This window comes from Oenanthe melanoleuca, chromosome 2 (genome assembly GCF_029582105.1).
Source record: "Oenanthe melanoleuca isolate GR-GAL-2019-014 chromosome 2, OMel1.0, whole genome shotgun sequence".
Taxonomy (NCBI): Eukaryota; Metazoa; Chordata; class Aves; order Passeriformes; family Muscicapidae; genus Oenanthe; species Oenanthe melanoleuca.
Window position 1 is genome coordinate 51,171,210 of NC_079335.1, and position 509,580 is coordinate 51,680,789.

Consider the following 509,580-nt stretch of genomic DNA (forward strand, 5'->3'; position numbering starts at 1 on the left):
CCCATTCTCGGAGTATTTGAGAGAGAGAAAAATGAACCAATGATATGTTTATTCCAAGCTAGAAAAATACATCCTGAGCATCATCACTCTGTTTCTATACTGAATGTTGCCTGCTTCCTTATTGTGAGCTTCAGTCAATTCTATGATAGTACAGAAATTAAACTTGCCTTGTTATTGTCAGTATGCCAAGCTTGGTCTTACCTTGGTGGTCCCAGGAGGTGGAATCAAGAAGAAGTCGCCAAATGCTGCCCAAGACAAAGCCAGAGGACCAGCTGCAGTGGGCTCTCATGCTGATGAGGAAGAGGATGAATATTCTGGTGGACTGTGTTAGCTACAGACTAGGTTGTCATCAATATCTGACTGACCTGTGATGCTGAGCATATCCAAAGGTACCAGATTTACCAGAGCTTCATTGCAATTGTGATATGGGAATCCTAATATTAACTTGGCAGCTTCTGGGTGCAATGCAGGAGAAAAAGCATGATTGTACCTTCATCTTGAAACATCTTTGGACTTCATCTCTTACCTGGCAGGGGCTTTCTTAGAGCCCTGCCTTCAGCTGACGGGAAAAAATTGAGAAGAGTTTTACTAAAAGCACAGTTTAAAAGAAACCAAAGCCTCAGAAGCACTGGAGGGAGAGTGGTACAAAATTTTAAATGCTAGATTTCAACAGCTGACACTTTTGGTCCCAGTAAGATGTTTGCAGTTGTTTTCAGAATTAAATGTATGATCATTTATCTGGCTATTCATCTCTTGTTTAAGACCATTTAAGGCAGACTGTGCCAGGCAGGATTTTTACTTGTGTAAGCACTAGGGGGAGCATTCAGTTTGTTTTTACTCCACTGGGGAATATTATTTTAATACCTTATTTTTTACAGTATCCACATGAGTATGAAAAACACTAAGTCAACTAGGTTGAAGTTATCTTCCAAGCATCTGCCTTTCCTCATAAGAAATTTATTGACCTGAACTACTTGGAAATAAATGTGTCCATAGTGTTTGTAATGTGCACCTTAGAAAAGGAAAGAGTGAACGACCATTCTTAGCAGTGTTTTTGAAGTGTGCCATAACCAAAATAGAAACTGAAGTTAGTAGGTAATGTGCACTAAATAAAAACTTCTGAAGACAAATGTTTAACAAAAACTTAGGTGGAATAGTTTCAGTGATATATTTGAGTTCATGAGCGTCCTAGGTGTTCATTTGCTAAATCAGTATGCTAGTCTGTGAAGACATTTGATTCTTCCATGTTTTCAAAGCATTGAACAGATATCTCCTATAAATGGCGTTTTTCAAACTAGCTTAGAATCCTAGGTAACCAAATTTTAATGCATCCTATCTCTGTTTGGTTTCAAGACATCATGTGTTTTGCAAGCTTCTTTAATGTTCTAAATTTTTTTCACTGTTTTGTTCTTAAAAATTGTCAAGTCTAGAAGTTGTACCTGTGGCTTGTTTCCTCAGCAGGACCTAAGCAAAGTCTGAACTAGGGTGACATCACTTGGAATCCAGCAGGGATTTGTATGTGATGCCCAAAGCTCTCTAAACAAGAGACCAAAAGCACAGTCTAAAAGTGTTGGGATAGTTTCTGCCATATTAAGGAATTGGATGTCATCAAAAATATCAAGCATCTGTCTGACAAAATTGTGTCAGGCGTTATTGTGATGAAGGTTCAAATTTTAGAGGGCTAATGCTCACTTTCCTTGGGGTGAATAGCACTCAGTAACATTCACATGGGAGCACAAACTGCAGTATAATTTGCTATCTCATTAGAAAGTCACATTATTCAATTTAATGGGTGTTCAAAAACCAGTTTTGTGTCTTTGTCTTGTGTAATAATAACCATGAGTTTTAAAGCTGTTTAGAATGCACCTGTAGTTCTTTACTATCTGAAGGGTAATTTCCCTTTGTTATCAATTATGTATATAAAAGTTTTGGCTCTATGAAATTTTAGGAAGTGAGTTACTTTTCTCTGAGAATGCTTGCAGGTATACATGAAAGATAGTTTTCAAGACTTTCCTAGAATTCTAGAACTCTTCTAGAATTTTTGCTGTTGGAGGATCTCAATTCAGTTTAACTGAAGTTTAACTTCTGCCTTCTGGATTTGAATCAAGTTGAACATAACACTTATTATGGTGAGTTTTTATCACAGGTAGTAAAATGCAGACGTAGAAACTCAGGGAACACTAAGGAATTTTCTTCAAGCTTTTCTTGCTACTAATTCTGAAATCAGTTTTGTTGTATGAGCCCATGGAGTCTGCTTTTGTGTGGGTGAACAGTTGTATGCATATGAAATGATGAGGTGCATAAGAAAACTGGGAACTTGGTGTGCTTCTGTGGAGAATTTTCAGATTTATTTAAACTGTGCTTGTAACACTAAGGCCCTTAAAAGAAAAAAATTATTGGTTACATTTTTAGAACATACTTTCCATATGGAAAAAAAGAAAAAAAGCAAAACTTCCTTTCCCCCTCCCTCAAGTTGTTTTTTCTGTGCCAAGGGTGAAAAATATGGGATAAAAGTGGCTGGTACTAAACATGTTAAGCTGCCATTGAATTGATATTTCTGATTCTTAGGAGTAGAATCTTAATCTTTAATTGCAATGTTGCTGCAAAGACCAAATCTGCAGAAGTGGAAGCATCTGAAAATAAGATGGTCTATTTTATATAACTTATTCTCCTATTTTAGACAGTGAAAGTGTGTTAGGAATGTTAACTGCCTTTTAGTAAATGTTTAACTATAGAGAAAACTGTCTGTATATTATGTGTTAGTGTTTGTTTCTATCTTTCAGAGCAATTTGCACACTTATGTAAATACCATTTAAGTGATCTAAAAATGGAAAATATAACATTTACAGCAAGAGAGTTTCCAAAACCAGTGTTGACTGTAATAAAAAAAATAAATTGTGCATGGGGGCTGAGCAATGGCCAATGCAATGTATATGTAAAATCAGATTTCTAAATTACCTGTAACTTAATACTCAAATGATCAAGTGCAGTGTGAAACCTGTGCTTTACTTGTTCTTTTCCAAATTTGTGGTGTAATAGAGTACAAATTGTGTTTGTTACAGCTTTACAGATGCTGCCTTTTGAGAAGAGGCTGTGTGTTTCACCAACATGAAAAATAAAACTTGAAATTAGTGCATAAGTGGTAGCTTTCTCTGTTGTTGATCAGGTCCTTCTGAGGGCCACCATTTGAAAATGAATGTTGATTATATTTAATTTGTCACTGGGATAGATTTTCAAATTGTTTTTTGTATGAGAATACAAGATTGTCATTATTCAAGTTGGAATCAATGGGAAGTTTTAAAAACAACTAGACTTCACTCAACTTAAGGATGTGAATTCTGTAACTCTTTGGAGACTTCATAATTGTAGAAAAATCACCTTTTCTACTATTTTAAACTGAAACTTGCTGGAATATTTGGAGGTTGAAGAATCTGGCACTGAAGTTCTACCAGTGTAGCAGGAATTGTTCCTTAGTTTCTGAAAATATGCAGCTGTATAAAATTATAAGAACTAAGCTGCTCTCAGGGACAAAACAAAACAAAACAAACCAAACAAAAAAACCCAAAAAAAGACCCAAAAAAACAAAAAAAAAAAAAAAAGCCATGCAATCTAGATTTAGAATAAGTAGTGACCTTTTTTGGATGCAGGAAATGGAAAAAAAAAAGTGACCCCAACCTCTACAACTAGTAGTGGTAATAAAATTGGAGGAAGTAGATGTAACTTTAGAGAGCAGAAGGGAACCACTTGGGATCTGCGGTTTGAGCCTGAACAGGGACATGAATCTCTGAGTTAATGGTCTTTAGAGGCCAGCATGCCCAGGAGCTGGGCTCATCTCTTCCTCTGCCTTGGGACCTGTTGGAGAGGATGTGCAGAGTGCTGTCTCTGACCACTTGCCACAAGGCTGGTGGGTGTTTGTTTCAGAGCTGCTGCTGCTGCCCTTTGGCAGTGATTTCCAGAGTGTCGGCCTGGAACGGGAGCGGAGAGGCAGCTGCAGGGCTGCACGTACATGTTGAGAACATGTGGCTGCTGTGATTCATCGGCTGAGTCCTGTGGGAATAGTGGTGAGAGCGTGGCTGGACTCCGCAGTGCGCGCTGCCAGCATCTTCACTGGTGTGTGACCAGTTTGGACTGCGCCACAGAAACGTTCCCATCCCACAGTGACAGAAGCGGCCCCAGCATGTGCTCTGTGAAAATGGGATGCCAGCAGTTGTCTTGCTTGTTTTCGAATTGTATTTATGTGCCTTTATTTTGCGTTGTTTCTGAGCTCTGCATAACCCAGCGTGGATCTGTTATCCCAAGAGTGTTGTTCCCTCTTAGCTCTAGATGGTGCTGCAGAGCTGGCACGGGCCTTTCATCTGCTCTGTGTCCAGAGCAGCTTCTGCTTTTAAATGCGCTCAGCTGGAGTGTAGATTTGGTTAGAAATATCCACATGGGGACCTGCCCTTGCTGCTGCTTCTCGTGGCTTGAAACACCTGCCTGAAGTCGTAGAAGTCAGCTTAAAAAGACAGCTTAGGTTGTTGTGTTTTCACTTCTCTGAATATGGGCCTGGGAAATCGGGTGATTAAGAGCCAGGTTGTGGATAGTGGGTGGGTGGGCAAATAAAACAGTAGCCAGTGTGCACTATAACCTGTTAAAAGAAATTTTCAGTTCCAGGGCTGCCTGATTCTGCTACAACTGGCAGTCTTAGTGCAGCAACAAAATTTTTTGAAATACCTCCTGCATAGACATCAACAAGTATAGGGGGCAAGGAAATTAACAAAATGGAAGGAGTGAGGAAGCTGGTCATCAGGCAGTGGTATGTTGATGGATGGAACAGAGAGCTCCTGCTGAAATTTGCTGAAAGGAGTTTGCTTACAAAAAATTTGCCACTTCCTGATTCATCCACAGAGTCAGGGAGGGAAGGATGAGGACTGGTATGACTGCTCTCTTCATGCTGGGGAGAGGTTCTGCTGCTGTGTGCCGTGTGAGGCAGGCTGAGCACAGACACATTACATCCTTTGCCTGTCAGTAACTGACTGGAATTCAGGAGTGAAAGGTAAAACTTTATAGTTGCAGACAGGGACTTCTTTGTGTAGCTGACAACTTTCAAGCCAGTGCTTGCTGTGCTGCGCTGCTCAACAAATGTCTTAAAGTAATTGTGTTGGTAATAATAGAGCAGAGAATTCATGAAGTGTAAGGACCTATGGTGCCCCATGTGTTTTATGGGTGACAACTATTTCATTTAATTGGCCACCATCCAGTAATTTTTTGGCTCCTCTTTTGTGTCAATGTATGATTTTTCTAGTCTGAATAACTGGAGGAAGAATGAGGATCCTCTGAGCTGCACTGGAGCCCAGAGCACAGGTTGGGTGTGTAAGGAGTAAGTGGTTAAAGCTGGGTGGACTTGGGGGAGTAAGGCAGCTGTGTAGCAACACCAACTGAGCAAAATATTGTAAAGCTTTAGCAGCAGAGCTGCAGAAAGAGTAGTATATTTTAAAATTCTCTTTGAAGTAAGATATAACCCGGTAAATTCTGCTGCTGCCTTAATGTTTCTTCCCAAACTTACCAGATTCTGCACCTCGTGGGAATTCCTGAGAAGACATTTTTTTTTGAAACACCATCAAAGAATTATTTCTCACCACTTTGAAATACTTCAGTCTATTCCTGATGCAAGACATGAGTTTGGTGAAAGGTCGTGCTGCTGAGAAACATTGGAAAGTGAAAGAAAACACCCTTGTTTTCTGATGATTTAGGTTTTCCCTCCTTTAGATCTTAATATTCTCTAATATAAGGATTTTTTTCCCCTTTGTACTTCATGCATGTTATTATGCAATCTGAGGTTCAAATAGTTGTTTTTCTGTATTTCAGCCATTAGGGAGCAGAAGATTTCTTGTGACTGAGATGGGGATGGAGAAATTAAGAAAATATGCACATGACTGCATATGCTAGTCACTTTTTGGTTCTGGCTGTGCTAACACACTTGTGATGTCTTCATGGACAGGCTGTCAAATGGCTTCACATTTGTATGGTTTTGCTACCTCTATTTTCCCTGGAGATGCCATGATTGGAAGAGTTCATGCCTTGGAACAGATGTAAATACCTCATTACCAAACAAAATCTGGTGTTAATGACATGCAACCAAGGTACTAAGTGCAAGTAAGAGCCTGAATGCACACACATGCTTTATGCTTATCCTTACTGGCATTTATACCATGATAATTTCTTAGAAGGCCATGGATATCTAAATCAGAAATCCTATTTCAGAAGTAGTGTTTCTTCACAAGACTGAAGTGCAGTAATGGCATGACTTGGAATTTACTGTAATTTAGGCTATACATTAATTGCTTTAACACTTTCAGGGAAGTTTCTGTTTCCAGGATAAATTTCTATGTATCTATTTTGCAGGAAACAGGTATGGGAAAACACTCCACACCTGTAATCACTGAAATAGTTTGTTAAAAACAGTTAAACAGTTAAACAGTTAAAAATAGTTTGTAGGAGGGAAGAATTCAGAGTAATTTTTTTCAGGGTATTTCAGGTATAGTGCCAGTTGGGTTTTCTCTTTCTGAGTTTGTGTTGTGGATAATTCCACTGATGACTATGTGTAGTATTGTATTGCTATCATTAAAAAAATGGCCACTTTTAAATATAGATGCTGCCACTACTAGGAATTTGATCTTTATGAACCAGACTAGGAGGCAATGTGTGACAGAAAGGAGTGAATTTAGAGACAAGAAACCAAGGAGGTTTCCTGCCCAGTGCTGAGCACTTGTGCCCTCTTATGATTTCCTGATCATAGAAGAAGGGTGAAGGAATAGCTGGAGATACAACATGTTTTTTGACAAATAACAGAACAGCATGAATCACACATCTGATAGCTTGTGTAAATCACAAAAGTCAGCATTTTTGTCAGACATTTGAAGACAGTTGAAGCATAATTCTGATGCGAGGCACCTTGAATTAATTTATTATGTCCCTTGAATTAATGTCAAATTCATACTATTTTCTTCTAATGCATTTATTCAGAGGAGCTTCCAGATGCACAGAGTGCAACTGAACAGAGTGTAATAAAGGGAATCCTGTTTGCTGAACTGTTTCTTTTTAATTGTGTCCATTTTGTCTTTTCTGTAGGAGCAGGAGTGTTCCTTTGAAGGCTTTGCTGTATATCCCTTTTAGTTTTTTGTTTTGTTTTTTTTGGTTTTTTTTTGTTTGTTTGTTTTTTTGTTTGTTTTTTTTGTTTGTTTGTTTTTTTTGTTTGTTTGTTTTTTTGTTTGTTTGTTTGTTGTTGTTTTGTTTTGTTTTGGTTGGTTGGTTGGTTGGTTGTTTTTTTTTCGTTTGGGCTCAGGAGAAACCGAACCTTTGCTTTAGATGGATATTCCAGTAAGTTTTCACCCTTCTGACTGTTTTTTTATGGATTCTCAACATCTTATTAAAATCATTACTTTTTAATTTAAAAGTGCCAAACTTGGTTTGTGTCCATTGAAGAGAAACAGTAATTTCTCAGCAGAGTTAATGTACTATCATGGATCTGGAGCAGATGAAAAAGCTCATGGTCTTTGTCAGGAATTTAGGATGTGCTGTGGCGGAAAATCTGGCATTTTGTCTCTGTTTTCCATTTTATCTTTGACCAAATATAAATAACGGATGAATATGACACAAAACCATTAGATTTAGGCCATGCCCATGTTGAGAGTTGTGGCAGATAAAATGAAGGCTTGAATTTCGGATGTACAAACTATTTTTCCACCCTGAAGCAGATTTTTAGGGGCTGTCATTTGTCACCAAACTCTTTGAGTGTGGAATTCCTACTTCTTTAAGTTAACTGTGGTGTGGCTCACTAATATAGCACATGCCATATGATACAGAATTATAGCATTTTGAGACAGCTGGATTAAATGTGAACTAATTGCTTAAAATAGGAATGCTATGGTCTTTGTCAGTCTTCTAAGTTATTTCTTTGTAGTTATTTGTCATTGGCTCTCTTCCTGATTTTTCTAAACTTCATTTCAAACTAGTTTTAAAAGACATTGATATTCCTGATTTCTATATGAATGGTTGTAAGTTTCTGGCAGTGATTTTCTCTTCAGATGAAGATTTAAGTTACTAGACAGCTGTGGTATATGTTTGTTCACCTCGTCAATCTCTATATTATATTTGTCCCTATGGTCCACTTTGTTTAAGGGATGCCACATTACACATCAACTGTGAGTCTTGCTTCATGGCTTTAAGAGTGTTCTGGGCTTACTTTGGATGGATGACTGGCAGCCTGTGGACCTTTGGCAAACTCTGTAATCAAATTGTTTGAAGCAGGAGTCTAGGACAATTCTTGATTATAATCTTTTTTCTGCTGGTTGAGCTCTTTAATATAAATGTCTCAATGGTAGGAAAGAGGGGTTCCATGAAGAGCCTGGAAGCTGCACATCCCATCTGTGCTGAAGTTAAAAGAATCCAAGGGTAAAATGTTTGTAACCAGCACGAGAGGATAAAACACTGTGGTAGTCTGTGCACAGATCTATCCATGTCCATGACTACATATGCCTTAAAAAAATCACTTTCAGGAAAGGACAAGAAGTAATTAAGGTAAGGAAATGGCATTAATTTTTTAGTCCTTCAGTGATGTAGATTTTAAAAGAAGTAATTATGGGTGCTTTTATGGCCAATATTGCAATCTCAGAGCTAGAAGCAAATTCTGAGCTGTATCTTCAGATCTGTGTCTTTAGTTGTACGTCCCTAAACCTCAGTGTGGGAGATGAGTTGGAGTCTAGTGTTCTCTTAACATGCACTTGCATGTTAAGCAGTAAACTCTCTCTCCTTCTCTCTCTCCTTTAATCTCTCTCTCTCCTGTTAATGTATTTGCCTACAGACAGAATACAGCAGATCCTCAGATATGCAAGGTGCACTGCCTTGAGGCAGCCAGCTGTACCCACTGGCCAAAATTCCTGCAGTGAAGTATTGCAAACTTTTGGCTTTCCACCCTTTCTCCCAGACAGGCCTCCATGGCAGGCAAGGGCTGGACTGAGACTCCTGTATGTGTTTACCAGCCACAGACTCCCTCTCTTGGGGGAAAGATACTCACTTTCTTCTTCTGTCAGGGTTTCTAAATGCTGGATTGTGCTTGCCAAGGCACTGTGTGGAAGAGACAAGTGGACAGGGAGATTGAGGCCATGGATGAGTTGGAGGTTGAAACAACATCTACCATTTGTCAAGGTCATTAATTTCCAGGCAAATTGTCTTTAAGCTTCTTGGGGCTGTTTGAGTTATTACTGAAATGCAGCAGTTTCCAGAGCTAAAGGATCCACAACATAATAGTATGCAGAAACCTCACAGTGCAATAATATGAAAAATCATTGTCTCTAGATATTACTACACTATGGATTTAAAATAGAAATTTGATACTGTTTGGACTAATTGCTGGACTGGTTAGCCTTCCATCATCACTTCTGGTTCTGCTACATGCTTTGGTTCAGCTTTTCTCTTCTGTCATAAGAATTTATTATCCCATTTTGTGGTCATGCCCTATTAGACCCAGTGATCCTGTACCAGCTTAATCTCCTTCCGTTTGTTACTTAGAAATTGCCATGTTTCAATCTGTTAATCTAACAGACTGTTAATTAGACAGTTCCTGAGCAGTAATGCCAGGTAGGAATAATACAATAATGTTGCTGTAACTCTCCAGTTATAGTGAGTGAGTAGGTCAACATTTGTTTTCTGCCTTTAGTGAAACCAGGGCTGAATGAAGAGTTCTGGAAAGATATAAGCACACCTGAAGTACTGTCATTCAGAAATATGGAAAAACCTCTGAACATTATACATTTAAAGCTTTAACACAAGTCTGATATACTGCCTACTGCAGTCAGTCCTTAGTTAATTGCTGACATAAAATATCATAAGACCTGGAGCCTGAAATTTGTTGGCTTCTTCCCCTCCCTGCCTCCTTCCTTTGCCCCTCTCCTCAAAAAAAAAAAACCAAAACAAAAACAAAAAAACCCACACTAATTGTGTACTTTATAAAACAATCTCATGAATTACCATGGTGGAGTTTTCCAGCTGCCTGTGACCTACCGGGTATTTGTTTGATAAAAAAAATAAATTCTAAGAGTTTCATGTGTTAATATGAATGATTCTCCATCCTAAAGTTTGGACTGGCTTGATTGTTCCCCAGTTAAAAATATTTTCCTCTTTCATTCCAGGAGTAGTAACACTAACCTAATCCCAGGGAACCTGTCACTCAAAATGCAGATAGTATTGGAGAGATAACACAATTGGAGAGAAGAGCTGGCAATTCGCCCATGATTTCAATATGTTATTGGTCTCTGAGCGCCACAATAAATGGAAGCCAGGTTCATTTCATGAGTGACTTACTAACCAAGAATGCAGTTAATTTTAAAAGAGAACATTTGAAAAACTGTTCAGCCAATGATAGTGATGATGTTGTGTCTTCAGTGTTAAGAAGAGTTGCAAAAACACACACACACATTGCGGCCCCAAGGTCAGAAATTTCTATGAAGTTGCAGCCCAAAGCTGTGCAGCACAGGAGAACAAACTGGTACCTCATAGCCCATAAAACAGGAAGGATTCTTATCAGCAATAATCTTGCTTCTGCCTTTTTATCCTGGTTCATTTAGTTTTGTCTTCTGAGACATGCATTTATAATGTTTTAGGTGCTTTAAAGTGGGAGTAATGGTTGAGAAGCAATCCATCCAGAATAAGGACAGGGCAGCTAGGGATAGTCTCCTCCAGACTTTCTCTCTTGAGGTGAGAGATTTACCATTCAGTTTAATCTATGTACTTCAGGTAAAGCTGCAAATAATGGAAAAAGGATGACCCAAAGAAATTGGGAAATAATGCTCTAGTGGCTTCTCTGGATATAATATGAACTCACGAGACTAACTGCTCCTTTTCATTTGCTCACTTCATTTCACCTCTCTTCAGCCCCTGTAAGGAGATAGAGCAATGAAATCAAGACAGAATATTGTGAGAAACTAAACTCCTCATATGGGGCAGCTGAAGAAGTCAAGCATCTGATAGTAATTGGTTAGTAAATTAAATTTTAACAACCTAGAGTTTGCATGCAGTCCATTCCTGCTCCCCTAATATAAATCACTCAGATTTTCAAATATGAAACACATGTTTTCTGTCTGCCCTTGTCTTTTGTGGAGCAGTGGAGATTGCAAACGCAGCTGCTCAGGTTTGTCTGCTCAGATGGCAGCTCTGCTCTGGGAGCGCACGTGACGCTGACATTGCTCGGCGCGCTGGAGAACAGATACGGCTTTGGGCAGTGAGGCTGGGCTGGATCCTGCTCAAACACCTTCTCTCCCTTTAGGCCTTGTTCACCCAGGGCGGGACTGTGACCTGGGATTGCAGTCCCAGCCCCTCTCCCCTCCCTTGCCTGTGAGGGAGGAGGATGCAGCTGCCCCTGTGACACGGCTGACAGCAGAAGGCTGGCAGTCACCTGCCCTCCCTGCTTGCAGCAAAATGCTGACTTCACCCCTTTCCTACCTGTTCTGGCTTAAGCCCAACAGCCATGGAGCACTCTGGCTCAACTGCTCCCTGCTGGCTTTCCACAAGCTTGTTCCCTGGAGCCACAAGCTCCAGCCCCCACTTGAACACTGTCACAAGTGCTCACCCTTTTCCAGAGGTGTTCAATGGACCTGCCCAGTCAGGTTTCCCTTTGAGGGCCAAAGCCCTTGTGCTATTATTGCCCAGGAGGAAGCAGGAGCTCCCTGCATACCACTTCTTCCCACATGTCCCACTCTGACACCTAATTTTTAGCAGTGCTATTCTGGAGCTGAAGGGGAAGCTGCATGTTTAAAGCTTCAGATCTGCTCTGACTACAGTCAGTGGGAATTTTCCTATATAGGTGCTAAGTGCTATTCAATGTAAGCAAAACTTGGCCTGTTAGTTGTAATTTTTTTTTCCATTATAAATCAAATCCTCTCTTTAATTTTTGCTTGAAATCTTTCCTCCTAGAAAGGAATTTGCTGCAGCTATAACATTGCCATGAAGTATTCCAGCCATGAGAGCTTGAAAATAATCTTCTTTCTTTCTAGATGTTTCTTAGGGAGTCTGACTTTGTCTAAGGCCTCTGTGATTTACTGATGTATTTTGACCCATACAGTGATGTTGCTGGTTGTTGGGAGAACAAGTGGATTTGGTCCTGAGAGCAGCTTAGTAGTCTGAGGGGTTAAAAAAGCTTCTGATGAAAGCACATGTTTTAATGCCCATGTATCACTGCTCCCTAGGGCTTAATAGGACAGCTTGAAAAATTAAAGTCCTGCACTTGAACTTCCTTATACCACCAAAATAAAGCAAGCCTTGGCTTCGGGGGAAGCTGGGTGTGCCTTCCATCAGATGTGTTACAGCACTAGGGAGGGGCACTGTGGGACTCTCCTTCAGTGAAAGGACAGGAGACCTCCCCATTTCAGTCACACTGACCCACTCCTGTGCTGGAGTCTGGGAGAGGAAATAGAGGCAGTGGGATGAAGTGAATAAGAACCAGAGAAATGAAAACATGCAGAGGCCAAAGGCTGGAGCAGGACCATAATTTCAAACTTTTGCTTTGAGGAGACAACATTCTTAAATAATCTCTGAGAACTCCTGTGAACAGTATGGGACATAAAGAACACCTCAGTGGGATAAACAGTGCGTACCAACATTCTAGCATTGATGTCATGTGTGATTTGGGTATTTTACAGTGATCCAGCTCTAGCCTGGTCTTGTGCATCATCTTCTGTACTTCTCCATGACCACCCTGTCACATTTCCCCAGAAGGAAAAGGGCTGAAGACAAAAGGAATCTGGTCCCATGGACTGAATTGCCTGTAAGAGGTTTGTGTTGGTTTCAGGTGCTAGGGGGGAGGGGTGGAGCTGCCTGAGGGAAAGCCCCACACGGGGAACAGGAGGGGCTGTCTCATCTCTGGGGGCTTCCCCTGCGAGCTGCTGGCACCAATCAGAGAGCTGATTTAGTAGTGGACAGCTCGGGAAACCAATTAAAAAGTTATTTCGCTTTCACAAATCACATTGGATTAAGTTAGCTTGCTCTCTTTCGGCTTCCGGCTCCCGGGAGGTGAGGTAGCTCTGGCAGGGGCCCCCGGCCTGGCTCCGGCCTCGGCCTCGGGCTCGGCCGCCCGGCCCGGCTCGGCTCGGCTCGGCTCGGCTCGGTGGGTGGGCCCGGCCCGGCTCGGCCCAGCTCGGCATCCGTCTTCACATGGCATGACCGAGCGGGGGGATGGTGTAGCCACCAAGGGCTCTCCCTTCCCCCGCCCTGTTCTGAGAAGAGAGGCCCCAGATGATGCACGTGGCTCAGAGTTTTTCCAGCAACAGCCTGGCCTGGCTTCTTCATGATCTAGATACAATTTTAACTCTTTTTAATGCCTGGATAAGATTTTCGATCTGCTGAACTCCTCTGAATGAGAAGAAATAAAGCATGGAGTCTACAAAAGTCAGCAGAATGAAGATAAAGTTCCTGATGGGAAGAGAATGAAAAGATGCAACTGATAAGTAGCTGAAAACCTTTTTTTGTGGGCTAAGGGGATTGTGACTTCCCAGAAATCCTTTAAACTGTGAATTATACTTGGGGAGGTTTGGGTGCTTGAGAAGAAGACTTTTTGCCTCGGGGAAATGGAGCTCTCTGTTTTGGGACTGGAATATGAACAGAGGCATTTGATAGAGAAGGAGATAAAAGAGAATTTTGTTTTTCAGCAGCCTGCCTTTAAAAGTAGTACCCCATGTGTGCATCCTAACCCATAACACGGCTCTGGAAGAACTGTGTAAATGGGAAGAAATTAATGGTTTTGTAGGTCCGGGCGGATGCAGACTGTGAAGGTGAAGACACCCCCTAAGCCCAAACCAAAAAAGGAACTTTTCTCTCTAAAGTGAACTGAAATGATTATTTAAGTAGATGACTGACTGAAGTGTTCTCTGTTGTTGTTAAGGAATGTGGAATGAAGGAAAGGGGAGGAGGGAACAAACTAAAACAAAACTGAAACTTTTTTTGTGTTATTAATAAATTTCTTCTTATACCCTTTTAAGTTTTGAGTCTGCTTTGTCTCTACTCTTAAATCCTATCTCTAAAAAAAATTAAATATATTAAAATTGGCAAACCCACGTCACACCATGACAAGGTTATAGCACATTTAATATGCACCTGCAAATCAGGTTAGATTCAAATGGAATGGATTCAGCAATGTGCTACAAAACTACCTCATAATACAAATTAAGAGTTTGGTTAGAGGGATCTGCTTGGGAAGCTGCGCTCAGTCCTGCACTGCAGATCTGAACTACAACACTTCTGTGGACACAGAACTAACAGGAAAACAGACATCTACATTTTACTGCAAAGAGGAGTCCCCAGAGAGCCCTGTGATACCTTCCCACTAGGCAGCACTCAACAAGATTTTCTTCTAAAAGCGTTTCATAGACATATAATATCTGGAGAATTGTTTTGAGGTGGTAAGGAATCCTTTAAAGCACTTTGGTTTAGTTGCATGAAATAATTTAGTCATGTGACCAACAGTACAGTCTGTAGCTCAGCATTGCTTTGGATGTTCACTGATCATCTTAAATTTTAGTTACATTACTGATCTTTAAATCTTGTTGATTACATGAGGCATGTAAAGCTACCTTTGTGTAGACTTCTGTCAGCAGTCTTATACTCTTTTGATACCTGCTTTCTTGCACAGGATCTTCAGCATCTTTTTTTTTTTTTTTTTGGTGTGTAGTTAAAGCTTTATTATTATTTTTAGAGGCTGGAGTTCTAATTTCCATGATGATGAAGTCCTTGTCAAAATTAAATGAGCATTTGGAGCGGTGAAGTATGGTAAAGGTGGAAATTAAGTTTTTAACTACTGAAAGTTTTTATTGTAAATGTTTTAGCTTAACACCCCTGCAATAGCCACTCAATACAGACAGTATATGCTGATATCATGAATGTATCTTGTATTGTAAAAGGCTCTTTCCACTCATTTAGGGACATGACTCTGTAGTCATTTCTATTAGAGGGCTACAGTGCATGTAGACTGTAGCCTCAGGTAGGAAGCTAAATTGATGTCCTTTATTCTCCAGATTAACAGGCTTATTTTATTTGAGATGGTATCTTTATCACTTGTTTCAGACTTTTAAACCTGGATTTGTTAGTCATTAGTGCTTTAGTCGTTAGTGTCTATTATTGTAAAAATGAAAAGCTAAAACTTCTGTATGAATTGCTGTTTGTTGACAAGTTCCTGCATTTCACTATCATTTTGATTTGTTTGTTACTACTGTCTGGATGTAGTTTCTAGTTCTGCATTAATTTAAAGTAGTAACACTGGAGTGATTTGTTTAGGATTTGCTCTTTTTTTTTTTTGTTTTTTCCCCCTGTTTGCCTCTGAAGTGTTAACAGCAGTATTGTTTATGATGTAACCAAGTACATGGCAGCACTCTCAAGTGCAATTCCCATTTGCAGTGATGTTTGCTACCAAGTATTCTTTTATCCTATATTGTGTGAGGCCACCAGGCTGATGAAAACAGACCTGCAATCCATCAGTTCTGAGCTGCAGTCCAGCTGCAGAGTACCTCTCACTCTTGCACAGGCTGCCTTCATCACCCTGCTTCAGCTGACTTCTTTTAATCCAAGCATCATATTCTTTTATTCCTCAGGCAAGGCCTTCCTAGCAGCTGCAGTGCCTCCAGTTAAACCTGAGGCCATCTGGAGAGCTGGCTTGGTCCAAGACTCACTGATCTGCTCTGCACAGTGTTTGGTTGTAGAGGTCTCATGACTCTCTCCAGCTGGACCATCCTGGGAAGAGGCTGTGATGCCTTCCTTGCATGGCAGAGATCTGTAGCTGGCAGGGAAGAAGGGAGAGCAGGTGTGATGGGAGATTTTGGAGCCTTGCCTTTGTGCAGAGTCCTTGTTACTGCTTTTTGCCTCCAGAAGCTGTGGGGCTGGCTAGATGTCCCTGCAGACATGGCTGTATGCAGGCTTGTGGAGTTGGCCTTGGAGACTGAATCTTTCATGGGAAGAATGAGTGATCTCTGTGTCTCTGTGGTTTCTGCAGCTTTTGGAAAAGGCAGCAGGTGTGGGACTGTAAGCTTGCAGTTTTTCAGTGTGTTACCTGGGCCTTGCTTTGCTGGTCTGGGTAGAAGCAGCTGTTGCTTATTGCTGCTGACACAGGTCACTGGAGCAGGGGGACTGCTCCAAAACTCTCCTGTTTGGGATTCTCCCAATAACAGCTGCCAGCTACCAAGTAGACTCAACCCATCCACAATATTCTTAAGTATGTCCTAAGCAATTTGCCTTGAGGGAACATCTGAGTTTGGTTTCTTTTAATCACAAATTACTTAAAGGTCTGCTTTTGCTGGAAAAACCCCCATACTGTAAACCTGCTAATGTAACCAATCTATACACAATATCTATGCAATGTATATGGTTATATGCAAAATATTCAAATCTATGCATTTCATTAGCTGATACAACAATTACTTAATGCAGCATCACTCCTATATGCCATGGGATGATGCATATGAGTAAGTTTTAAATATATTTTTTCCAGCTGTGCTACATGGCTGTGAATCTTCTTGTTTCCTGGTGGCTACATACAATATCTAGTAAGGGAGATTGCACACTCTGCTACAAAAGTCACTGTTTGGAGGGGGATTTCATTGCTGAAGGCTCCCATATTGTTGCCTTTTTTCTTAATTGAGACTGCTGTTAACACTTTTTCCCTCAGAAATAAGATTTAAATCTGAAGTGACATTTCCCCCACTGCCTCTCCAGTTTATCTGAGAGCACAAAGTTCCTGCAAAAATGTGGTTTTCTCCTGTAAGCACCTTGAGGCTCAGCAAGCTGCTCATGGCACAGCTGAGCTGGGATCAGCCATCCTGCTGTGGCAGCAGCAAATTCCACTAGCCCTCCAGTGCTCTTCTCTCTGTTGTATAATTATTCATCTGCCTAAACTTATATCTATTTTTCTCTTTTTGTTCCAGGCTCTGGGGAATTAGGGAGTTAAATTTTATTTAATGTCAGTCCAATTGTCTGAAAATTCTTTGAGTGTGAACTGGGAAGTCCCTGGGAGAGGGCTGGAAGTCTTCCAAACTCGTAAGACCTGGAGACCTTAGGGAGCTCTTGCATTAAGTTTTTCATTGTGGATTTCTTTGCCAGATCAGCTCTAAAACAGACTACAGATCCTAGTGATGAAAGCTGCAGAAGGCTGAATGCTCAAGAAAATATAACAGCTGCTGGAATGTGCAAATGTGCAGTCAAAGCTGTACCTGACAATGGAGAAAGATCCAAAAGACAGAAGTTCATGGGCTAAAACTCACTGAAATATCAATTACCAGGCTGTACAGTGTAATTTCTTCAGAGGTGTTTGTGCATTCAACTACCTGAAAGAAGGTTGTGGTAAGGCAGGGGGTCTGTCTCTTCTGCCAGGTAACAAGTGAGAGGACAAGAGAAAACAGTCTGAAGTTGTGCCAGGGGAAGCTTAGATTGGATATTAGGAAAAATTTATTTTCCTAAAGGGCTGTCAGGCATTGGAATAGGATGCCCAAGGAAGTGATGGACTCATCATCCCTGGAAGTGCTCAAAACAATATGTGGATACGGCCCTTGGGGTTATGGTTTAGTGGTGGATTTGGCAGTCCTGGGTTAATGGTTGGACTTGATGTTAGTAAAGGTCTTTTCCCAAACTAACCAGTTTTATGATTCTAGGACAGGACTTCAAAAACTAAAGCTCTTTATAACCTTCTCAAACCTGCATTCATTTTTTGCCTTTCAAAAGTACTGGTTTGTGCCATTGCCTTCTGATCTTAGCTGATTCCAGTCCTTCACCCTTTCTTTGCCTTTCCTTCTGTGTGTCCATCTGTCCCATTGATCGGTGTGTTTTACAGAAAGGTCTGGCTGGTGCTTGGATCACTTTTCTTGTTTTCCCTACAAGACAATGCCAGTTGCTTCATGCAGGTATTGGGCTAACCTGTTCAGTTGGCTTTAGCTAGGACAGCTCTACTATTTCACCTTCACATGAGCCTTTCTGATCTTGTTTATCTCATTCAGAGCATGACAGCTGCAAATAAACAATTTGCTAGTAGTGAGCACAGAGACTTTGCTGTACAGATTTCTTGGCTCTGAAAGTAAGCCTGAAAATTAAGCCAGAGAATGGGCAGCTAACTGCCTCTACTAGCCCTGGAATAATGCTTGCCCAAAAAGGAGATCTGGGCCTCTCTTCTCAGTTGCAGCCTTTTTTTAAGGTCCTAGAAATCCAGGGAGTCGTTTTGAACTCAGCTGTATAATCTCTGGGATCCACTTGAAAATGAAGACACATATCATCCAACAATGTCTACTTTCCCTGCTGCTTGCTCCTTCCTCTTTTGGGGAGTTGCCTGTCTTCAGAATGCTGAAGATCTGCTTTCCCCTAGTTATTGCAATACATCCATAAATAATACATTTCCCTCTCTAAATTACATTTAATTATTCTGTCAAGGTTATTTCAAGAGCATGCAGCTATCACAGGTAAAATCCATATCCACCTTTCCCTCTGCCTCCCTCTAACATCTCCTGCTCGTTCAATTATGAAAGTTGATCTCTGGTTTGGACAGGCTGTATCTGCCTCCCAGCAAGAGACAGACAGCTTTACCTAGGCAGGGATCTGCTTACCTTGAAATATTACCTCTTCATGTCACTTGTAATTTAGCAGTTCAGAGGTAATTTCTGACTTATATTACTGAAGTAGCAGAGAAGAAAGGTTATTTTGCGTGACTCACATGTTCCACATTTTCTGTAAACTTTATTTTCTGTGTGGCATTTGCCTGATGCGATGAAATCACTGCTTACCTGGTGCATTTTTTTGGCCCCACCAGTGCAAAGCTGTAAAGACAATCTAACCTTCAACTACTGAGGTTCAGACACTGATGCAGCACATGGTATTTATAATCCTACCACTTGATTAGGTGCTGAATGGTGTCTGGAGAGGCATATGTGCTAATTCAGTTAACTTGAGTGGCTCTGTTTGAAAAAAGAGAAAAACTAAAAAAAAGGAGAAATTACATCATGGACTGCTCTCTAAAATCCATTTCACCTGTGTTAGATACTTCAAGTAAGCAACCTTCAAACTTTTAAACAATATGTTAAGAATCAGTGCCATAACAGCCTGAAAAAATATTTTAGGAATCTTGATCTTGCTTTTGACAGGCACCACTGATTCTGAAGATATGAAGAGAGAGGCAATTCTTGATGTGCTATGCAAGCATGTGACCTAGTTAATTAAACTCCATTTGCCCTGCCCGTGCCAATTCCAAGGAGGCTCCAGTGTTTCTTGTAGTGAAGCTGTGTCCAAACGCTCAGGCAAGGGCCGTGGCAGGTGCAGGAGGGTCACAGCTTTGGCTGTGGCAGCAGGACTGAGGAGGGGTATTAATGAAGGGATGGGACCACTGTCTGGCTAAAAACGATTTATTGCTCAGATAAACATCAGCCTCAAAGGTGTGAGATTTGAGAGGAGCAAGAAAGCGGCCATAGCTCAAAGTAGTCACAAGTTTTTTGTTACAAGGCAATATATAACATTCTAATCCAATGGAAAGTTGCCACAAAGTTTATTTGGTATTTCTAACCTATCACCTTTACTTAGTTCTGCCATGCTGCGTATACTTTTATCCATGGGCTACTACTACATGTACACACACATGCCTCTATTATAACATCTGCACTCTTAGCTTACTCCAGTACAGTTTCTTACAACTATAGAAACATAAGTTTATAATTTCTCTGCTTAATGTCCGTGCACTTTTTTTTACATCAATCCGAGCTTCTTCCAAGGCTGCAAATCAAACCCCTCAGTATCTGTAGAAGTTTCTACCTTTCCATTTCCATTGCAGAGGGGAGGGGGGCTGGAGGAGCCTCCTGGCAGAGAGCAGGAGGCAGAGCTCCCCCCTGCCAGCCCCCTTCCCACCGCCCACGGCAGTGTCTAGACTGCCGCCCTGCTCGGGGCAAGGACTCTGAGCTCAGCCCTTTCAAGTCAAGGAAAGCTCCCCTTGAGAGAATTTCGCCTCAGAGAAGCATCCAGTGGGTTTATAAGCACTTTATATCCCGAGGCTCTCCGTGCTCATTCTGCTGGCTCAAAGCCCTGAGCGGGTCAGTGCTCTGGGACGTTATTGCTACTGGCTGGCAGCTGGACAGCTTGAGTCCCACCAAGAGATTTCTCTGCCATTTCAGACCTGGTTTCGTTCTGACCCGGGCTGAGACGCACAGCTCCAAAGAGCTTTATGGGACAGGCATGCCATAAAAAGTTGACAGCCAAAAATAACTTTTCCCCCCTCCCTCTTTTCACCTCCTACCTTGCAAGCCAATATTCACGAAGGGCGGGGAAAGGAAGGGAGAGGCATGAGAAGACTGTCAGAAAGAGCAGTGCCTGTAAAATTTTTGGGGTGGGTGCCGCATCTGTTTTTGTTGCTGAGTCCTGAAGCATTTAGTCAGTAATAAAGTTTCACCCTAATGTTTTTTTTGACAGAACTGGAACTCGTTTTCAAAACCACCCTCGGACGTTTTATCAGCTTTAATAAGCACATGGACAGATTGAAGAAGTAATAACTACATCTCAAATGCAGCCAGCACTCTCCACAGGAGCAAAGGCTGAAGAAATAACCTTTTCCCAGGAGATGTGATCATGTGTGTTGCAAACAACTTTAAAAACAGAGTCTGATGTGGTCAAGGAGAGGAAATTTAAGTAGAAGAGTTTTGCAGCAAGGTGCTGGACTTAAGTGTCTCTAAGGACCGAGATCCCCCAAGTTTCTTTATCCCTTGTAATTTTAAAAAAAATTTCCTCATATCCAATGGGATTCTGTGTTGGGACTTGTGAATGCTGCCTCTTGTTCCATCGCAGTGCACTTTGGAGAAGAGTCTGTTTCCATCCTCTCTAAAGCTACTTATTAGGCAATTGAAAATGGGAACTCCCTTTAATCACCCCAAGTCTCTCTGCCTATTCTTACTTGTTTCCTAACATTGTTTAATGTTTTATATTGCTTTCAGAGATCAGATCTGGGGTTAGGAAACAGCATTAAATGGAGGTTTGCCCCACAAGCTGTATCCCAGTGAAGAGCCTGGGGAGTGCCAGAAATGGAAGGAGAACTTGTGGGAGAAAGGGTGTCATAGAGAAAATGTGGTGACTCCTGTTTTAGATCTTTGGATTGATCAGCATAAGCATTTCTAGTGGCTTGGTATTGAATGGCACTTAATCTTGATAGTAAAAGTCTGGAAACTTGTGCTAGTGATCACTGCTAGAAGGAGTGAGATTTTATGCTTTATAAAAAATTCTTAGTAAATGCCGTACAGTCATGTCTCACAGCCATCCTTTATGTAGGCTTATGTAGGTCTTTTTTTTCCCTGGTGTGGATGTTTTTCAGGAAGTGTGCATGATGGAGGGGCACCTGTACAATAGTATACCAGCAGAAAGGTTTACTTACTGACTACAATGACTCAGTGCAGTTTTTGATCCTTTTTTTTTTACTGTTTCTCTGCAGCAGCAGGAGGTGGTCTTGTGGAAGGGGCTTGGGCTTGTGCAGCAGATACTGGGAACTTTGTTTGCTGACTGGTAACTGTGAGAGAGGGTGAAGGTAAAGGCATACTTTCCAGTAACAGAAATAATCAGATGCTTGCACTATGGTTCAGAGTTCAGCTCCTATTCCACTGGCTGAAAGTGGAAAAAACAAAGAAGATAAAAACTTGAGTTGTACTGCTCTTGACATCCAAACCAATTCTCTTTGGTTTTATATGAAAATGGGATATAAGTTACAGTTGCTTTGGGAATCCATACTTTGGACTTTTTGACTTCTGTGAATCTATTTTCTCAATCTGACTATTCCATTATAAATTGAACGAGGCTATAAACACCTGCAAGCAAATGTCTTAATAGTTTTGTCAATAACATAGGCATGTATGGATGGCTTTTTGAATGACATACAGGACTGAATCTGGTAGTGTCTGTCTTTGTGAAAGTCAGATGCACTTGGACAGGGGTATGACTTCCATCAATCTTGGAGCCTTTGTGGCAGTGATGCTGCTGCCACAGCAAAGTTATACAATACCCTTCCCTCCACAGCATGTGTAGGGTTAAAAAGGAACAGGTGCAGTGTAGAACCCTGGTTGTAGGTGCAGCTGCATTTGTCACCTCTAATAGCCATCCTCAACTCACCCTCTCTAAAACTCTTCCCCCTCTAATTTCCTCTTTACTGCTGCCTTGTTTTTTTGGGGCTTAGGTGAGTTGGGGTATACAGGCAAAAAAAGGTGGGTTTCATTTGTAGGTTAAACTCAACCATGGGAAGCAGGTTTTTCAAAGTCATAAACTAGAGTGTTGGATCACTCTAGAGAGCCACAGTGTCTGAATCTTGGTGAAGTGCAGCCAAATCCTGCTGCTGATTAGCAACAACAGTCCTTGATCTATTTTGATCCATCCTGATAGGTTTTGTAAGTACAGGCTGGGAAAACTGATGAGGGGAAAAAGAAGGTTCAGTTCCAAGTCAGCAGCAAGATGCAGTGCACTGAGAGCTGGCTAACCTCTCTGCTTTGTAGACCATCCAGTTGAATTTGTAATAGTGAAGGAGGCATGGTTTTGGAAGTAGGTGTTGCCAGGTGAAACAGAAAACACATTTCTGTAAACACCACTGGTTGCATTTGATTTTATTTCTCAGAGTTAAAACTGGTGTTTTTTCTTTAACAATCCCTCATGTCTGGTCACCCTTGCATCATTTTTCCATATTACCTGTTGCTATAGTATTCCAGTAGTTGTGCCAATGTGATTTGAGATGAGCGAAATCACACATTGCTGTGTGTTTACCTTTTAGTTGGACAATGAGAATATAATGGAAAACTGCACCAGATGTTTGAAACTAGTAGGGCTGAGAACTGTATTTGGGTGCATATATCACATGCACAGCTTTTGGTCTGTCCTTTAGCTCCCTTGTTTAATATTTCAGCCCCTTGCATGGTCAATGCAAAGAGATGTCGTGCTTTAGGATATGCATGATCTTCTTCATGCATATTCTTCTTTGCCCTCAACCATATAGGAAGCATGAAACTAAGTATTAAATCATTGTTCTGTGCTGCTGCCAAAATGACTAAATGACTAAAGTTCTTCAACAAGTGACTGTCAGAATATATATGTGTATGTGTGTGTTTTTATTTTATTTTCTGGATATTATGTTGAACTGCAGCCCCAAATGCATGCAGAACTATTGTCTTCTGTTGCCTGTGTGACCCATTCTAATACTACAAGATGAAGAGTTGCAGTAAAGAAGGCTTACAACTATTTACATGTTGAATAGTTCTGGTGGGAGCCAGTGCATGACTAATAAGGAAAAACTTCAAAATGGGTACATCCTCTACAGATCCTTTTTAGAGAAGTTAATTCCTCTGACTGTTTCATTGCACTTATTCAGCTCCTGACCTGAAAGGCAGAAAAGCTCTTTCCTGAGTCACTGAGCCCTAGGATAGTTTTGCCCCTTTTCAGTTGGTTGTGTAGACAGCACGCTTCCCCACATCCTTTCATCCCCTGTAGTTCGTATACTTGTAGCTGGAAGTGAAGGAAACCTCAGTGAGCTGTGCTGAGCTGCAGGGAAATGCTCTGATGTATCCCTCAGAGGATGCTGGCTGGGAAGATCCCCTTTTCACTGCTCTGCACACCTTGCCCTTTACTTCATGTCAAGGAGCTTGAGCTCAGTGCATGGGTACCAGTGAGCCTGGCCACAGGAAAAAGGAACTGTACCTTAAACTGCAGGTGTTGCAATCGGCTTCCCCTGGATGCAGCCAGGACATTTGGTTCAGAGGTGCTTCCTACAGAATTCAGTGGAAGGTGGCACTGTCTGTTTGGGACTGACCACTTTGGTTGGTGACTCCAGCCTCTGCCCGGAGATGTTGGGAAGTGTTCAGCATAGGGAGCACTTCCCTGGTGTATTTGGAAGGAGATCTGGGGCCATCTGGATCACTGCTTGGTCAGCTGAAAAGGAAAGGGATGACTGGAGCAGGTAAAAAGAGAAATGCATCCACCTTTTGCTCCAGCACAGCAGACTCACATCCGTCAGAAATCCTGGTAGAGACCAGTGCCCTTCCTCTCCTTTAGACCCTGAGCAAGACCACCACCAATTCTTTTTTACTTACTTTTTTTTTTTAGCCTGAAAGCAGTTGAAGTAGCTACATAAATCCCACAGACCTGGTAGAATGGCTGGGGAGTCTTGTCTAAGCAAAGCAGTAGAAATATTATTTCATCAACAAAGTACTAAGGATGTGTTTTGAATCCATACATCATGAGCTGAGTACCAGATGGGCTGAGTACTGTAAAAGAAACAGCTCAGACAGATAAACATCTGATGGATAGGATGATTCAAAAAGCCATCTGAAAATGCATTTTGCCTCCTTGCTCACAAATAACCTTCAGTCATTTTGTTTTGCAATGATGCACTTTCAGCTCTGCTAGATTTCTGTAATTCTTTCATTGTGTCTTTTATTAGGGTGGGAGTACAACTGTGTCATTTCAAAGGCCAACCTTTGGTGTCTCCCAGTGCCTTGTGCTAGTGCAGGAGTGGGAGCCTGGCTGTGCAAGACAGAGCTTGAGGCTGGACCTGTGCTGGAACCCTGGGGAGGAGACAGGCATTGGGGTCTCTCTGTCAGAGCACTGGCAGCTGTGAACTTGTGCAGATTTTTAGGGGACAGGGAAGGGGATCTGTGATGTGGCACATGTGAGACCTGATGACAAGGGATGGAGCCCAGCAGGAGGAGCCACGTTGATTGCAGTAGGCATGAGGAAGAAAGCAAGCAGAGTCCAAGCCTGCAAAAATGATGATTTCTGACGTCTAGGGGCCCCATTATACAGTCTGAAGTGATATACTTTGCTTATTTGTCTATCAGAGCAATTGCTAGATAGAAATATTTCTTTGAGTTTTTTTCTCATCTATTTGTTCCTTTATCTTTTTTCTTTCCCCCCCCCCTTCCTCTTTGAATAACAAGACTATAAGCAGCGACTCAATCTCTCAAACCACCAGCAGTAAGCACCATGTTTGTGCTCAACTGGTGGTAAGCTATTGAATAAGAATATGAAAAATGTGGATCTTTTGCAGATTCCACTTGCCTTTTTGCAGGCCAGGTAACATGGTGTTGTATCAAGCTTGAAGTATTTGAAGTTCGCCTTTATTTTGTGACCCTTTTTGAGGAAGAGTGTTTTGAACCTTTAAAAGATAACTTTAGAAGGCTTTCTGTGAAAAGGAGAAAGGTACAGTTCCATTTTTTTCCAAACTTTCCATGTGTTTCTTTTTAACATGTGATGAACTTTACAACTAGTCTTTTCTTTTCTCTCCCTGATCCACCCCTCCCTCCCCCTCTCTCTCTCCTGTCCCCAGCATTGTTTAAAGGGAATTTTTTTTATAGCTGGATGAATATCTAGTTAATACACTACCTTGACCTCCAAAGCTTAGACTCTACAAGGTATTTGGAGATGTCAGCTGAAAGGGTTCATAAATATTTTAACTGCATTACCTCACTCTTGCTGCCATAACATTAAAAATGTGCTTTCCCTGAATGTTTGCTACAGGAGTCTGATGGTCACGTCTGTGTCTGCTGGCAGCTCCCTCTTCCTCTCCAGCATGAGCTGCAGGAGGCAGCAGCTTGAAATATTAATGAGAGCTAATACAGCAAAATTGTGCTCTTGAAAAACAGAGAGAGACACACACACATGCAGAGATGCACACTGTCCATGCATGTGTGTGTTTGATGTACTTGAACATGCAAGGCAAGATGCTAAAGATGCAGAGGAGGCATTACCTGGTGTCCAGCCAGGCAGCACATCCAGCACAGCTGGGCTGCCTCAGGCCCTATGGAGGTGTCAGATTCCTCACACTAGGACCAGATTCCCTCTGAAAAATGATATGACCTCATGAAAGCCTTTGAAGAAGGAACCACAGCAGTAAGAGCTTTATGCTAGGAGGGATCCTCATTTGTGGCCTCCCACAACAAGGAAATGATTTGTGTGTTCTTGGTGATGAGGAGAGGCAGGAAGAGATGGTCACAGTACATCTGAGGTCTGTGTGTGATGTGTATCCCTCCAGATAACCAATCCTGGTTTGGGCTATTGATCTGGTGAGTCTGGAGCCTGGGATGGGACAGGGTTAGTATTTTCAATTTGTGCATTTTGTTAAGCATATCAGTAATTTCTGCATATTGAGGGGGGACAAAGATAGTTTCCTTCATACATGAATACTCCTCCAGTAACTCTTGAGAGGAAAGTCTGCAGTTTCCCTGGTCATCATTCTCCAACTAGTTTTCTTCATAGCGAAGATGGTTTTCATTAGAAGTCTGCTTTAATAACAGTTCTAAATGGCAGTGAGTGGAACTGGCCTTGGGAAGTGTCTGTCAGGCCAGGAGAGGCAAGAAGAGATGTTTGGTGGTCCCTTGCATGGCTTGCTACTTGTGCAGCACATTTCTCAGACAAATCTTGAAGCTATGGTGTGAATGGTTTCTTATACCATTAACTTTATCAACTTGAAACACAGGATTGAAGGGGCTACTTCAATCATAGGAGTCTCACTGAATCACTCTTGAATACTTATTTCTTCTCCAGCTCTTTTCCTGATGTCTTAAGTGTCCATCTTAACTCTTAATGTAGCTAAAAGAACCTGCAGCCCTTCAGTAGAGTGGATCAGGGTTGCACTACACTTGTATGTCCTGCTCCCTTGACTGCTAAACAGGGAATTTGCCTTTCCTATTGCATGCTCACAGGTTGCTTTTCTCTTGTTTTCCCCAAGCTTTTAATAAAGCATTAGATTTCCTCTGAACCAGGAAACCTCCTAGTTTCCTTCCTCAAGAAGGAAGCAACAAAAGCTGATCTAAAATAGCCCATATGCACCCAGAGTAGAAACCCTGTTCAAATACCACACAGTGCCAGGCAGAGCAGCTGCAGTTTTATTTATTTATTTATTTATTTATTTGTCTATCTATTTGTATTAATTACCCAGGAATTAAACAGTTTACCAAATCAGGGAAAACTCTGAAAGCTTTAATTACACAAACAGTGCAAGCTGAACCTTTTGCCTTGTCACACAGGCCAGTGAGAATTCTGGGATGCCTGGTGGTACAGCTGGTGTGTTGCCAAAGCACTTGTCCTTGCTCTGACTTACAAACTCACACCACTGCCTGCGTAAGCACATGCAGCTTTCTAAATAGAGCCAAGGAAAACAAACTGCAGCTGAAATCTGCTTCTCCTCCTGCTTTAAGGAGTCATGTCTGGACTACTGATGGGCAGAACAAGAGAGCTAGTGCATCCATAGACTGGGAAAGCACACCAGCAGGTTACTTTGCATCTCTGACAGGATCTTAAAGTCGTGACATAATTCAGATTGCAAAGGACATCAGGAGGTTTCAGATCAAGCCTACAGTCCAAAGCATGGCTACTTACAAAATGTTTCTCAGGGCTTGACCAGCCAGGTTTTGGAAACCTCCAAGGCTGAGGATCTCACAGCTTCTCTGGGCACTTGCTCCGGTGTTTGACTGCCATCATGGTAAAAATAATTTTCTTTTTGTTTAATCAGATTTACCATGCAGTTCTGCAGTTCTGCAGAGATTGACTCCACCTTTTCTGTACCTCACTGTCAGGTGGCTGTAGACACCAATGAGCTCTTTCATGGGACTTCTCTGTTTTAAGGTTGAACAAGCCCAGCTCCTGCAGCCTCTCCTTGCCTGTTGTGCTCTCAGCTGCTTGCTCAGTCCAGTTTCTTTCTTGCACTGCACAAAAGCTATATGCAGTTCTCCAGATGTGGTCTCACAAGTGCTGAAGGGAAGGGACTAAGAAATTTCCTTGACTTTCAGCTGTTGGTTTCCTTTACCTCAAGGTCACACTGCAGTCCCCACCCCTGGTCTTGTCTCTTTTTATTCTAAAGCTCTTCCCAACCCATCTACCTAGTCTGAATGGCTGTAAGGGTTAGTCTGCCTCAGAAGCAGGACTTTCCTGAATTTGTCTGAGTCAATGAAGTACCTGGCAGATGATTTCTCCATTATCCTGAGATCTCCTTTCAAGGCAGTCCTGCCCCTGCTGCTGCAGCTGCCCAGCCCACACCCCAGGACAGCAGCTGACACACCTGGGTTATGGCAAACCTCCCCAGACCCAGGTTCAGTGAAGCCCACACACTGCTGAAAGGGTACTCTGTTGTGTCCCACAGGATATTCATAACAATGTTAGATGGTACTGGTCCCAATACTGACCCCCTAGAATGCCAGCTGCCAGTTCAGCTTTATCTGAACAGCTGGGCTCAAAGGATGGTCTGGTACACTCCTCACCTGTTGCAGGTAGCCAGCCAATCCAGATGAGTGATTTGACTATAGGCTGTTTTAAAAATAAATAAATTAAAAAACCCAACAGTAGAATCCTTTTATTTTCAAAGTTTGATCAATCCATGAAAGAAAGAGCAGCACATTTTTGCAAAGCCCAAATAACTGTACAGCTCATTCAGATTTTTCCCCAAAAAAAGGAAGTGCCTGTTGAAGAGAAGAAACCAGGAAGGGAGCTGGGACCAGCTGTGGCCAGCATGGTTCTGCTGGCTGGTACCTTTAGAAACACACTTCTCCTTCCAGTGTTGGTCTCCTTAAAATCACTGTATCCAGGTGAGGCTCCATCTAACATAAAAGACATTTTAGCATCCCTGAGTGCTATGTCAGGGCTGCCCTTTATATTTCAGTTTTCATTCACAGGACCTATGAAAGAAATGGAGCAAAACTTTCCAGGGGGGAATGCTGCCTGGCTATGAGCAGCCACCTTTTCACTTCAGAGGAAATCAGGTTGTCTTCCAGTGAGTTCCAGTCACCAAATTATTTTATTGTTACAATATCATGAAGCAATTTTTTATTTTGTGCACGTCAAGGTGCTCAAAGTGTTAGTTTTCACAGTATAGAATGGATGTGACAGCATTTGTCATGGAAGCACTCAGCAGAGTATGTTTCAACTTCATTTAGTTGTGCTGTTTTATGAAGTTCTGCAGTAAAATGTGCCAGCAAATTATGTTAGTTTCTTTCTGGTGATTAACTAATCATTCATATAATAAATAGCAGCTAACTACAAGAAAGAGACTTATTTGTCACAGATTAAGAAGAATGTCAAACTTTTCCCATTTCATGTAAAAAGGCAGAGGAAAAAATACTTCTAAAATGACTTTGCAACATGTGCTTTATTTTAAGTCATTACTGAATCAAAACTACAAGTATATCCTTTTAACATACCCTACCCACTCAATGATTTTTTTTCTCAGTTTTTTTTTTTTTTTTTAACATGGAAAGAAACCTACATTGTAATTGTAAATTTTCATGCTGCAATGTTCTCTAATGAGCCATTTGTTTCACTAATAATAGCAGTTTTAAAAAAAGGGCATTTCTCAAGCTCATATGTGTATCTATATTTGGGAACTTAAAAAAAGAAAACCCGTCTCAGATGTAAAAATGTGACTTGGAATATGTAAACATTTTCATAGACCTGAAACACTGGAAGAAGAATATCAGCTAACAGCAAAACAACAGTTGCCTTAAATCATCGAAATGGGAAAAAGCATGTCATGGGGAGCAGAGAGAAGCACACACTACTCAGTCTTTAAAGGGTTATAAGAAATGAAGTAGCTCATTAGGTCATTGATTTCACTTTCTTTTCTCATCCAACAGAAAGCAGTAATGCTGAAGAAAATGGCCCAGCAGAACACCCCATAATTCACCATAATTATTCTAGCCATTAGTTAATCTTGACGAAGTGTCAAGTTTCAGTTGCTTTTTCTTTTTCCTGAGAAAAGTCATTGATGTTTGGTGGAAATGTCTCCTGTGACTGTACAAATAAAATAAGGCATTTCAAGAGATTGTTACTTGTTTTCTTTTTGCTGACAGAGGCTTGTCCACAGTGTCCTTTGTACATCAAAACCTCTGCTTTTCTACAAATGGGTATGGCTAGAATGTCTTCAGTTCCCAGAGTGGCCCTGGGTGCTGGGTGTCCTGAAGGCTCGTCAGTGTCCCATTACTGTAGCTCGAAAGTCAGTGATGTACAACAGCATATTGCACAATCCAAACTGTGTGGCTCCAGAAAGGATTAAGAAGGTACACTGGAGTCATCTGTGGGTTCACTCCTTTCATTTCTCTCTAAGTTGTAATGGTCGTCTGGAAAATTAAATTAGCCAGACAAAGATGCAAACTTTTTGCTGATTATATTACAAAGCAGTCCCCAGATTGTAGAGGAGTGGCACATTAAAAATAACAAATCATTCAACCTTCTTCACTGTTGATCCTTAATTTGAAAGGCAGCATGGATTCCTAAGGCTGTAACTTCCAGGATTCCTTCAGTGAAAAATCATTGCTACCCAGCTATAAAAGACTTAGCTCTTAAGAGAATATTGTGCTTTTTTTTCTTTTTCCTTTAAAATTCAGATTTAACCAACTTGATTTGCAGTGTGATGCCAAAGAGATCAATTAGTTTTTTCCCTAGTCCACTTGATCATAGTCTCTGGTGAGCGATACAGGAATATTAGCTTGGCATACAGGTCTTCTTCTAGTTCCAGTTCTCCAGTCTCTCGCACCAGGAAAATGTCAGTACACAGCTTCAGGATTCGGTCCACGTTGGGTAGCTCCTCAAACATGATGGAGTGAGAGATCCCACTGAAAAATTCACGGACAAACTTCCCTATCACCAGGACAACTGAGGCATATAGTCCCATAATGCTGGAAAGAGAGAAAGGAAGGGTTCAAATCATGCTGTGTAAAAGGGCAGCCAAGTGTGAAGAAGCTCATCTATCTGGCTAACTGTAGCCTGTCAGCTTAATTTTTTATTAAGGTATATGTAACTGGTGACAAACTAACATTCACCTGTCCCCCTGATATTTCTATGGAGACTTTTCCAAAATCCTACCAGAAGGGTGTATCTCCTGGGAATGCTTAGTCTCCTGTCTTCCTCTGTCTGTGGAGATGTATTTCATAACTCTTTCACACCCAGGGTCCTGGCTGCAAAATTGAGGTCACCAAAACCAGGCAGAGTTTGGGCAGAACTTGACTTGCAGCTAACTAACATATTTTGAATTATTTCTCTTCCGTAGAAAATTGGTGTGAAGGGTGCTTCTGTTTTTATTCCCACTGTAGTGCAGTTATCAGGGGTAATACTAACCTTGCAAATATTGATCCTTCTGTAGATAATATTAAAATCTCTCACAGAACCCTTTTTCAAACTGTTGCAGTGTTCAAACACTACAACAATGAAAAATAACCCCCCAAATCAAAAAATAAAGTCACCTCTATCTCTATATTATGTACTTTATTTAATTTTATGTAAAGATTTCTTCTTACCCATAACCAGCCAAGAATCCAAGGCTCGGTGGACTGACTTTATCACTGAATATGAAGAGTTCAAGACTCTCATGGGACACTTTTTGTCTTTTTCCAAGCTGATCCAAAACCCACCACTCTTCAGATGTATTTTTGACAAGGGAAACTGTAATATTTTCCCACTTGCAGTCTATTAAAAAAAAAAAAGTGTTAATATATGTACAACAAGAATTGGAAAAATCAAACATTTTGAGAGAGATATTTCAAACATCTGCATTATAAAATAACTGAGCAATGCAGAAGCAAAATTCTTCTAACTGCATTTTACATTATTTCTGTACACAAAAGTATAAAACCCAGACTGCTGTGTTTTTTCTTCTGCAAATCTTATCTAAATCTATTTAAAATATTTCATATCACCTACATACTCTTCCATACAACTGTCAAATAATATTGGTACTTTCAGGCCAAAATACCAATAGCTCTCATCATGTCTACATTTCAGGCCTAGAGAAACACATTTAACCTCAAGGGTAGCAGTCAGTTTCTGTACCTCAAAGTGGAACTATTATCATAAATCATCATATTTATTCTGATATAAAAGATATTATTCTCTTGTATCACAAAAAGAATGCTATCCTGTTTTATGCATACTGATCACACAGACAGGAGATGAACTCTGCTCCTTTTCAGTGTACATTAGCAGGGTATACACTAAAGCCCTTCAGAAGAAATTCAGACTTGGGACCTGACCAATGACAGTGAAGCACTCATAACTTATTGCTACTTACAGAGCTGGGTTCAGCCTCAAGGATTGTTTTTCTCGATGAACCTTGACAAGAACTTACTACATAGCACTACATCTATTACATTCAAGCTCCAAATTTAGCCCCTGTTGAGAAAATTGCTTAGATGAAGATTTGTTCCTACTGTTCCATCCCAACAGGTTTTTCACACATGTATGTGCATAGGTGCACGTATTCTGTATGCCTGTGAGTACCTGTATGTATTCTCATTGTGTAACAGCACTCTGAAATTCAGTGAGTTATTTAAGGTGGATTCTTTGTAGCCAAAAACGAAGGAATAGCTTAAAAAAAAAATGAGGTGTTATTATTTAAGCTGAGGAACTGCATTTGCAGACATGCAACACTACTGACTGCTCCCAGTGAGGTAGCAGGGAGATGTGGAGAAGTGAAATTTGTTATCACTTACACATAAAACAAAGGAAAACAGTTCCTAAAACAGACTTGAAGGAAAGCAGACAGACTTCAGCCTTAGAGTCCTTACTGTTAAATCCAAAGCTAAAACACATGGAGATGCATTTTCTGCCTCATGGTGTATTACCTTATCTCTCCTCAAGCTTGCAGACACCAAGTAAAAACCATTTTAAGTGCATTTCAGACTGAGGTGTCCCATGACATGTTCAAGTGTGAGTGCTGCCTTGCACTTCTTTAAACCATACTCTGTTTCCCATGGTCTGGAGACATACCTCTCAATAGCTGCTTTATGGGTTTTGCCAGAGAATCACTAGGAGCCTTGATGTAGTATGGGTACACTTCTTCTAATGTTCTGGGAAAAAATGAGAAATCAAATATTTCATATTTTTATACCTCTAAAATAATTTAGAAGTACCTAACAGTGCTATACACAGTTTCCAGTAATTCTTGTCTTAAGTTATGACCTTAGAATGTTCAGATGTCACATCTGAAAACTATCTGGATTTTTCAGCTGTTTTTTCAGAACTTCAGCAGAGAGTTCCATCCATAATGTCACCATTCACACACCATGAGGTCCACATACCTGGGGCATGTGTGTTTGCAAGAAATGTAGACTTTATATTTCGTTTCCCTTTTTAAAAAAGCTGCTTTTATAGTCAACTATAAAGTATGTAATGAAAACAGTAGTTTACTACAACCCCAGTAGTAAACAAGCCAGAGGAATATGTGAGCACAGCTATTATTTCAGAATGGCAAGGTGTTTCAATAATAACACCTTAAAAGAATGAGAATTTTTGACAGAATTTTTCATTGGGAAATATTTGCACAGTTTTTAGGAGGATTTCAAACTTAGAAAGAAAAATGCTTGTAAAATTTCTTCCATTGGACTCAAAATCAAATCATCTTGAGTGGGAATAAATTACCAGTATCTAGAGGGAGAGACATTTCATTAAAAGCAGACACTGTCCTAACATTTGCCTCAAATGACTGTAAAATTATAGGGAAGAGGAGCTCACAGAGAAGTCCTGTGACACTTGGCTACATTGCATACACCAGGCTGAGGAAGAACAAGGGTGGTCAATTGAAAATCCCTTCTGATCACCCCAGCAGGTCCAAGAAAAGGTAAGAGCTCAGCAGCTAAATTGTCCCAGCAGAGGTGGTGGCAGAAGATCCCTTCTGAAGTATCTGATTGGCTAATAGCTATCACAACCACTTTTTCTTTATGACCTAGTAAAAAAAATCTTAAACCTACAAAATTACTGTAAGACAGGCAAATGCACCTATATAATCTATGTTACTGCTTACCTCCTGCAAAAAAAGAATTATGATTTAATTCCCACAAATGAGAAAAATCTGCTCTCTGTGGCTCTACTTCACCATAGGAAATATTGCTGTGTCTCCACACAGCAGAAAAGAGGCATCAAGTATTTCTAAGTGCAGTGATCACATGTGCAATAGCAGTCTGTTTGGATGTACAAGTGTGTGTGGGTGCAGAAAAACAGCTGTGCACAGAAAAGGCCAATCTAATTTCAACCAACTAACAGGTAAGAACCTCTCAAGAGTTTTACCAATCCCAGTTGGTCTCAGCTTAAACTTTTCAACTCTTGTAGCCACAAATCAGATCAAGTGGCCTCCAGGGATGATGTGTTGGCTTAGCAGTACTTAGAAACTACTGCTGTAAAGTAATCCCCAGTGAGAAGGTGGAAGAGGAAGAGCCAGACTCTTTTCAGATCTAAAAGGAGACATCACTGCTGTTAATGCTATAAGGCCATATCCGTAGAATAATGTTTGATACTCATATGAAGAGCATGCCTTGTGAATTTCCATCACAGGAAAAGATCTGATGTCAGAAACCACTGCAGATGTTACCTTTTGACCAGTGATTTAACACTTCTTTGTCAATCTAGTACTATTCAAGACTAACAATGTGAGACACAGTCTGGATGGTTTAGAACAAAAAAATTTCAATACAACATCCTCAGATGTAACTCAAAGGTGAGTTGAACTGTGAATGTACTGAATCTGTACATATCCAATAAATCAAAGTTACTGATAGCTTCACCATGTTTGTTGTTGATGATCCAGTGTTCCTACATTTATAATGGGAAACAAGTATTCACCTTTAATATTACTATACCTTGGCTTCAGTGCTGTTGGCATCTGTTATTTGAGTGGGTTAAATGGGCAGACAAATCAAACATTTGCACAAGCTTGACCACTTAGGCTTCACAGGGGAAAGTTTGCATGTAAATAGAAAAAGAAAATAACTTACACCTTTTCCACCTTTTCCGTTTCATTTCCTTCCATCATTCTTGCAATATGTTCTCTGGTATGTTTTTTTAGTGTAAAAGTCAGTTTGTCTGATGCTATTTCAGCTTTGGCACCGAGGGAGAGATTTCTGTTGTAAGTAGAAGAGAAAACACATTGACAACCTGTGAGGAGAGCACAACCTAAGCTGGGTGAGGCAGCTCCTTGGCTGCTGCAGAGAAACACCTGTGGCAGATGATGGGCAAAGGCTGATGTGCAAGGTGTGTGTGCTGCCTCTGTGACACAACAGGCCCACCTCACTGCTGCTTGTGGCCTCCTGCCTAGATGGAAGCCAGCAGTTAAGCAGAAGGTCACAGTGGGAAGTCTATAACCCTTTCAGTCATTCATGTTCACAACCTAACCCACAAGATACAATCTGAGGGTGAGAAATGTCTCTTTCCACTAGTGTATGCATGCTTGTAGCTATGAAAGCATATGGGCAAACTGAGTAGCAGTACTTAAAATTAGTGTAAGGCTCAGAAATTATGGAGTGATGTAATTCACTGGCTAATAGTCTGAGCTTCCAGGAAAATAAGGGGGGAGGATGTCAAATGAAGTTGAATTCAATGTGCAGATTCATTACAAGACTATTTCTGACTGTGGAAGAATGCACCCAGCATGTTCAGGGCTCCCACAGTGATTCAGCTGACCTGCTTCTTGTGCATAGACTTACAACAATCCAGCTTCTACTCCCAAGGTAACATGTAAATAAGGAGGCTGCAAAGGAACTTAATTTTCATGGAGTGATGACTTAACTCCAATTTAATTCAGCAATCTACAGGAGCCCCATCTGGCAGATAGTAGCCAGCAAATGACCTTGATGACTGGGTATGCTCTAGCCTGAGTGCAACAACTTTATACTCCAGGCTATCTCTTTCAAAAACTTCATTGTAAAGTTAGTTCACTGGGGCCAAAGAAATCTCACAGGAGCAGACAAAGGTCTCAACAAAATGGATCTGTGCCACTGTTATAGTATTTACACATAAAAATAGTTTGTGTTACTTCCAGACTCCCTTAATAACAGAACCAAGAACTTCTGTTCGTATTTTCTTATCAGCTTTCTGCCTTAACTAGGTCTAAGTATTCACTTTCCATAAAGGTTATCAAGGCTGCTGTTAAGAGTAGTTCACATCCATCTAAAACTGGCTAAAATATTCTTTCTTTTTCTTCCTTCCTATCAAGTCACATTGAAAATTCCACCTGGACATATTAAAAAATCTACTTGGTAGTGGCTCCACTTCATTTTTTGAGAACTGCAGGCAACAAATGTTTTCATGGGTAACAAAAGTGACTTCTCTCTGTCTCTTTCCCTCCTAATGTCAGTTTTTTGCTCTGCCATACAGTAGAATTTTCTAAAAAACTAAACCAAAACTGCAGTGTGGAACTGTTCTACTGAGCTAATGCTTGGCAAATGATCCATCCACCTCATAATAATTTTGTTTAGTTACCTCTGAATGGTCCATGAAATAACTAAACTGAAATCAGCATCAAAGTCTCGAAGTCCCTGTATCATTTTCTGCCTACTGGGAGGGCTTATGGTCCATAAAGAATTTGAATTTCCCTCCAGATCTGCTCGAGTTATATCTTCTCTTGCATAGCCCTCTAGAAACTGCAAAGCAGCCTGTAGATGTAGAAAAGCAAAAGAAAATTTCAGTGCAGTGGTATTCACAAGACACAGAGTCACATTTCCCAGTCAGACAGATTTGTAAATCTCTGATTAATTGTAAGTGCAGTGGTGTGCACTGATTGTTTTCCTGAGATATCAACTGGGACTTGAGATAGGAAGGGGAATCAACTAAGTATAGCCAAGCTAAAAAGGCAAAACAAAAATAGCCTCATTGTCTGATGGCCGTGCTGGCCAAAGTGAGTCTGAAAGTTCATGAAGTAAACTCTGTAGAGGCTATTTAAACTCGAGTTTAAAATAAATGTTACTCTTTCTTTTGTTAAGTATCTTTCTGCATAGAAAAGTGCCTGCAAAGGATAAAGCAACTAGAACCTTGTAACTTCCAGATGCATCTAGGTTACAATATTAGTGCTATTATACATGGGCTGTTTGGTAAGATCTAATATCAAATTCTTTAATGGGCTAGCAGCAAGAACTTCTTTTAAAGTTTTATCTGATCAAATGCCAGTTACATTAGCAATGCAACAGCTCCTACTAATTACTAGTCCTCTTCCTGTAGAAACTTGTGGAAATTTGGCTTATATCTCTATGAAACACTGAGACTGTGTTTAAATGCTTTTGTTATGACATTTTAATGTCAAAACATTTCTAGGCTACACACACTTTCTTTTGACAGCACCACCATGACTGGAAGGTGAAAGATGTGTGCTCTAGGAAGAAGCATGGAGCTTAAAAGTGCGTAAGACACTGTTTTGTCCCCACAGCATGTTTTCTTTGGCAGTACACAAACAGCACTACATCTCCTGAAGATTTGTGTCATTTAGAGGGGAAGGTTTTATACAGACAACAAGACAATAACTAGTTTCTGCCTTTCAGGATTTTGTGCAAAGATATCTACATTAATGGTAGCTTGTCTCACCATAACCCAGCCATGTCCTGACAAATGATGTGTCTGAACCTTTATTCATGCAAATTCTCATCATGGAAATATCTTCCAATTGATGACAGCACTGATGACCACTTATAACTACACAAACAAAACTTACAAAAGGAAACTCCATGGAAACATGCACACATTGTAAAGTAATGAGGTATCCTACTTTTCACTTACAGTGTTACCCCTATAGCTTCTCAGAAATTCACTGAACTCATTCGGATCCAAACTTTTGAGCTGATTCTGCTGAGCACTCATGGTAAAAATAGGCTGGGAAACAAAAGAGCACATTTTATCACATTTACTTCACATTGGCTGCTACTTACACAGTGCAGCATCCTGTGCATCACAGTCCAAGACAATTATGCCATTCAATTCAACATGACAATGTTATAATCTCATTCCACTGAGATGCAAGCTACATATAACTATCTTATATCTACCATGTGGACCTGTAGGTATATTTTTAAACCCAAAAGTGGTCACTTGTGGAAGGTTGCCAGGTACCTTACATAAAGCAGTTCAATTCAATGAAAGGAAGAAATAGCACAAGGAAATATAATGCAAAAAACAGAGTTTGCTTTTAGTGCTTCTTCTTTTTTACCTGATAACCTCCTAGAGTTATTGTGATTGATACATCTAGAGGCTTGTTGGTGATGCCTGCAACAGATTTGATTAAAGACATGAAGAGCAGTGGGAACCAGACAATACAAATCAGCAAGACGATAATCATGCCACCCATTCCATACTTCACAACTTTCTTTTTCTTCTGGCCTCTTGGTTGGGGATATCTCTGCAAAAGCAAACAGCAGTATGGTAATGTCTCATCTATCAAAGTTACACTTCATATGATTTGATGAGTGAATATGTAACAATCCTAAGGCTTCCCATCTCTTGTGGTAATTTGCTACCCTATGTTGGGTGAGATATTTTAAGGTTTTTTAGCCAAACCTGCACAGACACCCAGTTTCTGATGACAACAGAGAAAAGTGACAAATGAACCCAAGTGTCCAGTGTGAAAAATATTGTAAACTTCTGTGTTTTTTATTCTTCACAACCATAAAGATGGAAGAATTTAGATAGGATAATTTGATATTTTTTTTTTTTTTTGGTCTAAGCGCAAGCATGAACTCCCAAGAACAAAATATAAAATAATAGCAGAACCAGTGATACGACAATTTGTTCCAAAAACTGCTATTGTGAGGGACCCACTTTCTTGTATTTGCACTTCCAAAAACTTTTATCTCAAAACACCTTCAGGGAGACTTCCTCTCATAGGTCTTGAAATGCTGCAAACTGTATATTGTGGAAGATGGGGGGAGCAGGAAAATTGTTCACCAGCAACTGACATACACAATCAGTAAAGTGTCTGATACTGCACTACCTCCACATTCATTTCACACCCCACTTACAGTATTGCTAAGAGTTCACAGGCTTGATCCAATCTGTTTCTAGTGAATTCCACACCAACTCCAATTAACTAATGTTTAAAATTTTTTTGCTGTTCCTAGAATCTGGATACTGCTATATCCTTCTCTCTCTTAACTTCTGAGGACAAAAGTGACTGCTTTTCTTCTCCCTTCAAAGCAGATCACATGGCATTTTGTTCTGCCTTGTCTGTAAGTCCTGTCCTCTATCATTTGTCTCATAACTGAATTCTCAATACTTTCACCATCCTGTAAAATGTCTTAGTTTCACTAATTTATTTTGGTGTAACTCTCCTACAGGATTTAACTTTGCAGTGTTTAGTAGCCTGTCCTCCATGTACTGCATACCACATGTGCAAAATAAATATGCACTGTACTGCACTGCACCTCAAACACACCAGAAATCTGGCTTTCAGCAAATTGTTCTTGCCTTGCAACATGAATCCATAAAGCCCTATGAGAATATTAAATTTGTAATATAATGCCATATTTAAAACCAATTATTTACTTTTCAGAAGCAGTGTATCAAGTTATTTGTCTCATGCTACAGAATAGTATTTTCATTAAAATATGGTATCAGGATCAGCAGGGGTATACTATTTGTCTGAAGATTCAGGCACTGCTAATGATAGAACATCTCAGGGAGCCTCTAGCAGTCCAAATACCTGAGCATGCCACTCAGTGAGAGAGAGAGAACCAAAGTACCTTGAACAACACTCGTAAAGATGTGACACAGTTGTTTTTCTGTATGGCATTAGCACACACATGCCAGCTTAGACATGGAGATCATCCCATGTCAGATCTCTGGTACACATAATGTGAATTGTGCCATAAAAAAATGCAGTGAGATGGAGAGTCAAAGTACAGCTGGGTTGTTACTCCCCTGACTCCTGAAGTTCTTCAGAACTCCTTCCATTCATGGCAGAAGTGAGAGTCATACAGAAAAAGCCTATTTGCAAGATTTGTGTGCACTTCAGCTCTGAGTTAATCTACATGACATACTTAGAAAGCAATTGCCATTAAGAGACAGGATTATAATAAAAGTAGAAATACGTCAGTAACACTTAAAAATAAATCCATTTCCATACAGATGTAGAATTTCTGACTGGTTTGGTCACTCTTAAAATAATGTTTAATTTCTTTTTCAAATTGGCAAAATAAGTAAGCATATGGTTGCAATCTTTATAGCAGTAATAAGGAATCCAGAATTTGTAAGTTTAATTTGAACTGAAGCTTAAATGATTTAAAGAGACTGAAATTTCAGTGAGACAAATGGTGGGTTTATCTGGCCTGCAGTTCAGTTTTGGATGTGCAGGAACTCTGCAGTCCAGGAGCCAGCTGAGTTCCCTCTGCAATTACATGACCCCAGTGTCCCTGGGACCTACACTGTGGGCCATGAGCTCTTCCTTCTCCTGACCTTTCTCCTCAGCTGCAGCTTCCCTGATGCTCCAGGTTACTAATTTAGCTACCAGGACCTCCAACCTCAGCCTTGAAAAACAGGCATGCAACTAAGCCAGCAGGCATATGCTTGTGGAGTTCACATTAATAGTGGAAAAACCAGCTGGGCACAAAAGAGAAGCCATTTGAATTTTCATTCACAGCAGCTGCCAACTAACTTAAGTACCCAACAGTCTGAATATTTCTGAACACAAGTGCCAGGCATATCTTCCAACAAAATTTTTATGGTGGATTTCTCAATTATTTAGGGATTCATGATTATTTCTCTTCTCTCCTGCATGGGGGAGAGGAGGCCTAAATCACTCATATGGGGTTTCCTTACTTTTTCTGACTCTCGCCAGCACTTCAGGATGAATATATGAGCATAGATATCTTCAACACAGATCCAGCTGGAAAGACTGAGAGTGGTGTCAGTCCAAACCCAGTCCATTACTGCTCTCAGCTCAGTCAGAAATGGAACTAGGCGGAACCTGAAGGGAGAGCACAGCAGATAACTTGTCAGAAACAGAGGCATCACATCAAACAAGCACAGCAAGTGTACATATGACAAGAGAGAGAATTAAGACAACATGAAAAGAGCTTACTTGGGGATTCTGTAAACACAAATACAATCACATACTGAAATTGCCATAGCTTGTATTACTCTATTATTACCAGGCCATAAACACGCTTATGCATCATTACATCCATTACTGTGATTGAGCCACTGATGGAACAAGGTTTCCTAGATTCCTCCAGCCTGGATGGTGGTAGATTCCTTCCACAGGATGGTGGGATTAATTTCCTTACACCAAGTGTTGCACGGCATTTTTGCAGTAGGTGGGCAGCCCTCTGCTGCATATGGAACTGGGCTTTGTGACTCAGGATTAAACAACAGAAGAAGGTGGGAATCAACAGGAAATCAACACACAAAGAGCAGCTGTTCAAAGGGCATCATTCCCTTTCCTAGTCCCACACTTTCCTTATCAGCCACATCTCAAAGAATATTTCATGTGAGGAAAGCTTTCTTCTGTAATTTTTCCTTGGAATGAAAGAAGCCCATACTGCAAATACAGTGAAAAGGCTGAAATTATTCCAATTTTTTTCTGTGAAATACATATATGCTTCAAACTGGCTTAATCACAAGGCCACTGTAACAGTGTAAATGGAGAATGTGCTCTGCCTGTGTAAAACCACCTTTCACTCTGAGTGATGCTCTGCCTGTTCCTTGCCCTAACACTCCGAACTCCTGAAGAGTTTCAAATGTGCAACACTTCTCAAAGAAAACTTTTTTTTTGTGCTTATTTTTAAGTTCCTGTTTCTCAGGTGTGTTGTCTTTCACTCTATTCCTTTCACCTGCTGAGATAGAGCAGGTAGACCTGCTCCAAAGGTCTCTGGGATTTGAGACCTTACTACTATTTAGGACTGCAGACCTAATAACATTACCTGTTTTCCAGCACAGTGTATAGCCCCCTATTTCTGTTCACAAAGGTGATTTCTTAGAAGTGTCAAAAATGTCTATTCCATAGGGGACTGAATGGCTGACTAGTGTATCAGGCTTCTGGTTTCAGACTGAGAGATGGAATTTTATGAAATTTGCCTTCTAGAAATAGATTTTTCTTTTTCTTGTGCACTACAGGGGACATACGGCATATCCAGAGTGTGCTGTGCGGAAATTATTGTTTTATTTCCAGCAGTCTGTGAAGAAAAGTCATGACAAACCCCAGCATTTCACTATAGCAGATCCTTATTACACAAAAGAAGGAAGAAGGGCAGTAAGTCTGTGCTTACCCTTGAAATAAGAAGAGGTTGACATAGTTATAACTTTTAGTGAGGAAGTTGCCAAGAACACGAGTTGGATATCCGCAGCGTATCTGATAGGCTGATAGGCCAAAATAAACACATTTCACAAAATACCAGAGCTGGGCAACTGTGTTCTGGCTAAATTTCCTGTAAAGGAAAAGATAAAGGAAAATGATGAGCTTTGTACCTGTGTATGACCAAATTAGCTTGAAATGTTTTTTTTTTGCTCCTGGCAGTTTCCCCTTCCTGAGGTCCTGTGAAAAGACCTTGGTTGCTGACCCCATGGCAGGGTTAAAAAAATACTGGAAAGACTGGATGAAAAAGTCTAAAACTTGCATCCATTGCCCTCTCAGGGTCACAGGAGAGAGGCTGGGAATGGGCTCCCCAAAGAGTGAAGGCTTTGGGCAGTGCCCTTGCCCTTTCTGGATGCTGAAGGTCCCTCACTGCCCAACATGGACCAGTCTTCCTTGGACCCCACGATGGCTCAACCCTCTGTGAGCCCAGGGCAGGGGCTCAATCAAGGCAGCTTTAGTGGCTACTTGTGTTAGTGGCAGCTCTCATACAGGAATTTAAGAAGGAGTGATCTCTGAAAATATTTTCTACCCTTCCCTGCTTGACTCAAGTCTAATTCCAACAACTAACCCTCAGCCTCTCCTCACATGTGCCATTCTGGTTTTTATTCAACAGCACAGTGGATCTGTAGCAGGTGCCTCACAATGGACAGGGTTTGCCAGCCAGCCATAACCCAGTATTTTCAATTAAATCCCGCAGAAGTATTTAAATTAAGAAATTTGCAGGGGGTTCTAATCTCACTTAGAAGGAATACAGGATGCTTCAGATGCAGATTTGAGATTAGTGACTAGATATAGATTTTCCAAAAGCACAAAGTCAAAATTATTTTATTTCATAACAATCTCGATGTGCAGTAGATAAGAGAGCCACTTAAAAATGATTATTTTTTTTTTTAAATTTGGGTACAGTTGCTACTGCACTTTCTTTTGGAGAGAAAGTGAGGTTTTTCAGGCTTCCTTTACACTATAAGCCCATTTCTTTTTTCCCAGTAAAATAACTTGACTGTTAATGAAGTGTTAGGTGCCCAGGTGACACACTCAATTTCCATGGACAGTCAATGGAGTGAGGGAAATACTTCAAGGCAACTTAAAGTAGCAAGAGAGGAGTTAGCCAAACTCTAGGGAAGGAAGCTTAAGACCTCTGCACTACAGACTGCAGTGGTCAGTGCCCCAAGCCATGAAATAAATGTTAGATTTGGGAGTGAGCCTGACTAGGTATGTGACACAAAATTTCATCCAGTGGGTGACCTCCACATCACCTCCAGAGCCAAGTGGCAGGAGCACAGGAGGAGAAATTTGCTCTTCAGAACAGATGCATATTTTAGACATTCTTCAGTTTAAAGAGATTTAAATCCACAGTCCACACATTTCAGGAAAGTGCTAAGTTATAAGTTTCTCTGAGGGAGACATTTTCTACTTGCTCTTCTAAAGCAGCATAGAGCAGTCTTGGGAGCAGGGAATTGGATCAGAGGCCAACATTGTCTCAGCTGAAGGCTCTAATCACTCAATTACAGGCAATTTCTCTTTCACCTGCTTGCATTTTGGCCTGAACTGAGAATATTTCTGTATATATATAACTAATTCTTCCTCAAACTTATATTGGCCACAGTTACTGCTGTGGAAATGCATTCCAACTTTCTGCTTAGAAATGAGGCAAGGAAAAAACTTGATCATAATTCCAAAGCTTAGCTATAAACATCTCCAATTTAAATACAAAGAACTTGGTAGAGCATCAGTATTCCACCCATATTGTTTGTTTATAAGGCTTATACCTTTCTGTCACTCCAGGCAAGATAAAGAACATCCAGAAATGTATTCCAAAAACAAGGATGACCTGGAAGATGACTTTTCCCATGACAGTCTTTTTGAGGTACAGTGCTCGATCTACCACCATGGTACCAAACTGAATGAGCACCATCACCAAAAATGCCTCTGGGACCTGGTCCTCTGATAATGAAGAGGTGATATCTGCTGCAGCAGAATGTTTCTGAAAAGCAAAATATAAGGGTGGTCAAGGAAAAAGGACACTTGCATGATATTTAGCATCCACAACATGTAAATCCTGCTGAGGATTTACAGATAGATGCCTCTGTGACGTACCCCAAAAGCCCAAAATCCAAACACAATGATGATGAAGTCCACTGTATCTGCGAGGAACATCAGCACGTACACATCAGTCACTGCACTGTAGTCTGGATGAATGAGATTGTAGAAAAACTGTCTGATGGGCACATACACCTGGAGAGTCCTAAAACAACATAGACCACAATGTGATTTAATAAGATATAACCGGCACTGAAGGAAGTAAAGGCTGAGTGTGGTATGGTTAATATTTTCAAGATATCTAAGATCTACTCTGACAGCCTTCAGAGGACTGCAAAGACACCAGTCCTTTGTTCTGATTGCTTCTAAACCACTGTATTACGATTTGTTCAGTAGAAATATACCTAGCAAATCAAGGTCACATGGGATATTTAGCTTTTTTATTAGGCAGATGCTATTTGAGCAACTGCTGCTTTGTCTGATGTTCAGCTGATGGGACATCTGCATACAACAAACACTTGAATTAACACCAGTAGTAGCCTGCTCACTTTTAAAATGCTGGCTTTCTGCTTTACTGTTTAGAACCTCCCCCCAAACCCACACAACTCCTCATATTACTCACTTTTTAATTGTAAAAGCCTTGGCTTTGATCATTTGCTCCCGAAACTTTTCCATGAGAAGCTCTTTTCTAGATTTTTGCTTGATGCTCAACACACTGCTTCCCTTTTGACTGCTGTTCCGTGTACTGGTACTCCCTGGAAAAAAAGGGAGGGAAAGAGAAGTCAGTTCAAAGGAAAATTTTAAATACTAAAGCTAGAAAGTAATAAATTCTGTGACTTCCATCTTGTATGACTCCCACATTTGAAAGAAGCTTTGAAATGAATTCTTCTGCTTTTTGTCCCCACATTGTGATAAAATATTGAGAGCATCCAGTAAAGGTTTAATCACTGGCAGATCAAAATTTATTAATAGCTATAAAACGAAAAAGCAGACTAGTGATAAAAGCAATTATTTGATTGATCTGACTCAGTCACCTCTATTGGTATTATATATATTTAGGCTAGAGTACCCCTGCCCTTTTTACAAGATGGGACATATAACCTGTTTCAAGATCACTAATAAAAATATTTTCTTAATTAATATCTATAAATATAGATATGAAAAATACATGTGCTTTGCATTCCCTGTAGCTGGAGATTATGTTGGACCAGAATTTCTGGAAGTAGGCCACGCTGAGCATTCCTTTCCCAGTTTTTGGATAATATAATTTAAAAAACATAATGAATCACAAAGTATGGCTCTCCATCTGAACTTTGGGAAGGCTTGGAGTGTGTCCAAACATGAAAACACATTGGTTCATATCCTACTTCATCATGGAGAAGCAGCAGGATTCAGTAGCCCCTGGGAGCTCCTCAGCAACTAGCCCAAGGTTTCAGTAGAATGATCCTATTGGAAATGAACCTTTGTCCTTCCAATTCCAGAAATGCCAAGACATTTACCTCTCTTAGATCTGTGTGAGGAGAAGCTGGACCTGTGAGAAAGCTGGGATATGCTGCTAGAGCTCTTCCTTCTGATGGCAGTCTGCTGCTCTGGGAAGTGGACATGGATGGACTCCACAGATGCAGCAAGATTGACAGATTTCAAAGAGGCAGAAGAGTCTCTCCTGCCTCCTGCCAGAGAGAGCTCATCATCAGTATCCTCTTTATTACTGGAGCTGTCTCCTTTCTCATCTTCATCCCACAGTCCATGGCACTAGTAGATAAACAAGAAGAGAACATATCAAGCTTGCATTTCTGTCACAGTATTTATCACAGGCATTGCTCAGCTCAGTCACGTGTTCACAAGGGAGAAGACAAATGTTTCAGGATGTCACAGAAACATTTAGGTTGCACAAGTTTTTTAAGATCATCAGTTCAACTGTTAACCCAGCACTGCCAAGTCCAGCACTAAACCACATCCTCAGTGCCACATCTAAATGCCTTTAAACACTTCCAGGGATAGTGACTCAACCACTTCCCTGGGCAGCCACTTCAAATGCTCAATAACCCTTTCATGGAAGAAATTTTTCCTGATAACCAAATGAATGACTTCTTTATATCATTCGAGTGATTAAAAAAATTAAAAATTAAATGTAAAATAAGAAACTACCTGAACCCAGATTACCTTTAAAATGGATCTGTGGAAGAATAAAGCAAGAAGCTGAACAAGATCATAGTGCACATAACCCTCTTTCTTCTCAATGCCAATAATATTGGGTGGATGGTAAGGTTTATCTTTTGTGTAATCCACATGTTTATTCCAAGGAAAGAAGCCAAACTGGAAGAAGTATTTGATGACAATGGCCACCTGTTCAGAAACACAATACACTTGGGGTGTTTTATAAGCATGTCAGATATAATAGCCTCATGACAGTAAGAGGGATAAAATATGACTACTTTGTCAGTTTTTTGAGAACATAAACAAGCATACTCACATACTCATTACTACAGAGGAATAACACTTCCAGTAATAAAGTCAATCAAAATTCACCAACAGATGATACCCAGTCGTACTTGAGATACCACAAACAGTGAATTCTGTCTCTTGATTAACCATTTCAAAGCAATAGCTTGCAAATGGTCTGTTCTTGTAAGAAAGATAGAAAGGATACTGCTCATTGGAATGAAGGAAATAACAAACAAGATCTTTCCATACCACAAAAGCTGCTGAGGAATTTAGCAAATACTTGTATTTCTATGAAGGGCCAAAGGCCCAGCCCAGATCCCAGAGATCAAAACCAGTAAAGGGACCACGCAAAGAGTACAACTTCAGATTTCTATGCTAGACAGGGGCTTGCAAAAGCAGCAGCATACCTCGGTGTAGACAATGGCTGTCATCCAGAAGCGCTTGCTTGGCCGAGGAACAGACAGCATGGCCCACAGGAATATGAGGATGGGAAGCACCAGGGTTATCATGGAGGCAGAGATCATGTGGTTAAGGATGATCACAAAATAGCACACCATTTCTGACCGGGCCACCAGAGTATTGTACAGGGCATAAATAAGGAGCAGGACTCGAGGCTGACCAACATAGAACTTCTCTGACTCCTCCAGCTCGTCATCATGAAACATCCTGTGAGGAGCAGAGTACCACAAATGAACTGAACATGAACTTCACAAGAGTTGCTTTTGAAATTGCTACTTTTTTTCCTTTAGAAAAGTATTAAAATCTGCTGTTCAGTCCAGTGGAACAAAACAAAATAAAACAAAAAAAAAAGCAGGGGATTTTGTATTATAAACAAATAGCCGGACTCTAAGCTCAGAAAACAAGAATTTCAGGCAACATAACTAGAAGAACTGTTCTGCTTGTTTTGAAATTTTTAATCCCCAGAAAGAGAATCAGCCTGGCCTAAGCACTTCAACAAACACAGCTGTCCAACCAACATATCTCATGCAGATCCCCCAATACTGGTGTGGATTCACATCTGATTTATCAATACAGATAGGAATTTGGAGAAAAACCAGAGGTGCATCATGAGACCTATGTTATGAATCATCCAGGGGCACAAGATTAGAACATAAAAAATACCCATGAGCATTAGATGAGTCCAATCTTCTATTTATATGACTCAAATAAATATAAATGGCAGTGACTTTCATACACATTCATAATTCTCTCTGTTTTTCATAAAGTTTTCTGGTCTGAGAAGAGATCTTACTGAAAGCAAAAATTACAGTGGAAAGCCAGATGACAAGATACTGCATCTGCCAAAGTCAGATCTATACCCCCTCTCTCCAGGTGCAGGCAGGCTGAAAGGCAGTTCTGTAGTTTAAGATTTTGCCTTTGCATTTGGGAAAGCCCTCTCCAGCTGAGTCAGGCCAGAGAGCAACTGAAGATTGCAGTGGCACCATCCCCACTTCAATGAACACTGTGCTACTGAGCACAGTGTCTAAAGAACAAAGAAGGGAACAACCTCTCCCTTATGAAATCATCTAGCAAGGTGGTGTCTCTCCATAACCCTCAGCTCCTACTGGCTTAAAAAAAACAGTAATCCAAAATAATTAAAGGAGAAACATTTTCCCAGATAGCCCTGGAGGAAACTCATTTGAAATCACAGCTGCCTGGAAAAGAGAAGCCCCTCTCCACAAAGAATATTTAGAAAAGCCCTTGACCCCAAGATAATTGCAGTGCAGAAATTCAGTGCTAATCAGAACAATTATATATGGCATCTAGGAAGAAAGCAGAGATTCCTCCCAAGATGAATTTGAGTCACTTTAGAAATCTCTAATTAGAACAACTGCATAGGAAATGAGCTTCCTCCCTTAAACCAAACTTAGCACAAGGTCTGTATCAGAATTTGAAGCCTAGTTCTGAGAAAAAAACCCCACAGTAATGACAAAATTTTACACATTGTCATCAACAATTTTTGCTGGCTGAGGATTCTTACTTGTTCAGGAGCAGCTCACTAGCTGTTAGCTCGTGTGTCAGCGGGGGCAGGATCGTGTCCAGTTTGTCCGTCCGACTGTCATCCGGGCTCACCATCATGAGGCTCTTCCCAGCTGAGTCATCTGGGGAGCCAAAGGGAAGGTGTTCAAAGCTGACAGCTTTGCTGTAGGAAGGTGGAGCTTCTGCATTGCTGTCCACTGTGGAGTACAATGGCACATCGGTGTCAGGAGTATATGCAGCTCCTTCTGAATCCAGGCTATAATCTTCCACCTCCTCTTCCTCCAACCTTGATGCAGAATGGGCTCCTTCTTCCTCATGCTCCCCTTCTACCTCCTCGATGGTTTCTGTGGTCCCCTGACGGGAATAGAGCATGGTGACCTGCGTGGGTTCACTGTTGGAGATGGATGAAAAGAGTCAGCCGAGTTTTACAGGACTCATCATCAAGCAAAGTTTGTTAATTGTACCTTTATGCAGAGAGCTGAGCAACCTCATTGCATTCACAGACCTTCAAAGTTCATAAGATCTGGTAGATCATCCTGATTTCCTGTTACACAGATAGAACATCTGGGTCCATCTGTTCCATGAATGACATCCCACTGAACTCACAGTGATCTTTTAACACCAGCAAGGGGCAAATTAATATTATCAACATGAGAAACTACACTACCTTTCTGAAAGTAGTTCAAGCATTTCTAATCAGTCAACACTTGCTATTCCATCTATTTAAGACATGCTCCATGATGAAGGGTAGGCAGCCATGGAATTCCTTCTAAACATGGTGCTTTTAGCAACCACTGTGCGTGTTGAATACAACTGGAGCATGAACAGAATGCACACATATCAACCCTGACTCAAACAAAAGAATATGTAAGTTGCTACATGAAGAAATGCAAAGCAAATTACAAAACTGTTCCAGTAACAGGTATCTTCCTTACCTTTAGATTGCCCTATATTCTTCAACACTGTATTGCCTTTTATTTTACCTGCCTGCTTTACTTCTGTATGTACCTATTTCTGGATTCAGCTCTCTGATACACTCTGATCAGTTCTTTGCTTGATTCACCTCTCTTACTCTTGGCTTTGCATAGACTTATAGAATGGTTTGGGTAGGAAAGTACCTTAGAGATCTAGTTTCAGCTCCCATGCCATGAGAAGGGGCATCTCCCACTGGACCATGTTCAGAGCCCCATTCAGCCTGACCTTGAATATTTCCAGGGATGCAACATCCACATCTTCTCTGGGTAACTTCTTCTAGTGTCACACCACCCACTGAATGAAGAATTTCTTCCTAACATCTAATCTAAACTTGCTCTCTTTTAATGCAAAGCCATTTCCCCTTATCCGATCACTCCATACCCTGTAAAAAGTCCCTCTTCAGCTGTCTTGGAGCTGTCCTTTAAATACTGGAAGTTCACTCTGTGGTTTCCCTGGAACCTTTCCTTCTCCAAGATGAACAGCTCGCTCAGCCTGTCACCATAGGAGGGGTGGTCCATCCCTCTGATCACATTTGTGGCCTTCCCTCTCAAGTATTTTTTTACCTCTCCCCTTGATCATCCCTCTTTCTCTTTTTAGTCTCATTCCACTCCTTCTTCACAGGTTAGACAACAGGCACCAACTGATTGTTTGCTGCCTGTATATCCCTGTATCTCAACAGAGACAAAACAAGATTTCACACAGCTCCTATGAAACTAATGGGGCCATATTTTCACATAAACTATAATCTTTTAGATAAAACTGACACTGGCAAAGCCATGGGGCACTACTACCTTCTTCCAAAACTAAAAATTAAGTTTCTTTTTTTTCCCTTTTATACTGCTTCCAAACTTATTGTGGCTATTTCAGATCACATTATTTGTAGCACAGTTTTAATTAGACCATGTAACACTTATGATGGTGTGTGTTTGAATGATTCACAGTAGCACTGTTCCTGGTTGAAATATACAAAATCATAGAATCCCACAGTTTCAAAATTGATTGACTCAAAAAAAAAGTAAGTCAAACACTTTCAAAACTGGAAAACAATAATGCAAAATTGCTTAAAATTTTGCTATTAAATAATTATTAAATTAATTTTTATTAATTATTGGATTATTATTAGATGATTGAAACACTACTTCCCAATCATGTAAATTCCTGGGTTTTACCTGCTAAAAAGTGAATGAGCAAGTTTTCTCTTGCACTGGATATTAATATTATTTGCTGCTTTTACATAGCTACTTTTCCTTTCTTAATTCCAACACCTTACTGTAAATCAATGGTAAAGTAATCAAAACATATTTCAAAATCTTTCCTATATAAAGAAAGATAAAAACTGAAAAACTGGCACAATGATGCCTCAATTTCTAAAATTACACATCTCAGTCCATATTTAGGACAACTGATTAGCTGAGAAACTTAAATTCCAGCTTCCAATTAAAGAACAAGCATCAACTCAGTAACTCCTAAAATGAGTCTTTTTTTAGCTGTATAAATACAGACTTTAGCCTGTTTTATATACCCAGCATAATGTTATGAACAACTTTAAAAAAATACAGGAACTGAGGATGAAAACTAAAACAGAAAACAGAACAAGAAGTGAAACAGCAAAAGGAATCCTAGATGATGATCCTGACTCTGACTCTCAGAACCGTGCCACGACACAGGAGGGAGTGAAGCTTCCTGTAACCATGCAAACCACTCTGCACACCACGTGTCTGCAAACACCGACCCACGGACACTGCAGTCACAACAATGGCATGGTGTGAACATATAGTGAACAAAGCATGCATGAGTTAAGCACCTTGACACTATACTGCCACTGTCAGCTGATGAGGAGGACATATCCATGCTCTGCATTTTACGAAGCCTAGGTCGAGCGCGCTCACTTGTTTTAGGAACAGAGTCTGGTCCATCTAAATCATCAAGGGTTGACTGCCTTGAGAACAGCATGGTTGCTTCAGTGTAGCAGCTACAGCAGCGCAAACAGTTATAGAGACAGTGTTAAATACAAACGGTGTTACAACACACATGGTTCAGTAAACAAGTATGCTCGCCATGCAGCTAAACACTGACACAGAGAAAAAAGGTTCAGAGAGAAGATAAGGATTTGTTTTAGAATCACCACGGAAACACATTTCTATGCACAGGTTAGTCATGGCCAATTTCATAGAGGGGCTGTAGAAGGTCATCTATTCATTATTGAAGCAGATATGGAACCAATATAGTGCTCTACACACTTTCCAGGGGAACAGACTTACATATGTGAGCAGGTTTTATCTTGTTTGTTTACCCCTGAAATTTCCAGATTCCACAAGGATGTTTTGGGAAGGGACCTCCTCTGTACAAATTCTGTTTTATTATTGATAACACTGTGCCGAGCCTTTTTACACAGGTAAAAGCCAATTTCCTAAAAGAGCCCTTAAAACTAAGTAAGCTCATATTTCACAAATAGAAAAAAAGCTGTCAGACATTGGCTAATCCTCTTTCCAAACCACAGAGCCAAATCGGATATGTTACTTAGCCAGTAAATGCACGCCAAATATAACCTGCTCTGCATGGGATGGCTTTTATTTTGATATTTACTAGGAAGCCCTGATGATTCTTTCCAGAAGATTTAATTTATTTCAATCACAGCTTAAAAGAATTTCAAAATTGGTAACATGCACATTTTGAAATAAAGAACAGATATAATAAACCCTTATCTCCTTTCACTTATCAAATACAACAGGACACCAGAGACATACACAATACATTGAGCATTCATGTGTAACTGGAGAAAAGAAGAACTGGATGAGTTATGAGAAAGAAAGTACATAATTAAATACAAGCATTTAACAGAGCAACAGGAAATAAGCAAATACATTAATGACATATGGTAGGTAAAAAGATTATTTCTCCTGTAAAAATCTTTGACAAACACAGATGTCTATGAAATGAGTTGAGTGGCCTGGTGTTTTAACACATGCAGTGACCTGCCTGAGTCTCTCAGATAGAAAGAAAGAAGAAAAGACCCCAAAATACAGGATTTACATTCTACTTTTCTTCTTTTGACTCCATTTGTATTACACCTGAGCAGTGGCAGCAGGGGATTTGCTTCCTTGGCAAGCATGATGTTTGTCCAGGGGCACGCAGAATTAGGAAAGAGGTCAGAAAGGAAGGGCAATGGTGTTTTCCACATTCCTTTGGTCTTGCTAACTTGAAGTGAGGAAAAAATCTGCTGGCATGAAGTTACAGTCTGTAACTATTGCCTTTAGGAAAATGGGGAGGAAAGAGCAAAAATATGTGGAGAGAAGAAGCAGTTATTCTTAGGCCTACCCACACTGATGATCTTTTTTGACAGAATGGCTTTTTTGACTAAGGCTAAAAGCATACCTTGGCCTTTGAACAGAAGAAAAGAATCACCAAGATACCAAAGGTATTGTGGAATATTTTCCCTAAGAACTACCTCAATGGCAGGGGCACCTCTGTCCCGCCAGTTCACTTGGCCAGAACCCCTTACAAGCCACTTCATTATTTCTGTGTGTGCACAAAGGCACACAAGATCCTCCAGACAAAACGTGAAGGGCTGTCTGGATGGTGTGTGGTTTGTGATAGGGGACCAGGAGGTGCCCTGGAGGTGTGATTCAGCAGCACAGGAGCTCAGGAAACCTGAGGAAGGTTTCCCTCTGCATGTACAAACATGGGATATAGCCAGGCTGTTGTTCTGTCAGTGAGGTTTTGGTGCTAAAATATGGGAAGATGGCAGCAAGTAGACAAGACAGTTTTGCAGATGACCTTTTTGTCTATGTGCTATGATATTTCATCCATGTGTCATTTTAGATCTCAAGGGCTGAGTTTATTCTTTTGAAGGTCACCACCTAATAATAAGGTGTTGAAGGATTTTAAACGCAGACATAGCTCAAAGGGAACTGTCCAAGGGACTTAAGCAGAGGAGCTGTTTATTTTCACATGCCCATTCATATGTTTTCAATGGAAGAAACATACGCCAGCTGCCCTCCCAAACATGCCAGCTCTGATCTCGCTCCCAGAAAAATCAAAGGAAAAGCATCTGTTAATCCCAACAGATAGAAACTTTTGTCCAGATGAGTGCCTGCAACCTTTGGTTTAAAGCTGTTTTAAATGAAGAATAAATCATCAGATTACTCACTGAGCAGCTCCACTTTACCCTCAAATATCAGGAGATGTGTGTGACTTGTTACCTGCAGCACAGTCTGTGTATTCTTTATGTGCTTTAGGAACATCCTTCCAAACATGGAGGAAATGAGAACACCAACAAAGTGGAGAGATTCACACTGAGCAAAGCTGATGTTGACTCAAGTCATTGCCTATCACATAAATTTGATGCAAGCATATCTTCCTAAGTGATTTTTTGAATTTGTGTTGGAGACCTTGAAAACATTAGCTTCTTAAAATCATTCAGTGGCTACATATTTAAATTGAATGATCATTAAAAGCCCCAAGTTCAAACGTTTTATATAAAGTTGATCATATATTTATTTAAAATAGGGATACATATATAGCAGATTTGATTTTATCCTCAGTGAGTAGGAAATTTTAAAGTTTATGACTTCCTTTTGGCTAAACAAATTTACCCTTCACAAAGAGTTTCTGGCTTAGTGGGCAAATTACATTTTTTTCTGACTTTTTTTCTGTCCATGGGCTAAGAACTGACTGGCATTATCTGTTTATTATCTGTATTACCACATTCCCTATGCCTCCAGGAAAAAGTCCTAATCAATCCCTAACAATCACAGGCCTGAATTGGGCTTTGATCCAGCCCAAACAGGGGTTCTCCTTTCACCCTTCCTCTTTCACTCTTAAACACCCTGACAGGGATTCCCTCATTCAGCTCCTATAAAAGTCTACACAGAGGTAGAGTGGGGAACTGAAATTGTTATATGTGATGGGCAAAAATGAATACAAACTGATACAAAACCTTAGATAACCTGAAATCTTCCTTAGGACCTGCGTGTAGTTGCTGTTACATAATTGTAGGCAAAGCCCCACAAAGGCAGCCAACTAGTTTTAATAAGTTCCCAATCATGTTACTGAAATGCACAGTTTTTAACCTAATAAACAGGTCATCAGTCAAATGGAAACAAACTGCAGCAAATGCTCTGCCATGCTAGATCCCAATCCATTCTAGTGGTGCTCCTCAAAGAACTTGGTAAAGGAACAGCATCAGTCCCTTCTCCTGGCCCATATGAACTTTGTGCTTTGCCTTTAGGATATGTGAATACCTCATGAATACCTCATCACTTCTACTGTGTAGAGAAATGACTGAGAATAAATGACAGCCTTAGTAAAAGAAAGAAACAAAACACAAAGGGCACTCTACATAAGTCCTTTCAAAGCTTTACCCAGACTAAGGTCAACATCCCTTGTTAGATTTGCAAGGGTCAGCCCTGAACTTCACAAGAAATTAACAGTTCCTGCAGCTGATCAGGAGGGCTCTTCTCTTTGCCTATCCAGTGTTTACCTACAGTAATTCCTATCCTGAGCACTGCGGATTATGTTTCTCACAATGGAATAGCTTCTGTGCTTTAGCATTCCTGTCAAAGACTTGTTCACCTTACTCAGGGACTTAATGTCCACTACAGAATTTTGTCACTACACTATTTTTAGTAGTGCATCCAAAGGATAACCAGAACAGAAACCCTCTATCCCTTCCCAAAAGTTTTCCATTGCAACCTGAGATCCATGATCATGGGGATGCTTTAGATTGAATTAGTCACTTCTACATTTACTGGAAGCCATTACTATAAAATAAAAACTGTCACCTGCTCTTGTTTGGGCAATTAAAAAAAAACAATCAATAAACTCATAAGAAGTTTGTAACATTACACTTTTATAAAAGTGACATAGGCACTTCTGTAATCCCTTGAAAAGATATGCAGGAGTGCCCCAATAGACAGATGGCATTATCATTCAATCAACAGACTCGTTACAGCTTCCTCTATTATTATAGCAGATGTCCACAATTCATAATACTCAGTGCAAGAATATTTGATTTTTCATTACCAGAAAGAGAATTTGAAATTAGAGAAGTCAGTCATAACTCTGCCTTTGTTATTCCTTTGTTTATAAACCCTGTGATATCTTCAAAGGAAATTGAGATGACAGAAACCCATGTGAAAGATTTAACTTTTCTGTTGCAAAGCATCATCACAGAATTACTGATTTCTCTGAGTTTGAAAAGAGATTTTAAATGTGCAAGTGTGCCTAAAGCAGGGTGAAAAATAGGTGGTTATTCTGAAAAAACCCCAAAACAACAAAATGCAAGTTGAGCTCAACATTGAAAACCATCTCATTGAAGAGGCAGAATCCATACATTAAAATTGCAAGATTTGTTTTTCTCTTTTATAATTAATTTTGGAATTGGCTTCTTTTTGCTTACAGTTGAAGTTCCTGCTAATGGTTGCAGGATTGTATAGTAATTAAAACTTCTATCTGTAGTAAACAGGGTGATCAAAAATTGTTTAATGAAAGCAGAACTGATATTACTATTCATTCTTTAGGTGAGACTGAACTTTATGGAGTTAAAATCTGCCCTGCAGACATCAAAGTGGATCCAAGTGAGCTGGCAACAGAATTTGACTTTACATTTTTCTCACATAATCTGACTCCTGTAAAACTTTGAGACAAAACACAAAGGTGTTGCTCAGTTGGGCAGCAAGCCACTGAGAAAGATTTGCTCAGATTTGGTGTTTTTACTGGAGTGGACCTCTCAAAGGCCAGTGCTCACTGAAGAGTAATTTGTGGATATTTTGTTGAAGCATAATACTCACAGGAACTTTCTTACCTTAGCTTTTCAGCACTATCAGAAAGGAAGACAACCCCTCATTATTTTCTGTCTGCTGACATCTACTCATATGTCACTAATAAAAGCTATGCATCATTTACTGTACACAAAAATTTCTGAGTATCAAACACAATATGACACTGTCACAGTTCACAGAAGAACAGTACACAGCAGGAGGCCAGGGATTATGAACTAGCTGGATTTCTAAAGCCCTCCCTTCTCCCCCTCATGTTATACAAATTCTGCAGTATCTTAAAAGTCAGGAGCTGCAGGGACGTGGTGAGAACAGAGTGCCTCTGTAAGAGAAGGAAGTGAATGTGTGTGCCTCTGTGTGCATGAAGCAGCAGGAACAGGCAGTAATTCTGGCAAGGGACTTGATGGCATCCGTTTTCAGAAAAGAATGAGGAAGGTGGTTTTCCTGAACTGGTTTGGGTGTTTGATTAACAAACATGTAGCTCTGCTGGACTGTAATCATGGCAGTTGGGAAACCAGGGTCTTCAGATGGTCCTTGCCCTGTGGGTATGAGAGGGGGTTTTGTTCTTTCAAATGCAGAATCTCTTTCAATGTAAAACCTTTTCTGATTTGTGGACAGCAGACGACAATTTATTTTACAAAGGCAAAATATTCACAGTGATTGATCCCTACCCTAATTACATGCCTGAATTCCTAAACCATTATTTCAGAAGCATCCTCAGCACCTCTTATGTTCCATTGCTTTTCACAAGACCAGAATTCCAATGCACTGACTCCTTATTCTAGGGGAAACTAAAAGCAGTGGGATAGCCATGCAGTGGAAAATAAGTTAAGCCATCAACGAGTCCATCACTATAAAGGAATAGTAACATAGTAACTTTCACTATTAAGGTGTCATGGAAAAATAAAAAAGAGAATTCAACATTGATTAGAAAGTTCATCAGCAATTAGACAATATCTAATATTACACCTGCTGCATGATCCCTCTGTCTTTCACAGAATAAAATTAAAACAATACCTGGAAATGCTGTCATGAGATGCTGCTGAATCTAAACTATCCATTCTTTCAGATGCTTGCAAACCAGAAGCTTGACTGGGATTTTTATCAATTGAGTCTAGTCCTGACTCCTCAGAAAGTTTCATCATGTGGTTCTGGTAGTACAAATGGATGCTCTCCCGTGTCGGAACATTTCCCTGTGGAGGAGAGTAGAGGTAGACACACATGGCCAGGGGGAGTGTGTTCTTTGAGAAGCAGTTTCTTCTGTCCTTTGGCAAGCAATAGGTTAAGGACAGTGCAAACATCTTCCTAGTAAATAGCAAACTCCCACCTTTTCAGAGTGCAAGTCAGATTTTGAAGTAACCTCCCATGGCCCAAAGTGTTTTGTTTCCAAGCAAAACTGGAGCAACCCACTTGGTTTCAGGCTATATTTAGGCACCACAACTCTGCTGGATGGACTGCAGATCCTTCAGCATGGGAATGAGGAGTGGACTGCACCCATGATTCAATCTGCACTCCAGCAATTTTTGATGGATTTCTTTTAGATGGCTTTACTGACTCTAGGAAAATTTATTAGTTGCCAGTAGCAGAATTTTTAAAAAGAAAAAAAGCCCAAGGAACAGTTCATGTACAAATCAATCTAGATTTTAATTAGTGTCCCAAAATCAAAATGTATTCATGAATTGTGGACACAGATGGAAATTCATGGAAAAAACACTGAAGACCTTTACTCTTTCTCTGTGACTTCACAATCAAGCAAGTTCATGAAAAGATGGTTTTATTAACTGTCAGACCAGATCTGGGAACATGATCAAGTCTTTCTGGCTGTGATATTGTAATCAGAATTTTAAAGGTGTATCATGAGAATAAAACTGAGAATTTTTTGTTCTTAGGCAGAAGCACATCCAACTCATTCCACTGGTGGTTGCATGACTTCAAATGGTACACTGAGAGGAAAGATTGCTATTCTTGAACAGTAATTTTTCTAACTTATAATGAAGCCTTATGCAAGGACTTTTCCCACCTAAAACAATAAAAGTAGTCTAAAATATTGTCTGTATTTCCTTTACTAATTTTAATAGTTTGTAGTATTTCAACTCTGGTCCTCTATAGAATCACAAAACTACAATACTTAAAGTCTGATGTTTTGTGACCAAAAAAAAAATTTAAAAAAATCTTAAGAACAAAATTTTACACTCAGGTTTTTAATTAGGATTGTTTGTGTACAAGCTATGCTGCTTCTGCAGTGATAAATGTTGGTGCCATTATGACATCCTGACTCTGAAATGATGGCACAAGTTACATTATAGCACCACTGCAGACCTGGCATAAACAGCAAGAGTTGTATAGTTTACTTGCATTTGGGAGATCTAAATGCATTTCTAGTTACACTGACAACATTAATCTCTGCTAATAACAGGTTTTGCTAATATACAGCTAGCTTGTGAAGGACCATATAGGTCCATTCTCACTGAAGAAATGTATGCCTGTATGCTGTCATTTCCAGTCCAAGCTGATCTACAAGAAGAGTGAAATATGTAGACTGAGGTAGTTTTTGAGCTGTTTAAAATGCCAGCCTTTTCCTCCCTTCTTGAATCTATTGTGTCCCTTCAGAACCACACTATACTACAGAAGTGTTTCAGCCAAAATCTTACATCAACCTCTCATAGAATTATTTTTCTCTTAATTTGCTTTTTATGCAGGTAATAAATCAAATAATTTATTATTTAAGGATTTATAAACCAGCAAGCAGTAAAAAAGTCCCGACTTATTTTTAAAATGCACATATATGTGACATTTTCATAATTTTCCTCCTCAGTGCCATGATCTGAAAAGACAGCCTTTCATTTTTGACTGAGCTGGAAATGGCATTAGCAGAGAAAAAAGACTGAAGGTGTTACCTTCTTAATCTCCCTGGTGAGCATGCAGCGCTCGATCCTGAGCACCGTGGAGATATCGATGTGCTCTCTGGAGATGGAGTTAAGCCAAGCTGTGAAACTGTCCAGCGTTGCCAGGAAAAGGACCCAAGTAAACTTCAAGATATTAAATATCCTCTTGATGATGTTATCTAAGGGAGAGCAAAAGCAACAGAGAATTAATGAACACAAATGTCTTTTATTGTACTTTTGCCTGGAGTTAGATTAGTTTTTCTTTTATTGTCTAATAATAATAATAATCCAGGCTGGGAAACCCTATCATACTAAGGAATCTTTGAAGGTGGCTGGAGGCCTTTTGGCTGTCTGGACCATTTTCCTGCCTGTATGCTTAGGCTTATCATCTGGAATCCTTTTTCCATCCTGTAAGTACTTGTAAGTCCAACCATTAGTCAAATACACAGTTCCTGATTTTAGAGGGACACTGTATGCACAGGTCTGTAAAATTAAACCCAAGGATTTAGGCATCTCCTGAGAGTATTAAACATCCCCAGGTCCTGTGATCTGAACAAGTGCTCAATCAGTGTGTTGAGCTGAACTCTTCAGTATCTAAGCACTTGTGAGTGCTTCTCTCTGCACAAACTTTGCCTTTTGTGCTTGAACCTTGCTAAGCTGGATTTTAAAGTCTAAACTGCTTAAATAGTCTTTGAATCTGATCTCACATCACTTTGAATCACACTTCTCTATATTTACTCTTTTCAAAGCCTCTGTTTATCTAGTAGGCTGCACTGTGCCATCAATGACCTCAGATCAACAAGCATAACTAAGACAAATAATAATATATCAAATTTTATTCTTGCACCATTTTGGCAAAACAGTACACTTTCCCATGAATAAGGCTCATGGGTGCATACCAACAATAGTAGCTTTATTTTGCTCAACACATCTGTCTCAAATTAATTTCTCATTTCAGTAGCTCATTTGGCATTAATAATGGTATTTCTCATCCAAAAAGCAGCACGTTCAACTTGTTTTTTTATCCACTCACAAACATAAACACCACTAGAGTTCTCATATAGTATTGCAAGTGTTCAAGGCCAGGCTGGATGGGGCTCTGAACAATCTGGTCTAGCAGAAGAATATGGTCTGCCCATGGCTGGAGGGTTGGAACCATGATCTTTAAGATCCCTTCCAACACAAGCCATTCTGTGATTCCATGAATCTATGAAATACTCAAAAATTCTTTCCAATAGCCAGTTCCAGAGCTAGTTGTCCCTTCTAGGTTCCAAAGCCCAGAGGAATGGGCGTGAAGACGAATTTTAGATCGAGCAGCCTAAGAAATGATAGAAAACTGTCAATAATCTGCCATGCATGATGCTCTCAAGAACCTCACTTCTTATCTGTACCACGAGATGGCATGCAAAACTCTGCAGAATGAGTGCATTCTCCCTGGGTTGGAGGTGTCTTAGCATACATTTTTAATGACATTGTAGCTATTCCAGCACCTCTACTATTCTTCAAAATTTTTAGAAAATAATCTTTTGAGGATCGATTACATCTAATCATCTTCAAAAAGAGAAACAAATACTTACTTTGTGCAGAGAAAGCTTCTCACTGCCAGATAGTGTGAGATAGGATTCAATCTAAGGTTACTAATGATACCAATGATTTACTATCAATTACTGGCTAATTTTTCTAGGCATCTTTAACAAATTTTACCTAGGAACAGCCAAAGTATTTCAACAGAAATATAAAGCACTTTAAATTTATTTCCAATATCAATTAATTATAAACCTCTATCTTTTTCCCCTAACTCATGTTTAGCACCAACAGTACATCCTTAGAGATGCATTTGTGTGATTCACTTCAGTGTTTTAAGACAGATAACTGCATTGCCAGTAAGTAACAAATAAAAACCCCACCATTCCCTCCCCAGTTCTCAGAGCAATGCAGCTCATTTGTTTGAGACTGCAGCTCTCATGAGATAGAAATGGTATCTCCCACATCCTTTTAGCCTCTTCTACCCTGCAAGTCACTCAGGGACACAATTCTAACCAGAACTGTGGAAAACAATTTTATATAGAGAAGAAAAGTAGCTTTTGATGATAGAGTCTCACTCCAGGTAAGCCATGATGAAGATTTACTTAAGAGGAGAGTCTGTTTTCTTTGTTTACTCCAGTTAGAAACCAGAGGCCAAACTTGAATTCATGTTCTATTACATTTCTTTGTAGAAAACATTTGAATGTGGGTAAGATCCTGAAAAATGCTGTCATTTCTTCTTTGTTGTAAATCTGATTTTGAATGAGAGTGTATAAGATCAGGAACATATAATTTTTTAAAGGTGATTACTGTGTGCTGCTGAATGGATAAGTACCAAGAAAAGCCTTATACTAACCTTGCTAAAACACACTCAATGGAGATTTTAACACAGGGCAGTGTGCAATCAGGTCTGGAATCTTAGCTTAAGTTTCTCTATAAGTAAAATACACAGCAGTGATCTATTCTGAGCTGGCAGGTGTATTTGCTAATAGAGTGAGTATAGTAGCTGATAGCCCAGAACTAGAGGCTCCTGTGCTCAAGGCTTGTTAATCTTGCAGTAGAAAATCTGACAGTAGTTAGGTAGTTCTTACTGCATCAGAGTGGATCATTGCAATGCTGCCTCTGTGACAGGCCTTGGGTCACAACTGCATTTTAACAGCAGAGAAACCCTCTGTCTTCATACCTGGTCCATCAGATTTCTTTTTGACAGGTTCCTCTTCACTGTCCTCGCAGTCTGCATCATTGCCACCTCCTGCAAACAATGAGCAAACCAGTGAGTGTTACACCTACAGAAGTGCTGGTGTAAATGCCACCCAAGCTAGAAAAGGCTAGACTTACTAAGCAGTAGGGACTGGTTCCTCACCTATCAACATGACAGAAAGCACATCTCCATTTCCAAAGCACTCAAGTGAAGGGACAACCCTGCCAGTAAAGGTGTTTGTTCATAGATGAACATCCCTCTCCTGTAATTTGCAGTGATATTTTCTACTAGATAGGCTGCTGAGTGAGACCATCTGTTGGTATAAACCCAGATACTTTCTCAGTCACTCCTTAGCCATGCTCAGCAACCTCACCTTCTGCTGACTCACACTTGAGCTCATTTCTTCATCTCCTGCAAAAGGAGATGAATTTGTTCATCTCCTGTGCCTGAGCAGGGTGCTCTGATCCTCTCCTGCCTCTGGCCCACCAAACCTGAAGGAATTGAGTGGCACCTTCAGGCTGACATGAAGAAGCAGAATTGTTTTGATACCACCACATGTTTATTCAGGCCCGTAGCAGAAGAGTGTTGTAGATTCACAGGCAGAAATGAAGGGCAAAAAAGTGACCCTCCTATCTAATGCATAATTGCAGCTACAGTTTCAGTATCAGAAGCCAAATTATACAACTCCTTCTTTCTGACAGGTGAAGATGTCAACGAAATGTCTTGCTGATTAAGCCTGTATGGGCCCCTCTTTCCCCCATCTATACTGACCAGAAAAGCTTTTAAATTTCCATTTTCTAGCTAAAGAATGGAGAAAAAGTTCAAGACACCTATGAACCGCATAAAGTGGTGGATTTTTTAGAGATATAAATTATTTTACTGCCAGTAAAGCCCAACCAACATTTGTATATTTTCTTTTTGCTATCTGCTGAATTTAGGGGGTTGTAGATATTTGGGGTCCTCAGTGACTGCAACATGGAAAGTGAAAAATTTTTCTTTATATTCTTCTTCATTTTTCAACTCAAGCTTCTTTATGCAGCAATGTAGGAAACATGGCCAAAATAAATAATATGTGGCTATTTCACAGATTTTTTTTTTTTTTACAGCTCTGCTTAAACTACAGCTGTTTGGGAGCTCCCTCATGAAATAGTTCTTCAACATCTTTCAACATAACCTTACCATCGAAACTTTGATAAACTCGAGAAATGCCTGGACAGAAAGATAAACCTTTTTAGGAGATGAAGGAGTGAAAGGGTAATGTCCTCTCCCTGCCTGATTCTGACCAAACACCTGGAATTTAAGCTCCTAGACTCTGAAGAAATGCTGTTAAGTACTAGGTTCTTTGCTTTATAAAGTTATGTCTTTACAATTTACTCTTGCAAATACTCCCACATGTTTCCTCATAGCTCGTGGCTTCTGCAATGTGCTGAATCTTCCTATTCACCAGAAGTTCTGGGCATTTCTTGCAACTTCATGGAAAATACATATATATCCCAACTTCCCCTTTACCTCTCTCAGTGTGCTATGCAGAACAGAAGAACATGGCCATGGCTGACCTTGCCATGGGCTGCTACAGGGAAAGGCTGCCAGCCAAAGTTAACTTGTTTTTTCAGTTCCTAGCCAGCAATGAGAGCACTTATCCTCTAAACCTCATCTGCCTTTCACGACCAGGAGCAACAGGAATAACTAATATTGTGGGTTTTAGAATGGAAAAGGTTTCCTACCATCCCCAGATCCTTTTCGCCTTCGCTTCTCTTTCCCAAAACTTTTCTTCTCTTTCCGCCTCTGTCGTAGGGCTGTTTTAGGGTCAGTTATCCAGGCTTGATAGACAAACTGGAAAGGAAAAAACTCATTCATATCTAAAAGTAAGCCATAGAATAAGCCACAAGCAGAACTATACAGTTTGAGTAAACAGATTCAGACCTGTGGGGGCAAGGAAATATGTTCAATCCCAAATCAAACACCTCCCCTGCAGATCTGCTGAGTTTTCATATACTGTTTTTGTAAGTGTAAAAACAAATGTGGAAATACTTGTGGGTGACCCAAGTTTCATTATAACCCACGAAAACTCATGCTCTGAACTTCAGGAATTAATGTCTTTTTGTCCATGTGGGCTACCTTGTCAGAATCTCTCAATTCTATATTTCTGCCTTATCATTTTACAGAGCAAATAAAACTTTTAAAGAAAGTGAAAGTGCTGCAATCCATTAATTAAAACATCAAAAGTTGTGGAGATATCCCTGTACAGGTAACTGTATTTTTCACAGCTTAGATATTTTTCCCCCTCTGTAGGTCCCAGTGTAATGTTTACAGACTTGTTATCTATACACAGTCCCAAAGCTAGCAGTCAGGAATTCCTCACATTGCTTCCTGATTTTAACAATGCCATTCTTTGTTGTTTCAGAAAAGTCGCTTATGAATCCTTCTGCTACTTTTTTTCCAGTTGTAAAATAAAGACAGTAATACTTACCTATTTATCCAGGGTATTTTATGAGACAAAATCCTGCTCACAGCACTCACTCAGATCAACAGTCTGTTGATCTGTGTGACTGCATGAAGCATGGAATTGGCCCAAAATATTTATAAATTATATAGTAGTGGGAAAAAAAAAAAAAGGAAAATAAGTTTTAAAAGCTGTGCTTCAGCTGTGAAGGAAGGATACAGAAAAAAGGAACAAAACTCAGGTCTTTTATCCCCATGTGACATAAAATATATGTCAATAGAAGAAACAAAAGTATCTTTTAATGCAAAAGGTGTTCTTTTGCTCATTTAAAGGTTGTAATTGAAAAGTGGTAATTATCTTCGATTGTCTTCTATTTCTAAGGAACACAGGCTGCTAACAGAGACAGGGCAGGGAAGCACACAGATGCAGGCAAGTGGCTGAAAAAGCACACCAACAAAACTGGGCTATCTAACTAATTCACAGCACAAACATGCAGATGATGACAACACACATGTATCTCAGTGAAGCTGGAATTGCCCCTTATAGGACAGAATGCCAAAATTTCTTTTTGGTTTATTTATATTTTTAGAATTTTCCTATGCAAATTTCTTTGCCAGAAGAGTAAAGAGCTAAAAAGGGATTTGGAGCAGAATGTGTGTTTGGCAAACCTTTCACCAGCTTTCTGAGATAAGATGTCCATAAGATGCATGCACCTTGATGTGACCATCTTGTAAATCAGTATCAAAAGAAAATAAGAAATTAGTTCTGCATTTTTCCTCTGGATTTGCAAGTAAAAAGAAAAAAGTTAGACCACTTTGCTTGTGATTTGACCTCTCCAAAATTATGAAATGGATTGCATTCACTAAGAATGAGACTTCAGCTGTCATCATTTTTTTAATTAATTCATATAAGAGAAAAAATGCAGATGAGGACAGAGGTATACATACACTATGTCGAGAACTATGGGGTGGGTCACATACTGAGCATTTGCCAAATGTCAAGTACCTTTGCTGCTTTGATTAAATACTGAAGAATAGTTTTGGGTAGCTTAATGATAGACTTTGGCAAGGCTAAAATGGCTGAAGCAAATTTTCCAATTGCTCTCTATAAAGAAGGACAAAGCAAGAGTAGTTAGTAGAAAAGCAGAAAATATTAATAAAAAGGATCTCTTTAATTTCTGTATCTCGAATACTAAGAACAAATTTACATTCATAAATATCAATATGAGAAAAATATTGTTTATGTTGTTCATGTTAAAATTTCAATTATATGACTCTTAACAGCATTCATTCTCTAATATTTAAAATCTCCAAGTTAATCCTTGAAGGGATTACTGCACACAATTTACACTGAAAGAAAGATCATACATTCAAATAATTCTTTAACAGACTCTACAATAAAGTTCACTTGGCTAGTGTTTTTACTAAGACCTTATGCACGATGATGGAAGGTGAAGAAAATGTGATGACCATTGGATGAACAAACCTTTCTTGAAGAAAACCAATTTTCTGTTTTATACAAATCTCAGCTTATATAGAGCCATCCAGCATCTTCATATTGCACATACTGTAGAATAGGCCACTTATCCATAACATCTGACCAAATTTTGAAATAATGAACAGATCTTCCATCCTCAAACAAATAGCTTCAGGACTGAGACGAACAAAAAACTCTAATCCCAGCATGAATGAAAAAAATCTTGGTAGCTTCTAACCTCAAGTTTAGAACTCTTTAACTCAGTGCTTGGCACCAGCACATCTGAACAAAATGTTGTCACCAATTTTTAAAAAATCAGCAGAAACAATAATGCAAACTATCCTCTATACCTGCATAAAAACCAGAAAGAAAAATGACCTAGAAAGTCATGATCCATTTCTGTGGTCCAAGGTAAGTTAAACGCAAAATATTTTTTAAAAAATACTGCAATACTAGAAAACAAAACATACTTATCATATTTTGATCCATATTTGTTTTGCCCTTATTAAGGTCAGATTTTATTTTTTTTCATGCCATAACCATGCAGGCAGTTTAACAAATTCAACCAACTGGCAATGTAATGTGGTGTTAATATATAAACCAAAGGCAGATTTTATTAATGAGTTAAATAAACCATTTCTTCTTGTAATTCAGTAATTTTGTCTGGGATGCTTTGAAAGATTTTGGCTTAGGGAATAGAAAAGCACAGAGGCAGTTTCTTGCTCTTGCTTGGGTTGAATGTTCTGCAATGTGCCAATTCTGCAGTGATGTGAGGTTGCATCTGGATGGCAATACTCAGCTGGAAAAAGCTGCTTCTTTGATCAAGCTTTTGAATTTACAGACCTGAAAAATTTCTCCAGCATTTCCAAAGAATTCTTCCACAAGGGAAACTTTCATTTTATAAAAGCAAAGGCAATCCTTGATGTAGGAGTATTTCACTAAGTTCCTCATCCACATTCTTCATTTAAGCCACTGCATTCAGTATCTGGTATTGTCTAACACCAGCCAGTCCACATGGAGGAAACCAAATAGGAAAACTCAGATATCTTTTTAACATTACAATATACTCCTGCATTAGCACAGTCTGGCACTAAATATACAAATACATTAATTAACACTGTCCTGAAAATGAAAGAAAATAAATGGATGTAGTCTCCCTCAATTGCCTTCATTACAGCGCAGAAAAAAGTAAAGCTTGGGTTCTTAACCTTTGCTTTTAACATTTTTGTTATCTTCAGGTGTTATATTTGCTTCATTCAGAAGTGAATGAAGACAGTACAATTTCGGTAAGAATCTGGCAATGCTTAAAGAATAAGGCAAACTTACATTTTAAATTGCCAAGAAATTTAATTTTCCAATAATTTTCAGAACTACTTTAGAGGAACTGGCAGCTTTAACACATATGCCTGCATTATGAGAAATATACATTTTTTCCCAGATGTCAACGAGATAGAAAATTACCATGAAGTACCTGAAATGCAGATTTTTTTCGGGGCTCTTCCTCTTCTTTTTTTTCCTCTTCTTCTTCCTCTTCACTATCCGTCTCAAACAAATAATAATTTCCACTTCTGACCACTAAGTGAAATAAAATATTTTCTTACTTTTCTGAAAGATTCTATTCTCAACTCCCCCAAGACCTATGAACAGGTAGCCAGTCATTTAAAAATTCATAACCAGGAGAGGTGAGAACAGAGAAGAAGCAAGAGATAAAAGGTCTCAGGCCATTTATTTGATGTTGGTCTACACTTTGGGCATGAATAAGAGCTATACAAGAACTAAGGAAAGCATCCCTATAAGAAGAAAATGTAAGTAAAAGGATTGAAGTTTATCAAGTTACAAGGTTATATTTTTAGAGAAAAATGACAATTAAGTCTAAATTTATTTGGGACTTATGATTATTTGAGGGAGTAAAAAAAGCCCAGCAGGTAAGTAAATGAACTTACATGAACACTACCACTGGACAAAAAATACAGAATTTCTCTTTAAAACACTTAAGCAATCCTTTAAACTAGGCAATGGGATGGTATTAGTTGGATGAAGTAATGGAAAACCTTGGCTTGTTTAAAAGAAATCACTTGGATTCTATTAACATGATTGCAAATGAATTTCAATTTTTTGCCCATGGATTCAGAAAGATTCTGAAACCTTGATACAGCATAGGTACACAGTGATTAAGCTAGGCCTTATATCCTTGAACAGAAGCAATGTTTTTATTTCTCAGATGGCAACAGGCCTACATGAACAAACAAGGGAAACAAAAGAAATGAAAACAAGGTAATGAGCAAGAGAAAAATGAAAATCACAGCATTACATTCAGCAGTGAAAACTAGTAATTAATTGCCACATTTAAGCTGAAATATTTGAAGGAACAATTACTTAGATGAAAATATACAAAATTTGGATATATGGAGCACTACATATTTAGATAAAATTATATCTATCCATCCTTACAGGTCTCTGGAAAAGTAATTGTTTAATTCAATCATACCTTGCATTCTACACAGATCTTGTGTGCACAGATGATCTCATATAACTACTTACAAAACTCAGGGTAAGGCTGTGAAATTTGCTAGAATTGATCTTTGGATCATAACTTTGACATCTAAACCTCCCTCACAGAGGGAATTTTGTGCCTCATGTGCTCACTTATGATTTTTAGCATCAATAAATGCCCTGCAGAGGGACAGAGAGTCCACTTTGGGTGTTCTAATTGTTGCACTGAGGGGAAAAGAAAATTTGGAAATTTCCTGAATGAAACAAATTATTTTTTTTTGTGCTAAGCCTTCCAAGAAGGCCCATTTAAAATGTGTGAAGAGATGAAAGTATTTTAAGAGACAGCAGACTGTGGTTCTCTTTCATAAAAAGGTATCTTGTAGTGAGCAACAGAAATTGTCAATGCAGAAGATCAGCTGGGTAAGGTTTGACATTAGGGAAAACTTTTATGGCAGTGCAGCTCTGTATAGGCTCAGAGTAGCTCTCAGTCAGGCTTGCAATGCCTGATCTGGAAGCAAATAAATCTACCTACAAAACTCCAATGTAGCAGTTACATCCCTTTTACTGCTCAAGAGAGAGGTATGATTGAATAGCAATAATGCATTCTTGCACACATCAGAACAGAGCAAGTGGTGTGGCAGTCACCTACAAGGCTTCAGGAAGAGACCAAGTTTTACTGGTAACACAATTCATGGCCAGACTGGACTTGGGAGACCCCTCTTGGACTGCAAAATGTGGCTTCCTCCCTCCTAAAGGGACATACAGGCTTTCCCTGTGGGATGAGATGGAGGAGGCAGGAGAAAGCACGATCTCATCATCTGCTTGTGCCCAGGGGGAAGGAGCTCCCCAGGACACTGCAGCCACCATCTTTTGCCCTGCTTCAGACACAACTGAGTGACCCAGGAGAATCTAAGCATGAGGTCCTAACTCCTGCTGATCTTTGTGGGACTTCAGAAATAACCCACAAGCACGGGAGGAGCCACACCTCCCTACAAGGGAGATTGTGAGTGACTGTCAACGAGGAAATCCTTTAGATATTTTTTATCTGTTTTACTCAGACCAAATTCATGACTGTTTTAATTGCTATGACACACAAAATAAAGTCTCTTTCTGCACAGTAAAATTATAGCAAGTGATATAAAAATAACAATAAAAATCTAAATTAAAAACTCCAAGCTTGAGTGACTTGAAACTATTCATATATACACCCACAAATCAATTTACTGAGATGAAGAGCCACATGCTGCAGAATGCTGCAGTTGCAGTGGTGTTCCAAAAAGAATGAGTGGGGAATATCAGTCTGTTCCCAGTCTGCATTTCAGTGAACACCTATTGTCAGTGCCACATTTCACTGAGTGTGGATACAAGCCACGTGGCAGGCAACCACTGGTTATAGGGTCAGGGTCTGTGATGTTTCCCACAAGGTTTTGCATTATTGCAGTAAATAATTTCAAGAATGCTCAATATTTAAACACCAAAATGCAACTTGCCACCTAAGAACAATAAATAATGAGGATGGAATAAGTAAAAGCCAAAGTGAATATTTCTCTGTGCAATTATTCTTAGTACAACAGTGGTGAATAAACAAGAGACCATATCCCATTCCTTCAAAATCACCACAGCTTGAAATCCTACAGAAAAAACTCACAAATCATAGTTTGTATCTGTTTTGTCAATGTTGTTCTAATGAAATTGCAGGACAAGAATTTTATTTTCATAAAATTTCTGAAAAGGATAGGTCTCTCTAAAGTGGCAGTGTGCCCTTTAGAAAAACAAAAATAGAGGCACAGTTTACTTGTGACTTGATAGAAATAGAAACCATGTTCTGGTAAACATTGCTGGCAAATATATGTCTGCTGAAGTCATAAATAAAAACACATAGGTAAATGAAGCAGTATATACATGTGTGAAATTGTGACTTGGAGTAGTTCTTAAACTAAATGACAAAATGCAATATAGACATTCATATTTTTAATGGCATGAAGCTGAGTTGGGGTGGTTTAGGTTGGATATCAGGAAGAAGTTTTTAACACTTAGAGTGATTGGGCACTGGAACAGGCTCCCCAGGGAAGTGGTCACAGCACCAAGCCTGACAGAGTTCAAGAAGTGTTTGGACAATGCTCTCAGGCACTTGGTGTGACTCTTGGGGATGGTTCTGTGCAGGGTCAGGAGCTGGACTGGGTAATCTGGATAGGTCCCTTTCAACTCAGCATATTCTATAATTCTGTGTTTCCATGATTTAATTCTGATCAGTGCCCTACATTTAACTATTTTTTTTCATATCTTCAGAGGTTACTAAATAGCTCATGTCTGATTTCATTCAACAAACACCCAGCTGAAGGACATCTGATTAGAGATTGCAGCCTACTCAGCTTTCCTGTTCTACCTGATCCACAACGTATCAAAGAACTCTATCATATGACTGGGCTGGGCTACAACCAAATTAAAATATCATAATGCACCAATTATGAGTGACACATGCTAATAATTTCTTGTGCACAAGGCTAGACATGTTTTTGCTCTCGGGTTAACACACACACAAAAAATGGAAATAGCAAAACAATTGGCATCAACAATACATTAAAGTATCATCAGAGAGATGGAGCTGAGCTCTACACAGTCCAGTTCTGGGAATAGCTTTCCTGCCTTACTCAGATTTTTACAGTTGATACTAGAATGACTGATGAACCACAAAAAGGATGTATTATATGTGTATATGAAAAAGAAATTATGACTAATCTTAGAATGCATTGGCAAACTTTCACATTCACATTTTTAAATATATTGAGCTCTGCAGTATCAGGGAGTTGAAACCTTTGAGATCAAGACAGATTCTTTTCAGCACATTTATCTGATTTGATATTTTTCTGAGAATGCTCAAAGTATCATGAGCTAGCTATGCTTCCAACACACAGAAGTTCAAAATATGGTTAAATTCTTTGAAGATTGGAAAGTAGAAATAACTTTTTGAAAAACCCCCAAGCCTTCTATCAAGTCACAATCACAAAATCAGGCATAAAACAAACAGGCTATGGGAATGCTTTCATTCTGGTCAAGGATATAAGGGTTAAATCCATGTATTTGTAATAGGATTGAGAAAACCTACTGGAAGCATGATCAACCCAAGGCCGCCACCACAGCTTTTTTTTGCCCTTGGCTTTCTCTTTGTCTGCATCTCCTAAAATAAAATATGTTCAAATATTAATTTTACAAAATGAGAAACATACTTCTTACACTGATTAATAATTTTCAATTTCTCTCAAAAGAACTAAAATTTAATGAGCACATCAGATCTCAGGTCTACTGAGTACATTTAATATTAAAAGAATTCAAAACCACTAAGCAGAAATACTCTGGTTTATGCAGTAGTTAAAACAGCATTCCACTCTGAAACAGCTAAAAAGTTGGGGTTTGTGTTTTAAAACACACTGTCACAGTTGACTGTAATTTAAAGAGGAAAAAAGTTTTCCTCTCAAATCCTGTTACATTTCAGGCTCCAAAAATTTTTAAATCCAGTAAGTGCTGATCCCAGGTCAATGCTGGAAATGTGGCACTAGATATGCATGATTTTATCTGTGCCCATGATTTTAGATAACATTTAAAAGCACACAAACATTTCAGTGACTGAAAAAAATCCAGGACAGCATCCAGAAAACATTGCTGGAAAAATGTTGGTGCTACCTATTTGTAAAACTGTGACTTATAGATAATGACTTTTATCAAAACAAACCTCTGACTCTTTTCAGCTCTTTACCAACAGCCCGAACCTAACCAAAAGTATCCTCAAAGAAAACCATTTTCTCTAAACCTAGTTACAGTACATAACATAGATTTTTTTTGGCTGAATTGAGCCTGAAACTGATACTCAGCTAACAATGTTTTTACATGCTGGCAGTTTTCAAGAACAATTTATCACTTGTCCCACTAGCAGTTCTATCAGATCCTTAGTGCTCAACCGCAAATATGGTACAGGAGTAGCTAATGGTACCTTCATCATCTTCTTCAGAAACCTTCCGAATCTCTGGTCCCTCTGTGGACTCCTGGTTCATGCTTAGCATCCTCTCTTTACCCTTCTTGTATTTCTGCTGCCTGGCTTTGATGCGATCCATTCTAGCAAAAGGAAGAACCTTATTAGATCTATGCCCTCACTCACCCACCCTGGCAAACAAGTGTTAACCCACACACCACACACAACACACAAACACGTTGTTAGGATACTGCTGGGAGCCCAGAAATCAGCCTTTTCTCAGGCTGCTCAAGGACAAGAAATTATAAAAGTGATTAAACACCTGCTGGAGATGTGAGAGACATGGTGTTTTCATCAAGACATGTTTTCAAAGAGGTGTTGCCTTCTGGGACCAATAAGCCTTTTCTATGCTGTATGGCACAAACTATCCTATACAAGTGTAGTGTTTCTTTAAATAAAAGCTCTCTTTTGCTTCTCCATTACATGAAGAAGTATGTTGCATTACCTTTTTCACTGCTCTCAAATGCAATACACACACACTCTGCAATACTTCTAAGGGAAATGTTCCACACTGTCGTTAGTCTGCCCTTAAACAGGAGTTACATTGCTCTGAAGGGGCTGGCTGGAAGGACCAAGCATAGATGTTCACTCTCTGCTCAGTGAGAGCTGGGTTTCCTCCTATCACAACTGCTTTCCTACTCCCACTCAACCATCTTAATATAATTTAAAATTGAAAGAATCATTGTTAGGAGTTACAACACACCAAATGAAGCGCTGAGTAAAAAAAGGACTTGTACCTAATGCAGCACTTTTCCTGAAACTTGCCACTCTGAACCAGGGACTTGATTGTTTCTGCCCTGCTTGTACTACATCTTCATCCTTTAGGATAATTTGTCTTAATGGACACCAGTGACAATGGTGTCCCTGGGGGTCTAGTGCTATTTTTAACGTCTAGGGATGAAGTGGGATCAAGTGTACCCTCAGCAAGCTTGCAGATGACACCCAGCTATGTGGTGTCATTGGCACAGCTGAAGGAGGGGATGCATTTCAGAGGGATCTGGACTAGCTCAAGAAGTTGGTGTACAGGAACTTCATGAAGTTGAGTAAGACAAAATTCAAGGTGCTGCACCTGAATCAGGGCAACTTCTGGTATCAACACAGGCTGAGGGATGAACTGATTGAGAGCACCCTTGCCAAGGATGATTTGAGAGTGCTGATACATGAGAGGCAGGACACGAGCCCCAGTGGGCACTCCCAGCCCAGGAACCCAACAGTGTCCCCAGCTGCATCCAAACCAGCATGGGCAGGAGGGTGAGGGAGGGGATTCTGCCCCTCTGCTCTGGTGAGACCCCACCCACAGGGCTGCATCCAGCTCTGGGGTGCCCAGCACAGGAAGGACATTGACCTGTTGGAGAGAGTCCAGAGGAGGGCCAGAAAGGTGATTAGAGGATGGAGCACCTCTCCTACAAGGAAATGTTGACACCATTAGGGTTATTCAGCCTGAAGAAAAGGCTCTGGAGAGATCTTACTGTGGCCTTTCAGTACTTGGAAAGAGCTTATAGGAAAGATGGGGCCAAACATTTTTGCAGGGTCTGCTGTGAGGACAAGGGGCAATGGTTTTAAACTAAAGGAGGATTGCTTTAGACTGGCTATAAGGAAAAGGCTTTTACAATAAGGGTGGTAAAACCTGGAGCAGGTTTCCCAGAGCAGTGGTGGATGCTCCATCCCCAGACACATTCAAGGTCAGGCTGGATGGGGCTCTGAGCAAATTGATCTTTTTGAAGATGTCCTTGCTCATTACACGGGGGTTGAACTAAGTGACCTTTACATTTTCTTTCCAACTCAAACAATTCTATGATTTTGTGATTCTATATAGGTAGAAAATATGGTCCCTGCAATCTTCCAATGATTCTTTTGTTACACAGGGTGGAAGAAGCTGTCATGAGTGGTCTTTGACACTTGGTTAGGAAGCAGTTAGGGCTTTCCATGCATCACAGTGAGGGAGCTTTGAAAACTTTCTAAAGTTGCCAAAGAAGCATGTTGGCTGCATGCAAGAGAAACCAAAGTGACTTATGGGCTGTATAAAGAGAAAGAATCTCCAGGCCACTTAAACTGAATGCAAACATTTTCAGTGAAGGTAAACATATATTTTGGACTTAAACACTACAACAGGAACCACAAATAAAACTGAAAGAGCAGTCATGCAAAAAATTTTTCCAGGAATACACATAACAGATATACAGAAAAAAATTCTAATAATGGTAAAGCAATTCTATAAAAGAAAGTGCTGGATAAATACTGGAAGCCAGTATTTCTATCAAAGAAAGTGCTAGATAAACACTAGCAATCAGTTTAACATGTACATACATATGCATAGAAATATGTATATATATACATATATATATGTATATGCATTAAATACATACTGTCTTTTCAACTGATCCATTGATTTTTTTTCCTCTTCAATTCTTGCCTTTACAGCCTTGACAATTGTAGCCTGAAAAAGCTCAGCACCCCTACATCAGAAACGGAACAGAGGAAAAGAATAAAGGAGAGGACATGTTAAATGTTTCTAAGTTTTCTTTATGGCAACTAATCACAGAGAACTATATGTTCTCTCTATACATGACCTTATCTGCATCAAACAAAACTAATCTAGGGCCTGAAAGAAACAGGATCTAAAATAGTAAAACTTTAAAATAGTAACATCTTTACAGACTATAATTTCAAGATCTGGGGCCAAAAGTGAACCCCACTCAGCCTGTATGTTCCCCTAGCAGCTGCTCAAGAATTTCAGTTTCCAGTCCTCAAAACACAGAGCACAAGTAGGTTCAAGGCTGAGAAAGGATTTCTTGCACACATTCAGGATTTCTTTATAGTAATTTCAACCTGTCTCAGTCCTCCTGGAAGTTGTGAACAAGGTCCAGCTTTATCCAGGGCCATGGTGAGCAAAGATTCAACTTCACTTTTACTCTCTAAAAACTATGATGCTTTCAATTTGGCAATACAAACCCTTGAACAAGTTTCTGGTGTGCAAAAAGAATATGGCTTTTCACGCCATTACGCCATTAGAAATGTAGTCAGTTCATTGATTTGAATATTATGGCCATTCTTCCTAATTCACACATGAACTCTTGAAGGCTCTTAAGAGCCTTAAAGTCTCTTTCAGAGAAGCATCCTAGATCTAGATCCTTTCTTTTGTCTGGAATTCAGTAAGAAAAGCTGTAATTTTAGAAGTCCACTCTTTACTTTTGAATGCATATTTCCCTATGTAGGATGTATTTTGTTACTCATGATTTTGCTTTATGCTGTTTCCACTGTGAACCCTGCACACCAAAAGAGGTGCAAAAATGCCATATCCACCATAATTTGGCATCTGAAATTCACCCCAGAACAAAAGCCTAATGCAATGTGGGGTGGAGGCATAGGTCTTTTGGTAGCTCTCTTTACAGTGATGAATTTTGTTTACTACAGGGAGCTAAACCTGTCCCCTTAAAATGATCCCTGGAGGAGGAAGATAAAAAACTACTTCCTTTCATTACATGCAAGCCATATTTTGCCCAGAAACAGTCAGAAATCAATGTCCATATGTCTTTTGGGGAGAGGGGGAAAGCCACAATGTATTTAATCCAATATTAACAAAAGTAATTTCTTAGAAACCTTATGGAAATTAAAACCAGTATTTCATTCCTCATCTGCCTTCATATTACAAACCAGAAGAATGTTTGTGCTATGATGGCTATGAGTGAATGAAGGCCTGTGGTGTAACAGGCCCAACGAGGTTAACACTTCCTTGCCAAACCTAGTCAGTGCTCAGGGATGTGACATTTCCCAAGAGTGCTCCCTTTCCTTCTCAAGCCAGATGTAAGAACTTTCTTGTCTTCTTCCTTCTGCAACATTTCTTGAGATGGGATTTCTAAGGACAATTGTCTCAAACAGGCTCTGACAGCAGAATATTTCCTTTCCAAGACTTAGAAACTCTGGCATTCTCTCTCAGGTATATCGATGCTGAGAGAATGCTGCAACACAATTTCAGAGCTTTTAATAGGAGCAGCAGATGGTATTTGGTAGAAAGATTCAATTTAAATAAGATTTAACCTTAAGATTTAAGGTTTAATTTCTATCAGATTCTCAATTAATTTGGTTTTTTGTGTCGAAGTTAGATTTGCAATTATGAATTTAGCATGGATTGTTTAAATCAATGTTAAAGGACTGTTTTGGTGGTAAACTGTAAGTAAGCACTGCCATGAGAGCTTTGAGCTGTTTAAATTAAATTCTTTTAAATTTTCTGTTACCTTGATGCTAATATCTGAGAAGCTTTTATATCTGCAACCACATGAAGGAAGTAGTAACTCATGAAGACTCTTCTTTGCAGCAACAGGAAAGCAAAACATATACTGTCCCAAATGATTCCTGCTTCTCCACTGGGCAGTTTGCAATCTAGATTGCCCGTTGCTGGAAAAAGAAACCATCAGTATTAGGAATTCTTTCATAATATTTAATCAATTAAATAATCCTAACCTTCAAAATTATTTGAATTATTTTAGATTTTTCTGAAGAAAGCTGTCATGCATTTCCATTTGAGGTATACCGTAATTTCTTTTGCAACAAACCAGAAGTGACAACAATGTGATGTCCGATGACGAGTGAGAATTCATCAGAAGTGAACCATTTGCATATAAATTCACCCCACTTTAGTAAGAACTTGAAAACAAAGAATGGAAAAGGCATAATTTTTGTTATGCTGAATTATTTTATTTCAGCATTCCCTAAAACGGCATATTTTAATTTTTTCTTCTCTTCAAAGTGACTTTTTCTCTCATTTTTTAATTAAGAACATTATCAACAGGAGAAATAAGTGGTTTATTTTTGTCAAAATGACTTTTTGACTGCCACCATCTAATATTTTTATTTTGCTCCTCCACAGCTCAGTTCAATGTTCCTTTCCATTGCATAAAAGAAGAAATATTTGAAACCACAAAACTGCTTCCTTTGGGGTAGGGGGAGACAGGCAGAGAGGAAATCCCATTCCTCCTACCCCTAGATTTTGGCATGGGCTATTTCTTTCTTTCTTTCTTTATTCTCTGTAAGACAGTTCTCTTGGGGATATTAAAAAATTAAAACTGGGTTTTGTGGAGCTGGACTATAAACCACATGGCCTATGCTGCCCTATAGAAGGACTCAAGGGACAGGCTCTAGCTCAAAGCTGGCTTTCCAAGCAAGCAAGCCAATCTAATAGCTCTGGAAGGTCAAACTGCAGGAGCTTCAAAGCCTGCTGTGCCCAAACCCTGGGGAGGTGGAAAACTTGTGTCTAAGTTTCTGCTGCTGCCCAAAAAGTTTTGGATAAGACAAGAATTCCTGGGCACTTTTCATCCTGTGAATTCGCATCTTTGTATTTACTTTCTTTTCCGCTATTCCACACTTACCTATTAGGATCAATCATGATGACAGGAATTCAGAATTTTGCTGAAGACTGACTAGGATGAAACAGCTCTTTAAACTCAGAAAAAACCCCAAACCAAACCCAAAAAACACTAAAAAACCTGCAGGTGTTTTCAAACTGTTAATCCAGGTTATCAGGATAAGTGGAGACTAATAGCTCACTGAGATGTGAAGGGTTTTGCTCTCTAAACTTCATTCATCCTTTCTCTCATCTCCATCCACAGATATTATCCACTCCATTCCTTTTATCACCACATGAGAATAATCACAAGGAAAAAAATGCCTAAACTCACTATGCATGAAGAAAAGTTACCTTTTAGGCCATTTCAGTGAGCTTCAAAGGTTTACCCTTTGAACCACCAAACCCTGGTACACAAGGAGAAGTGGGGGTTCACACTGCACACAGGGAGTGCAGCTGGGAAAAGTGATGGACAGTGATGACCTTTTAGCTCAAGTTGTACAGTGAACCAGAGTATCACATCACCTGCACATATGGGAAAATGTGTTAAGTGCCAATATCTGTGAGCTGTTCATTTACAGCAGGTGGATATATGGGGATAATGGTAGTTTTCTCTGTATATGTGTCTCCCCTGTTTCTGTGAAATATTTTCAATATTGTGTGTTGCTAATCAATATAGACCAGAGAAGGCACAACATAAATATGGTATATTTTAAGATGATTCTTTATTTATAAAAAACCACAGAGAAAAATAAGCTATACTTACGAATATGGTAGCCTTTAACCGTACAAGCCAGGCTAAAAGCCTGAATCACCCAGCAACTATTCTCAATTAATGATTCAATGTAGCCACATGCTCCTATCTGCAAAGTAAAAGGGCAGCGTCATATAACAAGACATAGCAGAAACAAAGATAAGAAAAATTGCATCTTTTTACATTACACAAGAAATAATACAGCCAAGGGTAGTCAAATTATTCTCATTATTAAAAGATCTGGGAAGAAAGAGTGGCTTTACTAGTGATAAACAGACAAACTAGTCTTAGACAGAATTTGGTTTTTTGATTATTAGTGAGATAGGAGGTACATGAGGTTTGTGTTTTTGCACAGAAAGGGACATATCTGGCATATGACGCGACGTGACAACTAAGAAACTTTTATAAATCACTGGCTTAATCTTGCAAACTTACATGGACAAGCTTAAGACACATGTAGCTCCACTGAATTCCCAAGCATAAAATGAAGCACATATGTAAGCATTTAGAACATTTGCAAATTCAAACCACCCATAAATCAATTTTATTTTAGTGTAGTGACTTAAATAAATGTAAAAAGAAAAATGTCTGTTCTTTGCAGTCCAGCATTAAAAATGTTCAAAGCTAAAAAGCAATTGCCAGGAATAAATCTAAATGTATCTTTCAAAAAGATTGAAATTACTGGCTTGTCTTAATCACCTGCCAGTGCCACTGCAAGAATACATATAAAATAATTAATTAATGCAAGAAAATCTTTAATATTTTGCAGACTAATTTGTCCTTTAATTATCAAATATATCTGTTTCCACCTGAATTTCACACTAGTTCTAAAGGAAACAGGAATGGAGCTTGTAACTTTGCAGTCAACTTCAGTAATTACATTATATCACACGACTGCATCTCATACTAGGTTTGACAATTCTTTACTTAAATAAATTGTCTAATTAAATGTGCACTACTTATCAACAGTATGACTAATTTTGCACTTCTTACTCATTTTTCACTCCACTGAGATTTTCATGAGACTTCTGGGAATTCACTAGGCAAAGAAACCAGAACCTAGCCTTTTGAAAGCAGCTTGTGAGCTTTCACAGAGCCCGACTGAGCTCATGGGCACATTTTCCTGTGATGGATGTGCACTGCCATTCCCTAGCAATGCTGAATTGAAATGGAGACTGCTTTGTGCTTGTGGGCTGTGGTCCCAAAAAAGGATCTTTAATGGCCACTCAATGCACTGTGCACCCTTCCAATGAAACTGAAGTGCTGAGGGAAGGCAGCAGCTCCCTACCGACAGGATGTTCTTCATGGTGATCACGAAGACGTTGTAGGCAATCAGCCAGTCCCAGTAACGCAGGATGCTCCTAATGGGCTTCAGCAGCAGGTCTCCACCAAAGAGAAGGAAGTAGAAGCAGGCCACCAAGTAGCCCATACAGAATATGCTGATCCTTGTGGTTCCCGTGATGAAGATTATGGTAAGCACAAACCAGAAGAGGTAACTAAATATTATCACCTTGTACATGTCTAAGTAGGACCTAGAAGTAAAATAAGGAGAAAAAGTTACTAATTATTTTTTGATGGCAATGTTATCTTTCCTCTTTCTGCACTACTGGCTGACACTTGTACCCAAGGTCTTCTGGGCATTCTCCCACTTCAGTATTTGCACAGGTGCTCACCACTAACACCAGTCAGGGGGTTTGGTTCATGCATGGGTCTGCCCAGCTCATACATTCCACTCCAGCTCGTTCCTGTGTATAAGCACCTTGCTACACTTGGTCAGAGCACCGTGCTTGCTGCAGGATGAAGCCTTATATCATGGAAGGGAGGAAAACCTGTTCTCACCAAAATTTTTGGAAGGGAGATATTATCTGGCAATGTCATATATGTGATCTAAAGGCTGTCTGAGATCTCAGGCTTTCGAGAAGTCTGAGAAATAATGTAGCAAATCTATTTTAAAAAGCAACCTACAGTACACCACTGAAAACAATTTCATATTTATTGATGACTTCTAGGGAATTAAGCCTGATCAAAAGACTAGCTTTCATAAACAACTCCTAAAAATATCTTTCTCAACTGCAAAAATTTTGAGGGGCAAAGGTTTCTACAGAAAAGAAATGTGATGGAATTTACTGAAACATTTTCCAGGAAGCTATGAGACAGAGCTATCTGAAATCAGCCTAGCCCACAGTGGGAAAGAGAGAGAAACAATTTGGTGTTTTCAGATGCTTTAAAATCTTGACTTAATATTGACTCAGTGAGCTTTCAAACAAGAATATTGCCAAAGGCAATACCAAATACTACATATAGCTAAACACTGCAAAACCAACTAATTCTTAGTTTCCTCCCATTTATAGTGTTTTGATTCCAATCTAACTGTGTTTTCAGAGTCTGTTCACCCAAGCTGTGTGACTACATTTGTCAGGAAACCAGGCAGGGAGACAGAGCTACAGGAGAGCACATATACCTAAGCCAGACCATGTAAGAGCAAATGAGCTAAATGCACTGTATGAAGCCACATAAAAAGGCCCCTGCTGCTTGATGTTCTCAGGCTCAGAACTTTCTAGGAGTATGTATTTATAGTCTTACATTTATAGGCCTGTATTACACATTTCACCAGAGAGGCATTTAATGAAAGGTAATAAGAAAGCTCCTTTATGTTTATTTGCTGCAAATATTTAAGAAATTTGTGATCTGCTGCCTGTGAAATCGGCAAATATCATGACTTTGGAGATGTTACTGGTTTCTGGGTGATAAAACATTAACAAAGAATCAATATGCACTGGGAAAATAAAGAAGACATCAGTCAAAGAGGTCTTCGTTAACTTGATGTGCACTAGATGTGCTCTCATTGTTTTTCCAGAAAATATCAATATCAATATCAATATCAAATATCAAATATCAAACATTCTGTTTGATATTCCTTTAATAATAACTATAGGTGTGTGGCTAGGAAGAGATCACTTTCCTGATACTGCTTTATTTCAAAAAGCTTGTCCTTTGCTACCAACAAAACGCATCAGCATCTTTTAAGAAAACCCCAAAATAGAACCAAACTGATCAATAAACCAGCAATGTCTTAATACTCTTCAATAAAAAGGAACTCTGACTCTTAGAGACAACTGGGACTGTCTCAATTCAAACTTCCCAACAGATACATGTGGTGTTTGCTTGTGTCATAATCAGCAGCAGGTATCAGTCTCAGATTAAAACTTCAGGAAATTAGAAAGAATATGAAAAGGAAGACAATAATCGAGCTATTTTTTCACTGTGATGGTAGCCATTTGTTACACTTTAGCAGTCAACTAACATATTAAATACACCTGTTCTTACATCCTGAATATGCGTTAAATATAATAGCCTTGGGCATCTCTAAGCCAATGAAACAACAAAACTGGATGTAATGGAAACATTCTCAGGAGCGAGGAGGCACTACAACTGTGTCCAGTGACAAAGGATGCAGTCCTTAAAGAGGGAAAGCATTCTGACTTTTATAACACTGCAGTTACAAGCAAATCCAACAATAAAAACGGCTCCCAAGAATTCATCTTGGTGTGGACATCTCACAAAATGGTGTTTGAGCAAGTCAGCCAAGGCACACTTAAACAATGAAGACTACCAACTGTCCACGGTACTTCTGCATGCCCCATATTTTCATTAATTGTTTGTATTGATATGGCTAGGTCAAGTGCTGCAAGAACAGGAACAAAGACATGTCTTGGTGGAGAGTTCTCTACATGTTACCTCTCAAACCATTTGACACGTTCTTATACGTAAATCTTTAAATTCTGCCTCAAAGCCCAGAATGTTAGGAAGTGAGGAGTTTCAGTTCCTTGCTTTGGATCATAATGCAACATTGGGAGGCTGAAGGACAAAGACACCTCAACAGTTAAAAAGACCCTACAAAAACCCATGAGGACAGTTGAGGTGCTTACCCCCTGTTTAAAAGCTTCTACACACACAGGAGAAAATGTTTAATCTTGGAGAGCATATACTGTGATTTTATGCTTTTACTGCAGACCACACAGATCGTTAGTTTAATGTCGTGTAAAACTTCCAAACTCTCCTTTTCTAAGTGTTCTTGAAGTGTTCTTAAAGTGTTCTTCATTCACCAAGAGCAAAAGGCCACCCTCAGGATGTGATATTTAACAATACACCTTAGAAATCTGCACAACTGCTTCCCAAGGGGACAGTCCCACCCCCGTCATCCCTTCAGCTCTGCATTTCAGCCCCTATTTTGGCTTTGGCTCTTGAAATGGTTTCAAGAATAAAATTTGTAAAAGCCTATTTACTTTGAAGGAGGACAGAAGCAAGGGGTACTCTTCTGCCCATTTAGCTTCTGAACCAGCTCAGTGCTGGTATGATGAGTGCAGAAAGGTGGGAGGGTGCAGCAGGAGGCTAGGAAGACCGTCACACATCCAACTAAGATTAGCCATTACACCAGTGCAACAAAAGCATCAGACTATGGCTTTTGGTAGCAGGACAGCCTCTGAATGAGAAATTACACAGAAGAAACCTGAAAGATTAATGAGAAATAAAACCCACTAATTTTCCAACCATGTCATTAGTAGAACCCACTAATACTCTGGATAACATTTTGGAAAAAATTACCATATCAATTTGCTCAAAACCAAGGAAGACAAAGTCTGAAGTTCATTCCACACATCCATCAAAGCTTTTTTAATCTCAGATGGCTCTCTGTATCAAATTATCTGCTGTTCTTTTCTAAAGTTTTATTGTTGTTTCAATATTTTATTTCCATAGGAATTAATTTTTAACTGTAATACAATCCAGCCTGTTGCAGAGAGATTGCTGTAGGTGTAGTTGTTTTCCTGGCATGCTACACAATGTGTTTGACTATGACCAGTCTAGTGTCTGGACCTCTGCCTGCAGGCACTAAGAGGTGCTGATGCTGCAGCCAAGAACCCCTTTCATGAAAGGTACTTGTCCTCAGCCAGCACTTTGAAATTTAGGGGAAGAACACACTTGCACACTGGTAAGAGCCTTTTGTGGTGATGGGTGCAGCTCAAGGCTTCCTCATGCTGGAGGAGCTGCTGTTTTCCCTTAGCAGCCCCCTGCTTTGAGTGTGGTACCCACCTTCACATAGCCCCAAGGCTCCTCCTGTAGCCTTCTTCTGATGATATATTGTCCCTATACATATGTGTTCTGTAAGTTCCACCTACTCCCAGATTTCTTCTTTCTTTCTTCTATATCTCCTATTCCTTACACTCTCAGCACCCTATGTGACCCTGCATCTGAGCTTGTTTCCCCTTCTAATCTCAACATTGCTAATATTCCCAACACAGCTTCCATCCTCAAACCCTTTCCCTGGAGCTCTATTTCAGCTTTCAGAAGGGAGTTTTGTTGATTTTCCCTTTGCCAATAGCAACACTCAATCTTCTGAACTAGCTCCCTTATTTAATGGACTTCTTCAAACCTAGTGTTGTGGATCCCATAGGTCCTAGTTTGTACTATTTTGTTAGACTCTTTAAGGAACTGATATTCTTTTACAATTACTTTCTTACCAGTCAAGTCCTTCCTTCATGCTTGTATCCGCCTTAAAAATACCCAAATTCACAACTGTGTTATTTGTTGAGGCTAATTTTTTTAGCAACAGAATATTTATCTGCTTTAAATAATATGACAGGATTACTGTTCCTTTGCAGGTCCTGTCTCACTGACCTAAGTTAGAACATAGCTCCAACTGACATTACATTGGCATTACAGCTGCCTTTCAGACACTTTACCTTACTTCCCTCATGATGGTTCCCAGAGTACAGGTATCAAAGGAGACAGTTCAATGACTGTTTCTGCTTCTAAGTGGAAAAAAGCAGATTACAATCCCAAGTTGTTTTTTTTTTTTTTTCCACTGACAATGTCTAAGAGAATGTCTGAAAACTTCTTGGGAACTGAAATGAGAATTTTCCAGTATTAGAGACTGTGGGAAAGGATTATCCTCAGTGAGGTTGCTTTAAATCCTGTGTCATTCTAAAAGCTCCTATTTCTATTCTTTGTTCTTATTTCTGTTTTCAAAGTCCTTTGGATGTGCACTCCTTTGGGGTCAAGCACGTATCCCCTGAGAAATCTGGGGGTGGAAAGACAAGAAAATTTCAGGAAATCTCTTACTTAGACTGTATTTATCATTGTTGAACTCAAGTATTTCTCCAGAGAGAAGAAAATGAAGCATTTTGGAAATATGTTCTTCTTCTGCCACTGTTTATGCTGCAGTTAAAAGCTTTTTATCCCTGTGTACTAGAACAGTGACCAAGTATTACCTTCTGAAGTGAAGTGACACTTCAGAAAGGATGCTTTGGTCTGCAGCTGCTGTTCTTCTACATAGCAGTAAATACACATCAGGCTTCTCAGAAAACACAAGAATACCAAGCACAACTATTTAAAATATTTCTTTTTCTTCTGCTTCGTAATTTATTCATAATCAGGTTGTCTTCTCTTACTGTTTGGCTCTATCTGACTGACTTTTGGAGAAATGCTATTATTAATTTCACTTGTTTGGGTAAGGTTTGAACCAAGTTCTTGTCTATGTTACTAAATATTTAGACTGTTCTGAAACTTCTCTTGAAAAGCTCAAGAAAAGTTTTTAGACAAAGCTCTTTCAGTTCCAAATTGTCTTGGATAGAGGCCAGATACATACATTTTTTTCTGAGGTAGATCTTCAGTGGATTACCCAGAGCTTGAGAGTCCTTCTTTTAAAGATTTATAATTCCTAATAAAATATTCAGTCACCTTAAGGTACTGTCAGCTATTCCCTGCTGTTTCTGTGAAGCAAATTAGGCATTAAGGATTGCATGTGTGCAGTGTAACCTCTCAAAAATAACATATTGTAAAGCCTGGGATAATCTATATTGTTGTGAAAGCATAGAAAGGGACACTTAAGAGCTGAAAGAAAGGCAAGATACCTTAAAGAACACAAGACCTATTATGCAGTTTATACTAAAGAAGGCCTGTTTATATTTAGAGACACCATCTTACACGGTCTCATTAATATTCATGCAACTAACACCACAAACAAACAAACCTACTAACTAACTAACTAACTAACTAACTAACTAACAGAAGAGAAGTTATAGCTTAAAAGGGGGTGGAAGGAAGACCTGTGAAACTACAGATGAGTGAGCTTTCCCTCTGTGCTTGGGGAGATGATGGAGCAGGTCTTCATGGAAGCAATGTTAAGGCATATGCAAGACAAGAAGGTGATCCAGCACGGCTTCACTAAAGGAAAATTGTGCCTGCCCACTCTGATGGCTTTTTATGATGGAATGACTGCAACACTCTTTAAGGTCAACATATAGAGAAATGTCAGCTACCTGGACTTTTGTAAAATCTTCAGGATGGCCCTAACAACATCCTTACCTCTCTAGACTGGAGTGACATGGATTTGACAAATGGGCTATCCAGTGGATAGAGAATTGGCTGAATGGACGCAGACAGGGAGTTGTGGTCAGTGGCTCTATGTCCAGGTGGAGGTAGGTGACAAGTGGTGTCTTTCAGGGCTCTGTCCTGGACGGGTGCTCTTCAATATCTTCATCAGTGACACAGACAGTGGGATCAAGTGCACCCTCAGCAAGTTTGCAAATGGCACCAAGCTGTGTGATGCAGATGGCACAACAGAAGAATGGGATACCATCCAGAGGGATCTGGAAGAGCTTAAGAAGTGAGTCTATATAAAAATCATAAAGCTGAGCAAGTTCAAGTGCAAGGTCCTGCATCTGAGCCAGGGGAATCCCAGACATGAGCACAGACTGGGAGAGGAATTCATTGGCAGCAGCCCTGAATGAGAAGGACTTGGGGGTTCTCATGGATGAAAAGCTGGACATGAGCTGACAATGTGCACTCACATTCCAGAAAGCCAACTGCATCCTGAGCTGCTTCAAAAGAGGTCAAGGAAGGTGAGTTTTTGCTCTCATGTGATAGCACCTGGAGCACTGCATTTGGGTCTGGGGTCCTCAGTCTGAGAATTACAGGGACCTGTTAGAGTGAGTCCAGAGGAGATCCAAGAATATGGTCAGATCAGGGGGATGGAGCATCTCTCCTATAAGGAAAGGCTGAGAGAGTTGGGGTTGTTCAGCCTGCAGAAGAGAAAGCTCTGGTGAAACCTCATTGTGGTCTTCTGATAATTAAAGGGGTCCTATAAAAAATGAGAGAAGTGTTTACACAAGCATGCAGGCATAAGACAAGGGGAAGGGTTTTAAACTAGTAGAGAAGAGATTTAGATTAGATATTAGAGAGAAATTCTTTATTCAGATTGTAATGAGGAACTGGAACAGGTCACCCAGAGTTGTGGATCCCCATCCCTGTAAGTATTCCAGGCCGGGCTGGATGGGGCTTTGAGCAACTTGGTCTAGTGCAAAGTGTCACTACCCTTGAAAGGGAGGCTGGAATTAGATGATCTTCCTTTAAAATTGAAGGTCCCTTCCATTTCAATGCAAAGCAGTCTATGATTCCATTATTCGCTGCCCAAATACCTACAATTAAAGATATTATAAACAGAAATTCCCTTTGTTCTGGAATGCGTTAATTAATGGGTTTTATAGTAACTCATGATTCATTTTTCTTTTTTAAATGTCCTGTTCTTTTTTCTTTCTCTGGCTTAGTTTCATTTTTTTCCTTATTCACACAACATAAAACTGTTCCATGAAATGGTTGCCCAGATTTTTGGCATTTAGGTGGAACAAATATAAAGTGATTGCAGTTTATTTGTTCAGCTCATCTCCATTAATGAGTTCTTTGATCTTCTGGGGCTTTTTGTATTCTCAATCAGTAATATTACCTACTGCCTAATACATGCAGCAAACTCCTAATTAAATGGTTGTTAATCACATCTCCACAGGTGTCCTTGGTCAGCACACACCCAGCAGTGTGTCTGAGTGGATGTCCTGCCACCAGTGGCTTCAAGTTGATGCCTACCATGCACATGAACCAAAACACCAGTTCAGCTTGAACTTTGCTTTCCACTATAAACAACTCCAATTTCTACCCAAAATCTTCAAATATCCTCTGTGTTTCAAAATTTCATGTTTGTCCATTTGGGTATGTCTTATACAGATGAGCAGAATTACCTATCGGATTCCAGAGAATATTGAAAAATCCCCCAAAAACCAGTGATTTTCTTGCCTTTTTTGCTTGCAAAGACAGACATTCTCATTTGATAGAGCATTTTAAAGAAAGACTAATGCTTCTCCCTCCCTGCTTATGTTACTCAATCTAGAGCACTGGGTTCACTGTGTAGACTGGAAATTCTCAAGAGGGAAAGCTGTTCAACCTTTGCCTAGTAGCAACTATAAATCTCTGGACAAATGAGTCAATTGAATGTTTCAAGAGTTCAAAGCTATTTCAAGACAGATTTGGCAACCAATTGTAACAGAAGTAGCAGGGTCATTCTAAAGATCTTGAGGAGGACTTCTAGTGATATCACTTGTCTGGTAAAAGAAATAAAAGTCTGTCATCAAAAGGAAGATTTTTATGGACATTAGTTCTAGACACTTTTGTATTCCTGTCATACTCAGAAATCTGTTGGTAACATGCATTCACAGATCAGTCTGACAGAACACCACAGCTCACAAATCTTACTCTTCTCATTTACTCTTGTGATACAGCATGAACTTTTAGAGACAACTTCAAATAAGAGCATGTCCAGCACCATTCAGAAGAGCTGAGCTAATCTGTGTTTGCTGAAATGATCACACAATGGAACAGCTCCATTGTTTGAAGGCCATCAGAACAGACTGCCTCAAGCTCTGCCCCTTTATGTATTATTCACCTTCTTAAACACCTTGTATGCAACTCAGGAACAGGAAGACATGTCAGTTGTCCTTGCAATTTACTTTTATGGTTCTTATGCCTAGATGAAATAGCACAAAGGACAGTCTCAGAGTATTATTTTGATTGTGCTTACACAATAGTTCAGCAGGACACAACTAGTGACTTTTTGGGATTAAACACATACATGGGAAACAGCAGACTACAATGGATTCTTGCTAACATGTGTTTGGGGAAAACCACTAGAGCACTTAAGTCCACTATAAATGCCACCCCACTGGGCATTCATAGAGGGAAGTACCAAGATTCTTTTTGGAGTTGGAAATACAGAGGGTTAGATTAATCTAACAGTCAAACTACTTTTTCCTCTCAAACTTTCTAAATTCACATGTGTACTGATAGCATGCAGGAACTTGTGTCCTAAAGGTGAACATTTTGCAATGTGTTAGTTGTCTAAGACAGTTGTGGGACATGATGATCTTAAAAGTCTTTTCCAACCTAAACAAGTATATGATTCTGTGAATGCTTTCAGGCAAATTTATCACTGAACTTCTCTGGAGAGCACTTAAAACAATCATCAGTTATAGGAAGACATTATTTGCGTCCACCCTGTTCTAAACCAGATGATGATTACCCAGAAATTATCATACAGCAGTATGTGAGATGGGGACATACATGAACACAAATTCCACGTAAAACTGGAAACTGGGAGAATGACTTTTACCCTAGTGAACTTTATGAAAAGGAAGCAGTGTATTTTCCAAGTGTTCAAGATTCAGTTTTTACCGGCAGTGGATGAAGTCAGGAACAGGATTATGCTGGCTAAAGGATGCTGCATCAAGGTTCATGCAAATTTCCACATTGTCTCCAGCCATGATTCGTACTGCAGCTTTATTTTCATCCTCAAACGTCTGCCTTTGCAAGGATGCACACAGAAGCAGCATGAAGTCATCTAGGAGAAAGCAGTGATTGCAAGGAAAATTTCAGTCATCAACATAGGTGTAAGGAGAGTCGTGATATATTATAATGGAGTTACCAGACTGTTTTCTCACACTTTGAACCTCCAAGACTGAGTGGTTTTCAATGCATTTAACTCTGAATTGAAATTTATTAATGTTTTTAGGTTTGTTACCTATCGTTGTCTAAGACTTTTATGGAGAAGTAAATGAGAAAAGAGGAAATATTTATACATTTTGATATCAAATTATTAAAAAAGGGATACAGGAAGAGCAGATGCAAAAATTCCTAATTCTGTGGATTTTTCTACTACATTCAAAGCCATGCTTATTATTTAATTACCCAAAAAATCTGTCATCTTGCTACTGAAGTGTAAATGAAAGTCTGGTTTCAAAATCCACTGTACAGATGATTTAAGCAAGGAACATATAAGCGCTTCATAGCTATGTGCTAAAATACTTACACACGAGGAAGACAGGGTTTGGTCTCACAATGAAGTCTGGAAAGTATAACCACTTTATGATGTTGGAGTTAAAGTTGGCATTGCCACTTCTCCATGGATAATCTGTGTGGCAGAAGCATGCAAAAATTCAATCAATACTTCATAACAATGACTTAATCTTTTTCTTCAGAATACTTAGAAATTTTCCAAAATTTTTCTATAAAAGCAAGTAGCAGTAATTTTAGGTAAAGGACATCCTTACCTTTACAAGGAGCAGGTGGGATGCCAATGCAAAGGAAGTACTGAAATGTAATGATGCATGCTAGGAAACAGCAATATTTTGGCCAGATCTCTGCAATGGCTTTTCTCCTACGTCGATACAATACAGCAATCAGCCAGAAGGCATGAATCATTGCATAAAAATCCATCCTTTGACCAATTACATTCACTGATAGGAGAAAACAGGTCTGGAAATGAAGTAGAGAAACATAAACAACTTTTACAACCTCATGGCTAGTCAATACAGCAGTAATAAATTATTATGGATCCTGACAGAATGCTTGGACGTGGCTGCATCTTATGGAAGGAACCCTGTGCAGACCAACATGCTACAACAGCAACTTCCACCACTCTACCCAAACACCCAAATTTTTTGATACTCTTCTGTCTAGAGCAGGTTTCCATTATGTGACATCTAAAGATACAGGAAGGAAAGAGCCTTGTCAGAATAGCTGGTATGTGAAATGTTTAATTGTTGCCAAGCAAAAAATGTATTACACAGCCACATATTTTGATAGGATGTACAGATGAGGAAAAGAGGAGGAGCTATTAAGATTGGTAACAACAAAAATGTATCCTTGTGTAGGAAATGGACAATGCATTTAGACAATACAGCTTCTATCGGTGATAGACAAATCCAATCAATTCCTGCAAGACATCTTTAGTTTTCCATTATTCTAAAGGCTCTGCATTCCAGCATTTCTGTTCTCTGGCCTCACTGAAAGCAGCCCCTTCACTTAGTTCCATGAAACATGTCTTGAAACTCTGTGGAAACTTCATTTATTCAGTGCACTATGCTGTTTTGGTTTTCTCTCTCCCCAGATTAGAACGAGCTTGAAATTATTTCCCAAAGGATATAACTTGCTAGGCTTTTAAAATTTTCATTCATTCTTAATCCTCAGATGGCTGTGAACATTTTACTCCCTTGAGCAAAGTGGTGGTAGTATTTAACAGATAGATCAAGTGCATCATTATGATTAAATCTAGGATGCATTACTCTGGGAGTTGCCTCCTTCAGATAGGCATAGAAAATTGTGAAAAATCACTATTTATGGAAAGATCTTTGGAAAGTACATCGCATGTGCACATGAACAAACAGACAAGGTAAAGGAATAGAGATGACTAACATGAATGATGACTAATAAGCCTCGAGATGTCAAACACAGCCCAAGCTACTATTCCAAAATAACACATTTAAAAGTTTTGGAATGAAAATATTAAAAAAAAAAAAATATATTTACCTCCAAACCAAACTTGTAGAAGAAGTAGTTTATGAAATACTTGACACAATTTACAAGTCCATCATCCAGATGTGCTCTTGTAATATCATGGAAAATGGTTTTAGTCACAGGTGTGGTGAGGTTATTTCGACATCTGTAGTATTCTTGGTGACGGTAGATTGTAACTTCAAAAGCCAGAATAGCCAGCATCAGTAAGTTATTCTATGGGAGACACAATCAGGAGAATATTCAAGAAAAGTCAAAACCACAAGAAGCCATAAAATTTTCTGATGAGCATAAACCCATTATTACTAAAATTGATATTATCATTTAGGACTTCTGCATTCCAGAATGCACTGGCAACTATTCCCAACAACTATGATTCAAAAAAATTAAGGTGCACATCAATTCTTGAATTTGATAAATCATACAGACATCCAGAGGATACATATAAAGACATTAATTAAAAATACTCTAATAAAAACTAGTTGTGGAAATGAAGGAAAGGAAAAAGGCATTGACCCATCCATGTGCCCTCTCATATTTCATAGCTTCTCTTAAGGTATTGTGTTTTGTTTTGAAGGAGATAGAAGGTACAAACATACACAAAAGTAATCTGCAGAGGTTTAGCTGTCAAGCATTAACTTTCCTAAACAAGGATGTAGTGTAGAGCAAATTTAACCTGGGCACTCTTTCACATGAACTGTCAGGCTTCTCTCAGCTCCTTCTGTCCCAAAGCCAGATTGACAAGGATGCAGTCAAGGGTGGCTATGAATGGATTTTTTATTTATTTCAGGAGGGAGATCTGCTCTATGCTCAGTAAAAGAGAGGTACTAACTCCAAAGGCTGTTTAAAAAGACCAGCTCAGAGAAAGTGCCTCAAGGAAGTCATAACTGAAGCAGAAGTGGCAAACTCTAAATCTCTGTTCTGTGAGAAATATTTTGGACAGAGTCTCCTGAAACAGGTGCCACTGGGATCTGTATATTTTCTGGCAACCTTAAATTGTGTATATAGAATGTTGGATATTCTTTAAATTAATAAGAGATATGGTTTTTCCCAGGACTTGGCACATTTTCACTGTAAGTAAAGTTTTTTAATCAAGACAGGAATAGTAAAACATTGCTCACAGGCATCAACCAAAACCAAGAAGAAAAATAATAGACATCCATTTACTAGTGTTTGAATGAATGATTCTCTTAACTCATTATATTTTCTAAACTGTGGCTAAGGAATAAGCACTTAGAAAAATTAACTTCTAGCACACACTGTCATTCAGGGCAATAACTCTAATTAGACCCATTAGTCCTTTGGTACCTGAAAGCCATGTACCTCTTAATTACTTAGAGTTCTTAAATATCATATTTCTTAAGAGTTTTTAACAGATGGCAGAGTCCAAAAGTGATAATTCTACATGACAGAATAACGTAATTGGTACTGAATCCCTTCTGGAAATGTTCTGTGCAACAGATGTGGTTTTCTCTTGCCTTTTTCTCTCTGCACTTGCCTATTATCAATGGTTTGCATTACATTTTTTTGTGTGTGTGACAGATCATTTATTTCAGAGACAAAGCTAATTTCATCATTATTTTTACAAATAAGAAAATATCTGAATACAGATAACAAAGAAGTTACCCTTAAGTACACAAGAAGGGGATAAGACTTTCTCAGTCCAACCCACTCTGCAGGATCAACTGGCCCACTGTAGAGCACTGAGGTTTTCAGTTCTTCTAAATCGACCTTAGTTTCATTCTCTCCTGGCTAAAAAGAAAAGGCAACAGTTATAAAACATGACTTTAAGACTGCTTGGGAAGGGTATGATAATCAACAAGAATACATCAGGTGAACTGCTATTTTTGTACTTTATATGCTTCTTTTTGCTCTCCTTCACTGAAGAAGACAGCAGTCCAACCTTTTTAATATGCATTTGTACTCACCAATGTACAGTTACTGGAAAAAGTCTTGGGATCAATAGATGTGAGCTGGTATAACATTTTGCAGACAATAATCACACATGTCCAAACAGTGCAGATACTTGATGCCAGTGGGCGAAACTGAGCATATGGCAAAGCAAGAGCCCAGGCAATTAAAAACACAAAGTTAAACAGAGACACCTGAAAACACAAAAACAGTACAGAAATTACATGAAGTAACAAAAGAACTGAGAAAGTTTGACCTTTTCCACAGCAGGTAAAAAAAAAAGAATCATTCAAAAGAAAGGAACATGCAGAAACTTTGAGGAAAATACTGAAAAAAATAAAATTTACAACAATACCCACAATAACACAGACACAAAGTAGTAAATGAAGAAGGAAAAACTGTACAGTTGGCTTAGGAAGAAATTTATCACCTACATAATATTAATATTATTAGATCCACAAAATTCTGTATCTTCCTTATCAACAGATGTGAAATAAAAAAGGACCACATGAAGCTTCTGCTGCTTTAGTACACATGAAACAAAGAAGAGACAGCACAGCTGTGCAACTGACCTTCATCCTCTTGACTTCTCCCCCACAAAAAAAATGTGAGAAAGGGGATATTTTTTTGGTTTTTAATGAATCCTGTCTTAGTACCCTGTTCAAGAAATGGCTGTCACACAGAGAACTCACATTGCACCAAAAGCACAGCTAAAAGTGTTGCTCCCTTTTTCTTCAGGCATTGTTCCACATAAGCACCAGACCCAGTTTAAGTAATTTTCCTATATGTACCTTCCCAGTCCTTTTCTACACTTCCATCCTTGGATGGTGCCCATAGACAGTTTGAGCAGGAGAGGGGTTATGTCTCCTAAATCCAAGAATTGGACTAACAAAATTTTAAAATGTGGTGAAAAGGTGGGGGCTGAAACTCCTAAAACAGCGAGAATGTGGAAGATGTCAAGGCAGGTTCCAAGCAGGTGAACAAACCTGGATCCCATAATTTCAGTGAGGTCTGACAGGAGGAAGCCCTCTCCCTACACCTGGGTGTGTAACCACATGGCAGATGCTGACAGGCCTCCACAATGTGTTAGAGTTTGACAGGGGGTGTTTACTTGCCTCTTTCACTGTGACCCAGATGATGTAAGAGGAAACAATTTTGATGATGTGCAGCTCCAACAGCCACCACACAAAGACTTGCATCTTGTGAAAATACTCCAGGAATTTCAAAAACAGCACTGTAAGGCGGTCGATCACCAGATGCCACTTGTTCCTTAAGTCTGCAGGGATGTTCAAGCAGAATCATTGTAAGGACAAAAACAGAAGGTCTCTGTAAAATAGAATACTCCACCAGACAGCACCACTCTTTTTGCTTCTCTTCTAACCCTTAGAGTAGCACAAGATGAAGGATAAAGGTACAGCTCAGTGGTTAACTAACTAAAAATGGGGTTGAAGCCCACTTAGCTGGGGTGCTTTCCCCTCTGACCCACATTCCCTGGAAGGATTCTGCACTTCAAAAGCAGCAGTGGTGGCCTCCCTTGCCAATTTTGCTTTTATTCCTCTCATCAGAGCTCTTTTTGGACTCTCATCCTCCAGTGTTTTTGGACCCAAACTTAGAGATCTCACTCAGGAACTAATTCCAGCCCTGGTCCTTTTCCAGCTCAGAAAAATAAAAATGTTTTTGATGCTTGGAAGCTATGGACCAGCCTGTTTTCAGAAAGAACAGACTTCTACTACTACTACTACTACTCAGAAAGCTTTTCAGCCAGATTGGAAGAAATCCATGCACACTAGGACTTTGATTCCTGTCACAAGGGTTTGGACAATTGTACTACAGACATCTTCAGAGGTCAGAGCTATCTAAATTGCCTTGAAAACAGCACAGCCTCTTAGAGTGTGACCTGTGCCTTCACAGGAAATCTAAATCGAGAAAGGCAAACTGTAGCCCAGTCAAATATTTCCCTCAGTTGAAAAAGCTTTACCAAGTGGAGATCAGGAAGCTGGGGGAAAGCATCCTTTCACAGGGTGTTTGGCTAAAAAAGCCATCCTCCCAAGCAGTACTGGTGAGCAAGCTTGTGCTGTGTTACACATGAGTGTGCATGGCAATACATTTGCTGAACAGTGCTCTATAAATGATGGCTTGTAAAACTGTTTCATCTGGCTGGTACATACTGGTGTAGAGTCTTCACACTGTATTCATGGTTTCAGAAGCATTTTGGAGATTAGGAGGGATTTTGCATGCTGTGAGAACATTTTTATATCAGAGATGGAAACATTTGCAAGGGATACTAAAGCACATCACTGTCTAAACTGGTAAAAATGCAAAGGAGTTATCACCTTCTTTATGAAATTATTTCAAATTATCACTTTATTTTATATGTAAAGCACACCAAGATGGTTACTCCATGCATATTTGTGTGAAGAACACATGCACATTTGTGTGAAAAAGCAGACTTCTGGAACACTTGTCAAATAAATTCCATTTTTTTTCCTTTGCCTTTTTTCTCCAAACAGAATTTAGAAAATCCTAATAAAAATGCTGAGCGATGTGACTTCTGTAAGCACATAATTAAACTTGAGAAATTAATTAAGCTACAGAACTCTAATCCTACATGTGTTTTATAAGCATGATGAGAGTATTTAAGAGAAGCCTTTATAGAGCTAGATGTTCTCACTCATTCTTTCATTGCATTTGTTTTCATTTGCAGTGTTGCATCATGCAAGATGTATCCAGACAGTGCCAGTTAAGTGCAGCAGGCAGATAAGGCATGGCCAGGCAATACACACACAAATAAAATAAAATAAAATAAAATAAAATAAAATAAAATAAAATAAAATAAAATAAAATAAAATACAGGCCTGACTGCATCCACTGAAAGATTGTAAAACATTCTGTAATGAAGTCTGCACACATTAATGTGTTTAATGTCTGTGTAAAAGTGGTATAACTCCAGTAGAAATAAATGCCATGTGCAGCTTAAAGATGGATCCCCTTGTGCTATTTCCAAGCAACACCAGCTGCAGCTCCCTGCTTGCATGTGTCCCTGCACAGACTAATGTCCACCAGCTGGCCTCTTTCCCAAAGCCCTTCCAACAAGCTGGGATGGCTGGAGTGCACCAGAACCCTCAGTCCTCACAGACAGTATGAAAGTTGGCCAATAAAGGTTTCCATGGCCCATGACCACCTCTGTGATGACAGCTGTTCCAGCCAGGAAAGATAAGTTGTTTCAGCTGAGGTTCAAGCACTGGAATAAGCTGTTCAGAGAAGGGGTGGAGTCACCATCCCTGGAGGTTTTTAAAAGGTGTGGTAGTATAGGTGTGGCATTTAGGGACATGGTTTAGTGGTAGATATTGCAGTGGACTCAATGATCTTAAGAAGTCTTTTCCAACCTAAATGATTCTCTGATTCCATAGGGCTGCTAAGCCTGATGTGCTGACATTTTGCCTCGACAAAGATCTTCTCCCTATTTAGGTCCTGTGAATATTGGCATGAGTAACTAAATTTGCAGTAAGGCCCTTTCCAAGGAATACACCTTCCTTGGGTGTTAAATGCTCTTTCCTAGTTTCACTTTTGGCTCGTATTACAAACTGAGTTATGGTAATAATTCATTTTAGAAGTTCATATTAGAAATATCAAGGATGACAGTACAAGCCATACTCATGTCTGCCCTTAAGCTTTTTTATGATCATCTGGCATCAATTACACATTCCATATTCAGAAGTAAAAAATATGACACTAATGTGCTCATAAATAATGAAGCAAAGCCATTGGGACTTCTGGGGAGAGGTGCCTTGAAAGTATGAAGTATCAGATATTAAATATGTATGTGTATTATTTTCTTTGTTGTAAGGAGATTTCACTCTAAAGAAGTACTTAGGATTTGGGGTAGCTTTCAAATAATCTGACCCAGATCACCCTGAAGAAATGGGGACTGGGCTCTGTTGGTTCCTTCCTCTCAGCATCCTACAGTACAATTTTTCCCAAGAAGGGTCTGTAGCCTGTTGAATAATTGACAAGTAGCCATCTGCTCAGTTCAGGCTCTTTGACACAGACTGTGTGTGAAACTAGAAGGAAAACTGGTGATTGAAGTCAACAGGGATGACCAATAATAAACCACCTGTTGACACTATTAATTAGGACTGAGGAAGGAAGAATTTGCATTCTGCAGAGCTTACCTGTAGTTTCTTCTTCCTCTGATTCATTGTCTTCATTGTCATCATCATCATCATCTTCTTCCTTATCCTCATCTTCCTTCTCTTCTTCTTTTCCTTTTTTGACCCTCCCTTTCCCTCCCTCCCCCTCTGGCTCTTCCATTCTTTTCTCACCAGCCTCTTCCAGCATTTTATCCTCTTCCTTTTCTCTGCTGGCTGTTAAATTCATCATAGTTATGTCAGGCAGGCTTCCATCTTGGTGCACCAGTCTGTTGGTAAACAGTAGCATGTCAGCAAACTGAGGAGTAATATTAGACATCAAAATCTTTTTCTTTTTCAAATTGTGTAATTAGAAAAAAATAAACTGTTAATGGAAAATGCCTTAGAAGTAGAAAAGTTAATGTTTCTGGTACTCTCTCCAAACACACACTGAAAATTGAGTCTTTGGACTGTATTAGTAACTACTTTTCACTCAGCTACTAATGGTTAGTTAGTAATGAGTGGTATTGACACTTAAACTTGACATTTTCCCCACTGGAGAAAATGGTCAGAGTTTAAGATGTAGAAGCATGAAATGACATTATTTAAGAGGAAACATTTCATGACTTCACAGGGGACTTACTCATTTTGGTGGTTTGGTATTTTTTTCTTGAGGCTGCTCAAAGTAATTGGAACAGAAAGAAAAAGGGAGATGAGAACAGAGGGGTTACAGAAGAAGGTCATTGACAAATACGTCATGCTACATCACAAGTCATAAAGCATTCTCCTACTCCACTTGCAGAAGCCTTCTGATGCCAAGAGCATGCCATCATGACATTCACAGGGTGCTGCTATAAAGAAACATGGATTTGCAGCACAGATGGAAAGGGGGCAACCTATTTACACCAGTGCTAAACGTGGTCAATGCTGTACCATGCTCTGAGAATGCAGCTGAACCATCACAAGTATCTGACCTATCACTGTAAGTGCATTTCCACCTTCCTCCAATCAAAATATGCTTCTGAAAAGCCAAGGAACTTGCAACCAGCTATAGGTTTGGGAACAAACAAAAGCAAGAATTCCATGGCTACACCTTCTGAAGAGTTACTAATAACTGTCTTTGATAGTGCCATTCATTCTTTCTTTGCCACATCTTACAGAGAATTTTTCTTTAATTTATAATTGTCTCCACCTAAACCTATCAGTAAGTTTCACACTACCTAAACTGTGATACAACTGATTTAACACAGAGACAATATTTCTCTAGTGCCATGGTGCCTTTTTTCCCCCCTGAAATTATTCAGTATATATATTTTCTTTACTAGAAAAAAAATAAATATTTTCTTGTGGTTTTCTTTTTTGTCCCATAGCTGTGCTGTTGGGACTCACCTCCCATAGTTGCAGAAAACCCAATTTCCCTCTGAGTATGACTCCTTGCAAGGACTTGGCACTTTGGCAAGTGTATGATGAAGTCATTACATGTTTGGTTATGCTATTGAAATTACTACACTCAGAATACTTTCAAGCACCTGTAAGGCTGTTCTAATATGCTATTCTGGCCTATAACCATTTAGACAGGAAATTCTGCCAGTTTTAGGATTTTTACAGTTCAAGAAACTAAAAATCTATTTTTTTTCCTGATCATTAAAACTTAAGATAATAGGCTAATGAGAAATTCAAACAAGCAGAAAATATTTTTCAATGATTTGTGAGTTGCAGGTTCTTCAAGATTGAAACTTTGTTGTCCCGAAGGAAAAACTACAGAAATCTGACTAAACAATCCTGAAGTAGAAATACCATGCCAATTGTCAAAAAGCAGAAAAGGTGGTTTAATATTAGAAGTTTAACAAGACATTCAAACACCAAAAACAACCAAGTAATAAAGTTTATTCATATTTTAGCCACATTCATGACTAAAATTCCTCATCATGTGTTGGGCAATGAACCTGAGTGTCTAATAACCTGAAAAAATCTCATACTCAAAAATTTATTCAGAAGCTTTGACTACTGAAAACAGAATCATAAAATAGTTTAGGTTGGAAGGGACCTTAAAGTAACCATCCCCACTGCCATGGGCAGTGACACCTCCCAGCAGACCTTGCTGAGAGTCCCATCCGACCTGGCCTTGAACACTGCCAGGACCGGGGCATCCACAACGTTCCAGGACAACCTGTTCCAGTGTCTCTCCACTCAGCAGTAAAGAATTTCTTCCTAATATCTCCCTTAAATTTCCCCTCTTTCAATTTTACCCATTACTCCTTGTCCTGTCACTACAGCTCCCAATGAAAAGTCCCTTTCCAGATTCCCTTTAGGCCTCCTTCAGGAACTGGAAAGTTGCTGTGAGGTCTCCAGGCAGTCTCCTCTTCACTAGGCTGTTCAGCCCCAACTTTCTCAGCCTGTCTTCATGAGGGAGGTGCTCCAGTCCTCTTATCAACTTTGTGCCTCTACTCTGGACTTGCTCCAGCAGTTCCAGGCCTTCTTATGTTGGAGACCCCAGAGCTGGGTGCAGCACTCCAAGTGAGGTCTCACCAGAGCAGAGGGGCAGAATGGCCTCCTTTGACCTGCTCACACACTCCTTTGGATGCAGCCCAGGAATACACTGGCTTTCTGGGTGTGAGTGCATGCTACCAGCTCATGGTGAGTTGTTCTTCATCCATCACACCCAAGCCCTTCTCCTCAGGACTACTCTCCATCCCTTCTCTGTCCAGCCCACAGGTGTGTCTGGGATTGCCATGACCCAGGTGTAGGGTCACTTTGGTTTGATGAATCTCATGAGGTTTGCATGTGTCTGCCTCCTGAGTGTGTCAAGGTCCCTCTGGATGCCAGCCTTTCCCTCCAGTGTGTTGACAGCACCACACAGCCTGGTGTCCTCAGCACAGTTGCTGAGGGTGCCCTCAATCCCACTGTCCATGTCACCAACAAAAATGTTGAACGGTCTCAGCCCCAGCACTGGTGTTGAGAGACACTACTCATCACTGGTCTCATGGACAATGAGCCACTGACCAATTCTGTGTGTGGCCATCCAGCCAGTTCTTTATTCACCAAGTGGTTCATCCATGAAAACCAAGTCTCTCCAATTTGGAGACAAGGATATCATATGGGATAGAATAAAACACTTTGCATAAGTCCAGGTAGACAATGTCAGTTGCTCTGCCCCTTTTAATCAATGCTGTACCCTTATCATAGATGAGCACCAAATTTGTCAGGCATAATTTACCCCTAATAAAGCCATATTGGCTGTTACCAATAATTTCCTTTGGGACTCTTTGATAATTTTCATATCTAAGTCACGGACCAGCTAGCATATACACTAAAAGGATATTCAAATCTTTATAATAAGGTGACTAAACATCAGTGTTCCCTAAAATGACATAACTAATTTATATTTACCTAAAACTCTAATAAAGTACCAATAGGTGGGTCATGTATAAAGAAGAGAGAATGAATTTTCAGTTCAGTTCAAATATTATAGAGATCCCTGGTTACTATAAACACTCAGAACTCATTTAAAAAGCAATGCACCATGAAATGAAAGTAACCATATAATCAGACAGGTTTTGTGTATATGCAATTGCATTGATTTTTAGAGGTATCTTCCCAAGTGACTTTTATAATAAAAAAATCTACATTCACATTGGTGTAAGTCAAGAACTTAATGACTTACTTCCATGTAAATTGGACAGAAACACAGTAACTCTATAGTAACAGTAACTCTATAGGATTTGGTAAGAGAGGACTCATTTTTCTCTTATTTATAGAATTCCTATTCATGCTCTGGAGATCCAGGAGGCAAATGGGGTTATAAATATTGATACATGTAATATACCTGATAAAGCCTCAGTATGGTTTAGTTTTCAGTAGGCTTAGTTTTATTGGCATCAGTAGGCTTGAGCATTGGATCATGGGCTCAGGAGATCCAAGGATAGATATAAAGCCCTGCCCACTGTTTGGAAAGTTAGTCTACTTGGAATCTTTCTTCCAAAATTTCTTTATGTATTTCTAGGGTTGTTTTTCCAGTTTTTTTCCCCCACTACGAGATCACATTATATTGTAACCAAAAACACTAAGGTATTATGATATAAAAACTTCACTAGTTTAGAATTTTTAAGGCAAGCTACCCATATATCTTCACAGCTAGTGAGATATGACTTTATTGTTGGAAGCCACATACTAGTGGGAAACTACTTCAAATAACATAAAGACTGATACTAAGGAAGAGAAATAACTAAATAATAATGCAGATAACAAGCCTTGAAGGTACAGCCACTACTGCTTTTAGTTGAAAGCATTTCTTACTCTCAGGTTCATTAGAGTATCAATAATGAGAAATGAACCAATAGATCTAGTTTTTGGCAACAAAGCAATTTCAGTGGCACTAAAATCAGGCATGTGCCATAAGCCCTTTCTGGATTGCTTGTAACTTACTAGAGCAGAAGATTAATTAATTGAATGCCTTATTAAGCATCTTTTATCTTTGATAATCTTGTTCCATTTATGAATTGCTTGAAACTTTCTGGCTATATGAAGTTCTCCAGTATCTTTCATGAAAGCCTTAGGAACAGAAAGCCTTCTGCTCTGCAGAACACTAGTGATCCATCTCTCAAATATTTGGTCTCTAAGATTCAAACTGAGCACACAGTGCCATGCCTCCACTGGCAGGACCTTGAGTGCCTTTACAGGCCTTTGGGGGGATATGCTGCTCAAATCCAAGCCCTGTTGGGGTATGTGGACAGGCCAGGAAGCCTCAGTGCAGAGGGTCCCCCTCCTTTCACAGGGTGCTGCTTCCATGCTGAGGCTCCCACTGCTGTGTCTGTGCCTGCTCCCACGCTTCCCTGACCCTAATCCTGACATGCAGACCAACACTCTATCTTCACTGCAAACCTGGATTATCTCCATGCACTCACTGGGGCCTCACCAGGCTGTGGCTGACCCTCTTACCAATTCCAGATCTGATCCTTACCCTCAGTTGTTGGTCCATGTTCCGGGATGCCCATGGATGAGAGCCCAGCATTGCCTCCCGGCCATGCCCCTTGGCAAACAGCCTGCCTGCCTCAGCCAAAGTGCTTGCCCTCACCACTCCCTTAAACACAGAGTTCCTCTAGACCACAATTCCAGCTCTGGTGAACTGTTAAGAATAGCGACCCAAACTACATGATGGCATTTGAAGAAGGAGCATGAACATGAGTCATAAATTGACTTCTTGTTAGAACAGGTAGCCACGAATATCTAAACAATGCATCTTCTTTGTTTTCCTGTTTATATTCAGTAGTGACAACAACTCAGAAGTCCTTCTATTCTCAGAGATTATTAAAAAATAGCTCACATTTATTCCAGTCAAATTTTTTGAAAGGAGTCTAATTTATGGAACAGTTTTCAAGATGTCATTTATAAAGGGATGATCATGATGGCAGTTTTTCTAGTTTGGATCCTGCAGCACCCAACTCAGCCCATGAATTAACAGCCTTAGCATGCAGTGAGTCCAATGTTCTCTTTCCAACTCTGAAATTTCAGTCTGTACAAAGTCGTAACACATACCACATATTCATCTGAACAGACCCTCAAATTTCCATTCTTACAATCTTGGAGAAAGACAGGGATGTGTGTCTCCGTCTCTGTGTCTGTGTGTACATAGGCACATGCAGGCATGCATCTTTCCATGCACAAACAAAGGGTAGATAAACGAGCCTCCTCAACCAAATCTATTGTCTGCAGCCAATTACAAATAGCACCAATTATTCCTGCATTGAGGCGTGGGCAAAATTTAGGAGAATTCTCAGCTGGGAGAAGAAACTCCCAATGTATAGATATGCAGAAAAGGTGTATTAACTGCTTCATCAGCTTTAGAAAACTGCAATACTTGAACAATGTTATCTCCCTGCTTACTTCACAGTACTGCGCAGCAAGAACATACTTTGCTTTAAGGCAACTAAGAAGTAACCAAAAAAAAAAAAAAAAGGTATATAGGTTTTAAGGGAAAGGCAGAATTGAAGTACCCACCTATTAATTATTAGATATACACGGCCATTGACTTTGGCATGGCTATGAGGTGGGAGATGAAAGCACAAGATGAAAATGGGAGATGAATTAGAGAGAGAAAAGAAAACTGTTAAATAGGAATGAATACACTTTGCCGTCTACCAATGTGTTATGATACATTGTCATAACAATGCACACTCTGAAATTTTAACATACTCCATGCAGTGAAAAGTCTAGGAAGCTTATAAATGCAACTCTTAGACATTTAGATCCTGTGCAACATCAGTCAGAACTACAGATAATTTTCATAGTCCTCAAAGTGTTAGAACAGCCTTTACTGCTTTACTTTAAGTAAGCCTTAGAATACCATACTTTTGTAAAATAATTATTTCTTAAAAAAAAAAAAAAAAAAAAAAAAAAAAAAAAAAAAAAAGTAAAGGTCATTATGACAAAGCTTCGTATCAGAGAAATTATCTACCTCACAGCCTTTATCTCTGCCATGCCATAATTCATGGTACAGCAAGAAAATGAGTTTGGAAAGTCCTAAACAGAGAATTTTTCTTTCTCTTGCAGATGTAAAACTGAGACACTCATTTCTGACACCTTTATAAACAGTGGGAAGTGCCTCACTCTGCCAGTTCCAACGTGCCACTTTCTGTGCCCTCTCTGCAGCTAGCAGACCCTTCAACTCTTACTCTTCAACTCACTCTGCAAATTTTGCTCATGAGAAGCTGCACTTCAATAAATTAACATTCTCAGCAATTTTAACAGGACTCTCCAGTTACACACAACTGTAGTACTGTAATCACACCTGGCAGTTCAAAGGCAGATGGAGGAACTGGATGTGCTTGATTTATTGCTTTCATGACCAGCTGTCTGCTGCTGTAACTATTTTAAGAAGTTTACTATTAAAAGGACTGAATTTTGTCTTGTTACTCAAAATGAAGGTTCTGTTTCTTTATTTAAATTTTTTTTTGTTACCAAAGGTGCAGCATAAAAGCAGTTTAGAAAGGTAAAACATTCGTTAAGTGAATGCTAGTGTCTTCAAAACAAAAATAAAATTAAGTTTTAGTAGCTTTGAGAGAAAACTACATATATATATGAATCTTGAATCTATTTTAATTGTCCCTGCAATTTATTGCTAGCATTACTATTAAACTTTGTTGGTTGTTGTGTTAATTCTTATCCTGCTTTATGCATCACCCACAGAAATGTCAGCTGAGCTCTTATCGTGAAGCTTTGAACTATAAAGTCAGCTGATGCTCAATAGTGATTTATTGCATCAAGGGAAGAAAAGAGCTGGATTTTCATATGCCAGGCAGTGTTAGTACGAGTACAAACCAAGAAAACTGTTCTGATTTGGGTATTGGTCATAATGGTTAAAGCTGCTCAGGAGGAGCAAAGGAGAATGTGATATTTGTAATTTTGAAAATACTGCAAAATGGCAAATGTAGCACATATGTCACATTTAACAAATAAAAATATTTAGCTACTTATGTGACTGCTTATATACAATCTAGAACACATTTAGACTAAAAAAAAATAGCATTCTAATTCCAAGATTAAAAAGCTGATGATATCAGATGATCCTCTTCATCTGTCAGTTTAATAAAAAGCCTGGTGCAACAGTGAATGTTCACTTTCAGCATGGTATCTCAAGGCTACTTATTCCTGGCAAAAAAATGTTTGTTCACAATGCATTAAAACATTTTGTGTCTTCAACATCAGCACGTCCATCCTTTGGGAATAAAGTGACTTTAGTCACAGTGATCCTCTTCATGCCAACATCTGCAAAGCTGTATAATATTCTTGTATCTTTCATGTGCAATGGAAAGATTTTCAAGTAGCAGTTTCACAGGCAAAGTGAACCAACAACATCCAGGGTTTTTTGTCTTTTTATTCTGTGTCTATTTGATCCACATTAGAAGGGAGGTGGAAACTTCCTATGTTACTCAGAACAAGTACAAACTTTGGGGTGCAAGACAGCTTGAGGAATTACTGCAAACTGTATTCCCCCAAATTCCTCATCCCAGGAACAACTCCATTTCAGCTCAGACACATTTCTGGGCTCTGTTTTTAGGACTTGGACAATTCAGAGCTGTTAACATATGCCTATTGCTGCAAAAAGTCTGCTATGGGCAAGGGAATTTTGCTCACAGGCCATTACAAAAGTGCCCTGGAATCTACTACCACATTTAGCAATTCAAGTAGAGTGACAGGAGAGTTATTACACAGACAGACATTTAACAAGTAAGTTCAATGCCCCCCACATTTTTATTGGGGAATTTCATCAAGTTTGATCTGTTCTGGTCTTAGCAATTATTTAAATACAGAAACTTTTATGGAAGCATTCCATAAAACTGAAGCTTATTCTCATGGAACAAACTTATACTATACACCATGCAGTAGCTTCATATCGAATTGAATGTATGAAAAATATCTGAACTGTGTAAATATTGCATAACCTGGAACATAATTCCCTGTTAAGTAACTGGCATTATTCCATAACACCCTATGGTCTGTATAGTGCTATGCAGCTAGTCTCCATGCATAGAAGATACACTTATCACTAGACAGGTGAACATTCTAAAAGTAGGGTCTAAATTAATTGTTTTTTTTCAAAGACTGAATGTAATTGTAATTGTCATTGCATAATATAACACTAGTACACTATATACTACAAAAACACTTCTCTCTCTTATACTCCTGGCTCAGGATCCTAAGCCAGATTGGTTTTTATGCAGGAAAATATGTAAGAATTGAACACTGGAAAAGTGATGTCCCAGATTCATGAAAAAATGCTAATGAATGTCTGGATGAAATCACAAATGTCTAGCATAGCCAAGGGTCAGTACTATGAAAAGTAACCACAAATTCGGAATTTTTCCATTTCTGAAGTTCAACTTTACAAAAAGGCCTAACTGTTCAATGAAAATGTGGTGTTTCCCACAGAGCTCCTAATCTTCATGTGGCCCTCCAAATGGACATTGAAAAAAAAGAAGAGACCCAAAATAAAAATCTTATTACTGACAGAAACACGCATACAAAAGGGCACACCTAGTAATTAAGCACCTAACTCCCATGAAAGGTAAAAGCCAATGAAATAAATACATAAACACTATTAATACATTTGAAAATGTACCCTGAAATGAAAAAGTTCAGTGTGTAGGGGAAAATGGGGAGAGATGGATACTTTGGTTGTAGTGGGGTGCTGGATACTGTGCATTTTCCTTTTAAGCCAGGTAGTCATAGGAAAGGCAAATAATATCTACTGAAAAGTGAGCATTACAGGATAGTCAGAAACAGCATTTCCATACAGATAATCAATAGTACCATTTACTTTGCTTCTTTACCTGTAAATAGTGTTGTCCTGTTTGCTGGTTACAGCTTTCAAATCAGTGATCTGGAGAAACTGATCATGGAAATAGTGAAGGTGTAAGATACACACCAGTAGGAAGGAGGTGGGGATAAAGATGCGTGTAAATAGATCACCCACAGAAAACTGTTTTAATCCAAGGTCCTCTAGTCTGGAAAAAAAAAAGTATTCTACTAAGGCATCTTTTCACACAAAATATTCTTTCCATGAGACATTACTACAAATTATTTGCAATAAAAAATAAGAACATGGTACTTTTTATGTGGTTTTGGTTTCTAAAATTCTCCCAAATTAGAAAGTTTTACAATGCAAGTATCTTGTGTTTGGACTCAGTAATGCAGAATGGTAGTGTAAATGAACAAACTCTACCACAGATCTCTTGAATCAGACAAGTTGTCCGTAACTGAAAATCTTGCACTGGAGATTACTCGTATTGCTTTTACTTTCTAATGTAAGCTCCTCTTGAGAAATGCCCAACTCATCATAAGGATGAAAAAACCCAGTCCTTCTTACTAGCAGGAGAGCAGGTTCACCTTAATCAGTCCCAAACATCCTGCAGATCTACCCTTAATCTTCCACTGGATCTGGTTCCTATGGTCAAAGCGGTGAAGAAAAGCTCTGTATTGGCTCTGTATTGAGAACAGAAGAATTCAAGGGCCTAGGCAGCCAATGGGAGAAAATATGACTCTGAGCTCCTCTCTTGGTCTTGCTCACTTCTGTGGTTATACCAATAAATCTACTTCTCATAACTGAGTGCCTAAAATCAGCTATGCCTGAGAATGGCTGCATGATGTTTTTCTCCCATAAGAAGGAAGACTACTCTCAGATCCTTTCATCATGCTGAAATCAGAGATCCAAAGATAAAAATAAAAAATCAATCAAAACCACTTACTTCCTTTCATCCAGGCCTGTCATGTTCTTCCACAACCCAGGGAATGACTCAAACTGGTATGTGTAGATGAAGATAAGGACCAACATCGTGTAAACAACCACTGACATCCAGAAGTACTTTAAAATCTTTCTCCACCATTCATAGTGTACCTGAAAATCATACACTAAAGATGCTGACACAAGCTGAAGGCAAAGACACTGATAGAAATATTGAGAACATTATACTGTCAAAAAAGGATGAAGAACACTTTTTTCCTAGCTGGTCTGAAGTAAGCAATGATTATCCAGCGGCAGGCACAGATTTTTGAGATAGTTTTTACTCCTGACACAAATGCATTCATTTGTGCAAAAATTTCTGATGAGACATGGACCACAGATATAAAATCAGGGATAGCATCAGTCACCTAATTTCATCACCATTGGGTGATGAAAGTCCAGGAGGAGAGGGACTCTCATGCTCATTGGGATGTGGAAGCTGTGTGGACTAGCTGTCACAAAAACTGGTGGCTGTGTAGAATGTGCATAGATCAGAATTTACCACACAGGTTCCAAAGCTTATGGTGAAGTGGCACGGCAGAGCAGAGGTGTGCATTGTATCTAATTTATGTGTACTTTGCCTGTCACTATAACCAAAAAAGAGAAAAATTAGTCTTAATCCCTTCAAATAGTGTTATTCTGTTGTGTCTAACTAAAGAACAAATTCACTGAATTCAATGAATTCAATGAATTCTATTTGGAGCTACTTTATTACCAAGCTAAAAGTACAAACAGTTCTATTCAAGGTTAAAATTCAGTTAACACAGTTCTCCCTTACCTGGTAGAGGGCCACACAGAAGAGGAACAGTACCATGTAGATGATTTTGTACATGACAATTGTACCCTCAAAGCTGACAAAGAAGAACATGCCCCCACAGACGTAAATCCAATACTTGATTAACATAGCCATCACCAGGTTTCCCAAGACTTTCATAATATCCTGTTCATCCTCCTCCTCCTCTCCCTCCTCCTCCTCTTCCTTCTCCTCTTCCTGTTCTTCTGACACTTCTCCCTCTTGCGACTCCTCTTCTGCAAATACAGAGTCACATTTGGCCTGTCTCTTCTGGTGACTTTTACTAAGAATTTAAATGGGTGGAAAGTAAAAGCTCTGCACACAACACAGAAACTTAAAACTCAATATTCAAAGGAGACTGTAATTCCTAATCATGCATGCCTCTAGAACAAGGAAAAGGGTTTTAACTTCATATGAGCTTAAACCTGCTGGGGGAGCCATGGGGCACATGGCTATACCCACCCATCTTTGCTTTGTCTGAAACTCCAGCAGTTGTAGTGGAAAATTAGAGCCTAAGGGTTACATAATGGGTAATAGCCAAAACACTTTCCATGGCAATGCTTATACTCTCAAGGAAGCAATCTTTTAAACTGGAAAACAAAGAAACCACCACTCTCATCTTCAGTTTAAACTCTCATCTTGATTTCAAACCTCTTGTCTTGAGTTTTGTCCTTTAGATAACATTGTGTTTATCTCCAAAAACCACAAGCAAGGGAAAACGTTAACATAAACCCAAACAAGCTAAAAAATATAAATGCTGCACTAACACTGCAGGTTTTTTTTAAAACCTACCACTTATCCAAATTTTTGTGCTGCACTTGGGCCAGGAAAGAGGTCAAGATTCCCCAGTTTTTACCCTTATGAGGTATGTGGAGGGCAGAGTAAGTGTCCCCACAGCAGCAAGTACTTGTGCAAGGATCCAGATAACAGGACTTGCCAAAACCATAGTACAGTTGCTTTTCTTTCCATCGAGAGCATTATTGAAACTTCACCATCTAAAGGCTTGCCCACTCCTTTTGTCCCACTCACCATCCCCCTCCTCAGGCTCTTCCCTTGAAAATCCTTGTAGTACAAGGATTGACACTGATCAGATGTTTTACAGAGGCAAGGATTGTAATTAGAGACAGAACCACACCACTGCTTCCAGGGCTCACTTTCTACCATTTCAGTGCACTGAACTTTTTTCACTTTAACATCCAGGGAGACAGAGGGCAAGGAATGTTTGGAGAACCATGTGCCCAGTAGCAGCATAAAAAGAACAGGTCACTGAGTTGTTAAAAAAACTGAATCTATGAGATAAACTTTGCTCTCAAGTGTGCTTGAGCCCCTGCACTGAAAAAATAAATGTTTATTTTTTTCATTGAAATTTGTAGTTTTACTTCTGTGTCTGTATAAGAGTTTATGTACCAACAGAACTTTCAAGGAATTTAGCAACTTTTCCTAGGTAAACTCATCTCCTGTGGTTAAACTTTAGGCAATTAATTCCCTGCTTTGAGTTGGGACCACAGCAGTAAACTGATCATTTTAAAGCTCCATGATCTTTCTGAAATGAGTCATTTTATTACTTTCCAGTAAAGAACATTTTATTTGAATTTCTAAAGTTCTAAAGTGTTTTACTTTTATGTCTGAGAGATAGCTGCACACAGATTTTGTAATATCTTTCTTAGCTAATAACAGATACCTTGCTAATTGCTTTCAGCATCAGAGAAAGGCAGTAACTGGAACTTCTATCATGACTGAAGGACTAAATTGGATCTGGCTTTACCTTTTTCTTCATTTTCTTCACTTCCAACTTTGACCTCAGATAAAGTAGCTTCTTTTAGCCGAAGTGCTTTCTGTTCAGTGAGGTGTTGCCTAAGCAGTAGCCAGAAAGTAATTGTGAAAAGAATCTGCAAACAAAAATCAAAACAAAACCAACAGACTAATTGTATATCCTATGTCCTACTGATATAAGCATAGGTTTTCACAAATTTTGCATGCCTTTGTTTTCTGTCTCTCAGAAAATGGCAGTGAAGGCACTGGTGTCAAAATGCATCTTAGGGCAAGTTATGTTATTTAGGAAATATCCTGCATTACAGACAACTTTGCTTCAGTTGTACTTTTCCATTTCTTAAAGGTATTCAATTATATGCATCTGTTCCTACCCCATTTTATTAAGTTTTTAACTACTTAAAAGTAGTTTAAAAAAAAGTCTTATAAGTTTAGGGATCTCATTATGCATTGATTGCTATAATTCCCATTTGTTTTTTTGTTCATTTTTTACCTCTTTTTCAGGGAAGAAGCACATGCAAGAGTGCAGTCACTATCATGGTTATGCACATCATAAATATTTTGATTTAGGAGGTTTGATACTTCAGGTGGTTAAACACAATTAATTTTAAATTTATTTTTTTTTGTATGTCTTGCAGTTACAGAAGACCCAGTGGATGGGATATGTCTTGCCTTTGCAACAGTTACAAGAGTTGAGGTAGGTCTTAATTCTTTTAAGAGCGTCAAGAGATGATAATTCAATAACAGCAGGATACCTTAGAAATAAACTGATCTCTTTAATGAAGAGTGCATTACTGTGTTTTGCAAAAAGCTAAAAATTCAACAGCTTGCAATACCAAGAGATGGACAAAATTTAGAAAACAACATGATGCCTGTTGTCACACTTGATTTTTAATATGCTTACTTTCCACAAAGTTTTCCCTAATTTCCCTTTGCAGAAGGAGACTTATTTCACTCCATAACTAGAAGAACCAAATTTCAAAGAGGAAGTATGTAAAAATCAAATACTTTGCACACAATAGAATGAAACAGCCAGTGATACAAGGCATTTTTTTTCTAACTCACAAGACCTTAATGGAGAAAAGGATTGCTCCCAGGAGATGGCATCTTTTATTGACACTGCTGCTAACACTGAGCCATGGCAGCAGACTGTCAGCCTGTGTGACATCCTTGTCACAGCTTCCTCAGATACCTCCTAGAGCTCTGGCTTTTGCAAAACAAACCTTTGATATTGTAAAACACAGATTTTCTTCTGCAATGAACAGTTCTGACTTCCTGACACATTTACTCCCTTGTTCTACTTGGCATTTCCAGAGCCAGAGCTGGCTCTAAGAAAAGTCTTGAAGGGTTGCAGACCAAAGAAATGCTTTTAGTCCCCTTTTTACTGTATAGATTTTATCTCATTTTCAAACCAGGAAACACATATAGCATGCAGACACTTATGCAGAAAGAATTACAGTACACTTCTGTTTTTCTTTCTGCAGAATACATTATCCAGTCTTAATTTAAATTCAACCATTATTCAAAGGACTTTTAATTAGAACTAAAGTGGGGGAGGGTGTGTGCAGAATTGCTAGTGCCCTAAAGAGAGAATTATGGACAAGGCTAACCAGCCAAAGGTGCCTGGGGTGATGTGAACAAAAGGAAATACATAATCAGCAAAACAGGGCTTATGCAGGGTCACCAGAAGCATTTGTATACAAGCAAGGCAATTACTCCAACACAGCCTTACAGGGAAACCTGCCAGATTCTTTCTGGGAAAACAGCATGTCAGGTGCCCCTCTGAAGTGCCTGTACACTAGAGCCCTTCAGCATGGGGACAAACCCAAGCAATCAGAGATCTCTGTGCAGGGCTGTGGTCTTGCTGGCATGAGAGAGACAGGGTGTGATGCCTTGAATATTTGCAATACAGAGCTACAAGCTACAGGCTCTTTAGGAAGCACAGGCCAGAAAGATGCACAGGTGAAGTTGGGATTTGCATGGCAACACAGTTGGAATGCACAGACTCAGCCTGGGGGAGGAGGGTGGACTAGGTTATCTGTGAGGAATGCAGAACTGGCCATGCATGCACAGACATGGTGAGGAAAGCCAAGAAAAGCCTCAAAGTGAGTCTGGCAAGGCATGTCTAGAGCAACAAGATTTGCTTCTGTAAATACCTCAGCAGAAGAAGGAAGGCTAGGGAAAATCTAGGCCCACTGTTGACTGGGGCAAGGGCTCTGGTGACACAGGGCATGGAAGAGGTTGAGGTACCAAAATGCCTTCTTTGCCTCAGCCTTTGCTAGCAAAACTGGCCTTAAGGAAACACAGTTCCTGGAGATCATGGAAAAGTCTGAAGCAAGGAAGTCTTCCTTTGGTTGAATAGGCTTAGATCAGGGAATATTTAAAGAAAGTGGGCATCTATAAATGCATAGGTCCTGAAGGGATGTACCCAGGAGCTGGCTGGTGTCACTAGTAGGGGTTGCTCTCAATGACCTTTGATCAAATGTGGTGATGGGAGAATTGCTGAAGGAAAGCAAATGTCACTCTTATCTTCAAGAAGTTGAAGATGAAGGATCAAGCCTGGACAACCTCACTTCAGTCTTTGGGAAGGTGATGGTGCTGAGATGCTGGAAAAGGCTTCCTGGAGAAGCTATGGATGCTCCATCATTAGAAGTGTCTGAGGTCAGGCTGGATGGAGCTTTGAGCAACCTGATCTAGTGAAAGATGTCCCTGCCTATGGCAGGGAGGTTGGACTAGATGATCTTGAAAGGTCTCTGCTGACCCCAGACCATTCTGTGACTCTAATGTGATGGAGGAGCTAATCATGAAAAACATTTCCAGGATTAGTCAGACTGTATCCACCCAGGGGAAGTCATGCTTGACCAGTTTGATAAACTTTTATGATAAAATGACTGACCTGTAGATGAGATGTCTTCCATAAGGTGCTCAGGGGGATGCTGATGAAGTATGGGCTGGGTGAGCAGACAGTGAGGTGAACTGAAAACTGACTGAACAACTGAGCTCAGAGGGCAGTCATCAATGGCATAAAATCTAGTTGGAGGTCAGTGATTAACAATGTGCCCCAGGGGTCAATACTGAATCTAGTCTTGTTCAACATCTTCATTTTTGATCCAGATGATGGGGTGAGAGTTTGCCCTCACCGAGTTTGCTGATATGCACAGCTGGGGGCACTGGCTGATTCACCAGAGGGTCATGCTGCCATCCAGCAGGACCTTGACAGGCTGGAGAAAGGGGCTGATAAGAACATCAGGGCATTCAACAAGGTGAAGTACAAAGTCCTGCACCTGGGGAGGAAGAACCAGCTCATGTATCATTATGTGCTGGGGTCTGACCAGCTGGAGAGTAGTTTGGCAGAAGCAGCATAGATCCTGGTGGATAACATGTTATAAGTAAGCCAGCAATGTGCCCTTATGACAAAGAATGTTAAGGGCTGCACTAGGAGGTACTGACAGCAGGTTGAGGAAGGTGATTCTTCTTCCCTATTCAGCACTGGTGAGGCCACAATTTGAGTGCTGTGTCCTGTTCTGGCACCTCTTACAAGAGAGATGGATGTACAGGGGAGAGTGCTGCTGATTGGCCATGAAGGGACTGGAGCATCTCTCCTATGAAGCAGACAAAACTCAGGGGGATTCTCACTCAATGTCTACAAATATCTGAAGGGAGGTGCAAAGATGTTGGACCCAGACTCTTTACAGTGGTGCCAGTGATGGGAACAGAGGCAATAAGCACAAACTGAAACATGGGAGGGTCCCTCTGAACATCAGGAAACACTTTTTTTGCTGTTACAGGTTGCCCCAGGATGCAACAAGAGTTTCCACTCTTAAGGATATTCAAAAGCCATCTAGGCATGGTCCTGGGCAATCAAGTCTAGATGACTCTGCTTGAGAGTTGGACCAATCACCTCCAAAAGTCTCTTTTGGCTTCAACTACTGTATGATTCTATGAAAGTTAAGGAGTGAATTTTATTCAGCCTAAAAAACACCACAAAACACCTAATGGCTTTATAGATGAGACCAAATCACCATATATACACAACAGCTTCCTTTCCTGACAGCATCTGTTTTTAGACAAGATATTTGATGATATAGCCAAGAAATAATGCCAAAGGGAATGAAATATTAAGACAGTTAAAACTCCTTAGAGATTTATGGAGTCATTGAAAAAAAATGTAGAACTCTTGCAGAACCCCTTGAGCTTTATTCCTCTTGCCAAACTAGCCTTACCTTTACATGAGAAATAATACAGCACTCACTAACTTTCAAATGCATTAAAGACCCAGAAATGGTTGTCCAAAGGGTATTGCCAACAGGGAAGATGACGTACAGAATCAACTTAAATTGTAATTAGGAGTCACAAGGGAAATGGTCCACTTAGCACAAGGGAGCAGTGCCAAATAGATGCACTCCCTGAGATGCCCCTCTTGGGTGCTCTAGGAAAAAACATTCTATTTTTGCTCAGTCTCTCCCCCAGGAGCAAACTTGCAGAACAAAATGCATTTTCAAGACATTAAAGAAAAAAATCTATCATTCACAGGGGTCAGCAAATTCTCTTGGTTCTAACCTGAAATGGATTTCAGCTCATGCTGATTCAGGTGTAAGGACAAAGAATTAAAACCCAGCTACAGCTATGTGCTGCTGCCTGTGCCAAACCATTAGGGAGTGAGTAGTATTGGTAATTGCAAAGGCAACAACAGCTCCAGTTGCCATCATGGTTGCAGATAGATCTGGCAGCCCATGCGTATTAATCTAGTGAATCAAATAACATCTGGTTTTGAATCCAGTTTATAAAACCAAATGAGTGAGCAATTTCAATCCACCAAGTATTTTTTACAGAATTATCATGAAAACCTAAAAGGTGTCTGAAACATCTGCTCTAGTATTAGCCTAATATGCAAGAAGCAGTTTTCTCAACACTCTTTCTAATGACTTACCCTTTACTTGAGAATTACTACTGAAAGTGGCTACACTGAATACTGTGGATGGACTCTTTAAGAAATGCAAGAGATACATATTTTTAACACAATATATTTTGTGTTTTCATAAATAAATCTCAGCTGTTTGTTACACTTACCTTTGATGCCAGCTCTCCGGGTTCCTTTCTTATTAAAAAACCAGATACTTGAGGAAGTTCATCATTTCTGAGCTTAATACTCCATATATACTGCAATATTAGCAGTAAATTTCCATAAAAAACCATGAATGGTGAACTGATCATGGCGTATTTCCTTCGGTCCCGAATCATCCACAATGTGCAAGACCAGATCAGTAACACAAAAGTCAGCCAGCTGTGATATGTGATGCTCCATGCCTTGTGGAAAGAGGAAAGGGAGGAAAAGATGTCCACAGATGAATTCAGGAACAACACAGATGCAGATTTCCAGTTACACTTCATTTACACTTCTCTACTCAGAACAGATTTTCATTTTCATCAGACTCTCACCCATATTAATCACCAGCTAAAATAAACCCTTTGGAGAACATGCAGGAAGTACATTCTGAAGGCAAACCCTGCTGCACTTGGTAAGCAGACTCATTGCTTCTCATTACACCAAAGTAAGAGAGATGAAAAATAAAGATTAAAATCTGGGCACAGAAATTCTTCCTGCAAACAGCAGCAAAGAATCCAGAGCAGGGATAGCAAAACCTAATCAATGGGTACTGAATTCAAGGCCTTTGACAGCATTATAAAACAGCATTAACTCCTTACTGCTCTAGCTTTTGTGGAATCGGTTTAAAATGGAAAGCCATGGTGTGCACTCACCTAACCTGAAGAACATTTAGTCAACAGAAACTGTGGTAGACTACCTAAATACTCACAACTACAGAATATTTTCTACAGCTTTCAGAATTCAGTTATTGAAAACTTTTCAATTTAACACCCAAGAAAAGGATTTAGGGGGTTTAAGTGTTTTTTAATCTACATCATGTTATTGATTTAGGATTAAATTTAGCTGTATATATGCTGCTATAACTGTGGAATAACCATCAATAGTGCCTTAAAAAAATAAAATTATTAAACATTAAGAGTATTTCTATCAGGTTAGCTCAGCCCTCCTGGAAATTATGTCTTTTAAGGGTGTGTGAAAAACACTTATATGCTAGTTCTCCATCTTCATATGAGAAAATAGCTTACACTGAGCTGTCTTTGTCTGTAGTCAGAACATACCCCAGATAAATTCATAAATTAATATGGATCACACAAAATCAGCATATGTCTAGCATTAAACTACCAGTAAGTTCTTTAGATAGGTAGTCTCCTTTTATATTGAGAGATATAACCCTGGGTATTAATTAAAAGGGAAATGCAGACCTGGTCTAGTAGATGTCTCTGCCCAAGGCAGGGGAGTTGGAACTAGGTAACTTTTAAGGTCCCTTCCAACTCAAACCATTCTATGATCTAAGAAGTACATGAGTTAAAAAAATAGGAAAAAAGTTACTGTGTCAATATGAAAATAACTCACTACTTGCTAAGGCCTCAGAATGCATCAATCCAGATCCACATTTTGCACAAGCAGCCTGCCTTATTTACAGGGGAAACATTTTCTGTTAAAAGACAGCAAATAAAGTTTGAAACTTCATGCAAACGAGAGGCAGCCAAGGTAATTTGTTTTACCATTTTTAATGCAAAATTGGGCCAAGAAGCTTTATGGTTAATTTCATCATAGTTGAAACTTTTCCAAAACAGTAAAAGCAAAGCTTGCACTGGGAATATAGAAAGACATCTAATCATTATGTGGAAATCTTGGTATAATGCAGCTCAAAGTATTTGCAACAAGAAGGCTTAAAAACAAGCAGTGGCATGGAAAAGAGAAAGGAGGGTGATAAGTAAAATAACACAAAAGTCTGCCTTGGCACAAAGTTGCATTTTCCTGGAGATCCTTCTGTGTCAATACAGGAAACCAGGCTTTACAGATCCTTTTTTTCCCAGAGAGTTATTGGATGCATGCATCACCTGAATTAGAAACTATATTTTCACAGTTTTCTGTATCAGTACGGCATACCTTAGTTTTATAGGTAAATTTCTGGCTGGTGCAAACACGTGACAAACCTGCTAGTGCAGAAGCTTGGGAATCAATAGAAAACTGAGACACAGTGGTTTTCTGATATTCAACAGACAACAAAGCCTGGGGCTCCCAGTCCTGGAAATGTGTTGCCCTATTTAAAGGTCTGAAACTGGCCTGAGAATTATGCATTAATACCTAAAACGGGCTCAAAATGATGCAGACACCATCTTGGTATTTTTTAAGACTGATACAAAGACTTGCTGAAAACCAGCCAATGAGACTACTTTCAGAAAAGCATGGAGAGGATACTTTCCTAAAATCAACAGCATTATTATTTTTGCTGCCAGTACTTACCATCATAGCTATCAGTGCACAAATGTAGCTTTGTTTCATGATAAATTGAAACACAGAGACCAGGGCATGTAATTTAACATTTTCTTTTTCCTCCTGAGTAACTTCCTCTTCTTCCTCCTCCTCCTCTTCCTTTTCTAAGTAGAAAAAGAAATTCTTATTTGCAATCCATGCTGGTATAAAGACAGTACATGCATCCTCTCCTGAAATTATTTTGCTTGCAATCACTCTGATCGCTACTTCAAATCACTGTGTTGGTAGGCAAAGTATTTTGGATGATATACACCTACAGCCCAGTTTACAAAACTGCCATATGGGCATGCATCATTGTAATGTGACAGCAGTTATTTAACTTTAACAGGCCAAAGAGCTTACCAAAATGACAAGAAATACTAGAGACAGTGACTGGAGATACAGAACAAGAAAAAGCACTTGGAAAAAATGACAATTCCTAAGCAATTTACTACCTGACATGCCCTCCGAAGGCTCCCACTTGTACTGTGGTGTGGAGTACATGTCTGCTTTGCCTGGACCATTTTCCAGGGGCAGTGCAGGGTGGATGGTGTGATAGTCAGCAGGGTTCCCGTTCACTGTTACCAGCAGCACCTGCCAGGACACCAGAGAAAGGCACTGCATTTACCACAGCTCTTAGAAGAGTGGGACTCCTACTTCTGTGTTTAGCTACTGTTGGAGTGCCAGTGTTAAAAGAGCTTAACAAGTAGCTGCAGTTACTTCTAAGAAACTGATACATTATTGTCATGTTGCATGCAAAAGTAACATAGAACAGCTCCAAAAATTAATTGTTGTTAGATTTTTATGTCATACCAATAGAAGTTACCAGAAATTCATCCTTCTTCTTAGGCAAACTACTACATCAGGACTTTCAGACTTCAGTTCACATCTAATTATTTCCAGTAGTTTTTAAAATAATGGCTATAAATGACTTTCCAATTTGAATAATTAGTGGTGTGATCTATATTTGCAGCTGTTAATAAAACCACTTGCGGTAATCATTGTTATTGATGACACATTTTCGTCACTTGGTAGTGCTACTCCAACATAATTAAACTCTTTCATTGTTTTATTTTTGTGACTTCAATTTCAGCCCTTGTGCTTGTTCTGATAAGGGCTCCAGCAAACACAATCATCAGTATCTTTCCTATTGGCAGAAATTCACATGCAATGGGTTAGTGATGGCAAAATGTGCTCAGGACTGACTTCTGCTCAGACTGTGAGACAGGAGCACACCTTGCTTGTCAGAACTATGCATAGGCATGTGAACTGTTTCAGAATAGTATCTGGGTTATGTTCAGTCATATCCAGCTGCACCAAGTACAGACCATGGAGCACATTTAGATTAGGCTATGGATGTTCCTAAAATTCATCTTTATTATTCTGTGTGTGCCAAACAGAGGGGACTGTTTCTGCTTTCAGAGTCTGCTAAGATCTATAGCAGTCAAGATAAATTTTCTGTCTGTTCAAATACAGACTTGGATTTTCTGTAATCTGTAAATTGAACTCATATGTGTTGTTGGTCATGCTTTAAGGGCCTGAGCATTCCAACATGAATGAAATAAGAAAAATATAGCAAAGAAACTAAATCAAATTTAAAGGTGGCTTACATTAGAAAGCATATTTTCATATCTTATTGAAACCCAATGAAATAGCAAAGATTGTTTGCCAGTACTACCACAAGCAGCTTAACTTCAAGTAATCAATCAATGGTTTCTCAGGGAAATTATGAAGGAAGTAGAAGACAATTACATTTAGGATAATCAAAATTATAGGGAAAATGCCAGGCAAATCATAAATCTAGAAGTTTTATAAATGTCATCTAAGGTTTTATCTGTATATGTCATTGTTGTCTGTATTTAAGCACATTGAGAAGAGTAGCAAAATTACAAAGACTAGTAGTATACTAACATCCGATGGCTTGTATTCATCTTGGGTCATTGACAGAAGCTGCAAAAAGCAATGCAAGAATAAATTATTACAGAAGCACAGCTTAAGCATTAGTAAGTCTGACTTCTTGAATACATGCATGCATATGTGCTGACTTTTGCAGATTTGCACCAAGAAATTCAGAAGGAATTCTTAAAAAGTCAGCAGAATTGTACAATACCATGAAATTATATTCAGTGTGCCATAGCATTGACATAATTTTGCTGTGTGTTCCTGTGAATTTTAAACCAGAACTGAGAATGTTGCATTGAAATTTTGGATACTAGGTCAAAGAATTAATCAGTATTGTGTTATACTGATTAACTGCTTTCTAATGTCTTTCTAATGATCCAATGCTTAAAAACTGAGTTTTTAAACAATCATTAGAATTACTAGGATTATAAAAATAGTTCCAATAAAATGGTGACGCAAATATAAAATACGATTCCTTATCCATTTGCCGGCTCATTTCCCTTTACTATTATTATAGTGGATTTCTTGGGGCTTGATTATATGTGGCTTATGAATGTTCATATGTCCCAGATTTGACAATAACTCAACAAATGAAATTTTGCAGTGCAGCTGGTGCAGACAGGTGGTAGAGAGCTGGACCCTTCCAGGATATTTTACACAACTGCCTAAACTGCCTTGCTTTGTATCTACAAGTAGGACACCAGGATGAGAAGAGAGGCTGGCAGTCCCCACTCACCAATGACAATGCTAATTAGTAGTTACAAGGCAGATTAGATCTTTACACCAGGTTTAGCTCCCTGACAGACTTTCTAGCTGGTGTGCTCAAAGATAATGGCCCCAAGACAAAAGCCCAGTCCTACACTTCTTAAATATGGAAGCCAAAAACATAGAGCATGCTTTTTGTTTAGGTCCTTACACTAGCTCCTGCTTTTGTTTCATTCATTTTTACAAAATATATTCCTATCCTACTCTGCCATGCAGCCTTGACATTTTATCTGATTTATATAATCACACGTGGAGATCTTACTTGCAAGCTATGTAACAATGCTTGCCTTAATTCAAAGATATTGTGCAAAGCAGAGACCCTTCCCCCTCCAGCCTTACTTTTCTCTCATCAGTTGTGTAGTGGCTCGCGTACCACAGACTGCGCCTCCTCTCCGCCGTCATGGGAATTGGGCTGCAGGGAATTTCTTTGTCGTCTTCCCTGCTGACAGATTTCTCTTCATCAGGAGTCTGCTAAATGACAACAAATGACAGCACTGGCTATAGCTCTGTAAATACAATCTTAGCAGAGGAGCTGAAATTCCTCCCCAACTGATGCTCCCTCTCCAAAGCGCGTCTGAAGCATCTTTTAGTGGCTAATACACTTGGTTTATGATAGATGACTCTGAGATGATATTTTCAGAAACAACGACAAAACTTTTCTATAACTGCTAGTTACACGACCCCAGAATTACACAGACCTCCATGTTGAACCTTAGCTTACCATATAATCATACCATAAACATATAGAAATACATGAAATATAAAATCCACAAGGTACAATGTTTAGTTTTCAAAGCAGCGTATGCTACCTTGATTTCAGCATCTTTGACCACTGATCCATAATGCCTTTTCTGACAAGCTGGTAAGAAATGGACTTGACAAATGGAGCACAAGAGGGGTAGGGTAAAGTAGGGTAAAGGCTCAAAGACAAAGAGGTAGATTGCCATGAGTGGAGCTGCTCAGAGACTGTCTCTAGGTCTGGTCCTATTCAAAACTACCTGGATGGAATTGCACCTACATAAAATCTGTGAATAACACTGAACTGGGAGGAGGTAAACTGGCCAGAAGAAAGACTTACCATGCAGAGATGGGACAACAAAAACTGCACCAGGTTTAACAAAGATAAAGTCCTGAGCTGGAATAAACCCACATAACCGTAAAGGCTGTGGACAGACTGTGTGGGAAGCAGCTCAGTGGAATAGGCTCTGGTGCACAGCAAGATGAAAAAGAGCCAGCAGTGGACTGCAGTCCAGCAGCAATGAAGGCAGACATGTCCTGGACTGCATCAGCCAGAGAATTGCCAGCAGATCAAGGGAGGTGATTATTCCACTGTGCCTGGCAAGTGTCAGGCCATACCTGCCGTGCAATTCTGGCATCCCCAGTACAAGAGAGACACAGAAAATCTGGAGAGGATCTCACAGAGAATTGTCAAGATGATTAGAGGCTTAGAGAAGCTGAAGGATGCAGGAATTAGGCTTTTTTTTTTTTTTTTTTCTTCAATTTACAGCAATAAAATTACAGGTTTAGAGAAGACAAGGGTAGTCTTTTCACAAGAAGGCATAGTTATAGAACAAGAGGCTCAGGATACAATTTGCTTCAGGGGAACAGATTCTGAGTAATAAAAAAATATATATAGTATATATGTGTGTATATATATATGTAGAATATATATGTGTGTATATATATATATATATAATATTTTTTTCAACCATGAGAGCAAAGAAACATCCAAGATTTGGCCCTGGTAAATCTATTCTGATGCCCTGCTCTCAGAAGGAGTTGCTTCACATGATCTTCCCAAGTTCCTTCTAATCTGGACTGTGACTGTGATTGTCTCTAATCCATGTTGTTTATTTCTCCCTCTGAGATGGCAAATACTATCACTAAGTTGAGGAGGAGTGCAAAGCACAGTAGATTACAGCTTCTCTTTGAGCCCCACCAGAGCTCTTCCTGCACTGTGCCTCCTGAGTGGCCGCTTGCTAGTGGCAGCTGCTCTCATTGCTGAGGCCAAATCCTCTGATGCAATACAAGAATAAATCAGGGTGCTGGGCAGAGGTCTGCAAAGCTACCCATGGGAACAGGACATCCAAACATCCTAGCTCATTTTGAAACTCTCCTCTTTCCAATCCTAGCAGCAAGGTCCTATTTTTTACTTGACTTAGATAAACAATGATTATTAATTTAGTTTCACTTCTCAGAGGAAATGGTAGTACATTTCACATATGATTGTAGATTTATATTTGGTTGCAAAAGGGCATTCCTAGTAAAACTGTAAGATGATATAAACTGATTCTGTACTTAAAATACTTATACTGCCATTTGAAACTTTAATATAAATATGAACCATAAAGAACTGCTTATCAAAGGCATTTAGTTTGGCACCAGGGTGACAAAAAAACAATACAAAAGACCTAAGATACACACAATTATTTTAGTAAGATATTTTTAGCCTTAGACAGAACAGGGAAGGATGGGAAATCTTGTTTTTTCTTTCTCAAAAGGGAAAGAAAAGTCAGAAAAGACAGCATTAGTCATACAAGCACAGCTTGTGGAGTCCTTTGACTTGACTAATTTTTTCAGTTCTTCCTCAGCAACTCTTAAATACCTTTTAATTCAAACAATTATAAAAATTTTATAAGAGGACTCTACATTCAACTGCTGTAACTCTGCTGACTCCTGTACTATTACTTACCACTCACAGCACAGAATGAATGGGCTCTATTCATATATTCAGCACTAGCAGTTATAACTGTGAGCTGAAATCTCCAGAGACAGATTGCTTTTTCTTATTTACAGAGGTAGAATTTCACAAGACTCAATGTCAGAGCAAGTCAGGATCCAAAATAGCAAGCATAAGAAAAGCAAATCTTCCCCTGACTGCCACAGTCACTTTGCATGAGTAATCCCATTCAGAATCCCACATGGAGACTGTACACTGAAATTTCATACATGCCTTACTCTGGCATTGTGGTGCACACCCTAAAAACTGAACCCTCAAACTCAAGATTTGAAGTGGGGGTTGCTCCTGTAAATTCTTCATCACTTGCAGCATTTAGAGCCAGTCTCAAGAGCATCTGTCTCAAAGACAAATCTTGCTGCAATCCAGGAGGAATTTTATCCCCAAGAGGACCTCAACATGTAATTCACACAAGAAAAAAAAAACCCAAAACCCTCAGGACTACATGTTTTACTCTGCTTTTAGCATCTTACTACACCAGTATTATATTTGGCTTATGTAATCTTTTTAGACTGAAAAAGTATTTCTTTCTTGTTTCGGTCAAAAGCTTCTTTTGAACAAAATTCCTAAGACCTCTTACTGTACAGGACACCAGTATATAGAGAACAACCTCTTTACACTAAACACCTCATAGCATTTTGTCTTTGCCATTAACTAAACTTCAGGTAGGTTAGTAGTGAGATCCTAAATACAGAGTAACTTCAAAATCACTGGGGACTGCAAAGGCAGGTTATATACTTAACTCCATAATGAATCAAATGCACCAAAATTTCACAAGTTTAAAAACATTTAAATGAAACCTGGAGTGCAATTATTTAAATAACTGAGAATGTCTACCAGGGAAAAACTAGTAAGAGAAATTTTAAACTCTGATCTATGAAACCACTAAATAAAACCAAAGTGCATATAGAAAAAAAAAAAAAAAAAAAAACAAACCATAAGGAGGATATGTGCAAAATATAGCAAATACAGTAAATTCTGCAAATCTCAGCATCTCTTTCTAATGACAAACACTTGTATCACTAACATCCAGTGCATCAAAATTAAGCATTGATGCACAGATACACTTTCCTTTACAGTGTACCCTTTTTAAACCATCCATTTATCTTTGGAGGGAAGCATCATTTCCCTGGCATCTGAAGCTCCCTTGGGAGTGGCAAGACTTTGTATTGCCTCTCATGCAGCCATGAATTTGACATGAGTGTTTCTTAAATTAATGTCTTTTAATACTTACTCTAGCTCAACTGCTTGGAAAGCATCTCTAATTTCACATGTTGGCAGTTCTCAGAGACTGGCTTTAGTGTTTTATGGGAATATCTATCTCAGACACCCCAAGCACTCTAAAAAAAAAAAACTTCAGGCAAGACTAGTATAGTTCCTCTGAAGTCCCTATAGGAAATTGCAGCATTCATTCTCTCCTAGACAGAAAGACACACTTCTCTCCACCGAAAAAGCACAGCAACTAACTTAGGTCCAATACCAAACTTTTAGATGGTGACTGTTGGATGAAAACAGCACAGGTACTGGAAATCAATTCCCAGACTTGCTGAGATCACACAGCTCACAGTAACTGCATTTCACATGTGGTTTCTCCTCTGTGGGTAATTCTTATGGTTTTACTAAGCAGTTTGTGAGATGTGAAGTTTCAGTTACAGCCCCAGTGCTAAAATCATATTATTATCTGGAAATCTCAGTTTTCATTTAAGGAAAGGGGAAAAAATCATCTAGTTTCCAGAAGCTGCAGCTCCAGTGCCAGAGGGTACTGTACCACACTGATGTGACTTCAGAAAAGATTTCTGGAAACTTAAGACACAATCTTTAAACAGCTCAAGGTGATGGCTCTGGTATCATTCACCTTTTGAAGCCCTATATATATAACCCCCAAATAGCAAACATCTCAATTTAGAGGTGATGTATTTTGATTGCCTTTTTACATGTTAAACAGTTACATTATCCATTATATGAAGAAACACCCTTAAAATAAGAAAACCTTCAACATTTTTACTTGCTTCTACAAACTCCGCTAATTCACATCATAGTCATGAGTATTTTCATTGTTGTTTACAGCACTACTAAATCTCAACTCAAAAACACATCAGGCCTCTGAGGATCAGGAAATTAATATAAGTAATGCCTAGGATCATCCTTTTTGTGCTTCCAGTTTCTAAGTTTTTAAGGTACCTCTGGGTTCCCATGTACTCATTTTCCTCTGAATCTGGAAGAAGGAAAAATTTTCTTGCTCTTAAATGAAAGCTGGATTTTCACTCAGGCACACAGGAGGAAAGGTTTTAAGAAAATTTTTCTGTATCTGTGATAAAAATGCAAATATGTGTTTTGTCTTATATTATCCTGTGCCAAAATGTATCCTACCTCTGTTCTGGTAGACAAGTCTTAGGTATTGGCATTTCACTTGACAGCACCTAAACTTGAATCACAGACTCAGAATCATTTACGTTGGAAAAGACCTTTAAGATCATTGAGTCAATCAAGTCCAGCCACAACTGCATATCAATATCTGCTTTCCAAATCAAAGCATTAATGTTCTGCCATTCCATTCCTTACATAATTGTCCTGATGATTTTAAGAATAGCATCCATGTTAGATCAGACTCTTGGAGACAGTGAAAAGACCAAAGTACCACCTTGCACTTGCTGTCTATTTCCCTTAATTTTCCTAAATTTTTGCACCTCTGTTAGCAAGTGTCACAGTCATGAGGCATGGGAAGAGAGAAGGAAGTTATCCTTACAATGGGCTCTTGCAGCCAGAGACGAATGAGAGTGGCGAGGGTGTAGTACATCACCAGCAGCAAGATTGGATTAGCATGGTGATACCAATGTAACTCCTGATTTTTGATGATCATCCAAGTGCTTGAGCAGTTTGTCTGAGTAAGAGAAGTGACACCAAATAACCTGTGAATATAAAAAACCAAAGCAGCTACATTAGATAATAAACACCAGATCTTGAAAATATTTAAAAATATTTCAGAGGGAAATTTTTGCCTATGTTTAATACCAATTGCTCTGTTCAAAAATAGCATCTGCCATCACATCTAAAATGCAGTGAGCATTTTCATTCCACATATTTAGTCAAAAGAAGTGGGTTTTTTGCAATCACTTTTCAAGATGAAAAAATGGCAATATAATAACATTACAGCTACTATGTCCAATGAGAAAACTTGCAATGACCTGCTCCCTGTAGTTCCAGAGCTACAGAAAGTGGGATGAGAAAATCTGGCTGCAAATCCATTTGGCAGATCATAGCAACATGACATTTCAGAGAGATTTAGTAAACTGACGTGTAACACTATTTCAGCCACCCTGCCAGGACACAGCTGTAAAGTATATCTTCTTGGCACACTGAACAGTTTACTGGTCTTTTCTTTCAAAAACCTAATACTATTAATAAATTGTTATCTAACTATGCCAATGTTTAGAAACATACAGGGCTCTAGTGAACTCATAGCTTTTGTGAACAAAAAAAATGAAAGCATTCAGAAAGGTTATTGTTTCAGACGATCAAATAATTGAAGGAAGAAAAAGAAGAAAAATTAATTAGAAGTATTATTATCAATGACATGAGACATTTGATGTTTCTGGAAAAACTGAGATTAGACAATATTTCTATCAAGTAAGGAACATATGTTGGCAAAAAACCCACTTAGTATTAAAAAAATTCCCAACATTTTCATTTAATACAAGATGTTGGATGCCTAGTAGATGTGTTAAATACTGAAACAAAACTAATAGGAAACAATAACTAACCTGGCTCTTTCACTGTAAAATAGCTTGCAGAATTCCCAAGTTAGGGGGTGAGCTACCAGTAGCATGTGCTAGTATTCACTATAAATACTTTTGCCTATCGACAAAAGCTTGTTCTGGCATAATGTCTGAGAGAGTTTTCATTTTTTATCAAAACAAGGTCTAAGAGACAACTAAGAAGATCTCCTTCTTGGTAGAACAATAAATCCCAAATTGATCCTCTGAAAGGGTAAACCAAGCACATAAATAAAAAAAAACAAACCAAAAGCCAAAACATGCAGGAGTTTCTGTTGGGGAATTTTTTTAAGTGTCTAAAAGTTTAGCTCTTCCTTAACCTAGTAAGATCCAACACGAAAAGTTGAATGAATACAAAGAACAAGTACAGCATTCAACAGAGATTTTCTGCCTGAAATCTGCCTTTCTGATGCTGCAAAGTGAAAATGTTACACCTGTTCTTACTGGGGCTTTGTTGCATGGGCATAATACCACTAAATCCCAGAAGGAGAGCTCCATAGCATTTCATTAAGCAATCTATCAGCACTCACTTCTCATTCTGATTGCCAACACAGGCCAAAGGTATAAACTTTAAGACCTTTCAGAGCTTTTGGGTGGATAAAAAGTTGGGAAAAAAAAATTAAAAATCCTGAATACAAAGTAAATTGTTGTAATTTAAAGGAGTTGAATGAGCTGTGTTTGGAGCTGACTCCGACTCAAACTTCCATAGCATCCAAGAACATTTGGAGTTGATGTTACAATTTGGCTCTGAGTGAAATTCATACTGGATTGTATTGTGTTCTTATTTCTATCAGCATAGAGGAAAATCTTGTTTATCTGCTTTCCTCTCTCCTACTGACTTGTCATTTTTGCTCATCAATGATCAGCGTTGTTGAGTTCCTATTAATTGCTGAATTCCTGTTAGTTTCATCTTTTACCTCTGTTTCATAACACAGTTCTACATCTTTGGTTCATTTTAAGCTTTTTAATGTAAGCAAAGTATGATTCACACTATTTCTTTCTCATAAGCACCAGAATCAGAGTGAAATCCAATTCTTACTGAAATGCAGTCTTTCCATTGACAGTTAGTGATGAGTATTTCCTACAGAAATGAGGAAAGTTCCTGAAGGTTCCCAGAACCTTCTGCCAAGTAGACATGACCTTCATATCACATATTCCATTCCTATAGTATGCTTTATAATATACTATAGCTAGAAAGTCAGAACAACTTGTCTTTTACTTTTATCTCCACTGAAAACATTCCATGTAATCCTAATGGGTTAGGAAATTTTATTATGTTCCAGTTACATTCTCATTCTCTTCGTTCCATTTGCTAGCTCAAAATTATTAATACATTACAATATTGGACTTAATTCTGCTCCCTTCTGGTCCTGCATTCAGCAAATATTCAGAAGTTACAGCACATCTTTTCCCTTTAAGTTGCCACATGGCCAGCAAAGTAGTTTAATGTAGTTCACTTCAATTGACCCAATGCATTTTGCTTTGTCTCATAAATCAGAGACATAGAGGAACCACTCCTCATTTCTGATTTCTTCTTGGGCTTTGAGACTTGTTAGTCATAATGTACTCAACCCAACTCTCCCTGTTTATCATGTTCAAAATTCACAGTTGTCTTGGGAATGCTCATTCTGTCTGTTTTGGCCTCCAATAATGCTACAAAATGATACTCAATATTTATGGTTCATCATTATCCTCAATGAGAACTGCTGGTGCAGAACATTTTTTAGAGGAATAGAGTCATCTTCTCTTACATAAATCTTCTAATTACACAGGGACATCAAATGCATAAGCAATATAAATTACAGTATTATTCAGTTCTGCATACTTCATTTTGCAAAGATGTCTTTACAGTGTCAATTCAGCATTGATCCCAACCAGCTATGTTTGAGTCCAACTCTGATCTTGGTGTGACTTCATCTTACCCAACATACATGCATGTCATCAATAAGGTCAGAAGGAGTTCTAAGTGGGAGAAACCTACTTCCAAACAAGTCAAGTACATGTTATATATAAATATAATATATTTATAATAATATAAATAAAACAAATGATGAGAGATTTATTTATTAATGAATGTATTAGGGTTTCCAAAAGACTACATGCAATGTCACAAAAAATGGAGGTTTTCAAGATGTGAATAGATTAGTATTTCTACTCTTGCAAAGAACTAAAGCTAGGTTTTTCGAAGTCTTGACTGGTATGCTGAAAAATGCATAGTAGAAATAATTTGGAAGAAGTTATAGAAATTATAAAAGGCCAAGAGGAACGTTAATGTGTGACTGAGAAATGCTCTGAAATAGCACAGTGAAAAAGACTTCTTAAAATGAAGGTGTCATCTTTTTGTCCAGTTACTATCTATAAGTTTGTTTTCTTGGAAAAGATTCCTATTAAGTCTGTGAATCATCCTTCTAGCAGATGCACCTTCATCTTTTATGACTTCCCAACAAAGCTGTAAGCTGTGACCATAGAAAATTCCACTTTCTATATTAGTCTAAAATTCAGAAGAGGAATTTCAATTTCACATGAAAACAAAAAAACAAATTCCTGTTGCACCCACAGATATTTCATCTAATGAGCTGCTGAAGTTGTTAAAACACTACATTGCTAAGACTTTATTGCATGCATTACTTAATTATTACATGAATATATTATAAGAATTGGCATAATTACTCATGGCACTAAATATGAACAAAAATAGCTATGCAAACAAAAACTATGTTTCATATACAGAACTATCAAAGCAGTCATTACATATCTATTAGGGCTGTGAATTTTGCATGCACTAAAATTATTTGGAATTTTTTTGTGGTAAAAACATATTTGTAGGTTCAGTTCGTGCATGTAGTCATATTTTAGGAGTTGACTTCAGGCAAGTATTTGCCTTGTAACTTTCAATGCCAGGAAAGGAAGTAACAATTCTGACTTCCTGCACAATGTAGAATACCAAATAATTCTCCTATTGAACAATGATCTTGTGGTTGAATAAGAGTTTATAGTTTATAGAGTTTATAGCATCCAACCTTGACTTCAGTTGATAGAAAATCTTCTACTGTCTCTTAGTCTTTTTCTGAGAGTTTTAGTTTCTGTAGTAGTTTTGTCTAGATGAGATTTCCAGCTGCTGCATCTTCCTACAACTCTGTGTGCTCCTTTACACAGCACTTTTCACTACAAAACAGAGCAGGGGGTCGTTTTTCTATATCATCCCTGAGTTTGCAAGAAGATTACACCTTGAAGAAAATGTCTGTGTCAAACCACTCTAGGAGCTGCATTTTCTGATTTAGCATTTAATATTACAGGATGCTTTTCTTCTGTGGCCAGTACCTATTGCATGGTTATTCCCAGCAATGGGACATGACAGAATATTTTAGTGTGCTGGGTTGGATTTGGACAATCCATCTTTGTAGAACTTCTGAATTTGTGTTAGATTTTATGAACTCTCTGAATCTTTATTTCATCTGGATATCTTCTATCACATATTTATTTCACTCTCCTCACATGAGAGATGAGAGTGGTGCCTGCAAGTCTGGGGTAGCAGAATGGAATATTGAGACTGACATTTGAATAGCTGAGCCCTAAACTCGAGACGCTAGAAGTGACCAAATGAGAGAAGAAAAGAGAAGAGTAGAGTAAGCAAAGAAGAGGAGAATAAGGGAGTGGAGAAAAAGGGAGGAAAGAGAGCAACAAATTCCATAGAAATGGGCAAAAATAAATGGAGAAGGTGGTGGTGGCTGCAGTAGAAATATTATTTTTCTGGGGTTAAAAGGTCTGAAATACAGGGAAAGAAGTCAGAACTTCATATTTCACTGTCCAAGCTCTGAATACTGAGTTTCATGAAGAAGAGTATTTGAAATACTGAAAGGCTATGCTCCAAACTCTAAACACTGCTTCAAGAGTGAACCTTTTTTCAAACATTGACTTAAAAGAGGTGCATGCTGTTGTCAGGCTTGTAAATGTTCTGTGGGTAAGAGAGAGAAAGGAGTGGAAGGAATTGGAAAATAAATTAGCATAGAGAAAACATCATTCCTACACAATCCTCCTAAAAGTCAGGTGTCCCTTTTTCACACTCAAGTCATTCTGTTGGGTTTTCCATACTTGGATGACAGAGCTACACAGAAGTTAAGATCCATAAACTTACATCTATAATGTCTTTTCCAAGGGAATGATATAAGCCACCCCACTCCCCTCTTTGGGCCATGTGCCCAAAGCAACACATGCTGCTAGAGAGCACTCAGCCAGTTCTGTGGTACCTTCAGACCCATCCTTGCCTTCCAGAAGGTCATTACTCCCCAGGCTATTGGCTGGGAATTCAGACCATACTGGGGCTACTGCTCCAGGGTACACTGAACTGACACCACATTTTTACAGAAATAGAAGAACATTGGGAGGAAAGAGCTGGAAAAGTTGGCTGAAATTCATTAGGCATCCCAAAGAATTAAGGTTAAGGAGAGCAGAAGGCATTTGGTTTCACGTAGCTTTTTAAAGGAAAAAAAAAAAAAAAAAAGAATTAATGGAAATATTGGCATTTGTTTTTCCAACTTATATTATAAGATTCCACAGAGAAGGAGCTGATCCCTCATGCCTCCTCTTCAGCTCAGCAGGACAACTGTGTAGGGAGATACTGCAGCCACAAACCTCAGTTCACAGCTCGACTAAAGTTATTAAATGTATCCATACTGGAGTGATACAAGTTTTAAAAAGCATTGCAAGTATTTTTAGCTCTAAAAAGTCCTAGACCCTGCTTTGGTTCAGACTTGGATAATTCAGAACTGGCTAGGTGGAACTGTGCCATATTAATGGCCATACAAAAATTTGACTGGGTTGAGAAGCATTATGATAAATTTCAGCTTAACAGTTCAAAACATTTTTTTGAAATATCTGCAAATGTACACGAAGAATGGAATTGTTTTTCTTCAGCATGTTGCTATCCCAACGCTTTAATACAGGCACACACATAGCAAATAGGCTTGGTAGGTAAGTAGATCGTTCTAACTTTTGTTTTAATGTCATCACATTTCTATAGCTCTTTAGCAGATGTCTTATGTCCCTTTTTTTCTACCAAGTTTTGGTTTCAATAGCTTCTATTGGATCAAAGCTTTTCTGGCAATGACAAAACCAGCCCTTGTGTATCTCCCACCCTCCTCTTAACATCAGTGACTTTTCTTTTAAAGGAAAACTAATTTCAAATGCACATCTACTGCATGAGAAACCTCATGAAAAAGTGAGTAGTTTCAAACTTGTGTGCTAATATCATTCATATAATGAGGATAGGGAGAAATTACAAGCCATTAATCAGGAAGCTGTTGATGAGAAAGGATATCCTTAAGGGTGGTGAAAGACATAAAAGCTTGCAAAGTCTGTAAATACAACACAAATCTTAATTCAAGGAGAAAAAAAAGATCATATGAGCAGCTACATTAGAATCACTTTGCTTTCAAATCTGTTAACAACTTTAAACTAAGATAATAAATAGTGTCTACTCTATAAACTGGTTTTTTATTTGTTTTGTTTTGAAGTAACCAGATAATCAATTTTTCTCTGAAACTAAGTGACTGGAAGCTGTAAAGGAATAGGCCTCCATTAAAAATTACCAAACCTCAGACATTAAAATACTTCACATATCTGAAATAAAACAGCTTCCCTGAGGGGAATTTAGGTCTGAACATAAAGATTTCTTAGCTCTATGGTAGAATTTCCTCCAATAATTTAGCTTTATACTGACTTTCTATTACAAAAGCTTTCATTGCTTTAGAAGCAATGATTCTACACTGTTGTCACTAAAAATAGGTGTAGGTCTATTAATCCCTTGTTTACTAAGACAAAACCCACCCTCAAAAGCCTTTCATGAAGAAGATTTATCCTATCAGTGGGTTTCTTCTCTGGATCCCCAAAGTTTTTCATTGCCCATGACACAGCTCAACTTTGCTCTGAGTTTCTAGTGAGCATTAATATTGATGTTGCTCCTTTCAGCACATAAGCCAGCTAGAAAAGGAGCATGTTGCTGTAGCCTTTGGGGGCCTCTGCTGGGACTTCCAGAGGCTGTCATCTGATGAAGAAATGGACTGAAGCAGTGATTCCAGTATCTTTTCATTCCAATCAGATATCTGAGCATCTGGCAAAGGGAAGACTGCCAGACAGGACAGCAAGAAGGTGGTGAAATGAGGATACAGGCCCAGAAGGAATTGCTTTAAGCCTGATAACTTAGCTTGAGTGATTCCATCAATACGATTATTCCTCACCTTGGCCAGCATTTTCACTGCTTTGACAGCAGCAGCCTGGCTCAAGTTTAGCTTAGGCAAATAGAGTTTGTTCTCAAATAAAATTAAGCAAATAGTTGTTTTTTCTGATATTAAAATAGAACTATTTTAAGTGCAGCAGAAATTTGGGGATTTTGGTGGGTTTTTTTTCCAGATAGTCTCAGCTATAAACCAGAGGTAATTCAGGGAGGATGGAGGCTGCAGGAGTGAGGCAGCCTTGCTGGGGTGAAAGGATGGAGAGGGAACAGTCAGCAGAGAGAGAACTTCCCAGCAGAGAAAGCTGGTTGGCACCAGTGATTTGCCAGTTGCTCATCTTCCTCATGTACACACATATTCTCTGTGACCACAAAGGAGCATGAAAAGCAATTAATGCTGAACAGCACCACCTGAGCATGGACAACACCCAAGCTGCGTGGAAAAAATTAAAAATATTTAATGTTCAGTTGGACTTTCTACTCAGAGATGAAAGTAATGGGAAAACAGGTCCAGACTTCTAAAGAGTCATGTGGGAAGCATAGGAAAGCCAAAGGCATGTTCAGAAACATCCATGGACACAAAGGCTTCTCCCTGTGAGAGGGTGAACTTGGACACTTGAGCACAGGAGAGAAAACACAGCTCAAAAATGGCATGGCTTAACAATGACATGGTTAACAACTGTTTTTTGTGCAAATTAGTAACTGAGGCTATTGGTTTTTCAACATGAGTTGGCCAAGCTGCTGAAAGGAAAGAAGCCAACAGCCACACCTCAAAAAGTCTCTCACAGGCAGAGCAGGGGAGAGTCTGGTCCCAAAACTCAACCAGTAGTGCAGACCATGGCAGCCTTGTTGTCCTAAGCTCAGGTGCTGGGAGAAGAACAGAAGAACTCAGGTAAAACTTCAGCAGAAGTCACTTAGAGGAGGGGACAGTGCTCAGAAAAGCCCACTGAGCATTAGCATTCAGTGGAGTGGTGGTGACCAGAACATGCAAGGGACCTGGTACAACAACTAAGCATGCAACTGCCTGAGCTTCACTGCTACCTCTTAGAGTAACAGTGAGGAAGAACAGAAATTGTTTTAAAGTGTAGCTTCATACTATTTTAACTTTGAGGTAACTTGGTCTGTGATCAGGACTCAGACTGCAGCCAAAAGCTTTGTGCTTTATTCCAAGTTCTGGCTATCTCAGGAGGGTTATGTGATTCATCTAACTTCTCTGTTAGGGAATTTTTCCACCTCTGAAAAAGGAATGATGATACTTTTCAGTCACATTGGGACAGTCTGCTAGATTCAGTGATGCATGAAGAGGATAAAGAGATTTTCCACTTACTCAGCTGGCAGTGAAACAGGTTGAAAAAAAGCATGAGTGATGGATACCTTCATCAAGAGATTCTGCAGTAGAAAGTATGAGCAAAGAAAATATTCCTTTTTAGCAGCAAGTGCACTGAGGCAGAAATAAAAGCTGTGATTCCCATTTGGCTTTAAACATAAAAAGAAAGTAAAATAGCAGGATATGGGAAAGAAGGTAATGGGATAATGAACAATAATGCCCAGGAAATATTTGGAAATTGCTCAGTTTCAAAATGAAAGCGGCATAACAGCTGATTTTAAATTGGTTATAAATTCAACATGATTGGCTCAGCTTTTATCAGCAAGTTCCAAACTTCAGCTAAATGAACATAAACAAGTGATTAAGCACTTCCACTCTCTGAATGTTTAGAGAAACTGGTGTAGACTGCCTCTGCATGGACAAGGACTAACTCCCCAGTGTGTGCTCGATTGAGGTTACTCAGAACTGCCTTTTCACCTGCAAGGAATGTGGGATGATTCACCTGCCAATGTTGATACATTGAGCTGAAAACACTGTTACATATTCTTCATCACAAATTCTGGTGATGCCAGAGTATAAAGATAATTGTTCCTGAGCAGGCCTCAAGCAAACAAGTTTGTCAATCCAAGATAAATTTGCTAATTACAATCTGCATCTCCTAATACCACAGAATAATAGGAATACAAATCTGGTAGGCAGAGAGAGCTTTTGTCTCTTTTCTGTCCTTGTTTTCAGGCACTTGATCAATGATCACAGAATGCAGATCCTTGTTTTGCAGAGAATATCAAGAGAAAATTAAGGGATTACTTCTTTGCAGTCACCCTTTGCATGCCCACACAGGACAGGCTGTGATGGGCAGGGAGTCAATCCAAGTGTCAGTGTGGACACCTGCAAGCCCATGGTGTGTATGGGGGAGTGCAGTGACCTGTCACACCCCACCCAAGAGCAGAGCTTCTGCTAGCAGGGAGGTGTGCTGATCCCAGAAGAGCCAGACACATGAGAGCATGCAAAAGAGGGATGGCTATGTCATCAGACCAACTGCACCCCCAATTCAGATGAATCAGAGTCAGCAGGCAAGTTTATCACAGTGTATCAGCAGCTTTAAAATCCTTGTCACTTCCCTCTGTCCCTCTCACCTCAGTAGCTCAATGCATCCAAGGAAGAGGTGTGACACACATCTATCTGGATGCATCAAGGAAGAGGCAGTTCACCAACATTGTCACACAATGATGACTGATTTTTATGTTCACAGCTTACACTCAATTCTCAGATGCAGCATGGTTGTTCCTGGGAGTGCTAAGGCTCCCCTCTTCCCACTAATGAGAACCTGCTATGACCACAGCCAGCCCCACCAGGCTGCCAGGGGTCTCATCAGTGGCAGGCTCACCACTGCAGCAGAACACAACTGGAAAACCACTCTGTCCCACATGCAGAAAGCTGTTGTTTTTAAAAGATCTTGTCAATGTCTCAGTTTACAACCCTTTCAAGTCCAGTGGAAGACAGAGGGGTGTAAATCACCCAGGGTGCAATGTCAGTAATGGATTAAGTTGTGTCTGCTCATTTTAAGGCTAGATTTGGCACTCAGTTCTAGGGGGGAGGTCGTGGTGAGTGCCAAAAGCTATGCCATGAGGATGGAACTAGGAAGGATTGCTCTCCAGGAAAATTTCCTCTCTTGCTTTTCCCCCATCCAACCTTTCATAATAAAGGGAGCCCAAATAAAGCCACCTCATAGTTTAGAAAGAGATTATAATAGCAAGGATGATTATTGTCTTTTTTCAACAGGAGGGTGAACTTGCATTTCTAAGCTGTTAACAGAATCATTCACTTCCTGTGCAAAATATTTTTTAACAAATGTAAAGAAGCTGAAGTTCTGAGAAAGCCTATAGGCTAAAACATTCTAAGGAGAATTAAACATCCTAAAATGTGGCACATTATAGAGCTAGTATGAAACTCAGCTGAAAATTTATGTAAGAGTAAGGTCAAATACCTAATGTCTCCTCGTCTGAGAGAAATTGTGGCTCTCTAACCAGATCTGGTCATTGTAACCAACATGGTACCTGGTATGTTTTGGAGCATGCTCTGCAACTGCAAGGTGTGTTTTTGCTGATAGAGGGTGACAGACAAGTGCAGTGCAGTGTCTTTACATGGCAAGTATCCAAGGGTCTGGCCCCTGCCCTGGCAGTGGTGCTGCAGTACCATAGTGAGAAGTGCCTAAAAATACCAGGCAGAAGGCATGAAAGCTACTGCAGCCAAAGGGATCTCAGCATAGGATACATAAATGAGCTTTAAATACTCTATCTTTTCAAACATGGCTTGTGACCAAGTGAAAAGGCAACCCCAAAAACCTCAGAGTTTCCTACAAGGTTAAGAAAATTCTGCCTCTCAGAGGTGAGTCACCTTTGAGACAGGTGCCAAAGATGGTCTGCAGCAAGGATTAGCAGTGGCTGCAGCTCAGATGAAACATGTTCTCCAGCTCTTGGCTCCAGTGGAGCTACAAAATCAGCAGCAGAGCAAGAGATCAGTGCCTTGCCCTGAAGAGGTAATCAATCAGCTCCATCTCACTATTTTGGCAGTATCTGCTCTCCTAATGGAATTTTATTTGCAAGTTTAGTGTCTAACTTAGAAAAAAATATTACACCTGGATGTCCAACCCTGATCTGACAACTCCAGGAACATTTTTAAGACAGTTCTTAAGCATTTATAACCCTGGTTGAACAGAGTATTTGGGCTACAAAATCTGAATCTGTATCAAAGCTTCCAGGGAAGTCCAAATGAAGAATTTTGGACTGGGTTCTTCTCAGATTAATCTGAAAATAAACTGAATATCTTAAATCTACCATCTGTAGCAGATATCTTTTCTCCAAAAGTAAAAGAGTAATTTAAGCAGGCTTATTATTACTGTAAAACCTATTTTAAATGCTTAAATAGATTTATAGACATCTTTCAGATAAAAATTTCCTCTTGAACAAAACTTCTTAGACTAGACTTCCCAACTCGTACTGCAGCACAGCAATCAGATGTGCAATTCCAAATTCCCATTCACTTAAGAAGGTGTGAAATAAGGTACCCCTGTACCATATGTGGATGGCACTACTTGGACTCCTAGGTTTGCCTCATTTTATAAGGGAGATGCCTTCCATAGATGAAACCAGCTGTATTTAAACTATTTTGAACATAATTTGCCTGAAAACTACAAGCAAGACAGACTTAATTATAGGAAAGCACATAGCTTTTAATTTACATTTGGTTGCTGGATCTTTATATTAATGTGCATATAAGCATAGTTTTGGACAGGAATAGCTCTACTGACTCAGGACAAACCTCATACCACTGCACTGATCCTATTTCTACATGTTGGCAAGGCCTTATCATTTCCCCAATTACATTTTGTTTGCCAAAATAAACAATATCAGGAAGAAAGGAGGCAGCAATCTGAAAAATGGCAAACATATTACTGTGTATTTTTTCAGGCTGTGACACTGTGTACCTAATTTCTAGAGTCATTTTAGCTCATTGACTTGTTTTTACTAACTTGAGTGAAAAGAATTTTATGGTAGAAACATGATACTTTCTGAATTTTGCTTTAAATGGATACTTCTTGTTATTTTTTTTCCTATCTTTGCAATATTTGCAATATTGCATCAATTTGAAATATTGATTTCTTGGCAGCTTGCCTATCCCTGGCATAGCAGCTATATTCAGACTTTTCAGTACCCTGTACATTTTTCAATCTGCAGATCCCAGTGCTCACTCCATGGCATTTCAGTGTGTTTGTGTTTATGTCACTTCTACCTGCACATCACAGATCCAGACAGCCACAGCAGCAGATGGGAAATTTCATAGGACATCAATACCTGCATGTTCAGTGATACCACTCTGGCTTAGGGCTATGATATCACAATATCCTAATTTTGGGGGAGAAGAACTTTGTTTGCACAATCTCATAGGTTTTTAGGGCAAAACATGCAAATTTACCAGGTGTCAAGTTATCCCTCCCAAGAAAACTGCTTTCCTCTGGTGACATTGTTCAGTCACTTCTTACAATCACAAATGGTAAATTTTGAGTTGGAGAGTTCTTAAAAGGAAGGAACAGCTCAAGGATGATGCAAATCTTAGCTGAATAATAGTGTTAACTTGAGAATTTTCCAGTTTGTTTGGGTGTAGTTTAACTTTATTTAGTCTGAAATCAATCAATACTCTGACAAGCTGAATGCATTACTATTCAGAGAAAACACAATTTTTTATTGATCAGAGAAACCACTTGTACATTTCTTGTAAACTTGAGAACTCAAATCCAGAAAGGAGCTTTTTAAAACACCAGATTTTCTGCTTAGAGAAAAAATGTCCACCAGCAGCCCAATGGAAGCACTTTTCACATCTGCCCTTGATATTCAGGAGAGCTTATTCTGGGGATTGGGCCCTCAAAACTTTACAGAGAAATAAAAGTCCTTCTTTCATAAGGAATCACAGAATAATTTAGGTTGGAAAAGACCTCTAAGATCATTGAGTCCAATCATTAAACCAACACTGCCAAATCCATCACTAAACCATGTCCCTAAGTGCCATGTTTACAGATCTAAGTGTCTCCAGGGATGGTGACCCAGCCTCTTTCCTGAGACTCTTCCAAGGGCAGACAATTCTCCTAGTGCAGAAAGTTTTCCTAATATCCAATCTAAACCTCCCCTGGTGCCAGCTGAGGCCACTTCCTCTTGTTCTGATGCTTATAACTCAGGAGAAGAAAGCAACCCCCACCTTGCTACAACCTGCTTTTAGAGAGCAGCAAGGTCACCTCTGAGTGACCTTGTTGCCCTCTAAGGCTACTCCCTGCATCTTCTCCTGACCAGTTCTAGTTCCCTCAGATATTCCTTATAAGTTCCAGACCTCTCACCAGCTTTGTTGCCCTTCTTTGGGCATGCTCCAGCACCTCAATGTCCTTTTTGTCACAAGAATTTGGGGAATCACATTCTTTTCTTGGCATGTAATTTGCATCTGGAAGCCACGTACTAGTATTAATGAGAACTCTGCCTATTTAGCACAACTTCAAACCAAGATTGTGTATAAAAGAGTGAGACATTGATTTTCTTATAGGATGAAAAATCCTAAAATATATTTTCTGCAGCATTCTGATACATGTCTCTCATTTTTCCTCCTCTAGCCACTGCTTATATATCAGCTTGATTCAATCATTAAAAATCATCAGTGGCCTTTTCTCACACTAAGATTTTCCCTTCCAAGCTCTGACAACACCTGCCTTTATGCTCTTCAAAGACAACTCCCTGAAAGCAGATCAAAGTAGATAAAAAATAGGAAGAACTGCAAATAAAGAAACAAGGAACACTGCTCCTTCTGCTGCCTTTGTGTGTACATTGTGCACACCTTGTGGTGCATATTCAAAGATAATTTCCAGCATAATTTGGAACATGATTTCATGTGTGAAAGGCAGAGTACTCAACAGTATCACCTCAAGAGAAAGTCTGCAGGAAGGTAACGTCATTTTTCGGTTACAAAAATTCCAGTACATGCTCTGAAGTCCAACATTGGGACTTTTTTCAACCCAGACTCTGAAGGTGCTTTTCTTTTCTGCACCAAGGCAGAGGAAACTTTTTTGAAGCTTGATTTTTTAATTTCAAAAATTAATGACAAAGTTAAAGTCCCATATTCATACTGAACAAAATTTTGTCATAAAACAAAGAATCATGTGATTTACAATAAAAGAAATTACTAAATGCGGACAATTATCTTGAGACTAAATTAATTGAAAAAATAAACTAATTTAAAACTAATAGAAAAAATTCTAAAAAAAGAAAAAAGGGACTTCACCAATTATGCATATGAAGAAAGTTTCATATATTGCAGCTAAATTGTATTAAGCATAAATCTCTTTTCCTTGAGAAAATGTTATTGCTGTCTGTTACTAAAAACTGTGCATAGATATCCTCAAAGTCAAATGGTGGAGAATTTTGGAGCCATTTTCTTTTTATTTTATTAATATATGGAGGAAGTAATATAAAGGTCTAGAGAAGTTGAGAGTATTTCAGCTTCTTGGTATTAGAAATCATCCATTCTCCTACCTTGACCTCTAGGTGGCACAAAAGAACCTAAACTAAGCAGGTTATTCTGATTTTTCAGACAATTAAGCCCTCCAAATCAGACATGACAAGTCACCAATTCCAAAATCACAAATCTCACATCTATTAACCTGTATTAAATAAAATGTCAAAATAAGTACTAAAGTAACAGCTACTGTAGCTAGACAGCTAAATTTTACTGCTTTTAAATAGTGCATTGAAAGATAAATAATTAATTGATTCACCACAGTATCTCTAATTTCCTTTCACCTTCAGCTTATAATAGTTAAAAGGAACAATAGGTTTACTAGAAACAGTTAATGTGCACATTTAGTTTAATGTAAGGATTACTACAACATTAAAAATGCATACCATAAAAAACAATTTGACATCATAATCCAGCAGAAACAGTAATGAACAAAATACATCCATTACTTCATCTTATTATAGATTACAGTGTGTAGAAAATTAAAGGGCCAGTGAAATCAATAAAACTGACAGTCAGTCAATATTTACTGCAGAAGTAACTAGAAATATTGCTTTTTTACTTAAGTGAGGTAGCTGTTGGTATGAAGATCAGCCTGTTCTATGTGATTCTATGTGACCAGAGAGAATTTATATATCAACAACCTAATAGGCACAGTACATGAAGAACCTCAGCAGCCCTCAGCCTCTGCACACAAGAATGGCACCACAAAAGCATCTTGCTCCAGTTAAGACACTATGACATTAGACATCAGAGGATTTGCTGTCTTCTATAAAAAAATCAAGTGTGCATTTGTACACTTGCCCTTGTATCAATGTTGCCATTCCTGCATTAGCCAAATGATTCACATCACATCTGAGGAGCACTCTGAGCAAAACCAAAAGCCACCTTCCCCTCCTAAGCTGCTCCAGCTCTCTGTCTGCAATTACCCAGTCTGGACTTTCACCACTCTGTCATTCAAAACCATTCCATCTGACATGATTTGACTCATCCAGGACTAAACAATAAGGTATGTGTAAAATTTGTTAAAGCATTATGTGGAAGACCATTTGTATCAACATGTGATAACAGAACATTGCTTTGCATGCCCACAGTCAAACAGAAAAGGAATTTCTCTCACCTGGCATAGAAATCTTTTGGTGGAACAACCTCCTGAAAGAACTGTAGCTGGTACAGATAAAGTCCAATCAAGTGTCCTGCACTGAATATAGCCATTAATACACACAGACAGCTGAATATCAGCGGATCAAATGCTTGGCAACAGGACCACCATGTGCACAGGCCCAAAAACACAAAGAAATACACAGCTGAGGTCAAAGATGGCACCATCATGCCTGTAAAAATAGAAGTATGGAGTGTTAGAGAAGTATGGGAAATATCAGCATTTATTAAACCTTAAATTTGACGAGACGTGCATTAAAAAAATTGATCCAATTAGTTTTCTGCTAATTATTACAATTAGCTCTAAAGACTGTTATTAACTTTGAGACTAGAAGAGTGGGATTTTTATTTTTTATTTGTTCAGTTCACTTATGCCATATCTCAGCTCTTAGAACACAATCACTCTCCAAACTTTCCCCTGAGATGGAATTTTCTCTATGTAAAGATATTTCATAAAGCATGAAAGTGGCTGCAAGGACAGCTAATACTGCCTGAGACCACCAGCGCATAAATTTTGAGTATTAGATGCTAAAGTGGCATGATGGATAAACAGTGAACATCCTTCTCATACAGATATTGAAATACCTTGACATATTAAAACAGACCCTGATTCATATATCAAAACAAAGAGATTTACATAAAATCTGCAGAATAATCAGTAAATGTTTGATTTTTTTAAATTGTCAACTCCTAGAAATATATAATTTACATATGACAAAGACTCTGCTGTCACACCCATGTATATTGTTTTTTGCTTTTGCACGCACAGCAAGTATGCCACTTGAGAAAACTGGAGAAGGGACCTCAATGCTCTGCTGGTAGCCTGCAAAAGTAAGTTAGGAAGCAGGAAAGACATTCGTGTCTAAGAGTGGCAACTATGAGAAAATTACATAAGAGCTTGCAGCCAGCACTGCAGCCCAGTGGATTCTGTGAAGCAACCGTGCCAGAGCTAGCACGGGTCCCTGCCTAAACTTATTTTTAAGCTTTTTAACTATTGCATATCTAGAAGCCACCTTCCTCAGGACAGACCTGCAGGCTCCTGATGGCCCACAGTGTGCCTGCTGGCCCTGCTCCTCACCAGGTGCTGGCTTGATGTGCTTTTTGGGAGCAGAGCTCCCAGGGTAGGTCCCTTGCTGAGCTGACTCCAGGCACTGTAAGGATTCATATCCACAGTCATTTGCCTGAACTTCACCATCACATTTTCACATCATAGTTTAAGCTTCCACCTTATGGTGCTTATTTCACCCAGAAATTTCTGCTTTAAACTCGTTAATTATTTCTTTCTTCTTACAAAGAGATACTTTGTCTGTATTCAAACACTTCTGGAGAATGAGAATTCATTATATCCTAATATAAATTATTTATTATGGCAAGTTACTCTGGCTGTTAAAAACACAAAATTTATTTCTGGTCTGAAATTGCCTAAGTTTACCACTTAACTGTTGGCTTCTATTAACAATTCTACTAGATGAGATACATTAAAAATGGAAGCACTTTGTATCTTTCTCACTTCTTTCGGGCTGCAGTCAAGCCACCCTTCATCTTTTTGGCATGGTAAGTAAGGAAGTATTTAACTTAGAAAGCTCAAGGTCTCTCTCTGGAGTACAGGCTTCTCAGACCCCAAGTACTTTTGTAACTCTACTCTGAGCACCTCCCACTTCTTGGCTTGTGTCGGAGCTCCACAGGCAAGAAACTGCCCCCTGCCACTGCTGCACAGTTCTGCTTCCCCTTGAACATGGATGATGTTCACCTGTGTAGAGTGACATCAGGCTTTTTGGTTTTGCTTATTCAGTTTTTTTTTAATGACATCTCACTTCCCTGGTGTCAGGCCCTAGGGTGGCCCAGAAATTTTTTCTCTTTTTAGATTCATTACTTTCCATTTGGCTACATGTAAAGCTGTTTAGTAATCTTGCCTAAATGAAGGAACCTGCCTTACTGTAATGGCCACACCTCCAATTCTCATCATTCAGTATCAAACTGTTTTTGTACTGTTGTTTTGTACTTCATATACTGATAACTTATATGTTATGTTAAGTCAGCAGATAAATGTTAATTCCATGATCTAATTTTGAATTCAGTAGTTACAACCTACAGTAATTTTGTACACTTCTCTTCTGGATGTAGCTGATGATGTGGTATTAAATCAAATGTCTTATAAAAAGGTAGGCTATATAACATCAAAACACCTACTCTTTCCAACTAAATTTAAAAAAAAACAATAGGAAGTCTGCTTATCACCCTTTTTACACACTACATCATCAAACAAATAACTTTTTTTTAAAGGCTATGTGAATACAGCTCCTTTTAAACTCAGAAATGATTGACCCAAATCTACAAATTCACTTTAATATAAATACATATGTGTATATATTTATATGCACACACACACAATATATATAGTCATTTATAATATGCCCCTCATTCACTGCTTGGTTATAAGAGCAACTGTGAAAATCATAAATGGAATGACAGGGCCACACAGTACTAGTACCAAAAAATTAAGCAACTCAGCATATTCCAATACCTGCCAAAGAGTTAATTTAATAAAATCAGCAGCAATTTCTTTTCCCTTAAAAATTTCCATTGTTACTCCCGCAGGTGCCAAAGTGCTGAAAACTCATTTGTTAAACGCATAATCTAATGGGCTCCTGAGGAAATTTTTCAAATACACCAACCTGCTGAACCAAGTAAAATTGTAACAACAACTTTTCCAGTGGTGATTATCATATTGCCAATAAACTCCCTCAGTTTGGATGCTAGGAAGGCAATTCTACGCAGCAGTTTTAATTTCATGGTCTCCTCAAATTCTGCTTCTCCACAGTCGTCGTCATCCAGATCTTCTTCATACATCAAAGCATCATCTGGCTCTAATTTTTCTCTTACAGCCTAAAGGAGAAGGAAGGAAAGAAAAATAAAATGCAAAAACACAGAGAGAGAGATGGAAAGGAATTTGAAATTAAAACCCATGCATATATTATTTAACAATGAAGTCTTCTTACAATCTTTGTCTATGCCAAGTAGTGAGAGCTAAGAAATATGTACTAAAGCTAGGGATGTACATTGATGGCTTCCACTCCAGAATTGTCTCAAAATAAAAGGATGTTAAGGTTGGCCTCTGGGAAAGGCTGCAGTCCTCCCACATAAGTACAACAGGCTGCTTGCTCATTTATGTATGAAATTTGGTTTGATTAGTTCAGCATTCTTAGAAAGATAAGCATCTTGCTATCTAATATCTTTTAAACTCCTCTTTGCCTCAAAGGCTTCATTTATAAGTTCCAACAAGTGCAATCCCTGGTTGATATTGCTCAATGGATCTCACTTTCCAAACTCATTTTTCATCAATCCTTTCTCTAAATGCAAAACCTAGAATGGGACAAGTAGAAGTGGTTTGGAACAGGGCAACAAGGGCTGAAATGAATGGACAGACAACCCATTGGTGACTAAAGGGCAGTTTGGGAGGGAAAAAATAGACTAAGCAGAGGCTTGGGGAGAGAATGAGAAATGTTGAGATCAACTGATGGTTAAAGAAAAGGTGAAATTGTGAGCAAGAGACATAGTGAAAGCTTGAGTGATCAACAACAATTTAGCAGGGGTAATGAGACCAGTGACTTAGAACTACACAATGGAAAAAAGAAAAGAAGGAAATGTGGAAAGGCCTGTCATACTTGAGCAGTTTGCTAGGATTTGGCAGTGGCCTTCACCATCAAGTCTCCATCGTATCTTGGAGACCACAAGACATGCACAACTATTGAGTGATGCAGACTAAATCATCAGCCCACGGTGAGAATCTGCAGGATTAGCAAGAGGCCCACACAAAGATACAATTTATGGAAAAATTAGTCATTCATGGAAACATAAGGGCATATTAAAAAAAAAAAAAAAAAGAATTTTGAGCCAGGTTCTCATTTGGTGTAATATAGAATAATTTTCGGTGTTCTATAGAATAGCCTTTTTGGCACTAATTTAGACTTATATTAGCCAACACTAGTTCTGGGCAAACTGTATCTCTGTGTGTGAAAGTAAAAAAGAGAGATTATTGGTATTTTTCATCAGAATAGCAGTTTTGTACTTATTGGTGACCTTGGAAAGAAAAAATTCCACACTGATAGATAAGACTGTAGTAAGAACAGATAACTCTCAGCCTAACTAACCAAATTCTTCTGTACCATTACATTATGTGGATTCCCAAAAGAACAAAATTCCCTGTAGATGCCTTCACTCCTTCATTTCACCTCTAAGTTTGCTGCCAGCTTTCTCCTCTTAATTCATTGCATTAACATTGTTGTGAATGCCCAGGAAAACAAACAAGTAAACAAACAAGTAAACAAATAAACAAACTCACTTATTCTAAGGAGTCTCTATTTTATAGACAATGAAATATGTAATAAATGCAGCAGGGCTGATCTGGAAAATCCACATTTCTCTTGCACTTATCCAGCTATTTCACTATCAATAGGCCCTTTACATGAGGTATAGTAGAATTTTAATAGCTTTTTATTGTCACCATTCACCTATACAGCTCTCAAAATATAAATTATTAGCTCCTTATGCAAAATAATAGAGAGATAGCAGTCCACACACGCAGTCATCACATTTCAGGGCATGGAGCACAAAGAGGCATTTTGTCTGTTCATCACTGCTGCTCATATCTGAGCTCCTGTCCCAAGGATGGGAAACATTAAATATTCAGAGAGAATGCTGACAGTAGGCACAGCAATACATTGTGCCCTAACTTGTGCCACAGCTGTTTCAGTGAGAAAGTTAAACAAAGGGCAAAAGTTAGGATCCTTTTTTCTTGTGTCACAAATACTAAATTAACATGCTTGTCATCTAGCCCTTTTGGGTCCAATCCTGCTTCTCCTGGACTGGTTCTAGTGCCCTGTGCCTTGAGCTTAACATGACCAGTGAACAGTGAAACCATCAACAGCATCCATATCCCAAAGAAGGAGAATGAATGAGACTGGTGGACATTTAAAGGTTATGAAATGTCACACTTGCTAAACATAGATCTGTGTGAGGGAGACCCTTGTTTCTTCAGCTTGTGCTTTCAGGTTGCTGAAACAATACACATTAAAACACAGACTCACTTAAAATGTCTATAGGAATGACTTCAAAATAAATACAGTTACTTCATAGAAGTCCATTAGGATTAATCTCTCTTTGAATACTATGTTAAACCTGATTGCTATGAATTATACATATGCAGGAACAGGAAATAAAAATCTGAAGAGTGACAAAATAAAATAATAAAATATTCTCCAAAAAAGCAGAAAATGTTCTTGTGAAGAAAGTGAAAATAATCAAAATACTTTAAAGTATAAATTGGAGGAAAACACAATATTCCTTCAAACATTAAAATAAAAAGGAGGACACAGAAGTAAGGAAACCACACACAAAATCCCAGTAAAAGGTGGGACTTGACATACTTTTCTGCCTCTCATCCCTACCTGCCTTCCTAACCTCAGGTGCCAAATGCCCAAATTCACACTGTGATATCCTCAAAACAGATCTTTGGATTTTCTGTCATTACTAGGACCATAATTTTTTAATTTTACTAGGCTATTTTATCTTGTTTCACTGATCTAAAGAACATTTAGGTTACATTGTGCTTTGAGAGTTAAGCATTAATGATCTAGTCCTGATATAAATAACACAGCACACCCAGGGAGAAGCTCTAGGGCACAGAATATTTCAATGGACCAGGATATAACTGAAGCTGAGAAAGAGAGGATAGTCCAAAGTTTCCATGGACTGAGGCTTATAAGCCTTAAGAATAACTAAAAGCTTCAAAGTTGATGAGTTACCAAAGAAGGTAATCTTCCTTGGTTTTTAGCTTTTATTTAGATATGAAAATATGAATTCCAAGTTCAGCAAGAAAATTAAGACGTCACAAATATTCACAGGAAATACAGAACAATCTACTTCTGGTGTTACTGAGGTCATCAGATGTTGGAAAGAAAACTTCAGCATTCTGAACCTCAGGAAATGCCAAACTGATTTCCCAAGTTTTCCCTCTAAAACTGCAAAAAGTCTGTTGGGAGTTGGAGCTCTTCAACCGCTCTCCACAGTTCACGACAAGCTGGCAAATGAGATCATCAGCAACAACCATAATATGGAATCCCAGAAGCTTTTTCAGAACAGATACATGTTGGTTTGCAGTTTTCAGGACAGCCAGCCTTATCAATGATATGGCTGTGCAAGAATTGCCTGGCTTCATGACACAGTCAATGGTTATGTCAGCAAAGACTATGACAGTTAAACAGCTCCAGGTCTGATTTTATTTTCTTTTCTTTTCTTTCCTTTTTTTTTTTTTTTTTTTTTTTTTTTTAGCAAACCTATCTGTTTTTAATTCAGTATCCAGGATGAAAGGCCATGCTCCTTTGCTGAAGTAGATGGAAGGCCATGTTCCAGTATATGTCGAAAAGACAAACTTTGGATTCCCTACTCTCATATTCACTGCCCTCTCACTGGATCATCTGGGCTGGCTTTCCATTTTCTCACATTGAGCACTTCAAATTGCAGAAGGCAGGCAAACAGTGAACAGTTTTCACACCCCACATGGTGATAATGTGCTTGTTGTTTTAACACTTTCTGATGATTAAAAAGCCATACAAGTATGCGCTCATCACAGAACACCATTACTCCAGTCAGACTGCTTTGCAAAGCTCTTTTTTACTATGTGGATTAGTCTAAAGCTACAAACCCTTGCTACATAGGCTACAGTTAGAAAAATACTTTTACTTCCATAATAAATTACCTATTATGCAATTACAGGATCCCTGTGGATGCTGATTAAATCAAATAAACTTCTCCATTCAAGGAGTACAGAGCATTTGTGAAGCCATAAACATGTGTTTCCATGACCCTTGCTCTGCAGAGCAGGGCCCCAGGACTTTTTATAAACAAACTAAATGCAGTTTAGGATTTTTAGCAATCATGTGGAAGTCCCTGGAGTATTTATTGTACAACACTTTTTTAAACTGCCAAATTGAGATAGAGAACAGGCAAGGAAACAGTGCAGCTCCTGTGGCAGCTATGGCAGCTACTATTGTGGCCAGGGCCAGAATATCCATTAGCTACTTTGGGGGCCGCTTTTTCAACATCCAACTTTTAAATGTTTCATCTGGTACAGTATAAACACAACTGCACAGATATATCCTCTAGTCCCAGAGATGTATTTACTAACAGGAAGCCTTAACTCTAATCTAAACCCCATTTTTGCTACAGAGCACTCCTTGCTTTGTAAGTACTTTTAATAGTATTGTGTCTGTAAACACAAATTTGCTCATTTATTGACTTTTCAATTCTAGAGTGGACACAAACCCTTCAAAAATTCAAATACTGACAGCAACAAAATTTAATTATGCAGAATTACTACAACTAAGGGGATGCAAGTCTCGTAACTCCCATCCCTGTGAATACATTCCATTAATTATTGGGATGTCTCAAGCATGCACTGCTAAGCTCTCAAGAGTCAGTTCCTGTGGAGGTTCAGGTGCTTCTTCCTTCCACTTGGCTCATAAAGGTTGTAAAAATAGCTTAGTTTCAGTATTTTGACATTTCCCCCCAGCCAGTACCAGGAAACAGAGAAGAGTGGGAATCTTATACTTTTCTAGCTGTAGCATTCCAGACCCCAGCACAGACTTCTAACCCCTGCTGCTGATAGCCACACCAGACTCTCTCAAGGGGGATGGATTGTCTTCATGCTGCCCCACAGTTTGTGTGCCCTGGGGCTCACACCATCCTGCTGACACTCCCTCTGTAAAACTGTGATTCTCTCAAGATATCACCACCTAGAACTACTTCTTTACCTCCAGAGATTTTTATTCCTTACCTGTGATAGAGTAATACAGATACAATTAATTTGATATCTAAGTATGTAAAACCACTAGGCCCATGTTTCTGGACTTCCCATTTCAAAAAGCCCCTGTAATGAACAGATTGGTTTGGGAATTATCTGAGAAAAAATATTTGATTCCATTTAATCAGCAGAACAACAGAAATAGACTCTCTCTCCTCTCACACTTAGTTCAATTGCCTCCATAGTCACTTAGCTACTGCATTCAACCTATCATGACTGAGTTCCTATTAATAAGTTTGCTCTAAAAACCCTCTTTTCCCCCCTTAAAAAAGATCTTCAACCTTTATGTATAAAATAGTTGCAGAAATAGGAATAATTAATTACTTACTTGCTTTTAGAAGCAGCACATGTGTAAGTGCATACAGAAAAAATAATCAAAGTAACACTATATTCCTTAGTTAGACCCAGCTGTGAGCACAAAAGCTGGAAAAGAAACTGAACTGCTGCTTCTTTTACCATCAAAGGAACTGCAAACCCTTAATGTAATAGAAATGACTGTAGTTTTAACCTGCAGTCAATACTAAACCATGTTACCACAATCATTTATTGAATTTTCAATCTTGCACGTTGAAACTCCACTGTTGTTCTGAAAGCATCAGCATGTGAGAAGTGGATGTCCTTGCTTTTCCTGCCACAGAATAGATTCAAACATTTCCACACAAACAATTCCCACATGTCACTGAACTTGATTCCTACAGAAATGGGGCTGCTTTAAGGCCATCTTGTGTGAGGTACTTGGGGTCTACAGAAAGCCAGAGGGGAACACCAGGGTCCCCAGACACGGGGGTGGGCATGGAGAGGGGAGTGCAAGCTGCAGACTGGGATAGAAGAGGGAAACTGTGTGACTTCAGGGGAAGAGCCTGCTAAGTGAGCTGAACTCATCAAGTGTGGGACTACAGTGAACAATTTGGAAGGTGTGGTATTAATGAGATAGAAGCATCCTGGAATTTAAGCAGTTTATTTTAATAATTTACATTACTCAGTTGAATCACTGAAAAGAAAATCCTAAACTAACTTTAAGTCACATAGATCTTACTGAAAAATTTTATCACTAGTACATCTTAAGTGTGCTAAAGCTTGGGTTAAAGGCCTACACAGAAAGATAGATGTAGATCAGAAATAACTTTCAGTGTGTTTGCAGTGATTTATAGTAATAAATGCCATACATACACCTCCACAGTAAAATCTCCTGTGGGATAGAGCAACTCATTACAAAAAGGATCAGCTATTTACTGAAGCACATAGGGATAGAAGCATTTAGTGAGTCAAAGGAAATGAAAAATAAATTAATAAAGACAAGCACAGTTCTGAACCAGGATAACAGGAAGGCAACTCATTAAATCCTGTACACAATAGATATTGTACTGAGAGAACCAGAGATTATTTCACTTCCCAAAGTACCCATTGCACCTGAGCAAACACTGAATGATTTCAGCACATAACTCACTGGGCCAATTTGAAATACAATGTCACATCTTGACTTCAGAAGGTTTTCAGGCACGGAAGCCAAATGCAAAAGAGAAGTGAACTTACAGGCAGAGTTCAGTGGTTTGGCCTGGGACAATTAAACACCTTTTTTAGTGAAAAGGAAATAGGAAGAGTTGGGTTATGACTACAAGGCACAATGCAGTTAACTGAGCTAGAGCAGGAATGCACAGCACCCAGATGGAGTAACTCCTGGCTCAAGAAATATACATACTGTACCAGTATGCATCTTGCTAAGAAGGAGAATAAATAGCCCAACCATGGTGCTGTGGCTATTTGCAAACCAAAGTGACTTGGGTACTTCTCCAGTACCACCCTGAAGAGCCTCAGGCTCCTGGGATGAATAGGAGAATGAGATGCCTAATCTACAAGAGGATCCAAAGCCACTTCTGTCTTGCAGAACAACCTTTAAAGAAAGATGTGTGGTCTACCTCCCAAACTATCAGAGATGTTAATGCTAGAGAAGGAAATACATTGAAGCAAAAGAGCAGAAGAACTAAAAATGTTGTAATGAAGCTATGAGTATATATGCAATATAAATCAGATGTTTTCTAACCATCATAAAAGCAAAATTACAGAACAGGGTTATTTCTGAACAATGGAATGGAGAAGAATTGCTCTGTTTTCAAGATGGTGCTTTCTGCCTTCCAGAGGGGACTGTGTGATACAGTAGTATAACATGCATGCTTAACATGCAGTAACAGCAGACTGAATTTTGTGAGCCAAGAGATTCCTTCTCCTACTGTGCTATTCATCACTTAGGCTGTCCAAAGGCAGGAGTATTCCAGGATTTTAATCTCCTGGTTAATAACTCTGTATCTCAGAAACTGGAAGGGAGAACTGTTAGTAACCCCAAGTGAAGAGCTGCCACAAGAGGAACTGCATCCTGTCATGTTTCTGCCCAGAACAGGACAGGTGCACACCGAGGTTTCCTGCCCAGCAGGCTGGCAGCCTTTGGTAACACACAATGCACTGCTCTCTGTAATGTCATGTAGCTGCAGCCTGCTGTCGTGTAATTACAGATTTGTGTTAAGACTTATCCAAAGACATGTGCATCAAACCAAGGAGATAATGTAACTTGTAAACTTTTGACCCTTGTTAAGATGAGATGCATTAGAATTGTTACTGAGGGAGGCAGCTGGGTAAGCTCTGGCAAACTTCACCACTACAAACATCACAAGCAAAAAGATAAGGGAGACTAGTCTGCTCTTTTTAAATCACAAGGAAAAAAAAGTTTTAATTCCTGTTTATACCATGTTCAAAGCACATGAAGACCAAATGGGTTTGACCAGTTCTTCAGAGGTCAGAACCAGAGAAACAATTAGAAAAAGTAAGCTAGTGCTGTGCTTAATACGGACAATATGAAGAAAAAAGATGAGAAATAATAGAGGCATCATCAGGAAGCTCAAAGAAGCCATAACATTCCAACACTCTCTGAGAAGCTCTTTTTCCACAGTATTTCCAATCACAGCAATAATTTTCTTTCTCAGAAGAGAAGCAAATAGTGAAAGAAGAGTTGCATATGGGAAGATGTTTAGAGAAATCACCACCAAAGCATCCCATGTCAATGACCGGTAATCAAGTCAGGTGAATGTTTGATACTGGCAAAATCTAATTAAATTAAGACACAAACACAAAGCAATAAATCATCTAAGGAGAAATATGCCTATCACAGGCTTCAAGAAAAATGGAATGGTCTTGTAGACAAGGTCATGGGCACCACTGTTAACTGCTTAAGGCAGGTTACATCTGGAGGCAAGAAAAATGCAATTGCAAAGACTGGGACATCAGACCTTTCTCTTCCCTTATGCAGGACATCCAGGTAGGTTATATACTGGTAGAATTGATCAGCCCTAAAATCTCTGAACCTAATATACATATTATCATTTAAATCAACAGTAAGACCTTGCCTGAAATGGTGAGGAACTGATAATCTTTGTAGCTCAAAATAATATTGCAGAACTATAGTTTGCTCAGAAAATAAAGTAATTAAAATGATAAAAGAAATTAAAAAACACCCCCAGAGACTGCTTGGCCTAAAAAGGTCAAATATAGAAGATAATAAATACATTTTATTTCCCATACATCATCTCACTCTGATTTCTTACATGTAATACAAGGGACGTTCCATAAAATTAAAGAGTGTTAAATTCAAAATAAAATCAAAGAACACTTATTAAAATGTGGAAGTCCTTGCTTCATGACGCCACTGAAGCCAAGAAATTAATGAGGTTTTAAAAGAGTCTGGGTAATTATATGTTTAACAAGATTATTCAGAGTAGCTATAATTATAAACAACTTTTTTTGGAAGGGATTTGAAACCACATGTTTTAGTATTAAAGTCATTCTCACACTAGAAGAGATCAGGATAAACTGTAATGTTGCAAAAGGGAATTCTCTTATTCGCTGTTGTCCTTATCCAGCAGGTGCCAGTTACTTTCAGGAAAAGGATACTGGTTCAAATGGGTAATTCCTATGCTAGAAAGTCCTTGGACAAGGCAGGGGACATGGGCAGCTCTCAGACTGTTCTGTCCTGTATGGAATGTATTGCAGTTACACTTGGAGACCTGGACCAAATGAGAGCTCTCAATGCACTACGTGCTCAGTGTAGGCGAGGACAAGCAGCCTGCCACTGTTTAGAAGGACAAAGCTGGGGAAGGAAGCATTTTTAGTGCTTCTGTGTGCCAAGGGACACAGGAGCTGAGAGACAGATGAAACAACAGACTTGAGAACACAAACCAAGCTCATGGCCAAGGGGAGAACCACGCTGGTTCATGTATGTCCTCCTGATTCCAGCCCAGTATCTCAACTCCAGGCCAAGCTCTCCTCACATTCTTCTAAAACTTTAGATTTTTTTTTTTTTTTTAAATTCCCCTGTTTGTTTTTTTTCCATTTTTTCCCCTTTTGAGATCCCAAACTAATCTCTGACTTCTGCATAAAAGAGGATGGGTGGGAGCTTTGGGATCAAGCTTGCCTCAGATTATGAGACAAAGTAAGAACCTATTTGCTTTCTAGGAGATCATGCATGAGAAACAAGCTTCAATGGGCAAGGCAGCAAGTGCCTTGGGAGGAAGTTGCATTGAAGACTACAATGGTTTTTCTTCAATTAAGACCAACACCTCTCCCAAAGTTTAACTTGTGCAGTTGCAGAAGGATTTTCCTTCCTGCCACTGTCACTTAAAACATTAAGCAATTCACCGTCAGTCTCAAGAAAAGGCTACTTCCTTTCTAATACCTATCAGACTGTATGCACTGTATCTGCATTTTGGCACATAAACCACCATCTGCTCCAAATCAGAAATGTTGAACTTTCAGCTGCAGCTGGGAGTTAACTGTTGTTTCTTATTTTCTTCCACCTTTCACACCTTGTGACTGGCATTGTGCTTTTCGGCATTTGCAACCCAGGCCCGTCTCCAGCTGAATTCACCTGCTTTAAATTTTCTGAGCCCTAATAAAAAGAGCCTGCAGACACGTTTGTTCCAAGTGTGCAACCATTTAGGGGTGGTAATGAGTTGGACTGCAGCCTGGTATCTGGCAGACCTTCCTACTCCATGACTCACTGCTAATTAAAACCACACTCTTTGCTTATTCCTGGGATAGCGTTACTTACAAATAATTGAGAGTCTCACTGCCTTAGAGCCTCCTCCCCCAGTTCTGCTCTATAGGATAAACTTTTCTGATGGAGATCTGTTTCTCTTAAAGTTGGATGCAGTGTAATGGAGAAAGACATCCATTTTACAACAAATCCTTGTTGTTCTTAATTTGGATTCTGATACTTTTTCTTGTTTTGAATTGCATCCTAATCCACAAGCAATCTGATCCATCATGGCTGGTTTCTTGAGGCTACTGCCATGCCAATATGCAGCACACAAACTGTTGCTCAACTGGAGGCATTTTTATGGTGTGTCCGTATATCAACTGAAGTGTGATGGGCTCACATAGAACTTTGAAAAGGTCAATTTTAGCAATTTTAAACCAATTATTTAATAGATTTTCCTATACAGAAATGTTGGAGGGAGCAAGTAGATTAACCTTTCATTTTTAATTAAGCCTAATTTGATAGTATTTCACTCTCCCACAAAGCAAAGTGGTCTGGGAATCATTCAATGTAAATAATTTAATGCAAGAAGGTAAAGCTGCAAGACACTGTTTTGGCTTGGAAATGCTGATTTCTTGATTTACAGAACCATCTGTGGCTAGACATCTATCAACCTGAAAAGTTACCTCTCTAAAGGTTCTGCTAAGGCTGTTTAAATCAGCTGATGCACTCTTAACAAAATCTCCTACCACAAATTTCTGAGGACTGGTGGCAGGAACTCTCAGCAGCAGCTCTTCAACTCTAGAATTGGCAACAGGACTGGTCTAACAAACCCTGGACTATTTCCCTTGGAGGTACAGTACCAAGCTCAGCATTTTTCTGAAGTGTCTTTTGGTAGGACAGCTGTTGCTGCAACTCAGTTTGTCTTTTCTAATTCAATAGAGTTACAGCATCAGTAACAAGCTGCACCACAGAACCACAGGCATCAATCAGCTCATGCAGAATTCAAAGAACTGGTCACTTACTAAGTCTTCCCTTTTCCAGTGTACTCTACCAAGAAAGAATTGAAAATTACGTGAAACCTACACAGTTTGGACTCATTTTAGACCATGTCAACATTCTCCCAAATTCAGACACTCAGTGGCCTGATTTGCATATGCATTAGGCTCCTTACAGTCAGTCCTGCCAATACATATTTCTAACAGATTCAGCTGCTTCTGCCTCCTCCTCCTAACTAGCAGAAATGATTCCAGGATATTATTTGCAGACACCTAGAAAGAGAAAACTGAAGGTTGGAAAAATGTGTTTAATTCCTATTTGATTTTCCACACTTCATTTCACTCAATCTTTAAAAAGCTAGCAGCTTACTCTTATGCAGGTTCATCATTTTGGCTGTGAGGTGCCTTTCCTTAAAGTATTTGGGATCCCCTTACATAACAGAAAACATTGTCCCTTTTTAAAAAAATGTCTACGATAGAGCTTTGGATGTCACTAAATCTAAACACAGCTGCTATGTTCAATAAATATTCTGCAATACATACGTTTACAGAACATAAATAATATTCACTGGGTTTTGATGTGAAGAAAAAAACCATATTTACACATATTTCTATTTGCCTAGTATTCATATTTCTCTGCAGTCAGAGTCTTCTTCTCTCCCTCCTTCTTCCCTTCTGGAATACTCTTGCCTTGGTATTGAGGCAGCCAGTCCAGGACCAGCCCAATATAAAGCTACACTCTGTGCTTTGCAATTAGTGTTCGTTAGCTCAGTTTTACCTTGCACTGCAGGGAAATGATTATTGAACCCTGCCTGGAAGTCAGCACCCATCCTCCTCAGGACACTGAGCTCCCTTTGACCCAGACTCCAGGCTCAGGCTCACTTCTGAACCAAAGAAAAAGTGAAAAAGTTTCAGAGAAACCAAACTATGCCCATCCTTCTTCTGAGTTTCTGCCGTCAGGCTACTCCTGTTTTGTGCTTGTGAATACTTTATTTTCAGAAGGTCAAAAGCACCAAAGAAGTCTGTTGGAGCTTACTTTGGTAAAATAAAACTCATTTAAGAGTAGAGCTGAACACAAACCATGCCAATAAAGCCACACTTCTTTCCTTTTCTGGGTATAGCCCAAGGTTCTAGCCTGCTGCAAAATCCATTTTGCACAGCTTCAATGACGAAACAGATTTAAAGCTGATAAAACCAAGTTCCAGGAGACACAAAGCTTTGCATACGCACATCAGATCAAACCCTACATATCCTCCAATGTGCAGTTAAAAAGCTACAACCTTCAGGCAATCTTCAGCTGCCAGGAGAGCAACTGAGTATAAAGCACAGTCCTGATATTGATCTCTCATGTGTTAGAAACTTGACCAACTTCTGGCACTGCCACAATCCAGACAACCTGGCAACATGCAGAGAGGCCTCTTTTTACTCTATATAGTGGCACCAAAATGGGCAACTGATCCCCCTAAATATTTCACTTCAAAGTTCAATTTCTATTTGAAATGAGCAAGTTGAAATTGTCTCCCCTGAAATTGGTGTTTTGAGAGTAAAGAAAAAAACATTCCACCCATATGTAAAAGAAGACAGAAAATGAGTCTCAAGCCATACTAGACAGTCTGATAAAAAACATGCTAAGATTAGTAGTAGGAATTTCTCTGCACCCTGGCCCAAATTCCCACTGTGGCTTTTTATATTATTAAATTGTCTTTCTCTTTCTGTGGATTTTTGTGCCTTTGGTATCTCTGCTGCTCTTCTCCCCCCTTGTAAAAGACACAGCAAACACACCAACACTTCCAGGTAAGTTGCTCCCCCAAATCATTCTCAATCTCACTCAGTATGACCAAAGTTCTAGATAACTACTTCCATGAACTTAATACACAGCCTCTCTTCCGTTCTTTAAGAGAAATTTCTGATAATCACTCACATGCTGCTGTTATACTTGGATAACAAACTTGGAAATGGGAATGCTACCTAAGAAACTGGGCATTGTATGTAGCAGAACCACTTTGTCAGATTTAACCAGCAGCTCTGGTGGAGAACAACTTGTAATGGACTGTCACGATTATTTCTTAACTCAAAATTATTTGAAAAATCCTGTGGCATATCTACCACTTTTCATATTCTGCTTTGTTTTCTCAACAAAATAACTTTAGATTTTTCCACTTCAAAACAAATAATTTCATTTCCTGAAAGAAAGTTTACTTCTTAACATAGCCAGCCCTCATGAAACCATTTCAGAACACAGGAATGTCAAAGCTCACTGACAGCCATAGAGATAGAAATGTGTATTTGATACCATCTCCTCATTTTCAAACTGCATGTTGCACTGTGCTGCATCCTCGGTTACTGGCTTCTGAAACATGTTGCGGCAGATGAGCCATATTGTCAGACTAGCAATGAACATCCCAATATCTGGTACAAATAGTCTGATCACGTTCCCAGCATCTGCTCCTTTCACACTGTATGGGATGAAAAAAACAACAAAAAAAACAAAGAAACATTTGTTACTTCTAATGACATTTTCAACTGGAACAGAAAGTAAGCTCAAGGCAAAGAAAAAGCCCCAAACTCCCAGTAATAAGAAATCTTTGCAATATGCGAAATATAAAGATGATCAAGAAACTCTAGACAGACAGACATTTTTTTCTCTCCAGAAGTACATAATTAGTGACTATTTGTTGGGAGCTTGCACACTCATATTTTAGTGATACTTAGCGTTCTGATTTACCCAATTCTGAATCAATTTATTGAGAGCAATACAGGAATAACCTCCAAATAAAACAAGAAAGATTTCAGCTGAGTACCCAGAAAATTCATCTCTATGAAGCACAATCCTTATACCAGCATACCTTGCAAAGACAACAACATCCAGGTTCACCCTTAAGTGTGCCCTAATCCTTCCTCCTGGCACATAGAGGAATAACTAGAAAGTCTTTAATATTTAAACATGTTTTATTGTGTTAACTGTTAATACATTTTATTCAACAGACTACCTCAATACCTTTTTGGGTATTTAAGTTCAAATATTTAAATTCTAATTAATGTGTTCAATCCCAGCCAAGGAAGCCTTTCTTCTCCTCTGAAAGATCTGTAAGGCATGAAGATTTTTATGTAGCAAAAAAAATTGCACTGTTTCATTGTGCAGATTAATTGCTCAAACTTGGAAATTCCTGGATTTGGATGTGGTGTCTGAATTTGGTTCACCGTTAAAAAGGTGAGCCTGGATTTAAGTTAAGTGGCACAATGAACAGTTTATTAAGCTACTGAATGCACATATTAAACTGTCAACTATTAATGAGAGAATATAATAATAATTAGTTGAAAGTGTGAAGTTAAGGCATTCTAAATATGCAGGTCCAATTATATACTCTTTTAGGGCTTTATGTCTGTAATCAGTTCTGAGGACAGGTGAGGCATCTGTATAGTTCCTTGGGCATAGATGAGTGCACTAGGTCTTCATAGTGTTATGAATGAGAAACAAAAGTCTCAATATTCAGCAAAATTTAGATTGCTTTATTTTATATACACAGAGCAATGCAGCACTGGGGGGACGGGGGGGGTCACTGCCCACTCCACGCTCCACTGCTTCTTTTATAGTCTATTTTTCTCTTAGTAATCAATAATTGTTATTTTTTCATTGTCATAATTTTGCCAGGTAAGAAGTGGTGGTCAAAAACATCCGTGGGACCTGGACGACGTGAAGTCTCTAGACAATTTGTCAAGTCTCACAGATAACCATCTGGTCTAGGTGGATAAGGAATGGCAGAAGTTGGGAAGTCTGGTCTCAGTAGATAGGCTGCAATTGATTACACAAAGGCAGGAAATCTGATTTTGCAAAATCTATTGGGCTGTGTGAAAGCTTGTGTGAAAACAAACTGGTAGTAGATACAACTTATTTAGAAAACATAATATTCATAACAGGGGGACTTAAAACAGAATTGATTTAATCATATTTTCTTTTCTCTAGTGTCATGCTTCATTTCAGACTTAAGTATTCTGGTTTATACAAACCCCAATACTTCTATGATTAACACGAACCTTTTATCAATTATCACAATAGCCTGAACTGGTACAGAAACAAATAGATTGTTTTATAAATGCAAAAAAAAGAGGTCACCTCTGGCTTTCCTTCATTGCAGCTTTGAAGCCTAAAAGAAACTGTTTGTGAAGGAGTTACCTGCAGCTGCTGTGATTAAATGCAGGCCTGGAGTATCAAAAAAGTCTCTAATGTGATTACAATACAACCACTGTCGAGAGCAGTGTGGGTCTGCTCATACACCCACGATCAAATCCAACATTTCCATCACTGCTGCTGACCCAGCTTTTCCACTGATGTGTATCTTGCAAAATAACACATGCTCAAAGTGGGAATAAGGTAAGTGATCAGAAAGCTGACTTTAATGTTTGTTTCAACAGCTTAACCCTGCATGGTCATACACTGTACAGCAGCTAAGTAGCTTGAAAATTTCGCTAATGGCTTTCAGTTGTCCTGAAGCAGAGAAAAAATTAAGTAGTTAAAAGGCTTGCAAAAGAGTTAGATGGCAAAGTCCTTGCTGGACTGTTTTCTTGTCTCTTGTGCCATGGCACCAGCACAGAATGCTTTAGAGTCAACTGGCCTGTGAGAGCATGGCCACTCTAGTTAACATTACAGAAAATCCAGGCTTGACATGAGCTCCCCATTCATTTTGCTGTACTCTTTGTGGCTCTTTATGTCACTGAAGATTAGCCCAGGCTGCACCTCAGCAGAAAGAGGTAAAAAGTACACATTTAATAAATCTTTTTCCCAAGACAGTGTACACGGCTTTCATAATGTTAATGATTTTTTTTCAAGAATCTTGATCATTGTGATGAAACAGGCAAAGTGGTTTTACTAAATATCTGGCAAAAAAAAAAAAAAATCTGAACTCTTGATTCTGAAAGTTTCACTTGAGTATTTTTTAAAAGAATTGAAATACACTTTCAATCCAGAATTAATGAGTGCAAGAACAGTAGAAATTTACTAGACTCATGTTGAAAAATGGGTCAGATAACTTCTATGTAACACTTCTGTAAGTGATTTCTTTCTTTACCCAGATCTCAAGTCTTAATTAATTGAACATCAAAAATTAATTTTGCATCACTTCTGAAGCCCTTCAGATTCAACCACTCACATGTGTACAAATTAAAAAGTGGCAGCCTTCAAGTACCAGTGCTTCTTAGTCACACCAGGCTCTCCTTCCTCACATTGTACTCCCATGGAGCCACGCTGGGAATTCCTTTGCATATCTCGCTCCCCAGACCAAGGGGACACCCCTGAGGGAGCCCTGCCCCTACTGCAGCTCACATTTCCTTCCAAGCCAAGTGCTTCTGATCTTTCAAAATAAATCATTTAGCGTGTTGTTGTGAGAGATGTAACGTACAGCTCAGGCTAGCAACAAACAGCCTGAACAGTGATACCCAACCACGGAGCAGGGAAAAATTCTGCACATGAATAGTTTATTCACCAAAACCAGTTGCAAATGTATACTGTCCACACTTCCCCATGAAGAGGAAAAAAAATTGACCTCAGTGTGATAATTAAAAAGGAAACAAAGGATCACTTCAAAGTAAAGAAATGTATATTCTCCTGTAAAGCAGAATTATAAACTGCTTCATTCGACCCCAAGTAATTTGCTTCCCACTTTTTCACAGCAAAAGCTAAAACAAAAATCAGTTATTCCCACTTGTTATCTCTGGCAATACAAAAAAGAATGGCAAATACTGCCATCATTCCACAAACATTTCTCACTTTATTTGCGCATTCACACATGGTCATATTTTGCATTTGATAACAGTCTAAACATTGTGCTCTTTCCTCCAAAAGAGGCTTTCAAACTAAGAAGTTAAACAGAAGAACAAGAAACCTATTCAGGTCTCCTACAACAACAGCTTTTTTTTTTTGTTAATCCCTGCAAGAGTACCATGGTGTTCAATGAATTGGTCATAGTCTTTGATCTCCAGCTGGTAAAACATAATTTATTCACTTAAACTAAATAATTTACCTACAGGGAAGCTTTATTTGTAATAGATACTAGTGACTGAAGCTTATAACTCAGCCAGAAACATATTCTGTAGTGTAATTACAGTAAATGGCAGCTTTAGTTTTTCCTTCTTTTTTACAGGATGCAGAAGAAAACAGCATGGGGACACATGCACACATAAAATAGATCAGGGGTTTGAGATGGTTTTTTACTTTCCCTTGACCAAATAAATCAAATTGCACACAATTTTTAAGAGAAGGGACTACTACAGTTAGGGTTGCAAGAGTTCCTCTGTAACAAAAATAACTTTTGTAGGAAATTTCATTGACTTTTCTGTCAATATGTGAAACTGTTTTATCATATCAACAGACTCCTAATACAGCAGTTTCCTCATCAGACAATGTGTTTCCCTGCTGATTTCAGCTGAATACTTTAAATTTACTACTTTACAAAGTGGTCATCTGTATTTTCTGTGTATATACAGAATTTTTCTAGGACAGTGTGACCCATGTCTATTCTGGAATTTTTCTGCTGCTCAAGAAACTAAGCAAAATTTCCTATTTTATCTGCATTGAGAATAGTTACCTGTGGACACACACATTAAAACCGTTGTCTTACTTCATGTACACTCACTGGTAGTCAGACAAAAAGACAAATGCCAGCATAAGGAAACATTACATTCTTGTTTGAAGCTGCAGAAATCAGCATTTTAAAAATAAAGTTATTTTTAAAATAAAATTTTCACTTTTTTCTTTCCTAGAATAACTGTTACAAATTAAAATTATTTATCTCCTACTGAATATACAAAGCTTTGGTGAACAGTGAAGTGTTAATACTGCCACACCTGGCCTGATTTCATTTCTTTAGAAAGGTAGACACTCTAATTTCTTCTGTATTTCACATTTACAGAATAAAACCAGAAAGACAGGAGAACTATTAGAATTAGAACTGCAATGGTTTCAGTTTAAAAAAAGTAAAATGTATAGTAAGACACATGTGAGATACCATGCATAATGTATAAAACAGTCCACATACAAAATGAATACCAACAGTCTTCAACTTTATATTATTTTGTTACAAATAAAAATGGGAAAGAACAACCAATCTTTCTTGAACAGAACTAAAATTAATTCAGCATCAGCGATACATCACAATGTTAAGCATATGTTAGACAATGAATAAGATAATGCTTCCAGATTAAAGAACTGCGAAAAGCTTGATTTTATCTTGGATACTGGGTAAAAAAAGTATTTTAATGGTTATTTTTAATTGCAGTTTTAAAAAGTTATCAAAAGTCTTATTCAAGCATATTGCATCTTTCCATACACACATACATCTTTCCTCTTTTCCACCCAGGGGTTTTCTATAGCATTTCCTTACTTTCTAATTAATTTAAAAAAACAGAAAAGGTAATACTGTATTAACAGTTAGCAAGTGATAAACAAAGGAAGAGATACAAAAATGCTAATAGTTTCCATACATCTGTCTGGTGACTGTGAAACATCTTATATTTTTAATTAGAACTAATATTTCAGGGTAATTAATGCACCGCTGTAGCTGAATTTCCATGGGTTTCATCTGCAACTGCAGTCATTTAGTTTGGAGGTAAAACAGACCCAAGAATCATAAGCATGGACCCCTGGAAACAGAGGCTGGCAGCATTTCACAGGTGCTACACAGTACCATGAATGATTCATTTGTTTATCACTAATATCCTCTCTGATCCAAAATTAGTGGACATTTCAAGGGTACCAAAGGCTACTAACCAGATAGCCTTAGGGATGTGTCTGCTGATCCTTGCTGTTGGAAGAGGGTGCTGGGGATGGTTGCAGCTACAAACCAGCTAAAGAGGCTCCTTATCCTCTCTCAGTTTGAAATAAGGATGAAATGTCTGATCCCATACTTATTCTGCTGGTAAACTCCCACTTTACTTATCTGAGTCTAAGGATTGCACACGGCGTCTGAGCCACAACCAGCACTTCAGTGAACATAGGATGTTCACAGTATATTTTCATGGTGCTATACTTGTCCCTGCTGGCTCAAAAGACAAGTTTTCTATGATGTTGGTTCACATGGCAGCCTTGCCACCACATTCAGGGCAAACCTGTGCCATGGGTAAAGTTTACAAGCTGCTGAGAACTGGTAGGTCTGCCCTTAGTCCTTTCCTTGCTCATCAACAAATTGCAAATAAATTATATCACAAAAACAAAATACAAAAAAAAGAAATATTAATATCCATAGTGATGTGCATGCTCTTTCTCTCTCCAGCACTGCCTTAATATGATGGTCCTTTCAGTTCATGCAGAGCATGGCATGTGTTTTACTCAAAATACCTGAAGCTGCATTTTCAGAGAATATTGGTTGTGCAAAGTAAACGTGTGGGAGGAAGAGGGAAGCAAAAATGCATAGAAAACTACTTATAAAAATATTTAGCATGCACTGACCTACCCAACATACAAGTTCAAAGGGCTCCTGAAGTATTTGCAAAATCTAAATCACTGCTCACAAACGATGTCTGCACAGATTCAAAAACCAAAAGTACACTTTGCTTTTTCAGGGAAGATATCTTGCAATGAAGAACACACTCTGTATTGCAAAAGTGCTTAACCACGTATTAACCAAACATTTGCTTTCCAAACACCGCTATGCAGAGAGAGCGAGCAGCTATTTGAAACTAAATGTACATTGCCAAGATTTTGGTGCCTCATTGCATAAAACATTCAACATTAAGAAATTACGGATATGTGCAATAAGTAAAACATTGGTTTGTGGCAATTTTTCTCTTTCTAAAGCACCTATTGTTTCTTTTTGTTCATTGATCTTCTAATAAAGGGCAAACTTCAGCTTGCCCAGGGCAGCACACAGAAGATTTCAACCTCAGCAGGGATTTTCAGCTATCACGCAAAGCACTCAGCTGCACTTCTGCCAGACTCGTGGCAGCACAACCTTCAGCTCGCTTTGCCCGTGTCCCACAGCTCCAAATGTGGAGCAGGACTCATGCTGCAGAGCCAAGAGGAAGTGAATGAAATCCCCTCCACACCCATGGTGCTGTGTGTGCCAGCCCCACTGCACAGTGGTGGAAGTGACAAGTCCATCCGCTACATAAATTATTTCAGGTCTAAATGGGAATGTGATCCCAGATGGAGGCAGAGCCAAAGTGAGCAGGAGAGACCTGAGGACACTTCAGCTAAAAATTAATTTTGGTCTTAACTCTTTAAAGAAACTCTCTGTTTCAGCTTTGAACACTTCTCACACAGGCTTCTCACACACTAATTGTGCAAGCATTTAGCTTAAGCACTAATTCAGTATTCATTATCTCTGCAAAACATTCTCAGTTAAATTTGTTCATAATGCTCATAAATATTTGGTAACTGGCAGCAAAGTGTTTACATAAAGGCATACAGATATCCATATGTTCCACAATAATCCTGACTAAAAGAAAGTGCTGACAATCTGAAGTATACTGACATTAGGTGATTATTTCAAAACATATTTTCTCCCTCTCTCTGCAGTTTTCATAGTCTAGTTGGAGCATGAACAGATCATCACTTCAAACTACTTTTCATTTCATTCTGTTGCCAGCATATAACATAATTACAGAAAGTAAAAGACACATTTAGATGTTCCAGTCAGTTGCAGATGAGGAGGGAATAATATTTCCCTCAATTGCCGCAACCAACATTGTAAATTACTATCATTTTGTCAAAGCCAAATTATCTCCAATACGGAGGAAAAGCACACTACTACCAGTGGTTCAATCCGGAGTGCCAGTGCACTTCAGTGTTTGCATAGGAGACCCTTCTGTCCCACAAGACCCATTCCTAATTTAAAACCATCCAAGTGACTGTTTGCTGGCATGGGACCACTCACCCTCAGTTCTTCCATATGAAACAGCTCCCAGTCTACCCTGCCTGGACATGTCCATCTTTCTCTCCACAGCATCAAGCATGATAGGACAGAAACCAACATCTAACCTTTCTCATCACCACCTGCCTGAAAATCCCAGTGGTTTAGAGGCAAGAGGACATGGACACTGCTGGAAGCAGGTTCCAGCCATCAGAGGCATGTGTACCATATCTCCCCTCGGCCCCATGCTGATTTCCATTAAAACTGGCCAAAGGAAACATCCTGATTCATCCCTGTTGCACTTCATTCAACTCAACAGTGTCAATCAAAACAGAAGCGGAATAGAAATCAGTGGCTAACTAAATCTCCCAATGTCATTGGATGTTCTTCTAATTTTTCTGTAAATGGAGCCTATAACACAATCTCTGGGTGGAAAATGCCCCACATCCATGTGGGAGGGGAGAAGACTAGTCCCCTGCACTGCTTGATGCCACCTACTCAATGGTGGATGTGTGGCCACCAAAGACCTTTCTCAGGTGCAGAAGGCAGCTGTGTGATAGTGTTTCACCAGTGTGGGAGGCTCCTACCTTGTCTTAGCATTAGAAAATCCAGGATTGCTCAGGTCCAAACTGGGCAAAAAGGAGCTGAAGTGAAGTGCTGCAGGCTGTCTGGGTGCCAGGTGTGAGCACACTGCAGTGGGCTGGTCAGACCTGGCACAGGGCTCCTGCTCCACCAGCCACAGGCTCCCTTCTGTTTCACCTGCCAATCGCTATTGGGAGATCTCACATGATTCACTCATGAACAAAACCCAACAAAAACAAAATAGAACACAAAGCCAGACTGTTAAGCATGCATCCTAGAGAGTTTTTTTGGATGCTAATTGCAATGCTGATTGCTCTCCAGATTAAAACAAAGACTGGCTCACATTCTGCTGCTGGTGGGTTTACCACTGTACAGCTCCCAGCTACCACTGTACTGAAGCAGGCTGGGCTGTGCCAAGAAAAACACTGACAACAGTCTCACAACTCAAGGGCTCAAGCAGCACAGGCCATAAAATATCTTCTATCAGATGTTCCTTTTCTTTGAATCCCTAGGTTAAATGGCATGAGAAAAGTTAGCTGAAATTAATTTAGTTGAAAAGAAAATAAGCACAAGGGGTGATAGGAAATGAGCAGCATCAAAACTGAATACAAACAGTTGGATAAATAAGATTCATCCTGAATGGAGAGAGACAACTTCTAAGAGGGTCCTATGCCAGTGCTGAGCCAGCCCAGACCATGACTCAATGGCAGGTTTCAGAGGCACAAGGATTCTCTATGGAAATTGTCCAAGCATGGAGGAATTTTCTCCTCACTTGCAGTTAGCAATAAGGATATACGTGAGGTACCAAATCTAACAGTAATGATGAAACCTCAGGCAAAGGCTGCTCTGTCATCATTTCCTTCCTTCTATTCCATGATACTTCTTTACTTGTCAGCACCTCTTAGTCTGTAGTGACATTTTTGCAAAGTATCTAGACTACTGTAGCATGCTGTTAGAAATGGCAGAGTAATAATCACACATTTTCCAGCCTTTGCTTTCAAAGTGGTGGAAATTAATAATTTTCTTGTTATCAAAAATAACCCTGTTCTACTTCAGGCTTCATTTACCTTTAATCTCATTGGGTTGCTGACTGCACATATGTTGCAGTTGTTAGCAGAAAGTTAAATTTACCTATTTGATTTACATCCTGAGACTCATGATTTCTTATTTGTCTCCCCAGTTTTATCTAAGGCTCACCTGGACACCTTATTAAGCCCTTTTGTTTGTTTAAACACTAGTGTCACATAAAAAAGATTACAATCTGCCATCATGTGATTTGGGAATTCTCCCACCATGAATGTGCAGCTAATACAATACCCCTGTGGCAGAGAAGTATCAGAATGAAAACAAGCATACTGTTGTGCCCTGCTAACATTTGCCAGATTGATTAACCACCTTCCACAGTTCTCTCTCATAAAAATCTAAGTCTCAAGTAAAATAGAAAAGAATAGAACCGAACAGCTCAGTTGGAGGGGTCCAACAGTGATCTTCTCATCCAGCTTCCTGACCACTTTAGGGCTGACCAAAATGAATTTTCCTGATGCCTCTGATTGTCTGAAAAGCCAAAGTCCTCAGACACTCCTCACAGGACATGCTGTCCAGCCAGCTTTCTTGCCCTCTTCCAGAAAAGGACTTTAGCATCCTTCTTAAATTGTGGGGCCCACAACTGCACATAGTGCTCAAGGTGAGGCTGCATCAACAATGCATACAGAGGGAAATATTGGCTACACCACAGTCTCTCACTTTTCTTCTGAAACCACTGATTTCAATTATTGCCATCGTTCTGCCATGAGCTCTACCTTAAAATAATCCATTTATTTGGCTGGTTTCAGACCTCTGGCTGACCATACTAAGAAGAAGAATCATCGTCTTTCTGCTCAAAAAAACCTCAAAGAGCCATCAATATTGTGAAAACATGCACAAAACTGAAGCTGCTAAGTTAGAGTCCATACCATTCCCAATGACTGAGGAATGGGAATGGCATAAAAAGCCTCCCTGACCCGTTCTGTTGAAACTGTACTTCTGCAGATCACCAACATTACCAGAAGAAGGCTAGAGTGGGGCTGAGGGAGCATCTGCAGTTGAAGGCTTGGTCTATGAGCATGATTTTGCAAAGGAGTGTAGCAGCATTTGTGTTATTTCTGATTCAGCAGCTGCTCTCCAGAAGTCCTCTCCAAGCACCTTCACCTGGAATTCAGCCTTCAACAAAGTTGATACAACACGTAAAAAAATCATAATGATATTGTGATTGACAAAGTTGTATCCTGACTCACATGGATTCCCACAGCAGTTTCCCAAAAACAAAACCAAGGCATAACAGAAATAATAAAATAAGATTGACTAAGAGGATGTTTCAGAGACTTCATTAAAAATTAATAGAGATTTTTGTCTTTCAAAGTTTTATCATCTCTCAGACAGTAAGAGAAGGATAAAGTTCTTTGCTCACTCCTTTTGTCATGGAAAGAGAGAACCAGATGATCAGCTGATACCAATTATAAATTATTGGTCAAGATTACAGAAGGAAATGAAATATGGGGGCTGACTGATCCAATTTCTAGCAGTACTGAACTGGAGCAGATGTGAGCATCGAGCCCTGCAACTCTTTCCTCCCACATGTCTTTTTCTCCTCTGAATGGTAGCCCATGAAGGGAAAACTTGGCTTCTCAGTAAGATCCTGTAAGTCATCTAGGTTCCACAATAACAGCATATATTCCTTTGCATTCTGACAGCTTGCAGAGACCACAAAAGTCTCCAGTGAACTCAGGGTGTTAACCTCCATTCCACTTTTCTCATCATATGCATATGGAAATGAATATTTACTGGCTGCTTGGAGAGTCAGTACAGAACATTTACTCATGTCAAAAAAATGGGAAAAACCCTATTCTGTGGCGCTGTCTTCCAGGGATAGATTAATTTTTCAACACAAATGCTATAGAAAGACAGAAAGAAAGACAGAAAGAAAGACAGAAAGAAAGACAGAAAGGAAGAAAGAAGGCTCACTATTTTCCTCCATTTTTTTCTGATTAACTCTTGACCACTTTACACTTAGCTCACCATTTGCACAGAAAATCTAATATTAATCTTCCTGTGTAGTATAAAGTTTGCTAAAATTTTCTGTTCACTCAGCTACTTTCTTTGGAAATGTAGAAAAGCCCTTCATATACCTGATTCTATTTCTCTAAACTTTCTAGTCACTTTGAACATCTCCAGAGCACTCAAAAAGAGGAGTATTTGACCACTCTTTAAATACATCTTAGGACTTGTGCACAGTGCAGGGTTGTAGTAACTAGGTGTACCACAATGAATGTCATTTAATGCACAGCTAATAGGTATTTTACTTTAAAAAAATCAGGTTTTTACTTTAAAAACCCCACTTTATTAGCCAAAAGAAAATTATGAAATGAATGTGCAAAACCACTATGATAGAATCCACAAATGTATTCTTTCACCTTTTAATTATATCAGGCTTTATCATTATATCTTTGTACGACTTTTTATCTTTGTTTTTTGCATTTGTGTACTTTATCCTCTTCACTAATGAGTTTTTAATTTAAAAGTTACAGCTGACTTGATTGCTCATTCACAACTGCATCTGCTGCAATGAATCTTTTGGTTGTGCAATCACTTGCCAATGTCATCACATAGCAGCAGGATGCAGTTGGATGGCAAACACACACATACTCTAAAGCTACAGGAAGGCTGTAAAAAAATAAAAACTAACCAAAGCAGTTTTTTACAAGGTGAATCAAAAAGAAAGAAATGTTATGACACTGCAATGGCAGTGGGAGGGAAGGGAAGAAGATATACCAGACACAGAAGATGACAGATATGCTGCTGTTTGCAGAGCAGTGTGGAACAAATATAAAATCTGCACTGCTGTTCCCACCCTGGCAGCTTGGCTGCCTGCACTGTACAGGATCAGATCTCTAAGGCTCTTGATCCATTCTCACAGTGCAGAAATCAGGCTGGCATGCTGGAGACAAGGTAGCTTAAAGCCATTCACCTTCTAGACTGAGATGGAGTTAAACTATGAGTGTTGCAGAAGAGTCCTTCACAGCTCAAATATCACTTTGATAGTTTCAAAAGCTTTACTGGAGATGCAAAATTTTCCTAAATGTTCACCTTCTGCAGCTATGTGACCATGACAGTCACCAACATTTCCTTACAAAGATACATCCATTTACAGCCCTTACAGCTATAAAGAAAAGCAGTGAAATATGAAGCAACTTCACTCTTAAAGTTTAGAAGACAGGAGAAAAGTAACAATAATTTTAAATCGATCTACTTTGAAGATATTTGTGATTATTCTTGGCATCCAATTTTTACTTGTTTTTTACTTCAAGTTAGACAAAAGCAGAAAAGCCATAAAAATATTTCAGGGAATCTGTCTTTATATCTGTAAGAAGAAGCCAATGTAGCAAAGAAAAAGAAAAAAGTATTTTTGGTTTCTTACTAAGCAACATTACATACTGAAATATATATATCTTTGGTAGATATATAGAGTATAGATAGTAGAGCCTATCTATCACCAAACACCTCCTTACAGGCAGTGTAAAGCTTCAATTTCCATTTTAGTCCAAATTTTAAGAACAATTTTAAGACTGGAAGGATGAGACAAGGTCATATTAATTCCTATTTTGTCCTGGCCTATCAAATTATTCATATTCCCAAAACCTATCCACAGTGGCAAAGTGGTTTTATAAAAGTATTTGGCTTGGCTTCTAAACACACCTTTGCTCTACTGTTAGAGAAACGCTATAGTGTATGTTAGGAAACTTCAGCCATGCTGACAAATAAATGAGTTCAAGTTTCGGGCTTGTTGGATGGACTTTCCCAAATCCATTAAAAAAAAAAAGAAAAGGAGAAAAGGAAAAAAGTGAGGAACCTAGGAACCTTCTTATTCATAAAGCATCTTGTACTTAATAACATTACTGTGCTTCTCATCTTCTCATCTACACACAGCTGAATTTTAGATTTATCACAGGCACATCTCACAATTAAGAGATTCATCTGCCTCCAGGATGTTTGCACACCAGCTCTCTTTGTGGATGCACAGGAGGCTGAACAGGAAGTAGGACTGTCCTGCTTGTACAACTAAGTGGCTCCTTGAACTTCAGCCTGTACAGGCAGAGGATTAAAACCCAGTCGTCACAAACTGTGCTTTACTTGTATAGCAATATGATTTTCCTCTGGACTACGCGGTGTAACATGCACCTTGGGTTTTTTATACTTGAATTCTCTCTAAGTTAGAGTTAAGAATTCTCTAAATTCTACAGAATTTACTATATTCCCTAAAAACTAGTTTATTTATTTATACCACTAACAACGAATTTTTGCCTTTATTCCATAATATTTACTCTTGTGAGACATATCTTTGAAATCTACTGAGTTGCTTATATAATTAAGGACTGGGTGTTCAGACATCTAGAAAATTCACATTGCTGCTTCCTATGCTGTTTAAAAAGAAGATGTCAAAGTAGCTGCAATCTACCCAGAGAAAATTCCTTTCTTGGCATATTACACTGAGAATACCCATGAATACTATAATTATTTTAGGTAGAGATTGTTTACATTACCATTAAGGCAACTACTTAAACATAAAGATGGGGGCTTAAAACCCAAAAAAATCTCTTAAATCTGCTCAACACAAATGAAGTTACTTTAGTGGATGCTTACAGCTTTTGTGATAGTTTTATCACTTTTCTTAATAAGGACAGCTTTGAGAAAATCCCACAAGTAAGGAAGCAATTACTGGTCTAAGTGTTTTTAGCCATGTGGTGATCATTTCTTATAAAAAAAGTCTCCCTTGGTGAATTATGTTTTACAGTCTCACAGGTATGCTACAGAAAGGCTACAAAACCATCACTAGCAATAGATTTAAAAGTGTTCTATGGTTGCTAGGAAGAAATGTGTTTATTTTGCAAAAACTAGGATAGTATATTGTGAAACTTACAAAAAGGACATCTGCCAAAATCAGTGTTTCTCTAGCTTAAGTTTAAAAAGTACATGAAAGGAGGGAAGGGGAGGGGAAGGGAGAGGAGAGGAGAGGAGAGGAGAGGAGAGGAGAGGAGAGGAGAGGAGAGGAGAGGAGAGGAGAGGAGAGGAGAGGAGAGGAGAGGAGAGGAGAGGAGAGGAGAGGAGAGGAGAGGAGAGGAGAGGAGAGGAGAGGAGAGGAGAGGAGAGGAGAGGAGAGGAGAGGAGAGGAGAGGAGAGGAGAGGAGAGGAGAGGAGAGGAGAGGAGAGGAGAGGAGAGGAGAGGAGAGGAGAGGAGAGGAGAGGAGAGGAGAGGAGAGGAGAGGAGAGGGGCTTGAATTGGAAGGAATCTACAATGATCATCTCATCCAACTGCTCAACCACCAAAATTTAAAGCATGTTATTAAGGGCATTGTCCAAATGACTCTGACAGGCTGACAGTCACTGCAAAGCTTGGGGCATCAACTCCTCTCTAAGAAGCCTGTTCCAGAGGATGACCATTGCCTTGGTAAAGAAATGCTTCCTAATGTCCAGTCCAAACCTCCCTTAATGGATGCAGCTTTGAACTGTTCCCAGAATTTCTTCATGGGCTACTACAGCATGCCCAATACACAGCAACACTGAAACAAAAGTCAACATTGGAATAAACTGGAATAAAGTCCAAGGTAAGTTAGACTGGTTTAAAACTAGGTTTAAATTGTTTCTATTTCACTATTTAATGTGGACTAAAATATTTCAGTTGACACAGTGTTGGTGAAAAAAAGCTACTTCAGTTTTCTTCATATCTTTTTAAACAATGGGTTTTTTCTTAGCAAATATAATTCAATTTTTGTTTTGGCTTTCTCTGTAACTCAGACTTTTATTTCAAAGTCTTGCTTTATGTCAGAGCAGCGAAGAAAACTCAATTTAAGATAGAACCTCAGGCATGCAGAATATATCAAATAAAACTGAAAACACATTTCTTCCCCATTTCCTACACTATAAACAAGACAAATACTTCAGCATACACATGCACAAATTCCACAGTCCTGGCCACCACGAAGTAACAAAAAGAGAGAAGCTTTGGGAATTAAATTAAAGCAACCTCAGTCTTCCCAGAGCACAGCACCCTGTGCTGCCCTTTGCCTGGACACAAGTGTGTGGAACTGGTTCTGTCTCTTGGCTCCTTATGTTACATTTATCTTCTAGGTTATTCAAATAGCACATGTAACTTTAGAATATTTAAAACTGCAGAATAAATTCACATTCGTTAACTCCTAAAACAGTGTTATGGGCATCATACATTAAAAAAATAAAATATAAACAAACTATCAATTATCCAATTTCTCTGATTTGAAGCAATTCTGGTATGCTGGTATGCTGTGGAAGACAACCCTGCCAAAGTAAAAGGACATGCTTGGGCACTGAAAAATTAAGCACTTGCTTAAGTGCTTTGTGGGACAGGTGACCAAAACAACTGTACAGACTAATATAGCTTTTTTTTTTTTTTTTTTTTAACAAAATGGTGAAAGATGTGCCTGGCAGGACTTTCCCATATCCCTTTGATTTCACCACTGCACCCATTTCTCTTTGTCTTCTCAAATTATTCAATATTTGTGATTTGCATTCAAACTGCACTGTTTACTTTAAACTAACCTCTCAAGCATTAGACCATACAGCCTCATGCAGCGCTTGGCTGAGACAATGCTCCCAAAATGATGCCAAAGGGAGCCTTGCCCAAGAAAGGACCATAGGATTCAGCATGTTAGGAAAGGGCTTGAAATTATGGAGTATGGTATCAGGATGAGATTTTATATTTCAAGCATATATTTATCCTTTACACTAAATCACCAAAGAGTGTGAGGAGAAGAGGGGGATGTCACTTTGAAAAACCATATGGTACTTTGATTTCCAAGCCAGAACTTTGCATAGTGAATGTTTATAGAATCTAGTGACATTCTCTTCTTTCTGTTTATTCCTGTCACCCAGAGAAACTCTGGCCAAGTACCAGCCAAATATCCAAGCAAGCACAGGGAAAGAGAGAAAACAGCTCACCAGTAGGCTTGTAATTAGCAACCTAAACCTGCAAGGAGGCGCTTGGGAAGTGCCTCTGATGCATCTGGATTCCAGTGCTCACCGCACGGCACGAGTGCTTTCGGAAATTGAGTTCTCAGTCTCTGCAAGGGGCAGGGAAGATATACACAGCATTTCTGGCTAGACTAAGCAGGGGCATATGTGGAGCAGCTGCAAAAGCAGACATCTGTCTGCTCTCAGAGACCAGTGTAGGAACAAAAGCGCATCTCCCAGCGATGACAGCTAACGTGCTCCTGGCCTCTCCTGGGCTGGCTGTGTCTCCCTACCTGTGGCAAGCAGAGCTGCTTCAAATAAAAACAGTGCAGTGTCCTGTGCTTAGGAGAGTAGTGAAGGAGCTACTGAGGTACATAGACGATCTGAAATCTATCTTAATAGGAGACAATCTTCATATCCAAGCCTTGGTATAGAAATCTTCAAGTTTTTTCTTTTTCCTTCGGAGTCTTATTCCCTCCCTACTGTTAACCTACTTACTCTTTCCTTCAAATGGAGAGACAGCAATCTCCAACTACCCTTTCATTCTTCAAAAGCAGTAAAAGGATTCCAAAAAGTGTAACAAGCCCACAACTCAATACACAATATTTTACTAACAGGAGCAGCTTTTGTTGCCAGTCACCCTCAGCATTACTTTAGACCAAATCTGGGATGCTGCTGTTGCACTTTAGACATAGATGATGCTGCTGTACTAAGTATAGTGCAGAGAGGTCTTAACAGCATTATGCAGGGTGGAAGTCACCTACTTTTGCACATATATATATGTGACTTCTAATTAATAAGTTTTTGCATACCACAAAAATAACAACAATTTTAGAATCAGGTTGAAGCTATCAACCAAACAAAACTTTTATCTTTGATATGGAAAACTCTTTTATTTGTATAATTTCATTTTACAATGAATTTGATGCTCAAAAGTTCCTTTCTCTATCATTGAAACAGCTATTTACTACGAAACACATACTTATTGAAGGTTGCCAAAAGTGTAATAACCACACATCTGTTATTCTTCAAATATATATTTTCTAAAACATTTGATATTTACTTCACATGTAATAACAGTCATTAAATCTTTCTTAAGTCTGTTTTGTGGAACCATAATGTAAAGCATTACACGCACAGGAGAAGCACCATGGAAACAAATGCTAAAAGGGAGTAGAAGGGCTGTTAGTGGCTGAGTAACTTACTAGTCACATTACAAACTACAACTCAGAAAAGCATAGTAAGAGGAGTGCTGGAAGTCTGGAAACCCTTCAGGATGAAGAGTTTTAAGAGGTCCAATATAATTCATTTAAAGTTTTAAAATGGTTAGATAATTTATAGGTCAACAAATATGTAAAAACAGAAGACATTCCTCACTACTGAAACTACTACACAAAGACATAAACTTCACCATCTAGTAGCTCAAATTAGAGAAATTCAGTTGTTTAAAAAAGGCCTTCTTTTGCTTTTAATTTTCCACAATGGGGCAAATTTCCCCAGTGCTGGTAGTGGCTCTTGGCAGGTTCTGCACTGCAAGCCTCACCCCAGCCACGAGCTGGAAAGACACTTCTGATTGCATTACAGGAGAGGACCAGCTCTCTGACAGAACTGATTCTCTTTCCTTTTGATTTTTAACAGGCTTTGTGCATTAAGCTCTCTTTAACTGCCAGAATAGCCAGGAAACAAGCACAGTCACTGTTAATTGTTCATAACTACTCCACTTGAGATTTCGAGTGAGACTCCCAGCAACAGGACACGAGGAAATGGCCTCAAGCTGCGCCAGGGGACATTCAAGTTGGACATCAGGAAGAATTTCTTCACAGAAAGGGTGGTTAAGCATTGGAACAGACTGCCCACAGAAGCAGAGGAGTCATCATCCCTGGAAGTGTTCAAGAAACAACTGGATGTGCCACTTAATGCTATGACTTAGTTGACAAGGTGGTTTTTGTTTAAAGGATGGACTCTGTGATCTAGGAGGTCTTTTCAAACCTCATTGCTTCCATGATCCTATGATTTTCACTGGGTCCTGAATGTGACTAAAAAAATCTTAAGCCATTGAGGTGAACAATGCCTTCTAAACTAAAAACCAAATTTTTGGTCATGTTTGGAACAAAGTATAAGAGAGCTGACTGCCTTCCAGACATTTTTATGCATATGTGGGTGCCATTGTAATATGCACCAATGAACAATAATCCCCATGTTAACAGTTGCAAAAAAGTCATCCTATTTATCCATAAGTCTACTTGCTTTGGCTTACTGAAGATTACTAAACCATTAAGGTGGCGGCTTTTTTGACATGAAAGTATCACATGTACTTACCATTTTAAACCATGTTTCTTATAGGACAGCAAAATACAAAACAATATTTTTCCTAAATCTCAAAATTGTTCCTCAATGTTCTTCAGAAAATACAGGCAGGAACTGCAGTCTAGATCATGTTGGACAAAGGTGGTGACTACCACAGTAGGTTACAATTAGCTTGTTTGTAATTTCTCAAAAGACAATCAATAACATAAAGACCTTCATTTATATCTATCAAACCCACATATACTCCTTTTAATTGAAAAGCTCTTAACTCCAGTCATTTCCTGGATATAAAGCTACTTTACTTGAGATCCAGCATTTTTAATTTCCCTTGCATTGAAAAGCAGCATCCTCAGCTCACAAGTAATGCTTACATAAAAGCCTCGCAGTCGGATCTCTTGGTGCCACAATGTTTTTCAGGATATGAAGACAAGAGTAATGTAAACACTCTACTATTACAGAATAAACATCATGTAGCCATAAAGCAGTGAAGACATCACCTGTAAATTATATGGGATTAATTTCCTGCAATGTAAACTGACTGTATCTCGTATTCCTCAATCCACTCTAAAACAGTTTTTGAGAACAGTTTATATGGATCTTCCAGTTTTAAAGCAAAGATAATTCTTCTTTAGGGCATGGCTTCGTGTCTCTCCTTTTCTATATCCAAAAATCTTGCTTCCTCCCTCCTGAATGAGAATGTCCTTGCTCAAACAACACATTTAAATGCTATTGATATTTCACTGCTGACTCAGGTGTGCCTAAGTCAAAAGCTTGCAGAGAATAGAATTTTAAATAGGCAGACATGCTTTTGCTGCTTCTTTCCCTAGAGTTTATATAAATAACATAAGAACAGCTGTGTGGGATCAGAGTTAACACAGATGTAGCCCACTAACCTGTCTCTATTGGTGGCCAAAAAGGGATTCCTACTGAAGAAAATAAGATTAGGGAAAGGATGTAGTGATACATCCACAGAATAATCTCTTGGCTTTGTGAGATCTGCAGACCTGGGATTTCTACTGACTGCAATTGAAGTGTAATTCCAGCATCCAGGTATTACATATAGGAATGTGTTTGCTTTGGAAACTATTCTTTAAGATACAAAAAATACTGGTCTTATGAAATGACAATATTAAGAAAATATTGTTACAAAGGAGTTAACACTAAAATTCACATATATGTTACTCATTAAACTTTTAGTCCAACAGTTTGAGAAGTTGTGGATGCCCCACACCTTGTGTTATAGGACAGGCTGGAAGGGGCTCTGAACAACCCATGGCAGCAGGGTAGGAACTGGATGATCTTTAAGGTACCTTCCAACCCAAGACATTCTATGATTCTATGACAGGAATATAATATATTCCTGTCATAAAAAATCTTGTATTAAAAATACAGGTATGAAAATGAATATTACAATTTTAAAAATCCCAAATATTAATTGCTATATCTGTATGAAAGACTTTATCTTCCTTTTTTTCTCCTGCTGGTTGTCTGAAAAAGCTGGTAAGAGAACACATTTGATTCTATGACTATGGCAAGCAAAGTACATTCAAAACTTCACCTCATCTGTGCTAACCAATGTGCTGCTTCAAATGAAGTTATCCCAGGGTGACAATCAATCTCAAGGTGCAGAAGTGCTGTTTGAAAGCCTTTCTGCTTTTCAAACTAGAGTGCCAATAATGGGATCTGCACAGAAATCCCTTCTGCATATTTGCCTTCTCTCAGGAAGGCTTCTCAGCTTTAATTTAGTCTATCAAGAAATCTCCATCTTTCATGTGGTACACACCTTGCAAATACAGCTAGCATGGATTCTCCTTATAGTTTTGAAACATCTCAGAAGTTGGAAATTGCCACCACAGAACCTCTAACGAAATCAGCTAAAAAGATGCTGACCCTTTTCCATTCTCACTTTCAAAGCACAGACACAGAGCATCAATTCATTCTAGAACTCCTCAAAACTTTCTTTTTTTTTTTTTTTTTTTTTCATTCTAATAGAGACAAACAGCAGCAACAGGTGCTAATTCATAATTTGGGTGGTGAAAGAATCAATAGTTTATTATAGTGCTCTGCAGACATCTGTGGTATCACACTGAACGAAATGCTCATCAGGAACCAAATAGGAAGTAATTTGGAAAATGAAAAAAAATCTGACCTGTTAAAAAAAACAACCTTTGAGGACATCAAACTTAGCAACTGAGAGTGTTTAATTTCAACTATATCCAAAACTTCAAGCAAAGAGCAGATTCTTCTGCTTACCATTTGTAGAAGAATAAAGGTGACATTGAGCATCTGAATTCTTCTTTACTTTACATCACTCTTTACTGGACTTGACCTAGTTTAATTTACAAGAAAGACATGTGTTTCTGGTATGATGACCTTGTGGCTAAGTTTGTCTGCAAGAAGTTCTTGCACTTGAGGAATGCTGCATATTGAATTTTCCTCTGATGCTGAACAGCTCTCTGCCAGCTTTGCTCCTCTTTCAACTTCATTTACTTTTGTCAACTCATATGTCAGAGATTAGAAGTTTCATGGAAAAAATAACATGAGTGAGAGCAATATTTTCATTCATAAGTAAGGCTTGTGTCCCTTTTTTTTTATACTAGCATGCTGTATAGTCACTAGCAAACAACATGACGACCCAAGTTCATATGATGAATAATTGCTTCAGATTGACTGGGAAAAGAGAACACAAACAGAAAAGCTGAACACATATGTGCATGACACTGCATGACTTCCACTCTGAATTTGAAGTCTTTGATACATTCAATCAACTAAAATAAATAACTTAGCAAATTTGCTTGTGCAGTTTTCGTTCTTAACTTTTTGCACTGTGAGGAAATAAATTTATGGCCTACCTTTCAAAACCAATCTGCCGTAATGTTTTCTCCCATGTAGAACCTGTACAAAGAGGAGAAAAAACAAACACCTTCAGTAAAGAACCCTTTTTGTATGAACACTCTTTTCCTATCCTTGTGCAGCTGGGATCTGTATATGAAGGAGATTTTTCTACCCCTAGAGAAGTACTTGCAAATATCACGTTTTCCCCAGAGTGGAGAGCTGTTGAGAGAAGCTACCACCAGGTGACATAACAGTGAGAGGGGTATCAGCCTATACAACTTTACATTGAAGAGCAGCTGGAGTTCACTGCAATTCCAAGGGTGGTCTCCTCCTCTGCTAGGGCAATGTGATCTGGAAGTGCTGAGCTGGCATCTCACATCACGCACTCTTCACATTTCAGCTTTTCACTTTACTGTAGTGTCTGCCTGATTCTTGCTGAAAGCTTTACAGCTCCTTCTGAAATCCAGCCCTTTTATTTTTAAGCAAAAACATGAACATCTATTCCTTCTTAATTGTTTAACCCTTCATATTCATACAAACAGCTGCAAAGGACTCTTTCTCAAAATGATCAAAGACTCAGCCACACAAACTATTCAAATGGGCAGACATATTCAAAGAATTCAAATTTTACCTATATTTTCTCCAAAACAACCTCCCACCACACACACTGTGAGCACTAGGCATTCAGTTTTCAGCTCTTGGTAGTTTTGTTGCTTTTTGCCAGTCCCTACTTTTTGTTTTTTTTTTCCAACTACTATGAGGTCATTATAAACACAAGGTACTAAGAGCACAAATATCTCAAGTCATGCAGGTCTGCTCAGCAAATGTGTAGGAGGACGTGAAGCAATGTCACAGTTTGCTCTCTGTGCTTTTAAGCTCCTGTGGGAAATGCAACAGGACTGCATGCCATGCAAGCAACTACAGTTCTTTTTGAATGGCTCATCTCAATCATTCATTGAATTCTCAAAATCAGAGAAATGACAGTAATTCCTGTTGCTGATGCATTCCTTCACCCAAAGGGAAACATAAATTAGGAACAAAAAGATGCCCTGTGAGTGACATTAAGCAGCACTTTAAATTCCCCCCATTCAGAGCAAAGCAAGCAGGGATTTCAGGCCCATATCCAGGAAAACACACAGCAGAAAGAGACTTCAGAAGCAAGGTGGAGAAAGTTCTTCCTTCCCTATATGGGAAAAAAAAAAGAAGTAAAATTCTCTTCTGGAGTAACAGAGCAATGTTGATTGTTTGATGAGTAGTGCATCTACTGTGGCACCTATATTTGCTTGAGGTGGGACAAGACTTCTGCATGCACAACTACATAAGACAATACCTCTCATCACATTGAGTTAATATTTTATGAAAATAAGTCCTCTAAAGCAGGACAAGAAATACCCTCACACATTTATTTTAAATAAATGTGAAAAACTAAAACGTCTACCACAATGAACTATGAATTATTGAGATAAAGACAGACCCACTCCATTAATATATCCCCCAAAGCTATTACCTTCTACTTATCTCTGGATTGTAACTGGTTTCACACAGCATCTATGAATCAAGTCATTGTTAAAACCATGACTGTGCCACTCCACAGGTAAGTGCAGGGCAGACACAAGCAATTCTCCATAACTTTTTTGCAATCCTGTTGGCTCTAGAAGAGTAGCCAATGGTATTTGAACTCTGAAGATTTGAAGAGTGTTGAAGAAAAGAAATCTCAACAGCACTTCCTAAAGCAAACATCAGTACTGGCATCTTTAGTCTTTCTATGCCTTCCACTGTTATGTATAATTGTGTATGGATTTTTCACCCCATGACTGGCTACACTTCATTTGTAATATATAGAGAGAGTCCTACTGAAGAGAGAGGGGGGGAGAGAAAAAGAGAAAGGAAAAAAGCTATAGAGGAAAGGGAATTGGGTCTCCATTGGTTTGAAATAATCATTTGGCTGTAGCTGGTCACCAGAATACTCTTTGAAATGCATCTGACTCCTCTGAAGCAAAGCCTGCCAAGAACACAACTAACATTTCATATTAATAAAACAAATCTTTTTTATGGAGTCTTATTTTAAAATGTTTATGATCTAAACATTGTGTTTGAAGACTTGCCAATTCCATTCACAATAGTATCAGCTTCTACACCACACTAAGAGCCAAAAGTAAATACCCTGAGGTAACAGAAGCACTGAAAAGAATAGCACTATTAAAAGTAAAGAAAACCTACTATTTGATTTAAACCTTACCCATTGCTTCCAAAACATAAAACAGGATTTAAGTCACGTAATTCTCATTAAAATCAAAAAAGGAGTTAATCAAGAATTAAAGACTTGATCCTGCTCCCAAGGAAATCAATAGGAATTTGGCTATTCAATTCAGTCTTTCTCTCTGCATGGTCTGGGGAAAATACTCACCTGTTGACTTTCAGAATCAATCACCTACTCCACTTGAGTCACTAAGTTAAGGTGGCTTCCTTTTGCTCTCTCTGTTGACTTTCAGAATCAATCACCTACTCCACTTGAGTCACTAAGTTAAGGTGGCTTCCTTTTGCTCTCTTTTTTTTTTTTTTTTTACCACCACAACAAAAATACCATAACTGCTTATAAGAACGCCTTAATCTGGTACCCCCATAATTGAGCTTTTTTCCCAAATATTTGCTCCAAAGTGCCTGACCATTCTCATTTATTCCAAAAATTCTGTTTCACGTTAACAGCTCTAGCTTTAAAATTCTTCAAAGAGGTGAAGCATAATGCATTACCAGAATTTCTGCTCACACTTAACAGGAACAATGGCAACATGCATACCATGCTCACATGTGGACTCAATGAAACCCTAGCATAAGAATGAGAGCATAAGAATATGAGATTTAATAAGATAAAATCCAGAACATCTTCCTTAAGTGAAAAGTTGCCTTCTTTGACAGGTAGGCTTTCATTCACATGGTAGCTTCCATACTTAGTTTGGTTTGGTTACAATTCTGTGCTTACCATGAACTCACACACCACTGCTAGGTTGTTCACCTTTACAAAACAGGAAGCATGCTGCTGAAGTGTACTGGTGGGCATAGGGAAAATACATAACAACATATTCATAAGATCACAGAATCAGGGAATATGAGGCCAGAAAGGACCTCAAGGATCATCTGGTCCAACCTTAGACAAAAGCACAGGCTAGACAAGATGTCCCAGCATCCTGTCTAGCTGGGTGTTAAAAGTGACCAATGTTGTGGAAGAACACTGCTAATACTGTTGGGAAAGAACATCTCAATTTGTAATGATTAGAATATTCCTATCAATTTCAAATCTTTGATTTTAAGCCTGTGACACTTATTAGTGTTCTCCAAACCATGAAAAAAAAAAAAAAGAAGAAAAAGGGAAAAAACCCTCTCACATATTCAAGAAATACAAGATAGAGACACAGAATACTCCATAAAGAAAACACTTTGCTACACTTTTCCACTGCAGGTGCTACCTTCTCAAACAACAGAGAACAGGGCAGAGGTTTGCAGAGTCCAGCCCAGCCAGACTAGTTGGGGGACCTTAGTTTCGTGAATGCACACCCTAAGGCCCTCAAACAATTGGATGAACACATTGGCTTGTCCTTCTACAGCTTCTTTTTCAGTAGAGGCACACATACTATATAAATCACTTGAGGGTTTGCAGTCTATTTTCAATGGATTGGGAAACATTGCTCTGCTGTATATTCTCCTTTATCACCTCAGTACTTACTAACAAGTAACTAACAAATGTTCACAACTGCAGTTGATAAAAACTGCCATATTTGGAACACATTTGTTTCAGCAGCTTCATATATTATTAACTGCCTTTACTGTTGCTTGTTCCCAGTAGCAAGCTTCTATCTTCTTCCAAACTAAAACCGAAAAAACCTGTTTTTTTCAGAAATCCTATTTTTTTTCTGTTTAATAAATATAAAACAACAGGTTATACGAAACCAACAGTAGTTTTGACTACAGAAATGTAGGTGGTATAGGGAAGTACTTTTTCTTACTTGCTGCAGAGTACCATAAAGGTGCTGTTAATATTTACTTACCTGTATATCATCTGTCCAACAGTTAGTTACGTGCAATGTGACTGTTACAGACATAATAATTTTTCTCATGTGAAGGGCATCAGACAGTGCTACCTTGGCATTTAGCATCCATCTGTCTGATTTTGAGAAATAAAGCTCTCTTACACTTCCTCTTCCCTTGATTCAAATTATTTAGCTGGCACACTGCACTCATCACTTTGTAATTTTATCACCAGTCTGGGATAATGACAACACTTGCTTTCAGCATGAGATCTCCTAGTATGGCACAGTACTACTCTGCTGTCTTCATGCTGATGTTTTAATTCAGAACTGGGGAGTATTTCTTGGGCAGACCTCTTACCATGCTTTGGTCTGCACTACAGAGAGAACTTTGAGTGCACAAACTGGATTCCTCTCACATTAACTAAAGCGCAGCCCAAGGACCCAACTGCTGTGTTTCAGCCACCAGCTGTTTTTCTGTCTGCATGACCAGAGCAGAGCTAATCCACACTCAAAACACATCAAAACATGGCAGCCAAGGACTCTGCACCAAATGCTTCACTGCTATCACACAGTGCTGCTTGCTGACAGATGCAGCTCATTCCACCACTCCCTGTGCCTGTCCTGGAGTGTTCCAGAAAAGCTTCCCAGTTACAGTCATCCTGAGAGATGAAAGGACAAGTCAGGGTGCTTAAGGTTGTTTTCTGGGCTGTGTCCTATCCACTGCAGTGAGCAGGAGCCTTTGATGTACAAACAGAGTAGGACGGGGTGCTCAGCACTGTCACACTCCCTACAAAACCCCAGGGAGCCAAATGTGTAAGGCAAGACAGCAGATTATTTAATTATTAAAGCAACTCCTCAAGGAGAAAAAGTAAGGGAAAATCTGGGCTGCTACAGTTTGCTGTGCATGCTGAAGAGACTAAAACCACCAGTAAAACAGAAACTTAGGGCCAGTGGTCCAGGATTCTGTCTAGATGAAGGAAGTGATGGCTGACATACCAGAAAAGAGTCATATCAAGAAGAAAGATCAGATGTTGCAAGTCTTTCCTTGCCTTCCACTCATACCAGCTTTCAACAGATTTTTATTGAATAAAGAGCACAAATTTGATCCCTCCACAATGTCATGGGAAAGATTTACTGTGTATTTTCTTCTCTGAGGAAAATAATAAATTACTATCGTGAGATACAAAAATTGCTTTCCAATGAAAAAGAAATCTTGACTCATTCCATGTTAACCGGAAAAATAATCATCATCAAAAATGCTTGCTCTTCTCTAAGGAGATGTTAATGAGTGGGAACTTTTACTAATAAAATGAGCAGAGGAGGAATATAGAGTAAAGTGCAACGGTACTGACACTACATTTGTGTGTGTGCACATATATATATTGCTTTGAGGTGAGCATTAAGAAGACAATGGCTGTGGTAAAGTGATTAGCAGCTGTATGTGAACAGTCACCTCTTCCAGCCCACGGCTTCCCAGGGAGCTCTGGAAGTCCAGATATGTGCCAGCAGAGCTCTCACAGAAAAGTGGGGACCCTAAAAGCAGCTGCTTCACAGGCCTAATCCATACTGGGGGGTTTTTTTCAGTATCTTGATTAGCACTCAGAACTGGGGCCTGGGGGAGCATTGTTTTTCAAATTGACCATATAACTTAAGATAGACAACACCTTGTGAAACACCCCTAAGTGCACCTGAGATATAATTGACTCAGCATCTTGTTGAAGGCAGGGGCAGATCCCAGATCACTTTGCTTGATGGTAAAACCTGTGTCTCTGAGTCTGATGCAAAGTCTATAGAACTAACTGGAAGCACTTGCATTGAGTTAATGGGCTTTGATTTAATTTGCTGAAATAAATAGCAATGAGTATTTTCTGCATATTTTTTCTCCCATGACAGATTTGTTTAAAAAGATGCACAGGTAGCAAAACATTTAAATTGGCTGAATTGCTTCACATATTTTTTTTTTAATCAGCTTTTGCACAAGGATGACAGGTTCCATAATTTTTGTAAGATTCATGATTTCTTTTATCTGCTTAGATATATCAGAAACAACTTACAGGCCATCTTCCCCTGCAATACACACAGGCTTAAAACCACTCTTATTTTAACCTCATTTAATTTCAAATTTATTTTCTCAATGAGGCAGCAAAACAGCAAAACCCAAAGCACTAGAATATCCTTGGGGAATGTACTCCAGATGAAACCCGAGACAGCTAGCTAATGGAAAGGGCTTTTTTACTTTTGTTTAATATTTTATTTATCTATTTGTTTGCTGTAATGGTTGGTTAGTGGGTTTTAACCCAAATTTCCAAGAATACTTCAGATTTGAATTCATTCTGCCATCTTTTCTTTTTGAAATAGAACCACTCCCCCTTTCCACATCACTGCAGATCACTTCAAAAATGGATAAGGAAAAGGAAACAATGTGCAGAGCAGAACACTGCAGGTTACCAGCACAGAGTCCCTCTAAGGGAATAAAGGGTAACAAGTCAGATGGTCCTTCGATATGGCCAATCTCTTATTCTTCTCTACAGCAGCAAACAGTGTCAGGGCTCTAAGGAACAGCCTCGAAGGAAGGCTACTCTTCCTGCTGCTGCCATGGGGGATTGCCAACCTTAAGCCAGAGAGTCACAGAGTTTAAGAGGATCAAAGTTGACTCCAGACCTTTTGAAAAGGACAAATAATAATTCAATGAGTCCTTTTTCAAATACAGAAGACTGGCTTTGCTTTTATTTTCAAAGTAAAAGAAAACTGTACTAAGTTTTATTTTTCATAAGCCTGAAGAAAATAGGATTTTTCTCCATTTTTACTGGCAGAAAAATTCTCACATCTCCTATCCCAAGCAACACTGCTCTGTCTGCTAAGGAGTATCTTAGAGGCAAGGTCTTGACTTCAGAGTGTAAGTGATGGGCATCCTTCCAACCTCTAGAGCTACCCTCTGCTTACTTTTATTGTAACATAATATACTGTTATGAATAATAACATCGACCTAGTTTCCTGCAGCACTGAATGTGCGCGCTGTGCCAGCACAAGGAATTTGCTTTTCATTGTCTCACTTTCTCTTTTTGTCTCATCTGAAGGAGGGGAAGTGGGCACATGATTCTTCGTGGATATTTCAGCATAAACACACAGGAAGGGGGAAATAAACAACAAGTGTGCCTGCAGTAGCACATCTATATACAAGAAATTATGGATGACATAAATAAGAATAAGAAAACAGGAAATCTTGCACAGAAACAGGAGGGACATTAAGGCAACAAATCCCAGCATTTTAGTAGTGGCATCTTTGACCCCATTAACATACTCCAATGCACGTAAACCATGATTTTTCTTTGAAATTACTATCTGTTTTTTTTTAACTTTTTTTTTTTCATAGTTACTAAAGAACCATTTCATTCACATTATTGCCCTCAGAGCTTAAAGAAATTTTTGCATAGTACGATGAAGACAGCAATTTGTTGTTAGGGAAAAGGTCTTGCCCACATTCTCAGCTTTCAGAAAACAAAACAAAATCAAACTCACCCAAAAAATTGTTTCATTAAAATGACACAAAGACCTGAAGTCCTGTGTGAAGGATGATATCCAGAATAAACTTCAGAAAATAGGCTTGAATGTGTACAAAGTTAGCACACCTCCTTCCACAGAAGCAGAAAGCAGCACTTTCAAACCCTCCTTCTGTCTACATGCCATTAAGAGAAGGCAGCAGTGACTGCATCAGGCAGCAAGGCATTCAGGGCATGGAAACTGGCTCACTCCCAGAGATCCCTTCAGAGAAGAAATACGGATGCAGAAGGACATGGTCCTCTGGGCAATAGTGTGAAGCAGGCACACAAACTCAATCAGGATTGGGCAATGATAGCAACAGATGCTATTTTTCCTCCCTAGAAAATATGGAGATGCCTTTCTAGTTCAGCTGACAAGTATAAACATAACAAAGGGGTTTTTTTGGTTTAATTTTCTTTGTCTATGCAGAGCTTACAATTCTGTGATTTCACTTAAATTTTCACAAAGCTCTAGTCTCTGAGCTCAAAAGAGCAACGCTTTTCTGCTTTCCAGCTCCCATTCCTCGCATTCAGAAGAGAGCTGATTGTGTAGTTGTATGGGTGCTCAGCAAATAAAAACTGGCAAAAGAGCTGGTGGAAACAGAAGGCAATGAAGTGCCAGTCACAGACTCAGCCCAATTCTTTGCTTCCAGACATTGGTGTTTCTAAAACTGCTGCCACTCACTGAGAGAGGAGTCCATATAGATAATGGGGTGGTGAGGAGGAGTTTGGGCAACTCACACTGTGAGACACACCAACAGCACAGAGACCTCACCACCCACCCACCCCTCTCCTTTCCAGCTCACAAGCACACAGCTTTCAGCACCCCCTGCCAAGCCAGGAGAGAGTCACACACTTTGTCACCTGCAATCTGCTCCCCTGCACACCTGGAACATCTGCTGGATTTCACTGCCACTGGCTGGGAACAAGAGCCACAGGTGAGTATTACTGATCTGTGCTTCCATCACGACCTGTGGAACAGCAACAGTGAAGCCACTAGAAGTACCCAGCCAAGTTTCATAGGGATCCAGCTCTATGTGACTGTTTTTAGTTTCATCTATAACAGACTGCAGGATTAGATTCAGTGCACTAGGAGATCATTTCCCAACACTTAATTACTATGCCACAAATAGCATGAGCACTATCAACAAATTAAAGAAATCAATGGGTTGCCTAATAATTTCCCTTTTTAAAAGCACTGCATGCTTTTTATCTGTGTGCTTTAAACAGTTTACAAATAGTTTGCTCTTTCTATAGTTTCAGGCTTAATTAGGGGTATTAAGAGTCATTTCTCCCCATTTAGTTTTCTTGGTTAAGTCTAAGCCAAAAAAAAATCATTAAAAGCACTGAAACCTTTGCCATTCTCACATGCTATTAGATGATAAGAGTATTCTCACACTTACTTCAAGTGTGGCTATTTTGTCCTCACTGGAATGTGTTTGAGTGTTTCATTAGGGTTTTAAGAGAGTCATACCTTTTGAGTGAATACTGAAGAGAATGATGAGCAGTAATAATTTTCTACCCAGCAGGGATTTTCATTTTACAGAAATCATGAGCTGTTTAGATGTGTGACTCTCAAATGCATTCTTAAATCATGTGTTTTATTTATTCACATGCTGCTTCATTAGAAGTGACATTACATCAGGCCTAATAGAAAAAGAATAAACACTTTATTGTTTGCTTCTTTTCAAAGATGCACGGCCAACAACAGCAACACTTCAAAGCTGCCGCCAGTTGGCAAGTTTTTCCAATCCAAGCAGGTCTGAAGAACTGGAAGGTCCCACAGTGGGATTAGTATATCAAGTGATGGAACACAGGTGCAGTATTAGAGAATAAGCAGTTTATAAAGCATCTCCAAGGGTGTATTAAAAAAACTTATTGGAAACACTCTTGTTCTGCTCAAAATAATGCACAACAAAAATGCTACAGTTCAAGAGAACTTTTCTAAAGGATATTGGCCCACTTCCTAGAACTATCTCTCCCCAAACTTTTCTCTGCATCAATTTTAGAAAACTAATACCGTGAATATACAAATGTGGGCATCTTGGCAACATTTTCCATAAAGCATAAAAGCTATTAAAATTTGTTTTCTTTCCTTGCTGAAATGCATTGAGTATTTTTTATGCAGTTGCAAATGTGAGCTATTCACAGTTTTGGGGAACACTGAACCTGTTACATTCTGAAATGAAAGCAAAGATACAAAGGAGAGAAAATAAATATTTTATAGGAAAATGGGCTAAAAAGCAGAAAAGAGATATCTAACAAAGAACAAATCATACATAAAAACATTGACTTCTATTGAGAAGAGATGTGAATGTAAACATTTGCATTAAATCTAAACTTAGTTTAGAACTAAACTAATCTAAACTTCAGTCATTCACTTTTTATTTGGAGTGATTTCTTTGAAGACACTTTGCATGAGGAAAAAAAAATTCCCACCTTCATACCACCCTATTTAACTACTAATCCAGAAAGGAAATTCAGTGGTGGAAATAATACTAATAAATATTAATAACTAATAGATTCTCAGTCAACACTTCAGTGCATTTGTTTTGTACAGCCATTAAATGTAAAGTAGTAGGACTTCAACAGGAGTCTCAGTAATGTTCCATCCAGCTTTAAGGATTATATTTGCAGGATGAATTTTCTCAAGTTTTTACACTTTTGATGTCATCATAATAGCTACATAGGAGAGAAGGACAAAATGATTCCAAACTGGTTCTGCTTATAGGGGAAGAGAGCTCCAGAGAAAAAGGGGGCAGAGGGCTCCATGTACTATTAACAAAGCACATGGAAATGCAAGAGGGACTCACTTCAAAAGGATGCTGCAATTGTTGGTGCTCGCAGATGTTTACCTTATAACATGTGATCTCTCAAATCAGGCTGCAAAGCAAGATGATACTGAAATACACTCAAGATCTCACATCTCACTCCATCTCGGAGAAAACCTGAAAAGTTCCAATATGAGGCACATCTATCCATAGCTAGATATGCACCCACTGGCACATCTGTGGAAGTTTGGTTATTAAAATTGTATCACCAGGACAAACACCTGGAAAATTTAAAGTAAAGAAACAAAGCAGTTTGGAGACATGTAATCCCTTCAGATGATTCAGACACCTACAGCCTCACGAGGACCAGCCTTCCAAAATCTGCATAGGTTTTGGTTTCTTGAGCATCAATTTTATAGTAATGTCATTCATTCCTAACAAAACAGCAACAAACAATAAAAGAGTCAGTGGATGGCTTGGCAAATATCCAATATAGCAAAGCTTCCAAGCTACTGGTCAGGCTAGAAAAGTTGTGAGAAAAAGCAAATACTACTTAACAGATTTTGGAGGTCTCTGTGAAACACTCTCTGACTGCTGTCAAATTTGGTTAAACGTTATTTTTACTATCAACTGTGTACACCAGAAAAGACACCTCAAACAGGCAGCAAATGTCACTGCCCAAACTAACATGACCATTTTATGATCCAAACATTTGGGATTTTTACAAGGGCGAAACCTAGTCACTATTTAAACTTTACTCAAATTCACCTTATATCTTTTATAATTTGAATTAACCACATTGCTAGTAAGTCTTCACAGCTACTGTTATTTGCCTTTACAGAAAAATAATTACGTGTTACTGGCCACATCTTCAATCCACAGAAGAGTGAACTGCACTCCCTCTCTTCCTGTGCTCCTCAGCCCTATATTTCACCTCTATGGCAGGAGGGCAAATTTGGGCTCTTCATGACCCTGACTTGAAGAAATAGTCGTGTCAAGAACTCCAAAAGTCAACATTTCTGAGGAAAGCAAGGCCAGATTTTCAGAGTAAAAATACATGGAAATCCCAATAATAGTCCACAAATGTAAAATGAAATCCCTCACGCCACTGAGGCTGGATGTGCAGATAGAGAGAAAGAGGAGATATTTATTTTATAAATATCAACCCAATTCTCTACCTCTTTCCAAGAACAAAGATTCAAAGTTCCTGCATTAGGTCAGCCCCACCACCAAGTATTCATTGCAGCTGTGGAGGAAGAGCTGTATTCCAGCTGGTCAATAACTTTAGTTCTCTCTCAAGTGGTAAAAACTGGGCACACTCTAGTGTAAAGGGAAAAAATCCAAACAGAAAACAAATAAGCCCCTTAAAAATTACTTATGAACAAAAAAAAAGGAGAAGCATCTTAGAAGTTTTTAATCTGACTTATTTTCTCATCAGGCATTAGTTTCACATTACTTGAGATTTTAAAGCAATTTCTAGCTTTAAATAAATACTACTTCAGTCAAAATTATGTTCAGAATTAAAGATTAGTTCACGAGAGAGATTATAGACTTTGAGTAGATTTTTTCCCATTAGTGCCTCATAACACAGCAGTTGTTGAATTAGTAATACATTTGTCAAACCTAGTAAGCAATTACAGTTAATACATATAAAACAAATTACTACTCCATTTCAGCATGTGAATAGCAAAAGTTTGGCATGAGGTTTTAATTATCTACTTAATGTGAGTCATGCCAAAAATAGTGGGACAAATCATATCTTAACTCCCAATGTGACCCTACTGAATCCAGCTCCTCTGCATCAGGGCACCAGTCCCAAAAGCAGAGTGTCCAGCAGGACTTGTCTGGTGCCTACAGACACCAAAAGTCAAAGGGCAAGGTGGGAGCTGCCAGTTAATGCAACAAATCAGCTCAAGTGATTCCTCTGAGGGGATCAAATCTTGACCAGGAATAACTAATGGCTTCTTTTCTATACCACAGTGAAGAAATAAATACATACACTATGTCAGAAATAACAGCCCATACTCCATACAGAAAAACCTGGCACAAACCAGTGACTTTGTTTTCACACATGAGCTATGGACCCTGAGAGATGCTAGACAGCCCAACCTCCTATTGGCTCTCTTTTGACAGTGGAGCAGAGACAGGTTGACACCAGAGATTAGGGGTGGGGGGGAGGGGGGTTAAAATCCTTTTAAATAATTCATCTCTTGCACAGCTGCTCTTAGCAGTTTCCATGGAGTGATGTGGGAGCTGTGAGCAGAATTTTCTCTCAGCTTTGAGAGCTGCATGTAACTTCCTATTACATTGTATGCTGAAAAGTATGCATTAAACCAATACAAATCCTGAATTTCACAGGAGACAATGAAAAATTAAAAGTCTAAAGAGGAAAATAAAGAGTCACTTTAATGAGTTGCCATCTCACATGTAAAAGGGAAGCCAAGAAACAAATTCCGCACTTTGATTTATGAACAAACTCGTCAGAGATCTAAACCATTGCTCTTAAGATATCTTACATTTGTGCATTCCTACGCCAAGAATTCAATTCTCTCAATTTTCTTTCTAAATTCAAGGAAAATATCTTTCCTGGGGGATTTGCTGGCACCAGCACTGTCTAAGGGCCAGGAAATGGTGGGATCCAGCTGAGCTGAGGGCTGTGTAAAAACATAGAAGCACAGTGATTGTCTTGAAAAAGCAATCCAGACAGGATACAAAAGCTGAAGGAAATGCTAAAATTCAGTATTTAAGGAAGGACTAAGAGAAAAGAAGGCTCTAGGCTATGCAGAGCTGAGGCACAACACTGAATCACGATGCTCAGTTATGTTCTTCAGCTTCTCATCTTTCCTCGGACAGGAGGAAGTTTCTCTTTAGGTAGCTCATAAGGGACAGAGACACTGTCCATTTCCTCTTGTATCAGGCCCAAGAAATGCACACATTTCTCAAATCTTCTCTCTTATTCTCTCCTCTTTGAAGCTGGCCTAACAGAATGGTTGTGGATGATGGCTTTCTGGATAAGCTCCTTCAGGAGCTGAAATCTTGTCTAAAGTAAGAAAATTAACAAATAATGACTTCTTGATTTACTGCAGAGCATATTTCTTCCTCTCTCTATGAAATTTCCCCATTAGTACTGAAAGTCACTTAAGAAGAGAGATTTTTTTCACTGTTGTTTCCAAATGCCTTGAAATCTGACATTTAGAACCTCTGTGTACACCTAACAGCATTGGAAATGTCCTGAGAGCCTTTGGAGCGAGCCACTGGGAGAAGAGTGGATTTGCCAAACAGTGGTATCAGGACTATAAGATTATGAGACTAAACATCTTTTTATTTACTTCATTTTCATGAGATTCTTTCAGTGTCTACAGAAAGGGGCCACAAAAATACACAGGTCAGAGGTTCATGTGACAAGCAAGCTAGCAATAGCATCTGCATTTCTGCAAGGAGTGTTCATGTTGGGAGGCCTCCTGCTGATCTCAGGAAGCAGGAACCAGGAATTATAAGTAGAAATACAAGCAAAGGGAGAAAAATATGGCATCCCATTACTGCAATAAGCCAAAGGATGAGGGAGGTTGTACACAGCACACATTTGTCACTGTAAGAGGAAATGTACTTCAGAAGAAACACAAATACAGCATGTGAATACATGTTGGGCTAATTGAACATAGAGACAGTTAATGAATGCTGCCTCCATGGAAGTTTCCTTATGTTTGACAAAATAAAGCAATTGGCCAGTTTAGAAAATTGCATTAAATGACAAGAACTGTTAATGGTACAAGATTACACAGAAGGAAGTGATTTTACAGATAGGAAAGGAAACGGATCCTGATGTACTCTGTACATCTTCTTACATCTGTCACTGCACTGCCTGCAGTGAATGAACACGGACGTGGAAAACAATCCTCTGTCAAGGTTTGTACCCTATAAAAGCCTGAGAAAGGTCAATTCACTGCCTTTACTGAGGAACTGGAAAATTACCCTGGTGAAAGAGGAAGCTCCTGTTTAGGAACAAGCAGAATCTACATCATAAGCATATTAGATCCACAGCTGAGGACATCTGCAGATAGACACATATTTCAGATAAAATTTTATGGTGTTTACTCAAGTCATTAAATGTTTACATAATTGGTACCCTACTGCTTGATATTTTTATGTATCACCATAAGTCTTCTGGAGTATTACTTCCTGTTAGACTTTTACACTGGTGAAATACTGTTCTTTCTACTAGAAAACAACCACTGAGCAAGAGAATCAGGACATGATAAATTGAAGAGGAAGTCTCCAAGAAGGCCTTTGAGATATCTCTATGAAACCTGCTCCTGCAGGGACCAATAGAAGCATCAAGGTAAAAAAACAGGTTAGAAAGTAGATCACTGTCTCATTAAATTTGTCTTAGTAAGAAATAAACACTCACAGAAAAGTTTCCTATCTAGGGCTGGCAGGCAGGGTATGCTCAAGGGTAGGTGGTTGGTGGACCACAATATGAAAAACCTGTCTATGCAAGGAAAATTGAAAATCTTCTTTTTATCCCAACAACTGCTCAGTCTCTCATGCACCAAGGAGTTTTAACTCTCCATGGTCAAAGCACATCAATCTTGAATTGAATGTGTACTTCCATCACTGGGATGTATCTGCACAGCCATGATAACATTTGCCAACAAAATCCAGTGTAACTTCTTATAAGCTGGGATAATGACATAAGACCTGACCCTGGTCCTTCTTTATGACATTTGTCTAAGATAATATTAGACTCTGGCATTTAAACAGAATTCAGCTATCACTCTGTTAAAAGATATCTTCTGATAATTATTTTAGTAAATTATTTGATGAGAGATTTCAAACTCATCTTCATCATTCCACAGAGCTACAGTGTTTTAGAACTTCCATATAGATACTGTAGATATCAACAAAGGCCTGATATCATGGAAGTTGAATTGTTGCAACCCCAAGAACCAGAATTACAAATGGGTATATTCTGACCGAATGCCAGTGATTTAACAGAAAAGCAACATTAAATTCCTATGACAGAGCAACAGCAGAGACAGACCAGTCACAGAGGTCTCCCAAAATAGCAAAGGGTAGATGGAGCCACAAAAATTCTTCTAACATAAGGTACTTCCAGTGTGTAACAAGTTTAAAGAAGTTTAAAACAGAGACATCAGTATCAGGTGGGATACTGTCAGATCAATTAAAACAAATCTGCAGGTGAAATGTATGTGAACACATGAAAACATATGAAATATACATTAACATACATATACATATGTGAACATTTTTCATTTCAAAGCCAAGATTATTTGACTGTACTCTACACAAAGAAACACAAGATTTCCAGTTAGAGAGATCATTCAAATCCTAGCCAAACACTGGGAAATATCCAGAGAGATTATGACCTAACTATCCACATCCTGGACTAAGAATTTCAAACCCCAAAAAAACCCTACTCACATTGTTATTTATGCTGAAATATTACCTAACTTTTTTTTCCATTTCTGAGTTCCAAAATATACTAATCTTCTTCATAGGATTACATTATTTATTTCATTTAAACAGCTTTCATATACAACCTCCAACTGAGGAAGGAATGACGAGCAAACACATGTTAGGATAAAGTATCTAAAGAGCAGAGTGCTCCTGATGGGTTTGATTTACATCTGAATGGATTTAGCATCAGCATTTGGAAATTGCAGAGTCTACATTCCCCTCTCCAAACTCAATTTTTTCAGCTCATAAACCTTTTTGAGATTTATAACAGCTTGCTGAGCAGTGTCTTCTGCATCCCATATGCTAGGGGGATACATGGTTTTATTAATATTAATAGAAAATTACAGCAGCCAAATTTTGTGATCATTGACCCCAAATATAGAGGATACTACCTCAGAATCAAACACAGCCAAAAAAAGGTACAACTCCAAGGTGAAAGTAGCTTTTTGTACCACAAACAGTAACATAAACAAAAAAAACCCTCTATAAACATGAGATCACTTTGGCAGTGATCCTAACTCAGAAAAGAGAGCATGACAGTGAAAGTTTTAGATAAATGCAGTCACTCTGTGACATGCAGAAGACAGAGAGGGAAGCAGAGCAAGTGAGAAATATTTATTCCATTTTCCATAATCTGGTAGGTTTGTATTTTATTTTAAATGCCAAAATCCTATTGATAAATCCTAGGAGACCTAGCATAATGTCATATAAGCCACATATTTAACCTTTCTTTATTCTCAGAACTATATCTTACACCTTTTCTCAAGTGAGAACAGAAAGCAAGGTTTGTGATTGCTTTTGGTAAATGCTCCTTGCACACCATGGACAGACATCCAGCTAAGCTTTGCATCCCACTCTACAGAACAGCCCAACAATGCACCTTCTACCTGCTCATGTAAAAGAGAACTGCTGTTACATACAGAAAAGATTTAGAGAGGGGGAAAAAAAGAAAAAATTTAATGCATTTAGGAAACACGGAGCTACCCTGTAAGTTCTCTCTTACTAACCCAGCACTAGTGGTACATCATTGCAGAGTGTTGCTGTAGCACCAACAATGATGTATACAGCATCACTTCTATGACTTCCCAGACACGTCAATCCCTGCTAATGAAACGTTTATTTAAAATTAAATATTCTTTACTTAAATTAGCATCCTAGTAAAGTATAAATATATAATGGTGTTTACAATATATGTATTACTGTACAACAAAATTTAATTCTTGCAAAAAAGAATGAAATAAGTGAATTTTACATTGCTGGCACTTAGTATTTCCAAAATAGAAAATCCCTGATATTTCAACCAAGTTTTTAGAAATCCCTGAAATCAAGACCTGCCACTACCTAAAATGTAAAATCTGCTTTTCTCTGAGAAATTACATAGCAAAACACAGAAGCTGATTTTTGCCTTCTGACTTAACACATGAGCCACCAATAAAATACAATATTTATTGTCATTTCCTGTAGCTGCTGTTATAGAACCTTTCATTCTTTACTATAGCTAAAAAAAAAATAAATTAAAAAAAAAAAGACAGGAACTGTGAACTAGGAAGGGAAATCTGATATCATTTTTTATGTTATCCAGAAAGACATAGAATAGATATGGAAACCCATCTTTGACTTTTTCCAGATGTTCATGGAACTCTATCAGCATTCCAGCCTTTGTTTTATGTGGATATGGATTCTGTGAACTTCCTTGCTCAGGATTTTCCTTTTTATCATATATATGAGAGAATTCTGACAATGTGTCAGTGGGGATATGAAAAGTGGTAAAAACAATCTCAAAATGCATGTGTCACAAGTGTTGTGTAATCTAACTTGTGGAAAGGCTATTGAGAGAACAGGATTGTAATGAGAATAGGTGTTATTTCACTCTCCAGGCAATGTAGTTTCATGAGCTGGAATTTCTTTTGGTTAGACACCTTAATAAAATTATGATATGATGAGAGTACAGCAGCAGAAGAGGGGTCCAGTCCAGCATGGCTGTAGAACTGCTACACTGGGCAGAACCATGGCTCACATCTACCTGCCAGCAAGACAAACCTGTTCTCTGCCAATCCCCACAAGTTTTCATTTAAAAGCTGCATAAAATTTTCAATGGCACTTACAAGTACTTCAGGAAACTGAAGATTTTATTTAGTTCACTGCAGTAGCTAAAAATTATTTATTCCCTTCCACAAAAATCTTGCTGAGGCAACAGCTGCATGAGTAGCAGACTCAGGGACTTCAGAAAAGTAAGCCCACTATGGACTCTGAACATCCATGTCCATCTGCAGACCTTCCTTCTGCTGTCATGTATCCATTCCTCCTGTGCATCTGACCAAGAAGTGCAAGTTCAACAAATCACTCTTGCTCACCATCTCCACTCTGCAGAAAACAGTTATTTACTGTGTGACCAATTCATGCACTGTGGATAACAATGGTTTTTTTTTTCCCCTTTTTTCTGTTAGATATCCAAGTACTTCATCCCCTGTAATCATGTCTGTTCTGTGCATGCTTTTGGAAGCCCCCTACTTGGAGTCAAAGACGTTGAGCTTCTATGCTATTGACCACTAGAACACATTTTCCTCCCTCATTGGTACTTACAGCATTCTAAACCTTGGGCAATTTCATGGAATTTTATTATTGAAAAAATGGTGCTGAAATATCCTCTTCCCCCACTTAGCAAGGTTGTCTAATTGGGTAATTCAATCAGCCTTACTCCTGAAATTGCATAGGTTGTTGTGCAGTACTAAAACTTAATAATCACAAAAAGTTCCTGCTGTAATGAAGGAGGCCCCTCAAGATGAAAATGTGCATGTGTGTTTATATAATCAGAGAGAAACTGAGCACAATCTGATAGCACTGTAAAAAGCATCTCTTGTCCCCTTCACACAGCACTGATTGTTAGTGTTTCTGCCAGTCTTGTACTTTAGTCTTAGCCAAACATAAAAAATCAGATAGTCAGGAATAAGGATAAGTATGTAAATATTCATCTCTGAAATAATGAGAACTGGGAGACCAATAACTCTTACAAAACTGGAATTGTTGCCAACACAACAGCATCAGCTCCAATTATTTTTTATTCTTGCCATGTTTGTCAGGGATATCACAGAATCACAGATTCATAGAATCAATAAGGTAGAAAAGACCTCTAAGATTACCAAGTCCAACCATCAGCACTACCAGCATGTTCATCACTAAACCACACCTCAAGTGCCATATCCACATGCTTTTTTTAACTCTTCCAGGGGTGGTGTTTATAGGACTTTCACCACTATGTCTTTGCAATTCCATAAGTTTCACACTGCAGCTGTGTTTAATTACCACTAGACCACCACACCCTCCAGGTGTATGTAAGATTTTTTAGGATTTAAATCCAGTTTGGCACCTAAATTAAGGACTGTATTTTTAAGAGTGATGGTAATTTGCTAGACTCTACAGTGGAGCCTATTCTGGGTGTAATTTGAGTCTTTCAACATGTCTACAGTGGAGCTAAGAACACGAGCTCTCTCATGAAACATTACATTATTCGCAGACAAATTTGTGGGGTCTAGAAAAAGCAGGAATTTCCTGGAACCTGCTATGTAGCCAACTGTGGCATCACCAACAAACCACATGGACACAATCCCATGAAGAGGTCAAATTCTGCTGGCTCTAAAGGATGAGTTAAAAATCATCCTTTTGATTTCAACATTCGAAATTCGTGTGCCAAAAAGAATTTGTGTGCCACCATGAAAAACAATTTGCTATTTATTTTTTGACCATAGTGACAGTAGGTAAAGTGATATATGAACAAAAGAACATAATATACTATCTGTTCTTATCACTATGTCCTCTGTGCTGGGGCTGGATATCTTCTTTTAAAATGAAGGACTGAATATTAAATATACAGTTATGCAGGTATTAATGACTAATTAATGTACTCTGAACTACATAACTCTTGATTTTCTTCAGGAACTACTTCCATTCACTATTCTACACCTCAAAAAGCTTGGTAAAGCTTTTGACAGGCATGGTCTGGAGTGCATGGTTTTAAGTGTTTTACACTACTTCAGTGTGAAAACTGTGTTTAACTTGTTTTTAGTTTTAAAATCTGCATTTGATGCTATCTGATGACAGCTGAAAATCAAGTTCATTCCCTTAATCATTTTGAAAGATACTGTGTTCTACTCTCCCTATTTCTAGACACATAAAATAGATTACAGTTTTTTCATTAAATATTTTTCATTTACTACACCTTTCACTGATGCTATTGAAAATCTTTCTGGTTTTAGTCTAGATGATGAATGTAACATCTCTGAAATCCAGTTTCTTGACTGCTTTAAACAAACCCCTAAAGAAATGTGGAATGATAAAATTCAGCAGTAAACACAGCACATATGGCATAGATGTATATGCCCCAGACCTAGATATCAAGAAAAATGCAAGAGTTGAAATGAAACAAAAGGGGGATGATTATGATTTTGGAAATCAAGTCTACCCTGCAAAATTCACAGTTCTCATCCTTCCAGAGATGTAAAGAATACTTTTTCACCCTTTATGAGTGTTACAGAATTGCTCTTAGTTATTTTCCTCTTTGTTAAGAGTAAGCATTGACAGATGTGCTGCACATTGTTTATGCAAAAGGTGTAAGGTACAGCAATTCCTGGCAGCCTGTGTGGTTACTGATTTAGACTTGTGTATCTGGCAGAACTTGGAGAGAATTTTAAGACAGACTTTCTATTTGGAAGAAAACTCAAAGCATGCAAGTTCCGATTGTATTTGACCCATGTTTAGGACTATGTTCTAACACACTGATGCAGGAGAGCCCACCAAAGCATTTCAAGCCCAGCCCCATCAAGAAAACATTTTTTCCTGATGGCTCCAAGCCCTATTTATGTGAGCAACACTTTTTCCTTTGTTTTACAAGGAGATTTGTTTTACATCACAGCTTCCATGAAGGTCTCAGTAAACTCAGCCCCTTCAATTAGAGGTTAACCTCAGCTCATGACCTCATTTTGGTCCAAAGCAGCCCCTAGCCCACACTGTCCATTGAAGCCCACCCACAGGGTGCTGCACTGCCAGGGCTGGCCCATCAGAGCTGCCACCCCCAGTCACAACATCTCACCTGTCCCTGCAGCTGAGATGCCCAGCTGGTGGTCCAGCCGTGGCAGAGTGGCTGCAGTGAGCAGCTGTCATCATCTCAACTCAGATTTGCTGTTTGCTTTCCAGCTGCTGACGTAAATCCCAAGAGGTGCAGAAGGATCAAGCCTAAGGGCTCTGACCCAGGGACCAACCCCTCTCAAACTTGCAATGTGGGTACAAGCACATGCAGAGGTTTACAGCATCACACTAACGAATCAGGTTTTCTAAAAATACTCAACACGATTACGTGATGAAGAGCAATCCTTAACGATGTAATCAGCCAAACAGCAGAGACAGATCCCCAGAAATAAAGTGAAATATTTATTCTCAGTGGAAAGTATTTGTCTAAACAGTGTCCAACACACAAATATATAGTTTCCTACTCCAGAATAGTAATACTACAGTAGGACTCTCCAGTAAAATATTTATTTTAAAATGATTTGAATGACCAACAAGGGAACATTTCAACATGGTCCCTACACCAGCCCAGAGATGCTGGTTGCTAAAGCACCATAGTGCTGTCCTTACATACCTCATTCAGCTACAGCCAAACACTGCCAATGAGCCATGATAACCTGGGGTCAGAGTAAGGGTAGTAAGGGTTGACCCTGTAGACAAGATTTTTCACTGTAATCATCTGAGCAGCCAGTTTCTGATTTGGCTGGTCTTCAAGAACTTTTCGCAATATGGAAAACGGGTTTTGTAGTAACTTGGAACTTAAAAGCAGCTGGCAATGTTCACTGATAAGCTTTTCACACAAAGTTTAAACATACAACCAGGGGACAAGCAAGCAAGTGGCTACTTACAAAAATGTAGAAGCCTAATCTGCACATTTGGTTTTTAATTTACTAACAGCACTAACCCAGAGTATAAATCAACAAACAGTTACTCTCTTCTGCTTTTATTTCCTTCACACATACATTCTCTGCTCTCATCTATTCAAGCTTTATTGAGTGCCTTCTCCTTCACAGCTGGCCTTGATTTCTTCCTTGTGTTTGCTACTTCTGCTTCTTCCTTTAAGAGGATAGAGGGAGACAGAAAACAGCTGCTCTATCTCTCCTCCAAACAGCTCTAAAATAAGCTAACTGTGATGGTCACACTTCTACTACCCTGCTGTCATCCTAGCTTCAACTGGGACACTAAAGAGAACTGTCCTAGTTTGCATCATAGTATCAGTGGATACACTGGGTGCCTCCCTTGAGTGCACCTTGAGAACACCTTCCAAATCCACCAGCTTCAGAAAGAAGCTGTACAGCCCCATGGGCCACCCAGCAGTTTCCCAGGTCTTCTCTCCAATGCATTTCTGACTGTCAAAAGAGTGGCAGTGAGAAGAATCATCTCCTATGTCAGGTACTCTTGAATGGTCAAACACAAGCGAGTGTGCCAACATCATTGCAGCAGAATCACATACATTATACAAACGAGTTATGTCTCCATGCCTCAAAGTGACTCCCTAGAATATTGCTCAGTTTTTACATGTCAGCCTGTGAGTCCAGAAATAAAGACTCCATAAGTACAATGAACACCATTGATGAATGAACTTTCCAAACTGCTAAGTATTAATACCCAGCAGGAAATCAATCAGGACTTATCATACATACCTAGCAATTACAAAAGCTTCTGTTTCCCCAGTCATAAATGTCCAGGCTACATAAAGCTGCATGGAAAGTGTTGAAGAAATGTTGACATCCAATGTGCACTGAATTAAAGGAAAATTAACTTTCATATACAGAATAAGATATTGTAAGTTTCTGTTGAGACAAAAAAGGCATGCTAACACTTTTGACTAATTAAAAGTTTCTCATAGGATGTGTTCCACATGTTAAACATTCTTGATTCTTGGAATCATTGAAGTGACAATCAGAAATGGTCATTGGTAATACTATACAACCACACGCTTTTCTAGGACCCAATATAATAACCATATTTGTGCCATCACATCTGGATCTCACTGCAGTTTTTACAGCTAAGCATTCTTTTAAGTCTCAAGCTCTTCATGACTCCGTGGAGAAGTTCTTTCCTATTATTCTTATATTTCTTGATTGAAACAATGCACATCACCTATGCAAGTAACAGTACATGATGAAACCAGAGTGTTATAGGAAATATTATTTCCTCAAAGTCAAGTCTCCTGCCTTTCTGTCATTTCCTAGGTTTTCAGATATATTTGCCATGTGAAAGAGCATAACAGGAGCTTCAGCTCTTACTTCAATCCTTGCATGCACCACTCTTACCAATCTCTGCAGAGATCCTGAGATTTTCTGTCTCTCAGTGGAGATCTGGCAAATGGCCATTCACTGCTTTGTAGCTCATTATTCTGCAGATATAGTGGTTGATAAGAGGGAAGCTCTGAAGAAATCCTATTCTCCTTGTTCTATAAACTGTGGTACCTCCATAAACCCCCTGCCACCCAGCTGACTCCTGCTGCAGGTTGTGGGGTACAAACAACAGAAGAGGAAGAGCTTCTTCTTAGAGAATTTACAAAAGCAGGGTTTTTTTTTTTCAATTCACATGGCACTGGGCAGATGTCACCAAGAGATAGCTTTAACTGCTTTGGATAAGGACAATATCCATACACTGACTTTCAAAAAAGAAGTTTCCACAGTTAGCTTTGATTTCATAAAATTCTATTAACTTGCAATATGGAAATGTTTTCAGCTTCTCATGTGCTCAGGCTTTAGCATCCTGCTAGTAATATAAGCAACAAAGCTTCACACAGTTTGCTGAGACATAACACAAAGTCAAACCACAAGAGGTAACCAACTGTCCTAGTTTTGCTGAGATAGAGTTAATTTTCTTCCTAGTAGCTGGTACATTGCTGTGTTTTGGGTTTATTATGAGAATAATGTTGATAACACACTGATGTTTTGGTTGTTGCTAAGTAATGCTTACCCTAAATCAAGGACCTTTCAGTGTCTCATGCTCTGCCAGTGAAGCAGGTCCACAAGAAGCTGGGAGGGAGCACAGCCAGGACAGCTGATCCAAACTGGCCAAAGGAATATTCCATACCACAGACTGTCATGCCTAAATATATATATATATGTATGTATACACACACACATATACTGGGGAGTTGGCTGGAAGGGACTGTTGGCTGCTTGGGGACAGGCTGAGCATTGGGTGATAAGCAATTCTATTTTGTGTGTGTCACTTGTGTGTCTTGAGTTTTATTTTTCTCTTTTTTTTCTTTTTTTTTTTAACCCAGTAAAAGTAGTAGTTTACTTTCTTTAAAGTATTAAACTATTCTCACCTCAACCCATGAGCTTTGAGCTTTTCCTTACCTTTTTTTTCCTGATTCTCCTTCCCATCCCACTGGGAGGTAGGGGGAGCAAGCAGTGGTGTGGTACTTATTTCCCATCTGGGGTTAAATCAGAACACTCATTTTTAACAAAACCTGAACAAAAAGACCTTCCAGGTAACTGGCTGTCTGTACTGATTAAACAATTAATAATGACTGTAGTTCAGAACTCCAAAAATATGCAGGCATCTAAATTCCAATAAAAATAGACTTTAATATTATTGATATATTAATTTGAATTATCAGTCTTATTGGACAGCATGAAAAACCTATATAATCTCTTCTATTAAAATATTGGTTTAAAATTTGTTTTTCCCACTGAGGCACCACTCACCACTCTGGAACTCATCTAGCTAAAAGCCTGGAATAAATTTGTACTACATTGGCTTTCATAGACATCACAGGCCCAGAAAATGCCAAGTTTAAAATATATATCCTCTCAAGGAAAGGTTACTCTGATTCTTCTGCAGTGCTACAGTTGCTTTTCATCCTATAAAATTTTGCTATACTTGATATTTCACAGTTCTTGAAACAAGGACATTTCTGAACTTTCTTCTCTTGCTGCTTGTAGAGAAACCACACAAGTACAATCTGATGACTTCTGTGACAGCAGAATGAACTGTTTCTTAGATGTTTAAAGGCATTATTTTTTTGCTCATATTTTGGCCAAGATTATAACCTTTGAGATAACACACAAAAATACGATTAAAATGTAGATGCTTTGCAAGACAAGGCCCACTCTTATTGGAAAAACGTTAAAATATAGATTTCACTAAGCAAAAAAGGATGATGCACATACAATTCAGATGACTGAAGATCTCAAATTTGCAATTAAACCAGTTGTTTGGAAAGCACCTTAAGCATTTGCCTGGTTGAGTTATGGATGCTTTTGTTAGGGAAGGATGAGCTGGTTTTTCTGGTGCGGTGTGCAAGTACTTGAGCACTCTTGAATGAAGGTACTGTCAGCTTTTATTTTGGTAAGCAAAACCATTGGAGAAGACATTTCAGTATAAAAATGCCTACTTTTTTATGACTTCTGCTCAGAAGCTTCTTACAATATGCTCACTAGTTTTCTTAATGTCATTAAGATTAATTTCATTTCATACAAAGCAATATTTTTGAAATTAAAACTGTCAAAATTATAAAGCCAACTAGTAGTCAGAAAATGATCAGAATTTTTTTCATAAAATAGTATTTTAAATTTCCAATATTTTCAAAATATGTGTTTTGAAGGCAGTCTCCCAAGAAATGATGTGTCAAAACAGCCAGCAAGGGCCATGAGATAACTCAGACTCGAGGATTTTGGCCAGTAAGCCATGGTATTTGAAAGACTGGCATGTATCTGCAACCTACCTTTGAAACAGAAATATGAAACTCTGTATGAAATCTTTTAAATTTTTTGTCTCTTTATAAACAAAAGCAGCATCTTTATTTCCAGTGAGTTAATTACTCAAACAATAAAAAACAACCTTTACCAAAGTAGTACTTTACAATATCATCACAACCTTAAAAGTATATTCAGGAGGGTATAAAAGACATGAAATCTCATCATGTATATAGGAAAGAGTAAATATTCAATCCTATGAAAGGTCAGCTTCAGTCCTGAGCCTGAGCTTTCAATAAATGGTGAGACATAATTTATTTGTACTGGGCATTGCTGCTTCCTAATATAACAAAATACCTCAGGGACATGCTGGTAGTAATGCAAACACAGGATGGACTTTTAAGCCAAGAAATAATTTCAAAATTTATCTAAAGCAGAAAGTTATTATGATTCCACAATGGTGGCATGCATTTGTTTGACATTCACCATGGCATAACAGGGACAGAGAATTATCTGATTTTAGTTCCCATGATCTAACAGAGAAGCTATCTAGGCAACTTGGTGCTTTAAATCTATTCTCCCTTTTTCTACATACAACCATTTTGTAAATAAAGCACTTCAAGTAGGCACAATAAACAGAGATCTATAGAAATAATGTAGAAGGATTTCAAGGTATCTGTTTAAATTCCATCAGTTCATTTATGTGATGTATAAGAAAAATATCCAGAAATACCTTAAATGCTCTTTTTGGTATTACAAACATTGACTACAAACAATTAGTGAGTAGTTGAAGTATTCTAAGTTGCATTTCTCATGAACAAAAATATTGTTCCAGAGAATAAGCATTTCAATAGATTCATTCACAGAAGTCAAGACCAAGAGATGATACAGGAGCACAAAATAAGAAATGGATGTACATTACTACAACTACAGGAAAAAAAACCCCAGACTTATTTTAAAGGCTGACTAAGCACAAGAAGTTACACTTACAGTATGTATATTTACAGAGTATTATGATGAGGAATAATTGCACTAATTTATTGGAAGTAAAGTTTAAAATTAACATTGTGGAAAACATTCCTGCTAATGGTATTGCCATTTTTAAAGATGTTTAAAACTAGTCCTAGGAAAGAACCATACTGTGCATACTGGAGAATGCAACTATCACCCTGTGATCTAATCTCCAATTGCCTGCCTAACGGATTCTATACTCAAAAAATGTTACCTAATCTAATAACCAGAATTTTATTCCATCACAAATACAAATTTAATAATAAAATTCTATTACAGCAGGAATGCTGCTATATTTCAAAATCATACTGTCTATTATATGGATATATCAATGAAACAAGACTAATTATATAGCTCTTAATAGCTTAAGATTAGCCCAGCTCACCCTTTCTGAACTAATTCTTTTCCTTTCTGTGTCTGGGAGATACTCAACGTTAGTTCCACACACTAAACTTGTGGCTAACCAGAAATCTTTCATTAAGCTAAATAAAGACAATTAACAGCAAAACTTTATTACTGCTAGGCAATAGTCACAAGCCTCTTAAGAAACAAGAACCTTCTGTTGGCCAAACGCTTTTAAAAACCTCTATCAACCAACCAACGTAATTAAGAGAATGCTGAAAGAGATGGCTAAAAGAGGAAGGGGATGACAAAGATAATAAACCAAAGAAGTTAAACATTCTGGGAATTATCCTAAACAGATTTTGAATTACATAAGTCTAGGGAAATAGCAGAATATTTTGAAATGGATCTGAAATTCTGCATGCATGGTTTGTGTTTGCAAATGGATCACATAAAAATGCTTCTAGATCTAGAAGATAAAAGGATGGTTGTTCTTCACATATTATAACTGTATAAGGTTTAAGAGGTGATAGTCTTTATCACACCTCTAATTTAAACATTTTTCAAATGTTTCTTTCACCAAAATGTAAATATTACCAGAGGTTTTAATATAGCAGTATGAAAAGAAAAACTAAAACCAGAAAATGATCTTTTGATTCAGAAAATTGGTATTTGAAAATATTGAGACAAACTAACCTACAGAATCTGCAGACAATGTTATCCTGTCCTCTCACCTATTTCTGAAATTGCCAGTAGGCAGATTAACTACACAAAGGCTTCTGCAAGGCATCTTGTTCCAGACAGCACCACCCACTTTGACTATTGTTGGTAGAAAATGTACTAATGGTGCCTTCAACTCCTGCATCAAGATCAGTGATAAATACATTGAAAACAGGACTGGCCCTAGAACTGAGCCCTGAGGGACCTGTGGCCCCATTCACACCTCAACCCTTCAAGCCCTGCCCTTCAGCCAGTTAATCAACCAAGTACATCTTGAACCTACTCAACAATTTTTCCAGGAGGACAGTATCAAAACCTTACTAAAATCCAGGAAAAATACATCCACCTTCCTTTCATCCACTGGGCAGGTGACTTTACTATAGAAGGATATTAAATTAGGTAAGCAGGAGTTTCCCTTTGTGAACCTGTGTTGACTGTGCCTGATGACTGCATTGTCCTTTAAATGCCTTTAAGTAGAACCTAATATAATCTTTCATATATTTTTTTCAGGTAATCTTTAACATACTTTTTTCGGAAACTGAGGTTAGAATAACAGGTCTGTAGATTCCTGGATCTTCCTTCATGACCTTTTTGTAAATTGGAATAACTGCTTGGCTTCCAGTCAGAGAAGACCTCCCTCCCCAGGCTCCCATGACCTTTGGAAGATAATTAAGAGAGGACCTACCATAACAACCATTAGCTCCTTTTATGGTTTAATTTACTTAAACTTGGGGACATACTACAATTCCAGCAAAATCAAAACAAATATTAAATTTACAGGAAAATCCAAAACTTAATATATCCAAAACCCCTTAAAGGTGTTACTTCTCTTGCCCTGCAAGAAAAGCCACTACCAAACAAGGAGATAGAACAGTCTAGATAAATAAAACTTTGGGGAAAAAAACTGGGCAAACATCAACTTCTATTTATACTGTAAGAATACTTACCTACATAAACATGAGATTTAAAAAAAAAAAAGTCTGTTTTGAAGAAAAAGATTTGTGGGTTTCAGTGAATCACAAATAAAAAGTGTGAGTCTATTGCAAAAAGTCCCATAAAGTAACTCATAAATAGGGAGTATGACTTGCAGACACTTGGGTAATTGTTATATTTCAGAATATGCTATTAAATTCTCAGCTAAAATTGTGCCTAGCTTTGGACATTGAGCTCCAAGAAATACCTGAAAAACTTGGAGAAAACATAAGTAGACCAACAGCAATAAGAATAATCTCCTTTCTAGAAAACATGATGCATGAAGAAAGTTTGAAGGGGCTGAGGTTGTGTAAATAGAAGAGAATGAGAGAAGAGTACATACAACAAATATGACTGCAGCCTTCAAACACAAAATGAGTAACCATAAAGCCTAATGGAAAGTTTTTCTTTATTTCCACACCAGGCTGAAGGATGAAGAAGGATATTTTGACTAATGGAAGAAAAATTTCACAATGATAAGCATCAGAAAAGACTGTAGCTGTAAAAAATGTTTTATTAATAGTGGATCTTGGTCTGTATAGAGAAACAGAACACATCAATCTTCCAGTCTACACTTCTGAACTTCTTATTGAGCAAAAAGAGTTGGATAAACATTAACAGCAAGTCTAAAATGCAGAGATCATAACACTATGCAGACATCATGGGCAAAGTGCTGTCATTTCTCCAGCTATGGCTTAGCTCACATCTGCAGTCACTTTTGTACAGCACTCTTCATATGGCAGGGGAGCAGGAAACCTGTGGGGCTGTGCCACTAAACTGTCACAAGCAGAAATAATACCAAGGTGCTTTCTGGAGTAGGAATTCTGTCTTCTCCTCACTCACACAGTAACATCCAAGTTCTGGTATCATTAAATGGCAATAATCGACCTTACCCCCTGACCTAGCAAATGCTTTGGGGTTTTCTAGCCCCTACATTCACTACAGTCTTTAACTTCTTCTTCAGCACCTTGGGGATCCAGCATTGCCAGAATCAGATTGCCCTTTTTAATGGCTTTACCTGGATCTCACTGGCTATAACCATACCAGTAAACAAAATGGTGCCAGTTCACTCAGTATTCAGGCACTGTAATTCAACAACTGAATATTTCATGTTGCTAAAACAGTTTTAAAACTCTTGGAACAATTTTGGTCAACCAACTTCTCTCCCCCAGACAACTTGGGCACAGTTTGGGTGTTCCTTTGGGACAAGTAACAATCCCAAAAAGTGACTTCAAACCACCCTTTGCACTCAAAAGGCAAAAAGCTTAATGGTGAGTGTGTGGGAATGTCATGTCAAGTGGTCTTGTGGTGTCAGAGAGCAATCTGATAACATTAAATGAGCTCCTGCAGCTGTACCCACTGCCCTGTGAGGCCCCAGGTAAGGAGTTCATTGTAATAGCAGCTGAAAGAGGAGCTGCTACACTCAGCTGTGAATAAACAATAAAAAATGCTACATTTCATCTTGAAGAGTAAAATCTCCCTCTATTTCATCTCTATAGGATGAAATAATTATTTTAATTCCCACTGCAGACCCCAGTTTCCACCATGAAAGGAGGAAAAAGCCAGTGGTTGCAACTCTGTCTTAGAACTCTCCACTCATACAAATGGTGTCTAGATGATGCAATTACTCCAATCTAAGTAAAAATTACATCTTTATAGTCATAAGAACATTAAACACATATGGAAAACAATTAATCCAGCTCACTCAGTGAAAGATACTCATTTTTGAAAAAAAAAGAGAAAGGATATTTTTAGACTCTGAAGGCCTGTTTTGAACCAACAGAGCCCAAGATATTCCAGGGGAAACTGGTATTTCATGAACACAATTATGCCTTTTACTTTAGGACATCATTTGACCTAAAGGTGAAATGGTAATGCTCACTTCAAATTTCCTTAGGATTTTGTTATTTAAACCAAATTCTTTATATCACATAAGGTTTCTTGTGTTGAATTGTAGGACAACTGTTTACTCAAGTGGCAGCAGCATACCTTGTGATAAATTAAATGGACATTTATCAAAGGTAAGCTGACAGGTTTAAATGTTAAATGTAAGCACAGTAAGACAAGTACAAATAGTTTCTACCTGGAGGTTAAATATCTAAATCACTGGATAGATATTTTAATTAACTTCTGCACAATAAAGCATGTTTGCTTTCTGAATTATTGAACAACATTTCCTGAGAGAGGAAGATATGCCATGCAATGTATTTTAAGTAGAGCTTACACATAAATGAAAAATTGAAAATACTTCCTCCCATACAACACAGGCAAGAAAGAGACAAATACTTTGTAGGAATATAAGTTTTGGAATCAATATTAAAATGACAAATTAAAGAGTTATGCCAGAGAGGACCATAATACATGGATAGAGGGAGGTATGTAACTTTGTTTCATTTTACTCTTAATTCACTGAATTATGACCTAATGACATAAATGAGTAGTTTCCTCAGGTCCTGAGGTGATTTTGAGAAAGCCTAAAAGATGAAGTCATAACCATAGTCACTGGTAAACTCAAAGAAAATGCATTTGTGGTGGGAAAAATAGTTATATATATATATATATATATGTTACATATACATTTATTTTGTTTCTTAAGCCCTTCTAGTCTTCCTGCCTTACTAACAGTAATTTCTAAGGTAAAAAGCTGGATAACAAGAGCAAGATGCAAACCCACAGGAACACAAAGCTAAGTGCCTTCTTATCAACCCTTCACCTTTCAAACCACTGAAGCATTTGGACATTTAAAATGCTAATAAAAACTAAAATGTTTTACTCACAGTTAAAACCAGGTTCAATAGTTTTTGCAGCTTCAAGACTGTTTATTGTAATCTGAAAGATGATGTGCAGCAGCAGAAATGATAGACTGGTGAAACACAGAGATTTCAATAATCGTCCTGTATGCCCTAAAAGACAAAATACATACATATAATAGGTGAATTTCTGAACATTGCTTAAAGCTTTTAGTATAAAACCATAAAAATATCCTGACCAAGAATATTTCTGCCAGTCAGTTCCACATGAATCATGATTGTCCCCTATGGTCAATATTAGAGCAAAAATCACACTTTAATTATAGTTTCTTTGAGTACTCTTTAATCACAAACCACAACAACTGCTATTGCCAATTTTTCCTTCTTTTTTTAACTAAAGAAAAAAGTTTTTTAAGTCTCCAGAGAGCAATTTTACATCAATAATAATAACATTACAATGCTTACCAACACATTACCTGGTACTCAGAGAAAACATGAATGGTACTTCTACTTTTGAGAAAATAAAAGCCTGTTAATCTTATTACTCTTTACAAAATTATTACATAGCAGGGGGCATAACAAGACACAAACCTCAGTTTGGCTCAGGAGTATAGACATACTTTCAATGAATGCTTTGCTTTGTGCTAACTGCCCTCTTTCTCTTCCTTGCAAATTTTAAACAAAATTTTCAGTATACACTGAAGAACCCCAAGCCAGACACATTTGATCATAGTCCCACTGTGATTTACTGGATGTCTATTCAAAAGCCAATAGAAAATGTTTGATGAAGACTTAGAAATGCCTTATAAACCCTTTAGGAAACACTTGGCTTAATCACAGGCAGCCAAACTTGCAAGGCATGAATAAATAAAGTGAACCATCAGTATTTCAGGAAATATGCATCTTCAAGACAAAATTGAATTGCTGATAAAAGACAACATTAAATATCACCCTACCTGACCTATCTGCAGTAACAGTTCTACTTCCAAAATATTTGATACCTCTATTTTATACCACCAGCTTCATCCATTTGAGGGTCATTTTATAATTTGCAGATTAAAAACGGCACTGCTGAAATGCTTATCCAAGGCTGTAAATAAAGGCAAGGCTGTGGAGGGCAGAACTAGCAGAATATACCTGTAAAATGCTCACTCTACACACAGCCTCTTTTGTTCATGCTTGTTCTGCAAGTGTCTGTTATGAGCAACTACTAGAAAGAAGATGATGGTTCACATTCTGTATCTAGCCAATAAACCAGATTTTAATTTTAGACTTTTTATAGTTCAAGCTTGTCATCAATGGTCTCAATAGTAGTTTTTATAAAGCAAAGAATGAGATAAGCATGATGCAACAATTTTAAAAAGTAATAGACCATCTCCCTCCACCAGACTCCAAATTTTTGTCAAAACACTATCCTGAGTGCAGATTTTGAATACCAAATATCTGTAATAAATTTCCCTTTTCTTTTTGTAAATATAATAAATAATTTTTTAAAAATAATTAAAATTGCAAGAATGAGCCCATGTATGAATTTTCTGCAATCTGAAAAGGAAGATACATTCACTAGATACATGGTTTGCATGATGTATTCACTGGTCACCAGAGTTCGCACTGAAAGGAGACAACCTGTGTAGCAGAGCATTACATAAAAAAGACTGGATATTAAAATTTTTGGGCTACTTTTTGTTCTTCTTCTTCTGCAGAAGCTGGCCTGGTGTCCTGTCTTAGGACAACTTCTAAGCACTATAACAGCAGAAATAATAAAAGAGGTAATATTTTCAAAAGCTTTAGAAGAACAAACATATGATATTAAACAAACATACTATTAAATAATTTGTTCAATGTGATGCCATATGCAAAGTAATCCAAAGACTGCTGTATTTTACATTTTTTTTTCCAGGCTTCAATATTTGATGCTTTGCTTCTTCATAACCAAAGCCCATGCTCATGGTATTATGAGCACCACGCTCTCAGAATACAACTAAATATAAGTGAAAAAAACCCCTATCTCAAAGCAGGAGAAGGACAGTTTGACAATATAAATTTTGTGGACTTTAAAAGTGTGTCCTAATATACAGATTTCACAGTCAGTCTGGTTATTTATGAAGCTCTAACTCACAAACTCTTCTCAGTGCTTGGGAGTTAATAGATATCAAACAATGCATTTTTCATGTGGAAGTGGATTTAAAATTTTTTGATAGAATGGTCTGAGTCAGCATCCAAATGAGAAAAAGAAAAAAAAAATAACCAATACAATTAGTCAATGCACATTCAATTCCCAGACTGTTAGGTCTATCTTTCAGTATCACTCCAAAATATAGACTTCACTTCTTACAAGTTTGAAAACAAACATCTTTGAATTTATATTGAACAAACCCTTTCTTTAAAAAACCTTTTTTCAGCTGTCATCCTTTTAAAAATTGTAGAAAATCTGAAAATACATTTCTTCAAATGCTGAAATGTTGAAAAAAGATCTCCTGCACAAAGGTAGGAAAATATTTAAAGGACTATTAACACTCAGGATTACAAATAGTGTCTCAGTGTACTGGTAAACATGACAGGATAAACACACAGCTGGAAGGCAACTAAGTATGTTCAAAGCAGATTACAGCTTTCCTCTCTTCATGGCCATCAGTGGGACAGGGCCACCATCAGATTCTACTGAGTAGGAGCTCTTTGCTTGCACCACATTCATCTGTGTCAGCAGAAACTAGAAACTAAAAGTACTTGGAGAAAAGTAAGAAATATTATGACCTGGATTTCAAAAGTTTGGAGCTACATCAACAACTTGGGAGACATGGGAGTGCTAAAATAAGTGAATTACTGAATATGTAATTTATGTCAAAGAAGAAGAAGTGACAGATTTGGAAAAGGGATGAGTTTCAATTCATAGTGGGGTTTGGGTAAACCCACTTAACTATGTTTTTACTTACATTTTTTTCTTTCTACTGGAAACATGGTTCTAAATGGCACAAAGGAAAAATTAACCATATACATACAGAACTGAGATGGTGAAAAAAGAAACAACTAAAATAAAACAGAGCTTCTTACAATGAGGAAGAAAGATTTTTTTTTCTTGTTTTTTTTTTTTTTTTTTTTTATTCTAATTCACTTGCAATGTTACAATATCTTTGCTAAAACACACCTCAACTTCTCAGTTTGCCCTAATGTAAAAATCCTTGGGGACATGAATGGAAGCTGAACATCCCAGAGAAGGAGATATATATCGTTCAGAAAGCTTTGTGGAAAGAACAGATGTGCAAGAGAACATTGCCCCAGTTGATACCAAAATTCACAATATCAATTCCTTCACTTCTATCCTAGATGTGTAGACTTCTGTATGTCCATCAAAACTTATACAAGAAAAATCTCATGGCAAAACACCTTGGTTTGGAGCTTGAGCACTGGGTTCTGACTTCACTCCACCAACAAGTTCTGAAAACTGTGGAGGATAGAAAGGAGAGAGAACATTTGTCTCAGAACTGGGCAGAAGGATTGAGAAAAGTGGGCTTGCTTTCAAGTGTCACTGCAGGTGTCATTTCTAAAGGTACCCAGTGGGACCAGAACCTGGCATGTAGCTCCAGAAATGTACCCCAGTACATCTCAGAAACACATGGGGAGGTTGCTCCAGTCTCTTTATCCCTCCAGAAACTCCTGGCAAAGGGCTTTCTCCCCTCTGCTCAATCCTGCAGGAAGCCAGACAGGATGTGAAGGCTTCATTACCCTCTTTCTCTTCAGCCCAGATGCAACATTAAACTGGACTCAAGAGGGCCAAAAGCTTTTCACACGTGGAAGAGGAATCAATTTCTTATTTTTCAAAGGTAACCCAGCCAAGAGCTGGATTAGTAATGGTATGTCCCCCCCAGCCACAGGCATGTAACCTCAGTGCAACTATTTGAATGTGCTCTAATTGCACTGCTGCCTCCAACACACACATGCACCTCTTGACACCATGATTGTACACAAAGTTGGAGCATGCTACCTACACTGTTTTCAACAACAATGAAAAATTCTTCTACATTCATGTCTACACAGGTAGTCCTCTTCCCTAAAAAGAGGAAGAGATGTCAGAAACTTTTTGTACGCCTGGAACTTCCTCAGAGCTTCTACCACAAGGATGTGCTAATGGGACACAGAGTAACTGAATGGCCAATTGCCTATAAGTCCTGCTTAAAAATCACATAGAGTAGCTCTTAAATGGCCACGAGCCTTAGGCAATTACAAAGGATATGATATGATTGATACGACACAATATGATATATGATTGATAAGATATGACATCACATCATATGGCAGTTGCCTGCAAGGTGCATTTTCATTCTGATCACACTGCTTTTTTTTTTTTCACCCTCATTCTGATCTATTTGTGGGGCATGACAAAGAATTGGTTGAATCTCTAAGAAAGTGAATAATACTGCTAACAATTTATCTTGATTTTTTAAATAAATAGTACTATGCATCTCTATGCAAAGCTGGTAAGTTTAAAGGGTCAGTATCCATTTGAATGTTGTAATGTTATCAGAAAAGGGAGAATACAGAAGGAAAATATTCCTTCATCACAATGTAATTCCATCATCACAATCGTATATATGCTGCATGGCTTCACCTAAACAGCAGATTTAAGATTTTGAGTTTTTATTACTTTGCACTGGTATTTTTAAAATGTAACCTTAGTGTTGCATTTTCTGAAGTTTGTTCATTTGGGGATATTTCTAACATCTCTTTAGCCATATATTGTACTCCAAACTGTTATAACACTCTCAATTCTTCTTGAATAGCTGTATTTGGGAATTTTTTAACACAACATTTTCTATTCAGATCACAGTAGATGAAATACCAAAGCAAAAGTAATTTTTCATATAATAATCTCTGATAGCACACAGTGAGTGATAAATACGAATGTTCATTTATCTCCTGAACTAGTGACACTTCACCTGATGAAGATGCTCTATTACAGCCATTCAGGATTTTTTTTTTTCATAAACCTCTTCATCAGTAAGTGGCAAACATAAAACTAAAGAGCTCAAACTTCTGCAGCACACACAGACTCAGTTCCAAAGAATTTGCTCCAGCCAGAAACTGAAAATCTTAGCTTCTTGACTTTCCATCAGGAAACCTAGCATCACCTCAGAGCCCAGCTGGAACCAGGGTCCAGAGACTTAAATCTCCTGCTCCATGGTTCCAAATAGGAATCTGTCAACATTGTCTGAACTGTAGATTGGAGCAGGTGGGGGTGGGAAATAAAGAAAATATTTAATTCACCATACATGTCTTTTGGGAAAATCTGGAAGTTTTGGAGTCATATGATCTGCAAGAAAAAAAATTCAAAACATCAAAATTTCCCATATAAAATAAATCCCACCCTTGGCCAGCTCTGGTTTAAGTGCCTCAAGATACCACCACTACCTTATTGACATAAATGCAAGAAAAGAGTTCTGATTTGAAGTTGGTTTCTGCCAAAGGTTCAGAGGTGATAAAAATACAGTTGGTTCCAGATAATCATGAGGAAAATGTCATCACTGAGCTCAGCATGAACATCAGCCACTTTGTCCAGAAGCGTCAAACATACCTTTACACATTTAAATTTACACACCAAGGAAAGTTTACAAGAATGAAACAAGCAGTGAGATATCCATCCTCTATTTGACAGGAAAACTTTGTATTTCAGTATGGACAGTCAGCAACACCAAAGAATGTGAGCAAGTTCCCTTTCCTGAATTCACTGCTACTATTGCACACTAATTGACACTTAACACAGCAGGACACCCCTGATGACCATGGAAGATGAGAAAAGGGTTCAGTTATGAGTCCTAAACTCAGTTGAGACTCCCAGATGACTACAGGGTTACATTTGCAAAGCACAAAGCAATTTAGCCCTGTCCTAGAAAGCTTTTAAACACATGGACATTTCTGAGCTGCATAAGAGGTTCATAAAATAAGGCTGTGACTGCTTCACTCTTAGGGTATCAATACCCAGCCTTAAAGCACACAGCTTGCAAGCCAAATCCTTTTAGATGCCTCTAATGACTAATTTTTTCTAGTTCTCCTTACAGGTAGGCAAAATCTCATTGCATTAAACTCCTCATGCACTTTTGGATGTGAAGACAGACAATGCCAGTTTCCAGGTTCTGTAAGAATGATGCTAAATGTTTGCCAGTGGCAGTTACAGCTATTATTAAACAATGTTTCCCAGATGTAAAATATCCATCATATTTCCACATGCACAATGCAGCTGTGCTTAGAGGTTTGGCCTCTTGAGTGCTGAAACAATGGGATAAAGCCATCAACAATGGATAGAGGATGGCAATTGGAATGACTATTCTAAGAAAAAAATTGATAATGGTGTGCCTTGTACACTGTGCAATTATATATTGTGCAATGTCAAGTCATTGATCCACCAAGTAAAGTATCTGCATATCAGCTCCTGTTCACTAAGTCTTACATGAACACCTTAAGTAGACTCAAAAAAGATAATGTTTAAATCATTCTGAAGCTTCCAGGAATTATTTTAATGGTTGAAAAAGTGCTACTGAAAGTGCTGCCATCCTTCCACTGCACAGTTAGCAGTACATCTATATTTAGCTTAATAGAAAATGCATTAATATTTCCCTTCCCCCACAAATAGCATCTTATATTTCAACATCATCTTCTACCCAGAGGATGTCAGCTTACCAAAGCTTTAAAAGTGGGCAGACATCAACACTGAAAAAACACAAACATACTTGGTTTACTCACTGGGTTTCCATCAGCAAGACAAAAATAGCGAGCAACTAAATAATGCCATTGTCTATTCTGTAACTATCCAGCCCAAACCTCAAAATGTGCACTCACAAACAACAGCTCAAGACTTCATGCAATTATTTTAGCTGTTTAAATGTGTGTGTTCAAGCAGCCACACTGAAATCCAGACCATAGAATTAAAAGTTCTAGATTCAGCCAAAGCTTTGCAATGGTTGAAAAGTTTTGTTCATGCTTTCCTGAGTATCCCATGTGCAGCCAAATGTCACAATCTACAACTGTGACCAACAGAAAAATTTTCTAATAAATTTACAAAAAAGCCACAAAAAAATTTCAAACAGCTCTATATAGTATCATGTATTAATTTCCATTTCAAATTGGAATATTGCATACATGATAGAGCCACATGAATTTGCAACAGCTTATTACAAGATATGAAATTACTTGAAAATTTTACATTAATTTTTAAAGCAAAATAAGATACATTTTTCCAGGCTGTGTATTTGCACACAAAATGCAGCTTCAGTTGCACTATTCATACACTCACCTGTTTCCTCACATTTATCTTTCTGCTTCTCTCTCTTCTAAAAATACTACAGAGTTCTAAGAAGGAAAAAAAGTGATTCTTGAGATAGACACTTTGCAGGAGTGCCAACCAGACTTGGGTAAACACAGTCAAAAATGCTATGTGTAATTATAAAAAATAATATTTAGAAATGAAAACATAAAAGTGCTGCACAGCATAATAAATGTCTCCTTACTCTAACTTCTTGCAGAATTTCCTGTTTTTCCTAGAAGTTTTCATGCCCAGAATACTACTAGAACTGAGCAGTATCCTCTGCAACAACAGACAATAACCATCATTCAAGCTACTCATAATCTCTGAGTTGCAAGTTTACACAGGCAATTTACCCATTTCATTAACAAAATATTTTGTCAGACAAGACTCAGAACTTGACCATTCATTTTTTTTCCAGATGATACTCATAAGCTTTCAAAGCAAATAACAGCTACTTGATGTCTGATTCATAATTTGACAGGTGGCTGTACCAAACTAAATACAGGAATAAACATGATCTCAGATATTACTGAATACGAACTGAGAAATTTTAAGTCAGAGCTGCTTTTTCACAAGAGGATTTGAGGCTTTTCATGCAGAGTTCCAGTTCCTTCCCTTGAGGAACTAGCTTCTCCATGTTCACCACTACCAGATAATATTTATTTTTTATTAAAATTAATTCAGTCATTATTGTCAGTTAGAAGCAGTGCTTGCAACTTAGTTTTGTCATTCCTCTATCACTGTCATAAAGAGTGGGTAATTATCCAGTAGGAAGTTCCTTCAACAACAGAGTCCAAAGAACTACCAAGTAATAGGAGATGGCAGCAGGGCATGTGCTCCAGAGGTGAACCACATTTTCAATAAAGCCCTGTACTTACTAGGAGGAGAACAATTTTCTCTCTTGAACACCTACCCACATATGTTCATAAGCAGTAAACAAATGTGATGCAGGGCAGAGTGAGAGAGGAAGGCTAGAAAACTATGTAAATAGGGCTGATACAACCATGGCAAACCAAACCTATGCCATGATGTTTTTGCATGAGAGTGGACACTGTGGTATGAATTTCTACCTTTGGCAGAACTTCTCCCAGGAGCTCTAGAGGCTGCTTCAGCTCAGAAAGAAGTCTTGCAAAGAGTTTAACATCAGTATCTCTAGCATGACCCAGTTGAAGAGCCCCTGAATAGGAAATGTATTGACATTTCAACGTCAACTTTACATTTCAAAAACCTGTAGCCTTCTTGTCAATATAGAGCTGAAGTAACCTATGCAAGGGCATAGCATCATTCCCTCCCTTTAGCACAGATGCTTCAGGCAAGCAGAAAGATGGAAAAGTAAATTACTTGTATAAGAGATTTGGCTCCAAAATTTTCCTGGTGTTTGAAAACATTCTGCAATGCCTGTATGCCCCCTGGGCCATGACACTTTGTTCTCTCTGAAAAAAATACTTTCAAAAATTACTTTCAAAATGCCCGTTCCAGTGGCATATGTGATGGAACCCTGTTTTCCTGAAGGTGACTGAACACTGGCCTTCCCATTTGAATGAATTCCTTCTTTTGCTTTGCTTGTGCTTTACTTTGAAACTATCTCAACCCACAAGTTTCCTCACTTTTACTCTTCTTTCTCCCCCATGCCACTGTGGGGAAGTGAGTGAGTGGCTGGGTGGGGCTTATCTGCTGGGTTAAACTATGAGAGACATCTATAAATATACATATACACACATTAATATGTAATCTAGACAACAAGGAACTTTACTGTGTTTACAGAAATACTAGATTTCTTCATGAGAAGAAATCACAGCATTGCTCAATATTTCACAAAAGGCTTATACCAAGGAAGAGTGAGGCTCAGTGAAACACTGAACTCCCAAGTGACACCACTAGTATTTTCTTTCAAAAGGTATGCAAAAGCCATTCACTGGAACATCCTGCAAAACCAGGCAGAGAACAACAACTAGATCTGTATTATCACTGTTGTATCAATTCCATGTATGCAAACACAACAGTTCTCCTCCCTTAATATTTCTGTGTGTAAAAACAGCAGTAACGTTGTCTGTTGGGTTCTAGGTAGATCAGACAAAGGAATTTTCAGAAATAATCCACTACTTTCAACTCGAAAATTAGTTGAAATCTTACAAGACTACAGCTCAGGGCCATAAATGAACCATCATATTTCCATATGAAAGTAACATATAGTTATAGTTTTTGGACAATGACTGCAGAGGGAATCAAGCAGTCCATTTTTACCCTACTACTCTGTTTCTCATAATGGAAAAAGTGGCCAACATTACAGTAAGTCGAGCCCATGCTTGCAAGCTGACTTTCAGATAAATGTATAGTTGGGTAATGAATGAACAGTGGTGCTCTTCCCTCTTAGGATGGTTGGTACCATGGGCCAGGTATTTGGTGGCAACTGTCCAGACACTTACAGGATTAAAGATAGAATCCATACCAGGCAATGACACTGTGTAATCTTAAGTTGCTTCTGTAAACAAAATGAATGGTTGATACTAAGGGAGGATAGGTAAGTTAAAGAGTTGCACATTAATTACATAAAGACATAACTTGGACGAAGAAATTTATTGACTTTTTATTATATGGATTTAGCAAATTCTAGAATAAGAGGGAAAACATCTACCTCAAAATTTTCATAATTATTTTTAAGGCAGTAGAAAAAATTCAGTTTCTGAGAAAACTAAAACTTATGAAAAGGAAACTAAAAAGAGTGACATGTCAAAATGGGAAAAAACCAAGCCAGGTGGGGAACTACCTCATAATTTGAAATATCCATCATCCTACAGCCCACTGTGAAAACACAAGAAACTGAACATAAAAGAAGCTAAGAACATCTGTATTTACACCTGTACAAACCAGAAGTCCATTATCACCAGTAATCAGCAGCAGTGTAAACAGTTGTCCCAGGTAAGCATGCAAAAGATTAGTACTCCCTCCACGTCTCTAATCTTTTCAGACTGCTTGAACCAGATCTGTTCAGTAAACACCTCCCTAGTGAACTTCCCCAGCACCTTTCTCAATCATGTGAATTTCCAGCACTCACAATGCGTATTTTGCCACGGGTCAATGGCTCACTGTATGAAGATCATCCTTTTGCTTTCCAGTTCTCATATTATGAGAAAAAGAGAAATTGGTCACTATCCATCCTTTCCCCATCACCCATCAATTTGTATCTCTCAATCATAGAGTCTTCCATGTACATTTTTTTCTCAGCTGGAGCCCTATCATACTCAGCTGTTCCTCAGACACTGTTTCATTTACTTTAGTTATCCCCATCAACCATCTCTGAACTCTTTTCCAGTGTCATTTGGGATAGGGCACCACTACCACTACAAAACACAGAAACCTTATGGCTTTATACAGCAGTACAAAGATCTATTCACACTCTCTTTTATTCCTTTATGTTCACATCTATTTTCTTAACATCTGCTGAGGCTCTGAAGCAATGTTTCCACAGATCCACAAGCCCTCAATTGCATTCCTAAGGGCCAATATCAGCTCAGGGACCAGTGTTTTTTACTATATGTGATTATTTTTTTTTTAAATTTACTTTTATATATCCCACAAGAATACCGGTGGGGTAAAAGTAAACCACTGACTAAAGGGATCATCTCTCTCTCTTTTTTTTTTTTTTTTTTTTTTAACCTCAGAGATGCAACTGAATGTATAAAGGTTACCAGATGCATGCCCTTTTAAACATGTGATATTTATCTGGAAATTCCAACTATCTCCACTACAGGAAATATCCTTCAAAATTTTCTTATGACATCAGATACTTTCAAAGACTGTAAGTTTTATCTGCTTGCTTCTGAATAAATAAATTATCTCAAACCACAATTTATCTATTCTAGTACCTGGAACTTACAGTAAGAACGACTGCCTAATGATGAATCAAGTTTGTCATAGATGAATTTATTTAATCCACACAATAAAAACTACCCAAAGGAAAGTACGTGCAGTCTTTCAAGATAAATACTTGAGTTCTTCTCTACAGTCCTCTGGGATTTTATCAAGGTTTTTTCAAAAGCTAACAATTACCAAGCATTCACTGCAAGACCTTGGCTAAGCAATGCTTGTGTCCAACTAGATCTTATATGTCTGGCATTTTGTCCACTGGGGTAGACATAAAAGGATCAGTAGTTTCATTCTTTCACGTACAGCAAAATTATGGGAACCCAGCAGCCAAATGTAGTAAAACTGCTTCAACTCTGAAGCTGATTTTGGCATCTATGCTCTGCACACATGTAGCTCAATTGTTGTCCAAGCAGCATTTCAGGATCCAAGAGGCCTCTGCAGTGGTATATGAGACATCACTGCAATTCAGCTGGGATTTCTCACACATCTGCCTTTCTGGTAGAAGGATTTAGAATCATGCCCTGGACAAAAGGAGGGACAACAACCTCAGACAATTCTTGCAAGAATCAGTAGGGACTAGAATAGAAGGCTGCACAATTTACACCTCTTCTTGTAGCTGCTTTTTAGAAAAGGTTGCTACTGGAGCACTTTTAAATATTTTTCCCTGTGGTAGGAAATCTAGATATGGAACTAGAAAGTCAACATATAGAGAGAGAATCAATATGAAAAGGGTATGTAAGATGATTGATTGGAATGTATGTACTACCATGATTTACAGAGTATAGTTTTAGCATTTGCAAAGCAAGGAAGTGCAGCAGAATAGCTTGCTGTTTTCATGGTTTTAAAACAGTTCCATGATTTTTAAATGATCACGATGTTGCCTTTGCAGACAAAACAACAAAAACAAACAACAAAGAAACAAACTTCCCAAATGAACAAAGGGGTCTGTAAGAGGCATAATATGTGGAGACTATGGCGGATAAAAAGGGTGAAGATATTCCTTTTCTCTTTAAAACTTATAAAAGTAGTTTCAGGTCCTTGTTATGGAGTGTGAGTAAAAAGATGCCTGTGATCCTACATTTTGTACCTTTTGTTGAATGTTAAAGGGCACTGGAAATTTCAGTCTTCAAAAGTCCCTGATAGCCTGAGCTTGGGTCCAATCTGAGCTATGTCTGTGACTCCAAAAAGAAAAGCAATCAAATAATTATTTTTTTATCTGTCATACATGGAGATTCAAGTGAAGAAAGCAAGACCAAAACCTTTGTTTGGCTATGTGACCTCTGAATGTCCTCTAAGTCACTGACACCACTGAAGTATTGTAAAGTCTTATCTACAATTGGCATAATCTCATTGTCCCTACTCTTGTTAAATAAAAATGAATAAAATGGAAAGGCTCAACAAAAAAAATTCCTAAAAGGCCTAAAAGTTCTTAATACAAACATTTTTAGGATAAGGAGAGAATGAGTACTTTTTTAATATGAAAGAAATGGAAGCATGTTCACCTATAAAGATTGGTTTTACTTTTTGATAACCTCAAAAATACTGTCATGAAATAAGAAATAAAATTCTGAAATTTTTATGGAGACAAGAATGGACATGCTTCAGTTTAGCAGCATATATATATATATATATATATGTATATATATATATATATATACATACACAAAGTTGTGTACATACAGAGGTAAAAAAACATATATTGGTCACATAAATACAAGTAAAGTAGACAATCTTTTCTCAGCCCAGTTAATAGCCTTACTTGTATGCTGAGAGGGAAAACTATACTGAATTCATTTTGTCATCTAGGTTTGGACTCATAAGAAAACACTCTTCCTTCTACAGTTCCAGCATGGCATATTTTGGACACTGGAAAAGGAAAGATTTGGCTGCATACAGTATTATCTCTATATCACAATCAGAATCAAATGTAAATGTCATTTGGCTGTTTCATATACTTTGCATAAAATAAAAACACTTTAAAATTTAGTCTTGTTTTTAAATATTTTGCTGCTTTCCATTTTCCCATACATAATACTTTGCTACTGGTCTGTAAGACTAAAGTGTAACTGTGTTTACAAAGAAATAATTCAGATTCCAACATGATGTGCTAGTGTATAATAACGTGAGGTGTCAAAAAAAAATCACACTTCTGTGAATTTTGTAAGATTATTAGAATTCAAAAGTGTTTAACTATTAATGAAGGGGGAAATGTGTATTTGATGTTATATTCCAGCATTCTAACATTGCCATACATCAAAAACAAACAAACAAACAAACAAACAAACAAAAAAAAAAAAAAACAAAAACAAAAAAACCAACAAAAAACAAAAAAACAAACAAAAAAAAAAACCAGCCCTACAAACTTACAGATATATACTCCTGTAATAAAACACATCTGTATCCAGTACAGTCAGTAGCCTAAGCTATTTTCCGTCAGACAAATTCAGACCTTTTCTTAATCTACAACATACTAAAAATATTTAATATGAAGTGATGTTCACAAAGCTCACAAAAGTGGAAGGCTGATTCTATTTTTGATTGCCAGTGTTGAAAAATTCAGGCTGAAATTCAAGTTGCTAAAGGAACTTTTACAACACTTGGCAAGAAGAATGTAATGCCACTGTACAGCTCAAGAAATCAAAAATAAAATTATTTAGTTTGAACTTACAATAACTTAGGTATTTTCTTTATATTTTTCTTCCTCATAGCAAAGTGAAGAATTTCCACATTGGCATATATCAACATTTTCTCATGAAAAAGGTGTCTGATTTTGTTACAGCACATATTCCAGTGAATTAAAAACTATTCACTAGGAATTTTTCATAGAAAGTTACCAAATAGCAGGAAGAGAAAGGCTGTTGGGAAAGAACAGCAACAACACACAGCATCAGCATGCATCCTCTGAAGTGCTAGTGACACTTTAAAGAAGGATTAACTGGGTGATTTCATACAAGCATGGGGTTTGTGTAACAGATGACAGAAAATCCTGCTACAAATGTTTCAGGGCTGTTTGCTGGGGATAACCCCTGGAGCACGTTCAGGGCTTTTTGCCACATGTGAGTGATGCAACCTTGCAAACTTGTGCTAAAATAACCGTGTTTGTGTTCAAACACCACCACGGCAACATTTGATCTCTCAGTGTAATGGACAGCCCTCTCTGTGTTTAGCATGTGTAGTTGCATTAGCATCGCTTCAGGTGAGTGCTCAACCACACCCAAAAGCTGGGGCATTAAAACCTAACCACCACCCCACCTGGGCTCCTCTGCAGAAACACTGCACCAGGCACTCTGGCAGTGACACTTTGCAAGGCCAGGTCCTATGCAACCCTACTCCTAATTCATTCTCTCCAAGACATCCAGGGATAATCCTATGCTTGCTGGTATTAAACATTGTACAGCCTGAAAGAAGTCAGCCTCTTCTGCCAGGCAACCAGCAACAGGACAAGAGAACACAAGCCTTAGGGTGCACCAGGGGGAGTTTAGGCTGCACATGGGGAAGTTTCCTCACAGAAAGGGTGATTAGACATTGGAATAGATTGCCCAGGGAGGTGATGGAGTCACTGCCCCTGAAGCTGCTTAAGGACAGACTGGACTCAGCACTTAGTGACATGGTCTCATTAACATGGTGGTGTTGGGTCAGAGATCAGACTTGATCTCAAAGGTCTTTAGAGACTCCTGCCTGCTGCCCACGCTGCCCAGCACTGGTGAGGATGGACAGGCCAGCCTGCTGCACCTCAGCATCCCACAAGGGACAGGCTTCCTCCCCTGGAAGCTCGGCTCCGCTCCACTGTCAACATGAGCTGAGTTTCCAGCAGAGTAATACGGATATTTCACTCCCTGACCCTCCTCTGCCGCCCAACACAAATACTGGGAGTGAGCCTGCCTGCCATGACAGTAGTTGAACAGCTCTCTGGGTTTTTGCTCTCCTCAGACACTGGGAGAAGCAGTATTCTCCTTTATTATTATACCACGTTTCCTTGTGTATGTCAACTGTTCCTTAGTTACAGAAAACTGTACTCTTTCCAGACAAGTGCAATGAATCTTCAGAAAAGGAGTAATTTTTTTCTTTTTGTAAAGCATTTTACAGTAACTCCCAGAAGGAATGAACATTTTTATTTACAGCCTTGTCTGCTCACATGTGAACACATTTCTATGTAGCAACTTCATGGTAGCATATCCTAGCCATCTTGTAATGAAATTATTATGAACATATCAGCAAGACATGATCCCACATATTTAAGTCATTACAGCAAACTTTGGCTTAGATCAAAGTACATTAGTTATTTTAATTACAGCTGAGTCAATCTCCACTAGGTATGAATAACATTTGGCCAAACCTTTCTCTGTCTTCAAGCTAAAGGAGCCTCCTTTAAATTTTAATCTTGAGCTCATGTTTTTGAGATATACATAATTATTACAACTCTGGCTTAACTTTCACACTACCATTATCCCTTGCTCAGGAAAAATGAAAATAAATATCATACAAAACAGTATCAGTTCGACTAATATTAATTTCATAGACTGCTTTAATACCTAATTACCAAAACACAAAGGATAACAGATTGGAACACGGTAAAAAGTTCCCATTTGCAGTATTCTGAGGATGACATTTTTAAACACTCAAGGATCTCTACAAACATTTTTCCAGAGAATACTGGCAATAATTGCAGATATATTGCAAGATGTTACAGCAGTGATGCATGTCAACCAACAATCCTCTTTAAGAAAGTGCAGGTGTCTGGGACAATTCCACTAACAGTACCACCTTCATTTAGTCACTTCAATTCTTCATAATACTTATAAATAAGTATTTTAGTGATCATATTTACATGCCAGAGTGCTATCACACAACTTTTAGTTTTTTCCCACTACTGCTGACAGTAAGACAATGGTGTCAAATCATGTTCAAAAACAGAGGACATCACTGTGGGGAGAAATAAGTTCATAGAGAGTGTCCCACAAGAAGATAACAAACCAAACTGTGCAAGGGCTCTCAGGCAAGACTTCCACCCACTGCCAGTGCTCAGGAATCTTCTCTGGGACATCAGAGCATCCAGCTCTTTGTTCATGTTTGACAGCAACTCTGTCACCTTTTTCCCTTCCTTAAGGGAATTCAGATCCTGTTATTCACTGCACCACCATCAGAGGCTGCTGGCTGAGCCTGCCCAGACCTAGGGGCCTGCTCAGATCCAGCAGGCATCCTCCAGTGGCCAGATGAACCACAGTCCTGGATCACAGCTGTCCTCACTTTCCCATGCACTAACCACTAACCCAAGTACTGCACCCTGCCATTGCCTTTGAGCCTACCAGCTTCTGTCCTTGGGGAGCACAGACCAAGGGACACGAATGTGACAGCAGTTGTCTTTCAACAGATGTGCCACTGATACCTGACAACTCAGCCTTGCCAAGCCCAACTGGGAACATGGCTGGAGATAGCTCACATATTGGGAATTTGAGACACTTGAGGTCAGCTGGCAGCTGGTCATAGATTTTGAGGAGCAGTGTTTTCATTTAGACATCTAATATGGAGCTTAGGCAGTACTAGGCATCTAATTGCACTTGGAATTCTACCTTCTCTCCACAAACTTCTTCAGAAAGGTCTTAACACTTCAGATAGTTCCTTGCACAGCAACTCTTATTTATGCTTCTAGCTTTAATGCACAAACACTTCTTTGAATCCATAAGACCTGTAGTAGCTTAGAAATTTCTAGAGCTGGCATCTGGACAAAGGGAAGGGAATAAGAAAGAAATTATTCCATATTTTGAAAAATATTCAGCAGTCATTATCTACAATCTGTCTCTCAATTACTCCCAGCTCCTTAAATATTTCCTGAAGTCTTACTAAGACCAGAGAGGGAACAGAGGCAGCTCCATGTCATCAGCATAATCACTCATCCCAGGGGGTTGGAACTAGATGATCTTTAAGGTCTGTTTCAATTCAAGCCATTCTATGATTCAAAAGACCCTCAAATTTAATAATATTTAAATAATCAATAATTTAAAGCCAAATTCTAACTTCTGAAAATGATCAGCACCTTTCAGAGACACTTACTGATGTGTTCTCTTCCAAACAGAAGTATGATTAAGGAAATGCATCTAGGTCCTCATAAGCATCAAGAATAAATATATGCAAGCCTCTGGAAATCAGAAAATGTCCCAGATTATTACTCTCTACAGCATTTAGATTCTGCATTATTAGAAGTTAAAAAAAAATTACACATAATTCTTCCTTTAATAACCTCAGCACCTCTCAAATGGATCATTACAGATACCATGAACATCCTTAGTGTATTGTCTGATCACAAACAACATGGTAACTGATGCATTGCCACAACTCTGGGACTTCATACATTCAAAAGGGATCCCAAGTCTCAAAGTCTATGGAAACACAGAGGAAAAGACTTAGGAAAGATTCTATCTGGTGCAAATGTACCAAAATCTGGTGCAATGTACCCTTTTAACATTAAAAAGATATATTAAGAGCAACCTGACATGGTGCTGTTAGAAGTCAGTGATGTTCACAGTTTTAAAAGGGTATATACAGAAGCAGGTTGTGAGAATATTCCAGGAATTCAGCAATTCACTCCAGAAGTGTATTTCAGGTTCATGGATTGCAAGACAAGGAGGAAAATCTTCCATGCACCTGTATGTGTGCTTACCTCCTCCTCCCCCCATATTCCAGCAGCAGAAGTAATGTAGGACAAAGAACGAGTAACCAACAGTAGCTATTGACTCTAAGTCATTTTAGGAAAGGTAAATTATGTACTAGAAACAAGTTCTGAATAAAAACACGGTATTTAAATAAATAAATTTTTTAAATGAAGGTAAAAACAGATCTGTGTCATGCAGAAGAAATGGCACAGTAAATTAAAAGGACCTTTTTTACCTGCAAATTACAGGCTACTGAATGCTGAAGGAAAAACATTCTGGAATTTGAAATATGCTTAAAGGGCCTAAAAAACAACAGGTGTTGCCTGCTGTCCAAAATTGCTTTGAAGAGATGACAGACAATTAAGGGAAACTTTGAGTCATCATCCAATATTGCTTGCTTAACCATGCAAAAAGAATGAGACATAACACTACCTTATTTTCTAGAACTTGAATGCTCTTTCTCTTACTGAAATCTATTACCTTCTCAAAAAGAGAAACCCCACACTCTGAAATAAAATCTGAATACTGTAAACAAAACATAATTGGAAATGAGACAGCCAGTCCAGACTGAAGCACCTAAATACATTAATTTAACAGACACGGCTTTTCCAAAAATGAACTGAAAAAGTTGGATATGAAGGGTGAATGTTTGAGCTGGTGTGAATCAGAATTGCTCCATTGAAGTCAACTGCACTATGCTGTTTTACATAAACAAGTATTAGCAAGCGTACCCAATATTCTGCTGAAACTATGCATGCCAGTCAGACTGCATTTCTCACCTCCAATCCAAGAGCATAAATGAAATGGCTCTGTACAACTCTCTGTTGGTAACATGAAGATCACATTTGGCAGAAGGAAGCCTTCTGCAAACATCCAGCATGGGCTCAAAAATATTGTTGCTTTTCCACTGACAAAACTGATTTATCTTTAGCTACCAGATGGACTCAGGAAAGATGGATGAATTCTGTAATGGAGATGGAATGCCCTATTTTATGTCTGTCTCATTACCATTCTGTATGCTCCTTTTCTCGGACTTCAGTAGGATTTTAAAAATGAGAACATTTTTGCTTTAAAAAAATCCCTATTTTTAAGAGTTTTTTTAAGTTTTTAAAGGGAAGCATTTCAGTCAGCTTGTCTTTAGATTCCAGGACATTCAGATAAGGGAGAAACCAACTAGTAAAATACCTCTAAAAGCAAATACCAGATTTATAACTTCAACAACCTCCTTCCTTTCATAATCCTAACAACTATGCCCTGAGTCCTAGAGGTTCATATTGTCACTGCTTAGAAGAATAGCAAATCTCCTGTTCCCACCAGCCTGGGAACCAGGATCAGGTTTTGAATTGCACAGGTCTGGTCTTAGCAAAATAACTAATGTGGCCAGGACTGCAGATGACCTAGCTTCTCTCAACAACTTTACTAATTTAAAAAAATATAAAATCTATAATTATCCTATTTTCCTGTCAGGCAATAACTACTTATGCTCTTAAATAAAATGTACGAAGTCCTGCAAACACAAGCAGCAGGAGAGCAGTGCAGGAATCTCTGATCCACATCATGACCACAACAGACAGGAGAGCACTCTGGAACAGGAGAGCACAGAGCGACAATCGAGACCCTCAACAGGGCAGCAGGAGAGGAAGGAGAGTAAATAACTCAAGTGTTTGCTGCAGGTGAGAGCAGGCAGTTGCTCCCAATTGATCTCTTGTTTCCAAGAGCTCAGACATGGCAGCTCTGAAAATGTCCTTTGTGAGTAGCTGAGTGCAAGGACAAAACTAAAATGGGTGCACGTTTTTGAAGTAGTATTGTTACCAGATACTTAGCAACCCTCTTTTGTTAGATGTACCCATATTCTTGACTGCCTGTGTTTTACAAGCTTTCATATTTCCTGTAATGCTCATCACAATACAATAACGACTAGGTTCTTTCTTATTCTTTGATTCCTTTGTGAACTAAAATAGTTTTAATAATTTCCCTAACTTAGACTTGCTGAGAGTCACCTAGATACAGAACACACATCTGAACAGGTCACTGGCTTCTGACACAGTGTATAACCTTCTGCTTCCTACTCTGTCCCACACTCGGTCCCTCCTATTTGTAAGGAAGCAGCTTGGAGCTTTGAATATGCCTTTGTGTGAGTAGGCTTCCTGCCTAAGGAAGTAGCATCAGTTTCAGCTGAGGTTTCAAGGCACTCTGCTGTGAATAACAGTACAGCTCAAAACACACCATGCTGTTTCTCCTGGGTTTGGCTGGGATACTTAATTTTCTTCTAAGTAGCTGTGTTTTGGATTTAGTGTGCCAGTGAGCAGGTGCTCAAGAAATTTGGGAGGGGCAGCACAGCCAGGACAGCTGACCCAAACTGGCCTAAAGGATGTTCCACACCACAGAATGTCATGCTCAGTTTGTAAAGGGGAGGGAATTGGCCAGAAGACACAGATCACTGCTTGGGGACAGTCTGGGAATCAATCAGGTGGCAAGCAGTTGTTTTGTGTATCACTTGTTTCTCTTGGGTTTTATTCCTTTCTTACTACTACTACTATTATTATTACTATTATTATTGTTATTAATATTGATGTTATTAACATGACATTAATTATTATTCAACTTTATTTCGTTTCAGATATTAAACTGTTCTTATCACAATCCACAAAGTTTACCTTTTTTCCCAATTCTCCTCCCTACTGGAAGGGCAGTGATGCATTACTGGGGTGAGAGAGCAGTAGGGGGGTTTTAGGTTAAACCATAATGCTGTTCCTCCCTTAGGAGTACATGAAGAAAAAAGAAAAAAAAATGCTGTGGCAGAATATACCACTAAAATCCAGGTGGATTTTGTTTTTTGCTATGCATCCTACGATGGGTGTCACTGCACAGTCAGCATTCAAACCTAGGAGCTACTGGTCTCATAATGAATACAGAAATATGGCACTGAATTGTCTTTAGAAAAGCCTGAGCACTTCAGTGCTGGTTTGATTTTCCTCTACTTTTTCACTTTTCCCTAGAGTGGAAAAAAGTTATGGGGTGGAAGAGAGGTCAGAAAACTGTCATGGAATTATCTGATGCATGTTTTGCCAAAGGGCTGAAATAACTGTCCAGGTTATAGGATGCCTTATCATCTGTCAGATTCAAACTAGACCCGGAGTAAGTTTGGTGTCTACCCTCCATAATCACTTGTATGTATTTCTTAAAGCACCAACCACCTCACAGGATTTGCTGTGAGGATTTTCCTCTATTTAAAATTAATTAAATACATTTTCAGACACTACTGTTATTTCCTGTACTATTAAAACACACAACTATCTTAAAGCACTTAGAAGATTAATTGGTCAGGCCTGGTTAATTTATGAATAATAATCATGGGTTTGGTCTCTGGATGAGAAACTAATTTTCATTTTTGTCCTCTGTTGGACATAATTTGTTTGACTTGGCTATAACCTGGCAGAAGTGTGACTCATACCCTGAGAACTGGAGTCTCCACAGAGTTAGGTATTCTCATTCTCTCTCTCCATTTCTGAAAAATAATTCTTGCTCTGTGACCATGGTCCTCACTGCCTTGTCTAACTTGTTTACGGAGTGGGGAGGATTGGAGTGTTTGTTTTATTGGTAGTAGTATCTTGGGTAAGGTATATAGATTTCAAGAAAAGATACAGACCTCAGTAGCAAGGTCCTTGGCAAGACAAACTTGGCCTAAAAGAGTTTTTGATCAAAACTGGCAAAGGATGGACAAAGATACACACAAAGAGGTTGCTGCAATACAGTTATAATTGATTAATGTCACTGTAACAGGAATGATAGCTTCATCTGCATGCATGACACTTGATGGACTTTCCCCTTCATTAACAAAAAATTTTAAAAATTAAAAATTAATTCCTTTATTGCCAACACATATAGCCATGTTGCCATCCCACCTTTTTAGGCAGTTTTGAATTACAATGCAGCACTAGGTTATCAAAGAGAAAAGAATTCACTTGCTGTAATTTTATGTGAAATTCAAGGGGAGATAGATGACTTACTAAGCTAAAACCACGTATCATCACAAAATAATGCCTCAGGGAGTGGGGAAAGAAGTAGATCTGGTTTAATACTCTGCTGTACTGCTTTGTTGTGTTTTCCAGTACCTGACAAGGGCTTGCTGCCTGCAGTGCTCCCAGCAACGTGGCACTCATAGTGCTGAGCACCAGTCAAGAAATGTACTGGCATGGCTCTGTGGCAGACAGTAAATAAGTGACCTCAAACATTGCGTGGCTTGAAGACATCAGGAACATAACTGGTATTACTGAGTCTACCTGTGTACTCTCCGACATGAAATAACACAGTGGCAACTTCAAGGTGAAATTTTAAAATAAGAACATTAAGGTTATTTAAGTACTTACTTTTGGTGACAGGTTGTGGGTGAAGTTTTTTTAGTTTGGGTGTTTTGAGGGTATTAACTTTGAGAAGATAGGTATCATCCAAAAAATATTCATGGTTCACACACTTCCTGTAAACTTGAGCAAATACGGCAATTTTCGAGCCGGGCCAATTTTTTTTACTCAATTTTATTTGGCTTACAGTAGAGTTTATAATGAATCCTGGCAACATTTTAACTAAAGAGAGACTATCTCCCATGTATAAGCAAAACTGTTCTAAATGTGAGTCATCTGAAAATCACCATAGTCAAACTGGATTGGTGTTTTAAAATGAGCTTAACAATATTTTATGGAACCCAATTTGTATTTTAAAATAAGACCAAGCTATTCTAAAAATTCATTACTGTTACTGAAGTCTCACATACAATGTAATTTTATTGCACAGCACTGTACTGAAAATTTATGCTTGTTTTTAAATGGCACTGCATCTCAAATCTTTCCTCTGAATTTCTTTTTTTGCAGATGTATGCCATTGGTATGTGTTGTATGTGTACAGAACACAAACAGTGTTATTGTGCCAGATTAAGAATTTAAGATAGTAACAAATAAAGTAAATTATTTGGCTTCCATTCTTTTAGATTTTCTCAAGACTTTTTTATTTTTTAATTTTGCTTCAATTTTTTAAGCTAGAAGTAGAATACAAGCCTACAATGAAGCACTCCACTCTTCTGTACTCATTAATTTTTGACACTGCAATTTTAAATTAAGGTTACACAGATTTCTCCTCTTTAAATATGGCAGAAAGCATGACATTTGCTTTTTTCACAAAGACAAAGGGCTAAGATTAGTCAAAGCCAGCACAGTGGATTCAAGAGAGGTGAAACATTCAGAGAAGTATTTGAGAAACAATCTCAAAATCTGCATTGGGCACCAACTCATGAACCTTGTGATATTCACTGCCTTGTGAATATCAGCCTCGCAGGCTACCATTTCCCAAGTGCAACTTTCCCCCAGATCAAATAAAAATCAAATAAAGTATCTGCTCACAACACTTAAAGGGCAGCGTGTGTGTGCATGTGGAAAAATGCTTTTCAAAAACTACCATCTGTTTTAGAAAGGAAAAATGATGGTACCCATTCCAAGCCATCACAGAAGTCACAAGAATTCAGCATGAAAAATCCATATGCATACATGCATCCTTAAGAAACAAATATCATAGAGAAAATCCCCATATATTTTCCTGATTCCTACATGAGGTATTACCTCCAGCAGAGCATCCACAAAACATTTTATCCAGCACCATAATGAGTTTTATTGCTGAATTTCAATTATTATGATCCCTCATACATCTAGTTATATCATTTAAGTGAGAGTTAAGTATCTAAAAGCCAGCAGACAAAGACACAGCCTAAATCCATTTTGCAGCTTCCAAATCTAATACTCTTCTTTGAAGATATGTCTTAATAAAAAGCAATGTGTTTTGCTGGGTAGAGGAGGAAGTCAGCAAAATTTTAAACTTTGTTATTTTGTAAGGCTGCGAGAGACATTTAGATCATTTTACTAAAGTGGTTTAATGTTTAGCTTACAAATAATCAGTGAAGTACTTTTCAAGCAGTGTGGAGAGCACAGGAAGGTTTTAGTTAAAATGTGAATTGTAGGTCTTGAATCACAAATGTGCACTTTTTGATGGTAAATCCTGTACCTGGCTTATCTCTAGATTTTCCCACATCTTTCACAATGATATCTAGTTTCCAGAATTACCTTATTAATTTCTTTGTCTAGATATACAACAGCAAAAAGAAGTACTCATCTAGCCATCTGAATATCCTCACAACAGTAATATTCAGACAAGTTTTTACACAATTGTATGTAAAATGTTTTTTCAATATTGGATTAAAATGCATGATTTTTAGGTCACATTCCAGTAACTTATTCCTTCCCATATGCCCCAGAAAAAAGAAACCCAAAGGTCACTGAAGAGTGCATGTCCTGGATTTGGCTGCCAAACCTCGCCCAAGTTCTTATTTCATAATCAGAACATTGTCTCCAGCTACACATCGGTCATTTGTGTTTTGCAGATTTGGAAATGGTTAAGCCACCAAAGAAAGAAGCTGGGGTTAAAAATGGTTTTCTCTAAACAGTCATATTTTTGTGCTGAAGTGAAACTAAAGGCTTGTAAAAGAAAACTTCAAGTTTAGGACACAATAGATCATTTTAATAGCGGATAAAGCAAATTTGTACTGCCTACATATATTTCTCCTGTACAAAAATTCAGTCTGTCAGAAGCAGCAGAGGAAGCAGCAAAACCTCAAAACAGTTTTTGTGCATAATGAACCTAGTTGATTTAAGCACATAATACCATAAATTATCTCACTTGCAAAGTGCTTATGATGCTGATGAGCACCAGCAGTTGTAGTAACAAAATGGACTCTGCTTTAGGAACTATTCTTTCCAGTCGTTATTTTCCTGCAATAGTCAAGCATATAGGTCTACGTAATAAGAAGTGGCTTCCCTGGTGCCCACTGATGCTGATGATTTTGGCTCAAGATTCAGATTAATCATTAGGGGCATTCAGTTGTAAGAAAAAGTTGCACATTTGGTAAAGCTAATGGCTGATTTCCTAGTCCCCAGAGAAGGCCAATAATTCCAAAACATGGAATACAAACACTCCACTTGGTTTCAGGTCCAGATCATTGCTGGTTTTGAGTATCAGTGGAGGCCAACTGCAGTTTGGCTGATCTGCTACAGGATAATGTCTAGCCAAAACTGATCCCTTCTTTACAAAATGGAGATTTTTCTTCATGAATATATTTCTTTAGGAATACATTTTCTTGGTCACATACCTGAATGCAGAGATAGCCTGCTTAAGAACAGTGAAGCCAAGTATTTTCCAGGCAGTACAATAAAAGACCTAATTTCATGAGACCTTTTAATACCCTCAATAAAAGGAAATGGAAGAACCTTTACCCCTCGCATTTATATGTGTAAGGAGAGATCATCATTAACCTCCTATCCATGATCTGCCCAAAGTGCTTACTTGCTGTGGAGGTCAGATGTCATATTACTGCAGAGGTGTTTAGGAAACACAGGAGTGAAGAAATTGATTCACAAAGATATTAACAGTACTAAGAAATTTCTGAAAAAATCCAAGTATTTTAGATAGTTGCAAGAGACCATAGCTTATACCACTGCAACACAGGAATGAGAACCTGTCCATTGCTCTGTTACAGTAATTCTAAATTTTCTAACAATCTAATTAAACTTTATTTCACCAGTCAAGCAGAACACAACAGCAATCCCTCCACAAAAAAACCTCCAAAACAATAACAACAAAAGCAACACACCACCCCCCAAAAAAACCACCCCAAACCCACAAAAACAATAATAACAAAACTAGACAGAAAAGAGTAAGGTAAGAGGATCTAGAGTTTTAGAAATGATAAAACAGCATTTTAAAGTCTCACTGATGTTTCCAGCTATTTACCATCTGGTTCATTTTACTAATGTAAGATTTCCACCAGGAAATACTTGTTTTCGGAAGATTGTTATTGCATTAATGTCAGGATATGGTAAGCAAAGCAAACAAAAAAACCCAAACAAAAACTCCAAACCAACAAAAAAACAAAAAGCCAAAGATGATAATAAATCAGTCTTTGGCTTGGTCCTATATTCTAATCAGTCTTTGGTAATATTGGATAGATTTAAAATGTGGATTTCAATACTCTGCCTTGACCTTGTAACTGTTCTACATTTAATGGTTTAAAACATAGACTGCCATTATCAGGTTACACTTCTTTTGCTGATGCAACAGTCTTCCCAAAACTACTTCCAGCAATAACATTTTTATTTGGCTTACCCTGATCTAGCCCTTTAGCATAATTACTTCTTATCATTGAGTCAATATAACACTAAAAATTAGCAGCTGATTTGCACATTTTACAGACAAATCAGATGAACTGAAATCCTGATTTTGGTTGAGTAAAGTCTTCCCACTGCAGAGGTAGAAGCAGAGGGTGGCCAGAGGAAAGCACAAAGGAATGCAAAGGTATCCATATTGGCCAATAATTCTTAAAAAAACTCTTGAAACAGCCAAAATTAAAAAGCTTTTGCTGCTCCCATTCACCTTTAAACATGAGTTAGAATAGAGACTGTGCACAAAAACAACACATTTGTACATTTTACGCAGTCTCCGCTGACCTCTTAAACAGATTCCGAGGTATGTTTTCAGTGCCTGTCCATTAGAATAGCAAGGGAATATTATGTCAGTACTTTACTTGCTCTGCAAAGGCTTCACTGTCTTGCTCAAAGATGAGCACACATTCATCACACCTCTATCTACTCAGAAAAGCTGAACCTCCCCTCCTCCAAAAACAACAAACTAAATTCAAAATTATAGCGCCTAAATCTTCCGTATGGACACGATTAACTAATTTGAAAATCTCTTGTGCAGCTTAGCAGGAAAGTTCCCAATCTGTTCAGAGCAATCCAAAACAAGCCTCTCAGATACAAAACTAGAGTGCTCAAATGGGGATTTATAGATTTAAATCATAAAACAAATCTTTGTTTTGGAGTTGCCTTGTAGCCAAGCTATAGTTCAGGGTTTGAAGCGCGGATTCAAGCCAGTGATTTCATAGTTGAGAGTCTAAGGGCTTGGACTCATCTCTTGTGAGATTTTTTTAAAACTAAGTCTCACAAACTAAGCTAATATATTATTGAAGGCAATAATGAGGCAGTAATTTCTTAATGTAAGTGAAATCATCTTATTAATACAAATCCCAGTGCTGTGCTTACTAGCTTGCCCAAGTATCTCCAACTTTTATAAAGATCTTACAAAGCCTCCAGATCCTGAGCAAAGTTTCCCCCAGCTGAAATGTGATTGCCTCCAGAATGGAATACCACAGTTATCTTGCAAATCAAAGCAGCACTACACAGCGTTCTATGCCAGAGTCAGAGAATGCCAGATCAACTAAACCTCACTGAGGAAATTCTACAGCCAATAAAGTAAATACAAACATACCCAGAGTGCCCTCTAAATGATAATTTTAAGTACATGTAAATATTCCATGAATTGAGAAGTTGCCAGTAACATTCAAAAACAAATGCTATGTATCACGAGACTGGTCTTGTTCTTGAGTCCTAATGGTTTCCTCCTTGCAGATACTCACAAGATCTTAATTGTAATTGTCAAACTTGAAATCTAGCCAATACATTTAATTAGGAAAAAAAAGAACTAATGGATGTACTTTAAAATAATTGCCCACAGATTTTTAATAATGTTTAGGAACCTGGTGTAACTTTTTTATTTTAAATTCACTCCCTTACTAAGGTAATATTCAGGCACTGTGGAAGACAGACAACAAACCCAAACTTTGCCTTTAAATCAAACTGACCTCTAAATCTCTCTAACTTTCTCTGCACTCTTCTATTTCCTGTCCACACACAAAAACCCTCTTATTTAAAACTGATTCTGAAATAACACTGTGAGATGTGCAGTAGCTGAAGCACAGTGTCTCTGACCTATCCACCACTCAACTTTTCTGCTCCTTTGATCTCCACCTCCAGACCACTGCTTCCAAGCAAAGACTGCTGTGAAAACAACTGCATTCCTTCAGTAAGGAACAGACATGTCAGGTCTATGCCTCTTCTACATGGCAGTTAAGTTTTTCTTTTAAAATTAGTTTATTGGTCTAAGCTGCCAGTTTAATTAAACACTTTTTGTTACAACTCCAAGAGTTGAAATTCTGGGGCTTCAGAATGCCTATGCCAAAATCCAATCTGCCAAAGCACATTTTTTTGTTCACTGCCAGCTGAGTATATAGAAATTGGCTCTGAAAAATAGGCCAAGACCTGTAACACTGCACCGCATGCATACAAATTGCCTGAAGGTGCCAGCAATATATACTGCACACAGCTTGACTTTACAAAGTGCATATGTCCAAATCACCAGGTCAAGACTTGGAGTAAACTCCTCAAAATTAAAGCCAGAAAGCAATTCCTTTCTGTTGTGGTTACTGTATCTGTTTCTATCCCAGAAACATTAGGGTGTATTGAGCATTCCCACAACAGTGATGGAGGTTGGTGCCTGTTTGTAGGTGTGTAAAGAAGGGGCCATTCCTGACAGTCCCTGTACTGAGATAAATCAGGCACATTTCTTCAGATGTTTTTCATGAGACACTGCTCCATGCAACTCAGAGCTTTCAAACTGGCTGTCACACAGAAATAGAAAGGAATCATAGGCATAGACACCCTGTTGCTAAAGGGGTAGGGTATTACAACCAAAAAAAAGTGAAAAAAAAGAGAGGATCTCTCTCCATGCCAGGGCTCGCAAGTGATAAATGCAAGTGTACACAAGCAATGCAGTCTATTAAAATGCCCAAACTAAGGTAAAAAAAAAACAATTAATCTAATAGCATCTTCTACCTAGAGTCACAGAGCCACAGAAGGGTGTGGATTGGAAGAGGCCTTGAAGACCATCTCGTTCAATCCCACTGCAATGGGCAGGGACATCCTTCACTAGAACACCTCTGCCAATATGCAAAATCTGAAAAAAGGAGTGTGACACAAATGAGATAGTTTCACATATTTCTCAAAATTCATCATCCCCAGAGTATCATGGTAAAAAAACACAAACAAAAAACAAACCAACAAAACCCCATCAGATAAATAATACAAAAAAATACTGGAATATAGGTAGAAGGTTTTTTTTTAAATGGTCATCCCTCATCCCATCTGCTCCACAACCACCAAAAAGATTTAGATATTGTCCAAATACCAGGGTGGAGAGTGGTCCACCAAGAATACTGAGCCCACAGCCTCAAGTAATCATTTTAAATAACATCTCTTCAAACAGGACTTGTGCGATTAATTACACAGAAGAAGAATAAAGACAACTCAATTTAAGGATTATAAATAGCAGTTTCCAGTGCTAACAAAACACACATGCTTAACAATGGAAGGTAAATTCCTGAATTATTGGATTATGGTCATTTCACTCACCAGACTGAGCATTCCCTGGAGGTTTATATACGCTGCACTCACTGGCCAGCCTTAACCTACCACTCACCATCTGGCCCAGAGGAGCCACACTTAAGCACCAGGAGATCAGCTACAAATGACTGTGTAAGGGTCACATTTGCAACTCCATTCCTCCATTCCCTATCACTTGAGGATCCTGTGGGGAGGACAGAGTAGATTTTCTTCTACGATTTTTCCATTTATGCAGCTTTGTCCATGGCTCCTTACAGCCCTTCACCCTCTCATGCTCCAGTAGCTGTGCCTACAGCACAAGGCAGGCGCTATCCCTGTCGCACTCCATGGGTTTCCTTGGGGAAAAACCCCGAAGTATGTGAAGATGAGAAAGGAGGAATCAGCTCCAATGGGCTCTAATGGATTTCCTAGACTGTATGACCAGGTGAGACTGAAGGACTACATCACAAAACCTGTTTTCCCACAGTGCAGACACCACCAGTGTCCAGTTTGATGTAGGACAGACTTCAGCTCTCCTAGATATTGATCTTCAGCAAGCACACATGCTTATGCTGCTTTTCTCATAAATTACATCAGCTTTGGTTTCACCTGAGACAAAGTAAGCTTTTTTCCATCAAGCACATGGAGAAGAACTAAAAATATATAGCAGAAATGTACACCACAGTCAACACATAAAATAATGCCAGCATTGATCCATCTATGCAGAGCTCTGCTAGAGTAAAACTGCTGCCTAAAATATTTCTGCCTATGCCTGTTCTCTAATAAAACGAGATGATGCCTTGAGATGAAAACTTTTCATGGTAAGTAACTGCTTTCTTCAGGACATGTTTCACTGGAAAGCCAAAATCCTACTCTTTTCACCCTGAAAATCAAATCTTTAGTTTTTGGCCAAAAACATAAAGACCTTACAAAAAAATCTGGTAATAAAAAGCTGACAAGTGTTCTATGTATTTCTTTTTACCACAAAATTACAGATTTTTTCTACAAAGATTATTTGGGGTATTATCCGGGTAATATTAGGAACAGTCCATAAAAGAGATGTCTGCATGCACATACTTACTAACCAGACACTGAAGTAGTCAATAGACTTGTTCACCACTTTTTGTTAGTTCCATGAAATTTTTTGTGCCCTGTAAATGGCCTCCTAAAAGCAGTTCTCTGCATGCCACGTTTAGCACATGTGGAACCATTTGGTGGACAGCAGGCCTAACAAATTTTTTTAATCAGTGGCTAGAGAATCATGCAGATGCTCTACTTCACTTTTTGTATCAAACATAAGTTATACTGCTATATAAAAAAGGGTAGTGTCTGTGCACCAGGCTCTCCTTTCTTACTACAGAGCCCCTAATCCCAAAGCACTTTTCTGAGCTCCCACACCTGGCATATTGTCTGAGAAAAACCATGTGTCATGGAATAAAACACTGGAACATCAAACTGCCCCATTTAACAAACAAATGCTTCTACTGAGAATATATGAAAAAAAGAATCTAGACCTATATAAGAGAGATCCATATTAATTAATATCCCTTGACAAAGAATCATCATTTTTCACGTCCAGATTTGCCAAGTGGCAATTATCTTTTCTTGTGGCTTATGCTCCAAGCACATGCAGCCTCAGACTATGGAAATAAAAATACTAAAATCACTCTCCTATAGTGCAAGTCTGCAGCTCTTCAGTGAACAATTTTTTTCCCCAGTGTTTGTTATTTTTTTCTGAGGAGAACCAGAGTAAATAACCAAATAATTTTAGAGAGACTGCCTGTTTACACTTAGTTGACTTTGTGCTCTCTTGCTCTGATCCTTCTTTGGCTCCCTGACGTCAGGACCACGTTCACACCCAGATGAAACCCAGACAGTGGTTAGTGGTGTGAGACCAGTCTCCAAACTTAGGTACCAAAATTAGCAGGTCTGAACAGGGCTGTACGAAATTAAATTTCCCAATACATTTATCAAGTAGATAAGAATTACAAGTTCACAGGCACAGAAGCTGGGCACACTGCACAAATTATCTCTCCTGTAAGCACAGTATAGACCAATACCAAGGGAAACTTCTAGCCCTGTACTCAAAAATCCATTCCTTACCATCAACACACCCAAAACAAAATTATGATGGTTCCAGGATATTTAGGGTAACAGAATGAATTTTGGTTAACAAGGATAAATTTGGCTTACGTCAAACTCAAAGAAGTGCTAAACAGAGGTAATATGCCTACTATGAAATTAATTTTAAAAAACCATTTAAATATTTGTGTTTGATTTCACTATAAAGAAATTCACCACTGGAATTATTGAAGAAGAAAAACCAGCAAATCTACTCAGATCAGGAGTGAGATAGGAACTGACTTGAAAAATAAGTTATCTCAGTAACAGTCAAAACCCTAAAAAACCATAATTACTCAGGAAGATGGAATGGATTCAGTCGCCTCTCACAAAATGACGTAGCATCCTTCCTGTCCTCAAGAATTAATAGCTACATTTAGTAGCATTTCTCAGGTTTTTTTGGAGTAAAAATCTACTCAGTCTAAAGTTTATTAAATTCCTAATGACACACTAAAAACTACCCCTAAGTGTTTTATTAAGAGAGATCAATAAATAGGGCCCAGTATATTCAAATCAAGAAACTGAATGAGAATGTGAACAATCCACTGAGCAAAAGTTAACAGCAAGAGAGTTTTGAATACCCTGACTGAAAACCACAGCCTTCCAGACAACAGAAACTAAGATAAAGACAGAGACAGAGCCTGAACATTGCATTAGGGAGTCTACCCAAGTTCCTTCCACAGAACATCAGCAACACCTCCCTCTGCAGTGCTGCTAGCAGCACCTCCAGTGCACAATCTAAGGTGAATTTCTGACACATGAACAGAGATAACAGCCTAACCTTGCCTCTGCAATATCTGATGCTGTACAAAAATGTGAGGGGGTGTGGAGAGTACGAGAGAAAGCAGAGATTCAACAGCCCCAAGCACCAAATTCCCTGCCCATAGCTCTGTGTGTATGCATGCAAGTGAAGCAGCTCTAACCAAGAGATCTGACTCTGGGATATTGAAGAAACACTTGAAATAATGAACTGGCAGGCAAATCCCATGATTTCCAAGTCTCGGATGCTTTTTTTCAAAATCACCTGCTTCAGTGAACTGGGGGCTGTATCATTAAAGATACAAATAATAGTGATTTTATTCAGGAGTAAGCAGAATTTTAAGGTCCTTGCTTCTGGTTTTAGAAAGGTTTTACCACAATGCCTGCTACTGCCTCATGGACAAAGAACGTGGCATTCATAGTGGCTGCAAACAGGCTAAGCCTGCCCCTTTCCTCAGAAACTGCAAATTTCTGTCCCTTTCTACAAGTCTGCAGAGAAATTATAGCAGCTTCTGTTTTCTTGATCTAGACCCAAACCCAAGAGTACGCATAACTTCTTGTGAAATGAAATGACAAAGAAATATCAACAGCATGGAAGCATTCCACAGACAAACAAAGTGAAGAACCCAGGAGATGGTACTACATGGTATAGGGCCAGAGCCTTCACAAGTATAAATCAAGAAAAATGTTTGGACTATAATGTTGTACAAGAAATTCCCCATTTTGTTATCTTAAAGTGCATTTTTTTAAAGACATTTCTAATTCAACTTGATATCCATCATGCGCCAGATTCTGTATTAACTGAATGCCAAGGTAATGCTTTCAGTGAACTCAAAAACCCCATATTGAGCCTCTGAGTGTTTCCTAGGAATCTTTTCAACCTCCTTCTGATTGCTCTTTAAGGTCAGGAAGAATGGCTAATAAAACAGATTTCTAGATTTAAAAAATTAAAAAAAAAAAATTTAAAAGAATTAGAAAAAAACCCTGAAGATCTAGAATAGAGCTTTAAAATGCCAGGATTATTCCTTCCATGGAAACCAACTCATGAGTCTTCTAATGCAATCAGTCTTCCCTATTTTCATGATTTAGGACTATGAGAGTGACTAAATTCAAGGTGACACCAACAAGCTAGCCTTCATCCCCATCACGCTACAATCTATCATCATGAAAGACTACATGAAACTAGTGACAGTTTTGAAATACAGGATGGGGGAAGACAACTGGGATATAGTTAAGAATGCATATAATGCATATACATCTGATGCTTCCTGACCAGTCACCTACAAATACAAGACTTGTTGGATGAAGTCCCAGGGTCATGTTTATGTTAGTGAATGGTGGAAGGTATATATATCACTATGCTTATTTGTGAGGCAAATTGTTACTATGCTGCAGTTTCGGACAACAAGGCTGCACTTGCTTGTTATGAGTAGTCCACAACAAAAATCTGACTCATAGAGGTCAGCTCCAGTGTTTATATATTACTTTATTTTCATCAACTCAAATGTCAAAATAAGTACAATTTACTGAAACCAGGCTCTGTCACAAATTATACCCCACAGAAGACAGCACTAAATACACATAATGAAATACTTTCACATTGCTTTTATAGCCTGAGGAAACTTTTATAATCAAAATAAAATAAAAAAATAAATAAAAAAGTAAAAAAAAAAAAAAAAAAGGAAGGTATTCACATAAAAATCTCTTTAAACCAGATATTTTGCTTGCGGTAATTAGTAAACCAGAAAAGGAAGAAAACTCTGTGACCCTGCTGCCTTTTACCACAGACCACCAAGCGTCCCTGGAAGGTTTCTGTAACCTGATGATCTGCCCAAAGCACACAGGAGGAGGCTGAGCTGGGTGAGACAAGTTACCATTACCTCTGATTATTACTGCAGTGGTAATTACTGCATCACTAGAGGCATCAAAGGCTGTGGCAAAGCTGCAGAAGCTGGGGAATTCAAGATGTCCTAAAGATTTTGTTACCAGCTCATTGCCCTTCTTGCCCCATAGCCCTACAGGCACTATCCCTCCCCAGAGCAGCACAGACACCTCCTTGGACCATGTCCTGCATGGAGACAGAAACACCAAGTGACAGACATGGCCTGTCCTACCCTACTGAGAAGCTCTTGGTAACCCAGAGCATTCTGCTCAATGCCACGTGCCCAACCCATGTCACAAGAAATACTTCTGTAATGAATGGGGCTGTGAAGGAGGCTCTGAGGGAATTTGTTGTTTTATGCAGCACTTCCTTTACGTTTGCCTTGCAAACAGAGGCAAATTGTTTCTTTTCTACTAAGTAGAGAAGCTGCTAATGTTAAAAACAAATCTGAATCTCCTACTGAGACTTGGTTTTATTTTCTTTTTTTCCTTTTTTTTTTAACAGGAGCTTCTTATGAACCAAGACAAACATGTGAGGCTTGGTTTGTGACCAGCAAAAACACATATTCTAAACATCAGTGGACTGCAAGCAACCCTAACTTTTGCTACTGGTCTCAAAGTATTTACACAGAACTTCAGCTTGATTCTATTACATTTTTTACCTAGAATAAGAGACTAAAATTGACAAACACAAACCTCCCAATTAGGTGACCCACTGTAAAATATGCAAAGTCACACAACCCAAGGAGCAAAACAAGCCTCTGCAAGAGGCTTTCATGTGTGGCTGCACATATGTGATTTTAAGTGGAAGGACTTTCCAGAGGGGAATGACTACAGAAAAATCCAAGAAGAATTTGGAAATAAAATGAATATAGATTTTTCTTGGGAATTAGTTTATTAGGAAAAGCCCTCACACAAACACATAAGTGAAGTTGTCCTGGTAGAACTTTAAAGCTATGCAATCTCCCTTTTTCATAAAGATTAATGCTTTGTTCAGCAAAACATCTGCACACAATGAAACACTGCCTTAATGGCTTTACTTCAGAAGGACTGTGTGAAGCCAGACTCCTTGATTCCCCATCCGTGCTAAATTAGCTCATCTGCAGCCCTGTGGCACAGTCAGCACAAGGACAATTTTTGGTTTAGAGCAAGCAGCATTCTCCATTCATGCAGCAATGCTCTTCCTCATATGGTTCTTATTTGTTGTGCAGCTGGTTGGGTTTCCTTTACTAGTTTACTAACTAGTTACTTCCAGTTAGAAGTTCTTTGAATTTTATTGCAGAGATACTGCATGTAATAATATGCTTATTGTTGTCTATATTTATACAAGGAATATGGAATTGGAAGTTACAGGAAAGCATCTGTACCTATGTAATAATCATTTCTGGCCATCTTATGGCATTACTGATGTCCCACAACCATGCAGGTGTGCCAATAAAGATGTCTTGTGCCTTTCCTCCACAGCACTTGATGCAAACACCCTAAAAGCCCAAATGCATACTATCCATAAACATCCAGTTGGGAGCACCAAAGCAACAAAAAGCAATCCTTCTAAGTGATGAATTTAAAACACCCCTTTAAGTGATGAATTTGATGTTCTCAACCATATCTCATTACTAAAATGGCTGTAGCAGAAAGTATACTGGCCTACAAGACCACACAGCACCTTACACATTTTTCTAATAACTCTATTATAAATAATAATGAATGATTATAGCTTAGTGTTTTTTCCAATCTAAAATATATATGACCAATCCAAACAAAAACATAGGACTAAGTGCAAGTATAGTGGTAGTGATGGGTGCACTACACTCTCTGGAACAGTCCAACATATCCAACTGCTGGACAAGAGCACACAGAACAGCCACAGCAAAACAAAACACTATTAAGGCCTGCTTCAGATGAGGAGCTGGAGATCATATCATAAGGAGACCATTTCTAGAAGTACAAAGTAATTTCATTTAGTGAGTACGCAGGGGATTCTCAGCTAAAACAATTGATGGAGAGGTTCTCTGCTCTCCCAAGCCCTGCAGGATAAGGTTTGTCCTTGTGCAATGTGAATGGTGAATGGCAACCCCTCTATGCCTTGGAGTGTCTGTATTGCAGAGACTATTGTAAGGACAGTTAAGCTAAATTTCAGAGAAAAGCTGCAAAGACAGTCACATCATTTTCTCATGGCTAATGTGAAAAATAACATTTCAAATTAAAGTACTTTAAAAGAAGGTTTTTTTATGTGTTATAAAGTTACATAATGAGAGGCATTAGGTGACATACAATCAGCTTTATGTTTATATAACTCATTGTCATCACAGCCCCTTGTCTTTCTGAAGTGGACTTGCTCTAATAACAATAACGGAGCAACTCTGCCATGACACTGGCTTTTATAACACTGTCTGTAAACTGAGGATTCTGAAATTTTATCATAAAAATATTGATCTATACATTAATAATTTATGTATATATTGTTATGTTTACACATAGTACAATTTAAAAACCTACTATATTTAAAATTAAATCCTCAAGCCCAGCAGTTCTTTGAGCTTTTTTTCCCCCCCCAGAGGGAATTTAAAAAAATGTTTCACTAGAAAGATGCTGTGCTCAAGAATATGGTACTAGCAATTATTTAAGTACAGCACCAACTTTCTGGAGGGGGGTGGAATAAAAAGAAAATTTTCAGTAGCCCACCCCCCTTCACTGAAAGTTTTTATTTGCTATTTATTCAGTTTTGAAGGTGTGTCCTACTGCAAACTCTCCAACCCTGTTTCTCTGTTGAAAGATATACATTCAGCAAGGTCATCCCACCAGACTGCTAATACCTGGATACCACCACAACATCAAGCCAGGCAATACTCAAACCTATTGGATCACAGTATCTTTAACCTAAAAGTGTAAGGCCCATGGGGGATAAGAGCCCTCCTTCCCTAGTTTGGAGTTCCCCATGCAGTGTACCAGAACCTGATCCCAAAGGATTGCTGCAGTGCATCTCCTGTCATTCGTCCTCATGGAGAGGACAAAAAAGTGACTGTCCTGAATGAACACACAACAGTGCCACCTTGCAGAGCTAACTTCTCCACCATGCTTCTGATCCTGGCAAAAGGCAGCTGCTGAAGGACAAAGCTGCATCAAAACCAAAGCTCAAGAGCAAATAATTTATTTTCTTAAAGTTTTCTTTTACAAAGCTTGTTTTCCCCACTCACCCCAATGCCTCAATGCATTAGGGCCAGTGAAACGATGCCAAGAGGGACAGTATGCCCCATTCAAACAAAGCTGTTTCAGTGGTAGCACTATCCAACATAAACTTTATGACTTTGTACAACATTCTTCTATAAAATAAACTCAAGCCATTTGCCAGCAATAACCTATATATTGATGTGGTATTAAGAGAAACTTGGAGGCTTCAGCTGGGAGACAAACTGTCAACCAACCACTAATTAGTTTTTATGACATGACTCATAGTTTTGTAATTTCCCAGAATTTAATCACGGGGCACCCAGAAAGATCAATTAAAGAACAGGCTCAGAATTTTTTAGAGCCCTGTGTGAGACAGGGGAAGGCAATGACCTCAGCAGCTTTGCCACAGAATTTTATGAATTAACAAAGAAAGGATTTAAAAGGTAAGTTTAACTAATCTTGTGTTTCCTTGCAGACCCATTCATTGTTTTTATAAAGGACTGCGTTTTTAAAATGAAGTAAAAATGGAGGGATTGTGTGTTGTAGCTACTGTTTATTTTACAGATTCATTTATATGAAACTATTCTGTGCGTGACTTGAATTACTCCACTATTTTTTGCTGTATCTTCTTTTATATCTCCCTCAATAAAAAGGGAAAAAATCAGAGTAGGTAGGTTCTTCTGACTCTTGAATGAGAATCATTATCAGAATGGATAGAATTTCCCTTCACAAGCTTCCCCCCTCCCCATCCCCAAAAAAAAAACCCCAAATCCCTTATTAAAATGGTCCTAACAACATTTACTTAAAAAGAATAATGACATTTCTGGCCACAAAATTCTATGATTTCCTTTGTCCTTTCGCTCATTTTCAAGCTTTTTTATTCCCCAAGCTTAACACAATGAAACCTATGTTACCTATATTAGCACTTCTGGCTTTCTACCATCAATCTTTTTTCATCAAAAGAATGAAAATAGCAATCAAATGCTAAAAATGGTTTTCTCAGTTCTTAAATGGTTTTGCTTATCAAACTTACCAAATCTAATATTTTTTTTACTTGTTAATTTTTGTTCTTCTGTGCAAATTTATAGAATATATACCAGACAAGTACTGCACAGCTTTGATGAAAATTTCATTCCCTGCCTGTCTGGGTTTTCTTCTGCAAAAAGCTCTTCTTCACTGTGAGATTGCGCAAGAGGAGATTTAACTTATTTTCATGGTCAAGTTGTGAGAAGGAAGATCCTACTGAAATGGTGGAAAAGCGAGGATTTCTGAAGATCTACTAAGCCCTGTTATTTAAATATTATTTTAAATACTCATAAGAAAGCCACTAAATGTAGCATGCTGTTTTTTCTTACAGTGACAAACAACACCAAACTGAGTCATGCATATTATATATGAAAACAAGATAATAAAAGAAGCTTCATGGGTTTACATTTTCTCTATCAAAAAAACCATTCAAAGTTGGTGTTTTGCACCTAAATGAGATTTTTAACTTCTTCAAAGCAAACTTATTCTATCTAATGGACGCTGTCTTTGTACTGACTGAGGGGATAATGATGACAATGATGACAATGAACATTTCATGAGGAACAACATAAAGCAAGGGCACTCGAGTCTGGAAGAGCTAAGTATCTATGAAGTTGCTGCTACTATTTCACAAGATTCACAAGTCTGTTAAATGACACTGTCACACAACTCAAGGAAACCTTAAGCAGCTCGAAATTCTCAAACACACTTGGATGAAGGTGATGAACTGTGGGGATGCTGGGAGGGCATCAAGTACTGTAGCAGCTCGTTTTGCAAGAATAATCAAAAATTTAGGGAGAGGGATTGGAATGAGAGTAGGCATAACAAAAAGGGGCTATCAGCCAAGAGCACTTGGGATACAGAACCAGACTGAGGTCTCTGCTCTGAATTAAAACAGGATGTTAACAAATCTGCTGGTGGGGTGGAGGATGTGTTTTAAAGTTGCCCGCTTCATCCGGAGGCAGAACAGAAACATTTAACTAATGAGAAACTGCACACCTAGCTCTGCATCTGCACCAACAGCTTCATTTTCAAGAGTTCACAGCTCCCTCTAAATCACATTAAGACCAGGGTTTAAATGCTAATTAGGGAGCATGTGCATATTAATTTTCTGTTTCCTTCTCTCCGAGAGTAATGGGAATGCTTTTAAATGCCTTTTGTTTGGTTTCTTATGGGCTTACTTGGTTTCTTAATATATTACAGGGCACTTCCTGCACTGCTTACAGAAGCAAATTTCCCACTGCTAGTGGGAGTTTTCCCTAAGTAAGGTCACCAGATTTGGTCCCAGGGGAGAGAACTGATCTTCAGGCTTAGCTACCCTGAAAATCTCGCAGAAAGCAAACCAGAAATCATTCTTCTTTAAAAATTTGCTACTATATTGCATCCTTCTCCAAGGATCATCATCAAAAACAAACAACTAGGAAATGTTTTGCTGCAATAATCCTTTCAATTAAGGCTCCCATTACAGTGAAACAGCTGCTCACTAGAATACATCTTTGTAATGGAACTATTTATTTCCCAGAAAACATTTCTTTAGTTAAGACAGATGCAATAAACCAGATCCACGGAAGTTGCAGAAATCAAAGCAGTGAGCAAAATATGACAGCTAAATAGCCTTGAACTGAAAAAGGGGTGCTTTCTATGAAGGCACAATTTATTCTTCTGCCTCGACAAAAAAGCCCACTCAATTTAAAGTATGTGTGGCGTCTCACTCCTAACATAATGTCAGCGAGCTGCAACTGAAATAGCAGGACAAGCATCATTAGAAAGAAAAAAGAAAACACTCCAAAAACTTTTTTCCTCTGTCAGACCAGTGATGGTTGTGTGGACCTTTAAAAGCCCTTTGAAATGTCTGCATCATAAATATTTGATGGGCAGTCTCTTGCTTACTGTCAGTTAGGTGCTGCTCTTGGCATGGAAACACAAATGAATCAGCATCTAGTTCCTGCCTCCTGCTCCATACATACATGGTCTCCCCACTCCTAGCCCTGAGCAGCCTGCTGAACACTATTTATTTATTTTATGAGGAAGTCCAACTCACATTACTGCCATTCAAATATATAAACAATAGTGACAAAAGCCATTATCATGAAAAATTTAATCCAAGCTTTGTGAGAGCTTGCAAATGAGCAGTTTCCTTGCTGACAATTCAGTCCCTGTGATATATATATATATATATTTCAGACAATGGTGATAGCTGGAGGAGGGGGCATTCTTCTTCCACCTACTGGTAAGTTGACAATGATTTGAAAACCTCCCTTATCAGTTGTGCCTCTGCTGGTGACCAGTGCTGCAAAAACCAGGGAAATTAAGAGAAGCACCTTCCAGTCAGATGATGGATAGATGTGCCCTAGAGGCAACCAAGAACCAGGATTATTCCTGCAGTTGGACTAGATGATCTTAAATGTTTGTTCAAACCTAAAGGATTCCATGATAACAGCAGCTCCATATTCCTATTTTCAGGAATGAGTTCCAAATCCAGCATTTGCTCTTCACCCATAAAGGTGTGACAAGTCCTCAGACGGAGTATCACATCTACACAAGCCACAGAGACATTTGTCTAGATGTGCTTGAAGATACAAGCAGCTTGTATCACTGCAGCACCAAATGATTTCTCAGAACAATCAGAAATACAACCGGTGAACAGTCAAGATTTTGATACCTAGCTCTCCCTTAACTGTTAAATCCTTTGGAAAAAAAAAAAAAAAAAAGCAGTTCATAAACAGTGTCTATGTGTCACACCCTCCTAGTTTCTTCTTCAGCCACTAGCAAGGGTAGTTCTGTGCTCATGAAAGAAAAAAGCAGTTGGAGCACAGATCAGCCTACTAGGTGACAACAAAAAAGAATGTTAAATCATACAAATATAAAGTCGACAGGAATGTAGATGATTTCAAGAAAAGGAAAGAAAAATACAAGGCTGCACTATTCTTATAGTGGAGATTGAGGCTCAATATGACATGAAAGTACAGTGGTGATCTGCAAAGAATTAACACCAATCTAGATTTCTTCTTGAGGCTTCTCAAATTCCTGGGGATGCAGACTCTGGATTCAGATCCATTATAGGCACAGGAGCATCCACAGAAAGCCAGGCTTATCTAGGAAATCTGATAAAAGAGGTCTCATATCTACCAATTACTGTGCTCTAAAGAAAGTAGTATTTTCTGTCATAATAAGCTCCTGTCAAAAGTACATACTTTTCCATGTGTGAGGATGAAATTCAGAGTAAAAGAAAATAAAATCCATGCTTAGCACTTAACTTGAGGAGCAAGTCTCTTGCTGACAAGCACCTACTTGAAGTAAGGTCAAATGAGAAGGGAAAACAGAGAAGAAAAATAAATTACGTATGAATTTTAAAGAAATAGTGTCTACCTCAGTGGATAAATTTCTGTTACTACCAGAGAATAATTCACAGCAAAAGTTGGTGCCCAGACACTGCAATGAGAAGTCAAGCTAATGCCATCACCTGCCTTGCTGTCTAATACAGTCCAAGGCTCACTTCTTAGTGCTTCTTCAGACATCATTTGGTGTAGAAGATTCAGGATGTGACTCACTGTAGTGTGACTGCCTTCAAACAAGGCAATAGAAGTGGAGTGAATGGGAACAGCTGCACTGCTTTTGAAAAACTGCACTGATTTCATTGAAATTCCTCTCACCTCCAGGTCAGCCATAATAATAAAATAACATACCTACTAGTTTACTGGCTTTTTGCACCCTTACAGTATGAAAGTATGATAAAACTTGGTTGTCTACCATACAGGAGTATGAGGGATGAGAATAGGAAGGCCCAAAATGTGTGTTTTCTATTTTTCTTACTCTTTAATTTTCCAAATCCAAGCACAATCCTCTAAGACAATATTCAGTTCTTCTGACTGTTGAACTCTTGAAAACAGTTCTGATGACCACAGTAACACTCCAAATGTTCCAACATTGTCCATCTCCTTAACCAAACTACAGACAGTTTAAAGCCAGCAACTGTTAATTTGGACTAATGAAAAATAAACAAAAATAACCCTCCCCAAACTACTCAAAACATGGACAGAAAATCTTGACAAAATATCTGACTCTTACTATTTATACACAGGTTTTCTGGAGACATTGGGAAAGTGATTTCAGTAACATGGGTTTAGAGGCATTGGTTGGGTTATTCTACTTCTCATCATCACAGGGTATATTCTGGTTCATAAAAGGATCATATTCCACTTTGAAGTTAGATGGGTCTTTAAGCTCACTCTTCATGAGAAGCCTGAAACCTAGAAAACTACCTCTGGTCCACCATGCATACACAGTTTCTAGATGGTGCGTTAGCATCCCCATTTAATCTAAAAAAGTCCTTCTCCTCAAATCCAAATCAACAATTTCCCTTTGCAGACTGAAAAGGTAGGAAATCTGTTTTAATATATGAGATGTATTGTTTCTTTCTTACTTGTGTACATTAGCATCAGCTTCTTGGGACTCGATCTGAATTGACCTTACCAAAGTATTATCTAGGTTGTTTAGCACAACCCCATTTTAGAACAGACATTTTCATTTAATCTCTTTCTTTCCAGTAGTCTCAAGATATTTATTTATTCTTCTCTTACAAATATATTCCAAAATTTGAAAAAATATGAGTTCACAGGAGTTCATAGCACAGGAGTTCACATGCAAGAGCATTTCCTCCTATTTTCTGTATTTGAGCTAACATTTTCATTCTTCAGTTTAGGGCATCACAGGTTTAGGAAGGAGATTATGCAGTCTTTAAAGCTTTGACATTTAAACTCTTTGGGTCTTACTTCTTCCTCACACACAGTAGTTTTTCTTTTTCCAACCTCTTTCCCAGGTGGTGCTTTAGCCTTTGTCTGTGTGCTTAATAGCATCACCACGATTCAAAACTGAAGCACACAGTCCTGTCTAAAATTTGGGGCATATCCAGATGATATTTAATTCCTACTTCATCCCTACTGCAAGCCATGCTTTTAATTATTTTATATTCATATAGATAAACACATTTTTATTCCTTGTTTCCGTTTCCTTGGAATGGATTAACTCAGCTTGACTTCTGGCAAATTCTATTTCATCTGGCCACTTCTGACCTCTAAGATTATTCCCCTTTTACTCATTCCTTTCAAACTCTGTTTATTCTTAATGTTGTTTGTGGGAGTTGTTAGTCAGCAAGTTAGGTCTGAACTTCACCTCTAAAACCCACTCGTGCTTGAGATGGGAACTCTAGAAAAATTGTTGCATTTTTACTAGAAAATGTCATCACATCCAAATGCTTGAGCTCTTCAGTAACTATATAGTTTCCCTAAACTTATGTTGCACTTCAGGTTAAGAAAACCTTAAAGATTATTTTCTGTTAATTTTGGATCATAAGAATAGTGATGACTAACTCTCTCTGACGTCCGTAGTCCCTCCAAACCCAATTTTAAAATAACATTGACTCTTCACAAGTCAGTAATTGTTTAAGAAATTGTTTGCACTAGGGAAATATTTGGCTGTATGGTTATTAGGATCATTCATCCTCTAATTTATAGTAGACCATAACAATTGCATGTTGATTTTTTTCCAATAGTATTATCTGAATCCAGCCAAGATCTTATCAACCTCCTACCTTCTTCCTGAAATGTAATTTTGATTTTTAAAGGACTCTACTGTAGATGCAGATTCAAAAATATCCCTGCAATTTCTCTCTTAACTATTTAAAAATGTGACATAAGGTCATTCTGAGTTTTAAACTCTTTCACAACTACAGTAAGCTACATCAGATTCCAAATTTGAGAATGTGAGCACATTCAGGAAAGTGCTTTTGTCAGTGCTCAACTTCACAGCTGGGTTCTATATCACATTTTCTGTGCTTGTTTCACTCAAACTCATGGCAGAAACATCTAGTTACACCTTATTGGATATTAGATAGGAGGACTACTAGCTCACAGCAAACTCCCCTTATCTACCATGCTGTTTCTAGATTACATTCCCATTTCTGCACTCTTCCACCTTCCAAATACAACAATAATAAAAGTTATTTTGCACATCCTTCCTGGAAAGGGAGAAAATTGACTAGTTTTCGATTATTTTTAAAAAGAAGAATGGAAAGGACAGCTAGAAAAGTAACCTTCAGAAGCTGAAGCTGACTATTACCTGGGCAGGAGATAGGCCTGGGATCGACTTGAAATAACTAAAGAGATCATTTTCAGATCAACTAAAATTGACTTTTTTTTTTCTCTAAAACAAATGTTATCTAGTACACCAAGAGAAATACTGCTTTAAAATAAATTAAATAATGCACAATCTAACGCAGCTATAAAAGTGCTCATTTCTACAATGGAAATTGTTTGCAATAGCATCAGCCTTCCTTAAATTGGCTTTTTCTCATATAATTTTGGATTTCTACCACTATCCCAGAAACCCCACACCAGTCTCATTCCAAACACTTTATTTCAAAAGCCTCTGAAGAAATTTTTCCCTCTTTACCAAGACTCATTTTCTTCTCTACATCTGAATCTTTCCAAAGGCTCATGTCATTGATAACCACACAAAAGAGAGTCCATATCAATTAGTTAATTGGAAGTTTAAAAAAAAATTCTAGTTATTTTCTCCTCCTGACTTCTGTATTCTTGCTCTGATGGCTTTGCTTTGCTTGCAAGTCTTCAATCAACACACTGTTGAGTTTCTGCCATACCTGGATCCAAAAACATTGCCAACACTCATCTAAAACAGGATAATGAAAATGGGTGACACATCGTCTAAATCAACCACTTACTGGGAATCCCTGCTTACAATCTAGTCTGTGAAAGCCAAAGAGTGAAAAAGCTCAGGCACTACAGTGTCCATTCTTAGAATGGAACATCCAATTTTGGAACAGCATTACAAGGCAGTGAGAAAGCCACAAGTATTTGTTATCAAACGCAACTTAAGACAGATACAAGACTCTTATACCCAACACTGCCAGTCCAATGGTTCTTGTGAGTTTGCTCTCACTTAGTTGAAGGAGGTTATAATTCATCTCCTTAGAAAAGGTATTTTTGGTTCTAAATAGTGAGAAAGCACACAGTACCAATAACAGAAATGTTCACTTGCTCTTAAGATGCAAGAGCCTTTCTGAAGGTGATTAGTGTAAAGGTATCACTTCATTTTCACTCTCACATTGCTAAAATTTCCATGAACAAGTCCTTATTGGATTTGGTCTATCAATTATAAATAACACACTCCACTGTTCACTCCCAAGAGAATACCTTATAATGTTGGGAGTGGAGAAACCTAGCTGAGATGCAGTACTTGAAGTTAAAGGATGTTTATGCAGCAGTTTGGCATGTGTCCATAAGAAAACATGTGCCCAATCCAGTAGAAATCCCTTTTGTTATTGCTGAAGAGCATTTTCTAACTTATAAAAATATCTTCATACTGATACATTGGGCTAGTACAAAGAAACTCAGTGCTTTCAAAGACATTCCAAAGAGTTCTCCCACCCTGTTTAATCAGCATTTTTATTACTGCCCGAAACACTTTCTATTAATCACTTAAAGATAACAGGTAATAAATTATTTTCCAAGAAAGGAACAAATAATCTTTGCGGTTATGAAGGTAAAATGTGGGTGAAAGTCTTCTCAAAAATCACATAAAACTAGATCTAAATTGACCAAAGAGTATTGTAAATCTGCCAAAGGATAGGTCAAAACTCATGTTGTACTCCCCAAAAACCATAAAATATATGTTTAAAACATATCCCTTCTCGCTGCAATCAATTCATACATTTTAATTTATATGACTGGGAATATGACTGGGTCTGTGGTCTGTCAATGTCCAATGTCCATTCGGGCAGATGTGAATGAACTATTAGAAATAAGTGAGCAGGTACAGGTTCTGCCTCTTGCAGGGGTGAATAGGGTTTCAGTCACACACCTCAGATGCACAAAATGCATCTCTATTTTTGCTGCATCTTCAGATGGTACTGCCAGGTGGGCAGTTATCCCTTACCTGAACTACTATAAATATGATTTGCCCCAACAATAATATACTAATTGTGGATGATATGAGTGTTGTGAGAAAAAGAGTCATGAACTCCAGCCACTTGAGCTAAAAAGATCTCCTCAGACAGATGCAATAATAGACTTGTAAGCTTAAGATGCACATTCAATTGAATTTCTGTTCAAAGCAAGTTGTTGTCATGTTTTATTATTTCTATAAAAATATAATGTACAAGCCTTTAGTAAGGATGAAGACAGTAGACACTAGACACAAAGGAAAAAAATATAACTAACATAAACAATCTCACAATCAAAGAAGTTAGAAACCAGGCTGTTGCACAATTTACTGTGTATTTCTCATCTCCAGAGAAGTAGGTAACAAATCAGATCCTGATTTTAGTGATAATTAATATAGAAAAATTACTGCTGAAATCACAGAACTTCACTACACATGCAAAGAAGTAAATGCTTCAAAAACTGCTCCCATTAGCAACCCTTGAAAAATTGGTCAAGTTGTAAGTTAATCCTGTAGACAAGAAGTTATTTGCAATAAATGTTTTTCACACAGTTGTCTCTCCCTATGGCTGCATAGGTTAGTTATAAGATGCTGCCAGGTAAAATACCTTTTTAAAAAAAACTGTTTTGAAGTACAGGAGACAAATCCTTCCGTTAGATTGAAACTAATACATGGAATATAGGCAGAGACACTGCAGTGACTTATACCTTCAGGTTTAAGGATTAATATTACTTTATCTTAGTAATTAACCTTTTAAAGAAGATTAAATGTTTAAGGGGGAAAGAAGCAAAAAAAGTTACTCATTAATCTTTAAACACCATCTGAACTGAGTATAATAGTTTTTCCCCAGTGTTTCTAACCTTTTAAGTTTCTGTCAAAATTTAAATTAATCTAGACTGAAATCATACATTTCAGATTAATTTCTAATTCTATATCCTGTAAAACCCTTAAGCTTGGTGGAGAGAAGCTTCATAAGTTTGGTAAGTATAAAGTGCAAGGTGACAAACTGGGAAAACAGATGAAAGTGCAAGAGATAGGAATGTTAGTCAGACATTTTGACTGAGAATTTGAATGTGTCAGGAGATGATGAGGAAAGAAAAGATTATTGGAAGGCTAGAAAGTTCAAAAGAATAAAAAAACTTAATCAAAAGAAACAATTTCAGGAAAAAATATCTGAGTGACAGAAGTGTTAGGGGAAAAATACAAGTAAAGTACATAAACATATGTAGATTTGTAGGTTTGTTCTTTGGGTTTTTTTTTTTTTTAGTAAAGTTTAACTTATTTATTTTTTTACTCTGATTTACTGGTGGTTTTAGCTAAAATATTCAAAGATTTCCTCTCTCTTTTTCATCTTCTGGACACAAAAAAACCTCAAAACAACCACCCTGAAGACTTTATAGAAAAATACACTTACACACACACAATTTAGAAATAATAAATTTATATAAGAAATCAATTCAGACAAACACATCATAGCATGACATTCAGGTGAAGTGCAATGCAATACACAATATGGGGAAACTATCCAAAATCCTAAGAACGCATTTTCCTCTGAGAAGAGATTGACAGGAGAATAAGAAATGGTTTTAAAATGAATGAGGGCAGGTTTGGATGAGACATTAGGAAGAAATTCTTTACTCAGAAGGTGGTGAAACACTGAAACAGGGTGTTCAGAAAAGTTGTGATATCCCATCCCTGGAAGTGTTCAAGGCCATGTTGGATGGGGTCCTGAGCAGACTAATCTATTGAGTGGATCCCTGCCCATGGAATCAGATCATCTTTAAGGTCCCTCCCAACCCTAAGCATTCTATGATTCTATACCATTCAAAGCTTTACAATTCAAAATATATAAAAGAATTGTGCAGGCCTATAAAGGACCTCTTTCCTGCTCCCCCATTATAGGGGAATGTAAATACCCCTTTCAGAAGAATGTAATACTTCTGCTCTGAATGTGATACCTAAAATGCTTGAGTTATTTTTCATCTCTAACAGCAAGCCCTTCAAGTTATTTTTGCTAAGGCAGTGGTATGATGCCAGGACAACAGCTGTTTAAAAAAGTACCTAAAATACAATTGAGTGAAAAATCTGACATCAAATTTAATTCTCATCATTAACTACCAATTCAGATGTGGAGCATCCTATCTATGATAGGATGGCTTTGAGAGGGTTCTGAAAACCCACTTTTCACCCAGACCATATCAGTATTCCATAAAAATGAGTGCCCAGCAGTGCTATCAGACAGCCCTGAAGCAATCTGGGGCAAGCATGGCTGGAAGTCCTTGGGCACCAAAGCCACCATATGGTGAAACTACAACATCGGGGAACTTAGAGTATGAATTACAAGTCTGATCACTTCACCAGGGGGAAACACTCAGGACTTCACCCTCTACCACACCAAAGTTTTTGCATGTACTCTGTGCACCACAGACTCTGAAAATGAAGCAATGAACTTCTTACCTTGCATGGTTGCTTTTGTGGGTTCAGAAAACAGAGGAATGAGCAGGAGATAGATGAGGTAGACAAAGGAGAGCCCATTGTAACGGAAAGCACAGGCTGCAATGAGAGAAAAGAAAAACAACATATTGTTTAATTGGCCTGATAAAATTAAATTCAGTGGCACAAAGAATTTCCCACTTGAGTTTATGATTCACTTTGTTAATTTGACCATTTATTTAAAGTATTTGTCACAGGTATTCAAGTTTATGCTTAAAACAAATCTTAGAATCAAAGATTGGGTCAGGTTGGAAGGAACCAAAAGTGGGTCATCAGGCCAACCTCCCTGCTCAAGAAGGGTCATCCCAGAGCACACAGCACAGCATTGCTTCAAGATGGTTTTTGAGTATCCCCAAGTGAGGGAGACTTGTATCAACAAAGTCTTCTCAGCTATATCCAACACAACTTGATTTTGGAATACAGATACATCTTTAGCCCTGGCAGAAATATGTGTTCCTAAAGAAAAGAAGTTTCTCCAGATACCACTTCCAGAAATTTCATGGAAACAATAACAGGAATGAGCTAACAAGTTATGCATTAATTGGTCCTCATTGCATTTGTCCACTTTAATTATAACACAAAGCTGCAAAGACTCTCTGTTAGCAAACCCATACAATAGCTACAACTTTTCTTTCCCAAACTAGCCAATGTTTTGAATAACCAATTTGATTTCCTTAATAGCCTAGAAAACTAGATATACACTCCACATCTGCAGGTTGGCCAAGAACCATGGTTGCATGGGTGCCTAGCAAGAGGGAAGGATAAGAAGCATCTATTCTCTATTTCTGAACTGATATGATTCTGCCATAAGCCCTAAAAAAAAAATCTGTAAAGGATTATAAAATCCACCAAAACTTCATAGAGAATTTTTCTGAGGGAAATCCAGAATCCTTAAGAGCAGCTTCTCACTTTCCTGTAAGAATTTCTCTTGTCACTTTCCTTATAGCCACAACCTTTAAAGGCCAGCTGAAGACTTCGACCTACATTTGTAACTATAAAAAAACCTGCGAGATAGAGTAAATAGCACCTATCCCACAGGGAATTTTGCAGCAATTATCAGAGCTCTAAAGTCAATGTACTTGAGAAGAGGGAGGCATCTCTGCTATTACACACCTACTCTCAGGGTCCTCTACAGAGGAGCACAGGATGTACAATGATCATTAGTGGCCTTTTCGGAAAAAATGGCAAAGAGGACACTCCTGATATCAGGACAAATCCATAAATCAACTTTTTGGGTTTTTGGGTTTTTTCAAGTTTAATTTTAGGGTGGGAACAAGTTCTGTGGCATTCGTAGGAAGAGGTACAAGAGAGGTCTACGGCTGTTCTATGGCCTGAAGGCTTTCCCATTTCAATGGAAGGATCAATGTGCTCAGTCATTCTGGTAGCAGAATAATAACATTAGCAGGTAATACTATCATCCAGTTAATTTTGGGATCGTGTCAACCAGATTTTAATTGTGTTAAACAGCTTAGTTATTTTCAGTGCAATATTATGCTCATTTTCTTGTTTCTTGATGACTGAGCCTGCTGCTCTTCTTGCAGAGTACCTAGCACTGAGTTTCCCAGTACAAAGAGAGAAAACAGCAACTGTGTGCTTTAAATGTCTTCCTTCATTAGCTGGAAGTCACTGAATGTCTTGCTAACAAGACTCTGTCAAATGTTTAGAACCTCTATTTATATCAAAGCCTCTCCAGCAAACTTGGCTAGACACTGCCTGGAAAACCTGCATTTATTTAAGCAGTTGCAAGAGCTCTAGTAATATATTTCTCAGAATTATGAATTAAACCCTCCAAAACCTAGCTGCAACATTTTTACTATTCCCTACTGCAACTATTCCAATATCTTTTATTTTGTGTTCATCTCCACTCATCTAATATATGTGTCTGAAGAGATGAGTGCCTTATCAAGCTAAGGTGCAACAATAAATGACTGAATATAAATTTAGCAAGATAAAAGATTACAGAATAGCAGCTCCTTTCATATATTCACACTGCCACTACATCATTATTTTGTCAAACATAATATTCATCAGTTCTGACACTCAAAACTATCTAGAAAAAGTTGCAGAGCATAAAATCAGCTTCGGCTTGTCACTGATACAACAAAGGACCCAAAAAAGCAAATAAACCCATCCTCTACACTCCCTCTGGTATTCACAAAGGTCTCCTTATGCAAAAGAAGCTGTACACAGATGTCCAAAATAATGGAAAGTCCCACTTAAGATCAATGGAATTCCATCAACAAAAAAAAAAAGCACCTATAACAATGAGTTTCTTGGCAAACCAGATGGTATAGAAAATTCTGGGTATTTTGGATACATTGGTCAGTTTGCAGTATCAAAATTAATGTAATTTTAGCATTTTAGGCTTGTTACTGCTTCTCAAAATTGTCTAATCGATTTGCAAAATTAATTTCAGATGACTTTTTCTTGATCTATATTTACCTCAAAATTTACTGCTTTCTATTCCTAGAGCTGTATACTCAAAAGCTTTTTTTTCCTCTACTGCTACATAAACAGGACTGTTAACAGAGATTACATTTCCATTCAAACCTTCCCTTATGCATTGTTTTCATATAAAGCAGCCAGAAAACCTTTTAGTTTCTTAGCTTTAAAACTATAGGCTTGTCTACAGCAAACACTGAACAAAAAAAGCTTAAACTGGAAAATACACCATACATGCAAAGTCCATACAAATTTTCTGCTCTTCAGGCTTCTTTTAAAATGTCTCACCATGTTTTTTAACAGTCTCTATTAACAGAACTTCAGAAATGTGATTTTTACCTCTGAAGTTCTGCTGTTTTGCACAGCCCAGTAATAGCAATAATACACAATTGGGAAAAGACATAAAAAGCAGAGCTACTAATACACAGAATTAGAAGCAAAATAGCTTTTATTTTTTTATCACCTGAAGTACTTTAAAGCACCCTCCCTTAGCCAGGAAGAAGAGAGCACTTTATAACATGTAAGACTGACATCTTATTCATAAGTGACTATTTTAAGTATTTCAGTTTTAATGTACAGAGAATAAAAGGTATTGTACAAACCTTTTATAATTTTTATTATCTTTCACAGCAATGGACAGATTGATTTCCAGCTAAAAAATTTTATTCATTATTAAGACAGATATGTACAGTGTGTGCTATACAAAATTAAAAAGGAATCACAAAAAAAAAAGACCAGAAAATTATATATCACATGATAACCCTGTCCTTCTAGAACTTATTTTTCATTGTTTTGTGCTAGTCTGGGTAGAAGGCCTTTGAAGAAATTTAATACTGCTTCATAGACACATCAGGTTTCTACATGCAGAATTCTAACAGCTGTTACACATTATTATTGCATATTTATACCAACAGTTTTCTTTCCTCCATTTAAAGAGGATAATTTGTATAGGATTGGTGGTTTACTTGTTATATAAAAAAATACTGGAGAGCAAAGTGAGGGGCAATAAAGAAATTCACAATAAGCTTGACCTTGGAAAGAAGATGAAAAAACAGCCTCATAAACAATGTGTTTATTTTCATTCCACAAAAAATTTAAGAGTACTTAATTCAGAAGTGGAAACTATGTGTTCAAAAAAACCAGCCTTCAAGAGTGCAGGCACAGTACCAAAGGGCTACTGACTCCTCATTTGTAAACTAGAATTCTGTCAAAAGCCACGACAACACAAAACAAGAAGGAAAGTGAAGACAGAATTAGCCATCTACTTACTATTTCTGAATTTACTTTACTTAAAAAGCACAGTCATTAATATTAACAGAATAATGTATTGCTTGTTATACCCTTTTCAGTTCAAAAAATATGTAAAAACATCTCTTCCACGTATTTCAATTATAGGTTTGAGAATATTATATACCCTTCTTAGTGTTATCCTATCCAGACTCTTGTGTGCTTTAGCATGAGAAGAAATTAATTCAGTCAACTACACTGAAGTAATGTCTTCCATTTTCAGGAGGATATTGCATGGTGTTTGCATCCTGTTTTAACAAATTTAGAGCTGCAAGATTATTAAGAAAGCCATGCAATTATATTCTTTAAAAGTGGTACCTTTAGACTAAAATTTGGTCTTTCATGTTAATTTTTCCAGCAACACAACAGAAAATCTATTGAGTGATAATATTAACTAGAAAAAGTGCTGCTGAAGAAAATGTCTAACCCTGAGCAGGCAAGGGCTGTTGGCTAAACGACAGAGGTGATGCAGTTTGCTCATTGTTACACCCAGTTGATCTGAAATAAGAGACCAAAACACAGAAGGCAAAAGGAATCAGCAGCTGAATGATCTTTGAAACTTCTCAGTCTCCAGGAGGCGAAGTGTCCAACTCTCAAAGTTAGGATAACTCAGCTCCAGATTCCTCCCTTTAATGCTGTAATTCTTCTTAGTTATCACATGGTTAATATCTGTTATATCCTTGTTATTCTGAAGAAAACCCCAGTTACCACACAATTCAGATGACTAAAACAGGATGCAGATGACAACCTGAATGAGACACTGACACACAACTCAGATGAAAAGCTTCTCATGCAAAAGCTCAGCATAAGAAGTCAAATGCTGGAGCTAATCTATGTCCTCCTCCAAACCAAGGTGTTCTACATGGCAGCCCATGAATGTGTGTCCTGAGTGGTCAACTCTTCCAGTTAAGATTCCTCTTATCAATAAGGCACTGTCCTAACATCAAAATTATTTAGGCCTTTCCGCTTGTGCTGCTCTCCAGTAAGATATTTATCATCAAGTTCCCACATTCTTTTGAATATTCTAATTTGGAGAAGTTTGGGGGACTTTTTGTTGGTTGGTTGGGTTTTTTTACCCCAATCATCTTACTGGACATCAAGGCAAGTAGGTCCAGCATTACATCATAGGGACTCAGCCTTCTGTCAGAGACTGAAATGTTATAACTTATGGCTTAAACATCTTCATTGCCTATTACAGCAAAACTGTAAAAAAGCTGCAGAGAAAACCACCAAAAACCTGAATGGAGCCCTACACTGCTCCTTGATGGGCTATATGAACTATACAAGAGTTTGGTAAAGTAAATAAATGTTAAAAGAGGTAAGGTGACTTAAATTCTACAGAATAAGAACTACTAGAAATAAATCACTTTTTTCAAAGAAAAACAGTTTTAAAAAACTCAAAACAAACCAGCAACAACAAAAAACCCCACCTCCATTAACCAGCCAGATAAGTACTTTCCAACCATGTGATACAAGGAGGAGAGGTCAAAACCAGTGAGACAAGTCAGGTTTACTTCCATTCTGCACAAAGCCCTTATGTATACAGCTCTTTAATTTCTGGCAACACTCCCTCTTGGTATCAACCAGCAAATGTGAGAAGAAATGAAACAAGAATTTTTCCTCCCTTTCCTAAGGATTCATGCATGCAGCATTCTTTAACCAAGACTCACACACGTGCATAGTAGCAATGTAGTAAAATAGCAGCAAACTGCCCTCCAGTATTTCCTTACAGCTCCTGACGCCTCTGCCCCCAGAGGAAGGGGTGTCCTTGAGAGGAAAGCCCACCTAATCCCACATTGAAACAAAGACCCAGAGGGCTGTACATGGCTTCCTCTGCTGTCTATGAGCACTGTTTTACAAACTAATGTAGTAAAAAGTGGAGCTCGTTCACTGTTGGCAGGATAAAATGATTCAGTATTAAATACCTACAGAGCTGAATCTTCTAGAAAGATGATCCACCAGTTACTTTCATCTCCACTCTAATTTTATGAGCCAACTACTGTTAAGGTACAAAGTGTGAGGCAACCTCGCATTCCCTTTTCAGCTCAGAGTCAGAAGTGCAAATCTTGTTTCTGAGGATTTCTCATTTTTAGCTGACTTAGCCATTACTAATTAAGTGCTGCAGAAATTAAAAAACCAAGAAGATTAAAAATTAAGTTCATTTGACAGGAAATATGTATTACCATTCTTGAAAAAGAAAAGCTACTTTTATAAATTGCTATTTTTCATACCTTCTAACACTTCGTATTTCAAATTTCTGTTTAACAAATACAATTTTCTTTTTCAGAACTTTTTTCACCAAGACTCATTACAATAAAAAAAAACAAAAAACACCTGACACACATTGCAAAATTAGTTTATGCTGTAAACAACCTATTTTAAAGAACAAAACTGATAATGACTGAAAATGTTCCCCTTCAAAAACTCTACCTTCTCATAATGACAAGTATCTGATAGGCAGAGTGCCCAGGGAACTTTAGCTCACAGATATTTATTTTTACTTATTGGAATTCAGAAGAATGGATTAACTCCTGGCATAGTTTTGGCCTCACTTCTGAGTAATTGCACTTAAAATAACACCTGTGACAGATGAGATTGGGATGATACACTGCTATGCAAGACAGTTAAATGCAGTGCATGTAATTTTACCATCCCTTCAGAGCAAAACAATGGTCATAGCCTCTGGTGTGCAGTGCAGAACTGTGTCTGCTCAGGGCAAGTTCCCTCTTGCACCAGCTCCACATCCAACAGCTCTGCTGATAACACCGTGCTAACACACACCACTCCCCACCCTGCTCCTGAGCCAACATTTCAGCACAGGGCTGCTCTGTGTGCTACACCCAGAGAGCAAACTTCTCTCCTGGAGAGAGACAGAGAGAGAAAAAAAAAAAAAAAAAAACAAAAAAGCAACACTTTGATAAACAGATAAATAGGATGATTTTGGTTCATGTCAGGACAACCACATTTTTTCACCTGTCATGCATCAGGGGAGATAACTGCTGGACAGTAACAGTTTTTTAGGGGCTTGGGGACTCTTTTTCCTTTGATTTTTCTCGCATTTTCTCTATTTCTCCAAGCAGCAGTTGTAGTAGCTCTCTCTCCATCAGAAATCATCTGGAACTGATTTTAACTTTGTGGCAAATATTGCCTGGGAATCAATCAGAAGGAAGAGAAGACATTGCTTTCTTTCAGTGCTTAGAAACAGGAGGTGTGTTTCTCAGCTGTATTTGACAGTAAGAAAATGAACAAAAGATCTCAAAAGTATAACCATACCACAATCATTGTCTTACTTAGAAAAATGTATTTTAAAGCCATGTCCACCTTCACAAGCAAATCTGTGTCAATACATTTTACTGCCATGACTAAGTACACAAATATTTCCAAATTAAAAAACATGATGGACACCATCATCAGTAATTTTTCCCATTAGAAAAATCAACTTCACATTGCAACTCATTTCAATTTCAGTGCCAACTGAAACGAAATTCACTTGGGAAGTGGAAAGAGAGATCTTCTTATTCCTTCATTGATGTGGCTGCCTGCAGAAGGGTGCATTCTCAAACTTGCTTCAGCAACAGCTCTTCTGTCTCCAAGCTCCTCTCTCTAGGAAAGTAACTGAGAACTATAGAAATAACTCTGCTCCTCACTCATTTTCATGGGATGAGAAAAGCATGTTCCTGTTTCCCCGGACATCTGGAGACAGTAGTCTGGTTCTGCTGTTACAGTTGTATAACCCTGTCAAGACTCAGACTAAAAATAACAGCAAACCCAGAACACAGATGACAATCAAATGTCACACAGTGCTACTGCTAAACACAACATCAACCAGGGACAGATGTGAAGAGAGTTGGGTAACAGAGAGACCTCCATGAACAGAAAGGGACTGACACCTTTGTTTACAGCTGCTAAGAGGCTACAGACACCCAGAACAGCTACCCAGTCACGTTTCCAGCAACTAGAAGTGTGAGTTTCAGCATACATCACCATTCCCCCACCACCATTCACACTTTTAAAACACACAAATCACCATAAGTCAATTGACATAAAATGCAGAAAGAACCAAGTAATTTTCTTCACCATCTGTTGCTCACACAAACATCAGTCCTAAAAAACCCTAAGTCCGATGAAGGATGTGTTAAAAACTAACCCAGATAAACACCTCTGAGAAATAAGAACATGATTAAACATCAGAGAGGTGTTAACACTGAAAAATGTGAGTGTCATTAGTGAAGTTACAAATATGAATGCAGAGCTTGAAACTCTGCCATTATTTGTTCCAGTAGAGGAAAGGATAGATAAACTTCCTTCCTTGGTCCATCACTGAACAAAAAGGACCCAGAGGATTGCAACTGCAAGCCATAAATCTGAATGATGGAGGAGCATTTCAGACAGTGCTACAAAGCCACAGTGTTTACCAAAGGAAACAGAATTTTTAAAAATAGGTAACTCCAGGATATCATCAAGTGCGTAAAGGAGATTCAAGCTCCTCACTCTTGCCATGTCTGTATCCCAAACTGATGTTTGTACAAAATAGTAAATTCCTTTTTGTTTGAAAAACTGAGCATTTCTCTCTCTCCTTACAAATGCATGAGGCAACTTTCTTTCATTGCAAAGAAGTTTCGACCTACTACAGGCATCTACTTAGGAACGCCATGAATTGTCTTGCAAACTATTTCTCCTAACCCGGAACCAGGAAAAGAACCTGAAGAACTAAAAGCGTCACAGAACCCATGGACATATTAGGAGGCTACTTATAATCTGCAAATCTAATCTGATCATTAAGATTGCCTTTTCTGGAGAAGTAGTACTTAAACCCATCTGACTCCCAATAAGATTTCACGTGCACATAGCCACAGACTCTGCAAGAGTTCTACTGGGACAGATGAATTTTATGTGGGTTTCAAATGCAACACTTATCTAACACTGAATGAAAAACATCATTCAGAAATCCTACTATGGGAACAGAACCATGGTCTTGTCCAGTTTTCACACAGCATAGTAATAGTTATTTAATTATAATTACTCCAAATAGCAGTTTTAGAAAAAAAAAAAAAAAAAAGTCTTAACTGTGCATGTATTTCAAGCAGTAGCATTCCCCAGAAAGCACAGGGTGCATCAGCATCTGTTTCTTCACAATGTCATTCATGAAACTTTCCCTACACTCAAGGAGTTGCAATCTATGGGACTCCCTTCAGGTTGCCAAATCTCTTGTACTTGTGTCAGGCCTTCTTCCATGTATTGATTTTCTTTTGTAAAACATGTGTAGCAATGTTTTCTTCCCCTGGAATATGTTTTGAAGGAACTCCCCCAGACTTTTGATAAGGTCTCAGCCAAATTTTATGAGCAAGACTAGAAATTCAAAATGATTTAATACCTCTTTCATGTTTATAAAACAAACCATTGTGTCCTTGTCCAAGAATATTTGAATGTGGGAAGTTAAGAAGAAGTTTAACTTGAAGAAATCTTCCCACGCAGTTAGTAATTCTAATCTGTTTATATCTAGGCTCAATATAAAGTCTGACTGTGTATTTCTTTGGAGTCAAGCCACTGTCCTGAAGACACCAAATAGTATTATGCAGCATCCCACCAGAATAAATAAATAAATAAAACAGTCATCCCACCAAAAAAAATTTTTAAAAACTCATACCACCAAGGAAATCAGGATCCTGGGCTCACCACTACAGAACTTCTAGAGCTCTCAACTTAGTCAATTGCTAAGTAAAAGATTTTTTTGTTGGAGAGGAAGACAGAGAACAAAAACTGTCATCATTAGGCATGTTCTGAACACAAGGAGATGGGTAAATTTAAGGGTCTCAACTTGCTTCACTCAAAAAACGTAATACTGTACCTATCTGATTTATGGAAAACCAAAAATAAAACAACAACTAAAAAAAGCAAACCAAAAACCCAGCATCTTTTTAATTGAACAAGATCTCAAATTTGGATAAATGAGTCCACTGAGAATCTCAGAAGATCTGTTCTTGAGAAAAAGCCAAAGTATACATCCTGGAGGATTAAAACTAAGTGAAGAGCATATTAAATTTGATTTAAACATATCCCAAAAATTTAAGAAATATATAAACACCAAGCTGCCTTTCAAGTTAAAAAAAAATAAATTGTTTTTCTTTGCAATCTCTGCAGGGCAGCCAATGATCCCTTACAGACTAGAGTTCCACATACAGTGAAGATAACAGCAGTAAAGACTTACATAATCCTTATAACTTTATTTATGAGCATTTCCATTAGTAGAAATTTTATCTGGTCAGTAAAGTATTTTTGTCAGTAAACTGACAAAAAATTTATATCATCTGAGAACACAAACATGGATTTCAAAGTGGTCTTTATGAGCAATTGACCAGAATTAGTCTTGGATAAAGTTTATAGCACTTCAGAAAAGTGCCAGAATAAGTAGAATGCTGGGGTTTGTTCAAACACAAGGATTCCTTCATTAACAATTAGACCAATGTAAAACAGCCAGTCAGTGTGTCAGGAGCATTTTTATTTGTCATGCCTGAAAAATAACTAACTTCATCCCTTGCCACATGGTCTTAAGTGATGGAAGTGGGAAGATAAAGCTGCAGAAATAAAAACAGCAGCTACTAACAAGCTTGAGAGATATCTAACTCAGCAATGGTGTTCTGTTAATGTGTTACTGGAAAGTTCATTTACCACAGAGGCAAAAGAAAGTTTTCCAAAAAGACTAAGTAATAACAATAATAATTATAAAAAGGATTTATGGAAATAAATTAGTTGTGGTTTGGTTTGTTGGGGCTTTTTTGTTGTTTTTTTTTAACCCAAGAAAAATGAAAACTATTTTTCAGTTTGAAATCAGGGGAGAATAATACTGGAAATGTGAGCTTCTTCATGCTTTATCCATTCATTCCCTTCTCTCTCATAATTAGCTATCCACTTCTAAAGTATTTCAATGTGGTATTACAGGTAATTTTGAATATTTGATGCTCCCACATAATTTTCTTGCTTTTTGTCACTAAACAATTTTGAGAACTAGTTTTTTTAATCTAAAACTTCCAAGTTATTTCATTATAGCTTCGAGAAAATACACCCTTTATGAACAACCAATTGGCAAGACTACCTTCTCAGCTCTTTGATCAGAATAAATGCATATTAGCAGCAAAATTCTTCATTGGTAGCATAAATAAATTAGGACTCTGTTACCAACATATGCTAAAGCTAGCTGGAGTTAATTGTGATTACACAACAAGGAACAGGTCACGAGCATAACCAGAACAGCGATTCTCAACAAACAATGGAGTGTGGCTTCACTGTCCCTAGACCACCAAAGAACATTACAGAGCAGATAACTTCAGTGCACAGGACTACTCAGAGTAGAAAAAAAGAGATGTATCCTCACCTAGTTTATACAGGTAAGAAACCAATCCAGAGAAAATTCCTTGACTTTATCACATGTGTATGACAGTCCTGTAGCAAAGTGACCCCAAATTCCCAAACCTAAACCTGAAATTCCAAGAACACAATCATTCCACAGAAATTTATTATTGCCTCTCTTCCTAAGTACATCTAGCACATACAAGCAAGACTTTACTCTGAAATCAGTTTTTTTTTTTATTATTTACAAGAAACAAAAACTCCAAATTACTCCCCTAATCATATTCACATTGTTTTTCTGGTCGATTTCCCCGTACTGTTTGTGTCACTTTCTGTTTGAATCATAGACTGAGTCACAAGTTCCAACTCCGTGTGTCACAATATGCTGTGCTGCACTGCAGCACCTGAACACCTTTCAGGAAAAAATGAGCACGTGCCAAATACAATCACGGGGAGAAACTCGAGGTAATAAAGGGATAAGGATTAATTCAAGAATGCAGCTCCAGCACAGCAGGCCAAAACTGTTTCCACCCTTCAAGATGACAGCCTGAATGCTCCTTACCTGCATCCTGTGTTCATTAGCAGCCTTACATGGGATCTTAAATGGGGTAGCCATAATCCCCTTGTTCAAATCTTACAAAATTGTGAGACTATATTTACAGGAAATCATAAATCTAATATCAATGCCTCAGAACTTTTAACCATATCCTGTATGAAACCTATGTTTATTTCTGCATTATGATTAAATGTGTCAACTTTAGGCACAGAAAAAAGAAAGTTCAACATTATACCCATTTGAAAAAATGACACATTTTCTTGCCCAGGAATCTTGTGTTTTAAGCCAGCAGATTGGTTTAAATTTGAATTGTTTGTATCACTAAAATACTATATTAACCTTTACTGCATCTACTGATCTTTTCTTAAAGTCGTACTTAACGTCAAACCATTGGGTGTTTTTCTTCTTCTTCTAAACTAACAGAGTCATTGAAGTCTTTCCCTTCATTTTACTCTCTTCTCTCAAATTCACAGCATTCCAATTTAAAAAACAGAGCATATTTACAGAATAAAATCTCAACAAACATTATACAATGATTCAAAACAATCTAATCATTCCCTTCAGTGGTAAATAACAGAATCTGATGCTTGGTTTACCTGAGCTACAAAGAAACACAGGATACCCAGGAACCTCATCCAAATCAGCACAGTAATATCCTGATCCTGCACTCCTTACACAAGCATTTCTGTCCTCTTTCCCAGGACTGTTCCAGAAAGAGCAGATAAATGCACAAATTTTACCAGTATCCACAAACTAGTAGCTGAACTTGCTTTTGCCTTAGACAAAACACACTTCTTGCTCATAAACCACTGTAACCTGATCAACCACAGTGACTCTAATCCGTCATACCAAATTCCTTCTGAAAACAGGAACATCCAGCTAGAAACCTGTCCTTTAAAAATATTTTTGCACTATTCTAAGTGACCCTTAACCAACAATATTAGATGCAAAAAAATATGACCATCTCAAAATGTCTGAGAATACTGTTTTGTTTGTGGGTGTAATTTTTAAAACCAAAGAGATTTTTAGTTCAAATCCATTTACTGGCATGGCAAGACAACAGTGTGCGTGCCATGTTCTCACTCTCTCAATCAGCAGACAAGACATTGGTAAATTGGTCTCTTTCAGCCAAAAGTGCAAGGAATAAAAAAAGCAGTTCCAGAAGTGGCCAAATACTGAATGGCTTCATCTGAAAATGGGAACTGTAGTCCAACATATCTCAAAGAATAAAAAATGTTATTTTTGTGTCTGGAGACCATTTGAGTCAAGCTTGATAAGAATATCTCTAACTTTTCAAGTGCTTTGTGAACTTCACCCTGCACTGTACAGCCCAACAAGGCTGCTTTTGTGGATGACAGCAGAGAGAGCAAAGCAACCAATGTGCTTGTCCATACAGAGTTACAGTTTAACCCCAGTTTTAGAAAACACAAAAAACATATTTGTGATTATGCATGAGACAGGCTATTAATTCAATTTATAAATTTTATTAATTTAGTTCATCTCTCCTGCCAAAAATGCAATCACCTTCCAGCAGATGAATGTCAACCAGGTAAGCCAAAAGCCATTTATCAACCTTTAGCTAAGAAATATTTGAAGAGCTTAAAAAAAAAAGTCAAGTACTAAAATGCAGATTGGAACCAGCATGAATGGTTTGATTATTACATGGAGTCCTGGAGTGGAAAGAGGGGAGCACATCCTGTTTTGAGGTTAGGAAAAGTTGGCAATCTGAATCTGACCCCCACTCCTTTTTGTGAGATCTCTGCATAATAAATTTGACATTTTAGAAGAAAGCTTCCATTCTCCTCCAGAAATCCTGTGCAAAGGAGTAAAGAAAAGTGGGTCCTCCACTCCTTTTTTTTTCAGTCATCCACAGGATTTCCAAAAATAATACCTGCCCAGATGTTGAATCAGACTTTCAGTTTATTTGCAGGCAGCAGAATCACTAGATTTGAAATTAGCTTCAGATGATGTGAGTGAGGAAACATCACTTCCCTCCAAATTCAACATCTAAAAGTTTTTGCCTTTTTATGCTTATTAAAAAAAATAATAATAATAATTAAAAAAAAAGATGTATAGGCCAAGAATTAATATGCATGTTCTAAATCAATGCCTCTGTCAAGATCAGAACTTCTGGACTCAAAGAAATCCATAATTATGGTCAAACTTGGGCAACAAATGTACACAAACATTCTACTTCAGCCAGCTGCGCTCATTTTACTAAGAAAAACCCACAAGAAAGATTAAAGAAGCTACACCTGGTACTAAAAATGGCAGACCATCTCAGATACAAAATTAAAAATACATCTGTAGTTTTAAGTCAGTTTTTTCTTAGTTCAGTGTTGGGATTTATTCTTGACCCTTCCAATCCCACATTTTTCAGTCGATTAACAAATTTAACCTCAAAATTTGACAAAATATGGAGCCTATGTCTCTAATGCTTGATCACTGTATTCAAGCTTGGATGAGGTGGGAGGGGAACACCAAAATTCCCCTCAAAACAGTAACAAGCCTGTCCACCAGGTAGGTATGCCATGTTCCTCCAACGTGGGAAAGTTTGCCTTAGGAAAGCACACTTCATGGTTCAAACGTGCTATTTCTTCTTAGTCAAAGCACATCCATGCAAAAATACAATTGCAGCATATTCTCAAATATCTGGACACTTCTGTTAGAAGAACAGTTTATGTCTGGGAAATGAGGATTTAAAATAAACATGGAGCCAAATCCTAAAGCCTTTAACCTGGGCAAACTTCCATTCCCCAAAGTACAACAAAAAGTCAAATTCCTCTCTTTTTGTTAGGTTTATAGAGATTTAAATGGATTTAACCACATTTCTTGAATTCAGATCTATTCATCTGAAAGTTAAGACCATCTTCTAGTGAAAATGGAGAAAGAACAAAACACTACTCCAGGATTATTTCAATATGAAGCATCAGGTCTGCTAAGATTATACCACCAGAACAAGGAAAACAATACATTTAAATAGCACTACAATCCTGCCATTATTCCATTGGTCTTGAACTATCTCTTTGTCCCTACCATTAATCCTCTTAAGAACAACAAAAGGACAAAGATAATTCTCTGGAATACTAAGAAAGACTAGATACTTTTTAAAAAATGCCTGAAGTACTGGTCTTAACATGTTTTATATGATCCATTTGTCTATAAACCCTGAAAAATCACACATGTTAAAAATCCACAAACACCAACTTTTCTGGTTCCATTTGTACTCTTTTGGATACAGAAGACAAGTGGAAACCTCTCTCCTCCATGGCCAAGGAGGACTTTGCCCTCAGGCATGGGGGCATGAAACACCATCATGCAAACTCAGCTAGGCAAGAGGAGGTAATTTTACAGTCTCTGTCCATATAGCTGAAGGAATACTCAAGGAAACCAGTGTTTGTACTACTGAGATATCCCATGGGACTTTGAAGATGCATATGACTACTTTTCAAAGAAACTAAAGCAAAAATTTTGGGTGGATTTTTTTGGACAGGTGAGAGTGATGTACAGATGCAGAAGAACAAGGTTATAATAAGCAGAAATCAATTCTGAATGCTGTATTTCAGCTATTCCTGGAACACTCTTTTTTTTTTTTTTTTTCCCCACCATTTGTTCCTGAAACACAAGCAGCTGTAGCACAAAAAAAAAAAAAAAAAAAAAGCAAAACCCAAAGAATATCCTTCTAATAAAAATTAAAATTTTTGTAAAAGTGATACATGTACATATGTTTACACACACCCCAGACTAAACCAGCCATCCCCTTTGCCATGTTTTAACCCCAGTCAGTAGCTAAGCACCACGAAGATGCTCAGTCACCACCCCTCTATCTCCATCTGGTGAAACTGGAGAAGAATTGGAAGAAAAGGCAAAAATGGGGAATTGAGACAAGAGCAGTTTATTAACAGAAATAAAGTAAAATATAGTAGTACTAATAAAATATATATATAAAATACTCGAGAGGAAGTTAAACACAGTAGCAGCACTAATAATATTAGGAAAAGAGAGAAAGTAATAAATCCCAAGAAGCACAAGTGATGCACAACACAGTAGCTTACCAGCCACTGACCAATGCCCATCCCATCCCCAAGCAGTGATTGGTGGTTCTCAGCCAGCTCTCCCCAGTTTATAGACTGAACATGACCTTCTATGGCACACAATATCCCTCTGGCTGCTTCAGGACACCTGACCACATTCCCCACCAGCTTCCTTGTTCACCTGGTCTCTGCAGAGCATGACACACTGAAAATACCTGGGCTTAGAGTAAGTACTACAACCAAAAACATCAGTGTGTTATCAACATTGCTCTCACACAAACCCAAAACAGAGCACTGGGCCAGATATTAAGAAGAAAACTAATTCTGTCCCAGATGGAAGCAGGAATCCCTAGAATATCTAATCACTAATGTACAGGGTTATTGGTTATCTCAATATCTGGAGATCAAAAGTTGTCCTTTAGCATGCTACAAGTGAAGTTTAGTCTTCCTACTCCTCCTTGTGATGGTGGTTTCCTTCTCACATCTTGCAAAAATTCTTATCTTTACAACAAAATTACACATTAACAGTACAAATTTTGGGTGGTAAAAAAATCATCTTCACTGCTAATCATCTTGTTCTACTTTATTCTTACACAAGCTCCTGTAGTTCCAAGGCAATTCCAATTACTGTTCCTCTCAATTTGTTCTCCAGAAAAATACTGAGCTCAAACCACTGGTTTTCTCTTCACAGAACTACTAAGCAAGCACCATGATCTCATAGTGCTCAACAAAAACTTTTATAAGCATTTCAAAATCCAAAATAATAAAAAAATACCCTCACAAGAATTCTTCTGAAATATTTATACTGTTTATTCATCAGTACTACATAATACAAACTTGTGACATGGTCTGTGTAATCTTTTCCCATCACATTATTTACATTTAAATCATGTTTTATGCAAGTTGGCATTCAGTTAAAGAGACTCCAATAGCCCTGTGTATTTATCTCTTGTGCCATGGACTCTGGATATAGCCACGTAGTTTTGGACTGCAAAAATAGTAACAAAACACTGGAGGTAGTTCGCAGAGCTTATTACTGGGGAAAGAAGTTAACTGTCTCTGTCAGGATGAAGAGAGATTAATTGTTTCACTAAGACAAAGCGGAAGATTCTATAAAAAGACACCTGAAGGCCAGAGCACACCACACAGGAAGAGGGAGTGCATTACATACTGGATTACTAAGTGAACTGACCTCATCTGAATTGAAAAAATAGAGTTGTTGTTTTTTTTTTAACTCTTCATCAGTAACCCCACCACACCCGAAATGAATACGAGGTGTGCTACTGATGGACTTAACACTGTTCAGGACCTTAGGAATTACATTTGGGCAGATTACTTGAAATTCTGTGGCAGTGTGTGACCTCTCATTTTGTATAAAATCCCTCAGGAATGTGAAAAAGAAGGTTTACTGTCAAGCAAAATCAATTGCTTTAGAAAGCTTTGGAGCACAACTTGGGCAGCAGGTTTAGCCATAGCACCTAAATAAATGTTGACTGATGAGGAGTGAGAAACTAAAAGTGAGTAAAGAACCCAGAGGTCCTTTACCCAGAGCAGTCTGCAAAACAGTTGCTAAACTCACATTAGTGGTGACTTTTTAAGTGAAAAGCAGGTTTATTTTCCCGTTTGTTCCCTGAACTTCATTAGAAGCACAAAGAAGTGAATGTCACTTTGTAGAAGGAGTATTTGTTTTAATAAATTGGCACCTCCCCAAAAAGAAGAAATCTGGATGGGAGGACTTCCCTACTAGCTCAGCTGAGGAAAACTTTCAATATATTTACTAGGGTGATCTTACATGTCTTCTCTGATTTCTGATTCTGTGTTTAATTTAAAAAAGCAAAGACATAGCAAATTACCCTAACTCATAGTGAGGAATATAAATTGCCACACAATGACAGATTGTTTAATCCCTGCAGGGTGTGAAAACTCAGTGGCAAAATACCAAATAGCATGAAATCATAGATATTAAGCAATCAACTCTTATTTCTTCTAGTTTGGTCTCAAAATAAAACAAAGACAGGAAGGAAAGGAAAGGGCGCACAAAAAAAAATAAATCTAACTCAATGCAAAAATATTTAAAATATTTTAGAAGCAGGGAATGGCTATTATTGCCTTATTGCCTTGCATACAGAAGGTCTGAAAACAGGCTGAAACACTGACAAGTAATACATGAGCAAAAAAAATTTAGGGGATGTATTAGGGAAAATTAGGGGATGTTAGTGATACTCTCCTAAAGGAAAACCACCTCCTCAGTTTGGCTTGCATGAAAAGAGTAATCCTGCTTCCTGACAGGCTGCACATTTCACCTACCCTTGAAAATACATATTTAGAAAACAAACAAACAAAACCGTTTATTTATTTGGAATTCTAGGTTAGAATTCAAATTAAATCTTCAAAGTGAGTATAAGAACTCTGAAATCTCTGAAATCCTGGTTTTCTGTTTAAGCAATTAAAAAGATACAGCAGCTCACAAGTTCTGTTGCCTAAAATACCCCTGTGGACAGAGACACAGCTTCTGTTTGGGCTCACCTCTAATTTGTATGATTAGTGCAGTGAATGTATGCATCAATACCCATCTGGGATTTCTTTTGCTGGCTAGAAACATACTGCTCACAGAAACACCAACAAGGACGTTGTCTTTAGATCAATATCTGGATCCATCTGTGGACATTAATATAAATAAGAATCTGTATCTGCTTATTAGAATTTAATATCAAATTCTGTCTTTGGCAGAAGGGGCATTAAAATCTATGATTCATATTGCTCCAGACCTTTTTTAATGAAAATACAGGTCCTAAGTACTAACAGATGCACGCCTCCATATTAGTCTCCTTTACTATTATTATTCTTTTACAGTATTTCCTGTATTTTCTCCTTCCTCTTATCCCTATGAAGTTTGTCTTCCTTAATACTTGTTAAACTAGTGACTGCAGGTCTTCAGTCACTTTCACCTGCAAAATCTAATGGAGGCACCCTCTACAAATTTGACAATTTCTCTTACAGGCAACTTTTCAACTTTCCATTCTGACTCATCAGTTTCATAGCATCCTCTGCTATCACAACTTTTTGTTCTTTCTATACAACTGTGTAAATCCAAAACACAGATATGATAACTGAATTAAATTTTTGGCTGATATTTCAGAAAAACAAAAACAAAGCCAAAAACAAACAAACAAAAACACCCTTCCCCTACCCAGCTACTTCCTGCACAAAGATAGTCACCTTTTGTTTGTAATCTCCTCCACTACTCTTTCTCCACACAAAAGGTTAACAATGACCAACCCGTGGCCTTATTAGCTCACACACCTCCTGAGTAATGCAAGGGCAGCTCCAGGGCTGGAGCTACATGACAAAACCAAGAGGAAAAAATAATGAACCTGCAGAAGCCCAATGACCTTGGGACATAGGCACACACTGTCATCCTGGTTGCTTCCTGTCACTGGGAAACCACTGACACTTTCCTTGAGCTTACTAGTCCAGGCTGGCTCTTTTCCATTAACTATTCAAGAAATGGTCTTCCTTGGCTTTCAGCTAGATGAAAATTCCAGTTACAAAGTCAGAAGTCAACTGCCTAATGACAAGAAACCAGTAAATTTTAAAACGTTGTACAGGGAGAAGACATTTAATCATTCTCTATACAAAAGCAAGAAGTTTTTATAGGTGTTTTTAACAGAAAAACACAAGGGAGTTTTGTTCATGTCTTAGATGTTGACAACAATTTAACTCAACCCTCAAATAAAATAATTCTAATCTCCATCATTCTAACACTCAAAACAAATATATCCAACATACCAATAAATTATCACTAATTTCCTTCATTTATGTAAATTGTAATCATTTTTATGCAAACCAAACTTGAAATTTATTCTAGACTTCATACTCCTTTACAGCAGAATACTTAAATCATTCACCACCTTTACATATGGCTAAAAAAAAGCAAAGATTCATTCTTAACAGCTTCACAGATATGTTGTTACTGCATTAGCTAGTTTTTAAGTTGTTCTGAAACAAGAATCTTCTTCTGGAATTACAAAAAAAAGCCACCAAAAAGAAAAAAAAAAATCAGTATTTTCTCTCTTTGTCCAAATTTCAACATGGCTAAAAGAAAGACTTGTACAGACTTTCTGCCCAAAATAATATTGTGAAAATCATGATTAGCATATTACAAAAATTAAATACTACCCATTAGGTGTTTATTTATGAGATTTCTAATTTACTTCACAACCAGTTTAAAAGGATGGCCATAAGCAAGAAAGGAAATACCAAGAATGTCTACTATCATCCACAAGCATGCTAATGTGAAACAGAATGTGTAAGAAAACAGAAAATGGTACAAATTAATCTAATTGAACCCTGTATCACCAAAATTTAGCCATATTTGGAAATGAAAGCAAGTTAAGACTCTGAGAAAGAATATAAAGATCTGAGACCTATTTCCATATCACATCTATCTCGACAGACTCGACTTTCCAGGATGACACTGTCTCCTGAACAAATTTAGCACACAGGTGATATGATACTGGGATAATAACACATATTTTGACTGGGAGAAGTTAAGAAAGCCTTCTTAACAGTGATATCATTGATGATAATTTACTTGCCTTTATCTCTAAAGTAGGCATGCATGAAAAGTAATTTATTTCACACAATGATCAGTACAACTGAGGCCAAGTATTAGAAGTTACTTCTGAGTGAGAATTGCAGTGAAAGACAACTGTTCCTATTACAGCTTGCCAAACATAAGCTAGGTAACTGGAATATATTAGGAGACATGAGTCTAACCAACTATTCCTCAATTCCTGACTTCACTGATTTTCCCTGCAAGAACTCAGTCCTAAGTTTTTAGCTGCTAGAAGGTGACAAAATGTCCAGCAAACTTTTAAACAAAGACTATTAGAAAAATAGAAGACAAAATTATTTATTGTCTCTGCTCACTCATATGAGCAGACCATCCAGAAAATCTCTAGCTAGTTTTGCTATCACATGGTATAAGTACCTGCAATTTTTTTGACTTACACTGGACCTCTTCATGAATCATCAATGCACTTTGTCACAAACCCACTGACAACAGTGGGACCTTGCTTAATTATTATGTGCCAGAGAGACATTTTTCTTGCCCTGCAGCCAGATGTCAGAGAATGAAGATAAATTAAATCTTCACTGCAGTGTCTGGGGGTGAGATGAGAACACAATACCTTGGCTACTTCTATGTATTCTTCTCTGACAAAAGTAAATTTGAGGGCAGTCAGAAAATGCTCATTGGAAACATCTGTCACAATGCTATAAATCCATCTGCAAATATTTATATTGTACTTTTATGACATTTGTGCTTGCATACAGAAGGTCTGAAAGCAGGCTGAAACACTGATGAGTAATACACAAGCCAAAAAATTTAGGGGATGTATTTCACTCAAAACCTGCATCATAAAATACTTCTCACATGAGTTAAGAATAACCTCTGTTAACCTGGATGACCTTACTGCAGTATTTTACAGAGATACACTTCTGAATTATACAAGACTCCAATCACTGCCTTCTCACTTGGCACATCTAATGTAAAACACAAACCAATCCCTCTTTTCAAATAATGTCCTCTTCCCTCCTTCTTCCTGCTCTCCCCTTCCCAGACACAAACCTTTTTTAGTCCAGCTGTACTGGTATCCATCACCTCCAGGCACTCTGGAAAGGAAACAAGCTAGGCCATGAGAAGGACAGATGGCTCCAGATCTAGTAAGCATTAAAGCCATTATCTCTGGGAAAGCTACACTAGATTCATCACCTCATGTCTCACTTGGAAGAGCTAGGACTGCTATCCCAGCCACTTACACCTCTTTCCCTTGTAAAGGAGGAGGTGTGTGCATAAGCTTAAATGGTAACTGGCAGAAAAGCACCTTTAAGAGAAGATCACCATCATTGCCTTATGTGTATAAACCTTTATGAACTCAAGTCTCCTAAAATAAAGTTAAATACAAGGTGTGGAAGAACTTGTAGCCTTTAAGGAGCTCAGGAAACTCCCAAATTTCCTGAAAATGGTAATGTCCCATGGATATGAGCAGCTTGAAAGATACGAGGTAAAAAGGCCTTCCAACACTCTTCCTGCTCAGTAGTAGTGTTAAGAACACTGTCTCCAGTAGAAAAGACTTTATTTTTTTCTTACACAGGCATCTATGGCCTGAGAGTCAACAGTCACAGCTAGGACTACTTTAAAATTTCAGAGAGCTAGAAAAGACAACAGTAAATGCCCTCAAAAAGAAAAAAAAATACCCTACTATGAAGTCTATCTTTATATTCACAGAACAGGAAGCTTGCAAACTTCCCCGAAATTGAGTTTTGCTTGCATTGCCCTCCTTCCCCATCTTGCCCCTGCTTTCCCTGGATGCCACAGCTGCTTATGCTCTTGTTCTGCACCCACCAAGAAAACCTGCTAATTCTGTCCAGTGCGGCAGAAGATGTGGAGCATGTCCCTGTGGCCCTTACTGAGATACATGGAAAGGGGAAGGAAAAAAAATCTGAATTTCCATAACATTGCCATAAGACGCATTAGTTTAAGTCAGCTCTCCAACCCCAAAATCTAAGCTCCTTAATCAGTACCAACACTTAAGTGGGTGCACATGCTGCAAATGGCCTTCATCTTCAGTATCTGCACAGCTCATTTGTGGCTTCCAATATTTCAAATACCACATTCAGAGTTAGAAGCTCGCCATCCAAAGGGTTCAATTACTTTGCGTTAGCAATTTTTAATGAATATCTAAATAAACCCTGAGAAACCAGATCTGAAAATGTAATATAACAGAAAGCTAGAACTTCAATGAAAACAAGCCATTATTACTGATAAATTATACTGAGTTATGTCAGATGGCTGAAAGACAAACATCTAGATACAAAAATTAATTGTATTTTTCTAAATCTGTAAGTTGAGTTAAAATAAAAGGCTCACCATTATGACTTAAAATTTTCAGCTGCACTAATACATAAAATGAATATGATGCAAAACAGATTTTGAAAAGGATATTAAAAGAATCAGAACTACATTTCAAATTTCATTTTATTTCCCATGCTGACTCTTCAAAAGGTTTGCAAATTCCAGTACATAAGTCTTTCTCTGTCCAAAATCTACCTTTTTAATATTAGTCATTAACAAAATTCATTCTGGTGTTTTGCTTCAGTGGATTTTTTAAGAGGTATTTAATAGTTTCTAAGTAAAATATTGTAACAGATATCCAGCATCAGCCACCTCCAGGACACTTGTTTTTTAAAATTAACATAATTTCAATTTCAGTGTTTCTTTCTGGTTAATATGACTGTCATAAATATGAATATATTCTGATTAATTCTACAGACCTGCATAAAGTGAAAGGATTTGTAAAATCTCTACTGTATTATGTTCACGTCTCAAATGAAGAGTATACCAAGTAAGTATAACATCTATAGAATGTTTGACAATTATGACATCATAATTACTGATATACACAGGAGTCTTACTGGTAGACAATGTAATAAATAAAAAGTAATGTGAAAAATAATTAATCATCGACCTGCCTAAATGTCATCAATATGTAATTTCAACAAATAAAAGTCCTGCTTCAGATTTGTATAGACATGACATAGAAAAGTTCTGTTCAGAAATGCCAGATAGCTTCCCTCAGTTTTCTAAATGCCACAACACAATGGATTTATTGCAATTGATACTTAAGATTACAGATGAAAGCACCTTATTTTCACCCGCTCACAAAACTGTGTTTATAGTTTAATATTACAAATTATTTGCATGCTAATTGTTGCAAATGCTTTGCCCCTCTATTCCCTGGTTAAACAGGGGATACCTAATTCCTAGGCTTATGTTTTATCTGAAACTACTTTTCACATTCTTTTTGATAACTTAAGCCTGGAATTAATTCAGTTAGACAAAATAATTGCATTCTTTAGTCAATATTTCATGACCTTACCTACCTCACTTGAAGCAATAATTTGCCCAAAGACACAGAATAATGAATCATTCATAACTAACTGCAATATGAAAGAGTAGATGATCTTCCTTTAGAAGAAATTAAACCTCTAATTGACTCGCACTGAAAAGATTTAATGTCAAATGAAAGTTGTTCAGAAGAATAATTTGGGGATTCAATGGAGATATAAGAAAGAGGGGGAAGAAGGACCTAAACAATTTCACTTTGCAGAGTTCACCTCAAACCTTAGACCTTATGGATAGACCATAAAGCCTCTTCTGACTGCACCGTACTGATGCCAGGGACCTAGGAACCCCTGCAGGTGCCAGGCAAGGGCCTCCCCTCACATCCTCTTGCTGCCTCATGATGGGATGGTGAGCCATTTTGGGAAGAAGGAGCCTGAACTGCAACAGCCTTTGCTATCAAATTATCACTGTCTATTAGGAATGTGTGATGGATATACCATAAAACAGCTGAAGCCCAGGCCATTTTCTTGTTCTGTAATGCAGCAAACACATTATTTCAGTCACAACAAGTGGAGCCTGCTTGTAATTAAACTAACATCTGTTGATTCTTAATCCACTTACTCAACTTCTAATACATGCAAGATTTTTGCATTAATCTCTTCTCCATAAGGATGTTCTTTGACCTGTGCTTTGGCACTAGGAAAGTCAATGTTGACTAATCTTGACTATAACCTTAGACCCCTGTGCTCTGAACATTAATTTTTGCCCTGGGATTCTCATTTTCCGGTTTAGAAATGATACAAAATTGGAAGTTCACCTTACTTGTAAAGATTCATTTGTTGTCCTGTTTCTAATAGAAATATTGCATGCTTCATTTAGTCTTACCAAGCCACATTTCCTGATTTCCAGGGCTCATAAAAAAGCAGGGAAATTCAAATTGATAATGATTTATATATTGAGTTTGTACTCCGTTGCACATTAGCACATTTTCGCAAATAGGGCAGGTGGAAGGAGATAAGAAATGTCCAATGTGAATTTTCACAAATTTTATCTTCATTTGTAATAACAAGATATCCCTCTTTAGCACCTTCCTATGATAAAAGTTTGCCATAGGACCTTTGCCAGTATGTTTAAGGTCTAAAATTGTTTCTATTTTGGGTTTTTGGGGCCTTTTTAGTAGGATGGTTAGAAGCTAGGTAAAATGAGAAAAAACAATCACAACAATTTGGTCAATCAGTCTGTGATGCACAAATCCTCTTAGGGAACAGAATGCACCACGTCAAATATAGTCAAAGTACTAACTCAGGATCAATAAAGATTTTTGTAAAATAAGCCAAAGATTTCTGAAAAGCTAGGACAGTAGCAAAACTCATAGCTCAAAGAACAATATCTTCAGTATCCTCTACCTATTCCTGAATTGCAATAAATAGAAGGTAATAGCCCACTGTAATCACTAATAGGGCTATATACATCAGAAACCATGAAAAAGGTATTTTGCAAATGAAGGAAGGCTTAAAAAAAGTATTATATAATTAAGTTGGAAGACCTTTATAAGCCTGACTTTTACTCATTAAAGAAAAATGAAAATTTAATTGCCTTTTTTACCCTTTCTTTTTAATTGCCTTCATTGCATCATTGTAGTATAAGGATTATGTCACAGGCCCACAGGGAACTATGTAAACAGGTGGGAAGTAGTTTGGAAAAGTCACTAGATTACCTGCACCTGCAAATTATGCTCTGAAAATAAACAGATGGCAATTCAGCCTCACACTGCTGCCTCCTCCACACCCACCCCCATGTGCTCTGGTGAGGTATCCACTGAATGCTCATTCTGCATATCTAAGAAGAGAGCTGAAAATACTGGGAAATTTTCTCTAGGATTGGAAAATGTGTTTAAGTGTGCCACATGAGTATCAATTTTATATGGTTTTAAAATATGCATAGTAAAAAAAAAAGATTTAAATAATTGAGAAGAATTATTAGTCTTGATGCAAATATCCATGGAAAATTGGGCTAAACTAACAAATTCCAGTTTAGCAATGCACTAGTTAAGAATGCCTGCATTCAGGAGCTTTCAATTAAAGGAAGAGGAATTTAGGAAGCCTTATTTAATGCCAGTTCTGCTCTGTAAATATGACAGAACAGACCAACTCTTGTTTAAGAACATACATTTGAAAGAAAAGATTAAAATTATTTTTTTCAAGACTTTACCTCCAATCTCCTTTCTTCTTTTTTCTTTCTTCTGTGAAAGAAGTATATAAAAATTATATTAATGTCATAAGGACTCACTTTATGCATAGGCATCCAACCTCATGTAAACAAACAGATTGGACAGAAATAACAGTGAAAATATGGAAGAAAAAAAGACTTTCTATTTATTCACTTTCTATTTATTCATGCACCAAAGAAAACAAGGAAAAAAATCATCAATACTGTAAATTCTTAGGAAGAAAATACTTTAGAATAATTAAATTCATATATTAGCATCTCTTCTACTTAAATGCTCCTCATCAAAGTAAAATGGGTGGAATGGATTCCTCCCTCCATTATCTATACACACAGAGGGGAACTCAGAAAGGTATTTGGCTTCTCAAGTCAATTTTTGTTTTCTGCTCCTGAGTGATAATCAATAAACTGCAGCTAACACCAAACAGAACCAAGGTTTGGTGGTCAGCTCTTACCTCTGGCTGTTGAAGGCTGACATGCTATGAAAAGGCACCATGCCCACCCAAGCAGATTGAAGGGGAGAGCAAATATTGTCTCTTGTTCTCTCCAGCAACCTTTGTGGTTGACTTTGAAGCAACCATACAATATCCAGAGAGAAATTAATAAGAATATAGGTCCTTTATATAAGGACATTTTATAATTCATAAGAGTATAGGTCTCTCAGTCCTTTATTGCAGCAGGGAAACGCTGCCTGCTCTGCACAAAGAGAAATAATTAGCGTGGATGATGACTTTTTCTCATCCATTTCTTTAAATGTTAATGTGGCTGGAAAGGTATTCTTTTCAGGTGGTTTTCTAATGCAATTCATTCATGCCATCTGTCAGCACCTTCTATTACTTTTAAATGGCAGGGCAAGCTCTCAGCACATCAAGGTGCACAATGTTAGTGCCACCTTTGTTTTGGTTACCCCTGGAGGAGATGGGAACATGCCAGCCACACTATTTAGCAGGTTAGCAGTGACAGTGAGTAAATAGCTTGCAATTATGTAATGCACATCTGACAGCCCCACTTGGTGATGCCTTGCTGGTTTTCAGCCACTCTGCAGCAATATATTTCATTGGTATTTTTACTGGCAGCATGATAACTTAAGTCTGGTAAAAAGTTCCTCTGGCAAAAGAAAAGGGAGACAAAGCTGAATTAACTCAACCATTAACTACATAAATGTTAAGAAAAAAATATATTCACAGGGCACTAAAGAAAAAAAAAGGCACGATAAAATCATGTATATGGGGTCTTGGGGGGAAATTTAAAAACATGTTTAACCTGTTTAAACCAAAAGTCTATCTGGGAGGATTCATGAATAAAGTTCATTTAGTAGGAAAAGCTTCTAATTAGCTCATCAATCAGTAAAGGTAGCATTAGAAGAGAAGCACAAATACACAGGGTAAAGAAAAAATTGTCATCCTTTTGTGGTTTCTATTCAAAAAATCTTACAAGCAGCTTCTAAGACAAGAAAAAGAGACATGGAAAGGTATTAAAACTCAGGTTTACCAAAACTAGACCCATATAATAAGGTTCTTAATCAGTCTAGACAATTGCAGTAAGTCTTTATTTTCTATTTCTGTTTCTATTAAAGTAATTGATATTTTACATGGGAAATAAATTAAGACAAGGATTAAAATTATAAAATGTAAGTGGCTACAGAAGTGATCTGAGTAATGCTGGAAATACTTTCCAGCTGCAGAAAGATCACCAGCAGAGTTCCTCAAGGACAGGTCTTGGCATGAGCTCTAGTTTTTTTAGTTGACTTGGCAATTAAAATACGAGGGTTAATGAAGCTTGTTAATAACACAAATCAGGGAGCTACACACAATACGAAGAAAAATCAGTCTCCCAGAACTGCATGATTCTGAGTACTAAAGGAACAGGAATGCCACTACAATAAGTAACACCAAAATACACTTAGTAATAGCAACAAAACAAGCTCAGTTCAACAAAACAAGCTGCTGTAACATGGTGGTGTGACAATAAATAACAGTGTTTCTTATATTAGTAGATCAAATAAAACCAGCATGACGTTGCTATACTGGAAAAGAGTTTCAAATAAGAGACAACTTCACTGGTACAGGAATTATATCACTGGTAAAACCACATCTAGACAAGAGTGTTCCTGTCAATTTAATTACCCTCCTTCAATCCAAAGGCAGATAATTAGTAGAAGACCTAGAGTTCAAATTATTTAGTCAAATAAAAGACAGAAAATACCAGGTGTTAAGAGGCAGGAGAGAAAAGCCAAAAGTGAATAGAGAGCAAAAGTTATTTATGCTAAAGAAATAGTTTTTTTGCATCCCATTAAAAAAGGAACAGGTTGGCTATGAAGGAATTTTCATTGGGAGTTAACAGGGTTTTACCCTTGGTCGAGTGATACAAGGCCTGGAAAAACATTCTTAAGGAATTCAAGAGAATGGCAAACAAATTTTGATTTCTAAGTGGAGTTTGTTATGTTTTTTGCAGGGACCATATACTGTCTCAGCATGCAAGTAGAACACATTCATGAATCAGAAAGTATCTAAAGAAACCAGCTGATCTAATTTATTCAGACATACCTGAGAGTGGACAAAGGTGGGCTGTCATTAACTACATGTTAAGTGCAGTGGTGACGTGTAAGCTCACTTATAACATGACAGACTTCAGGGAACACAGGGGAGAATAGGAGCTTTTTTCTTTTTTTTTGGCAATAGGATGGACTGATGTTTTACCACAGAAAAAGTCTCTCTCTAAGTGTAGCAGGTTATGATGGCTCTGTTTATAGTACCTTTGTTTGCAGTAGTTCCTGGCACTTCATTCATTTTTCATAGCTGTTTCTTGTTAGTATATGCTGTATTCCTTGGAGTGCCAACAAAAAGGGCACTCAGTTGTTACCAGCCTTCTGTCACTATTTTGCTGCTTGTTTTGTCGGTAAAAACTGCAGCTTCTGACAATATTACAGGACTGCAACTTATTAATGGTGAAAGAAACATGACAACTTAGCCATACCACAAAAAAACAGATGAAAATACAACTTTCAGCCTAGTCACTGAGCCACTGATAACCACTAAGGTTTGCAAAACCAGATCTTACTTGTGCACACATAAACACAAGCAGTTCTGTGCATACCCTTTAACACATATCAACACACTGTTTCTGTGAGCAAAACCAGATGTAATACACAAGCAAATGCTGATCTGCGTATATGATTATTGCTTTGCATATAAAAAAACCTGGTATTTTCAGAAGCAAGAATCAAAAAAAATGATACAGCAGCTCAGGAGGCACCCTGACCCTGTAGACAGTTTATTATGAGGCAGTCTTAGCAAGCAAATCTGAGGATGCATTATGCCATTTACATAAATCTTTCCCTATCAAAGCTTTGTTCCTTCTTCCTGCCAAATCAATAAATGGTCTCTGCTCCACTTAGCAACTCCTCTCATGCACTCACTTTCATGTTCTCTCTCTCAGCTTCACTATAAATGTACCTTTTTCCTCCACATACATCTGGCCCCAGATTACACTTTTCATGTCATCACAGAAGGCCAAAATTCTTCCCCTCCCTTTCACAGACTGCAGCCTTCTACACCAGGAAAAGAGTAACAGCCAGCAAGCCTACTGTCAGTTACCCAGGACCAACTCAGATTGCATCAGGTACAAGATTCTGTACTTTCTAAAAATTAAGGATGATCCTTCTTTCACTGCTGAGCTAGTTGGGCTTAGATGTAAATCCAGTTTGAAGTTCTGCATATACCAAATCAAAGCAACATGTTTACAAAAAGTCGTTCTAATCAGCCCACGCTAGCATTCAAAATTCTTAGATGAGTAGAGCTACAAAGAAAAAAAGATTAAAAAAAAACCATAACAATTTCTAGCAAAGAGTCAGCTTCCCAGCGGGGACAAGGCTAAGGAGTCCCAAGAGTATTGCAGCCATAGCTGTAATAGTTTATCTCATTTTAGTATTTCACAGTTGTCCAGATAAACAGTTCCATTTTTCAAAAACAGACTCAGAGCAAATAAGTGTTTAAAAGTTCTGCAGGTTTTCTCATTTCCTGAGATCACTGAAACAAATCCACCTTTAAGTTTTGCCTTAAAATGTTCATATTCAAATTAAAAAAATATATAGAAATAAGAAGGTAAAGTTGCTATTTTAAAATCTTATTAGAGAATCTTTATAATACAACAAACAAATTAAGTGAAACAGAAGACTCCAGAAACAAACAAGTCTTCTCCCTCTGAACAAACCAAAAATAAATGTCAACATTTTACTTTCCCAATTTTAAAAAATTCTTTAAGAAATTAACTTTTAGGCATGTACAGCATTTTATTAAGTATAAATTAATATAGTAATATAATGCAAAACACAGAAGAGACACACTTGTGTGAATCCTTTAGATTTGTGTATGACAACACCACATAATTTTTTTACACGTCCTGAACAAAGAAATTTAAAGACCTAATTGCTGCACTCATACAAGGTCACAGCCCAGTGATATATGAAACAACTAAAATAAAAACTAAACAACTAAAAATCAAATTTCCTGAAAAATACAAGAATGCAGTAAATTTACAAGAAGTACCTCTATGCAGTTATGACATTGTTTTTCCTTTTAAAGTTGTTAGAAAGCATAAGAAAGAGAATATTTCTCTTAAAGAAAAACATAAAATAATTCAGAAATATAAGACACAACTGAGCAGACTCTTCCTGGGTAAATGAACCACCGAACACCATTACTGGCTGACTGGGACTGACTGACCATGGTTTTAATGAAACAGAGAGCAGCTGACTCATAAAACAAGAATGTATTTTACACTGGCTAAGTGCCTAATTCAGAGCTCACTGCATCCTTCTGTTCACTTGAAATACAGTTAAGATGGAAGGACAGGACATCACCACTGCCCTAAGAGGCAAACCACGCTAACTCAACAGCAACCATGCACAAGCAGTGGCAGAGGAAGCAGGAGGTGACAGAGCCAGGATCCCTTCACTGAGAATGTGGCAGGGGTTGTCGTGCCCTGACATCCGGCACAACCCCAGGATTGGCAGGAAGGCAGCTCCTCTGTGCTGTACACCAGTGTCCCCAAGGACCCCAGGGCTGCAGAGCCAGGGGAAGCTCTCTGCTCCAGGACAGCAAACTCCCATCTCTGCTGAGCTGATACCCATGCACATCATCTCCAGAAGAGCTCAGCCTCAGGCACAAAGTCCCTGTGTCAGCTGAGGGACCACCACCATTCTTGCTGGTGGCAGCCCCACAGCCAGCCCACTACATACAATGATGGATCCATGTCTCAGGGACCACACACACTCCAACGTGGAAAGCACAAGGTGGTCTGAGTCAGGCAGTTCCTCTACTTTGCTTTTCAAAGTCAGTCCTCCAAGAGCAACTCACACTGCTAATTTGGTCAAATTTCAAGAAGTCCATCCCTGTCTCCATGGTGAATGGCAGAGAGAGTCTATCTCATGCCAAAGGAAGGGTGAAGAGGAAGGATGGCAGAGGAATGCAGACAACTGAGCATTTCAGAGACCTGTGTGAACCAAAGACCCCAAGGAAGGACACACAGTAGAGAGAAGAGCAAGGACAAGAAATAACTTCTAGGGGGAAACAAAAAAATGCACTAGTACAATAATTTCGTTTGGGTGGGGATTTTGTCTTCCTTTTTTTTTTTTTTTAATGCAAACCAGAATCAGTTGGTTCGTAAAGTAGGCGAGTCTGTATCTTGGCCAAGTTTCAACAGGTAATATTTACCACAGATCCTTTCACAATTTCACTCATCTCTGGGAAAAGCACATTAAACCTCACTAGAGGCACATATTCACAAAACTAGATCACTGTCTCCACAGTAACACTCTTCACCCCTTGAAATCAAAAAACAAGCCCAAAATACCAAATTCCGTTCTGGAATGCGTATTCTTCACCACTCCCTCTTTTCAGCACTACTACTTCATATTTGTCAATTTTGATGTCTCATCTTGTGTGCCTAGTCACCTTCCCAAAGGTACTCTGAAAGACTGTCAAAATCTTTGTCTCCCTGAATTTCCACCTCTGATTTCACTGCCTGTTAGATGCAATCTTTAATTCTCTATCTCTGCATCCTTTCATTCACTTTTTTAACGGAATTCCTGTCACCTCCTTCCCTGTAATTTCTAGGATTCACACTTTCTTGCTGGCCACCACAGCTAATGTATTTTCTACTGACAGAGTTTTTTCCTATTTTTATTATCACTCTGCCAGCTGGCCTAGTTGGCTATCTTCTTCAGCTTCCTATCCTGCTTCCAAACATCATTAATCTCTTTGAACTCATCTACTCATTTCCCTATTTCTTAAATGAGACAGTGATTTCTTTGCCCTTTTCTATGGAAATCTCCTATCTCATCTCCCTCTACCAACATCTTCCTTATCCTATGTACTCTCAGCCCTCATACTCCATTTGCCTGGTCTCCAGGTCTTTGCTTAACTGTCCTTATCTACCTGCCTACAAATACTTTGTACTGGGGCTGAAAATAATCTGAAACACCAAATCCCCCTACAATCACATTATTACATAATCATCTTCCTCATTAATTGTTCCCTTCTGTGACATTCAGCAGGCCAGTAAATTACACTCCATTTGTAACTCTTCAATTGTAATTCAGTTTGTTTCCAATAAAGGTGACTGTTCTGGATTCACGCTAACGCAATCTCTATAAACCATGAATTGCTTTTCCAGAAAAATGACAAGCTCAGAAGCAGAGCAGCTCCCACAAGAGGACATGTGGTTTCTAAAAAGCAAAGTGTATTTGGTTTGCCTTGCCTGGTTTTGGTAGCAGGGGGGCTACAGGTTGCCCTTGTGAGAAGCTGATAGAAGCTTCCACCATGTCCAGCAAAGCCAGTCCTGGGTGGTTTCAAAGACAGACGTGCTGCTAACCCAAGGCTAACCCAATTGGAAATAGTGGTAGCACCTCTATGATAACAGATAAGAGAAAGAAAAGAAAAAAGCTGTCGTGATATTGTAATTAGAGAAGAACTGAGTGAGAACAACTCTGAAGGTACTGAGGTCAGTAAAGGAGGAGGGAGAGGAGCTGCTCTAGACTCTAGAGCTGAGATTCCCCTGCAGAGTGCAGTGATGATCACAGTGAAGCAGCTCTGCCCTCACAGCCTATTGATATCCACAGGGATGCAGAGACCCACCCACAGCCCGTGGAGGAGCCTGTGCCCATGGATGGGTGCCAGGGAAGAGGCTGTGACCCCATGGCAGACCTGTGGAGAGAGGAGCAGCCTGTCCTTAGAGGACTGCACCCCATGGAAGAGTGATCCACACTGCAGCAATTTGAGGGAGCTGTGGGAGGGACTCACCTTGCAGAAGTCCACAGAGAGCTGCTGCTCATGAGAGAGCTAAGCTGGAGAAGTTCAAGGAGAACTGTCTCCCCACAGTCCAACAGGGGAAAGACTCCTCTCCCTGAGCAGCAGAAGAAATCACAGATGATAAAGTGACCATAAACCCCTATTCCCTGTCTCCCTGCACCGCTGGTGACAGGATGTAGAAGAAAGCAGGGGTGGTGGGAAGGTGTTTTTAAAGGTTTATTTTACTTCTTTTTGTCCTGTTCAGATTTTGTTAGTAATAAATTCATTTCATATCCCTAAGTTAAGCCTGTTTTGCCCTTGATGGTATTTGATGAGTGATGTCTCCCAGTCCTTATCTTAACCCATGAACCCTTTGTTAAACTTTCTCTCCTCCGTCCAGCTGTGGAGAAGAGTGAGAATGGCTTTTTGTGGCTGCCTGGCATCCATCCAGCATCAACCAACTACAGTCTTTTTTTACTTGAAAATGCAGTAAAAGTGGGCTAAGGAAATCTGTATATCTCTTGCTGGCAGAGTTTAAATTCACTCAACCAGCTACTTATATATACTTTCAAGTGCCTCCTTTGTGTGTTCACATACCATCCTAGTTATATAAAAAAGAAATCCGTTCCCACCACTATGACTGAATTTTTAATATTTTGCTGTCTCAGTCTTGTTCCAGGGAGAGGATTTTCATACTTTTTCACCTGGAAGGATAACACAGGGTAAAACTCCTCCAAGTACCAATTCTAATACTGGAGGAAAAAATAATTTATACCTCTGTTACACATTTATAGCATTTACCACAAAAGGGAATCAGATCACTTCATGTAGTAAAACTAGATAAATCTACACTCTCACATTTTTGTCAGCTGATTTACTTCACTACACATTAAAGAATTCATGCCATGAAGACAACATAATCGGTGAGATAGTCCATTACTACTGCACAGAAGATAAAACCAGACTTCCCTCTGCAATATTTTGTGCTTTTTAAGAGAACCATCATCCCAGTCAATAAACTAGGCAGTTTAACCAGTGATGTATGCACAAGCAGTATTTAAAACAACAAAGAAACCAAAAACTGTAGTAATGATGTTGACACAGACACAACTAGCACCACCACCAGTCCTCCATTAAAAACTTTTCATGCCTTCTCTCAATGGATTTCTTTCCTCATTAGCTGCTTCACACAGAACTGACTCCTTTTCTTACAGGCAGCTCCACACAGCACTAACTCCTTCTCTCCTCTAAGTTTTCTTCTTCATGACTGGCTAAACCCCAACCTGTCCCATACCCAGCTGCCTAACCCTGTCTGTCCCTCACACAGCATCTTCTTACTTTATCTGTCCCTTCCACAATCACATGTTCCTTCCTCCTCACAGCACAGCCATCAGACTCCATCCCAAACTGCAGCAGACTCTGGATCTCAAGCTCCAGCTGTAACTTGTGCCCAGCTAGCCCACTCTTAGAACACCCAAACTCATTGAGCAGGCAAGGCTGTTTCCACTCCTCACTAATCAGTACAGTTGTACTTCATTGGGAAAGATTGCCTTCTGCGCTATCCTTTCAACCTATCTTCCCTCAAAAAACCTCTCTGAAATCTTTTAACAGACAAAGTTATTCACAAATTGCTAAAAGAGAGATCTTCAGAAAGAAACACACATTAAGCCATACGTATGCTTTCAGCAAACATTGGAAGTCTGGGCAGATACTATGCCTGATGATACTGAACACTGGCAAAAGATGCCATGTGGTTATTTTCTGCTATGCTTTGACCCACACCCAGAAGATGTTCTCAGCAGTGCTTGTCATGTCCTGGACCATGCAAATCATTTGCACAGATTTCTGGATTTGACCATGGTAAATTTATCTCACTCACTGAACATTTTTATTCTCTTTATGATTTTTACTAGCAGGTTTCATCTCCTAGCTGTTTCATGGGATCTTTGGATTTTCTAGCACATCCTTTCACAGAGACTCTTTGAATATTAAATGCTTCTGTTTCTACTCCCTAGGAACCCAGCAAAAAATTTGATCATAGTGTTCAGGCTCATCAATGTGTCTTGCACAAGTACCTAATGAAATCAAACTGTTATCATTGTACCATGATTCATATTCACACCTAATTAATATAGTTAAGTATTTTCAGATGATTTTTCTTTTGGTCATAACCCAAATTTCAGTTTTGTCAGTGCACTGAAAATAACTGCTTTCAAGTTAACAGAACCCCATCATATATATAAGAAATTTATTTGGGGCTAAGTCTGGCTTTTTCCCCTGCCTGTTAAATACTGGCAAAGGATTCTGATTTCTCTTACAAGATAATAATTTAAATTATTAGGATATAATTTTAACATAACCACTTTCAGCAATTCTGACTGACAGAAACCATTATATTGCATCTTTGCTATAATTATTTTTAAATTATAAGATATTTCATGTAGCACTATCCATTCTATATCTGACTAACATTATTTCCAAAATAAGAAGACAGATGATTACTGTGGGATGCTGACCACTCAAAACTCACAAGAAATCAATGCAAGGTACAAAGATGCAAATACTACAAGGTCATTTGTGTCAGAAATAGTGAGGCCAGCAGGACTAGGGGAGTGATTGTCCCCCTGTACTCGGCACTGGTGAGGTCATGCCTTGAATTCTGTGTTCAGTTTTGGGCCCCTCACTACAAGAAGGACATTGAGCTGGTGAAGCATGTCCAAAGAAGGGCAGTGAGGCTGGTGAAGGGTCTGAAGCATGTCTTAAAAGTTGCAGCTGAGGGAGCTGGGGTTGTTCAGCCTGGAGAAAAGGACATTGAGGAGACCTTGCCACTCTCAACACCTACCACAAAGGGCATGGTGGCAAAATGGGCATAAGCCTCTTTTCCTATGTAACAAGTGACAGGATCATAGGAAATGATCTCAAGTCATACAAGGGGAGGTTTAGCTTAGATGTTGGCGAACATTTCTTCAGTGAAAGGGTTGTCCAGTGGTAAAGTCACCACCCCTAGGGGTATTTTAAAGACATGTAGACATGGTGCTCAGGGACATGGCTTAGTGGTAGCAGTACCAGGTCAAAAGCTGGATTTAAAAAAGTCTATTCCCATCTAAATTATTCTATTCTATTCTATTCTATTCTATTCTATTCTATTCTATTCTATTCTATTCTATTCTATTCTATTCTATTCTATTCTATTCTATTCTATTCTATTCTATTCTATCCTACTCTATATCATCTCTACCTTATTAGTTATGACCTCTTAGAATCAATCTAAATATATAATTAACTTAATTATACCAAACATAAAACTGACAGGGAGCCAGGGTGAACTGCCATGAAATATGTGCATAGCTTCTTTGTGCAAGAAAGGTGCAAAGGACAATATTAAATGCTGGAGGCAATTTGTTTGTGGTTTTTCTCTCAGAACACTCAACATCCATGAGGGATGCGAATCTGGTTTTCAGACAGCAGCAATTAGAAAAAAAAAAAAAAAAAAAAAAAAGGAAAAAGAAAAAAGGAAGCAAAAAACACTAACAGCAAAGGCTACTTTGACAGTCTAAGGAATCTTTTCCATGTTCATGAGATGAGACAATTATGTTACTGCTTGTGGCAGGAGCCTTTGAAAGGCAATGTTTTCCATCAGGATTTTGATAAAAATTAGCATGAAACAAGTAACTTTAATGTGCAAACAACAGTTCTGTGAACAGCACTGATAGTATCTTCACCTACAATTTTGATTAACCACTTCATGAAAGACATTTTTCTTCTCATGTGCCAAAACTTTCTTAATGTCTCCTTCCCCACTGTTTGTGCACACCCACGACATCATTAATTTATTGAAATCATTTGCGGTCTTAGACCAACCAGATGGCTTCTGCTGACTTTGAGGTTGAATCTCAGATTATTTCTTCTTTTAAGTGTAAGGAACAATCTAATTAGATACAAACATACCTCAGTATTGAAGAGAATGACAAGCTGATTATTAGTTATCTGAAGCTACAACAGCCATTTTTTTCTAATTTGGTATTACATCTTACTCTGATTTGTGAAGATGGTGTGTTATATGTAATCTAATTCATGGAATTCAGACACTGGCATTTCCAAATAACCTTCTGGCACTGGCAGCACTTGTTCTTGGACAATTGCCTTAGGAATCATTATGGTGCTTTAAAAAAAAGAAATTTTTAAAAATATATAATTGCATCATGTGTGAAAGAATTGGCTGACCTGAAACATAAAATCAATTAAGCCACAAATCCTAGCTGTCAACATCAACATGTAAAAAAATACAACTGTATCAATTCTTGTAAAAAATGTTACTAATACATTTATTACCTGAGCCCATTTAATAATCACTACCTCAAGGAAAAAAGAAAATAGTGTATATTTACCTTGACTTACCTTGCTATCTTTAATAGCAATACGAATTTTTCAAATGCTATTCTGTAGCATGCTCATCCTCCCCACCTTTGGAACATTTGATTCACTCCTTATGCACACACATGAGATGAAAATAGGACACTTGCTGAGTCTGGTTTGCAAAAAGACTGGGTACCTTCAAGCAAGCATGATTCAGTAAATTACATGAAGTCTGACAATTCTCTGACTCAGGCCAATCTTCCCTATTTTTTTTTCATTTTTCACATACTAGGAGAGGTACACCTATTCCTTGCTAGAATATGAGAAACATGTGAACATTTTGGTTACACAATCTTTATGAAACTCTAAAGCTAAAATTACCAGTATCTTTAAAATATTCTTAAAATACACACTATTTTGATATTTCCATGCAGACATAAAATTACTTTTTCAATGTCTTATATTTAGAAAATACAATAATATCACAATAAAACACCAGTTTTGAAAACAGTTTGAGCAACAGATGACACAGTAGATATTTTTCTGCAGTACTGTGTTGGGGGTGGTGTTAATCTTTTAAAGAAAGGAAAAGGCAACAGATATAGACAGTGAAAAAAAACAAATTTGAAAGAAGACTGTATGCAAAAGCTGAAGGCAGACTTGAGTATATTTCCCACAACTACAACATAAAGAGCCCCCAGAAAAGTCAACTGGGCACCCACAATTGCACCAATTATTGTTTTCCATTTTTTAATCATCTGGCACCCAAGGGCACACCTGTGCAGAACAAGAGAAGAAAACAGGGGTTGCATGTAACTTTTGGTATCAATAACTTGCCTTTAATCAAATGCTATATGTCACAAACAGTTTAATTTTTCATATGGTAAAACTGTAACTCTTCCCGTGCTTGTAGAATGAAAGAGGCTAGGGAAGGGAATTTCCAATATACAGTGGGCTGACCCTCTAAAAACAGCACAGTTCACTGAACACAAAGAAATAAATTATAAATCTTGCAGTTTTCAGGGGGAAAAAATGGAAACAATTCCTTCTGCTGGATTTATAGAATCCAGCACAACAAATTCTTTGAATGACTAGCACAAAGTGTTTCATATGGCCAAAACACAAGCCAGTTTTTCAAATACTTGCTTCAAAATTGCAACCCAACAGTAAAATAACTACTGCTAAAAGTAATTTGTCAGTTCTACATGAGATGGAGGTCATGCAGGAGGAAAGAATGCAATAAAGAAACATGCAGAGCTGATTTTTTCCTGTGGTTTTAAAACAAATTAGCTGTCAAAGATATGCAGAATAACAAGAAATACTGACTAATTAAAAATATTCAAGTATGTGAACATGATTGCTGGGAAAATAACGTTAATAATTTACTGGCTAGTTAGCTCCTTAGAACCGCCAGCTTTGGACAGTTCTTGAAGTTGGGAATAAACTTTGTAAGTCTTGTATTAATTCATCATTCCACTCATGGCAAGTCAGTGACTGATGATGGTGCCAATGTTACCGAATAACATTCATTAATAATCAGTACTTTCAGATGAGAAACCCAAGTTCAACTTTTCTGAGCTTTTAGGTGCATTTTGTATGCACCCAAACACAGCAAATCAAACATGCCCTACAGATACAGACTGTAATTAATCTATTTCTTTCCAAGAATGGAAGTCTGCAGTCTCATGAGATTTGAGGTACTAGTGAGTTTACACAAAGACTGAAGAAACAATTCCTCCCAGCAGGACTTCCAAGATCTGCTGCTACACAGTTTAGGATCAAAATTCAAAAGCCACAACTAGAACATCTTGAAGGACATACTGAGGCATCTACTTTCATGTGAAGAAAGAGAGTTTAGGATTTACTGCAAAGACTTAATTAAGTCCTTAATTAAGGACTTAGGTCCTTAATTGAAAAATGAGGAAAAAAATTCATACAAGTTCTGTCTGGGTAGCAATGCTGATTGCTCAGATACAATACCCAAATATCAACTTACTTTTACTTGCAAGCCTTTGATTAGATTTTGAAAGTTCAGGGTTGTTTTTAGTTGTTTGGTTTGGTTTTTCTCTTTTAAGGAATAATAAAAATAGTAAATATCTACTTTCTGTTTGTCACACTCAAAGTCAAAAAGTTCCCAATCCAGTTTCTCTTGGGACATTCAGTGTAAGCCCCTGGGCTGTATCAAGTGCAGCATAGCCAAAGGAAGGGATTACTCCTTTTATTCAGCTATCATTAAACCACATGCAATTTTGGCCCCCTCCTCAGGAAAAGAAATATGTTGATAAACTTCAAAAAATCCAGGGGAGGGTCCCAAAGACAGCAGAGGCAAGGGACCCAGGCTCCAAGACAAGGCAGTTTTGTGGTCACTTCACAGCATCCCCCTGACCTAAGGGGCGGTTATAGAAAAGACAGCACCAGGCTCTTTACAAAGATGCCTACTGAGATACAATGGCTAAAAACAGAAGTGGGGAGGATATAAGGGATGAAGGGAAATAAATTAAATTAAATCCTAATGACTGTGAGATTAACTAAGCACTGGAAGAGGCTGTAGACCTCCATTCTGAGATTTTCAACACCCAGGAGGAAAAAGCCCTGAGCAATCACAGTTAAATTCAGTGTTGCATTGAGCTGGAGATTGGAGAGGAGATCTCCCATGGTGCCTCCCAGCCTGGGATGCTGTGAGGAGAAAAACAGAAGGACTGACCAGTGCCCCTCTTGTAATGACCCCAAAAACCTGGGCCAGGGGTTGGCAGAGGTGTGGCCAACCTCAACTGCTTCAAAAGAATGCATGAGAAACCCAGAGCAAACAACTACGGAATTACTCACCCCACAGGAGAACATTATTCTTTCTCCTCAATGCAGAGGCTCACTCCAGTGACTTGGCTAGCTCATTCTTTATGTTGTTGTCTGTTTTAAAACAACTACTATATTCTCATTTCTGAGTATTTGAACGATGACTAACACACATTAATTATGCAGGCAGGATACTCTGGTAATGAGACCCTCTTGCTCCTTCCAGTTTGCAATATTGTGTAGAATTGGAACAATCTTACTGCTGTTCCATTCCAAGAGCAACAGGAAACAGTGAGCTCCACAGGGGGAAGAAACAAATAGAACTCCCCCAAATACAGTAACAGTAAATACAGACAGAAAATAACCTGATATTCTTCTGCAATTCTAGCAACTCCAACTGCTTCATCCTCTACTGATGTTGACCACTTGGGACCTTCTGCCATTTCCTTACTATTGCCAGTATGGCTCACCCAGCAGTCAAGTTGTAGGAAACAAGATTTGTGTATTGCCTCTTTTCTCTGTTTTAACATGGACTTCTATAAAGGGAGGGGTGAACTTAAATTATTAGGTTAACTCTGATTTCTTCCCTCCAAACTGCACAGTGGGATTGTCTTGTACCCCTCGGTCTGTCTACATGTTATGATAAAAATGTAGGCATCATAGAGGCTTACTGAGGCTGGCAAAAGTTGACAGTGGTTTATTTTACATATAGTTATTGTATCTCTAAGCAATTTATGCCTAAAATCACTGTGGTACAATAAACTACAAGGATTTTTTTTTTTTTTAACACACGTAAAATTAGTATGCTAGCTTATGCTTTCAGCAAATTAACAAGAAAAATATTTGTCAAGATCTTCAAGCAACTGTGAAGCTTTACATGCAGATGGCAATGAAATGCTGCAAGAAACAGGCCATGTTTATGTACACCAACAGCATCACGGAGTTCATTCATTCAGTTCAATAAAAACAAATGGCTAACAAATCAAACACTACAAGGTTAGAGAACATGTGGCAACAAAATCTATACACAGGTTTATAAGAAGAAGAGTAATAAAAATCATGAACAATAGAGATTCCAGTTGAAACTTATTTTCACAAATAGACACAGTGTCACACTGGTTTGTTGGGAGTGTTGCCCAATTATACTCTGAAATGATGGAAGAAAGTCATAAATTTGATTATCTTTACCAGATGCTTTGTTTTTAAGAACATAGCAGAGACACTTTATTTAAAGCAAATTTTTTAAAAGCTGGTTATTGACCTCCTTTCAATTTTGAGAAAATAAGCTATGGAAGTTGTGGTTTTTGTTTACACAGCACTATACTGCAAATACACATGCCCTACATTTAGCTAACAAACAAGAGATTTGGATCATACTCCACAGATATTTGTTCCCCAGATTACAGTTATTTGACATGTTAAATGTCTAGACAAGAAAGGAGAAGGACAGGAGAAAGGAGAAGAATCAAAATGACTATGCAGCTTTTCTAGTTGATGGTACAGTTCTCAAAACAGAATTTCTTTGGCCAAAAGCACTACACCCTGAAGAAAACAAATTGATTATTTAGCATTCAGAAAAGGCACAAATATTTTTCTATGACTTTCTATGCAGAGATATATACAATTACTGCCCTCAAAGAAAATGTTGGTGTCAATGACTCATGCAAAACCAAAGAAAATAATTACAATTCTATGCTTGCAACTGGAAGAGCACTTCAAAATACATGCACCATAAAGTCTGGCCTCTGACTAAGTTTTGAAGGATTAAAACACATAGTTTTGTTTAATTTGTTGTTTTGTAGAAGTGTGTAGGTATGTAACTGTGTAAAAAAAACAGTGTTATTAAGGAACGTAATAGGGCAGGTCATTAAAATTCTAAGCACAGAGTGAAGGAGCTATGAATTGAAACACAGTTTTGAATACTGCTTTAAACAATATTGTCATAGATGACAACATGATCTAATATTTATTTATGGTTGTAAAAGTTTTCTACATACCTCAGGATTTGTGGGGACAAATTTCCCTCACTTTCTTTTGGCTTATGAATTAATCTATTCTCAGTGACCAGGCAGCTGCAATTCTGAAAGATGTTGTAAAAAGCCACAAATATAACTAGGGAAGAAAAGCACAACACAAACAGATGTAGCCTCCATGCAACCATTTTGTATGTTCCAAACATTTCCCAATATATGAGAATGTAATAAAATGAAATACAGAGTGTCACTGTACTTGCTTGCTAGATTTCCTTGACAAATCATGATCATCAGAGATGCATAATGCTGTAATCACCATCATCTTTTACAGCTGGAGATTTATCAATTTGGATAAAGACCTTCTGCCAAACTGCAAAAGTGGAGGCTTACACTGGCTACCCAGCATTTTTCACTGATCATTCCTTTCCAAGTCTTTGAAACCTCAATCTGCACTTAAAACAAGCTAAACTAAAGTTAACATAAACATGTAACCTGGAATACAACTGCTAGGAAAAGAAGTTTAGTGTTCCTCAAAATACCTCAGAGCTAATTTCTTTAAGAGCACATCTTTTAATAAAACAAAACAAAACAAAACAGCATACAGTTTACTGAGTGGCATTAGCACAACTAGGAAAAAGACAGCACTTGTTCTTGTTTAGCATTTCTAACCACACAGTGTTTGGCATGCTTCAGCACAATAGCAGTCCACAACACAGCCCCTTAACTGTTCAGGAAATCATTTCCAGTCACCTATGCAACTTCTGATCAAGCGGCAGAACTGATCCCCACTTGGATACCTACCTGGTACTTCAGTTTTAACTTATGGTTCTGTCAAGCTACATTAACAAATTAGTGGCTTGGAAACAGTAGACAGAGTATGTAATGTCTGGAGTCCCAGGCTATAGAATATTTTGTCCAAAAGGGAGTGATCAGTGTGTCATTCACAAACACACAGTCACTTTAACTTTTACTTCCTTTATAAAACACCTTCCAAACATAAGACTACTGAAATAAACTCAGAAGAGCTACACTGTGCTGCCTATATAAGTTATAAAGGTATCCTGTCCTGAAACTCCTTTTTTTTATGGGGAAGGCAGATTTACATAATCTTCATCCCTTTCTCTTCAGAACTGGACAATTGATAGGAAACTCAGAGCTGTTAATTTCTACAGTTAATCTTAATGGTTGATTTTATGCTTGCAAATGTTATTCTAAAGTGTTAGAGTAAATAGAACACTGCACTGTTGTTGATTTAAGTGATTATACATACTTCTCCCATCCAAAGGATTATTTACTAAGGCAACAAACTGAAAATGAATTAAAAAGTACTCCTTTATATTCATGGTGGAATTCACCCATGGAATTCACTGCCACAGGATATTATCAAAGCTAACACTGCAGCTCAGATTTAATGATATAAAAGAAATTAAAATACAGAATAGCAACCTTAATGTGACATTCAGGTTTTACAACTGCCTACTTATTATAGAAAATAGACAGGTAACACCCTCAGGAAAAGAGAAGTGCATTAATATAACCACATCCTGAACATAATGCATCAAGGGATATACTCCTAACAAATACACCAAAACAGCTGATTTATCTGACAAAAAAACCTCCCAGTATACCAGTTTCTTTCAGTAAAAGAGTGAGAAGGCTCCCTAACTCATATTCCTGGCAGCAAAAACTGCACTTTCTTTGAAAACTTCTTATCTACACACCACCAGCTTCTGACCTGCTTAGTTTCAGTGACCTGTCAAGATGACAGAATGAAGATCTGTGATCACCACTAAAGTAATGCTACAGAAAACTTTTACCCCAGAAAACAAATCTGGATTGATTTAGTTACAAATATTGATCAATCTGCTGCAGTACAGGGAAAAAAATATACAGCCTCTTACTAGTAAATCATGCTTAAAGTATCTTTAGAACTGCCTAAAGATATCAGAAAGGCTTGTACAATCTACTGACTACACAGACTTTTTCACTAATTAGAACATGCTAACTTCATTCTTCACAAAGGAAACTAAACAGTCTGTTTTTCAGAGTGCTACAGTCTAACACTTGAAAGCAGTGATGCTCCTCAAGTGAAACATTATCCTCAAAAAAAGATACCACAGCTTCCCAACAGCTATCACTTCAAAGTGAACAGACACAAAGAAAATAAAATGTGGAGCATAAACACAGCAGCTTTACACACCTGTAGAGAAGATTTTACTGAAGGAGGACATAATTTGGTGTCCCTTCCAGATACAATCCTTTGGATGATACTTCCTTCCAAGACTCCTTTTAGCAACACCAGCCACTCTGAAATTGTTCGGCTTTTGTCAGCATTTGCAACTCTGCTACTCCAACAAATGTGTTGATAAAAATGCAACACAAAGTTATTTTAGTGTTTAAGTGGTTAGAACTGCTGAACTCTGTCCCCCTGCCTGTTGTGTATCAGTTATTATTTCCTGTGGTTTTGGACTTTTAGCAAATACCTGAAATAAAAAAGCACCATAGCTATACATGCATAGCTGCAACAATAGTATCATTCTCTTCCCTGATCTCCATCAGAAACATTCACCAAAAAATGAGTTATCACTAAATACACACCAAATACACACAGGTCTGTCATTTCGTGTTTTGTTTTAACTGTTCTGATTTTAAAAAAACAAACAAACAAAATGGCTCAGTGTTGTACCTGCAATTTAGAAGACAGGGAATTTCATGCATGACAGGATTTACATGAGTTCCAGCACAACAAATAAAGGATTCAAATGCTTCCCAGTTCTGACAGTCACCAGGCAAACTGTCCACTTTCTTTGAGTGACTCACCAGTCAGCTATCTCCCACTGATTTCCATTCCCATGTTCCACATTTAACATTATCTGTGGAACAAGATACCCACTTAGATAAGCCTTAACCCTTGCAAACTTATAGGTTCTGGTTTTAGCTCATCTTAGTAATTAAGTGGATTCAAACCACTTAACTGAACGGTTAGGATAAATAAGTAGAGAAGGTAAGAACTTACGGAGAGAAGTTTTATTCCTATTTTTTTTTTGTGGGATTCATCTTTAAGTGGTTTTCCAGCCTGAGCACTAGGGAAGAAGCAGAGGCAGCCAAGCAGAGATGGCTGTTACACAAGAGAGGGAGCACTGTACTTGCAGCAGACTGCTGCCTCCCCACTCTCCCAAAAACTCTTTCCTCTGGATCTTAATTGACCCTAGGTGGAAGCCACAGAGATTGCAATGACGTCTTGTGCACAAGAACATCTAAGCCTGTGCCTACAAGCCTGGAAAATGTTGCTCCTGCAAGGCTGTCTATATATTGCTCCCACTTGATGCCTTTCATCTGCTCCCATCAAGCAAGGCAAAACTTCCTGTAACCAAAGAAGCCAGGTAAAATAATTTAAATCATTTCAATGGGGAAGGAAAACTTCCATTTTAGATGGTTTAGGATCTCTTGGTCAAACTGTTTTCCAAGTTAACTTTTCTTTTCAGCATGCTACCCATTAATGGTTCCTAGACTTTTTGTTGCTATGACTAATTATTTTATGAGTGTTCTGGGACCACAGCAGAGTTGTAATGTAATGGGAAGTCTGTGAATGTTACCATGCTGGTCCCTATCATTCTCTTGGTACATCATAATAAATATTCCCCAATGTCACCCTTACAACAAAAAAAAAACCACTAGTCTGATCTCTGCCTTCTTTTCAGTAATGAACCATTTTTAGAGCATAATAAGCACAACTTCTACAGGAAGTTTATTTCAATTTAAAAATATGCCAAAGTTTTTTGATATGTATGTATACATTGTCACATACAATGCCACTACACAAACTGCCCTCTAGTCTGAGCAGTCCTGCATCACAGCTTGCTATGTCATCACCATGGCATCACGTGCAGAAGACAGGCACAAAAAAATCATTCAGACACCTGAAACTGCAATAAAATGTCATATTCTGTGATGATTTCTTGAACAGCACCTCCAGTGAAATCAAGGAAAAGCACAAAATAAATAATAATCCAAGCACAGTGTGATTCACTGCCTCCACAGGCTTGCCTTAGTATTACAGTTGTGCAATTTATTCTCTCTAAAAGAAACTTGAGTAACAATAATTCAAAGCAGCAAAACACATAAGGAGGTAATGGATTCTGAAGTACACTTCAAACATGTAATTTAAGAAGCATTTTAGTACCTGGTAATGTGGTAATGCAGGTATTTCCCCTCCAAAATTTTCATCAATATTTGTTATTTGGGGATAAAAAAAAAATTGTAATTTGGGGATAAAAAAAATCACTCAAGCATCCTGGACTCTACCTTTTCCTTCCAAGGCAGAACACAGACCTCACTCCCTCTGAGGCTCTTCCAGCAGGTGAATATATGTAAATTTGAAAATACTGTAATGACTTAAGAAATATTCCCTGTAGCATAGTGTTCATATCCTGAAGAGATGCTAATTCTGGTTAATTCAGTATCATTCTGTACTGATTGCTGAAACAAGAAATAAAAGAAAAAAGTGAAGAAAAAGAATTGCTGCTATTTACCAGGAGTTCAAGTACTTGGCTCAAAGAAAGTCATGAAAATTTCCAAATAATATCTGAATTCTGCCAGCAAAATAATTCTGAAGTATTTTCTTTTTACCTGCCACTGCTTACAAAACACTGATACCTGCACTCAATCCCTCAGAAAACCCCAAACTTTCTAAAAGCTTCTAGAGCTCTTAGTTCATTTGGGTTAAAATTCAAGAGTTCAGAAAGCAAGTGTAACTTCTGGGAGGCACTTGGCCCAGGCAATTACCTCACTGAAGCCCATTTGCTAATAACACACAATCCAACAGCCTCAGTCAAACCCAGAGAAAGCCATTCTCTGGAAAAATATCCTAAGCAGTTTTTCCCCAGCACCCCATTTGAAAATCACCATATTTTGCTTAAGAGAAAAAACTAATGAATTGTGTGTGAACTAAAACAATTGGAAGCAGTATAATTAAAAACTGTTATCAAGTAAGCCAGCTTTGTGGTTCAAGTCTCTGTAAACCAAAGAAAGCAATTACCAAAAGATTGCTCTGATGCCTTACTCTGACACAAAAAAAATCACTTCTTGCACTTTTCAAGTACATATGAGTAACAAAAAAAGACATGTTCACACCAAGCCTCAAGCTTTACAATACAAAATACAAAAAGCCCACTTTCCACCATCAGTGCCAAAAGCTCCCTCTCCTCTATTTGCTTTTTTTTTTCAGTATTGTACTACTACACTACAGAAAAAATATCACATTGTAGTAATCACACTAAAAAAAAAACTCCAATAAAGTACCCAACTCTCTCAATCTTATTACAGAACACACTACTTTATTTGCAATAAGTTTCACATCACTCTAAGTTACTATTTAATCTCTAGGATCACACTAGACTGAACGATTTTGTATCATGAAAATAATGTGACAGGATCAACCTTGAAGTCATAAGCCTACAATCAGCATTTCAATTTCCAAAGCCTTTCATTTTGTGCATGTTGAATTTCCTGTCTTCATCAGATGCTCAGAATGCATCATTCTTGAGCTTTAAATGGAAACATCTAGGCTTACCTGACAAGATTAGACTCTTCAGTGCTACAGATCTGATCCTAAAAATTCTTACAAGGAATTATCTTTTCTCAGTTATGTGATACATGATGGAAAGTATTTCATCCCAGCAAATCGACTTTTTTTCATAAATTCAAACTAGCATTAGTATTTCTTTTAAAGGGATGCAAACTTAAGGCATTTAAGGTGTTAAGACTTAAAGCATTAACCATTTTAACAGTATTTAAGGAATCAATTTTCAGCTTAGCATATGTGTTATTTTTAATGAGTTTGCCACATCTGCCATTGCCCTCCACCTGGTCAGGGCTCTCCAACCTCATCACTTTCTAGTCTTAGAAACAAAAAAACAAATTATAGCAAGATAAGAAATTGAGCATTTTAAAAATCACACACAATGAATTCTGAATCAAAAGAACCACTCTGTATTTCCACCCTTTTGGCAGTGCCAGACACACTCACTGCCCAGACAGGGGCAGGAGACACAAGAACATCAGTCTCACAGTGAGTCCTTGTGGCAGCTTTTCAGCTGCGGATGTAACCTCTCCGTAAGTCATACAAAAAAACATCACTCTAAAAAGCCTTTTCCAGAAGCCCATGAAACACTTCCTTGATGCTTTGGAAAGGAAGAGAGCATTGGCTCAGGGATGTCTCAGGGATAACTCAGGTGTAGATACAAGGTAAGTGCAAGAGTGAAGCAGGCTGGACTGTTTCACCCTAGTGAGGGCTCTGCTAACAGCTTGTAAAGAGGGGAAAAAAATAACACCTACAGAAAACAAAGGTAAGAGAAAAGCTGTTTGTCTATTTACCAATTCCTCTCTCAAATCCAACTGAACAAGATCGCTAGGTCCAAACCCAGAAGTTCCGCAATGGGATTTCTTTTTCATACTCAAGATGGGAAGTAGCTCTTTCAGGTTTTATATTTCGAATTTATCGTCAGATGAGTAAGATGTATGAGCATAAGCAATTCATGACAACATCAGTTCTCATCTGTGGAGCTATTACTGCAATGCGAAAGTACTTCTCCATTACTAAATATCAGGAGTAAGGACAGCAAAACCATTTTATCTGAACTTGTTTTGATACAAAGAGTCTGACAAGAGACAGATTGAGCACCCGACAGAACAATACCCCTCCTATTTTAATACCACAGCAAGATATTATGTTATTCAAGTAATACTAAAATAATTCCCTTAAACACCAATTCTTTTCCAGAATCCTTTCTTTTCCCCACGTCTTTCCAGTAAATTCATCCTCATACTTTACTGATGTTTCGTAAATTTAAAGAAAATATGGGGCCCAGCTGGTTCCAAACAGGGAGTTAGCTCTGTGACTAACGCTGGCATTGAAAGACCTACCTGACATCCCCACCCCTTGGCTTTGAGGGCATTCCACCACCTGCCCCATGCATTACCACCCAGCTCCTCCACACCAGCCACCAAGGCACGAACACCAGGTTTCACAGGGACAGCCTTAAAGCCCCTCATCTGCAGCCATGGACCAGTGTAACTGTGCCCTTCCCAGCACCAGAGATGGCCACCCCAGCCTAGGGCTGAGCGCCTGCGGGGAGGCCACGCAGACGGAGCAGAAAGCGGGTGCAGATGCTGGTGATGGTCTGAAAAGCTGCCTCCATCTCATCCCTCATACAACCGCGCTAACAGCACCCACCACACGGCCTCGGGCAAAGCGGCGGGGGAAAAGTGCATTTTCACTCTTGGGCCGCGAAAGCAGGAGGGCTGCACACCGCGAGGCACCAGGGAGCGCCCTGGGACCCGCATGCCTCCAGCGGGGCTGAGGATGGGATCCGCGTCCTCCTTCCCAGAGGAGAAGTCGGAGGCAGGGGAGGGCACCTGGAACCCGGGCAGGGTGGAGGGAAAGACGCTGAAATAGAGAGGCGCTGGCCTGGCCACCATGGGGTTAGTCAAGGGCAAAGCCCCGAGAAGGATGCGTGTTTCGGGGGCTGCTGGGCAGCCCGGTCCTGCAAGGACGGCGAGGCCGCACGGAGAGCGGGAGTCGCTCCCGGCAGCCCCGCTCCGTGCGGCCGGGAAGGGGCTGGCGGCGGCCCGGGACCAGCCTGGCAGCCCCGCGGCTGCCGCGCAAGGTACGGCCGGCACTGCTCCGCCGCCCGCGGAGGATGAACGACACGGGACTGAGCATAGATGGGTTTTTCTCCTCTCCGTGCCATCCCCGGCCCCCATTCCCCAGCTCCGTCCCCGCAGCCCTCCACCGCCCCGGCGGGCACCGCACAGCCCGAGCTGCCCTCCGCAGCATCGGCTTTCGAGGCCACCACGTCGTCCTGCGATCTAACGGGCAATCAGGATTTATCCAGGGTGCTTCCAAATTGTGCGGAGGGCAGGGATTAATATTAACATATTCACCCGTGGCTGGACACCGCAGTTCTCCATCCAAAAATAATTAGTTTCTTGGATGGCCGCCTGCTAAGTAAGGCTATTTAATAAAGTGAAATTTCTCTCTCTCAAAGTAAGGAAAATCTACCTCCTCAAAACCTCCGTAAATCTGAGAACTGCTCCTTCTGAAAGACGCTCACTGTTCCCCTTACAAAATACCCCCGAAACCTTAACACGGCGGCTGAACCAGCCTGCCTGGAGGGCAAACCCTGAATCCTCCTCTCTCCCACGCCTTGCCCGAGGATGCGGGACGACGCGGGACTCGACAACCAGCGGCAGCAGTTCCGAGCGAAAAACCGCGGAACCCCGCACACCAACGGCGACAAAAATTAACAACAACAAACCTATAAGAAATTAGGGGCGAGTTACGGAGTTTAAAGTTTCTTGGGAGAAACAGCGGCACGGGGGAGAGGCCATGAGGAAGGAGAGCGAAGCATCCCCCAAGCCGCCAGCCCTGGCAGGCAGCGACGACGGTCCCACGGCCCCGGGACCCAGGGAGGGAGGGAAGGAGGGAGGGACGTACCGGCAGTCAAGCACACGGGCAGGAGCAGGCGGAAGGTGAGCCCGCACACCACCTCGCTGGCCATCGCGGCGGGCGGGGGTCGCGGCCGGCCGGCCGGAGAGCCGTCCCTTCTGTCGCGCCACCGCCGCTCCTAGGGCCGCCCGTCAGCGGAGCCGCCGCGGCGGCGGAGCATCGCCCGTCCGCTGCTCGCCTCAGCCGCGCCGCCTCACGCCTCCCGCCGCATCCCGGCGGCAGCCCATGCAAGCAGCGCCGCGCCGCGCCCCCGGCCCGGGGCACGCACACTCCCGCCCCCTCGGGGCTCCCCCCACCGCCCTCCCCCGCTCGCCCGACGGCGCGGGCCCAGCCGGCGGCACCCGCGGAGCGCCCCGCGCCGCGCCACGGAATTGCCCCGCTCCGCTCCGCTCCCCGCCCCGCCCCGGCTCCTCCGCCCCCTGCTCCCGCCTGCGCCCCTCCGCCGGGACCGTCCTGCCACCGCGCCGGCTCCCGCTCTGCGCTGGAAACTTTGCCCGCTTTCCCCAACGCTTCTTCTCCTGCTGGTTTTGAGAAGCGGTGTTAACAATTTTTTTTCTTCTTCACTTTTGGGTTTTTTTTGGTGTTTGTTTTTTTTTTTTTTTTTTTTTAAATTCTTTTGTTAACGAGTTTTTTGGGTTTTTGTTGGTTTTTTTTTTGTTTTGTTTTTTTTTTTGTTTGTTTGTTTTTGGTTTTTTTTTTTGCTTTTGTTTTTGGTTTTGTTTTTTTCTTGATTGGGGAGCGCTTTTCTCTAATCTGTTCACTTCCCGCCCCTCCTCCTTACCCCCCCTCCCCCTTTCAGCAGCACATTTAGGTCCACAAGAAAATTGTCGCCTGGAAAAAAAATAGATCTCCGGTGGCTGGAATGTATTTGACTTTTCTGGAAAGCTTTTTACCCTTTAAAATACGGCGCTGGTTAGCAAATGCTGTGGGTTTAAAGGGACCGCTTCAAGGCCCAGCTGGTGCGTCCCTGTGGGTGTACTGAATGAACCTCACAGGCGGGGTTGAAATACCGATGCTGTAAAATAGAAAGTTATTTATGTTGTTATCAATACAAGTAAAAATGTGTTTCATTTTCGGCAATGTGTTTCAATCCCTCATACTTAAATGAGGGAAGTTTAGATTGAACATCCTCTTCCTGGGGGCAGTGCTTTAGGTAACTTCACTCCAATGCAAGATCTAGGGAGAAAGCAGGAGCAGTGACCCTGTGGTCCTTGACATGATTTCTCAGCCCTTCCTCCTGGTGAAGGACTTCATCCAGTCCTACTTTAAATGTAAAGAGTCCTAGATTTTACTCTTGAAGTCTTGTTTGAATGTTTGTTTTGCGTTTTTTTTTACTCTTATAATTACTTAAGCATATTTTGCTTTCCCGTGCTTTCTGAAAGAAAGTATTTTCGTATCCTTCTTGCAGGCAAAAATGATTGCAAACATGAACATGACTCACAGGAAAATACAAAGGGTCTTTTAAAGAAAAAAATTAGAAGTATGCATTTAGGGGATTCAAATGACAAGTGTTGAGCCATGCAGACATCTGACTTTTGTTTTATGAATAATGGCAATTATTTGGATATTCAAATATTATGTAACATGCTAACAGAATCTGATACAAGTATATTAGGGAAGTAAAGAACTCCAGACTTGCATACATGAAAATGCTCGGGAAAGCTAAGAAAAATCAGCTACAGACAGTAATTCTGTGTGCCTAATGAGTCTAATAAAAGGAACCCCATCACCAGAGCCTGAGCCTCCTCGGAGGAGGTACAGTCAGCTCACAGGCAGGGTGTGGAGTTAAAATGTAACCTCTATCTGTCTTACCAGAGATTGTAAGGAATCCCTGTCCCAGCAGGATGAATGGGATACCTCAGTGTCAGAGCACAGCCTGTGGAGGTTGCTCCCTCCCTCCCCACATTCAGGCCCAGTGAGGCTCACCCACACATCTCGACCATGAACCAAGCCTGGATATGTGATTCTCAATCTCCTGGCACAGGTTGCTGTGCACATGAATCTTTGTGAATACACCTAGTGATGGTGTCTGTAGGTGGCAGAAGACGAGGGTCAGCAAGTACTTAATCTGCCAAAGTGTCTGATCTGCCTGTGGTAAAATCAATCCCAGCATTGTTCTAAGATCACAAGATCCATCCCAAAAATTTTAAGTTCCCAAGGAAGCTCTCCTTGCCTTAGAGGCTACAAAGCAGCAGTTAATAGTAGTCTCTGTGCATAGGATATATGCACAGCTGAAACATTCTGTGCACTTAGGCAACACATTTTCAGATATTGATCAGGGGTTTGAGTTTTTGTTTTTTTAGTTGTTTTTGTTTTGGTTTTGAGTTTTTCAAAGTCACTAAAGCAAGGATGAAGTATTTATTATCTTTATAGTAGAGTTACCAAATCCTTTACTTCAGCAAGCATTGGTTTTTTGCTAATGTTTGGCAAATAATTAGCCAGTTTTCAATACTTACCATTCACACTGTATGAAAAAAGGAGTTTAAATAAACATATTGCGTGGATCCTTACATTTTACAAGACTGTTCATCTACTGCAAAATCTGTGCAGCTGCAGTGCCACCTTTTGGCTAAAATGCCTTTTGTATAAGTTACAACATCCCTTTCCCTCAACTGGTGGGAGTTAACTGTTTGCATACACAGAATTTTGAGAGAACAATGAAATATCCATCATCCAACCACACACCTCTGGAGTGGTAAAAAGTATAAAGAAATGCATGAAGCTTTACCAAGAATTATGTATGCCTTCTGTAGCTCAGCTGTTGACAGAAACAATAAATGCATTAACTTGAAAACTGGAGAGGCACTTTAGCCAGCATGGAAGCAATAAAGCACAGGACTGAGTAAAATATAGAAAGAGAAACTGAATTAAATGGGGAAAGTGTCCGTTGGATTAGGTGTACCTAATAGATAATGATTAGAAATAGGCCAGGAGCTTATTTAGCTAATACCAGTTTTTTTCAAGTGACATAAAAGCAATTTGAATATAAAGCAAGAGGTTTGCTTCTTCCCTAAGGGCGTACAACTTACTGAAATCACATTGTGGGCCACACTGTTTTCTTCTTTCCCTCTGCAAACCACAGGAAATTGCCAGATTCTGTGAGTACTTCAGCATCCAGGAAATGTGCTAGCAGTGGATGCAGCTATCTCATCACCGACCAGCATTTCTTTCCCTTACTTTCAGCTACCAGGATCTCAGCCCCGCATGTAACACCCATCTTAGGTGAAAATATTTTAGCACTGAGGAGGTTAATGAAGCCTTAATAAAGAGTGGGAAGAAGATCTTACTTTTATAAAATAACAGACCTCAGCCGTTAAAAGATTTGCTCTACTTAATCTTGTCACCTTCTCTGTAGTGGTAACTTGGGGGGTTTTTTGAAAAATGTTGTTCCCAGTCCATCCAGTAGTCAAAATCAGTGGCAGTGAACAGTCAGAGGCCAAGAGAGCTACTGGGGGAAAAAGAAGACCAGAATGTATTGTCTCACCAATTCTATTAGGTAGAATATAATAATTTAGAATCAGTGGTTGAAGTTGACTATATTGAGTTGACTGTCCAAAACAGTGCTTTTCAGAAAAACAGCTTCTAATTGCCTGAGCTTTCTTGTTTGTTTGGCCATTTGAATCATGAACTCGTGCCTTTGTTCTAACAGTCAGGGGCTCTGAATATAACAAGGGCTTGACTATGGATACATGAATATATGTACATATTATGTGATCACACAATCTGGACAGTTGGCAAGCTCCATAAATGAGTGCTAAACTAGCTGAAGAAATAAAACTCCTCTATGTAAAGAGGCAGAAAGGCATTAAGTTCCACTGAGAGGCAGAAGAAGTTACTGAAGCCTTTTCAGGGCAGTCACTGCTGTACAGTGCTGGTTTATATTTGTTATTCTTACAATATGATAGTCCTGCTTTGGGGACCTGTGGGGAAGGAAATGGCTTTAACATTTGCAGTGATGATTAACTAGCGTGTTATGTCTCTTGATCCATGCTCCCTAAGAATACATGAAAACATCCTGCTCCTCATACCTATTCTCCTCCTGCTCAGTCCTGTCAGCAGCTAGGGGAACAGCCTGCAGTTGCTCACCAGGAGTCAAACAATTCAGTTTTTAAGTTCAGTTCATATTCAGCTCTGACTAAAGCTGTTATTGTTCACTTCCAGCATGAAATTCAGTTAAACTTCAAAATAATATTCAAGTTCAGCTCTGGTTCAAGAAAAGTTTAAAAAAAATAGTTCAAACTGATTTTTGGTTCAGAGTAAGTTTAACTCCCCAGTACCAGCAGTAGTCAGTAGCTATTTGATCTTCATAAATTATGAGCTTGTCTTGCCTTACAATGAGGAAATTCATTCCACTCAAATGTATGCTGAGTAGGCATCCTTAGAAATATTCAGCTGCCCCAGCAGAGCAGGAAAGTTTCTTAGGAGACTCCAAATTTCCTCCATGCTTGATTTATCTTCCATTCATTAATCCACAATTTTACCACTCATTTCAGATGAATTAGAACTGGGCACAGGGTGTGCAGAAACTTTCTAAAACCAAATGCATTACCAAAGGTCTGATTTTTTTTTTTGCCTCCTAGCCTTTGTTAGTGTTCACAACTCATGTCACAGAGTGTGTCTAGAACTTTCATCTTGCTCAGCAAATACCTTTTTATAGAAACTCTTGCTGATTGCTGGTCTTGTTCTGATGGGTTCTACAGTCTGATCAATTAGGAAGCAGCAAAATGTAATTATCTTTACCTGAGAATGAAGTACAACCCAACAGGAGGGATTTGTCATGTACTCAAGCAGTTCCAGTTTCATCACGTTTTGTAGGACATAAAACCTGGCAGAATCCAAATGGTGTCTCAAAGTGTCATTGACTGTCAATGCAATTATAGAGGCAATCTGTTATTGACTACTGAACTCTTTCACATAGATCAGAAGTTAATCATTAGGAGCAACGTTCATTATGACTGTTAAGGGAAATGGCATTGTCTAGTGGTCAGTGCAGAGGACTAACAAAACAGAGCTGCTCACTGCATTGATGGAAACCAAATGCATCCCCAGGCTCCTCCAGCATTATTGTGTGGCTGCATCAATAACACAGGAAAGCTCTTCCATATCCATTAGCAAGAGAGGCTAGACAAGGTGGAAGCTAGTGGGATCTTCACACAGAGCTGTGACATTACATACCTGTGTATTTACTCATATCAGGAGTCAATTTTAGCAATTATACATGAATTGTATTTGCTCCTTTCAAATCAAGTGAGCTTCAGCAGGTGAGCAACTGTTTTGTTTGCTTGTGAGTTTCTCTTCTTGGTGGAATAAGAAATATAGGATAGCCTCAATAGTTCAGGATTATTAGTACTTTTAATATTTTCCTGATTAGATTATCAGGTTCCTGTGTTTGCTGAGGCAAATTATGCCAGGGGATTTTAAGTAGCACAGCTCAGTAGTGACTTAAAAAATAGGAAAAATAATTCTAATTCAGCGTGCATAGTTTACCTGTCTGCATGTAATCATATTGTACATTAGAAGAATTTTTGAAAAGATTGTGCAAAGTCTGAAAGGATTGTTCAATAAACATTGAACCATGAATTTTCCCCTGCATGTTCAGAGTCCAAATATGAGCAGACTGTCAAATAACAAACAGGCATGTCACATAATTAAAACTGTCTAGTAAAAGAGCAGAGCTTGTCAAGAGCATTTTTAAGTCTGAAAAAACCACAAGTAATAAATTTCCTACTCGTCACTGAAAAAGAATTAACCATTTAGAGTTTCTGTTAAATACATTTACATTTCAAGCATATTTTAAAGAAAATCTTTAAACAAGCTGGAACAATGTAATGAAATACAATTATTCCTGGTCATGCTTTGTAATCAAGATCATTGGTTTAACTATGGATAATTACAACATGATCATAATGTGCGTGATGAAATTAAGTGGTTCCAAGACATTCCTGCCCAGCTTGTTGTAAACACAGAACTGTGCAACAGATCTGAGCTAGCTGGAATTAAAACATGAAACATTCATCTGGACTCCTTTGGAAATGGCTGTCAGTGATGCTCTGCTGTGGTGGGGATATGATTAGTAGCTGGCAGAGAGCTGGGCCTGTGCATCACAGAAACACTGTCGCAATTTACACTTCTCCCGGCGGCATCAGTGCAGAGCAAAGAGAAATGAGGCTGAGCAGATCCCAAAGCATGCTGGACCAAAACCAGAATTCTCTGTGGAGCAGTATAACAGTAAAATAATAGATTTATTACCCAAGTGTAAGAGCAGACATCACACACCTGTGCTTCAGCCAGAACTCCTTCCTCCAGCTGAGCCTACGCAATCAAGGAAACCACTAACTCCTGCAGGTCCTGAGCTCAGATCCAGTTTAGGCTGACTGTGACTGAAATGCATCATTCCTGAAAGCTGGGCAGTGGGCAGGCATGCCCTAAAAACACTCTTCGCTCATGTGGGATTCTTGAGCAGGGAGCACTCCCTCCTAGTGAGACAATGAAATGCTTTTAGTCTGATGTCTCTTTTCAGTTTCCCCATATCTTCCAACTCATCCCTCTCTTTTCAGTTTCCCCATGTCTTCCAATTCATCCCTCCCTGCCTTTCTGCAGAGCCTACTATTGCAACACCTACTCTTCTGCAAGGGCTGGAGAAGCACAACCTGTCCTTTTGCTTCCCTTTATATGGACAATGAAAAATCCTTATAAAATCTGTGTATGTTGTTACCACACCTTAGGTGGATCTGCAGTGTAAGGAAGCAATGGCAGTTTGAGGTTGGAAAGGGAAGTGGCTCCAGCAGGGCTCTGCTAGGAAAGCTGCTGGCATGCATTAGGTCAGTCACCTGATAGGTGAGAAGAGAAGACACACAGTCCTTCCCCTCTCCCCTTTTCTCATTTTTCCTGTCCCTCCAGGATAAACTACTTGAGAAAAGCCCTTAGCAACTAAAGGACAAACTTGGCTGGGTGGAGATGGACAAAATGAGGAAGAGAAGGGAAGGAAGTGATTTTATGTTCACACACACATGTGTGTTTCATCCTTGTCTTGGGTAGGAAAGAGGGAGTCGAAAAGTAGGAGAGGAAGTCAGCTGATGAACGGCTGCAGGCAGAAGAGAGAATTACCTGGCAGGGTTGCTCCATACAGCAATATAGGTTTAAAAATAATTTTTTAAACTAACTGGTTTGGATAGAGATACCTGTCCCCAGAGCAACCAACAATGGAAAACCAAGCAACAATAATTTTCCATTCCAATGACCAGTGCTATAATTAGATAATAATGCTAGAAATTTAGTCCACTTTGAGGTCAAACAGGAAAGTCATGCATGCTGCCTGACAGCTAAAGAAAAAAAAATCACAAACCTGTTAATTCATTTACAGGGACTGTTTCTGTGGTCAGACAGATATTTCTTAGTAGTGAAAATTCAGCAGCTCCAAATAATTACTGCTGAACTAAGGAGAAAGCTTTATGCTGAGGTCTCAAACATCATGTGACACCAAAGACCAGACACCCTGCACACATCATTGGTGACCTGGACAACAGGCATGGACTGTAAAATCTCTAAGATAAGGAGTCAAAGCTGGCAAAGGACAAGCGCATTGGCCAGTGTGAGAAAACCTAGAATACCACTGCTTGTAACACATCTGTTTCATGGCACAAGAGGACAAGTTTGTCTTAGAAAAACACTGCCTTAATTCTTAAGAGGAAGAACACCACTGGAAAAAGCATACAAAACTTACAGAGCACATGACTGGAGCCACAGGATGGAATCCTAATTAATATTTTTGTTCAAAAGAAGCTCAATTTTAATTCTTCATTCAGGTACCAGTTTGTTTCAACATTGCATTATAGACTAAAAAATAATAATTAAAATCCCTCCAAATAATCTAAATAACATTTTCTCTCTAGGATGAGAGGGAACCACTTCAAGTTATGCCAGGAGAGGTTTGGATTGCATATTAGGACAATTTTTTTCACTGAAAGGGTTGTCAAGCACTGGAACAAGCTGTCCAGGGAAGTGATTGAGTCACCATCCCTCAAAGTATTTCAGTAATGTGTAGATGTGGCACTTAAGGACGTGGTTAATGATGAACTTGGCAGTGCTGGATTAGTCATTGGACTCAATGATTCAAAGATCTTTTCCAACCTAAATGATTCTGGGCTCCTGTGATTGTGCATATTCCTATGGTCTGGGGTACAAACTGAGATTTGAATGTGAAATCAATGAAGGCATGTGAATATGGAAAATATTTTGGATCTCACATAGGCATTGCCAAACCTGTTTCATTAAATAAATAAAACCAAACAAACAAACAAACAAACAAATACCACCAAAAACAAAAACAGCAAACAGAATTATAGATGCAGACTTACTTTTTGGTAGATAGTGAGGTTCCTTTCATTGCTTCTGAGTCTTTTGGATTGTTATCCAGAGATATAAAATTTTCCATTTGAATTATAGAGAGAGTATAAACAAAAAGTTTTGGAATTCATTCTGGGAATAGATCCTTTCAGCTATGTATTGAGGAGTTGTACTTACCCTAGTAGTTCTATCTTTTTTTCTCATTAATTCTGTATTTTTCTTTTCTAATTGTATTTCTGCACTTACAATTACTAAAATATATCTGAAAATAAGGCAATAGTAACTTAACACAGTGTTGAATCTGCCCAGAAAAAAAACCAAAATACATATTTTAATATGGCAAATGGATTCAATTTCTGAGTAAGTTTATTGTTCACAACAGGGTCAAGTCAATCTCCAAAGAAGCACAAGAAGCTCCACAGGATCAGATTCAAATGCTGATGTGCGGCCATCTGACATTGTGGGATTCATAGACCAATTTATCGGGTTTTGATGCTTTTGGGTTTTTTATTCTACAGAGAGGTCTATTTGGATTCAGGTAATTCATGTGTGACAGATCCATGAGGCATCCACCTGCAAGTGGCACAAAATAGGCAAGGAAAGCACAAGTTGTTGCATCTGTTCTACTCCTACAAGGCTCAAGAGGTGGCTCCTAGCCCTCACACACATCATACCAGTAGCAAGGTCAAATGTTCTATACTACTACCCTTTCTCAAGTGATTCTGCTGCTGCACAAACTTCTGCTCTCATGGTGACTTGTTTGATAGCTGAAGTGGGCACATTGTAAAGATTAGATCTGTGATTTGTTTTACATACATGGATATTTTCACGACTCAACTCAGGAGCCCAGTCTTCCAATAAAGTTAAGAGAGAGCTGCAGGCACCTCCAGAGGGCAATCCAGAGCTCCTGTTTTGAGAGTGCTGGATTTTTCTCTGAAGGTACTCATCTTTCCCTCTGCTAACTCCTTAGCATGACTAGAGGGTTGGTAGTGAGTCCATTCCTGGTTTACCTGCCCATTACAAGCCCTTATGGGCAGTAGGGACAGAAGGGGAGCAGGATGCCAGAACTACCCAGCTGCCATGCACAGTAGCATTTTTTGTTGTGAGGTCATGAGTCTACAGCCCAAGATACTTGACATTGGGCTCAGTAAACAAGCCCTTTGCATCCTTACCTCTCCTTGGTCAACTCAGCCCAGCTGGAAAGAGAAATTAGCAGGGTAAGGGATTGGCTGGATGGACACAGAGAGCTGGGGACAGTGGCTCTATGCCCAGGTGGAGGTTGGTGATAAGTGGTGTCTCTCACAGCTCTGTCCTGGGACAGGTACTCTTCAATGTTTTCCTCAATGACATAGACAGTGGGATCAAGTGCACCCTCAGCAAGCTTGCAGATGGCACCAAGCTGAGTGATGCAGTTGGCACAATGAAGGACAGGATGACATCCAGGGGGACCAAGCTTGGGAAGTGGGCCCACAAGAATCTCATGAAGTTGAACAAGTCCAAGTGCAAGGTCCTGTAAATCCCAGACATGAGCACAGACTGGGACAGGAACTCACTGAGAGTAGCCTTGTCAAGAAGGACTTTCTATCACTTGTGGATGGAAAGTTGGACATGACCCAGTGATGTGCACTCACAGCCCAGGGTGCACAGTCCTGGGCTGCTTCAAAAGCAGTGTGGGCAGAGGGCTGAGGGACATGACTCTGCCCTGTACTGCCCTGTGGTGTGACACCACTTCAACTGCTGAGTCCAGCTCTAGGGTCCCCGGCATATGAATTTCATGGATTTGTTATGGATCCAGGGGAGGGACATGAAGAGAATCAGAGGGATGGAGCACTTCTATGCAGACAGGCTGGAAGAGCTGGACTTGTTCAGTCTGGAGAAGAAAAGGCTCTGGGAAGACCTCATTATGGAGTACCTTCCAGTTCTTTAAGGGGGCTTGTCAAAAAGGAGGGAGAGGGAGTGACAGAACGGGGGACAATGATTTGAAATTAAAGGAAGGTAGGTTTAGATAAGATGTTAGGAATGAATGCTTTACTCAGAGGGTGACAGGCAGTGGAACAGGCTGCCCAGAGAAATTGTGGATGTCTCATCCCTGGAAGTGTTAAAGGCCAGGTTGCATAGAGCCCTGAGAAACCTGAGTGGTATCTCTGCCCATGGTAGGGGGGTTTGGAACTAGATCATCTTTAAAGACCCTTCCAATCCAGGCCATTCTATGATTATATGATAAAAATGTCACAGTAGAGGGCAAAAGATTTTGATCAGCCCATAGCTGCAAACACAGTTTAGTTTGGACCTTGTGGGAATTCTTGAGTTTTGAGCAAACTGTCTTATACCGAAAAATTAGGTGGCATAACATTATCCAAATGTGTATTTCACCAGGGCAAACACAAAGCTGACTATATTTTTTTTGCAAAATTCTTAATGGACTTTCTAAAAATTACAAATGGTCAATATCCCACAAGAGAACCTCACCATGTAACTTGCATTCTTCTCACTTCTTCTGCTTGTTCAGGAAAATCCTGAACATTTATGAAAAGCACAGTGGCATTTTAAATATCAGTTGCAATATTCTGTCTTTTTTGTACAAGTTTCCTCCAGAAGAGCAGCAAAAGCAATTTGAAAAATAAAAGTTCTGTTTAGTGCAAAACAAGGACTAGAAAGACAAAAGAGAAAAGTAAGAGGGAGAAAAAATATATTTTTAATATACCTTTATATGATGTATTTTTTAATTTTGATACAGAGGAATGTAGTTGAGCATAATGCTAAACTTCATGTTTTATCACCTTATCCAAGGTGAAAAAAACATGTTGGCTTTTGTAGTTAAGAGACACAAGAATCACTCAGATTACCACTATCACTACTCCCCTTGGACATCAAAGCACAGGTAACCAGGTATGGTAAATAATACAACACTCACGTAGGCTTTGGCCTAGACCTTGGACCGGTACCTCTAGAACTACAGTGAAATTCCTGACTCAAACACTCTGAGCACAGATTGAGAATGAGATGCTCCAAATCTCATGGAAATTGGAGGCAGAGCTGAGCTTCATCATTCTAGGGACAAGACAGGGAACCTCTGTCTTGCCCTTCCCTTGATTCCTCCTCTGCCTTGTATTTACAAGCATACCTGGGAAGGGAAAAATCTTTCCCTTTTTTCCATGTCTTCTATCTATTTGTAAAATACCCAGAGTGTAATAAATAATAATTATTTTGCAGTGGTTGTCTTCCAGGCTGTTTTTCTCTCACAATTTCCCAAACCCATCTTAAAGTGACTTCTGCTTATTTGCAAACAGAACACAGAACTAAAGCCAATGGAGGAGGATAGGAACTCTTTGGCTGGGATCAAATATTTTATTAAACATATGATGCATGTCTCTTTGCAGATGAAAACAGACTAGATAAGAGGAATGACCTTCAGTTTCTTGTTAGAGAAATGTTTTCCCTTACTCTCTCCTGTCTTTGCTTTGTTTTGAAGCTTCTTTCTTGCAATAAAAGCTCATACAAAGACAAATGGTAAACAAATGGTTTGTACAGTTATTAAACCACTATTGTGGGGGAAGCAACAGTTCTCTTACTCAAAAATGTATGTGTAAAGTAGCCTAAAAATAGCAAGTGAAGCCCCCATGAATCATGATTGTTTTATACTTCCCCTGCATACAGGCCGGAGTACTTAGTAAAACACAAGTATCTAAGTTAATGCAGAGCTTTTAGGTGCCAGCATTGACTGTTACCTCAGCATAAGAAAGACACAAGCAGCATCCTCAAGGCTCAGAACCAATTTTTAGAAGCAAAGTGTTGTCTAATGAACAAAGAGGGGGAGAAGGGGCAAAAATAGTTATGGTCCTTTTAAGTGTCTGTGTGAAATATGTGTCACCTTGGAGACATCCTACAGCTAGGAGGGGATACACATCATCTATGACCTCTGCAGTCACACAGCCAATTCAAAAAGAGAGGCCAGGATTTATACCAGTTTGCCCTCTTCTTCCCTTCCTACTTGTCTCATGCACCCAGTCACAGATCTTCAACCCAAAATGTAGGAGCCAGCCATTAAGATCTGTGGGTAGCATGTTTGAACAGGCTTTATAACAAAGTTCAAATCCTAAAAAGGTTCAGTACAGCTGTGTCTCTCCTGGATGAGCTGCTGGGATAAGGCTAAAAAGCTGCAGATTTGGTGTGCTGGCTTTGGCTGGAGTAGAGTTAATTTTCTTCACAGTAGCTGGTATGGGGCCATGTTTTGGATTTGTAAGGAAAACAGTGTTGGTCACTCAGGAGTGTTTTAGTTATTGCTGAGCAGTGCTGACATACAGTCAAAGTCCTTGTTGCCTCTCCTGACACCCCACCAGTGAGAAGGCTGAGGGTGGGTGAGTAGCTGGGAGAGGACACAGCCAGGACAGCTGACCCCAGCTGGCCACAGGGACATTCTATACCATATGGCATCATGCTCCTGTATAGGGCTGGGGGAAGAATAAGGAAGAGGTGTTTGTCTTTCCAAGTTACTGTTAAGTGTAATGGAGCCCTGCTGTCCTGGCTGAACACCTGACTGCCCATAGGATGTGGCAAATAAATTCCTTGTTTTCCTTTGCTTGTGCACAGCTTTTTGCTTTACCTTTCAACTGTGTTTATCTCAACACATGGGTTTTCTCACTTTTACCCTTCCAATTCCCTCATGCATCCCACCAAGGGACAATAAGTGAGCATCAAGATGGTACTTTATTGCCAGCTGGGGTTAAACCACAGCACATAATCAACAGTCCCACTGTAAAGAACATGCTCAGACTAGAGCTGCTGGATCCAGTGTTACAGAAAGAGTTACATTTATATTCTTATTGCACTCGTATTCAGACACCATCTAGTCAAGATCACAAGACAGAAATGGTTTAGCCTTGACATCATTGGCAATTCTAAAATTGAAAAGGGTTTGTTGTTTTTCTCTCTCCCTTAGAGAATTATGCTCAATATTTTCAAGGAACTGTCATTTCCTGTAAAATAATGTTTATGGTGGCAGGCTCTCAGTCTTTCTGGTAATTTATTTTCAGAACATTATTATTTATTGTAGCTGTTCATTGTTCTCTGGGTTTTTTTTCTGGCTTTCAGCAGGACTGCCCCATGCCTTTTCAAACTGTGGAGATTTTACAGTGGAGTGGCTCAGAGTAATTTCAATTTATTTAAATGAATGCTGAAAATGCCATCAAACTTTGGTGCCCACTTGAAAGAGATTGTAAAATGAACACCAAAGGAATAAGATGACCATGTCTGCATTTTCTCTTTCAAAAGCTCTGGGAAATTCCATGCAACAACCATGTTTGTTTAAATCAACTTGATCTGGGAAACCACACTAGCTGTCTTTCAGTTTGCTGCTTTTCCTTAGATCTCCTAATAGCCACCCCACATCCTGATCACCATTAGGTCCATACAGAGAGTGATGTTTAACCACACACTTTCACCATGAAAAATAATATAATGAGGATGCTGAAGATCTTGGCATGACATAACAGATTCCTATTACTAGGTCATTCAGTTCCACTTCTACCTCAAATCTGAATAAATCCAGTTGTAAATAGAAGGCAGTCACACAGTATCAGAATTTGGATCTAGATCTAACTTTTCTTGAAGGAACTTACCTCAGTATGCTGCCCAGTTAATCCTGAACAGAAAACAATCACCAATGCGCTTCTGACAATAGGAAGCTGCCTCAGCATTTTCAAATCTTCTAGGCTGCAAAAGCAAAATTATTTGCCCCATTCACAGTCCTCGTTAGCAATGCACTTTCCATTGGCTGCAGAAAACGGTAAGAATTGCTTAGTGGCAAAACATGTGAAATTGGCAATGCAGTTTGTGGTCACTAAAAGGAAATCCCATGACAACAATGACTTCAGGGAACAGGTTATGGCTCAAAGACATGAAAAGAAAGGAATGAGAGGCTCAAGTTCTGTGCCTTCCCCAGGAGACAAACGCATACTGTGACTAGTAACTTACTGGGGCTGAGACTGAAAGTGCATTGGGTCATGAAAGGTGCTGACAGCATCTCCCCAGAATGTGGAGTTAGAAGGAATATAGCCATAATGTTCTTCTAAGTTTTTACTAGGAAATGTGGAGACAGCAGGCAGTGTTCTCCCACTTCCCCTCTGCTCTCTCTCACAGACACTTCCTTTGTCTGTACCAGCTGGGTTATTAACAGAATATTGTTTTTCATTCCACTTCTCCTCCCTTTGGGCTTTCTATACTTCTGGTCACAGAGAAGAAGGTAAATAAACCTTTTTAATTACATAGTCTGTCAGAATTTTTCCACACTCACCCAATCTATTAATTTTTTTTGTACTTCAAATTTGTTTTTAACCTCCTTCCCTTACACTTAGCCTTTTTCAGTTTGTATCTGAATGCACCAATAGAAAGAAAGCACAACCCTTTCCCTGCAGAAATCCAAAAACAGTTCTTGCAAGACTCATTTTATGACAACATAATTTTTCCCTTTGTGCAGAAAAACTAATGCATCTATAGACCTGAGAAATGGTCCAAAAGGGAAGATACTTACTGTTACCTTCCAGCTGTGCAAAATATTGCAGTTTTCACATCAGAGAACCAAATGCTTGGGTTTCTTGTCAGATGACTTTCACAGATATATAAGAATATGTTTCTTACTTTCCAAGTGGACTTTAAATGTAACTAAGTTTCAAGAGCTGGTACTCCACAGACCAAACTCTGACTACAGAGGGAAAATACAATTTGGTATATTAGCTTCCAGACTAGCATTACTTTAGCTTTTTGAGTTAAGTTGAATTGGTGCTCTATGACTCTAGGAAAATAACTATTCTAGCCTTGAGGCATCTTAAACACAGGGCATGGAGTCAACTGACATAAGAGAGTACAAAGACCATTTCTGTGCTAAATAAGAAAAGAATTCCTTACTTGTAAGCACTTGTAAGTGGTTCTGATACAAGGAAGATCAAATAGTAACTCATTTCTAAATGTATATACAAGCATATTTTCATTCATACCACCACTTCCTCTGCTTACCATTCCCTGAAACTACTTGGCCCTGTTCTGTCAGACACTCATCCCTAGCTCTTCCACCCTTATCCATGGAGACCCAGGATTGTAGATTCCCTCTTCAGGCATATCCAAAGAAAATTCTGGGCTACTACACTTGAAAATTCACTTTTCTGAACCCTTTCTCTCATGAAAACAGAGCAAGTAGCAAAGACAGGTAATTACCAAATGGAGACAGCCAGTGGTTTACTGTCACCACCTTAAACAGAAAACCTGAACACTGAGAGAAGAATCATGTTTTGTGGGCTAGCAATGAAGAATGAGAAATGTAACATATTTTTCAGCAATGTGAAAGAATAGCTTTTTTTTCTTTCAAAAATAATTTTCAACCTTCTCATAAAACTCTAAGAATATATATATTCCATTGAAATATATATTTCTCCTGTATGTATACACATATATAGTAATAGTCTGAGAAAAGGATAACCTCTCCAGAGATTTTTGAATTCACCTTATGAAATGAGAGCTTAATGCTACCAGCAGTGAGCAGGCCAACTATATTATGATTGCATTCCGATTCAGACTATTTCATGGTCCATTCCTCCCTCCCTCCCTTTCTTTAGAAGAGGTAGTTCAGGTATAGAGCCAAGGACACCTCCCTGCTCCAGAAACTCATTTTCAAAGTCCCACTCTTAGACAGACTGTGCTTCTACCTTCCTGCTAGCACTCGTTCCTGTATCCAACAAAATTCTGCTTTTGGCTAAAAGCAGGAAGCAATGGATGCTGAAAGTACCACCCTCTACACTCCCCCCTTCCTCTATGTGCTGGTCCCTGCTCCCCAAAAGCCGCAGGGAGGACAGAAGCAGATCTAGAGACTGCAATGCTTTTTACTATCAACTTACTAATGAGACTGCTTTAGTTCCCCCTCCCAGAGATTCCAGGAAGAGTTGTCTCACCATGAGTATAAATCCTGTTTCAGCGTGGTGTCATGAGGGAGTGGTTTCTACATGACCCTCCTGCTGTCCCACTCCAGCCTGGAGCAAGCCATCTGTGGGGGTGTGGATCTCTATTCTCAGCCTGAGCCCCAGCCCTGCTGCACCTTTCAAAGCCTTTGCAGAAAGGAGCTAAGAGACAGACAACCACAGTCTGGTTCACTTGGTGTTCAAAAGCCTGCATTGACAAGGAAAAAGATTGGTGAGATCAGGACACTTTATTCAAGTCAAAATGAGCTAATTAGACACAGATTTAACAAAATGTACAGCAAAAATGTGCACTTGATTTCCCTGATCTGATGTAGAGACCTTCACTGTACTGCTGCTTGTGTTACCATCCCTAATCACAATGTCTGGGCTCCCATAAGACTTGGTGGAGTGGCTGGAGGGGACCAGGCAGAAGAGATGGGGAGCCTGAGCACTCACTGTATCCTTTACCAAAAGCTGTTTTACAGCAGCTCTGGGCTCACCTGCAAGGGGGCTTTAAGAAAGCAGAAACCAGCATAGATGTGGCAGCAAGAAGCAGGGCCACAGTTGCCAATGAAATATAACTAATTCCCAGATATTGCCTCAAATATCACATGAGTAACACCAGTCAACCTAGTTCAGAGACAAGCCTGAAACCTCTCACACAAGAGTGGCACACAAGAAATCTTTTCAAGATGAAAACTGCACCCTTCTTCTTTAAGCCTTCCTGACTTCTCCAAGGCATTAGGTATCTGCCATAACCATCATGGGCAGGCAGCACTGTTGTCATTGAGAACATTATCAACTAGGTCATTGTGCCTATTGGAGCAGACAGTAGAGGAATTACTGAATTTTTGGCTTGAGACCCAGTCTTTTGGCGGAGGAGGAGAAAGGCATTGAATAAAAATATCTTGGAAATGAACTGGCTAGGAAAGGAGAACCTTGTGGGAGGCAGGGAGTAGCTCATGCTCAGTGCTTGATTATCCCTCTCCATTGAGTGTTTTGACTGCACAGTCTGCCTGGTCTGGAATGAAATGCCTTCTCTGTCAGGCAGTTCAAGGGACATTCAACTCACAGTCTGGCATTTCCAGGGTAAGAAGGCTGCAAGAGACCTTCTGCTACTTGAGTCCAATTTTAGAACAGAGGCACTGCTCCCCATCAGCATCACCAGGACACCATTGGATTGTCAATAGGCAGGGTGATAAAACAACTAACACCTTGCTGCACTGACACACATGAATTTCCATGGTCAGCAAAAGATCCTAATTTGAGGAATATTGAAAACTAAGTATCAACTCCTTTGTGCTGTACTATCACCTAAAAGCAGATTTTAAAAGTAAATCAGGTAAATCAGGCATACTGGGGACTTAGCTATCATAATTTGTTAATATGTAAAAAACTTCTGCACACAAACAACTTGGAGATTGTTACTCCTCCTTTTTGTGGTTTTTTATATCCTCAAGTGAACAATAAAATCTAAATAACAGGTAAATTTTTAGAACAAAAAAAATCAACAGAAACTACAACCAAAAAAAAAAAAAAAAAAAAAAAAAAAAAGGAAGCTCACCCCATGTCTTATTTTATCTGGATCTTTCCAGAGGAAATGCTATAAATTGCACAGGTTGCTATATAAGCATCCTATCAGTGACTACTGAAAAAATAGTCCTGAAGAGAGAAATGGGTTTATTGCATGCACTACTTTGGTGGGAGTATATGCATATGTTCTAAGTTTATTTTCTTCATTATTATCAAATCAATCACCTTAAACCCTCAAGCACTAAGGTGAAAGCCAGAAATGGGAAAGGTGAGAGAAATCCTAAAGTACCAAACTGAACGAGTGTAAGCTGCCAGGCAATATTCCTGACTGGCAGCTCCCAGAAAATGGTAGCACTTTGCAGTGGTGAGATTTAACATGAAAGATGTTCTTGCACCTTAGAGATGCTGGATTAAGGAAGAAGCTGGGGAATCTGACTGCCTGTCAAGACTGGTGTCTAGCAAGGAGATAAAACAGAAATGGAAAGAGACAAGAAAAGGATTTTTATCTCTCCTTGGGGCTGTTCTGTATAGTTTTCAGACAGAGCTGAATAAATAATTTTCAAAAGCAGATCTTCTGGGAACTCCAGTGCTTGGTTCTCAGCAGTACTTCTAGGCAAAGATTCAGTAGATGCTTACCTTGGGGAATTTGTCTTCTTAATGTGCATGGAAACTCCCAAGTACATCCATCCAGGTATCCTATAGCACTACATGTTTCTGTGCAAATAGTTGCTAAGTAGAGAAATCTGCCTTCACTAAGCTGCACAGGGGTATAACAAAATTACACTTAAGGTCTGCACGATGCAGCTGCTGTAACAATTTGTGATCATATTTGGCTGTTCTTGTCTTATCTTAAAAATTAGAAGTTTTCCTGGATCTATTCTCAGGGTGCAGACAGTCTGATGTGACTGTCTAAGGAGCCACATGCTGGGGAACATATGCACTCTTTCATCACATTGTAACAGCCTCCAGTTATCCCAGTTATCAGAGTGAATCAATACAGATTAAGGACTGCCATCCCACTCAGTCAGTGCAGAAGCATACACTAACCACATCCTTGCAGGATAGCTTTGGTGCCGTGTTGTTGAAGCTTAAGTCAGAGCACTTTGCATCCTGAAATTCCCCAACTCCAGCTTCGCTTTTGAACTCACAAGTTGCAACTGAAACCAACAAAAAGCTCTATTAAACATTATCCTTACCTAATTGAATATATTAGTTGTATATAGCAATTACCTTCTCCTTTTTACAGTATAGTAAAGCACTTATGGTATAATAAAATCTACCACACAGTGCTCAACAGCCCAGTGTGTTGAGCAATTTAGTTTTTAGTGCTTCATATAGGCCAGGAATTGATTTTAATTGCCTGGCATAAATCACACAGTCCTACTGTAGAGACCCTTATTATTCCACAGACGGGGCTGGTTTTAATCCTATATATTCATGGGGAATAAGAGGGAAACTGAATGAAGAGAAAATCATGTCAGAAGTTTACATCTGAAGAAGAAAGATTTGTTCTGAATTCAATGAAAATTTAAGAAATGCTCTGTACATGTCATGAGCACAGTAGTAAAGAAAACTTTGTACATCACCACTTAACCTCAGGCACTGCAATGTTTCCTGAAGTAAACCTTGACAAACTACGTGAGACTTACAAAGAGGATTTGCAGTACAGATGGAAATTTGTTTTGCTTACACAACTGTCTTTCACTCTCTTCCTAATATATCCAGAAATAATATCTCCATATATTTTGCATGTTTGTTTGTATTTACAATGCATATGAGAGGGAAGCACTCTCTCATGAAGTTTGGATCCCATTTCTAGGTTTTCTGTTCCAACACAGTAGAGTCATTTGTCTTAGTAATAACTTAAGTAAAACAAAACTAAACCTAAAACTAAACCAAAGCATCCTGCATTAAAAAGAAGGGGGGGAAAAAAGAGAATGAGGGAGAAGGGAAAAAAAAATGCTGAAAATGTCTATTTAAAAGTAAAATTGAAGTGGAAATTATCTGCACATGATTGTGAGCCATCATCTAATTAGTACATTAATGGTGATACCATTTTTTGTCTATACTATAAAATAGTTCTTGGGAACATATGAATATTACAGGAAAGAGATTTCCACCTTGTATCTTTAAACATCAGATCACAAATTCAGATCTAATCAATACTGATTTGCCTTTTTGTGCAAATATCAGCCCTGAACATTCAGTGTCTGCAGAATTAAAGCAAGTCCCCTTGGCATTGCAGCATTCTGATGTATCGATACTGTCTGTATGAGGAAAATGTAGATGAGCACTCAGTTACCACAGAGAGGAGTTCAATGTTAGAGTTAAAAGCAATATCTATGGTGATAGAAAGAGATATCTTATGTTTGATTTAGTAACCAGATTTTAAATCTTCAAAGTTATACTTCAAGGCTCAAAGAGGTTTTTTTAAGTAGAGAGAAGAAACACCATCCATTTAAAAAATCTGAAATAATTTGCAAAGCATACTGAAAAATCATTTACCTCTAATTAATGCCATTAATATACCCCTTCTGAAAGTGTTTAATTATTGCTTTCAGCATTTTTGAAGACCTTTTAAATTCATTATTGGACTATCAGCTGCATATTAATCAAATTTGGACAGGCTAAGTCATAATTCGTGGAACCAATTTATACAAGGGCAAGATAACCACCCCATGCAAACTGGCTTTTAAAGTTCACAGTGCTGTTATAAAGGTCATGCTGATACTTAGTGAAAATTGAATCATGCAGAAGTCAATACAAAAAGATATATTGTCTTCCTTCAATGAGGACCTTTAATGCTATGCCAGTTTACTTACCATCAAACTCTGCAAAGTCAGCAACCTAATAAAGAATTTAGGATTTATGGGCCCTTTAATTCAGTATAGAAAAAATAGTTAGAAAGTGACAGACTAACAGGCCAATTATCTGAGGAATATTTTGTTTATTTGGCAGAAATTACAAGGAGATGCATAATAAAAATACCTTCAGTAACCAATTTACTCCTACATTAAAATAAACTCATTCACGACTACTGTGCTACAGAAAGTACCATTAAAATGTTCAAAGTTCTTCCCTGATGCCAAACAAAAACTCTTAACCAAGGCAATATACAATATTAATATTGTTTTATGGTCAATTTATGTCTAGACACAAGCAATAAGAGGTGGAAGAATACTACAGAAATTACAGCTTTTATGCAGGAAACAGGAACAAAGCCCCAAAGGATTTGTCTTACTCCAGATTTAGAAATTATTATTTTTTCCATATTAGGTATGGGTCTAAAATATTAACTGTTTTCTTTGCATGAATGAGCTCTGGAGAGGGACTAGTCTGACAGTTTTTTTATTAAAAAATACTTGGATAAAATTTTGCCTTTTTTATTTAGTTGACACAACCTAATTGTACTGTGCTTCATACTGCCTAACAAATGGACTCCATGAAACTAACCACAAGTGTCCACAGACTCTGACTAATGACACAATGTAAAAGACCACAAACCTCACACACTTTAGAAATTTAAGTTCTGCAGAAAATTAAAAAAATGCAATTCACTATGTTTCTAAAGCAATCAAAATAATGGTATCCCCATATTTTGTGATTTCACAAGCCTTGGCAAGAGACATGAAAGAAAGTTTAAGCCCTGTTTTTTTAATCTGGGATACTTCATAAAGAGCATTTTTGCATTAATAATCATAGGAAGGCATTCTAGTTGTAGTATTAAATAAAATAATAAAATGCCAATGTATAGTACACATATAATTAATCCTATACATTATCTCTTCTGAGCATTGACTTTACTAAAAATAAAATAGATAAGGAGGTTGCAACTGCACAATTTCCTTACTAGGTCATGGGAAAAATGTTATTAGAGAACAATATTCTTAGGATTTTCTGAAATGACTAGTGTCTCTAAATGTCCTAATTTGGGCTATCACTATTTAAGCATAAGGATTTTCATTGTTAGAACATGGGCTATTCCATTTCTAAAATCAAGTTTCTTCAAGATACAAGAAACTGAACTTTTGGAAATTATGACACACGTATCACTTTCAAAGTTCTTGGCTGGAATTTTAGTTTGAGTTAGGAAAAAAAAGAAAAACTGTGAAATAATTTCTGTGACCACTGTGTAACCTTTGGACTTCTTTAGACCTAGCTTCTGCCCATGTACAAGATTCCAGGAAACCAAGATATTTCATTCCTAACAGACAACAGTAAATTCTTATTAAAGAGTTACTTGTTTTCCTCCATTAACTCAAATTTTAGATCAGTTGCTGAGACATGGTGGCCAATGCTATACTCTTCTGGCCAGTGCACCTCTCCTGGTGCTTCTGGAACTGTCAGTCTCAAGAATAGTGTTTGCTTAAAGGAAATATAAATAAAAATAACATAGAATTGTAAAGAAAATGATAATACTAAAATTGTCTGATTTTTACAGTGGAATTTTCCACTTACCAAAGAAAATTCCAGCAGACTGAGAACTACACAATGTCAGAGTTTGTTTTTTTTCATTTATGTTTAATGGAGAAGATGAAAAAATTATTCTTGTGGTAGAGGAATCAAGCTATCATTTTATTGAAATATAATTGTAGGTATAATGTACAGCAAATCAGACTGCTAAAGTGATCCCACACTAAAACAGTGGTTTGATAGCTTTCTCTCCTGCTTTTATGAGTTTGCAATGAAGCAATTTTTCTATGAGGCAAGAGAGACACACTTTAACTATTCTACAAGATGCTTCCGAGGTGGGACAAATCATTTATGGATTTTCATTTTTCACAATGTCAGCTTTCTTACTGTCCATAGATCAGAGAATCATGTTGAAAGGAACTTGTGGAGATCATCTAGCCCAACTCACAGGGTCAGATCTGATATGGATAATCACCTATTTTTTTATCTCAACCCATGAGTTTTCTCTCTTTGACCCTTACAATTCTCTCCCCCATCCCACGAGGGGAGAGTGAGTGAGCATCTGTGCAGGGCTTGGTTTCCAGATGGAGTTAAACCAAGATAGAAATTTATGGGCCAACATGTAGACATAGAAATGAAAGCAATTTCCTTGAGAACTCATAGAAATTCAGTGGAATGAGTTAGAAAAATTCCTCAATTTATACAGAACCCTCCTGCTGTAATACTATCAGTTGTGTATTGTGTCCTCAGTACAACCATTGTCTTCCTTTTCCCTTAGCAAAATCTATGATTATGGTATTTGACAAACAACCTAGGAATGTGATGATTCACAAATACAGGTAAAATCACCAATCTTTTTTGAAAAAAATTTCATAAGAGTTAGATCTTTTAGGAGTATCACTCAGGGGTACTGAGTGATTTTCTAAAATAAGTTTAGTCGTCAATGAGAGGGAATGCGAAACAGGGCTCGCAAAATCAGCTTCAGTGCACCAAAACTTTCAATAAACACACACTATTGGTAAGCTCCAGTGCTGCAAAGGGCCCTCTACATGGCACAAAAAGAATGTAGGCACATTTATGTTGAATGACTGAAAAAAAATGCAATTGTGAAGTAAAGAGTCTAGAAGGAAGACACAAAGAGATAAAGCAATACCTCTCACCAGTGCATTTTTACCTGCAAAGAGTTGATGAAGAACCCATGGGTGGATGCCTCACAGAAATAAACTTAAAATGCAGACCTGTTCAATGAAATTAGTTCATGTATGTCCCGTGAGAGCTTTTGCAAGGACCACAGTTGCTTTCACAAAATAAGTGTGCAACAATTAAAAGCTGGCACAAACGAGGACAGGGAAAGAGCAAATTACTTGCAGTAACAGTTTTAAAGGATTTTTTTCTTTCAGTGTCAGGCAGGTAGTTCTGCTTTTGCCTGGAGATAGGTGAAAGCAAAGCTCAGCTCTGCAAGTGTGTGTTGAGGAAGCACAGCCCTTGTCCCTGTGGGTGCTTTGGAGGCAGAGGAGCTGCATGATTGCCACCGGGCGAGAGCAGCCCTCAGCAATGCAACTATGTCATGGCCAGAAACCAGGCAGATCTTGGCAAGCTTCCCCAAGAAACTACTCTGTCTTAAGTGCCTCATATGAAAGGGGTATTTTTCTACCAGGGAGAGACCGACTCTGCCCCTGTGCCTGATGAACTCGCAATTCCTTCAAAGAGGCTGTTGACACAGCTGCCAATTAATGCCATTTGTGATGTTCACAAATGACTACAGAGTCTTTGCACAGGCCAAACAGCACGTGGACTTTCATTCATTACTGTCATAGGTTAAATTTAAGCTGGTGACAGAGAACAGATGTGAGGGGTCCTTAAATCTTGAGCTTTTCCAGTCGTGGAAGTATTTCCAGGGATTTTTCTGAGGGCTATAGACCCGGTTTATACTGCAAAAGAAATTATCAAGGTCATCACAGGTCTGTGTTTTGTCCAAGCAAAAGACACTCTTTCCTGAGCACCTCTGACATAACCTTCATCCAAATCCAAGTCTTGAGGTATTATTCTGACATACAGAAGCAGAAGGAAGACTGCCAGTGTCCATATCTGCGCACCGATCAGCCCCTCCCCAGGATGAGAGGGAGATAATTACACAGAGACCTCAGGAGCCTTTGTAATTTTTGTGTGAGTCATCAAGAGACAAAGGAAAAGGAGATGGATCTTCCATCCTGCTGAAATGTATATGGCAGTGGCAGGCAGGACTAGTTGCTTCCACTATTCCCACCTCAGAAGATTCTAATCCTTCTAGGATGCTACTGTCACATCTCCAGCTGACCCACGAGCACAGAACATTTACAGCCATGTTCTGGGGATGCACTTCCACAGCTGTATCTATGTTTCAACATCAAATTCCCTCCCTCTGTGGCTCAGTATTAATGGTAGTATGTGTCTGAATAGAGACATGAATTTCGTCTTGTGTCTTCCCTTAAATTGTGAATCCTCATATATCCATAAAGACATAAATAGTATAGGCTCCAGAATATTATATTTCCTATATACTATAAACCATTTAAATTGCATTTTGCACTGAGAAAAACAATCCCACACTGACTAATTGCCCAGTTTCTTCATGTGTGGTATTCAGTAATTGCATGCACAGGGAGGTGATGCTCTGTTATTCTTTCAAAAATCTAGTAAGGATTAATGCAAACAGATCACCTCTGTTCTGAACAGTTGGACGACAGATATCAATGCAAAACAGGAGAGACCTTGACCCACTAGAAGAACCAGGTGTCTGCAACACTGTTCCAAATCTGTCTGCACTTCTGAACTCTGCAGCTGTTAATATCTCTCCACAATCATCTCGTTAACTGCTTCTATGCACATCTGCATCTGACAGGCTCAATTCTCCTGAGCACTTGAAAAAACATGCAAGATGCAGAGATACCATTAACAGGAATTCAGATGGTGATGCTGATGTTTTCTTTCTTCATCAACATCAAGTATTTTCCTGGGAAAACAACATTTTCCAGCTGTTTGGATTCTACACACAGAAGCAGAAAAGGGAAGTACGTGAAAACTAGTAAAAGCAAAGTAGACTGTACCATTCTGTGGGTCACTTTCCAGGGTCATCTCATATATTTTCTCTTCACAAGAAAACTTCTGGAGTAAAATATCTGAAAAAAAAGTCACAGGAAAATCAGGTCTAATAGAGATAAAAAGCCCACAATATAAATCCTTCTCACTCTATTAAAGTACATTAGGGCTATTTCTGATGTTTTCTGGCTGTTTTGATGATGAGGCCACTCACATCACTGAATCTCTCCCTGATGCATTGATTTCATTTTACTTTGTGTCTCTTATTGGCAAACAGGTTAAAACACATATTTACACATTAATTTCTAAGATCTTTGGCTCAGGCAAAATAATCTACACAGGAAAATAAACAGCTAACAAATGGATTATAGAGCAGTTGCCAAAGGTTCAAATTCATTGCTGAATAATTTTTTCCTTTCAGTTTGGATATCAGCCCACAGTACTGAAAATTTACATGGCAAGCATAACCAATGACCTCCACTTTGTCTATTCTACTATAAGCACAGCAATGAAAACAAGAAAATAATGTTAGGCAAAATCAGCTTTACATCTTACTTAAAATCCATACATTGATTTTCATTGAATCACAGAATAATTTAAGTGGGGAGAGACCTCTGATCCAGCCCCCAGCCTAGATCAAGACCAGCCTCAAAATTAGACCAGCTTTTCCAGTTCTTAGAGTCTCAAAGGATGGAAATTACTCAGTCTCAACACAGTTTGCTTCAGTGTTTGATGACTCTCATTAAAAAAAATAAAAATCCTAATATCTATTTGGAATTTCCGTTTAGTCCATTGCCTCTTGTCCTTTCATTATGCATTTCCAAACAGTGTATGGTCTCAACTTCCTTATAACCAGACATTAGGTAACTGAAGGCAGCAATAAGATCCTCTATTGGCCTTCCCTTTCTCAGACAGAAAAAATATTTCTCCCAGCAGCATTTCCTACATCAAATGCTTCAGCCCCAGCCATCCTGGTGGCCCTCTGCTGAACTCATTCCAGTGACTTAATGACTTTTTGCTACCATCTGTGCCTACTGTATCTTGGTACATTTCATAAACACCATAATCAAATGAGATGAAGTTTAGGTTTACATGTGTGGGTGAAACTGGTACTAACAGCAAATGAATGATCCCCAACCAACAGTAGACAGATATTTTCAAAACAAAATTTCAGTTCCCTTCTTTCCTACATGAGCTAGTACACCATAGCACATCCAGTCCAGCATGTGCCTTTAGCAGACCAGACATATGTCCAGTTCTGTGGCAATGTGTTCTGTATGTGCCAGTATGCAAGAATTCAGATCTGTAGCCAAAAGTCAAGGTAAAAATATCACTTTACTATTGAATTATGGATTTCAACCAGCAGATGCCCCTCATTACATCATGTATCCCCAGAAATATGATGTCATAATGAAAAATACAGCAGAACTAAACCCTACCAAGAAAGAAGCTAGAGACAGTGCTACAGGGAGAAATATAGATGCATTTTGATTCCACAAATGCCTACCTGTTATTGCCAGGTATGTAACAATTGCTAACAAATTAAAGACCAAATTAAAGACTCTTTTGAAATTGCACGTGAATCAGCTCTTCAGTGATTGTGGAATGGCCTGTTAATACACCCCACCTAAATTCTATAATTCATATTCCTCAGATAACACAAAGTATGCAGTGCTGCTAATAAAATATACACAGGGTTTTCCAACGTGGTCTGGCAATAGCTAAGCATTATAGTTTGAACAATGGGTCAGTGTTGAGGTGACTGCAGTTTAGTTCTCTTTTGCCAGATATGGTATAGCAGTGACTAAAGAGAAAGCAATTCCTGTGTATTAGGAACTTTGAGACCAGCTTGCAGAGCCAAATGGTGCAGTTAACTAGTTAACTAAGGGATAACATGCAAAAACAAAGGTATTTTTCAGATTCTCATAGCTATGGATCAAATTTTGCCCCGAGGACTACACTGAATTTTTTATTCACTTTTTAAGTCTGTTTTGCAATATTTTACATTAGTGAAAGATCCATCTATGCTGGATTCATTTCTAACTAGGAAACTCATGTTGTCTTCATTAGAAATCCCAGATTCATAAAAAAAAAAAAGCTGAATTTTCATTGAAGTGCAGCAAAATACTGAAGATCTATTTTCTTCTCTCTTTTGTTAACAAATTTCTCTTAAATTCAGGCACTAAATTACTGGTTAAGTTCATGCTCTAAAGCCTTTGCAGATGTGTTGTTACGTGGTAGAGTGTACACAGACTTAGTGTGTTTACCACTGCTCCTGTATAAGCTGTGAGCTTGTGGTTAGAATGTCAGCCACCACTTCCATGCACTTATTATTTTAATGGATTCAATGCTCAGAGAACTATTCTTACATCTCTGACATCACTCCACTACTTTTACAATTTCAACAAGTAAAACAAGGATAAAAATCCCAGCCCAACTCCTTCAAGCATTTTATAGATGTCAGACTGGAAACTACGCTTACAGAACGTTGTATTACTTAATGAATTGTAAATAGATTTCATTACAAATTGATTAGAAGAGCAAAAATTAGAGTATGATTTAAATTGCATTTTCACAAGTATTCATTAAGAAATGCATGTGTTCTTGCATACTTCACAAAAAATAATGATCTGACATTTTTCCTTTCTTTTCATTGATTCAGGGTTCTCTGACAAACAGAACTATCGCCTGGAAAAAGAGAACCCCCCTTTCTCACAATTTGTATTATTTTGAAAAAGAATCAATATATTAAAAAATGACAGGAGTAGAATTTAATTCCACAGAATATGAAGAGATGGCATGACCAAGAGCACACTCTTCAGATATCTACCTTCTCTTAAAGGTGAAACTCCTGAAGGAGTGATGATAGTTTCTTCAGGTGTGTTTCATAAATATTTACCCAGAATTAAACTTTTGAAGAATTTTATTCAAATTTCACACGTCTCTGACTCGGAAAATAAATTTCAGGTCTTGATTGAATGCTGGCATCTGAAACAGAACAGCAAGGCAGAAAGGTAATCTTCACTCACTTGAATCCGCCATTCATATAAGAAAAAACAGTATGTAAAAATAAAAAAGAAAAATTACAGAGATTTTTTTTAATTGTTTTTCTTTCTATCTCAATAAAAGAATGCATACTTACAACTCTAGACTTCTAGAGCAAATTTTTTATATTAAAGAGAAAGACATGCGGGTTTTTTTTTCTATTATAATCTAAGAAGCAAAACAATGCTGTACTTATAAACAATTATATGATAGTCACATTACATGAGAATCCATATCTATCCTTGCTTCAAACTAAACCTTAAAAGAGATCTGCACTTCAAACTCCAGGTTCCTTTGTTTAGCTCTGGTCTAGCAGAAATACATAGTCCATTTGCTTCATTTTACACTGAAAATTATTTTGGAAATCTAATATTATCTACCAACTTAAAACCTTTTAAAAAATTTACAGAACCCAAAGTATTGTGGTAAATGTCCAGAATGTCAAAAGTTCAAATAATAAAACAGGACAGATAAATAAGCTTTAATTACTGGAACAAGAGAGCTTTATGTTATCTCTACAGTGCATAAAATCCTTACTGAAACAAGCAGAATTATTTGCAATCACATCACAAATCCTTCACATAAGATGAAAATATGTACACTTAATAGTTAATCCTATGCCAAGCAAATATTCATGAAACCACATGAAGTACTAGCAGTTTCACTCACTGCTTCTATATGGTAACAATCATAAATTCTTATAATTATGTCAAAATAACATCAAAACAGAAAGAACTTGAAAGACCTCAATTTCTAAAATGAAGATTCAGTGCTACTGTTTTTTAACATCTTTAGTTAGACACCATTATCAAGTATCTGTGATACTGCTGAGTATCATTGAATGCCAAGTTACTAAATTTCAAATGAAAAAGCCAACAAACATTTTACAATGGCATTAATTCAAGAGTTTGAAAAAATGGTTAAATTTGGATGTGCATTGATGTTGGATCAATATTAGTATTTAAATACAGGCTCGATACAGATTCCAATTCAATTAAATCACACACATCTCTATCATTTTCATCGAAACTCAGGGTTTCTTCACAGCTGTTTCACTTCAGTTTATGAGGGAAAGAAGAGCCTATTCCTAACTATGCAGTAGTTCTGAATCCAAAATTTCCACATGTTTGGATCCAACATTTGGGTCCTAGCTCACTTCTGCAACATGTCAGAGCAAAGCCTTTAGACATCAAGTAAAAGGGGATTCTGGGATTAAAAGCAAAAAGGCATTTTAAAAACTGATTGGAAATATTATGAATTATCCCCTTGGCACTATATATATTATTTCAGCATGTACCCTAGGCATGACCCACTTCCTGACAAAAGCATTTTTAAAAAGGACTGGGCTACTGAAGTCTCTGTGGGCATTTTGGTGATTCTGTTCTCTGTAACAGCAATATTGAGCAAATGCTTTACTTATAAACTATTTCTAACATCTCATCTAGTTCAAAAATAATGTTTTGGGAAAACTGCCAGGAAAACATATCTTGGTTTTTAAACTACAGTGGTTTCAGTAATGAATCTGCTTCATTCACACTTGGAAGTGTTCAAGGCCAGGCTGGATGGGGCACTGAGTGAGTGACACCCCTGCCCATGACAGGAGGGTTGGAACCAGATGATCTTTAAGCTCCCTTCCAGCCCAAACCATTCTATGATTCTGTGAATTAAATCTCAGTAAGTGCTTTTGACAGACTTCTAAGGAAGACAAGTTGAAAAAATGTATAACATTTATTAATTCATGATTTATAACATGAAACTTCCCTACTGGTATTTACTAATGGGTTATTTTATTTAGTTTAAATTCAATTTTGTGATTAAAGTATGACCTCATGCTACTAAAGGGAACACAAGAATATATTGTTGCAAAATGACATAACACCGTGACTCAGTCCAAGCCCAGCCTGTAGGATGATGCAATTGTGATGGCTGAGCAGCTCTGGTGAAAGTTTATTAAGACCTTCATTACGAATTTTTTTTTAAAAGTCAGAGACATTTTAGATGCCTCTGTTTTAAAAGTCATGTAGCTTTAAGCATTTATCATTAGTGTTTGAGCTAGATGTCATGCTTCACTCAACTACTGACATTCCATGTGCTAAATCATCTCTTTCTCACTGTCAAATGTAAATGATCTGCCAGTGTGACTGTAAAGCTGTGATCAAAAGTATAATGAAGAGTTGTCTTTGGGTCTAAGGAGCATTGCAATCCTGCCTTCTGGAATCTAAATGCCATTGCATTTTACTAGCTGTATGGCACTTTTTCATACCTAGTATCTTAAGATACACTAGATGATGAATGTTCTTTACTGAATATTTCAGTATTTTCCAACTTTTGCAGTACATATGCAAGCTTTTCAGAAGAACATATTTCCTACTTTCTTATTCTTTTCAAAATAATAACCTTGTGGTTTTGTCCACCCATAAAATGAAGCATTCTTGCTAAGTGTTTTATTCCAAGTAAAATACACAGCTATCTCCCAGATAGTCTTTGAAATTTTGTAAACACAGTACAGTTTAACCAGTGATTTGAATTTCCTAAATTTTGCATATTTTACTGAAGAAGATATCAAATATAACTGGGCTCGGGAGTATAGGGGTTTTTTTGATACTTTATTGTCTACAGCCATACAAAGGAGCTAATATAAAAATTGGAAATGTGACATAATGGAATTAATGTGCAGTCAAGCTAAGTAATATTTGATATGTTTCTGTAAAGTGAAAAGCAAATTTAATTGAAATTAGCTCTAAACTGAAAAGTACAGGTCAGATCCAAATAGTGACTAAAAATGAAAGTGAATTATGGTACCTCAGTGTCTGCTAGCAAATGCAACGTGTTATAGTTAAAGTCATATACTCCAAGCCTGCCAAAGGAAACCAAAATCCTGCAAGTTCCTGAGTGCATCCCAAGGGTATGCAGGAGTATTTTTAAGAAAAATAAATATCCATTCCAATGGGTGCATGTAAGTGTAAAAAATCATGTCAACATTTACAGAGTATCATAGAAATCTACCTTGTTAAATAGAAAACTTTATGCAAGTCCCTGCTCCATATTGGTTTGTTTCTACAGAAATAAGAATAAACTAAAAGAAACCCAGACATATTTTGGTTACTAAAACTTCTTTGAATTTTTTAAGCTCTCCAAAAGAAGTTTTAGTAAAATCATAACAAAATTCTCTATGTTAAGTGATGTCACTATGATGTTTTCTGATTTTCTCAAATACCAGAATGTTCTTTGAACTGTACTGCAAGAGCTTATAATGCTTTTCAGACAGAAGTATCACCACAGAATTCACACAGAAAGCAATTTCTGTTTTACATCACTGTTCTCTGCATGACCATTAGCTGAAAATAAATTTTAAAAATATGTCTAATTTGTCTCTAAGGGAATGATTGAGTTTTAGGAGTTCCGCTAAATTCTTTAATCATTGCCCAAGTCTAACACTAATTTAAAAGTTAGCTTCTTCCAAAAAGCTTATTCTTTCTTCAAAAACTATTCTTCATCAGGAAAACATCCAAGTATCAATGAAAAAAATGTGTGTTTATTTACAGTGATCAAAACCTAGCATTATTTACCTTGGAGCAATTTTAGCAGAAACAGCAAAAACATTTTCCAGTCTTTTTTTTCTTTTCTTCCCCATTAAGGAAAATATATTCTCTGTCTCATTTTACCATCTCAAAGGCCATGTTAATATAAATGCACATACTAGAGTGAAAATGAATGCATGGGGAAAGGAAGTAATTCACTCCCTGAGTAAGTCATTTAAATCAGATAGGAGAGGGTTTGTTTCCCCCTAATAGTTAGGAAATAAAGTTCATGTTGTGGCAGACAACTGCCACAGGAACTGCAGATTTTTAAAGTGTGCAAATAAATCTTACCTAGATGAAGGTTTTTGCATAAAATGTTTGCCTCTGTTGAGATTGATAAAGTCATGTCATGACCACATACAACTACATTTAGGAGATCCAGTGAAGGTGCCATCGTTTTGCTGCTTCTAATGTATAAGCGCAGATGCACTTAGTTGTAGTGTCGTATTTTATTAACATCAACCCTCCTTGGTAACAAGATGTATCAAAGAAACAATAAACCTGCTATTCATCATTTTATAACACTGTGCTAGTCTAAAGATATTTAAGTTCTTTGCATAAAACAGATGTCAAAAAAACTGTTAAGGAGCATTACAAAAAGAGCAGATTTGTTTTAGCATTATTTGATTTTCAGAATGTGGTTTTTTTATTTACTTTTTCACGTATTTGTATTAGAATCCAGCTTATTCACTTTTTAGTTTCTAGTAGATCAAAAGGCCAGTTCTCTAGGCTTTCATGCAACCTTCTGCCAGTACAATATCATTCTCAGAAAAAAAACATTTTCTTCATTAAACTGTACAGTAATTTCTAATTTAACATAAGAATCTTTTGTACTGGAATAATCACATCTCTGATGCTATTAAACTTTCAGAATGATCTTGCTAAATACAATCACTCATAGACAGTATTATTAATTTTGTGTCTGATCTTCTGTTTAGGGAGGGGTTACAGATGCTGTTAATATCTGAGGAGTTTAATAGAGTAGAGCTGCAAGTTAGAAACAATGAACTTCACAAATAAGGATGAAATTTAAAATTCCCTGAGCTCAAGGGTGACTAGCCTCAGGTGTAGGACATGCCAAATCTCTGTTTCCAGGCTTCCCCACCATAAGACTACACCTTCCTTTAGTTAGGACAGGCTAGGCATTTAAATTTAGGAGGGCATTTAAAATTGAAGGCCTTAATCACAACCTGAATCCTACCCTGCAGAGTTCATTCTAGCTTCTGATTTTGTAAGAAACATTGCAGGCAGCAACTAGAATTACTAAAGTCAATAAATAAATAAAAACCCACTGTTGATTTCATAGCAGTGGTGATAGATTTATCTCAGGATTTTAATCAGACCTCAGGAAGGCAATTTTTAGCTGTGGCTTTGAGTGCTGACTATCTGAAGAGAGTAGCTGAATTCCTCAGTCAAGAGGCCTCTTTGCAAGAAGTTGCCACAGCTCTTCAGGGTTTGACATCCCAAGGAAGTGGCAGTAGCTAATGAGCAGTCCTGAGTCTGATGTCTGACCTCCAGGGACACACTTAAGTGACCAGCAGCCCCCATGCTCAGCACAAGGCTGCTCTGCATCTTCTTTAAGAGGCACATAAAACCCTCTCTTTACATGTTATGCCTGAAGGTCAAGGGAAGTAATTGTGCCCCTCTGCCCTGGTGAGACACAGCTTGGAGTGCTATGTCCAGCTCTGGGACCCCCAGAACAGGAAAGACTTGGGTTGTAAGGACTCCAAAGGAGAGCCACAGAAACAGTCAGAGGGAGGGAGCATCTCTCCTGTGAAGAGTGTTGAAAGTTTCAGGATTGTTCAGCCCAGAGAAAAGAAGGTTCCAGGGAGAATTTAATTGCAGCCTTTCAGTACTTGAAGGGGGCTTATAAGAAAGATGAGGACAAATTTTTAACTAGATGTGTTGCAGCAGGACAGGGGACAATGGTTTTAAACTAAAGGAAGATCAATTCCAAGGAGAGATTATAGTAGTGAAGCACTGGAACAGAGAAGCTATGGATGCCCTATCCCTGGAAGTCTTCAAGGTCAGGTTGGATGGGGCTCTGAGAAACCAGCTCTAGTCAAAGATGTCCTTGCCAATGGCAGATGGGCTGGACTTAATGACCTTTAAAGGTCTTTTCCAGCCAAAAACATTTTATGGTTTTATGATTCCCTGCCTACCTTTGGAAGCCTGAGTTACCTTGTGTAAGCCAGATATTCACCCATACTTAATCTGAATCCAACTAAGCAAGGGTCACATTTGCTTCATGTTGTCTATGTTTCCCTTTCAAGAAACTGTCTTCATACAAGACATTTTCTTTTGCATTAATTTCTATGAGTTTGTGACAAAGAAAATGAGACAGTGCAGAAGCTTGCCTGGAATTCAGTTTGGAAGATGATGAAAGAAAGGGAAAATTCAATCTGCTTCAGTACCAAAATTACAGGCAATTTTTCCAGGAGTTTTTTATTTTGTTTTGTCTCAGGATAGATCATGTTGAAATACTTCAAAACAAACAAACCAAAAATTTAGTCATATCAAGGAACTAAAATGTTTCAGCTTAGGTCAGTTTCATTTAAAATTACACTGATGAGAGGAAATATTCAAATTATCATACTAAACCTTTATAGCTTGTGAAAATCGAATTTTTCAGATAAATTTTAATTAGTTATGTATTTCATGAGACCATTTCCTCGAAGACATATTTTATAGGATCCTAGGAGAATGCATCTAGAAAAAACTCCTCAAGAAAACTTCTTGTGTTGGGAAAGGATAAATAACTGATACAATCACAATAAAAACTTTTTGCAATTGCAATGAAATACTTTTTCCATCAACTTGTCATTCTCAGTTTTTGGTCATCTTCCACTAAGACAGGTTGTATCTTATGCAAAGTGTCTATTCTAGGGGTGGGAAAGGCAATCAGAAGGGAAGAAGGAAGGGAAAATGATGAGTTCAAGTGCTCCCTGTTTAGAAAGGAGTAAGACAATGTTTTTACAGACATTGAGATCAATTAGGTATCAAAAAAGGTAATTAACTATAAATATCTTCACCCTCCTCTAGATTGCAGTGAATGTATTATCACAAAAGATAGGACAAACTCCCTTTCTTACTACATTTGGAAAACAAACAAACAAAGCCAACACAAAACAAAACAGAAAAAAAGAAATCAAAGAAGAAATATATTGTCACAAAGAAGAATTTTATGTTTCTTAAAGCTCTTTTCTGTATGTGCTACTTTCATATAGTCTTCCCCAGAGATGTGAATTTTTGTCTGTAAAATAGATTGTCTTAACTTTTCATTCTCACTAGTTTTCTGTAACATGGGAAAAAAAAGAAAACTTGTTCTTATTGCAGCATTGTTAGTTTTATCCATCTGGAAAGCATAGGGGGTTTTTTGCATCCCAATGACCATAACAGAACCGTAACGACAAAGTTAGGTGGTTTTAATAAGCTCCTAAAGTCATTTAATTGAGGAAAACCTACTGAGCTTTTAAGCATGTGTTAGCACATGAGATGACATGCAACAGATCCCTGTGCTTGCATCCTGATTTAAGACCTTGAGAAGCTGGCACTATGTTCAGGGGACACAGGTTCTGTGACCAGAGGAGAAGCAGTGTCTGCCCCTTATAACATGAAACATGCAAGGTTATATCTCATAATTTAGTTCATTACTGAATAAGTGAACTAGCTAAAAGCACTGAGTACTTTTAGAGTTTGACCATGGAGACTAAAAATCCACACTATGTTGTGTAAACATGAGTAATTTAGGCCATTGAAAAAAAATTGTTTATAAATAAAAGATTTCAAGATATAGAAGCATTAAGAGCTCATAGAGGGCTGGGAAAATAGATCACAGTGACTGAAAAATAAGAAAAGAAAATTGCCTTGATAAAAAAGAACACAAAATCTACAGAGCTGCCCAAGATCCCTTAGCCATTCATTTATATCAGAATTGCTGGAACAATACAAAATTGTTGTGCAATACAAAATTGATTTTTTAGTTTATCCATCAATGGATACTCCATACCTACACTAGCTACATATGCAACCTGTGAAATCAATCTGTGTGCACTATTAAGATAAAGTTACTCATTTGAAGGATAAATCTAATGCTAAGTGTATAGTATTTTGATATTCCATCAACTTTGAGCATACATTATGCTTCTAAAATTAATACCTGCTACTCAGTAATCAATGAAGAATGTGAAATACATTTTTAAGAATCATTGTCTTTTAATAACAGAGGCAGTGTTGAAACAAAACTGAACAAAATGTATTTAAGGAGGAAAAGGGAAGAAAGGATTCCTTTGAAAGACCAGGGAAGTTGAACTTACTCTGATCATGTACAGGATCTAATGGTTTTTTAAAAATCTACCAGTTAGACTAACTGAACATTTGCCTGTTTGGAGTCAAGGCTGGGGACTGTTCAAGGGATGCAGTAGTGTGAATTGCAGTATGTCAACAGCAGATACGCAGGGAGTAGAGCTTGGGCTGAACACTACCTGCACACAAATACAGCAGGACAAATGCACCTTGCACTGGTTTCCAAAAAGCACTGGGCCTACATGGCTGTGGAGTGTAATGGGAAAGGTTTACCTGGCTGTCAGCTCTGCTAAAAAACACTGTTTACTGCACTGCCTGCATGAACTGCATCCCAGGTTCTTCATCTCATCTTGTCTGATGACTGCTGGCTGTCACTGTCACCAGTGCTGTGGGATTGCACCCTCTTGGTGAAATCCTCTGCATCTGGGTTATCTTTTGCTATAAGCTCATCCTCCTCTGTGGAACAATTTGACCTTATTGCTCCCCAGAAATTAGAATTATGCCAAAAGCACTCTTAAATGAAATATCTCTCTGAAGGGTGAAACCTGGGGAAAAAAAAAAAAAAGTTATTGCGTTGCCCTGAGCCAGCAAGAGGAAATGAAGTTGTGCATTTAACATGCAGGCAAGAGAATAGCTGTGGCACCTCTAGATACTCCAGACATAGTAAAAAAAAAAAAATCAATTCAGACTGAGAGTGGGCAAATTAATACCGTGGAAAACAGTGGCTGTACTGTATAATCTCTATAAACATTCAATGTCTTTCTCTACGTTTCAGCAAAGATTTAATACAGGAGTCTGTGGTGAGCTGACATAATACTGAGATTTCATTTTATTTTTAAAATACACCACAGATCATTTATTAATACATAAAGGATTATAAATATTTAAAACAGGTCTGTAATTGTCAAAATCAATGCACAAAATATATTAGCTGATTTTTGCACTTACACTGTGTATTCACTTACTCAGGAATTTGGAAATATCTAATTCACAATGGATTGCATAAGTAATGTTTTTCTTCCATAAACATATTTTGTAAACTAAACTATCTGTTAGTAACATAAATCTAGATAGTCAGTTACACCCCAGCCTCTCTCTTGTCTTCAGAAACAAATCCAAATTTCTTTGCTGTTTAATCCTAGAAGCCTTTGGCTCAGGAAGAATTTCTCATAAAAGTCAATAGTGACAGCAAATTAAATCCAACAGAAATTTTACATCAACGAGGACATTGTGAAACTTACAATATTTTTCTTGTCAGCACACAGAGGAAAGGATAAGAAATTCCCTTTTCTCCTTCATTATGACTCTTTCAAAAGCTGATGCAAGAGCAAGCTATGAACAATAATCTATGAAATTTGGAAAAAACTGTACACTTGAAAGGATTTTTTTTCACAGAGCATGACATGTTTTACAAAACTTAGGAATCATCCTAACTTTCCTAGTGTGTTAATACAATAACATAACTATGTTCAGAGGTACATGCATGTCTTTTTTATACAGACACTTTCTAACATTCATTAACTGTGTTCCTAGGGGATGTACATCCAAGAGAATGTGTGACGGTAAAGGAGAGGAAGAAGAAAACCTGTCCAAGTCTTCCTAAGCAACAGTCATCCGATTAATAAATTACAGCCTGTGAAAGGGCACCCATAGCTGTGACTTTGTACACCAGCTGGTTCCCAAGAGGCATTCCCTCAGGGCTCAGGCAGAACCTGGCATAACTGGACAGGAGGATGCATGTCTGTGAGCTCCACTGAGCCCAGAAGAAGATTTTGGCCCTACATTAAATTTTAGCAACTCAAACACAAGACAAATTCTCCACAAGAACAACTATATAAATATACTGACTGCCATGGAATGGCAATGATTTAGAGGAGTTAAGATCTGAGCTATTAATTTAGCAGTGTATTTTGATTTCAAAATCCATTTCACTTGTGCACCTCTGGTTGAACTATTGCTATGACCTAGTTGTTCTTTAGAAGTAGCAGCCACAGCCCCATCCTTTTGTGTAAGTTATGACCCAATATAATTGAATTCAAAAACTGCCATGCAAAATATTGTTAAGAGCTTGAAAGTTAAAAAAAAAAAAAAAAAAAAAAAAGCCCAATCTAAAAAAATTAAAATCCTTCCCTTAACTATTGATGTTGAGGTTAAAAGGCCAATTCCAAGGAAAATCTTAAAACCACAGGGGAGTTGTTTGTTTGGTTGTTTGTTTGGCTGCTTTTACAGTATAAATGCAAATCTTTTGCTGTAAGGATGCTGGCAGACAAATAAAAAAACGCTGAGTTTGGTCCTAGATGATTTCTGGATTCCACTTTCTCCAATATCTCTCACATCTGGTCTGTTTTTGGCTTTTGTTGGTTTCCCTTTGAAACAGCTGCAAAGACAGTCTGTTCTCTGTATTGAGATTTACCCAGTCACTATCCATCTCTTGTCCCACATGTTCTGTCTTCCAGGAGTTACCTTTGTTTCCCAGTACTAAGCTTGTTTCCCTAAATCCATTCAAAATGCTGCTGTCAAAATTTCTGTTTTATGACTTTTGCCATGATGACCCCTTTGATTCTTCATTTATCTCTCCAGATAGCAAAAGTTTTCTGTCTGCCTATTTAGGGCTCTTGATTTTGGTGTTAATTGAAGTACTCTTTGTGCAGGTAAAAGCAATAACCCTCCAGAACATTTTTAGTGAATCAAACACAATATAAAATATTTCTTGTAACAAAAGAAAATTCTAGTCTAGGTTAAAACAGCCTAGACCTTACCCACACCATGGCAAGCCTTGTGGCCTCTCCAGCTGGAGCTATTCTCAGAAGACAGCTTGGCTGCCTGCTCCAAGGGAACAAGTGGTGTGGCACAACAGAGAAACTGGCAGGAGTGTCTGAGCTGCCACTGAGAGAGACCTCAACAGGCTGGAGAAAGAGGCAAACAAGAAGTTCATCTCATGAAGTTCAGCAAAGGCAAGTGTGAAGTCCTGCACCCTGGAATAATCACTGGATTCACCAGTACAGGCTGGGAGTTAGTGTCTGGAAAGCAGCTCTTGCAGAAAATACCTGGGCATCCCAGTGAACAGCAGTGCCATGAGCCTGAAATGCTCCCTGGGAGCTAAGGAGGCCAACAGCTGCCAGCAAGTCCAGTGAGGTGAACCTTCCCCTCCCCTAGGCTCTGGTGAGACACAGGAGTGCAGGTTCAGTTCTGGGCTCCCCAGTACATGAACAACATGGATATTGCAGAGCAAGTCCAGCAAAAGGCCACAAAGACAATTAAGGGTTTGGAGCCTGTCATATGAGGAGTGGCTGAAAGAGCTAGAACTCTTCTTGGAGAAGGAAAGACTCAGGTGGATCTTATAAATATGCAAAACACATTGATGGAGGGAATAAAGAAGATGGAATTTGACTCTTCTCAGTGGAGCTCAGTGACAAAAGGCAATGGGTACAGACAAAAGTACAAGAAATTCCACTTAAATATGAATGTGATAGATGTCTCCCTCTCAAGTCTGGGAGGTTGTAGTGTCTCCATCCTTGGAGATATCCAAAACCCAACTGGGCACAGACTGAAGCAACCTGCTATAGTTGACACAAACTTGAACCAGGGGATGGTATGAATGCTCTCCAGAGGTGTATCTCAGTCTGAGATGCTTATTCTGTCAAGTCTCAGTTCTAAGAAATAGAAATAACTTTTTTAAAAAAGAAAAAAAGTCAGAGAGACATCTGCCTTCTAAAAGCCTTGTGGGGAACATGCTGTCCTGTGATATGAGAGTCCAAAGCATCTGTTTCAGATCAGGAATACAGGACAGTATACAGAACAGTGCCCTTTCTAGTCCAGGGGGAGAATCTCTTTGGAGCAAGGCATCTTGCTATCCCTGAAACACTCCATGCTAATCCTACCAGTTGAATTATTAAAAAAAAAGAATGTATTTCTATAGAAAAATACTGACTTTTCAAAATAATCTGCTACTCATATTCCAAACAGATGCATAGAAAAACACCTCATTTTGTCCTTGAGCGTGGTCTAATCTTGTGTCATTCATCATTATCCAGCATACATACATTCTAAAAGTGCAGAACAAGTTGATTGCAATATAAACTTCAATACGTCTATCTTAAAATGTGTTTGTGCTATTAAAAAAAAAGATAGAGAGGGTTTTTTATCCAGGTTTCTTAACCACAGGAAGCCTTTTTTTCACTAGGTCTACCTGCTGCTGGTAAAATGGAAAAGACAGTGTTATGCTACTACACAGCTTCTATAAACAGAGACTGTGCATCTCACACATAACTGAACTTTTTTCTATGATCTTTTACTCACTAACATAAATTGCAGTTTTCCTACTAGATTTTTCTTTTATATAATTTTTTTCCTCTTATTCCAAAAAGGTGTCTCTGGAATGCTTTTTGAGGTATTCATCCAAATTAATCTATTCATATAATCATTGAAGTTGGGAAAGACTTTTAAGATCAGAAAGTCCAACCATAAATCTAACAATGTCAAGGGACATTTTAGTGTCAATCACTAAAACGTCCCTAAGTGCCACATATACATGTGTTTCACATACCTCCAAGATATGGTGGCTCCATCATTTCCCTGGGAAGCCTGTTTCAATGCTGGACAACCCCATGCATGAGGAAATTTTCCAATCTAAAGCTCTCCTAGGGAAGCTTGAAACTATTTGCTCTTGTGCTGTTGCTCATCGAACAGAGAGAAGAGGCTAATTCCCACCTGGCTACACCCTCCTTTCAGGCAGCTGTTGAGAGCAGCCTCCAAGCCTCCTCATCTCCAGGCTAAATGCCCTCAGCTCCTGCAGCTGCTCCTCATCAGACTTGTGCTCCAGACCCTTCACCAGCTCCATTGCCCTTCTCTGGACACACTCCAGCACCTCAATGTTCTTGTGTTGAGAGGTCCAAAACTGAATGCAGGATTCAAGGTGAGACTTCATCAGTGCTGACTACAGAGGGATGATCCTGGTCCTGCTGACCCTATTGTTTCTGATCCAAGCCAGGATATCAGTGGTCTTCTTGGCCACCTGGACACACTCTGGCTCATGATCAGCTGTAGCTGACCAGCATCTCCAGGCCCTTTTCTACTGGGAAGCTTTCCAGCCACTCTGCCCCTCAGCCTCTAAGTTTGTGTGGTGTGACTGTGACAAAAGTGCAGGACTCACCACTTTGCCTTATTAAACACCATACCACTGGTCTCAGCCCATAAATCTAGCTTGTCCAGATTCCTCTGCAGAGCCTTCCTATCCTCAAGAAGATCAAAATTCCTGAACAACCTGATGTCACCTGCAGTTACTGAGAATGCCCTCGACCTCCTCATCAAAATCATCAATTAAGATATTAAACAGGGCTGGCCCCAGCCCTGAGGCCTGGAGAATGCCACTAGTTACAGGATGTCAGCCTGGATGTAACCCCATTCACACCACTCTCTGGACCCAGGCACCCAACCAGTTTTTTCTCCATCAAGAGTGCTTGTGCTCACTGTCATCTGGTGCTCACTGTCAGGAGTTGCATTTACTCTGGGCTTTCAAGAATTTCCATCAGCACCACTATCCTGTTATATTTCAGGTCATCAGCAGGAAAAAGTAATTTGGCTTTGAAGACACTCTCCTGGCACTATCAGGCACAAGAGCCTTGATGTCATGCCTGCTACATGACACTGCCTTTCTGTGACCTAAAGATTAAATGCCATTTCTGAAGATAATTTAGAAATAGGATGAATATGCCCTTATATTATAGACCAAAAGAAATAAGTACCTCTCTTAGAGAAGAGTAAATATTTGTTCCTGTAGGTGGATATTATTCTGACTTTTTGAGTGAAGAGTACTAACAGCATGAAAGACAGCCAGATGTGCACCAATCTTTTTATGTTACTGCCAAAGATTATTTGCCAATGCTGAATTAATCAACAAGAATTCAAACATAGATAGCAGCTGAGAGCAAGCAGCTAAAATCATTGCACTGCTTGATCCATTCATGCACATGGAAGTACTCTGCACAGTTTGAGGAGAAACTCACACATTTTGCTGGAGAGAAGCAGTACAGCACCACCCTCTAAATGTTGGATTTATTACAAGGCTTTTCTCAGAGCAGGCTTCCAGCCAAACTGCTGGAATGCGGAGGCTGAACTGCTGCAGCAAACCAGACACACAACAGTAAACAAGCTTAGCACAACTACAGCTGCTTTCTTTTTCACAGGTCTGTACATACCATAGCACTCCATGATCTTCCCTCTTTATCCTTTTGCTCAAAATACATCCTTTTTTTTTTTTTAATTTTTTTTTTTTTTTAATGAGTAGGGTCTCCTGAAGTTGAACATGGTAGAGATACTGCCAACACATGAGATGAGAAAAGGCAGCCTTTCAGGTGGTCTCCTTTCTTGCCTTGCAGGCCAAATCCTGCCTAGGGAGGCATGAAATTTTTTACCGATAATTTCCGTTTTTGTGAGGTTTCATATCTAAACCTGACCATTCAAACTCAAGTTCTGTCTGCATCACCTCTTTTAATCCCTGAAATATCTTGGAAGTGATCATCAATTGTATATTTAAAAATATGACAATTATTTCCAATTAATTACAAATAGCTCAACAAAAACAACTTTATGATGGATTAGAGAAAAAAATTGCCAGAAAAGCTATTGTGAACTAGCACAACAATCAGAAAATCAACTTTCATTGTTAATCATCATAACACATAAGTCTCTATTTCAGAATGATTCAGCTCTTGTCAGACATTCAGATTAAAACGTGAAATTAAAAAAAAAAGAAGTATATCTAGAATCTCAGGAAGGAATCAAGAAATTGTAGTTACAAGGTATACAACTGAAGTATTTTCTGGGGAATTAATAAAGCTTTAAAGAGCCTTTATTCTATTTCATACAAACTCAATTCTAGGCCAGTCCCTGAGATAGTTCAGTTTGCTTTTCTCTTAATTTAGTCATGATCCTTAAGAATATTCTGCCTGCTCCTAGCTACAAATCCCTGGATGACTGACAATGCAGTAGATTGGTTATTATATCAAATCAATCAATACCAAACAAAATGAGTGAATAAATACTCTGTGAGTGTTTACAGTCTGAGACCTTAGAAAAAAATGCTACTTTAAACCTAAATTTAGAGGCCTAAAATATTATCCAAAATTCAGAAAATTTAAAAATGAGTAATTTTTGGGGGAAAACAAAAGGGAGAATATTCAGTCTTTACAGAAGAAGAACAAGCCTCTGAACACAGAGGTTAAACGTGAGGTTTGCCCTCTGTGTGATTCAGTCGGGGAGTCAATACACTGAGTTGTCTTGTACCATGGTGGAGCTCAAGGACAACACAGTATGTAACCACCCTGCAATACCACCCTGCAATCCACCTCTAACAATCCATTTCTTATGCCTTCTGTATTCAAGCCCATGTTATTCTGTATACAAACAATCATTCATAATGTGTAGAAAGCAACCTATATTGCTAATCCAAAATATTCACACGTGACTGTGACAACATCTAAACAAAGCTGGTAAAAAAGTAGTACTCATACAGGGAGAGCAATGTGTCATCAGATGACAGTTTCCAAACACATCTCTAGAATTAATTTTTAGTAATTTTATTTTAGTAGATGTTAGGAGCAGTCTGAGCTCATCCAAAGAGAGAAGAGGGTTTGTGCTGGTTTGTGCTGAGGAAAGCACATCACACATGGAAATTGGCAGCACTGTTGCAGGCTGCACTGCCCTCACCCTGTCCCACCACTTCCATTTCCCTCCATCCTGTCTGCCCCAAAATCTGGGCAGTAAGAGCTCCAGAAGTCATGGCCAGTGCTGAGCTCTGGTGAGTTCATGCTTTCCTCTTCAGAGAAATGCAGATCAGACTGTATGGAAAGGAAAACTGCATGGAAAGACTTAAAGGACAGAAATGTCAGGTGCTCATTCCTGAATGTATCGTTCCTACAGACATTTCATGCCCTCTCCACATCATGTCATGCATGAGCCAGCAGGGCAGGCTGTCCAGGATGCTGTGCCACAGCAGCTCCAGTGTTTAACAAAAAAAATAATCAGGTAATGATTTTTAAAGGATACTTAGAGGATACATAACTAGCACTATGCAAGCAGGGGTCATTAAGGTCAGCATATATGTCTCACAAAAACAACATGATGAAATGAAAGTTGCCCCATCGACATTGGTTAGCTTTAATAGAATCTCATTTCCTTCCTCTTTCACTTTGTAAATCACTGCCCCATACAACAAAGCTTTTCCTCTAAGATGTCAGGCAGGATGAGGCCATTATAGCCCCATCCCAAGCCTCAGATGCAGACCTCACATACTTGATAATGGCCATCATGACAACTCAGATAGCAAGTATTAGGGAATTTTTGGCACACACAAGCCTCACAGTACTTCAACTCAATGAGCTGAGCTAAAAGAGCACAGCAGCAACAACTGAGATTCAGTTTAATGAGAAGACTGTATCCTAAATGAATTTAAAACATTATATTAGCACAATAAGAGACAAGACAGGGTTGGGGCATTCCTAGGGCACAGGCTGGTAGCTCTGGGGGCCTGAAGTGAGGTCCTGGGCCATGGTCACACCAGAGGATCCCTGGAGGATAACCAGTGAGGGAGGCCTGATGGCAGCAGGTCAGTGGAGTCAACCAGCTGGTGCTGAGGAAATTATTTTCATCCTTTCCTAACTCCAGGAGTGTTACTGAAAACTCTTCAGCTTCAGTCCCACAGACTGAGCCCTTATGAGCAGGTGGAGCACACCATTTCTGCTCCCAGAGCAGAGCACGTTTGATTTACTTTGCTCTAAACAGAATCTGGTCCAAGAACTCTGGGAATATTTTGCAATCCAAGCAAAGAACATCAGGAAATTTTTATCTGATGCAGACTCCAATACTAATGAAGGTGCACCCAGTACTCTCAGCTCTACTTATTTTTGAGTCCAGTTCTGTCTTGATTATTTCTATCTTTGTACATGGGATGCAAAATGAACCACCCCAGACTTTCCCACTGCCAACAAAGGTGGTGGTTTTTGATTTAGGATTTTTTTTTCTCCACATCCCTATACAAAAAGTGGAAATTTAAAAAGTCTGAATGAAAGTATGCAAAGAGCTACTTGTAGGAAATTCTTGGAAAGTACTGGAACCAAGGGATTTTAAAAGCCAGTCGCTATGAAAGAAATTCTGAAAAAAAAACCTGGGACTGGTTAAATCTCTTTAGAATTCAAGCATGAAATGTCTAGTATTACAGTGCTTGCTTCGTCTAAGTAATGACTGCTTGGAGAGACATTACAATAATTTTGTTTCCTGAAATTTTCCCCAGTCCATTTTTTAAAACACGTTTTAAAGAAGTTATACATTGTTTGTAGATGTCTACATTTGAAATTTAGAAACTGAGGCAAATAAAAGTTAAGTAAATTGTTCAAGGCCCCATGGAAGTCCCTGTCAGAATTTCATTTTCTGAGGTGAATTATGCTGTGTACATTAATAATATAAAGTGTAGTGGTCCAAATTGCCATTTAGATTTTCCTTCTTTATAAAAGCAGGAATTTTTCTTAGGTGAGTAGGGGAAAACATAGAAAAATAACAGTATTCTCAAAGAAATACTCAAAATAATACACATTCCTGCTGAGCCTAGTGTGGCTCAAATTAAGCCAAATTATGGAAGATGCCATTAAGTAAGAGAATCCACTGGCATTTCTAATAATGATACTAAATAATCCTGATACTAAATCTTCAGTGAAAGGCAGAATTACTCATCCAGGATTAGCATCCTGGAAGAAGAAATCTAGGATAACCTTAGGTGGAAGAAAACAAACAGCCTTATGTTGTGGCCAGGTAGATTTTAATATGTACAATTCCTGCTATCCAAGCATGGGTAAAGATAGTGCATATCTAACAAATGACCAAATCAGATGGATTAAAGATAAAAGTTCTGAATAAGATTTGAAATTATTGATGCGCAAATTCATACCCCTTGTTCTTGCATTTGAAAACATCTAAAGAAATAATTGGTTCTCACAAGTTCCAGTCCTACATCTTATCTTTCTGTCACCACTATTTACCACAATGGAAGTGATGTTATACAGCCCCCATCAATATTTTTCCTAAAAATATGGGAGCTGATTTTGGAATATACATATCCCTTAAACACATCTCCTCTTTTGAATAGATGCAACCTTTATTATTTAGAGACATGGTTGCACCCTCTATTCATGTTCAGCTCTGAATAAATTCCCAGTTATTCATTACCAGAGCTAGCACTCCTCTGATTTCAGCCAGTTGAGGCAGAACACTAGGCAGGAAAGTGCTCAGGGTACCCTGAGCAAAACGTACAGGATAAAAGTACATTAGTCTCTGCAGAGAGAAAGCTCAAACTCTGAACCACACATTTCTAAAATAAAAAAATAAGATTATTAGGGAAAAAAATGCAAGGTGCTGAAGACAGTATAATAATTCTTTGGAAACTTTTACTTTGCAAAAAGGGGCAGGTGTGGGCAAATGGTTGAGCTTTGGTGGGTTTTTTTGCAATAATTTTTTTATTTTTGCAATAAGTATTGGGTGAAATTTCTTCATGGATTTACTTAGTGCAGTGCCACATGCTTGTAGTTTGAACTGATGAGGAAACCACATTGAAAGAGCGCAGCAGGGGATAAAATTTCTCCAGCTGCTGTGGCAATACATTTGTCTGTGCAGTGCACTCTACATAATCCTAAAGACTATTACCTGGCTCCAGAAGAAAGAAGGGGGATATATGTCCATAATATATTTTAGAAATAAACAAAACCAAAACTAAAACCTACTAGGCCACTGCTTCTATAAGGGACCAGAAGACTAAAAAAGAGCATGCCATTAGGCAGGTATACAATTACAAGTGCCTGAGACATAAAAGAAAGACACAATCCCAATTTTTTTACTCCTTAAAACTAATTTGAAAAGTCCACTCTACTGCCTTTGCCTTTGTGTCTGAAGAATTTACGAGTGTGGCAATGTAAAGCACCATGCAAAATCTTTTTTGTTGAATTGTAATGATGTTGACCTCAATTAATTCTAAGTAAATTAGAGATGAACACCACCAAGCAGATGCATACTTAAATAGCCACAAAACCACCCTAGTCAAAAGAAAAAGAGAAATCAATCCATGATACAAGTCTTCAAGACTTCTGGACATCATCAGCTGGTAGCTAATGAGATGTGGAAAAAATGTGACCTACAAGCAAGTACTGGCAGCAATACTACCACAGCCAAAATGGGATGCAAATCTGATCAAGGAAGGCCATGCACCTATTACACCATCACACTGAATTTAAAGGTATTAGGATCAGATAGTTTTTTAATATTGTGCATATCACACAGCAATCAGGTGGAGTCTATAGCTCAGTGATGATGGTTATAGTATCATGGCTAGGAATTTAAAGCAGGACAAATGGAATTTCTTTCATTTAGGGAATCCCAAAAGTCTGCAAGAAACATTTGACATGCTAAAATGGTTTTTATGAATAGAACACTGTTATCTAACATGAAATTTTGCCACTTCTAGAGCAGAACTCAGCTAATATAAATTAGCACAGGCTTTCCTGCAGGAAGCAAAAAATAAACATATCCTGTTAGAACTACAGGGGGAATTTCATGTAGGCAAAATCTAATTACGCAAGATGGAGCACAGCCAGTGACACCAAGTAACACACTTACTCTTTTGAAATGTGTTGTAGAATTTTTTTAAAATTGTTAGGCTTTCTCTGGGCCTTCCTTTTTATTCATCTGAAATGCTCATTTGTGTGAAATCAGCTGTAATGGATATAATGAAAATTTACACAGGTCTTGTATAACTGGATTTAATGGCTAGAATCTGAAGTTTAGGTTTGGCCAGCATCAGGCCACAAAGGCACCTTTGTATAGTGTCAAATTTTTTTTTTTTTTCAGAAACTGGAGACAAGTGGCAATAAAAATTAAAGTGTTGAGACTGTCTTTTAAAATACTTCACACACTTCATAAATAAAGCTCTGTATTTTTAGAATATTAATAAAACTGTCCTACTTCTGCCCCTCTGGTTTTAAGTATCCATCATGTCCCTTTAAAGCAGTGACCCTTGCAAAAGGGAAGGAGGCAGAAAGTAAAGCCAGTAATAGAGCACATATCCTGAAGAAACAAAACCAGAAAATTGAAATACTCCCCCACAAAATGTTCAAAACCTACACAGCAAATTTCAAAACATCAATTTATTATTGTGATTGTGTGTCTAACGCCAACAAAAAGACACTGGAAATAATATGTGATTTCCACATTGCCCAGAGGTATAGGTGGCTCACTGAGCCCTGTGCCAAATTCAGTGAATTCCTCATGTGTTCAGTGGCACTGATGATCGTGCAATGGTTGTAGAGGTGCTCTGTACCAAGAGCTGGCATTTCTAGTTGTCTAGGTTTTAATTCCTTCCTCATGCCTTTGGGGTAATTTTGCTGTGAAACAACTTCATTAGCCTGCCACTCAAAGGCAGAAAGAACATCAGGGTGCACAATTCGCAAGAGAAGAAACTCAGGAAGAGTGAGCATAGATGCAACCACCCCTTGACTAGACAGCTCTTTGGCTTATTGATTAAGGCTCCCAGAAAGCAGAAGCACAGGAGATTGTCTGCAGGAGTATTTGTATTCCACATACTAGCATCATGAAAGCAGTGAGAGAAATCAATCAGCATCAGTAATTTTTTTTCTCCAGTTTCTAGGATTTCTAATAATACCTGGAGCAATGCAAAGTCATGTCCCAGACGGTTCACATTACATTTACATACGGCTTGCTCATCACCTCTTTTTGTCTTTTCCATTCCAAAACAAACAAAACTCTTTTCCATTTGCTCATAAAAGAAAATGTGTTCAAATGTGTTCAAATGTGTACATATCATTAAATGTAGAAGAGATTCTAACCAGGATGATGCCTAGTTATCTCTGCAAAGCTAAAAATATCCCCAAACATGATTTTAATACCCAGATATGACAATAGGCATTTCAGAAGTTTGTCTTTGTCAGCTCTATCTTGTTCTGTGTTTGAGATTATCTTTTTTAATTGGATTCTGTAAATACAACTCTATCTGATAACTAACTGTACTAAATAACCTATATCAACAAAACAAGTCCATAAAGTGAAACAGTGTTATAAAATCAAATACATATTCAAGTACCAAAAAAACATGGATTTTTTAAATTTAGGAATTTAATACATAAACATCTTGATAACTTCATCAGGAAAGTATCTTCCTATTATAACAATCTAACTCACTTATATGATTAAATTAATGTTTAAATGATTGAATTCTGTTAGAAAAAAAAAAAATCACTTTTCCACATACAAAAGTACAATTCTGAAACATGTAATGTTGAGATAAAGGGCATAGTTAAGGTAATACCTTGGGAGAACTCTAGGCAAAACCAGAAAGCAAAATTTGGACCAGAACACTCCCTCTGTTCAGAGTTAGTTTGAAGCAGAGTATTTTTATTCAGGTCTCTCTGGAAATCATTTCTGTAAGCAGAAAATCTACTCTTTGACTAGCTTCTAGCACTTCAAAGTCTGGGCTCATGCCACAGGATGAAATAGCTATTGAGTGAGAAAGGGAGCAAAAGCTTTCTGAAGCCACCTTGCCAACATGACTCAAAACAGCTATGAAGGGACCATCTATAAAGCTTGGAAGTTAAAGCTCTTTTCACACAGAATTTTTTTTTTTCCTTTCTGCTAAAACTACCAGAAAGCATCATTTAGTTCTTTAGAGCTGCTGGCATGTCCAACCAGCCTGAAATTAACAATTTGCCTTTTGAAGGGCAATGAATTTTTTTTCACATTTTTGCTAACTGTAACAGTGAGATTTAATACAATGTGATCTATGAATACTTTATCTTTGTCTTGAATAATAATCGCCGTAACAGGAAAATGATTGTGCTGCACAGCCAGTGCATGGCTAGACAGTAGAGAAAATGTTTCCACAGTAAATAAACAATGTAGCAGACACTGGTATGCCTGAGTTTATTTCAGGTGATCAAGCGATTAGCTATTGTTTGAATTCCTCAAAGGAAAGCTGCCATCATCAACAATGCTTTCTTTTAATTTTTCTGCCAAATAAATATGTATGTACACAGGAGATTTCCTCTAATACCATAACATCTGCATTCAGAGCATGATGCAAACAATTAGTCTGTGTTAGCTGTCAGAGGTCACTAATGCAAATGGGTAACAAAAGAAAAAGAAAGCACTGGAAAAATGGGGGAAACAGACTGTGTATGTGTTTCTGTTTAAAGATTTGCCAAGCAGACCTCACCTACATCTTAAACACATACATGACAGACAAAGGAGGGAAAATCCATTTCATGAGCAAGACCCTGTTTTGGATATTTCTTTAAGCATGTTTATCAAAAATTTTGTGTTTGTGCTTATCTTTATAGTTTAAAGCTACTGCTCATATTTTAAAAACCTTTTGCTTGTTCAAAAAATAGTAATTTCACTGTCCCACAGCATGAAACTTATAATTTTACCCATATTTTCTCTGTGCCTTGTGTCAGTTTCTCATCTTTCACATGGTTGGCTATTTTCAGCATTAAAATATGTGTAAATTACTACTTTTGCAAGAGATATTAGCAAGTCATTACTGCTAGTTAAAAAGAAAGAGCAAATATAGAAACAGGAATATTAAAAATGCTGTCTTCCCACAGTGTCTGAATGAAAGAAGTATTTATTTGGTTTTTTTTTAATCAAAAGTATTCCAGACACTTTATAGAAGCAAATAACTGTTGCTCTCAAATTCAAGAAGTTTTAGGAAAGTGTTGGTGTTAGCAGATGTTATGCTCCATCATTATAAAAAAATTTTAATCCAATTCTGAGACCGAGTTGACAAATATCTTAAAATTTATTATAAAGGGGAATCAGCATTCTGAGCCTCTAGATATACATACCGAATAATGAAAAATTGGGAGTCTTTTGTCATAAAGAAAAACATTGCTAAATTTTTTTATAGTTTTTGAATGTCAGAGCAATATGAGGGAATTAAAAGATGAACTTGGAAATGAGATCCTAAGGGTGGTTTTAGGTAGTTAAAGTTATGTGGTGATGCTGGCTTTGATATTTTGATATTAATCCTGCTGTTTCTTCCTAATTTCTTAAATATTTTTTTAATATTTCTTTCTTAAATATTATTTTCATTTGAAACTTTTCTCAAAGTCATCAAGAGCTGCATTATCAACTAAGTTGAACCAGTGCTACCAAACTGCTTGCTTTCTTTAGTTTTGACAGAAAAATTTCAAGTGACAGAAATCCAGTGTAGTATGCAATCTGCTAAAATGTATTTACCAAATTGTTAAAAATAAGATATATACCAACAGATGTCTACCCCTCTAATATTATTTTTCTAGTCTAAAAGGCTTGAACCTAACAGGAGAGATGTCTTACATGTTTTTTTATAATGTCTAGTGAATCCACAGAAACTGAAGGGAAGCTAAAATATTACAGCTGGTGTTCTGAGAGAATGAACAAGACAAACGTATCATAAAAAGGATGGAAAATAAAAACACTTCTGTGGACAAAACAGACTTCTTTTGAAGAATGTATAAATTTACTAAATCATAATAGTTATTTAAACAGGGAGATTCGTGTCTTTTATGGAGAACAAACCACCAATAGACTGTGAAGTTTCAGTCCATTAAATAAAAAGGAGTTTTATACTATAATATAAATATTATAAAAATTTAATTGTTGGTATCCTATTGTGCAAAGAATGCATATCCTTAACTCTGACAGCAAATTCAGTCACAGTGAGAAGACTTTTAAAAGGTTTTTACACAGGTTCTTACAAAGTAATTGAAACAAAAAGAATGGCAGCACCATAAAAAACATGAGTGAATATGGGTGAGTATTTTGCACAAGAAGAGAACATTCAGTGGAATCACTGGGTGTCAAATTTTAAGCAAATGGAAGCCACAAATTACTACTCAAAAAAATGTATAATTATGGTGTGGAATCCATTGCCACAGGACACTGTAAATGCCAAAACTATAAATACATGGGAGATAGGTCCACCAGGGGCTATTAACGTACTAGATGCAAACTCCATTTCAGGAAGTCCCTAAACTTCTGAAGCTGAGAGGGTATACCAGGGAAAGGGTCCTTCATTCTTCTTGTGCTTCAAGCATTCATGTAGTGGTCCTTGTCAGAGGCAGGACACTGGGCTAGAAGAGCTGTAGGTTTGCTTGCGTATGACAAGTCTTAGTTCTCTTGATGCAGAAACATGTCAGCAAGCAGCTGATTTTAGGTCAAAGAAAAAATAAATATTAAGGAGCTTGGTTCAGCTTGGCCTGGAATACATCATGTAGAGAAAGAAAACCATGTAAGGACAGAACCTTAAATGCAACTATATACACAAGGTATTTGGTCCCTCAAAGTCATGGCAGGTTAAACTGATGGAGTTCATCATATTGGTAATTCAGAGAAACCCATTTAAGTTAATGGAATAAGATGCTGATGGAAGTCCTACAGAAGCACACAGCTAAAATCAATCCAAGTGAAAGGTGGAAGCATTTTTGGGAAGTAGGATATCAAATGACACACTGGACGGCTACACGGGTTTTGGATTAAGATCAGGAGATAAGATGGAGTAATTTTTTTTTATCATAAGCATATACCATAGAAAAATGTCAGGTAAAGCCAGCATATAGTCCTTAAATATTCTTAATTATATTATAAAAAAATTCTGAATTTTTTAGCGTGCAAAATTCTCATATTCAAGAGATGTTCTTTAAAGCATATTCAATGTCTAGGACAACTCCTATCACCACAATGTTTTCTGTATAGTGGTGCAGTGTTCTGCACAGGTACATATGATGTATCACCTTTGACAGCAACCTGGGTTACAGCTGGCACATGACATTAAAGCAGATGAGCATGGGCATTTGTCCACAACATAAACCAATGGAATAAGAAAGGCTTATTGGGAAAACAAGACATGAAAATGCAGCTCAAAGGCAGCTTTTAAGTTTATATTAGACATTACAGGTTATATTGTAGGTCTTTCAAACAACACAAATTGTTCATTCAAGCTCAGTAATTACAGTTGCTGGTATTTCAGGAATGTCACAAACTACAAGTTACATAATAAAGACAGAACTTAATTTTCTTTGTGGTATATCAGAAATCCTTTTCCTGGATCAAACTGGTACAGATGACTATTTCACTTGTGAAGTATTTGGCAGGTAAATTTTGTTAAATGGCTGGTTACTAATCTGTCTATTTTGAAAGTCATTAAAGCCTGCCTGCTTCCTCACTGGTCAACCTACTTATTAAGGACAGTTCTATTTGCATAAAGAATGGTTACACTAGTGAGCCTCTGCTTGAGTTGCTTAGAAAAGGCCACACAGTTTAACTGGAGATGCTCACAATGTGAGCATAATAAAAGTAACATTAAATTCACTTAAAAAGTGGATGTAAGAATTAGTTATGAGAGTTCTTTGGAGACTTTTCCAAAAGAAGGTTTTCTTGATAGGAAGATGTCTTTTAGATGATTCAGAAATATGCAATGCTTCAGATAACTTTCAGGACTCTACTCCAAACTGCTTCAGAAGCCACAACTTCATCAGACAATGAAATCTTAGTGCCTAGGAATTAGTCCAGTGTCTCCACACTGGGTAAAGGTATTTCTTTTGTAGTTTGTATTTTTGATCATGTGGGAGGGGCTGTGTTTCCAAGAGCAAGTCCAGTCCTTCCAAGAGCAGACACACCGACTGCCATTCCAGTTTCAGAATAGAGATTTCTGACACAAATAGTTATGGTTTCCAAGGATGCTTGCTGCTTGTGCTCAAAATATCTGGGAAGTATGGAGTTGCAAAACTATGCTAGAAGAAATTAATTTCACCCCAAACAGTTATATAATTCAGTCTCAGACTTCACCAGAGATAGTTTAAATAAATGTCAGAGCAAAATACCAACCCCACTCTCTCAACAAAATGCAAACTAGAGCCAAAGGGCTTGATCTGTGGTAGAAACAGCAATATTCAAAAAGAAAGATCTCACAAAATCTTAGCTAATCTTTATTCTAATCTGGTTTTCTCAAAATTGTTCTTTTTGTGCCTCTTCTATTCTTTGTCTCACATGTACCTTGACTGTATTTCAATTTTTATGCCTCCTATGCTGTTTTTTGCTCGTCTATTCATTCTTAGGAGGTTTTCACCATCCTCCTATAACCCAAACATCCACTTTCTATCTATTTTCACATCATCAAAAATGCATTTTCCATCCATCCTTCAAAAGACCTATCTTTGTAGGAATGGTCCTACTTGGAAACTGAAGTGGGGAGGAAGTCAGAGATTCTGCTTTTTCTCTCTGTTTTTGCATCCTTAACTGTTTTGTAGTTCTTGTTGCTGTTCTGTTACTACTTATGAAAAGGCACACAAACATATGGAGAAAATAAATTTTTTTTTTTTAAATTACAATCCCATTTTTGGTTTACAACTTCTTTGTATTGAGGCATCCTGCTAAGAATGATTAAATGAACACTAACTGCCTGTAATAATTTCTATATCCTACATCAGGTAAAGCAGCAGAGTGGCTTGTACTTAATAAAACAGTCTTAGATTCAAGCTGTCAAGGTTAATTATGTGTGCATTCATGGTGATGTTACTGGTGAGAAAGCTGAACAGAAAAGAGTAGTGATATTGTGAATTAATATGGGAGCAGATACTACTGCCTGTAAAGTTAAAACACCTTTGTTTTCCCCAAAAACTCCGCTTGTTGTAACTTAATGTAAAGGACTGTTGTAAAAAATAATGACTGGTTTGGATATCATATCAAATTAGGTTTCCAGTTCAGTTTTAGTACCATCAAAATTTTTAAGCTCATTACATAAAAATTTGGGGGGGGGGGTTGCTTATCAGGTCCAACAAACAGTTTTAGAGACTTTGCTTCAGTTTGAACTACAAATGCACAGCAAACCAAATAGCAAAAACATAAAATAAAAACTGTTGTGTGCCTTGCAATTTCATGTTCTTCGTACAGTTTTGTTTGCTTAGAAAGCATCAGGGGTTACTTTTCTGGGTTTTAGCACATATAAGTCCCATCTTCCAGGATCTGCTGAAACTGAATTACGTGGAAGACCATAGTTAAGAAACTCATCTTTTAATTTCAGTTTAATTTTAGACTCCGATGTTTCACTGCTTGTAAGGCTTTGTCTGGGGTGTGGGGAAATGCTGGAAAGCTGCCAGTCAAGTCACGGCTCATTTCTAATGCCAGTTCTCATATCCAATACTCCCACATTTGCCTTCTCTGCTTAATAGGAGTCTTATCTCACTGGACTCTGCTGAGTGGACTGAAATGTTAGAAATTTCTATCTGTTCATTTTACAGATCTCCCATCCTCCTGCCTAGAATGCATTGTCGATATTTGGTCCCTGAGTTTCTCTAATGTAAGCATTTTAGTTTTGATTTTTCAAGCACCTTCCAGAGGGCTTTTAGGTGCTGTACAAAAAGGGTTGCCTGAGATTCTTTTTATTTTCTTTTCATAAAATGAGAAGGTATTTTGTGGAGTTGGCTGCGCTCCAGTTACAATTCTGTTGAAATGGTTTCACAGGCACAGGAACTCTTTTCTTAGCAGCATTCCCAGCCTCACAGTACAGCAGCTGGCAAAGCACGTACTCAAATGCTGTTGATTGCTAACATGCAGCCTACTCTGCTCCAGTTTGAGCATGGATATACCAGACGTCTCCCACCTCCCTAAAAGAAAAAGCAGACAGAATTCAGCACCTTCCCCGTAGATCCCCTTTGGACCTTCTCTGGGTTTTATATATATTTAAGTATTAATTAATTTAGGTATAATTAGGTATTAATTAATGGAGGAGATAGAGGCAGCAACAGAGAGTACCTTTATTTTATGGCTCACAGTCAGACCACTCAGCTGGAAGGTGGGAGAACAGTGTTGAAGCTGTATGGATTAAAGCAGCTTTTTCCCACACTGCTATGGAAGAGCTCAGTGTCTGTGCCAGTAACTATAACATGCTTCCTAATTTATTGTGTAATGTCAAGAATATATGGTCCATGTTACTTTTTCCCTGCCAGTTTGGCTGTTAATTTCTCTTTCTTCTAGTTTACAGGTCTCAAAGACACTACATTTGAAAGTGTTGCCCATGCCTGAGTTGCCATCAGACAACTTTGGACAGGCTACAGATGCTTAGAGATGCCAGCCAGTCTACCTGCTAAGCAATGTGGAGGCAGTGCCTGGCCTTTTGCCAGGCCTTTTTGTTTTGTCACTGTGACTGCCCTTGGGTCCCTTTAAAACAGGATGGAGAAGGGGTTTAAGATTGCACACTTATTCTACATTTTAAAGAAGATTAAAAGTTTTTGGATTATCCATGAATTTTAGCCAAAATTAAGAGTGGATAAACAGAGAAACTTATCAATATTGAAGTGCCACGTAACCTGATCATTATCATCATTCTTTTAATCCTACTACTTTGCAGTGTATCCTTATGAGAACTCATTCTTTTGGTAGCTTCACTCTTATCTAACAAAAAATGGCTTGACTTTGATAACAGCTTTTCTCTTTATTACTTCTCCAGACACATTCCTTCTTATCCAAAAGTACAGTTTTCTCCTCCACCTTTATTGCCCCTCCCCCAGGCATCAAGACAACAGTCTTCATGTCCCTGTTCACAGGATTCTCCCACAACAATTAGAGCTCACAGGAAGAAGATCCACAGAAAGCTGTTTCCCAGCAAGATTACTTTATAAACAAACTCAGCATGTGCAGCTCTTGTTTAGTACATTTCATACAGTGTGCTCTGAACTGCTTTTTAAGAGAAGCCATATTTTATTAACTTCCTGAATTTTTTATACCAGAAGTCCCAGCAGAACTGACTAGGTCTAGAATCTAGAGCAGGATGATCAGGTTCTAGTAATTAATCACAGAATGAACTTGTAGCAATTTGTTAAACAACTCTAGGCACCTGCAGATCTTGGGTTCTCTCTTTCCTACTGGAAGCAATAACAAAACCTCAGTCCTCTTCAAATCAGTGAACAGATGGGCAATCACCTAACTGTAGCAACCAAGGGTGACCCTATCTCTACATAATATCAGATTCAGCTTGTTGTGCTTATTACACACTATTACAGAATCTCCTATGGCATGCAGATTCATAAAGAAGTTGGTAGCACAATCTTGTGAAATTTCTTGGGCATGCAGTTAGTTGAAAGGAGAAGCTCCTGTCAGAAACGTGGCTTTTTCAGTTCTTCTCATCTCATATCATGCTTCTTTTTCCTCTAAGAAACATATGAACTACCATCCTGAATTAGTCTAACCATCCATGGAGAGCAGCATCCTGTTTAGTAGGATGTGTTTCTGTGTTAAAAATTTCAGAGAACTCTGCAACACTAAGTGTGTAACAACATTCCATCAGGGAGTTTTCTTCCACCCAGCAACAAAATTATCAGCTAAGTTATATTACAGTGGAGCTGATACCTGCTTTCTTTATGCTTAAATGAAACAGTGCTCATCGTTGATAGACTGGGACATCTGTTCTATGGGACATCTGTTCTAAGTACCTAAGTAGGGCAAGGAACCTTTAAATGGTTCAGACACATTGCCCAAATCGTCCTTAAGTTCTAGGCTTTGATTTCCAAAGTATTTCACGGATCATTTTCTAGAATATTGCTTACACAACTCAGCCATAAACTCAGCTCCACTTAGCCATGGTCTTGTTACAGCATCCAAACAAACCTAATGAGATTTAAAACCTCTGAACTCAAATGACTGACCTATTGGCAGCTATATAACAAATTTTCAAAGAACACAGGGTAACTCCAGATTTGGATTTAGGGAACATTGCAAAATCTTTTTTTCGTGTACATACCTTTATTGCAAGGCATATACACATAATTTTTTTTTAGCTTTGTTGGTTTTTTTTAAATCCCAGGTTCCATGGTAATCGTTACTTGGGCACATCAGTCTTAATCTATTTATTTCCTTAAGTAGACTAGCACACAGGTCAGCAGAGAAAGGCTTGTAAGCATGTACCATAAAGTCTCAATCTATAAGAACTCTTAAAGAAATACAAGCCAATTATTTCTTAAAATCTCATTAGTTTACACAACCTTCAACATGATTGCATGTATTAGATGAGATACAGATAAAACTGAGTTTTTCTGACTTGATTCTTTTAACTACAGCTAGAGTTTCTGAATGTTTGGATTGCTACTACCTGGTAAATGATAATTTTTCCACCCTAGGGAGAACTACTTTCTTGGCATCATTTTCCTCCTTGGCCACTATAAGCATATAATTTATTTTTTTAAAGTCTTACCCTTTAGCTCCTACAAATGTATAAACACCAAGACAGTTACACTACTTCTCATCCCAGGATGATGAAAATTTCTTTCTCTTTACGCCAAAGTAAAGTTACCTATTCAGTTTGTCATTCATTGTTTTTATATTTGCCTTGTCTGTCATACCATGTTGCTCACTTCCTTTCCCACATCACATGTCTTGTGATATTTAAATATCTACTACTAAATAAAATTTAACTTTTCCTCGTGGTATGAAAGGAACACACTGTACTAATTCAAGAGCTTTCTATGAAGAAACCTAATTATAAAAACACAAGGCCTAATTCAAAGCCTATTTTAGTCCATGGAAATACTTCTATTTACTTCTTTGGCCTCAAGTCCATATTCAGCAATGTTTAAACTGAATAAGAAAAAAGCTTATTTCCAGTTAACAAACAACTCATGGTCATATTAAATGCATATATACTTGCATTATCTCTACATGTTCCTATAAAGCATGCAAATTGACCATTTCAGAAATACAGTCTTGTACCAGAGCAAAAAGTTCTCATGAAAATTCATATATTCCTGCATATCTATACAGGATTTTTACAGATAACATATGGAATGAGGAAAGAATTTCCTCTGTGAACATCTCATGATGGGGATGTGAAAGCAGCTTCGGGAAATGTGAGCACTCTTCAAGTTAAAATTCCTCATTCAATAACTTCCCATAACTTTAATGTCCATATTTCTGCAGTGGTCAAATAGCCACAGGCTGTACTTGTTTACTAGTGGGCATTTCTGCATCCTTGGAAGCCTGTATTTATCAAGAGACCCAAACACAGAAATTTTCTCTTTCTGCCCCTCAGCAGGACAGTGGAAGCAATGGGATTTGCTCCTTTTTTGTATTGCCTGTTGACTGAAAGTCTTAGTGAGGAAACTATTAGTAAATGGAGCAGGCAGAGGAAGGACTTGCTTTAGTCATTAAAAGACTATACCTAGATCCAGCCTCTGTGCCTGAGACAGCTTGCTGTGCAAAACAGTGCAAATTCCTTATCATACACTTTCTTTCTGCACTGTGTAAATCCAGCCTGACTGGGAAATTGTAGAGCTACCAGCTCAGTAACTAAATAGAGGCGAGTTTGTTCTGAGGAAAGGAACAGGACCTGTGGCCTGCCTATCTTACTGCAGGAGTTGGAAATAAACCACAAATACTGGCAAGTTTTCCTTGTTTTCTCCCTCAATAGAAAGAATTACATTTGCAGAATATTACCATTGACAGGAATGGGATCAGAACTGCATTTCCAAGCTTTTTAAAGAGAGAAAATCCACTGACTAATCACAACTGAGTAACTAAAGATTGTGGAGGTGGTGCCAGCTATAAAACATGAATGTGTATTTTGAAAGCCAGCCAGAATAATTTTTAATGACCTTCCTCAACCCATGTGGCCTATAGATAAAAGAGAGACTTTACTTTGAATGCAGACAGAGTGTGTGTCATTTGAAAACGGAGGTGAGCTTAAAACAGTAAATTTCTTCTAAATTCAATGTTATTTCAGAGAAGAACTTTGCATCTTGGGCCTATTCTTTCTCAACACACACATTCATGTTTATTTCCCAACCCATATTTTTAACACAGTGGATAATTCTGCCTTCCCACAACTTTAGTTAAGGAAAGCTATCCAAGTGTTTTCTGGACAATGTTAACTTCCTGTTAACATAAAAGTTAGATCTCCAAAAAACAAAATCCTTTCTAAAGGTATTGTAGCATATTCTCAGAAGCAAAATACTATCAAGATGAATCGCTACATCATGATTTGAGCATCCAGAACCTTTTGTGAAGTAAGTATGAGTGACAAATTCCAGTGCAAATGTTGAAACCTCATAATAATAGGCACTAACATTATAGGTCTTGATTGAAGTTTCTTGAAAGCATGCCTATATGCAAAATGACATAAATACTTCAATGTTAATTAGATGTAATTCATTGAACTACTCAAAAAAGCAAACCAAACAAACAAAAATACTGGGAAGGCCAAGTATAATAGAAATAGTCACAAATTACGTAAGAAAACATTCCCTTCTTGCAAAAGATAAAACACAATTACAGGAACAGAAGTATATATGTTCTATACTGTGGATATAATTATCTCATGTAGAAATTCATAAGAAGTTTGCTTCCAGTTTTGATCCAGGATTCAGTTATAGCACATTCCCAAATTCACTGTTCTTCTCAAGGCTCTAGACACAAAGTTGTTCTAATACTTCTTTCTTAAACACAAATCAGTAGTTTAGTCCTCATTTTTCTGTCTCTCATTCTATGTGTTTAACATTTCAGTCTTCATCATTGTTTCAGCATAAGTATAACATTATACTGTAAAACAATGAACAGCAGTAATTCATGCACAGCTGCACTATTAAACAAACATTATTTCTGTATGCTACAGATTTCTCAAAGACCAAAATTACTCAGTTGCAAAAATCCACTGTTCCTAAGCAATTTAAGAACTGATTGTTTAGGAGTACCTTTCAAAAGAAAATGAGAACATATTAATGTGATAGAAAAGCTTGCCTAGTAGAAAAGACCCGCTCGTAGTAATGGAGATAAAGAGATTAATTGGCTTATAGTGGTTACTAAAAGCCAGTCAATGGAATATCAAATCTCTCAAAAATGGAGGGAGGAAAACAGATTGTAAGCCATCAGTGTTAAATAAATCTTTTAGACTGTAATGATTGACAAACATGTGTAGCCTACATGTCCTTGGATAAAAATTCAAGATGACTTTTTCATAACCTGTGTACAAAAGGCAGTGAAATTTGCTTATGTCTTTACTTTCTGTTGCTACCTATTTATAGGTGACTGCCTTAAACTCATGATGAAACTTCAAAAAAGTCAAGTGGAGTATCCATACTAATTTTCTGGACTGCAGATCACAACTTCAGTAGGCAAGAGTTCAGGGACTAAACCCTTCTATCACTTTTGCCATTCCCCCAAATCTATCTAATTTTTGATAAAAATCCACATTATGTCTATAAGATTCAACCAAACAACCTTGAAATGCATCACATTTGTTACTGTTCTTCCTAATTTAAAGATGATGAAGACCAAGTCAAAAGCTTACATACAAACCAGCAGGAGAAAAAACAACACCAGAAACACTGAACTATAAACTGAAACTTGGGAATCAAACTGGGCTATGTTGTACAGTAACTATTCAGCATATTAATGGAGGCAGGAAGAAAATGTTAAGTATTCAGTACTGGGTGAAAATGATGCCATCCAATTTTAAAAAACATCTACTTTGTAGTACAAATAGATAATCTTATTCAAACAGAGCTCAACTAACCACTGAATTTATCTCTAAAATGTCTGATTAATATCTTCTCTCTTTTAATGCCCATTCTCTTTATAACATTACATGCATTTTCTTTCAATGACTCTCTGTCTCTTCCATTCCTTATCTGAACTAAAATATGGACTTGAACTTCAGATTTCATATAAAGCACCTTCTCTATATGTCTTAGGGAAGCCAGACACTAGGAAAATGAATTCTCCTGACAAGCCTAAATGGCCATTGCTTTCAATAGGTAAAGGAAGCCAACAGGCAGCTTTTACAAAAAGAAACCCAGCTGCCATGTGCAGGTACAAATACTGTGTGCACCTCTCATTTTACGTGGATGAAATGTTATTCTTGACCTCAACTCCACTTAGTGCACTGGAGGATGAAATTTGGGGGATGATGTGGGCACAGGTGTGGTGTTTTCAGGGGAATGATCCACCATTGTGCTGTGGAAACTGAGTGGGGAGAGGAAGTTAATCCAAGCATCTTCTCTGATTTCCTTAATGTGCCATCTGTGAGAAGCTGTTGCCTGAATTCTTTGCACCTGCAGATATTCCAGAGCAATTAGACAGTGCATCCCTTGAAGTAGGATTGTAAATTTTCTGAGCCTTGTTAGATCTTTTTATTCTTTTCTGTTCAATTACTTTGGGGGTAGAGAGGGGAATGCTTGGGGCTGTATCACAGCATAAATCCTTTTTAAGAAGACAAAACAACATGGATTTCTGTTTGTGTCCACTCACCAATGTAGCCAACCCTTTTTCTTCCTCAGTTTTTCAGTTTGTAAGAAGTTTTGAAAGCCTGTAAGAAAAGAGTGGCCAAGTTCGGGACTGCTGAACAACGGAAAGCTCAGATTTACCTGACTTCCTCTTTAGTCACTTCAAACTCTGTGATGAGATCAACAAATCACAGAAAGGAATCTGCATTCTAAATGCATTCTGGAGTTATGTCCTAGCTGAAAAGTACATTCAAGCAGCAGTTTATTCAAATTATTTAATATTATTGCCTATTTCACAATATGTGTGTAAGGCTTCTCAGGTACAACCAAAACCAGGCAGTGTCAAGTACAGAAACCTTATTTTAAGGAGATTTAAAGCCAGGGGAGCTCAACAGCAGAAGAAAGTTGAAATGTTAGCAATATCAAATCATGCAAGCTCCAGAGGTCAATTCCTTCCTTATGTTTTAAAAGATGGTTTTTCAAATGTTTATATACTCCAAGTGTGTAGAGTTACTGGCTTCTTTATATCTTAAATACTATCTGATATACCCACCAAGGCTTTTTAAAGATCTAGAAGCCAGCTATGCAAAAAAAGAGCTCTCCAGATACTAGACTCTTAACACTGCATTTTTTTCAAGTATTGGCACACTGTTTACAACAGGCTTCTATAAACCTTTTATTATGATTCAGCAAAATAAGCTGGCTTGCTGCAGAATGGAAGAAGCTGATAAATGGAATATTGCACAAAGAGTAGCAAGGTAGGAATACAGTGTCTAAGTGCATTCTTTGCAACTCTGCTAAGAAAAATGCATTATAACTAGCTGAACCCGTGAAAAAAATATTTAAATAAAATAGTCATTAATGTCAGATTAAACAGCACTTGTAACAGAAGCGTAACATTGCTATATCCACTGCTTGATTTTCTTTCCAGGCTTCAGTCTAAACTTTTAGTTATGTGATGCTCTTCTGAATCATCTAGCAATTGAGTGTGTGGACTTGGTAAAGATAACACTTTCCAAATCAATTCAATATATTGCAGCAAGTTCTTATAGATGTTGTAACTCAAAGTTCTCGTACTGCTTAATAATCCTGAGCTTGTTAAGTCTGATGATGCAGGGCAGTAAAGAGTGATATCCTTCATCACTATCTAATATTGGTGCAGTTTCATATCCAGAAAGCTAAATTCTTCATCCTCTTTTGCCGCAGATCTCTTCTCCAAGGGAAATAAAGGACAATCTTGGAGCCTAAGAACAGTCCTTCTTTTGCGGTACCATTTACAGTCTCACTGTTTCCTTCATTTGCTGCCTTCTCCTATATTGTTTCATACTACCATGTGAAAATATTCAAAGTAAATTGTCCCTCGATACATAAATTCTAAGCCTCTGAATGCAATTGTCTGCGAGGCAAATAAAATAATGACTCAGTTAATCTGTGAGGTAAAATTTTCTGTGATTTTATTTTACTCTATTTTATTTTGTCTCATCTGATTTTTATAGACAGATGAGCCATAGACAAGTCATTTTCCATGAAAACACATCATCTCACCTCACTGCATCTGCTGTCACAAGGAAGCAGAGAAGATCCCCCTGGAGGCTCCTCTTCCTCTTCCTCCTCCTCTTCCTCCTCCTCTTCCTCTTCCTCTTCCTCTTCCTCTTCCTCTTCCTCTTCCTCTTCCTCTACCTCTCTCCAACAGGTCCATGGCCTTCCTGTGCAGGAGACCTCAAAGCTGGATGCAGCACTCCAGGTAGGGTCTCACCACAGTAGTGTACAGGAACATAATCCCCTCCCTCTCCCTGGTGCCCATGCTGCTCTGGATGCAGCATACAATTGGCTTTCTAGACTGCAAATGAACACTGCTGGGTCATGTCCAGATTTTTATCCATAAAAACCCAGATCCTTCTTCACAGGTCTGCTCTCAATGAATTCCTCTCCCAGCCTGTGCTCATGTCTGGGACTGCCCTCACCCAGGTGCATCATCTTGCACCAGGACTTGTTGAACTTGGGAGCTTTGCCCAGGCCCGCTCCTCAAGTGTGTCAAGGTCCCTTTGGATGACATCCCTTCCTTAAAGTGAGTCAACTGCACCTCTCAGCTTGGTGTCACCTGCAAACTTGCAGGGGCTGCACTCAATCTCACATTTGATGATATTTTGATGAAGACATTAAACAGAATTGGTCCCAGTAGGGACTGCTGGGGCACACTCACCACTTATCTCCATCCAGACATTGAGCTGTTGACCATCCATATCCAGGTCCATATCTCTCCACTGTCCTAAGATGCCAGCTTGGCAAGAAATGTGTTTACATGCATGAAAGACAAGCACTCACAGAAATAGGATAACACAATGTGTTAACTTCCATGGTAAATTTTGCTTCCTTAGCATAGCAGAGCAACTGAAGGCCTTAGAGACTAATGAAAAACACATATCTCTGTCTTGTGCTTCTAGCTGAAAGCACCTTCAACCATCAATTAAATGCCAGTCTGACTCCTTTTTCTCAAAATGGAGCAGTCCTTCACTCATTTTCTGCAATTAAAGAACTCCCATTACAGGTTATTTTCTCAGTGGTGCAATCCTTATTCCTCACAAGTTCTATAGATAACAAAATATTTACTACAGTTTTGTAATCTGCACCAATCAAAACTCTTTCAGAGTGTTTTCACCATCCTGGCGATTATTTCCTCCTTTATGCCACAACAACAAAACAGTCAACACTGCTTTCTGGGCCTAATTGGACTATAGTTATTTTGAAGTGAAATGTATATTAAAAATACATAAATATCTAACTTCTGATGTAGCCTTATTGTTGCTTTTGTAAGCGTGTCATGGCTTTAAACAAACCCTGTAATGAAGCTTTGCCAGGTAGATTCTATCCCCAGAGAGCTGAACTAGAAAGTTGGAAAGCTGTATTAAAAATACATGTGCTCTCTGTCACATTTTCGCAATATGTGTGGTTGAGAGCACCATGGAAAAATGAAGCTTCCCTGAATAACTAACTAAAGGCATGACAGCACATTCAACAAACTCAGACCTAGAAATAATGCCTTTTTTTTTTTTTTTTCAAAAGGAGAAAAAGTTGCTGATACATAAAAGTTCTCAGAGCAGTTTTGGCCCAGACATGACAAATGAAGTGGATTACAAAACAGAGCCAGATCCTACCTTAATTAGTGTATTGCTATCAGTATTTTATAAACCTTCTATTAGTTGGAGAAAGAGAAGAAGTTCCAATGTGTACCCAAGAGGAAAGGTTATTCATATTATTTATGATATTTAGGTTCCTATAGCCATTCAGATGCAAAATAATTCCACTTCTGGGTTAAAGATTATTTATAAGGGCAGTTTATTTAAACATATCAATTTTTGAAGGTGTTCATATGAAGATTTACTGTTGTTTGCTCAATGGTGTGAATAATTCATTCTCTTCAAGACAAGCATATACTCATTTAAGAGAGGAAATGCCTCCAAAACCACATTTATTGACTTGGGGACCAGCATTCACCAAGCAACATCAGATAAGTCACAGTAAGAATTAAGAGGAGCTTTAAGAAACATGCTGAAATGAGAAAAAAAAAATTTAAAAGATTTTGCCCTTTACTGCTCACAACAAAACAAATGTTGTTTCTTAAACAATAAAAACCCTATTTCACATTTATTAGTGCCAAAACTTAAAAAGACATTCTGGCTGTGAAATTAAGCAAACGATGTACCAAGAACAATTTGAAGTAAACAACTGCATCCTGCCTGTCTCAGTCACTGGAGCTGTCTGGCTGGTTAAAAGGCCCAGCAGTGTACCCTGCCCTTGGAGAAATGTAACCAGCTGGTTTGGGGACACAGCCAGATCCACATAACTACTTGTGGTATTTGGCTGCAACCTCTGAAAGACTGCACAATGCTCCATTTTCAACTGTGCAAGTGGAGCCCTCTTTTCGAGGGTCAGGTCTCTCAGGAAGTATTTAAGGTGGTTGCTAGGGCACGTAGGAAAAAAATTAGGGAGGTCTAAACTCAGTTCGAACTTAATTTGGCAACTTTTGTAAAGGATAATAAAAAATGTTTTTACAAATAAATTAATGGTAAAAGGAAGGCTAAGACCAATCTTTGTTCTCTACTGGATACAGGAGGGAACTTAGTAACTGCAGATGAGAAGGCAGAAGTGCTTAATGACTTCTTTGCCTCAGTCTTTAACAGGAAGACAGCTTGTCCTGAGGACGACTGTCCTCCTGGGTTGGTAGATGGTGTCAGGGAGCAGAATGGTCCCCCTGTTATCCAGGAGGAGGCAGTCAGAGAACTGCTGAGCTGCTTGGAATGTTCATAAATCTATGGGACCAGATGGGATCCACCACAGGGTGATGAGGCAGCTTGCAGATGAGTTTGTAAAGCCACTCTCCATCATTTACCAGCAGTCCTGGCTCACTGGGGAGGTTCCAAATGACTGGAAGCTGGCCAGTGTGACATCCATTCACAAAAGGGATGGGAAGGATCCTGGTAATTACAGGCCGGCTAGCCTGACCTCAGTACCTGGTAAGGTAATGGAACAGTTTATACTGAGTGCCATCATGCAGCACTTACAGGATGGCCAGGGTATCAGACCCAGCCAGGGTGGGTTTAGGAGGGGAGGTCATGTTTGACCAACCTGGTCTCCTTGTATGACAAGGTGACCCACCTGGTGGATGTGGGAAAGGCCTAGTGGACATTGTCTATTTGGATTTTAGCAAGGCCTTTGACACTCTCCCACAGCAAACTCCTGGAAAAGCTGAAGCCCACGGCTAGGACAGGAGCACTCTTTTCTGGGTTAAGAACTTGCTGGATGGCCGGGCCCAGAGAGTGGTGAATGGTGCTGCATCCAGCCAGGGATCAGTCACCAGTGGTGTTCCCCAGGGGTCTGTGCTGGGGCCAGTCCTGTTCAACATTTTTATTGATGACATGGATGAGGGCATTGAGTCAGTAGTAAATCTGCAGATGACACTAAGCTGGGAGCGAATGTCGACACCTGTTGGAGGGTAGGAGGGCTCTGCAGAGAGACCTGGAATAGTTGGATGGATAGGCAGAGACCAAAGGGATGAAGTTTAATAAGTCCAAGTGCCAAGTCTTGCATTTTGGCCACAATAACCCCCTGCAGTGCTACAGGCTGGGGACAGTGTGGCTGGACAGTGCCCACCCAGGCAGGAAGGGACTGGGGGCACTGGTTGACACTGACTGAACATGAGCCAGCAGTGTGCCCAGGAGACCAAGAAGGCCAATGGCATCCTGGCCTGTATGAGCAATAGTGTGGCCAGCAGGAGCAGGGAGGTCATTCTTCCCCTGTACTCAGCACTGGTGTTTAAGAAGGACATTGAGACCCTTGAGAACATCCAGAGGAGGCAACAAGGCTGGTGAAGGACTGGAACAAACCCTGTGGGGAATGGCTGAGGGAGCTGGGGTTGTTTAGCCTGGAGAAAAGGAGACTCAGGAGTGGCCTTATCACTCTCTACAATTTCCTGAAAGGTGGCTGTAGTCAGGTGAGGGTTGCACTCTTTTACCAGACAGCAACTGACAGAACCAGAGTCTTAAGCTGTGCCAAAGGAAATATTGGTTGGATATTAGGAAAAAGTTTTCTGTGGAAAGAGTGATAAAGTATTGGAATGATCTGCCTGGGGAGGTGGTGGATTCACCATCCCTGGATGTGTTTAAAAAAAAGACTAGATGTGGCACTCGATGCCATGGTTTAGTTGAGGTGGTGTTAGGGTGTGGGTTGGACTCAATGATCTTGAAGGCATCTTCCAGCCTAGTGATTCTGTAGTGATTCTGTAGTGATTCTGTAGTGATTCTGTAGTGATTCTGTACCCCACTGCCTGAAGCACTCACCTGTGATGGCTCATTCTAGTTAGACATAGCTATAGATGCTGTAAGGTATCCTTTCTGCCAGATTTTATAAGAAAAACCCCCCAAATTGGCTGTAGGATGGATTAGTCTCTGATTTATAGTGAAAATGAAGTTGAAAGAAAGATTTGTGGACTTAGTGAAATGAAGCAAGGAATTGTATGGTACGGGGAATAGTTGGTGGCAGACTGCAGAAGAATTTTTCTCCAAAATCAAACGATCCAGAAAATACACAACTTCAGAAAGAAAAGAAGTTATCCTCTTATGTAAAGGGCACCCTATTGGCAATTAAAAATGTACTGGATTCACATTCAATTAAAAAGCTTTGAGATAGCATTAGACAATGGGGACCTATTTTCTGCTATGCTTGAGTCCTGTTCACTTGGCAGAGCTGGGACTAGTTCCTGATGTGTACATTCACATGCTGCAGCAAGGGCACTAAAGAACATCTGACTTTTTTTTCAGCGCCGCTTTTTGCCTTCCAGAGTGTAGAGCATTCTCTAACAACCTCATATTAATATAAAATGGATGTTTATTGTGTTGCACTTTGAAGAGAGAGGGAAGGCAGGAAATTCTTAGATGTAAATCTTCAAATGCTGAATTTCAGATCTTCTCTTTTATCTTTTCTAACACATAAAACAGTTGGACCTCCACCCATCAGCAAGTAACTCAAAACAATCTTTCAGCTCACCAGTTACCATTCTCCAGCAAAACAGCAGAAGGATCAGCAACCAACAAATTGCAACAGACATGCCATAAAAACCCCTTATGCGTTTAACAACCAATACACTACACATATTCAAAGTAGATCATTTTATCAGTGTGAAATCCAAGCAAAAAATACAAACTTAATATTATCTACAATAAATAAAGGTGTTTCTGTGGAAGCAGTCAGGGCATCCCAACGTCTGTACAACAATTACTGAAGAATAATCTAAATAGTAATATTTTTCAGTTAGCATTAATTGTACACTTCCAAAATGTTGCAATAGAATTTGTAAGTGTAGCATGACTGAAACTCAGGGGAGAACTGGAGAAACTCTAGTCCTGTAAACTTTTAATAATTAGAATAGTTGCCTATGCTTTTTATGGCAATATTCACACAATTAATATTAGAAATTATTAATGTTTGCAAGGTAAAAATTTTAAATTTGAAAAGAAAAGATTATAAGTACTTCTGCTCTGGCATCTTTCCCATTAATGAAATGGGAACCAGTTTCCAGTTCTGGAAACAAATACAACCATCATAAAGTCACCCCAAGACATGAGACTGTAATAAGTCAACCTAAAACAAGTATTTACACACAATTCTTAAGAATTTTAATACCTAAGAATAAAGGTACATTTTTTAAAAGTGCCTTGATTGGCAGTGGTGAAGATAGATCCTTCCCCAACACATGAACACAAAGCAAAAGTAGTCTTCTTATTCAGAATTAGAATAGTATTGGAAAAAAGTTTTTTAAAAGGACGCAAAGTATTTTCGATGTTACTAAAATCTAGACCACTCATTAATGAACAGTACTAATACACTCAGTTCAATCCGAACCACTCTTCTTCACCTGCTGGCCATTTCTTTTCAACAAAAAAAACATCCTCTAAGAAGCCATCTTCAGTCATGTTTATGCCCTCACTTCCATTTTCATTAGTAATTTTTATTTCACTGTCTCTGTGAACAAACCAAAAACAGCAACTCATTGTGCTGAATGCTGCACAAACAGACCAACATCAAGGACTGCCCTGATGAGCTTGCATGCAAAATAAGAAATTAGCCGTGCATGTCAATAGCACAAATGCCCTTATGAACCAATGAACACAGTCACAAGAAGAGGAAAATGTTTTACAAAGCAATCAGGGGGGAACATGCCAAGTTAATATTTCAGAACATATGTGAGCTGATGTAGTTTCAAAATAGCTGTAATATTTTCCATTGTATTTCTCAAAAAATGTTCTTATTATTGAACCTAGAGCTTGAATACAAGTAAGTGGATCAGCTTTCACACACTGCCAGATAAATTCAGGATCAATTCAACTCTACCCTAAAAGCATCAAAGGCTGCTCCAATATCAATATTATTTTCCTGTTTTAATAATCATTATATTTGTTCATACATGCTTTGATTTTACCTTTCATGAATCTGGTACAATAAGCTCTTCATTTATAAGAAAATGAATAGTCAAGGGAAAAGGTTATTTCCTTTGGCTCAAGCCTCGCTCTTGCTGGGTTGGGCAGAACTATTCTTGACCCAGTTTTATAGGTTTCACAGTTGGCTGACCCATCCATTGTCAAATGATACGGATGTTAGTTCAACATTGTCCTAGCAACCAAGAAAGCACACAGAGATGTGAAGGAACACCAGCATTCAAACATATAATCTGAGATCTCCCATTCAGCATGATTTAGGCAAGTGCAACAGAGAACACCAGCTAACATGGACTAGGCAACAAGCGGCTTTGTAAAAAAGGCAATAGCTCAGCTGGCTAAAGTAGGGTGCACAGCATGCTGCAAATGACTGCATAATTAATAAATAATCTAAAGAACGTGTGTCCAATCCAGAGATCATATATCAAAACTGAATGAAGCAGATGTGACTATCCTGAAGTGCACGCATACTGACACAAGGCTCTTCTCTTTCCAGCAACAAACAATAGGGTTTGTGCAGACTCAGAAGGGTTGAGAGTGTCCAAGAACAGTCAAGGCAACCCTGATACCTCCCAAGAATCCTGTTTTAATATGCTGTTAATCACTTGTCCTTCCCCTTCTTGTGTTTTAACTGTAAGTAACAATGATCTCACACTTTATAAAGTGCATTAAGTCCAGGGTCAAAGGGAAGCACTGCTGTAAATAATTTTACATTTAAAAGGAAACATGTAGTAATGTAGTAACCAAAGTTCATCAATTACTGTAGAATCTCCACTCACATGCACTCCTCCAAAATGCCTTGGAATTACCATGCTAATTTAAACCTGAAAATGAGGGTAAGAGCAAGAAAATGGACACTTCATTTTTTTTTTTTTAAATATTTGCCAAGTTGAAAAATACTCAGAAAAAGAGGTTTAAGAAATAATAGCTTGCCCTGGGAAAACAGTCGTGTCTTTATTATTGTGTCAATGGTTTATAGGTGTTACTCTTGTAATTCTCGTAACAAGTTTCTTAATTATACTGTATAACCTGAGTTCATTTCATTAGTTACCTTTTATGCATTCTTTCATATATTCATAATATTTTTTCGGCCTTTTTCTTATTTCACATGTTCTGAACTATTATCTTGCTCTTCTAAGAAAGCTGCTTAGAGCAAAAATGTCAGTTTGTGGTTTGTCTATATTTCAGCAATCTGCTTGGCATTCTGTGGATAAATTACAGCTTTCCCATAGATCAGGTATGTGTGACATTATATTCAGATGAGTACTCCTATAGATTTGGTGGAAAGCCCACATGTAAAAATCCTCATTAAATGGACTATTATTGAAAAGTTGTATTTACCCTTAACAAGGTATTTCTGCTATTACCTATATATAGAAAGAGAAAACCCAAACCTGCCATAGGAAGTTTAACTACAATAGGTCAGAAAGAGCCAGATTTAAAGGGTATTCATGGTGCTCACTGTTCCATATTGCAAAGTCTCTTAGTGCACACCATACAACCAGCCAATTTCCCTATTTTTCTAACAGGATTGTCCACTGACATCAGGCACCAGTCAAGGTGCTACTCTGTCATTTATTGCTCCAAAACAGAGCAGATAGGTGGTTATTATCTCCACTCTTCCTATGGAATGAGAATAAGATGCAATTAGATTATCTGTCTACTGATACCAATGAGATTAGGAATTTAAATCCATAATAAGGAAATTCTTCCATTATATAGAGCTTCTGGGTCACAAAATCAGAGAATATGCTGAGTTGGAAGGTATCCACAAGGATCATTGAGTCCAGCTCCCTGTCCTACATCCCCAAGAGTCACACCATGAGCCTGAGAGCATTGTCCAAACACTTCTTGAACTCTGTCAGGCTTGGTGCTGTGACCACTTCCCTGGGGAGCATGTTGCAGTTCCCAGCCACCCTCTGGGTGAGAAACCTTTTCCTGATATCCGATCTAAACCTCCCCTGACCCAGCTTTGTGCCATTCTTTCTGGTCCTGTCACTGGTCACCACAGAGCAGAGATCAGTGCCTGCCCCTCCTGTTCCTCTCACATGGAAGTTGTCAACTGCAATGACTTGTCTCAGTCTCTTCCTCTCCAGGCCGAACAGGTGACATCAACCTCAGAGCCGTGCACTGACCTGATGGATTTGCCTATTCTTATCTATATCATTAGGAGCCTGCATTTGCCACAAAAGCAACAGTTTTCATAAAACAGTTTTTATTTTGTGACTTATAAACTGGATCTATTCACTCCACATCTGTTGATCCAGATTCTCTGGAAAAGATATAACTTTATCTGATGGGATTATTTGTTTGTTGGTGATGGCATTCTTTGCTAGTACAAAATATATGAAGTCCTTATATTGAGAAGGGAGGAATCAAAATGGACAAATCTAGAAATACAGTATTCATTGAGAAATCCAGAGATTATTTTTGCCTAGATTGTTTCATTCTTGCAGAAACATTTCACCATGGGTGATGGATAGTACACTGCAATGGATGATCCTATTTTAGCTGAATATGTATAATATATATATAATGTGACAGATAATAATTTCTTAACTTGAAATCCTGTTTGGACAATATTTAAACTATGTTTAAATTTAACCATTTTCTAGATTATAAAGCTTTGCATAGTGCACTTTAAGTTTAATTACTTTCTGGTACCCCAAGTAATTAAGTGGAGTACATACTCTTTCAAGTCCCTGTATGATAACAGATCTAAAGTATCTATTCTGCCATCCTATATTCCTAATATGTCTACTTTAAATCAGGACTATAAAATCAATATTTAAGCAGTATTTTTCTCAAATAAAGTTGAGGTTTTTTTAGATTTCCTCTGGCAGTGCAGACTGCTGTGTCAGACTTTTCACAATTCTGGAGGATGATATTTTTCCTGATTGTTAAAGAGGGAATTGAGATTTACTATAGAACATTATAAATTGAGCATTCATTAAACAGCATTAAAAAAAGAAGATTGGGAAAGTATATATGCACTGAGTACTTCTCCTAACTGATCAAGATTATTTAATAATTTTGTGAAGTCATTCAAAATAGAATTAGAAAATATCAACCCAAGCTAAGATTACAAATACTGAAATAACTTTTTAGCTAAAACTTTCGAAATCACATCTCAGAATACAAACTCCTTATTGAAATGCTATGCATTTGTGTTATTCCTTGAGTTCTGCTGTTCTTTCAGACTTGAGTAGGTAAACAACATTCAGTTCTGTATATATTCTTCTACCAAGCATGTAAGAAACACATAAAAGAAGTAGAAGACCACAAAGAATTCATCTGAGTATCCAGTGCTTCCACTGTCGTGAGGATGTCTTATGATAATTTTCTGCACAAGACATTTCTCCCTTTTTGTTAAGAGAATTTGTGTTCTGTTATTGAAAATAAATTCATTTGCATTTCCACACCTGCTGAAAATAATAGAGAGGGAATAAACACCAAGAGTGATATCACCAACTATGACATTAATAAATAGCCAGAAGTACTACACATATATACACAAATAATGCAAAACCAGTTAGACCTTTAATGTCAACAGTAATATTACCCCAAGATGAATGTGGTTAGAGGGACAGCTTGGAATCAGAGTCAGCAAATTCTTACTGTCTTATTGTTAGATTTAGATGTAAAACCATTTTTTATAACAATTTTAATCCCAGTATTCAATAATTCTTTATTAAAAACAACTGCAGTTCTCCCCAGGTTTTGGAGGAAGAGTGCATCTGAGATGCCAAATACATTTAAGTACACAAGTTTGAAGGAACTTAAAATGAACACTTTGGCAATAACCATAAAAACCAACAAAGTCACAGCTTGCACAAAAAGAGAAGAGAACCATATAAGAGTGCTTCAGCCTTTCTCTTTACCAGCCAAACAGTACCAGCACCACCACAGCTCACAGGACAGACAGCAATACCTTCATGTTAGACTTGCAAGGGAAAACTGAACTATTGCTCCTTCTTTAATTCTTATGGATATCACAGGCAGCTGAACCTTAGATTTCTTTGTCTACTTTTCTCTAACACAACAGGTAACTCATGGACCTCCCCACTGACCCCCAGGGAGTATATTTTCTTTATCAGGTGTTTTTAATAAGGACTATAAAATCAATGTTTTTCTCAGGTGTTTTTGTCTCTTTTTTATCGTCTACCAGCCTTTTGGTAACAGCATTCTAAAATGCTCATGTACTCATTCTTCTGATGGCAATGGGACTAGATGGCATAAAGATGAAAGAACAAAAAACACATTTATGATACAAGTCATATTTCAGTCACATTTCCAAAATGTACACTGTACAAAAATTACTAGAGAATGACTACTCTGACCATGCTTTGAAAACACAGACATTATATTAAAAACGTGCATTCTGTCATCTTCAGCTGTAGTAATTCTTATGCAGAAGTCACAGATACAGATAGAAGCAAATCTGCTGGTAGCTGATTATTGAGGTATGTAAGATGCATTGGTCACTTTTCCATCAATGACAATTAGAAGCATTAAATTCTGTAGTTTGTATATTTTGTTAAAGAAACATTTCATCTTATATTATCTTTTTCTATTACTGCATCTTTCATAAGCTAAGATCCTGGCTTATTTTGCACACATAGGAAATTCAACTTGAAAAAGGTTTGTGGCAGAAGAATCAGAAATGCTGAAAACACCACAGAGATTTTATGTGAGATTACTTAGCAAATGCACATAGCTAAAAATCCCTGTTCAGAAGAATTTAAGAATGGAATTTCATTTGGAATGGCCATGGAAAAAGAAATTTTTATGACAAAATTGGTTTATTAGGAATGCTCAGATTTTAAACTACTAGTTGGCTTCCAATATCTTCAATTAGTGACAGCATTCAAATCACAGCACACAAAATGAAGGATCAATGAGAAAGGAAAACTGATTTTCCACGTTCTCTAGAATTCAATTCCAGGTAAAGTACTTGAAGAAAAAATTAAAGTAATCTAATCCAGTTAAAGAATAAGGTTTTAATTAGGCAAAGACATTACTTTTTTTTATTATATCCCTCTATTCCATAATAGCAGTTCAGAGGAGGTTATGATTTTCCATTACTAAATCCACTCCATCATAGAACCATGCAAAGAATTATTTTTCTCCAGTGAGTGGCAAGATTTTTCTCTTTCCAAATATTCTGCACGGATCCTGTGAAGTTCAGAGACTTTCACTAATAATTTGTTTCTTTGTAGATCAAAACAAATTCCCAAATCTATGTAAATCTAGGTAAATCCAGAATCCCATAGTTAAAATGTTTGTCCTTTCATGCCTATAGGAAGATATTTTACGTAATACTCTGGAATGAATTATAGGAAGTTTTGTCATTTGTAACTAACCAGGGCTGTAAGAGAAAAAGAACTATGGCTACCATTTCCATGCTGAAAAAGACATTGATGATTTTTGCTTCTAGTAAGCTTTACATGCAAAAGATAGTTCTCATCTACCATGAGAAATTCCCATGTATATCACTAAAAGACAATAGTATTGTTCTATATATAAACTCATCTTTAATTTCCTCAATATTGAATAAATAAGGACATAATTTGGAATTATGAAAGTCATGAACCCTGAAATTTGGCTGCTTGTGGTCAGAACAGAGATACATGAACAGTGGACAGAGCCACATGTGACACATTACCCACAATTTGAAACCTTCTGAAAAAAGGCTTTTTCCCCCACGGAACCCTCTGGAGAAAAAGACCAAGAAGAATGCATACTATACAAATCAAAGGTGAGACTGAACAGTAAACATGTATTATTAAATTCTGCAAATTAAAGGATTCATTTAAAAAAGTAAATTATTTGTTTTTTCAAGGAGAAAGGATAGTTGTTATACTTCTCTAGAATTAAGTTCTTGATTAAAGGTCAAGAACATAAAGTAATTTACAGCTGGTGTCAACAACGCTTCTCATAGGCATAAAAATTTTGTATCCTCCCAACACAAGTATATATGACAATCACTCACAAAAAAGTTAGGAACAGGGAAGTCAAATGCAGTATTTTTTTCAAATTTCAAGCACAGGCGCATTTTAATGTTGGAGATGCAAGCACCATACCTAAGTAAGCCATTAACTAATTCCTCAACAATATAAAGACAAGCAGGTATCTGAAATCCAAAAATCAATTCCTATTTCTGCTTCAAACCAATGGCAAAAGCCATTGAGATAAAAAACATTAATTTAAAATTCCTTGGTTCCTATTGCTGTTCATGGCAATTTCAATCATAGGACTACCTCAGGTAAACATAGCTCAGTAAGCCTTCTGTCACACACTTTCTAGCTAAGAACTCTTTTAAGTTTTTGCAGTGATTAAAATTCTTGTGGCTGAGAGTAGTTGATATCGTGCATTCAAACCATTTCACTTTATTTTCCTTATTTCCTCATTCAGATTTTCATTTTTTCAGTAGATGGCTTAAAGTTTCATTTTATTGGAGCACATATTTCTGTGAATATTTAACACAAAACACATGTTCACTGTTCAGGCCTCAGAGAATTCTGAAATCAACTAAGAATTTTAACTGCAGTCCAGTCACTTCACCATGAAATTTTCATGTCAAAACATTCATATGGAAATAAAATATTTTTATGAACAGATATTTTCTCTAACTTCTGGTGTTAGGACAGTTTATAGCGTCACATCTCACACTGCAATGCAGTTTTTGTTTCCCCTTTCACATTTTCAGTATGCAAATTTCTTAGAAATTCATTCATCAAAAGGCCTGACATCAGAAACAGAAAGAATTTATTGAATTTCTTTCAAACCCAGTTGATGGCATGAAACACAAAACATTATTCTCTTGAACTAAAATGCCATGTTATTCCCAGCTGTACAAGAGAAAATGCCACTTCAAAAGAAAAATCCTCAGAACATTTAAAGGAATAGATTTTCAACGATTTCAGGAACACTTGATCCATATAAATGTCTTAGATATAAATGCTTTCAGAGGCACTGCTTGAGCAGTAGGCAAAAGGGTGTCCATTTATAGAATGGTTCCTATTTAAGAGAAGGAAGGGAGTGCTCGCTCTCGCTAACACGCCGGGGGCTGTTGCTACGCTGACATTAAAGCTTTCTCTCAACCCATAAACAGAGCCATTTCAGTTTAAATGAAAAGGGGGAAAGTCATTTAAAAAATAAAGAACATGCAAAAGGAAGAGGCATTTTGCAAAATGCTTAATTGCACTAAGCTTTTGGAGTCACAAACAATAGGGTTGTTCAGTAGAAGCAAAACTCATAGTTACAATGACTATAGCTCAGAAAATTTATTACGTAGCCTTTTGATATCCAAGAGGACTTTTCTTTTTCTATTTAATAAAAAAGCACAATATTGAGAGAATCATGGGAAATCCTACACATCCATCCTCTTTCTAAGCTAAACTACAAAAATTACCAGACATGAAATATTACACAAAGCTTCAAAAATTTGCTCCAGCCTGTTTTTTGGCAAGATTTTAGGCTTTGTCTAGCAAATTCTTGCATCTGATACTCCTTTTTTAGTTAATGGGAACCAATGACTTCCAGGAGTGAGCACAGGTGAATTTGGAAATGGTACCTGATTCACCAAGAGGAAACCTACCTTCTGATCAGCAAACATGAGCTGATAAAAGAAAGTTACATGGCAATGACAAATGCACCAATAATTGATTGCACTGCCAAGTACTCCTCTATTTAACTCCTGTAAAATTACAACCCTGAAGGCAATAGAAATATATCCTCAAGCTTTTTCCAACATTTATGAACAATTATTTTCCCTTCTAGCTTTATTTCTAGATTTTTGTAGCAGTCTCCCATTGAATATATCACTTTTTAAAGTTTCCAGTTTATTTCCCTTACCTAATTCTCCTTCTTTATGAAATTTTATGTGAACTGTAGCTTCTTCCTTAAAATTTTCAACAGTTTTAGTGTTTTTATGAAGCACGATGTAATAAAACAGTAGTATTCTGGTGGATCCATGTTGGATGGAACAATTACAACAAAGAATGTGCCTCCAGGGTTTTCCTTGGCAAGTTAGGAACTTAGTTCCAATCAAAAATTAAGAAATTACCAAAGTAAGTACCTTGAAAGAATCAATGTGAAAAAATTGATAGATAAAGATAATTCTAATTTATTTATTTATTTATTTATTTATTTAATTCAGGGGAAAAAGCATCATTTGAAGAAGCAATAACCATAAGGCTGCTTTTCCACAAGTTAAACATCAGTTTCAGGTCTTGCAGTGAAACGGGGAAAAAAGTCACTGACACTTGGCACAATAAAGGTAGAAATAACTGCACCAATGGGCTTGAAATGTCTTTCCTGACAGAGAAGCCAAATTCAGATCTGCTCTAAGCAGTAGTAAATCCATTAACAGTAACAGCATATTCAATTAAAGTTGCATCTGTCATAGATCTGAATGCAGCATTATAAACCCACATTAAGAACAGAAAGATTGCCTATTGCGATTCTACAGTATGGCAGGGTTGAGTGCGAGAAGGTAACCTCAGCCTCTGAAAAAGGGAACTTTGTTGAATGTTAAAAGCTGAAGTCAGAGCCAAATTATAAACCAATTTGCTTTCTGCATGTCAAGCAAGATGAATACCATTCATTGGTATAAATGCCTGCTTTGAAGTGTAAAAAAGCCCCTTCTCTTTTGCAGGAGATGTGTAGTTTTAAGATCAGATGATAAAAACTGGGAGGACTCATAAAATGGTCAACGAGAGCACAACACATGATGCAATTGGGCATTATGACAGTATTATAATGAAGTGCATCATTTTCCGGGACTCTGCTGTGCAGATTCCAACTCTGCAATGGGGAAAATAGTGAGTTTTAGGTATACATTTACTTCCATGGCACATTATCAAGTCAGAAGGCATGATTCCATACCAGATTACAGACTCATGCAGCATTCCACTGCGTTGGGAGCCCATCTTGCCCATTTATATGCAAGACTTAAAAAGGCCGTTCTCCCATCCTCTAGATACACTGGACACCCACATCCATACAGGAGTTTTCTGGGTTACCAGTTTATCTTCAGCCATTTTTGACATAGAACTTAGCCCCACAGATCACTTTTTCATGCTAACATCAATAAACTGTTTTTACAAGTCAGGTCACTGTTTTAAGAAATGTTCTTTGGGCACACATTCGCCTTAATTATACTGGCACAACCATATCAACTTCAGCAAGGCTGAACAAATATAAACAAGTGCAAACGCTGGATACATGATTTCAAATCAACAACTAGCTGGTCCTAGATGAAAGGCTCTGGATAGACTTTAATGAACTCAGTTCCCTTGCTAATTCATTGAGATCTAAAACATAACACAACCCCTGGAAAACACACCAAGGAGGTATTCGACAAGCATAATTACATGAAAGAATGAAATAACATGGGTTCTAAAATTCCAGAGGCAAAAAATAAAGAAACAATTGATGAGGCCAAATCAAACAAACGGATTGATTGTCTCTTAGAAAACATAAGATAAAATCATGGAATCATCAATTGAAAGCTTGAAACTAGCACTTCTAAGTCAATAACAATCTTTTGTAGTGTAATGTAAATCACAAAAGAAAGCAGCATTCCTAAATTCTATTACTTAACAGTTAATTATGCATACTCATACAAGATAAGAAATACTCTCTCATTTAGGAAGTGGAATTGCTGAATAAAGAAGCTTACTGTGAAGAAATGTTTGTCTGGTTTGATGAAAATATTCAGTCCTTCTTTCCTTCTTTTATGTCCATGAATCTAGGTGCTCATGTTTTTATTTTAATAATATTTATCCCTTATAAATGCTCCTTCCCCACAAAAAAGCTGCTTTTATTTAGCTGCTTTGGATTTCATGGTCATTCATTTTTGTGACTGGACCAGAATAAATTTCAGTTTTAGCCTCACAGTCTCCTAAATATTTGCTTATTTAGACCAGATACTTTAGACCCTCTGTACAATTAAAAAACAAAATACAGATTCACATTACACCCTTGCATACAAAAGTCTGCAAGGAAAGAGGGCGCCTGCACAGATTCCTGTAGGGTTTACCAGTGGCTGTTTCTACAATCCACTTTCTCTCCTCACAGGGTCATTCCTTATCACTTATCACTTATCACTTATCACGTATCACTTATCACTTTCCCAGGCTAGCTTCATAAGAAATCTCTAACTATGAAGTCCACTAAAAAACCACCCTTAGAGAGTCATTTACCTTTCCCCTTGGACTCAAAATTGTTCACTCATGCCATGAATAAACTCACCAATTACAAGTTTTTGGCATTTCCATAGATACCAGTTTCCATGTTTGCCCATGCCACACTGAAACTTCACAGTATCAGTTGGAAACCAGGGTCTCAGTTTCTGGGGGGTATTTTTGGGGGATGTGTTATAAATAAAATTAAAATACAGTATCTAGTAGATGACACCCATCTCTCCTCTACTAAAATCATATGTGCCAAAGCCAAATCTGGATGTCTTGAAGCCAGGATTTAAAAGTTATTCCCCTAAAGAGTTCTATCAATGGAGAATATTGACTTTTAAGGGTTTTTTTTAAACTAGGGGAGGGCTAAAGGACTGGAAGGAACCTGGAAGCCATGGAGTGTGTGTATACCAATTTTAACTGCATTAATATTCCTTCATTTTGTGTAACAATTAGATATGTGCTGATAAGGATTTGACCCTTTAGATTTTAACAAGACAAACAAATTCAAGACTAACAATAATTTTTTTGCTTTACTGTATACGAGGTGTGATTTGTCATTGCCCATAAGCAAGATTTTGAGCACAACAAACTGAAAGATGTGAAATTGTTGCCAACAAAAATTTTAGATTTTTTTAATTTTACAAAAGCTTGGGAAACAGCAGGTAGGGAACCTACTAGATGACCAGCATGGAATATGCTAGAAAATAATGGCATAAAAACATCCAGCTCACATCCATCCATACTTCCAGAACTATCTTAGCAAGTTGAAGACCTAGAATAGCTGTAAACTGAGTTGAAATAGTTAAATAATAATAATAGTTGAAAATAAGTCTTCTATAAAATTTTCTAAGAGCCAGAAACTACATGATTTTCTTTTCTCTTTAGCATCTCCTATGAAAATAATGCTTTCAGGCTTCCCTAGTGAGAAAGCACAAGAAAGAAGAAAGTAAAATGCTAAATAGCTTTAATGGTTTAGGGCCATATTCAACAGGATATGTAAATCACTTCCATGCTAAATCTCGTTGAAACAGCGTTCTCTAAAACTTTAAAATAAGAAGTATCTTGTTAAAACATTGATATAGAAGAGGTTGTCTACTGGTGTTTATTCTGTTTTTCATAACAGTATGTTTAATCATAGAAACAGAGAATTATACAGGAAGGGACCTCTGGAACTCATCCAGTCCAATCCTCCACTCAAAACAGACTATTCAGATCAACCTTTGACGATATGTCAGGTTGCTCAGGCCCCTGTTCAGTTGAATTTTTATAATCTCAAAGTATGGAGATTTCACAGCCTCTTCAGGCAACATTTTTCAGTGTCTGACTACCCTCAGAGTGAAGAAATTCTTTCCTAACACCTACTACAAATTTCCTGAGTTACAACTCTTGCCTGTTGGCCCTTGTCCTGTCATTGTGCCCTACTAGAAGCATATAGCTGCATTTTCTCAGCATCCACTTAACAGATGTTGAGAAGAGCCATAAGATCCACTCTTAGTCTTTTCCACACACAACAAATGAATTCTCTCCATCTCTCCTTAAATGCCATGTGCTCCAGTCCATAACTGCCTTGATGGTTCTTTGCTGACCTTGCTCCATTGTTGAATTCTGATTGTGTAATCGATCATCTAATATACAAAAAACTGCCCAAAGGCATGGATTTGTCAAGTATCAAATCTCCTAGATGAACATGGATTTGTCAAGTATCAAATCTAGACGAACAGTGGAATAAGTATGTCATGACTCAGAAAATTCATCCACCACTCAAGACATTGCATTTAAGAATGGAGCATTTTGAACTTATCATAGAAAATGATCCCTCTGTAAAACACCTTTTAGTGTAGCACAAAGAGTCTCAAGGATATGAAAAACATTTCTAAAAAAGCAGTGGAATGCAGGCAACAGTGGAAAAGAGAGAAAGATTTTAAGAATGCCAGCAAAAGTGTGTTACTGCAGTATCAAACAGAACTAGAGAGTGGAATTTAATGACCAGTGATAAATTGAAGTGTTCACCTTTCAAACCTGTAAGAATCTGTAGAGACAATGATAAATACTCAAAGAATGGTCATGGGCATTGAAATGTATATTTATTAGACCCCTGGGAGCTTTTTATTTATCTAGGAAATCATCTAGATAAATTCCAAGACCAGGTATGACTGGCTTACAGTTTAGATTTTCAAGAAAGTAGAAAAAATACTTTAAAGTTTACAGCAGATAAAATGAGAGAACTGAAGGAACAATTGCCTCAGGAAGCAGATAAATGCTGGGATTGGCACCCACAGCAACACAGTGGAGTCACCACAAACAAGACAGGTCCCAAAAACAAGGCAGCTTAAAGTAATCAGGATGGAAGCTTTGCTTAGAGTTGCAGAGCACTCTATTTCACTTCATCATATGCTAGTCTAGCCACCTTATAAAATGACACAAACCACTGCTCTGGTCTCTTTCCTAGTGTCATCTTCTTCCACCCTACCTCGAAAAATCAACCAGTGGTATTATGGCATAGCAGATAAAGAAGGAAAGAAGGAATTCTGTCCATTTTGTACCTAAACACAACACTTTAAATAGAGTGTAAAGGTTATGGCATGCCATGTTATGAGTCAGTAGTGTTTATTCTGCCCAGAAGGACAGAGTACGGCTGGGAAATCAAAGGGAAGTAGGAGTGTCACTGCAGCCAGTGCTCTCTCCCCTTGTTGTGTGATGTGGAGGAATACTTCCCACCACACACTCTCCCTATGCACTGCTGGAGCTGCATGTGGCACCCACAGACACTGCTACCACATTCAGTTTACAGCTAATATTGGCACTTAATAATCCATTCGAAAACAGGAAAGTGCTCTCTGTCTCAGGGTCTTGCTATCTTTCCAAAGGTTTTTCTTGTCTTACAATATAATGTTTTTTCTTTAAATTCCCAATTCAACTTAAAAAAACCAGTAACATAGGACTTCAAACACTAATAAGAAGGTGGGTAGAAAAATAGTCCAAAGGAGAACAGGAAAGCCCCTTTAGGTGGTAACCTGTATGTACACTGGCTCACAGTGCTTGTGACCCCTTGTCTTACTCTTACTAACCATTTTCTTCCCCAGAAGAAGGAGTTCTTTATTTTACAGTATACTTTCACAAGAAGTTTCAGTGAGTGCTTAACCTCTACCATATAAGCAGATCTATTTGATAGTAACACATAACCAAAATATTTTCTAAGCTTAGCAGAAAACTACTTTGCAAAAATCCTTTTCAAAACTGAACTTCATAAATTATATTTGGTTCCGTCGTATTAGTTGTTAGCGTCAAAATATTCATGAGAAGTATTTGGTTACTGAGAAAACATAATTTCTGTCTATCAGTGTTTCAACAAGAAATGTTCTGGACTCAAGAAACAAAACAGAATTAGAGAAGGAATCTGTTCTCCTCTATTTTGAAATCTGATTACCAAATATGTTAGGAATAGGTATCAGAGCAAATAATTCTGTTTGTCTGCAGAAGCTGGCAACAACACTTTACAATCCCACTCAGAATTATCAAACCATAATCTGAAAGCAAGATGATAGAAAAGAAGCCTCCAGCAAATCTTACTTGTTGCATCGGAAGGCTCCTTCAGAACTTCAGTGTTTCTGTGACTGGAAGCCCTTTCCAAATTTTTTGCATTCTTTTATTCATGACCAGTCCAGATGTTTTTCTTGAGCCAAATTACTCTTCAGGTTGAAGAGTTGAAACAACATATCTTTATTTACTTTCAAAGTAGCTTGCTGGCCTCCCTAGATATAAAGGGACATCCGAGGGACAGATCCAGCATTTGAGATTGTCAGCTGCCTCCTCTCTGTTACAATAACATGAAAAATAGCATTCCAGTCCTCCCTGAACTGCCCTCTGCAAGACCCAAGCAGAATAAGAGTAAGCAACCAACAAATTTATTCATTAGCAAAAACCACATGCATTTTTACTGCAGAAAGACAGAACAATAGTCTAATGCTACATCTGAACAACATAAATTTGAATGAAAAACAGGTTTCTAAGATGGTTGAGTTGGAGGGGATGAAATCTGTGATTTTGTTAAGGGTCTCAAATTTGGAGTTCTTGACCAACTGCCTAAGAAAGAGCACATCACCATTGTTTTTATAGGCACTATTCTCAAGAACAACATGCCTGGAAGAACAATAGGATTTCTAGGAACATTTCTTTTTAATTTTAAGATCAGGATAAAGGCAATATTTTCAGGAGACTGGAAGGATAAAGCCTTCAAAACTGAGGAGAAAAAACAGACTAAAAAAATTGGTTTTTTTCAATTGCACAAGCTTAATTTACGGTACACTGACTGATCTTTGGAGCATAGAGAAAATTATGCTGATATTTTCAAGGCTAAACTTAGGGCTTGGGGAATATAACTGTCTCCAGGGTGGAGTTTTTTTCCTTTCTTTTTTTTAATCTTAGTTCCACTTTTGTTTCCTCCAAGGCTGTGAATTTCCACCACTTTGAGCAGGGTTAGACACTCCAAGTTCAGCTTTGAATATCATCTACGGTCTGAAAGATTCCTCCTTATTTTTATCATCTTAGTTGAAATGAAAGAAGCATTTCCAGCTCTCTTATCAGCTAGCATTGCAAGACTCTGTTCTCACTCCCATCTTAGGATGTATTATTAATGACAGAAGAGAACAGCAGGCAAGAGAATTTTACACAATTGATGGTGCTCAGTACCATGCCAAGGTATTATTAATGTAGCTTTTTATGAAAACAAAAAACAGTTTTAAAATACACCCTGTAGTTCTATGGTTTTATATTTCAGGACAGTAGTCTTCTGTAGCAGACATTTTGTTTCAGAACAAAAGAGCAAGATGGCTCTAGGTCAACACTGCCCATGTCTGTGTGTGTGTATCTACTCCCTGTTTTATTTCCCCAAATCACTGGGCCTTCAATACATCCTTGGTGCTTTTCACCCCCAATCCAAAATCTTGGTGGAAACTTAAAACAGAATCATTTGTTTTTGTTGTGAAGTTCAGTAAGACTCCCATATCACAGTCCCACAAAGACAGTTATTAAATCAGAATAGGAACGAAATTAAGTTGGTTTGTTTTCAAGGCCTGTTTTAAAGGCCAATTTTTGCACAAAAAAAGAAATATATATTTAAAACTTCACTGTTTTAGCTTATTTTCATTATCAGGGATGTTTTTTCTTGCTGTTCACATTATTATTGTGATGAATAAGAAGAAAGAGTTGATTGAATACTAGTGCTTCCACATTGAAACTATGGATACCAGGATTCCAAAGTTCTCACCAAGCAAAGGCAGTTTGAAGAGAACCTGCAATTTCAGCCAGTGGTAAGATAATGCAAAGTATCAGTTTGGATCTAACAGCAGTCAGGTATCAGCATTGCCCTTCTGCTTGCAAAACACCCAGCATTGGAGCTGTGGCTTGCCTAAAGGAGTTTTCTCTCAGAAGTTTCCTGAAAGCCAGAGAAAGATGAACTTCATTTCCACCAGTGAACTGTAACGGGAGAGCTCCGATGATAAAGAAATGAGTCATGCTGCGGTTTCCTGCTTCAGTTTATTGAGTGCAGAGTTGTTTGGCCTTTTTCTCCAGCCATGACCCTTCTTCTGCTCAGAAGTCCTTGAAGATAACTCTTTCCTTTCCCAGCCTCCATACTTACAGTCAGGCTCAAAGATACAAGTTTTTTTGAAGACTCTCACTTTTGGCCTAGAGACAAAATCTTACACCCATATCTTGTAAAATCTTGTAAAATCACAGTGGCCAATAACAGCCTGAAAGACAGACAAGATCAACAACCATACAGCTAGCTTATAACTGCACCAGTGTTTTAAAAAGAATCATTAAAGATCTTTATTGCAAATTCCAAATAATTCTACAGGCTGTCCTCCTGACGTCAAACTCCCCTAGAAACAGCAGCATGATGATTCTGAACAAACCAAGAGCTGCCTGCTGATCAAACATGATAGGGCCAGAAGTTCAGAGCACTCTAGGTGTAATCTACTGGTTGAAGGAAAATTTGTGCAGTAGCTGATAATTCTTTTATCTAATAAGATAATGCATTCTCATATATACATCTTCATTATAGGAAGTTAATGGCTTATAGGCATGATTCAAATATTTTGCTAATAGCTTAAATATAGTTAGATATGGGAAAGGAAAGCCAATCATGAAGTGGAAGTGCCTAAAGAGAAAGTAAAAAAACAGTGCTCTGAACAGTGTAAACAAGATATGAGCCAGAAGAAAAATACGCAGATGGTCGCTTTTGACCCTATTATGTGTGCAACAGATTATCAGGGATACAACCATGGATCTCCTTGGAAGACAGTCATGCTACTCCAGTTCATGTCTAACTGAGCTCTTGTCCTTGAAATCAAGAATGTACTTGGCTACAACACTTTTTGGTATGAGAATGTGAAGTGCCATATTTTATTAAATTTTATCATTTTCCTATATGCATACGCATGCAAACATCCACTGCCAAACTTGCAGATTACATATGGCACTTGTGGATTTTTCCCATTAAATACTAAAAATATTATTCTTTTGACCAAATCATCTCCCACATTTGCCTCATTGATCCCTTTGTCCTCTACCATCTTAACATATATTTTCTCATTTTCTGATATTCTAGAAAGGTCTTCCACACCCTTTCTTATTAGCTTCTTTCAGAATTATTCAATTTCTCTTGGAGCAGCAGTGACTGGCAATTGCTTCTTCTTAATAATTAGGTAGTTATCTCTTCTCCAGTAACAGTTTTATCTTCAAACTCCTTAACATTTTTGGAAAGCTCCTTGAAACATATTCTTCATGAAAGGGAGTTGCAATTTGGCAACACTTATATAGTTTTATTTTTGATGGCAGCAGAACAAATTCATCTGAAGGGAATTTCTGTCATTATAAGTATTACTTATGGTGACAAGCAGTAAGCATTTTGAATTCTTCTCTGGTGCACCTACTACTCACAGACTTAGCTGTTTTAAAGCCAAATCCTTTATATCTACATCAGGGAGGGAAAGTGTGTAAGTAAAGCTCTGCAGATATGTGCAAGCATTTATCCATCATTACATGTGAGACTCAGATTCAGCTGATCTTGTGGTTGTCTCTTAGTTTTCATTCCCTGGATTTCCTAATAATAAGGGTATAAATCACAGCCAATTAGGATGATAGTTACTGCTTGGCAAAAGGCTGAAAAGAAAACCCTTACTTCAAAAATGTTGGGAGGAGGACATTCATAATTGGGAATAGTTAATTTTTATGGAGTCTACTCAGTCTGGTTCTAAGTGCAATCTTAAGTGATGCTGAAAGCACTGCAGTAAGAGATAAAGTATATGATGCATTAGACCCAGAGTATGATTCCCAGTCTTCACATGAGAACAACTTTTAACACCAGTTCAATCCTGGATAACACTGAGATAAATATATTTTCTGTCAGCTATGCATCAGTACAGACCCCAGTCTTCCCTACGGCCTTGTGACTGAAAAGTCACACTTAAATCCCAACGCTATATCCACAGTGCTGGTAAGTGACTTTCACTAGCCTTAATCACCCAAATAAAGATGGAAACCCTTGAAATACTTTGCCAGTCACTAATTCAATCTAATTCAAATTATTTATCTAAAAACCTTTTATACTTATTCTGAATTATTGCTGGATTCCTCTATTAGCTTGTATAGTCATTTTATTCTTTTTGTGTTGCAATTTAGTTCTAATGTTGGTTGTCATGTCTCACATGAATTTTTGAGAAAAATAAAATGTGAGCAAGTTACAAACCAATGTTTCTGTGAAAGAGCTTGTAGGGCAGGAGTTCAATCCTTTAATAACCATTTTTCTAGACATATTTTACTATAATTTGCAAGGAGAATTTAAAAAATCAGCTTTTTCTGCAGCAATTCCTGCTGTGATACCATACCCCTTTTAATGGTATAGGCAGTAAGTCTGTGCCTATACCTTCTGTTGCAATGTCCCTAAAAACCCTTCTCTGGTTTTGCCTGTGAACAAACTCTTAACCAGGTACTGGAATCCCTACAAGTAGATTAGCACAGTCCAGCAGAGCACATCCAAAGGCACTATTGGTCTGTGGGTGTCTGGACACTGAGCCAGAATTATTTGTTTCAACTGCCCTTAAGATAATTTCCCAGGAAATTCCTTCATCTGTGAAAGATTGTATCTGCTGCTGAGGTGTGGGAGCCTGAAGAAAGCCCTCTGTATTCATAAGAAATTTTTTCCTTAAAAAATGGGTAAGTTCCAGCCAGATCTAAAATCATTCCTAGTTTGCCATCCACTAATCCAGGTGGATAAACTGCAGACCCTGTTCAGAAATGATTTCGCTTTGTCAAAGCATAGTACAGCCCAGACTCACCCCTGGGTGTGGACATTGTTATCCCCCCTTATCAACACTGTGCAAGGGCTAAAATTCAGATAACAGCCCTTACTACTTGTGACTTACAAACTTACCCAGACAATTACAGCAACAAGGGACAAGGACAAAGAAAACACTGCACAAGTGATAAAATAATTCCTATGTCAGAATATATTACAAAGTCTTCTGTGCCCTTTAAGGAATAGTTTAACATTCTTTTTTCATGCCTGAACTTTTTTCAATAAAGTGAAATTGTTTTTATTCTCCTGAAGTTTCATTAAAATAACAAGGGTAAGAGCTGCCAATTTTCTGAAGCAAACAGTAGATAATTTCTTTAACCACTGTTGCTTTCTTATTTGTAGAATTCAAACTCTTAATACTGAAAAAGTGACCTGTAAATTTCAAATTAATCTTATCAAATATCTGTATACACCTTGCATTCCATTTCTCAAATATTTTTGAGTCTCAAGAGATTTACATTCACTATTAATTCTAATTTTGAGTCAAACTTAAACATATCTCTCTTTTATCCCATTTCTTAATCACCTCTGAAAGAGTCAATTTCTGGTTAATTAAAAACAGATCTCTAGAAACTTGCATTTTGATAAATACTGTTACTGTTGTAACTGCTTTCAGGTTTCATCTACACATATTCATAGTGCAAAGGCACCTCATAACTGAATTGACAAAACTGTGATCCTTTTCTTTCAGTGAGCCTCAAACTGGAAGAGATATAACCTTTGAGATGATTTTTCATCTTTATTTCTCCTGGGCTTAGGAGAAAAGACATTGCAGCACAATGCATGCAAGCCTCCCAACCTAAACTCCTAAAATCAAAGAGTACTTCCATGGTTTTATGGAAAATTCAACCATTCATTGTCATGAATGCAACAGAAAATAGGGATAAGGCTAAATTTGATTAATGGATTTCTTCTAGATTAATATCACTCTCAATGACACTTCAATACAGGCTTGGGCTGCCTCTGTAAAGACTGATATTTACTTAAAGGAAGTGCCATTTTAAAAATTGTAGGGCAAGCCTGCTAAGGTAAGCTACATTCTGATGCCAGGCATTTCTTGCCTAAATAGCAAATGCCTAGACACTTGTGAGTATAAATGGTACTTAACTTTTTATTATTATTTTATTACTTTATTACTTTTTCTCTTTATTATTATGATAAAAAGAATACATTTCTTGTCCTTGTGCTTATACAAAAGATCTGGAAGGTGTGATTTCTTTAACCTCCTGTGCTCATTATTTGCAACATCTGTCCACTTGAAAGCCAGTCAATTTACTTGTATTTTACAGTAGAACTGAATCTGCAGTACATCAGTAAATAATACTGTGTGGTCTTTCAAGCAAGTTTTCAAATCTTGAACAGGGAAAATAAGTGAATTTCCATGCATTTTGCTGACACACACATGTTTCAGGAGGAACCTTTTTAGAGTTTCTACTACAAGAAGAAATATGTTGGAAGTTACATGAGTGGATTTGAACTTGATTTGTGAGACCTCCAACTCTGGTTTTGACTGTTTTCATGCAAACAATATGTTTGCTTGTGAGGTTCAGAGAATGGTGGTTTCTGTGGATAGTTTTGCTATAGTGTGAATTAACAAGAGAAGCAAGGAACCTCACTGCTTCTAGTGGTCATATTTTGCATCATAATCTACATCAAGTTTCTGCAACACGATTCTACACTGAATTATTCTCTACTCTAAGAATCAGACACACTTCTTTGATGGACAACAGTCAACCTGCTACCTCTAGCAGTATCAACGGATCTATTAAGAGGTACTGAAGAAATGTATTTGAAAATGTAGAAAGTATGGCTGGATGTATGTTCTAGTAGCACTTGTTCCATAGACTGTATTTCTCTGTGCTCTGCAACAGCAAGAGCTGGTGGTCATCCACCTAACAGCAAACTACAGGGACAGTCTTCCCAGAACTGCTAATAACCAGTTGCACTCTTCCTCATCAGAGAATTACTGGTGTAATTCTGAGTGTCTCAGAGAGACAGAAATGAGATATGAAGATATGTCAAAACATCTTTTGTGTTGCTTGCAATCATCTCTAGTAATCACTTGCAGACTGTGTTTTTGTATACTGGGTGTTCAGGATATGCCTACGACAATCGTTTTAGGAATTTCTGGTCCAAATAGACATGATTATGCACTTCTGTAGCTTTCTACAAATGAATAAATCATTAGAAGAATCATGTGTGCACATCTGAGAAATAATATATGAGACTAGAGTTAATATGGGAAAAACAAAGATTAAAAGCTGCAAACAAATTGTTCATGGAATGAATTCAAAAAAGATTATTTAAGGACTGTTTTCAACAAATTTTACATACCACTTATTAGAACGGGTGCTGGATTTCAGCTTTACAATGTTTTTTATCTTTTTTTGAAATTCCACCATGTTTCATTTAGGGATAGGGTGGGATGCGATAAGCAGGGATGGAATGAGATGGGAAAGATGGTGCAAAGAAAGAGACACTGACTGTGAAATAATGTTGCATTTTTCTGTAAATAGATCACAAGCATAAAAATCTTTCCAATTAGATGTGAGATTGTTTCTTTGATATTAAGAGGTTATCTCTGTGTTTTTAAAAGGAAAGATTTACTCTAAAAAGCCAGTGAAACTGTTTGTATTGGTATTCAAGATAAAAATCTGTGCTTAATAATTTTTATTTCAGCATCTAAAGAATGTAAATCATAGAGAACAATGAAGTTATAAAAAGCATCAAGAGTTCTTCCATGGTGATTTTTGGGGGTTTTTTTCCTCATACTTTCTACTGTTGTGACTGAAGCAAACAGTAAAACTTAGTTTAACTTTGCTATTTCAGTTAAATTCTTATTTCCTGTCATCTCTTGTGGATGCTATAGAGAGGATAAAATACAAATTGTAATTAAAATTGATTCTATGTCAGCAACAAGACAGAGCATGATAGAAAGTAGACAGTGTATGTGGTAATCTTAATTAGGATAGTTGGGGGAGAAAAAAATCTCAAAACTTTAATTTTCTGATGTGCTATCTTGAGAGTGAAGCATATTAAGGACTTAAATTAAGCTTGTAAAGTAGACGATAGAATCTGTACTGCAATTATTTATGAATATAGGCTGAAACTAGAGGAAAAATGTAATTTTTAAATTGGCTTTACACTCTAAGTGAGTAAATCTTGAGGAAACTCCCAAAATTACTGAGTAGTAGGAGGAAAAAAAAAATTTCTTATGTTACTCTGAGTATCTCATACATATGATTTGTAGTCTCACTGTCTCATGCTTTGCCATGTTTTACCTTCCTAATCTGGTGTTTAGAAATTCTTTCTTACTAAATAAAGGTCAAAATTCTTGTGCAATCATAGAACTACATTTGTTGAGATGAAAACAGCAGCAAGCCCTGCAATAAAATCAGGAAAGCTGGCAGACTTGATGCAGCCACTATTTCCACTGTATTTCCACACAACTGGCAGTGATACAGAATAAATCCATTGTCCATTGCCTATCCTCCTGAAGAGTTTAGGTCTCTAACCTCACCACTGATTCCAGATGGATGTTACTGCAGCAAGTAACTTTCCAGCATTTTTGAAAATCTGTTCTATCACCTCAGGTCTTCAAAACCTTGTCTCCAGGTTCAGGGAATGACAGATGGTACAGTCTGCCACAGACATTAAGTTTCTATTCCATCCTTTCAATACTTTCAGAAATTTAATATTTGTTAGCAGCTTTATTTATACAAGTGAATAGAAGTCATGCAGAATGATTTCAAAACACATAGAAATACGAGTCAAGATACATTTTTATGGTATAGGAGTCAGAGGAAGCTGATATCTGTAAGTAAATGAAAGTAACAAAACCAAAAGTCAAACATACACAAAAGCTTGCGCACACACAAATGGGAACTTTGAGATAACTCATCCCCTGGTGAAACTTCAGCTCACCTCTTCATTAATTCACCTTTTATCCTTCACACATAGAAACATTTGAATTAATACTATACAAACCACACAGATTCAAACCCAACATGCAGGGCCATCACCTCTTCTAAAACCCTAAGTAACTGCAGGGTTATGATTCCTGATTTGTAACCATACGCTCAAAAGATATGGTAAATGTTTTGTACAGAGAAGACCAAGTATGACCAGAGAAAAAGACTTCCTCTTTTTACAGGACAATGTCCAAAACTTCACAGGTAGGGAGACAATCTTGTGGGCAGTACCACATCCAGAACCTGTCTTTCTTCAACTAGTGGAGATGGGAAGCCAGTCATCTCCACACCTTCTCCACTCTCTTGACTGCATGAAATAGAAATGCATATTCCCCTGGCATTGAAAGATACTAAAATAAAATAAGTCACTGAAGTTAAATAATTAATCCCCAAGAAAAATTAATAAAGTGATTCTAGAGCTGGAAAGAAGTTTCATTTTATAGTTGTCTTCAGTAGAATGAGTCATGCAGAGACAGTATGACCCTTTTTTTCTTTTCTTTTTTGATAATTTACTTTTAACTGGAGGGTCAATTTGAAAGAGAGAGCAGAAAAAAGTCCACATAGCTATCAGCAATTCACAGCCATTTAAAGCAGTGTAATAGCATGAGACTGGGCAGGTTTGAAATCATTAAGGAGACCAAATCTTGAGAAAGGAAATTGTTGCAAGATTGCATTATTTATAAAGTTAAACTATTCACTGGACTGAGTCCAAAGTAGTCGTTATTAAGCAGTGAAACTTTGCCTGCTATGAACAAGCCATTCTGTTCTGTCTCATATCCATATTATACACAGCTGGTTTTAGTAAAACTTCTGGTAATGAGCTTTGGACCTATGTAATTCTGCTTCTGATCAACTTTTTAATTTTATCATTACAAGTCCCTTTGAATGAAGTTTACAAATGTGCACATACAAACAATTCCCCCAGCTATAATTGCAGCATTTTCAAAGGAAAGAAAGAACTTGATGTTTGACCTGCAAACAGCCTACTTGCATTCCAATGTCACTTTCATAGCTTGAAAAATATTCCTGAAAACTTCTCTACAAGTTTCATTTTCTGATTTGGTGGACAGTCCTAAAAAAAAAAATGATATAAGGTGTGGATGGATATCAAAATCCTATGGGTTATCCCTTGGGACCATGACCTGACCAATTCATTCCATAAAGATTTTCCTTTTCAATAACCATGGAGAAATCTGCAAATGCACTCACTCTAGACATTGAGATATTTAAAGCACAGTGCTATAACATTTCATTGAGGTTGGGTAAAATAATTTGCCAGAGACAGTATCATCATGCACATCACCAGAGCCTTCAGAGTACAACACACAAAAAAGAAGTTGTTGGGAAGGCCTGGGAAGAAAGAAGGGATGGAGAATCACAGCAGAGTAAGCAGCAAAATGCAAGAGATTTTTTCTGAGTTCTCTTCAGATGGCTTTTGTCGAGAAGAGGAAATGCAATTTTCTTGTTCATGGTTTGGTCTTTCTTTCTGTAAACACATTAGGACATAAAATGAGGATTGAGGGCAATAAAGGTACAATCTTCAGTTTCATCAATGCCAAAAAATAGGATACTCAAATGCAGAAGTGGAATTAGGAAACTCAACAGGTTTGCAAAGCAAAAAACGAAAGGCATTATTATATCACATTTGTAAACAGCATTCAGAACAGGTCCAGAACTTGATGGACCTCTATTCACCTTCCACAAAACCTGTGGAGGTCTCACACCATGCCTGCAAGGCAAATTTTATAGATATCAAATAGAATCCTTCAGAAAGCAAAGAGGAGAATTCCCAGTAGGAAGCACCAAGTTATAATCACGCTACCATGATAATAATGCTACAGCTGGCAACTGCTCTCATTATTTCCTCTGAAGATGAAGAGTTCTAAGAAACCTTATCCTATGAAACACTGATTTCCCAGTCACATAATGAACAGTGGAAAGAAGATGGAAGAAATTTTTTTACTTAAAACTGCAGTAGGGATGTTGAATTTTATGAATGAAAGTGAAGGGGCCATTCCCATTCAGCACCAACATTCCAGACCTCCTGTTTATGAAAGAGTTCTGAAAATAAGGCAACTTACTGCAAATAAATAAATAACTGGGAAAGAAGACAAATTGAGTATGCATTCAGCTGCAAACATCTTGAAATGAAGCCAGAATGCTCAGAGTTGTCTTTTTTCAATGTGTATATGTTTATAATTTTGAACATGATACATTTATCATATATACAGTAAACAAGCAGAGAGTAAAGTGACATCAAATTTCTAGTCCTCCTGATAACTTCCTCTCCTTAAAAATAAACTGATTAATTAGATCACCTATAAATTAAAATGACAGATTTACAAGTACCTGTATCTCAGCAGGATGTAGCAAGAATATTGTCCACAGATGGCACACCAACAGATAAGACCTTTGTTTATATATAGAGTGTCTACGTGGAGAAGAAAGAAAACATATTCTTCCAATTTGCCATACTCCATTCTTGATGATTACAGGCATTTTGAGGGAAAAAGTATTTTTCTACAGAAAAATGGCATTTTTCTACAGAAAATCAGTTTCTCTGCAGGCCCTTTAAATAGGTGCTTCCTAACAACACACACAAAGGGAAATTGAGTGACCTGTATCTCAGGTGATTATTCCCCTCCACTGAATATAACTAATATAATTATTCAATAATCATCAAGATTAACAAGATCATTAAAGATTAATCAAGATTAATCATCAAGATTATTGAATAATTATATTAATCATCAAAGCGAGGTAAGTGAGGAGCATACCAAGTGAACTTCTTCAGATCATGACGCTAATCTTATGATTGCTGTAAGTTTAAGCAGCCTTCTGCATAGCACCACAAATCAGTCTTTTCTCAGACATTTCCTTGAGGACTTCTTTTCACAGAGAGGAGAAGAAAGGAAGAAAGTAATAGCCCTGAGCAAATTGTATGGATTTGAATTACTTGCCAATTCAGATTCACCTACTAGAAATCTTTTATTTTTCAGGAAAAATGGGACACCATAGAATAACTTCATGTTTGACATGTACAATTGTAATGTTCAGTCCATATCAGGAAATGTCTAGTTCACATGGCATATATCACCCAGAAGGCATTATTACCATAATTGAATAAAAATAAATAATTAATCAAAATAATAAGGATCTGGTTTCATATACATAGTCTTCTGGTTTAAAGAGGAAGCTGGAATATGTTTTCAAGAGAGCATGGAAATATTTCCCATGAAGGAAACTCCACATTAGAAAGTACCAGAAAAACCACATTAAAAAAACCACATTGTGAAACGCAAGTGTTTTCAGATGAATGTATCCATTTCATTCACGTACTTATTGCTTAACTGGGATGACTACTAAAATTCTTTGTAATCATCACTCAGATGAGATAATTATTTGAAAAGATGCTTGACCTAAAACAACCTAACAAAGGCTACTGTGAAGAGACCGAAATATAAAACCAAGAAAAATCGAACATAGCGGTTTCTGCTGTACTGGTATATTTTAAAAATTTTTTGTTAATTTACCTGAAACTGAATCACAACATGATTCTCTGTGTAAAGAGCTTATCATCATTATTCCAAGGGCAGTCACAGGTGCATCAAAAGCTCAGCAAATCCATCAGTATGCTGTATGAAATTCTAGCAGAACCTTGAACTTCCCCAGATGTCGTCATATTGGAGCTTCAGTATCATCACAGGGCAGGGTCAAGAAAATTTCAGCTACCATTGGCTGTTATGCATGTCAAAAACAAACAACTCACAATGGCACAAGATGAAGAAGGTTATAAAATAAAAACACCCCATGTAAGCAAAACTGCTTGAAGTTGATTCCTGGCATGGGAAACAGTATCCTCAGAAAGCATAATGCCTCTGTTCCTGCCAGACATCTGTGGTGAGTTTACAAGTCACCCAGAGCAGGAGGGCAGGTTTGCTTTGATCTCTCTCAGTGACTATCCTCCAAAAACACAATAGACTTTTAAATGTGAAAAACAACTAAATAATTAGGAGAGGGGAGGGCATGGATAAGACACCAAAACCTAAGAAATACTGAAATACTACTTTTCCCCTTTCATAGTATCTTTTTAGTCTCATCTTATCTCCAGGCTTAGAACCAGTAATTATCCTGGTTGCAACAACCTCCACTCAGCTTCCTTTCATCATTAAGAAATTTTATGACACTCAAGATGTGGCTGTCTAATACTCTCTGCCCCTCCCAGGGGTAGTCTCTAGACTTCTCTGCCATTGTGGTGTCTTGAGAATTTTCTCTTTCCTGAAAAAAACAATTCTTGCCATGGTACATCCAACCCAATTGGTTTAAAAGGAATACTACAGGATTGGCAGGAAGAATAACTAAAGCCCAATAGTGTCCATCCAATACTTTCAGTGTTTCCTCTCTCATCATATGGCCCAAGCTTTCCAGTACTTCTTCCCAGGCCAAATCATCGTCCTCTCTGTTACAAAGAGTGGGAAAGAAGAATAGAGCAAGGTCTGCTGCGTTACAGCTTTACTACCACATCTGGTCTGACTGCAGAGGCATGGTTTGCAAACAACTGCCTGGACCAAAAGCCAGGACAAACATACCAAGTTCTGTCTGCAGTTTATGTGCCTTAAAACAAAGAGACCATTTCAACATTTACAGCACTGGCTATATTTTGGCTCCATTGCACTTCCCAGGATCTTCTGCTATATATGTGCATAAAACTTCAAGCTTGGGGTTTTTATTTCTTCATGTTCAATTTTGGGTTTGTTTTTTTTTTTCCAAAATGTGTAGGATTTAATGAATTAATTTGCAATTAACTTAGACCGGAATCCTCAGAGTCCTCAGCTATTTATATGTTGAAATATCTCATTAATGAAAGCACAGCAAAACATAACCTAGGAGCAAAAGGTAAGTCTTTAAGTATCTTAGTTCTAAGCCCATCTTTCTCTACTACAGCTGTGTCTGACTGTGTTTTGGCATAAGCTAATCTCCATGTTCCCACACAGCTCAGTGCTCTTTTAGAACAGCTGCATAGCATTTGGGAGGGGGGAGTGGGGGAGTGGGTGAATGGGGGAGGAATTGCATGATGTGAAGTATTCCAGTTAACAACATTCACTCTGTAATTATTTTGCAGTCGCACAATGTCTAATTGGATTCTAGAACTTAACAAAGGGATAAAGGAAACAATATTCTCACTCAAATCTTCCATTATCCCATTGACCATGCTTCAAAAATGCACTCCGGGTTTTAGATAGGAGTAAAGAAACATGTGGAAGATCAAATTCTTATCATCATCAGTTTTATAGGTCTTAGGAACCATGAGTCCAGCTGATGACAGATGAGTTGAGGGACATCAAAAGAGAAGCAGCAGAAGAGAAGACTAAGCAAAATCTACAAAACTTTTTTTCAAAGCAACATCGCTCAGTTGAACACTACTGGTTTCAGCTTGCACACAATTGTAAGCAGACCTGGCATGACCTGCATGGAATGGAGTGATGACAGAGTCATTTTTCTAAAACCACTGCAAACTCACATTTGGAAGTTCAGTACCACAGTTTCCACTAACTGACAGATAGTCAGTTTTGTATACTATAACAATCTTCAAGCTCTTCTGGAAGCAGGCAACATTTGGATACTAAACTGCATTAGAAGTGCTATTCAGGCTGTCTGCTTCAGGTATACAGTAAAGGAGTTCAGAATTCCTTCTCTTCTTTTTTAGACTTAACTCTGTCTGTGAACTGTATAGGAAAGTCATCTCTGAAATCTGAATTACATTTAAATGAGATAACTGATGTATCCAGCCCCTAATCCTTCTCTTGCATCAAGTAACACATCCTATAGGGTGTTTCTGGTTGTTTTAAGGCCTGTTTGACAGCTGTGGAAATTTCTTGAATAGTAAGCATAACCAATAGTTCCTGAATAGTAAGTGTAAAGAATAAAGACAAGAATGCTTGATGGAAATGGAAGAACATTTTGCTTCCAGATCCACAGTGTTCATTAAGGATGGTGGAGGTACTTCTGTCATTGCATGAGATTCAGCAAGCTCTATAATTTTATAGACAACAGATAAGAGAGAGAAGTTTATCCAATACCTAACTAGCTGAAAATTACCCCGTGGCTAGAAAGGGATTGTGGGTGTCCTACTAGAATTAAAATGTACCTTCTTCCTATTTCTTGAAGCATAACTCCCACTTTGCACAAATTCTTTTTGAGGAAGTGAAAAAATTCTTTAGCAAAGGAGTTGTTGAGAATTTTGTCTTCTCTGAAAAAAACACAATTCTTGCTTTGGTACTTCTGTTCCAATTAGTCAGATGTAAGAAAGAGAGAAGCTTTATATACATACCAGTCACATAAAAATCATGCATCTAAAAATCCCCAAAACTGATGAGACGGTGTTCTCACACCTTAAATGCTGGCTAAAAAGATCAGAAAGCATTCTGCCAAGAAGTAAATTAACTGTATTTGGATAAATATTTGTTAGTCATTGCTGGTTTGGACTGAGATCCAACACAACAGGATGGATTAAAAACACAGGAAACTGAAGAGATTAAACAAGGTGAGTACATATATGTACTTAGTATGTGACAGTGACATACCCAAGTCACTATGTTCACAAAGGATGCATTGAAAATATCTTGGGAAGCTCTTCTTCCAAAGCAGGCATTTTACAGCACCATCAGCCAACCATCCAAGAGAGAGAAAAAAAGAGGACAGCTGGCACATAAACAGTGTCTCAAGGTTCACAAGTTTCTGCATTCCATGTCAGTTAAAATCACCACCTCTAAATGTAAATATTTTCCTGATAGCTCCCTGCCTTTCCCAGGAGCCTTTGTATCTCTTATTCTCTGCTTTCTGAGCATGCTGACAAAATGCTCTAATAAAAGTTTGGTTTTTTGATTAATCTCAAGATTAAGCAGCCAAGAAGAGCTGATAAATTAAAGAGAGAACAAGTTTAATCTCACAAGAAATTGTTATTTGACCCTTTCCTCTTTCCCCCGACTCCCTCTCCTGCCCTTTATCAGGAGATACGAGATACTGTGAAGCATCATGAAAATCTGGAAATATTTCCCTCATCATAGAAGAGTCCACTCCTAAAAGTCATACCTGATGTAAGAAATATGTTCTGGGGCCATTCTGCTCTGGATACAACTATCAGCATCAGGGAACATCTCCCAGCATTCTTTTAGCCTAAGAAATCACAATTCTTTAAATGGAACAAAGTTTCCAAAAGCATAAAAATCTACTGCTTTGCTGTTTCACTAGTATGCCCAAGGATAGTGATGCTTGGAGTACTTACAGTCACATAGCTATTCACTAACAGCAGTGCTTTACCCTCACTGACCACACCCAGTAGGAAAGTGAGAAGGTAAAAAGTGGAAGCAGACAAGAGGTAGTGAACAGCTTGCCTTACCTTTTTTTAAAATAGGATTCTTCTTTAGCAAACAAAAGTATTGCTTAATATTAACTTTTTATATGCAGAGAGTTTTACTCACTGTCTCAAGGCAAACTGCCAGAACTAAGCACAGAGCATAACTAAGAGCTCAAAACACTGATCAAACCATGTGCCAAAGTACTTTTCCTCCCTTGGTTTCTTGTCTGCTGTAAAAGCAGCTATAGAAACCAAGCAGTGATGCCATTCATTGCATTTAATACTGATGGCTTCCTTTACCTTGAGGTAAGCAGCCAGCCAAAACAGAAATAAGCCTTCCAACAAGAACAGGAATGAGCAGCGTACTTGGTACAGCTATGCAGTTGATTTTCTAGTTTTAACAAGCAAACATTAAGCATCTGGCACTGTTAAGAAACTAAGCACTTAAAGAGGCACATAGACCAACATACCAGAAATAGTATGGCTTGGCCATAGTTTGAAACTATCTTACTAAATGCACCTACTGGATTTTATTGCAGTTTCTCTTTTATTTTCCAGCAGGACTGATTCACAACAATCTCTACGTGGATTTTGTATCTTTGACAAGTAGTGTGCTGGACAAGAGTCTGATGTCTGGCAGACCTGTGCCTTCTCAAAAGGCATACACTGGCCCAGAAAGACAAGGTAAGTGGATTCAAGGTCCTGCCCTCATCAGCTCAAATTTCTGTGACAAAACCAGGTGGCAACACCTCTTGCACAGGCTCAGTCACTTTCTCTCAGTACCTACAGCAAAAGCCTGGTTCCCTTCCTGTACTAGCAGGTCATAAGAAGAGAGATACAAAATGGTTTATGAGTAGCTGGGAGCTTTTGAACAAGTTTACAGGCAAGGTGACCCAAGGAGAGTAGGCGCACAAGGAAGGGTGGCAGACAAGGGAGGAGCTGTGGTGTATGGAGGGGCAGGGAGAATGTAAGAAGCTCTCTAGTCCAGTGACCTACTGGCTTTTTGTATCCACAGGAATATCACTCAAACAGTTTGTTTTGGAATACTTACAAGTGAAACAAGACCTAGGAAGTGGCTATCCTTTCTGTAGTAAGATGAATATTTTGAGTCAACATTGGGGGGGGAAAAAAAAAGACAAGAAAATAAGAGACTGTTTTTACTATGTAGAGAAAGTACATAGCATATATGGTCCACCTAATGCACATGTAAAAGAACAGCACTTTAGTAAGAAATTATCCTTGCAAATTCGACTATTACTCTAGCTCCTGGATAATTAGCATATTTGAATCACTACCCATGATTCCTCCTTAAAATGTATTTCAAATGTTTTTAGGCATTTTAGAACACTGATTGGGAAGTTTAGACATTAAGTGGCAAAATGTGAATGTTTTCAGACTTCCAGAGTATAAATTTCTTTCCTTTACATTTAACAGTATCTTTCAGGAATGGCCTCCAAGGTAAGTAAAGTGATGACACTTTGTCTTTCCAGTAGAAAGTTTCAGGTTTGGGGAGATTTGAATTTCAAGTCTAAATTAAGTCAAGCAGTTTATTTTACTTTTTTTTTAATCTTTGACTAAAAAAAAAAACAACTAATTAGCAGAGTGATACAAAGACATAGTCACCTTTAAAATGGTTTCTTCACAAATCAAGATAGTTCTGATGCTTTAGAGGGAAAAATCTGTCTAAATGACACCAAAGGCACTCAGAGGAGCAAGTCTGAATTTGTTCCAACAAATTCTTTGGCTTTATACACATAAGAACCAGCACCAGAGTTTAGGGATAAAAGAATAGCTCTCTTTACTATAAAGATAGTTCCTTTTTGTTTCTAGAAAAAGAGTTTTACAATACCAGTAAAAATAGTTTTCCTCTGAATCTTCCAACAGAAGATTCAGAAAATGCTCAGAAATGCTCAGAAAGAGACAATCAAAGCAGGTGAATTTATATAATTAAATCCTTCTCAGAGAAATTATTTGGACTACGATCAAATTTTTACCTAGACCACAGAAGCAGGACAGAAAATGTTCATGTCTGTGCTTTATCCTCCTTTTCTTTGCTTAAAAGGGTTTTGATTAGCAGGCATAAGAAATAAGTGGTAGCTCTCATTTCCTGGGGAAAAGTATGCCTTTTGTCCCATGTGGGCAGAGACTAACAGCTGCAATCTACCTATTCATTTCTGCAGGTGACATCACTCTAGAAGGGTTGTTTTTTTCAATACAGAAAGCCACAAGTGACTGACCATTTGGGGCAATAGTCTCATAGCTAGACACAGTTTTTGATCAAAGATTTATTTTATATGAAAAAGCAAGTATAGGGTTCTTGAAATGAGTAAATTTCACCCTAATATTACTTCTGATTCCATTTTAAAATGCATTGGAATTTTCAGAGCTTCTTTGTTGTCATTTCATGATTACTATTTGCCTGCATCACCATCTTGTATTTACTATCATGTGAAAACAGTTCACTTCACAAACCACAAAAGCCCTTTGATATTCCTTTCAGTGTAGCATTAATAATGTAATCTGATGCTCTGGGCATTATGCTACAGTTTATCAACAGCACATTAACCACTCAGTACTTTCTGCACAATGTTGCTTTCTTATATACCATCAGTTCCTGCCTAGATCACATCTATTTTGACTGAGGAAAAAAAGTACCATCTCACCACAAGCTGATGGTAATTAACTGTGGTCTCATCCCAGAGACATCAGAATATGATTCTTGAGACACCACAGTCATTCCCACACAGCATCTGAAAATGAAATTTCAGATTACAGGAAAGGTTGCAATTCTTCAGCAGACTCATATGCAGAGTTCTTATTGCAATATCTTTTTTCTGACTTTGCAAAATCCATTGTTCCCAGAATCACAAAATGGTTTAGATTGGAAGATGTATCTGGGGTTGTCTTGTCCATTGCCCTCTGATCAAGTAGGGCCAATTGACTCACTTGTATTCAGCAAAAAGCATATGAATACCAAACAAGAAAATCCAGCCCTTTGCTACAACTCACCAATTTTTTAACTAGTTTGACTAAGAAGGGACATAGGCAGTGGCAACATGCATCCTGGATTGCCACACTGCAGGCTGCAAGGGGAGTCTGCCTACCCAACACACTCAATCCCAGATCATTAAACCTCACACTGCTTGTATCATGACTTCAGCATCCTTCATAGTCATTGTACTCAAACAGGTCCTTTTGTTTTCTTCCAGCTTACCCCTCATAGTTTTTATCTCTTTAGACAGCTACTTTGTTGTCATCCATTCTTCTTTTCTGCAGCAAGCCCAGAAGATTTGGCAAAACCAGATCACCCACTATAGTTTTGGCTTAAACTCCATCTTTGTATACTCCATGCTTCACTGCTTTATTTCAGCAGTTCACATTTTGAATGTACACTACTTGCACATGAGATCTCAGGAGATCTATTTAATTTGATAATAAGCTGACTATCAGCAGAGTTTGCCCAGCCTGACCACTATGCACACAAGCTGCACTTGACAGAAATTCTTGTGAATATTTTCTTATGTTAAAAGGTGATTCAAACACTCGAAACAGCAGTTTCTTTAAAATAGATATTAGAGCAGTTTCACAGTCTAATAACAAAAAGCCTTGTGCTAGAGAAATCTCACCTACAGTAATTTAGAGTTTTCACAATACCAACCATTTTTAAGATATTCCTATCTCTGTTTGGGCTCAAAAAATGACAATGAATTTTCTGAAGAGTCTCAGGGTGGATGGCATCAGAAATTCTAATAAATCCTTTTTCAGCTCATTTTTTTAAAATGGAAATTTAAATACAATAGCAAGAGTATCAAAAAGTTAACTCTAAGGAATATGAAAGAACTGAAATCAAGAAAATCATGCTAATATTGTTTATGTTAACTCCAAGGCACAGAAATGCACCCCACAGCTTTTCTTCATACAAAACTAGAAGGAAAAAAATTATTTTGGCCAAAGTAAGTGAAAACTGAACAGCATGTTCAGATTTTAATAGTAGTCAAGAGAGAGTTCATGAAGCATCTGGGCAATTGTCACAGGCACATGGTGTGATCCATGGGTTGTCCTGTGCAGAGTTGGGAATTGTGGGCCCCTTTCAACTCTGGATATCCTATGACTCTGATTCTAGAAAAGTAATTTTGTAAAACGCAGACATCTAAAGCATGAGGTCTGAGGCTGGGACATGGTTTCCAAACATTTCTTGAATTCTGTCAAGCTTGGTGCTGTGACCAGTTCCCTGGGAGCCTCTTTCAGTGCCCAGCCACCCTCTGAGTGAAAAACCTTTTCCTCATGTATAACCTAAACCTCCTCTGACACAAATTCAGGCCATTCCCTCAGGTCCTGTCACCACAGAGCAGAGATCAGTGCCTGCCCCTCCTCTTCCCCTCATGAGGAAGCTGCAACTGCAATGAGGTCTCAGTCTCCTCCAGGCTGAACAGACCAAGGGACTTCAGCCACTTCTCATGTGGATTCCCCTCAAGGCCCTTCACCATCCTCATGGCCCTCCTATGGTCACTCCCTGATAGCTTCCTATCTTCCTTGTATTGTGTCACTCAGAACTGCCCCCAGCACTCAAGGTGAGGCCACCCCAGCTCAGAGCACAGCAGAACAATCCCCTCCCGTGCCTGGCTGGTGATGCTGTGCTTGATTTACCCCAGGACAGGGTTGGCTCTCCTGGATGCCACAGCACTGCTGACTCACGTTCAACTTGCCATACTTCATAATGAATAAAAAAAACATTTCTAGGCTAAGTCCACAACTTAGGAAATGAGACACAATAAAGTTTAAACAAAAAGCTGCTGAAATACTACTAATTTTAATCAAATCAGAGATCTTCAGGTCTGATTTTAAGATATTTTAATCACAAGAAGTGTTATCTGAAGTTCTAGATGCTTAACACTCCCAAATGCAATTTATACATCTGTAATTACATATCGTGGGCTTAAAAGTTTGTATGAGAAGAAAAAGAGAACTCGTTTTTAATTCAATAACTGCCCAGGCAGGGCAAGGTGGTGTTTTTAGGGTGGGAAATCAGTCATTTAAAGTTACAAATATAATATATTGTTGACTGGGCTGCAACTGTGTTTCTTAAATAGATTCCCATGATGCAGTTGGTTGAAAGAACGAGGTATCAAAAATATCAGATATCATAGATGGGCACATGAACTTTTATTTATGCACAAAAATATCCCAGCTGCTAAGCATTAATACCACAGATGGTGATTTTCATTACATCACTCTTTTCACAGAGAATGAACATATTCCGTGTTTATACAACTGCACAGAGAGAAATAGATGACTGGTTTTGCTTGTTGCCAGAGAATCCGAAACTTCTACAGTGAGTAATTATAATCACATAAATAGCTGTCCCATCCAACATATTGTCATTTTCATAATGCCACCATAGACAATACTCATCAAGGCCAGCAAGAATTCAATCTTAGAGGCAGAATCAAACTCTACCACTTCAAGTTTTGACACAAATTAATAACATACCTTGAAAACTGCTTATAAAAGTTGTATCTCTTCCAAATCCAAGTGATTAGATTTGAAATGACTGATTTAAGTTCTAGGCAAGCAGGCAGATAGGCTGCTCATAACCACAGCAGCTAGATTTGTGTTCATACTTCCTCCCATTTATCAAAGTCACTCTCAATTATCTTTGAAAGGTTATAGCAACTTGGGGAATGTTCCTGAGGGCTGACAGAAAGCAGCTATCACTACTCTCTTCAAGAAAGGCAAGCAGCAGGATGGGAGGAGCTATAGACTGGCCAGCCACACCTCAGAGCCTAGAAAGGTGATGGAGCAAATAATGCTATGAACAATTTTGAAATATGCTATCGACAAGAAGAAAATTGAGACAAGTCCTCATGGATTTAGAAACTACTCAGCCCTTGGTGAGCCTGCATCTGGAGGGCTAGGTCCAGCTCTCAGCTCCCTGGTACAAGAGACAGATGGGAGTCAGTCCAGAAAAATGTTGTGAAGGTGGTTAAAGGACATGGGGGATCTTACATACAAGAAGAGACCTGAGATTGTTTAGCCTGGAGAGCAGAAGTAAGGGGTAGGACTCAAAGGTAATCTCATCAAGAAGATAGAGCCAGACTACTCCATAGGGCCCAATAACAGGACATGAGGCAATGGGCACAAAAGTAAATCCACAAAATTAAGCTTAAATATAGAAGAATCTTTATTACTGCAAGGGTGGTTGATGACTGAAACAGGCTACCTAGAGAGGTTGTGGAGTCTCCATTCTTCATATAATCAAAACCAAACTGGAGAACATCCCCAGCAACCTACTCTAACTGAAGCACCAATGTCAAGCTAGGCATTTTTCTTCTATGCCTTATAATTCTTCTTTACCAGAAAAAGGTGAGAAGAAAATTAGTATTTCATTATTTCTAGGTACCCTTTCTGGTCATAGTAATGAAGCACTAAAGTTCTGTGCATAGCTGTCAACTCTGTGTTCTTTATACACCTTACATCATGAGGTCTGCTTCACACATTTGTTTAGTAACAGAGGGCTGTGCAGATTATTACTTGGCTCAGATAGATAAACAAAGTAGAAAACAAGACCACTCATGCAAATGGAAATATATGAAGGCCAGTGACAAAATTTCTCTCCCTAATACCATCAGTTCATGGCCACTCAGCTCAGATAAAAGGTCACACAGGGAAAAGTTTCTAAATTTTACTAGAAATTAGACCTTAATCAGAACATCTGATTCCACAAAGAAGGATCTAGCCGTGCCCCTTTTTCTGTATTACAAAGTATTCCAGGTCTGCAAGGGCACAAAGTGAAGCTCTGGAATAGAGCTTCCTATCCTGGAAGTGCCTCTAACCATTTACACCATTAACACCACATAGCAGTTGCTTTTCAGAAACCATTAAAACCTCATTTCACCTTTTCTCTAATACATACCACTCATAGGAAACAAATTCCTCATTATTTCTCTCACAACATTACAGAAGCACATAACAGAAGTAAATAAAACAGAGACCCACTACCCACATTCAATTGCTGTTTCCTTCACAAATTTCTCCATACCCCCTCTGTTTCAGGGGAGGAAGGGGTGCAACATCCCTCCTCCTCAGAAGACATGGCATAATGTCAAACAAATGGAATGGAATAATTGAGTTTTGGTACCATTCATTGACTGCAGACAAATGAATTCACCACACATCATCTTACGCAGCCACTGAGGAAAATAATTTACTGCCACGACAGTCTCTCTAAAAGTCTCTGATGCTCCTCTCAAACTCTAGTCATCACAGCCTGGATTTATTAACTTGCAGAAGATTGTTTAAAACTGAGCTCTTCTGGTACTTAAGAAATGGGAGGTTGAGTAGGATAAGAACAATAGGACTCTCATTTATGTGATTTAATTAAGCTCGATGGAAGCTCCTGATTAGAATGTGTGTGGGCAGTGGTTTCTTCCCTATTTAAAATGTTATTAGAGGGAATCCAGTAAGTGTTTCATTATTGTTAAGTGCAATCAGAGAAGTTGTTTTCTACCAATTAAATGCTGCTAAATAAACAGTTAAAAGCAGCTGGTAGATTTCTTCTCAGAAATTTCACAGTGGACGTGAAATGCACGTGAAATTCCTCTATGCACACATATAAAACAAGAGAAATTTGAGGAAAGCTTCTTAAAAGCCAGAATGGTACAGCTATTCATTGTCAAGATAATACTAATGAGGTAAGAATAACAGCTTTTTATGTAGTGGAAAACAGGATAAATGGCCTTGCATCTTTCTCCTGTACACTTAGCCTGAGTTGCTGCATGACAGCTTGCATGTAGCCTGTGAAAGCCCCACTGAAGAGGGTTTCTGTGCACATATACAAATGTATCAGGACTTTTTACTGCAAGAACATCTTAGTTCAACATCTTTTTAAAATGGAAGCCTGAACCACAGACCTGTACAATAAATTGTTACCAGTTATGTCATGGATAAAATCCAGAAGAGTTGGGGTTAGGTAACCTTCCCCTATGCATCTCACACTAAGCCTAGTGCAGCTCGACAGCTTTGGGAACAGCTGGGAAAAGACTCACTAAGAGCTATTCTACAGGCACTTTTCCCATGGCCAAGGGCTGTACTGCTTAGAAGGACCTTAATTGCAGAGGTGAATTTAGGATGACAAAACCACACTTGTATAAAAAGGGAAAGTTACAACTTCTATGTACACAACAGAGGGAAGAGATAGAAAGTTATCTTCCTAAAGTCCCCCACAGCTAGTTAAATGTTAGTGATAGATTTTGTGTGCTGTTGCAAAACAAGCACATTTAGGGCACTTCCATTCCTAATTAGGCATCACTGTGCTTACACAAAATTTTAAAAATAACTTAAATTGGAGATGAGTTGTTGCTGTCTTAGAGCCCACTGAAAGCCTTTAAAACAAACACCAGTCACAGCATAAATAGGATGTGAATTTTACTCTTGACACATGCCCATCCCATTTCACCAGCAGAACATCTGTGAAGCATTTCAGATGAATGTTACATTGTTCTACTCCTAAAATGAGAGGTGAGGGAAACAAGAGAATAGATTCTGATTTGCAATTCTGCCTTTTTTCCTTTTCCAAAATCCCTTTTGTTTCATTACCCCTGTATGCTTTGCCTGGCAACCCCAAAGCACACTTGTTTCCCACTAATACTTGCAATTTTTTTTTCTCCTTGTTTCCCTCACAGTTTGGTGTGGTTTCTTGCATAAGCATGGCATTTCAAGCACGGAGTTATATTTAACCTCCTCTCATTTCATTGTTTGCATGTCAAGTCTAACAATGCAAAACCACTTTAAACACAGACATATTTGCTCTTTAAAGGCATTTTCAGCCAAGGCTCACAAGATGGAGTCACAACTGTCTCCTCAATAATATGAGTAATCTTTCCCAGGTAGCATGGTACTTTGATACTCCTCTACTCACCTGAGTTACTGAAAATAAGTGATTTCACCTTATCTAAAATGGTCTCAGATCCCCTTTTCTTCTATTTACAAGTAAAGTGGGGCCCTCCCTGCATAAATTAAGGAAATAAGCAGTCTCAAAGGTTTCTCTCAGAGGATATAACCTCTGCATTCATTTACAAGTAGTGTTACTCCTCCATGGTTACTCTTACAGGTACACAGTGAGAACTCCCAATTTGAGCCATCTTTCTCCCTGCCATTTTAGATTGTTGTCTACAGAAATTTTAACACTGAGATAAAAGTAAGAAACTCCTCAGAGTCTCATGAAGCATCAGGAAATAAAATACAGGGGAAATCAAAAGGAGAGCAGCAGACACAAATATCCCTGCACAGTTAGCAGAAGACAGAATAATGGGAAACTCATAAATCGTGCAGATGACATTGCAGCCCAGAGACAGGAAAGTCAGTTGTGGTTGTAGGCCTATGTAAGACTGGATATCAGTGCTCTCCCCTACCAGTTTCAACTCAGAAGCTGGAACTGAAAAGTTACTGATGTGGGAGCTGTCACAGAGAAGTGATGGGCTTACTACTGAGCAACTGGACAACCAAAAAAAAGAACCCAGAATCCATGATGCAACATCTCTTTTTCTGATTCTCACTCTAGGTCTTTATTTTGGTGCTGACTGAGAAACTATCCACTTACTGTGGAGTCAGCAAACCCACAGAACAGCTCACCTGATGTGTGTGGGTCTGTGCAGTGCTGCTCAGACTCCTTGGCTGCAGGACAAATTCACTCAGCTGACAGAAACAAAGGAGCCTGCAGGTAGCTCCTACTTGGTACCAACAATTATCCTGTATGGGAGCTCTTGACTTATCTGAAAGTGTGGCAAGAGGTTCTCATGATAACATCCCTTAGAAATACAGCTGATTTCTTTTAAAGAAATTACATATTACCTTGAAGGACCAAAAGAGAGAGGTTCTCCTCACAAACAGGGTTGGGTCTGCTCTGTGCAATGCCCCAGGGGAAAAGGCATCTAGACTCCAACTGATGCTGAAGAGATGTGGAACACCATGTACCTGAAAGGATGCAAGATTTATTTGTTATCTATATTCATGTTCTTATTCTGTCTCCTTAAATGAGTTATTAAGACAATTTTTTTTGTTGAGACTTTCTTATTGACATCCAGAAAGAAACCTGGACTGTCTCTCTTTCACCTCAAAACCCCTAAACTCCCCAAGCCCATGCAGAACAGATTTGGAGGCCTGTAGGTCCAACCAACAGGTGAATACATAAATTTACAGCTTCTAAGAGGGACAGTCATTCTATATGTATACTCTAAATATATTTTCAGATATGGAATATGGTCTCTAATCCCCAGTTTGCAATTTTTGCAAGATTTCAATGACTATTCCTGGATTTTGATGTAACAGCTAAGCCTGAAAAAAACTTGGAGACAGAATAGAGGTTAGTGAGGTTAGATGAGAACCAATGTGAAGGCAGCACCAGACACAGGTAAATGGGTCAATAGTAGAAGAGAGGTTGCACAGACATCAAGAGAAGGTTGCATCACTTGAAAAGAAAAATCTGCTTTGAGAAGTAAGAAACGTACTACAGTAGAATCAGTCTTGATTATGCTGAAGGATTGAAGAATTCCTATCACTACAAAGAACTTCCTTTCTGGAGAGTTAGTTTTCAGGAGCTCAGAGCATGAGTACATGCCATAAAGTTAATCAATACAGTTTAAGAATTAAGAATCTGACCGAACTCCCTAATGTACTAGAAGCTCTGTTCATAATGCAGCTGAGCCCCTCTGCATTTTAGTTGGGCCTCATTTGAACAGTGCTAAAAAGAAATTAAAAAATCAGTGTTTCAAGTACAATGAATACTGTTATGAAGTTGGGAATAATATAAAAACTATATTACAGTAGGTTGCTCATAGTGAATTAGCTTATTCTCAGTGAGACTATAGAACTACTAAACTGGATCATATCCATGGCCTTCTCCAGTACTGCCCTCCAGCTATGACCAGGACCAGATATTTGAGAGGAAGAAGTAAACAACTCCACAGGACACAATATTATTGTATGATCGTCCTCCAAACCAAACTTCTTCCTGACTCTATGCCGTTACCTACAGCCTGACTTTCACTTTTAACCTATTACTATTGTTAGAGACACTGTTAGTCAGTGGGGCTGGAGATGCCACACAAAGCATGTCCAGAGCAGCTGCCCCAGTGGAGAGAGTTCCTTGGGTTAAGAGCAGGCCAACAGAGAGTTGCCATGACCAACCTGCTGCCAACTTCAACCCAGTGCCCTGAGCACAACTCATTTAGCACTTTCTATTTTACAGCAAGAATTGTTCATCAATTCTGAGCCCAAACCACACAGTCTAAAACACTACCATTGCAAGCATTGTTTCACAGTGTGACATCTGAACCTCTCTTCCAAGATATTTTACGCTCAATGTTCCATGACCAAGGATTTCTCCACAGGAGCATTCTTCATGGGGTCAGAAAAATATTCCACTCAAGCTTTTTGTGGACATGACTTTCTTCACCTTTCATAGATCTGACTGGGTATTTTGTTTTTGGTTTTGTTTTTTTTTTTTAATTTTTAAAGAGAGAGACTAAAAAGAAATCCTGGCTTTAATCCTATTGCAGCTAGGTTGCTGATCTACACATGCTTTTTCTAGTCATGCTTCTAGCACAACTGAGCTCTTCCAGCAGGTGATTATGTTGAATTAATTGCTTTATCCCAAAATCAACTATACTGACTAATTGAGTTCACCAGCTTTCATTATTTGTTCTTTTTCTGTGGTGGATTCACAGATTCCTGTTAAGTTTTTGTTCTCAATGTCTTTTTTTTTTTGCATTAGCCAATGAATAATAGCTACAAATTTCCTTTTAAATGCACAAAACATCTGCATATTGCGAATATTAATAACTGAAACAGGTTCTGTGGGATAGAAAAAGGGAAAGGAAATGTGATAGAAAATGACTGATTTTTTCTTTTATTAAACAGAGGCTAAGCCAAGGCACAGTTATTGCTGCCTGCTTGTCTCACAAACTGTGCTACAAAAGTGTATACACAGATAAAATATCATTTATTCTAAACCTATTCAAAATCACACAGCATTATGAACATTAATGGTAAGAATAAAACGTGAGACAAACAGCTTACATTAAAATACCAAATGGAAAAGGAATAATTTTGCAAAAGAAAAATTAATCCACTCTATGAACACAAACATTTACCTATTTCCAAGTGAAAGATTTACTGTGAGTGGAGTAAGGAAGTGCAAAGGGAAGTATTGAGACTGGGAAGCAATATAATTACATACTATTTCTAGATCTGCTGCTGATTTCCAAAATGTCTTTGGATAAGTCAGTTAAAGTGCAGAGTTTTTTAGCTGACAGAGCAACCCCTCTACTTGTTTCTCTGTCCCTGTCTCCCACTTATCTAGAGCCATGTTCATGACTGGAGTACTCTGAATTTCCCATTGCCTGGCATCCCTAGAACTCAAAGAGGTTTGCAAAAAATTATAACCTATTTTGATGAAAAAGTAAGAATCAGATTTACATCTCATTTCCTTAATAAAGATTTGAAACAAATATCAAGCTTCTCACTTCCAAGATGTGATGTGCCATTATGTGCCCCATAGACCAGAATGAAGAGTGAGAATAACAGGTCTTGGTAAGTTGTTTTGCCAGAAGAAATGTAGATTAGTTAGCACTGCAAACACAGTTTAAAAAGTAATTTTTAAAAATAGTCTTTATGTATTAAAGTACTTTTAAGTTTTGGAGCTGTAAAGCTATATGGATCTTTGCTGCAGTGCACACTGTCCAATCTTATTTTCATTGCATAAAAAAAAAAGAAAGAAAATTCCTTTATACATAATCGTCCTCCAGCCAGGCCTTGTGAATGAATTTCGCTCTCCAATTGATGGAAAGAAGACAAAAAGACTACTCACATCTTATCAACAGATAAATTTCTGCATTTACAGGCACTTCACTACCACTGCCATCAGCTTCCCCTCAGCTCTGCATGCAGGACAGTTTTAATTCCCACAGGCAATTCTTGCACCTTTAGCTCAGACACATCTTCACTGGTTTATGTCAGACAATCAAGGTGACAGTGAAATTATCCTCACCCCTTTCACATTCTATGCAAATACATACATCGCATTAACAATATGGTAAAGCAACTTTTCTTCCTTCCTTTTCCTTCTTCCTGGTTGACTCTTAGGTTATTCTCCTGATCACCCCTCTCCTCCTCATTACTCAAGTCCGTCAGAGTCTTTCACTCACATCGTTCAACCACTTAAAAAGTCATCAATAACACTGTGGTAAAAAGCTCATTTATTTTCTTCTGAGAAATCACCCAAGTCAAGTCTTTTATATGTAAAATAGTTGTTATATTATTTATAGAAAACAACTTGTAGATAAAACGAGGTTTTGTGCCCAACTACACTCTAAGTTTAAAATTTTACCTTGAGAGAATAAAGCTTGTGATGTTATTTTTATTCAAACAGTGAAATTTGAAGCATTTTTGACTCTGCCATTTAGACAATTATTACATCCTCTCAAATATTCAACTTCAGATTAGAACACCTGGTTTCCTTATACATACATAAATACAAAATGCACTTGATTCTGTTGCTTCAAAGTAATAAAATGGTTTATAGGAAAAATGCAAACCAAAACAAACCTTTTTAAAAAAATTTATATTTCCTTGAGGTATCTAAGAAATGCATTTAAGGAATATTGTTTATTCTGTAACAAAAACTGCATTAAGCATTAAAAAATAAAATAATGAGAACAAACTGCCATAGACTAAGCAATTTGTTCAAATTGCTCGATTATAAACCTAACTAACCAGGAGAGAAATAATTTGCAACCTCTGCATTCTCTTCAAAGTTGTGGTGCTTTGTATGACAGCTATACTTAAATGCTTGCAGGTTTTGGTGTTTAAAATAATCATTAACACAAAAATAAACATTTAACAGGTCAGTTTAGATATTAAAAAAATCCATCCTAGGAAATTATATTTTTAATACAAGTAGAAAATCAAGGTACATTGCAAAATATTCAAATCAAGACATTGTAAACTTCATCTAATCTATCAGTCAAATGAAATCCTATTATTTACCCTGTTTGTCAGTGTAAGTTCAGTAACAGAAGTCAAATGCAAATTTTTTAATTTCTACTTTTAAGGCTTCTAGAGGACATGCTATCCTTAAAAGCTATTCAGAGTGCATGAGGACTAGCTACTCACTGTTTATATGCAAAGAGCATTGCCCTGACCTTCCTATAAAGCTTCTCACAACAAAAAATCTGTCAAAATAAATACAAAAATTCAACAGGGGATTTTTTCAATGTCTTCCATCATGTTTTACTACTAAATGTGAAGCGTCATCAAATGTCAGAGTTAGTTTTATGACGCACAATAATTATGTACTAAGCTACTCCTGGCATTTATGAAACAAAATGTTAGAGATACATTGGTAGATGATGCTACCTACAGACAAAGCAATTGAAATTTATCGGGAAACCATTTAGTCTGTTACAAAAAGAGGCCCTATTTAAAATGATTTCATGGCTCCCAGGTACTCTAAAATCTGTGGTGTTCATTTGCTATATGTTATACCATTGTAAAAAGAGCTTATGGGGACACTGCACACACTGTTGTGAGACTGTCTGATGGTCTGGGATGCTTTCCACTATCCCCTGAGTAGTTGCTAAGTGCTTGCTTCCATATACACAGCCAACCTACTCAGCCTTCATCCAGTGCCAATGCATTTTACACCCTGGGGACTCACAGCACTGCACATTCCTCTGCTTTCTCGGGTGAAAACACTGAAAAAGCACTGGCAAAAGAGTAGTTTGACCTTTCAACATTTCCAGCCTGCAGAAGAGCCGAGCACGTAAGATCTAATCTTGCTCTTACTGAGCACAGAAAAGGAAATCAGCATCTCAAACATCTGTCTGTCCATAATACTGAAACTCATTTTCTCTACCACTTTGAGAATCACAGAGTGATAAACACTGATGAATCCTGCAAATTCAAACAATGCAAGGAAGTACCTTTACTACAAGCATTGGTTACATTCAGCAGTCAATGAGTGGAGACCAGTGACAAGTGGCATCCCACAAGAGTCCGTACTGGGACCAGTAACAATGATGTCAATAGTTAACATCATTGTCAGGAGCATGGACAGTGGGACTGACTGCATCCTCAGCCATTTTGCAGGACAGCACCAAGAGGAGAGATGCAGGGAAGTGGTGCAGTGGCAAGGGATGTCATCCAGGTGATCCTAAGACATGCCTGAGGAGTGGGCCCATGGGAACCACAAGAAGGTCAGCTGGGTAGAGTGCAAAATTCTGCACCTGGGTCAGGGCAATTTCAAACATGGATTCAGCCTGAGATGTGAAGGGATTGAGAACAGCCATAAGGAAAAAGGCCTGGGGGTACTGGTGGATGAAAAACTAAATATAATTTGGCAGTGTGTGCTCACAGCACAGAAAGCCAAATGTGTCCTGGGCTGCATCCAAATCAGTGGGCCAGTAGGACAAGGGAGGAGCTTCTGCCCCTCTGCTCTGCCTGGTGTGACTCCACCTGCAGTGCTGCATCCAACTCTGGGTTTCCCAGCAGAACAAAGCCATGGACTTGTTAGAGCAGCTGCAGAGAAGGCCACCAAGCTGAGCAAAGGCTGGAGCACCTCTCCTATGCAAACATGCTGAGAGAGCTGGGTGCTCATCCTGGAGAAGGCTCCAGGGAGATTGCTACAAAGCAGCCTGCCAGTACCTAAATGAAGCCTACAAGAAAGGCAGAGAAAGAACTTTTGCATGGGCAGGTAATGATAGAACCTGGGTAATGGCTTTAAACTGAAAAAGGGTAGATTTAGATTAGATGCAAGGAAGAAATTTTTCCTTATGAGAGTGGTGAAGCACTAGAATATGCTACCCAGGGAAGTTGTCGATGTCCCATCCCTGAAAGTTAAGACCAGGTTGGATGGGGCCCTGAGCAACCTGATCAAGAGGAAGCTGTCCCAGCCCATGGCAGAGGGGGTGTGGAACTCAATGACCTTTAAGGCTTCTTTCGACCCAAACCATTCTATGCTATTTTACAAGCTGATAAGAATGATCTTTCTGAAACATTTCCTGTATTTCCAGCTAAGACTACTCTAAATCCTCCAAGAATATTTTTCCCTGAGCATCATACAATGGGCCAGATATTCAGGAATGAAATGTATATGTCTCTCATTTAAACCAGTCATAGATCCTACCCACTCAGCAGAAAAAAGCTAATCTACTCTTTCGCAGATTATGCGCCACAGAACACAACCAAAGCAAAAAAAATGTTGGCCAATTGCTAATGGGAGGAGAGAGATTATTTTTTCTCTCTGTTGTACATACAAGGCAAAATGCAGCTCTAAATGCAAGTATTTTGGCTCTGTTGACATAATTTATAACTGCAACATAAATGAGACAAGTAAAAGGATAGTTAATAGCTTTCTTTCTTGCTATTCAAACCACCAGAGTGCATTTTGAGAACACAGCTGAAATTAACAGAAACAGGGCAGAATACTGTAATCTGAGATGGCAGTTTGCCAGACAACTACTACCTTTTTGCCAGTTCTTCTTTAAATAGGGAGCCCAAGACAAATGCAAGTAGCCAAAGAAAAGTAAATTCTGTTTCTAAGTCAACATATACAGAACAATTTTTAATACTTTAGGAGTCTCTGATAGAGAAAGAAGAAAACACTGATTTTTAAAAAAAGAATATTGTACAGTAATAATTAATTCCAGATCTAGTCAACAATGGTTTCTAGAGATTTTAATATAAACATATTTTCACTTGGTTTATATTAGACATTCTGCTCAAAATCTAAACTTAGATATCCCCAAATACCATGATAATATGTACCATAAACACAGGAAAAATAGATTGGCAGATGTGATTCTAATTACTGAATAGCTTCATAACTCCACTAGCACAGACTATGGTTCATAAGCAGTAGAATAACTCAGGTTCTTCTCAAGAAAGTCTCTACCTTTGCAGGACAACAATGAATATTAGAAAAACGCTCCACAGTTTTGCTACAGTCATTTGTATGCTGATCTATAATTGGGGTTAGCCTAAAAAAATACGGATCATTATCTCAAAAGCTTGCAAACTATTTCTCTAAAAGAGAAGTCTGAAAAGGTAAAATGCTTTCCTCTGACAAGTACAGCAAGGAAATGTTCATATTCCAGTCTCATAAAGAAGTTTTGCCCAAAAAAAAAAGAGAAAATGAGGCTGGAAAAGTTACAGACACTCCCTAAGGGATGGAGGAATTTCCTCCTCTAAGGACAGTGGAATACCAGTTTAGTCATCCAGTAATTGCAACAAATATGGATTTGGAACATATTCTCTTTTTTTCCCCAATTAGTCATGGTTCACTAAACACATCACTCACTAGTCCTGTATGCTCTGCTGCAGAATCTCCTCCCTATTAACTTAGACCTAATGGCACATATGGCACCTGAGTGCTTCCAATAATTCCCAGAGAGCTAATACAAGCTTTATGGAAGGACATCCTGGCCAAGAGAAAACATTATGTTCTTTCAAGCCAAAAGCTCCACCTTACTCCTTTCTGTGAATGGTCTCTCTTCTTACTTCAGAATTTTTAGTTTTTCAGAGTGTTTTGTCTCTTCTCATATTCATGTCATACAGATACACGTATTTCTTTTGATGTGAAGAAGTAAGAGTACCTGAGCAAAAGAGTCAAGCTACCAATCCCTAACACGTATTTTTTAATAAAGTGAAAACTTCATAGCAAAGTATTTTTCCCCGGTTCCTTCCCTTCCCTCAGACTAAACAGGCTACCTTTGAGCAAATCATTTATGTTAGTACCTCAAAACATAAATTCTGCTCATCATCATTCTGCTGTCCCAATGCTGCGAGAAAACAGCATCAGTGGAGCAGAAAGCCACCTTCCTGCATATGGGCTGTTGCATTGTACATTAATTGTCCAAGAAAGGAAAGGAAGAGATCTTGAGAACACTACACAACACATTGGCCTTGTAATACACATGTGTTTTCAGGCAGGACACAGAACTGGGTTGTGCATAGGAAGTGTTAATCTATTTAAAGAATTATGTTGATATATTTGTCTTTCATCATGGATCCATAGCCACATTTAAGAAACGTGATTCAGGCTGTCAGAAAATAAATGTGCAGATTGGGTTCTCTGGTGTCTTTTCTTTGTATTCCCTCTTAATTGCCTTATTAAATGAAATGCTGAAGAGATTTAACAAGAATTACTTATTTTTGTTAAGTAGTTCTTGAGAGAACTATTGTGACCAGCTGCTTCCTATGCAGTGGCAGCAGGGCCCCATCTGCACTCTGTCCCTGTGGGGATACTCATCCTGTCTCCATGTTTCTGTCTGGGAGGAAAGAGGGACACTCATCCTTGGCCTTCCTGGATGACCTCAGAACAAAGAGCTTTGAGCAGAAGGAAGTGCAGATAAACTCAATCCTAATGAACAATTAATCCTGCCCCCCCACTCCTCCACCCCACCCCACGCTGATCTCTCAAAGCAACAGTAAACAGATAAATGCTTATACTTGGAAATACTGCTGCAAGATGAGTAAGAGGGGCACAGAGGCAGGTGTAACATCTGCAGCTCAGTTTTGATCATAACAGATTAAAATCTATATCACACTGAATTGTCAAAATTTTGATTATTTAAGTTTAGATCTCAAGTTGAACTTTACCACTGCAATATTTTCCCTCACATGCGTGGCAGTGGTGAAATCTGTGAATAAGGGACAGTAGTCTCTGGGATTCTATAAAGACAGTGCTATTCACTGTGGCCTAGAAAAACTGTTTGGATAGGTATTTAGCTAAATTATCTGTATTTTGATTAATTAAATTCTGAACTTGAAATCAGAGGACAAATTTTAAATTAATTCTTACACAATTAAAAAAAAGAAAAAGTTCATAACAGTGATACACAGACAGTGAAAATTCTGTACTCTAGTGTATTTGAGTGTGCAATACAAGATTCATTCTCCTGTGTATATAAATCTGTTTCACACATTCAAATAAATGCAGCTGTGTTTATTCCAGAGAGCAGAGTTCCAGATGTATACATACAGAACTCCAGATATGCATATGAGCACCTTATTACATTACAATTTTCCATTACATTTTTCTAACACATAGGATTTTATACCACAGAGCCCTCTGGAATATGCCCCAGTACTTTCAGCACTTGCCCAGACAATACAACCTGAAATCCTAAGGGCCACCCAAGTTTGAACAGTTGGTATACCACATACCATGTTTTGCCTGGAATTAAGAGGAGGCTTTCAGACTGTAAGAATATAAGGTGCAGGTTCAGCACTTGAATAATACCATTCTTTCAGCAGTTTGATACAACTGTGAAGTCTTAGACCTTACATAACTTCAAACTATACTAAAAAAAGAGCAACTCCAGAAGAAATTCATATTTTTGCAAACAGGCAATGTCTGCTTGCAGCCACAGTATTGAAGGTATGCCAAAAAAACTGACAGTGATACACACACAGGAAGGCACTGGACTGAAATTGTCTGCTGATTTTTAAACAAAAAAAAATTTCTTCTCTAAGTCAAATTACATTAGGATGGATTTCATAGCCTCACAGTATTAAGCAGCAGCTCTCATTAATAAAAATGCAAAAAGTATTAAGAGCACAAAGCAATAAGCTTGAAAACATAAACCACACCATTCACTGCATAGCCTGCTTTTTAGATACCATCAGCATTACTGTACTACTTAAGACAGACTATAGAATTAGTATATTTCCAATACAAACGGCTGTGTTCTATAAAGTGCAAACAAGAGCCCTAGGCAATTTAGATTACAATTCTATAGAATATCACATAATAGTTTGCTTAGCAGATTATATTCCCAGTATAAAAAGCACAATGGCAATATACTTAGTAAATAGTGTCATGGAGTGCAGCCTGAAAATCAAAGCCAGACAAGAGCTTATAATAAACAGAAATACAGGGAAGATTCTCCACTAATGTGCAAAACGAGTTGCTTATATTAGGAAAACATTATTTTTTTACCAAATAGCAAAAGACTGTAGCAGGGAAAAATGGTGAAAATACTGTATCAAAAGCAAAAATTTAAGATTTAGTCCATCAACTTACTGTGAAGATTTCAAACAACTAGATACTAGAGATATTTATTTTTCTGAAACCTTGGTGAAGCTTGTGTGCAAATCACACTGATACCCTGTAAATAAGTATTTTTCAAAGAATGAAAACATAAGTGCATTTCACAGTTGTTTTCTGATTCAGTTCATAATTAAGAAAGCCTGTTCTCTGTAAATGATCGCATGCTGTACTGCAATTGATTTTTAAAATAAATCAATTTGTCAAAAAAAACCATCTATCGTCATTGTCTAATAGCACAGACACAAGTTGGAAATACTTATAACATCATTGTTAAGGGATCTGATCCTTGAAAGAAAGATTTTGCTTTCCATAAAATGACTCCACAATATTTTAACACTTTCATAGTGCAGGCAGTCTAGAAGAACGGTATCAAGAACCTTCCATGACATTTTCCTTCTGGCCTGAGAACTTCTATAAAAGGAATGTACACAAAGGGTACATTTTATGAGGTTACTGGCACCTGAAGGTGGCCCCTGAGGTACAGAAGTAGCATTGCTACCATGAGAGCTTATAGTTAACAGTTTAAAAATGAGGTGTGGAGGGAGAGAGTCCAGCATTTAACCTTTTCCGGTGCATACACTGAGGCACTGTACTGCATATGTATCCAGCAGAACCCTCATTCAGCTTGTAAAGTCTAATCCCATACCAGGCATACTTCATGGAAACAGTTTAAAAATAAGTTTTCCCAGTGAATAGCAGGTGGGACTACCCTGCAAAATCTTTTTTGGCTTGGGGCAGAATTCTGCTCAAATGCTTCACGCTGAAGAATGATAAAAGAAGAATTGCTTGGAACTTTGGTCTAGTCTGGCTGGTGTCTGGACAGAGCCTGATAACTCTTATATTTTATGAAGGAATCTGCCACACTGTGTGTGTTTACATTGCATAGGTGATGAACAGCTGAAACAGCCATTTTCTGTTCTAGGTGGTCTCACAAGTTCGAGCATGCTTTCATCCAGAGACAGACTGAAGGGAATCCACTGCACACATTGAGCTGTAATGGGATTTGCAAGTACCTAAAAATGAAATTACCTTACGCTTGCTGCAACTGAAACTCTAGATCCTTTATTAGCAGATGACTGAATTGCTGACAGGAGTTCAAAGAGTCGATGATAATGAAGTCAAGCAACCTGCACACCCTGGAGGAGTCAGTAAAGCAAAGTGAGAGGGAATTTGGCAATTAGATTGAGTTAGAAAGCACTATAGTACAATGCAAACAAACAAAAAGATTACTGACAGGTCAGCAATGAGAATATTTGAAATAGCCTAAATTTATACTAATCCACCTATGCCCATTTCTCCCTCACATAGACTCAAAATACCCAGGCAGGACTATAAGCTGTTCACATGAGGTATAATCAAACTCTGATTTAGCACTTCGACAAGGCAAATTAAAAATAGATCAATGTTCAAAACTGAAATTGTGTTAATTAAACATCCTTTATATTATGTGCTGGTTTTGACTGGGGTAGAGTTAATTTTCTCTACAACAACTAGCATACAGAATAAGACAAGGGACTTAGAAAATGTGACAAATACTAAAATACTTTTCCTAATGCCTGAGACATGACACAATATTATATTTTGATCCAAAATCCAGGTCTCTACTGACTGAGTGTGACAAATAAAATAAACTAATGGCACATCCTACAGAAAATATAAAGGATGTTGGTGTTGGGTGCTACACTACAAGAACCAATGTAGTGACACAGGGTACTACTTTCTCTGGATTTCACCCGTAAGCCACTGGAAAAGAGAAACTCTTTCAAAGGCTAACTTAAAGCATCCAGATTTGGCTTCTCTCCTTAGACAGCCTTCGGGCTGACTCTATAGTGGGTTCACTCCTGTGAGAACTTTCTCTTCTTCCTATTTATAAACAGTGTTTTCTAGACCCCATCGAATATAGGGGTTTTTTTAATTGAATTCTAGCAGCTCACAGACTGTTTCAAAAACCACCTCATCTGTGCCCCAAAATCCATAACAAGTACATTTTAATGCCCTATTCTGGCAGAACTGAAAAGGATCATTTACATGAATAGAACTATGAATGCTAATACTCCAACAATTACAAAGAAAGTCTTGCTGCTTGTCATCCATACTGTCCCCTTCCACAAAGGATAACTGATCTTTTGCACTCAGCCATCTGTGCACAAAACAATTAGTGGAAGCATGGAAGCCAGACAACATCAGTGATTTCAAAAGGCTGTTCTTACTCTTCCAGTATTTCTCTACAGTATCCTGCCCAGTGCCTCCAATGTCTGTTTAAATATAGACAAAAACTACACCAGCAAACATGTAAATTCAGACATGAAATATCCTTGACCTGTGACACCCAGAAAAGTCATAATAATCTACAACAAGCACCAGAGAAGTGGAGGGTCCTGGGCTGCAAGGTACTACAATGTTAGCAGTGAAGGTAAGTGTATGTTACTATGACAAAAGGGATCCAAATTCCAGTGTTACATCTAATCTGCAAAATAACAAACTGAATATCTCAGTGCCGTTCTGTGCAAAATTTTAGTCTCTTGAGCACTTCTTATTTTCAACCACCATATAGTTACTCTCCACTAAGATATACAAAAATTTGAAAAGGATTCCAAACAAGAAAACACTCTCAGAAATAGATAAGTGAAGCCAATGTGGGTATCATCTCTTTTAGAGAAGTAAATTGACATTTGCTCTATGTGATTAAGTAAGTCTTTATTGATCAGAAAAAATTATGCTTTTCAAAAAGAATGAATGTATCTGTATACCTCACCAACTCCATATGAACTACATACATGCAGTAGACTGTGCTGCTGCTACACACTATTTATTCCTTTAACAAAGGACCACAGAATGCTGGGGTTGGATGGGACCTCTGGAGGTCATCTTGTCCAACCCTCTTGCTCAAGCAGGGCCACCCATAGTTGGTGGCCTAGGGCTTTTTAATATCTCCAGCATAAGAGTCTGAAAGACTCCACAACCTCTCTGGCAACCTGTGCCAGTGCTCAGTCACCCTCACATTAAAAAATATGTTTGTTGAGGTTCAAAGGGAGCCTCCTGTGCTTCACCATGTGTCTGTTGCCTCTGGTTCTTCAGATGAAGGCCTTGCTCTGCTACAAATGCTTTGTTTCTACTGCCAAAGTTTATCACTAATTTTATCTCCTATTTAATTTATATGAAAAAATAGTTATTCTAATGTACTCCCTGTCAGCATCATCAGACTATTGTTATCTGTTATCTGTTAATACACAGAGCAAACTATCACTTCACTGTATAACATGTAAAATCTCCTCAGTTGGTCATCAAGGTTTTGTTTTGTCCACAAGCCTGTACTACCCTACACCACGATGGCATTTAATTTTTATTGATTAATGAATAGTACTTTTAAAGAAAATATCTCTACTCATGCAGCTAGCAAGATTATGCCTCTTTCTTCCCTAATTTTAAGGCAAAATGCCTACTGTGAGTTATGTGTTCTTCCATATAAACTTGCATGGAAATAGGTGCTGTGAATTAGGTAATGAAGTAGGCCCTGGCATTTACTTCTGTTGTTTCCAGCAAACCTCTATGGCAGGCAGCACTTTAAGGCAACTTTTTATTTGAAGTACAAGTTTGGCTGGCACCCAGGCTGCAGACTGCCATGAAAAAGGCAAAGAAAAAAATACAACCAGCAAAGGGCAAAGTCAGAGGGTTCTAGATGAACTTCTTCTAGCTGAAGAGATCCACTCCCATGAATTCCTCTGGGCACTTGGTGCCAACAGGACCATACTGAAGGAAGTATCTTGAGGTTCTTGATTTTAGATGGAGGCTACGTGTGACATGAGAGAGGAGAGGCCTGGCTGTGCAAACACCCTGGCACTGCAACACAAACACTGAAGTTTTTCCAGTTGCTAAACTGATTTAAACAAGTTTGGTATGTGCTAGTGCTTGTTCACAACACTACTAGAGGAGAATTTGAATGTTTATAATGTCATGCTTGGCTAAAGGCATCTCCTCATTGCCTGATTACCATTAACCTCAGCACTTCTACAGCACTTTGAGTTGAGAAACCACTGCAACTGATGGCAGATGGACTAAGTCCCATACAAATGTGAGGAAAGAAAAGGAAACATCTCTCTCTTTAAATATCCAAGAATATGTACCTCAATGAAGGGTGGCAGTAGAAGGAAAAACAGCTCAGGTTTAAGAATGCATAAAAAGTTAAAGCCTGGCAGAACAAATATATCATGAACTACGCACAGTGACTTTGTTGGGCAACAAGTGAGAGTAGAAAAATAAAGAACATACAGAAAATACCTCCCTTTTCATCACTTATTTAAGAAAAAGGCAATGTAATATCATGGAAACAGTTGGGCAATTATTAAGCAGACCCGAAGGGACAATGAGAATGCATATTTAAAAAAAAAAACCAAAAAAAACTGTGGTTGAATGGGGACGAATTAAATAAAAAGTCCCTCTCTTCCCTTCAGATGAGAAAAATTAGATCAGATAAAACTCCAGAAAATGTTCTTGAGGAGGCTTATGAGCTGCCAGAAAGAATGACATTAGCTTAATGATTAATTGGAAATCAAATTCTTGAAAGTCTTACTTAAAAATAGTCAAAATTGAACAAAGCTAAAGATCTTGGGACTCATTTTCCTTACACTCTGAGTATAGTCGTAGAGGGGCTGACATCACATACACAATCATCAAAACAATGCTTGTCCATTTAGCTAACAAAAGAGAACAGTTAAGGGAACTTAGAATGATAAGGAAAGTGCTCACAAAAATGAATGGAACATATGTTAAAATGTGGAGTATTACAAATTAAATGGTAAAGACAATGTCAAAATTAAGCAGTAATTCTGACACGTCTTGATACATAATAACCAAAATATCTTTGCAACATCTAAACAAGAACAAGGTCATGTTTAAAGCACAGGAGCAGGGATTTAGAGATGTCCTTATTTGTTTGGGGTATTTTTTGCACAGTTTTTATTGGGTTGGGTTGGGTTTTTTGTGAAGTGAATTTTACTACCAGAATTAAAGAAAGAAATATCATATGCATATGAATGCTACATTCATATAGAACTACAAATAACAGGAACTCCACAATTCAAAGCAGCCTTAGGATGTATTTCAATATTGCATTTGGGGACATCATGTACTGTTTTGTAACAAAAGAAGTTAAATACTGAAGTGATTTCTCAACAAAAAGTTAGAGGGTGAGCCATTTTGGAAATGAAGAATTAAAATTTTGAGTAAGATATGTTTTTTCAAAAATCTGTCATACCAATTGTAATGAATTAGTTAATCACTTTTAATGGAAATTATTAGAAAACACTGGGAAATCTTTTGTTTTCATTTTTGTTTTTTTTAATCTATCATCTACCTTTCCTGTGGCACCTAAACCACTAGTATAGACATCTAGTCTTGATTAAAGACATATTCACTATGAGAACCCATTGTTAAGCCTTGGTTGCACTCCACTGCCTGAGAGACATCTCTGAAACCTCATTAATGAGGCAATGTATTTCAGATAGTGTAATATACTGAATCTACATTTCAGTAGCAGTAGACAACTTTTCTGAAAAAAGAAAGTATCAGTAAATCAGCAAGAAATTTATAATCTTCACAGAATTTTACTCTGGGGTAGAAGAGTGAAAATACCAGTCTTTAGAATCAGTCAGCATTAGAAATAACATAAAAAGTGCTGAGGCCTGAAATTGCCCTATTGGCCATTTCTCAAGTAAATAGCAAAAGAAACATTTATAGTTTGTAGAGATGTGCAAAACAACTGTCCTGGGTCTTGCTGAGATTGAGTTAATTTTCTTCATAGTCACTAATAAGGTGATGTGGATTGAATTTGTGATCAAAACCAGTGTTTTGGCTTTTTCTGAACACTGTCAAGGCTTTCTCTGTTTCTCACACTGCCACACCTGCAAGTAGGCTGGGGGTGCCCAAGAGGCTGGGAGGGGACACAAAAAGGACAGCTGACCACAACAGATGACATCATGCTCAGCAATAAAATGGAGAGGAGTGGAATTTTGGTAGGTGAGCCATACTTCATTGGGGAACTGACTGGGTAACATTCTAAACACAGGAGTTGATGCTTGATTACATTTGTATCACTTGTTTTCTTTTCTTTCTCTTTTCTTCCATTTCTCCTTTACTTACTTACAATTTTTTATCCTGACCCACGAGTTTTCTTGCTTTTGTTCTTCCTTTCCTCTTCCCTCACCCTACTGCAGGGTGGGGGAGTGAGCAAGTGGCTGTGTGGTGCTTAGCTGCCTGTGAAGATGAACCCACAACAACAGTGTATTTTTGTAATGGGGAAGAGTCTTTTTTAAAAGTTATTTTGTAGCATGAGTCAACCTGGTTTGCTGCCTGAGTGATTTGACATTTAAAAGAGTTTATACCAAAAAGTGCCCATGTGCCATGTCTCGGATGACAAGACCTGGCTGACTGCCCATTCACATCTGTTCCCAATATGTACCCCCAGAAAGTAATGAAAATCCTATAACCACAGCCTCAACATTTATTTATTTTTCACAGCAAACAACAAGCTTTTTCATGAACTGAGCCATGATTTTAGATCAAATGTGTTCACATCTAATGTGTTTCTGTCAAACAGGAACAAGGATAACCCTTGACAGATGAACTCATATAAGGATTTGTAAACTTTAGCAAAGAAGATGGAGGTAGAAAGAACAGATAAAAGGAAAAGAAAATATAAACAAGTATTAAGACAGTTTGCATTTTGGCTTTCACCTCCAGCTGCATATTTAGTTTCAGAGGGACTAGAAAGCATAAACAAAGTGTCCAGACATAACGAGTTCTCAGTTATGAAACTTGATTCATGAAAAAAAGTAGAAAGTAATCACAGACATCTCCACCTCAAGGATTGCAGATTCCTGAAGACAGGATAAAAAAAACAAGGATAAAATTTGGACCCATGTTAAACCTGTTCTGAATTATATCTTTTCTTCATGCTGAGTATCGACATCTTCCATATATGCTCTTTCCAAAAGGACTGGCTCTTGTAAGTGATGAGTACTTCCCACTTCAGTTTAAATCTGTTACTTATTCATGCATTTAGATGTCTAATTTTAGACATGTGTGGTTTGCAAACATCAGCCTTTGACCATATTTAAAATAGCATCAGAATTTCTCAGTTCTGCTTTGAATTTTCAATGGAAACAACGGAATGCTTTTCAGTTTTTAAGCCTCAGACTTTTAAAAACATTCTTTTCTGTCCTGAGGTATATGGAAGGCAAGGATGTTTGTTTGCAGTGCATAGCTCATCTTCTCCATTTTCCCTCTCCCATTCATCACTCCTCTTGAAGACACACTCCCAGTTCCTACTTTGTTCTCTGGAGAACCGAGGTGTGATAAGTCACCATCCTGCATTGCTACAGAGTAGCAATAGCTACAAGCCTTTTAATTACAGAACTGAGGACCAGCCCATACCTTTCACCCACACAAAAGGTGTGTTTTCTATAAACGTGTATCCTCTCTAACAAAGCAAGACATATATTTTAGAACAAATAAAAGCAAATTTCTAAGTAAATTAACAAGCCTATAGACAAAGACACACCACAAGTGACAAGTGTGAGTCACCTCTCCTAAATGCACTGAGAACATGTCTTGCTCTTAGTTAATGAGACTGGTACTAGATCTCGCATGTTCTCACCTTCACCTCTCTCTTAGGAAGCTGCAAGTGGTTGCTCTGGGATATAGATATTACAAGAGTTATACAGAATTTTTGTAATACTCAACCTAGTTGATTAACAGCAATATCACACACAAAATCAGGGTTACAAAGACATATAACTTCACCAGGAGATCTAGAAACTTTCTGCTAAGCAAAAGCCAAAAATCTTTCAAAGTCCTGAAGAAAGGGATTAATTTGGTTTAAGATCATGTCTGTCCTAAAGCAGAAGTTCAGTAATACAATCCTTAACTAGCACAGTGGAAGGCTTACTTCTACCTAAAAGAAAAGAAAAAGAAGGACACCAAAAGCATCACCAAACCCCTACCTGATGTCCCAAAAGCACCAACACTGTGATAAGTTCATCATTTGTTCTTTAAAATTATATAAAATTTTATTGAGAAGCTGATGTTCTCCATATTTTCATGTAATATTTATACAGAGATAGAGATACAAACATATAGGTATTTAGTGATAAAGTACTCATTTATGAGTAGTGTTTATTTTAACTTACTCTAAATCCAGGACTAAGCAAGATACTTCAGGCATGTTCTGCTTTTTAACCTATAAAATAAGAAATTCTTCTGAGAATTCTCTTTGTTTCAATGCTAATTTATGGGGTTTTTAATTGGGAATTATTGGAAAACAGTCTCTAAGTCATCTTAGTTTGTTCTATCAGCTGTCCAGGTCCTCTAAATAGTCAAGAAAATGCTTCAATTTTCCATCACATGTCTTCAATAAAAAGACTTTTGTTTTGAAGAATGACATGACTGACATCCTCTGACAGGGATATATTTGCATTCTGAGTAAAAACTTTCATTCTCTCTAGTTTTCAGCTTTGGATTTTTCTCTAATAATATATCTCTTTAAAGTATACACATTTTGTTATTTGCAATTTCAGGAATATTTTCTAAGTAAAGCCTCATCTCTAAGTTCCAACAGTTGCACAGTAGAAAAATAAGGCAGGACCTTGGAACAAGGTGTGCATTGTGGATTGTACTGAAGCATTACCTATGACCACGGCTCATCTGGCTGCTGGGTTAGCAGGTCACTGGCGTGGAGCCACCAGATTTCAGAGAACAGCCTCTCTCATGGTATTTTGATATTTCCCTTTCTGGATTTGTCCCAACAGGGAAGTGCTGGAGCATATGAAAACTGGGAGTGGAGCTGGGAAGCTAACCAAACTATTTCAAACCTCAAATGTTTAGGTTAGATGCTTATGTGGTCTTAACCAACTCACCCATCCCTAAATATTACAGCATCAGGAATGATGATTTAAAAATACAGGAATGATCCAACAGTGCCAGCCACTGTTAAGCGCATTTCACATTTCTTGCAATCAGTTCTGCACCAATGAGCAGACTATGTGAGTACTTTGGGCATAGTTATAGGAATAAGATTTTGTCTTTTCCTAACTCTTTCTAAGCTCAGCATTGTAGATTGCCTGGCTATGCTATCTGTTTGCTGTCCTTGCTTCTGAGCTGCTGGTGGAGCAAGCTAAATGGGATCTGCTAAATAGTCAGGTATCAATGTTGGGGAAGAGAAAACAAACAAAAAAAACCAGCCCAGTATCCCTGCAGAGAACATGGCATTATCCCACGTGTGGCTCAGCCCTCACTTCAGATAAAAGGAAACAAGTAGTTCTATGCAATATCCCGGATTTAGGTGTACAGGATCCATGGCTATAAAAAGGGAGTAATCATTCCTCTAAGAGGGGAAGATCTTGCAGTGCTCGAAAGGGTCATTGCAAGCTTTTAGGTCCCTAACTACATCCTTTAGTTTCGGCACGGCGGGGAGAGGTGTTGTGTTAATCACAATGCTGAACAAAACAACAGCACCGAAAGACTCAAGGGTCTGTTTGCTGAAACAGAACGAACTGAGTTTTTCTTCCAGTTTACTTACAGTGATGGCCTCTTCGTTCACCAGTTTATTGTCCTTTTTTTGTGCTGTGCACAGGCGCCCAGGCGCCGGGCCTGCAGGGGCAGGCTCTGTGAGGGGAGCCAGGGCTGCCCCACTGCCTACAGCGCTTCCAGCTGGCTCCGATGGACACACCGCAGGACACGGCTGAGCCCCACAGGAGATCACTGGGAAACACAGCTAAACACTGGGCAAAACACTGCCTGGGAGAGATCCGTGGGTGGGGAGGAAGGTGTTAGAAACAGCCCCACAGGCACCGATGGCGGATGAGAGGGAGGAGCTGCTCCCGCCGCCAGAGCCGAGACTCCGAGCCGGGAGAGAGGAATCTGCCCCTTTTCCATTTAGCTCGCTCGTCCTTTCACTGCTCTCTCCCCTCAGCTCTCGGAAAAGGCCAGTGGGTCCTTTACACACCTCACCTTGCAGCTGCACATCTAATGGCGCGATCAGCAAACGGGAAAGGAGGAAAAGAGCTGAGAAAGCTCGGGTGCCAGCTGCGTGTGAGGGCTCCGGGCTGGGGACAGGGAGGCCCTGGAAGGACTCGGCAGGGCACAGCCGCCGGAGCACCCCGGAACAGGCCCAGAGGCTTTAAATATATAATCCCTCTCGCTGTGTTTTACCACGGACATTTTAAACTGCATTAAGAGGCATATACTGATGTTTTGAATCATTACGCTATCAGACTTTCGGTTTGATGAGCCACTGAGGGCAGACCTGAAAGCATTCAATAATGTCTCAATATTTAAGTGCACGATGATGATGTAGAACAAACAAACATATGTTTTATCAATAGAGCATGAAGTATGGCCATGAACTGTGCAAATCAAGTCTGAAATGACAAAGCTCAAGCTCATCTCATCAGTCCAGCAGCCTGCTATATAAGATTCCTTAATGTCATTGGTCTCATCTCTGACACTCTGCAAAAGTGATGTAAAATGACCCACCTAAGAATAATGAACACACAAAACATGACAAGTTTTCAACCTAGGACAGTGTATAATTTCAACTTTTAGTCAACCTTGGGAAAAAGAGAAAAACAGACTTCAGATAAGATGGCAGGTTTTTTCAGAGGAATTGACAGATGTCAAATAAAGGTTTAGTGGGAATGGCAATGACATTCACCAAAGACAAACACAGATCCCATACAGTGGAAGAGCTAGTGACTTGTAAGTGTTTAATGGTTTTTTTTAAATCCTCCTTCTACAAACCACTCTTTTTCCATTAAAATTAGAGACCACTTTGACTAGACAGCCTTTCATACCACTAGTTACTCATGGAAATTGAAGGAATCTCCTGTTAAAGGACAAAAATTATTGGTATAAAGGAGGTATAAAAGTATATGAGGAGTGAAGGATTTTTATTTCTTGATTCTCCATGCACTTAAAAAGGCAAATTCACTGGAATGGCTTTGTTTGCAAGTGTAGGTTGAATGCAGAAGCTACTTGACCATGAAAATTGATGATGAAGTATTTGCAGAACCATTTAAAAGTTAAAATGTTATTTTTTGAAATCTTTTTATAAACTATTGTGTTTCTGCTGTTTAACCTAGGAAATTCCAGAATTTCTTTTGAGCATATTCTATGTCCTCAAGCAAAATTTTCACGAGGTAACATCTTAAAACACCTTAAAACTGAAGACAATATTTTATTTATTTAATTTTCCCTATAAGACTTGAAATAAAGTATTTTTCAGACATCCAAACCAGAAAATATTAACAAAATTTAATATCACCTTGGAATTAAACACCCACAAGAACTGCAAGATGGGAAGCTGATGGGGACTAGAGAGGAGGGAAGATACCTAACCTGACAGCCATGGTGTAAAAGCAGCAGTGGTTTCAAGGCAGCAATTTTAATGCATCTTTATGGGTGGTTGGCCTTTGTTGAAGTTTTTGAGGGTATATGACTACGAATGCTAGGCTGCAGAATTTAAACCTCAGTAAATAACAGCAAGAGCCTTCAGCTATTTATCAAAGCTCTTTGATCTGTAAACCACACAAACAAATTTTACTATAAATTTTATATTCTACTTCTTGAGCCCTCTCCACAAAAATAATGATGCTAGAAATTAATTTGTCAGTAGGTGTTTAAGTATATTGTAAAAGAAACATAGACGTAGAATAGAAACATAGACATAGAATAATTAGCTATGAAAATATACTTTAAATGTTATCTCTCCACAGTAACTCATATGACTACAAATAATCAGATAATCTCTTCTCTAATTATCTCCATGTAATTTGTTGAGTCATTCACAATCAGGAATGATTAAATGTGCTCCATTTTTTCTGCATTGTTTATTCTGCATTAGATTTATTATTGATGCAGCATGTCCTACCTGAAAGGCTACCCTGCTGTGTAGCCTTGACTGTAACATTATAGAAAATTTGCTGTCTCTAGAAAGATATCTATTTTTGTTCTGTTTCCTTAAGCACAGACAAAATTTCTTGATTTCTAGTTTAACACACATTTACTTCCTAACTTATGTACAGGTGAAACTGAGTGACTGGTGAGTAAAGAGAAGATAAATCCTCCCAACTACAATTCTAAGAAAAGATTTTGCTTACAGCAAATATGCATAGTGCAATCATCGAGTTCTCTGTGTGTCATTTGGTCCAACACGAAATAATATGAGTATACAAAACAGAGTTGTATGTCAGCAATAGTACATAGTTTTTAGGTGGCAATCAAGAATAATGCCTATACATACTGTGTAGGGAATAATGAGGGAGCTCAGCTAATCATATGAAATTGTAGCAGAAACATCATTTATCTTTGTTGTCCAAAACTTCAGAAGGTTTTAAGGAAGTTTTTTTAAAGGATGAGGCTTGGTCTTATTCCAAAAACAAAAAGCTTGAAACAAAGAACTTCAACAAAGATTGCATAAAATCATTTGCTTGTATGTATCACTACATTTTCCCAGCAGAGGTGTAAGCAAAGTCTCTTTGGTCCTCCTGATATACTAGTCCATCATAGAAGAAATTAGAAATGCAAACTGATGAGAAGAAATAGGAGATGCACTTTGAAAGCAATATTCAGTATTCTAAGAGGAAAATATTTAAGGACTAAATGTATTATTGACAAACAAAACCCTTTAAACTGTCCTAATCTTTCTATGTGGATGTTGATCTTTGCTGTAGTGATTATACCAATTTTACTGTTTCATACTTTACTTAGTAAAGTATTTACTAAGACTGAAATGTATTCATGGTAGATGTCATCTTTCTCTTAAGAAGCAATGGGATGAAGGAGATAATAGTAGACATTTCAGAGGCATGGTTCTTCCAGGAAGCAGATATATGAGCAGTGGAACAGAGTTAATTCTTTATGTCTTTAAAAGCTCAGCTAAGAAAAACCAAAAAGCTTCACAAATGCTTGACTGTGCCTCTGCTAAACCACAAGAAGTTGCCAGTAGAAAGTATACGCCTGAGAAAAAAACATTTAAAGCTTTATGGAAGGTAAGCTACCTTGAGAAGTTCACAATTCTTTTGGGACTCAGCTTTGAAAACAAAACTCATAATGTCAATACAGAAAAAGCCCTATTGCTTTTAAACTTTATTTGAAAACACTGTAAGGGAAAGAGCTCTTTGTTTTGTTTTCATATGTAACAGTGGGATTTTTCAAGTATCTGTTTATGACTTTTACAATCTGAGTGTGGCTGCAAACAGAAGTAAGCGCAGAGTAATCAATGCACAATATTATTTGCTTTATTCCATTCTTTTATCTCTACCTTACCATTTCTTTAGGAAAACTGGTCATATTTCACACTCTAGAGGATAGGTTATATAAAAATTTGTCCTATATTGAAAGCTAGCATCCTCTGAGAACATAGTTTTTTCCTGGCTAGACCAACAATATTTTTATGCTTTCATATAATTAAAAAATCTATTTGAAATTTCTGATTTAATACTAGAAAAGCACAAGCCAATTTAGAATATAAAAAACCAAGTATTACAGCTGAGTTCTCTTACCATGGCCATTTTTTCAATCAGTAATATTACATGAGAGTCGTGGCAAGCTTCAATTCTACTAGAAAAAGGATATTCTATTTCAGAGCCCTTGTGTACTAGTCCTCTGGAAGTAAGGATTATATTTGTTACAGCATGATTAACGGAAATAAAATAACACCACCAACAAAACAAAACGAAACAAAACAAAACAAAACAAAACAAAGATTAATTAATTTTTGAATAGTACTTTGCAATTAGCATTTTCCTATATTTGTTTTGGTTTTGTGTATATCACATTACAGGACATAAATATATTTTCAACATAATCCTATTTGGTATGATGCCATTGGTGTTCTTTTCTAGTTAATTTATGCAAGAAAAGTCATGTGCTCTGCCTAGCTGGACATCAAAATGGAGATTTATCATCTCATTATTTCAATTCCAACCCATTTAGAGACTTTTACTTCAGAGTATGATTTTTCCACAGTCCCAGTAGCCACCAAGTACCCTCTGAACCTCTTAAAATGTGGAAGAGAGAGGTACACAAGCGCAAGAGGTGTCTGTATGGTCACACAAATGAAAATGATGGCTGTATATTGAGAAAATTTTGATAAAGCAATGTTTTTTCTTCAATAAGTCTTTGTTTCCCTTTAGAAGGAGAAGGATAACACACAGGTACACCCTGCCCTGTTTGCAGGTGCTCATCTTCTGTGATATTTATCAGAATATACAGTTTGGCTTCCTAGCAGCAGGAGAGGCAATCAGTTTTCTGAAAACCTCTGCCAAAGGCTTAGCATGTGTTGAGTATTTCCAGCTCTTGAGATCTCTTCTGGAATGTGATCCAAGTCTGGTTAGATGTGGAGACAGCTTTGCAACAGCCTATTTAAAAATCCACCCTTTTCTTCCCCCACAAACTGCCAATGCCACTCACTCACATCTTAGATGGATGATGACCAAATTTGGAGCCAGGGCCACTGGAAGAAGTCATCAGAGCTCCCCCACCCTAACATCTGAGCCCACACTTCTTCAGGAAATGAGGTGCACAAGCTTTTTTCCCTCCTTAGCCACACCTTTTATTTTAGGAGATAGATATGTCTTGAGTTCTTCCTTTAATATACAGCCTGGCTCTAAATTAGGAATGCCTAGCCAGATTAATCCCAGCCTACAGTAAGACACAGGACCATACAGGGTTGCTTCTTTGCTCTAAAGCCTTATAGGGTATCTTCCAAATATGCAAGAAGTTGGACAGAGGATTGGTCTGAGAGCTCAGATGAGAGGTTCAGGCTGGCTGACCAGAAGGTTGACAAAGAAAATATAAATTTAGGAGAACAATACAACTAGGAGATAAACGAGGCACAAATAAACACATGAACAAGGCAAATTTTACCAGTGACTTATAAAAAAAGACAAAAGCAATGAAGAGGGGGACAGTCATTGAAAGACTCCCTCTTTCATTCTCTGCTGTATGTTCTTGACTTTATCAGCCCAGAATGTGGCCTTGGAGGACTGAGTCCCTTCCAGCAGTCACCAATGACCTGCAAGATGTCCCAGGCTGACAGAAAGCACATCTGGAAAATGAAGGTTTCAGTTTTCAGGATGTTGGAACAAACATGGCAAACCCAGTAGGCAACAGGGCAATCCCAGGAGTGCAGCTCTGCTCCCAGACACATAATGTTTGAGGAGAGACAGAAGTCACTAAAAAAAACAAAAAAGTCCTTCTTTTTAAAAATCTGGGTCAATGACTTATGGCTTTGAGCCTTCAGATTGCTGAAGCATAACTGTTGAGTGATTCACTGTTGTACTTCTCACTGCACTTCAAGGGAAGCTGTTGCAGAAATACTTGCATAACTTATTCTACAGGACAACTGAGGTCATAAAATATCTACCATAGAAGGCAGATACACAACCATAAAATGTTCCAAAAAGCTATGAAACAAGTACAGATTTAGAACTCTGTAAACATGTATGGCTCCAAATATATGAAATATTTTCAACTGTCTTTTACTTTCCCATTTATTATTTTTTTAAAGAAAAATATTTTTCTTTAAATTTTTCTTATTTTTCTTTTAGAAATTTCTGATTTCTGGAGAATAAAAAATAAATTTTTTCCTAGGAGTATTTAACTTGACATGAGAATATGAGGCTTAACAAACACAGTGATTAGATTTTGTATCCTATTAGTCTATTTATTTGCAACGTACCTTGTTAATGCCAAGGGACTAAGTGGGACTTAATAGGTGTTTAAAAATAGGTGTGAAAAGTAAAATTAAGTCACATAGTAAACATTGCAAGGGGTCTTAAACATTAAATACAGGAAGTACTGGTTTTATTTCTGCTCCTGATATGAGAGGGGAGAAGTTGTTTTTATTCTATCCTCAGTCTCCACAGACCTCTTTTGACCCAGTGTCCTGGTACGCCAGGGTAGGAACTCCAATAAGTGTGCTAAGTTATCTGTTTGGGATTCCTTTACTCTCCACCTTGTTCTTTTCTTGTTACTTTCCTATTGGTTGCACAGAATCTTCCTACAGAAAGACTTTATGGTGTTCTCTTGCTTTTGTTTTCCACAAAGACAATCTACAGTTTCTTTTGTACTGTTGAAGGGAGGCAAGCTAGCAAACATACTGGTGTCAGCCCTAAAATAGTCTGAATGCAGATTTAAAGCTGCCAAACTGACAGGAGACACAATAGCACTTCGGGATTTCTCTGATGGCAAAACTAGCTCCAGATATATTCAGTTTGCTGCACTTCCAGTTTTGCCAATTCAGCTGTCTGCAAAGTAGACTCTAAACAGATCAATGAGCCCAGTAAAAACTGAGACTAGAAAAAGTCAGTACCTGTGTATTTCAGAGGCCATGAAGCATTCAGAAAAAAAAAAAAAATCTTGGTTGCAGACAGGACCTCAGCTTGAAAATCCAGTTTTAAACACATTAGATAATGATCTGTAGTCCTCAAATTCATTGATCAGTTAAGGACAATGTCAGATGTGTTGGATATGTCATTTCATAAAAGAAACTCAAGCAGACAGCAGAGACAACAGAAACCTACTAGAACAATGTCCACATAGAAGGAAATAGGACAAGATAGACAAGGCCATCTGACGAATGAACAAGATAAACAAACAGTGTTTTACATTATTTTAACTGGGGATAAGCTACACTGTGAGAAACAAAAAAGGCATCTATTTAATATTCACAGAGGGGAAATGGATAGGAAAAGCAAATCTAGAGAGGCAGAAGATGAGTGGAACAATTTAGCCAGGAGTTCTACATCTGAGAGCTTCACAATAAATTAACAAAATTTATTTCATGACACCTTTATAAAGTAATATACTCATTTCACAGATGAACAACCAAACCACAGAGGAAATATATGGCTGAGCCAACTACCAAACATATCACACAGCTCTTCCAGGCTAAACTGGAAAATACATTTTGAATGTATTTCAGAAGAAAAATAATAAGAAAGGGGATTTTCAAAGAGGAAAGAGATAAATGCAGAGTGTTACTGAACAGAGGTGTGATTTTCACTGACCTTCCATTATATTTCAAACTTAACTAATTGACATTTTAAATACTAACTACAGTATGTTTGCCTGCTCTAAAGAGGAGTCTATAAGTACCTAGAAGTAGTCTCTTTTGTTGAGAAAGCAGATTGATTCATTTGTATTAAAGTCAGACCGAACTTCTCTCTGTTCAATTCACAATTACCCTAAAACCAGAAAGGGACTAGTAAAATAGACCAGTTTCTTAACAGCTCCTTTAAACCTTTGAGCAGTAGGAGTATGTCTATATAAACAAGTAGTACAGTGTAGGGGAAGCAGATCTGTGAGGTGAGATAGCTGGTGCAGAGCCAAGATCTGCTCCATATGTATTTCAGGCATTTTACATCACAAGCTCTAAACGACTCAACAACTATTAATCAGAGGAACACATTATATTCACTCCTAAAACAGACCTTCTAGCCCAGCTTCATTCAAGAGCAGCTCAGTTGGTTGCTTTGTAATCACTCCACAGGGGAAACCTTAACATGGTAAAAGGATCAGTGCTACTGTTTGCCTCTGCACACATATCCTACAAGAACACTAATTTAAACATCCTTCTCTCTTGTGAGATACAAAACACTGAGTTCCTTCTCTTCATGTACGATTTGATGACATAATGTGGCTGAGAGCTGGGAACTTGGGAGTTCTGATCTTTGAGGTGTCACTGATCCTTACTTTCTGTGGAACTGATTCAGAGCAAGAGGACATATATACCTACAGCATATATGATTATGGAAATTGGCCTGAATGCATAACCAAACTTGGGGTTCCTTAGCATGCAGATTATCTCTTAGGGATAGAAGAGATTTGCCTGCAATAAAACCCCACACTTGCCTGGAATCAGAATGATGCAGAAAGAAAACATCCCACTAAGAACTAAAATCTCTGTGGCCTTCCTCAGATATGACATACTTTCAATCTATTCCAGCCACAAACACTTATCATTATTATCTTGTTGAGGGGCTGCACCAAAGATTGCTTTTTTCCGCAGTTTGAAGGCAAAATTGGCTAAGTATTCATTAGTGCTTCCAGGAATGCAGAGAGTTACCTTAGCAATTTCCTTCTCATTACAATGCAGACAAAATCCCATGCAATGCCTCTAAGGAGAAATCACGGCTGTCATTTCAAAGTTAACATCTTAGACTATTAAATCCCTAATTTGGTTTATTATTTTAAAGACTTACCTTGTAGTCAGTTAGACAGGCCTTGGAGAGTACTGGGAGCCATTCCAAATTAGAAATGAAATTAGAATCTAAGTCTGTAAGAGAAATCTTAGTGCATTTCCCGATCAGCAGACATACCCTGTTCCAGTTCTTCTCCCATAGTCCAAAAGATCCAGGAAGGGAAAGGATCTGAGTATATCCTGTGATGCTTACTGTATCTCGGTATTCCAAAAACGGCTGACTTCCAATAAGTTGTAGATTCAACAATAAATGCTCTTGACCAAAAATAGTTTGGTGTTCAATTACCAAATGCATTTTCCTATATTGAGGGTTCCGTTTTGCTGAATGCCCTGAACAAGAAGACAAATAGAAAAGTGGAAGTTTCCTGTTGATTGCTACAAACTTATCCAGGATAGTCAAAAACCAACTGCGAAGAGTTGCAGGGTTGTACTGAGTGGTTGGGAATATAAAGGCAGGTGGAATTCAATATTGATAAATGCAATGTATTGCACATGAAAGAAGTGTTTCTAAATAAAGATGATGTGTTTAAAACAAGTATTATGACTAATGTAGGCATTTCTTGAATACCAGTCACAGTTGCTATATGGAAGCACATAATGGATAGTAGAAATAGAAAATTTGGTGAAGAGTGTATGATTTGGGCAAGTTCTAAGCAAAATAAGATGAGGTCTCTTCAGCCTTGAAAATAGATAGCTAAGGATTCTATTAAATACTTCTGTAAAATTTCTGCTGTCACAGAAAATGCTTCCATCCCATGATCAGTGAACAATGCTGAATCCTTCAAATTCTCCAAAGCTGTTAAGCATGAAATGGATGGTATGCTCATGAGGCACAATTATTGCAGGAAAACTATTTCATTAAACTGAGACTGAGATGTCCCAATATAATATTAGCTGATATAAAATATGACAGAGTAAACAGACTTCCAAGTTCTCCTCACCAGTGCGTACTTACACAACCATATAAACTGTCTCAGTCTGATAAGGGAATGAATGTCCTTCCAAACTCTTCTGTCCCATAACTCAATTCTCTTCATGGGCATTTCTTGTTATACCATTGGTTTCAAGGAGAGCTAATTTTCCATTCTGACTCTCACCATTGTCCTCATTGCCAAGTTCTTGAAACTTTACCTGTTTGAGTTCCATATTTTAGCACATTTACAAAGGTCAGTTTGGTTCCAAATGTTAAATAATGAATGGTTGTAAAGGGTGTTAATAAAAGTTCTTTCAAAGGACAAGTGAACATTAATTTTGCTAAAATTTAGAGGACTCAAATGCTAATGTTAAAATAATAATAACAATTTTTGTATTAATTCAGGAGATCTTTATATTGTTGGCATATATTTTACACAAGCAGACATTCACTAAAATTATCTACCCATTTTCATTGCCCTATTTACGTTTTCAAACTACTCAGAATGCTGAAACAGGCTTTTGCCACAAAGTGCAGAGTGAATGTTACCAGAATAACATGTCTTGTTTCTAGGGCTCTACATGAGTAGAAAAATCAATTTCAGTCATGCAGCTGAAAACACAGGGACAACATGTTGAGCAGCTCAGCTTTTCCCACAGAAAGCAGCCATTTCAGAGGCAGACCTCATAAAGACTATGTTAATAAAATACAACTTTTATTTTGTGTAAATTGTGGAACATTAAATTTGAAGAGCAAAAGTTTCAGACTTAATGATGGAACATGAAGTAGTTGAACATGAACATGAACAGTTCTTAGCCAAACACTGATTGACTATTCCTGGATATCACAGAGAAGAAGACAAGGCATTTCGCTGTCTGATAACCTTCACACATACATGGAAAAGAAAATCTCATTGGAGGACATTCAAAAGGATAAGATTTGTTTCAGGACAGGATTGCAAATTTTATATAGAAAGTGTGTAAAGAGAAAGCACCACAGGAATTTATTTTTTTTCTAGTCAGTTACAGCAGGGAATGTTGGATGTATGGATCAGGGCTAGTCATGGCTGGAAGCAGCAGGGTGTGAGGGATGGCTACACATCAGCCACCCAATTCTCACAGAGGACGAGGTTCTGTCAGTCAGCACATAGCTTTCCATCCAAAGTCACACTGAAAATTGGCAAATTAGAATTTGAGGCTCAAACCCAAGTTCACTTCTGGTTTGGAAGTTGTAATTTTCCTACTGTAATGTATCATATCCAGGGGTGAATTAAGAACTTGGACATCCTGCACACTCTGCTGGCAAGTTGAATTATATTTGCACTTTTCAAACATAAAATAGTACTTATGTTTCCAGAATTCCTCAAACATTGGACAACAAATTATTACCCTTTTTCGTTGTTATTATTATTAAGGCATTTGTTCTTCCTCCCATACAAAATCCATTCATTCAGTTCCATAGCAGAGTAATTTTTTCAAGGATTATGTTCTTAATGCCAGAAACAAGGCTGTTACAGAGTAACAGTATTGGTAAAATAATCTACAAAAAGCCTGTGACTAACAGATAAAGGATAAGTTGTCTAATGAGAAGCATGGAGCAGAATAGAAGTTAATGTACTTTCCAGAATCAGGATCTGGTGACAAAATGCAATATAAATAAAGGGGTTTATCTTAAAATCAGATATAGTGAAAGTCTTAGAGCTCACCATGGCTGAGTCAAAATGTGATAGTGAAAAGGTTATTAGTAAGCATATTATTTATAGTATTCACAAGACATACTCATTTGAACATAAAAACTTTGGTGCCTGTGTGTTTTCTTTTGAAGAGCCAGATACATATGGAACATGCAGACACCATGCAATAGTTCTGTTTCTTTACAACATATAAACTATTTGATGGCTTTTTCCATAAAAGTAACTTTTTTAATGACTCTGTTAAAAATATTTTTACTGAAAAACAGTGGTGTAATGAGGTTTGCATCTGCAGTTTGCAGTAGAACAGGACCAGAAGCCCCAGTGGTCAAAATATGACAGAATTGTGATTCAATGTGATGCTAAAGTCATAAAGAAATCAAATATAATGCTAAGAATTTAGCCATAAAATACTAACAAAATTGTCATGTCATGTCCAGTAAATCGACATTAAAAATTTTGTATTTAATCTGCTTTGCTTAGAAAATAACCCAGCAGAACAGAACCCTAGCAAATTGCATATGATTTTTATAGTAATTTACATAACATTGCTTTTAATACAGCTGATTGTCTTCTGCAAACAGGATGTGAAGCAAGTACAGAGCTGGGCATTGCCTGACATATTTTGGCATTTTACAGGCGTCAAAACAAAGCACTGTGCTGCACCCACTTCTGGCCTGTGGGGAAGTGAAACCACTAAACACATGATGGGCCTGCAGCAATCCATCCTGAGAATATGCACTGATATTCCAGTTGCAAAGGTGTTCCCAGAGCCTGTGTAAATGGAATATGTCTAGTTGAACTATCTTGAATTTACAAGACAGATCTATCAAGGCAGTAGCGAAACTATATATTCAAACATTTCTGAAAGGAAGACATATAGCCTACAGAGCCAGCCACCTGGAAGGTCTTACTCACTTCAGCACCTGACAGTTCAGGATGTGTGATGCTCCTGATGAATTTCATCCTTTACATAATGACAAAAATATGAGAGGTACTGTTGTCTCCAGGAAGACTCTTCCTGCTTTTTAGGCAATAGTTCAGTCACCCAGCTGGCTAACAGCAATAGCAAATGCAAAGAAGCTAATGGGACAAGATAAAGACAGTTCAACAAGTGAAGGAAAGATGAAAAGGAAGAAAACAAATGCGAAGGCACTCATCACCTCCCACAAGCAGACAAATGCACAGCTAGCCTCAAAACAATGGCCACTTCTCCCAAAGCCCTGAGTTTTATTGCTGAGCATGGTGTCAGCATGGATCAGCTTGAATCAGCTGTCCCAGCTGTGTCCCCTTCCAACTTCTCTCTCACCCATAACTTCCTCTCCTGAGGATCAGAGTGGGGAACAAGGAAATCAGTTTTCTTCTACCTGAGAAACTTAGCTATGGCTTTGACAGGTCAGTGCCTTGGTACCACATTTCTTGCCATGAGCATTGAGATATATTGCAAATGTGGACACTCCAGGTTTTGATACTGATGACAGCACTTGCTCTCCCCCATTTTTTATGGCAAGTTTAAAGTAGAAATGTTCTCATTTTTACTGTAAGAAAGTGGTGAAAATTTTCAAGTGCTTTGTTTCAAAGTATACTTACAGGTATAGAAGTACTATGGAAAAGCACCAATATCCTATTTTTCACTTGTCCTGACTCTCTCTTACAGTGGGCATAATGGGTTTTCAAAATGAAGATGTAATGGACTGTGGATATCATTACAAAATCAGAATATATTAAAGTTGTGCCAGCAACTTGCTATTGGAAGTTACTATTGCTCCTTCACAGCAGTGATATACAAGCCAGCATTTCTGGGAAAAGTTCTCTGTGAACATCCCTGAAATGCTTTTTGGAAAACTCTTGTGTTGCTGCTATGTTCTTAATTTGGGTCAGCTGTCTCCCTTTTGGTTTCACACACAACTTGTGGAGTCCCGCATTTATATAGTGCAAGAGCAATTGTGCTGCAGCTTAGCTTTTCCAATAAAGCTACCACAGGTTTTTGGAGCGTGAACAGTGTAATATTTCACAGGGCTCCTCTAAAGAGGGAGCTCAGAAATAGCTGTTGTTTTTGAAGTTCTATCTATCTTAAGCTTATTTTGCAATGGTAAAATGAGCCCTTGGTCCTGATGAAGGGCAGTGTGCTCAGTAGTAAGTGCTGTCCTCCTGGAAGCAGTTTTAAGCAGATCATACTTTGGTAGCCACCTAGAGGTAAACTGACAGTGTTAAAGTCTTACGGAGAGTTCATAATCAATAGAGTTTCCCTTTACTGAATCCCCAGAAAGCTCTAGAAAGTAGGTGGGCCTATGCTGTAGGTAAAGGTCACTGCTCTAGTCAAATTTCTTTCCCTGCACTCAAAGAAGCAATATCAGTTTAGATTTAGTCCACTGAGCCATTCTGAAAAATCCAGACATCCAGATCAAGGGATTATAATGGTGAAGGAGAAGATAGGTTTCTCCTTCAATTATTTCTGTGGGTCTCTTTGACTGGCTTTTACTCACTCCTGTCTGTATTTTTTTCTTCTATTCTTTATATGATTCTGCATACCCCTTATCAGCATATCTGACATCTACTTCATGTTCAAATATATGAAAGGGAGTGCTAAGCAGGTTAGAAAACATGAGGAACTTATAATAATATGGTGATAATGTTGGCATGTGAGGTGGGAATTCAGAATTATACTATCAACACTGCAAAAGTTTCTACATAATTAACTTCATTTGGTTACACAGACAAGCCTGAACCAAAACAATTAAAAAACAGGTAACTTTTATACCATGGAAACAGACTGAAAAAGACTATTTAGTAAACCTGAATAATAACTTACTAACACCTGAACAAAGTAGAGTTGGTCTTTCTGCTCCCCAATAGCATGTAATTTTGAATGAATATTAATTGTTGCTAGAATATAATTTTAGAAACATTAAGATTTAGATAAATGTATATATGTATATATCTGAATCTAACAACAAGTCAAATGGAAAAATTTTAATTTCCTGTTGGAACTTCAATGATCAGATGTGTAATATAAGCAAAATATCAATCTGTTTAATACAGAAACCATTAAGGTCTTGATCTTGCAAATATTTACATCCACAAATTCAAGTAGAGATTTAACTGTACTTGACTCCCAGACCCCTTCTTCAGCTGTCTTTCCTGACCAAATGAAAAACCTCATGTGATGGCTGTTCAGCTTTAATGACCACTTAGCTTTAACTATTTAATCTCTCCCTTTGTTTCTCTTCACTGATACATTCCTTTTCTGTGGCATCAAAATCTGTCAGTGATTTCACCTTAGGTGTATTTACAAAACAAAACACCTAAATGTCTTCTATTTCAGAGCAAACAAATTATGCTCATGTATAGTTTTACTTTTCCTGTGTTATTTCATATGTGAGAGAAAAATTTTTTTTTGAAAGTTCAAGAAAACTGTTTCAAATCTTGCCATTCCTTTTGTAGTGTATCTTACATGTAAGATAACCAGATACTCATATAGTGCTTAAACCAGAAACTTTCTGGAGAAAAGTGTGCCCTTTTAAATTTTAGTGGCATTAGATTTGCTCTTGTGTTGCATTGTTTTTTCTCTTGGTTTTGTTTTTTTAAAAAATTCTGGTAATTGCTTTAAAAGAACAAAGCTCTTTGTTTAAGGGTAGCTCAGGGACATCATAATTGCTATAAGGTACAAAACTGTTTCCAAGTATTTTTGAATTGCTTCTCTTCTGTATTAAATATTTAATGTCTAATGTTTAGCCAAACTGTAGAAATTCCCTCTAGAACATGGGTGATGACTTCAGGAAGAGAATCAAGACCTGTCAATTCAATTTTCAGTATGACTCTCTTTAGAAAACCACAGCTATTAAAGAGTTGGTTATTTTAAAAAAATAATAATTCCAGGAGTACATGAAAATGTCCATAGTGAAAAAATATCAAGCAATTAATTGCATACTATAGATTCACAGACTATGAATTTAAGAAAGTGATAATCATGCTTTCCCTGCTGAAGGTTTTTGGTTTGAGTTGGCTTTCGTAAGGATTGTTGTTAATGTAGTCTGGCTGGTCTTGTCTTCCCCTCCCCCTCACGCACCCAGCTCCTCATGGGTTTTGTCAGACAGACTTCTGACTCTTATCTCCAGCTAGAGCCAAGAGTGACGTTATCTGGTGGCATCCGGCAGCAAGGCCATAACCCAGCAGCCCAGGAGGGAAGTGTGTCAAGGCTTCTATTGACCAGCAAAATCCTGCTGCATCAGCTAAACAGCACCTGCTCCTTGTTCAGATGTTCCACTTCCAGATGTCCTGTTTTCACCTAAGGGATCAGTGTGTCCCAGGAGAGCTGACTACTACTTTTTCATTGTATTAAAACCTGACAGCACCTTGGGAATAAGCCATTTCAAAGGCTAATGGAAACAAGCATATGCTTCCTTCCTAGCCAGTTATACACTCTGACGTGAATGCAGACGATCACAGAACATGTGCTAAACATTACAATAGCATTGTACAAAACTGTACATTGTATATTGTACAAAATACAAAGTTGCTTCTATTTCCTGGGCTATTTCTGCTTCTGTCAGGACATATGGATACCACTGTCCTACCCACCTGTGATCGCTGACATATCTTCGCTGTGCAGCTAAATGTGAGTGGGATTGATATGACTGATTCAACGAGCCCTAATCCCACCTTATTCCACCTGCTCAGCAAAGCCTCATGCAGGGTATATAATCCAATATATTGAACTGACTTCCAAAATGTTAGGAGAGGAAAGATCAAAAGGAAAGTCAGTATTAGAAGAATAGAACTCATGTCTGTCCGAATTGTACTAAAATGTCAATACTTAGTAGTAATATTAATTAAGATATTTTGTGTTGTGTGTTAAAAGAATTTTTAATGTCATACATATCACTATTTGCAGCATTAAGTATATATGAAGAGGTAGGTTTAGTACTGCTGTTTTACTGTGCTCAAAACCATCTATTAAATATCTTGTCATTTTGTGATCATTGCAGTGTGTCCTCTAATAGCTTATTAAAATAGCCTTTTTATTTAATCTTAGTGTCCCTTTTACACATCACTATTCCTAATATAGCAGCTGCTCACAATAAAGAAGGTGGGTTGGTTGATATAGGGAGATTTGGTTGTTTCTGAATTATCCAGAGAGTAGTTTTCCACCTTTCTTCTCCCTCCCCCTTCCTTTGCATATTCAGTCCAAGTTACCCAAAAGCAAATTCAAAAGCACATTCAATGTGCTGTCAAGAACATCAATCCATACATGAGGATTAACACACTCTGGAAGTGCATTTCTTGCTTCAGGGAAGGAAGGTGTCTTCCCTAAGAGAAGCCACTCTCCAGGACTCTCCCCAGACCCCAGGCTTGTATGAGCTCTCTGCAATCCAAGAAAGGAGCAAGATGGGGATCCTAAATTAGAACCCAAGATCTGTTCTCAAACTGAATTCTGGGGATCCAGTAAATTTTAGCCTTTCTGAGATTCGATTTCCTCACACTGAAGCATGCCACATGCAACTGCCAAGCCACAGACTAGACCCAAAACAAATATTTTTAAAATGGTGAATGAAATAAGTAGCTCCTAAATTTAGATTTAAAAGTCCCCAATGTTGGCACATTCCTTACTTCTGCTGGCAATGAATTTTAAAAGTGAGTGTCTGTTCCATAATCTAAGTAACAGTTAATAGTTCAGTGTCTACTGATCTCCAGCAGATATGCACAGAGGTGGGAGTATGCACACATGAAAGGAAAAATAAAAGGATGAGGAGCAAATCAAACAATGAGTCTTCTGTATTTGCTGAGATGATCTGTTGACATATAACTGAATCTTTGGGAGCTTCATAGCTAGTCAAGTATTATCAGGATCTTGGAATCACTGTCATACAGGCAAGGAATGGGATTTGGAGAAGGTTATTGTTTAGCAACAAATTAAAGGAACCTCTCTGGCATCCAGAGGGAGCTGACAAACTTGGGTCTAACACATTTCCTTAATACTTGGTTTCAAGAGCAGCTAAGGGTCCTAAATGTTTCTGAGAATAAAGTATCTCAGATAGGTCACCCAAAAATTGTGTCACATGAAACTATCGAACACTTCTGGAAACTTGGCCTGGCTGTTGGAAACCAACATTCTTAATAGTATGCAAGCTAAAATAAATACTGAGAAACTAAAATGTAAAACTATTATAAAAAAAAAGCCCACCTAAAAGTTTAAGCACAAAGTAAAAACATCTTTAACCAACCTAATTAAAATATAGTAAAAGCTATTTTTAAATCCAATCTTAAAATCAGAAGGCTGAGCCAGCCATAGGAGAAAGTAGAAGCCAAACCACAATCTTGCTAGAAGACACCCGAGTATACAATGCCACACACTTTTTCCATACTTGAACATAAGAAATTTGGACTGCACTTCTCCAGTTTTGGTACCTAGGTATTGAACATGATTGTTTTACCACATTGCTTAAGCTCTCTGCCAACAAGCCATATAGCATAGGAATGGCTGATAGAAATTCAAAACAATTAGGTACAAAGCATATTGTATATAGCACAAATTTCATGTCAACTTCATAAAGCAAAAAGTAATCATCATTATATACATATGACTTTTATAAGCAGTCAAGAAACTCACTCTGTAAGTTAATGTGGTGTTATCACCTGCATAAAGGTTTTCCAGCATGAGTGGAACATACAATCCCTTTTGAACGGACCCACATTATAGAACAAGTAGATCTACTTTTTTTTCTTTAATTTTTTTTTTCCTAATCTTGAACGGTATGGCACTTGGTTGTGCTTTTATAATCTCAACACCAAGATTGCTACAAATGAGAATTACTCATCTGTCTGATCCAAATTTTATCCAGACAGGAGCCATGGGGAGGTGAAGTCTTTGTTTCTAATGAAATAATAGACTCTGGCAAAAAGATGTTCTATAAATTTGAATTTCCTCCTGGATTTTTTTTTTAAATATGAACAGAGATGGTCACTGTTAATGCATAGGACATTATTGGAAAGCAAATCTTTGTCCAGCTTACAAAGTTCTTAAACTGTGAACCCAAACTATTAATAAAGTTATCCTTCCTGCTCTTTAGATTCCTACCACAACTGCTATTCAGATTTATTCATGACTTCCTTTTATTAGAGACATGCCAAATCTGCTATATTGTCCACCTGGAAAAATGCCCACTGTTCACAGCTACTGAAGTAGTCAGATATTAATCTTAATAATTTGCATTGTAGCTATCCAAACTGTTTTCACTCTTATGAAAGCTTTGGAACAATGTATTATTTAAAAAAATATTTTAAAAAACTTTCTTACTAAATTAATTTCTCAGACTAGAAGATTTTGTCTCATTTATACCAATGACATATTTCCAAACCTCATTTTACTTTAAAAAATTGTTGTTCCAAAACTATCTGGGGTCTCAGAAGACAGAATTCCTTTTAGGGAAATCAGAGGTACTTTTCCTGTGTGAGCACTGGTTTTAATTAGATACTGCTGGGTGGTGACACAAGTACAACACAACACACACACAGAAAATCAACTTAAAAATGAGAAATTATGTTTCACAGCTTAGCATCCCTTATCCCATGATAAGGTTTGTGCAAATATGTTTAGTCATATTGTCTTTCTTTTCAGTGCTGATCATTTCCAGACCCTTAACCAAATCAGCATTCAGGATAAAGCTTGCAAAGCTGGTGGCATAGACAAGACGAGTTAGAACCAAGCTCTTAGAAGTCCCTTTCATAGTGGCAAAGACAATTCTTGGAGTTTATTAAAACAAAAGAAAGAAACATAGAGTATATGTAGAGTTTTGAATAGCACTATACACATAATGCCACCACTGTTATTTCCCTTGTGTGGACCAAAACCTTGGTTAACAGTAACTAGGAAAATGAAGTTCAAATATAGAAAAGCTCTGTTGAGAGGTTAGACCATTACAGAGCAGAATCTGTGGAAAAAAACTCGTGCAGATGTACCACAATGATGCTGCTGCACACAGCCCCAAATGATCAGCTGGCTGGTCAAAAGGAACCTTGAAGAGTCAGGGCTCCTGGGGTGGGCAGGCAGACAGAAGGAGCCCCAGGATCCTACAAGCAGAGAGACAGAGTAGGCAGCCCACTCCTCCAGGGAGAATAATTTCCCACATCCTTTGAAGTCTTGTCTGTCCATAATGTGTTTCAGCTCCTGGACACTTCCATCCACTTACCCACGTGCTGCCTGATGCTTCAAGATGTTGCTTTCCCAAGCTGTACCAGGTGCCTTTTCCTATTGCTTAGTTACATTTTCTGGTTTCACTGCTGCATTTTTTTCTCTTTTTACCTCCTAGCTCTTAAGAACACTCTCAGCATGCAGTACCTGACTACCAGGGATTACTGATTTTCTTGAGACCTGTTTCCATTCCTGGATCATATTTTCAAGACCTTTATGATTGCCCTACATTTAAATGCCACATGACATTGGGAGACACTTCATATCAAACTTTTGGCTCACAAAGCAAATCCATGTAAGTTGATACAAGAACACAATAGACCCAGATGTCGGACTCTATGATCTTTGTGGGTCCCTTCCAACTTGAGACATTCTGTGATTCAATGATTCTAGGCCAGGATGGAGACTTTGTATGATTAGTATTAAGCTTGTAGTCTGTTACTAGCAATGACAATACTATTCTTAGTGGACAACTGCGCAGCTCTAGGCATATCACGAGTTTTTCCTCTGAAGTTTGAGTGTATTCCAGCTACTAAGTCACAACAGAGAAAATCCAGTGCATAAACCTCCAACAGGAATTTCTTAACTGAATGTAAATGTTCGTTTTTAAAGTCATTTGCACCGGATATTTTTCCCACTCAGAATCTGATTCATGCATCATTAGGTAAAAGCCTATGCATGGGAAATGGTCTACTGTCGTAGTAAGCAAACTGTTTCTTTTGAGTTCTGGGGTGCATATGTGGAGCAGGAGGGAGGCATTAGATTATTGCTGGAATCATTTCTAGGTCATAGTGAAATAAAATGAGCTTCAGTAGAAGCCAGCAGCAGTAATTAGGAATCTACAGTATGTTGTGTGGAGATTTGCTTCTATTTTGACATTTATCCAAAATGTAGAAATTCTCCTTGCCAGGTTCTCAAACCTGGGCCAATAATCCCTTATACACTCACAAGAAAAATACAAAAGCTTCTCCCTATGTGTAGCCAAAACACTTTGGCACTTTGCTGCATCAGATGAATTTTTTTGATAGCAGCACCAGGATCCTTCAGTCTGACAAGTTCATCTGTAAGTTCTCTCACCTGTAGAAGGGAATCAGGGGAGACTTTCAACTGTTTTGAAAATTATTAAATATTTTTCCAGATGGAAAGCTAGACAGAGACAGGAAAGCAGCAAGAGATCAAGTCACTTTTATGTCTATGTTGTATTATTATCAAAGGTTTGAGCTAAGGAGCAGAGATTGATTTCTGCCTCTGACAGGATAAGATATAGAAGAATATATATATTACATATATATATATATAGAATATAGAAGAATATATATTGGGTTTTTTACATTTATATCCATTACTTTCAAACAGTTCTCAGAAAAATAAAATTAATTTGAAAAGAAACTGTGAATTCGAACCTATTCATGAAATTGCCATTAAAAAACCCACAATATATTTCCATTGCCCCCCAAATCAACATCAAAGAGCAAGAAATAATCATAGTACATTACTAATTATTAGAATAAATGGAGCATGAATGAAAAAACTTAGTTTGTGCCCTACCACAGATAAAAATGTCATCCATATAGTCTGAACAAAAGCACTTCATCGTCTGGGGGAAAAATAGGTGGCACTTAGCAAGTTGCTGATGCTGAGGTGTTACAGAGGACAGCATAGTGACAGACAGCAGCTGAAGAAAACAACAGTAAAGCCAGTTTGATTTCACCCTTCTCCTCCAGTATATTTGCACAAGTCAAATATATGTTGGTGGGACCAGAACTTACTCCTGCATCATCCTGTCAACACTGGTTACCCTATCACTATGGCATTACTTCACAATTTGCAAAGCATTTCAGTCCAGACAACAAATGAAAAGAGAAAAAGAAGAAGAAAAAAAAAGAAGAAAAAATAAAAATAGAAAGAAAAAAAATAAACAGCAGTTTATTTTATAACAGAATTTCACTCAAATATGGTCACTGGTGGAGTTAGCATGAGAGCTGAGGGAAAAGAATTTCTGATACATCACACATGGTCCTGGGTCCTCTACTCACACCAAGGGAGGAGATTTTAAAGCTTTTTTTTTGGACTGCCCTTATTCTAGCTAGTGAAAATGAGACAAGGGTTGCAGAAGTTTGGGATACCTCTTTCCTTGCATGAACACACTGTAGAGCACTTTCTTTTTTTCTTCCCTAATAACATTTTCACTCCTTTCAGTCTCTGTGTTTCACAAACACAGCCCCTAATGGCCCATGAAAAAGTTCAAAGTGGGTCACAGACTGCTGTGGGGTGAGAAAAGACTGTATTAATTGTCTGCAATGGGGAAACTGAGTTGCTACTAGCAATTAAAGGAGGCTAATAGTTCTTCAGCTGATGTAAACACTTGTAGCCAGCAATTACAGCAATTGCATATTCCCCAGACCTGAAGAAATTGAACTGATGCCATCTTGTCTGAGAAGTGGCAACTGACAGCTTAATTGACTTTTTAGATGGAGAATGGGAATTCAAGCTACATGAGAGCAGTAAAGTTACTAATTGTAAATCAACATTATTTTTAATTGTAGAGAAGTTTTTAAAAAGAAACATGTGCAATGTGAATTTAAGTTCAGGGGTCTTATACTCAAGAGACTGGCAGCAAGACTCAAGGAAAAGAACTTTTCTGCCATACAACCTACCACACAAAAAGAATCACCTCCCTTGCCCTTCTGGCCATGCTGCTTTGGATGTAGCCCAGGGCACAGATGGGTTTCTGGGCTGAAAATGCACAGTGCATGCTCAGTTTATCATTCACCAGCATCCCCAAGCCCTCCTCCACTGGGCTGCAGTCAATCCATTTATTCCCCTATCTGTGATAGTGGGGATTGCCCTGACCTGTGTGCAGGACCTTGCCCTTGGCTTTGCTGACCCTCATGAGATTGCCATGGGGCCACCCTTCAGTCCTGTCAGGGTCCCAGTGGATGGCATCCCTTCCCTCCATCCCTGCCATCACTCACTTGGTGTCACACACAGCCTTGCCGAGGGTGCTCTCAGTCCCAGTCAGTGTTTTTAGGTGTTAAACAGCACCAGGCCCTGGAACAATGAAGGGATGAAGGGACCTTGCTTTAAGGGAAGTCTTTAGCTCCTTCAGGACAATAAAATATGAAATTCTAATGAATGTGTCTCTTCTGTGACAAGTCTTTTCCTGCCAGAGCCCAGGGACCCTGCAGCAGGATATTAAGGCAGAAAATTCCACTTCAGGTAATCCCTTGAGTTTTTTCAATAATACATATAACTTCTAATAAAACTAACAGGAAAAGATACCCCATATTAATTCCCACATCACTGAATATATTTATTTTTTTTCCTATTCCTGCCTACAAAATAATAAAAAAGTCACATGGAATTTTTTGAAAATAGTAGATCAGATTTGGTCAGGCAGCACAGCATTAATACATCTGCAATATTAACCATGGAGTTATTTTTAGTAGACAATTTCCTTTGCTTTAGCTTTGAATATCATGCATGTGAAATCTAAAGATCATGTTTTGTTGACCATGCCCTTGGAATATCTAAGCTCTATTTTGAGAGTCTTACATCTTGTCCAAAGACCCCTGGTTTCACTTATTAATGCTGTTAATCACAGCCTAGAGTTCTGGCACTATTAGGATCTGATGAAACTGGAAGCTGAGAACTACATATGCAAATGTAAACTCTATGAGTTGCACAGCAGGAACATAAAATATAGATAAATATGTGTTAAAGAGGTGCAGCTGGGTATTTTCCAATTTTTCAATACGCAATATACAGTCTAGGTAGAAGCAGTCGTTCTGAGATCCATTTTAAGTACCTTAGGAAGAAGCCTGAATTTAGTCATGATCTAATCTGAGGTCTTTGATTACCATGTTAAATTTGCTTAGTCTGAGAAATATCCTGAGGTTAGGAAGACACAGCACAGCCCGAGACTCACAGCTTGCCTTCCAGAAATTGTGCAGAAGTCAGCTGCCATCCTGAGAATGGAGGAAACCTCACAAGTTAAAACCATAATCAAAAAAGTACCTTGATAGTTACAGCTAATTTAGCAGCAAATTATTGGTGGATATGTGGGATTGGTAATCAACCTCAGATTCTTTCTTCCTTCTGCCACACTTGAAGTTTACTCTCTAAACTGTTTAATGTTTTGATGGCAATAAAATGCCTTCTAAAATGCAGGCTCATCAATCCATAGCACTATTCCCATACCTCTGACAATAGGACTGTGGGAGCTAAAAATGCCAATATTACCTCATCAAGGTATGCGATATAATGGATCAAAAGAGGTGATACCAGCAACAGAATACTGAAGGTATTTCCCATCTCATTGAACACTGTAATGGTAGCTCCATCTAGCTCAGCATTATTAAAGATCAAGTGCTCTGATCCACTCCATTTTATTGTGTGAAGGGAATATGGATGGTGAACAAAATTACTTACAGGAGATGCTTTTTTTATTATCACTAGCAATTATTTTAATTCAAATAAATTTTGGCATAATGAGTCTTCATTCCTTAATGGCTGCTGTGCCTAATGGAATCACTGAGTAATTTTTATGGCTTTAAACTTAGACCATGTGATTCTGGGACAACTATTGGGATGTGCATTATTTCTCAGGTAATCTGATAATATGCATAAAAATAACAAGAGAAAATATTAGGTTAAAAATATAGGATGACTGTATAGGAAACTGCAACACACAATGTCTTTAGCAATTCAATACTTGGAACAACTGCTGCAAAATGAATTTCACAGAGTATCTGGAACTTGGGAATTTGGAAATTGACTAAACATAAGTTGAAGGCTTCTTGTCACCAAAAAACAACAGTATCACACAATGACATTTAAATTTTTCTTTAAATATTTATGATGCTTCAGTGTGAGAACAGAACATTATCTGCAGAACTTTTGTGAACAGGAGTTCAAGAGAGACCTGATGCAGGAAACATAGTGGAGGCCCCTACCCAGGAAATTGTCAAGGTTCATCAAGAGTTTTATTTCTCATTATCCTACTCTAATTTGATTTTTAATAAATTAAACTACTTAATTTCCCCAAATAAGTTCTGATTTGCCTGCGAAAGTAGTTGCTGAGTGATCTCTCGCCATCCTTATGTCAACCCATGAGCCTTTCTTGCATTTAGTCTCTCTAGATGAGAAGTGATAGAGCAGCTTTGGTGGCAAGGAGGAACCTCCAGCCATGGTCAACCCACCACAGCATACAGGAAAGCAATTCTTCCTCTTCACAAATTGAATGTAATGAAAAAAAACCCAAAAGGTAAGTATGCAGCCATCTCACAAAATATATTGTCTGCTGTTGAAAATATCAGACATTCAGTGTAAGATTAATCTGCTTAAAAGTGGGCATCTCAAAACACCAGTACTTCTAGATGTAATATCTTGTCTTAAAGTAGATACTTTAACAGTGACTTAAATTAAGGCAGCTTCTTCCAGTTCACCTTGGAAATCAAGAAGACAGTCTCATTACTAGGCATGTACAGTATAATATTACTGAATCCTACCTTTAATGATTGTGCTTTGTTTTTAAACATAAATATGTTTTTAAAACCCAAAAAAATGCCAAACAGAGGAAGCTTTAGGATAATCTACTTCTTCGGTACAACCATAGCATAAATTTCTTGTCTATATTCTGTGAAAATGCAACTATTATTATTTATTGTTATTATTATTATTATTATTATTATTATTATCACTAACCATCAACAGAATTATTATAGAAGACAGTTACTAAATCTGCAACCTCAATATGGTGCTAGCTGTTGAAGGAACTATTAAAAAGCTAAAAAATCAAGATCTTCATTTGTTACTACACTATTTTTTTCCCAAAATGCTTAGTGTATGTTTTGGAATGAGAAAATTAGCCTGTGTGGTCACTGACAATTTAGTACAGAGGAATAAAAATGTCTCCTACAAAAAAATAAAAAAAGACACCTGTCCTTTTTGTTTGCCAGAACCAGAAAAAAAGCATGCCACAGTGGATTAGACAGCAGGAAAGAAAAGAACAAGGAGAACAGAGTAGACAATAAACCCTGAAAGAATTTTGAGATCCAAGCGATGAAACAAGCTGCGTGAGAAATATTCAGTGTTGTATTTTTTCAAGAAAAATAAAATAAAGCAATAGCAACTAGCCTTTTGAGAGTGGAAATCTTAAATGCACTGTACACATGCTTGGAGTGAACCATGCACTTAAGTACAAAGGCCTCTCTCCTCCTGGAGAAGCTCTTCCCTCTGATGCTTGCTCAGTACATTAATATAATAAAGGTCTGTAATAGCTGTAATCTCAGATCTAGATTTTTCACCCATCACTGCCTGAAAACAGTCTGTTTATACTTTGAAGCCCATTACAGCAATTCAGTCAACAGCTTCTTAACTTGCAACACCTTTCAAAACTCTTCCAAAATTACGTACATTTTTATAAAAAGCAAATTGAACAGGTTTGCAGCCGATTTTGTCTGTGCTCTCAGGGAAGACAGTAGCTAAGTGCAAGGTAGTAATAACAAGCTAAAATGCTCCCTCCTACTGAGGCCCCTAGGTTAAGACCCCTCCCTGCATCTCCCCATAAGCTATAAAATGGCCCAGACTGATGGCATGCCCAAATTAATATAAAGTTTAAGACCTGCCTAGGGCTGCAACACCAAAAATGAATAAGTGCTGCACAGTTCCACAGGAAAAACCTGAGGGGATGAAACTGTGCCCATAACCATGACAGAAAGGGCCCTAGGAGTGTATTAGATATGTCTAATCTACAATGGAGAGCCTTATTTAGTCACTCTGATCTCAGACTGACAGCCAAACTACCAATGCAAATGGTGGAGAAATCCACTGATGGGCAATGGCAAGGCTGCAGCACAAAGGTGTGCCCAAAGGTTTTCCATAAAGAGGTGCAAATGTAGCTGAATTTGTGGTCACAGATGGGGAGATGTGGTCACATTATGTGCTGGAGAGAGAACCAGTGATAGAACTTTTCATCATCCCCTGCAAAGCAGATGATAGAGATCCATGAGAACAGCATGGAATCATTTTGTTTACACATATGTTAGTACAAAACCAGGGACCACTTCTCCTCTTTTTCTATTTATCTTTGATTCACATCTTGCAACAGCAATTTTCAATGCAGCACGCCGAGGCTTTTCTGAGACGTGCTGCTTCCTGACCTCACCCTGTGTTCACTCTGTTTCATCTGCCTAAATTTACTCACTGAGAACAAAGATGTCATTGTACACCAGTGGTACATCTGCTCTAGAGAGCTGCTTCAAGTTGTAGTTAGCAGATGTTTCCTAAAGAAGCATCCTCAACATTCTGAATATCCTCAATGAATGTTCAAGTGTATTAACTGCAAGAAATACCATCACATATTTATAAAAAAAGCTTTTTTGAATGCTTAGCTACTATACGTCCTTAAAGATAGGACATGAATATTTCACAGTGAATTGTAACACATTTTCTCATTCCACAGTTGTCTGTCAAAATTTTGAAATGCTTAAGATGGTGTTTTAATTCACTACTCACAAAAAAAAAAGAAAAAAACAAAAAAAAAAAAAAACCAGCCTTAGTATTTCTTGCTGCATAGAGCACTGTACTGATTCACCTAATGCTGAGAACCTGCAACAAATTGATGAATGCTCTAAGTCCTTATATGCCTCAATGAAGGCTTTGGGAAGAATTCCTAAATTCATAGTTCTGAAACTTTTTAGAACCCATATTTTTGACATTGCTCCTGTGATGCTGCCACTTTTTTCAACAGTTTTGTCATAATTTAGTGGACTTTGCCACTTAATGTGCAAAATTAGTAAAATGTGGGCCATCATCTATAGCCATTTGGAATACTGAGGGAAGTCATGCCCATGCACTTCAGACTGCAAGGTAATTTTTTTTTTTTTTTTTAATAGAAAATCAGGAAGGAAAACTTTTTCATTATTAATTTCTTCACTTTCTTTTTTTTTTTCTGAGTTCTATTTCCACTTGTTTAATTATCCACTGCCTTTCGAGACTCAAAAGCTAATGGCCTCAATTGTAGCACATATATGAACTGTCTCCTGAACCATATCTCTGTGCCAAAAAACTGTTGAGGAGCTAGTATAAAGTCCTTGTTTCATTCAAAGCAAGTTTTAAATTTTCGCGAATGTTCTGAATTACATGGGAAATGTCTCTGAGATTACTTCCTTTTCTAAATTAATCTTTTTTTTTCTGCAAAGTATTTTTACTTTTCAGAAAGCATGAGAAATTACAAAGCTAGTAAATGCAATCCAAATAAGCAGAGATGGAGCACATGTTAATTTTAAAACGGGAGGCAGGTCTTTCTTAATAATTTTATCAAGCTGTCATCTCAGAATGGCCACCTCTGAGAAGCTGTCAGCTTCACTGGTATAAATGAAGTTGGAATAAGGGAAGATTGCCAAGCACAGGCTGCTCCAAAGGACCATAAGCAACTGCAGCTACCAAGGGGCAGTGGAGTGAGCTTCAAAAGAGTATTCTGGGCATGGCCCAGCACTCTTCAAAACTCTGGAGCCCTGTAGAACATAGTAGTACTGTTGAAAATGGTGGTAGTACACTGACTATAAAATTTCATTTTGTACAACCAGTCAAAGTCTGGGCCACTTCAAGTGGCCACTTTTAACTATTTTGAAGGTGTGTAATATTTATTTCTAGTTAGAATTAGACTGCTTCCTTTTTCCCACTCCTGGATCCTGTTGCAGTTTGGCCTGCTAGCCAGAAGAGACCATTGTTAAATTTCTATTCCTTATATACCTGCCAAAATCTTCCTTTCATATTTGTCTTTTTAAGCATTTTTTCCTTCAGTGAGAAAGAGCAACTTGATAGTTGTGGGAGCCCAGGATGTTCCCCTGGCTTCCTTGGGAGCTTCAAGACCTCCCTGGCGGGGTCCCCAAAGACCCTTGAATGAAACCCAAGTGTCTCAGGGGCTGGATTTAGCTCCTTGGAACAATCTATCAACATTAAGAGAAGAAGTGCAAGCTGCAAAAATAAATAGAGTGTAAATTAGACTGTTAGAATGTAGAATTAGCAGATTTCTAGAATGTCTATATTAAGGGGCTCGAGGCCAAGATGGAGCATTTGGGGCGTGGATACCTCTTCCTCCTTCTCCTCCATGTCATCCATGCTGGGTGACACACTGGCACCCTTAGATTGGATGGGGACAGAGCTGGACAGTTTAACAAGATTGTATTGTATTGGAAAGTTATTATAAATATCTAGTATGTAATTTAGAGTATAAAAGGTAAGTCCTGCCTCTGCCAGGCAGATTCTGGACATCTAGCTAGACAGATCACTGTTAGCTGGACAAAGCATTCCTGAGATAAGGAAGAATAAACAACCATGAAAACCTCTAAGAACAGCCTCCTGCAGTCTCTCATCGGCAGGCATCAGAAAGAGCTGGGTTCCAGACCACCTTTATGTCCCCCTGAGGTGATCTCAAGTCTAAGGAGACACCTCAGGCTGTGACAGATAGGCAGACTCATCTTAAACTTGTTATTATAAACCATGTTTTCCAATTCTTTAATAATTCCTATAGCTACTAATAGCCTTCCTTTGATTGTGGGTATCAAAACCAGAGAAAGAATGCCAGTTATGCTATGCTAAAAGCCAAATGCAAGTCAAAAAGCTTCCCAAATGCTGCATTATCCACCTGCCTATGCATCTAAAGATTACATTAATCCTTTCTCCATCGCAGTGCTCCAGGAGCTGATTCACCACAAGCTCAATTTCTTTGGTCCCACTCTTGCCACCGCTTCCATATTCCTTCCATTGAGCTCCTTATTTCCAGATGTCCGACTTTTCTAAATTCAGTGGTTCAAATCACATGGGTCACTCTTGCATTCCCAGTCGTTCTGTTATTTTTTCCAAGTTTATCAGTAAGAAATCTGGCCTTGTGGCCAGAGCATTTTGTCTCAGTATACAAATCCCCATCAAAATTTAAAAAAAAAATTCCCCGGGATTCCTGGTGTGTAATGCAGGAATATGTAATTTCATGTGCATTTTGAAGCATTAACAGAAAAGTAACAGATTTCTAGAAATATTTATAATATATCTTTCTTTCCACAAAGTGATGGCTGGTTTTAGGTTTCCACTGATTCAATGGCTTTTAAAAAAGCACAATTGGAAATTGAGGCTATAATTTATAGGAGTGGTAGAGCTAGTAGAGCACTAACAAAATAAGACAAAAGCATTGAGTGACCTGAGGAAGGAAGCAAAAACACTGAAAAATGTTGAAAAGAACTGAAGCCTATCTTCAAACAATTGGAGAAATTACCCCAAAGTAACAGACGAGTTGAGTTACAAGGAGGAAGAACACGTGTTGGGAAGTTACATCATCAGATAAATGGAAGTGGAGGATAACTAGACAGCTGCATGAACTTACCACATTTCTACAGGTGTTAAAAAACCTATGTACAGATCAGTGGTTTCATGTTGGTGTACACATCTAGCCAGGATACAAAAGGATTGAATATTCATTCAACTACACATTGCATGTCTGCTCAGGTCTGCCATGTGTCTGGATTGGTACTTCCCTTTTTCAGATGCAGCCCCAATAGGCTTATTCTTCTGTCAATGCAAATTCATGCATGTTTAACACCTTTGTGGGTATGTGCACAGCCACACAGTCATCCAAGACTGGACTGTAGGAGAGGTCTGACTGACTTCAGCTAAGTAAAACTTCTGTGGTGAATCTAATAATTTCTTCAGAGAGTGCTGAATAAGCAGTTATTATGTAATATATTTTTTTTTTGTTTTGCTATTTAATGGGCAGTAAAATTACATCCATAAACCTAAAACATCTATGAAAAAAAAAGCTGTATCACCACAATCATCATCATAATTTCCACATGCAAGATGGTACATTTTTGGTGGTTATGCATGTACTCTTATCCCACACTTCTTCAACCAGTAAATATTTTCCAGATGCATAAGATTATGAGTGATTTAATGGAAAGCATATAGTGATGTCTGCATTTGTCAATATGGATAATTTCACCACTTTGCAAGTCCTAAGCATCACAAAGCATCCATTAATAAAATAAAGTCACAATCAAAGAAATACAAGCAATGCATCATAACAAAAATTAGCACCTACTACTCATAGATACATACTAAAAGCGAGACAAATGCAACATTAGGGAGAAAAGATTACTGTAATATTTAAATCTCTACTTACAGCTATTTTTATAGCCTTTGAATTCTGGAAAACTTATTATCCACCCATTTACACACAGACCTTGACTTCAGATTACATTTGTTTTTGTGGGATCATCTTAGTCCCCCAAAAGAGAAATTTACAGTAGTGACATAAAATGCCCAAAAATGCCCATGGAATGTATGTAACAACTTTTTGATCATCAGGAATTTTGAAACAGTATGGTTGTAATATTTCTATTTTGTGGCTATTTGATAGACCATATCAAGTCTATGTTGGATTCAATATTTGTTTAATGTAGAAACTTCAACAATGAAATAAACTGTTTCATTTGTTAAAAAGGAAATACTAGCCATTTCTGAATCTGCATTACACAGTTCCTTCATTTTTCTGACCTTTGCTTTTAGTGACAAGGAAAACCCCTTCCTTCCATGTATTTATTGAGTAAACTAAGCAGCAGGATTTCTCATCAGATAACATGTCAGCTGCAACCATCTTCAAACACTTCCCAGAGCTCTCCTTCTGTTTTTTTAAAAAACGTTTTAATCACTCCACTAAAATCAGAGCTCTTAAATAGTTGATTTTCTGCCTGGATTTAAATTTGTCCTTTCCAGGCATACCACATACCACATTAAGGACTTGCACTTATGTGGGGTTTAGATTCACAGACTAGCAATATTTCATTAGAGCTACATTTCTTACTTACTGATTTATCAGTATTTCAGAGGACTTCTGTACCTGTATTGGTGTTAATCCTTTTGCTTCAAATGCAATTCTTACAGCAAATCATTTATAAAAATAGATTTCAAAATTAGACTACTAAATTCTGGAGGCTTTCACAAAAAAAAAAAAAAAAAAAAAAAAAAAAAAACACAACCAAGATAAAAAATTTGTCCTGAGGTGTCTAAGAGTGAATAGAGAAAACTCGTTCTACAGACCAGAAATGAAGCAATTCCTCTGTGAAATCTGCAAAAATGTGTGGATAAATGGCAATGTATTAAAGGCTGGAAAGGAATATTGGCTCTGCTTTCAGAGAGGACAGGGTTTGAGAACGTGGCAAACAAAAGCCATTACCTAGCTTAGAGTTTACTCCCTAGATCATGGTTTTATCCCTGCCTCAAGACTTCCAGTTTGATTTATTCCTGGCTTTATCAACATTAAACCCAGCAAGAGTGAACTTGAACGTTTAGATGTTTAGTTTGTAAAAGAAATTAGAACTGAAGGGTGGCGTGAGAAAGCGAAGTGCTTGGAAAGTAGAAAAACCACAATTAAAAAAAAAAAAAAAAGTCCCAAATACTTTTAAAAATACTTAAAAACTAGGGAGAATAGAAAACTTCTGCCTGGGTTAGTTTGCTGTCAAGGCCAGCGAGGCAGGTCTGACGCTCGCCCCGTGGCAGGTGCCGCTCCCCGAAGCGCCAGGAGCGCACAGGCGCCTCCTGGCTTGGATGCCGCTTCTCTTGGCTGTTTCTCGTGCGTGAAGCAACCAAGAAACTGAGAAACAGCAGAGAACTGCTGGACTCTTGGGTAGGAGACTCTTTCCCCATCAGCGTTCGCTTTGCCTGTCCGGCAGTGTCGCCCCGCTCCGCTCCGTCCCACGGCGGAGCCGCTCCCGGGCGATGCCCGGCGGAGCCGCGCAGGGCACTCGCACCCTCTGCTGGCGCTCCCGCAGCTCGGGAGATGTTACACAGATTCAACTCATCCCTTCCTTCTCTAGCTGTCATACACTGGCTGGCTGGACGCATAAACAACCAATGTCAAGGAAATGGATCAATAAATGAGATTTAATACATGTCTTTCTAAGATATCTCCATTTAAAACCACTTTTGTTTAAAGCGTGTTTTTATTTTAAGGTCAAAAGGAAACGACCTATTCAACATCTAATGTGGAAACAATAGCATCCAATTTCAAACACATGGCAATTTCAAGATGCTATTCCAATAACAGTTTCTAATATCCTTATTTTTATTTTAATAAATAAACTTTTGAAGTATTTCCACTAGTATATTTTACCATGAGGATTTTATATCAGCTTTATTACTTCCAGTTAACTTAGTAGGAGAAAACCACAGGGACAATATTCTGGAAATTCCCCCTACTCCAAGTGACACATACTGTTATGGATCATTATCTATAATAGTAAGGCCTATATAAAAGGATGTCCTCAAGAATTTCCTGCACATTTTCTGGGGCAAGTCTTGGAATAGGTTGGAAAAAAAACAGTATAATCAGAAGGGTCAAAAGCTTCTGCCTCATCTTTTTTTTTGACAGAAACATCTGAGTCTTTCTCAGGGTATGACTGCAGACAGAGATAAATCCAGCAGAAGCAGAATCTTTCTGTAAGTGGCAGATCATATAGATTGACAATGACTTTTAACTGGGTTCATGAGTAAGTATTTTATATCCAAGAACATCCTATGTACAGCACCCTGACACAGAAGTAAGACTTTCATTTATTCTCTGGTCAACAAGCACAAGAATAAGAACATACTTTGGTTAACACTTCCACTTCAGAATGAATGTTGATTCACATTCAGAGGGCTCCCTTGTTACAAGAACTAAATGCAGGAAAGAGTTTAATATTTCTCTCAGCTGAAATGAGTTTATGTTTATTTTGAATGGTTCTGTTACAACCTGAACATTTCATGTGAAAGTCCCTAAAGAGCCACCACATTTCACAAGTGACTGTCACACCCCAAAGTGGCTTTTACATTCTCTGAAAGTGAAACAAGTTTAGAAGTATTTAATGTAAACCTTCAGAACTGATTGCAGGTTTTGCTGTGATTGTGAAAGGCTCTACACAGGCTGTTGTCCTCTGTAAATCATGGATTAGAGTAAAGAGGGTGAGAGTGGAGTGGTCTTTACTGTCCCCTTAATTCTCACTAGCTGAATTAAGTCCAGACTCCAGGAAAAAGATGTTGCTGTTAAGGTAGACAGCAACACTAATGGATAAATGTCTCCATGGGCTTTCCTGTAGGAACACAGAGCCAGTTTTAAACACAGAATTCCTAGGCAAACCTTCATAAAGTGGCTGCTTCCAGAAGAAGACTTGAAAAATGACATCAAGGTCATTTTATGTCCTCATTTTTCCTTTGCTCTGAACAGTTTGCCTTTGATGCAGACAAGTCAGAAAAAGGTTTGGTTTTTTGTAATATATTGCATTAGCAGTGGTCTTGCCAAGATGTCAATAGTCCAGAGACTGCTACTGAACCAATAGACTTATAAAGAGGTATTACTAATGCACCTCTCTCCGTGGCATCAAAGCATTTGTCTTTATGATCTAAATCACTTAAATCATTACAGCCTAGTCAGAATATCTACTATGCTGTAAAACAAAAAAGTATTAATCTTTTGGGAAATTCTGTTTTGCACAACTCCAAATCTCAGAACCTCTTGGTTTTTTTCACTGAAAATTCAAGCTTGGTATTTTTACTTTCTATTCAACTTAACAATATTCCCAAGCTCAAAGAGAAAAAACAGGATGTTTATATAATATTTGAGTATTTTAATAAATTATAATAATCTCTGATGCTTGAAAGATACTGCACAGCCCCAGTTTTCACAAGTAAAAGAAATCAGACACGGACACCTGATTAAAATTTTTGCGTATATAAATCTATAATAATTTAAAAATCAAAAATAAACACTATATTTTAAAAGTATTGAAATGGATAATCATTAAATTCTATTATGTCAGTAAGTAATTCCACCAATGTGAAAAGTTGAATTTTTTTTTCCATATAAGACTGTCAATATTTTTTAAGTCTTCTTCCATGTACTTCTGTGTTTTCTGGTGGTGTGGTTTTATGATCTTTGCTCACTACCATTAATAAATGAAAAATAAGTGATAGATGTTGAAAGCAGATAATAATGGTTGTTTCATTTCACATTCCAGCCATTTGAGAAGTACTTGGGCATAGCTGATGTCAAACCACATCAAGCATTAAAGAACAGAATGTGTGTACTCAGGGAACACATTTCTGTAATGCTGAAAATTAGTCTTTTGTCACGGGTGTGGAGGTCAGCAATTTCCAAATCACAGAGGACAAGAGAACTACACTAATGCTCATCATTTCTAACACTCTTTTGCTGTAGCCACATTTAATTGACCATTTTGTTAACTATACTTCTCCATGTGATTCTCTGGGTCATAAAACTGTCCAAATGCACTACCAAGGCAAATGAAGCATCCTCATGTGCTCTTTAATTACAGTGGGTGCCTGTTTCCTCAGTGACTTCCTGACCCAATTTGAGAGCATCCCAAGACTGGCAGCACATGCCATTGTACAAGGCTGTGCTGCCTGTGAGAGTTCACATGGACCAGGGCTACAGTACAGGGCTGAGGTTGTCAAAGCCAACATCTTGTTCTCCTGAAGCATTGTAGAAATACAAACATGAAATACAAACCATCTTCAGTCAACAAGAGTCAAGTTAACAGCCTTTAGCTGTGGCTGCTGCAAGAGGCAGTCATTCCAAATAGGTTTGGTCTGGAACACAGAGAAATTAAATCCATCACAAGGGCAGAAGAAACAGTTCAACCTGCACAACAGCATAAATAGGCTGGCAATGTGCTTCCTTCTGGTACAATGAGGTTATGACTTTTAAGTGACTGTACAGAATATGAAAGGGAGTCGAAGACAGAAAGAAAGTTTTCTGATGTCTCTGCTTTTTAATATGCAGTGGAGTAAATTTCAGCTCCTTTGATGTTATTTTTTGATGGAGATGGATCATTTCTGCATTTTTCCTGTGCTTTTTTTGTTTGTTTTTCTGAATAAAACCATTTATCTGTAGTGTTGAGTAACAGGAAACCTATTACAAAACCTAATGTTGTGACAGGAGGTTTCTGGCTCTATCAAATAAAAGATTACTGATGACAGGGCATGATGGGAAAAGAAGTTTTTGAAAGAAGATAAACCTTTGGATCATGTTACAAAGCCCTCCTGAAGCACACAAAAAAGGGGGGTTTTAGGATAAAATTATGCAGGGAGATCCATTTAGAAGCACAGAAAAGGCACTCCTGCTGCTAAGTGAAGGACAGACTGCAGGTCATACCCTTGGTTTAATTAAGCTCTGTCTTTTTTGTGCCTTATTTGCAGTCATGGACCAAGTCATCAGCTCTGAGCCAGAGGAACAGCTGCATTACTGAAGATTTTTTTGGCCTTCAGCATTACCTCTCTTAAGCAAGCCACATCTCTGAGCTCAGAGACCTTCTCTCTGTCTCAAAGTCCTTTGAACCCAGATATCTGAGCACATTTTTGAGCAATTTTGTTGGCTTTTTTGACAGGTTTTGATTGACAGGTAATAAGCACTGAGAACAAATACTCAGGCACAAGGTTTGCTGAAATAATTCGGGCATCTTCCACGTGTCTTTAGAGACCAGAGAGATGTTAGCAGCTGCAGCAAGACTGGAAATGTAAGGGTGGCCCTTAGAAAGGCAAAGTCTGGAGTACTTTCTTAGAAATAAGCCAGGTACTGTGTGTATTTGGACATTTGTGGCTAAAGTGGGTTGTCATGTTCTTAATCAATTCAAATACAATCATTATAGTGGATTTTAAATACCATAATGGCGTATTTGGACATAGGAGTACATGAAATATAGAATTGCTATTCTTGAAGTTGCCCTTTACCCTCCCATCTCAGACCTGTATATGAAACAGTAGTGTTCTGTTTCTAAGTTGGCTTCAAATCACTAGTGTGTTTCTCATTTATAAAATAGTTTTTACAGCCTAATTGGGAGCAGTTTAATTCTCAGATTCTCAGCTCCTTGCTAGACCAGTTAAGAGTCCAATTGACTGTAACGATTCAGAAAGAGGCTCTTTTGGAGCTTTTACAATATGTCATGTAAATTGGCATTCAGGGAATTTTAAAAAATGATTTATATTATATTTAACTAGAATATTATTCACATGATAGGAGCCCCATGACATAATGGACGGTAGATGCTTAGAAAATTGGTCACAGTTTATGGCCTCAAGGCCAATGAACATTTTACCCTGAAAAATGTTCCACACTGGAATGCATAAGCCCAATACCATATCACCAGAAGAACCTAGAAATCTCAGATGCTCATTACTTGTCCAGTCATTGAATTCTGTTCCCTATGCATTTATCAGTGTTCGTGAGTGTCCCACCTAATCTTGTTACAATTATGAAATCATACTTATTTCTTATTTGATGACTGGACAAACTAACTTCCTAGATAGGACATAGCAATGGATCCTTTGGGGAGCCATTCTAAAAGCCCTGTTAAAGTTATTTATTTCTAAATAAGAATGTTCAAACATTTTTCCTATAGATATAATTACTACACAATTTTAAGCTGTGGCTGTCCAGTAACATAGCATGAGTTATAACTGGAAAAAAATATATTAACAGATTTGATTTTTTTTAACTATTTCTAGAATAATTTTTTCACTATCCCCTGAACTTTGGTACTCAGATGATTCTTAGGAGATGTGTTACAAATAGAGAAACTTTTGCTGCAGGGGTGAGCTGCCCAGTAGGGAGAGACAGAACTTGTTCTGCAGAAATAATTAATACAGATAGACTTTCTCATGAAAGGCTTTTAATCAGAAACAAAAAAGGTGCCCGTAGGATTCAGGCCTTTGAACTGAAGGAGTGAAGATGCTGAGAGGTACCAGCAGCAGGATTTTGGTGGGTTCTGCTGCTTTGAAGTGGCAGGACTGGCCTTTTTAGTTCCATTCCCACCATTATTAATCAACTGGAAGGTTACAAAAACACCTTCATCACTCCCTCCTCCAGTTCTCCACATCCACCATCTGTTTTATTTCGTTAGATTTTTAATTCTGTGGAACAGGATCTGTTAATATATATTAGTGGTTCCAGATTTTTATAGAGGCTTCCAGCAGAATTTATACTACAATTATTAATAATAATAAAATCAGTACATTTTCCTGGGAAATTTTCTTTACATTGCTAGTCCTATAAACAAAAGCATTCTTTATCTAAACAAAAATGAATGTTTTGAGTACTTGTGAGAAATAAAAAGGAGATGTTTTGTATTTTCTGTTGTGGGAATATCAACCAAATCCTCCCCTCATGCTGACAGAAAGTCAGTCACCTACTTACTTTTCTGAATGCAGATCTATGTCATATATTTCTTTTATTAACAAAATTCTAGCATCACAACATGCTGCATGTGGTGAAATATGCAACAGATTGATGAAATAGCAAACTGATGAGCTGTACCTAAGAACTGCAATCTGATTTCAGAAAGCCCAAAGGGGCTACCATGCACCAGAGAAACAAAGAAACACTGTTTAATTCCTTATTTCAAAATAGACAGCTGTGAAAAGAGGGTCGCTTATTTTATTACAGAAAGGGCAGAACTCAGAGTATATGTGCAGGCAAAATGCTGAAACTAACCTCTTCATGAAAGGTAGCTTTTTCTCACAAGTTTGTGAGCACCTTCTGTAGGGACAATTACCTTAAAGTGTATCATATTGATCTGCAATATACTTGGCAAATGTCAATATATACCTAGCCTTGCTGCCTACAGCATATGAGGAAGTGAAATAAAAATGAGTCTGGACTTAATGACATGTAACCATCTTGGATGAATAATGTATACATGGTCAATCCCCAATTCTCAGGAGACCATCAGCCTAACTTTAATGTTTGAGACAAGCAACTGTATGTTTTAGATTTATCACTTCAGTCCTAATGCACTTGCCAAAGGACATTAATATTTAAATATTGAAAAATATACTATCAGCAGAAAAATAGATTTACAGTTAGGGAGGTTTTCTTTGGTTAGCCTTTAAAACATACCTTTTTTTTTAAGAAAACTACTAGTCTTTTAATCTGATTCCATATTGTGAAAGAAATTTAACTTCCTATTTTAAGCCAAGAAATATATGCAGAAGCCAGTTTATAGGTAGCTCTGAGGTCCTCTATAATCTCCCCATTAAAGTATAGTATATGTATATAAGATTTGTTTTAGAAATACATTAACATGAAAAACTTCTTTTGAAGTCATGAGACCTCAAAACACAGAAAAACAGAATAATCCAAATCAAGCAATAATTAGATTATAATCTCTTGCAATACATTTGTTACCAAATAAGCAATGATTTTGATTTTTCTTCCTGAGTCATCCTGGAACAGGTTAAAAACATAATATAATTCCTACAGATTGGATTTGGCTCAATCTTTGTCTCTATTTCCTGACTAGTTAATGTGGTACTAGATGATATACTTGGGAAGTGAATTCCCACGTTGTTGCTAGAACAGAATGAGAAGCACCATTGTATTTGTCTCTAGGCTTCCTGGAAGGCATTGATTAAGATTTGTTTAAGAGACACTGTCGTTGGTGAAAATATTCAAATTGTGAATCTATTTTACATTTGGTAGTACATTAGGATTTTTGGTAGAGACACTTTTTTCATCTGCTCCATTTCTCTCCAAAGACTGTAGAGAGATTGATTTCACATTTAGAATATGAGTGTATATTGTATTTCTTCATATTTGAATTGCATGTTAGAAAAATGAGTGGAGCCATGAAGTAAAAAAGAGATATTTTGGTTTGTTTCCCAATGTGATGAGTATAGTTAATAAACAATATATTTTCTGATAGCTGACTGTTCCATTCATTAGAAGCTGAATGTAAAGAAATACTGAGCAATAACAAAAAATTTAGATCATCTTGAGTGCTGGCTCTAATAAATCAAGGTCTCAGAAAGTTTATAGATGAGCTCAATAAAAAATAAGTTTAACACCAAGAGGTGGCAAACTCTCTTGCCCACTGTTTTCCCAAAGGTGCTCGGAGAGGACCTATGAGCAACAAACCTCACAGCAGATGTTAAGTAGCAACAGGTAGAGTGTGACTCCAGGCAACTGGCTAATCCCCCTTGGAATGAAGAGAGATGAAGGGATGGAGTGCGCCCTCAGCAGGTTTGCAGATGCACCAAGCTGAGCAGTGCAGGTGACACTGAAGGGCAGGATGGCATCCAGAGGGACCTGGACAAGCTCAAGAAGTTGGCCCAAGAGAATCCCATGAGGTTCAACAAGACCCAGGGCAAGCTCAACACAGTATCACTCCAGGCTGGGGGATGAACAGATTGAGAGCAGCCCTGCTGAGAAGGACCTGGGGGTGCTGGTGGGTGAGAGGATGATGCTGGACACCAGCCAGCCATGTGAGCTTGCAGCCCAGAAAGCCAAACGTGTCCTGGGCTGCATCCAAATAATCACCATCAGCAGGTTAATGGAGGGGATTCTGTCCCTCCACTTTGCTCTGGTGAGACCCCAGCATCCAGATCTGGGGTCCCCAGCACTGAAAGGACACTGACCTGTTGGAGAAGGTCCAGAGGAGGCCACCAAAATGGTCAGAGAGCTGGAGCACCTCTCCTGTGAGGAAAGGCTGAGAGAATTTGGATTGTTCAGACTGGAGAAGAGAAGGCTTCAGGGTGACCTAATTGCAACCCTCCAGTACCTGAAGGGAGCCTCCAAGAAAGATGGGGGAGAGTTTTACAAGGGTGTGTAGTGACAGAAGAAGGGGGAATGGATTCAAACTGAAAGAGGGCAGGTTTAGATTAGAGATTACAAAGAAATTTTTCACTGTGAGAGTGGTGAGGCATAGGAACAGGTTGCCCAGAGAAGCTGTGGATGCTCCATCCCTGGAAATGTTCAAGACCAGGCTGGATGAGGCTTTGAGCAACCTGGTCTAGGGGAGGTATCCTTGTGGAAGGTGTTGCTACCCATGGCAGGGGGCTGGAACTGCATGATCTTTAGGTCTCCTTCCAACCCAAACCATTCTATAAGTCTATGAAATTTAAAGATCATTAAGGGATATGGTTATCTAAATAATGTCTGTGACATTATGCAGTAGTAAAATACTATGTAAAATACAATGTATATTAAAAGTATATACACATTACATATCTAGGTATATATGGATGTTATATAGTTTTACAAAGCATATCATAGCTTTAATAGTCTATTTTGTCCACAAGAGAGAGATTGAAGACATCCTTCAATTCTTCCAAAGCAGTGAACCAAGCCTAAAATGCATAAAATGAACAGAGATGGGCTATTACTGTATAGAATCTGGCCCATTATGGTATTTAGATGTTACACTCACTAAGATTTTTGGGCATTCACCATGTCGTAAGTGATCTCTGTCACTTACCTTTTCAAGGGAAACACTTTCTTTTTAAACCCATATTTTATTCTCAAGCTGTCCTTTTAAAAATTATCAGCTTCATAAAGACTCATAAAGCTTTCTGACATTTAACAAGAACATATTCAGTACTGAACCTTTCCTAATAACTTTTAAGCTAGAAATTACTAAATGGCTGAAGTCTCCTTTCAAATGTTGAAATACAGAAGTACAGGGCTATAAAAATTTATTCCCTTATAATTATGCACTTTCATAAAGAATATTTAAATCAATCTAAAATTGATGCAGGGAACTTTTATCCATGAATGTTTAACTTACACCACATCTTTTGGGAAGAGATTAATATTCACAGGAAGAAAGATGAGGCAATGATTTATTGTATAGCCATTCAAGTTTAAAGACTTTTAAAGATGCATTCTGAAACCCAGAGATTTAGTTACAGGAAAGAGGAATATCTGGAGTTACCTGTAAGCAAATCTTTGATGGAGCTGTAGATGTATTTTATAAAATAAGCTGAGTAAAGGACAACTGATAATTTTTATCAATTTTTTTCTAGAAAAGATCCTGTCAATAATAAAATTTAAGTATTATAGAAAACTGAGTTGGAAAGGGAATGTGAGGGCTATCTCATGAGTTTATACAGTCAAAGAATCATAGAACCATGGAATGGTTTTAATGGAAGGAACCCTACAGGTTCCTAATTCCAGCTACACTGCTGTGGGCAGGGACACCTTCCACTAGACCAGATGCCTCAGAGCTCCATCCAGCCTGGCCTTGAACACTTCCAGGGATGGGGCATTCACAGCTTCTCTGGACAACCTCTTCCAGTGCTTCACCACCCTCAGAGTAAAGAATCCCTTCCTAACAGCCAATCTAAATCTACCAACTCTCAGTTTAAAACTCCTACCCCTTCACACATCCCTACACTCCCTGATAAAGAGTCCCCCCTGTCTTGGGGGATCTCTAGAACAGCCCCTCATCCAGCTAAAATAGTAGGAGCTATGCTTCTAAATAGGCTTTAACCAAACATTTCCAACATTTAGCCCTTTTGCAGGTAAAATTAATCTCAGCACCACAAAACACACCCCTTACTCCATGTAAATCTTGCTAGCTCAAGAGTTAATAACTTTCTTCGCTGCTCAAAGCTTGGAAGAGGGAGAGAAGGGAATTAGACACATTTATTGATTACTAAAGAAAAAGTATTAAAGAAACCTAACTTTTCACTCATACTTGGTGCTATTTTTAGACTTACAAGAATAAAAAACTCTTTTCACACAGTCCCGATCTCAAGACTATAGTTAAGTAAGAAAAGTTATACAGACACAGATCTTTTAAATAAGTTAGCTCTGTTCCTAACATCTGAAGTCTCCTGGGAGACTTTTTCAGTTCTCTGGGACATCATGGATGCATTAATGACACTCTTATGTAGCTTGGCTGTATTTCCCTTTATTAAAGTTATATCATCTAATTTAGGAAAAATTCATTCTAAATCCCAAACTTAAACCTCTACAAAAGGTTAAAAAATACATTTAGAATTAATGAAATCCAAATTACATAGTTTCTCAAAGCCAGTGTGCTTGTAAAATGAACCCTCTCACTGCAGCAGGGATAAGTGAAGCTTAAAATGACATTATAAAAAAAAAAGCATTTTTGCCCTGCATGGATCAACTACTTTGTAAAGTATTCCCTCTTTTCTGAAGACAAGCTAAAACCTGCTTTTTCTGCAAAAAACATGAGTGATTTCACCTAGGACAGTACAAGATGGGGCCAGTGAGGGAAATACCATATGAACTTTCAAGTCCAGTATGGCACCATTCAAGTGATTCCCAAGTCACAAGAGAACAGACTGCAAGGAAAGGAGATGAAATGAGACCCAATAATTACAGGGCTTAATCCTGTATAAATGAAAATCAATGGAAGAATGCCTTAAGTTTCCTTTATATATATATAATTTATTTTTTTTTATTTCCTATTAGTAATTGTTTTTGCTTCTATTGTCTTATGAAACCCTCCTTTGTGTTTAGGTTGGCCAGTCACCAGGCTTTCATTTTGGTGACCCTCCAATTGGAGACTCGATTCCTGTTTGAGATCCTAATCATCTCTGCCACATTTTGAACAGAATCAGAGGTCTTTCTGTCTTCTTATGTGTTTTTGAAGCAGTTACCATGAACTTATAGATAGAACTTTCTGGTATATTTCCTTAAAGTGCATGAGAGAGGTGGGGCCTATATAAATTTAGCATGGGGTAAAAAAAGCAAAAATTTTTAACATGGAAACATTCAAATAGATGTATGTAACATTATCAGGGGAAATGTAACAGTATCACGTGAAAATAACCTTACCTGAAACAAAAGTAGTAAATGAAAAAAGAAATTTTTAAAAATCAACAGAACAGTTCTAGAAGAACCAACAAACCAGTAAATTAGACATGAATTTGTAATGAAATAAGAGAAAATTTGTTCAGTCTCCTCTGTATAAAGGATTCTTGCAATCTACACATTTAATCTTTGCCTCTCTCTCATGCTCTCTTTCTGACTCTGGCAAATAATTTTCAGAACTAAATGGCTCTTTAATATTAAAAAAAATTCAGAAATTTGTGCAGAACTACAGAAATTTTTAAAAGGTGATGGATAGAATTTTTTAACATTTAAAAAAAGAATCAAGTAGAAAGGTTTATAGAATATGACTAAAGAAGAACACAGCAAAGAAAAACAGATACAATTAGGTTTTTTAAGTGAAAATTACTAGGATGTAAAAAGAATAATAGCAGTCTTTGAGGAGAATCATTTATTTAGTGAAGTTTAAGAATAATTAGAAATCAGGGTGGAGAAAAACTGGAGGCAATGCTTTTGACAAAAAGCTGTCCAGAGGTGCGAAAACCTCTCCAGGGCAACACTGGCATCTCAACCTCTTAACCTGTGCATTTGCCCTGGACAAAGCAATTGAAATGGAAAAAACAGCCTTGAAGTTTCAGAGGGAAAGTAACTAATGAGGGTGGGTCCAGACATCAACTGCTTAACCTGTCTCAGTAGCGCAAGCACAGGAAGACTGTCCATGGACTAGGAAATCCATATCCAGGGCAGCAGAAAGCAGTGCACATCACCAAGAAGAACTTCATGAGGCAGATCTAACACCTTCCATGAATATATTCTATTCAATAACCTATTGTTTAGGTAGAGGGGGGGAGGGGTAGGTTCTATATCTATTTTTTTATCAGATATATGCTTATTGGAAGTTTTAAAGTAAGCCCTTTTGGCTTTGGCTAATTGGCTTTTAAATAACTTCCAACGCTAGCTTGAAACAAAGCACCCTTCTTGAAATACACATGTATTGTTTTTTAAATTACTAACACTGACTTAAACAGTTCTATTAAAATAACAATCTAATACTCAGTATGCATTTATAGTAGTGAAAACAATGTTAGTTAAAATTCATCACAGCAGCTCAGCAAGAGGCTTGTGATGACTACAGAACTAGTATACAAACAATTACATCCTGGCTGGTAAGTCATCTTGCAGTGAATTTGTTTTTATGTAAGTTTTCATAGTTAGTTGCCATCCATTAAAAACAAAATATAGAGTGATCAAATTATAGGTGATAGAGCACTCCAGAGTAGAATGAATGTTATGACACCTCTAGCAAATTGTATTTAAGTATCATAAAGTCTCAAAGTGATTTCAGTAGAAATATTTCATTCATCTGTTTGTATTTCCATATGTTCACAAGTTAATGGAGTTATAAGCACAATATCCTTTGGTTTAGTGCATCTTCCAAAAAGCTTTAATTGCGAGGGCGCCAGTCCTTGAAAGCAATTTGAACTTTATTCCCTTCCAGTCTCCCCTATTCCATTATATTTTAAGTACATATGTGATTTTCATGAAAGGTTTTATTGCATGGGTCAGGTTAATCAAAGACTGACACATTCATGATTAGGTCAAGCATTATTACTGGCAGGTATTTTCCTCTTTTTCTGATTGGTTTTAACTGATGAATGACAAGCCTACTCAAAGAGCTTCTATATTTTATTGCTATGATTTTTATCCAGCTCTGCTGTCTTTCCAAGTGTCATTGACTATTAACAATGGTCTCTACACAGAGAACTGTAAAGGGCAGGCAGTGATTCACTTTAAAATATTTTCTTTTCTTTTACCAAGAAGAGATGTAATCATCCAAATAATTACCTTTATATTGCCTCTAAATCTGCTATTTATGAAATAATTTTATGTTAAGGAACTTTCACTGGGATTTCATCCATTTTAAAAGAGGTAAAAACTGAATTAATTCATAGATCTGGCTTTAGTTCAGTAGTAAAAGAAGCCAAAAGAGTCCAGTTACAGAGTACTTATCCAACTCATTGGAGAAAGTGACTGAAGGCAGAAAGAAAAAAGTCTAACTCTTTCCGACGTTTGATGCAATTTCATGTTTGAGAATTGGAAACAAAAGCCAGGCTGCAGTGATACGTATTTTTATACCATATAAATATAATTGTCCTGCAGAAAAATTCTGTAGATAATAATTTGGATTATTCATAAATACAGCACCAAGTTGTAAAGCTGTATTCATGAGCCTGACACCACTTTAAAAGCACACCAGGTGCTTTCACTGATAGTAAAAAATACATTTTTATGCATTAGATAATGGCACAGCCTCCAAGAGGAATGAACAACAGCTTTAACTAAATAGTAAATTTTTCAAAAAAACCAGCCCATTAAAAAAAAATCTGTTCATACATTCATTATATGAACCAGCCTCAGAAAGTTCTCTGACAAATAATTGAAAGAAACTTAAATACAAACACACTAACAAAAGAGTTTAATTTCATGAAAATGGGGTTTCTTAAGTGGCTGATTCATTAACCCTGTAAAACAGGCAGCCTCACAAGTAATCTTTTGCTTCTCTTTCTTTATTTTCCATTTTTTTGCAGTTTGGTTATCTTATAATAATGTTGCGAGCTATCATTCTCTTAAGAGCCATTGAAGTCTCTCAAAAGAATTACAATATTCAAGTAAATGTACTGAAAAAGAAAGGAAAGATAGTATAATTTCAACAGCAGGCCTACTAATGGGATGTAATATGTAGGCAGAAAAGAAGTGCAATAAAAAGAACAGAAAAAAGAAAAATAGTGTGAACTACAACTGTAATACTAGTGAGATAACTGCACTTGATAAGACAGACAAAAATTCAGTCAGCATGGAGAGCTAAAAACAATAGAAAATGGAAGAGTTAACAGCACTTGGAATGCATTTGAAACTAATTAAAGAGAAAAGAGTAATTAATTGTGCTGAAAGCAAAAACTATTAAAATGTGAGGACATTATGAATGGCCTTCTGGACCTGGTTATTTCATATTTACAGTAATCACTCTGGCCAAAAAAAAAAGGTAGTTAAATGCACTCATGAAAAGTTAACCTTTAGTGCAAACATGGGGCAGGACTGCAAAATGACATTAAAATACAGATTTGAGAAATTAAGCTAGAGAAATCCAATAAAATTTGGTAAATCATGGCAACTATTTTTGTTATGAAATAAGATCTCATCACTTGGAACAAACACAGTAATGGAACATCCACTGGATCCAACCTCAAGTATCCAACCTCAAGATAGCTGTTGGCACACAGAAAGGCATGTTAGGGTAATGAGGGATTGTGGTGCACCATAACAACTACAAAAAGAGCCTGGTTTGTTTAGTTCAGAAAAATGAAGGCTGGCAGCAAACACAAAATGACAAATGTGGTTTGCAAGGTGTTAAATAGAGAATATAGGTGTTAAAGAGAGAAGATATAATGTAAATAAGAATTTTGTCTAAGAGAAAATGGATAATAAACAATCCATGAAAATCCATTAAAATAGAGACTAGTAAGTTCTTTTCCTCAAAATGAAATCTTCCAGTAGGAGAAATGAAGAAAAGCAAAACCCAAATACCAAAACTTACATCCAAAGTATGGGATTTTTTGTCCCCACCTTGTTTAAATGTTTACCAGGAAAGGTCAGTGTTAGCATATTAATTCCTATAATCCTATTGAAATTCATGCAATAAGACTTTCTTGTACCTAATTTTAAACCTCTGTAGTAGAAGTTTCTTTATCGGCTAGTTCTCTAATTTTATTATTAATGAAGAGAAATACAAAATCCCAGAACAAGATAAATCTTGTCAATTTGAGTGTTTGTGTGAGGCAACTTTGCCCCTTAAAATTTTTATTCCTTTCTCTTGTCTGAGAAGAGTCCAGGTAAGTAGGTAAGATATTTTCTAGAGCATAGAAATGTATATTTTATGCACAGCAGGCATTGTAAGGATCTAAGGACTAAAATAGAAGAACTGTCTAGCCAATTTCAAGGCACCACAACAAAATTCAGGAAAGATAAAAAGAGAAAAAAGTAATTCCCTGTATAGAATCTGTTTCTCTCTTTGTCATTGTACAACCCTTTTACAGCTGGAAAAGGACATGTATTGTTGTCATTTTACCCACTAAGATAATATTGAACTTGGAAGCACATTGTGCCACCTCTATGACAGGGTGCAAGAGAAAGATATGAACAAGCAACTGAAGGCTGGTTTCCACAAATCTCACAAATTTGTTTTTCTTGCTGTATTTCCAGACTTATTGTCACTGGAGCAAAGACTTCATCATGACTTTTATAGCAAATTTTTATCACAGACTTCTAAGAAGCCTGAAACAAATCTTTCCGTACCATAAACTTCAAAGAATTCAGAACAAACAAAGCACAATATCTTCAACGTGCAAGGTGCTGTCAGGAAGTAGAAAAATCTTATTTGTAATGTACAGTGTCTTTAGCTTGATAGTTCTTATTTCTTGGGATGGTTCTAGGGACCAGAATCCCCATACGGAAAATTCATTTGACCCTAAAGATTTTCCTAGGAAAAGTGGTCTCCCAAGTGTATGTGTGAAGACTCCAAAAGCACATTTGCAAATGTTAGCCTAAAAAGTCAAAGTAAAAGAAATTAAAGCAATGTGGTTAAAACTTCCTCTTCAGCTAGTTTGAGACAACCCCAGTAGACTGCAAAAGATTCCATGGGCAGTGTTAAAGCAATCAGGGTTAAAACAAACCCAGAAACTATTTAGTTTGACAATATTTCCTAACCAACTTAATGGATTTGTGTAAAGGGGATATTGGCTTTTGACATGCAAGCATTTGCTGAGCCTGTTTGTCATCCCCCTGTATTGCACTGGCAGATTTCAACTGGTACTGTGTGCTCCAGCATTGCCAGCTCCCACTGCTCCAGTGGCAGCAGTGGATTTAAAGACAATAAGCTCAAAAGGCTGGAATGACCAGTGTCCCTGATGTGTTTGAAGCTATTTCAATGCAGTGCTACAAAACCCTGTCCCACAGGGTACAGGAGGAGAAGTAGAAATGCTCACACAACAGAGCTACATTAAGTTAATCATGTGCTCCAAGACTCCAAGGCAATTTGCTGAATTAAAGGGTTACCATGCTCCTTCAGGAACACCCTGAGATTATTTTAGTGCACATAAATGCCTGAGGACATAACTACCTTTTGTCTGAGTACTACACTAGAGAGCCTTGATTTGGCAAATGGCCCCTGGTACAACTGCAGTATAAGTGTCACATAAATCATCACAACCTGTACATTTTACAGGTGACATATCAGTTAGTGGCAAAGAAAGAGGGAGTCAAGTTCAAAGTCTGCTTGTGGGACACCCTTTCAAGTCTCTGCATAAAAGACTACCAGCACACTGATTCACACAAGCCTTGGTAATAAACAAAGGTCTTCCTTTGGAACTTTTCAAATTCTGAGTTAATTCAAAGCTTATTTCAAGGCAGCTGCAGCTGAGGAAGGAAGTACAGACACTGATAAGCAGTGCTGATGGAAAAAAACATCCTAAAATGGAATTTGAAGCAAAGGACCTTTTTCTCCACTCAGCTGCTGAGAAGAAACTTAGAGCTAATTATATGCAAACTAATGGGCTTTGCAGGGATTTAGAACAACTAAAAAGTCAAGATCTGCAGGTATGAATCCATCAGAAACAAAAATATTTTCTGTTTGTTCTCTCCCCCTGTTTTCCATTGCCATTTTCAATGTTATACTACATCCTCATTAACACATACATATGCTCAAAGGTAATATTTCAGCCATTTTCTAAGTAAGCTTGGATTCTATTCTGTCTCACATCCTACACCTTTGATAGTCAGAACAAAGCTCTTTCCAAAAGCACAAGATATAATAAGGAAGTTGACGTTCTTTTTGCTTTCTGATTCCTGAACAGGTAACTAGGACACATTTCTTTTAATCAGCATATCAAATCTTAGGTGCTGCTAATTGCAGAATAGCACGAAACAGAAAGTACTACGAGACCTATAATGGTTCTCAGTGTAGCCTCCAGGGCATTCCCTTGTATTATTTTCCTGGATGGAATCTTGTAAATTCTATCCAGGGGGTTCTTAGGGTTTCCTTACATGTCATAGCCTAATAGGATCAGTAGGTAAGCCCAGTAACTCCTGCCTGTTACCACACATCCTGGCATGCCTGGGGTTATAGTGCACAGACTCCATAAAAGCAATTTGTTCAGGAAAACCTCAGACTGCACACCACGTACTCTCTTGGAAGCACTGGGCTTACTGTGCTCCTGCTGCCTGAGCATGAACTACGTGTCACTGCAGGATCAGATTTAACACAGCTGCAGGCCACCTGTGCTGTGCAAACACAATGAGCTAAATAGGAATTACATAAAGCTTATTTCTCAGCCATTTAACCCATGCTCGTGATGCTGATATCCACACAATTATGCTTGGCAAATGTTTTCAGTGTGCTGGGAAAGGGAGGGGAAGCTTTTGGTGATAACACACCTTCTCCTGAGGATAGTATCATGTATTAATAGAGGGTAAAAAAAGAGTTAAGGCCTCATTAACAGTTCTCAAATGAAGGGCCTTTGTTTTTTATAAAAACTCACCATCTCAAAGTGTGGGAAAAACACAAGAAGGTTCACAAGACACATACCCCTCTTAAATGTGTTATCTTCCATACCTGTTAGTGTATTTTTCTCTCTATTATTGCACCTATCTCTATTTCTTGTCACTACAGCACAACAACACCCAGAAGTTATTACTTTTATGCACTCTCTGTGGTTAGGGAGGCTGTACTGAGCATCAACTGAGGCTTCAAATCAGTCGCCATTTGTACAGTGGCATAAAATGAAAGAACTGCCCCTGACAGTTAGGCATAGCAGACCTGAGTATCAGTTTGAAATCTTCCTGCTAAAGAGAATTCCTGTATTAAAACATGCAAAAGAATAGCCTAAATTTAGAAAATATTTCTATTAGTCACATGTTTTTGAAAAATTATGTCAATTATTTAGACTTCTACTAATTTCATAAAATCCTTCTTAATCAAATCTTTTGTTCTTAGTTAAGTACTAAGGCCATGATGTAATTTTTTCCAATGCAAAACCAATATTTTTTTAAAGTAAAATTTCAGCTTCACTATTTTGTTAATTACTTTCAGTTGAGGAAGCCAAACCTTTTAGTAGAGAACACGGACATATTGCCAAAGGTAGTTCAGGAGTTCACTAGCAGATAGGTGCAGGTGTAGACCATACAATGGCTAAAATTACATTTTTAAAGGGCAGCATAGAGCAATTTTTTAGACTTTCTGAGACTCCCTCATCTTCTAAAAGTTCAAGTTTAAGGGACTGAAGAAGTGGTCAAGTAATTTTTTTTAAGAAGATTGCAAAAACAACTATGACTAAATTCCCAGGAGCTGTTACATGTGAAAAGTTAGACTTAACAGTAACTTCTGAGTTCACTGTAACTCTTTATTTATCTGAAAGTCAAACCACCACTACATCAAAAACAAATGCTGCATGTTTTTCAACATTTAAGAGAACAACTAGGGAAAATAGAAAACAAGATTCATTGCATTACTTCTCAAGATGCTTCTGTGGTACAGTGAGAAAAAAACTTCAAAGTGTGGGCAAAAATCCTATTTCTTGTGAAAGCAGCATTATAACTTCCCAGTCTACATCTATGCTGTGCTTGAACAGGTAGCCGCCAGGAGGAACCTAAAAAACCAGCTTTCCCAAAACCCTGCTTCCAAGTTCTTATTTGTCCTGCAGCCAACCTGGATGGATGTGCTTGCAGGGTGTTTATTTTCCTTTCCTGAAGACAACAACACAGCCTTTCAAGAAATGGGGCTGGATTTTTGTCTGCCTGGAGTCTGTTTTCTACTTCTGTCAGACACTAGCACAAAGGCATGCAGGAAAACAGCTCACCAAGCATGGAAAGCCACAACACAACCAGGCTGGAAATAATCTGTCCTGAGCAAACTGCAGGCATGCTGGAGGCTTTACCCCTAAGTGAACCAGCTTGCTAAGAGATACCCCAACAGATAATCAATGCAGATAGTCTTGCAGATTAGTTATAAGTCTTGTGCTCACTCTTAAAAACACCACTAAAAGACACTGCAGACTTCAGCATACTCTATCACACACATCTTTTTTATACGTTATCTCCATTCAAAGAACATGTGGACACGATTTGGAAATTGTTCTAAATCTAGAAAACCCTGAGAGGATTATGGTGTAGGCTACATTCTGCTTCCAGAAATAACTGTAACTTATTTCAGGTATATCCTGAGACCTAATAGGGGTCATGTTAAAATGAAATTGTCTTAGCTCCAAAGGACATAGGTGTATTTTTTGTATAAAAAGTGCAAGACATGTTGACAATGCTGTTGAAAACAAAAGAGATCAAGTCCTGAAGTCTCTGCTCGAGCAAAGTTCTCCTGGATTTCATTGTGTTATGATACAGTAGTTCTATAATATATATTCACTTATTCTTAGTTTCCTTGAATATTACATATTTGAACGCATTTTTAATGCATTTAACTGCATTTTCTAGTTTTGATTTTGACCAGTTTTGTACAGCCCCTGAACTATAGTTTGGGGATTTCCAGTATTACACATTTGAGGAGGACAAGGAAAATGAGAATGAAACATAGTTTCATCAAAAGTGCTTCAATAATGGTATAAAAGAAAGCTGAGACTTGTCATTTACCTATCAATGAAATGGGGATGGAACTGAGTTGGAAAAGATTTTTTTAACCAAATTTTACAAGGCTCTTATAGAAACCCCCACTAAATAAAATAAAACAGAAAAATGTTTTCCAATTCAAACTACCTGAACATGTTCTGCAGAAGGCAGAGTATAATTATTCAAATACACATTTGGCCAGTTTACAGAGTTAACACCCAGTGCCATGAAAAGAGCCATGGAATTCTGATGGAGCTGTGAGACCTTGGTTTTAGCACATCTCCTGACATACACAGCACCTCCCACGGCAGCACGCTGCTGCTCAGTGCAGAGCTGTGTGGGATCAAAGGGAAGAAATCTGCCCCCCAAACCCACATGAATCACCCACCCAGCACCAAGCCTCATGGTGATTTGTCTTCAACTTGGTATATTCAGGGGGTTTTTTACAGCAATATCATAAACCAGAAGTTTCAAAGTTTATCAGGCTAATGTTTATGTTTTCTGCTTCTAGTAAATGACAAAAATCACAAATGGTTCATTCCCTTTTCTCATAATATTATACCACATAAGGATTTCAACAGGACACCCCACTGAAAGAATATCCAGATCCCACTGGCAATATTGCAGCTTAACAATAAAAAATTCAATCAAATAAGCTCAGTTTTCCTCTTCCCATTATTCTGCTTCTTTCTTTCTTTTTTCTTGCTTCCCTACCAGCCCTTCCTAATGCTGACCCCTCTGTGCTCCCTCCTCCCCGAGCTTCCTTTCCTCTGCAGATGAAGTGGCAACCTCCTTCTCCCACTCTACACACCACTGAGAGCTTCTCATGGTATTACTCCTGTTTGCTTTTCTCACACTCATGCACTGCATTCCTGAATTTTTGTATCTCTTTTTAGAGAACAAAATTCTAGCAGCTTTTATGTTCAGCTAGGGCCAAGAGCTAGAGGAAGACTCAATTACTTCTCCTTCCCCTTCCTTTTCTTTGCTCTGTGTGAGTCAGAGGCACTGAGCAGGCAGCTGTAAATCTGGCTGAGGGACTACTGAGGGTTTGAAATAAAAAAAATATTAATAAATGAGACATTCAATCAAAGCAACTTTAAAAAAAAACAAATAATTTTATTTGAAAACAGTATCAAATATTCCCACTGACTGAACAATAACAGGTCATCTCTCTATTTTTTGAAAGTAGGTATAAATATGCCAAAAAAATTCAAAATTAGATAATTGAAGACTTATTTTTCATTATATATTGAGGATATCATACTTTTTTTGGAGAAAATAATTCCACTAACTACTCATCTACAGAACTCCTTGTTTTCACAGCACTGATTTTTTTACACATTATTCAGAATATTGTCAGACTAAAAATTCTGATAGTAAGAGGGCATACTTCAATTTAAAAAATTATATAATGAAATTTATTTCTCACCAATAAAGCTTTGTTTTAATGATGTGCAGCTCTGCAGAATAGCATCCTTAATTTAACACACACTATGCAATAAGTAAAAGGTAGAATATTTCTGCTACTAATCTCAATAAGTTTTGGCTAACTCTGCCTATTTTTGTAATTTCTACAGTACAAAACAAGCATAACAAACACTACTTTTTCATCATTATTCGTTTATCATTATTAATTATTTATAATCTATATTTATACTTTATTTTCTTAGCTATTTTCTACCACCGTGGTAGCATTATTTTAGTTTGATTAAACAAAATGTTTCTTGAGAACTGACATGGCTGGCTTTTAATACAGTCAAACACTGAGTTTCTGTTTAATAGCTGTAGTGATTTCATTCACGTCTGCTATACCTGTATTAACAGTGTGGAAGAAAAGGAAAAAATAGGGTTTGTTTCTTTGTTTCTTAGAAGGAATGCTAGCAATTCATGGAGGAAATGTTTACACCTCATTGAATTCTGAACTGAAATGGAAATTATAATGCATAGAAAGTGTGACCTAATAGGTGCTATAAATCTCAAAAATCCCTTCCTAGATGACTTCAAGACATGTTTCTGATATAATTGTGAATTTTATAAAAGCTATGGCCCCTACGTATGATGTAAAAGCTATGAAATTCCTTGGGCTGGAATTAGGATTAAAAATTCATTAGACATCACCTGATGGTCTCACAACTTTAGGTAAGTAAACTGATGAAAAGTCACCCATCCTGTGAGGCGGTTCTACAAAAAAGCAGTTCTCAGCTCTCTATGAAATCATTGTTACTTCTAACTTAGGTATGGCATTTAGACTGGAGGCAAGAGAAAAAATTCTCTTTCCAAGGCAAACATTGCCCCCGTGTGCTATAAAGGAGCCAAGACATGTAACTTTCTGATTCAGAAGTTTGGAAGGTGTTTGGTTTATCGACACACAAAGGTGCAGTTAATTTTAGGTTTGTTTGTTTGTTTGTGGTTTGGGGGTTTTTTTTTGCATTCTTTGAATTTCCCATTTAGAAATTGTAGAACAAAATTTCCTTCTCATAAACATCTATTCCCTTTCCAGATCACATAAATTCTCTGTCATCAGAGACTACTTGTAGAGACAAGTTTTCTCCATCTATGCATTTCTATATATCTCTAAGGTCCACTAGTAAATGATCATCGTAAAGATACTGGAGAAACAACAGTGGGACTTCACAAAGATGTTGTATGAAAGTCAAAAGAGAAATACTCATAAAATTTTTTGAGATTTCACAATTGAAAAAGAAAGGGCTGAATATTTTAGAAAAAGTATTTTAGTACAATAAATAGCTAAAGCTATGCTACCACTTAGAAGAGAAATCTTTTGTGCCCCTTATAGCTTAACAAATGAATAAAATGGACTGGGCTCAAGCTCTCAAATATCAAGTATCATTCCACCAAAAAAACTCTAGAAATATTTCAAAATAATCAAAAAATATAGCTGGAGCTATCCTTGATAATAACTATTAAATGTCAGCTTTCCTCACAATTTTTCTCTACTTTCTTCCTACAGGAAATCTGTTCAAAAACTTCCTAAGAAAGAGACCCTATGTCTTTTAACATTATAAATAAAAAGCAAAAAAATGCAAGGTTCCTCTAGATTAACTAAATTGCAAAGGCAAATTAAAAGAGGGAAAATTCAATGAACCATAGAAAGCCATTTGCTTTCTTCTAGGAAGTTGATGTAGTCATCAATCCAATGTTGTGTTATTTTTAACAAAATTTGATCATCCTGCTTGTGTGGATTAAATTTAGCTAGCAACAGTAGGTTTCTCCAGTTCTGATCATAATTGTTTTAAGCCTTCTCTATCTCAGATATTTTCAAATGGTGTAATTACTTGTATATTTTCATCTGCATAAGTAGGAAAACTAGGACCAAGATGTTTTGCACCAGCCCAAACCCAGATAGAGAATTTTATATTATAATACCTGGGAGAAACCTTAATCTGCATAACACATTTAAAAACTGGAGCATTCTCCTAGGCATAGAAAGATAAAGTTGACTTGCAGTCACTTTTGTAAATAAAAAAATCAAGCAACTCACCTAGAGTTCAATAGCAAGTATTTTTTCATAAATCCACAAAGGGAAAGGAAGGGTTGAATTTGCTTCTACTGCAAATGTACTGATATTTTCTTTTCCTTGTATATTTGGTCAAACTCAAAGACATGTAATATTCACAGCATATTAATATTGAGAATTTGGATGGATAAAGTTGATCCAGTGAAAAAGTATACAATAAATTCTGGGAGTATGGTTTAATCCTGTTGCCTGAGCCATACCACTAGACAAGTACATCTAAAAAATTACTTCTCCCCACTTGTTCTTTAATAGTAACAGCTGCCAAGCCGCTCTACCAATATTGTTAGTTTCTTATTTTCTCCTCTTTTGCTGCTTAGATCACCCATAACATTATTGGAGCCTCTAAAGGCAGATGTTGGATCTCACGGGCTATTTTTAAATCACTTGGACACCACCAAGACACTCTGAAAACCTTGCAATCAGTACATACAGAAGACTGCCATCACAAAACTGACATTTGTGTGAAAATGAAATTCAAGCTAAACTGAGTATTCCATAACTGAAACACATTAGCTAATCACCTAATTTTAAATGTGGATTCTAAGTTTTGCACGTGTGTCTAGTATGTTCTGTTGGTTCTCACTCACACAGCTTGCTCCAGCATGATTGCTATTTTTTAGCATACCTTATCAGAGAGTGACAGAACACCAATATACTGGAGATGAATGTTTCCTACCTGAGCACAGCATAGAGCACTAAGTTAACAAAGCCCAGTGTTTTGTAAATTTGCACATTCTATTCTTAGACCTGGGGTTAGGTCAGAGGATCAGCTATGTTCCTTGCAAATAACCCTATCTCTGAAGCTACAAAGCACCAAGTGAAAGACATAATTTTGAAACAGAAGCAGATCAAAATGCTGAGCATGATGTAATCAATGAGCTGTAAAAAATAAATGCATGTGAAAAATGGAAATTGATTCTTTCAGTCAATTAAGAAGCAACAGGGGTAATGACGTGCATGCTTAACCCTGTTCTTTCACTGCAGTAACAGAGTGATTACTAAGATAGGATGCTGTGATATGGCATATTATGTTACAATACAATCCCTTAGCTTTGCTCTCTGACTACACTAAGTGGTGCACCTCAAGAGCTGAGGTGGACAGACCTGCACCACTAAGTTGGCAATTCAATAAAGATGGCATAATCCAAGCTGAAAGAAAGCTGGGATAGAGAAATGTCCTGAACAATACTGACAGCCAGCCATGGGGGGTGGACAAACAGCACACCCCAAAACAGATATTTTGGGCTCTGACTCAAAAATCCCATTCTGGGTGGAACACAGAGGCAAGAGAGCAAGACTAAAACAATCCCCAGCAGAATTCCAGCAGGTTTTTTCCATGTAGGATCATACCCCCAACTTTGGAACCCTGCTGCTGCTCCAGGAAGACTGCAGGGTGCTTGCTGCTCCATCAAAACTGAGACAGGCAAAGTGCCAAAGCACAACAGGGACCTTTTTTAAATTTTTTGAATTTCCTCTCTAAAATAAAAATAAACACATTTTCTGACACCAGCTTTCAGCATGTACAAGGTTTGAAAACTTGCAGCTATCCTACTCTGCTTCCTTTTGCAGTATATGTTGGTGTGCCTCGTACTTGCACATCTGTTTGAATTTGAAGAAATTAAATCCCAGATTTATGGTTGTTTCTTGCACACTGTAACAAAAACAATGTTATGGCATTGTGTCCTGACAATTTCTAAATAGCTGAGCTAAGTTGCTGCCAACAAGAAAAAATGGCGAAAAAATAGCACTATCCCTATTTTCATTCTGTGGTGTGCCAAACAGGATGAATTGAGAATTGGGCCCAAATTCCTCACAGTGTCTACAGGTGCCATATACATATTTTTACCACACATATGCTGTATACAAACTGACATTTGCTCTTAGCAGGTTTTCTACTCTTTGTTGAAATTGTCCCCCGATGCTGTGCATAAATTACAAACTATAATTATTTTCCCTGAAGCTGATCAAAGACATCCCAGAGAATATGAAGCATGTTTCCTGTGCCTTATTTGAGTACAGGAACAGACAAAAGCAATCCCATTGCTGTTGTGACACCACTCCAAAGCAGAGGCTTCTAATCTGACACTGCTGCAAAGCAGAGGTTTCTAATCATTCCAGCAGAGTTTGGCACCTCAGAGGTCACTCACACCCATGGCATAGCTGCATAATGCACATCCAGATAAAAGATTTGCTCTTGAGCAGAGATCAGAGGCCCAGTAGCCACCTTGCTGACACAGGAACATGGACACACATTCTATAGCTCCCTATGGCTGCCTTGTGCTCCACAACAACTTACAGAAGAAAACAACAACGAACAGAAGAAAAAACTGCCTTGTGTACTCTGCCTTGGCAGAGGTGGATGGTAGAGTTTTATTTAGCAGAGGCTGCATCCAAAAAATAACCTATTGTGTCTAAGGAGATATGGGTGATGACTTTTGTCTTCCCTAACAAGGTTCTCTCACAAACTTCCTCTGTACTTGGAATGTTTAGCTGTACTCATTCTGCTGCCTACACGAGGTACCTCCAGAGATGTCACACAGGGTTCTTTATGTTACCAATACAAAATGACCCCCAGAGCTTAGCAGAGACGCTTTCTGAGGAGGCTTTTCAATACGAAGTAAATGGTGCAGTTCAGAAGGTTTACAATAAGAGAGCTTGACAGAAAAGACCAGCAACACTTGCAACTTTGCCTATCACTGCTTTCTCTTCTTCAAATTCAGCTGCCACTGGCTGATTCTGCCTGGTTATTGGACCTGCCTCTCATGTCCCTTCAACACCATTAGCTATCCTTCATAAAAGGAAAGCCAGCACCAAATGCCACTTCTTGACTTCATTGTCCAGATCAACACTTCATCAGTTATTCAGGTTCAGCTCCCTCCTAATTACATTTAACCCAACCCATCGATTCAGCTCCTGCTCTGGAGATGTTAAAATTCACTTGGCCTTGTTCAAGAATGACATTTAGCAAACAGGAACTTATTTTTTGGTACTGGATTTAACCAGTATGAAATAATATTAAGTTCTCAAGTGGCATGATGCTTTTAGTCTCAAACTTGAGAAATATTCACACTTTGTCGTGGACTTCCTGCATGAAAGGCCATAGTACAAGAATGGTACTTTACACAGACATATGAATAAGATTAACATATATCAGATTTCTGACAATAAGCAGTCATATCAGAATGACAGTGGATTCTGGATGAACTGACCTCTTCCCCCTTATTTTAGAGACATTGTGATAGATTCAAAGAAATTCTTTCTCTTTGCTTATGTCTCAAAAATGCTTCAGAAACATTCTATGCAGAATCTCCTGTTATCCCAAGACTTACCTTGTAAATGCATTTGTCAAGATGAGATACTTGCCAAGAAATTAAGCAGCCCATTAATCCATGTTAACAGCCTAAATTCTAACAGGCACAACTGAAAAGTGCAATATGACATTACATTTACATAGCGTACACAGGCATATTTCTGGAAAAGGCTGTGCATTTGTGTTGTGCAACATGCTGCATAAGATATGTGATCAAAATGAGAGAAAAGTGTGAACATGAAGGGCTATTCTGTAGATGTTTTTGAAAATTATCTCACAGATGGCACTTCCACTCCATAATGTAATTTTTATTCTTCAAAAAAAGAGAGATAAGGACAGCTTGGTAGTTTATAAGTAAAGGGACTCATTGCCTCTGACAAAGGAAAATCTCCAGTTAAGAGTACAGTCTATCTAGGCATTTCAAGTAGGAGCATGCCACCCTTCTAAAGAAATTACTTCCCTTGCCATTCACCGATTGGCACTGTGCTGACTTTAGTCGCTACCCCACTTTAGAAAAATGCACATGTATAAACCTACATCCTTCATTCTACAAAGGCCTTTCTCAAAACTGGCATTATTTAGAATAAGAATACACCACTAGCAGTATAGAAAACTGCCACTGTCAGTTAGGATAATGTAGTTTTATAGAGTTTGTTTGATTGTTTATTTGTTGGTTTGTTGGTTTGTTTGGTGGTTTTTTCCCAATAAAAAATCTCACATAATATGGTGTAATGGAAGATTCTAGTTTTGACAATCAGCATTCAAATGATATCCCACAATCTTTATAATAGTCCAGTAAAAAGAAAAAAAAAAAAAAAAACCAGGATTTTTTTTCAAATTCTGATTTTGAGCTCTCTCACAATTCTCACTATGGAAACAATCCATATGTATGAAAGCACTGCAAGTTTATTGTAAGAGATGTAACTTTAGTCTTGAGACCCACACTAGTTTTATGACTATCAAAGCTTTCACATCTGTTCCAGCCTCCCAAATCACTGCACCCATGCAACCTTCCAGAGCACTCTTGCTTTCCATGTATTATTTTCCTTTCTCTTCCTTTGGCCCTGTATTTGGAGACAATGGCTGTGACAGTAACCTCCTTCATTCAGTATCCAAAATCCATTCGATCAGTACCAGGTTCCCTGCACTGAGAGCTTGCATATATCTCTGTTTCATCAAAGATTCAACTCTTTGCAGGATCAAGGAAATGGATAATTCAATGAAGCCCAGAGAAATTGTATTATATAACAACTGGAAAAAGATTAAGTCTGTCTTTCATAAAAGAGAAGGAAAAAACAGAGTTTTCCAATGCTATCGAGTTTTGCTTACATATCTGGAACCTCTCACAACAAAAATATCAGCTGCTCTCTTCCTACAAGTGTCACTAGGCTCCTAAAATGATGGAGAAAGAAGGCAAAAGAGCTCTGACTTCCTCCTTTGGAGTCTATGACCATCTGGTTTTTTCCCAGAAGCAAGAGAGATAGTGAATTAGAGTGCTTTTCCAACAACAACATTTCTAAAACTCTTGATGCCTATAGTTTCAAGTTCCAAAGAGAACAACATAATTCTAATCAAAGTTGTTGACTACAGTGATTGGCAAGTGCACAATGTCCTCAGCAACAAAAAGAAGTCTATCCCTGCCACAGAGGCACAGAAAACAACTTCCCTCAGACAACTCAGACAAACTTTAATTTGCAAACAAAACCATTGCCAAAATAAACAAGAGGCATACCAGTGATACATAACAAGTTACCAGTTTGGTATGCCAGTTGGGGATATTGTCACTACATGGACACAAAAGAGATTATCCAAAACAGGTGCACAGTCACTCACACACAAGGGAGGCCTCTCACTCCGGGGTACCCAGAAGTTCAGTTTGCCTCACCCAGAGGGTAAAGGAACCACTCAGGGGGATCCAGCAGTAAAATGGTCACTCAGGAAGGAGAGGCACAGAAGGGGTGAGGGCACTCATTCCCAGGAAGTTTCCTTGGGTAGCATCCCATCCCAAGGGGAGAGCTTCCCCTCACAGACCCACTGCTCCAAGGAAAACCACACTCAGGGCATTTCTGGCAAGGCCCTATTTGCATGTCCAGAGAAGGGCTGTAAAGCTGGTGAAGGTCTGGAGCACAAGTCTTATAAGGAGCAGCTGAGGGAGTTGAGGTTTTTTAACCTGGAAAAAAGGAGGCTCAAGGAAGACCTTATTGCTCCCCACAGCTACCCAAAAGGTTGTAGGAAGGGGCCAGATTCCTTGTCCCATGTAACAAGTTATGGGACAAGAGGGTCTGGACTCAAGTTGCACCAGGGGAGAGTTAAATCCTTCACTGAAAGGATAGTTAGGCATTAGAATAGGCTGCCCAAAGAAGTAGTTGAGTCACCAATCCTGGAAATGTTAAAAAAATATATAGATGTGGCACTCAAGGACAAGGCTTAGTGGTGAACATAGTGTTGGGTTAATGGTTGGATCTGATGACCTTAGAAGTCTCTTCCAACCTTAATGATTCTATAATTCCATGACCTGGTTGTATTAAGGCTCATGGCCGTACCTAGTAATGATCCAGAAATTTCTCTGGACCAAGGCTTCTCATGGGGACCCTGTCTGCTCACCAAGAGGTCCTCCTTCTTCATTCCTGCTGCTGGGTGGGGACAGGGTGACGAAGTGGAGGTCCTAGTGTGGGTGCCACAGCCATGGAGTGGTGCTGTAAGGGCAGAAATACCCACACCAAAGGCTGGCAGCCATCACATGTCAGCTGGGGGCAAATGTGGGGGGTGTGCACCTGCAACAATCACAGATATAACACCCTGTCCCAAAGTCTCCTCTGACCCCTGAGAGCTCTGTGAAGAGTTATAAACTTGTTTGAACTTCAGATCTTGCCACCATGCCCAAGCATGAAGAGACATCAAACAAGCCTGGCCAATGCATGCTATCCATTCAAGCAGCTGGGCAGCTTCAGAAACAAATCCTAGAGGCAGAAGCAGCAGAAAAGCCCTAGGACCCATCTCTGCCTACATAATCCAGGCAGCAGATCAGCAGATGGTGGACCCTTTGCTCCCTAATTGTATTTTTAACAGCCAGATTCTACCTTGCTACCAAGAAAAATAAGGCAATAATCATAACCTATTTTTTCAACCCATATTAATAATTAACAAAAAAATAAATGAGTTAGACAAGTGGAATACGTTTCACCTGATACATGCAATATCTTCACTAACATCTCAGGAAACTCGGGGTTTTTTGTAGCATTCACAGTTGCTGTCTTGGCCACTTGTCACTATTACAGAAAAAAAATTCTTGTGGTAGCACACTATAGCTGTGAGAGCCACAATGCAGGAAATAAAATGGTGAGTCCTGCCCATGCAAGGGTAAGATGCACCCTTCTCACCCACTTGTTCATCCCCGCATGCCCTGGTTTCAGGGTTTTGACAGCCTCATGATCTGCATGATCCTAGACAACAGAACAGTGCTGAAAGCTGTGCAATCTGCCCTCAGAACAAAACCAGATCCCTTTTAGAGAAGAATGGCTGAATTCTACATTTGCATGTAAATAACATTAAGGCTGTCATTAAGACCATTTATGCGTGAATAATTGAACACGTTTTTGCCACTGCAAGACCCAACCTAAATAATGGTTAATTAAATGTATCTCAAGTTGAAGTATGAAGTTTCTCATAATGGCCACTAGAGGAAAATTAATATACAGAAAGCAGAAGTCTATTGCTATACAATTGGGAGGCTCTGCTTGTCACTGCACTGTTTTTCAATATACCTTAAATGAAATCAGGTAGCAATTACCTGACACTGTCAAGTAAAGCAGAGTGAAATTCAGGTATAAAAGCCACTATTAACGGTAGAAATATGTAGGTTTTTAAAATTATATTGATAATATTTACCATCCTTTGGGATTTAAATGCACCTGTGAAGCTGCTTATGTGTAATTTTTCATCAATTTTTTTCTTTTTTCTAAATATAATGATATAAGTCTCTTCGTATATTCTTAAAATAAGGTTCTGTGCATATTTTCACATCTTCACAGCATCTCTGGTACTAGCACATAAAAAATAATATCTAATAGCTACAAAAGTTTGCGTTAATGAACTTTCACCATAAGCAGGCATTCTATTCAAGATAAACTGTGGTGTTCAGGGACTCTGCAGCACCTTTCTGTCATAGAAGTATTTAATAATAAGCATGTAGATTTAACAAAAACCTTTAATAAAAGACTTCTAAACCTTTCCTTTGTATCACTAGGGTAGAACCTCTTAGAAATAAGATCTTGAAAGGCTTCATTCTAGCTTGCTGCAAAGCAGTTACCAATAACTGTCACTTGAAGGGTTTCATTTGTGGGAGATCTTCAGTAAGGCTGAAAACTTCTCCTTTATGAGAAATTGTAGGAATCCAGTGCTGATGCCACCTGAAGACAAGCAATGCATGGGAATGCCTGTTGTCCTGGGGAACAACTGGTCATGTGCAGGGGATTAACAAGGCAGTATGACTAGTTTCAGTAGCACTTTGACTATTAAACACTTTTCTGTTCTTGAAATCTGCCTGGCATTTCTGTTCAAAGAAGAGAATGAAGGCTAAATGGAGAGAAAAGCAGAAGAAAGGAGAGAAAAGCAGAAGATGAAGAAAGCAGATGATCCTCTCTGTTTACATTTTGTGAGGAGAGCTTGTGTCACTCTAGGTTTCGGGATTGGCATAAGGCTGCTTAGGGACAGTCTCTCCCTAGCAAAGAGAAATCTCAAAGTATTCAAACTTCTCTGCTGTGTCAGTCCTGAGAAGTGCAGGAAGGCTGCTGAGAATTCAGGTTCCCAATTTATTTCCTTGATAATGAATCAAAAAATGAATAAGAGTAAAACAAGGGAAGAAAGGAATGGGGAAGTTTCTTCCATGCTAATTAAATTAAATTAATACTGGGGATCTAGAAAACACAGGACTAACAAATTACTATTATTAAAATTGCTCTGGGGTTTCCACCACTGAATGGATTACTCAGTAAAAAGAAATAATAATTAATTTCACTAGCCATAAAAATCCAAGAACATTTCTCTCATCTTCTGTTAAAACTACTTCAATATTTTTAACCTAAGACAAACACCATGTCAACATATTTTTATAAAGTCTGCTCTTCATTTAACATTCCTTCCTGTTTTTTCTCTTTGATTTCTACAATAAGCATTGATTAATGCTTTCCTATTTTCATTGCTTTCTCAAGTGTAAGCTATTTCAGTCCTGTTAAGTGGCTAGTCTTGGAAGGAACTGTCAATCCTGATGTAGCCTAATTTAATTTTTTGATTGAGTATTCTGATTTTAACAATTCTGTCAATTTTCACCCAAAAAAATGCACTGCAGGAAAGGATAATTTTATGAGCCAAATTTTGACATCTATTCCTGCTTATGTTGTTGTCCCCTCTCTGTATTAGTTTCCAAAATTCCAACATTTGAACTACAATACCCAGAGTTCCCTTCCAAACAGCACATTTCCATTATTTTATTATTCACTATATTTTTTACATTGAGTCTCATTTGAAAAGGAAAGAATAATTTGCTTACTATTAAAATGAAAGTTAAAGTTTGAATGATGACCTACACAAAGGCCTCAGCTCCTCTGTTTTCTGTTCTCTTGCCTTTAGTTTTTGCATTAAAGCAGTAAACTAAAAGGATCTTCTAAAATAAAACAATGATTCCCATTATTCAGAAGATTCTAGAAGTCCCTATTGCTTGCTAAGACCTTTTTACAGATCTGCTGGCTGTTCACATCAAGAGCAGAGAGTCCCCAAAACAAACAGCTTAGTCTGGAGCAGTTGTTTGTGTGAAGTTGAAGACTGCATCATGATGAATATTTATACAGAAATGAATTGAGGTTGCACAGATAAAGCATGCTTCCCCAACTTAAAAGAAATTCGGTATGCGATTGAGACATGCATTATTCACACGCAAAATAGGATCAGAGTCTTTTAATAGAAGTGTTCCTGAAGCCATGTCCTTTTCCTTTGCCTAGATCAGGTCTGTAGCAAATAGGACTGTTCCTTGCTGTAGAGGCAAGCCGTGGCAGAGCTTTTTGCTCTGTATTTCAGATTGTGCAAGTCACATTTTAAAAGTGCAACTATTTACTCAGATTCGATCATATTTGCTCAAAGCAAAAACCGTTGTTCAGAGCACAAAAAATATCACAAACCCCTGATTTGATGCCATGGGTCAGGAGTTTTTAAAGAAATCTTTGCAAAGATATTTAAAGGAGATCACGAGGAGCCTTGTAAGTTTATTATTCAAATTCCTTCAGAAGTAGCAACAAACTAAATGCTACAGAGACAGCAGTAGTTATGCCTCCACAACAGTGCATTATGTTATCTGGTAACACTGCTAGGCATACAAAAACTCCAATTTTATTTGTTTTCCTACCACTCTTTCCTTCCCTACTTATGCAGTACCACAGAAAATTACCTTATCCCACAATTTGCATTTTAAATCTCTTTATAACTGTTTTCTTACTTCATTTGCTCAGAACCTAGTTTTCAAGCAAGCTGACCTACTTTATCTTATTTTGGTACTTGCAGTAAATTCCCTTAAGCTTGTCTACTCTGACATTGCTTAAAATGTCTTCTATATCCTGGTAATCACTTCTCTTAAAGTAAAAAGATCTACCACGACTGATACAAGAATGATAATCTGTTGTTCCTTCTGAAACTCAGTAAGATTTTACATTGCAACAGTATGCTTCTCATTAAACTCTGTAAAAATGACTGAGGTATTTTCAGAAGGTAAACCAAATAAAAATATTCACCTTGAGACAGATTTCAGCAGGCACTGAAATTTAGCTAAAATCCCATTTTTGTACAGTTTTAAGCAAGGAAAAATAATTTCTAATAATGGGAGGTACAAGACAACTTTGCAACTGGTGTCACTAATGGCCTGACTTTTAATAAACTTGTATCAGTTTTTTCAGCAGGCAGGTTTAAGGAGGATGCTTTAAGAACTGCTAAATTGTTTACAGTATTTACATGGAAGGAGCTCTCCAAAAAGAAGTGGTAGATGATTTTACTGCTATCATGCTCAGATATGACAAGGTGCAAAAAATACCATGGTGATGAGTGAGAGATGACTTGATAAAATTAGGTTTGAATCACTGTTATGCTACCACTATTACAGTTGTAACTGAATTCCCACTATAAGGCTTGTTTTTTCACCCTTTAAAAATCTTCAAGCAACCAGTAAAAGTGGCATGTAAAATCTGCGGTGAAGATTAAAGTTCTGTGGAAACAGAGTGGGGGAAGATGGGGAGAGAGTTTGTATCTGTGTCTGTGTGTGTGTCTGTATGTAGGACGGAGGACTTATAAATCCTGCAATGTCCTGTGAAGACCAAGGGAAAATAGCCAGTTTTCTGTCTTTTCAGTGGTCTTCTGTCTTTGGACAAATTGACACTGGGAGGAGATCAGGAGACTCATCTAGTCTCTGGATGTTTCACATAGACATTCGTTATTGTAGCTTTGCTTATGGGCAAGTTTTCTATCAGCAGCATAGGTTTCAGCCTTTAGAGAGCAAAGCATATATCAAGGAGGAGTATTTTCTTCTTCCTGTATAACTGCAATGATACAGTAGGGCAGCACAGGAACAATAGTATTCGTTGTAGACTTAAAAACAAGGATAATAGTACTTGTTCCACAAGAAGTGAGTAGGGTTTTGGCAAGTGTCTATAAAAGAAGATAAGGGATGTTCATTATTTGATGGCAGCTGGGTAAATCCTAGACCCTTTAACCATGAGGAAAATTACCCTCAACAGGAGTTTTGCAAATATCTAGTGGTTGTCATGGCAAATGATTTTTTACTTTTTTTTTGCTTCTAACACATTGCTTTCCTCTTTAATAAACCCAAAAATCTTGTGGCATTTTTCACTAATTGGCACTGAGGCTCTGAAAAAACTCAAGGAAAATATGTCAAAGCCATTTAGAAATAATATCCCACTACAGGTTCTGAATTTATAGTTTCTGAATTCATAGTGGTATTCTGACTAAGATACAGAAAAAAAATATGGCAAAACTATAGCCAGAATATGGACAAACTCATTCACTGCTACAGTGACTTATCAGAGGAAAAAGAACATAAAAAAATATCCAGCCCCAGAACAGCTTCTCCTTGCCTTTAAGATCCTTGCCTTATCAAAATTCTTACAGATTCATTTAGCTGGAGTCCCTTCAATTACCACACAGTTGTATTTTAAAGGCAACTGCATTTACTACATTTGTTTTAGTTTGATGTCAAACACTCATTTCTTGGTTAAAAATACTATATAGTGTAGATAAATATTGTTAAATCAAAATTATTATAAAACTGGGAAAAGAACACAAATTATTTTCATATGAGTGTTCAAGAAATGCATAACTTGCACTTTTTTAAAGAAACAGTAAAGACACATCTTCTTAGGAATAATATTTATAGATTTTCTTACTAGACTTGTATTACTTCTTGGAGTAAATAAAGCCATCTCGTGGACATACCCAGCTCCTGCGTATGACTGGATATCACCTCTAAATAGTTATTTCTTAGGTAGAACTACACATTGAAAGCAAAAAAGAAAAAACAGTTTAAAGTGGTTTACTACACATTCATATCTAAAGATATTTTTTATTAACCATCCCCACAATTTAAAAAAAACAAATTGTATATGGACTGGAGAAGGTCCCAAGAAAGGCCACAAAGATAATCCAAGCGCTGCAGAACCTACCCTGTGATCAGACTGAAAGAGTTAGATGTTTTTTCCGTGGAGAAGGCTCAGGAGTGATCTTTTCTCCTTGGAAAATAGAATGCTCAAGGGGAACCTCATCACAGTATTCCTGTACTTAAAGGGTGGTCATAAAGACAGAAATGCCACAAGGAGCTATGTGGAGAAGACAAGAGGTCATGAGTGCAGGTTGCACCAGGAAATGTTTCATTTCAATACAAGAAATTATTTTTTACAGTGGGATCAACCATTCACTAGAACAACCTTGCCAGGGGCATGGTAGATTCCCCATTGCTGGAGGTTTTCAGGACGCAGCTAGAAAAGGTACTAGATGATCTCATCTAAGCTGCCTTTCCCATGAAAGTCAGATCAGATGAAATTCTGAGGATTTCGTCTCAGAACAGTCCTGGGTTGTTCTATGATCCTATGATTCTAATTTCAGTTAGCACAATGAGACTCATGGCTAACTAGTGCTACTGAAAAACTGACCCAGTCATTAACTCTTGGTTTGGGTGACTAACCTTTGAGAATTCTGTGAAAGATTCTTCAAAGTTTATTCAGATCAGAAAACTGCAACATACTGACTTTTTCGCTTTAAATTCTTGAAAATCTCAGTCCATGGTAATCCAGAAATAGTGATGATCACTGTTCCTCTGGAGAAAGAGAGAAGACAGGCTGCTTATTGTTCTTCATTAGAAGTTATAAGAAAAGAATTATGGAAGACTTCTTCCTCAAGATAGTTTGCTCTTGTAGGTCACTGAAGGATCTTCCAGTGAACATTATGTGACACTTTATAAGGTAGAGCATTTATTTCAGAGTTTGGCAAAGTAGTCAGTTATTTTAAGGATTCTACCTATGCACAATTGTTAATACATGGGCTGCTTACAAAGCATGTGATTTTACAGTATTTTTTTTTGGCCAGGTCTCTTCTCTAATTGTGAATATATTATTCAACTTCCTTTACTCACTGAGCACACACTGTACATGCCCAGGAGCACTTTAGCAGGAGAAATTTTACCTAATCTGAACTCATTTGGCCAGGTTGTGGCATTTCTTCTACTACTTGAAAAGCAGTTCATGATTCTGCAAATGCTGTTGTATGCAATGAGCTCTAAGGATCACTTTCACAAAATTATGTCCATCAACATTTGGACCCCTAATATTAAATCCCTAACTTTCACCAATACTTTGGGTTTAGCTTGTTGTTGGGCTTTCTTCATGGTTTTATTTTGTTGGATGAGCAGCAAATTCTCCTATGTGATCCAATGACACCGGATACACCAACACAGCCACTAATCCCAGGATCCTGGCTACTCAGCCCATTTAGATTTCTCTTACAGAAATTCCTGTTTGTTTTCAGTCAAAAGCTGAAATCTTTCACTCTGAACCTAAAAAATACTGTATCCTTACGGTCCATAAAGATTTTGAGCCAAGACAGAGCAGCTCTGCAATAGTGGTGAAACATCCTCTGCTGTGATGTAACTGCTTTCATGTTTTGCAAGAAGATTGCAAGCAGGACACTGTAGAGTGAGGTTAAAACATAAAATAGAAGCAAAAACTATGGGGTAGTTTCTCAGAGCTGAAGCATCCAAGTAGTTGGTGAGCATTTTGAAAGGTATAAGAGAACAGTGTCTAGAGTGTGCTGGATCCTCCTTATATTTTCAAAATTTCCTTTGTGTGGTGCAATCACAGACAGTTGATACTTTCAGTTAAAATGAATCTATTTATTTTATGCCTGTGTAGGGTATTGAGGATTTTTTTCCCGTGAATGTTAACACAAAACTCACAGTTTGGTAAGTACATATTTTGTAAGATGTTTGTTAAATCTTTTGACACAAATAGATCTGTCCCAAAACCAATTCTGTTTCCCATATCCAGGAACTAAAAACTGTGCCTAATCGCTCTAATTCATTATTTGTAAAGAAATTTGGGAATTTTATCTCCCTGTTTCTTCATACTGCATTATATAAACAGTGGCATCTATTCATAGAATATTGGTCACTGCAGAAAAAAATAAGAGACAAAACCAATGACCAATACAAGAGGTCATTACAGAATCCAAAGAGATGCTGCACGAATAAAGATGTTCATGAATGCAGCCAAGGTTACTGAAGTGAGAGTCTCTAATTTAAGCTAAGGTACATGTCATTCATAATAGTGAACACATGACATGACCTTTGCTTTAAGATCCAGTTTCATCCACGTGCCCCTGGAAAAGGACTGCTGAGGTTATGAAGAACATGGAGGTGCATTAGGCAGGAGAGTCTATTGGAGACACATTCCAAGTAGCCTGAATTTTTCCAGGTCTTCTTTTGAGGAGGGCTGCCACCGCCTTGGAACCGGCTTTCTAGCACCAGCCTTTCCTCCACAGCCCACAGCAGCACGCTGCTGGAGTACTACTGCTGCCAACACTGACTGAGATAGCGAGCAAACCCCAACATTGCCTATTATTTTCTCCTACCGTCGCACCCAAAGCCTTCCTCCCACGGCATCCTTAGTCAGCGCGTGGGCGAGCAGCCGCGTGTGTGCACCGGGGCTCGGAACGGGGCCGCAGCTGCGAGGATGCCCGGCTGCCAGGGGCCGCCTCGGCCTCGCCGGGCCGCCCGCACCGTGCGGGGTCCCTCAGTGAGAGGCCTGCGCCTCGGCTGCTCCCCCTGGGCTGCCGGGGGAGACGGTGTCTGTCAGGGGCACAGCCCCGCAGAGGGGCAGGGTGTGTGCGGCTCCCGGGGCCCTTCCAGGCAGGGAGGAAACGAGGAGGGGA

General features: G+C 38.2%; 2 protein-coding genes across 2 annotated transcripts in view; one reads left to right on the plus strand and one right to left on the minus strand.

Annotated features, from left to right (window-relative positions):
• The window catches only part of NAPG (NSF attachment protein gamma), a 12,470-nt gene extending 9,331 nt beyond the window's left edge, over positions 1 to 3,139 (plus strand). Inside the window, exon 12 of the mRNA XM_056483344.1 lies at positions 182 to 3,139. Within this exon, the coding sequence (XP_056339319.1) occupies positions 182 to 331 (150 nt within the window). The 3' untranslated portion in view covers positions 332 to 3,139. The remainder of the gene's footprint in view (positions 1 to 181) is intronic.
• Positions 3,140 to 28,333: 25,194 nt separating this feature from the next.
• PIEZO2 (piezo type mechanosensitive ion channel component 2) lies at positions 28,334 to 309,586 on the minus strand. Its single transcript, XM_056483345.1, has 54 exons — positions 309,363 to 309,586; positions 258,618 to 258,713; positions 210,145 to 210,270; positions 178,802 to 178,844; positions 157,493 to 157,655; positions 143,993 to 144,203; positions 141,277 to 141,490; positions 125,520 to 125,682; positions 120,376 to 120,507; positions 119,281 to 119,319; positions 117,825 to 117,963; positions 117,361 to 117,494; positions 115,074 to 115,310; positions 109,999 to 110,122; positions 108,219 to 108,469; positions 107,406 to 107,554; positions 106,491 to 106,664; positions 103,159 to 103,200; positions 97,805 to 97,837; positions 97,207 to 97,451; positions 94,150 to 94,310; positions 93,052 to 93,228; positions 92,750 to 92,875; positions 91,139 to 91,339; positions 89,881 to 90,085; positions 89,640 to 89,741; positions 89,006 to 89,171; positions 79,737 to 79,980; positions 78,461 to 78,557; positions 76,589 to 76,748; positions 74,720 to 74,809; positions 72,315 to 72,436; positions 71,433 to 71,504; positions 67,305 to 67,408; positions 63,639 to 63,747; positions 61,897 to 61,965; positions 59,202 to 59,368; positions 57,322 to 57,497; positions 48,552 to 48,941; positions 46,978 to 47,236; positions 46,289 to 46,471; positions 45,625 to 45,877; positions 44,748 to 44,880; positions 44,183 to 44,330; positions 43,855 to 44,069; positions 42,000 to 42,158; positions 40,552 to 40,699; positions 37,949 to 38,137; positions 37,522 to 37,614; positions 36,235 to 36,407; positions 34,752 to 34,877; positions 32,752 to 32,831; positions 31,284 to 31,452; positions 28,334 to 30,665 (listed from the first exon to the last, which is right to left on the minus strand). Exons 1-54 carry the CDS (start codon positions 309,424 to 309,426, stop codon positions 30,413 to 30,415), a joined length of 8,298 nt encoding a protein of 2,765 aa, XP_056339320.1. The 5' UTR covers positions 309,427 to 309,586; the 3' UTR covers positions 28,334 to 30,412.
• Positions 309,587 to 509,580: the final 199,994 nt, after the last annotated feature.

Excerpts from the sequence above, each read along its gene's own strand:
- PIEZO2 (XM_056483345.1), bottom strand. The coding sequence starts at position 309,426 with ATGGCCAGCGAGGTGGTGTGCGGGCTCACCTTCCGCCTGCTCCTGCCC. Across the intron at positions 78,558-79,736 it reads CCATGAAGAACATCCTGTCG|ATAGGAGCATGTGGCTACAT; the intron begins GTAGGGAGCTGC and ends TTTACTTTGCAG. Across the intron at positions 30,666-31,283 it reads GGATTCTTGGCTGGTTATGG|CATTATGGGACTATATGCCT; the intron begins GTAAGAAGAAAT and ends CTCTCTTTCCAG.